The sequence below is a fragment of the Sarcophilus harrisii genome, chromosome 2 (assembly GCF_902635505.1).
Source record: "Sarcophilus harrisii chromosome 2, mSarHar1.11, whole genome shotgun sequence".
Classification (NCBI taxonomy): Eukaryota; Metazoa; Chordata; class Mammalia; order Dasyuromorphia; family Dasyuridae; genus Sarcophilus; species Sarcophilus harrisii.
This window is the reverse complement of record NC_045427.1, coordinates 280,137,314-280,714,029: the sequence shown is the minus strand read 5'-3', so window position 1 is coordinate 280,714,029 and position 576,716 is coordinate 280,137,314. Positions and strand designations below refer to the sequence as shown.

The window sequence follows — 576,716 nt, the reverse complement described above, 5'->3', positions numbered from 1 at the left end:
CTGTTTAGGACTTTTCACTCTTGGACTCAGTTCTTGCCTTTCCCTCTTGATTAAACTGCCTTTCTGAGCTCCAGGTTTTGACCTTAGCCCAAATTTCTGTTTGCTCTCCTAGACCTTGGTTTGCCACACACCCTACCCCACACCCATCCATCTCCAGGTGTGTTTTCTCTCTTAAGCCCTATCTCTTGCCTCTAATCTCTGGTGTGAATTGGCCCTCTTCCCTAACTCTTTGAGGGGTGGGGACACAGTGGCTATCCTAAATATTACCGTGACAAAAGTCAGACCCGAGGGAAATGTACAAATTAAGTTCTTTTTCAGTAGAGGCTATATTATTCTTTGTATTTATATCCCCAGAACTTAGCACAGTGCCTACCACATAATAGGTACTTCAAATAGCCTATGTAAATTCTAAGAATTTATATTCTAGCTTCCAGGATAACTGATACATCTCAGGTTCTGGAATAAAGTTTTATCTTTCCCTCAGAATCCTAGGAGTACCTTATGGAAATTAAAGTTGATACATGTAATGCCATTAGCTTGAACCCCCACCAACATGCTTTCTCCTGTCCTGCACTCCAGATTATTAGTTGAGAATAATTTATTCAGTCTTAAGTAACTTTTAAAAAGAGGTACTTACTAAAGTAATGCAGGAAAAACAGTAGTAGAAAACAACCCCCCCAAAAAATATGACATATTTTCCCACCTACTACATATAAAGTCCATGGGTGGACTTAGGGATAAATCACAGGTTATAGTTGTTAGAAGTCTTTTCCTCTCATTTGCGGATGTTCAAGAAGTTCCCCTTAAGCATGGTGATTCTGCCTTCAGCTTGTCTTTGGCTCTCAATACAGACACTACAATTGCTATCCTGGGGGACGATGCCAGGACACTAATGAGAAAATATGGTCCAAAATCCTCTGGACTTTTTACAGTTGAAAATTCCTCCTCTGGCAAAAGGGGAAAAGGGGAAGAACATTTGGCCAAGACTGAAGCCTGAGCCTCTCCTTCCTTTCCAGGTGGTTTTTCCTCAGGGGTTTTGCTGGAAAGTCATTCTTGCCCTAATTTCTGGAATTTTCTGATTCTAAATTACTTGATACCTTTATACAGAACCCAGAGGACATGATAAAATTCCTTAGCCAATTGGAACAGACTTCTGGCTTGACATTATTTCACCTGATCAAATGGACTTTTGCAACTTTTCATATTTAATTGTCACTTTATTTAAATGGGAAATGTTGAGTAAACCAATCAATCCTCTCCTTATATTAACAAATGCTTGTTGTTAATTAGTTGATCAGGGAACCTCAGAGCTCAAGTAAATGAATTGGTTTGAGAAGTGTTTTCAGCCAACTGTCTTTCTTAGTGAGATGCCCAAATTCCCTGAAATTTCTGGAATTTCAGTCCAGGAACATCCTGAAATTTAGGCTAAGATGGCTGGTATATTGTCTTGTCCATTGAGACTAGCTGCCCATTCATCCACTCCTTACCTCATGAGGCAATGTCATCTAGGAGATGATGTGGAGGAATTTCTTTAGGAGAGAACTTGGAGACTTTCCGTATTTCCTTTTAACTTCAAAGTAGCTAGCTTTTGGATTCCCTGGCTCAGATACAGAAGCATAAATATGGCAAAATAGTCCTGTTCCTTAAGGCAAAACCAAAAGCCAGGATTTATTTTGGAATATACTTGCTCTGATCAATCTTTTTTTTAAAAGAAGATTTGGACAGGTCTCCTTGAGATGAATTAGCAGGAAAATTCCCTAATCTGGGAGAGGTAATTAATCACTGACTGACCCATACTTGTCTTGCAATATGCCCACATAAAGTCCCAATTCCTCTACTGTTCTTCTCCTTCCAACAGCAAAGTAAGATATATAATAAGGAAAAGTCTCTCTAGGTTGTGGAATAACAGATCTATTTCACCTATAATTTGGTCCAAGGCACAATTAAAAATAGGATTATTCATATGTTATGCTTCCCACTGCTATGGATAAGTGGGGGAATTTTGATAGAGACCCTTTCTTTCTCTTCTTTTTTAAAATAATATTTTAAAAATATATGCAAAAAATAGTTTTCAGCATTCACCTTTGCAAAACTTTGTGTTCCAATTTTTTTATCCTCCTTCCCCTCACTCTCTTCCCCTAGACAGAAGTAATCTGATAAAGGTTAAACATATGCTATTCTTCTAAACATATTTCCACATTCATCATGCTGTATAAGAAAAATCAGATCACAAGGGAAAAAAAAACATAAGAAAGAAAAACAACAATAGCAACAACAAAGGTAAAAATACTGCACCTTGATCCACATTCAGTCTCCATAATTCTCTCTCTGGATGTGGACGGCTCTTTCTATCAGAAATCTTTTGGAATTGCCTTGAATCACCTAATTGTTGAAAAGAACCAAGATTGTCACAGTTAATCATCGTATAATTTTGTTGTTGCTGTGTACAATGTTCTCTTGGTTCTGTTGACTTCACTTATTCATGTAAGTTTTTCCAGGCATTTCTGAAATTAGCCTGCTCATCATTTCTTATAGAATAATAATATTCCATTACATTCATATATCATAATTTAATCAGCTATTCCACATCTGATGGGCATCCAATCAATTTCTAGTTCCTTGTCACTATAAAAAGGGCTGCTACAAACATTTTTGCACGTGTGGAATCCTTTTTTCTTTTTAATGATCTCTTTGTAATACAGAGACTGCATCTTTCTAGTCCACACTCCAAGTGAAAACCACAGCTTCCCTAACACTCTTCCTATTCCTGATTCTTGATATTAAATTCCATGATGATCATATCTGCCTATCACAACTTTAGCAAATTCTGGAGCCTCAAGGAATTTAATATATATGACCTTCATCTAGCAAAGATAATATCCCCTGGGACCTTAAATTCTCTTCCTGGTTGTACTTGAGATAATGAACAGGCATGCAATTCTTTCTGGACCAAAGATCAAAAAGATGAAGGTTTTTCTTGTTCAATATAACAATATTATAATTGCTCAATCTTGATATGAACCATTCACACATTTCCAAGTGTTTTTTGGCCATTTGTTGCCTTGATTTTCTTAATTTGGACATTGCTTGGAATGTAGGAATTGCTTAGTACATTACCAGAAGTGTTATCTGGAATAAATATTTTTCTTACCTAGCCATGACTCCCAACTAGATAATAACCTGACATTCCTGAATTCTGAGACACATTCAATTTTGGGACATATTTAGTTACCACCACATTGGCCTTATAATTTTGCTACTAATTTGGTCCTACTAACATGAAATTATAAAGGAATTATGAAACTTTCCATGTCTTTCATCAGGTCTCTAATACTATTTGTTAAGAAAAGGAGACTCTATTATGATTAAAGGGTCTTGAATTCTATTACTATCTGGAATCAAAATTGGACCAGTTAGCATAGATGGTACAGTTTGCCAAATCTGGTCCCTAGAGAGTGTCCAATCTGATTGGATGCTGGTGGACAATAAGCAGAAAATAACCTTCAAGAGATGCCATGGCCAATATAATAGAGTATGCCATATGGCTTATACAATGACCCTGTACTGTTTCATAGGTCCACAATGTCTATTTTTTTTAAATTGATGGACTGTGTGTGTGGAGGGTGTAGTTTGGCTCAATAACAGTCTCATGTGTGCCTGGGATCTCTCAACATTTTGAATCTAACTGGGCCATTCTCCAGTGCCTAGGCCAAAATCTATTGCCAAATGGAAAAGTAGCAACTGAAAAACAAAAAATGAAATTCATGGAGCATTTAATAAGTATCACAGAGTACATATAAATCCACCTAAGGGGGAGGTTATACTATAATGCCAGGAAATGTACAATGTCTCATCAGTTTGGTAGAATATCGATATCACTTCATCTTCAAATTTACCTTGATAGACCGGTGGAGAAACATTTAAAAGCATTCTAATAGACACCAGAGGCAAGGAGTGAATTTTTTGAGTTCAAATAGCAGGATACCTAATCTTCCTTCTGACAACAAATATTGTTCCACCAGGTTGGTGAAGGTCTTTCACCAATAATATTTCACTATGTCAAAACCTTGAACTGATGGAAAACTTCCAGGGAATGGTGGTGTCCTGGCCCACAGCTATTGTATTGTACCTGAAAGAGGAGGGGGCCAGGCAAAAATATGTGGGTAAATGTTTAACAATCAGCTTTTTGGGAAAAAAAATACCTGATATTCCAGTTCAGTTTGCATTATTAACATTTTCTCCATGAATAAGACAATAACCCAAGCTTTCATTTCTAGTGTTTATTTCTGGAATGTAAATGCTCATATGGGTAGCTGGTAGCATGGTGAGTAGAGGGGTAGGCTAGTAGTCAGGAAGACCTGAGTTCAAAAGTGGCCTCAGACACTTACTAGCTATGTGACTCTGGCCAAATTATTTAATCCTGTTTGCCTCAGTTTCCTCATCTGTAAAATGAGCTGAAGAAGTCAATGACAAACCACTGTAGTATCTTTGCCAAGAAAAACCCAAATGGGGTCAGGAGGAGTGTTTGTCAGGCATGACAAACAACTGAATAACAAATGCTCTCAATGAAAATTTAACAATCAGCTCTTGAGAGACTGTCCAAGCTGACTCTAGCACCCATTAGAAGGCTATAATGTCTGTGCTATAAATGGACATTCTATTACCGATTTTTCATATGAATAGTTTCCTTTGTTTTGAACTTTTCCTCATTTATAGCTTTCTCACATCTATTCTATGCAGATCTTTTCTATGTCCTTGGATCTTTTGTGCTTGAACTCACTCCATGACTTCCAATTCTCTGGATTAGTTCCTTTGAATTCTGGCTTAAACCTCAACTCAATTTTCTATTTACTTTCTTGAATTTTGATTTAAACATTGCTCCTTTTCTCCCAGCTTGTATTCTTTTTCAGTGGATTTGTTAATCACCTTTAATCTCTTCTACATTTTAGGCCTTTTCAGTTCTTTCACTCTTGACCTTGAATCTCAGTTTACTTAAACTCTATTGACCTCAATTTTCTCATCTGTAAAATCAGGGAGAGATGGACTTGTTGACTTAAGTACTAAAGTCACCAGGCTCCTTTCAGGCAACCAGTTCACAGCCTTTCATTTGCAAGAAAATGTTTTATGCAAGAAAATACTTGTATTCCACGGCACCTTTGTGCCATGTAATGCACTACTTTTCCTATTTGACTGACATACTGAGAGGCAGCCTAAATAGAATATTGCAGAGTGAGCTAGTTTTGGAGCCAGAAAGATCCAGATTCAGTCTTACCCCTGACATATTAGCTATGAGATCTGTACATTCCAATTAACCTTTCAGTGGTCTAACCAAATTATATGGAAAGTGCTAGCCTGCCATAGGAGAGGGAGTTTCTTTATTTGGGAATTCTGCATAGCTTAACCTGTTCCTATTCTTATTAACACTATGTATGGTAGTTTCCCTGAAATTCCCTCTTAGAATTTAGCAGCTGAGCCAATAATCCTAGCTCTGCACATATACACACAGTCACTCTTTCTCACTCAGTGAGAATATGCTGCTTGTTAAGCCCTTTTGGAACCCTGTTGTTTCCAGTGAGCCACAGTGAGGGCAAATGAATTGTCTTGATGGATGATTGGTATTTATTGTTATCCAGGTGGTTTGGGGACATGATCATATCTGGCAAAGGGGCCACAGTCACAGGATTCTAATTGTGCCAAGTTTTCTTTTATGTGATCTGCATGGAGTAGAGTGACAGAGCCAAGCTGAGCTGACATTCTCCAGCCAGGCTGTTTCCTGATTGTCAAACAATGTTCATCACACATGAAAACATACTCTCTGATCCAGGGCCAAGCTGGGAGTGTACATTCAAGAGTGGGGTGGGGAGAGAGGGATGACTAGGAGTGCATTGGTGTGGGTGGGCCATGGACCCCTTTCCCCTTAGCCAATGTAGCTCTCTGTGGGGGCAGTGATAACTGGCATTCCTCACTATTCACTATCATAAGTATTGTGGAGAGGCTGGCATGGGTTTTCCCTTAAAGGAATGTGTGGTTGGGATAAAGCATCCCGTTGGTCTCCTTCTCCCTCTCAACATTATTTACTCAGGTGAAATCATGTTAGAATGAGCTTCATAATTCTTTGGATGTTAGAAAAGGAAAGAAATTCATGAATCAGCTACTACAATTCTCCCTCTTTTACAAATGAAGAAACTGAGAGCCAGAGAGGTGATTTTTACCCAAAGTCACACAGGCTGTCAATTATAGGATTCCAGAATTCCAGAAAAAATAAATTTTTTTTCTATATATCATAAAAAAGTCACATGCATGCAACCTCCAGGGTGAGAGTTGCTAGAAAGAGAAGGGATTGTCTCTCCCCACTTTTTTCATCTTAGAAGCAGTTTTATTCTTCACTAGCAAAGAATCTGGTGATAAAGAAGGAGATTTAGGGAAAGAGCACAATGAAGTTTAGTCATTAGTCTAAAATTTAGAAAACCTGTTTTTTTATCCCTCCCTACAATTACTATGTGACCTCAGGCAAGTCACATGATCTTTATGAGCTTCAGTTTCCTTATCTGTAAAATGGGATAATACTACTTGTACTACCCACCTTAAAAATTTGCTGAGGAAGTGCTTTATAAACTTTACATATAATCAGTCATCAATACAAGGGCAAGCTATTATTTCCAAAACCCAGATGAGAACAATATAGCAGCTGGAGTTCCCATAGATACTTTTCCTCTCTCTTCTAAAACTCTCAAGATCTAGGGTTTAGAAGAGATCTTCAAGGTCATCCAGTTAAAATCCTTCCTTTTTTGCAGATAAGGAGCAAATAACTTTTCTAAGATTATACAGCTATTATTTCATCTGAGCTAGGATCTTAACTTAGGCCTTTTGACTCCAGAATTACTTTTCTTATGACTTTCCATGTCAGACTTCCTCCCACCTTTACAGCTGATGGTGGCTGAGGCCACTGAGAAAAGCTACCATGGATTCAATGATCATCTCTATGTAATTGATTCTTTTTTTTTTTATTTCATAGCTTTTTATTTACAAGTTATATGCATGGGTAATTTTACAACATTGACAATTACCAAACCTTTTGTTCCAATTTTTCCTCTCCTCCCCACCCCTTCCCCTAAATGGCAGGATGACCAGTAGATGTTAAATATATTAGAGTATAAATTAAATTATGTAATTGATTCTTATATCTTTGTATACAACCCCAGTCTTTCTCTGGCGCTCCAGTCCCATGGATTATCAATCCACTTGTTATATTTTGAATTGCATGTTCCATAGTCATGTCAACTCAAAACAGAACCTGTCTTTTTACCCAAATCCTACTTGTTTTCCAGCTTTCTTGTTACAATAAAAGATGCAACATTCCTCCCAGAAAAACAAGCTTGCAAACTTGGTGTTATTGAACTTGAAAAAAGACAAGCTCTGTTTTGAATATGTTGAGTTTGAAGTGGCTATGGGACTCCAGTTCAAAATGTTAAATAGGTAATTGGTGATGGATGGTAACTAGGTGGTACAGTAGATAGAGCATTGTGCTTGGAATCAGAAAGACTTATCTTCTTAAGTTCAAATCAAACTGCAGGTATTTACCAGGAGTGTGATCTTCAGCAAGTTACTTCACTCTGTTTGCTTTAGTTCTCCATCAGTAAAAGGAGCTAGAGAATAAAATGGTAAACCATTCCAGTATCTTTGTAACTTAAAGAGTTGATTGTGACTTAAACAACTGAACAACAAGATGCATGACTAGAACTCAGGAGAGAAACTAGGGCTAGACAAACAGAGCTGAAAATCATCATTCTGGAGATGATAAATAAAACACAGGCGCTGAGGAGATCATTAAGTGAAATGGGATAGAGGGAGAAAAGAAGAGGATTCAAGATATATCCCTATGAGATAACCACCTTTAGTGGGTAGGTCCTGGAGGAGAATCTAGCAAAGGATACTGGTAAGTTATAATCAGACAGATAAGAGGAGAACTGGAGATACCTCAAACCTAAAAAAACAAAGTATTTAGCAAAAGAGAGTGATCAAGAGTTTCAAAAGTTATAGAGCAGTCAAGGAGTTTGAAGACTGAGAAAAAGATGATTAAATTTGATATTTAAGAAATTACTGGTAATTACCAGTAATTTGTAGAAAAATAAATTATATATATATATATATATATATATATATATATATATATATATATATAAAATCTCAAGTAATTTAACCATGAAGGTGAAGGAGTGATATAGGATAATAGCTAGTGGGGATGGTCAGATCAAATAAGTGTTTTTAAAGATGGAGAAACATAGACATATTTATAAGTGGAAGGGAAGGAACAAGTAGATAGAGTGAGATTAAAAATTAGGAATAGAAAGAGTGGATGAAAGGGGGCAATTTGCTGGATCAAATAATATGGAATTGGGAAAAGGGTTCATGTAGAGATGTTTACCTTAATGAAAAGAGGGTCCTTTTTGTGTGAGACAAGGGTAAAGGAGAAAATTGTATTGAAAGACATCTGAGTAATGTAAGAAAGAGGGGAGAAGAGAGAACTATTTTGGTAAATGCCTTGATTTTTTTCAGTGAAGTATGAGATAAGGTTCTCACCTGAGAGGATGAATGGAGAGGGTGCCATGGGAGGCTTGAGGGTGGATAAAAAGGTTTGTAATGGCTAATGTACTGTAAGGGATAGTAAATTGATTAAGTAAGTGTGAAAAGACTCCCATGTTACACTAAGGACCCACTTGAGATTATATGAAATAAAGTTGTAGTTAACTCAGTCAACATAATTTTATGATTTTTCTCCAAATTAGTTCAGTGATACATGAATAGGAGCAAAGTTTAGAGAAGATGACATTAACCCAAGGTTGGCACTTGGCAAGGCATGATAAGCAATAAGATAAAGAGTCAAGGAATTCATGTGAATGGATTTAAAATTGAATGGATTCATCAAAATGGGGAGATAGGGAAGAAAGGAAAATGTAACCAGCACAGGGATGATGGCCTGGGAAAGAACTAAAGGATGAAGGAATTGGAGGTCACAGGTGAAAGAAAGAATTGTTGTTTAATTGTTTTACTTGTGTCTGACTCTATGACCCCCCATTTGGGGTTTTCTTGGCAGAAATACTGGAGTGGTTTCCCATTTCCTTTTCCAGCTCATTTTACAGATGAGGAAACTGAGGTAATCAGGATTAAGTGATGAGTTACACAGCTGACACAATATGTGTCAAGTTTTCCTCACTCCAGGCAGGCACACTATTTATTGTACTACTTAGCTGACCCAAAAGAATCATGGCATAGAGGAAAACTGGAATAATAAAATATAATCAGATAGAAGACCAATCAGAAGACCAAGAAGAACTTAGATCTATAAAAAAATATCTACCTGTATCTTAATTCTTCTAGTTTGAGGATAGGAGTGAAAAAAAAAAAAGCCTGTGAATTAGGCACTGAAGAAAAGAGAATGTCCTGAAGTTCAGGAGATAACAGCCACCAGAATCTTGGAGAATAATTTTGGATTGAATGATTATGAAGAAAGGTTAATGGGTGATTTTAGTAGTGGAAAAGCCTGGAAATGAGAAGGAAGAGGAGATACCTATTCTGCCACTATGATGAGTGAGTCAAGTGAAAGTGAAAATAGGATTGGAAAAGGTGGCCAAGGATGAAGTATCATTAGAAGGGAACCAGTGAAAACCAAAAGATGGAAAATTGGGAAAGAAAATGGCTTAAGAAGAAAGCAAATTTATTAGCTATGGGAGTAGTCATTCAAGAAAATGCAATAAATAGAGTGGGTAAATCTGGGGAAGGACCATCATGGGGGGAGAGGTTTGGGTTGAGGGGAATGAGAGTAAGAGAACATACAGTGGGAAATGGGAAATGGGATTTGTGTAATGACAGCCAGGAATTCAGAACCATTGGAATGGAAAGAGAATGAAGAAGTATATGCTAACCAATGAGAAATGAGTCTATGAAGAGTATCCAATACTTGGAGAGATGTCTGTTGAAGGAAGTGATTAGATCATTCAAAGCCCTCTCTTAATGTCTAATCTTGGGTGATCTTTTTGGATTCTGATTCTGTCATGTAATGTGTTAGCTGTTTCTCTTCTACTGTATATCATTTGTAATTTTTTTTTTTTTTGCTTAGATTGTGCTCTTACCTTATTCTAGAGAACTTTCCATTCTTTTTGGGCTGACTTGTCCAGGGTCCTACAGATAATATATGTGTCCAAGGCACGTTCTCTAGCCATTAGAACATACTGTCTTCCCTCCTCCTCCATCTTTTTCCTTATTTAAAAATGCTAAGATACTGTTATCATTCCTCTTCAAGGTGACAAGTGTTTTTACTTCAGGACCTAGTTCCTTTTGTTGGTAAGAATCAAGTCTAGCAGAGAAATCTAACACATTGATTTTTCTACTTTTGAAAGATGAAATTTTCAAAGAAGCAAACTAAAAAAAATCAATTCTTAAGCACTCCTTCATTACTGTAAGCATTCTTTCAATTGATCTAAATACAGCATGCTCTCAAGAACCTTTATCTTTTTGGTTGTATGCTTTGGATTTTTAATTTTTTTCTTGTTCTTCTTAAGAGGTGAAGGCCAGAATTGAGTCCACTATGTCAGGCTACAGAAATACATTTTTCTTTTTGTTCTAGACATTCTCTTTCTCTTTTTTTTTCTCCCCCCCCCACTATATCTGTCTTAATTCAATATGTTTGCATTATTTTTTGTGTTCTCTATTGTATTGTTATGTATTGAGGTTCACAATCCACTAAACCCCTCCAATCTCTTTTGTACTAACTGCTTTTTAGTCATTTCCCCTATTTTATACTTATGAAATTAATTTTTGAATTAAAACATGACTATTGATCTTTTTTTAAAAAGTCATTTTATTAGATTTAGGCTTACTGTTAGAACTTTATGGATCTGTACTCTACCATTCAATGTATTCTCTAAGGCTTTTCAATTTGCAAATTTGATGATCATATTATCTACACATACATGTCATTGACAAAAATGTTTAATAGCACAAGGCTAACAGCACAAGATCATTGGAATGATTTACCAGGATTTTCCTTCCAAGTTAAGAATCCATTAATGACTATTCTTTGGATCTGTTTAATCAATTACAAATCAGAACTGTGGAAAGCACTTTGGCTCCAGAGTTAAAGATCCTGCTTTCAAATCTTACCTATGACATATTTATCATCTATATACCCTATGTACAAACTACTTAACCTCATTAAGTCTCAGTTTTTCCACCTATAAAAGAAGGGAGAGGTAAACTAGATAGTCATTGAGATTTCTTTTAACTCTAAATCTTTAACCTGTTATCCTACATAGGTTATGTCTATCCACCTAGCCTGAAAGGACAGCACAGAGAACTTTGTTCAATGCTTTTCTGAGTTCTAGGTAAAGTATATCTACACTCTTTCCCTGATCTAATAGTTCTGTGATTGTTGATAAAGGAAATGAGGTCAGCTTAACATGACCCATTTTTGATTACGCCATTGCTTCCATTTCTAAGTGTTTACTAACCATCCCTTGAATAATACATTCTAGAATTTTGCCAGAAATTAAAGCCAAACCAACATTTTTTGAAAATCAAAATACTATTTGCCTCTTCCAGCCACACAACAGGTTTCCCATTCTTCTTGATTCTGAAGATTATTGACAGTGACTTAGTAATCATATCTGCCTTTTGTGTCTAGAGGCATTTTTGGTCTGAGCTTTAGTGCACTTGATGGTATTCTTATAGACTCATGCCATATCTTTGTATACATCTTCTATTATTTGCCCTTGCTTCTGTATTTTATGTATATCTTTAAAAGGATATAATTTGGGTGATGAATTCCTTATGTTATCCATATTAGTTTCTCCCCTTCACAAATTTTTTGTTACTATTTTCAAATTGTGCATTTTCTCTGAGGTGGTTTGTTATAGTATTTTAGACCATGGTATTTTAATAATCCTCTGAATCCTTCAAAATTTGCTCTTCCCAAATGCAGGATTCATATCAGACTATGATTGGTTTTCTCCTTCTGTATCAAATTCTAATGACAGACTACTACTTCCCAGGTTGCAAACATTTCCACTTTGGCAAATACGTTTCTGAGAATCACTTTCAGAATAGTAGTTCCTCTCATTTGCTTGAGTCCCCAGTTGCACTTCAACTTACCATTAATTGTTTTAAGATGTGTTTCTTACATGTAACAAAGTAATGAGGAGGAAACATTTTGTTTTATTACTCAGTTATATTATAATCTTTTTATTGAATTGTTTAACAAATTCACATTTAAAATTATGATATTTTGGTTTGAGCTTTCTTCTATTTATTCCGTTTGTGTTAATTTTTAAGTCAATATTTGTTCCTATGATGTTTTATTTTATTACTTTGATACTGTTTTTCCATTATTGACACTTAATTGTTTCATCTCAAATTCCTTGAATTTAATTATTCTCTATGTTTTCCCCTTTTTTTAATCTTCATGATTTAGCTAAGCATGTTGTTCAAAAATTTCAGTTTCCCCTAACTTTTTCATCTAAGTAACATCCTCTAGAAATACCTTTTTCCAAGAAATTTTCCTTTGCTTCTCTCCCTTCCTCATTCCTCTTAATCCAATCTGAATTCTAAGATATATTTCATTGTTTCTATTCTTTACTTTATTCTCTCCAACTCCCTGATGAGGATAATGTTTCTAGGATGCCAAATTTGAACTCCTTCCTTTATTTTGTTTGTTGATGCATTTGTACATTTTTTTCCCATTTCATTTTTTCTTTTTCATCTGTCTTCACTCTTAGAAATATCATTTCAAGAAGAAAATGTTATTCACTGGAAGTATTTTTTTGTGAAGGTAGTCATTCTGTGTCCTAAGTCCTATCCTCTGCCCTTGCCATGGTCACTCAAAACTCCTGTAGGGCAGTTAGATATTTGCAGCAGCAGGTAGTGTGCTGGATTTGGGAGGAACAATGTGAATAAATCAGGCACTTACTAGCTGTATGACTCTGAGCAAGTCACATAATCCTTCTCTGTTTCAGTTTCCTCAACTGTAAATTTGGGATAATGGATTGTTGTGAGGATCAAGTCAGATAATATTTGTTATTATGAGGATGAAATGAAGTAATATTTGTAAAATGCTTAGTATAGTGCCCCACACATGGTGTTATATAATTGGTTATTATTCTCTTTACCTGTCAAAATGGGTATTGGTTGGGGACTATATCCCTTCTCTTGAAGTGGAATACAGCCCTCAGAAAGGGAGGTATCATAGTATAAAAATATTCCTTAGAATAAACTAATTATAAGGTCCTTAGAACCTTAGGTCCTTGTTTCTTATTACAGGTACATACCTCCCATACCAGAACATTCTTTAGTTCTAACCTTACCTATTATTAAGGTTAGACCATGGCCAACTAGGAATCCAAATGAAAAATAAACACTCAACTGACAAAGGAATAAAGTCTAGTTCCTGTCAACAAATTGCTTTGTATAGTGTAAGGTATGAGCTTTTTTGATTGTTACAGTCATTGTTTTTATTCTCTCTGTAGCAAACTGGACCCATCAGTGCCACCCTGGTGATGACTCGCCCCATCAAAGGGCCCCGGGACATCCAGCTAGACTTGGAAATGATTACTGTAAACACCGTCATCAACTTCAGGGGCAGCTCTGTCATCCGACTGAGAATATATGTGTCACAGCATCCATTCTAAGTCCCAAGCTGGAGTTTTTTTTTTTTAAACACTCCTACATGGCAGAAACAGAAGAAAAAAAAAGAGAAAAATGAACTTTATCCCTTTCCTGCTGAATGTTTCTCTCAGGAGTCAGTGCTAACTGTTCTGACTCCACAATCAGCATTACCCTATTGACCTGATGGTCCATGACACTTTGAGGGAAGCACTACCCCTATCCCCAGAACTTTCTATGATGTAAACATGTGGAAGTGTATTATCATGTGACTCCATTTGATGTCAGTGGTGATTTTTAAATTTGGTTATTTCTGTCTTTTCTATTTGTTTAGGTTTGTCCAGGGTATGATTATAATGCAAAGGACTGTGAACACCTTTCCTCTGCTCAGCCCTTCCCTTTTCTTCCTTCCCCTTCCTGTCTGGAGCTGCTTTGCAATGGCCCCAAAAAACTGGTGGAGAATGCTGGGTGTAGCTAGTTTGCTCTTGCATGTACTGAGAAGGCTATAAAAATCAAATTGTGGCAGGATGTAAGCATTTTTATAGAGTTTGTTTAAAAAACATGTCTGGAATTGTCAACCATAAAAGAAGTTTCAGTTGTTCCTAAATTTGTCTGATGGTTTAATTCTTTCTTGACCATCTTGGGCCCATTAAAAAAACCAAAAAAAGAATGGGAATGGGGTGAGTTGGGGTGGGATAAAAATCCTTCAACATGCCCTTAAAAATCACTTTCATATTTGATTTTTCTATTCGTTGTAGCACAGCATATGATGATATAAGTTCAGTAGTTTAAGAATTGGTGGTTCTACTCCACTGGAGTTCATATTCCTTTCAAAGATGTAAAGCCCAACTTTTTCATACCTCAACATATGGTCTTCATAAGATGCCTTGTCTGGAAAAATTCATCATGATGAACAACTCTCTGGCGATCAACTTTATCATAATAAATCATATTTACATAAATACTTTAATATGTATAAATACAAACATCAAAACAATGGAGTACAAGAACTATTAACCTGATTTGCAGAGGAGGAAACTGAGGTCCAATGAAATGATCTCCCCAAAGTAACACAACTTAATAAGTGACCAAGCCAGGTCTCAACTCCAGGTTTTCTGAATCCAAGTCTAGTTTACTGTATATCCTGGAAGGACTCTTTGTTCATACAATCTCTATAATTATTCCACAAATAAAATTTGGAGTCAAGGGACTCCAGCCCAATTAAAAATAATAAAAAAGTAATAATAATACTTTATATTTTGTTTCCTTTGACTTGCCATTATTGGTCAGCTTTAGTTCTACTCAAGTCCTAGTTATTGTGGGTTAGAGCAGAAAGATTATTAGAGACTCATTTATCTGAGTCATATGAAGTTGTTATTTCAATAGTTTTTTAGCGAGATAGGGGAAGCTAATCTTGAGTTGGTAATGGATTTGTTACATTGTAATTGTTAAATCATTTAAACTCTCTTTGATTCCACCATCTAATCCATAAAATAAAAGTATTACAATAGGTTTCTAAGTCTTTTCTAGGTTCAAATATTATGATCCAATAAAAAAAAGTTAATGATATTTTCTAGTACTCAAAATCATCCACTATGAGGATGAAATCAAGTTTTGGAAGGCTTTATTAAGAAAATCTGTCAAGTTCTTGCTACAAAGTATACTTGGGTATTATTGGAGGTATCTTACCAAATCACAGTTTTCCTGTTTATTAGAAATCTCAGATTGGAGGTATCAAACATTTTTCCTCTGAGGTACTTCTTTTAGTCCTCCTAAAAGGTTCTAATCATGGCAGGGTGAGGTAGGAGAAGTTAAAAGTGAATACTACTATTTAAAGTTACAGATCTAGTTTGTGGTCCTGAGTAAAGAGAGATTTGCATTGCAACTTACTGATGAGCATAGTGATTGATGTTCTGGGAATCATCAAGGGAAAGTGACCAATTTGGAGACTGGTCAGGTAAGTCTTGAGCTCTATCAGTAAATTCAATACAATCAAATTGTTGGGGAACATTGATTTAATTTTTTATTTGTCAGTGAACTGTTGGTCAAGAAAATTTATTGGGAGGTAGATATTATTTGTTTTATAGTTAACATAGTTCTTAGAAATCATCTAGTAATCCCCAGCCCTTATTTGACAAATGAGGAAACTGAGGCATAAAGAGGATCAGATTCATTGAAGATGACCCAAGTAGAAGCTCTAAGACTGACACTAGTATTCAGCTTCTTAAGCTGATGGATTTTTTTATTGTTTTTTTTTTTTATTTTCAAAACATATGCAAGGATAATTTTTTTTTTTTTACCATTGATCCTTGCAAAAACTTGTGTTCCAATTTCCCCCTCTTTCCTACACTCTCTCTTCTAGATGGCAAGTAATTCAATATATGTTAAAAATGATAAAAATACATGTAAATCCAATATAGGCATATAAATTTATACAATTATCTTGCTGTACAAGAAGAATCAGATCAAAAACAAAATAAAATGCAAGCAAACAATAAAAGAAGTGAAAATACTATGTTGTGATCCACCTTCAGTTCCCACAGTCTTCTCTCTGGGTGTAGATGGCTCTCTTCATCGCAAGATCATTGAAACTGGCCTGAATCATCTCATTGTTTAAAAGAGCCACATCCCTGATGGGATTTTTTCACAAGGCCATCCTATCTCATGCAGATTCCTGGATAAAAACTAGGAAAAGCAGGGAGCCATCATATCCCCAGCTCTCTTCATTTTCCACATAGTCACATTTCTTCTTCCTAAGGAAGAATCTTTGTATAATTTTTTTTAATAGGAAAGATATCTTTATATGTCCAACTGCCTACCTGCTCTTATATATATAGTCTTTGGTGATTTTAAACTAAAAACAGACACCTCCAAATTATTTCCATTTGCATTCATCCAGTTAAGTTCTACTGACAAACAAATAAACAAACAAAAAACTGCTGAGAACATCCCAGACCCACAGCCTGGAAAACATGCATTTTGTTTATTCACCACACACCCTGCTGTTAGTTGGTCCAGCTCCATTGTCTAGACTTAGATCATAGATTCACAGATTGCTATAACTGGAAGGAACTTGAGAGTTCATCTATTTCAAACCCTTCATTTTACAGACTAGGGAAATATGGGGAGAAAAGGTAGAGCAGTAGAAAGAGCTGTTTCTCTGTTGTCAGAGGACTTGGATTAAAAAATCCCTTCTGATGCTTACTACCTATGTAATCTTGGAGAAGTCTTGGGGAAGTGGACCTGCATAGGTCCACATTTTCGAATCTATAAAAATGAACAGTGAATTAGATTACCAATAAGATTCCTTTTACCTTTAGATCCATAAGGTCCAAGACTAAAGTACATTGTGCCCAGATTTTTCCTTTCTGCATAAGTCATATAGATCAATGAAGAGAAGGTCTTTAGATGCTGGTTCCCATTTTGAACTAGTGCACTTTGTCACTGCTTTGTATAAAGTAAACCTGTACTGCTGAGTTCTTGAGTTTTTGTACAATGGAAGGATCAGGTTTCATTTTGCTCCTGAAAAAGAGGGAAAGGAGAATGTGTCTTGATGATTTAGAGACCTATTGGCCTCCAAGGTGCCATATTTGGAACTAAATTCAAACCTCTGGGGCCTGGATCTTGTTTGTTCACATCAAAATGTGGCACAGAGCGACTCATAAAACCTTCAAAGACTCAAGGGGATCCCTGGACATTAGATTGCTTTTTCAAAACAATGCTGTGATGAGTTAAGTGTAAATGAATCAGGAGCATGTGGATTCAATTTTCCTTAAAATACACTTGGGCTTAAAAATTAAAGGGGGAAAAATGCTTGGGGCAACGTGTGCACTGTATTGCCAAACCCCAAACATTTGGGAAATAGTTCAAGAGGCTCAGATTATCCAGAGCTGTTTGCTTCACCCACCCCTGGGGAAAAGTAGGATGTTGTTATTTTCACAAGATTGAGGATAAATTGGTTTTTTTGGGCAACAACATTGTCCTCCATTGTGGAATCTGATAAGAGTTGTACTCCTCTATCACTTGTTCAGACAAATCTTCCACTTGGCCTTAGTCATTTCCTATGTCAGTGGAATGGGATTGTCCTCCCCTGTTACCCTACTGTGCCTGAACACAAGAACTTAGAATCATGAAATAGTAACTCTACACAGACCTTAGACACCATCTCAGGGGTTTTTTAGCTAGGAGTCTGTCAACTACTTTGTAAAAAAATTTTTTTAACAAGTATTATTTAATATAATTGGTGTATTGTATGCTTTTGCAAACATGATTCTGGGGAGTCCGTAGACTTTACCAGACTGCCAAAGAAGTCCATGATACACAAGGAGTCAGAAAGCATCACTAATTCAGACCAACCTCCCAATTTTTCAGAAAAGGATCCTGAGGGTTGGAGAAGAGTAAGTTACCCAAGATCCGAGTCTACTTAGATCAAAGGAAACTGGCCTTAAAAGAGAGAGGGAATAGAGAATTAGGTTTGAGGGTCAACAGTCAGAGTGGTTTATATTTTAAGTGGAACAAGGCTCACCTGCCTATGACTGACTTCATGTACTTGGAAACCTGCTTAGGTAGCAAATTTGGTACATGGGATGCTGTTTTCCTAGTCTATGAACTCATTTAACTTAGAAACTTTGATTTTTGTCACATGATTAGTGTAGTTCAAATGTATCTTTAAGGCCCCAAAATAGGATCATAGTTTTGCAACACAAAAAAAAATTCTTTTTTTTTACATGACCAAAACATTATTTTGCTGTATAAAAAGAATCAGACTCTGAAATATTGTACAATTAGCTTGTGAAGGAAATAAAAAATACAGGTGGGCATAAATATAGGGATTGGGAATTCAATGTAATGGTTTTTAGTCATCTCCCAAAGTTCTTTCTCTGGGCATAGTTGGTTCAGTTCATTACTGCTCCATTGGAAATGATTTGGTTGATCTCGTTGCTGAGGATGGCCAGGTCCATCAGAACTGGTCATCATATAGTATTGTTGTTGAAGTATATAATGATCTCCTGGTCCTGCTCATTTCATTCAGCATCAGTTCGTGTAAGTCTTTCCAGGCCTTTCTGAAATCATCCTGTTGGTCATTTCTTACAGAACAGTAATATTCCATAATATTCATATACCACAATTTATTCAGCCATTCTCCAACTGATGGACATCCATTCGGTTTCCAGTTTCTAGCCACTACAAAAAGGGCTGCCACAAACATTCGTGCACATACAGGTCCCTTTCCCTTCTTTATAATCTCTTTGGGATATAATCCCAGTAGTAACACTGCTGGATCAAAGGGTATGCACAGTTTGATAACTTTTTGAGCATAGTTCCAAACTACTCTCCAAAATGGTTGGATTCGTTCACAAAAAATAAATTCAAAGAGGTAGCATTAAATAGTGGAAAAAATACAGAACAAGGATACGGTGAACTGAGCTTTGGTTCTAACTGTGTCAATTGGGTTGGTAAACTTGGGAAAGGCATAGCTCCTCCTTGAACCTCACTGTATTCCTCTGTAAAAGTAGGGGATCAGATTAGAAGCTCTTGAAGGTTCTTTGAAAATCTGGCAATCTAGGGATTTAGACTCTATCCTAAAGAAACATAAAACATAATGTTCTGGAAAAAAACTGTTCTTCTCTCACTTCTAATAAGGATCGAATGGCTTGTTTTGTAGTTGTCATAAGCAAAGAATTTGATTAGACAAAAGTCAAGGAGATCATTTCTTTCCCGTTATGGTTTTTTAAAAAAATACTCTGAAATGAAACAACAGTGTGTGAAGCTTTATGAATATTGGAAAGTGGGGGTGGGAGGGAGAAGGAGTCACAAGGTTTACTCACTACAAGTTGAATTATCATGCCAGTTTTTCTACCTCTAATACAGGTCAGACATGTAAACTAATGATATTTATAGAACTAAATATTACCCTATTTCCAAAGTCCCTTTGAGCTCTAGATTCCTATGATTATAAAATCTACAAAATAAATATGAGATATTTCATTGAATCTTAAACTACTAGAGTTGGAAGGTTTAGGACATAAAAAGTTTGTGTGTAAAACATAGAATAGTAGAACTAAGAGGAACATTCAAAATTGTACAGTCTTCTCAATTTAGAGGTGAGAAAAGAATAGACTTTGAGAGGCAGGGGGATTTTGCACTGGCAACACTTGTCTGCTGTAATTCAGGGATGTAACCATTTTGTGAAAGCAGCCATTACCTGAATATGTTTGGCCTTTCACATTCTTTTTTTCCTTCATTCACTTCCAATCTTGATGTTATCATGGTCACAAAGCCAGATGTAAATAGAAAATTGCTCAGCCCATAATACCTTATAATAGGAGAGCGACCATTTTCTCTCCTGAATGCTAAATTCTGAATCATAAGGAAATGAATGCTTTGAATTAATACAGGAGACATAGTTTAATGTAAAGATGCATTCAGGGAGGCTTCTTTTAGTCTGTTTGCTTCTTGTTTATTACTTCTGCTGAGTAAGGAGCTATAAACTTGAGGCTGAGAAAATGAAGACAAGATTTTATTTTATAATTAGATATACAACAGGAACCCTATTTTTATGATAACTGCTGTTTAGGATAGAATTTTTAACCAAACTACCTTATGTAGCAAATACCATATGTTGTGATATAGTAGAAATTATTTGACCTATTCAATTCAGTCATATTTGATTCTTTATAACACTATTTGGGATTTTCTTGGCAAGATTCTGGAGTAATTTGCCATTTTTGTTTCCAGCTCATTTTACAGATGAGAAAATTGAGGCAAACAGGGTTTAAGTGACAAACCTAGGGTCCCAGTAAGTGTCTGAAACCAGATTTGATTTTAGGAACAAAAATCTTCCTGACTCTAGATTCAACACTCTAATCACTGAGCCACCTTCCTGCTTTGATTTGACCTATAATATTGGTCTAATAATAAATCTCTTTTCCTAATAGTTCTACAATTTCCCCCCATACTTGCCTTGATCAAATCTGACCTTGAGCAAATTGCTTAATCTGTTTGGGCCTCAATTTCCTTATCTGCAAAAGGATATATTTCTAAGATCCCTTCCAGTTCTAAATCTGTGGTCCCTATTATCCTATATGGCATTCTAAACTATAATGGTAGACTGGCCATTAATGAGGCACCAATTGGGAGAGTGAGCTTGAGCTGACATTCCTTTATTAATAGTTCATTGCTGTCCTTGCTGGGATACTTTAGCATATTGAAAAGTACTCAACTGTGAACCTTGGAAGCAAAAGTGAAGGTATAAATAAAACTACTCATTTTGCCAGTCTGAAGTAAAATATTTTTGTTTTGCTGAAAGCTCATAAATGAGATCTCTTGATCTGTAACTGCTCCCCAAGAAGTAACAACAGCCAACAACTATGAGTGAGATGAATCCATTAAAAAGCAAACAGAAGTGTCAGCACAGGAACAGATTGTTGATGGACTTTGATACTGGAAATGATGCTGTTGTTGGCAATAGAGGTGGTTGGAATGTTGTTAAGCAATAATGGCAATGAGAAGGCAAAGCATTGTGATTCCTACTGACACACACAAGATAACAAATTACACAACATTGGAAGCATGAAAACATAGCAAAGACATAGTTAGTGCTGTTTGGGTATCAGGACTTCATTCTACGTTGAAATATGTTTCAATTGAACAAGCAGAATTGTTTTATTTTTACTTTCACGTTGGATCTTTACCTGATTCTCCCTTTTCAAAAATGATACTCAATTTTCATGAACTACTCCAGCCCTGGCTTACTTCACATAATGGCTACTGTAATTTAAACCATTAAGTTTTTTCCAGGCTTAATATACAAATCTTTTCTTAATTTTTATTTATAAGAGAGTTAGAATTGCCATAATGTTTTTTTTTAATTTAATAGCCTTTTATTTACAGGATATATGCATGGGTAACTTTACAGCATTAACAATTGCCAAACCTCTTGTTCCAATTTTTCACCTCTTATCCCCCTACCCCCTCCCCTAGATGGCAGGATGACCAGTAGATGTTAAATATATTAAAATATAAATTAGATACACAATAAGTATACATGACCAAAACGTTATTTTGCTGTACAAAAAGAATCAGACTCTGAAATATTGTACAATTAGCTTGTGAAGGAAATCAAAAATGCAGGTGTGCATAAATATAGGGATTGGGAATTCAATGTAATGGTTTTTAGTCATCTCCCAGAGTTCTTTTTCTGGGCATAGCTGGTTCAGTTCATTACTGCTCCATTGGAAATGATTTGGTTGATCTCGTTGCTGAGGATGGCCAGGTCCATCAGAACTGGTCATCATATAGTATTGTCGTTGAAGTATATAATGATCTCCTGGTCCTGCTCATTTCACTCAGCATCAGTTCGTGTAAGTCTCTCCAGGCCTTTCTGAAATCATCCTGTTGGTCATTTCTTACAGAACAGTAATATTCCATAATATTCATATACCACAATTTATTCAGCCATTCTCCAACTGATGGACATCCATTCAGTTTCCAGTTTCTAGCCACTACAAAAAGGGCTGCCACAAACATTCGTGCACATACAGGTCCCTTTCCCTTCTTTATAATCTCTTTGGGATATAATCCCAGTAGTAACACTGCTGGATCAAAGGGTATGCACAGTTTGATAACTTTTTGAGCATAGTTCCAAACTATTCTCCAAAATGGTTGGATTCGTTCACAACTCCACCAACAATGCATCAATGTCCCAGTTTTCCCGCATCCCCTCCAACAATCATCATTATTTTTTCCTGTCATCTTAGCCAGAATTGCCATAATGGTTAGGAAGAAGTTACCTTCAATATGTCTCTGTAATATTATGGTTTAACACCTTATACCAAACAATAAAAATATATTTTGAATCAAAGCCAATGAAGTTAAAATGAGGGTCTTACATGTTTAAACTTGAGTTTATTTTAGTATGATTTATATATATATATATATATGTGTGTGTGTATATATATAAACACATACATATATATATATGTATATATATATATATATATATATATATATATATATACACACACACATACACACACAATATCATTTCTCCTGGCAATTATAATGATTGATTAGAGTGTATTTCTCACTTTTTGAAAAAAGAAATGGAGATTTTTCTTTGAAGCTTTATAGTTTCATATAAGATCTACCTCACTCCCTGCTCCTATATTATCTAGAACTGCTTAAAGACAATAATTTTACAATATTTTTCATACTGAAGTCTTGTTTAGATCATAATCTGTTTTCTTTGGCATAATAAATGGTTTTTAAAGAAATTCAGCATTCTATATATTTAAGGAGAGCAAATGATTCATTGCTTTGGATTTTTTTCTATGCTGAAGCTCAATAATTGATAACTAATTACAGATTTCTGAACTCTAATAAAAACTTATGCGGAAATGCCTTCCTCTTTTCTGAGTACTGAATTCAAGGTTTAGCAATCTTATTTCACAAAGCCTGCTAACTCAAACTATACACCCCATTAATACCTTAGAGTACAGTAATATGCACACATAGTAAGAGCTTAGTAAACATTTGTTATTTAATCATCCAGTGGAGTTGCTAACCACTAACATGAATTTATTCAGAAGTAAGAATCAGATTTTGGGTCAGTTTGATGCTCACTCTGGTGTTTATGGTGCTTTATCCCCACTGAATATTAATACTGAGAGATGCCAAACTTTCTGTGATTATCAGAGATTGGACAACTTTCTCCTCCTCAATTCTATGTTTCTCTGGGTGGTTATCCACCCTTGTTTTTTTCTTTTTCTTTTCCAACCATTTATTTGGACTTTTATTTGAGGTAAGAGGTAATATATCAAGCAAGCTCTGATCCTTAAGGGAAGCAGCAGCATCCCAGCAGAGTAAGGTGAGAGTTTATATAAAGAAAGGAAAGTAAGAAAAAAACACAACAAAACAGAAGAATTAGGCAGAGCAGGAAAATTGAATAATCTTAGATGAGATTTTGTATTCCTTTGGACAATATTGAATTAGCTTGTTTTCTAATATATATATATAAATTATTGGTTTTGTTTAATTAGAATCTGTTATTTACCACTCACCTCTAGTAAGTCTAACTTCTCCCTTATGCTCATTATGCTTTGTTGAGCACTTGTAATGTGATTTTGTCTTTATGGCACCATCTTTCCATAGGAATGGACAATCACACTTATATTCCATATATGTTTTGCTTTTGCTGTGAAATCAATAAGAACAAACCAAATCATAAAACAAAAAAGAACATACAATAAAATATCTACCCCAAGTTTGAATACTAATAACCCCAATCAGATCCAAATGACTCCTACATGGTATAAAGGTCACTCTGAACTCAGCAGTTCTGGGAAAGGCACTATCTCAGTTTACTTAGCTTGCAGGGCCACTGCTCTTAAGGTCCAGCAAAGGAGAACAGACAAAAAACATGATCCACAATGGACGTTCCATTCAGATCCAGTATGGCTAGTCTTTAGGTGAAGATGCTGAAACTCTGAATACAAGACTCAACATCTTAAAAGATTCAGTAACTCAGGACATTAGATTTAACAAGAGTCATACACTCAAGACCAGTTACAAAATGAAACCCCTCTGGATGTTGCTTTTCTTTTAGTATTCTGATGCTCTCAGGCCTTCTGATTATTTCCCATCATGGCTAATTTATTTGTAGAGTTTGAGAAGTTTCCTCAATAATAAGTCCCAGTAAGGAGAGCTTGCTACCATTCCATTTTAGCATTATCTCATTTAAATTTCAGGACAACCCTAGGAGACTCTTGACAAGAGTGCTGAAGACACAGTTTCTATGCTTATTCTCTGGTGTTTTCCAAATAATTCATCATGTAGTGTATAAATAGAGAAATTGTTTTCTTCTTTTTGCAAATGTTTAGTCAAAACAAATCAACAAGTATTTATGAACATTGCCAAACTCTATTCTAAGCAATAATGATAGAGATGACATGCAAGTAACCTTGTATAAATAAACTCACACAAGATCTGGTAAATTAGAGATAATTAATGGGTGGAAAGCAGTTCAATTAAGGGGGATAGGGGAAAGTTTCTTATATAAGGTGGGATTTTAGCTGGGATTTGAAGGAAATTAGAGAAGAGGAAGAGAATGGGGACTGCTAGTGAAAATGAATGGTATTTAGAGATGATATTATCATGTGCCTTTAATTTCTTTATCTTGCCCTATTACTATCACTAGCATTTCTAGAACTAAAGTAGATTATATCAAAAACAAAAGACACCCTTGCTTTAATGCATTCCTTATTGACTTTGATATATACTTTTTATCGTACTAAAAATTGACCCTTCAATAATTATGTTTTTCTATGATTTTTAGCACAAATGAATGTTATACTTGGTGAAATGCTTTTTTAAGGAATCTATTGATATAATCCCATAGTTTGGTTGTTTTTGTTTTTTATAATAGTGATTATGTTAATTGTTTACCTAATTATAAATTAACTTTGCAACCTTGTTTGGCTGCATCCAACTCTGTAAAGGTGAATACTCCCTCCCCTCAATATATTGGTGTGGTCTTTTTTTTTTTAAATTAGGTTTTAATTAAAATTTTCTTCCAACAACATTTATTAGTGATATTGGTCTATCATTGCTTCTTCAATACCTCATTGGTTTTAAATATTAGGTCCATATTTATCTGATAACAGGGGCTTCATAACATATTTTCCCTTAATTTTTGAGAATAATTTATTTGTTAATTAAATTATGTTAGAATTCATTGGAAAATTCATTTGAATGAAGGATCTTTTTCTGTGATAGGAAAAAAAATAATTTATGCCTAGTCCAAATTAATTTTTAGAAGTTGGGGCTGTTTAATATATCTGTTTTATGTTTTGTTAATTTGAGTCTTTTATACTTTGTAGATAATTGCTATAAAATTTTATACAGTAAGTTATGACAATTATTTTTTTCTTCTCTATGTTGCGATTTATTATTTCTTTTTAAAATTGTTATAATTCATTTTCCTTCCTATTTTTATCAAGATAGCTTAAAATTAAACCTTTTTTTTTAACCCAAGAAACAGTTTTTACTTTTGTTTACTATTTTTTGAGTCCCTTCCCTTTCCATCTTCCCCCATCTCATCTATATATATAGAGTTAACAGTAAAAACATTACATGATCATCTACCTTGCTGCTGACACTAAAGTAGATCCTTTCATCTAGCATGTATTAAACTTCTTATACAAGTGTTGTCTTTGCTTTTTAAAGTATGAACTCTTTGAGAAGAGAGACTATATCACTTTTCGGTATATACCTTCAGTGCTTGGCATATATTAAGTGATTATTAACTTCTTTTATCATTTTTTCATTTACTTTTCTAATTTTTAAGAATTTTCTGTTAGTGCTTTTAAAAAGTTTCTTCAGGTTAAATATCCAATTCATTAATGCTCTCCTTTTCTAATTTGCAAAGGTTTATTATCAGAAATTTAATTCTTCCTTTGAGGACTGATGAGGATAATGAAGGCACCAAATGTTGGGACAGCACCAAATGATGGAGTTTGCATAGCAAACTCTAGTTCAAATACAAGGTGCAAGGCTCAAGGCACATGTGAAGAATTCACAGTGTCTTTCTTCTTGCCAAAAGATACATTTATTTATGAAATTAAAGACAAAATGAAGAAGAAAATAAACACCAGGAGTGGTAAATATGAAATAAATTTGGGAGAACATATGATTAGCAAGGAATAGTATTTTAATAATTAACAATGGAAAAGACAAGTTCCCCAGGGGAACTCACAATTAGCCACGAGAAAGGGAATACATCATGAGGTAAAAATGTGCCATTGACTGGCAGGCTAAATCCATAGGACACTGAGGCATGAGGAAAGGAGGAGGAAAAAGATACCATAAGGCAGAGCTCAGTGGCTGGCTAATCCAAAAGGCATTTAGCAGGCAAATTTATAGCCGAAATTTAATTTTGGTGGTTTAACATCATAACTTGGCTTTCTGATCGGATATAGTAAGGGTTTTTTCTCAAAACCTCCACAGGGGTAGACCTGTAAGATTGAGTTGATCTCCATTACTGTCCTTCCCTGCTTGCCTCAGAAAATGTTATAATCTTATCAGTGCTTCTGGCTTTCTCTGCCAACCCCATCTAGTTACCCAGGACCTCATCAAGGACTACTTTAACCCCATCCCCAAATTTTGTCATATTGGTTCATTATTTTCTTTTATATAACTTTTGTTTCTGTGACATATTCTTTGACTTACTCATTATTTAGGATATTGTTATTAGATTTCATTTTGGTTTGTATTTTTTACTTTTGTTTTTTGTATTAACTATTATTTTGTTATTCTCTTTGCTTGAATTCTTTTACTGATGTCTTGATTATTAGTACAAAAGTCATTACGTGGAACAGTACATAATAAGAACACATCTTTGTTCCTTTTCTTTATTTCTTTCCACACCCACTTTACTGTGTCTTGCAAAATCCTCCCTTTCCTTCCTCCCCCTTAGTTTGTCACATTCTTTTATACTGTCTTTATTCAAGGAAAGGCAAGAAATTCAATAATTTAGTCAATCATATTGTCTTTATTTATTTTAGTCAATATAAACATTCTTAGTTACATTACTGAATTTACTTGATAATGAGAGTGGAAAGTCTCTATAATAGGAATCATTTAACTTTTTTGAAAATATACCATAGAGAATGCCCAACCTAACATCACTTAAGTACCCCCAGAAATAATTTTATCACCTTTCCAGCATGGCAGAAGCAATAATGATGAATTGGAGATGTTAGGGTAAAGGGTATAAGGAACTGGATATGACTTTCTAGTTGTGGACAGAGGTAACTGAAAGCTTTGTCTAATTTTGTCTCGTTGGAAGTTGCAGTCTATCTTCTCTGGGTTTCAGGAAAATGTGACACATGTCAGGTTATTGTAAATGTAGATTTTCTCTGTTTTCATTTTTCTGGACTTGGTATTTTCTACAAAAATAGGTAATTTGATATGGACCAGAGAGAATGGTCATCCATCTGACTCCTCCTAGATCCCACTTTAATCTCCCCAAACTCTTTCAGGGGTCCTTTTCTTACTTCATAGATGCTGACTCCTCTTCCTTCAGCTTAAAAAGTTGTGTACCCCAAAATAAAAACACTCATTCATTTTTTTACTCTATATTGGAACTGCTTGAACCTGTGAAGCTATTCACATGACTAGATGGCATTCATTTCTTTGTTCACTCCTTTTTGGGACTAACACCCCCATGAGGTGAGTACCTTGTAATGTCTTCCCTCTAGCTTCTTCCTCCTAGTTAACTGTGAATTCTATTAAGGAACTTATCTTTTTCTTGTTAATTCACATAATAAATAGCAAAGCTTTTGTTATGGTTGTTCCATGTTGTGAACTGAAATCTCTATTATGCTATTTTTATATAATATTCTTTTAACAATTTATTTCTCTCCTAAATCTATTTCTATTTACCACTCCTGGTACCTATTTTACTTCATCAGTAGTGACTGCATCATTGTGACCTGTTTTTTAAGAAATCGTGGCCAATCAACTTTTAGTATATGAAATTTGTAGCCATTATTTTTTATGCCAATACACAAATATATCAATGTCATATTTCAAAATAACTGCCAAGCATTTTGTAAAGAACTCATGATAAATAGATCTGGTCACTCTGTTCAATTGAAAGAGCATTTGGTCAAGATAACCATATATGATAGTTATGAGTATCTGATGGTTATCAAAACTACAAAATCAAATTGTTTATGTGCTTAGGACCTTGGAATATCCATGGTTTACTACAAGTCCAAGATGGAGTTATTCATGCTAGCAGTACTATTTTGTTAATTATGTTTTAATCTACAAAGGATATGTTCAGTATTTTGCTTTTTTCCACTTTTATAATTTCTCTATGTTCCAATGCATATTTGATTTTTGGTTAAGTTACTGAATAGTTCTGAGAATTGGTTTTTATTTTTCAAATTTTCATTCATAAGAAAAATGTCATTAGTTTTTCAGATAAAATTTATTCAGTTCTATATTTTCTTTTTTATCTGTCTTTTAGATTTATTCAACTCAGAGAGGAATATTAAAGGCTATTACAGTTATGGTGATGCTGTCCATGACTTTTTGTAATCTCTTATCTTTTCCTTTATGAATTTAGATGCTGTACCATTAAAAGTATATAGATTGGGTAGTGATATTATTTTATTCTCTATCATACCTTTTAAAAGTTTAATGTAGTTTTCAAGTTTCTTTTAGCACTATGAATTTTATTTTTACTTTCTCTGATGGAGTAATTGCAATACAAAATTTTTATTGGATTCACCTAATGATAGATTTTGATCCAGCCTCTCATTTTCTTTTCTTGTTTGCCTTTATTTTTTAGAGATGTTTCATATGTAGGAAATTAGATTTTGTTTTCTATTTCTTTTACTAGATTGTTTAATTCATTCACATTTAATATTATTATTGTTCAGTTGCCTTGAAGCTTTCCTTCATTTATTTATTTTACCTTGATTTTATCTTTGCTTTTTAAGGCAGTACTTTATCCCTATAATTAGTTTTGTTTACATTGCTTTGATGCCAACTTATTCCCACAACTCCTTCCAATTCCTATCTATCTTCCCTATTCCAAGTTCTTTTAATTTACTTAGTTTGGTAAATAAAAAGATGTTTTTTTATAAATTCCCCTCCCCCATTTTTACCCTTTTTTTTTCCCATACTTAATTTAGTGTAAGATACAAAACCTTCCCTTTCCTTCTTCCTTTCTCCCTTAGTTTTTCACATTCTTTTGCAGTGCCCTTTTCCAAATACTTTTCCAGTTGCTTTCTCCTATTCCTTATATTTTCTTTTCAGTGTCCCATAGATAGCTAGAGACTTCAGTGGATAGAGTCCTGAACCTGGAGCCAGGAAGACCCCAGTTACTTGTCAAAGGGCACAGAGGTGGTAAGCATCAGAGACTGTACTGGGGCTCAGGTCCCTTGACTCCAGTGCTCATCTCTTTCTGGTGGTCTAGGTGACTTCTCATGTACAACTTTCTACTGTCTTTTCTTTCTACAAATGATACAGGGAGGGCATTATGAGATAAAGTCTAGGAATTCTAATTCAGCATTTTGGCTTCTTCTTCTGATTCTTTAAGTTCCCCTTAACTCCACAGAAACACGTTGATTTGTTTTGTCCTTTGATGATCCTCTTTTCTTCTTTCTTTCATTCCACAGATATAATCCTTTAAAAAACACTAATAAATAAATGTCTGATACTTAAGTCTTTTCTTAGTCTAGTTACACAGCTTTTTTCTGTAGTTCTTATGTTTAGAGGGTTTGCAATTTGAAAGTCTTATTCACTTTTAGATCTTTTTTTGCAGAAATATCTCAAATATGTTTTCTACCCCACGTTTCTCTTTTCTTTTTTCACTCTCTCTTTTCTCCCTTATCTCTTTCCATTTCTCTTCCTTCCCTCCCTCTCCATCCCTTCCCCCTGCTGTCCTTTTCCTCTCTTCCACATCTTTTTTCCCCTTTTCTTTCCTTGTCTTTCTCTTCTCTCTTTTTCCTATTTTTCAATCTCTCTTATGTCTCCCTAACTCTTTCTCAACCCCCACGTCCCAAGATATCTTATATATAGTAAGGTCTTGAGCCTTGAGCAGGCAGAATTGATCAGAAAATGCCTGATCAACTGAATTTCTCTTGCCTACTTGTTAACATTACTGAAAGCAAAATGTAAATAGCAAGTTTTAAATAAAGCACAAAGAAGTTAATAGTTTGTTACCTCACTTGAGAATAAAAAAGTCATTTAGTCAAGCATAGTGAAAATCTAGGGAAGCTTGTTATCATTAGGTGGAATGATTGGCCACATACCTACTAGACTTAAAAAAGTAGCATATACTCAGTCAATGCTGGATATAGCTCTTAGAAGTTGAATTTTTTTTAATCAAAAAGAGAGCCAATTATGAAAGACTTTATCAAGGAAGAAGTCATTTTTTTCTCTGAGGAAAGGAAAAATATTTATCTTTTCTTTCTCCTCATCAGCCATGATATCTTTCAGGAGAGCTAGTAATCCAGGAAGAGAAGCAGCAGAGGGAGTCCCAGTAATTCAAGATATAAGACAGGAGGAACAGCTTTGGGGGTGGAAAGAGATTTGCTCCTAATAATCAGATGAGTACTGGAGAGGAATAGGTCCAAATAGCCCTGATGAATGACCTACCCAGAAGAGTGCTCCATGGTTTGAGGGTTGGTGGTGGGACTGAGGGAGAGGAGCAATAGGACAAAGGGAATTTGGAGTCTTATAGGGGTGTGTCTCGTGTCTTTCTATTAGTGTATTCTATATACTCACTTTTCCCATTTATTCTTGGCTAAAAGAATTTAGCCAGTTTCATGTATGTATGTAGCCATAGTTCTAACACTCCCATATCAGTACATCCCTTTTCTTTTAACTAAGTGGGCTGATTGTGTCATCTGGCATTAGATATAAATGGAATAAATTCTATTTTCTGGTCTACTGTCTAGACTTTAGAAGCAAACAATAATGAGGTCAGCACAATGATCCTCAGTTTAGTAGTAGGCACAATGATCTTCAGTTTAGTAGGCAGTTTAATAATGAGCCACTTCTTCTGTCCCCTTCTTTCCTTCAGAACTTCCCTAAATACTGAACTAATTCTGTAAATGCATGAATCAACCTTATCATCTTTGTGTATATCCCTGGAAAGTATTCTACCAACGTAAGTAAACATCCACAATATTAAAAAAATTTCTTTGATGTAACCGAAGGTTCCATATTTTCAAGATCTTTCTGAAGAAGTATGGAATTGATTGTGAGACATAGGAGACACTGGCACAGGAAAGAAAATGTCATGAGCCCTATGAGAAAAGTAAAATTTCAGTAGCTCAAAAGAAACATGAAATGCACACATTTAAAGACATCTCCATTCCAAATGTTCATATAGAATATTTATGTCCAATCTGTTCTTGAGCCTTCTGAGCTTGTATTGATCTGATCAATTAGTGAGACATATATTGCACACTCACACCAACATAGTGATGTCATTTTGGTCCTCTGATTACACAGGACAATTGAAGATGAATGCACTGGTGGGTGCTCTTAAGCTTATTTTAAGCATATGAATACACAGAATACCTTGAATAAAGAAAGAGTTATCGCCCTCAGGAACCCAAACAGTACCAAATGGGCAAAGGTATCCAGAGAAGCCTTATGTATGCTTACATGTGTATATGTTGATTTTTGTGACAGGAAAGCATAAGTTCTTTGAGAGCATAGATATTTTTGTCACCTGTCATCTAATAACATTTAATAATTGTCTAATGATTTAAAAAAATTAATAGTATTTTGCTTTTCCAGATACATGTAAAGATACTTTTTAACATTCACCTTTTCAAAATCTTGTGTTCCAAATTTTTCTCCCTCTCCTCTCTCCTTCTCTCTCCCCAAGCAATTAAATATAGGTTAAACATGTGCAATTCTTCTAAACATATTTTCTTATTTGTCATGCTGCACAAGAAAAAAATCAGATTAAAAGAGAAAAAAAACATGAGAAAAGAAACAAGCAAACAACAGCAAAAGGTGAAAATATTGTGCTTTGATACACATTCCATCTCCAAAGTTCTCTCTCTAGATGTGGATGGCATGTTCTATCACATTTTTTGGAATTGCTTTGAATCACTTCATTATTGCAAAGAGCCAAGTCCATTACATTGATCATCACATAATCTTCTTGTTACTGTGTACAATATTCTCTTGGTTCTGCTCACTTCATTTAGCATCAGTTTTTTTTTTTTTAAGTCCAGCCCTTTCTGTAATCAGCCTGCTCATCATTTCCTATAGAACAATAGCATCCATTCTATTCACTCATAACTTTCATAACTTGTTTAGCCATCCTCCACCTGATGGGCAGCCACTCAATTTCCAGTTCCTTGCCACTATAAAAAGGGCTGCTACAAACATTTCTGCACATGTGGATCCTTTCCCCTCTTTTATGAGGGACATAGTAGACACTGCTGGATGAAAAGGTATGCACAATTTTATAGTGCTTTGGACACACTTCCAAATCTCTCTACAGAATTAATTGCCTCCAACAATTAATTACCTAATGATTAATCAACCAGTTATTTTGGTTTATAACTTGATTTTCTTTGCTTATTGCAATATCTTATATCATTCTTTTCCTCAATTGCTCATTACTGAAGAATAAGATTGAGCTATTTTTATTGGTGTTTCTTCATAGCTGAAGACCTCTATGCTGGATATTTGCAAAATTAGTTGTTCATTATTGAAATTGGGAAATTTAGCCAATGCATGCTTTGGCATATCAAGCATGGAACTATTTTGTATCTATGGATTTGATCATAGAGTTCCATGTAGACAATATTCGAAAGTTCTGGGTAGTTTTCTTATATTATTTAGTGAAATACTATATTTGGGTTTTGAATTTACCACATTTTTGGGGAAATATGATTCTTACATTGTCCTTGTGGATGCTGAATTCAAGGTCAGTGATTTTTATATTAAAGCTTTTTAATTGACCAAAGCAGAACTAGAGATCATTACTGATCACAAAATAGAAAATTTCGATTATACCAAACTGAAAAGTTTTTGTACAAACAAAACTAATGCAGACAAGATTAGAAGGGAAGCAATAAACTGGGAAAATATTTTTACAGTCAAAGGTTCTGATAAAGGCCTCATTTCCAAAATATATAGAGAATTAACTCTAATTTATAAAAAATCAAGCCATTCTCCAATTGAAAAATGGTCAAAGGATATGAACAGACAATTCTCAGATGAAGAAATTGAAACTATTTCTAGTCATATGAAAAGATGCTCCAAGTCATTATTAATCAGAGAAATGCAAATTAAGACAAATCTAAGATACCACTACACACCTGTCAGATTGGCTAAGATGACAGGAAAAAATAATGATGATTGTTGGAGGGGATGCGGGAAAACTGGGACATTGATGCATTGTTGGTGGAGTTGTGAACGAATCCAACCATTTTGGAGAGTAGTTTGGAACTATGCTCAAAAAGTTATCAAACTGTGCATACCCTTTGATCCAGCAGTGTTACTACTGGGATTATATCCCAAAGAGATTATAAAGAAGGGAAAGGGACCTGTATGTGCACGAATGTTTGTGGCAGCCCTTTTTGTAGTGGCTAGAAACTGGAAACTGAATGGATGTCCATCAGTTGGAGAATGGCTGAATAAATTGTGGTATATGAAAATTATGGAATATTACTGTTCTGTAAGAAATGACCAACAGGATGATTTCAGAAAGGCCTGGAGAGACTTACACGAACTGATGCTGAGTGAAATGAGCAGGACCAGGAGATCATTATATACTTCAACAACAATACTAGATGATGACCAGTTCTGATGGATCAGGCCATCCTCAGCAACGAGATCAACCAAATCATTTCTAATGGAGCAGTAATGAACTGAACTAGCTATGCCCAGAAAAAGAACTCTGGGAGATGACTAAAAACCATTACATTGAATTCCCAATCCCTATATTTATGCACACCTGCATTTTTGATTTCCTTCACAAGCTAATTGTACAATAATTCAGAGTCTGATTCTTTTTGTACAGCAAAATAATGTTTTGGTCATGTATACTTATTGTGTATCTAAGTTATATTTTAATATATTTAACATCTACTGGTCATCCTGCCATCTAGGGGAGGGGGTGGGGGGGTAAGAGGTGAAAAATTGGAACAAGAGGTTTGGCAATTGTTAATGCTGTAAAGTTACCCATGTATATATCCTGTAAATAAAAGGCTATTAAATAAAAAAAAAAGAAAAAAAAAAGAAAATATAAAAAAAAAGCTTTTTAATTTTCAAAAGATATACATGGATAATATTTTAACATTAACCCTTACAAAACCTTGTGTTCCAAATTTTCCCTCCTTCTCCCTTTTCCCTCCCCTAGATAGCAAGTAATCCAATATATGTTAAACGTGCTAAAAATATGTTAAATCCAATATATGCATACATATTTATATAGTTATCTAGCTGCAGAAGAAAAATCAATCAAAAAGGAAAAAATGAGAAAGAAAATAAAATGCAAGCAAACAAGAACAGAGAGAGTGAGAATACTATGTTATAATCCACACTTAGTTCCTACAGTCCTCTCTCTGGGTGTAAATGGCTCTCTTCATCACAAGATCATTGGAACTGAGTTGAATAATTTCATTGTTGAGAAGAGCTACATCCAGCAGAATTGATCATCCAATAATCTTGTTGACATGTACAATGAACCCTTTTCTTCTGCTCACTTCACTTAACGTCAATTCATCTAAGTCTCTCCAGGCCTCTCTGTATGCACCCTGCTGGTCATTTCTTACAGAACAATAATATTCCATAACATTCATACACCATAATTTATTTAGCCATTCTCCAACTGATGGACATCCGCTCAGTTTCTAGTTTCTTGCCATTGCAAAAAGGGCTGCCACAAACATTGCACATACAGGATCCTTTCCCTCCTTTACAATCTCTTTGGGATATAAGTCCAGTAGTAACACTGCAAGATGAAAGGATATACAGAGTTTTATAGTCCTTTGGGCATAGTTACAAATTGCTCTCCAAGAATGGTTGGATTCATTCACAATTCTACCAACAATGTATCAGTGTCCCAGTTTTCCCACATCCCCTCCAACATTTGTCATTATCTTTTCCTGTCATTTTAGCCAATCTGACAGGTGTGTAGTGGTATCTCAGTTGTCTTAATTTGAATTTCTCTGATCAATAGTGATTTGAGCACCTTTTCATATGACTAGAAATGGTTTTAATTTCTTCATCTGAAAATTGCCTGTTCATATCCTTTGAAGCTCAGTTAGTTTGACTTGTATAGAATTCATGTGAATTTTTATTTATGTCATTTAAAAAATATTTTCTAAATTTTCACTTGCATCCTTGTCTTGCATTAGAAATCTATTATTAGCAAAGAACATTTAAAGAAGAAAGAAGAGGAAAAAATGCAAAAAACCCAATCAATACACTGAAAAAAATCTGATGTTAATACGAAGTTAGTAAGCATGAGACTTTTTTTTAGCAAGGCTGTGAGAGGAGATATGTTTTCATATTTGTTCTCTGGGGCTAAGCTTGTCCTCTGTAATTTTACAACATTCAGTTTCCATTGTTCTTTCTATTTAAATTATTCTAAGTGATTAGGTCTGACTTCTTTTTGATATTTACCTTGCTCTGTATCATATCATGTTAGTTTCCCCATACTTTTTAGTGTATATAGATCCTTTTTTGTCAGAAAAATATTGTTTCAATCACTTGTTCTTTGAAACACTGGCTACTTATGACAATTATTAAGACTTAGTCTATGATTTTTTCTTTATCCTCTCTGAAATGAATACTATTTTTAGTAACATTTAAATGATAAAATAAATATTTTAATTCTAAAGTTTCCAACAAATTGTTCAATGCTATATCATCCCTATTGTTTAGCTTTGTTAAATTTGTTTAATTCTGCAGGTGCATCATTAAGTTCTCCTTTTACTTTTGTATTACTATCTTTATCTTTTTCAATTAAACTGATTTTTCTTTTATGAATTTTAGATGTAATGGTATTTGTTTAATATTGATATTGGCCCATTTTTATGTTTCTTTTCATCTTGATATAATGTCCTCATTTATTTCTTCACATGATGAATAATTGTTTTGGAATTTACCTGATAATTCAAAATTTCATTTTAGCCTCTCATTTTTATTCTGTGTATGTTATTGTTCAATTATGTCTAACTCTTGATGACCCTATAGATCACAGTATAGCAATAACCTCTCTAGGGTTTTCTTGGCAAATGAAAAGAAACTGATTTTGCCATTTCCTTCTTCAGGGAATTAATGTAAACACAGGGTAAGTGACTTGCCTAGGAAGTTAATAAGTGTTTGAGAAGACATTTTAACTCAGATTTTCTTATCTCCAGGCCCATTGCACTATCTGTTGAGAAAAATTAGGTTTTTCTTTCATTTGTGCATGTAGAATTTTTTTTATCAATGAGGATTTTTTGTTCTTTGGTCTCTATATAATTTTGCTTAATCTTTACCCTATTCCCACAGGCTCTCTTCTTTTCTTCAACCCTTTCCTTACAATTTGTCAACCCTTTCTCTATTTTTTGAATTTTACTTATTGATTTTTCTTTTATTTAGGTATCCAGTTCTTCCCGTGTTTCTCCATATGCTATTCACAAGTAAATTTGCAACTAAATTTCTAAGTGGCCACCCTTAACCTCAGAGCATTGGTAATCCTCAGCAGTCTGAGTTACAGATGAGCCTTCACTGAAAGAAGGCTTCTTTCTGATCTCTCTGCCTCTATACCCTGTATCAGTAGGCAAATTCACAATAAGTAGAGCTCTGGGCAGTGCCCACTTATGCCAGAACTGTCTATAGTCTGAAAGCTTCCCTTATCTCCTTCCTTTTAAAATTCTTTTGTTTGCTAGGTCTTTTTCTAAAAAGGATTTCTTTCCTTTCTCTGTATTACTTTCCTCTCTTTTTATCTAATCTGAACTTTCATCCTTTGGTTCATGATCTATAAACTAAAAAAAAATCCTTAATAATATTTTTGGGTTCTTCCTGGAATTAAAGTTTTTAAAGTACCAAGTCTAAGCTAACCAAGTTAGTGTGTGATTTCTTTTATAGGTGTTTTGAATGTTTTGTAAATTTTTTAAGGTATCTTGAGTGCTTTTCCTTTTTAAAATATACTTTCCATTTCCTCCTATTATTAGTAAATTTATTATAGTTAGTTATGTTATTTTAATTTCTTTTTCTATATAGTAATTGAAGTTAGTATTTTGGAGTTTGAACTATAGGGTTCCTTCTCCCAGACCACCTGCGGATTCTTTTCGTAGTTATCTTAGCCAAAAGGAGCACTTTATTTCATGAAAGACACATGGAGTAACCAAAGAAAGTCTAGCAGGGGCTGAAAGTAAATAGACACTATTTAAAAGCCAGAGGCAGGAAGAAAAAGAGGAAGCAAGGGTTGAATATAGAGGGGTAGACAGGAATGTCCCAGGGGAGACCCAATGTCCTTATACATTATGTCTATATCAGCAAATGCCTGATAGAAATCCAGGAACAAGGATACAAGAGCATGATAATGGAATGGTATTGGAGGTACTTTCCTCACAAAGGTCATCAGAGGTAAGAGTGCTCTGATGCTCCTGAGCTCAGGAGGAGAAAAAGTCTAAGAAGTGCTCATTGTTTGAGTCCAGGTGCCTAGACTTTTGGATGACAAACCAGACATTCTTAAAGAGTATCTTAATGGAATCAAGATATCAAATCCAACTCTCTTTGTTTCACACACATTCTCCAAGGATATGCTATATCACTCCCAATAGCTATATTCCTAAGATAACTGCATCATTCCCAAGATTAAGTTGCCTGGAGTTTCTTGAAAAATACTGTGGTCTCTGCTACTATTGAGGTTTCTACTCCATCATTCCCAAGAGCTGCACTACATCACTGGAAAACTTAATCCTTAAGTTTTCTCTTTGCATTCTGTTTTTGAGATCAGTCTTTTACTTGTGTATATAGGTCACCTGTTTTGCTAGCATCTCTTCATTTCAATATATTTGCATCCTATGTTATATATTAGTTTCTTTAGAAAACCTAGACTTTGAGAATTCAAGTTTTTCTACTTTGCTGATTATTTCTTCTGGTAAGGTTATAATTTCTGGTATTTCTTTCTTTCTAACTTCATGTGAGGTATTTTTTTTAAAGTCTTTTACCCACATCTACTCTTTCTGAATTTTTCCATTTTGATGCTGGATATACTCAGGATTAGATAGAAACCCTGACTTTTATCTCCTCCAATATTGGGGAATTTACTTTCTGTCTTTGGTCCCTTTTCCAAACTACTTTTGGGAGAATAGAACTGTCTCCAAGTTGGTTCCAGTCCTCTTTATCCGAGTCCCATTGCAGCCATGGATCTTGGGCTTTGTCCCACTTCTCTGTATTATTTCTCTGGCTAAAAAAGCATCTGCTCCTTTTGCCAAAGTTAGAGGAGAACACGAGTTACTGCTCTTTTATTGTTCCCTAACCTAAAGGCCAATTCAATCGAAGAGAAACCCCAAACCCTGCACCTTTATTATCCTCCTTTTCCCGCTATGTATCTAAGCAGGGTCATTTTTTGCTGCTTGTTACAATGGGATGGGACCTTGGCAAAGACTCTAAAATAGGAGAATTACTTTATGGGTCACAAAACCACATGCTTTTGAATCAGATTGTACAATTGTCCACAGTATGAAAGTTGGTGTGCTTTCTTGTTCTGTGGATTCAGCTATAGTTGTTTTATCTCTGGCAGATAATTCATTTTTTGGGGGGGAGGGAATTAGTGGGCATTCAGATACAAATATACGGTGGAGGGAGGAGGAAGAGAGGGAGTGAAGAATAGAAGGAAAAAGGGAAGAGAGAAGAGAGTGGGGGTGGGTAAGAGAGAGACAGAGACAGAAAGACAGAGAGACAGAAACATAAAAAGAGGCAGAGAGAGAGAAAGAGAGAGAGAGAGAGAGAGAGAGAGAGAGAGAGAGAGAGAGAGAGAGAGAGAGGAGAGAGAGAGAGAAAGAGAGAGAAGATATTCATTATTAGAGGACATCTCTCTTTCCTTTTTTCTTCCCCTATATGTACACCCCCCCTTTTTATCCCCCCCCAAAAGACTGAATTTCTTCTACATTAGTCTGTGAAATAGTGGCTTTTTGTTGAGTTTAGATAAGTTCCATTTAGATAAAGTTCATTCTTTTGTAAAATATGACTACAAATTCAGTTGTAGTAAACTAAGGGAATTGGGATTAGCACTCAAGTTTTTATATTTAATAGAACATTATAAGTGAGGATGTTGATCCTTGGTATAGTGGTCAAGAAGACCACCTGGCAACATTTGTGAATAATTTATGTTATATATTTTATGTCTTAAGTCCCAAGAGTAGAATTAAGACAAGAATATGGGTTTTTCTGTTTCTCCCTTGTCATCCTCCTCCTTTCCCTCCCCCAACTATAAGCCTATGTGTTTCTTTTCTATTAGTTGTAATCACTTTGTGTGGCTTCTTGGGAGAAAAAGAGGCTAAGGATTTCCCCTTTCTCTCTTCTTTCCTTTAAAGAGAGGAAGAATGGGCTTAGAGGTAAAATTCTTTAATGATTTCACTTTAGCTTCCCTAGACCTGTTTCAGATGGCTTTAAAGATGTTGATCTATAATGTTAATTGTTTGCTCTGCTTCTGCTTTCACCTCTCATTAATCATCTTCCATATCAATAGGACTATTTATGTCCCACATGTGTCAGAGCATCCTGAGCTAGTATTGGTCTGATCAACCATAGTAGGACACACCTATTTGACTCAAACATATTAATGTCATTTTGGTCCTCTTTAAGAATGAAGGCAATAAAGAATCAACCAATATCAATAGGAATAATGATTTTTTTTCTTTTTTTTTTTAAGCCAGGTAATTGGAATTAAGAGACGTGCCCAGGAACACACAATGTTCAGTGTCTGAGATGGGATTTGAACTCAGATACTCCTTTTTCCAGGGCAGATAATTCTATTTACTGTGCCATCTTGCTGTTCCCAAGCATTCCTTTTTTACAGGATTCCAAGCTACATTCCCCACCCCCCTCTTTCTCCTTGCCTCTTGCTAAAATGGTAAACAATTTGATATAGGTTATATATATATATATATATATGTATATATATACATATATATTCAATTATGCAAAATATTTCCATATTGGTCACAGTTGTGAAAGAAAAAACAGATCAAAAGGAAAAAAGCTACTAAAAAAATTAAGTGAAAAAATATTTTTGATCTGCATTCAGAATCTGTCCATCAGTTCTTTATCTGGATGTGGATAGTATTTTCCATCATTAATAGTTTGTAATTGTCTTTTATCATTCTGTTGCTAAGAAGAGTTGTCATTCATAGTTAATCAATAATAATGATATTTCTGAAACATAGATTTGACTGTGTTTGTTCTCTGCTCAAAAATCTTTGATAATGGGGCAGCTCAGTGGCACAGTGGATAGAGCACCAGCCCTGAAGTCAGGAAGACTTGAGTTCAAATCTGGTCTCAGACACTTAACACGTCCTAGTTGTGTGAGCCTGGGCAAGTCACTTAACCTCATTTGCCTCAGGGGGAAAAATAATTATTAAAAAAAAACTTTGATAGTTTCCTATTTCTTGAAATATAAATATTAAATCTTCAACCTGGCATGAATGGACCTCCACAATTTGGCTCCTAGTATCATTTTACATTATTGTCTTTTTCACACTCTCCATTCCAGTTAAATTGGCTTGTGGACTGTTTTCCATACCAACCTCTGGAAGTTGTAGATAAATGAGCCTTCATGTCTGGAATATAATCTTTCATTATTTTTGTCCCTTGAGGGCCCTAATTTCCTTTAAGACATAATTCAAGTACTAACTCTTTTACAGTCTTTTCTGACCTCCTCCCCCAATATCATGAGTTGGTAATTCTTTTACCCTTGAAATTGCTTTCTATTATTTTGTACATAATAATAATTAAAATTTATATGTTGCCTACTGTTCCACGCAGTGTTCTAACTGCAGGGTTGGTACCATTATTATCCTTTTTTAAAAAAGATTAGCAAACTGAGGCAAATAGAGGTTAAGTGGTTTAAGTAATCTGTGATTTGAATTATTCTGAGATTGTATATTATAGTATTCATATTCATATAGCTACACTGGAAGAATATTGTTGAAAAAAATTGTAAGCTTTTGTTTCCTAAATATCCTTCATTGAAAGTCCTTCTTTGATGATATTTCATAATTTAAAACTAACCTTGGACTCTACAAGGCTAACTCATTGGATCACAAATTTTGTTAGGCTTGAGCATCTGAAAAGGTTTTTGTTAAATGTCTGTGAAGGAACAATCTAGTTTTCATCAGAAAGGTGATCTCATCCTAATGAATTTTTTTTTGGCAATAGAAACTCATGAGAATAGACTATTAATGTATTTGAGTCAATTTAGGGAGTACTCACAATGATGAAACATGGATTATAGAATTATTAATTTATAATTGGCAGGGGCTTTACAGCCCATCTAACCTAATTCCTTAATTTTATAGATGAAAAAATTAAGACTGGGAGAGGTTAAGCAATTTGCCCAATATCACACATACTTGAAGAATTAGTTGCTTAAAATATTAAAATTTGTTCCAATAAAAATGAATTTTATATTTTTACTTTTTCTAATTATACTAGTATATGTTTTGTTTCTTTGTTGTTACTGTTCACTCATTTCAATTGCATCCAACTCTTTATGACCCCATATGGAGTTTTTCTTTCTTTCTTTTTTTTTTTTTTTTTTGGAGTTTTATTGACAAAAATACTAGAGTTAGTTTGACATTAGATGTGAATAATTGTATTCAAAAGGATTTTGTTTTTGGATGGAAATGATGCAGTGCAAGACAGAAGGATCTAGGAATGATTATAGAAAACAAAATATTTGTCTTCAAGTATTTAAAGGGCTGTTATTCAGACTGAAGGACAAAACATGGGGAACAGGTGGAGATTGAAGTGAGGCAGATTTTGGACCAATTTAAGGAAAAAATTCCTGATAATTGAAGCTATCCAAGTAGGCTGTGTACTGGAAAGGCAGAAGCTATACTGGAATTCAGGAAAATAGTTTAAGTACCACTGTTAACATTTATCTATGTGACAACAGGTAAGTCATCCCTAACTTTTCTGAGTTTGCTTTTTACCTAAAAAAACAAAGATAATATTATCTGGAGTAGCTTCCTCACAAGATTGTTAATAAGCATAAATGAAAGAATATCTGGAAAACATTTTTTAAAAAATAAATGAAATTTATTGTTATGAGAAAAGATTCTTGTTTGGGTAGGGGATATGGATTGAACTAAATGATCTCAGATATTTTCCAACTTTGTGATTACATGAAATTCTATGAAATGCTAAAATGAGGAAATGGAAACATCTGTGATAAGAGATAATCACCTTGAGAACAGGTTTGTTTTTTGTTTTGTCTTTGTATTTCCAGCGCTTTCAAAATGCCTGGCAAATAGTAGGTAGTTAACAAATATTTGTTGATTGCTTGATTAAATGATTTATTTTAAGTCATGTAGCCAGTGAATGGTAGAACCAGATCAAGAAACTGGGTTTATTGACTTTTGATCTTGTATATTTTTCCTCCAACATGGTGATTCCAAATATTTTTTGTTACATAAACTTCCTTCAACAACAACAATAACAAAGTGTGTTGTGAACTTCCTGGATAATTTAATATGCTATTCATAATTCTGTAATTATTTACTGCTTAATGTACCAATAGTGTGAATCCTCTGGACAATCATCGAAAATCCTCAAGGATTTCATGAACTACTAAATGGTAATCTCTGCTGTAGACCACAAAACCTCCCTTAAAAGGTAATAATGAGTTTAAGTGTCTGACCTAGGGAAATCAACTAGCACAGTTCTATTCCCATTGAAGTTGCTATATTTCCAAATTTTAAATATTAATATATTTTTATTATAAACATGTTTATAATGTGGTTTTAAACTTGATTTTAAATTAAATTTATTGAACAGTTTGATGAATTTTGGATTTAGTTTCTGGTTTTCAGGGAAATAATTACTGGGCTACAAGAATATTTTGTAACTTACAATTATTTTTTTTTTATTCTATAAAAGTTTGCACAAACAATATATCCCACAGGAGAAACTTATGCCAGGTCCCAGATGTCCAACACATTTGCTTCAGATATTAGAGTTCATGACCTCTTGTGCTTCTAAAACCAAAACGTAAGCCCAAGGAAATGATTTTTAATAACGAGAAATGCTGTGAGGTCTACTGGGATTCTTGGCAATCAGTGACTTCACACTCTTCCCAAGATAGGCTTAATTTTTTTAAAAAAAATCTGAACAGAAAGTTCAACTGGTAAAAACTTTTTTATTGATTTAAAAAAAAAAAATCTAACCAGAAAGTTCAACTGGTTAAAAAGACTTTTTGATTAAATTCTTCTTGGATTTTTAATCCTTGATTAAATCTTGCTTCAACTATAATGGCCCCACATAGGAATGCCTGTTAGCTCCTAAACTTCTCATTCATAATATCATTTTTACTATGCACAGTTTTTCACTTAGGCTGGCCAGAGGCTGTCAGCCATCTATGCTGATTAAAGAGCTAGCTGCCAGGTGTAAAAGGTCATTTCCATCTCAATATCATGGTTCTGGAGAAGTCTTCAGAGGTCATGTAATGTTCCCAAATGCCAAACAGGGGGCCCAAAATAACATGGCTAGAACCAGATTAAAATGTAATTGAGAAGTAAACAAAATGAAAAACATAGGTAATGTTAATACAGAACCTTTCTAAGTCTTGGAAGGGATCCTTTTATATGGTTTAGTGATCCTAATTTGTATTTGAATTTGTCACTAGTAATACAGTCCCATCCCCTCATCTTTTGTACATGGAAATTGGGACCCAAGGGGATTGAATTATTTGCCCAACATCATATTGGGTAGTAAATGTCTGATTTGGGATTTGAATCCAGGTTATTTGATTACAGGGCCAGTGCTCTTTCAACTCTGCCAGATACTTTGATACTGACCTTAAAGGGGATGATTTTTATTCTTGGTACAGGAAAAACAAGAAAAAATGAAAACCTGAGTTTTGGATAAAGAATAGGCTAAACCAAACTAACATCATTTCTTTATAACAAGAGTTTTAGGGAAAATAAAACCACTATCAGTCAAAAGTATCATAAAAAAGCTAAGAAAATGAATATACTTTAAGACTGCACAGAAAGGTACAGGATCTAGGAGAAGGGAGAGAAAAGATTTCATTTGACTTACTCTAGTCTGAACAAATGTGAAAGACTCTTCAGTTCTAGGTGCTATATTTTAGAAAAGGACACTGATGACTGCAGCAAGCATCCAGAAAAGAACAATAAGAACAGTGAAAAGGTTTAGGTTTGTTACATGTGAGGATCATTTGAAGGAACTGGAGATGGTGAACATGGAGAAGAGAAGAATGAGGGAAGACATGATATCCATTTTCAAATGTTTGAAGAGGATATGTTATTTTTCCCATTTTTTGTAAAGCTTTTTTTCTTTTTTTTAAATTAAAGCTTTTTGTTTTCAAAATATATACATGGATAATTTTCCACATTCATCCCTACAAAATCCTGTGTTCTAATTTTTTCCCCTTCTTTCCCCTACTCCCTCCCCCAGTTGGCAAGTGATCCAATATATGTTGAACATGGGCGATTTCTCTATACCTATTTCCACAAATATCATGTTGCACAAGAAAAATCAGATCAAAAAAGAAAAAATGAGAAAGAAAACAAAATGCAAGCAAACAACAACAATAAAAGTGAAAATACCATGTTGTGGTCCACATTCAGTTCCCACTGTCCTCTCTCTGGGTGTAGATGGCTCTCTCCATCACAAGACCATTGCAACAGGCCTGAATCATCTCATTGTTTAAAAGAGCCATGTCCATCAGAATTGATCATTGTTCAATCTTCTTGTTGCTGTGTACAATGATTTCCTAGTTCTGCTCATTTCATTTAGCATCAGTTCATGTAAGTCTTTCCAGGCCTCTGAAATTATCCTGCTGGTCATTTCTTATAGAATAATAATATTCCATAACATTCATATACCATAACTTATTCAGACATTCTCCAACTGATGGACATCCACTCAGTTTCTAGTTTCTTGCCACTACAAAAAGGGATGCTACAAACATTTTTGCACATGGGGGTCCTTTTCCCTTTTTTATGATTTCTTTGGGGTACAGACCCAGTAGAGATTCTGCTGGATCAAAAGGTATGTACAGTTTGGTAGCCCTTTGGGCATAGTTCCAAATTATTCTCCAGAATGGTTGGATCAGTTTACAACTCCACCAGCAATGTATTAGTGTCCCAATTTTCCCACATTCCCTCCAACATTAATTATTGTCTTTTCCTCTCAGCTTAGCTAGTCTGAGAGGTGTATGATAAATAGTTCCTAAGAATTGTCTTAATTTGCGTTTCTAAAGAGGATATATGCAAGAAGAATTAGATTTACTCTGAGTTCCTCCTGAAAAAGCCCACAATTTGGAACACATTGCATTGAGAAGATGCAAAGAGGCAGATTTGGTTATTATGCAAGGAAGAATTTCCTAACAAGAAAAGCTATCTGAAAGTAGAATTAGCTGTTTTGGAGATATTAGTTTTCCTTTTATTGGAAGTCATTAGCCAAAGGTGTTAGATCGCTTGTTAGGATATTGCAGAATTGATTGATATTTTTCAATAACATATTGTACCAGATGACTTCTGAATTTCTTTCTAACTCTACAATCTTTTAATTTTGATAATAGATATGTGAGTAGAGATACAGAGAATAATACTCCCAGGGTCTGTCATAGCCTCAATAAAATATCTTTTAAATGCTTCCAATTCCAAAACAAACAAACAAATGAAAATATTAAGTGTTTACTATGTGCAACATACTAGATTAAAAGCCATGGATACCAAGACAAAAAGAAAGGAAGATCCTGCCCTCAACGAGCTTATGTGAGGTTAAACATGTAAACTGATAAATAATAAGGAGAGAGAGAGAGTGACAATAGCCAGAATGATAAGGAAAAGTTCCTCAAGGAGGTGGCAAATGAATTAAACTTTGATGGAAAATAAAGATTCTAAGGTGAGAAGGGGAGTATATTTCAGGAAGGATGTAAACTTAGGCACAGGCATAGAAATAGGACATGGAATGACAAGATTAGGGGATATTCTTTTATTTATTTATTTTTATTTAATAGCCTTTTATTTACAGGTTATATGTATGAGTAACTTTACAGCATTAACAATTGCCAAACCTCTTGTTCCAATTTTTCACCTCTTACCTCCCACCCCCTCCCCCAGATGGCAGGATGACCAGTAGATGTTAAATATATTAAAACATAAATTAGATACACAATAAGTATACATGACCAAACCGTTATTTTGCTGTACAAAAAGAATCAGACTCTGAAATATTGTACAATTAGCTTGTGAAGGAACTAAAAAATGCAGGTGGGCATAAATATAGGGATTGGGAATTCAATATAATGGTTTTTAGTCATCTCCCAGAGTTCTTTCTCTGGGAGTAGCCGGTTCAGTTCATTACTGCTCCATTGGAAATGATTTGGTTGATCTCATTGCTGAGGATGGCCAGGTCCATCAGAACTGGTCATCATATAGTATTGTTGTTGAAGTATATAATGATCTCCTGGTCCTGCTCATTTCACTCAGCATCAGTTCGTGTAAGTCTCTCCAGGCCTTTCTGAAATCATCCTGTTGGTCATTTCTTACAGAACAGTAATATTCCATAATATTCATATACCACAATTTATTCAGCCATTCTCCAACTGATGGGCATCCACTCAGTTTCCAGTTTCTAGCCATTACAAAGAGGGCTGCCACAAACATTCGTGCACATACAGGTCCCTTTCGATTAGGGGATATTCAATGGTCTACTATGTAATGTAGAATCTGAGGAGAATAATATGAAATAAGCCTGATAAATTATATAAGAATGAGACTATGATGTTAAGTTGAGGAATTCATATTTTATTCTGGATACAATGATGAACCTCTTGAAGTTCTTGAGTGACTTAACAACTGTGACAACTATGTAGAAAATCTGTTGGAAAAGGGAGAAACTGAAAGCCAGTTTGGAGGATGTTCCATTCCTTCTATGAAATTAATAAGTTCCTAATATCTAAATCAGGGGTAAATATAACAGAAAGATAATTATAGTCTGATATTCCTAATGCACATGGACATAGAACTATTAAATGAAATAGTGGCCAAGAAGCTATAGCAACATATAATTGTTTTGGATTTTTAACAGGAGTACAGTTAAAAAAAAAAGAATAAAATATTGGGAAATGTAAGCATGGCATATAATATTAATAACAAAATAATATATAATAACATGATTATAGCAATACATGCAGAAAAAACTTTTGCTAAAGCATACATGTATATCAATTCATTAAAAAGCACAGGAATAAATTGATCTTTTCTTAATAGGCTAAATGCTACCTATCCAAATCCAAGAACCAGCATTATAAGTAATGGAGAAATTCTAGAGCATTTATCAATAAGAACAGAAGTAAAGTAAGAAGGTCCATTATCATGACTACCATTTAATATAGTTGAATGTTAGCTATAGAAATAAGACAAAAAAGAAGATATAGAGGGAATAAGAATAAGCAAAGAGAAAGCAATTACTGTTTTTTGGCAAGTGATATAATGGTCTACTTAGAGTCCAAGGGGTTCAACTAATTATTGAGATAGTGAATAACTTTAGCAAAGTAGCAGGATATAAAATAAGCACTGAAACCCATCAGCCTTCTTATATATTTCCAACAGAGGCCAGGAAAAAGAGGTTAAAAATAGAAAATCTATTCAAAATAATTATAGAAAGCATTGGAGTCCACCTATTAGAACACACTTAGGAATCATGAATATAATTACAAAACCCTTTCTAGAAATAGAGACAAATAATCTGAAAAATAATAATTGTTCACATTGAATCATGACAATATAGCATAAATGACAATCTTAGCTAAATCTACTTATTTGTTAAGCACCATAATCAAACAACAAAAAAAGTATTACTTCATAAAACTAAAAAAATTTAACACAGAATTCATCTGTAGCTCCTAAAAGGCCAAGAATGTTAAAGGAAATCGTGAAAAAGAGGGTCTGTCAGTACCAGGTTTTTAAGTTATATAAAACTACATTTAATACCGATTTAAAAATAGGTTTATCCTTGGGCAGATTAGATGTACAAAGGGCAGAAACAAATTAACATAGCAATATAAAGTTAGATAAACAAAAGGAACACGATTACTTGTGGGTAAACCTTCCCAATTTAGAAACTACTACTGGAGTGGCCAGAAACTGAAAACTGAGTGGATGCCCATCAATTGGAGAATGGCTGAATAAATTGTGGTATATGAATATTATGGAATATTATTGTTCTGTAAGAAATGACCAACAGGATGATTTCAGAAAGGCTTGGAGAGACTTACACGAACTGATGCTGAATGAAACGAGCAGAGCCAAGAGATCATTATATACTTCAACAACAATACTATATGATGAGCAATTCTGATGGACCTGGCCATCCTCAGCAATGAGATGAACCAAATCAGTTCCAATGGATCAATAATGAACTGAACCAGCTACGCCCAGCAAAAGAATTCTGGGAGATAACTAAAAACCATTACACTGAATTCCCAATCCCTATATTTTTGCCCACCTGCATTTTTGATTTCCTTCACAGGCTAATTGTACAATATTTCAGGGTCCGATTCTTTTTGTACAGCAAAATAACGGTTTGGTCATGTATACTTATTGTGTATCTAATCTATATTTTAATATATTTAACGTCTACTGGTCATCCTGCCATCTGGGGGAGGGGGTAGAAGGAGAGGAAAAATTAGAACAAGATTGGCAATTGTCAATGCTGTAAAGTTACCCATACATATAACCTGTAAATAAAAGGCTATTAAAAAAAAAAAGAAACTACTACTGGAGAGATTTGGATGCAGTGTAACAGAAATTGGATTTAGACTAATATACCATATATCAGGCTTAGCCCCAGAGAGATAAATGACCTTATTATAAATGGTTATTTCATAAAGAAATAAGAGTAAAAACCCTTTTACAACTATGGAAAGAGGAAAGAAGAAAGTTCTTATCAACAAGGAACAGAAAAATTGCAATACATAAAGTGGACAAGTGTTTTTATATAAAATTTAAAAGTTGTTACACAAGAAAATTATGCAATCAAAATTGGGAGAGAAATGATTAGGGAAAATCTGCATAACAAGTTTCTTTGATAAAGCCCTGATGTGTTAAGATCATATATAAATCATCATATATAAAAACCTGATTTAAACATTTAAGAAAAAGAGTTATTACCAATGGACAAATGATCAAAAAATATGAACAGATAGTCAAGAGAAGTGATCTAATTCGAAATGAAATTTGTTTGACAACACTGATAATAAGAGAAATAGAAATAAAAGAACCTAATTTTCTTATCACACCCTTCAGATTGGTTTTTCAAAAAAGTTTTTTTAAAGTTATTTAAACATATTGGATTATTTGCCATTTAGGGGAGATGGTAGGAGAAAGAGAGTGAAAACTGGAATACAAAGTTTTGCAAAGTTAATGTTGAAAAATTATCCATGTATATGTTTTGAAAATAAAAAGCTTTAATAAAAAAAGTTAGTTAAAAACTAAAGTAGAGAAAATAGAAAAATTACACTATATGGCAGCCATTTTAATCAATATTATTTTGGACTACTTAAAATAGCTAGATATTATAAGGTTGGAATGTTGATGTGCTATAAGAAATGATGAGCTGGTAGATTTAAAAAAATATAGAAAGACTTGAACTAATGAAGGATGATATTATCCAACATCAGAAAAATGGACTAAAACAGCATATATATACATATATATAATAGATGTGCATGAATGTATATATGCATATATAAGTATTATTATAAATATCTATGCATGTGTATGTGTATACATGTATATATATATGTGTGTGTGTATGGATGTATATAAAAATATATCCATACTTAATTGTAGTCTTCTTGGGAGAGGTAGAAAAGAAAAAGAGTTAAAAAGAAGAAAGCAAAAAGTACAAACAAAAAAACAAAAAATAACCTACAAGGAAGCAAAGAAAAGATAGATAACTTTGAATACAAGATGTAGTATTTATTATATAGGCTTTCTTCAAATGACAATTTGTTGTTTCATATTTTGAATCCTCTCCTGTGTTCTGCTGTACAGATGTCAATTTTTTTTTTCTTTTTCTATTTCCAAGGACTTGGGCTGGGTGATTTTCAAAGTTCAGTCTGAAATGAGTTTGAGTAAATTGACATTTTGGAAAAGAGATTGATGAATTAAATGCAGATAGACAAGAGCAATCAGAATGGTGAGGAGACTGGAAAAAAAATGATATATGGATCAATTGAAATCCTGTGATGTAGGGGAGAAGGCTTGGAATTATAGTAGCCATATCTTCAAGAATTTAAAGGACTATAATGTGAAATAGCACTAGACTTCATTCTATTTAACTAGAGAACTATTTAAATAGTTCAAACTGAGGGTGGGATTGGGCTTTTTCCACTTGACTTCAGAGGAGAGAATCAGGAAGTGACCCATAGGTAGATTTCTGCTCACCATAAGGAAAAGTTTCCTAACCATTGGTCACACAAAATGTAGAGGATTGCTAGATTCAGAAGGTGGGGAAGAAGTTATTATTGAAAGTCTTCAAGAAGAGATTAGAGGATCATTTATTAGGAATGTTTGAGAAAGGATTAAAGATCTGTTATAGGACAATACTAGATGATCACAGAGTTCTCTTCCAAATTTAACTATATTAATTCTTTGAACATGTATTTGCCCAGACTCTTTTCTTTTTTCTATATTTAAAATATTTATTACCCTAAAGGAAGGCTGTATAACATAAAGATTAGAAGCCTGGCCTTCTTAAAGAAAGTTATTTGTTTAAATTATTTGCTTCTAAATGGAGGTACTAGGTATATATCCAAGTTATTAGGTTTCAAATTACTTAATCTTTTGGTGTTCCATGTATGCTCTTATGTACAGGTAGAGGACATTTAGACAAGAGATATTCCTCACACTAATGAAACCATATATTTAAACCAAAAAGAGAAAGGGGACAGATTCTTCAGCAAGTGATGTCAGTAACTTGCTGCTGAACTTTATGAGTTCATTGTGATATATTTTTCCTGAAACTTAATTGTCATTTCCTCTGAGCATGGGAAGACAAGACAAAGATTCTTCTTGATTCTTCTGCTTTGTACCTCTTTCCCATTTAGAGATCAGGGCCAAGGATGAAGTACAAATGTTAGAAGTGACTCTGAATCAGTCAATCAATCTATCAATCAATGTGGTTTCAATAGGACAACCAAAGACAGAGTAAGGACTTTACAAGTTTATCAATAACTGTCATTATCAATGGGAAAATCATCTACCCTCTCTCAGATCTATTTCTTCATCTATAAAATGGAGATAATAAAAGTACTTACCTCATAAAATTATTGGAAGCATTAAATAAAATAATAGATGTTAAATTAAGTTCTTTGCAAACTTTAAAGTGCTATAGAAATGCTAAACATTATGTGTCTTGTGCGTGCATTTGTATTTTGTGTGAATGTGCAAATTTAAAGAAGGATTTGTGACAAAGTTGTTGTTTTTTTCATTTTGTTTTTTCCTCTTTTCCTATTAAGCTATGTTCAGTTTGTCCTCAGATGTGAGTTATTATCATTATTAGTCAGTCAAGTGGTATGAGATGAACAGGAGTGATGAGTTCGTCCTGCTGCCAAATGAGTATTTGCTTTGCAGGAAATATCAAAACATTTGCCAAGTAACAGTATCTGGGGAGGATGTTTTTAGCAGTGTAGTGGGTACACTTTTCTGTCACAGCTTAGCTACTCTCCAGCTTAGGGGTGAAGATGGAAGTCCTTTGTGACCCACTTCTTTGGAGTTGCTGTGTAGCTATATTGGCATCAATTTTCATTCTCTCCCTATTCCAGTAATGTAATCCATAACTATAAGGCAATTGATCTCAAACTTCCCACATTGCCTCAACCATAATTTCCCCTCCCAGTATTATCATCTTCCTATTTCCCTTCAAAACAACAATAACTCAAACTCTCTCTTTCCCTGAAAACAAGCCCCCAATATAACCCAAACTCAGTCCTTGGGGGAGGGGGGGAAGAATATGTCTAAAAATGGTTATAAATTATTATTTTTTAAAGGATTTCAATGATTGTGACCGATTTGTGATGTAGTATATAATGGGTCAGGAATCAGAAGCCCTGGATAATACTGTTGGTTCTGCTACTAATAAGCCATGTCACCTTGGTCAATTTACTATATTTTCTTCATTTGTAAAGTGAGTCTATTAGACTAGACAGTCTCAAAGGGATATTCTGGCTTTAGTGCCTTTGACTTTATGACTAAGGTTAATTTGAAACTTGCAAACAAAATGTAAGGACTGTTTAGTTCTTGCAAAACAAAATTCTTTGACTCATAAAGTAATTGTGTTTATTTACCAATCCTCCTTATTATTTTGGAACAGATTAAAGTTGGAGTGGAAATGTGGATGGGAAGTCATAGAATTATAAACTTCATAAGTATCTTGGAGTGTTCAGGAGTTTTCCTGAAATACTGATGAAAACAAAATCCCAGATGATATGGTTCAAATTTTATTTTAGATTGTGTTTTTGAGTATTATTTTCAAAACAACATATAATATTTAAAAGTAACCATGTAATCAGTCAGTAAGAGCTCTTACAAAGGACTTTTAAAAAAATGTTTTCTTTCCCTAATATGACACATACTTGGATTTTACATTTATCCTAAGGCAGAGCAGATGTCAGATATTTTACTGTGGAAAGCAATTGCACTCAGGGAAGAGGTGGCTAGAATCATGATTTCATAGCTATATAGACTATTAGATACTATTTTTTCTACTGAGGGTTTCTAATGGTTGCATGTGTCTAGAATTCTCAGCCCCCTAGAGCCACCATTTTGGGGACAGAGTTATAAACAGAGACTAGCCCTATCTGCTTGAAAGAATACTGGCTTTATATTCAGAAGTCTTTATACTCACTTCGGACTTTGTCACTTATTAGCTGTGTGATCTTAGGCAAATAATTTATAGTTATTCCTTGCCTCATGGAGGTTGGTGCATAGAGAGCCCAATATCTGGAACATTTGCATAAATTTTTTGGTCATTTGTTAGAACTTCTCTAGTTCTAACTAGAATTTTTTCTTTTTCTTTTATAGGGTATTAATAGAACCTTATTGATATGCAATATGATACATATATTTTGTGTATTTCTGAATTTCTAAACTTTTTCTGTGTCATCTACTGGCACAATAGTGCAACAATATGTTGTCTGAGGCTTCTGCAAAACTCTCTCCAAATTCCCATTTAACTTTTTACCTGTGATATTTCAAAAGCATGATGGGGAAAGTTGTGGTATGGAAAGGATAAATGTACTTTTTAGAACCTCAGACATGCTACCTTTAAAATGGTAATAGTGCTAATTGTGTGATTCTGGGTAAGTCACTTTACCCCAATTGTCTTGCCAAAGAAAAAATAATAATAGCGATGCTTACATCAAGGCAATGTTGATTTAAAATATGAGCTGATTTTCTCAATGTTATGCAGGCAGCATGTCGAAAGAGATAGTGTGCTATCTTTGGGGTCTTCAGATCCAAGATTCAAGGTCTACTTTTGGCACATACAAGCTGTGTGGTCTTAGATTAGTGAAGACAAATAAGACCAGGGGTGGGCAAACTACTGCCCAGGACTTGGCCTCTTATTTGTTTTTGTGTGGTTTTTATATATACTTAAAATACATATTAAAAATATTTTCACTGTACAAAAAGAGGCAGCAGGCTGGATGTGACCTAACCCCTGCTCTAAGAATTTGTTAAATATATATATATATATATCAGGGATGACTATTTCCACACATGGAGTTCTCAAATCAATGAAATCACAGATTTGGACCAAATAAACAAACAAATAGCAAACAAGCAATCAATCAAACTAAATAAACTCAGGTAGGATAAGGCATAAGATTTTGAGCAAACATTGCCATAGAAGGTAATGAATGATACCCCATTCTCTGAGATACTTTCTAGCTTGAACTCACAAACTATATTCCTCTAGGTTCTACCTCTGGTTCAAGGTACACCAGAAGTCTACACTCCTAAAACTTTAGTTCATAAGTCCCCACTGTCTTTATTAGTCAACTTGTTGACCTAGTTAGTTCAAAGGAAGGATTGAAATGGCATAGTAAAACTGGAAACTATAAAATATTCCATTCAAAAAGCTCATTCAGCATCACTGGGAAGAATGGTCATACAATGAGTATAGCAGTAAAGAAGGAGATTTATAGAGAACCCATCTGGCCAAGGCAACTCACTGCAACATCCTCATGTCTTTTCCTTTCTTGTAGCATCTTCATGAGATTTCCCCTGGGCATAGTTTATCACTCTGCTGGGCCACCTTCATTTAGCAGCTCAACTTTAACTATATGACAGGATTGTATATTCTTATTCTTGTGAGTTAACAATGAGAAAAGGGAGAGAAATTTCCTCTCCCAAACTCTCCCAATGCTGGAAGAGATGCATGTGAATTTTTCCTTTTTAGCTGTCTCTCTTGTGGCTTGCCAGGGATGACTCTTCTCAAAACTAACTCATGATTTTTGAGGTTACCAGAAGTATGACTGATTTCCTTAGTTGGCTAACAGCTAGCTACCCTATAGTTCCATCAAGTTGCTTAAGGAACTTCTTCCCCATATCCTTTATACTTGTGGCATCAAATTTACTATTGACTTAGTTTTAAAATGTAATATTACTTATTTTAAAAATGTTTTACAATTATTTTTATCTAATTCATGCAATACTTAGAAGTATTATAAGCAGCATATCTGGTTGGCAGTGTATTTGGCACCTCTGCTTTACACTATCCCAATTAATTACATATGTTGCATAAATTTCTATGCTTAAGTGCTTAAATCTTGTATTGCCAGTTTCCCACATATTATAAGCTGTGAGTAGGCTGCTCAGGAGGGTAACTCCTCATTGATTCTGAATGCAACCACTCACATTTGGAGAGATGAAAACCTTAACACCTCATTGACTCTGATACATCACCTGTAGATTCTGTAATTTCTTCAAAAGGATGAATTAGGAGAAGAACAAAACTGATCACAAATCAGGTGATAAGTAGTTGAGAAAAGTAAGCTGGCAGAGAGATCATTCCAAGAATATTTCAAGATGAAACTAGGAAGAACAGTAAACAGACACAAAACAATATTGATCTTATGGCATTTTTATAATGATTCAATCTTATTGGAGTAGTGGAATTAACCACATTTAGACCTTATCACATTACTACTAAATGAAGAAGAGGAAAAGGAATGAAAAACATTCCACTTGTCTCTCCTTTATGTGACTCTGGTATTCCAGCTGTAGAGAAAATTTGGGAGAGAAAAAGCCATGAAAAGGAAAGTTAGCAATAACTTATCTCTACATGTATTCCTTCGTTTTCTTTTTCAATTTTATTCTATGTGCAAAAAAGTTGGATTAAAATTCTCCTGTGTGTGTCTAAAATCTATGATTATTGAGGGGATAGAATGGAGATAGAAAATTGGAGTTGGAGCCAAAATAATCATAATAATTTCCATATTTTGATATATGATCACTATTTTATCTACTAGATTAGGACTCTGATAATAAAGGAAAAAATGTCAAGCAGCTAAAAATTTTTGGCAAAGAGACTTGCTGAGGCTTTGAATGCCCTCTAGTAACCAGAAGGGATACTGCAAGATGCAAAAAGGGGGCTATTTCCAGGAAGTACAACTGGAGCAGAGAGGGAGGAATTGCTCAAATCATGTACCACCTTCTGGCTAATTCAGATACCACTTTTGGACACACTTCAAACCCCTTGCTGAATTTTTATCAGTGTGACAGCACCAACTAACCAACCAACCAGTCTGAATGAAATACCTGTATCCCAAGTGGTCATCACAATAGTGTATTGTTGAAAGATTACCAGCAATTTTAAAAGGATTGCAAAGAAATATATGGGTATCATAGGATGCTGCTACAGGAAGTGTTGAGTATCAAGAAAGATACCTCATTCTACTGGGTCCCTGCTGGAAGAGTTTGGTGAGTGCAGAGATTTGAAAATTGTTCTGGATGAAGTCCCAAAGGAACAGTTAAGTGGTGATCGTCAAGACTACTTTACTCTCTTGTGAACGAATCCAACCATTTTGGAGAGTAGTTTGGAACTATGCTCAAAAAGTTATCAAACTGTGATATCCAGCAAGATACCCTTTGATCCAGAAGTGTTACTACTTGGCTTATATCCCAAAGAGATTATAAAGAAGGGAAAGGGACCTGTATGTGCACGAATGTTTGTGGCAGCCCTTTTTGTAGTGGCTAGAAACTGGAAACTGAATGGATGTCCATCAGTTGGAGAATGGCTGAATAAATTGTGGTATATGAATATTATGGAATATTACTGTTCTGTAAGAAATGACCAACAGGATGATTTCAGAAAGGCCTGGAGAGACTTACACGAACTGACGCTGAGTGAAATGAGCAGGACCAGGAGATCATTATATACTTCAACAACAATACTATATGATGACCAGTTCTGATGGACCTGGCCATCCTCAGCAACGAGATCAACCAAATCATTTCCAATGGAGCAGTAATGAACTGAACCAACTACGCCCAGAGAAAGAACTTTGGGAGATAACTAAAAACCATTACATTGAATTCCCAATCCCTATATTTATGCCCACCTGCATTTTTGATTTCCTTCACAAGCTAATTGTACAATATTTCAGAGTCTGATTCTTTTTATACAGCAAAATAATGTTTTGGTCATGTATACTTATTGTGTATCTAATTTATATTTTAATGTATTTAACATCTACTGGTCATCCTGTCATCTAGGGGAGGGGGTGGGGGGTAAGAGGTGAAAAATTGGAACAAGAGGTTTGGCAATTGTTAACGCTGTAAAGTTATCCATACATATAACCTGTAAATAAAAGGCTATTAAAAAAAAAAGACTACTTTACTCTTATCCTGCCCCTGACAATCTAATAGACTTAACAAGCATGCTTGTCCAGTTAGAGAGTATAGCCACATGACCCAAGGGGAAAGGAAAATTTGTATCCTTGGACAATCAAAATGATTTATAATGTATACTGAGGAGGAATATCTCACAGGTAATGTTGGCATTTTTTCTCTATGTATCTCTCTCTTTCTCTCAACTTCCTTTCTCTCTTTATCTGTCTCTTTCTCCCTCTCTGTCTCTCTCTTTCTGCCTCTTTCTCTTGTCTTTCCCTCCTTCCTTCCCTTCCTCCTCCCCCTCTCCTCCCTCTTCCCCTCCCTCTCTTTTTCCTCTCCCCCTTCTCCTCCTCCTCCTCCTTCTCTTTCTTCTTCTTCTCTCTCTCTGTCTATCTGTCTCTCTGTCTCTCTCTCTCTCTTTCTCTCTCCCTATCTATATCTATATCTATATCTCATGTGATAGCTTATGTTATCAGTTTGATCAGTTTGGAGTCCAAGATCTTCTAGTCCACAAGTTTTGGGTTCTGGTTTCCATTTAAGAGATGGAATCCTATGGTGAAGAAACTAGAAATATTATGATAGGTAAGACAGCATTTTTAGCTTCCTAGGAACAGCCATGTTGGATTGGCTTACATTTTTTTGTTGCACTGACTACCTCTTAGCTCATTACTATAGGTAATTTTACTCTGTCTCAATAAAAGGCTCTCTTCCATGCTGGTCTCAGAAGACTGGAATGAGTTCTCCCCAATAATTACCTTATTTAAAAACTGCAACTCAAATCTAGGAACAGCTGAGAGGAGAGACTGTGAAGATCCAAAACAAATCTTTGTAGTGCGGAAATAAGAGAGCAAATCCTGCCAGCCCTAAGAAGGGGGGCACTGGAGAAACTGGTTTTGAAAACTATAAGGAACTACATAACTATCAACTTATTTATATTAGTTGTAGTATTAGTGGCGTATAAAATTGGCTCACTTCCTTTTCCAGTTATACAGGTAATGAAGTGTTTCATGCTTGGTGCAAGCTGCCAGAGTTTGTTGTCTGCTACCATAGTATTCAAAAACCCAGGTCACTTCCATGTACAATGAAGTATTAGAGTAGGAATTTATTTTATGGAGCACTGAAGTACTAAACTTTTGTTTCCATTAAAAAGTTGAAATAATTCTATAAATTCTATAAAAACAGATCTCTAAAATGCAGAATTATTTCCATTAGGATTTTTTTTGGGGAAATTTTGTATTTTTTCTTTTCCCCAAATTATAGGGAATAAAAGTTCCAGAGGTACGAGGAATGTAACTTTAATTTTCAGGGATATTTCAGAAGGGATGTGTGAAAAGACAGACTAGTTGACCTTTCAGGTCCCTTTCACCTCTGACATTGCAGAATTTTATAAGTAATTATATGGTTCGAAAATTCTAAGATTCTATAATTCTAAGTGTAAGTAATCTTTGTGTGAGTCCTGGGAGGGGCCAGCATTCTCCCCATGTTCTTCATCTCCCAAAGACTTTGGGACAAATAGTACATAATAAGTACTAAAAGTGACTTCCCTTTGAACCCACTTGTGAAGCACATAGAAAGATCACAAGACCTGTGGAAGTGAACCATAAAGACATTGGCAATGACAGCTCTTTCCCTTTTCCATATTCTGCAGCATAAGGGTAGGGTGTTCTTCATTTCATTAACTCTGATTCTGGTATGGGTTGCAGAGATGATTGACAGAATATATTGTGATAGAGAGGTATTGGCCAGCACCAAAGAAAGGGATGTGGAAGTACACACACACTAGCCCATCCAGGGAAAAAGGAAAGGGACTTTAAATTACATACTTGTTTGTCTATTAACTGGTATGACTATCATACATTGTTCACTGCTCTTGGAGTGTGAGGAGATGTGAGTTTTATTAAGCAAATGAACTTTCCGATTATTTGTCTTTCTATTAATAAACTCCAACCTTTGGGGGCAGATTTTGCTTTGCATTGGAACTGGTAAGCATTTAGAATGGTGAATTTTATGATAAAAGCAGTTAATACTTTTTCAATTTTACCAGTGAGCACCTTCATAATGGCAGCTAAATTTTCCTGTACAAATCCACCAAGAGAATTGAGAAGTAATCTCTCTCTCTCTCCTTTTTTAAGGCTTTTTATTTTCAAAACATATGCTGGGATAATTTTTCAACATTGATCCTTTCATAGCCTTGTGTTCCAAATTTTCCTCTCCTTTCCCCTACCCCTTCCCCTAGATGTCAAGCATCCAATATCTATTATACATATTAAAATATATGTTAAATCCAACCTATGTAAACACATTTGTACAATTATCTTGCTGCACAAGAAAGATCAGATCAAAAAGGAAAGAAAATGAATAAGAAAACAAAATGCAAATGAACAGCAACAAAAAGAGTGAGATGTTGTGATCCACATTCAGTTCCCACAGTCCTCACTCTGAGTGCAGATGTCTCTCTTCATTACAAGATTATTGAAACTGGCCTCAATCATCTCATTGTTGAAGAGAGCCATATTCATCAGAATTGATTGTCATATAATCTTGCCATGTACAATGATCTCTGGTTCTGCTCATTTCACTTAGCATCAATTCCTTTAAATCTCTTCAGGCATCTCTGAACTCATCCTGCTGATCATTTCTTACAGAACAATAATATTCCATAACATTCATATATCATAACTTATTCAGCCATTCTCTAACTGATGGGCATCCACTTAGTTTCTAGTTTCTTGCCACTATGAAAAGGACTGCCACAAATATTTTTGCACATGTAAGTCCCTTTCCCTCCTTTTGGGATACAAGCCCAGTAGAAATATTGCTGAATCAAAGGGTATGCACAGTTTGATTATTTTTTAAGCATAATTCCAAATTGCTCTCCAGAATGGCTGGATCCTGTTAAGGACCATGCCTGAGTAAAGGAGCAGCTCAGTTCTCTGAGAGTCTCCACAGCTGTGAATCATAAACTTGAAGGAATTGCAAAGCAGCCTTTGCAGATGTTCCTTGTGGACTGGGAATTAAATAAATTGGAGGCAAGAAGGAAGAGGAGAGAGGTCAGACAATCAATGCAACTGCCTTTCAGTGAAGAGGCAGACAACACAATTGCCTCTTAGTCTCCTTGTATCATCATCATCCTTTCACGTGAAGAGATCCATTTTACAGGTCTGAGTTTGACCTCCAGCAGCCACTGGCAGGTGGCTCTCGTATTATCAACATATGGCGCCTGAATGTGGGACACAAGAATCACAAGAAACATAGAAGCAGCAGTGCCTGAGAGCTGTTCATGAGTAGGATCCTCCCAGGAGAGTTCCTTCAGTAGCCTGCAGGGAAGGAAATGGAGAAGAGACCTTATAAAACTTTTTCAGTCAGGGTAATTAAAGGGGCCAACACATCAAAAGGCTGAGCCAGGAGACTGATGAGAGACTTATCAAAAATGCCTGTTCTGACTATAGTCCTCTTCTCTGTTTGAAAGTTTGCCTCCATGAGCTCTCCCAAGCTTCAACACCTGCTATAGTACTGTTTGCACTCCCTAGCATGCGGACTCAGATACTTTAGCATGTGGACTTAGATGACAGCTAATGCATAAACTTACTGACCATACTGTGGGGGAAAAATAATCATATTTCCATAAAACAAAAAATGTGGAATTGCTAAGGACCATGCCTAAATGAAGGGGCAGGTCAATTCTCTGAGAGCCTACAGAGCAATGAATCATAACACTTGAAGGAGTTGCAAAGCAGCTTTCGCAGATGTTCCTTGTAGATTGGGAATGAAATAAATTGGAAGCAGAGGGAAGAGGAGGAGGTCAGACAACACAACTGCCTCTCGTTGGAGAGGTCAGAGAACAGCAACTGCCTCTCAGTCTCCTTGTATCATCATCATCTGCTTACATGAAGAGATTCACAGGTGTGAGTTAGACCTCCAGCAGCCACTAGCAGATGGCTCCTATATCACAACAGGATCTGTTCACAGTTCCACCAATAATATATTAGTGTCCCAGTTTTTCCACATCCCCTCTAACATTCTTCATTCCTTTTTCTGTCATCTTAGCCAATTTGAGAGTTGTAGTGGAATAGAGGGCTGAAACCCTGAAAAGGTGTACTTGAATCTGAGACAGAAGAGCACTTAAGGCTAATTACCTATTTGATGTGAGATAATGGTTCTAAATACATATATTTAAATGAGATGGTGATGTCATGGCTCTCCTCGCCATTGGTGTTTGCTGAATGTGTGGTGGTGAGTTAATCATAGGCAAGATAGAGGGAGAAGTCAGAGTTGCTCTGCTGCAGGACCAGTAGGAGAGAGGCTTCAGGCTCCGGACACCAGAGTCCAAGATTCATCTTTGGCAAGCCACGTGGCAGCTTGCCTGCCTCCTTCACTTCTTCCCTTAAAGACCAAGGACTTGGATTGATCCTGACTCTGATTGATCCTGAGGCCCTCTAGAGAGTTAGCTTAGACATTATATAGTGGTATCTCAGAGCTGTCTTAATTTGCATTTTTCTGATCAATAGTGATTTAGAGCACTTTTTCATATAACTAGAAAGGTTTTAATTCTTCATCTGAAAATTGTTCATATCCTTTGACCATATTTCAGTTGGAGAATGGCTTGAATTAGTATAAATTTGAGTCAATTCTCTATATATTTTAGAAATAAAGCCTTTATCAGAACCCTTAAATGTAAAAATATTTTCCCAATTTATTACTTTGTTTCTAATCTCGTCTGCATTAATTTTGTTTGTACAAAAACTTTTTAGCTTAATATAATCAAAATTATCTGTTTGGTGTTCAATTATGAGTTTTCAGTTCTTCTTTGGTTACAAATTCCTTCTTTCTCCACAGATCTGAGAGATAAACTATCCTATGTTCTAACTTGCTTATAATATCACTCTTTATGTCTAAATCATGAACCCATTTTGACCTTATCTTAGTATATAGTGTTAGGTGGGGGTCAATGCCTAATTTCTGCCATACTAGTTATCAATTTTCCCAGCAGATTTTGTCAGACAATGAGTTCTTATCACAAAAACTGGGGTCTTTGGGTTTGTCAAACACTAGATTGCTATAGTTATTGACTATTTTGTCCTGCGAACCTAACCTTTTCAACTACTCTATTTTTTAGTCAGTACCAAATGGTTTTGATGACTGCTGCTTTATAATATAGTTTAGGTCTGACACAGCTAAGCCATCTTCATTGACATTTTTTCTCATTAATTCCCTTGAAATTCTTGACCTTTTGTTCTTCTAGATGAATTCTGTTATTATTTTTTCAAGATCTGTAAAATAATTTCTTGGAAGTTTGATTGGTATGGCATTATTGTAATTTTTGTTATACTCACTCAGCCTGTTATACCACAGTCTCCTTGAATTCTCTTTCCTCAGTTATTCTGCCCCAATCCCCAGGTTGCACCACCTTTCTCTCTTAATCATCAGGATGTTTGATAAGGAGAAAGATCTTCTACCTTATACATCATGACCTCAGACCCTCCCTACTTTTCAAAATGTCCGGTACTTCCCTTCACCCTGTCAGAACCAAATTGATAGTCCATTCCTGCTCTCAGTGCTCTGACTCTGGCCCTGCCTCTGTCTACCTCCTGATAGCTTGGAGCCACCTGCATATACATGTCATTGAGAACTCACATTGGTTGCTGGATGCTTTGGACATCAGCCCTGGGGGCAGCATGCCCCCAGCACAATCTCTCCTTTTCAAATAAAACATTAAAAACTCTCTAATCTCTATATTGCCTTAGCTTTTCTGCCATTACAAGCTTACCCATGAGCCTTTCATATTTTCCAACTTATTAGATCTGACTTGATTTGTGTGGAAAGTGTTTTGTAGTTGTGTTCACATAGTTCCTGACTTTCCCTTGGCAGATAGATTCCCAAATATTTTATACTATTAACAGTTATTTTGAATGGAATTTCTCTTTGTACTTTTTGCTGCTGGTAATATATAAAAAAATGCTGATGATTTATGTTGATTATTTTGTATCCTGCAACTTTGCTAAAGTTGTGAATTGTTTCTAGTAGTTTTTTTTAGTTGATTCTCTAGGGTTCTCTAAGAATAATACCATCATATTATCTGCAGAGTGATAATTTCATTTCCTCATTACTTACTCTAATTCCTTTAATCTCTTTTTCTTCTCTTATTGCCAAAGGTAACATTTCTAATACAATATTGAATAGTAATGGTGATAGTGGGCAACCTTGTTTCCTGAGAAGTAATCTCAAACAAAAGAAATATGTTAAATATTTTGCAGACCTTAACACATGATGTAAATGTTTCTGCTACTACTGCTGCCACTATCTCTCTTACTATTATTAATGTTAAAGTGAAAAGGGTAGGGTATAAGAACAAATTTTTTTGTGGCTGTTCTGTTGGATGACTGGAGAGTTGCTCACAAACAGATGGATTGTGGACCATTTGGAAGTTTTATTTTGTTTTGTTTTTTTGCTAGGTAATTGCCCAGGTTCACACAGCTAGTTAACACTTGTTAAGTCTTTGATGTAAGATTTGAAATCAGGTCCTTATGATTTCAGGCCTTGAACTCTATCCATTGTGACATCCAGCTGCCCCAGAACCAATTCTCTTTATGTTTTTCCTTTTACTTCCACTGCACAAAATTGGTGCTTATTTCTAAGTACATTCTTTTGTTCTACTATAAATTGTGTTTTGAAAAACTAGTTTTACTTCTCATCAGCTACTGTGGTTGGTCTAGATATGTGTATTTCCTTGTGTTCGTTATTTCACGGCATGAGTGTGTGTGTTTGTAAGGGGGAGGGGATGTGGGAGTAGGGTAATCCTAGTTCCCTTTAGGAGATTGTGGTTTTTTCTTCTCTGTGTTGGAATTCTGAATTGTTGGAGTATAGTGGTTCTCAAACTGGACTGGTATTCCTGGGGGTGGGGTCCATGAGACCAAAACTATTTTTATAATAATACTAAGATGTTTTAATTTCCTTTATGGTAAATTTTGATAGCTATAACACAAATGAACAAAATCTCTTTGAGATTATTAATAACATTTTAAGTGTTAGGGGTCCTGAGACCAAAAAATTAGAGAGCTTCTGTTTCTTTCTCTTAATGGTTACCTAATCACAAGCTATTTATAATTTTCTTAACTAAACTGCCAAGGACAGATTAGACCTAGATCCTTCTTCAGTCTGTTCCATCATACTATGAGTCTAACCTTTTGTTTTGCCATGTAACTCAATTGTATGATTTAAAAGCAGCAGTGGTCCTAAAAATACCTTCTATTACAGAAGTAATTGTAGTGGCCCTAAAGTGGTAGTTGGACCCATATATGACTGTTATCATTGACAGGTACAACCAAGCCATATGCCCAGGGATATAATAATGTGGGTTAGGGTGCTGGGTGATTTGAAGCTGAGCTGATAGAAGAAGGTTGATACATAAGATTATTTACTTCTGCATTTATTGTAAAAGGGATTTCTGTAACTATGTTGGACTAAATGCCATCCTCTCTAAGATTCTGTCTCATTTCACAATCTTGTGTTTCTTTGAAACTTCAAAATCAACAAAAAAATCCATAGCCGTTTCTCATAAATGTGATTCTGATCTGCCATTTAATTCAATTGGTATTGAATAAACACTATTGCATAAAATAGGATTTTTTAAAAAGTGTTGTTATAAGTGACATAAGTGGTTTCATTTGTCCTGTCGATTTCTTCCTTATAAAGTTCATAAGAAACCTAGAGACTACTGGGAATATACTTTGTAAATGAAACTTTACAGATTTCATTCAAACTCAGTAAAGTAAAACCTGCAACTTGAGAAGCACAGGTATGGGTTTTACACAAAACTTTCAGCATTGGCACAGAGCCCAGAACTACCTCACAAGTTAAGTAAGCAAATAGCCCATTTAAATTGTTTTAGTATTTAGTGTTCTGGTTCCTCTCCTCTTTTCCTCTCTGCCCTGCCTCCCCCTTTTAACTTTCCTTTTGTTAATTCCTAGAAATGTCCCTAAGAGGGAAATTTGATTTTATGTGAAATATCCTTGATTACTTACTCAAAATCTGGTGCTCAGACTAACCTATTGGAAGAAAGTTCTGGAATAAGAACATACCTTGAGGCTACTGAGAAACAATATACCTTTGTGCCTAGTGAAGTAATTTGTTAATTGTAAACAATTTCCATTTAAATATATCTAGCAAAATTAGGAGAAAAGATTGCCTTTCTTAGAGTACCACAAAAAGTGAATTTAAAGTGTGAGATAGAAAGCATATTTTACTGATTTTAGGATCGATTTTGGACCCATCTCTGCAGCTGACTATATATAAGCTTGCATTAATTATTTAATCTTAGTAAATCTTGACTTCCTAATTTTTAAGGCTTTTTACTTTTGAATTTCTTCCCCAGTAATCTGTTCTTCTAACTCTAATTTCCAAATCTGGAGAACTCAGACAACTTCCTTTCCTGCTCTTTCTCTCTAGCAACCAAACACTGTTGGAAAGTGTTATTCTGATTGGGTCCCCTTGCCCTGACTTTGGGGCAAATGCTTGAGAACTCCTTGAAGGGGAGAAACTCCTTGAAGTTTCCTGAGAAAGACCTGCCTCAGGGAATCAAGATAAAATGGTTTCATTCTGTTATCTTGGTGAGACTAGTTGAGTCCAGGACCTCTCCTACTTAACCAGAGTTGAAGATCTAGATTTCTATGGACCTCTATTGAGCTGAAATTGGCTTGACCACTCCCAATAAGCTGTCCCATTCTATTAGAAATCTAGGCCTGGAGGCAGTAATCTCATTCAATGGAAACTTCTATTCAATTCGAAGATTTCCATCTGATTTCAATTCAAACTGCTTCCAGTCCCTAGCCAAAGTTTCAAATTATAAAAAAGGGCAACTCGGGGCACTTCTTTGCAGAGGTCCAGGCAGCTTGCTAGGACCCTGCCTGCTGAGAAGGTATTCTCTTCTCAGTGTCAGACTCTATTTCCCTAACAGGACTACATCCCTCTTTACCTCTCTGTCGGGACCTTGCCACTAAGGAAGTCAGTCTTCCTAGCAAAGGCTGACTTCATAGTTCCCACAATAAACTTCTTTTTGCTAGTCTAAATTTTCTGATTTGTAAATTCTTTTACAAAGGACCTGAGCCAACCAGAAGGGGTTCCCACAACTCTCTGCCCTGCGCTGAACCTCATCACTTTTAATTGGGTCCTTAATGTTTCACAGCAGTACTTTTATTTATCTCATTATTTTTTCGGAGTTCTCTCTATGGAAATCATAGGTCCTCAATTCCATCCATTCTCTTCACTCTTAGCAGATAAACTCCTTCCCATTTTTACTCAGATTATAAATCCCTTGAAGGAAGAAACTAAACTTTATTCATCTTTGTATCACTTTCATCATTTATATAGTGCATTGCATGCACTATGAAATATGTAATATGTAAATATGAGCTGGTTCATTCAAAAAATTATTAGACTCTAATAATTGTTTGAATGAACCAGCTCACATTTATATATTGCTTTAAGTCCTTCAGAATTCTTTCTTTGGGATAATTTTTTGAGGTAAGTAGGACAGGTTATTATCCCATCTTACAGATCAGGAAATGAAACAATTTGATTATAGAGGCCATTTAAATGAGGATGGGGGTTTTACAGGAGACAAATAAGGGGCAACAGATAAGAGGTTTTAATTGCTCCACATTCCTTAGCTAGATATGTAGTTTTTATTGCTCCACATTCATCAATTAGACATGCAGTTTTGAGTAGACCCTGGGTTATTACCCATCAAAATACATAATTCTACTGTTAAATAATAATTGAATTCATGAAAATATGTCTAAATTACTATGTTTTCAAAATTTTTTTATTTATTTAAAACAAATACAAAATAGAAAAAAGAGAAAAAATTTTCATTTAAGGTTTTTCAAGGGTGAATGTTGAAAACTATCTTTGCATGTATTTTGAAAATAAAAAGGTATTATTAAAATTTTTTTAAAAAGAAGTAAAAAAAGAGACAATGAATTTCCATTTCAAGAAAGCTTTTGTATAAATACTATACATTACTAATTTTGTATTTAATTTATACTTTAACATATTTAACATGTATTGGTCAACCTGCCATCTAGGGGAGGGGGTGGGGGAAAGGAGGGGAAAAATTGGAACGAAAGGTTTGGCAATTGTCAATTCTATAAAATTACCCATGCATATAACTTGTAAATAAAAAGCTATTAAAAAAATAAAAATAAATACTATACATTGTATTGTACTACACATTGCTGTCCATCTTTGTTTGCTTGTAGGTTTTCTTTTGTTCTCTGCTGTACACTTTTTCCTTTATTCTTTTTTCCCCTTTCCTTCTCTTCACCTTCTTGGGCACAAGAATACTGTAACATACACCCATATGCACAGACATATACATAGATACTTACAATCAAATATAGGCACACATGCACATATACATCCTTCATAAATCCAAGTTTTCCATATTTTCTAAGTCTACCAATTCATCATTTCCTGTAGGATAGTAGTATTTGAATCTTATACTCTCTAATCATTTTAAATAGTCTAAAACAATATTAATTAATATGGCTGACATATGGTGTAGTTTCCTTATTTTTTTTCTTCTGAGAGCTCAGGTATTTCTGCAACAAAATCATGAAAATCTGGCAATTCATTTATTATCCATTTGTTGTTGTTGTTCAGGGTTATGCTTAACTTTGTTGGGTATGATACTTTTGGTACAACCCTAGTTCTTTTGCTCTTTCATATAAGTGTTCTAAGATCTGCAGTCTTTTAATGTAGCTACTACTAGGACTTGTGTGATTCTAATTGTGGCTCCGTTGTATTTGAATTGTTTTGTTGTTGTTGTTGTTGTTGCTTATGATATTTTTTGCCTTGAAAAAGTGTAAGGGTTCATTAGAGAGGCCAAGGCAAGTGCAGTTAGGATATAACACAGGTCTGTGACCTGGAGGTCCCTGGACATGATGGGTATGAGTACATAGGGACTTCCTTCATGGATGGGACCTCCAGCCATGGCAGGAATGCTAAACACTTTGAAATCGTGTCAGGAATAGGAAGTATCTCTATCTCTGATTGGCTATGCCTGTGACCTTCATGGATCTGATATCAGCTCAGTAGAGGAGGAGCCCGACCCTTTTTCACCTGGAACGCAGCCTTGGGGAGAGAGACTAAGAGAGTGCAGGAGGTCATAGAGTGAGGTGTAAACCATGTGAATAAAGTCTTTAAGCTTGCCTGCTAAAACTCTCGGGTGCTCTGTTGTGCTTAAACTGCGTCCATATGAGATAGCTAATGGACCCTTACAAAAAGGATATTTTGGGTTTTGAAATTTGACTATCATGTTCCATAGGTTTTCCTGATAGGATCTCTTCAGGTGATGATCAGTGAATTTTTTTTTTTTTTTCTATTTCTACTTTTTCCTCTTATTCTAAGACTTCAGGACAATTTTCTTTAATTATTTTTTGTATTGTATCTTTTTTTATTTTTTTTTTTTTGGTTGTTGTTTGTTTTGTTTTTGTCACAACTTTCAGGTAGTCCAATTATCATTATGTTTGATCTTTTCTCCAAATCTGTTATTCTTAAGAGATGTCTTATATTCTCTTTTGTTTTTCCATTCTTCATATTTTGTTTTATTGTTTCTTGGTCTCTTATGACTTTGTTGGTTTTTCTTTATTCAATTCAAATTTTCAGAGTCATTTTCTTCCTTCAGACTCTGGATCTCCTTTTTTAGTTGTTTGATTTTCTTTTCAAAATCTTGTTTTTCTTGGATTGGTTTTGTTTTTTTTTTTTAGTTTTTTTTCTTATTTGTTTTTGTTTTTTCTGCAATCTTTCATTTGATTTTTAAAGTTTTTTTTTTTTTAGTTTTTCTATGAATTCTTTTTGAGCAGATGGTCATTTAAGATTATTCTTTGAAGTAGAAGTAGAAGAAGCTTTTTTAACTTCAGTATCCTCCTCTGAAGACAAACTTCAGTCTTTCCTATTCCCATACTAACTTTCTAGGGTTGGGTTTTTTCTCCTTTGCTTTCTCTTTCTCTCTTTTAATTTGTAGCAGACTGCTAGTGCAATCACCTCTAATCCTAGGGCATAGGGGATGTTATTTCTGGCCTCAAGTTTTCCTTCAGTTCTCCCCACTGGCCCAGAACCTAAAACCAAGAACCCCATCCTCTGTAAGGATCCCTTAGAGGGATCCTTAGAAGATCCTAGCTAGTATCCTCCCTGTCCCACTACTTCTGCTCTCACTAGAGTTGTGCTGGTTCCTTCTCACCTAGGGCCACATCTTGGTCTGGTGTCCCTTATTAGCAGAGATTCCCTCAATCACCCATAACTTCTTAATTGCCAAATAAAATTGAAGTGGGTTGTGGTCCCTTTAAGAAACTGTATTTCCTATTGATCTGTGATTCCTTTCAGATTCCCAGCCCCTCCTAGTTGAGGCATATCCTCCCCAGATAAGTTATCTTTCCAGGATGTCAGAGCCTTTGATTCAGTTACAAATCCTGGTCAAAAGTATCCCTTTGAATTCTAATAGGAGATTAGGGCTTGTCCCAGCCCCCATTCTGACTTGCTTGGACTGCCCAGCTCCCACTGGTTCTGATTCGCTTGTTGTCCCAGCCTCCACTAAGACAATATAAAAGAGCCAAACTAAAACCCTTTCTTGACAGAGGTTCCAAACATGCAAGATCCATGCTTGGGATGCCAAGGGCCTCTGTCCACTGGAATATTCTTTTCCAGTTCTACCTTCTCTTTATTCTCACCTATTTCCCTAACCAGACTTTATGCGTTTCTGACAGGATTTCTAACCTTATTTCCAATCCCCATAATAAACCTCTTTTATCAAGGTTTTTGGGTCTGTAAATTCCTTTACAGAGAACTTCTGTGCTGCCAGAAGAGAGTCCCCAAAACTCCCTCCCCTTGCACCGAATCCCAAGGGGTTGCAGAGGAGCCAAACCTCTGCAGGGAACCATTTGGTCCCCTGAACCCCGAACGTACCACTAGACCTTATCATTTAACTCCCTGACCACCAGAAACCCTAATTTCATTTTGGTTCCCTAAATCTAAACCCTATCAAAATGATATTTTAACAGTAAATATTCTCTATGACAACTCCTGAATAGTCTCTTCTTCCTTGGAATTTGGGATACAGCACTTCCATCTTTGTGATTATTCCTCTTCTGTCTCTTCTACTGTGGAAATGTTTTACTTCTGCCCCTTCTATTTGGGGCATATATTATTATATCCACTTTCTTTTCTCCCTCTCTGATCCCTTTTCCTTGGAAATCTTATCCACTCTTAAGGCTTCAACACTTCACTTCTATCTCTAGTCTTGACATTTCTTTCTTTTTCTTCCTTTCCCCCTTTCCTATTTACAACTCCTATTATACTTGTCCAACTTAATGTTCCGTTGATAACTCCAATTCAATATCTGAAAATGAATCTATCATTTGCTCCTTATATCTTGTTCCTTTTAATCATTCCATTTTTATTAGTGGCACAACCATTTTCCCAGTCACTAAATCATGAAAATCTTAGTTGATATTGTTTTTTTAAAAAATTCTCTTCCTTACTAGTCATAATCAATTAGTTGTTATATATTGTAGATTGTATCTATGCTGTATCTCAATATAGTCCTAGCCCAGGACCTCATGACCTCTCATGTAACCTATTGCAATTGCCAATAACTTCTCTGCCTAGCTCTACTTTCTCCCTTCAAATCCCCTACATATCACTGCTGGAATAGTTTTTGTGGCAGCAGGTCTAACTAGAGCATTTGTCCATGCCAAAAACTTCAATATTTTCCCATTGTCTATTTAATAAAAAAATAAATTCCTTAGTTTTATATTAAATTTATATAATTATATATAAATATAATATATGTAACAATAAAATATATAAATATATAATAAACATGTGAATATATAATATAAAATATATATTATATAAAATAAATAAATTTCACCATTTCTCTTTCAATTTTTCCTTCACACATTCTGTGTTTTTCTCAAATTGGACTACTCACTGTTCCCTGAACTTGTCCTATTTTTTCTTTTTCTGTCCCTTTGCTCACACCAGCTTCAACACTTTCCTGTGTATTGCTCTCTTAATGTAAACCTGATAAAGATCTGACCTTCCAGTTCACTTTAACTGGCATCTCCTCTATGAAATCTTTCTTAATTTTCCTACCTGGACATGATCTCTATCTCCTTCATTGTTACCTTGCCTACAAACATTTTATAATTTTGTATTACTCCTACTTGCCCATTGCATTCCAATTTTTGGATAGTTATTTGTAACTTTGTCTCATCTCTCTTTTTAGACTGTATAGTCTTTAAGGGATGGAGACTATATCTTATTCATAGTGTGTTGCACATAAAACATGTTTTTCTAATTGAATTGAGTGGATTGGATTAGATGATCTATATTTAGTTTTATGTTCTAATGTTCTATCAGTCATTGAAATAAATATATACATCTTGGAATGGCTATATTCTATTTGATTTTTCTGCCTCCCCAAAGTTGACCTGAAGCTTCATTGTAAGACCAAATTGCTAAACTTGGTGTTTGAACAAAAAAATATTACCAGGATGTTGTAACAAGTGTTTTATGCAAAGAGATTTAAAACAATAGTACAAAGAAAGTTGTGCAAACTTCCTTCATTCATCTCAGGATAATAGAACTTCAGAAAGTAGAACAGAGAGGAAGACAATTTCAATGGAAATTTAGTGATTTCCCAGTTGATTGTTTTCAAAGAACTACTTGTTTCAGCAAAGTTCTGAATAAGGTTTTTTCTAAGAAGAGCTCAGTTAGGAGAGTCAAATCAGGTTAAATACAATTTTTGGAGGTGTTGCTCTCAGGATTTAATTTTCAATGAACAGCTTGGTGATCAATTATCCAGAAAATGGATTGTTGGTTCAATTCAATAAGTTTAGGAATCTGGCATCACAACTAGGTTCTATAGGATATTAAAGAGAAATATAACTTCTACCTTCAAGGAACTTAAATTTAGTTGAAGAAGTAAAACTTACACTCAATAATAATTTACATTTATATAGACTTTAAGGTTTGCAAAATTTACAACCACTCATGAGGTAGGTATTTATCATCTTATTATCTTACCTTACACAGGAGGAAACTAAGAAGCTAAATGAATATGGTCATGTTCATGTAACTAGTTTACAAGTGTAATTAAATACTGAAATCAATACTGCAATGCTTCATTAAGATCCAAAGAGGTGTTCAATAGGAGATCTAAATATAGTTTGGGAAATTTCATGGGTTGGTATTGTGAGGTATCTCAAAATAATCTGTAGGCTTAGACTTTCTCCAAATCAAAAAGAAATTTTCCTTTGTTGCTTGCTAACAGCAGGCTAAATCCATAAAGGTTTCTAACAAGGAAAGGGGGTATTAGCAATTAACAAGGGGTAAGATAAGTTTCCTAGTGGAACTCAGAATTAACCAGGAGTGACTAGTTCAGTGAGTGGGCTAATGATTTAGGGAGTTAGTCATTGTGATGCTTAGCAAGTATACTAATCCTAAAAAAATAGATAGCCAGTTAGTGAGGTAAGGAAGGTTCTTTTATAGGAGAAAAGGGGACTGACATCATAACTTGGTTTTCTGATTGGATACAGTTATGTACGGGTCATAACGATTTTGTCAATGAGAGGTATTCAAAAGGAACAAAAGGTCCCTTAAATTCGAGATAATTTTATCAGTTCTCCTCCCTGCTTGCCTCAAGGAGTAGTTTGACTTTCAGATTGTTTACAATAATTCAGGCTCTCTAACTGTACCTACCTGCCTTTTTGGCAGTTGGAATAAATTGTTCTCATTCCCCTCATTTCACCTGGGGAAGTCTTCACAAGCTTGGGATAGACACCTCCCTAACTTACCTTAGGGTTTGAGATCCATTGGTTACCCTCCCCTCAGGTTTAGTCCATCTGCCAAAATGGTTTGCCAGGGTGTGCCACTGTGCATGCTCCAGCTTTTAGAGGTACAGGTGAGAGTTAGATGGTTCATATGGACACTAAAGGTGGAAAGGAAAGCAGCCCTATAAAGGGTGAGGCAGACCTCAGTCTTCCCTGAACACACCCTACAATCCATGATGTTAAATGCCTTCAATGAAAATAAATATGGCATGAAAGTCAGCTGCCCCACTGATAGTAAATTCTTCAGCTTGAAGAGGCTACATACAAAAACTAAAGTAGAGGGAGTGTTCGTGAATGATTTTTTGTTTGCAGATGATTGTGCAATTCCATGCAGTGGAAGCTGATGGAAAAAAGTATGGATCAATTCTCAACTGCTTGTGCTAATTTTGGCTTAACAATTAACACCAAGAAAACACAGGTGTTCTATCAGCCAACACCACACCATATGTTATGTCAGTTACAGCAAATGGAAATATTTTGTTTGCTGTGGATAAGTTCACTTACCTTAGCAGTATACTTTCCAGGGATGTACACAATGATAATGAAGTTGATACACTGGTAGAGCTAGTTCAGTGTTTGGGAGACTCCCAGGGAAAGTGTGGGAAAGAAGTATGAGACTGACTGCCAAACTGAAGTTCTACAGAGCTATGACCTCACTGTTGTATGCCTATAAAACCTGGACAGTATATCAGTGCCATGCAAAGAAACTGAATTGCTCTCTTTTGAATTGTCTTAGGAAGATTCTGAAGATCACTGGAAGGGGAAGATACCAGACACTGAGGTCCTTTCTCCTACTAAACTGCCAAGATTCAAACTACTGCAGAAAATGCAACTCCATTGGCCTGGCCATATTGCTCAAATGTCAAAAATACACTTGCCAAAAAGACTTTTTATGAAGAACTCACATAGGACAACGGCTCACAAGGTGGTCAGAAAAAGTGGTACTAAATCATGAAATGCACAGTCAGGGAACTCAGCCCAAATGTTCATAGGATCTATTTGTGCCCAATCCATAGAAGAGCATTCCAAGTTCATATTGGTCTGATCAGACACAAGAGGACACACCAACTTTAATCTAAATACTGATGTCACTTTGGTCCCCTTTGAGAATGAAGGACAATTGAATTGAATTGAACCTAATACCCATCTAGTTACCAGGAATCTCATCAATATTTTCATTTATATTATTGTAGTTGTTGAATATTTTGTTAGTTTGCTTTTGCTTCTTTCACCCTGTATGAACACATATAGATCTTATCATGTTTTTCTGAATTCTTCAAATTCAATTTATATTATTGTACAATATATTCAGAGACAATAGTTTCTCAGTCATTTCTAAATCAATAGTCATGCACTTTTGTTTTCAGCTCTTTGAGAGGAAGGATCCTTCCTCCCTCCCTATCTCCCTCCCTCCCTCCCTCCCTCCCTCCCTCCCTTCCTTCCTTCCTTCCTTCCTTCCTTCCTTCCTTCCTTCCTTCCTTCCTTCCTTCCTTCCTTCCTTCCTCTATATTCACAGAAGACAGCATAGAGTCTATACATAGTAGGTGCTTAATAAATGCCTGTTGATTGGTTGAATCTTTGCTTTTACAAAGTACTCCTAAGAATAACTAGATTTCTCTTTCTGTCTTTGACTTGCTTAGGTTATATATTTGACAGATGGTGGTTGGGATATTGGACAGTAGAGTATGCATAGTTGAGTCATTTTTCTAGTGCAATTCTAAATTGATAAGAATAGTGACTAGAACCAAGTATCTTATTATCATGTCTTCTTCCCATAGCTTTCCAACATTGACTGAGATTTGCCAATTAGTAAAGTGTGAGAGTTGTTTTAATTTTCATTTCTGTTACTTTTAGTGATTAGAATACGCTTTCATTTGGTTCTTTATAGTTTGCAATTCTTTTGATATATTTTGAGCACTTATCTATTGGGGTAATTGTTTATTATGTTATGTGTATCAATTATTTATCTTGGATATTAGATTTTTATCAGTGATATTTGATGCAAATAGTTTTTCCTACTCTATATACTATAGGATCTGAAAATTGCAGAAATCCTAATTCAACTATTTACTTTTTCTGTGGCCAAGAATAAGTCAGTTAAACTGTCAAATTCAATTTCTTCATTTGCAAAATGAGGTGGGCACAATGGATCAGATGTCCTCTGAGATTTTCTGGGTACTGCTCTAGGATTCTTTGGAGTTGTCTTATTCTAAGTTTTATTTTTTGGGGGGGCTAAATCCTTTTTAATTTTATGCAATTAAATAATCATATTTGTCCTTAAGAATTCTCACTCTAAGAAATGCAAATTAAGACAACTGTGAGATACTACTACACACCTGTCAAATTGGCTAAGATGACCAATGTTGGAGGGGATGTGGGAAAACTGGGACACTGATACATTGTTGGTGGAGCTGTGAACAAATCCAACCATTCTGGAGAGCACTTTGGAACTATACACAAAGGGCTATTAAACTGTGTATATCTTTTGATCCAGCAGTGTTTCTACTGGCATTATATCCCAAAGAGATCTTAAAGGAGGGAAAGGAACCTACACGTGCAAAAATGTTTGTGGCAGCCTACCCTGTAATGGCAAGAAACTGGGAACTGAGTGGATGTCCATTCATTGGAGAATGGCTGAATAAATTATACTACATGAATGCTATGGAATATTATTGTTCTGTAAAAAACGACCAGCAGGATGATTTCAGAGAGGCTTGGAGAGACCTACATGAACTGATGCTAAGTGAAATGAGCAGAATTAGGAGATCATTATACGCAGCAACAACAATACTATATGAAGATCAATTCTGATGGACGTGGCTCTCTTCAACAATGAGATGATTCAAACCAGTTCCACTTGTTCAATGATGAAGAAAACCATCTACACCCAGAGAGAGAACAGTGGAAATAGAGTATAGAGCATAACATAGTATTTTCACTCTCTCTGGTGTTATTTGCTTGCATTTTGTTTTCTTTCTCAGTTTTTCTTTTTCTTTCTTCTTGATCTGATTTTTCTTGTGCAGCAAGATAACTGTATAAATATGTATACATATATTGGATTTAATATGTATTTTAACATGTATTGGACTACCTGCCAGCTAGGGGAGGAGGTGGGGGGAAGGAGGGGAAAAGTTGAAACAAGGTTTTGCAAGGGTCAATGTTGGAAAAATTACCCATGCATATGTTTTGTAAATAAAAAAAGTTTTAATTAAAAAAAAAGAATTCTCTCTCTAGCCAAAGTTTTAAAAAGTACCTTCTTTAATGATCCTCTAATTTTTTATGTTTTTATTTTTCACATTTTATACTTGTTTGAGATTATTATGATATATGACATAAAATGTTGGTCTAAAATGTATTTTTTTCAAATTGTTTTCTAGTTTTCCCAGTAGTTCTTGTCAAAAAGGTAGTCTTTTCTGCAATGGTCGTTTGATAAACGTGAACTTCAGGCTACTGTTTCCCATTGATTCTATTTTTTGCTTGTCTAGTTTTTTCTACTTAACTTCACTGTTTTTTAACCAGATAGCTTTGATGATGATTATTTAAATAATACAGCTTGAAATCTGGTAAAATTATATCTCCTTTTTATTATTTCCTTCAACCTTATAAATTTTGTTTATTAATTTTGTCATTTAAAGAATTTTGTTATTATTTTATAAAGCATCCCTTTGTCATTATTATATATTAAAATATATAATATAATATACAATTATTTATGTATTAGGATAGCATTGTTTGTACATTATTTTAAAAAGTATTATTTTAATTTATTGGTATAGCCCAAGAATTATTACTGAATATCTCTCCAGTTATTGAAGTCTCCTTTTATTTCTATATAGTGGTCTATAATTATATTTATATAATCTTTACTGTGTCTTGGTAGATTAATTCTGAGATGCTATGCACATTTAGTAGCTATTTTGACTAGAATTTTTCTTGTTTGTTCCTGCATTTTATTACCACTATATAGAAATGCTGATAATTTTTGTAAATTTATTTTATACTGCTTTCTATCGTTTCCAAAGTTAATTATCTCAATTACTTTTTTCATCCTTCTCTAGGTTTTTCTAAATATAAAATCAAATCATATGCCTGATTGTTGTTAATTTTTGTCCAACTCTTTGTAATCCCAATTGGAGTTTTCTTGGCAAAGATATCAGAATGGTTTGTCATTTCCTTCTCCAGCTCATTTTACAGATGAGGAACTGAGGCAAACAGAATTAAAGTAAATTGTACAGGATTATATAGTTAGTGTCTGAGCCCAGATCTCAAGTCAGGAAGATGAGTCAGGAAGATGAAAGACTCATCTTTCAGACTTCAGGCCTGGTACTCTATCCACTGTGCCCCTTGATGAACAAACAAATGAGGGTAATTATGGGTCTTCTTTGCTGATAATATTTTAAATTTTGTCTAGGATGATATCAAATAATAGTAGGGAAGGATGGGCAAATTTGCTTTCCCCTCTTTTGCATTGAGGAAACAGTTTTTCTTCATTGCAAACAATGCTAATTAACATTTTCAAATATGCTTTTTGATTGCATAAAGAGGGGTCCTTCCATGCCTATGCTTTTAGTATTTTTTAACATAAATGAGTATTATGTTTCAAAAGTTTTTTCTGCATCTATTGAAATAATTAAGTCCCTTTTTTGTTTTCACAGGTTATTTGGGTATGTTGTTTTTCTGCTGTTGAATCATTCTTGAATTTCTAGCATGAACCCAGCTTAATCAATGTGAATTATTTTCTCAATTAATTATCATTTCATTGTGAAGGTTTTACTTAAATTTTTTGTCAATATTCATTAGTGAGAAAGGGCTACAATTTCCTCTTTCTGCTTTACCTCACTGAATGTCAAAACTAAATTTGTTTTATAAAAGTAGTTTGGTGATGTACTTTTTATCTTTATGTTTGAGAGTAATTTTATAGCATAGGTATTAATTGTCTCTAAAATGTTTGATACAAATTACTTGCAAACTGTTCTCTAAAGTTTTTTATTTGATATTTAGTTTATAGCTTGTTTAGCATCTTTTTCTGAGATTAGGTTGCTTACTCTTTCTATTTTTCCTTTTATTTTTTCTTATAGGGGAATTTAATCCAATTTAATATTTTATATGTTTTGCAGATACTTGTCAGCTTCCTTTAAATGAAACTTCATTTCCACTCAGTTTATTACAATTCATTATGTTTATTATCTATTTTGGTAATTTAATTTTCCTCTCTTTTTTCAATTATCCTGAAAGGCAATGTTAACCAATATTAGTTTTTCAAAAAAAAATTTTCCAGTTTTTACATTGGCTTATCAGTTCCACAGTTTTTTATTTTCAGGTTTCTGTATTTCTCTTTTAATTTTAAAAATTTCTTATTTTCTATTTGTTTGATAATTTAATTTCTAGATTTTAAAGCTTAATAAATTGATTTCTTCCCCCTGCACTACCCACTTCCTAACATATAAACATAAAATTTCCCATAGGGATTTTTAAAAAAACTAGTTCTGGTTTGTTGTCTCATAGTTTTGATTACCTTAATTATAATTATTTATTATTCCTATTATTTCAATTTTTACTACATGTTATTTAGACTGTTATTACTAAATATTTATTTAATTTGGCATCTTTTGCTTTTGTTTCTCTTAGTTGTTACAATTTTCATTGTATTCTGATCTATAAAAATCAATTTTATTATTTCTGCTTTTTGTTCATGATTCCTTTATGCCCTAATATATTATTAGTTTTTTGCAAAGGATATATTAACAGTTGTTAATGATATATTTTATGTATATGATATGTGCATATAAATGCATCCCTTTTAAAAGTTGCCTTAGTTCAAATCTGACTTTTCCAACAACTTGTTCAGCATTATAATTTTCTTTTTAACTATTTTTCTGTTAGAATTAACCAAAACTGGAAAAAGCATTATCAAAGACTATTATCATTATGCTATTACCCAATATTTTTGCTTTTTTAAAAAAATTATCTACTGTCACTTATTATACATATGATTCATTTTAGAAACTTTTCATTGTGAATGGTACATTCAAACATAATATAGTTTCTCTAACTTTTTTTTTTTTTATTGTATGTTCTTTTTTTTTTTTTTTTTTAATTTAATAGCCTTTTATTTACAGGATATATACATGGGTAACTTTACAGCATTAACAATTGCCAAACCTCTTGTTCCAATTTTTCACCTCTTACCTCCCCCACCGCCACCCCTAGATGGCAGGATGACCAGTAGATGTTAAATATATTAAAATATAAATTAGATACACAATAAGTATACCTGACCAAAACGTTATTTTGCTGTAGAAAAAGAATCAGACTCTGAAATATTGTAAAATTAGCTTGTGAAGGAAATCAAAAATGCAGGTGTGCATAAATATAGGGATTGGGAATTCAATGTAATGGTTTTAGTCATCTCCCAGAGTTCTTTTTCTGGGTATAGCTAGTTCAGTTCATTACTACTCCATTAGAAATGATTTGGTTGATCTCGTTGCTGAGGATGGCCTGATCCATCAGAATTGGTCATCATATAGTATTGTTGTTGAAGAATATAATGATCTCCTGGTCCTGCTCATTTCACTCAGCATCAGTTCGTGTAAGTCTCTCCAGGCCTTTCTGAAATTATCCTGTTGGTCATTTCTTACAGAACAGTAATATTCCATAATTTTCATATACCACAATTTATTTAACCATTCTCCAACTGATGGACATCCATTCAGTTTCCAGTTTTTAGCCACTACAAAAAGGGCTGCCACAAACATTCGTGCACATACAGGTCCCTTTCCCTTCTTTATAATCTCTTTGGGATATAATCCCAGTAGTAACACTGCTGGATCAAAGGGTATGCACAGTTTGATAACTTTTTGAGCATAGTTCCAAACTACTCTCCAAAATGGTTGGATTCGTTCACAACTCCACCAACAATGCATCAATGTCTCAGTTTTCCCGCATCCCCTCCAACAATCATCATTATTTTTTCCTGTCATCTTAGCCAATCTGACAGGTGTGTAGTGGTATCTTAGAGTTGTCTTAATTTGCATTTCTCTGATTAATAATGACTTGGAGCATCTTTTCATATGACTAGAAATAGTTTCAATTTCTTCATCTGAGAATTGTCTGTCTAACTTTTTTTTTAAAGATTGTCAATCTTTTTGTTGATTTATCTGAGGTAATGATAGAAACTCCTGTTTCAATAATTATGTTCCCCAAATGTTTATTTTTACTTTATGTTTTTGCTTTAAATATATTTCTTATGTATAGCATATTGTTAAGTTTTTAATCCATTCTTTATTTTATTTTTTCTTATAGGGGAATTTAGTCAATTAATATTTAGAATCACAATTTTCAAGTTTGTGGTTTTTTTTTTTTTTTCTGTCACCTTCCTTTCATTTTATCCTCTTTCCCCTAGTTTAGAGAAAACTGTAGTATTGAATTTTCCGGTCTCTTCACTAATTCTTCTATTTAAGTGATTTTAATTTGTGATAGCTCATTTTCAGTATATCTACTTTCTAATATTTGCATTTTTAGGATGCTTTAGAATATTCCTTAGAGATGTTAATTGTCAACAGAGGTGGCAAGATATAATAGGAAAGCTTCTGTAACCTTATTATGGGGACCTGTTCATGTTATATATTTTTTCTTTTGGGCTTATCTTTTTTGAGATCATTCTATCCTTCTTTTGGACTTATTCAGTCCTTTCTAAGTTATAGTCACTCATCTTCTTAGGGATCAGTTGTGTCTCAATCATTTCCTTTCAAGCATAATTTTTACCTCCATTTTGTAAAAGCTTATCTTCTGAAAGATTTAACCTTCACTATCTCTAACTCCTCTTCCCTAACTCTGCTAAATAGAGTTTATTCCAGAATCTTCTTTTATCTGTGGGGCTGATTCACAAAATTGCCAGATAACTTTCTTTCTGTTGATGGTAACCTCTCCCACTGCTCCTTCTGCAACCTGCCCCTCAATGTTCTAGTCTTCCTCGTGTGATTATATACTTTAGGACAGATTAAAGCCTTTCTTCTTGTGCCCTAATGAGAATATTCCTACCCTCACCTACTTTCCATTCCTTCACCCCAGAAGATGAAATTATTTGTCTGTATTATTCCAATGCATATCTATGAATAATGACATTAAATTTTCCCACTGGAATATGGATTCATTTTCCATTGTTTTGAATTTTTCCTGTTACAGATTTTGTGCTTCAGATTTCTCCTTAGCTCATTTTCTCTTTTTATAATCTCTGTGTTACTCAGACATTCTTATTTTTTAGAAAGAAAATTAAGCCAAAACAACTCCCCCACTCTTCCCTTCATGAGCCTTAGCCATAGAAAAATAAGATTTCATTTCTTAGAATTTCATTACAATGTAGAAACATTTAATGTTCTATTTGATATATATATATTTTTTTACAATTAATACTTACTCACTTCTGGGTGCTTTGTGAAAGAATAATTTGAATTCTATTCTTTTGTTAAATATCTAATTATTTTCTTTGATGTTTTGACACAATTTTTCAGGATGTTACTGAAATTCTATTTATTCTCTCAAGATATACCATCTATTTCCATAGAGCAGGAGTTTTCTCTATGGTTTCAAAAGCATGGTATTTATATGTTCTTTTTCATGCTCCCCCTCCCCCTGTTTAATTATCTTTTTGCATCTTCTTTTCATATTCTATAGTCTTGTTTTCTAAGTTTTAATGTCTTTTTCTGAACTGAAAAATATATTCTATTATTTTTTCTTCTGATTGTGGTGCTCTCCAAGTTCTCCATCTTCCTCCTTTTTCTCCTTCTCATCTTTCAGAATTTATTGTTATGCATAGTGTTTGCATAACAATATAACATATTTATCCCCCCTTCCTCCTTTTTTTTTTCTTCCATTCTTCTCTTGCAAATTTCCTGGTGAAAAAAAAAATTCCTCCATAAATATAGCCTGAAAACTTTTCTGCAATTTCTAGTCTTAGAGATTTGCCAGGGGCACTGGTGGTTTAAAGATTTCCCCCCAGAGTCTTATTGGGTATTGCCTCTTTTAAGGATCTTTTCCTTAAGAGCCCTCATTTCTGTTCCAGTTTCTTTGATATTTTCAATTAATTGTTTGTTCTAGTCAGTCATTCTGTGCATTCTTGGAATTGCTCATTTTCATTTCAGGGAGCCATGCAAAATTTGTTGTAATATCTTCCTTCAAAGGATTTTGACTTAATATCCTTTTTGTTTTTCTCGGAAGTTCTTGTCCTTTGATGTAACTCTTTTCTTTCAATCTGTGTCCATTTCTTCTGCTCAGCCTTCTTTTCTGTTTTTATTAACCCCTCTGCTGATTTTTATATGGTATTCTTGATGCAAATGTGAGTCTTGCTACAGGTTCTTTGCTCACTAAACATATATAAGGACTTTCCAATCCTTTAATAATAAGGTAGCTTTATGAATGATTGTTTTTGAGCTAGTAAATAGCACTTAGTAGTGAAAAGAGGCATTTCTTTGTTCCTTTGTACTTTAGTTTTTCATTTTGATCATGAATGGTTAATGTCAATTAATATAATTATTTATATTTGCCATAATTTATGAAGATTGTCTTTTAAAAATATTTTCAACTTATTTTGTCCAGTGCGCAGCATGTTATGTATAGTTTGCTTATTAAATGTTCATAAGATAGAACTGAACCTTATTTTTCTCATATAATTGAGACACCTTCCCCGATATTTCTTCCTTTAACTATGATGAAGAGTTAATTCCTTGTCAAAAACAATCCTTTTTTTTTTTTCCCTGAGGCAATTGGAATTAAGTGACTTGCCCAGGATGACACAGCCAGAAAGTGCTGTGTCTGAGATCAGATTTGAACTCAGGTTCTCCTGACTTCAAGGCTGGTACTCTATCCACTGCACCTAATAGGTGCCCTGAAAGTCAATCCTCTTAAGGAAGACCCTTTATCTTATTCCTTTTGACTTTTTCAGGAGATTGTTACTATTCTTACCTCTGCTTTCTCTTTTATTTTTAATCTCTCTTTATGTACTGGCTTCTTTCCTGATATATAATGTGTTTGATTCCCTGCTTCTTTTTCTTTTTTTAAAAATTCAATTCTATTAAATTATTTATTTTTAACATTAAAAAAAATTTTTGAGCTCCCAATTCTATCTCCCTTTTTAGCCACTGAGAAGTCAAGGACAATTTATGATGCGTCTGATGTAATATGATTTTGTGGTCCCCTGACCTTGAGGGGCAATAAGTCAGTAGTCCTAACTCTTATAGCTTTGGAATCTGCCTCAGGAAACTCCCATACCCAATCTGTCTAATTCTGACCATTCCTTAGTGGTCTGATTCTGACCACTCCCACAGGTGAAACTCCAGAGACAATAGTGAATAAGACCATTCCTCAATTCATTGCTGACTGGTAATTTTTTCAGTAATAATCTGGTTAACTGAGAACCACTCCTTCCTACCAATGAGCCATAGAATTGGCATGTCTATGATTAAAAGATGTATAAAAATATCTCCTTTGCTTCTGTTTCTCTGCTGAAATTCCACTAGAATTCTAGTCAGTTTGTAATGGCATTATAATTACAATAAAACTTTGCCCCTTGACTCAGAGATGGTTTCAAGCCTACAAATTCTTTTGAGACACCTTGTGATACCAGTCTGGGACCCCAAACCCTCTTTCCCAATCTCAATATTTCTAATTTCTCTCTTTCCTTTTATTCTTAAAAGTCTTTTGAAATATTTTTGACCTTATTATTTAATTGAAAATGATCTTTTTTTAAATGATATATATATTTTTGAGTACAGTCAAAAACAAAAAAGGAAGAAGAGATTTAGGATCATAGCTACCCCAGATGATTTGTTTCAAGTGAGAATTTTTCTTTTCTTTTTTAAAAACAGGGAGACATTGGAACTATGCCAGCAGGGCTATACAACTATATCTCTTGACTCAGCAATACCAGTACTAGATCTGTATTCCAAAGATAAGAAAGGAAAAATAAAAAGACATTATTTGTACAAAAATATTGATGGCAGATCTTTTTGTGATGACAAAGAATTGGAAATCAAGGGGATGTCTATCAAGTGGGAAATGGCTGAACAAGCTGTAATATATGATTCGGAGATAATTTCAAAAAAACCTGACAAGACTTAACATAAACCTATATGATGCAAAATATAGCAAGAAAAACCAGGATCTAATTGTATATAATAAGATTGTAATGGTGATTGACTATGAAAGATTTTTTTTTTTTTAATTTTTCTTGCCTCTCTCTCTCTCTGTTTCTCTTTTTGCAGTATGGTTAATATGAAAATACATGTTGTATGACTTTACATGTATAATTGATGTCATAGATTGCCAAAGGAGTTTATGACACAAAAAATTAAGAGTCCCTGATCTAGTTCAAGCTCCTCATTTTACAGATGAGAAAACTAGAGTCCAGAGAGATCAAATGACTCGACTAAAGTCATACTACTAGCACTTGGTAGAGTTGGAATTCAACTCCCAGTCATTAAACTCCAAATTCAGCTTTTTTATATTATACCCTGCTGCTAGATTATACAATATTACACAAAATTTCAATACAAAAATGACAACATTGTAAATGGAAATAATGTAAAACAATTGAAATTAGATATTGTGAAATTAAAAAAAAGCAAGATTAGCATCAAAAGAGAGACATTTGATAATTTTGAAACATTTCATATAATGCCAACTTTTTTTGGATCAATTGATTTGCTGAACTCTTTCCCCTTTATCTTTTCTTAAAAATATTTAAGGGTTAGCTTTCTAGGAAAGAACAGGAAGACATAAAAGGGAAATCAAGAATATGTAAAAACAAAAGATAATAGAATCATAGAATCAGAGTTGGATGGGCTACCTAGACCAATCATTGCTTGACCAAGCATCCCTCTGTAACATACTAGTCAGTCAACCTTTCCTTGAAGATTGTTAGGCTTCACATCTCCGGTCACATCCATACCATACCATATCCTACCTTGACTACATAAGAAAGAAGTATAACACATCTGCTAGTCCTAGTAACATCTTATTTTGTTTTTCTCCAGATAAGAAAGGTTAAAAACAGGAGGGAAAGATAGGAAGGGAAGGGATAAAGGTGAAATGGCAAAAAATGCATGTAAGAAGATAATGGAGTAGAGAATGTAGGTAGGGTAATTGCTAATAAAGTTGTTTTATTCCAATCCATAAGTTAATCATTTCAATTAATAGATTAGCACCTCGGAAGTTAGAATTTGTCAGTTATGAAATAGTTCTAGAAATTAATTCATCAAATATTTACTTAACACAATGTGTGTGAAATCTTATGTTACCATTGAGGTTAGGCAAGATACAAAGAAGTATAATATTCAATATCTGCTTTCCAGATATTTACAATGTAGATACAAGTTGTAAAAAGGTAAGAAGTTTAAAATAACAACCCAAAGACCTTAACAAAGTAACATATGCTAAATGTCAAATGACTGATTCCAAAGGGCTTAGGAAGTTTGCTGGGCAGAGATTGTTTACCTGGTGTAGTTAGGAATGTGTTAAAAAGGTAGGGGAGTCAGAAAGATTTTAGAAAGTGGATAGAATTTGGATTAGAGGTGAGACTGAGACTAAGAGGAGGTGATAAAGTCCTAGCCATACTTCACTTTGAATATAACAATTTACCCTTTTCAGATTAAAACAAACAAACAAACAAAAAAACACACACCTTTTCTACCAGTTACTGCCAATTTAGGTGAAAGTGACAGAACATGTATTATGAAAACACAGGAAATCTTGGGTTTGGAGCCTTAAAATCACAGTTCGAGGTTACTAACTGTGATTTTATCCTCAAGCTACAACATCTTTTTTAACCTCAGTATCCACATCTTTCTTTAAAATGAAAGAATTGGGTCATATGATTCGTAAAATTCCATCCTATTTCAGATTATGTGATCAGAGGTGTGCTGTATGGATTTGAGAGTAGGGATGCAAAATCGAGAAGAATAGGTTTTAAATTATAAAGACCTAATAGATTCTTTCCGGATGTTTCTACTAGGCTGGAACCCAACAATATCCTTTTTGTATTATATATTTGATGGAAAAATGGTATCCGGGTGGAAAAATCTTTACCTTATTCAAAGTGCATACCTCACCGTGCTTCTGTGACCTTTACCCTCTTTTAGCATCTAGTCCACTGAAACACAGTAAAAGCTCCTCGCTCTTTGTCTGCGCTTCACCCCTTTGGGAGTAGACTCCGGCTAAGAGATGTAGAAGGTACAAAAGGCGCAGGCGCAGGCGCAACTTCAGGTAAGTAATTTAGTCCTTCTGCACTCACTCCTGGCCACACCTCCCTAGGGGTGGGGCTGGGAGGAGCCCCTGGGGCGGCGGTGGTGGAGCTTTCAGCTTCTGGCTCAAGTAGGTGTAGGGAACTAGATCGTCCAGGATGTAGCGGTGGAAGCGTCATCCTTTGGGGTACGTTGAACGAAGCAGCTAACGAACCGAGGTCCGCCGAGACGCGCCAAATCAGGTGTGAGGACTGGCGCAGGTGAAGCAAGAGGAGAAGACATCTCTGAGAACTGCGAAGCCCAAGTCTAGATCCAGGCTGGGTGCTTCTGTCGTTCAAGAGCACTATTCCTTGGATGAGGTGAGAAAAAATGGGGTGGCTCCCGCTCCCCCCCCATTCCCCTCCTGTCTTCTGGCTTATGCTTCTGTCCGTGGGCTCTTCACTCACCACCCCCTTCCCCACTCCAGCTGGGCGGGGCTCTTGGTCTTTTCTCCGCCCTTCCCCGCTATCTGGTCTGGTAGGTTTTACTCAGGTGATTTTGGCGGAGGAGTTTTAATCCCTCGGAGTTTAGCTGTCAATCTAAACCTTGCTTCCTATGATTAGGAGAGTTAACACTGAAAGGCACCTTCGAGATTCCCTTACAATGGAAGAAACTGAGGATCTGAGGGGAATAAAGAAACTGACTAAAAGCCACACAGGCAATAAATAGAGCAGGCAAGGTTTGGAGGCTGGAAAGGTTTGAAGCTGAAAGCTGGACTCCAACTCTCCAGGTCTACTTGGCCTTAGTCCCCAGGTAAGCAATTACCTTTCTTTTAGGCCTGGAGGAGGTGAATGATGCCAGCAATAGTGACAAGAGTAAGCTTGCTCACGGCTCTTCAAAGTTTGTTCTTTGACTGTGTTCACTTTTTACCTTCTCTCTGACAACAACTTTTTCAGCATCCCCAATGCCTTGAGTAGCCCAGTAGTCAAGGTGACTTCAGAGCTCAGCTTAGTCCAATTCCCTAACTTTACTGATGAGGAAAATGAAACCTAGGAGAGGGAAAGGGGACTTTGTCAAGATCCCGCAGCTATCTCCTAAGCAGAGCTCATTTCTATTTTATTCCCCTTTTCAATATACACTGATTATAACCTCAAAAGTCGTGTCCTCCTCCTCAGTCCTCAACCATTTGGCCTCTTCCAAAGGGGATAGAAATGATTTATTTCCATGATCTATTACAAACCAATATTATACTTTTTCAGTAATTTGGTTCTGCTTTTTGAAAGGGATAAAGCTGCTAATTTCCTTTTGTGTTTATCATTTTTAATTCTTAAGAAATGGCTAGCATGTATAATACCCTTCTATGTAGAGTCCCAGAACAAAGACCAGGAAATCTGGCTTTTACTGTCCCGGGTTTGCTCCCCTATGCTTAAACTGTTTAAGCTTAAACTGCTTAAGCATTCTTAGTTGTTTTTTCCTCCATCTAGGCAGAGCGTGATTAAAGTTAGGCATTTTACTAGATTGTTTGGGGAACCTTAAATACTAGTGGCAAAGTACTTTGAAGTAACAGAATTGGAATTTCAAAGTTTATTAGAGAAGATTTAGTTCAATTTCTTTACTTCAGAGGAAATTAAAACTTCATCCTTTCATCCTTTATCTTTTTTTTTTTTTTGTTCTTGGTTTCAATAAGGAAGCTAACATATTAGTACTAAGAACAAAACAGCTTGAGCATTCTGAAAGTTTTCGTATTAAAATTTTGTATCTTAATAGCCTAGTCTTGATAATAGTCTTGAGTTTTGTTTTCTGAATCACATTGCTGTGAATACTACAGTAGTCAAAGTAATTAAATTACTAAATTTTAAAAATAGATGTATGTCAGAAAATCCCCCAATCATTTGTAGAAGTCCTAAGATAACTTATTCTTAAAATGTTATTTCATGAAAATTATGTTTTCATTTCAAATCTTATAGAAAAATAGATTTTAGTTTTAGGTTTCTGAATAATATATTTTACTGTATGAATAGTATTTGTTTAGGAATTATGGGGAAAATGACAATATTTCATACTGTTATAAAAAACAGTATGTAGTAAGTTGAATTTTTTTTATTGTGCAATGACATTAATACGAAGGTGAAATTAATGTTTTTTTCTAAAATGCAAATAAGTGTATTGTTTACTACTTTATTATATTATTGTAATAAAATTGCCTATTTTGGAAATTGTGAAAATTCTAGAAGATCACTTCTGGAGCCAGATTGTGTTGTAACTGACACATTTGGAATGTAACTGTCCTGGCATTTTTATGGTAGTAAGAATAAAAGTGTTGAAAGGGCATTGTTTTACATAAACTAAACTAGTTTTACTTTTAGGTATAGACTAGGTAAAGTGAAGGATAAAATGAAAATTTGTAATTGTTCCTAGTTTGTTCTCCTTCCTCCTTCCCCTCTGCCATAAGGTGAGCCTTTGCCCAAACTTGTTAGGAGAGGTGAACTTTGATTTTGTAAAGAAAGTAACTCTTCAATGAAACATAAGTTGAGGTATTTGGGGCTTGCACTTTGTATAACTACATGTGTTCTTGTTGCTGGAATTAACACTTGTTGAATTGATGATGCTAATTCTCAAGTATTCGGTTTGTCCATCTCTTAATAAAAACATTGTATAGTTACTTCTGAGCCATTGTTAAATTCCATGAAATTGGCAATTTCCTCTACTCTTCCCTGCCCCCCCCCATTTTAACAAGTGTATAAGTGAACAAGTAACAATATAAGAATAAGTAACAAGTGAAGCAAAATCTTCAGCACATAAATTTTCTGAAATATAGCCAACATCTGTTATTGCTGACTACTCAAATATTTTAAGCAAAACTAAATTGGACTTAAAAGGCAGGAGGTATTAGATTAGATCAATGGTTCCCATTTAGTGGTCCAGTGATGGTCATATTCTTTAGTGGCACCATAAGTAGTAAATAATTGTAAAGAATATAATGAGTAGTGTATTAAATTATTATGGTGGGTCCCAATATGTTTTTTTTTTTTTGGTTGTTGTTGAAGGGGATTTGCAGGAATAAAAAACCACAGGAATTATTGTATTAGATAATGACTTCTTAGTCACTTCTCTCTAGTTCAACTCTGTAGTTGAACAATAAGTGTTTCATTGTATTTCTTAAAAGTGGAAGCCTTTTCACTGTATCTGAACTATTTGCTATTAGACCTTCACGTTTGTGACTTCTTTATAAGTGTATACAGATCATTAAATAATGTTTTATTTGTAATCTGCAACTAAACTTGAAAATAAAGAACTTTTGATCCCTTTAGAATTTTTGTGAATGGTATCCAGAATTAAGTTTTCTTTGAACTGTGCAATTTGCAGTATTTTGAATTTAGTTTCTTCCAGAGTAAATATGAAGTTATTAACTTAATTTGAACAAATTTGACATCATTGAAGGATAGCAAGAGGTACTTTGAATATGATTTCTTGCTTCGTCTATAATAAATTGGATGTGTTTTTTTAAATAAGTGAACACATTTATAAAATTTGATATGTAGTTAGAGGTTATTATGATTACTGTTACTGAGCTCTAATTCAATTCTATTGAGTATAGAATGACTGTGTGATTAAGTACACATTAAATTATTGATATATCTCTTTTAGCTAATTTGACAGGTATAAAATAATATCTCAAGGTTGTTTTGTTTTAATTTGCAGCTCTAATCAATAATGATAGCAATTTTTCATATGACTATAAATTGTTTTCTTTTTTTTTCTTTTTTCTTTTTATTTTTTGCTGAGGCAATTGAGGTTAAATGACTTACCCAGAGTCACGCAGGTAGGAAATGTTAAGTGTCTGAAGTCAGATTTAAACTCAGGTCCTGCTGACTTCAGGGCTAGTGCTCTATCCAGTGCATCACCTAGCTGTCCTTTGTTTTCCATTTTTTATCCAAAAACTGATTGTTCATATTTTTTGACCATTTGTCAAGTGGGGAATGACTTGTATTCTTATAGATTTTACAATAGTTCTTTACATATTAGGAGAGCTTTATCTGAGAAACTGTCTATAAAATTTTTATGCTTTCCTTTTTATCTTGGCTATATTTGTTTCATTTGTACAACCTTCTTTTAATTTAATGTAATCAAACTGATCAATTTTACATCTCATTCTGTTCTCTCTCCTATTTATTTGTAAATTGTTCACCTATCTATATCTAATAAGTTCCTTGTTCTTCAAATTTTCTTGTAATCTCTCTTTCTATGTCATGTATCCATTTTGACTTTAACTTGGCAAATGGTGTAAAATATTGGTCTATGGCCAATATCTGTTATATCACTGTCCAGTTTTCCAAACATTTTTATTTATTTATTTTTTTTTACCAAATAATGAAATACTACCTCCTGAACTTAGCCTTTACACCTGCCAGTACAAGTTTACTATATTTCTTTTGCTGATATAAATTGTATGTCTACTCTGTTCCACTGATCTACTTTTCTATTTCATGGTCATTGCCAGATAGTTTTGATAATTCTACATTACAATCTTATATTAAAAGTGTTCTCTTAATTATCAAATCTAATGACCTTTTATTGATCTCCATCATTCTTTATCTCTCCAGGACATTTGAAACTATCAATTACCTTCTCCTCCTGTGTGTCTGACCATTTTTCAGTCTCATTTGCTGATTCTTCATTTATTTTTATTTTTTACCTACTAGCTCTGTTTGTCCTCCACTGTTATGTTTGGAGTCCTTTTCTCTCTGTATAGACAATATTATTTCACTTGGTGATCTTATCAGCGTCTATGGGGTTAATTGTCATCTCTAAGCAATGATTGTTAGATCTATGTATGTAATTTCTAGCCTCTGTCCTGAGCTACAATCTCCCATTAAATTTGCCTTTAACTATATTGGACTTCCCTTTTCTAAACTTCTCTCTTATGACAAGGGCATCCAGTCTTATGGCCTTGATGTCATAAGTGAATGATGAAAAAGCATTTATTAAACGCTTCTCACAAATCAGGACCTGTCTTACCCCTAAGGGGCTTACAAGATTACATTCCAATGAAGGAAGACTATATGCAAAAGGGAATAGAAAAATGTTTGAGGTAGGAGGAGGGGAGTAGGGAGAGAAAGAAAGAGAGAGAGAGAAACAGACAGACAGACAGACATGGGGGAGAGGAGGAGGGAAGTTGGAAGAGAGGGAAAGGAGGAAAAAAGAGGAAGAGGGAGAAAGAGAGGGAGGAGGAAGAAGGATTTGTTTTGAAATCTAGAAAGTCAGGAACAGTACTGGAAGTGAAGTGAAAAGGAGAGCCCTTTTGCAAACTAGAACTCCAGAAAGAACTCAAAAATGGGCAAAGGAATTGGGAGTGGGTTTTGGGAGCTATATTCCAGCATTAACAAGCACTAGCTTAGTAGGATGTTCTAGGACAAGGGAATCTCGCAAGCACTAAGGGGAATTTCAGGATGAGATGGCAGAAGAGCCATGATTTCGAAGTCTATAAAATCATATAGGGGGCCATATAGGGAATGAGCTCACATTCTAATTGGGGGAGACCACACATAAAAGAAAACTTAATTATAGATGAGATGAAAAGTCATAGAAGTCCTACTTGGTAGGTGGTAAGATCCAGATACCTTTAAATTACTTGAATAGTTACTATGGCAATGCCAAGGGACTATAGGACATAGTAGGGCGGATAGACAATCTGAGGAGATCTTTTAGAAATTGATCAAGAAAAGCACACGCTTAAGGAGGGAGAAAGGAAAGGTAAATACAGGATCCCAGATGATAATTCTTTCTGCCAATTGACTGTAATTAATCACAAATCTGTAATTTGTTGTCAAGCTTTTTTCCAAGTTGTCAGGTTTTGTTTTTACTTTCATAATATCTCTGGCATAATTCCATTTCTCTTCATTTGCATAACCATAATAACTCTTGTTAGAACTTTTATTACCTCTAATTTTGACTTTTTCCATGGTCTTCTAAATGTCCACCTTGTTTCAAGGTTTTCTCCTCTCCCATTTGTTGTCTATCAAAGTGATTTTCTTTATTTTTTTCATTTTTCTTTATTTTCATTTTAATGATTTTTTTTGTTTTTTCAAATACATGCAAAGATGATTTTCAACATTCACCTTCACAGAACCCTATGTTCCATTTTTTTTCATTTTCTCTTTCTTCTCCCCTACCTCAAGACAGCAAGCAATCTGATGTAAGTTGAATGAGTGAAATTTTAAAAACATTTCCATAGTTGTCATGCTGAGCAAAAAATAATCAAATCAAAAGGGGGAAAAAACAAGCAAACAAATAACAAAAAAGATGAAAATTCTATGCTTTGATTCATATTGGGTCTTCATAGTTCTGTGGATGGCACTTTCCAACCCAAGTTTGTTGGAATTGCCTTGAATCATGTCATTGTTGAAAAGAGCCAAGGGCAACACAGGGAGTCGTCACATAATCTTGTTGTTACTGTCTACAATATTCTTTTGGTTCTGCTCACTTCACTTAGCATCAGTTCATGTAAGTCTTTTCTAGGCTTTTTTGAAATTAGCCTGGTCATCATTTCTTATAGAACAGTAATATTTCATTACATTCATATACCATAACTTATCCAGCCATTTCCCAGCTGATGGGCATCTACTCATTTTCCAGTTCCTTGCCATTACAGAAAGGGCTGCTGGAAAAATTTTTGCTCGTTTGGGTCTTTTTCCCTTTTTTGTCTCTTTGGGACACAGGTTCAGTAGAGACACTGCTGAATCAAAGGGTATGCACAGTTTTATAGCCCTTTGGACATAGTCTCAAATTGCTTGCCAGAATGGTTGGATCATTAGTTTTTCCACATTTCCTCCAACATTCATCATTTTCTTTTCCTGTTATTTTAGCCAATCTGAGAGGTATGAGTTTGTATCTCAGAGTTGTTTTAATTTGCATTTCTCTAAAGAATAATGATTTATAACACTTTTTCAGATAACTAGAAATGGCTGTAATTTCTTTGCCTGAAAATTGTTCATATACTTTGACCATTTATAAATTGTGGAAAATGGCTTGTACAAAATAATTTTCTTAATATGCATTTCTGAATATGTTACCTCCTTGCTCAGTGAGCCCCAGTGGCTTGTTATTGTTTCCAGGCTCAAAATTAACTCTTTTGTTTGGTATTTAAAGCTCTTTATTATCTGCCCTATTCCTACCTTTCCAGTTTTGTATTTCGCTTGCTTTTACAAAATCTATGATCCAGCAACATTGGCCTATTTGGAATTCTTTCAACATAGTATGGCATTTGCAATCCAAGTGTGATTGCTATTCTCTATATGCCTAAAATGCTCTGCCTCCAAACCCCTACCTCTTAGTTTCTCTTGTTTTTTCAAGATTCCACTCAGATCCTACCTTCTTTAAGAAGCCTTTCCTGCTATGCCAGTGATCTCTACTGATGCTAATGTTTTTTTCCTCTCAGATTACCTTCCATTTACTTCTTATATAACTTGTCTGTATTTAGTGATTTGCATGTTACCTCCTCCATTGTAATGTAAGCTTTATCATCATAGAAGTTATTTCTGCCTTTGTCTCCCCAACATTTAGTGGGGAGAGAAAGGGAAAGAGAAGAAGCATTTATATAGCATTTACTGAAAGGCAGACTCTATGCTAAGTACTTTGCTGAGTAGGTGTGCATCCTGGAGGCTGCCAGTATGAGAGAGAATGACTAAATCCCCATTAGTTAGTTTTGAAGATATATCCAGTTCTGGCTACATACTCAGTGGAAAGAAACTTTTCCCATTCATGTAGTTGGAGAATACAGAAATATTTTCTGCTAGGAACAGGTGTTTGGTATTTCCCATATGGTTGCTTCCATGTGGTAAGCTGGCCATACACCAAAGCCTGGCTACATTTGCTTCCCAGATTTCACCTGAGTATGTGTCCATAAAATGTCACATCTCTTCCCTCCTCCTTTCATTTATCTCTTTCTGTTTGAATAAGATATACACTTCCATAACTATATTCTATTCATAGATTCCATCCCATATTATCAGTGATTCTTATCTAGTCAAATACGCTTCATTGTATTATGGTCTCTAGTTTACTTTCCTTATTATTGGTATACATACATAAATCTGTCTCCATATTCTTATTTGCATATAGACATTTGAGGTCAATGGTTTTATTGCTGGTTCCTTGTCTTCTGGGTATTTCCAGGAATCTATTACTTTTTTTTTTTTCGCCTTTCTTCATTGTAGGTACTTACTTTGTTATTGGATTTAGTGGGCATTCTATGGCAATTTTGCTCACTCTCCCTTTATCCCTTCCTTAAAGTCTTTTTGATTAAAATTTTAAGACTTTCAGCTAGATATAGTTTTATTAGATCTGATTAGGTACCTTCCATTTTTGACCAAGAACTCAATATAGGGTGGTCCAGAAGTCTAAATCTCAGTCACAGATATATCTTTTGAATCAGCTAAATAAACTTTGCCTGTTCGAAGCCCTTGCTTTTCAGTTTTGTGTTAATGACTTTTAATACTTAATAATGATTTCTTGATTTTTCTGGTAGTTTCATTTGTGAACATAGAAGTCAGAAGAAGTAAACTGAAGTCTTATTGATCCTACACCTACTTAACATTTGCCCTCTTTTTCTCCATTCACATGCCTAGTTTAGACCCATCATCACTTCTTGTCTGGAATATTAAAGTAGCTGGCTAATTTTTTTTCCTCTTCAATTAATTGCTACAATGGCTAAATTAACAAACTTATAGCCAGATCTGATAATATCAGAATCTCACTCAAGAAACTATGATGATTCTTTATTACCTCTAGGATAAAGTACTGACTTTTTCCTTAGTCTTTTAAAGTCCTTCATTGTCTGACTCCATCCTATCTTTTGAGATGTACTGGACCTTATTCTCCTTTACCCACTCTATTCTAACCAAACTCTTTTTTTTTTTTTTTTTTTTTTTTTTGCTATTGTCCATACATGACTTTACAATTTCTATTTCCATATCTTTGTATAGAATGTCCCCTTGCCTCTTTCGTAACAGAAACGTTCTTTAGAGGAAATAATGGTAGCCAATTAGTTCCATATAATATATGATAAATTTGATTTATTGGCATGGAGGCATCAAATGGTTGATGGAGTTTTTTTCTTGTTAGTATTTGAATGATGCTGTTAGCTTAATGACGTTCTTTAGTTTGAGTAAAGCTGATAACTGGCAAAGCCAGCACTTTTTTGTTTTGGGAACTAATTTGCACAATGATGCTTCACTTATGTATATATTCCAGTGATTCTGAACAATTTTTTGTTTGTTTTTGCTTCTCTACTCCCTAAAAAGTTATCTATTTCTTTCCTCTTGAGATAATTAAAGATATTGGGGTGTTGGAAAAAAATTAAGATCGAGAATCCTTGAAGAAATATCTTTATGGTTTACAGTGGAATGAGAAAGGTGGAAGAATTGATGGGGCTTTTAGGGAAGTAATAAAAACTTAGGAAATCTTCAAAACCAATGTGAGTTGAAGGAGCTATAGCAGATCTTCTGAGCTAATAGCCCACAGATATCCCTGGAAGAAAGCAAAAGCAAAAAATAAGACTTACCTGGTTTCTTTAAGTGGTGGGGGGGGTTCTACTATGATGATGGCTACATGAATATAGACAAGTGGCACCTATGTGAAATGCATTATGGAGAAAGAAATCTGATAAATGATTGGATATGAAAGTTGATGGAGAAAGAAAAGTTGAGGTTTTGAACTTAGATTAATGAAAAGGTGTTGTATGAATCAAAAGAGGGCAGTTAAGAAGAGGAGTTTTTGGCTGAAAGCCAATGATTAAAAAACCCAAACTTAATTGACTTTGAAATGCCTATGGAGATATTTGGAAATGGCCAGTAGATAGTTGGGAGTGAAGTTTAGAAGAAAGATGGGCTAGATATTCATACATACATGTATATACAAGTGTGTACATATACATGCATATATATGTACACACACACACATGAATATATTTCTACATATGGGGAGAGAGAGAGTAAAGATCTGGGAGTTGTTAATATAGAGATGATAGTAATGAAAAATAGAGAGGGAAGAGAAGAAGTTCAAGGATGGAGTCATGTATACCTGTCAATAAAAAAATGAGACAAAAATGATGAATCAGTTTATGACACTAAAGAGAAATCAGACTAATAGGAAGAGGACTTGGAAAGAATTGTGTCATAATAACCTAGGGAGAAGAGATCATATAGAGTGTTTATTAACCTTTTTTTTTTTTTTTTAATGTCATGGGCCTCCTTTGGTAAACTGTTTTGCCTTTTACAAAGGCAAAAAGGTGCCTTTGCACCTCTTCTTAGAATAACATTTTATAAAAGAAGAAAATAAGGATTATAATTTTATTGAAATACAGCTATAAAAAAAACAAACTTTAAAGACTCCAGTTTAAGAACCTCTTATTCTAGGAAGAAGGGATAATCAAAAGTGTTAAAAGTTGCAGAAAGATCAAGGATAAACACTGAGAAAAGGCTGTTGGATTTGGCAAATAAAAGCTTATTAGTAACTTCGGAAACAGTCCTTTTTTGAAATTACTTTGGTCTCTTTTTTTTTTTTTTTGAGGTTTTAAGCTTCAGTTTTCTTTTGAGATTAAGGGGTTAGGGGATTTAGTAACATATGTAGGGTATATTTATTCAAGACAGTCTAGGAAACCAGAAATGGCAATATTGAATTAAGTAAGCACAATTTCTTTGGTTTTGTTATAATTAAATTTTAACATCATTTTTTGGGAACACAATTTTATAAAATTAATCCTGATCTTAAGAAACTTGGGACTCATCTCTATTTTAGATTCTTTTAAAAAAAAGTGTTAAAAAGCAAATTAATTTTAATTTACAAAAGCAAATGTATACTGACATCTCACTTCCAACCTATTGCTTGATATCATTGGGAAAGGGAGTACCTGCAGGGGATAGGTAAGCTCCCCAGGACAACAAAAATTAAATCACTTACCCGACCTGTATATTTCTGAAGTAGGATTTAGACCCAAATCTTCTTGATTGAGACAAACTCTCAATCCATTATGCCCTCAATAGCATAGGGATTTTTTTTTTTTTTTTTTTTTTTTTAGGGAGGGTGGCCGTGGAGTTAGAAGAGAGTGATTACATTAAGTCAAAATATGACACAGCATTGTGGGGTTATTTAGCTTACTTGAATTCATCTACACCTGCTCACTTGAACTGATGGCTCTTCCTGGATAATGACCTGTCAACTCAGTGGGTGCTCTTTTGTTCTTGTCAGCTATTAGGCAAATCCTAGCAAAGTGAGCACTCAGCTCTTGAGGCTTTTTATGTTCTTACTCCCTTAACTTTCCTGTATCTTAACTACTTTTCCCTCTGCCCTGGTGTATGGAATACACATAACCCTGCTTATACACAACTCCAAGGACATTGTTTCTATGTTGGATTGGGGTAGGAGGAGAAAGAAAAAATGCCATACAAGGAAGTGGCACACCTGGTTGCTTTGGGGTAGGGAGCCAACTTATTGCTTTCTTGCCTCAGGGACAGAGAGTGTATGTGTATATGTGTGATGTGTGATGTGTGTGTGTGTGTGTGTGTGTGTGTGTATGTGTTTCAGAGCTGGGAAAACAGTCTGTCATGCAATTTAACTCCTTGATCAATTATTCATCTTCCTACATGTGACTGTTAGGTTGTATGAAGGGAAATTTCTCTTTTAAGATTCCATTCTAATAAAGAAGACATTTCTAGCTAATTAAAAATTGTGACAGCATTTGTGATGCCTGAAAGGATAATTAATTTATTGTTGATGACATGAATTACTAAAACCAGCATATTATCCAAAACCCTCAAAACAATATTATTGACCTCTGCTTTGCTTATACCTTCTGTTAAAAGTGATCACCTATCAGAATAAAGTACTTTCTGAGAAGAAAGATATCAGTAAATTTAATGAAGATTGACTTTATACTACTTTTACTTTAGAACTTAAATCCCTGCCTAAGATCTGAGTCTTCTGTCAGGATAGAGATCAAATTTGTTATTTAATTCATATAGGGAATCCTATGATGAAACACTATCAGTTCAGATTGGTACCTTCTCTATAACATAGTCTTGGTCTCTGTTTTTGTCTTTCTGTTTCTCTCTCTCTCTCTCTCCCCCCCCCGCCCCCTTTCTCTTTCTCTCTTTCTTTTTAAATAGTATTTTATTTTTCTAAATACATGCAAAGATAGTTTTCAACATTCAACTTTGCAAAACCTTGTGTTCAAATTTTTCTTCATCTCTCCCCTTTTCCCCATTTCTCAAGACAGTAAGCAATATGATATAGATTAAACTTGGGCAGTTCTAAACATATTTCCATATGCATCTTGCTATGCAATAAAAATCAGATCAAAAGGGAAAAAATACAAGAAGGAAAAACAAGCATATAAATAACAATAACCAAAAAAAAAAAGGTGAAAATACTGTGCTTTGGTCTACATTCAAGCCTTCATAATTCTCTCTCTCTGGATGTGGATGGCACTTTCCATCTAATTCTATTAGAGTTGCTTTGAATCACCTCACTATTGAGAAGAGCCAACTGTATCACAACTGATCATCACATAATCTTGTTATTGTGTACAATATTATCTTGGTTTTGCTCATTCCACTCAGTGTCAGTTCATTTAAGTCTTTCCAGGCTTTTCTAAAATTAACCTGCTCATCTTTTCTTATAGAATAATAATATTCCATTCCATTCATATATCATAATTTATTCAACCATTCAACTGATGATCATCCACTCAATTTCCAGTTCCTTGCTACTACAAAAAGGGCTGTTACAAACATTTTTGTACTTGTGAGCTCTTTTCCCTTTTTAATAATCTCATTAGGATACAGACCTAGTAGAAGCACTGCTGGATCAAAAGGTGTGCACAGTATAATTTACAATCTTAAGAAAATTGGCTCCTGCATTCAGAGTGCCTCTGCCTAGAATCACAATAATTACAAGTCAGAGGTGAGACTGAATTGATGAATATTTAATACCATGCTAAAATTTGAAGTTTAGATATAATTTAGAGGAGAGGAAGTACCATATATATTGTTGGGTAAATGAATAGGAAACGGATATAAAATATTCTGGAAAGGAGGATCTCAGTATTAGTCTGATTGAACAGATAAACCAGACCTGTGTCTGCTAGGGAAAACTTAGTTTGCTACTATATACTGGTGAAATAATTTTCTTTGTATTAGAGAAATCTTGCCCTAGACATCTGAATTAATCAGTTAATGAAAATATCAACAAGTGAAAGGTAGGCAGCAGAGAGAAGAAAAAAAAAAACTGCAAGTGGCTGATTTGAAAAATAGTTGATCACTCCTCTTCAACTGTTCATCATAATCTTATTTATCAATGAGTTTTAAAAATATTTATTTTTCTTCAGCAGAATGGGCATAATTGACTTAACTTCAAGAAAAGGAAGCATTGGTCTTTTTCTCTGGTAAGTTTTACTTCTGATATCTAGATTTACTGTGTAGGAAAAAGGGTCCATTTTCATGTATTTTAGTTAGCACCTTGTTATCTTTTCAACTTGACTATGGGAGTGTATTTAGGTTCAAATAGCTTTAAAAAATGAGGAAATCAGAATTTTCCCCCATTTTTTCAGTTTTAATATTAAGATAACATTTTGATGACTTCCAACAAGTGAAACTACCAGTAATTTATTAAAAAGAAAAGCTTATGGAATTATATAAGGGACACAAAGAAAGTGATATATGTACTTTCTCTCTTCCCCCATTGAATGAAACTTATTACAAGTAGGGATTGTTTAATTCTTTGTACTTGTATCCCCATTGTTTATCACAGTCCTTGGCACATAATTATCACTTAATAAATACTTGTTGATGGATTGATTAATTAATGTTAAATATTGTTATTTTTTTATTTCTGCCAACAGATAAATTTATATTTGGAAACTTGTTTTTATTGCTATGATATTGGATTTTAAAAGTAATGGCCACAGAATTTGTAAAAAGCTGCTGCAGAGGCTGTTTCTATGGTGAGATAAAAAAGCATAGCTGTGAATTATATATGGTTATACCTATTATTATTAAGCAAAATACTAATTATTACTAATCCTCATTGTTATATAATAGTAAATACTTAATTAAGATTATTGGTAAGCTAATTAAGATAGTCCTGACTTTCAAAGACTTGAATTAAGGACAGAGATAAAAGAGTATCAAAGAAATCACTTTGGCAATTAATGCGACTAGCAAAGAAGCTTTGTTCCTGGTGTGTCCTAGTTACAGTGTGGAAGGATTTTTCCATAGAAACAATGTCATAAATTGTATCTACAGTGAATAATACTATAGTTCAGCGTCCTTTTTATAGTTTAAAAAGCTTTTGTGGCTTGGGTTGAGAAACCCTATGTTATTTCCTTTCTCAGACAAAGTGTTCCACTTTTTGATTTATAAACTATGCATGGATTTTTCATGGATTTCTTTTGGGGAAGAAATTAAGAAAAAAATGAATCTTTTATTCTTATTTATTTCAAGTTACTCTAACTACACGTATAGTGTGCCACTTATAGTAATTTTTTTTTCCCTATAGGAAAATGTTTCTGAGTAGTTGAGCTAGAAATGTCTAATATAAGTCAGTTTATGATCTCAGGCATTATCAGCCACATAGACTTGGCATTTACTTATTTAATGTATATATTTTTTCTTTTTAGTCTAAAGCCATGACTCTGAAAAGCTTGTGATACTGGAACCCTTTGTTTTATTTATTTATTTATTTGTGAGGCATGTGGGGCTAAGTGACCTGCTCAGGGTCACACAGGTAGTGTCAAATGTTTGAGTTTGAATCCACTGTGCCACCTAGTTGCCCCTGGAATTTTTTCTTTTTAAAAATAAGTTTTAATTTTTATTTTATGTTTATTTCATTACCACAATTATCCCAAGTATACTTCCCTTTCCTTCTTCTTGGAGAGCCATCCCATATGACAAAGTTTTTTAAAGAGAAAAAAAAATCAGCATAATTTGATCAATATATTGAAAAATACCCTAAACATGTGTAGTGTGTAACATCTGAGGACCTTCCATATTCATAAAAGGCTAAGATTGGAGTGTTTTCTCATATCTCCCCATTCAGGTTCTGCTTAATCTTTATAAAGTTATTGGATTTGTTTTTGATTTTTTGTTGTTGTTGTTCTTTCTATGAATACTGTTTAGTTACTGCATAAATTTTTTTGACTCTGCTTATTTTAATTTGTATTGATTCATATAGATCTTTTTATGCTTTTTGTATTCATCACATACATAATTTCTTATTTTATTACATTCATGTTCCCACAGTTTGTTTAACCATTCCCCAATAAATGGGATTCTACTTTGTTTCCAGTTTTTAGCTATCATAAAAAATGCTGCTGTAATTATTTTGGAATATGTGGGGACTTTCTTCTTATGGATGACTTCTTTGGGATATAAGAAGTTTCTGATTCAAACAATGAAGTTTCTGGTTCAAAGTGTATAGACATTTTAGTTAGTTCATATACATATTACTTTTTTTCCACAATAGTTGTACCATTTCGATGTTCTACCAACAATGTATTAGTGTGCCTATTCTTCCACAACCCTTCCAATATTGATTATTGCCATATTTTTACATTCTTTTAACCTATTTTCAGGAGATGTGAAATGTTGAGGTTATTTTGATTTGCATTTCTCTTATTAGTTATTTAGAATGGAACACTTAAAAAATCCCAAAACTTTGGCGGAACTCTTGTTAAATCTTCTAAAGTTATTTTAGAAATATCTGTTGCTAATTGGTCCTAATTAAGGGAAAACTTATTTTTTTTAAGGGGCTGTTGAATGTTAAAATTTTCTTTACTCACAAATAGCTCCAAAAAAGTGGCTGAATTCATAGTTGTCTCTTCCTTTTTATTTCCAACTCAGTGAGTTGTAGACTTTCAGGGCACTTTAGAGACTATCTAATCCAACCCATAGCTATAGCATTTACATAGTGTTCTAAGATTTTTAAAGTGCTTTACATATAATATCTCAATGGATCCAAATAACAACCCTGGGAGGTAGATGCAATTATTATCCTTATGGATAAGGTGATCATATTTCCTGAACTAGGAATTGGGAATATAATCTGACCCTTCCATTTATAAATGGGATGAGATATTTTAAGTTGGAATAGTTTGAGGGAAAAAATTGATTGCAATACCCATAGTCCTTCTAATGAAGATGAGCAGATTATTAAGAGGCAATATGAAACAACTATAAAAAACAACAGTAGTGAATTACAGTGGGAAGTGGAAAAAAGGTAGAGTATTTCTATTTTGGAATAATTTGGATTTTGGTAACATGTAAAAGTTCTATAAATCAACATGGAGGAATTTCTCTATGAATTTTTATATATGTAATAGTAGGAGTATGTATTTAGGGAGTTGTTTGAAGCTGTACAACAACAAGATTAAGTCACTTGCTCAGGGCTTCCACAGCTGGTATCAGAGATGAAATTTGAACTTAAGTCTTCTCATTTTTAAACTTGGCATCTTATCCACTATGCCTTGAAATCTCAATGTAATACTGTGTTATTATTATATTTCTTGTGTTTTATTTTTATTATTAGCATTATTATTTCTATACAGCTTCCACAGAAAAAGACTCTAAAGTAGCAACTCCAGAAGGACAAAATGTTACATGTCTACCTCCAATGTCTTCAGTGTCTGTTAAATGTCAAGTTGGCTGTACAGAGGATTATCTCCTTTCCAAAATTCCACCTGATGGCAAAGAAGTGCCTTTTGTTGTGCCCAGATTTAAATTATCGTATGTTCAACCAAAGACTCAAGCAACTCCTTTACATATGGAAGAACTTCAAGGTAAGGGGTAAAATGACACAGATTAAAAGTCCACATGTACAGTATTTAAGTATTGATATTGCTATTATTTTTGCATTCTTAGGATTGTTGATCTAGAGCTTGTAAGATCCTGAAAGACTATTTAGTTCAACCTTCTTACTTTACATATGAGGAAACTGAAATTCAGGGAGGTTATCATTTGTTCCTACAGATTATAAGCTTCCTAGGTAGGATTTGAACATGAGTTGTATGATTACAAAATCAGTGCTATTTTCACTGTACTACATTCCTTCATTTATTATAAATCTTTTACAATTAAAATTTATTGAAAGAACTATCACATATGAATATTGAACCACTGTCAAGTAATATTTGAAAGATCCTAGAAAATGAGAATATACTACCAGATTGGAAAAGAGTGCAAATTTCCCAATTTTCAAAAAAAGGGGAAAAGAACAGAATCACTTTATTAGGCCAGTGAACTTGATTTATGCTCTTGCAACAATTCTAGAGTAGATTCCTCAAATGATGAATATTTAGAAAGAATGAAATGATTCCCAAGAGCCAGCACAGCTTTATCAAGAAAAGGTTGTGATATATCAAACTTTTACCTTTTTATGTGTGTGTGTGATGGGATTATTAAACTAATAGATGAGTGGTCTCTTTAATTTGCCTGCTTTTTAGCAAGGCTTTTGATAAATTATCTGATATTATTCTTTTTTCTTTTTCTTCCTTCCTTCCTTCCTTCCTTCCTTCCTTCCTTCCTTCCTTCCTTCCTTCCTTCCTTCCTTCCCATTTGTGGTTAAGTGACTTGCCCAGGGTCACACAGCTAGGAAATGTTAAGTGTCCTGGGGCCAAATTTGAACTTGGGTCCTCCTGATTTTAGGGCTGGTGTTCTATCCACTGTGCCACCCAGCTGCCTCATCTGATATTATATTTGAGGAGAGAATGAAGAAATGTGAACTAGATAATAATATAACTAAAATGGATTCAGATGGACTTGCTTTTTTTTCAACAATGAGGTGGTCTGAGGCAATCTCAATAAATTTGGGATGAAAAATACCACCCGCATCTAACGAGAGAACTATAGAGACTGAATGTGGATCAAAGCATGGTATTTTTGCCTCTTTTTTTTTTTTTTTTTTTTTTTGATGTTTGCTTGTTCTTTTTTTCTTACTCATGTTTTTTTTTTTTCTTTTGAGCTAATATTTCTTGTATAGCATGGTAAATATGGAAATATGTTTAGAAGAATTGCACATGTTTAACCTGTGCTGGATTATTTGATGTTCAAGGAAGGGTATGGGAGGGAAAGAATGGAGAAAATTGTGGATACAAGGTTTTGCAAAGGTGAATATTGTAAACTATTTTTGTATGTATTTGGAAAAATAAAAAGCTATAAAAAATAAATTCAGATTCAAAAATATTTAGGTGGCTTGAATCAGAAAGTAGTTACATGTTCTACATCAGTGTGGCAGATGGTCTCATTTTAGGAAAATGCTTTACCCTATGTTGCATAACTTTATCATTGATTTGGATAAAGGCATCGATGATATATTCATTAAATTTGCAGATAATACACATTTTGGAGGGATAGCTAACACTCTAGATAACAGAATAAAGTTCCAAAAATATCTTGAGAGCCTTGAACATTAGGTTGAATCTAATAAAATGACATTCAGTAAGGATAAATTGATCAGTAAATCACAAGTATTTATTATGCATCTACTATGTTTCAGGGATTTTGCTAGGCACTAGAAATACAAAGACAAAAAAAAAATTAATCCTTGCTCTCAGGAATCTTATCCTTGGGTACAAAAAAAAAAAAAATCTATACTTAACAAATATAATGTTAGAGAAACGTTTTTAGATAGAATTTGTTGTAAAAATGATTTGTTGATTTTGGTGTACTTCAAATCTTGACATAAGATAGCAGTATTATGTAACACTTGTGGTTTATTGGTAGAAATAGTTTCTGAGAACAGGGAGGCAGTGAGTCCAGTGTACCCTGCCCTTTCCAGACCTTATCTGAAGTATTGCTTATCAATGTCCTTCTTAAACTATGGCCACCAAGTGATGGGGATTTAGAGGAGGGCAGTCAGGATGCTGAATGGCCTGAGAGATTGGTTGAAGGAACTGATGGTATTAAGTTTGAAAGGAAAGAAATCAAGGGACAGTTGATAGCTGCTTTTAGGTATTTGAAGAATTGTCATGTAGTAGAAGGATTAGACTTATTCTAGTTGACCTCAGAGTCAGAATTGAGAGAGCAATGAATGGAGGTTGCAAAGTGGCAAATATAGGCTTGATGTCAGGAAAATGTTTGAACAAATAGAGCTGTTTCCTTATAGAAAGTCATAACAGAGTATCTCTATATAGTTGGTGTAATGTACAAAATATGCAATTGTATTATTCCTGTTTTTACAGTTGAAAAAGTTAAAGCTCCGAGGTAAGCTACTTAGTTCAACATCACTGTTGGTAGTAAGTGGCATTTGAGTGGTCAGAAATGGCTCCAGCTGGATGCTGTATTCTTTCCTTCAGGCTTGGCATAGTGCTCCAGAGCACAAAGCACACTCCACATGCAAGATATCCAGTTCTGGTGATGTATGTCAATTCCTCTGTTCCTGAGTTCTCTGACCTGGCACTGGTAGTTCAAAACTTTGCAGCATTGATGTTTCTCAGTTGCAACCCTAGTAGACTTTTGCTCCTGAAGGTCTATAGCAAAACTGGTTGTCGAGGCTTGAACCAAAGAATCTGCAGCATTTGGGACAAGTAAACTGAGAGCTCAGAATATTTTCAGATAACTATTTTAACTCACAAGTCCTTCCCATGTGGTTGTGAATAACCTTCATATAATTTTGCTTTCAATTTTCAGAAGTTTGAAAATAAACAGAAAGCTTTGTGGTCGATATGTTTAGGTTGTTCTCCTTTACATTGCTATTTAGATCAAAGTTCAATAGGTTGTAAATTTTTTTATGTTAGGGACCATGTCAGTCTTTTTTTTTTTTTTATTTCCATCAAAACTTTTTGCATATATTGCATGTATTTTCTTAGGTAATTGCATTAAAATTATGACTGCTGTGGTGGCATAGAAAATAGAGGGATATCCTTACAGGAAGATTTTGGTTTAAATCCTACTTCTGACAATTTACAGTAAGCTCATTATCAAGTATCTTAACCTTTCATTGCCTCAGGCAACTCTATAAAACTGTAAGTTGAAAGTGAGTTGCTGACCTGAATTAGTAAAGGGAATTTCTTCACTAAGAATTTCTCTTATTGATGAAGATTATTGGTTCCCAAGGGTTCTTTTCTTTTTTTGTGGGTCATGAAATTTATTATGGTCAACAAATCATAATTATTTATTACATTTATAAGTAATTTAGGATTGTCTTGCATCATAACAGAAAATTCTACAAGCATATTCTGTTATAAAGCCGTCAGGCCAGTATAATTCATTGGTGCCTAAAAGTGTATTATATCCAAACTGTATCCCAAAGTCAGGGTAACCTGACTTTGCCAATTCTGAATCAATTTCTTAGCTTTACTCCCTGTTTTGAAACTTTCTTTTTTTCTTTCTTAACTTGGGCTGTTAAATATTAGAGAGATGTCAATTAATTTCTGTAAATATTTCAGTGATAAGCACTTGTATTTACGTAAAAGAATCATGTTGTTAGCATTTACAATCATCTGGCTGCTTCTGAAACACACAAGAAAAGAGAAAAATGACGAAGCTTAAAATGATTTACATTTATAGCTCAAATTTTGCAAGATAAAATTCATTATCCCATTGTTTTATCTATTCCTATTTGAAAAAGGGGAAATCAAGCTAACTTGTTTTTTAATTTCTAAGCTTCACTTCTGTAAGTCTCCTTTCTTTCTTTTTTTTGGGGGGGGCACAGTACAAAAGAGTTGCATCATATATTATTTCATTTTGCTTATTCAAATTCAGCTATGTACACTAAAGGGAAACAAAGAGACAGAGAAAATTAACACTTTAAATTGTGGGTTGTTATTCCACTTAATAAACTTGTGCTTTAGAATGAGAAGAGAGATGAACCAGTTTCTCCAATATGTGGGGCACTGTTTGATTCTAGAATCTTATCTTCCTACCTATAGTGTAGTCATTTTGCTTAGGCTAGTAAGAGGGACAACCTATATACAATTCCTGCTGATCTCTAGAAGACCCCTATTTGGGCAACTTTGTGTAATGTTTGGGCTAGCTTTTTGGAGGTCCTTCAAATGAGCCTAGGTCTCAGAAGGATAAACGCATGAGAATGGTCAGAATAGAGTCTACAGTCTTTATTCTGGTCCAGTCTTGATCTTAGTGGAGGAGGCAGGAGAGCCACCACAAGGCTGGTCAAAGATAGAATGTCTCTCTTCCAGTCCTTCTTTGCCCTTATATACCTTATTGAATTTACATCATTACAGTATACTGATTATGTGAGAACCATTACATCACCATACTAAGTACTAAGTATATATGTGAACTGGAGAACCATCATCTCATCATTTCCGCTGAGTTAACACTTTGTTTCAAGTATACTTTTCCACAGTTCCTGCCCTCTAGACCTTTCTATTTCCTTAGTGTAACTAGGACATAGTTATGTGGTGATATAATCTCTTAGTATAACCAGATTTGTGGATGAAGCCTGTTCAAGGGTACTTTTCCCTCTAATTATAAAATTTCTATTAAGAATTTTAAACATCTGTATTTGCATTCTGCTTTTCACTTCTTGGAAGTCACTTCTCTTCATTTCTTGGAAGTCTTCTTCAGGTTTTTTTCCTGATAAATTTATGTTCAGTTGTTTCTATAACAACTATCTCGCTGTTCTTTGCTCTCTGATAAAGATTGCCTTCTTTAAAAGAGACTGAGTTCCCTTTGTAGCTACAACAGTCAAAGATACTACTATATATATATATTTATTTATTGGCTGAGGCAATTGGGGTCTAATGACTTGCCCAGGGTCACACAGCTAGGAAAGTGTGAAGTGTCTGAAATCACATTTGAATTCAGATCCTCCTGACTTCAGGGCTGGTGCTCTATCCACTGTGCCACCTAGCTGCCCTGTGATGTATACTTTTAAGAGAGATTTAAGCTATTTTCTTTTTTAAATTTGTTATTTATCTTAAAATTTTCTTTTAAAATTTTTGAGTTCCAAATTTTCTGCCTCCATTTGACTCCTTTCCCTATTGACTGAGGCCAGCCGTATATCAATTAAGTATATGAAAGTATGCAAAACATATTTCCATATTGGCTATACTTTTTTAAAAAACAAGAAAAATAAAGTACATGAGAAAATTATACTTCAATTTGTACTCAGAGTTTATCACTTCTCTTTCTGGAGGTATATAACATTTTTTCATCATGAGATCTTTGGAATTGTTTTGGATCGTTATATTGATCCAAGTAGCCAAGTCTTTCATAGTTGCTCATTGTGACATTGCTGTTACTGGGCACAATGATTTCCTGGTTCTTTTTGCTTCATTTTTTATCAGTCAAATAGGTCTTTAGTAAAACCACTCTTCTCATAATTTCTTGTTCAGCCATTCCCAATTGATGAATATACCTTAGATTTTTAATTTTTTGTCACTATAAAAAGAGCTGCTATAAAGACTGTTGGAATATGTCCTTTTTCTTTTATCTCTTTGGAATGCAGACTTAGTAGTGATAGCACAGGGTCAAAATTTTATTGCCCTTTGTTCAGAGTTCCAAATTGTTTCTTAGAATGGTTGGAGAACAGTACTCCATGAACTGCTGTTCATTAATATCCCTATTTCCCCCTCATCCTTTCCACCATTTATAATTTCTAATAGATATAAAGTGGTTTATAAAGAGTTGTTTTAATGTGTTCTTCTCTAATCAATTTGATTTAGATTTAGAACATTTTTTTATGAATATAGATAGCTTTGATTTCTTCTGAAAATTCCTGTTTTTGTCTTCGTTTAGTAGTTTTCAGTAATGTCTGACTTTTGTGACCTTTTTTGGGGGGATTTTCTTGACAAAGATATTGGAGTCTAGATCATTTTACAGATGAAGAAACAGGGTCAAATATGGTTAAGTGACTTGCCCAGAATCACATAATTATAAGTGTCTGAGGCCGGATTTGAACTTAAGAAGATGAGTCTTTTTGACTTTAAGTCCACCACTCTATTTACTGTGCCAGCTAGCTGCTCCTTATATGCTTTGACAACTTATTAATTGGGGAATGGCTTTTATTTTTATAAATAAGATCCAGTTCCTTACTCAGTATGCATTTGAGAAATGAGGCCATTATCAGAGAAACTTGCTATAAAAACTTTTAGTGTTACTTTATGGTCTTTGTTACCATTTAGCAAAATGTAATTTACCTGATTATCTCTTTTAATTGGATCAGTTTTTGCTTTTGCTTTGTCTGAGATCATAATTACTATTCTTGTTTTTTTTTTTTTTTTTTTTTTTTTTTTTTTAAGTTTAGCTGAAACAGACTGCTCCAGCTCTTTATTTTTAACTCTGTTTTGAGTGTCTCTTATAAATAACATTGTTGGATTCTAGTTTCTAATCCATTCTGCTATCTGCTTCTGTTTCTCATCCCATCCATAGGTACAATTATGATTACAAATGGTGTTTTCCCCTTCATCCCATTTTCCTTTATTTTTTTCTTTTTTCTCTCTTTTTATCCTGACTCACTTCAAAAGTCTATTTTGATTTTAACCACTGTTTCCTTTAATTTGTCCTTTTTATCATTCCTGACTCTCCCCACTGCTTACTTTTATCTCTTCCTCCCATTTTTCTATTGGCTAAGTTACATTCTTAATACACCACTAAGTATATAGACATATTCTTTCCTCTTTGAACCAATTCTGATCAAAGTGAGGTGCAAACATTACCTGCCAATCCTCTGCATTTCCTTTTCCAATGTAAAAGCTTTTCTGTGTATGCCTCTTTTGTGTGAAAAATTTCCCTATTCTCCTTCTCTCCACCCACTTCCAGTTCATCCCTCTCTTTTGCCCTTTCATTTTTTAGATCATTCCAACATAATCAACATGTCATCTATGTAAACTCCTTTTAATTGCCTTAATAGTGATAAAATGCTCAAGAGTTACATGAACCATCTTCCCATATAGGAATGTAAATAGTTTAACTTTATTGGTGACCTTATGATCATAAGGTCATAACTCTTTCATATTTACCATTTTACCCTTCTGTTAGGTTTTATATTTGAATGTCAAATATTCTATCTAGCTCTGATCCTTTTTTTTTTTTAAAATCAGGAATTTTTGAGAGTCCTCTATTTCATTAAATATTTATTTCCCTCCCCTCAACCCCTCCCCGATCCTCCCAAGGATTATACTCATTTCACTGGATAGGTGATTCTTGGTTTTAATACTAGCTCCTTTGCCTTCTGGAATTTCATAGTCCTAGTGCTCTACTTCTTTAACATGGAAGCTGCTAAATCTTGTGTGATGCTGACTATGGATCCATGATATTTGAATGGTTTCTTTCTGGCTATTTGAATCATTTTTCTTTGACTTGGAAGCTTTGGAATTTGACTATATTCCTTGGAGTTTTCAGTATGTGCTCTCTTTCAGGAGGTTAATGGTAAATTCTTTCAGTTTCTAATTTACTGTTTGGATCTAAGATATCAGGGCCATTTTCCATAGGGAATGATGTGTAGTTTCTTTATTTTTTTGATCATCACTATTAGGTAGTCCAATAATCCTTAAAATATCACTCTTTCATCTATTTTCCAAGTCAGTTGTTTCCCCACGGAGATATTTCACATTTTCTTCTATATTTTCATTCGTTCAACTTTTGTTTCATTATTTTTTGATGTCTCATGGAATCAATAACTTCTATTTGGCCAAATCTGATTTTTAAAGATTTATTTTCTTCAGTGAGCTTTTATACCTCTTTTTCCATTTGACCAATTTTGTTTTTATCTTTTTAAGCTTTTTATTTTCAAAACATGTGCATAGATAATTTTCAGCATTCACCCCTGCAAAACCTTGTGTTCCAAATTTTTTTATCTTTCTCTTCTTTTTACCCCTTCCTTTAGACAGCAAGTAATCCAATACATGTTAAACATGTGCAATTCTTCTATACATATTTCCACAATTATAAAGCTGTACAAGAAAAGTCTTGATTTTGTTTTTAAAGGAGTTCTTTTTCTTAATGCATGTTTGTGCCTTTTTTTCTATTAGGTTCATTTTGGGAGTGGTGATGGTGGTATTATTTTCTTAGGTATTTTTTGGGGTGCCTTTTTTTTAACTCACCTGTTGACTCTCTTTTCATGATTTTCTTGTATCACTCATTTCTTTATTCTGTTTTCTTCTCTACTATTCTTGTATCTTTCTATAACTCTTCTAGAAATTGTTGGGGTTGGGTCCAATTAGCATTTTCCCTTGAAGCATTTTTTAGGTAACTTTTCACATTGTTAACTTCTGAGTTTATGTCTTGGTCCTCCTTGCTACTGTAGTAGCTTTTTATGTTTAAATTTTGTTTTTGTAGTTTGCTTATTTTTTTCAGCCTATTTCTTGATTTTGAACTTTTTGTTATACAAAATTGGGTTCTGCTCATATTGGAGTGGAGAAGCACTGTCCCAGATTTCAAACTTTTTTGTGCTGTTGTTTTCAGAGCTAGTTCTGGGGGACTGTTAAGTTTTCAGTGCTTTTAAAGTGGTATGATGCCAAGAGAGGTGTGGTTGTTTTTCTGATCTATGCTCTTGTTTTTACCCAAGAAGATCTCTTGATCTTCTGCAGGCACAAACACTAGGGCACTCTTTGCTTTGGAACTGTGACCAAAGCCCCAGCTTCCTTGTGACCAGCATCAATCATTTCTCCATACTGGAAATGTGACTTAGAACTGCACATAGAACTGTAATAGAGTTGCTAGTCAATGATAACTGTAACCAGTGCCAGCAAAGGGGCTGCTGTAATCTCTTTCTGAGAGATTGTCTGACTCTTTCATCATCTCTGGGATGGGAGCTACTGAAACTGCTCTTATCACTATTATGATGCTGTGTATGTAGGTTACTAAGCTTTCTCAGGTTGGAAAAATGCCTCTCAGACCTTTTGTTGACTTGGCCACTCCAAAATTTGACTTGTGGCAATATTTTAAAATTGTTTGTAGGGGAATATTGAGAAAATTCAACTGAGTTGCCTCTAATCTGTCATCTTGAGTCCGTCTCAATCTCTTTTAAGAGTAATTTTGACTAAATCTATTTTTTAAAGCAACCATATGGACTTTAGAACTTAACTCTCACACAAAACACCAATTTCTGATACTTTTCTATTACTTTCGTTCCTCTCGAGAAATGGATTATGACTTCCCCAAATATGATGGAAGTCAAATGTTTAAACTTAAACTAGTCATGAGAAAATTCCCGAATTTGTCTTTTTCCATAATTGTTTCACCTAAGTTATTTTTCTTTAGAACTACTTAATAATGTTTGATGAAATGTGCCTACATTGTATGTTTAATGGATGTTATGTTTTTCAGGTTCTGCCAGAGCCTCCTTTAGAGACCGAAAAACAGAACTTTGTAGTTCACCCTTGGATGGATCTAATTGCGACATATATAATCCAGTTTTCATGCCTCAGCATGTATCACCTGACTTAAAGAGGCGATTTCCTCCCAACAGTGAAGCTCTGAGGCTGTATGGATCAGGTAAGAAGTAGTGTTCTACTGTCTTTACACTCTTCCCTCAGCATATACAGAAGCAAAACTGAAGTACAATACTATGTAATAACATTCATGTCACCGAAAATAAAGTTTAACAAGTTGTTGTTTGGATATAATGAAAATGGATACTTTTAATTTAGCAATTTAGTATTTACTAATTCATTAATTTAGCATGATAGTGTGGAAAATACTGATGACTTTTCTGTCAAAGGTCCTGGATTCTAAGACTAGCTCTGCCACTTACTAGTGTTATTTGTTACTTTTGGCAAGTCATTTAACTGGGATTTGGTTTCTTCTTCTGTAAAATGAAAGGAGTTGGGGTAAATAACCTCCAATGTTCCTTCTAGTATGAAATTCATGATTCTGTGATATTCTTTATGGATAAGGCATGTACTAGAAACAAAATTCAATTTCCTTTAAATTTTCTTTTAGAGAAAGGATGCTTTCTTTTAATATTATAGTATATTAGTTTATAAATCCTCCTATGGAAATGTTATTCTCTTTTTTCTTATGGAAGAAGAATGTTGTATAACTTTTAATAGTAGAAATACCATCTGTTATATTTTGATAACTCTACAAACCTTTTGATTAGTGTAAACAAAGGAAGTAAATATTACATAATAGATGGTAGAAATTTTCCATTTCATTTTTTGTATATGTGAATTTCTGTAAAAGCAAACCTTTGTTGCTTAATTTCTTAATCTTGCCTAATTAATCTTATTTATAAAATTCTAACTTGTTTTCAAGCATATGTCTATAATCTATAGCATACATGTAGTACTTTTAAGGTTTATAAAATGCTTTATATACATAAAATGTTTTAATCTCCAAAAATCTAATAATATAATTATTTACTCTTAAAAGACTTTGAGTCAGGAGAATTGAGTTCTACTTTTAAATCTTGCTTCTGATATGTACTAGTTTTGTGTACATGGCAAGTCATTTAACTTCATTGGATCTCAGTTTGACATGCAGTTTTTTTTCATGTAATCTGACCTTAATTTTGACCATTGTTCTGAATGGTCAGGATTTTGTTTGCGTACAAATATCTCAATAAAAATTGATTCTGAATTGGTAACAGCGTTTTCCTATCAATGTAAAATGGATTTTATTTTATTAGTTTGCCAGATACAGTACCTTTTGATTCTCTTTGAAGAAAGTATTCATATTATTCAGATGGGAGGCTTCTGATTAATATTATAAGTGTTTGGTATCTTATATTTTTTATAACTCCTCTGGTACACATGGTGAAATGAATATCTGCTAAGGTTTATGTTGAGTTAATTGGGAGAATCTTATCTAGTTCTTCATGTTATTTTTTACTTCTTTATTCTTTGCAATATCTGATTTAATTAAATAATCTAACCAAACTCAAACTATACTAACCTTATTTTTGATAGAAAATAACTTTTTCAGAAGGTTATTATTTTCTATCAAGACTGTAATATAGAAGCCCATTTTTCCTTCATGAAGTAAATAAAATTCCATTGTGTTCTTTATTTCTTTTTACAGTTTGTGATTTAAGGAGCCCCAAAATGCCTGGATCCCCTGGACTAAGCAAATCTATGTTTGATCTTACAGGTTCATCACAGCGATTCATGCAAGTAAGTGGTTAAAAGACATTTACTTTGTTCTATTAATTGATTTTTAGGCTAAAGAATTAGAGGACTTTATACAGCTTAGTAAAGTGCAACAGTAAATTATTATGGAATCCCTCTTAGATTTATTTGCTTCAGCACTTGATAGCATCATTTCAAGAATTTTTCAATTGACAACCAAAAGTATTCTTATTTTTCTTGGATCTCTTATTTCTTATTTGGTACATACTTAGGGAAACTTAAGTTGTCTGGAATTTAACTTTGAGATGAAATTTCTTATCTAACTTAAGTTTTCTTTTTGAATGTAGCTACAAATTAAACAAAAAAAATTTTATTGAATATGAAGTATCTCCACTTGGTGCCAATTCAGATAGCAAGAAAAAATATTGTTATTGCATAGCAAACATTTGAATAATTTTATTTTAATATATTTTACATATAGTATAACTTTCTAAGGCTATATTTCAGAGAAGGTACTGATATATATTCTTAAAAGAAATTAGTTACTGGAAGCTCTTAATAACAAGGTCATTGGTCTAGTCCAAAAAAATAACAAATCTATTTGGAATAGGAAAAAAACCCAGTTCATTGTCTTAAAGTAATTTAATTTTATGAATACCTGAGTTTTAAGGTATTGTAATATTTTAGAAGAAGTTTTAGTTTTTCTACATTATTTATTGCATGTAATTATTTATAGCTTTAGCATATTTATTTCTTCTTATAATATTACTGAACTGAGCATGAAAAATATTTCATCATTTGATAAAAATGAAAAACTGTTTTCGAGCACTGAACTTGGAGTCAGAAGAAATAAAAGTCAAATCATCTGCTACTTTTATGACTATGAGCAAGCTATTTAACCTCTCTGCATCTTGTTTTCTTCAATATTAAAATGGAACAATAATACATGCCTTATTACCTCAGTGTTGCTGTGATGATCTCATGAAATCAGGTATGCAAAAAGGGCTTTATAAACATTAAAGTGCTGTGTAAATATCATCTGTTATTAATAAGTTCTTCTGTAACAACATAAATGGCATTTTAGGTGGTTTCCCTCTGAACCACATTTAATTTCCAAAATTGAATGATAACTTTGGTGGAGTGATTCTTAAACATCTACAACTGTGAAATTTTGACTATTGATTTTACAAATTAGTTTTATTTACAGAATGGAACTGGAAGTAGCTGCCATATTTTAAATGAGAGCTTCTTTAAAATGTGACCTTAATTTTGACCATTGTTCTGAATGGTCAGTATTTTGTTTGTATACAAATATCTCAATAAAAATTGATTTTTTTGAATCAGGTTTTTGATTCATGAGGTTTTTGAATAATGAAAACATTTTCATTTTAGAGATATGATTCAATGTCCAGTGTACCAAGCAGTTCATCTTCAAGGAAGAATTCTCAGGGCAGTACTCGAAGCCTGGGTAAAGTATATAATTTTATTGCATTTGTCACTGAGTCAATTTCAAAGTAGTAATTAAAAACTGCTTGGGATATGGTGAAGATTGAGTGGGAAGGAGTTTTATATGTCCACAAAAAATTGGAAGTATCACCAAGGTAATAGTGATATTAGGAAGTTCAATTGCCTATGGAGTCTGTTTTCCTGCTTTCAGTCATGCAATATCATCACACAAATTTTTGTGTTGCTTGTGTTAAGTTTTTAATGGAGGTTCCTGAACCTTATGTTGCAGTGTGGCAGAAATATTAATTTGAAAATTCTTTCTTGGTTCTAATTTATATGCCCACCACTGTTTTTTTAAAGATCTGCTTGTATATTTCCTTAACTTTTTAATATCTTGGAAACTAATCCTATATTATAAATTTAATTTTTTGAATGACAGCTTTTTTTTTTTCTTGTTTAAACAATATTTAAGTGTTTGCATTGGGGTTACAAAGGAAAGAGAGAGGGAACAGGCATTTATGTTTATAAATTAAAAAAAAAACTAGGCTCAGCCCTTCAGGACCTTACATTACAGGGTAATATTGTGTTGAAGTCCAGAAAATCAAACTGGATAAAATGAGAGTTTATATAGGATGCCCTTTTAGATGGCATTTCAGTTGTCATTTGTACCTTCTCACTTCAGATACAATCACATTATCAGGAGATGAAAGAGATTTTGGAAGATTGAACATAAAATTATTCTATAATTCTTCAGTAGATCAGATTTGGATCACAATTCTACAGGTAATTCATTATAGTTGTTTTTCTGCCTTTCTAACAAAATGAATTATCAGATTCTACATATTATCTTCTTACAGCTTACGTTAAACAAATAACAAGACTCCTATTCATGGGAGTTACCTTTTTTTGTAATATGCTACAAAAGTACTCAGTCAAATCTGTTTATTGTTTTCATTTTATCATTAACTGTGGTATGTTGCTGGTCTGTAGGAGCATTATGGTGTAGTACATAGACTGTTGAGCCTGGAATCAGGAAAACTTGGGTTTTCTGACACTTAGTAGCCCTGTGACCTTTGAAATATTGTTTAACTTTAGTTAACTACCTAGAATTTCGCTACAAGGCATGTAGCCAGATTTAATCTATATTGGTGGAAGTCCTTTGAACTGTTGAAAACTGTTGGTTTACATTTGTATCTTATGAAGGCAACTCGGTAGCTAGGTGGTGCAATGGCTACTATGCTAGAGTTCAAATCTGACCTCAGACATTTACTAACTGTGTGACTTTGGGCAAGTCACTTACCCTATCTGCCTCAGTTTCTTCATCTTTAAAATAAACTGGAAAAGTGAATCCCTAACTGCTTCAGTATTTTTACCAAGAAAATCCCAAATAAGTTTACAAAGAGTTGGGAATAACTGAAAACAAAGGCAATTGATATATACTCACTTCCTTATTATTTTAATTTCGAAGAGTTAAGCAATTTCATCCATTAGATTAATTTTAAATTTCTTTTTTTTCTTACAGTTTATATGTATATAACAATTAAGATGCAAAACGTGAATTATATATTTATAGTCTTAATGACTACTAAAACACTCTTTTTTGAATATTTTAGTGCAGAGATTTGAGTTGGTCTTCCAGCTATGGAGAAAATCCTACTATTTCTATAAAAGGAATATTAACTTTGCCCAAACCAATACATTTCAAATCTTCAGCCAAAGAAGGATCCAGTGTAAGTGACCAGTGTGTTTCTATTTGAATTTCTTTTTGTTGTTGTTGTTATTTTTTTGTTTTTTTCATTTGTGTCTATAATGGACTGTGGAAATAAGTGAAAGAGTGATATGTAACCCATACGAGTTAAATGCTATTCTGAGGCTCAGAATGTTATATTTTAATAATAAATATAAAGATATCCTGGGAAAAATATGTTGTATAAAATTATTTTTGCAGCTTTTTATTTGAAAATGCAATAGAAATGCAAACTACTATTACATGTGAGCAAGCCAGTAAAGAAGTCAATTGTCATGATTGTTTGACTATAAAAAATTAATATCTAGACTACCCCCCAAATCTGTATAATTTGTATAATCTGTAGTTTTTCTATCCATAAATCTCATTTTTTAAAAAACAACCAAATTACTGATGTTTCATTCAGTTGTCTTTGAGGATGCAGTGTGGTTTAGTTGGACCATTTGCCTAGCAATTATAACATTTACTTTCTAATTTTAGCTCTGTTACCTGGTAGCAGAATGACATTAGTTTCTTTCAACCTTATTTTCCTCATTTTTATTAAAAAATATTTGAACAAAAAAAATGAAAAGAAATTAACTATTTAAATTCGTATCTGTGAAAATTAAAATGACAGAATATTTGTGATAGTTGTTTGTACTTGTAAACTGCTTTTGAAAAATAAAGAGTATAATTGCTTTGATTTTTAATTTTCCTAGGTTATTGAATTTATGGAGACTTTTGTATTTGCTATTAAACTCCAAAGCCTGAAAACTGTTAGGCTGGCATTTAAGATCCAAACCCAGACTCCTAGGAAGAAAACCATTGGAGAATGCTCATTATCTCTCAGAGAGCTTAATATACAGGAAAAGGATTACTGTTTGGATATAACACCTCCCTCAAAAGTTTCAGTGAGTAATGACATTATATAACTTGAAAAGTATTTTATACGTCATGGATTTTGTAGGAGCAAATAAATGAATAATAGACTTAACCAGGATTTTAAATATTTTTCCTGTTAAATAAGCTTACCTATTTAAGGATGAGTGCTTTAACTAAGCACCATTAAGGTTTTTTTTTTTTTATTATATCATATTTTAGAAGACAGGAATCTATCCAATAAATTTTATTATAGTAACAGACAACAGCTGGTTGCTTAAGGAAAGCAAGAATCATAAATGCCAGTCTAAATCAGAGATTGCTCTGTATCTATCTATTTTAAGCATGTTGTTCTCATTACCAGAGAATAGCATACCTGCCCACAAATTTGGTACAATAAAATACTTCCTGGCTTGATAAATGATCTTCCCATAAGAAGTATAAATGTCAATAATACTGATTACTTTTAAGAACTACTACTTGCTTTCATTAACTCGACAGCCAGATGTTGGTTATAAACTTTTACTAATCTGTAAGGATTTAATTCAAGAGTTACCATGTAGACATATCATTGATTTCTATGAGAGTCTCCCAAGATTAAAACCTATTTAGCATTTATACTCCATCTGTCTCCAAAAAGAATCAAAGTATAATTTAAAAGACAATACAAAATGGGATATTTTGAGATATAGGCAGAACATAAGCCATACAAAGGAAACAAGAGGAATGGGTTTTTGTGTACTGAATTAAGTTTTTTGGAAACCACCTTTCCCCTCCTTTCTCTATTCTATATTGTACATAAACTCATTTTGGGGCATTTTTTTTCTCCATGGAATTATGCTTAAATCTTTATTTTACTTGTGTATTTTATTTATTACTTGATCCTTTTTAAAAAAAGGAATATTTATTGAATAACAACATAGATAAAACTTATTCAATACTTTTACAAAAGTCAGAGTCAAGATTCAAATGGATCATTCTTTTGTCACATTGCTTTAAAGTCTGAAACTTAACACAAATCACAAGTTAGTAAAGTTTGTCTTGCTCAGTTTAGTGTTTATGGTTTGGATTCTTATGGATTGGCCACCATCTACATTGGATTATGGTTTTTGGTAATCCAATGTAATTCAGTGGGAAACTTAAATCTATCTGTACCATGTAGTTAACATGTTTATTCAATGTCAGATCTCTCAAATGAAGATAGGTAAGTGCTGAACCTCAGAAAATTTATGACAATTCTCATAATGTTCAGGTGTTGCTTAAAAATGGGAACCATGTGCTTTAGGTACTAGATATGCACAAAAGAAACAGTTGTAAATCTCTTATGAAAGTTTGAGCCAGACTTATGTTAATGTCTAGACAAAAAATTCAGTAATTGTTACATGGGCTGAAAGGAGTTTTCTTCTGAAAAATATCTCAGACCTTAATCTCCTTACCTTGATCTAGAGACTAGTTTAAATCATCTTCTACTCATCTGTCAAGATGATTTTCAAGAAGTGAAAGTTTGATCAGATCATCTTTATTTAAGAAATTCTAGTGACTCCCAGTTTTCTAGAGCAAATATAAATGCACCAGTTTAGTTCTTTCAAATATGGCTCCAAACTCAGACTTAATATCTTGGCAGATCATTGAGAATCATCATAACAAATATCAGCTATCATTGTACAGTATATGGATAAAGAAAGTGTAAGGAATTGAGAACAAACTATTGATACTCTAACATAACTTGGAGTAGTCAGATTGTTTTTCCTAACTGTTCCTTTTGAATGACACTTTATTTCTGAGCTCTTTGCCTTTGCACTGGTTGTTTTTATTGTCTAATTTCATTCCCCTTTTCTGACTCTAAGATTCTCTAATTTTTTTTTTCAAAATTCAGCTAAAGAGCCACCATCTACATGCTCCAAAATTGTTAGTATCTTCCCCTTCAGATCACCTTATCTTTATTTTGAATCTACCTTAACTTGAATTGCCTCCTATTTAGAAGTCAGGGACTGTTTTTCTTTCTGTGATTATATTCCCAGTATTTAACACAGGGTCTGGGACATTGCTGACCTCTGAGAATAATAAATGAAAGTGCTTTATAAATGTAAGGGTTAAAAAAATTAATGTAAGGGTTCATGAGATTATATCATGTAATATGAAAAAACTTTCAAGATTTTAAGTGACCAAGGATTTGCCAATCATAGGACTGGACAAAAATAAAATAGACGTTCTTTCAACAAAAATAAAAGATAATCAAGATAACGTCAGATAGATAGCTAGATAGCTAGATCAACCAACCATTTATTAAACACTTATTTTGTGCCAAGAATTGTGCTAAGTGCTGGGAATACACACTAAAAGACGGTTCTTTCCTCAGGCAGCTTACATTCTTGAAGATTAAGAAAATGAGCTAAGAAAAATGAGAGTAGGGCATCTATGTTGGAGAACAAAGTGAAGAACTCACCTGAAGTGTTGGGGGCTTGTCTGGGTTTTAAGTGAGGATGGCTGGTGTGGGAATTCATTTCAACTATACTCTCTGAATTCAAGAAAATTACTACTCTTTCATTTTTTCATTATTGCCTTTTTTCCTTCATTGAGTTTCCCACATTTTCATTAGAAATTTCTTATATTAGTAGTGTTTCAGTTTTTATAGTCCACAAATCTATTCATCATCAAGTGGTGTCTTGAATTCCCTACCTTGTCAGTATATTCTTTCTCTCCTTGATGTATTCTTTGGGGGTGGGTGGGTGGGAGTGGAGAAATGGCTATTTAAATTTTCTAGGTATTTGGATTCTGAACCCTTTAATTAGCCATTTCTAGAAAATCAACCTTTCAAAAACTTGTGTCCCCAGCATTATATCCAAGTAAGTACATGTCTTATTAAATGAAGAGCATTCTGTGTAACATTATTTAGGGATCAGATTACCCTTTGTTTCATTGATATAATAGGAGACATTAATAGTATATGGGTATGTGTGTTTGTAGAATCCATGGAATTTAACTATATAATCACAAGCAGATTTAGTTTTGAAAACCTACAGAAGACAATATTTTCTAGGTGTACATCTTGGAATTTTCAAAGTACATATATGCCGTAATCCTAACTATAAAGTAACTTTTATTACACAGGTGTGTCATGCGGAACTTGAAGTAGGAACTTGTTTTCAAGCTGTCAACAGCAGGATTCAGTTACAAATTCTTGAGGCACAACATCTTCCAAGCTCATCCACTCCTTTAACTTTGAGTAAGTTCAATAACAGTAGGTAAAAGAATACTTAAAAAACCAAACTACTACTAAGAGACTTTTCTGATTTCTAACATCTAGGATAAAAAGCTATTGTCTTATGATCCCTTTTTTTAATGCAAAGATTGTTCCTTTAATTTTTGCATTTGTAATTTAAAAATACTAACTTCTTATATTTTGATAATGATTCTCTTAGATTTTATCCTTTTTGACCACCCCTCCCACTAGGATTTGACACTATTTTTTTATGAGCTTCAAGTACAAGTAATACGAAATATGGATACCTTATATTTTTTCTCTTTTTCTACAGGCTTATGTTTTTAGCTGAAGGGAATTATATTAATTTGAAAGTTTTACCAATATCTTCAACTTGAAGTGTGAAAAACTGAGCCATTTTGTTTCCCAACCAGAATCCCTCCAATATCCAAATTATTAAGTATTCTTAAACCTGTCTCTCAATTTATCATGAGTCTTCCTAATTCTTAATCTCTCATATGTAATCTTTCACTATTTTCATGTTTCGTCATAATATCTCTTGGATTCATTATTTCTTTTGTGTATTTCCACAGCTAATAATAACAATAGTTAGCATTTATATAGCATTTTAGCATTAGTAAAGAGCTTTACAAATATTGTCATTTTATCCTCACAACAACCTTGGGAGGTAGGTACTATTATTATACCCATTTTACAGATGAAGAAAATGAGGCAGATAGTGGTTCAATGACTTGCTCATGGTCACACACCTAATTGGTATCAGAGACCAGATTTGAACTCAGATCTTTTCTTTTTGATTCAAAGTCTAGCCCTTTCTTCCTTTGTTAGTCAACTTAAATCTTAGTTCTTTATCCTTTCAAAATAATAACTTGAATTTATATAGTACTTTTTAGTTTATATTTTTCTATGCCACAGCACCTTTGAAGCTCAAAAGAATTTTTATAAAGCAGGCAGGACAAATAATATTATCATTCTTATTTCACATACGAGGGCATTAGAATTCACAAATGTCTTACTTAAAGCCATAGAGGGATTTCTAGAATAAGATTATAGCTACAAAAGTCATTGTCTCCTAATTTATTTTTTATTTTCCAAATCCTTGTCTCCTGTTCTGTATACAGATAAAGATGATTCTTTTGATTTTTTTTGTTTGGAAAAAGTGACTTTAGAAAAAATAATTAAAATTTTTCCATCTCGACTTTGTCAACAAGTAGACACAACAGCATGAGACTTGCATGAAAACTAGGTTTATTACAAAAGAAATGAAGATGTATGTGGAACCCAGAGTTCACAGTCCTTATAGGAGTTTACATATTTATGACAGTGCAAGAAAAGGAGAAATCAAGAATGAGCTTGCTATGGGAGAGAAAGGTACAGTAAAAGTTGGAAAGGGACAAAACTACTTTTGATGGGAAGGAACAAGTTTATGGCGAAAGCTACATTTTTTATTTTCATTGGGAACTGTTAGATGAAGTTATGAAGGTCCACTTATCTACAAAGGACTTAGCTGCAAATGCATTTTCCTTATCTGGCACAGACTGACTGGTGCTTGTCTTGCCTCCCAAGGACATGCAAGGAATATGGGATTCCTTGCTTGGGATGCAAACCTCAAATTATGTCAGTTGGGGGTGGTGCTGCTGCTACTTTATCCTTGACATATTTAGGGTCTCCTGCATGTTCTGGATCTAGTGTTTCTGAAAAACATGGCAACTTAAAAAAGGATAAGTTCAGAGACCTCTTAACAATTTTAAAGTTCTTATACTGAATGCCATATTTTCTTATATATTATGCCTTCTCTAGCCTCTTATTACAGGAAGTCTGTAATGTACATAATATGTTTTGCTCTAAATGTTTAAGTTTATTTTTAAAAGAGATTAAATTCCAGTGTTTTAGATCATAATCAGTTTTCTATATGAAAATTAGCCAGTAGTACATATGGAATAATATGTTTTCAGTTAAAAAAAAAAGTAGAAAAAAGGTCATAATACTAGTAACTAATCCCTTCTCCCAAAGAATATTGATCTTGAATAATAATGCTTAAAGAAAAGCAATTTAATTAAATGAGAAGGTGGGGGTAGTTGTAGAATTGTGAAGATTTCGAAGGAGACTCTAGCACTTTAATAGGCCAAAGTTTAGTTAAAAACATAATAGTTGAGGCAAATAGATAACCCAAAGGAGAACATTGAACTTGAAGGGAGGAATACCTGAATTCAAATTCCTTAACCTCTGCCTCAGTTTCCTCATCTATAAAAATTGAGATAATATTGGTGTTTACCTTCCAGGATTGAGGTAATTCTAAAATGAGATAATATTTATTTTAAAAAGTTAAAAAAAAATGATTGCCTTTCCCTCAATTCAAATGAGTTGCTAACTTTGCTCTTATGCATTTTTATGGGCAGGATGGTATAGTAGCGAAAGAACTGGGACTTGGAGTTAGAAGAAGTAGATTTGGCTCTAGTTCTGCCATTGTACATTTTTGAGCAGATTGTTAAATTCTGTAAACTATAGTTTCTTTGTAAGTAAAATGGGTGTGATAATCCTTGATCTGCCTTCTTTATAGGACTGTTTGTGGATCATGTGAGATAAAGAATGTAAAAGTACTCTTTAACCTTAAAGTTAAAAATAAATATTAGCTGTTTTATTATCATTATGCTTATTAGCTACAATTATGTGTTTTGTCTTTTGCTGAGAGGAACAGTACATTGGCATAATGGCGGAAATGAAAAGTATAGAGAAGAAAGAAAGATTTTTTTCCCTCCTTTAATTTGGTAAAGTTTTGGAAGAGAATAAATTGCAGAACAATTGCTATTCTTTATTGGTATAGGGAATTACTTCACTGGAAGTTTTCTTTGCCAATGAAATCATAGGTCTGGACAGAAAAGGCTAACTTTGGCTCTATATAAGAGACATTTTTCTGAAAATTAGAGCTGAGTGCAATTGGCTGTCTCAGGAGATAATGAGTTCACCATCACTAGAGGCAGCAGCATGCTGGTAAATATTGAATGATTAGTTCTCCAAAAAGACATGGCATTCTTAAGTTTAATCTGCATTATTGACATTTTTGCCATCACTTTTAAAATCTCAAAAAAAAAAAAACAAAACCCAACTCAGTTAATCAAGCCCTGATTTGTTGCATTTGTCAATTGTTACACTAAAAAAAATTAGCAATCAGCTCTTCCTAAGTGGGTTGAGCTGGCATTTTGGATAGACTATTGGATTGGTTCCTTCTAGCTCTAAATCTATGAACCCATCCTGTTCAGATAATGGTTTTGATGAAAGGAATCTTTCCAATGCTCAAGATTCTCCTATTTTGTGAAATTTCTTTTCTCTATCAGGATCCATGTAGAAGTATAGATAGTCTCCACCTTATAATTGCTCAATTTATTAAATCATCTGTGAGGAAACCAAAGTTAACCTGATTGACTTGCTACCTGTCCTGCAATTACTGTTCCCCTCAGTACCCCTCAGAACTGGATCTCCAGAGATTGCCTCATCTTTTTGAGGCAGTATATTCACCCAACTTTGAAACTCTGTCCTGGGGATGAGTTATTCTGATAGTTTGGTGGGTAAGTAAAAATGCAATTAAACCATTAATATCCATCTGACCATGGACCATGTTGCTTATGTTTTCTATCAGAAAACCAGAGGGTTTTCTTGGGCAACTTTTCTCTGCATTATCACCCTTTTAGCTGGGCAAAATAGAAAATTAATACCATTACTACAGAAGTTGGCATGTTAATTGACTTCCCTTTGGCTCTACTCAATTCTTATGATTCTAGAGCAAAAGTCCTTCCCTAGTGACTATGTGTTATGTTCTATTAATATATAAACTTAAGAACTATCCCATTTTTGTATATGTCCTCAGCACCCATCACAATTCCTTACATATTATAGTAATGATAATTATCAGCAATAATAATAATGATAATATTTAGGTTGTGCTTGCTACGTGCCAGGCATTTTGTGAAGCACTATGCAATCATAACCTCACTTGATCCTCTCAACAACCCCTGGGAAAATTGAGGATTAAGTAACTGGACTCAAAATCATACAGCAGGTAAATATCTAAGGCTAGATTTGAACTCACATCTTTCTCTTGTGTCTGATGTCATTCTGGACCAGAATAAAAAAAGGGAGATTCCTTTTTTTCTCACTGGTCTCACTCAACAAACATTCTTTTTAAAGTTTGCCCCATCTTGTCTATATCACCTGATCCAGGTCTTTGTTACAGTAATTGCAGTATCTAGGGCCACTTTTTTGCTTTCTTAAGTTGTTTATTCCTTATTTCTCAATCTTCTCTACCTCAGCCATTGCTGTCAGACTCATACTTCAATATGCATGTTAATTTTCTGTTAAAAAATGCATTTTATTGATTTTTTCCCTTTATATTTATGTCAGTCCCTCTCCTGATTAACTTTCCCTTGTAAAGAACAAATAAACAATTAAGCAAAAATATATGATGCAAAAATCGTCTGACAAAATGTATAATACCCTGAAAAATATGACACTTCTCTGCTATGAGGAAGTAGCTATATATTTTTTTAAGGTCTCTTTTTCAAAACCTATATTAGATTTTCCATTACTCAGATTTCAATTTTATTTTATTGATCTTTTAATTAGCATAGTTGTAGTCATCATTCTGTTGGTTCCTGTTTATTTCATTTTGAAGTAATTCAAAAATCTTCCAATATTTATAACTCATTTTCTTGTTTTTTTTTAATTTACATTCATAATTTAAAAAAAAATCCCATCAACAAGTAGGGGTAATAATAGTTAAAGAGTTAAGTTACAAGTTATTAGCTACCACATAGAATTCTGTTATTTGGAATATATTGGAGCTTTATTTTTGTCTGATTTTGGGGGGGGTTATGTGCCAAATAATGGATTATTGGGTCAAAGCAGTAGATAATTTAGTTAATCTTTCTTGCATGATTCCAAATTAAAATTCAGAATAATTCAATTAATTAATATTTTCTCATCAAAATACCTGTCCTATTGTCTTTACAACATGGATATTCTCATATATTTTCATATTTTTTAATTTGTTTGGAATGAGATGAAACTGCAGAGTTTTGATTTATATTTCTTTTTATCATTAGTGATTTAAACCATGCTTTTATATGCTCATCTGTAGCATATAATATATATAAAGATATATATATGTGTGTGCATATATATATATATATATATATGCAATTCTTATTTTGAAAACTGTTTATATCCATTGATCATTTATTTTTTTATAAAATGATGTTACATCTTTGTATTTTTTTCTATGTATTTTGGATATTAAACTTTTATTGTTGATATTCAATGAAAATAAATTTCCTCAAACTTAATCATTTATCTTTGAATTAGATCTTTATTGATTTGATTTCCTTTCCTTCCCCAGTCTTCTTAATTGTGTTGGAATTCTCAGTTTTATATTTTATAACATACTCTTTTCCTTGTTTGGTTAATAATTCCCTCCACTCCTCATCCATTTTCTTCTAATATATGTATTTTTTTGTCATGCTATTACCTTTTTTTTTTTTATTAAGATGTATTTGTTTTAAATTTATTTTAGAATGTGGAGTTAGAGGGTTTGTTTCTGGTTTTCTTAACAGTTGTTAAAAAGTAATTTTTCCTTGGTAATTTATACATTTGACTTTATCAACTACCAGATTACAGTTTTTTGTTGTTTATTTTTTTTTGTTTGTTCCATTGATGTACTTTTCTAGATTTTTTTGACCGTTTTCAAGTAGTTTTGATGACAACTGTTAAATTTAGAGTTTGGTAGTGTTATAGTCTCTTTATTTGGACTTTCTTGCATTACTTTTGAAAATTTAGATGCTTTATAGTTCTAAATGATTTTTCTTAATATATTGTCTAGTTTTAAAAGGTATCCCCTTTAAAGTATTATCATTTTTATTTTAATGACATAGCCCAAACATGAATAGTAAATATCTCTATAATTATTTATACCTGTTGTTTTCACCTTGAACACTCTAGTCTTTCAGGTTATCAATCTCCAAAAGTTCCGTGAGACATAGTATCACTTCCCCTCCTAAAAATATAGGGATCACATCTTATATTTTATTCTTAACTCTGATTATGCTAGCTTTGTAATCCTGAATTCTGAAGTTTCTCTTTCTAACTTCCTGCTCTTCCATTTTTTCACCTCTATCTTAAGCTCCCCATGATGTTTAGTCCTCCCATAAGTCTCTGTTTTGAAGTCCATTATGCTACATTATAGCTTCACTTATCTCTCTTCACCATCTGGACTATAGTAAGCTAATTCTATGATCCTATTTCCTTGAATCCTTTCTTCCTTGTCATCTCATCTTGTCAAACCATAACTCTTGATTACCCTTACTGCATTGTCTGTTTCAACTTGTCTGTTGCTGCATACTCCTGGAGGAAATATAAAAATATTGCTGATTGGGGTCCACCACAAATTTGTTTTCAATTGCAACTGGACTCTCATTCATACGTAACAGTCCTTTTATTTTTTTTTCCCTCTTTGCAGCTCTTTCAAACTCTTTTTTTTTTCTGTTAAACTCTCTCTTTTGCTTCCTAGCAGATGACTTCAACTCCTTTTTTTCTTTTTTTTTTCCCGAGGTTATACATGTACATTAATTTTTTAAAAAATACACTCAACTCCTACTTTTACTGAGAAAATAGAGGCCACCTGCAGGGAGCTCTCTTTTTTTCCTTTAAATCATGTCTCAATGCCCCTTTGTCTATTTTGTTCCATTGTCTCATCTTATATTCCATTGTCTGAACAAGAAGTGATTCTTCTTGTCCAAGAACTTTTACCTGAGCTTTTAACACTGTTTTCTCTAGAAGCTTTTCCTTTCTGTTTCCTTTTAATTGTCTTACCTACTGGCTTCCATTTTATTCCCTTACATGCTGCTAATATCCATACCCAAATCTCTCTTTAATCCTTTACTTGACTGCCATTCTCCTCAACTTATCATCTTATAGCTCGTCTATAGCCAAATGCCTTAAAAATACTGCTCAGAGTGCTTACCTTCCACTTTCTGACTGCCTGCTTACTTGTTTAGTCATTTCATTCCTGTCTGACTCTTTGTGACTCCATTTGGAGTTTTCTTGGCAAAGCTATTAGAGTAGTTTGCCATTTCTTTCTCCAGTTCATTTTACAGAAGAAGAAACTGAGACAAATAGAGTTAAGTGACTTGCCCAAAGTCAAACAAGTAGTAAGTATCTAAGGTTTAAACTCAAGAAGTGAGAAATGCTCATTTCTTGGTAATTTATCCTTTAATACTACCAGTTGACTATCATTGTTTTTTCTGACATTACCAGTGATTTTTTGAAAGTTAATATTTAGTTGGTTATTTTCTTATGTTGTCATTTTTATATTTCCTAGATTTCCCCTCTCTACTTCCAGAAATCTGTCCCTTATGATGGCATTTTTTTTTAATAAAAAAGAAAAACTGGAATAAGAGAAGAAAAGGAAATCAACTAAATTAATCAATATATCCAAACATTATAAATATTAATATGTGATGTTTGACACCTTTGAAGTCATTTCCCTTGTTGCCACTCTATCCCACCTCTGCCCCATTTTTTCCCACAATGGAATGGTGAAGGGAGATGACTTCTTATCTCATTGTCTCCTCCCTGGATTTTTGCAACTCTGTTCTCACCTGGTTCTCCTACCTTCCTAACTACTTTTCAGTGTCCTTTGCCGACTTGTTGTCCATATCCTTTCCCTTCCCCTCAATATATGTAAACCCTCTGTTACATTTTAAATTTCTGGACGGCAGGGATGGCTTATTTATTTTATTTTTGGATTCATAATGTTTTATGGAGTTCTTTGAACATGTTTGTTGAATTAAATATTTTATTTATAAATATAATTATGGAAAAAGTTCACTCATTGTGGATTCATTTAGTCCTGGTATATTTTTGTGGAACAAATGTTGTTAGTGGCTTGTCTGATTTCTCTCTGAGAATGTCTTATTTCTAACTTTTTTGTGTGTCATATATGACCTTGTTTTATTAATTGTTTTATTTATTATCTGGTTATACATGTATATTAACTTTTAAAATATACATTTCTTTATGAATCATGTTGGGAGAGAAAGATCTGAACAAAAGTAAAAACCAGGAGACCAAAACAAAACAAAACGCCAAATCCAGAAAAAAAAGCAAACTATTTGTGATATATTTCATCAGTTCTGGTATTTTATATTTTTAAACATGTTTCTCCATTTATTTTGGAGACCTAGGTGGTGCAGTGTATAGAGCACTGATCTAAGTTCAAATCAAATCTTAGACACTTAATAGCTATTTGACCCTGGGCAAGTCACTTAACTTTGCTTGCCTCAGTTTCCTCATCGTAAAATGAGCTGGAGAAGGAAATGGCAAACTATTCTAGATTTTCTGCTAAGAAAAAATTAAGAATTGATTTTAGGACTAGGTGATTAGCTTTTTCATTAATTAATTGGTTTTATCCTTCTACTAAGACCCAAATAGGGTCACAAAGAGTCATATACAACTAAAGTGAGTGAAGAGCAAGATCAACTACCACCATTTAAGTTCTCATTTTTATTGTTAAAAAAAATTTTTTTTGCTATAATACTATTCATATTCTATAGAATTTTTAGTTAAAACTAAAAACATAGTATCTAATTATTTTCTTGATTTCATCATTATCTACTATTTTTTATTGTTTTAGTAATTTAAGTTTTTTTTAAGTTTAAGTTTAATGATTGCTTAATTGATTTTGATGATGCTCCTCCTCTGCCCCACCCCCCAAAAAAGTTTTCAGGTTTTAATTTGTAATCATTAAAATGAGAAGACCATGTTATGATAATAGAAAGAATTTTGAATCCAGAAGTTAAGGGATCTAGGTTTGACAATAACTATTTGTTTACAAATAAGTTACTTAATGTTAGGGAACTGTAGTTTTTCATGTATAAAATGAGGGCAGTAATGTACATATTCTCTGTCTTATAGTATTTTGAAAAAGAAATGTATACAGTTACTTAAAATACATTGACCTGTAATTTCTCAATTAAAAAAACCCAAAAAACAAAATAACCTTTTCCCAATTTTTTATTTTACAGATTTCTTTGTGAAGGTGGCAATGTTTAGTTCAGGAGATTTGATTTATAAGAAGAAAACACGTCTACTAAAATCCAACAACGGTAGAGTAAAGTGGGGAGAAACAATGATTTTTCCATTTACACAGAATGAGAAAGAAATTAATTTTCTTATCAAGCTTTATAGTCGGAGCTCAGTAAGAAGAAAACACTTTGTAGGACAGGTTAGTTTTGATTTTTTTAGAAAAATCTTTTGTGACTTTTATCATTTTGTGACTTTTATCATTTTGTCATTACCTTCTTTTTCTCTTTTTTTATAAAAGACCAGTAGTTTCTCTATGTACTTTTATAATTATCACGACTTTTCTCTAGATTTTTGGGGAAACATAGGAAAAATGCATCAAATTACCTGTAATATAAAATTTTGATTCTTTACTAGAATTAACAAAATCTGGTACTTGTATCTTTGTTGTTTTTAGTGGTATATATGATTCTCAAAACACATATATTCACCAAGACTTGCTGTGAATCCCAGAATATATACTTTGTATATTTTCTTCGGTTTATAATTTATTTTTGTTGATATTCTTTAACCCTTATTTAGTAAGTACTGTCCATTACTTCAAAGGACCATGAAACCCAGAAGTACTTTAGGTAAAGAAAAAAAAAGTATGGTGCTGAGACTTTGGAGAATTATAAAATTATAAAATATTAAGGGAAAAAATATACTTTAGAAACAAGCTAGTCCACCCCTATTTTTTGTTTTACTTTTGTGTTAATTAAAATGTAGAAATTTGGAAACATTTCTGCACTGTTTAGCAACACAGCTAGCACCTTAGAATCTCCTAAACACTAGGTAAATGCACTTTCATTTACACCATGAATCACTTTGAATTGGCTGTGTTTTATTCTGGAGTCATACAGAATATCTGTCACCATTTTCTTGCCTCTTCCAAATTCTGATCCCTAGCATGTTCAAGATCTTTTCTAGAATGAACATAACCAGATCTTTTACTAATTTCTCAAAATCCCCAAAAGTTTCTGGAGCAATTAAAATATGCTTAATTGACAATATGCAAACCAAAAAGAACAATCAGTCTTTCTTAAGAATTGACTTTTATCTTTAGACTAGATGATTAGCTTTTTTATTGATTAATTGGCTTTATCCTTAACTCTTTTACAGATTTGGATAAGTGAAGACAGCAACTATATCGAAGCTGTGAATCAATGGAAAGACACAATTGCAAATCCAGAAAAGGTTGTTATCAAATGGCACAAATTACATCCATCTTGAAGATTATAGCTATGAGTTTGCTAGAGGACTTTGGAATTCTTACAAAAAATATTTTGATTTAAAAAACTTAAAAATCATTTTTGAAAGGGAAAATCATTGCCTTTCATGGTATTTCATGTGTTGAAACCTCATAAATAGTGATTGTAACCAGAAAAAGAAAGATCTGTGCAAATTATTTCAGATCTATGAGAAAATAGACAATAAAATGAAAGGTAGATATTAGTAAAGCAACACAATAAACTTCAAATGAGATGAGAACACAGAATACAGATCTTGATTTTCTGTGTTTACCATTTTCCTAAAGCTCTAATCATATTTTTAAAACTTCATATGTTAAAATCAAGTCTTGGATAACACTACTATGAAACTGGAAAACTTTTGCTGCCAAATACTTCATTCAGAGTAATCACTATGTCTCTATTTTGTGGGATATCTTCATATACATCCTTTCTCCCAAAAGGCCAAATATTTTTAATGAAATATTTTTCCCCTGACTTTTTCATTCTCTGTGAAGAAAAGTTGACTCATATTTTATAATCTCTTTATTCATAATGCATGACATTGCCACCTTGTAACAGCTGTGTGATCTCCAAAAGCTAATGGACCTTTACCCTATGAAATAAGAGCTTGAGTAAATGAAATTAATCCTCAGAAGATTGAAATTTAATTAAAAACCTAGGGTTCATGGATTTTCAGTGGCTTCCCAATTTAGCTAAATGTATGTGCTTTCATCCTTCAAGTATTTTACTGATCATTTTGTATTAAGTTAAAATGAGATCAACATCCATGTGGCCAATCCTAATTAAAAGAATGAAGTGAGGATAAGTGGAAAACTCAACATTGACATAAAATCATTTCCATGTTTTTTTTTTTCCTTTTAAACATGAATCATTTTTCTCATGAGTTGGAATATTTGCTTATGTTTCCATACAGACAGGCATAGTTACCCAAAGCTGAAAATTTATTGCAGGAACTTGTTTTCCATTGTTCATTAGAATTCATTGTATAAGAAATTTCATCTTAGACAAAAGAAGTTGCTGGCAAAAAGAGATGGAGAGAGAGACAGACAGACAGACAGACAGACAAACAGATACAGACATAGACACAAAGACTAATGTAGACCAAGTGCTCTACAATCACTTTGATTTCTTCTCTTGACAGCTGTGATTATGAGCATTCTGCCACAACTTAGCCATGTAGTTCTCATTTTATTTCATGTATTTTTTATGTAATTACAGTTCATTAATATTTTTTACAAACCCACTTACTACAATACATATTTTCCACTGCAGCACTTGTTTTCATTTACTATCCCTTTTGTTTCTGCTTCTTAAGCTTTGCAGTATCATCATGGAACTGGTCTGTACAAGGACATCAGGGATGGTGGTGGGAGGAATTCCTTGACATCCTGCATGCTAGCCAATTCTTTATTTTCTCCACAAAAAAAAAAAAAAAAAAATCATAGGACAGTGTTCACAATGACCTTGAAAGAAGAGATGTCATATTTGTTAGCAATGCATTATTTTTTCCTAGAAATTAGAATTGTGTTAATGCATGCTTTGGAAGTATACAAATAGAGAAATTTGAAGAAAATTATTTTAGCAGTTTTGTTTCATATATTAGTGTTAACTTTTATTATATTTTGCATCTGTTAATGAATTTGAGTCAAGTATTTTTCTTGTATTTAATGTCTTTGCTCTTGTATTTGTATCCCCAGTACTCAGCACAATGTTTGGCAGATAGTATAACACTTAGTAAATGCCCTTTCATTTTTTTCCTATATGGAATCATGGAAACATATTGAGGAGAAAAACAAAAGAGAACTAGAACATTTTAGTGTATAATATGACTTATTCATAGTTGAATTTGGGTTGAGTGGGAGGACCAGACTGCATAGTCCCCACTAATATCTATCCCTATGTATGTGCCATAGATATTTTCCAAGATACCTGGAAAATAAACATTTTGTTACTCCTATAGCTAATTCAATTAAATTTGACAATATTAAACATCCAAATAGTCAATTCACTATGGCAAGTCTAGGCTACTAGAGAATAGTACTTCACCACTTAGTAACTCTCAAATTCAGTGTCTTTGTTTAGGGAGTATATGGTTGTAACCAAAGATACTTGTAGCTGTTGCTAAAGCTCCCACCTATGAATTTCCATTTACATAAAACTAGCCACTCATGATGATGGAGGTTCTATATCTTAAATCCAACCATATTCTTATTTATGGTAAGGCAAAAACAAACAAACAACAAAAAAATCAAAGTTAAAAAAATTAAAGAATAATATATTATATTCTAACATAAACCTGGGCTAGTTTCTCCTACTAATGCACTCAGATATTTGTGGGAGTTAGGAAATACAGAAACTGGCAGAGAAACACCTGAATAAGGAATATCTGTGTTCAAAGTAAATTATATACTTCAGACTTTTATGTCATATATAAATACGTTCTATTCAGGAACATCTAAACTGCACAAAGTTGCTTTAATATCAATTGTTCCTTTTTTGTTCCTCACCCTGCCTTTTAGCTTTCCTACTCTCAATCTGATTTACCCCTTAAGTATTCTTGAATGGAAATGAATGAAATTATGAAAATGTATTTATTGGGTCCATTAATCTCATCTGGATTCTTATCAAAGAATAACAATTCAATATCCCTTTCTGATTGATTCTTATTTATCATTAGCAGCTATTCCAAACGTTATCTTCCATACCACCACACTACCTATCCTCCATCCTCTTAGGTGAGGATCTTTGTTTCATTACAAACTGAAAAAATTGAGTATATTAGCCAAGAGCTCCATCTATTCTCTTCTGCCTCTTAAATCTTTCTGATAGCATTCTTCTTTATATACTCCTTCAGTCTCAACTGATGAGGTAGCCCTTTGCTTGGTAAGATCAACTTACATATATTCCTGATCCCAATTTATTCCTTGCTGTTTTTAAACCCATCCAAGTCTTTCATAAATTAAAACAAATAAACTTTATAAATCTTATACCACTCCTCTACTTTTCACCCAAATTCTGAAAAAGTCACTTACATGAAGTGTTTCAATTTACTCATTGCATTGTCTTAAAAACCCTCCGAAATCTGGCTTCCAACACCATTCTTTAATTAAAACAATTCATTATCTTTCCCCTCAAAAATCTGTTTTAAATTTCATTATTACTGTTGAGAGCATCACCATCTTTCCAATTACTTAATCTTATCATCCTTGATTCCTCATTCTCCCCCACCCAATATAAGCAATAATTTGCTAAATCTTGTTATTTATTTCTCTATAGTATCTCAGACATTGCCTTCTCTTCACCTACACAGACAATATCCCAATTTTAGGCGTATATAATTTCTTTCTTGGATTACTGAAATAACATTTTTACTTGTTTTTATAGAGTAATTTAAAAAATTTTAAATATTTTTCCAATTACATATAAAAATAAATTTTAACATTCATTTAAAAGGTTTGAGTCCCCAATTTTTTTCTTACTTTCCTCCTTATACCTTACCCTGAGATGGCAAGGAATTAAATATGGATTATACATTTTTTTTATTATAGCTTTTTTATTGACAGAATATATGCATGGGTAATTTTTCAATATTGTCCCTTGCACTCACTTCTGTTCCAGCTTTTCCCTTCCCTCCCTACACTCCCTCCCCTAGATGGCAGGCAGTCTCATACATGTTAAACATGTTAATGTTAAACATGATTATACATGTTGTCATGCAAATTATATTTCCACATTAGTCATGTGAAAGAAAACATAAAAAATTATCAAGAATAATAAAGTAAAATGAGTGTCAGTCTTCATTTATACTTCATCAGTTCTTTCTCTGGAGGTGGATAAATTTTTCATCATAAGTCCTTCAGAATTGTATTGGAGCTTTGTAATGCTGAGAATAGGTATCATTCACAGTTGATCATTGCCAATATTATTGTTACTGCATACACTGCTCCCAATTCTGATCACTTTACATCAGTTTCTATAAGTCTTTCCAGTTTTTTTCTGAGGGCATCCTGCTCATCATTTTTTGTATTATAATAATATTCCATTATGATCATATGCTACAACTTGTTTAGTAATTTCCTAATTGATGGGAATCCCCTTAATTTCCAATCCTTTGCCAACACAGAAAGAGCTGCTATAAATATTTTTGTACCTATAGATCTTTTCCATTCCTTCTTTCCTTTTTTTTTTTTTTTTTTTTTTTTTTGGTTGTCTCTTTGGATTTAGACCTGGTAGTAGTACTGCTAGATCAAAAAGTGTGCATAATTTTTATAGCCCTTTGGGCACAGTTCCAAACAGCCCTCCAGAATTGTTGGATTAATTCATAACTCCACTAGCAGTAGTCACAATTTTCTCACATCTCTTCCAACATATGTTCTTTTCCTTTTCTGTCATATTAGCCAATCCAATATGTTTGAGGTGGTTCCCCAGAATTGTTTTGATTTATATTTCTTTAATCAATAGTGATTTAAGACTTTTTTTCATATGGTTAGATAGTTTTGAATTTTTTCATCTGAAAACTGCTTGTTCATATCCTTTACCCACTTATCAATAGGAGTTGATTTATATTCTTATAAATTTTACTTAGTTCTCTGTACGCTTGAGAAATGAGGCTGCTGTTAGAGAAACTTGCTGTTAATTTCCCCCCAGCTTTCTATTATGAGTATTTACTTCCATCCTAATTTTTCCTTTATTTTTTTCAATCTCTCCTTTCACCCTGTGCCTTCTCAAAAATATTTTGCTTCTGACTTTCCCTTCTATCAGCTTCCTCCCTCCATTCTCTTATTCCCCTTTCCCTTTCCCTTTCCTGTAGGCTAAGATCATTTTCTCCATCTACCTGAGTTTGTATGTTTTTCTCTCTTTTAGCCAATTCTGATGAGAGTAAGATTCAAACATTGTCTATTTCCCCCCCCATCATTATCTTCCTCCACTGTAAAAACATTTTCTTCTATGTAAATTAATTTACCCCACCCTCTCTCTCTCTTCTCTCTTCTTCTAGCTTATCCTTTTTCACCTCTTAATTTTATTTTTTAGATACTATTCCATCATAGTCAATTGTGCCCTCTATGTATACTCCTAATTGCTCTAATAATGTTTTCGGTAGTACAACTATTATTTTCCTGTGTAGGAATGTGAACAATTTAATGTTGTTGAATCCCTTAAGATTTCACTTTCCTATTTACCTTTTTTATGCTTCTCTTGAGTTTTGTATTTGAAAGTCAAATTTACTATTCAACTATGATCTTTTGATCAAGAATTTTTGCCCTTTTTACTATTTGGTCTAATCTGTTTTTTAAGCTGTTTTCTTTGGTAATTTTTTTGTGTCTCTTTTACTAAGCTATTGATTCCCTCCCCCCATGATTTTCTTGTATAATTCTTATTTCTTTGCTTGATTTTTTTCTACCCCTCATATTTGATTTTTAAAATACTTTTTTTTGATCTCTTACTAGATTTTTTTTTGGAAGCATTCTGACACTATTTGAAGCTTTGCATATAGCTTTTTTACTTTATTGTCTTCTTAATTTTGTGTTTTGATCTTCCCTTTCACCATAATTGCTGGCTCACACAAATTAATTTTTATTGATCAGGAGGAATACTTTCTTTATCTTATATCTTAATTTTGACATTTTCAGTAGTGTTGGATGGTTTGATTTCAAATGTGATGGGCTTCTCCATCAAAGTCTTCCTGAAAATCTGGATTGTGGTACTGGTTCCACCTCCTGATGGCAGATCAGAAAGCGCCAAAGTGATTTTCTTAAAGCACATATCTGACCACATCAAACTAATGAGTGTAAAAAATGAGAACTTACATTTTTATGGGAAGATGTTTTTGTGAGAACCTAGAAAAAAAACATTTTCTAACTCTCCTAACCTTTCTCTGCCACTTTAATAAAACTTTTAAAATATTAGAAATAAAATAGGATTTTAGACTACCTTAAAATCATGTAAAAAACTTAGGTGTTATATTTCAAGAAATCACAAATGAAAACTGTTCAAATCTCAGAATCAGAGTGAAAATAGGATATATTAGTCATTCCACAAAAACTCCTATGAATTTTCTTCACGGACAGAAATTAGAGTTCCCATATCAAAATAAAAAAACACACACACACACACACCATACTCATTCAAAAAGAATGAAAATAAGCTCAATAACAAGCTTATTTTTTAAAAGGAGCCACAGTCAGGTTCATCATAAGATGTATTAGCTGCCACTGTGAAAGAGAGGAGAGCTTGGAATTCATCATTCCAAAAGGCAAAATATAAAGACTTAGAACCAATGAGTAACTTGTCAAAACTATAATTCTATAGAAGAAAGATGGATGTTTAGTGAAATAGAGGATTTCAAAGAATTCTCAATGAAAATGCAAGAAATGGCTAAACTCTCTGAAATGAAAATGTCAGAATCAAGAGACACAGAAAGGTATATAATTTGTTCAAATATAGAAGAATTCAGTGAAGGTAATTCTTCATATATCCCTTCATTTGGGGACAAGAAACAAATGTTTTCTTGGAACCTTTATTTCTTCAGGGATTATAGAGACAGATAAATAAGATAGAGAGTCAAGGATAATTTTATTCTGTATTTTTTTTATGACTTTGCGAAATAGAAGGGGTAGGAGCCTATATTATAATAGGAGAAGAGATGGGAGACTATAAGAGGAAGGAAGGATACCACTATTTAAAGAGAGGTTCATAAGATGAAGAGTATTCAAACATGGAGAAAGAGATAGGGGAAAGAATCATTCCATACACCCCACTTGCTTCAGAGTTGGACAAAAAAAGTTGAACACAATTACATATACATACATTATGGTATGTAAATATATTAAACTCAGCAGATACTAAGAGAAAATAAGAAGGAAGAGGGAAAAGGTTCTCTAAAAAGGAGGGAAGGATTAGAATAGTCATAAACAAAACTACCCCCCCTTTTTTTTGATAAGACAATTGAGGTATAGCAAAATGTATAAAGAAATAAGGGATGAAATAGGGGAGAAGGAATAGAATAAGGTTGAGTATAGAAGGATATATGGATTAATGGCAGTGGGACAAAGTGTATAGATTAATAGGCAAGGGATAAGGGGGAAGGGTAGCATAAGATAAGGTGGGGTACAGAAGGGTGTTTAATTGGAGTGAGATAAGATGTGTTGATTAATGGGAATGGAATAAAGAAGAAAGGAAAGTGGGAGGGAGGAGGAGAAGAGGAGAGGAAGCTAAGGGAGGAATCCATGAGTAGAAATAGGTTAAGTTGTAGCAAGGCAAGTTAAAGAGCAGAATTAAAGTAGAAGAGTTAGCAGGGATAGGACAGAAGAGATATGCATAAACACTACAGCAGGGATGAGGAGTAGAATTTATTTTTTTTTTTAAAAAGGTAGGACTTGTAATCATTGATCTTAAAGTCAAACTTAAAGATTCAATCAAAAGAGAGATCTACATTATCAGCCATATTATTTTTGTTTTAGGAGCAGGTTTATGTAAGGGTAAATGTATATGTATGTATGTATGTCTGAGTGTATGTTGGCATGTATGTTTGTAGGTCTATGTATGTGTATATAAATATATATGTCTTTGGGTGGGTGTGAATATGTATATATGTGTGTGTATATGTTTATATATATACATGTATAAATATATCTGTGCTTAACTATAGCTTGCTTGAGGGAGGTAGGGGATGAAATGAAAAAAAAAAAGAATAAAGCCAAAAGTGAGCAGCAGAGAACAAAAGACAAACCTATAAGGAAGCAAGGAAAAGATGGACATTCATGAATATAATTTCTTCTATTATTATATATGCTTTCTTGAAATGGAAACTTATTGTTATATATTTTGAATTCTCCTTGATGTTCTGCTGGGCACATAACAATGTTTTTTTCTTTTTCTTTTTCTTTCTTTTTTTTTTCTATTCTATTTTTTCTTATTATGTATTTAGTTAAAAACATTCCGGTTTCCATCTCTCTCTTTTTCAAGTATGGTCAAGATGTATTTATTTTTCTATGTTTTTAAGTTAATAAAATCAATTTTCTATTAAAAAAAAAAGTAACTGCAGAGCCATTAGTAAATATTCACCCACAGTACTAATTTCTCATCTGTAAAATTTCTCTCTTTCTGTGTGTGTGTGTGTGTGTGTGTGTGTGTGTATACACATAGATTTGGATATCCATACATATATAAAAATATATGTATGTATGGAGCATACTAACCCTACCTATCCAATTTCCTTGTAGGCTACATTTTCTAAAAATAATGTTAGGATAATACTTTAGTTTAATATCCTTGTTCATAACTGAGTGAAAATTCTCATCAATCTTTTTTGAATTATTAATTCCAAACCAATATTCTACACCAAATCCCCTTTACCAAAAATATAATCCTTCTGTTTTGTTCCCTAGGTGAAAGTTCAGGGAGGAACTCGATTCTCCCTTTTGATGGAATTAGGCCTATGAGTCATCAGTGGCAAGATTTTCTATGAAAGTTTTATGGTGGCATTTGGACAAGAATCTTATAGGTAGAGAAAATAAGGATAATCTGTAAAGAAATTTCTCACAGTGGTGGGAACTTAGATCTATCTAAATTAGAAGTAAGTATCCATACCTATTTTAGGCCCAGTCTTTTAAGTTTGTAATTGCTTTGGTATATTCATGGTAATGGGAAGAAATATGATGTGGAAAATTCAACATGCTAGATATGACCATCAAATAATTTGTACTCTTACACAAATAATTTGTTATGTGAATTGAGGATCTGCTATAATTTATAACATCTGCATAATCACACCTGATTGACAAAATGGCAGATCATTTTTATCAATCCAAAAATGAGAGGTAAAGAATCTAGGCACTATTTGAAATTATAAGGAAAGAAAAAATTCTTGTACAAGGCAAAAACTTCATAAAATAGCATTACAGAACTTAAATATGCACAGCATGTGAGAAAGCAGAATGAGAGGAAGGAGTAGGGGGAAATGGAATATGAGTCTTCCCTGGGACTTAAGGAACCAAAATGGAAAGGCTGCCACAAACAACAAAAGCCAAAAATGGAAAAGAGCACCTGATAGAAGAAACTGTTAAAAACTCTTTTTAAGATCTTATTAAAAATTTGACTTAAGTGTAGTAGCATAAAGATCATCATAATACAAACTCCTCTTAGAGCTTCAAAGAAACACATGTCTTTCTGAAGATACAAATGTCAGAATTCCAGTCAGTTGTCAAACCCCAATTGCCTTCCCAATATGCAATGTATCCTATTTTTGCTGCAAATACACAATTTGTAATTGTTTATAAGATTTGGAAACACATTCTTTAATTCACATGAGACAATATATCACTTTGGATATTAACTGTACTTTTGATGAATAGTTATTTTTTTTTCAAATCTAGACTTTATTTTAATCCATACATTTTCAGTGGAGTTTAAGTCAGATTTCCCAGGTCATGAAGCATGCTTATTTACATCTCTTAGATGGATTTCCTAACCTTTCATGACACGTGACAAAGTTCAAGTTTGTGTAGCAATATTCCAGATCCATTTAGAAATGTCTATAATGCCAGTATTTGACTTATTACTATGTCAAAAGGTTTATAGAGTTTATTTCATCAATGAGGATGATACTTCTGGATGCAACATAAACAAACAAAAAGTTTGCTCAGATATTTTTGGTGATGAAAATGCTTAGATTTTACAGGTTTACTCAAGTCTTCTGATAAGTTTTGATTTAAGTCTTGAATGAAAAAAAAATTGGGTTTTGACAGTAAATATTGCCTCTTACATTTTTTAGTACTCTAGTTTTTATCTTGCTAAATATTTTCTTCATAATAATATTTTAACAGCTTTAATTCAAAACCAAAACTAGTCATTTAATTCTTCTTCCAAATTTAAGAAACTTACATTTTCCTCTCGGACAATCAATAACCATCCTTCTCTCTGCTAGGTCTCTATTTTTGCTTGCTTTCTGAGAATTGATTAGGCTACTTTGCAGTAAAAGTTTATTAATTATTGACAATGGTTTCCATTTTGGACTACTTTCATTTAAGCTTTGATGTCAATTTGTTAGACAGCTAACATTAATGAATGTGAATAGAGTGCTGGATTTGGGAGGCAAAAAGATATGACTTCAAGTTTTACTTCAGACATTTATTAGCTGTCTTACCCAGTTGAGCTCTTTTATTCTGTTTCCTAATCTTTAAAATAAATGAAAATAATAATAATAGAAAAATTATTCTGAAGGTTTGATGACTATCAAGTGAGATGAGATAATTAAAGCACTTTTTACATCTTAAATAATATATAAATGCTCAGATGATGACAAAGAGAAGGATGATGAGAACAATGAGATTGAGGATGAAGAGGTTGTGGTTCTTAAATGCTGGATGCTTTGTAATGTTGGGAATGCAAAGAAAGTAAAAAATCTACCTGTGAGGTATGTACATTATGCTATGGAAAGAGGGAAAAGGTAATTAATTAGATATAGTTAAAATGTAGAGCTAGTTGGTGAAGGTAATCTGAAACAAGAAGGAATTAGCACCTGAAGGGATCAGGATAGGCCTGGAGAAGATGGAATTTGAGCTGATTCTTAAAGGAAGCTCCATTCTGACTCTGCCAAAAGATCAAGAACTGTAGATACACAGAAGAAATTTATGCATTGGATCAAACTAGAGATGTATCTTTGAGTAATTAACTTTCTTTTGGGAGGGAGCATGCATAGTGGCTAGGTGAATTTAGAGAAGATGGGTTTGAATCCCTCTTTGGACATTTTATTGTGTGATACTTATTAGGCAAGTCACAATCTCTTTAGACTTTAGTTTTCTCATCTATAAAATTAACGTGATTGGATTCAGCCTCTAAAAGGTCCTTTCCAGCTCTCAGTATATGATCCCATGACTTCTCTTGGTTCTAGTTTTCCATATCTATAAAATGAGTGGTGTGGAATTTATTCTTTTCAGCTCTAAGAATAATCATATAAGCTAAAGAACTTTAGTTCCTTCCAACTCTAGTATCCTCTTCTACCTTGTATTTTTTATTGCTGATTGTTTCATGGTGACTGTTGCCCTATTTGCCAGGGAGATGTGGGAGTTAGCTTTTGTTTGTTCCTCAGGAAAGCAATAGTTAAAGCTACTCTCAGTTATTTTTCAGTTTGGAGATGTAATTTTTCAGCTGGTTCAAATTGGGATCAAATAGAAAATTAATGACTGTCAGTTGGGTTGTAATTTTCCCTTTAAAATTCATTAACCCACTTCTGAACTACAGAAAAAAAAAACATTACATCCTTATGACCCTGGAATTAAGGTAATCAAGATATAGAGAAAAGTAAGTTCTAAATCCAGGAAGCAACCCTTGGAACATAAAGCTAGTCAAATGGAATATTAAGTCAAATATTGCTGAATATTTAACTGAATTTATAAGACTTTTTGGGATTTGCATAACGGATAGAGTATTTAAAAATCATGCCTCACTTGCTTATTATGTGACCCTAAGAAAGTCATGATTTTTCTCAGTGTCATTTTTCTTTACTGGCTTTTCAGGACCTTTCCAATTTTAATTTATGATCCTACATCTCAACACCAAACAGTAGATTATAATATGCCAAAATAAATATTATTACTCTGTAATTGCCCATTTCCATTTAACACTACCCACTCAGATTTTCCTTCAGAAGGATGGAGTCAAAATTCTCATATTTGTTGGTTTCCAAATAAAAATATTTCTTTCACAACTCATGGTCTGTAGATGATTTGTATTCCTTCATGTCACTCTTAGATGATTTGGGAAGAACTCAGATCTACAGAAGTGCTTAGAATTTTGGCTCATTTGATTAACCTCTTGTATTGTTATTGAGTATTATGTGATGGATCAGAGAAGAATTACCACTTGTCTCATGCTGATCTTTCTTTTTGTTCTTTCCAAGCCTTGGTAAAATTGTTAATGATAAGAATTCAATCTATTGGTTTCCACTGAAATACTTTTAATATGTTACTGCTAGTCATGAAGATTAAGGAGTTAATATTTTCAAAATAGTCTGAATTTCTTAGGGAAAGGTATTCTGAAGATATGAGTATTATTTACTTTGAAATAAGGGTAAACATGTTGAATTTAATAAAGAATTAGTTTAGTAAGATTCTTAGTTTCGGATTGTGTCATGATTACATTAAGAAACCTGTTCCACTTGAAAATTAGGTTTCATCTATTCCTAGTCATATGAAAAGGTACTCCAAATCATTATTGATCAGAGAAATGCAAATTAAGACAATGCTGAGATACCACTACACACCTGTCAGATTGGCTAAGATGACAGGAAAAGATAATGACTAATGTTGGAGGGGATGTGGGAAAACTGGGACATGATACATTGTTGGTGGAATTGTGAATGGATCCAACCATTCTGGAGAGCAATTTGGAATTATCCTCAAAAAGTTATCAAACTGTACATACCCTTTGATCCAACAGTGCTACTACTGGGCTTATATCCCAAAGAGATCTTACAGAAGGGAAAGGGACCTGTATGTGCAAAAATGTTTGTGGCAGCCCTCTTTGTAGTGGCTAGAAACTAGAAATTGAATGGATGCCCATCAGTTGGAGAATGGCTGAATAAATTATGGTATATAAATGTTATGGAATGTTATTGTTCTGTAAGAAATGACCAGCAGGATGATTTCAGAGAGGCTTGGAGAGTCTTACATGAACTGATGCTGAGTGAAGTGAACAGAACAAGGAGATAATTATACACTTCAACAATACTATATGATGATCAATTCTGATGGTCGTGGTCCTCTTCAACAATGAGAGGATCCAAACCAATTCCAATTGTTCAGTAAAGAAGAGAATCATCTACACTCAGAGAGAGAACTATGGGAAATGAGTGTGGACCACAACATAGCATTTCCACTCTGTTATTGTTTGCCTGCATTTTTGTTTTCCTTCTCAGTTTTTTTTTAATCTTCTTTCTAGATCCGATTTTTCTTGAGCAGCAAGATAACTGTATAAATATGTATACATATATTATATTTAACATATACTTTAACATATTTAACATGTATTAGACTATCTGCCATCTAGGGGAGGGGGTGGGATGAAGGAGGGGAAAAGTTGGAACAGAAGGTTTTGCTAGGGTCACTGTTGAAAAACTACCCATGCATATGCTTTGTAAATAAAAAGCTATAATAAAAATTTTTTTAAAAAAAATCAGGTTTCATTTGAGATTGAGTCCCAGAGTTTCCTACTAAGAGGCACTTGAGATGAGAATAATTAACTTGTGGGGTTTTTTTTTCTGACTCTAGGAAAGCTGAATTTTAAAAAAGCACTATCTTCTTCTTGTTGATGATGATGATGATTAAGTTTCTTTTCTTTTTTTTCCTTAAAAACCAAATTTAAAAAAAAACAAAAAAAAAGATAAGAAAACAGAACAAAATAAAAGTCATGTGCCCAGCAGAACAACAGGGAATATCCAAAATACAAAACAATAAATTACCGGTTCAAAAAAAAAGATATATCATAGAAGAAAAAATATATTCATAAGTGTCCATCTTTTCTTTGTTTCCTTGTAGGATGTTCTTTTATTCTCTGCTGTACACTTTAAAACAACCTTATTCTTTTTCCTCCTTTCATTCTGCCTCCCCTCCAAGCAGGCTATAGTTAAGCAAGGATATATGTATGTATATGTATTGTATAGATACACACACATACTTACACACATGCACCCAGACACACACCCCCATTGCCACCTATGTACATACACAAATATATATGCATGTACATTCATACCCACCCACAGACCCAACCATATATCTATATCTATATACACACATATACATAGAGTTACATGCATACATATTTACATAAACTCATATATATATATATATATATATGCACGCACAATTATCCATATGTAGACATGAATTTAAAACAATGTTACTAAAGGCTGACATATAACAAAAATTTTTTTTTGGTTGAATCTCTAAATTTGACTTTGTCTAAGATCAACAATTACTAGCCTTACTATTTTTTCCTCTAATAAATTCTACTCTTGATCCTTGTTGTAGTGTTTATATCTCATTCTCTCTATCCCTGTTAACTCTACTACTTTAATCCTGTCCTTTCTATTAGTTAATTTTCCTCCTACCTATGGATCACTCCCTTATCTTCTTCCCCCACCCTTTGCTTCCCCTTTCCTCCATCCTTCTTCCTTTATTTTATTTTTTTTTTAATAGATTTTGGAGAGTGCTGGTATTACGCTTCATAATATATATGGATTGATGCATATTTAACCCATTCTTTTTCAGAACTACAAGCCTTCCTCCCATCTTCTAATGCCCTGAGTCTATTCTTTCTCTGTACCTCATTTGTATAACATAATTATTATTTTTACCTTTCCCTAGACAGTTTTGCTTTTTTAGAATCAAATCATGTCTGCCCCAATCTTTCTTTTGAACTATCCAATTGCTGATACCAGTCTTAAAAACATGTTTCTATTTAAAAAACATAAACAATTTATCCATGTTAAGTTCCTTGAAATTGATCTTTGATATTAGCTTTTAAATGTTACATTTTCTATTGAGTTTGGGTTGAAAGTCTTTATGGGTTCATGTACAGGTAAATTTCTTTACTCACCTGCATGCTGGTTCCTTCTCATCGTGGCCTCCATCTTTGCATCACAGCTAAGGCTAGCATTACAATCAGCCGAGGTTCTCTCAGTCTTCTGGGACAACCCAGGATTTCACACACAGTTTAGGAGCTGAAAGTTTCTGTGGTTTTTGCAGAGACTCCAGCCAAACCCAGTTATCCCCAGGGTTCCCCACTTGGTGTTTGAGTTGACCAAATCCAAGGTGTTTGCACTTCACACTCATTACCCCTCGGCCTGCAGTCTTTCTCAGAGCTTGAAATTTACTGAATTACTTTTCTATCTTCCCAGAACCTTCCTCTCAAAAAAAAGAACTATCTACAGAGATTGATTTAAACTTTCTGGAACACTGGTAAAATAAATTTATCACGATAAAATCTACACATTTATTGTATACTGTTCCTGTTACCTATACAAACATTTCCTAGCATTTAGTACAATGCTTTATATATAGGCGGTACTTAATGCTTTTTTAACATTTTCTCACTTCACCTGTACATGAATCTATTATATTCTACTAATCCATGTAAGCAAATGGATTAAATTATTTCAGAATGTTTTTATTTTCTGTCTTGGAAAGAAAAAGATGAATAAGCACACATTCTTTTAAAATATTCAAACTGCAAGTTGTTTTCCAATGAATAGTCTCCTTCAGCATATTTTTTAAAAGTATCAAATATTTTATCCAGTACCCTTTTGAATATACTTCTTTATTTTGTAAAACTGTTTTGATTTTATTAAATGCCACTTAACCAATAAGGGGATAAAAAGAAATAGAAGGAAAAAAGTGGCCTTAGAAGAATTTTAGTATTGTAAGATATTCATAGAAGAGTTTGAAAGGAAAATATGGTAGTATTGGATTAAGACTGCAAAAAAATTCATGGAATAATGTTATGCTCAATGAGTGGTAAAACTTGGCTGAAGTATACCTTTTGGTTCATCTTGTAAGAATTTAATGTGACATTTGTTTTCTTTGATGAGAGAGAAAAAGTGGTAAGAAAAATGTAATGATCACAATTTGATGATGATCACAATTAAGGGTTTTCCTCATTCCCAGGCAAAAAATTGTTGGGCAGAGAGCATGAGAGAGAGACAGACAGAGAAAGAGAGAGAGACAGAGACAGGGATAGAGACAGAGAGAGACAGAGGCAGAGACACACATAGAAACAGAGAGAGACAAACACAGAGACTAAGAGAGAGACAGAGACAGAGAGACACACAGAGACAGAGAGACAGAGAAAGACAGAGAGAGAAAAAGAGAGAGACAGAGAGACAGAGACAGACAGAGACAGACGGACAGAGAAAGGAGAAGAGGAGAAGGACTGGGGAGAATTAAATGAAAACTTTGGAGTGAGGGTTGAGGGGAATGAGAGAGACAGAGAGAGAAAGAGGCAGTCAGAAAGAAAAACAGAGAGAGAGACCGAGAAACAGAGAGGGAAAGAGGGAGGTAGGGTTTTAAATAATCTTTTTTTTATTTTTTTTTTTTGAGAAGAGATTAAATTTCTACAGGTTACTTTTAAAACTCTTTGAGCTAGGAGTAGAGATACATTAATAGGATTATACAGCATCTTGGGTTTTAGAGCTGGGAGGAATTTTAGGGATTATTGAATCCAATCTCCTCATTTAAATGCTCAGAGGCCCCCATGAAATGCTGGGTACTTTTCTAAAACAAGAGAACTCATTTTTGTTTTGGCATACTCAGACTTATGAAAAAGGAATCCACAGTGTCTCTCAGCATTACTTATTACATGCTTTATTCAAAGGTTGATAGAGTTCCATGAGGACAGAGGGAACATACCTGATTTACAGGCTTTGAAGAGTTAGCTCTTGATTAATGTACTGTGTTGTAGTTTATTGCAGGGTGATTTTTAGCTGAAAAATTTTAGACATTTTTTTTCTCTTATTTGTTCTCCTCACTATTATGATCAAATCAAGATTTCACACTGTTGTAGAAGTATGTAACCGGAAAGTTATATGCACATGGATTTAGATAAAAAGCTTCTTATTTCTCTTTTTGAGTTTTGTCTTCATTCAGTTTTTCACTGCCTATCATAAAAGAACTAGAAGTTTGGAATGCATAATATCCAGAAAACTAGTAAAATTAGTTTCAGTGATTTCAAAGATCCCTTTAAATTTTAAACAATATTTAAACCTATATGTAACCAAAAACAAAGGTAGGCTGTGGAGGACTTTTAATCTAATCTTGAGTCACAGTTTAGAGAATATAAATTTAATACCTCAGCCTCATAGGAGTATTGTTATGATTCATTTAAGTATCTTTTTTGCTTAGAATATGATATCAATCGGCAAGCATTTATTTAGTATTTATTGTTTGCTTGGGGAAAGCAAGGCCTTGAAGTCTAATAACTTAAATATTAATGAGGTGTTAACATGTAAATAAATAGATACAAGATAGGGAAGAGGGAAGGAAACAATTACTTATTAAACATCTACTTTGTGCCAGGTACTATATAAACACTTTAGAAATATCTTATTTGATTCTCAGAACAACCCTAGGAGGTAATTCTATGTTATCCCCATTTTATAGTTGAGGAAACTGAGGCAGACAGAATCTGTCTAGAGTCACATAGATAGTATGTACCAGAGATCAGATTTTAACTCAGGTCTTCCATTGTACTACTTGGCTGCCTTTTAGAGAGAAAATAACTTTAGGTGGGAGAGCTAGATTGGATTGGGATGGGGATGAGGGTGGGACAGAAGGTGATGGGGACCTGAACTAGGGTGATGGCTGTCAAGGAGAGAATTGGCTAGATTTGAAGGATGTTGTGAAGATAGAAATGGTAAGAATTGGCAACTGATAGAACATGTAGAATGAGTGAGAGTGAGAAATTGATGTTAATGAGACTGTGTGCCTGGGATGATGTGGTGTCCTCAAAAATAATAGGGAAATTGGGGAGAAATATGATGTTTATTTTGGACATGTCAAATTTGAGATACCTATGGGATATTGGTTCAAAATGTCCAATAATAATTTGAGATGAAGACTTGGAATTAAGAATAAGACCAGCTTTTAGGTTTAGATAGATAGATAGATAGATTTGGGAATAATCTGCATATAAATGATAATTGAACTCATGGTTATTGATGACATCACCAAGTGGGATGTCATAGAGAGAAAAATGGAGAGGACTTAGGGAGAGACACATTTTAGTAAGAGCTAGTAGATGGAAGGAATGGGAGAGGAAACAATTTAAGATGAAGGGAAGTTTACTGTCTATGGAACAGACATTTCAGAAGGCACAGGAGAAGGACTGGGCAGAGTTAGGTTGAAATTTTAGAGTAAGAGGATTGAGGGGGGATGAGAATGAAGAATCAGATGGTGAGTGTGGGGGAATGGAATAGGAGTATAGGAAAATAAGAGTTCCCTGGGATGTAAAGGTGTGTTTAAGAATAGTATCCTTGAATACGGTCACTCCTTTACTCTAAGGACAGGTTCAGCAGACTAAGGGAAGGTTGCTCTTCTTTTAATTGGAGGTTCTTACTATAGGGCACAACACCATTTTCTTGGTCCCTCATAGCTTAGATTCCTCTTTATCTCTTATTCCTCCCAACCAAATTGTAATCAAGGCCTGTTGATTTCACTTTTGTAACATTTCTCATATATTGATCCCCTTCTTTCCTTTGATGTTGCCTCCATTCTAATTCAAGTCCTAAAATAACTCATAACTGGACAACTGTAATAGCATGTTGCTGGGTCTGCTTATCTCAAATCTCTTTCCATTACAATCCATTTTCTATGTAGTCACAAAAATAATTTTCCTAAATCATAGGTTTGATCATGTCAAGTCTGTACATTCTAGTGTCTCCCTATTGTCTTAAGGATCAAATACAAAATGCTTTGTTTGGCATTCAAAGCTCTTTATAACCTAATTTCTCTTTCATTCTTCTTATATATTATTCTCTGACACATGCTTTTTTTTTTTTTACATTTTTTTTCTTTATTAAAACTTTTTATTTTTCAAAACATAAGCCTGGACAATTCTTCAACATTAGCCCTTGAAAAACCTTGTGTTCCAATTTCCCTCCCTTTCTCCCATGCCCTCCCCTAGATGGCAAGTAGTCCAAAACATGTTAAACATGGTAGAAATATATGTTAAATCCAATATATGCATACATATTTATAAATATATATATATATACATATTCCTGCCACAAAGGAAAAAATCAAATTAAACCAGGAGAGAGAGAGAGAGAGAGAGAGAGAGAGAGAGAGAGAGAGAGAGAAGCAAAATAAAATGCAAGCATGCAACAACAGAAAAAATGAGAATGCTATGTTGTGAACCACACTCAGTTCCCACTATCCTCTCTCTGGGTGTAGATGGCTCTCTTCATCACTGAACAAGTGGAATTTGTTTGAATCATCTCATTGTTGAAGAAAGCCATGTCCATCAGAATTGATCATCTTATAATCTTGTTGCCGTGTATCATTATACATATACATATATCCTGATTCTGCTCATTTCACTTAGCATCAGTTCCTGTCCAAATGAGATAACTCTACTGTTATTTTAAAAATTAAAATAACTTAGATTTTTGAAAATTTCCTAATATATCAGTGGTTCTTATATGTTCATTCTTAAGTGTCCTTAGGAAGATTATGGCTTAACTGAGTGTCTTAGTACTATTTTTGTAAATGTATTTTTATTCTTATAAAAGTGATTCTGGACATAATCTATCATTTTTATAAGTTTTTTTTAAACTGCACTTTTTTGGGTATGTGGTTTTGTTCTTGGCTTATATATTTTTCAGCTTGGAAAGGAAGTCAAATGTCATCTTGCTAAAGCAGTTGCTGGGTCCTTTTAGTCTCCTAGCAATGGCTATTGATTTACTTCAGTTTGGTTAAACTTCCTAAGGAAATGGTGAAAACCTGTGTTAATTTTTTTTCTTTGACCAATTTATCAGTTTTTAACATATAATAATAGCATGTTTAAATATGTCAGTTTGGGCTTGTTCTAGCACTACATATGATCTGATTTTTATTCTTTCCTCTAATTTTGTATTGTTTTTTATTTTTGGATGATCAAGTCAATGGTTACTCTATGTAGCTTATTTGGAAATTATATAATCTATACAACTGCTAAGATTGTTTTCTGAGGTATAAGTGTGATCATGTTATTTCCCTTCTAAAATTTTAGTATTATATGCAAATTCCAATTTAATTTGAACCTATTTTTCTACCTTTATTTCACAGAATGTTTCCTTTTAACCTCTGTACTCTAGTCAAATTTAAGTATTAACTATTTCTTGAATGTCATACTCTATCTGTTGTGTCTTCAATGTTTTTTCTCTTCATCTCAATTTCTGAAATTTGCTATCTTTCCAATTGACTTTCTTTTAAAAAGTGGCCAGAGATACTCAGAAATCTTACAAACTAAAACTGACACAGAAAAAGTACACATGATTAACATAAAAGAGTAATTATATATTTATAACAAGTAAATGAAATGAAATGAAAAAGAGCTGACCTCTTAATTTGAGGATACATTTTTGAGTGTTTATTTCTTCTATATTTTACTTGTTACAGAATGATAGAGTTAAAATATCATTACTTCAGCCACAATATAAAGGTATTTTAGGAAGTACATCAATCAGCTAAAGGTTGTCCAAAAAAAGATGATCAGTGGATCAATCAATGAGCATTTATTAAGTACTTACTATCTACAAGTGCTAATAGTTCTGGGGATACAAATAAAGCGAAAATATGGATCTTGTCTTGGAAGAGATTATGTATAGGGTTGAGACAAAATACAAAAACTAGTACAATATTATATATGTGTGCATATATATATGTATATTTAATATTTATATATGCTTGGGTTTATATATGTGTATATATAATACTTATAAGTGTATGTCTCTCTCTCTATGTGTTTGTATGTATGTATGTGTGTCTGTGTATGTATGTGTACATATTTGTGTGTGTGTGTGTCTGTGTGTGTAAGCTTAGTGAGAAAGCATTAAAATAAGGCAGTAAGATGTGTTTGTGTGGGTGGGGGGGTGAAGGAAGAGAAGGAGACCAGAAAAATCCTCCTAGAGAAGGTGAGATTTAAACAGTGTCTAGAGGAAGCCAAGGAGTTCAGAAAGGGACGTTTATGTGGGAGAGTACTCCATCAATAGGGCACAATCACCAAAAAGGTACATAATCAGTGATGGAGTGTTGTGTTGGAAGAATTGTAATAATGCAATTTCTTTTGCTCAAATATAAAGTACATGGAGTTGAATAAAGTGGAAAGACAGAAAAGAGCAAGGTTATAAGAGGCTTTAAAAACTAAACAGAGGAATTTCTATTTGATCCTGAAGGTAAGAGGGAACCATTGGAGTTTACTGAAAAGAGAGAGTGACTTGAAGATTTAGGTAACTGAAAGGAGTATGCTTCATGGTGAACATAAACTGGTGAAAAACCAAGAAGAATTGGGGCAGAACCAGGATCCTTCTGGGACAACCACAGAAGACTCAAAGAAGGACTCAGGCTAGGGATTAGCCAAGCTACCTCCACAGAAACACCAAGTGGGGACCACTCGGGCCAGCTGAGTTTGGCTGGAGCCTCAACAAGAGAACAGAAACTTTCACCTCCTGGACTGGGAACCTCAGCTGATTTTGAATGCCTGGCCCAGCTGTGCTGCTGAGTTTTGGACCTGGTTGAAAAGGAGCCATCACACTCAGTGAGTGCACAAGCAGAGGGTCAAGGGTGCCTTTGGCTGCTGGCTGCAGGAAGGGGGAGCTCTTGATTTGGGATTCCCTGTCAAAGGACCTAAAGTAAAGGCAGAGTCACCATCCCCCATCCCACAATTAGAGGTGCTTACACTAATACTTCTCTCTCTCTTTTTAAAAATGAACTGCCAAAGGGGGGAGGGAGGAGCGGAACTCAACTGTAGAAATTTACTATGGGGACAGGAAAGAGTGTGGTTCATCTTCAGAGGAAGACAATGAAGGTTGTCTGCCCAGAGAGATATTTATAGAAAAACTCAAAAGAGAATTTAAAAATCAAATAAGAGACACTGAGGAAAAACTAAACAAACAAACAAACAAAATCCATTCAAGAAAAACAAGTTTATGAAAAGGAGACATGGAGTCTTAAAAAAGAAAATAAATTTCTGAAAATTAGAATTGGGCAAGGGTAAGCCAGTGAGGCCATAAGAGACCAAGAAATAACAAAGTATGTTATAAAGAATGAAAAAATAGGACAGAATGTAAAACATCTTGTAAGAAAATCAATAGATCTGTAGAAAAAATCAAAAAGAGAAAATATTAGAATAATTGGACTACCTGAAAGCTGTGACCAAAAAAAGAAAGATTTATACAAATGAGGTACAGAGGAAGAATAGACAGTAAAGGGAGGAGTAGGACTTGTAGTTCTGAAAATCTATTCACAATGGGAATAGGTTAAATAAGCAACACTCTATACCATGAAGAATATAGCACCCTCCAAAATCTATAAAGAAATAAGGGAGGAGGGATAGGCAAAAGGGGAAGAAAAGGGAGGAGAAGAAGATAAGTGAGGGATCCATGGAATAATAGCAAGGCAAGTAATGGAGAAAAATTCAAGTAGAAGAGTTAGCAGGGATAGGAAAGAAGAGATAAATATAAACACTACAACAAAGATCAGGAATTGAATTTTTTTAGAATAAAAAGTATGGCTTGTCATCATTCTTAGACAATCAAACTTAAAGATTCAATCAAGAGAAATTTACATTATATGTCAGCCATACTAATATTGTTTTAAATGCATGTTTACATATGGGTAAATGTGTGTGTGTGAGAGAGTATATGTAGATATATATGCATTTTGCTCTATGTATGTATGTATATAGATATATGTATATATGTTTAGGGTTTGTGGATGGGTGTGAATGTGTATATATATCTCTATATATGTAGGTGTGTGTATGTCTTTGTGTGTGTGTGTGTGTGTGTGTGTATGTATGTATCTATTAAGTACATCTGTGCTTAACTATAGCCTGTTTGGGGGAGATAGGCAGGATGAAAGGGGAAAAAAAGAATAAAATAAAAAAAGTGTTTAGTAGAGAAAAAAAGAACAACTTATAATGAAATAAAAAAAAAAAAGATGGAGACTCGTGAATATAATTTCTTTTATTATATAGTGCCTTTCAAAAGAAGGCATGCTGGATAGAACTGTACCAGTGTCTCCTATGTCTCACAGTTAGTACTTAAATTCTTCAAAGAGACCTTGCGATTGTTCTTGTATCACTTCTGAGCACCATGTGAGCACTTTCTTTATGCGAGTTCTCCATAAAGTAGTCTTTTAGGGAAACACGTTTGACATTTGAATAGCACTACCAGACCAGTGGAGTTGTGCTCTCTGCAATAGGGTTTGAATGCTTGACAATTCAGCTTAAGAACTCGTAGTGTACATTACCTCCTGTTTGCCTATTGTATTGGGCTTGAATCCTACATAATTCATGAAACTCAGAAAGCCACAACAAATTTTGTCCCAGTTCTAAACATATCTTTGCTATGGATTTCTAATCATTCGGGGTTAAGATTTCATAAGACAAATTATCTAGTAACATCTTCACATAAGAGGATGTAGGTCCATAAAGAGTGCAACCCTTTTTCAAATCTTTAATTTTTTCCAAATTAAAAGGAGTGTATTTTCTCTCTTTTTGACCTGAAGGGTCAAGCTTTTCAATCACAGGATATGCATTTATAAAATCAGATATATTTTCTCCTTCATTTTTTGCTTTAATTAATGCCTCTTCTAATCTTGTCATATTCTGTTTTACAAGAGAAGCTGACTGTGTTTCTGCCTCTCTCCCTCCCCCTTCTTCCTCCACCCATGAAGGGTTAATTGATGGGGGAGGGTCATGATCTAATTCCTCCTGCTGTGAAGTATCCCACACTCAGAATTGTACTTAACTCCATTCTTATCTGAATTTTCCTGCTTATCACCTAGTTTAGTTGGCACCTCTCCCTGCTGCACTTTCTTATCTTGGACAGGTGGTTCTTCAGAATATCCCTAAGACAATTCAAATGGAAACGATTAGTTTCCTGGCATGGCTCTAGTATACTGTCCCAGTCTCACAGGTATCAATAATGAGCTCAGCACAATGGCTCTGCAGACTTCATTCTGGTCATCCAATATTGGCCTTTACTCTCTCACACTTTGCTTTGGAGCCTTCCAAACTTTGGCAACATATGTGTTAACCCCATTATCTTTATGGCTAGTCCATATGGTTCTGGCTGGTGAAGGACTTGTTTTCTTAAATTTGAATGGGACCAGGTGAAGATTTCTTAAAAAGTCTGTGAAATGGATTAGGTCAGGCTCTAGGCCTAAGTTTCAGGAGTCCCATGATCCCTATTCCCAGAGGGCTGTAGGGCAGGGAAGGTCCAACCCTAAGTCTAAGCTCCAGGAAGTTACATGGCCCAAAGGAAGTTGATAACACTGCTGACCATTGGACTTTTCGGTCCATCCAATGAAAAGACTTGGGTCCTTTGCTATTTGACCTCATTCGCTAGGCCAGGCACAATGCTGGGAGATGGGAGCTGAGAGGCTCTGGGTCTGCTCAGATGTGCCTGGGCCTCTCCTTGCAAGGACGAAATAAAAGCTTCCTGTTTGTATCTGAAGAGGCCTCTGAGTAATCAGTAAGGGGGTCCCTCCCAATGTTAATCGTCTTGCCTCATGTCTTGCCTCCTAATGCGAGGACTATAATAAGGTCTGTCCCGTAGCTAGCTTTATAGAGCTATAAGAATCAAGTGAGACAAATATAAAAATACTTTTCAAACTTGAAAGCGCTATAAATTGTCATTCCTATTAACATGTAGGGAAACTCAAAACATGGGAGGTTTGCTGTCATCCACATGTTAATAATAAAGGCAGGAACTCTTCCCTGAAGGAGAAAAACAGTAACTTTGCCTGATTAGCATCTGTGCTTAGATTTGTCTGGCAAGACTCAAAGGATACTGGAGAGTTGGATAAAAATAGCTGTGGCACAGACACATCAGAGTTTTGGGGGATTTCTGTGATAAAACTTCCTGAAATGGGTTTTTGGACCCAGGGAATAAAGGATTTGAGAAAAAAAAATATAAGGATTTTCTGTAGTGAAGTCAGATATTTTGGGGAAAAAAAGTCATTTATCTCCCTAGTTAGAGAAAGTAATTTTGAAAACCAGACAATCTTAGCCTGGGGGCACTCTACTTGACTTTTGGCTTTTAAGTGAATGTTGAGATTTATAGTCCAAGAAAGGACTAGAGAACTTTTAGCCCATCCTTATTTGATCAAGTGTTTTTTAGTCACCATAGTGTAGCAAACAGATGCCAAGGCAGCAAACAAGTGCTCTGAAGAGGGGGAGACTGGAAATTGGCTATTCTGAGAAGCTTGATAGCCACGAGAGCAGTGTGGCACCATATGGGAGCAGCCATTTGAAGGTAGCCTGAAACAGTGACAGGCAGGGGCATTCTCCTGGCTCTAGCCCAGAGCTCTCCCCACTGTACCACCTAGCTGCCCCGACAGAACCAGTGAGGGAGAGTTAACTCATAGACAACTTCTGCTTTTTAAAAGCTGTCTGGGGCCTATTTTGCTCAATTCTGTTTATTGCCTTAGAGGCAGACAATTTAGATTAATCATCAAGTGAGTTGTTAACATTTTGATTTGTAATAGGTCTTTTACTATATAAATTTTCATTTATTTTAAATTTATTTAATTTACATTTCATTTCTTTTATTTTAAATTTCAATGTTCATTTAAAAAGACAGAAACAAATTATTCTTTCCACAAAGAAGATGGTCATTAACCTTCCTTTTATCTCTCAATTTAGCACAATGCTAACTCCACAGAGATTTCACAAATAAGCTCTAAAGGAAAAGATAAAACAGAATGAAATGGTTTGATAATAAAAGTATTTTAAAAATAGCTCATTTCCAGCCATAATTTCCTTAACTTAAAAATAAGTACTAGCTTCTAGGTCAGGCTTCTTAAACTTTTTCCACTGGTGACCCCTTTTTGCCTTAGAAAGACATAAAATAGGTATAGAAATCAAATATTTACTCATAATAAATCATATTTTGTGATCTCCCCACATTCAGGCCTTCTATGGAGTCATGATTCATAGTTTAAGAAGCTTTGCTTGACTTAATAATTAAAATCCTTTATCACAATGAAATCCTATTATAATATCCTGCCATATCAACTTTGTGATTAGTATCCTTCAGAGTCTTAATATTCCAATACTATTATTTAGGAGCTAGTACTCTTCTTTATTTAGGTGCATTTATCTGCCCAGGATTCTATCTCTTATATAAATCCTTGAAAAATATGAATTTCAACTTTTATCAAGCACATCGATCTTTTAACATAGTTTCTCTTTTTATTTTTATTTTGTTTTTATTCATTGGCATATGTTTGTGCCACCAGAATTTCATTCAAATACTTCTCCAGGAATTAAGAATCCCTAAGCGATAACAACAGAGATTAATCAATAAACATTTATTAAATACCTGTTATGTACCATATATTGTGCTAGGCTTTTGGAAAACAAATCAATAAAGTAAAACAATGCCTATTCTCAAGATGGGACCTCCTTCCTTGGAGTCCTTAAAATGAAATAGACACCATTTTGATTGAGCTCTTTCATTTCTAAAGAGTCCTTGAAATTTTATGTGTGATAGCATAAGCAGAACACTGACTGGAAGGGTAAGAAAAATATAAGGTTAGATCATGGTAGAGCTGAGAACCTCTCAGTGACATAACAACTCATAAACTAAAATTCATATCTCTGATATTTACATTGCACATTAAGATTTCCTATGTGTGCTCAAGGAATCATCTTTGTGATTGTGAATCATCACAATATTTTAGAATTTAGGGTCACTTTTTTTTTCTTCTCTCAGAAAAACATCCTCTTTATTAGGAGAAATACTGTTATAAAATTGTAGGTAACTCATTACTATCCACAAGTTATATTCATTTACAATTCACTGTAGCAAAGAATGAATTATTACTGATTGCTTTGCAGCTGGTTTTTTATTTGCATTGATAAAAATGGCTTAAGTGTGTAACATATTTGCGTGCAGATCCGGTATAATTCATGTGACAGATGCTGAAATGACGCAAGCTATAGTTCATATTTGCCTCCCCCATTCCTGTTGGACAAAACCCTGCAACACCCTTTTAAAACAAAAGTTGACAATAAAACTCATTATGTTGCATAACCAAGTCAATATTATATCTAGCTTACAAAGCAAAACAAAACCCTCAGTTCTCCCATCAGGAAGCCTGAGGAATGAAAGAATGAAATGCTTCCAAAGATCCAAGGTGAATCAATCATTTGGTGCCAAAGTTTGTCTGAGTGGCTCCATGAACAGGTTGATTGTCTCCCACAGCTGAATAATTCTTGGGATCAATTTCTGTTAACCACAAGTCCCTGATTTGAGAACAATGGATTTTTTGAAGATCTCAGACAAAGATAATTTGTGTCTCCTATTTTTTATTAATTCCTTAAACTCAAGAGTATACATAAAACAAACCCCTATAGTGCTAGAAAACTTGAAATACTGACTGCTATCCCTTGACAACCGGCCTTGGTAATTTGCTGAAGGGCTCTTCCAAAGTGCAGAAGGCCAGCTTTTGACTGGTTACCTAAATTCTTCCATTAGTTGTCAGGCAAGGAAAGAGGAAGAAGTCCAGTCCTAACTCACTCCTACATGTACAATACCCTACAATTCATGAAGAGTAGTATAATACTAATTACACTGTTGTTGAAGCTGTAAATGGGTCTAACTGTTCTGAAAGACAATTCATTGTTTACTAAAAATGTGAACAAACTGTTCATTCATATGCCTTTTGTCTCAGGGATATATTACTAGTTGTATACCCCCAAGAAAGTCAAAGAGAAGGAAAAGTCTCCATAGATGTGTAAGGAAGGGATGACTAGACAAAGAGAGCCTTATCCTTAGAGCATGGGTAGATGAGGGGAACCTGAAACTGAAGTGGGGACCCTGAAACTCTTTGAAACTTTCTGAAAACTCCTTCAAGGAGAGAGTCTCCTTGAACCCTGCCTCTGTGATACCCACCCCAAGGAACCAAGATAAAGTGGTTTATCTTGGTGGGACTAGTTGAAGTAATCTCATTTAGCTGAACATCTAGATTTCTATTGACCCCTATTGTTGGCTCAAAACCACTCCCTGTAAGTGGTTTCATCTAGGCCTGGGGGCAGTGACAGCATTGAGGGAATCTCATTCCATTGAAACTTCTATCTCAGATTTCCTTATAAAAACACCAACTTGGGGCTTAGTCCTTGCAGAGGACCTAACGTGTCCTGCCATGCCATGCTACGCCAAGGAACTCTCTGCCCACTGAAATAATATTCTCTTTCCGCTTTATCCCCTCTTTTATCTCCTCACCTATTTCCCTAATGAGACTTTTTATCTCTCTGTCAGGCTCTCTCTATTAGAAACTTTACTTCTCTGCCGGGATCTTGTCACTAAGGAATTCAGTCTTTCTATTCATGCATAGCAAAAACTGACTTCCCAATGCCAATAATAAACTTCTTTTTATTGGTATAGTTTTTTAGGTTCGCAAATTCCTTTATAAAGGACCTCTGTGCCGCCAGAAGGGGGTTCCCACAACTCCCTACCCTGTGCTGAATTCTCAGGGGGATTTAAAGGAGCTAAACCTCCTCATTTGGTTCTCTGAACCTTGAACCTGCCACTAATTTCATCATTTAACTTCCCCACCACTAGGAACCCTCATCTCATCATTTTGGTTACCTGAATCTAATTTCATCAATGATGATATATAATAGAGGGCTTTGCTCTCCACTTTAAAAACTCTAAGACTATGGAGTGTTTCTGGTTCATTTACTATTTACATGAAAAATCAGACTTTTGATTGGTTGCTGAACCAGAACCAGGTTTGCTTTCAAAAAACACTAGTCAGCCAAAAAGAGTTCAGATGAACAAAGATTATGGGGGGAGAGAGTGAGTTAGCGCCATTGATTTATTCTCTCTTCCTAGGTCAAAAGTAAGCTTCCTGGCTTAGAATATAGTTCTGTGGTTGCTTCTGTGTTCCCCTTGTGTCTGTTCTTTATTATCTTGGTAAACTGTTGTGTTCTTGTGTACTTTGAAAAGTTGGAAGAGTGAGCTACCAGAGGTCCATTGATGGGAATCCATGCTAAAGTTTTTGGGCAAGCAAACCTCATGAAGAACAAATATCCAATTCGTTTGTGTGTCCTGTTGTAGTAATGCATTAAAACTAGCCAAAGAGTTAATTCAATGGTCTACATTTGGAAAATGGGGTGAATGCTTTGTAGGAAGTGCTTTAAATCTGAGTTCACACCATTTATATTTCTATCCTTACTATAATTTTCTGTATTCCTTTGTAAAAGTTAATTAATTGATTAAGTGATGCATATAAGGGGTATATGGGTTCCTGTATCAGTTAACATTTTACTCTCTTTGATTTCTCAAAAAATTTCAAGTTCAATAATGATAATTATGAGATTTTTAAAAAGTTCCTTTCTTTATCTTTCATCAGTTTTCATTATAGATTAGTTTAGTGAAGGGGAGAACTAACAGAGAAGGAATTGTAGGGATAACTAAGTGGCACAGTGAATAGAGAATTGGTCCTGGAGTTAGGAAGACCTGAGTTCAAATTCAGCATCAGATGCTTGACACTTTCTAGCTGTGTGACCCTGGGCAAGTCACTTAATCCCAATTGCCTTGTACTCCTTCCTCTCCCCACCAAGAGAAGGGATTTCAATAAAATTAAGACTGAATTAACATTTTATTTCAGCACATTAATTATGCCCCTTGCTAATTTAAAAAAATGCATTTTGATCCTTTATTCTAAAATGGTAATTAAGGAGTTTTTCATTATTCATGTATGCCCTATTAAAATGAGTAGATACAAAATCAATGATTCACAGACCTGGAATATGCTGGAGACAACTAAACCTGGCTAGAGTAAGTCAATTGCTAAATTTTCAGTGTGAGCATTTATATTTCAGAAATTGGCAGTCCTACAAATCAGGATTTCATTTTTTGTTTATATAAGTTTAGGAAAATGATAGAAAAAGGGTTAATATTGCAAATTAAAAGTGTGTCAGATCCACATTTTATTTTTCAGAAAATTGGCACATCTTTCTTGGGCCTTAAGATCATATTTTCTTTGGAAAAGTAAAACAATTTCTCTCCATTGATATTTACTTTCTTGAGAAAAAAAATTAAGGGTTAAATACTTAGAATTAGGAAATAAGAATAAAGAACTCTGATTTTGGTTAGTTCTGCAAAAAGCACAACTAAGTATATGAATTATAATGTGTCTTAAGATTCTGCATGATTTATACTTTAAAATGTCCTAAAAATGCACTGTCTCTGTGTTATTATGATTTAGAGTATTGCAAAACTGATCATTCAACTTAGAGTGTATATTCCAATTAAGAGAAAAGTATACTGTGAAAAGAATACTGTGTTATTTTTCTATTTTTTTGCAAGCTTTAAATTCAGTATGTCATATTCCAATCATTTTTTGGTAAATCTTGCTAGATTTTTTCTAGACAAAAATGAGAGAATAATTACTTCCAAGCAATAGAATATATAGATATTTTACAATCGCTTGTGTCCGGAAAAGCAAAAATGAGATTACATTACTAGTTTGAACATGTCCACCTTCATTTGACTTATGTCATAGGTAAATATTCCCCGGTAAATAAAGGAAATCATAAAAGTAAAATGAATTTACTCTTTCTAGAAATATACTTTCTTACCTCACACCACATAAATGAGTTTTCTTATGAAGTTTCCAGTCACTCCTTTCAGTGAAGAAGCTACTACTTATTAGTTTTAGAACAGCAGACAATATTTTTCTGGGGGCAACTTTTTGCAACCGGATGAGGTCAAATGAAGACGTGTATATTAGACACTAGGAGGAACTTGAGAACTGTTAGATATTGGAAGAGGTAGTTGAGGAAATTCTTTAATATATTAATTCTCAACTGGTTGGAATTTTGGGGGCTTCTCATCTTATATGAGAAGACCATGCTACTTTAAGAAGCCTTAATCCTAAAAAACTGGGGATGTTTAGCTTTGAGCTAAAACACCTCCCCCTCCATTTTCAAATATTTGATGTGTACTATGACCCTATCCTGATGAATAGGAAAAAATGTTTATAATTATTAACATTATTTAATATAATCATTTAATTATGCATTAAGAGACACTTGAGGGAGTGGAGATAGATGGCCAGATCAATGTCATTTAATTTCTCAGTGCCCCATTTGTTTCTTTTGAAGAAAGTTGCAGATGACTGGCTAACTTGTATGCTGAAAAAAATTCATCCCATTAAAAATGTGTGGTTAATGTCTTTTTAAAAACAAGCCCTCTTCTGGGAAGGGATTGAACCATGCCTTAACCATTTGAGAGCAAAGATGAAAGATTTGGGCAAAAAAGAAAACAAACAAAAAAATTTTTCATTATTTATTGGTTGTGAAGTGAGTTTATCATTCCCATTCTATATGTATGGAAGAATCTACTAAGGAAAAAAGTATCTTAAATGGAACCTGTGCCAGAGGTGGCATGGAATTATGGAGTTCAGAAGAGGTAATCATAAATTATTAGATCATGTGATTCCTGGGGACAATACAGCCTTTAGGAAATTGATGAACGAATGCCTATCTGGTAAAAAAAAAATTAGAGAAGGCAACTTCCTTGATAAAGGCAGAACCAGCTGTTAAAATAGGCTGTCAAATCTGATTTAACAAAACCAGGGACAATAGAAAAAGCAGGTCAAATGTAAGAAAGCTTCTAAGACTTAAGTTTTTAGAAATCCAGGAAGGTGAGGGAAGCTTCCTAAAACCGAGAGAGAGAAATCTTTAGGAGATCAAAGGTCCTTTTCTTTGGGCCCAGGCCTCTGGTCAGGTAGAAGTCAGGTAGAAATTTTTAGAAAAGAGAGAGAGAGGGAAAGACAGAGAGACAGAGAGATAGAGACAGACAGAGACAAATAGAGACAGAGAAACAGAGACAGAAATAGGGAAAAGGAGACAGAGAGACAGAGAAAGACAGACAGAAATACACAGAGGGAGACAAAGACAGAGACAGGAAAAGAACAAAGAGGGAGAGGCAAAGAGAAGGAAGAGAGAGAGTAGAGAGAAATCTTGTCATAGGTTTGAGGATATGAATACCATAAATCAAGAAATGGAGAATCAGACGAATTGATATACATAACATCTTTACCAAATCAAACTCATTAAAGAGCAAGGGAGAAGTGATATAATACCTATCCTGGACAGTTTTAGGTTGGCTAGCTCAAAGGCAGAGATCACTCATTTATTTATTCATTTTTTGGAGAGTAGAAGAAGAAGAGCATGCAGAAAAGGAAAGAGAAGGGTGTTAGCTAAGTAATTTTTTATTAGGTCCAAGAATTGAAACCCAGAATGAACAGGACCTAGTTTTATCTGTAATTGCATGGAGGGTTAGTTTACCTAAAGACATCAATAAAAAATTTTAAACTTTCTTTATCTATATTATAATCTTTCTATCTTTCTTCTCTAAATATTCAGTAATACATCCCTTAAAAATGTCTAGAGAAATGTGTGATCTTTTCTTAGAAAAGGAAAAAAAACTTCATTATTTCTCATGGGCAAGATAATCTTCCCAAGGTACTGCTCTAACTATGATACTCTCTTGCTCAAAAATCTTTAATGGTAACCCATTGCCTCAAGTATGAAAAGCTGTCTTCATATTGACCTTTACATCCCTCCATTATCTAGACATAACCTATCCTTCCAGTTTTGTCTCTCAGTATATTTTCTCACATATTCTATCACATACTCTAGTATCAGCTATTCCTTGAGCTTGTTGTCTTGATGATGCACTGTGATGTAGTAATAGTTAGGAATACTTAGGTTAAATCCTGACTTAGGTAATTCTTCACTGAATGTGACCTTTGAAAAATCATATGTCTCAGTTTCCCATATCTATAAAATGAGAGTATTGGATTTGATAACCTCAAGTTATTTTCCTGTCCTAAATCTACAATTCTTTGATCCTTTGTCACTCATCCTCATATATTTCTTAAGGAAACATCTAATCCTGTTGAATGCATACATTCTTGAAGTGAGAAAAGAAAGCATTTCAGTTATGGGAATCAGCTTGCATAAGGGCATAGAGGCATTTTATATACAAAACCCAGCAGCATTAAATTCATTTTAGCTTGAAATTTAGGGAATGTGAAGGAAAATGAGAAAGCAACCTTGAATGACAGGAAGTTGGAGTCAGATTGTTGAGGATTTTAAATGTCAAACAGAGACATGAATTTTTTTCCCCTTTGAACCAATTTGGAGCTATTGAGACTTCTTGTCATGTAAGTGGAATGGTGAGATCTGTGTTTTAGGACAATTAATATTTTTTTAATTTTGTAGCTTTTTATTTATAAAATGTATGCATGGGTAATTTTTCATCATTCTTCCTTGTGAAACCCTCTGTTCCAACTTTTCCCCTCCTTCTCCCAACTCCTCCCCTAGATGGAAGGCAGTCCAATACATATTAAATATGTTAAATTATATGTTAAACACTATATATATATATATATATATATATATACACATACTTATATAGTTATCTTGCTGCACAAGAAAAATTGGATTTAGAAAGAATGTAAAAGTAACCTGAGAAGGAAAATAAAAATGCAGGCAGACAATAACAGATAGAGTGGAAATGCTATGTTGTGGTCCACATTCATTTCCCATAGTTCTTTTGCTGGGTGTAGCTTCATTACTTAACAATTGGAATTGATTTGGATCATTTCATTGTTGAGAGCCACTTCTATCAAGTTTGATCATAATATAATATTATTGTTGAAGTATACAATGATCTCCTGGTTCTGCTCATTTCACTTAGCATCAGTTCATGTAAGTCTCTCCAGGCCTCTCTGACATCATCCTGTTGGTCATTTCTTACCAAACAATAATATTCCATAACATTCATTTACCATAATTTATTCAGCCAGTTTCCAATTGATGGGCATGCACTCAGTTTCCAGTTTCTAGCCACTACAAAAGAGGCTGCCACAAACATTTTTGCACATATGGGTCCCTTTCCCTTTTTTAAGATCTCTTTGGGATATAAGCCCAGTAGAAACACTGCTGGATCAAAGGGTATGCAGTTTGATAACTTTTTGAGCATAGTTCCAAATTGTTCTCCAGAGTAGCTAGATGTATTCACAATTCCACCAACAATGTATCAGTGTCCCAGTTTTCCTTCATCTCCTCCAACATTTAGCATTATCTTTTCCTGTCATCCTAGCCAATCTGAGAGGCGTGTAGTAGTATCTCAGACTTGTCTTAATTTTCATTTCTCTGATTAATAATGACTTGGAGCACCTTTTCATATGCCTAGAAATCGTTTCAACTTCTTCATCTGAAAATTGTCTGTTCATATCCTTTGACCATTTATCAATTGGAGAATGGCTTGAGTACAACTAATTTGAAAGCTCAGTGGAAAATGAATTGTGTGAAGGTTTTCTGGAGGCAGTCTTGGTTTCAGTTACAATCAATAATTACTCCAAAATGCAGCCAGCTGGTAAAAATGCAAACATTTATTTCTCCTTCCAAATTAGCCCAGTTAGTTCAGAGACCTATCTCTCTGCTTGAGCTCTTGCGGCTTTGTCCTTGGCTTCTGCCTCTGCTTTCTTCAGCCTCCAGCCAGCACCAAGGTAGAAGACGCGGATGAATCTCTCTTGCCTCGAAGATAGGGCTTGTAGGCTTTCTTCCAGAGTGCTCTGTCTCCTAAGTCCTACAAGAAAAAACTAACTCAAGCTCCAAGAGCTCCCTATATATGTGATCTCCCAAAGGTTAACTCCGCCTTCTGGAGGGAGAAGGATTCTGGGTTATCTCCCAGAGTGCTCTCTGGCCCTAAGGGAGATGTGAATTCGGTGTTTCTTTCTAAACCCTGAACTCTCTCAAATTTGTGAACTCCATTGAGTACTTAGATACTTATGAGCTCTCTAAAGGTGTGAACACAAGCATTGTTTCTATCAGTTCTACTTAGTTCCTTCTTTCAAGTTCTGGCCCAAAATATCTCTTTCTAAGATCTAATCAACTCCAATGGCTTAACAATTTGTAAAGATTCTGACAGAATTGGAAAGTAGAGAGGCTGGTAGCAGATATATTAATTAAAAGGCCATCAAAATAGTCCATATAAGAGATAAACAAGTTCTAAATTTGGGTGGCAAGTGGTAGGTAGGAATAAAGGAGGCAGATATGAAAGATGTTGTGTAGGTAGAACTGACAACACTAAGGAACAGACTGGTTATAGGTAGTGAGGAAGAACTGGAAATGACCTTGAGTTTGTGAATCACAGTTTTATGAGAAAGTTGTTAGTGCCCATGACTGAAATAAAGAAATGAAAAGCAGGGATGGTATTTGAGGGAAAGATAATGAGTCCTGGTGAAGATGACCAAGGAGGGACTGGAAATTAAATGAGAAACAATTTGGTAATCATCTGCTTAAACAGAATAGTTGAATTCTTGTAGACTAGTGATTAGCAAGATAGAATGGAAAAAAATCTGAGAAGAGGGCCATAGACAGGGTATATCATTGTACAGGCAATAGGACATTGATGATTCTGCAAAGACCGAAGAGATGTAGTAGTCAGAAAGGCTGGAGAAAAATCAAGAGAACATCATTGTTAGTGTTTTTAAATAATCCAATAAATGTTTTTCTTTTTTAAAAAAATGATCTAAAGGTAATTTACTTTTTTTTACTTCATTTTATTTCATTAATTTTATATATCTTTTTAAAATTTTTTTCTGTTATTTGAGGTATTTACCAGTTAAATAATTTCACATATGTTTTTTTTTAATTTAATAGCCTTTTATTTACAGGATATATGCATGGGTAACTTTACAGCATTAACAATTGCCAAACCTCTTGTTCCAATTTTTCACCTCTTACCCGCCCACCCCCTCCCTTAGATGGCAGGATGACCAGTAGATGTTAAATATATTAAAATATAAATTAGATACACAATAAGCATACATGACCAAAACGTTATTTTGCTGTACAAAAAGAATCAGACTGAAATATTGTACAATTAGCTTGTGAAGGAAATCAAAAATGCAGGTGTGCATAAATATAGGGATTGGGAATTCAATGTAATGGTTTTTAGTCATCTCCCAGAGTTCTTTTTCTGGGCATAGCTAGTTCAGTTCATTACTGCTCCATTAGAAATGATTTGGTTGATCTCGTTGCTGAGGATGGCCTGGTCCATCAGAACTGGTCATCATATAGTATTGTTGTTGAAGTATATAATGATCTCCTGGTCCTGCTCATTTCACTCAGCATCAGTTCGTGTAAGTCTCTCCAGGCCTTTCTGAAATCATCCTGTTGGTCATTTCTTACAGAACAGTAATATTCCATAATATTCATATACCACAATTTATTCAGCCATTCTCCAACTGATGGACATCCATTCAGTTTCCAGTTTTTAGCCACTACAAAAAGGGCTGCCACAAACATTCGTGCACATACAGGTCCCTTTCCCTTCTTTATAATCTCTTTGGGATATAATCCCAATAGTAACACTGCTGGATCAAAGGGTATGCACAGTTTGATAACTTTTTGAGCATAGTTCCAAACTACTCTCCAAAATGGTTGGATTCGTTCACAACTCCACCAACAATGCATCAATGTCCCAGTTTTCCCGCATCCCCTCCAACAATCATCATTATTTTTTCCTGTCATCTTAGCCAATCTGACAGGTCACATATGTTTTAGGAATTATTCAAATGTCTCTCTTTTATTTGATTCCCATATTCCTGGGTTTGTCTTAGCAGGTTGACTCCCAAATATTTTATATTGTCTATAGTTTTTAAATGGGATTTTTCTTTCTTTTTCTTGCTGCTAGACTTTATTGATAACATTAAATGCTGATGATTTTATGTAGGTTTATTTTATATTCTGCAATTTTGCTAAAGTTCTCAATTATTTCTAGTAGTTTTTTAGTTGATTCTCTAGGATTCTTTAAGTATACTATCATATCATCTGCAAAGTGTGATTATTTTGTTTCCTAACCACCTATTCTATTTCCTTTCATTTTTTTCTTCTCTTATTGTCTTTTGTGTTTTTAATTGCTTTTCCTTATAGTCTATAAGCCACTTGGCTTATTCCTTTTTTTATATGTTTATCCCTGTGACTGATGGAAAAGGTTATATAAATCTCCTTCCACATTGGAGTGGGTGTGTTGCTTTTTGAAGTATATACCATCTTCTGGGAGGACTATTGATAGCAGGTAAATTCTTGTATTTTTTACTTCAGCTCCAGTGCATCCACACAAACTCTACTTTTTTTTTTAAAAGTTTTGTGACTGATTTAATTGGTATCTATTTATTTTTAAAACATTAGGAGAAGAGATGGGTACTCTGGACAGATTTTCTGCCACTTTGGGATTTCCTAGCTCTGTCTTATATAAAAGGAAAAATTGTTTTCCCCCTTTTCTTCATGTGGTTGGGTAAAGCCTTTCTTGCCGCAACAGTTTTTTGGAAGAAGGGCAGAAGTTGAGTGTGACACAAACCCTGGAGTAAGTGGTTAAAACATGGGTAAATAAGGGTTAATTTGTGAACTATGCCAGGGTTTTGAGACTGTTGGACAAAGAGCAGTGAATGAACATATTATGAATTAGTATTCTCTATTTTTAATTCAAAATGTTGTTAACATAGCCGAACTGCTTTCTTGACCTATGGGTATAGTTGTATATGTTTTTCCTACCTCTGGCATATAATCTCCCCTAGCCCACTTTTTAAAAAATTAATGAGACTGGAGAAAATGTCTCATCCTTTTTTTGTTGTTGTTGGTTACAACAACGACATAGCAGTGCTATGAAAACCAGGGGAGGAAAGAGTATCCAGCAGAAAGTGGTAGTCAAGTGTCAAGTACTTTTGAGAGGTCAAGGAAGATGGACACTATACTCTGCATACATTTTTTTCAAGAAAAAATTATTATTGAGACATTAATCAAAGTCATTCAGATAGCAGTTTCTTTTTAGTCAACTATCATAGCCTATTTCCAGGTAGGTTTTCAGGCCTCTGAGATGAATTCTTTGTAAGTAGCCAATTGGGCAGGAATGATACTTTCCACTGGTATTTGAAGATAGTGACTTTTGAATGATGCTTTTCAAAAGACAGTTGGAGATTCTAACTGTCCCTCTTCAGAACCTTCCCATTTTTCTCTGAACTAGGAAAAAATTGACTGGCTATTAGCCATGGTGGTAAAGACAACACAACTGCTCAGCTGTAGAAACTAGTGTTGTGTGTAGGTTTAAGATTTTACTTGTCCTATGAGGAAGAAAGCTGCTCATTATATATGAAGAAGGTCTTTGGGTACTATAATGGTAAGAAGCACTTATGGCACGATTATAAATCTTAAGCTATAGTTTGAAAGTTTGAAAACTGAAAATTATAGTAGCTAACATTTATATAGTACTAGGCATTCATAATTATTTCACTTGATATTCATAACTCTGGAAGATAGTTGTTATTATTATTCCCATTTTGCAGATGAAGTAATTGAGGCAAACAAAAGTGGAGTGACTCATCCAGAGTCGCATAGCTAGTTAAATGTTTAAGACTGGCTTTGAACTTTTGTCTTTCTGACTCCAACCTCTAGCTGCCTCTCTGTAGTTTAATTACAATTCCAAATTGACAGAATAAACTGAAAATGATCATGAGGCATGAATAGGAGACATTTGAAGAAATCTGAGAGGACTTAGTGACAAAAAAAAATTAACTGAGTCAGTTCAACTATTATAGTAGATAGTTATAGATGGTTAAGTCTCAGAGTCCTAAGGAAACTGTAATTAGAATTTCTGTCTCCCAAGAGTTAGGTGGAAATTCTGTGCTTGGATTTTCTTTAGCTCCATTCATTTCAGGGATTGCAAGGAAAACTGATATGAATTACATTTGATCAAGAGATAAAATCTTGATCTACTTCAAATGCATATGTTTCTTGAGGAATTTAGAACTTACAAACTCCTTTAGTTGTAGTTTATGTAGCAATGATACTAAGGACATGATTAGGGCAATGTTGTGAAAATGACTATTATTTGTTCAAACAGATGGGGTTACTTCTTTTATGTGTTTTGATTTTATATGCTGTGATGTCTAATTTTCCAGTAACAGGAAGAACATATCAAAATAAAGGCAAGTTGTACCAACCTCTTCTTTCTATATATCTATCTATTATCTATCTGTCTGTCTGTCTGTCTATCTATCTATCTATCTATACCCCCCTCCCATTTGAGGACTTTTATCTATATCCTTCCCTTACTTTCTTTTATTATACATTTCTTTTCTGTTTTCTTTAATTTTCCCTTCATCTCATTTCTATATAGAATTCCTTGTTCAGCTGTTTCTGATAATAGAAATGCAATCTTTTTTTTTTCTTTTTGGTCCTTATCTGACAAGTGGTCTTTATTAAATCCAATTCGGGTGCTTTTTTTGTGTCTGAGATAACCTTTGCCTCTGGAAATAATGCTTTAGATGCATTTCATAAACTTTGATGTGTTGTTTCATTTCTGTCATTATAATTAATGAAATTATTGATTTTGTTTTGTGATTTATTCTTTGAGTCATTCTTTTGGATCAGATTATTTAGTTTCTAGCTAATTTAATTTAATTAATCCTTTGAAGATCCTTTATGGAATCTACTTTTTTATGGCAAGGAAAAAGTGCATTTAATATTTCTGGTTTTTTTTTTATTTGCTAATGAAAATTTTATGTTTTAATACATAATCAATTTTTGTGAAGATGCCATGCATAGATATACTCATTTCTATTCTCATTCGACATTCTCCAGAGACCTAAGAAATGTAACTTTTGTAAAATTCTATTTGTCTCTTTAACTTACTTTTTTTTGGTTTATTTTATGGTAAGACTTAACTAGTTCTAAGAGGGATAAATTGAGGAGCCCTTCTCCATGTAAGATTAATCTAGGTTTGGAATTCACATTTCAATAGATATAGTCTTAAAGAGGGTGAAACCTTGATTTAAATAAGACATAAGGGAAGAGGAAACTCAAAGCATAAAAGTGACAAATTAACAAACACATGGCCACCATTACACTAAAGACACTGTAACAAACAACATACAACATACATCATCACCATTATGAGGATACACCAATATCTGAATTCCTTGGCTAGGAGAATCCAGGGTCATGGCTATTCAGAGTCTCAAGTGGGAGGCATTGCTTGGCAAGTTGTATAAAGCTTCCTAGCTAAATTCTCAAAGTCTATTTCCACTAAGGAGTTTTTTATAGGCTGAAAACAAAAAAGGCATTATGCTAAGTATTCTCATTTGATATGTGACTCTTAACATGTAGCAGCTTCACAGGTACAGGATGTTCTGTCACAAGAGGCCCACCAAAATGAGTATTTGTTCATTCCTTTAGGTGGACTGGGTTTACTCAAGGAACTGTCTAGGTTTCTAGGGTAAATACAGACCTGAAATAAAGGATACTCATTGATTAATGCACAAGAAAGGATGGCCTTCTAACTTTGTACTTTCCTGGTATTCCATCAAATAACTGCAAACATGCTCTCTTGCTCTCAGCAAAAAAAGTCATACAAAAGACATGGGTGCGATTTAGTTAGATTCCTTACTCATGAGGATTTCTTACAGCCTACCATGTAACTAAATAACTGTGATAAATAATAATGATCATGAATTCTATCTCTGCCTTTAAAAAAAATTGCACTTCAGCTGAAGCATAATAGATTCTTATCTGATCTCATATTTTAAATTTTATGTATCATTCTGTTTCAAACGTATTTCTTGAAAATGAATTATTACTGAATTCTAGATTCTAATAGATTTTGCTATTCATTTCTACTTTATGAGTGTCTTCATGCTGATATTATTCACAGTTCTCATTGTTAATTATTTGTATTACCCTCATTTCTATTCTCTTTTATTTAACCTTTTTTTTTTAACCCTGTCCTTTTTCTGATTTCTACCTCTTTTAATCTATTCTTTTTTTTTTCTTTTTAATCTCTCTCTGTCTCTGTCTCTGTCTCTGTCTCTCTCTGTCTCTCTCAGGCAATTGGGGATAAGTGACTTGCCCAAGGTCATGCAGTAGGAAGTGTCTGAGGCCAGATTTGAACTCAGGTCCTCCTGACTTTAGAGCTGGTCCTCTATCCACTGTGCCACCTAACTGCCTTCCTTAATTTATTCTTACTCTTATTTTCATCCCTCTTTGTTTTAATCCCTTTCTCTTCCCCACTTGTTGGGTAAGATGCATTTCTGTATTCAACTATTTGTGTATGTTTATTCTTCCTTCCTTGAATCAGTTCAGCTGAGAATGAGATTCAAGTATTCTCCACTGCTTTCATTTTCACTTCCAGTGTATAAACTCTTCCTTGTAGTCCTCATTTATATGAGATAAATTTCCTCCATTCTTTCTTTTCCTTCACTGTTCTCCATCTCTTTCATTCTTCTTTTGAGACTCATATCCATGCCATTTATCTAAGTAGACTCATTCTAACCTTCATAGTAATAATAATATTCTCAGAGGCTGCATGTATTATATTATTACAGGAATGTAGACAATTTATCCTTGTTTGAGTTCCTATAATTTCTCACTCATTGACTTTTTATACCTCTTTTGACTCTTGTGTTTGAATGTAATATTTTCTAGTTAGCTCTCATCTTTTTCATCACAAATGCTTGAAAGTCTTCTATTTCATTAGATAGCTTTTTTTTTTTTTTTTTTTTTTTTTAACCTCCAGGATTATTCTCAGTTTTACTGGGTAGCATTTTCTTGATTGTAATGTTAGCTCTTTTGATTTCTGGAATATTATATTCTAAGCCCTTTGCTTTTTTTGTATCTGCTAATCTTATGTGATTCTTTAGTTTCTGGTATCTGAATCCTCTCCCCTCTCCTCCACTTCCCCTTACCCCAGGTTATTTACAATATTTTCTATTTAGGTGATCTGGCTACAACATTCCTGGAAACTTTCATTTTGAGGTTTGTTTCAGGAGGTGACTGATGGATTTTCTTTTCAATTTCTACTTTTCCTTAGGTTCAGCAGTTTTCTTTTATAATTTCTTGAAATATAATATTTAGTCTCTTTTTGAACATGTTTTTTAGCTAGGTCATTAATTCTTAAATTATTTCCAAAGTATTTTCTGGATTAGTCATTTTTTTCCTATGAAACATTTCATATTTTCTTCCATTTTTGTAATCTTTTGATTTCATTGTTTTTGTTTCTTGGTATATCAGTCATTAGTTACTACTTGAACAATTCAAATTTTTTAAGGAATTATTTTCTTGGGTGCATTTTTTGTACTTCTTTTACCATTTGCACAAATCTGAATTTTAAGGAGTTATTTTCTCCAGTATTTTTTGCATTTCTTTTAACCATTTGGCCAATTCTGATTTTTAAGGAATTTTGGGAGGCATTTTTTTTGGAATTTTTTTTCCCCCTGAAACCATATCCCTTGTGCCACAATAGTACTCCATTACAGTTATATGCCCATGATGTATTTATCCATTCTCTGATTAGTATTACCAACATTTTCAATTTATCTCTTTTCTCAAGCTACTAATTAACATTTTCATGGTCTTTTTTGGGTATTTATTTAGTGTTTGTTTACTCATTTCCCCAGCCTACTTCTTAACTCTGAATTTTTGTTAATGTGGGCTCTGTTAACCTATGAAGTGGGATTGAACCATTAACCTATGAATTGGCTTGAACTTCTGTCTTTTTGCCCATTTGCTTCTTTTGCAACTCATCTGTATATTTTGGTGTGATCCAGGCAGAGGTCTGTTTACTGGCCTCCTGCTCTGTTCTTTGCTCCTTTCAGAGGTAGAATCTATGCTTTCTCACTAATGATTTTGACCACTCTTCTCTTCCTCCTCCCCCCCCCCCAGAAAAAATATATTTTAATCCAAATTGTGATTTTATCAACATAGGGAATTTTCAATGGTGTATTTTTTTTTTCAACCTGGGTAAATTAGCTCTTCCTTTGCAATGTCTAAATTAAAAAAAAAAAAAACTTAATTTATTTTTCAAAATATATGCAAAGATATTTAATTATTCATCCTTGCAAAACTTTTGTGTTCCAAATTTTCCCCTCTTCATCTCTTCCTCCTTTCCCCATTCTCTGCACAGTAAGTAATCCAATATAGGTTAAATATGTGCAATTCTTATAAACAAATTTCCATTTATCATGCTACACAAGAGGAATCAGCTCAAAAGGGAAGAAAATGATAGAGGAAAAAACAAGTAACAACAAAAATGGCAAAAATACTATGCTGTGATACATATTCTGTCTTTGTTGTCTTCTCTCTGGATGCAGATGGCTCATTCCAATACAAGTCTATTGGAATTGCCTCGAATCACTTCATTTTGACCATTCTTCTCTGTTCTAAAACTGTGACTCAGAACTGTGTAATATGTGACAGAGCTCTTGTTCCCAGTGCTAGTATTGTGGCTCCCTTGCATCTCTTCTGCTTCAGCTATTGCCTTATTACTATTCCTGGCTCCTAGGCTGCTCCTTACCATTGCTGCTGCTGCCAGTCTGATGTCACTTCCATTGCTGGACTATACTTCTGATATCCTCACCCAGGTGTCTGAAGATTTATCTTCCTTTGCTTCCCTGGGTTGAAAAAATGACTAACTTTTTCTTGGCTCTCTTGATCAGTATTTAGTGCATCTTCTAAATTGTTTTGGAAAAGGTTTTGGGTGAACTGTGGCAAAATTTATACCTCACACTCCTGACATATTGAGTTTATCTTTGTAAATCTCTTAAAGCCCTCACATTTAAGCATCTGCTGTTTTGGAATTTCCTTTAATTTTTTTTTTCTGATGATGATATTCACTGATTTTGGATTCACGTGATATATAATTCTTTTTTTTTAAATCTTTCATTCTTATTCTGTCTTTTTTTTTTTTTTTTTAGGTATATGTCTTGTACTCAACAGATTATATTGAGTTTTATTTTCTTATGTATTTGTGACCCTTCTGTTTTTGATCAGATTATTTAAGACATTTACATTAAAATTTTTGAGTTGTTTTTTCTTCTCTTGTCTCTAATATTTTTTTCTGAATTAATATTTTCCCCCTCTGTAATGGCAGTACTTTATCACTTCAGTATTTTATCTTAAATCTACTTAAAGGCTGCCATATTTCCACAAGTTTTCTCCCCTTCAACATTATGTTTTCATTAAATATTTCTTCAAACATTTTCATTTCCATAAATTTTTTCCATGTTCATTCTCATTTGTAGTTTTGTTTTTATAAATTGTTTTTTTAAGCATACTTTTCCTTTTAAATTTTGAGTTTTATATTTCTCTCTTCCATTCCTATCTCATCCTCCCTCCCACTCCACTGAGTGTAATGCTGGAGTAAATGAGGCAAGATACAGATTAGAGAGTTTTTAATGTTTTATTTGAAAGGGAGAGATTTACTGGGACCAAATGGATCCATAGTTTGGTCTCAGGGCTGAATGAGACTATTGTCTCCAAAAATCCAGCAGCCAATGTGAGTTCTCAATGACATACATATACACGTGGCTCAGCTACAGGGGCAGACTGAGGCAGGGGCAGAGTCAGAGAGTTGAGAGTGGGAATGGACTATCAATATGGTTCTGACAGGGTAGGGGAGTCACAGGACATTCTGATAAATTGGGATGACATAATGGGGAGAAGCACCTGTGTTCTAGTTAATTGGAATGGGGAGAGGCACCTGATATTCTAAGATATAAGATCTTTATGCTATGAAACATTCTGATGATAAAGAGGAAAGGCTGGTGTTATAGCATGAGGATTGAACAGAACAATTAGGAATTGAGACAGAACAATTCAGGGAAACTGATTCAGGACAATAAAAGAGAATTGTGGCACAACATTCCATAGTTTCTTTCTTCTGACTATTCATATCATTGAATTACCTTCCTCTAGATACCTGGAAAGTCTTAGCATCATAATTTTGACTGACCCTAAAAGCAAATAAACTAAAATAAAACTAGAAAAATTCAAAGACTTATGGCAAGGACAAGTCTCTCCTTGATAACCCCAGAGTTAATCAGCATTATAATGGCTCCCTGTTGCAAGCATGTCAGGTCCTCTGCAGTTCCAGAGCATCTCAGCCAGAGAATCCAATTTGAGATGAACAGTTCACTGTGAGTTAGGTGGTCTGCAGTCATTTGTGCACTTAACTCAGCCTCTGCTTCTAGAGCATCAGGGTTCACAAATTAATTCAGAAGACGGAGATATATCTTGGGAAAGACCAGAAGAGATTATCCCACTGATACCTATCCAGTTGCTGCTATCAATGTTAAGGTAGCAGTTGGGTTATAACTGCCCTGATGATCAGAAGTGCTAGGCTTAGAAGTGGGGTAGATTTGGAGTTGGTTTAATTGAAGAAAGATTAAAGTGGAGGAATACTGATTATATTCGATAAAAGCCCCACAATTATGTCATATAGAGAATGCAATATTAGTAGTATGCTCCATTAAAAAAAATGTACACTTGATGCACATTTAAGTTTAATTTATTATTGACATTTTTTTGTATCATACTTCTCTATTTTTAGCTGCACACTCCAATTTGTTAATGAGCTGTTCTTTGTTTTCTTTCTGTCTTTATTCCTTTAGTCCTTTTCTCCTTCCTTCCTTCCTTCATTTTTTTTTTTTTACAAAATTGTTTAGAAGTATAAATTGCCCTAAGGATGCTTTGGCTGTATCTCCAAAGTTTTGGCATAGTGTTTAATTTCCAGATTATTGCTTCTATGATTATTTTTTGACTCAACAATTATTTAGGATTAAATTTATCTTAATTAAATTATAAGTTTTACTCTTTTCTTCAAATTCTTCTTACTAATTTTTAATAGTGCTAAGCTGTATATTTATGGGATTTTATTTCATAGAATATGGTAAGTATTTGTAATGGTACCATGCATTAGTGAAAAATATGTATTTTAATTTCAATTTCCTTTAGGTATTTTTCTGAGAGCAACTATATCTAACTCTTTTATTCCAATAATTGACTTTCTTCTTGTTTACTTTTCTTTTTAAAAATAAATGTATATATCTGAAAAGGGCACATTGAAATCTTTTAATGATTCTAATTTTGCATTCTGCTTTTCCCTATAATTTGATTAACTTTTCCATTTAACTACTATGCCAATTTGTACATATTTAAATATTAGCATTATTGTGTTTTGTATGGCACTTTTAAACTTAATTATATTTTCCTGCTTTGTTTTTTTTTAGTAAATTTAATAAATTGGTTATGATTATTAGGCTTACTTTTCTGAAATTGCTTGAAGCTTAATAATACTTGATTAATCTCAATCTAGCTTTCCTTTTCAACTGTGTCTTATCAATAACATTGTTGGATTCTTCTTTGTAAGCTGTTCTGCAACCATTGTTTGTTTTATTGATAACTTCATTTCATTCAGTTTTGGATGTTACTTACACATTTCCCTATGTGTCTCTGTTCTCATCTTCTTTGAAAAGAAGGAAGTAATGAAAAAGACTAAAAGTGATTAACATTAGTGATCTACAATTGAACCAATCTTTTCCTATTTCTCTTTCTCTCCTCTCCTCACTAAATCCATTTCTTGACCTCTAGTTGTTATGCTTTTGTAAAAAGTCAATTCTTTATCATTTCAAAACTTAAAGAATTCCAATGCTTTATCATTCTTTAACATTCCAAAGCTGACATTTAGGTTGGTTTTATTATTTTTCCTCCTGAATCTTTTCTCCTTCTTTAGTCTTTTTTCTTCAGTTTCCTTGCTCCTACATTCGCTTTCTGGTTGTGTTTAATGTATTTCTATGTTAAATTTTCTTTAGCTGTATCTGTCTCTGTCTTTTCTCTCAACCCTTCTTTATCTAGTTGAAATAAGAGCAAACATCTTGAAAGATCCATCATTCCCTTTCATTCTTCCATTTTAGTACAATCATATTCTCACATTTCCTAATTTTGCTGAATAGAAAATTCTTTATTCTTCATTTCTTTCTTTTAGTTTTCCTTTTTTTACACACTTTTCTTCAATCTCTTATACTTCACCAAATCACATTCTTTGTGTATCTTTCATTATGAAGAAACATTTGTTTCTTTCACTTTTATTAATATATGAGCAATCCCAACATTATCTATGTCTAATTGCTCAAAATGTGGCTAAATGTCATTTTGAGCCCTTAGATTTTCTAGATTTTTAGATTTTTCTTGAGTATTTTAGTTTTATTTCAAAGTTTTTTCATGCCTCTTTTCTTTTTATTGGGAATACATAAAGATCCATTTCCCTCATTTAGAATGATATGAAGTTGTTTAAAGGAAGTTGTTCTTAGTTGTAAACCTGTATTTGTTGCTTCTTAAAATTTTTTTTTAAAAGTAAGATACTAGTGCTTTTCTATGATGAAACTGTAAAACTGTGATTTTATTTTAAATGCAAGGTCTCTATCCTGTTAAAAATGAACTGGACCAGTGACATTTTCCAAGGGAAAATCTCACAATCACTAAGACAAATTTTTGATTGGTCTTGTCCACTTTACCACCTCTTCGCAGCTTGATATGTTAAAAGGAAGCATTTATAGAGTGCCTACTATGTACCAGATATTGTGTTAGATGCTTTATATATGTTACCTAATTTGATGCTCACAATTATCCTGGGAGATAGGTGCTATTATTATTTTCATTTTATAGATGAGGAACTGAGGCAAACAGAGATTAGGTTACTTTCCCAAGATTAGTCAAGTATCTGAGACTGGAATTGAACTTAATTCTTCCCAATTTCAGTCCTAGTACTTTGTCTATTGAACCATCTAGCAATTTGAGACTACTTATATAGTTCTCTTTCAGACATTGGCAAATAGTCTTCACTCAAGTTCTTTGGTTTTCAGCTGGACAATATTTATACTACAGAGCCTAAACTTAACTGGTCAAGTGTTACAGGAACTTCTATGTAGAGAGAAGAGAACTATTGAATCAACAGACCTTGTAAATGATTGTTATTTATTTATTTAATCAAGGAGTCTACTGCTTTCTCTTTCTCTTAAATGGCAGGAGTAAACCTCAGTCAGATTATTAAAGATCAACTGTGATACACACACACACACACACACACACACACACACACACATACACACCAACCATGATAGCAATTTTATTGGGTGATGGTAACTTTCCCAATTGCCTGTGCAATTTCCTTTCTTTCCAACTCTCCCCCCAGCCTCCATATAGAAGCTACACTAATTCCCATTAGTCCCAATGAGTCCTTATCAACATTTTTCAAACTTAAGACCTTAGTAGAAATTTTGTATGTCAGTGTACATATATTATTTATATATCTTTTAGCTATTTCCAAGTCAACATTGTCCTGCTTTTCCAGTACATTTGTGGACTATGATGATCTAATCAAGTTATATCTTACTTCAGAAGATTTGGTAAGTTATATTCATAGGCTATGTTAACTCCTCTCCATCAGTTTTTGGATATATAGTGTTTAACAATAGTGTGATTCCTTCTTATACAAATTAGCTTATTTGTTGGAGATTAATATAATATTCCCAAAGGTCTGTTTGGTTCCTTCCTTTTTTGACTGAAAGAAGTTTATTTTCTTTTTTTTTTCATTTTATTTTATTTTTATTTTTATTTTTTTTTATTATAGTAACTGTTTATTGACAGAACCCATGCCAGGATAATTTTTTTTTACAACATTATCCCTTGCACTCACTTCTGTTCCGATTTTTCCCTCCCACCCTCTACCCCCTCCCCTAGATGGCAAGCAGTCCTATATATGTTGAATATGTCATAGTATATCCTAGATACAATGTATGTGTGCAGAACCAAACAGTTTTCTTGTTTCACAGGGAGAATTGGATTCAGAAGGTAAAAATAACCCGGGAAGAAAAACAAAAATGCAAAGAGTTTACATTCATTTCCCAGTGTTTTTTCTTTGGGTGTAGCTGCTTCTGTCCATCATTGATCAATTGAAACTGAATTAGGTCTGTCAAAGAAATCCACTTCCATCAGATTACATCTTCATACAGTATCGTTGTTGATGTATATAATGATCTCTTGGTTCTGCTCATTTCACTCAGCATCAGTTCATGTAATTCTCTCCAAGCCTCTCTGTATTCATCCTGTTGGTCATTTCTTACAGAACAATAATATTCCATAACATTCATATACCACAATTTACCCAACCATTCTCCAAATGATGGGTATCCATTCATTTTCCAGTTTCTAGCCACTACAAACAGGGCTGCCACAAACATTTTGGCACATAATGTGCCTTTCCTTTAGTATCTCCTTGGGGTATAAGCCCAGTAGAAACACTGCTGGATCAAAGGGTATGCACAGTTTGATAACTTTTTGGGCATAATTCCAGATTGCTCTCCAGAATGGGTGGATTCGTTCACAGCTCCACCAACAATGTATCAGTGTCCCAGTTTTCCCACATCCCCTCCAACAATCATCATTATTTTTTCCTGTCATCGTAGCCAATCTGACAGGTGTGTAGTGGTATCTCAGAGTTGTCTTAATTTACATTTCTCTGATTAATGATTTGGAACACTCTTTCATATGAGTGGTAATAATTTCAATTTCATCATCTGAAAATTGTCTGTTCATATCCTTTGACCATTTGTCAATTGGAGAATGGCTTGGCTTCTTATAAATTGGTCCTCTATATATTTTGGAAATGAGGCCTTTATCAGAACCTTTAACTGTGAAGATGTTTTCCCAGTTTGTTGCTTCCCTTCTAATCTTGTTTGCATTAGTTTTGTTTGTACAGAAGCTTTTTAATTTGATGTAATCAAAATTTTCTATTTTGTGATAAATGATTTCTAGTTTGTCTTTAGTCACAAATTTCTTCCTCCTCCACAAGTCTGAGAGATAAACTTACCCTAACCCTCCAATTTGTTTATAATCTCGTTCTTTATGTCTAAATCATAGACCCATTTTGATCTTATCTTGGTAAATGGTGTTAAGTGTGGGTCCATGAAAGAAGTTTACTTTCAATGAAAAGTTTTGAGTTTATTAATAACCACTTTAAACACTCAGGAAAATTCCTAATATGTTGGCAGAGGTTAGGATCTTTGCTTAATTTTGCATTTAAATAGATTTCCTAATTAACCTCTTTGTGGTTGAAGTAAAATTCCAGTTTCCTGGGAACAGTTGGTTAATGAAAAAGCAGATTGTTATATTATTATCTTTGAATAGACAGGAATTAAAAAAGGGAAGTTGGGAAAATAACTGACTTCTTATTTTTCTTCTTTCTTTCTAATTTCTCCTCTTCTTCTCCTTTTTCTTCTCTTCATCTTCCTTCTTCTCTTCCCTTTCTTTTCCTCCTTATACTCGTCCTTCTTCCTTCTCATCCTTCTCCCCCCTCCCCTTCTTTTCTTCCTTTCCTCTTTCTCCTTCCCTTCTTCATCTTCCTTTTCCCCCTTCTCCTCTTTTTTTATCTCCTCTTCCTTTTCTTCTCCTCCTCCCCTTCTTTCCCATGTCCTAATTTCTTTTTCCTCCTCCTCCTCTTCCCCTCCTCCTCCTTTCTTTTTTGTTCTCCTCTCCTTCTCTCCTCCTTTCTGTTTCTTTCTCCTCTCCTTTTCCTTTCCTCCTCCTCCTCTTTCCCATCTTCTCCTCCCTCCTCCTACAATGCTTAGCACATGACCTGGTCTCACACAATGATTTTGGTTAATTCAAGGAGGTGTGTAGACTCTGGTTATTTGATTTAAACTAAAAGTATTCTCATCAAGTTAAGTCTAGATGGGAGTGGTTTCAACTTAACCTTTACAATAGTATTATATTCTACTTGGATACCTCTATTTTCAGATTTAGGGAGAGATGATTCTGAATGAATGAATTTCCATCTGATTCCCACCCTATCTAGCCAAACAATCATTTTATAGCTGTATTGAAAACTAAATAGGACATGAGGTGAAGGTAGTTTTGTTTGTGTAATATGTAATTTGTTTCAAGCTGATCATTCTCTGATTCTAAATATGATTGTACAGAAGTATAAACATCATGTATGTCATTTTATCATTTTCAAAGAAATTAGAAATAGTATAGTTTTCTATTCTGTCTCCTTTTACCATATTTATGGATTGAGATGATCCTCCTATCTATTCCCCCTTTACTTACTCAATTTTGATATTTTAATTTTCTCCCCCAAAGAGTATCCAATGTTACTTCGTATCTGGACTGAAGATTCAGGAAAATGCAAATCACACCATAGATCTGCTCACATCAAGAGGACTTGCTCCCAGTTTGACAATTACAAACAGCACTTATACTGGTGTCTTTCACTTCAATTTATCATCGGTAATTGTATTCTGTGATTTTTATCTCTAGTAGTGATAACTAATACTATATATGGTTTCTTGCCATTGGCTACTTTGTTCTTATAAAGAAAATATTTTTAATATTTTAATTTGTAAATATTGAAAAAAAAGATAAACTATAGCCGGGTATTCTGGAAATGCTGAGCAATTATACAATCTATTGGTAGGGATGCAGAATAACATCAGTTACAAAATACAACCAATTTGGTTTTTTCAGATAATGTTGTGCCACAGTTCTTTTTTATTATCCTGACTCAGTTTCCCTAATTACGCTGACCAATTTCCCTTAATTGTTGGTTTCCCTGAATTGTTCTGCCTCAGTTCCTAATTGTTCTGGTCAATCCTGTGACATCACCCCTCCCTCCTAACATGGTGATCCAGATAAAGAGAAAGACCTTCTATCTTAGACATCATCAGAATGTTGGGTGCCTCTCCCCATTCTGTAATCCCAATTATCAGATGTTCCGCATGCCTCCCTCCACCCTGACAGAACTGGATTGTTAGTCTGGTGTTCCTATTCTCTGTGCTCTGACTTCACCCTGCCCCCGCCTATCCCTGTATCTGAGCCATGTGTATGTATATATGTCATTGAGAACTCACATTATTGCTGGATTCTTGGAGATGATTCATTCAGCCCTGGGACCTAACCATGGATCCATTTGGTCCCAGTAAATCTCTCCCTTTCAAATAAAATATTAAATACTCTCTAATCTCTATCTTGCCTCAGTTTCTTTGGCCATTACAATGTCAACATCATTCCATTCTGATATTGTTAGTGACAATTGGACTCAATTTTTTTATTGTTTTCTTTTTTAAAAATTGTTTTTTTCCATCACTGTCTCTGAGCTAAGTTCATAAGTTATCTTGTAAAATTTCTGATCTATCTTTATGTCAAAGAAACCTATTATCACTGTACCCCAGGCTGCCCTTGTGATGATGTAGGTGAACACAATTGGCTTTCCCTAGGAAAAAATCTCATCCCTTCCACCAATAGAAATCATGATTTAATCTTTTGTCCTGGCTATATGGGTGTTCTATTTTTATCTACTTTCCTTAACATATAAATCTCACCTTGGTTTTTTTGGGGGGTGTTGCTGAACAACTGAAGATCCCTTTTATTGATAACTGCTAGCATTACCAATAAACTGAACATGCTAAGAACTTTGTTGCTTCAGTTTACCTCAATTTCAATCAGGACAATTGATGAACTTTTGACCAGAAGTTGACAGGGGAAACTGACCCCCAGGGTTATCTCTGAGAAAATCCCTGAGAGCACTATGACAGTACTTCTTGAAGAGACTTTGTAAGAGGCTGCCCTCAAGGTCAGATTCCACAGTTTCAAGGTAAATGAAGCCTTCATGCTATTAAAAAGTTGCAACTTTGCTTATTTGTCTTAGTTTTCTGTTTTTGTTTATAACTGTTTGGCAATAATATGCAACTATGTAATCCAGAAAATCCCTGGAAGGGGATAATACATGCATTGCCAGTGTTCCTTCAGGGCAAGAAGAGGTTGAGAAAACATTGGAAAGAGAGTTTTTTGCTAGTTGGAAAAGCAAGGTACATTTCAACAATATTCTTTCAGGGAAGTCATTAGAAGGTCCCAGGAGAATTTTTCTTCAAGCCAGAGGGATACTTCCCACTCAAGAAGAAGTTGGGGAAGCCTGGAAACAGAAATTCATTCCCAGTTAAAAAGGAGGGAACTTAAAATAGAGCAAAATTGACCCAAGACAAGGAAAGTCCCAAATCTGGCCTGAAAATGGACTTCAACTTTACCCCACCAACTTTTAAGTGTTTTTATGAGAATGCTATGTTGTGTTCCACACTTTGTTCCCATGGTTCTCTCTCTGAATGTAGATGGCTCTCTTCATCGCTGATCAAATGGAACTGGTTTGAATCATCTCATTGTTGAAGAGAGCCACATCCATTAGACTTGGTCATCATATAGTCTTGTTTTTCCATGTATAATGATTTCCTGGTTCTACTCATTTCACTTAGCATCAATTCATGTAAGTCCCCTCCTTTTATATTCTCTGAGAATGAAACCTATTCTAAGAGAAGATGTTTCCAGGCAGCAGAGTCAAGTTCTTGGGAATCAAGACTAAATGTACTAATTAAATGGACTTTGGGTATGGGTTACTAGGATGAAAATTGATGTGATCTTATTTAATATTGATGATAATTTTTGTTTTTTGTTTTACTTTGGCTTTTTGTTTCATGGCATTTATGTTTTCTACATTTTGCTGATTATCTTGTGCATGCAAATATCCCCTTTAACTTAGTCCTTGGTGAGTTCTCCTAATGGATTGAAATTGAAATTGAAATTGAAAAGTTGGCTCAGACCACAAGTGAATCCATTTTCTTCCCCCAGATTGAGATAGGTTCTAGGGTTCAAATGGCTTTACAAAATCACATAATTTTAGATAACGCTGCAACTCAGGAAAGGGTTTGTGCTATGATAAATCAGTTCTGTTGTTCTTATGTTAACCAACCCAGTGAAATAGTTACAATCTTCATAAAATTCAGCAAGTTATATCAGAAACCCAATTACCCATTCCAAGTGATCCATGCTATAATTCTTCCTGACCACAAGGAAATGACCTATTAACCATCCTTGGTAAATGGGCTGGAATTGTCTTCTGTATTATCATCTTGCTTTAGACTTCGTATTAATTGCTGTATTAAAATCTCTTCTAAACTTGTGCCAGAAAAGCTTAGGGCAATATGCACTACTGATAATGACTTCATTAAAAAGTTTACAAAATTAACATAGATTATTGGGATCCTCAGCTAGTGCAGACCTGCTGACACCAGCTGGAGTCTGAGCACTTACCTACAATTATCATCGCCTCTACAACCGATGTCTCCGGATACAGCAGAGCAGTCTGACACCACTAATGCAGTTAGAGAAGCTTTATTGCTTGGTTACATCATCTTGTCCCTTCTTCTGCTTCCTCTCTCTCCCTCTGCTGTCCTGTTCTTATACCCCTCTCATCTCCCCTGCCAACGGGCCCCAGCAACAAGTAGGTGTTTAGCTTGTGTATCCAGGAGCCCAACTCCTGAGACAGTGGGGGCGATCTCGATCCGGTGCGTGCTCGATGCCTGTCCTGGTGTGTCTGTCTACAGGGTGTGCCCCAGACCTTAGCCAGTGAGGCAGAACCCATACCTGAAGCCTCAACGTCCATTCCCCAGAGTGAGCTGACCAAGATCTAAGCAGCCAAAGACCACAAGGGTCAGATTGCGCAAGACTTGTCTTTGCACAGACTTGTTGCCTAAGCAAATGGGGCATTGTGTGCAAGGTACTCAATGAAGGGTTTCAAGATTAATGCAGACCCTTGTTATTCTGTTCCCTAACATTCTTTTCCCTAGGTTCCCTAGCAATAGATAAGGGATCCATGGGAGATATGTCTTCCATTGTTCAAAGGGGGTGGGTTGGGAAAAATCAATTGATTCCTTTTTGTAATTGATGTCATTATCTTTACAGCTATTTTGTATAACTGCTTGTCACATTTCTTTGTCTCTTAATTAAGTTCACAAGTTGTTTTCCTGGAAAATTACTGTTGTATCTTTCTTTTGAGGAAACTTCTTATCTCTGCTCCACTAGTTGTCCTTGCAAGGGTGCAGGTAGGCACAAGCCAATCAGCTTTCTCTCAAAACAAAGAAGAAAATCTCATCCTTTCCAGCAATAGAAACCAGATGACTTAATCTACTTTCCCTAAAGTATAAGTCTTCTAGAGATATTTTAGCTTGTTGAACAGCTTAAGACCCCATTTATTGGTAACTACTAGTCTTCTCAATAAATTGAACACGTTCAGATCATTGTTGCTTTAGCCTACTGTAATTTCAATCATGGCACTTCTGTGCTTGTGGACAATTGTGTTTATTTCTAAAACATTTTCACAAAATAATCCAAATAATCCATTTAGAGGAATTGATTGTATGTTCATTTAATCTGATAAGCAGCACCCTGATGACAAACACCACTACTTTTTGGAGCATCAAAACTAAGGCAACATGACAGAAGAATCAGATTTTCCTGAGCTATTACAAATTTCTAAACAATAGTTATTTTTGAAATTACTATTTTGGATAAGGGAAATAAGAATTACAGCAATTTTCAAACAAAAATGTCAACAAATCAGCTTAATGTTGATTTGATAGTTTGTTATTACATAGGGAAAAAACATTTTGGGGTCCAACTATTGATGATTTCATTAATTTGGTAAGGACATTTCTCTCCCATTTCTATGGTTGTATCTGGGCCCAAAGTTGCAGCATTTTCTCTAGTTTTTTAATTTATTTATTTAATCTTTCAGCACTTACTGAATATCTTCTTTTTGGAATATATTATGTTAAGTAATATGGGAGTAGCCACAAATTGCTCATTTCTGTGCTGGAAATAGATTTTGGGGTACAGTAATGATATAGTATTTATATCAATTAGTCTTTTACCTAATCATGATGGTAATTATTGGATTTTATGAATGATATACACACACATACAAGGGCAATGTGATAAGATCTAAGACAGAATCAGTACAAACTGTGCTTGAAAATTTGACTCCCATACTTCCTAGATTAACTTCTTAGTTAGTTAACTTTTTCAGTTAACTTTTTAGAACTTTTAACTTCTTAATTAACTTCTTAGATCCTTGTATGATTTATCTGTAAAATGGAGGTAATAATACATAAATTATTAATCTTACAAGATCATTTTGAACTATAATATAAATATAAATTATCTTAATATTAAACTATGATGTACTAATTACTTTGAGGGATAAATTTTCAATTTGTGGATTTATATTTCTCTATTTTTATTTTCATTGGTTTGGTAGAATTAACACTATGATTCAGAGGACAGAATGAGGCTACAAGAAATAATGCTTATGAATTTACTTACCTAAATTTTCTTTTAAATTGTGATAGTAAAAGATGTAAAGTTAACATTTTATTACATGAATCATAAAACATTATTTACTATGTTTGATTTTTAAGGAAAAGGAGGATTTTTACTGGACAATTGGTATTCCCAGAAAAGAAATCACAAATAAAGAAGGTAACAGTGTACTATGTTAGTTCTTTTTACCTATAGATTAGTTATTTTGATGAAATGATATTTATCATTTGAAAAAAACACTGGATATTGACTGCCACAGTGGAAAGCTGCTAATCTCATGCAGAATTCCTTGATTGCTGTGAAAAGAGACAACTTAGTTCAATGGCCTTCTTGAGAATTAGTTACATAATATAGCAAGAGCAATGAGATATTCTTGGCAAAGGATTGCCAATGTAGATATCAAATAGAAGGAGAATGCCTGCCCTATAGAAGATAACATGTTGCTCTAAGGGAGAATTGTAGAGAGTGCTAGGCCTGGAATTGGGAAGAATGGAGCTCAAAGACAATCTCAGATGTTTATTAGCTGTATGACTCTGGACAAAGCACAGAACCTTGGTGTCCCTTAGTTTCCTCCTGTGTAAAATGGGGATCATAACTTCACTTTCCCAGGGTGGTTGTGAAGACAAAATCAAATATTTGTAAAGTGTTTCACAAACCTTTAAGTACTATATGAACATTAGTTATTATGATTTTGATTATTATATTGTTATTAATGGCATCAGTCATGAAAACACTAAATAAGAGTTAAAACCATTCAAAACAGGTCAGCCTAATCATCAACAGAGGAAAAATAATTTGAATTTAAAGAAATTTCATAATTTGGACTGATATGCCATTCGTTGAAGGACACATAGGATTGCTTCATTAGGATAAATACATATCAGACAGAATTATATATATTATATTATTCACACATATATTATATATAACGTATGAATATATATATTAATACATATGTCCTTGATCCAATCTCCTTCCATAGAGTCAGCATAGTACAGTAGATCTGAAGTATGTTGGATTTAAAGTCTTGTGGTTCAAATCTTGACCCTGCCATTTTAACTATCTCTATAACTTTGGCCCAATCATTTAAACTCTCTGGGTTTCATTTCTTCCACTATAAAAAGGGATCAGATTAGATGGTGTTTAAGGGCTCTTATAGCTCTAATAGTATGATTTTGTGATTTCCAGGGATTATCAGCTTGATTATCACCCCCTCCCCATCCTGAATCTTTTCCTATCTGTTGTTTTCTTTCTCTATTGCATTCAGATATGGACAAGCCTGCCCCATCCTTTAAAAAAAATCCATCAGTATCATTCCAATAAATTATTGTTTTTTATCTTGTCTCCTTCTTTCTGCTAAAGTATAAAGGGTGGAAAATTTGTCTACATTTGTTTCTTCCACTTCTTCTCCTCTTAAGAAGCCAGATTGCAAAATTTAAACTGCTCTCTCCAAAGTTATAAAAATCATAATTGTGGTGGTCTTTCCTCAATACTCATCTTTTGACTTCTGCAGCATTCAACATTATTGACTAGTCTGCACCCTCTCCTTCCCCATTGTCATCTGCACTGATCTCTCTTGATTCTCCTCATACCTTTTTGATGCTTTTCCTCCCCAACCTCCTTTGTTTAAGCATCATTTATATCATCTCTCTAATTGTGAACATATTTCAAGAAGTTTTATTGCATTCTCATCTCTCTTCATTCTCTTAGCAATATTGTAAAATCTCCTAAGTTTAATTATCATCTCTTTGAAAATGACTTATGGATTTATATATCCAATCTATGGTTTCTCACCTGAGCTCCAATCTTATTTATTGTGGATTATATTGTGGATATTTTAAAATGGATGGCTCATATTAATTTCAAACTCAACAAGAAAACTTATTATCTTTTATCATAAACCTATCCCTCTTCCAAATGTTCCTGTTTTTATTAAGAACCACTGCCCTTCCAGTCTCTCAGGATTGCATGCTTGCCATTATTATTATTATTATTACTATTATTATTTTTTTGCTGAGGCAATTGGGGTTAAGTGACTTGCTCAGGATCACATAGCCAGAAAGTGTTAAGCGTCCAAGACCAGATTTGAACTAAAGTTCTCCTGACTTTAGGGCTGGTGCTCTATCCACTGTGCCACCTAGCTGCTCTTTGACATTATTCTTAACTAATCCTCCCACATTTCACATTTATAGGTTGTGGTCAAATTATATGATTTTTTACCTCCATGACAGCACTTGAAATGCCTTTCTCACTGTCTATGTAACTATCATCTTGATTCAGTCCATCATCTTCTCTGGCCCAAACTATTGTGATAGATTTCCTGCCACAAATCTTTTTCTGTCCCAAGTCTTCTTCCACTGAGTGGCCAAAGTACTTTTCCTCAAATAAAAGTCTGGCCATGTCACTTCCTTCATTATTATATTCCAGGGGTGTTCTATTGCATCAGATAGAATATATGATCTCCTCTATTTAGTATGTAAAGCCCCTCACAAATTTTACAACTTCTTTTCCCATCCTCATTGTATGAGGATTGTATATTGTCTATGTATACATATGATTTATATATATGTATATATATATATATATATATATATATATATATAATAGCATGTGATAAAAATATGTTCATATGTATGGAGAGAAAGATGGATAAAGAGAGCTCTCCTAACATAACGCCTTCCCTTTAATCTTTGATATTCCTCACTTAGGCTCTGCATCTTCTATATCTGGGAGATAATGTCTTTTAACTTTCATGGGAGGCAATCAATCTTCCCCTCCACTTTGTATATTCACTTCTTTAAAGATTTAGTTTAACCTGAATTAGCTTCATGAAGACTTTCCTGATTCTCCAAAATGCTAGTACCCTCTAAACCTACTTTATATTTATTCTGTACATGCTTACACATGTGCGTATTGTCCCTTCCAATATAAGTTCCTTAAACACAGGTCCTATTGTTCTAATTTTTGTCTTTTTATTTCCAGAGCCAAGCACAATACGAGGCACAATGTGCCTAGGCACATTGTAGGCATTTAATAAACACTCACTGATAGATTGATAAGAGTTCAATATAGTTGAACAAGTTATAATCTTTAGAAAATGAAAAATCAAATGAAAATGGTACAAAGCTAATTGGGAGTGGGAAGTTAAAATGTTAGGGTACTCAAAAAAGGTATGTAAAATAGAGTTGAATCAATGAAGTGCAGTAGATGAATGGAGGACTTAGAAACGTGTTATGAAAAAAAGGTTACAAAGCAAGTTGAACTAGAAAGTTGCTTATGGGAAAGATTGTCATAGTTGCTCAGGGTAGTACTAATTTCTTGATTACTCATAGTACATTGCAGCATGTATAAAGTATTCTTTAGAAAGACAAGTAGGTAGGAAAGTCCTAAAGCTTTTATTCCAGTTCTTTGCCAGACTACCTACAATTCTATTTGTTATAGATGTGCTATAACACATATTATTGATGTGCTACAAAAAGAAATATTCACAGATTCTCTTTCCATGTAATGATGCTTTGCCTTTTGTTTGCAATCAGATATTGCTCCAGTGGAAGAATGGTTTGTATCTATTACACTTCAAGAGGGATTAGACATTTACACTACTGAAGGAACAATACTGGACCTTATCCGAGGTAAATGTTATAAGACAAAAGAAATATTTACATCTTCACTAGGGAGTAACAATGAGTTGAAATGTTGTTTTATCTTTACCTAAATGTGGTATGTGGAAAATGAGATGCTCTCTGAATGCAAAATAAGCTTGTAGGTTTATAGAATATGAAAGCTGGAAAGAAGCTCAGAGGTTATCTGGACCAGCATGTAAGCATAGAAAATTCTAGTGAGGGTACCTACCTGCAGAGAAAAACCTAGATAAGCGGTTCCCATATTTTATTTTTTTTACTGTAAGAACTTCTCTTTCTATTAAAAAAAAGAATAAGAAAAAAGAAAAGTAGAAAAGAAATACAAAACAAAATAAAATAAAGTAAAAAAGAGAACATTGTCATGTGTCCACCAGAACAGCAGGGAGGACTCAAAATAACAAGTTACCAGTTCAAGAAAGTATATAGATTAGGAGAAGAAATTATATTCATGAATTTCTATCTTTTATTTACTTCCTTGTAAATTTTTTTTTCTTCTGCTGCACATTCTCATAATTTATTCTTTTTTCCTCCCTTTTATACTCTTCACCCCTTCCCCATGTGTATATCTTTCATATGCCTGTTGACTCTTTGCTTTAATTCTGCTCCTTAAATTGCTTTACTATTATTTCTGCAACTCATGGATCCCTTGTCGTTTTCTCTCACTTTTTGCTTCCCCATTCACCCATCCCTCTCCCCCTTATTTCTTTATAGATTTTTAAGGGTGCTATATCCTTCATGGTATATATATATATTTATTTATGTAGTGTTGCCTACTTAACCCATTCCCAATGTGAATAGGTTTTCAGAACTATGAACTCTCCTTCTCCCTTTAATGCAGCTATGTCTATTCTTCCTCTGCAGTTCATTTGTATAACATAATTACTCTTTTTACCTTAACTCTGTCCCAATCTTTCTTTTGAGTTGCCCTATTGTTTGTGTCAATCTTAAACATGTGGTATACATTTCCCATGTTAAAAAAAAGATAAACAAGTTGTCCATGTTGAGTTTCTTGAAACTGATCTTTGATATTGGCTCTTATATGTCAAATTTTCTTATACGTTTGGGTTTGGTTGATGGAAAATTCTGAAAATCTGAAAACTTGTTGAATGTCCATTTTTTTTCTCATTCAATATTATAGATAATTTTGCTGGATACAGGTTTTTTTTTTTTTTGTTTTTGGCCACAGGCCCAGTTATTTTAATTGTCATTAGATATGATTCTAGGTCTTTCATTGTGGTTGCTAATAAGTCCTATATAATTCTCATTGTAGCTCCAGTGTATTTGAATTATTGTTTTCCTTGTTTCTTGCAAAATTTTCTCGTTGATCTGGGGTCCATATTTTATTTTAATGGAGTCATATTCATACATTTAAAGAATATAAGAAATAAGGGAAATATCCACTGCCATATGGTTTTACTAGAATATGGGTGCCCCAATAGTGACTTTAATAGTTGGAAATCCATATATAATGAGGAGTAGTTAGATGGTGAGGTGAATAGAATGAATAGAAGTAGGAGGGCTTATCTTCTTGAATTCAGATCTGTTCTTAGACACTTATTAGCTGTGTAACCCTGAGAAAATCATATAACTTCTTCATTTGTAATATGGCCTGAAGAAGAAAATGGTAACCCTCCCATTCCCCCACCCATCCAGTAACTTTGCAAAGAAAAACCCAAATTGGCTTACAAAGAGTTGGCCATGACTGAATCAACTGAATAACAGCCACAGGTAAACATAGATAAAGAATACTTTGTATGGTATCTAGATATTAGTTACACATTATAAGACATATCCAAAGGGGACTTGTGAGAAAGAAGGTATATTCTTGCTTGCCCAGATTCTCCTTCCTGGATCTTGGCTAACCTTTGTCTCAAGGGCTCAATTGTATTAGGTTTAGGAGTCAATTGACTCATATTAACAATCTCTCTCTGTATGATCTGTGTATGGAAGCTTGTATAGGCCTAATGCACCTACTCTGCATTTGTGACTTTTACACTGATTCATTATCTTCATTATCTTTCCTCATCCCCTCTCACTATGTCTTATGTTGAAGTGAGGATTTTTCTCAATCTCCACAAAGATCTCAGTCTTTTCCTCAAAATCTCTCAATAAAGATTAACAAGTATTATATATTTTTTCATATAAAAGGAAATAAAATGATGGCAATAGAAGGACAGTAAGAAAAGAGGAAAAGAATAATTGGATATGAAACAGTGCTCTCATTGCTGATAGTAGTGCCAAATTCTTTTGCTTTTAATATTTTCCCCCTGTGAGAAAGAAGAAAACACAAAAACCATGGGAGTAAAGCAGTTAATGCAATTGTTTCCTTCCTTCTGAGGAAAGGGGAAAAAAAGGAAAATGTATCAGAGGAAGATGTATCATTTGGTTCTGTCCCCTACCATCACTCCCAGTTAGCAGCAACAGCAGCAGCAGCTGCTTGTAAGCTTCAGAAGGAAAGAATGAGAGAGCACTCAGAGATCAGTGCAAGGCTTGACCCTACCCTGCGCATATGAGTCTCAAGATGGAGAATGAATTCTTGATCTTTGTCTTGCTAGCTCCCTTCTCACAAATCTCCATAAAACAGTTGCACAAATCTGAATTTAAAATAGCATGTAACCTATAGATAAATTCTTGGATATAATGGTACTTGGATATAATGATATAATTGGATAAAATAGCATGTAACCTATAGATAAATTCTACTTAAGTGTCTCATTTCTATACTAATGCAGACAATACATATAAGTATCATGTTAGTCGGCCCAGAGTCTCCCAATATTAGCAGTGAATCCCAGATATTCGCTAATTAAAAACAGCAACCTTATATTCAATTATTCTAGAATGTTCAGCACAAACAACAAGAAAATCAAGTCTCAGTAGCAAAAATATATTTCAAAATGGATAGCATTTGCACCGAGAAGAGCTACAATTTTTGTGGAGTCCTAGAACAAATAAATTTTGTTCTGTTGAATCCTGGTAAACTACTGAATTTTGTATTTCCCTCATTTTCACCTTTGGATAGTGTCATTTTTTTTTTTAAATCAACTCCAGGGATGTTTAGTCCTATACAAAGAAGGTTAAAGAGCATTGGCATTTAATCAAGTTTCAGAGAACTGGTCCAATGTCCATTAAATAAGAAGAGTGATAATCAAAATTTAGAAAGAAAGTGAACCTTAGGCAAAGCAATGAAATGCAGGAAATAGGTTTTTGGTGCCTTATGCCTCCCATTATTTTGACCTTCTGTCTTCTCAGTGGTACCAATTCTCCCAATCTTTGACCTAGGTACCTAGTATGCTTGTTCTAGCTCTGTTATTTTTTTCTATCAAAATTCCCTTTCAGGAAAAAAAATTCCAATAAACTCACTTTTCACAATAATATACAAGTGACAGGTTGTCATTTTAAATATTGCCATTCATAAGGATGAATTTGCATTTAAAGGAAGGACAAAACAATCAAATGATCTCTAATTTATGAAATTTCAGAAGTCATCAGGTGGAAGAAGTTTTCAAATGGAACTAGGGAGACATTACAACCTGGAGAATCCCAGGCCCTGAATTCATACCAAATGACAGTTGCTTATCTACTTAGCACACTGTATGTAAGAAATTTAGCACCAGGAAAGAAAACAAAATTATCTGGAATGTAGGTATGTACTTCTAATTGGTACTAAGGGAAAAAAAAGTTTAATTGAAAAGAGCAAAAAGACTGACAAATACAGAAAAACATATGCTATAGTAGTCCCTATCTTCAATGAATAGTCTATTTGGGAATCAGACATATTCATTTAAAATTAATATGCAAGGCAAAGTAAGAGTAGTGATCAAAATATACAGAGCAATGATCTCAAAGAAAAAAATGTTTTAATTTTGTAGCACTTTATACTGTTTCTATATTTTTGCTCTTCTTTACAAAAATATGTTAATCCAATTACACATTTGATAAATGAAATATAAGATTAAATTTTTTCAAAGTAACTTTAAATTTTATTTTGCTTAATCAAAATTAGTAGACAATCAGTGTTTTCCATGAACTTGGAGTGCTGAAACTTTTACAATCTTCACAATTTTTTGTTTAGGTGCTGCCTTTGTAGGAGTCTTAGCAGTGGGTGCAGCAGTCTTCTTAGTCCCATGCTTGGCCTTTTCTTTGTTTCCTTGGCAATCCTGATGGCTTTTTCTCATTGGGGCTTTTGAACTTGAGATTTCTGGTTCCTCTTGGCCATTAGATCAGCAAGAGAAGTCTCAGTGATGGCTCTCTGCGATTTAACAACCTAGCAAGTTCTTTTCTTTTAAATCTCTTCCGATTGTTCCTTCTTGTGCTTTCTTCTTTATGGGACAGTCCAATTGATTTGTTGAGGGTACCTCTTTGAAAAGAATGCAGACTCTCATTTTGCATTAAAAAATTGGTAAATCTTCCCGACTGTGTGGGCATAGAGCCTCCCAAGCCCTGGGTAGATCTTGTACCTGCTGAAACTGCACAGCTGGACCGTCCTGACTACAAGCAGCAGTCATGTTTCAGTCAAGGCCTTATTCAAGATGGGTGAATGATTCACATTGGGGTTAGAATGAAATGTGATGCTTTGTAGATAATTTGACATTTAAATCCTTTCATTGGGCAGTAGTATTTGTGAAAAGGATATTTCATAAAGATACAACATTGATTAGTTGAGTCCAACTTTCCGTTGTCTGTCTAGTTGCCATGATGACAGGTCTGGTAGAAAAGGCATGCCAAGGTTAAAAAATGCCCAACTCCTCATGCCTAGGGTTTTTATATTGCCAGTCAGCCAGTGTGTTATATTAGTAGCAAGAGCTTTAACCAATTGTTAAACCTCTTTAACCATTTGTTAAATAGTTAACCAATTTCTTGTCAGTTTTCTTGATTTTTAAAGAAGAAAGATGGTATTATTCATATCTCACTCACATTTATATAGTACTTCAAGTTTCACAAAATATTTTCATTGTAAGGGGCAGCTAGATAGTGCAGTGAATAGAGCATTGGTATCGGAGTCAGGAAAACCTGCATTCAAATATTGGCTTTAGATACTCGACATTTGCTAATTGTGAGATATTGGGCAAGTCACTTAACTATGGTTACCTCAAAAAGTAAGTAAACTGGAGAAAAGACTGAAAGATAGGGCACATATTAACTACCTACAATTAAATACTTAAATAAGAAAAATTTTTATCATAAAAACCCTGTCAGGTAGATAGTACAAGTATTATTATATCTCTATTTTATAAATAGGTATGATGATTAATGAAAGGTTGATACTGAGCCACAGTAAAATTGCTAGAGTACTAAGACAGAAACTGTGACTCTGAGGCCAGTGATCATTCCAGTATCATATAGCTTCTCCACCAAAGATTTGTATATGAGCTGGTATGGGATACTGTAAGCATCCCAATGGTATGTCCATAATTGTTTAGTATTTGGTTTGAAATTGAGAGGAGGAAGAAGTCACTAGGTTGGGATGAGACTTGATTTGTGTCTTTAAGTGGGATTTACATAGGTGAAAAGTGGGAGAGAGAGCATTTTAAGCAGGGTGTGTAAAAGACATTGAGATGGAAATGTACGGAGCAAGCCCAAAAGACAGTAACTGGTTGGACTAACTGAAAAGGAAGTATTGGGAAGTTAAGAACTTGGAAAAGTAGATTAGAAAACTTAGATTATTAAGTAGGAATGTAGATTTAAGTTATCATGACTTTAAATGTTTTCTTAAAAGTGCAACTATTTTCATGTCATTCCTCTACTGGAGAATTTGCAGTGACTCCTCACTGAATAAATTATTCTGTTGTTCAAAAAAGCTATCAGAACTCATTTGTGTGTCTATTTATTTTTATGTTTTGTATATGTGTATATATGTATCTGTGATATATATATATATATATACATATATATATATATATATATATATATATACACATACACATACACACATATACTTTATTTAAAAGTATAAAAGCCATTTTTAACTTGCTTTCTATATGAAAACATGCAGCAAAAAAGTTTTGGCCCTCAGACCATTGTTGGCTAAACTCTGATCTAAGGCAACTCTTTCTGAAAAAGAATCCTATTTACAACATGTACTTTAAAATATCAGTTAGAGGAAATTTCCATAGAATCTAAAGCAGAACTGGAATTTGCTGCTAGCTCTTCCTATATTTGAAGACAGTTATATTAGTGACCTAAGGTATCTTCTGCAGACTTATGACTGTTTCCTTTAATCATTCTTATTATTACACAGTTCTGAATTCCTTCACCAAAGTGGTCACCTTCCTCTGGATACTTCAGCTTCTCTTTTAATTATTATATTATTGTTATTATTATTTGGCACAATCTTGATAAATCTTCTTCAAAATTGCAGGTGTGGAACAAAACAGGCAGAAATTATCTCAGATTAGAGAGTACTTATAAGGTTGGGTAAGATCTGACCATGAATGAGGACAAAATTAATTCAACTTTCAGAGATTGAGTTTAAAAATGAAGATTTTAGAAAAAGGGGAGAACTTTGAATCTCCTCATATCATTGGTTATTAAAATAATTTCTCTCCTAGCATGATGTCCCCTTCTTCCCCTGAGCTTTTAAAGGCTGGTATCAGAAGATTTAATTTTCATAATTTCATAAATTTTAACACTTCTATTTGTTTATTCCACAGAGCCTATTCTTCAGTGGGTTATTGGAAAACCCATGAAAAATCATGAGATGAAAAAATTAGTTCCATATGTGATAGGTATCAAACTTACAAAATGTCCATGTGCTAATGATGTAGCATTAATTGGTCTGACAACTGGTGGCAGTATTTCTGGTAAGTTTACAGTTTTAAATTTTGAATCTTTTTATAATGCTAGTAAGCACATAGGAATTAAATGGAAAAATGAATGAAAAAAGCATTAATTAATTTATGTGTGAGATACTGTGTTAAGTACTAGGGATACAAATACAAAAAGTATTTTTTGTCACAATAGTCTCTGCCCTCAAGGGCCTTACATGTTTTAAAAATTATATTTTATTTTTTTCAAGTGTAAAACATTTTTTCCCCCTCCTACTTCTATCTACCCCCTGGAGAGAGGAAGGGAAAGGCACTGTAATAATCTTAGTCAAACAAATAAATTGATTATACCCAAAATTGTGTTTTTCATTTTGAATTTTAGTTTATCACCTTTCTGTCAGGAGTTGGGTAACATTTTTTTTTATCAACAATCTCTGGAAAACATGACGGATGATTACACTAAAAAAAAATCAGAATTCTTTCAAAATTATGTTTACAAGTTTAATGTTTATAGCATAAATATTATTGGTTCTTCTTACTTTATTCTGTATCAAGGATTCAGGTAGGAGAAAACATAGGAGAGTAATGATCAGGAAAGGTTAATTTGATCTGAAAATTTATAAAGATAGTGAGTAGAATCATAGGAAAATAATTGGCACCTTATTTTTAAGAATAGCAGTATTGATTTAGTGATTGTTGTCAGAGCAAGAGGATGAAAATGGGAGATAAGGAAGAGTGTGTGTATTTGTTAGGTGACACATCAAAAAGATAGCTGAAATTCATTATGAAGATATTGTGGTGAAGTTGAAGCAAAAACTAGAGAATTAAGTCAGAGTCAGAGGGTAGAAGGGTGGCAGTAGCAGCATGGCAAGGAGGTAGCCAGAGTACCATATTCCTGTTTTAATAAAACTGTATCATGGAAGACTTTCATAGAAGCTACTTTTCACAATTGGTGCTATTCAACACACATGAATATAACAGTTAAAAGAGGATTGTCTATGAAAATATGAATCTACATTATATTTATAGCTTTTAAAAGAAGTATATGATACATTTAACAGGGTAATACTAACATTGTCTTATTGTCAGTGATCCCTTCTAAAATGATTTCTGTTTCTTTCTAAAATGTTTCATCAATACTTCTTCCTTCCGTCATTCCCTCTGTTCCTCCCTTCCTTCCTTTTCTTTACCTTTCCCTCCCTTCCTTTCTTCTGCTTTATTAATTATGTTCTACAATATATAGAGGGAAACAAGGGATAAAGAGAAAGGAGAAAAGAGACTGAAGAGTAACAAAATTAAATGACATGGGGTATTTGTTACCAGCAAAGAGGTGTAGCAGGGGATGTTTGGCACTTACCATGGCAGACAAAGACTATGAATTACCCGGATCAGGAGAATAAGATTTACTTGTCATAGATATCATTGGTTTGGATTATCTTTGAAACCTTTGATGTTGGAGGGACAGGATTAGGTGTAGTTTTCTCTCTCTAAGTATTGGGTAGTTGGTGGGGAGGAATGAAGACAATGGATTTTTGATCTGAGGTTTGGATCACCTGAGACATAATTGGACTTAATTCAGAATTTTATCAGAGCAATAATTAAATTCCAAATGACTCAAGATGAGAAACTATTTTATGTGAAGCATATACTTGCTCTTGTGTCACTGTTGGTGTCAGGGGACTTGTTTTTTCTGTCATTCAGTTTGCTGTCTGAAGTCCTAGTTTATAATAGCACAGAGTCTAGTTTTGGTACCAAATGTTTCTGGCCAATTATCTGTCTCTCTGTCTCCTTACAGACAGATTGTATTTCAAATCTTTAAGGTTTTGAGATTTATTATCATTGGTTTTGCTGTTGCCCCCTGAAACTCCTCTCCCCCCTCCTTTTTTTTTTCTTTAACAGATCTCTTTGGAACAGAGACCATACCTCCTCACCTAGATGAGTTAATCCATTGTTCTGGTACTTAGTCCTGTGACTATTTAATTCACTAGTGAGTGAGTTCAAACTTGTCCAAAGCACTACATCTAGTTGGTCCCAGTCCATGCTTTTCATATTCATGCATCCTGGACATCTTATCTTGAAACCATGCTTATCATCTCCCTCCTCTTTCTATCTCTTGCTCTGAAGCAGAAATAAAGTCAACATTATCATTAAAAATGTATAATAAATGATTTCAGAAGAGTTGGAAGCTCAACTCATCACAGACAATGAAAAAATACTTTCTATTTATATAAAAGAAAACAAAACTATCAATATGGGAGTTGTAGTTTACTTGCTTTTATTTGCAGACCATTCACCAATTAGAGTAAAAATAAAATTAACACCAAATTAGAAGAAATTATAAAGGTGAAATATTCCTATATATAACTGTACCCACCTTCACTCTGATCTATTTAAACAAACTATATGCAAACAATAAAAATGAAAAAGCCAGGATAGAGAATGAAAAAAGATAAACATATATTGATCATGATGATCATTTTTTCTTGTAAAAATTTAACTAATATTGATCAGGTACTGAAATAAAGAGCCTAAAAAACTCAGAAACTACTTAATAAACAGATACTTGATTTCTTTTTCAAGCATACGGATTTGATAGTTAAAGGCAATGATGTTGAAAGTTGTAAACTCAATTGTAAAACACTCCGCAGTCAGATTGCATATGGTAATTAGCAAATTTATTTTATAATCCAGGGAGAAGCAATGGAAATGAAAAGAAGCATACAAAAAAAAATTGGTGAAACAACTCAACAGAATCATTTTAGAAATAGATGAAACTGACAGGTCAACAAATAGTAGGAAAATAGACCAAAGTTTTCATTTTATACATTACAGTTGCTATACTGAGAGATTCAAATAAAGCATTTTGAATATTAGTACTTTTGAAATTGCTTTGCTAAATGAAGAATTTGAAATGAAATCTTAGAAGATAACAGAAAAGGCAGTTGGACTAGACTAAGTATGTGTTGAAGAAGTTTGTGTTGGAGGGAAAAAAATATTGAAACAATTGTGGTACATTTTATGCAATATTTCATCAAGTGAAAAAAAGGAGGAAAAGAACAGTTTAAAAATCATGGATGTGAATATTATTCCCTACCCCCCAAACAATCAATAGAATATAAACAACTACTGTATTAGTGTGTGCTTTTTCATTTTTTACCAAAAAAAAAGTATGTGAAAGAGCTTTTTCATTTTTATAAAAATCTTTATGTAAATGTATCAAAGGTACCTTTGATGAAAAATCTGAGGACAGGTTGGATTTTTTTTTTCTTTTCTTCGTTTTTGAATATTTAATAATTTTATTTTCCCAGTTACACATAAAATAATTTTTTACATTTGTTTTTAAAACTTTTTGAGTTCCAGATTCTCTCCCTTCTTTCCCACCTTTTTTTTTTTTAATTTTTTATTTTTGCTGAGGCAATTGGGGTTAAGTGACTTGCCCAGGGTCGCACAGCTAGGACATGTTAATTGTCCAAGACCAGATTTTAACTCAGGTCCTCCTGACTTCAGGGCTGGTGCTCTATCCACTGCTCCACCTAGCTGACCCTGACTCTTACTCTTTTAAGAAGGCACATGTGCCATGTGAAATGATGCAAAACATTTCCATAGAAGTCATGTTGTGAAATAAAACAGATTTTCTCCCCCCTCAAAACAACAACAACAACAACAACAACAACAACAACAACAACAACAACAACAACAACAACAAAAACCTTCAAGAAAAGTAAAGTTAAAAAAAGGAGTATGCTTCAATCTGTATTGAGATACAATCAGTTCCTTCTCTGGGTATAGATAGCACTTTTCATCCTAAGTCTTTCAGAGTTGTGGATCAATGTGTTGTTGAGAATAGCAAAGTCATTCACAGCTGATCACTTCACAACATTGCTATTACTTTGTACATAGTAAATTTCACTTTGATTGGATTCATGGAAGACTTTTCAGATTTTTCTGAGAGAATCCTGCTCATTATTTCTTACGGAATAATAGTATTCCTTCATAATCACATACTACAATTTATCCAGCAATTCTCTCCTTGATGGGCATCCCCTCATTTTCTAATTCTTTGCCCTCTGAAGAGAGATGCTATAAATATTTTTGTATATATAGGTCCTTTTTCATGTCTAATAATGGTATTCTTAAGTCAAAGAATAGGCATGATTTTATAACCCTTTGGGTATAGTTCATATCTTTTGATCATCAGTTGGGAAATGGCTCCTATTTTTTTGTTTTATAAATTTGACTCAGTTCCCTATATATTTGAGAAGTGATGTCTTTGTCAGAGAATCCCTCTTCAAAATTCTTTCCCCAATTACTATTGCTAACTGTACTCCCCATTTATTCTATTCTCTCTCTCTCTCCTTTGACCCTAGTCCTCCTCAAAAGTGTTTTGCTCTTGATTATCCTCTCCTTCAGTATACCCTCTCTTTATCACCCTGCCCCCTCGCAGGATGGATTTTTCACATGCTCTTCTGAAGAATCTGTAAAGACCACCTCTTTTACAGGTACATAAATAATTGAGAAAATGCAGGATCTTTCCTATTTTCTTGATTATAATTAATTTGAATTAGTTAAGCAAATCAAAGCAGGCCCAGATTAATTATGGTTGCAAACTAGAACACAGAGAATGCCAGATACTTCTCTAAAACTCTCCATCTGGTCAAAGTGATAATGTCTACTCTATCATAGAAAGAATTCTTTCACAATTTTATCCTGGCCAGGAATCCACAGAGGGCTAATCTAAGGTTCTGCAGAGTTTTTGGAATAATCCCTTGAAATGATCTGAATAGTTTCAGTATTCCATTTCTGATCTCCAGAACACCCAAGCCTAGCCAAGACAGCTTTCCCAAATCCTATGGTTGTAGATGGTATGCTGGGAGGATCCAAATTCCAAAGCCTTCTACATTTAGTTCCAGAGAGAGAGAGAGTAAGTAGCCTCAGGATATTCAGGTTTGTCCAGTACAGCTCCAAAACAGTCCTGAGGCTGGTCCAATCCCAATAGGGTACCAATCCAGTTCTAACCTAGCAGAGAGATCAGCCTCAGAATATTTCTGATTGGTCCATTGGGTCTCATTGGCCCAGTGAAGCTTCAGGAAAAAGGTTATAGGTAAATTCCAGCCCAAGTGGTCACTAAAGCCTGTGCTGGCCAGTACAGGAATAACCACTGAGCCTAACAGCAATTGGAAAGAACATAATGCCTTAAATCTATAAGTCCAGAGCCTTGTGAAAAATGGAGCACTGCAAGTAGAACCCTGGAGACCTATGAAGAAGGGGCCTAGTCTAGACCACTATACTCAAAGCAGAATAGGCTCTGTTCACTATATTGAGAAGAGCTTGACTCACCATGTTTTTTTATGAGCAAGTCAGGGAGGACTCTGACCAGGAGGAAATATGCTAGTTTTAGAGATGTATAGGATGTTCAGGAGGATCCTGAAGAGGATACCAATTCTTTAATGAATCTAGGTAAATCCTCAGAGGAAAAAACAACAAACAAAATACTCTGGTCACAGGGACTGGAGGAGTACCTGTGGTAATTGAAGCAGATTGGAAAAGTTAAAGACCAAAGGGATGACAAGGAAAATTGACACCCTAGAATGGAAAACCTTGCCTAAGCCTGAATGCCTTGAAAATTTTAACCAGTTGCCAAATGTCTATTTCTACCTATGCATTTTTATTTATGTATGTAGATATCTATGCATTTTTCTCTCTGGCAACTAGCCAGCAACTCTGGCTAGAAGTGAAAATTTCTAGCAGTTTATTATTTGAACTGAGTCTTGAATTCCAAGGAGGTTGAGGGAGATCATTCCAAACATGGGGCATAACCAATGCAAAATAACAACAAATCACAGAGATATGAACATGTATAGACTAGCAAGTAAGTCAACATTACCAGACCTTAGAGTGCTTGGAGGAGAGTATGAAAGAAGATTGCAAAAGCAGGAAAAGGACAAGGTTGTGAAGGTTTTTAAATACAAATAAGAAGATTATATTTTTAAGCTTTTTATTTTCAGAATATATGCATAGTTTTCAACATTCACTCTAGCGAAACCTTGTGTTCCAAATCACCCCCCTTCTCTCTAGCCCTCTCCCTTAGACATCAAATAATCCAATATATATGAAATATGCAGTTAAGAAGACTATATTTGACCCTTCATGCTGGGTGAGTGTGTAGGGTCTGATATGATCAAACATATTTATGGATATTACTTTAGTAATAGTTGTGTAAAAGGTGTACTGGAGTGGGAAGAAACAAGACCAATTAGAAGGCTATGAGCACTAGAGGCAACATGAAATTTTCTTCTATGTGAATAAAGAGAAGTTATCTGACACCTAGGAAAGACATCCTTTAGACTTCCTTCTCCTCTTTCCAGGGTTATTCAATAGCTTTCTATTTGGTACCCCCGCCATCTGAACACGTCTCACTGAAATATGTCTCTTACATAGCTGTTGAAGTGATTTTCTTAAGTGAAATTCTGATCATGTCACCTAATTAGTTCCAGCTTCCCTATTACCTCTGGGAACAAATAAAGGTTCCCCTGTTTGGAATTTGAAGCTCTTCATAACCAGACTCTTTCCTATTTTCCCAGGCTTCTTATATATAACTTTACATACTCTTAATTTAGCAAAACTGTATTGCTGTTTCCTACCCAGGATATGTGATCTCATACCCCTTGACATTTCTTTATGATAACTGGCCTCCCTTCCTGGGATCCATTCACTCCTTCTGTACTTTTGGTTTGAAGACTCTTTGGCTTTCTTCAAGACTCAGATCAAACATCCCTATTTTAGGAAGCATTTCCCAATCCTTTCTGCTACTAGCATTTGCCTTCCCTATTTATCTTGAATCAATTTTATATGTATCTTCTGTATACTCATACATACATATATACTGTTTCCCCCATTGGAATATAAACTCCTTAAACATAGGGACTATTTGACTATTTGCTTGTAGTCTTAGAACAATGCCTGACAGATAGTGATAATTAACGAATACTTGTTGATTCATTGGGTCACCATCTGAACTGATGGATGATATACTCATATTGACAGGATTATAGAGCCAATGAAACATTCTAGTATGTCCAGCACCTTGAACATAGTATGTACTTAATAAACAATTTAGGGATTGAACTGAAATAAATGTAAAAGATCCTATATAGAGAATAAATCAGACAACCCCAGTCTTATTGCCCTTGAACCTTACACCATTTGTTTTACATTCAGAAAAAAGAGAAGAAATCAAAGTGCATTCTTATCTTCGGACATTTTTCCTAAATTAACAGCTGTGAAATAGTTCTTGATTGGTATGGTTCAATTTCTGGTAGAAATTAAAACAAATAACTACTTTGATCCATGCTGTTGAGAAGATATTATCACAACCAGTTTGAGTCTATTCTTTGCCTCTTTGTTCCTTTATTTATCTTATCAGACAATAAACTCCTGTTAATCTACCACATGCCAGGTACCATGCTAAGTGCTAGAGATACTAAAAAAAAAAAAAAAAGGCAAAAGACAGAATCTGCCTTGAAGGAGCTCACAGTTAATGGGGGAAGTGTGCAAATAAACATACAAATATATATGTGTGTGTGTGTGTGTGTACGCACACTCTACATATATGTATATCTATAATATATTTAATTTATCTTTCATAAATAATGATACTAAGTATATATGTCAAACAGTGTCATACATTCTGTATCAAGTCTTGCAAAACAAGTTTGTTTTTTTATATCTGCGTCTATGTTTATAGGTATTGGTAGTTTGATATTTTCTTTATAAGAGGAGTTATGCCACTTAGATGATTATTTTCATGGTTTGGTTACCTTTTAGATGTCATTATATAATTTCTTTCTAATAGTTAATGTTTAGCCTGAAAATAAGTAGAATTTCTGTGTTGCAATGGTTTTTTATTTGAACTACTTCAATTAAAAATGGATTGGTCATACCTTTATAGGTTCCTTGATTATGAGTATCACAGGGAAGAAAATGCTTTATAAAGAAAAAAATACTATAGCAATGTAAGCTTCTTTTTTCATTAAGTATTAACTAAACCCCAAATCCAATTTCTTTCAGAGGACTTGCAATATATCTGACCAATTAAAATAATGTATTTTTCTGGTTTGTGAAGAATGTGATAAAGATAAAGAGCAGTATGTGGTAGCCCCATGAAAGTTTTGCCTACTGGCCATAATTTGCTTATAATCTTTTTAGAATGACCTGATCTTGGGCATTTATATTTATTTTTCTTGTGGTGGTGGTTGCTGTTATTTAGTTGATTAGTTATGCCCAAATCTTTGTGACCCCATTTGGGATTTTCTTGGCCAAATTTACTGTGGTTTGAAATTTTCTTCTCTGGATCATTTTACAGATGAGGAAACTGAGACAAACAGTTTTAAATGACTTGCTCAGGGTCATAACTAGTAAGTGTCTGGGCTGGATTTGAATTAAGATTCTCTTAACTCCTGGGCCAGCACTTCTGTCTTTTTTGCCACTAGTTGCCCCAATTGTGTTTATCCTCATTTAATACTTTATTTTATAATTTTATTTTTTAGGGATTTACATAGGTTTGACTCATTCTGGATTTTGGGAGGACAGTGACACTGTTTGGTTTGATGTGAAAAATGGTATTTGCCCTTACAATGATGAAGGTAAATTTTTTTGACCTAAGATTTCAGGGGTAGCACTTCTATTCCCACCTCTTGATTAGGCAAGTGCTTTCCTGAGACTCAGGTTTCTTCATTAGTAAAATGACAAGATTGAGTTAGTTAATTTTTAAGTTTCAAACTAACTCTTGAATCACTAAATATAGAATTCCAAGGGTTTATGAAGTTTCAGAGCACACTTGATTAATTATTGCTCTTTATGATCACAAAGGAATAAATAGGAAATAAAATGCCAGGGACATTGTAGCTTCCTAAAGCTCATTGATAAATCAGTCAAATTAGGTTTAGGAACTAAGATTTTGATTCCCAGGATTGCATTGTGCCAACTTAACTAAATCACATTTATCCAAGTATTATCTTTCCTTATCTATTTCATGAAAAGAAATCAAAGCTAGATGTGAAAATGAATTCCATCAACCTTGATCCCTGTGAATGTGATTTCAAATCATAATGATCTCTTGTTATTTTTTCTTTCTTTAGAATGCATGATATCTACTGTTGTGGGAATTGTCTTAACAAATTATCACTTAGTGCTCCTTACATCGGTGGGCCTTTATATAAGTACAGATCTCCGTTATCCAAATGGTACTTTAATGGTATGTATTTCATCTCTGTAGGTATCTGTCATAGATATCACTATAGCATCAAGACATGATGGATATATATTCGTCATGGTGATTCTTAAGACCTTTGTGAAAGAAGCAAGGCACAAAGGAAAGAAATGTACATTTATTAAGCAGTTTCTAAGTAATCAGTCACTATGCTAAGTGCTACAGATACAAATACAAGTAAAATGAATGGCCATACATTCAAGAAGCCTATATTATGTTCTGGGGAGACACAACAAAATAAATTGAAAAGCCTAGGAAGGGAGCAAGGGGAAATTGAGATACCAAATATGAAGGTATGATTTTGAAATCTTAGCCAGGAAAAGGACTGGAAGAGAAGGGCTTCTGGAAAGGTTGGGCTGCTCTACAAAATGGAAACCCTAAGAGGAACTCGCCAATGAGAGAAGAGAGTGAGCCTTACAAAAGGATCTTCAGATAGAGAAGGCCACAAAAATAATTATACATTCCAAGGTCAGGATGCCTGAATTCTAAGGGAAGTTCCATTTCTAGGGAAATTCCATGGCAGATACATGGTATAAAAATCCAGAAACCAAAAACAGGGTAAGAAAAGGAATAAAATCCAACTTGGGCAAAATTAGAGGTCCCAGGAGAAACATCTTTGAAGGTATGTAGACATTTTTATTTTTGTGGATACAGTTGGTTTAGCTGATACAAATAATGCTGCTAATTTTTTTTTTTTAATAAAGTGTTTGTGTTCAATCAAAACAACACTAAGATTTAACATCACACCTAGAAAACTGATAAAAGTGACAAAAGAAAGAAAATTCCTCAATGAGGAAATTGAGGCTGAATTTGACACGGTAAGAAAAGATAACAAAGATTCAATGTTGGAGACATGATGAAAAGCTACCTTAGAATAATCCAGCCGTTCTGGAAAGCAGCTTGGAAATATGCTGAGTGATTAAAATATCTGTATTCTTTGAGCTCATAACTCACTGCTAAGTCTAAGTCTAAGAACAAAACATTTATAGCAGTACTTCTTATAGCAGCAAAGAACTGTTAACAAAGCAGATAAAGTAGACTTGGGGATGGTTAAACAAATTGTGGCATAAGAATGTAAATTGTGATTGCACTGCATGAAATGGTATATATGATGAATAGAGAGAAGCATGAAAAAGTTTATATGAACTTATTTAAAGTGAATGAAGCCAAAGCAGGAAAATAGCATTCACACAATGACTACAAAAAAAAACAAAAAAAAACAAAAAAAACAAAAATACAATAAAATAATCAAAGTTGTTTGCAGTGAAATTATAATGATAAAATTTAGCCCCAAAGAAAAAAAATATGAGAAGGACCTACCACATAGAGATATGGAGGTTATGACTATCCACATACAGATAGATAGAAACACACAAATACACATATAAAATGCATATTCTTGATGACTGATACTAAATTTGCTAAATTTTTCTCTATTCCTCTTTTTTGTTGTATGTTAGGAAGAATGACTTTCTGAGAGAGGCAGAATAAAGCATGTAGATGATGTAAAAAACAATATGTTAGTAAAAAAATTTTTTTAAAAAGTGCACCTTCTCACTTAAATTTAAATTTGGTCAGTGTCCTAGAGAAGGAGAACTTTGAATATTTTCATTCCAATCTTTGGTGTGGTTTTGTTTGGGTAGAAATATGAGAAAAAGCTAAGGAAAAGAGGATTGTAGTTAGATGTAAGGAAAATCTTCCTCCTGAGTAGGGTAATCAGAACTACACTAACATGGAATAGACAAAGCAATAAGTTTCCAATTGCCAGTAGTCTTTATTTGGAGGCTTTATGAATATTTGTTGGGAATGTTTTTTGTTGCTACAGCTGTTGAGATAAGGGAATGAGGCATATATTAATTAACCTAGATTGCCTTTGAGGTCCCTTTTTCAGATTCTGTGATTCTTCTAATGGTATTACTCAGGTATTTCTCCTAAGGAGCATGGAGGAAAAATGAAGAAAAATTGTGATTTTAGAGTTAAAAAGTAGGGAAGCTGGGGTGACTATACACACCCTGAGGACTGGCAAAGAAAGTTAAGTAGTAGAGTAACACAACAATATTAAAATAACAGAACAATTAAAGAAGAATCAGCAAGGAAAATGATTCTCCAGGTGTACCTAGTAGAGCAGGTTTTCAGTAATTTCCCTGGCTAACCCTCATGTTGTGGGGTAAAATTAGAAGAGTGAAATTCTGTAGTATATAACTACCTCAGAAATCAATTTCAGTATCTGACAAACCTAAATAACTGGTTGATCATGCTTTTATCTCAGTTGCAATTTAAACCACTTTGTTTCATTGCATCCTTTCACATACTCAGTTATATTATCATTTTTCCCTCTTTTCTCTTTTAGTTTTCAAGAATAAATTTTTGTGGCTTTGACACGGTAAGGCATTCTAAATTCTTGGGTGTGGAAAATGGAGTCTGGGTAGAGGAGATGGGTAAAGATCAATACCAAAAATTACAAATAGTTAATAAATGTAAAAGTTAAGCTGCAAGATAAAAGAATCATCAGTTGAAGGAAACTTGAAGACTTTTATATAGCAGGTGGATCTTGACATCTTGTATTGTTAGTATTTGGATCATTGGGAAGGAGGGAGAAGAGCATTCTAACAATGGGGAATAGTATGATAAAATTAATAAGAATAAACATGAAGAGTTTAGGAATAGGAAGGTAAGTCAGGATATAGTCCAACTGGCAAGTAGAATAGGATGAATAATAATAATTATGATAATGATAGTAAGAATAGCTAGCATTTATAGTACTTTTAAGGTGGGCAAAGTATATTTATTTCACATGATCCTCACAATACTTTGTGAAGCAGGTGCTATTATTATCATTTTATATATGAGGAAATTGAGGCTGAATGGATTGACTTCCTAGGAATCAAGAACTAGGAAAGAACTGTGACAAAATGATTAGAATTCATGTCTTTTTAAATTCAGGTTTAATACTCTGTAGATAGTGTCTTTATTATAAGGGGCTTGGATGTATAATTGTAATACTTAACCTTGATCTGATGGGTAACGGGGAGTTGTTTTCAGTTCTTCTTCATAGAAATGACAAGACAAAGCTCAACTTTAGAAACAATTAGACTGGTAACTACATTCTGGTAACTGAAATCTTTTGGAGGCCAAAGATTAAAGAGATTTACATGAAAAGGATTGGCCAGCAGTATCATTGCAATGCCAGAGAAACTGATCAAGATAGAGATTAGAGAGTATTTAATAATTTATTTAAAAAGGAGAGATTTACTGGGACCAAATGGATCCATGGTTTGGTCCCAGGGCTGAATGAGACTATTGTCTCCAAGAATCCAGCAAACAATGAGAGTTCTCACGGACATATATACACATGCAGGGGGTTAGACTGAAGTGGGGGCAGATTCAGGGTGCTCAGAGCAGGAACAGGACTCTGACAATCCAGTTCTGACAGGGCATGGGAGATGGGATGACCTAATGTGGTGAGGAACCCTGGAGATGGGGAGAGGCATCTTGATAAGACAATATCTGACATTCTGGTAGCTTGGGATGGAGAGAGGCATTCTGATATTCTAAAATATAAGATCTTTTATCCTTATCAAATATTCTGACAAAAAGAGAGGGGGAGGTTTTGCAGGACTGAATCAGGACAAAAGAGAACTGTGGCATAACATCATAAGCTGCAGAGATAGCAATGAGCAAAATTGTACAGAAGGAAGAGTCACTGGATTGGAAAGAAGTTTTCAATAATGAAAGAAATCACTAAACTAGGAGTTTTTTTTTTTTTTTTTCCCTAACAAGAGCCTTTGTGTTCATGCTTTTTATCACAGGCATTTCTGGTATTAAGAGTGTAATGCCAGAGAAACTGAGCAAGATAGAAATTAGAGAACAATTTAATAATTTATTCAATGGAGAAATTTACTGGGATCAAATGGATCCATGTTTGAGACTATCTTCTCAAAGAATCCAGCCCTAGGGTAACAAGAACAATGACATAATGGGGGAGGTATCTGGATGGGGATAACCTAATTGGGGGAGGAACCTAGGATGAGGATGACATAATGGAGGCAGGCACCTAGGATGACATAATGGAGGGAGGTACTGGAGAGGCTCCTGATATGCTAATGATGTCTAAAATAAATAAAGACCTTTATCCCATCAAACATTTAGAGGGAATAAATATAGCCTAAGTTCTAAGATATAAGACCTTAATCCTATCAAACATTAAGAGAGAAAGGCTATAACCTGAGGCAGAGTAACTAAATAGGACATAGGGAAACTGGGTCAGGACATTAAGAGAACTGTGGCACAACATTCCACACTCTCTATCTTCTAACTATTCAAATCTTTGAATTACCTTCCTCTAGAAGGTCTCAGCACCATAATTTTGACCAACCCTATGTGAAGTAAATAGTCCAAATAAAAATCAAAATAAAGCTAGAACAATACAAGGACTTATGGCAAGGTCAAGTCTCTCCCTGGCAATGCCAGCGTTAATCAGCAATACACAAAGTTCCTCATTACAATCATCCTTTGCAGTTGGGGAGCATATGGACAATTCACTATGAGTTAGGTCATGGTCATTTGTGCATGACTCGGCCTCTGCTTACAGAGCAGCAGGGCTCTGTTGTGCTGCCCATTCAGAGGAGCATCCCACTCCATGGGAAAAGGATGAGTAGCCCCACCTGTCCCTGACCAGAGGAACAGACAGGGCTGCCGAAAGGATCAGATTTCTGAGCAGATTATGCACAGTTAGACAAAGGCAGGCAAACCCCAAACTTTTAGAGGCCTTTGAGAATGCTGAAATACTAATTAAGGACCTGGGGTATAGTATTCTCTTCTTTCCTAATATATAATTGTTCTCTGGAAGCAGATTTCTTGGGGAGCTTCTGGAGGCAGTCTTAGGTTCAGTTCAAATCAATAATCACCTCAAATGCATCCAGGAGTTAAAATCCAATCTTTTATTGTCTCTTCCAAAATAACCCGGTAAGCTTTCCTTGGTTCCGAGAGCTTTTGTTGCCAGTCCTTTGTCTCTTCCAGCTTCAGCTTCAGCTCCAGTTCCTTCTGAATCCTGGCTTTCAATCTCCCGACTGAATTCTGGCTCTGTCTATCTCCCAAACTGACTCCTCACTGACTCCTCCACTGACTGACTTATCTGACTCTTAAGAGCTTCATATATATATGATCTCTTAAAGGTGTGAACTCAAAGGTTGACCTCCTCTGACAGAGTGGGATTGTGGGAGGTGTAACTTTGTGAATCTCCTGGACTTGTGAACTCTGATGTGTGAGCTAATGTGTGAATTCTCAAAGGTGTAAACTTAAGCTTTGTTTCTATCAAGTGAGTTAACACTTTGTAAGGATTCTAACATTGGGGTAACAGGAGTGGAGAAACAGATCAGAGAGACTGCCAGTCCCAGGACAGGTGTCTGATTTCTGGTTGTTTCTAAAAAATAATCCCCAAAACTGAGTCTGCCAGGGCAATTCAACAGAATAAGGAATTTCAAAGTTAAAGCATAACCAGCAAATCATAGTCCAGTAAATTTGTTTAAAGGACTTCCAATTAAATCTGAACTAGTAAGATGGGGGGGAGGGGGCAGAAGTATCTAAGAAAATACACCAGTTTCCCCAATTTCCTATTTCTTCCTCCCTTTTTTTTTCTCACAGAAAGGAATTATTAAATAACCATCCCACATATAAATCATATACATAACAAACTAAAAATCCCTCAAACATAACAGTAATAGTTACACAAGTTTAACAATTTCCATCCCAAGACTTAAACATAGTAATACAATTAAAATTCTAACAATTCAGCCACTTTCCCACTCCCCCATATCAGTCCAATTACATCAGGATCAGGGGCGATGGTTTTCTCAAAAACTGCTTCCTGCTGAAGATGGGCAGAGATGCTCAATCCAGGGAGGGGGATGGGTGTAGTGTGGCATGCTGACAATCAAAGCTTGATCTAAGTCCCAGAAGCAAATCTAGAAACAAAAACAAATCTAACAAAGAAAAGTTAGAACAGTCTGAGATAGACTGGTACAAGGACTGCTACAAGATGTGGCCTCTCATTAGTTATAAACATTAAAAAAAATTTGAATATCCAGACACAATATCTAATAACCGATAGATGACCAGACTAAATACTTAATTGCTCAAGTATTTAGGGTATACTTATTACAGATAACCAGATTGAAAACAGCAAGTTATGACATAATTGAATTGCATTAACAGTTTCTTATTGACTATTGCTCTGATTATAGAAATCAGTTACAGGAGGAAAAAGTGCAGTGACATATTAACTAAAACTCAAGAAATTTTACCTCCAATAACAAATTCCATTAACCAAAGTTTCAGATAAATCCTAAACAGATATTTACCATAACCTTATATTTATACAAATCAGTTTGCTCTCTTTTAGCCAAAACTAGGTGGCTACAACTTGATTAAAAAAAAAAAAAAGGTCTGGAACAGTTTAGAGGGAGGGGGGAAGGAAAGAATTCCACATGGCCACTCTTCCCTCCACTCCACCTCCAAAAAAGGCAGAAGGGAGAGGAGGTGAACTAACCTTCACTCCAGGCTAACTCCAGAGTCTAGCAATGGGGGATAGGGGAGGGGGAAGATTCCATACAACCCCCATGTCCAGCAGAGCTGGATTTAAAGCATAACTTACAATGTTGTAACATAGGTAACACACTCTGAACCAAAATACAGCTTCAAATTACCAATAATATAAAACTGCTTTTCCTATCATATTTCAATTAATGAAACAACATAGTTTTTCTTTCTTTCCCTCTGGTCCCATGTGGCCATTATTCCCAATGGACTTCTAAGCTGCAACTTGGCCAGAGTTGGAGCCTTCAGAAAAGTTAGATACTTTTTGCTGCATACGTTACCTAATTAGAGGTACATGACCCCTTTCAGGCAAGTTAACAGAACTTCTTTAACAAGCTATTGTTTTTTTAAGATCTTATAGTTAAAGATAACTAAATCTAGCCTGCATAGGCAACAGTAACATTATTTCCCACAATTTTAAAACTGCCCAAAATATTCAGAACAAATCTGGCATGCAAAGCCAATAGTAAAATTATTTTCCAAATTTAGAATCATCCTAAAATTCCTAATAAATGTTTCTTCCAGCTGGAATTCAGTATTGAAATAACCAATTCCCAAATTTGATCATTGTTCTTAAATTTAACGGAGCTCTTAAAATCAACAAAACAGACAAACAAATCACACAGAAGACAGAACACACATAGATTGTGTAGTCAAAATATTTAACACAGACTAGGGGCTATCTGGAAAGAATATCCCTGAGGGAAGTCGTTAGCTCCAGTCTTCTCCCCCATAATCCAAATGCAGCCTTTTTTTTTTAAGCCAGATGGTGTCTTAAAAAAAGACATCCAGATTTATATTCTGGAATGTCCAGAGTTGTGCCAACCGGCACACAGATGTGTCTTAGACATCCAGGTAGGGTTCCCTGCGTCCAGAAGACCCTTTTGTGGCCGTCAGCATTTCATAATTATGGGAATCCAGATGCTAGCATACAGAACAGAACAGAACAGAACAGGTCTTAAGACTTAACTACATGATACCTCAAAAGGTACCCAGACAGACTTACACTCCTGTGGCCAAAATAGGGGTGTCTACCATCAGACTGTTGTGGCTGGAAACTGCTCTCTTTCCCGGAGGCTCTGGAAAAAAATCCAAGGGGGGCCCGGCCTCTCCAGGCCAAGAATTCAGATCTGCAGTCACCCTGAGGCCCAAGGCAGAGACCTGAAAGTCTCTTATCTTTAATCCTGCTCATTTTCTAACATCTCGCTGGGGCCTCCAAAATGTAATGCTGGAGAAACTAAGCAAGATAGAAATTAGAGAACAATTTAATAATTTATTTAAATGGGAGAGATTAACTGGGACCAAATGGATCCATGTTTGGTCCCAGGGCTATCATCTCAAAGAATCCATCCCTGAATGTCAGATACAAGATTCTTTTACAGGGCAACAAGAACAATGACATAATGGGGGAAGTACCTAGATGGAGATGACCTAATTGGGGGAGGAACCTCGGATGAGGATGACATAATGGAGGCAGGCACCTAGGATGACATAATGGAGGGAGGTACTGGAGAGACTCCTGATATACTAATGATGTCTAAAATGGATAAAGACAATTAAACATTAAGAGGGAATAAGTATAGCCTAAGATCTAAAATATAAGACCTTTATTCTATTAAACATTAAGAGGGAATGGTTATAACCTGAGGCAGAGTAACTGAATAGGACAATTAGGGAAACTAAGTCAGGACATTAAAAAGGAACTGTACAGAAAAGCCCCCCCCTCAAAAAAAAAAGAACTGTGGCACAAGAGGGTGACTTATTCTTTTTTTTTATTTTTTAAAATTAATGTTCAGTTCTGAATTATCTATCTTCCCATACCTGTTTAGGAGGTGAGAAAAACAAAGGCTATTACAAATATGTGTAGTCATACAAACCAAATATGTACCAAAAAAAAAAAAAGTATGCTTTGATCTGCACTCCGATTCTGTCAAGTCTCTCTATTTGAAAGTGATAGTGTATTTCATCATGAATTCTTTGAACATGTGATTGGTCATTATGTTGATTGGAGTTATTAGGTCTTTTCAAAGTGGTTATTTTTATATGTTAATGTTTATTCAGTCTTTTTTTTCAGTCTTGTTCAACTCTTTGTCACCTCATTTGGGGTTTTCTTGGCAAAATTAGTGAAGTGGTTTGCCATTTCCTTCTCCAGCTCATTGTAGAGGTGAAGAATTGAGGCACACAGGGTTAAGTGACTTGTCTAGGATCACATAGCTAGTAAGTCTTAAAAGCTAAATTTAAACTCCTGAAGTCTTCAGATCTGACATTTTTATCTATTGTGCCACCTAACTGCTCAATATTCCTGTTACTATATAAACTGATATCTTGGTTTTGCTCACTTTACTTTGCATCAGCCAAAATAAGTTTTCCCAGGTTTTTCTGAAACCATTCCCTTTATCATTTTGATAAGGTCTAGCTTTAGGGAACCAAAATGAGTTTAGGGTTTCTGGTGGTCAGGGAGTTAAATGATAAGGTCTAGTGGCAGGTGTGGGATTCAGGGAACCAAATGGAGAGATTTGGCTCCCCTGCAACCCTTTGAGATTTAGTGCAAGGGTAGGGAGTTTTGGGGACTCCCTTCTGGTGGAGCAGAGGTTCTCTGTAAAGGAATTTACAGACCCCAAAACCTAGACTGATAAAAGAGGTTTATTATGGATGGGGATTGGAAGTAAGGTTAGAAATCCTGACAGAGAGGCATGAAGTCTGTTTAGAGAAATAGGTGAGGGTAAAGAGAGGGTGGCACTGGAAAAGAATATTCCAGTGGACAGAAGCCCTTGGCATCCCAAGCATGGCATAGCTAGCATGTCAGAACCTCTGCCAAGAGAGGATTTTAGTTTGGCTCTTTTATAATAGGAACTTTAGCTGAAGGGAACTCATGGGTGGAATTCTATAATCTGGAATTCAGCTTGAGCTGGAATTTGAATTGAATTCAATGAGTTTCAGGACTGAGCCAACCCCACCCAGATAACAAGGATGAAACTGTTGCTTGAGGCAGGGTACCTCACTGAGGCAGAGTTGAAGGAGATATTCTCCTTTAAGGATTTTTAGAGTTTTGGGGTCCCCTCTTCAATTTTTTATACATAATAGTATTCCAACATTTGTTAGAGTCCAGCTCCAATGAAAACTGAGAATGTGAATCTGAAATGAATACTCGAGGCCAGGAGGAAGATATGCTCTGAAGTCTTAGTTTATTAATCTGAAATACTAGTCTTAAATATATCCCTTTAGACTAGTGTTACAGCATTAGCTATCTTCAGTTGACCTCATTATCCCCCAAGGTTAATGCACACTCCATACTTTGACATTTCAGTATCCACCTTAACTATTGATATCAAGATATTTATCAACACAACATCAACGGAATTGCAAATAGTTGTGATGCTTTATCAATACCAAAATACTTGTTGAAACAGAGTAGTAAACAGCAGAAATTATCATACTAGTGTATTTACCTCAAGTCTGTCTTTAATTCATTGTTAAGAGGTACACTTAAAATGCTTTGTTTCTTTCTATTGCATGCATTCTCCAAAAAGTTTATCCTGATTTTGACCAAATATGTCTTTAAAATTATTAGGAAGATGGTGAACCAAAATTTGAATTGCTTTGCACTCATGGATTCAGTCAGTCCTGGCCCTCTACAAACATTCAGATACCTTAACTTGCTTTAACCATTCCCTACTTTCTCAATTTCCAATTTTTTGTCACCCCAAAAAGAGCTGTTCTAAATATCTATGTATTTATGAGTCCTTTTCCTCTCTCTTTAATTTCTTTCCAGATAGACTTGATGTAAATTGTGTCCCCTTTAACCTTTGGGGGACTCCTGAAACTGTGTCCCCTTTAATCTGTGAGGGAAAGGTGATTCGGAATCTCAAGCTCTCCTCTGAGAAGGGCCACATCCTTCCCAAAATAAGTAATCTCTTTTCAATTGGAAATCTTGGCCCGGGGCATAGTCACCATTGAGTGGTTTAAATTCCCAGTTAAGTAATCTCATTCAATTTTGAATTGAATTGCAAATCAGTCTCTCTGGAGTTGGCCCCCAGTTCAGGGCCAAAGATCAAAGCAGCCCTAAGATATCTAGGGCTGTATATGCCCACACATCGTTAGAGAAGTTCCAACAGGATTTTCCCTGCTAAGAAAGCTGTTTTAGGTTCTGTTTTCTTAACCCACCTTTGCTAATTCCTAATAAAGAGATATTTGCTTTTCTGAATTTGACCCACGGATGAATAAATTCCATTCTCTGTCACAAACCTCATGCCTATATTCATTGGGGTTTGCAAATTCTTTTGCAAAGCCTGCCACCAACCAAGGAGATCCCATTGCTGTTAGGGATCTTTTACCCTCATTCTCGTACCTCATCAGACTTAGTAGTGCTATGACAGGATCACAAGTCATACATAAATTAAAATTTTTTTTGACAGTGTTTTCACACTGCTTTCCAGAATAGTCCAACCAGTTCATAATTCTACCAATGATGCATGAGTATACATATTTTCCCCAATCCTCTCCAGAATTTGTCATGTCATTTTTTTTTTCATCTTGATTAATATGACACAAGTGCAAAGGCACTTCAGAGTTGCTTTAATGTGTATTTCTCTGAGTGATATAGAGAATTTCTTTTCATGTAACTATTAATAACTTAGGATTCTTTCTCTGAAATCTGTCTGTTCATATCCTCTTAACATTTATCAATTGATGAATGATTTCTATTTTTATGAATTTGACTATATATTTGAGAAATAAAGTCTTTATCAGAAATACTTGCTGTTAAAATTGTTTCTATTCTAAAAATTTTTACTATTGCTTTTGTGATTGCAAAATCTTTTTAATATAACCCAAATTGCCTATTTTACATCTCATATAGCTGTCTTTTTTTTTTCATTATAAATTCTTCCCTTCTTCATAGATCTGACAGGTAAATTATTGCTCTTCTAATTTGTTTATGGAATTATCCTTTTGACTTTATCTTGATATATGGTATAAGACAGTGTGATGAATGAAAAGTTCTAAGACATAGTTTCTAGGTAATTAATAATCAATTTTTAAAATTATGGCTAGTAGATAATGAATAAAATGATGATCACTTGAAATTTCTTATAAAGCAAAGCCACCCTGCCCTCTGGAAAATATTGAATGCTTAAATGTTTAAATAGATTTGAAAAAGGGGGTGTTCTTGTTGAAGTGTGAGAAATGAGGATTGAGAGATCCCCTGACAGCAATGGAGTCCCCTGGCCAGTTGCAGGCTTTGTGAAAGAATTCACAAATCAGAATGAATACAGATGTGAGGTTTGTGGCAAAAAATTGGATTTATTACGCTAAGTGTAATGCCAGAGAAACTGAGCAAGATAGAGATTAGAGAGTATTTAATAATTTATTTAAATGGGAGAGATTTACTGGGCCCAAATGGATCCATGGATTGGTCCCAGGGCTGAACGAGACTATCTTCTTTGAGATAACAATCATCTCAAAGAATCCAGAAGTGAATGTCAAATACAAGATTCTTTTTTAGGGTAACAAGAACAATGATATAATGGGGGAGGTACCTGGATGGGGGTGACCTAATGGGGGGAGGCACCTAGGATGATATAATGGGAGGTACTGGAGAGGCTCCAGATATTCTAATGACATCTAAAATGGATAAAGACCTTTATCCCATCAAACATTAAGAGGGAATGATTATAGCCTAAGGTCTAAGATATAAGACCTTTATCCTAACATTAAGAGGGAAAGGTTATAACTTGAGGCAGAGTAACTGAATAGGACAATTAGGAAAACTGGGTCAGGACATTAAAAGAGAACTGTGGTACAACATAAGAAAACAACTTTCTTAGCAGGCAAAATCCTGTTAGGATTTTTGCAAAAGTTTGGCCACATAAAGCTTGATTATATTGGGGTTTTTTTTGGCCCAGAGCTGAGAAGCAATCTTCAGATGAATTTGAGGGACTAATTTTCAGTTCAATAGAGGGCAGTAATTATGCCCCAGGTCAAGATCTCCAATTGAATTGTAGGAGGAGATTACTTATGTGGGAGTTTCTCCTATAAACAGGAGGGTGGGGCCCCTCCCAAAGCCTCAATTCAGGACCTTTCCAATCCTTCCCTCCTCAAAGATCAGGGGGATGGCTTACATCATTCTGAAGGATGGAAATCAACTTTGATTGAGTAAAAAGGCAGACATATTAATGAGGAGGTGGGAAAAAAGTCTTTAGTTCCTTAGGCTGAGAGATGACTTGATCATGAGAATCAGACATCTCTAGTAATCTGGACAAAAGAATCTAACTTTGCCCTAATCATATTGGCCTATTATTCCCTTAATTTGCTAGGCCACCCTAAATGCTAATGGAAGACTGCAAAGATAGGGGCTTATCATCTAAAGTTTTTAAATTGGATGGTATCCCCCCCAATATTGAAAAGCATGTACCCTGTATATTTAGGCAATCTTGTATATTAGCAATATCTTTCAGAGACTGATAACCTGCAGAAGTGTATTTTTGAATGTGAAAATAGGGAAAATGTTTATCTCAATAATTAGTTACTAATATAAGAGAGAAATAATCATTTTTCTCTTTGGTCTATACCTAGTTTCTGTCATATTGTTTTCCTGTTTTTATAGTAATTTTTGTCAAATAGTTCTTTCTTATTCCAGAAGCTTCAAACACTAGATTACTATGGTCATTTAACCACTGCATCTTCTGCACCTAATCTGTTCTGCTGCTTTGAGTACCATATGAGTACCATCTTTGTGTCATAAAAGAAATTTGGCAGGACTTCTTTGACAATTTTTCCAAATAATTTTTGTAGTATTGGAATTGATTTTTCTTTAAAAGTTTTTAGAAGTTACTAGTAAATCCATCTGGTCCTGGTGAGTTTTTCTTAACAAGACAATACTGGCTTGTTAAAGTCATTTTTTAAATATGGTTTTATTTTAGTATTATGCTTCTGTTTATCTGCAAAATAAATATATTTGTAAATATTCATTGATTTTGCTCAGATTTTTAGATTGGCAGATAATTGGGCAAAATAGTTCTTAATTATTGCTTTAATTTTCTCATCATTGGTGGCAAATTCACCATTTTTGATAGGTTTAGTTCGTTTTTCTTATTTCTTTTAAAAAAAATCAAATTAGCCAAAGGTTTATTTTATTGTTTTTTTTTCCCATAAAACCAGCTCTTAGTTATATTTATTAGTTCAGTGGTTTTCTTATTTAAAGTTTTATTAATCCTTTAATCCTTTAATTAATTAATCCTATTAAACCTTTAATTTTCAGGATTTGCAATTTTCTGTTAATTAGGGATTTTCAATTAGTTCTTTTTCTAGCTTGTTTAATTGTATACTCAATTCATTGATGTGCTCTTTATTTTATTCACATAAGAATTTAGAGATATTTTTTAAAAAAACCTGTTTTGTTTATCCGTAAATTTTATGATACTGTCTCATTATTATCACTGTCTTTGATAAAATTATTGATTCTATGATTTATTTTTTTTGATCCATTCATTCTTTCGGATTAGATTGCTTAGTTTACAATGAATTTTGAATTTATCTTTGCATGCATGGCCTCTTTTTATATGTAATTTTTATATGTAATTTGTATGTAATTTTTTATATGTAATTTTTACTGCATCAAGATCTGAAAAGGATGCATTTGATATTTCTGCCTTTCGGCATTTGATTGTGAAGTTTTTAATGTCCTAATAATATAGGGTCAGTTTTTGTGTAGGTAGCATATAAAACTAATAAAAAGGCATATTCCTTTCTATCCTCATTCAGTTTTCTCCAGAGGTTCATCATATCTAATTTCTCTAAAATTCTATGCACCTCCTTAACTTCTTTCTTATTTATTTTGTGATTAAATTTACCTTATTTGAGGTTCTCATAGTAGTAAAGTTTTACTTTCTTTTAACTCCTATAACTCATTTAATTTCTCCTTTAGGAATTTGGATTCTATGTCACTTGGTGTATTGTTCTCTAAAACATAATATTGTCTGGGAGCAGGTTTTTATGGGTGGTAAAGAACTGGAAATTGAGGGGATACCTATCAATTGGGAAATGGCAGAACAAGTTGTTTATATGATTGCATTTCTTATGTTGTACAAGAAAAGTCAGACCAAAAAGAAAAAAAAAAAAGGAGAAAGAAAAAAATGAACAAAGAAAGAAAAAAAATGAAACTACTATGCTTTGATCTACATCCTATTTCCATAAATCTCTGTCTGAATGCAGTTGGTATTTTCCATCCCAAGTCTATTTGGAAATGTCTTGGATCACTACATTTCTGAGAAGAACCCAATCCATTACAGTTGATCCTCACACAATTTTGTTGTTGCTGTGAACAATGTTCTCTTGGTTCTGCTGCCTTCACTTAAGATCAGTTCATGAAGATCTTTTCAGGTTTTTCTGAAATCAGCCTGCTCATCATTTCAAAGTTATTTTAATTTGAATTTATCCAATCTATAGTGATTTAAAGCATTTTTTCATTTAATTATAACTAGCATTGATTACTTTGATTGAAAACTGTCCATATCCTTTGACCATTTATCAATCGGGTAATGAATGGTTCTTATTTCTATAAATTTGACTCAATTTTCTATATATTTGAGAAATAAGGTCTTTATCAAAGGTACTTGCTTTAAAATTTTTCCCACAATTTTTATTATTAACTATACATTTCCCTCCATCCTAATTTCTCCATTTATCCTACTTTTCCTTTCTCTTCTTCATTCTCCCATATTTTGCTTTTGACTTTTACTTCCCACAATGTGCTCTCCCTTCTGTCAACTTCCCCTTTTCTTATCCTCTTATCCAGGGGTCCTCAAACTAAGGCTCGTGGGCCAGATGTGGCAGCTGAGGATGATTATCCCCCTCACCCAGGGCTATGAAGTTTCTTTATTTAAAAGCTCACAAAACAAAAGTTTTTGTTTTTACTATTGTCTGGCCCTCCAGCAGTCTGAGAGACAGTGAACTGGCCCCTTATTTAAGAAGTTTGAGGACCCCTACGGTCTTATCCCTTCTTACTTTCTTTTTTGATAAAATAGATTTCTACCCTCAACTGAAGGTGTACATTGTTTCCTCCATGAGCCAAATATAAAGAGAGTACAGTTCATGTATTTTTTTCCCCGCTATTTCATTGTAAAATCTCTTTCATGTTCATGTCTTATTTATGTCAGATAACAAAACCCATTTCTTAGGTTTAAAAGGGAAAAGCATCCCAAATGGCACCGTGAGAAACATAATCTTGAATCTTGGTAGTTAGAAGTTTATTACTAGTTCTTCACTCCCTACTGAAGATGGTATTTTTAACAACCCAGATGTACCGTCCTGAGAGACCTGAGACCTCGACAACCTGATAAGCTTAAAGAAATACTGCTTGCTGTTGCCTGAGAATGACCCCCTTAGAGTGATAATTATTTGCCTCCTGTTTAGAATAGAAATTCCTTTATTATGACAAATATATCAAGAAACATTTTGATGTTTTTCTCTTCTTTCTATAATTATCCTAAGGCCACTCATTACTGACCCCTCCAGTCTTGGTATTGGGGGATCAGTCCTGGCCAGTAATAAATGCTCTTAAAATGTCATTATTTTGGCTGCCCTGTTTTTCTCTCACCTGGGCACTTCACATTCTCTTGAATCTTGTATTTGATAGTCAAATATTTTATTCAACTCTGGTCTTTCATCAGGAATTCTTGAAAGTTTTTTTTCATTGAATATCTACTTTTTTTCCTTCTGAAGAATTATACTTATTTTTTCTTCTTTGATAAAGACTATACTTATTTAGGTAATTCTTGACTGTAATTCTAGCTCTTTTGCCTTTCCATGTATCTAGTCCTTTAATGTCAAAATGGTTAAATCTTGTGTTATGCTGATTGTAGTTTAGAGATTAGTTTAGATTCTCTCAACTAATACAGTTCTTAAGAATTACAAATATCATCTTTCTGTATAGGGATATAAACAGCAGAACATTATTGAATAAGTTATAATTTTTCTTTTCTTGTCTTGTATTTGAAAAGATTTTTTTTTTTTTTTTTGTTCAGCTTTGGTCTTTCCAGCAGGAAAGTTAAAAAACCTCCTATTTCTGGGCAGGTAGGTGGTATAGTGTATAGAGAACCAGCCCTGAAATCCAGAGGACCTGAGTTTAAATCTGGCCTCAGACACTTAACACTTACTAGCTGTGTGTGACTCTGGGCAGATCACCAACCTCAATTCCCTCAGCAAAACAAACAAACAAACAAAACTCCCATTTCATTTAATGTCCATTTTTACCCTGTAAAATTATGTTCATTTTTGTTTTATAGTTGATTTTTGGTTATAATCCCAGCTCCTTTTTCTTCTGGAATATCATATTGCAAGCCTTCTGATTCTTTAATATAGAAGCCATTAAATCTTGTGTAATCCTGACTGATTTCTTGATAATTTGAATTGCTTCTTTCTGGCTGCTTGCAGTATTTTTCCTTGATCTGAGAGTTCTGGAATTTGAATATTTCTGATAGGTTTCATTTTGGACTTTCTTTAAGGAGATGATCAGTAGACTCTTTAAGTTTCTTTCGACTTCTGTGATATCAGGCAGTCTTCCTTGATAATATTTTTTGAAAAGATGCTATCCAAACTAATTTTTTTAAATCATAATTTTCAAATAGTTCAGTAACTGTTAAATTATGTCTCCTGGATTTATTCTCCAGGTTAAAAGTTTTTCCAAAAGGGTATTTTACATTTTCTTCTATTCATTCTTTTGATTTTTTTTTTTGATTGACACTTGATGCCTCATAGTCATTAACTTCCCCTTTTCCAATTCTAATTTTTAAGGGATTATTTTTTTCAGTGAACTTTTGTACCTTTTTTTTTTTTTTTTTTTTTTTTTTGGCCAATTCTACTTTTTAATGAGTTTTCTTGGTGACTTTATGTATCTTTCCCCAAATTTTTGTGCTACTTTTACCAAACCTTTTCAAACTTTTTTGTAATGATTCTTCTGCATGATTCTCATAGTCATACATTTTTTCCTACATTTTTTCTTCTTCCACTCTTATTTTAGTTTAAAAAAATTTTTTTTAGTTCTTCCAGGAGGACTTTTTGGACCTGGGACCAACCCATATTTCTCTTTGAGGCTTTGCATTTTTTGTCATTTTTGTCATCTTCTATGTTAAAAAAAAAAAAAAAAAAACTTATTGCTGTGTTGTTTTCTATGATCAGGCTTTTTTGTTTTTCTGTTCATTTCCCAGACTATTTTGTGACTTTTAAAAATGAGCTCTTCTACTGGGATATGGGTGACACTGTCCCAAGCTTTTTGTTCTGAGGGCCAGGAGCCTGATCACTTATTTTCTTTACCTAGGCCACTGGAACTGGCAACTGACCTGTTGTTCAGGGGGATCTAGACCTGATGGCTAGCTTGTTTTGGGGATGCAAGGATGGGGATTGAGGCTGTTGTTTGGCCTGCTTTACTGGGAGTAGAGGCCTTATAAACTGTCTGTCTTTACTGCTGACCTGCTGAGCTGAGGGTCTTAAGTTACTGCTGTGCTAGGTCTAGGCTTGCCTGGATACTACCTGTGTTGGGCTGTGCTCCCCTTTTATGTAAGTGGGACAGATTTTCTCTAACATTATTTATCTTGGACTGAATAATTGTTTCATGTAGTTGTTTTGTGGGTTCTGTTACTCCAGAATCAGTTTTGAGGCTTGATTTAAAGTTGATTCAAGGAAAATTGTTGAGATTTTAGGCACCTTTCTCCTTTTTCTTTGCCATCTTGGCTTCTACCTCCTTGAATGTCACTCTCTATGTTTAAATCAACCTTTCTCAGATTCTTCTTTTCTCATATATAAAAGAAATATAATAATTGTACTCCATGTCTAAAAGGGTTATTGTGAGATACATAAAAAGGTAATAGAAATCCAAATAATTAGTATTTATGGTGAAGCTAAAAAAAGTTATTTTACAAACTGTTCTTAAGGAGTTTTCTATAGAATCTTGAAGTGATACTAACTTTGAACTGGACCTAGGGCCCATAAAGGTGTCTTGTATTTGAGGAATGTGAATAGGGGTGCCCACAATTTAAAGATATAAAGAAACAAAAGATATTTGTTTAGCCAGTTTTCAGTTAGTCATGGAATAGCAAAAGATTTTTAGTTGCCGCAAGAAAATGTGTAGTCATGGGTCATTCCTGAAATGCCTTACTAATTTTATCTTTTATTTTATTTATCCTCTTTCACCCCCAGCTTTTTATTTTATCTTTTCCAGAATCTATACTTTTTCCTTCCTGTGTATATTTTGTCTCTACCCATCCCAGTTTTTCAGCAAATCTTTTGAGGATTTTTAATAATTGTAGCAGTTTCCTCTTCTAAATCAATATTGTAGCTGCTATATATATTCTTTTTTGTTTTCAATAGTCAGATTATCTTCAAGCAAAACTATGGTATAATGAAATATGTTTAGCTAACCAGGAAGATTTTGAAGGTAAATTGCTATTTTAATATATTTGAATATACTAACAATTTAAATAAAAATAAATTCAAAATAATGATGCATTACCATATTTGAGGTAGTTGGCAAAATTTAATTTTAAAGTTTCAAATAATATGCATCAGTAAGTAAATATTATAAGATAGTTTTGAAGCTAAAAAATTATAATACCAAATATATTAACCAGTCGAATCCTGTAGCCTTTAGAAATGTAGATTATAGCTATGATTTGTCATTTTCTGTTTTCCAGATGATTACATTGCGATCACTTTTGAAAAAAGTAGGACCATGAGTCAGGTAAACTATTGCCTTAAAAAGGAGGTAAATTTTTTTGTTGTGAATGCTTTTTAAAAAATATATAACACTTGAAAATGAATTTCAGTTTTCTTGATTAGAAAACATCATTCTTTCTTCCTAACTATGAAAAAAATTCACTAGCTTAAGAATATGTCACGATATTAACAAAACACTTACCAGATGAAACTTTCCATTACTGAGTGAAATACTCTGCAACACTCATTGGACTTACTTCATATTTGCAAACTGGCTTAGTAATTATACAAACCCGTTTTAAAGATCCAACCAAGATCCAGTAGAATAATACTATAGTTCACAGACGGTGATATCAAATAGTGCATCTTATATGAAGTGTAACTCTAACTTTTATTTCTGTTTTCTTTTTTTTCTTTTTTGGTAGTTGGCTACTTGTTTCTATAGTTTTGCTCCATTTGATGATTGGAAAAGTTGCATCCCCAATCCTAGAGAAAGAAGGAGGAGAAAAGGTGAAGCTCAACTGATATCATTTCTTGTTGATATTGAAATGAAATCTGGAATCTACCTCTTTTCTACTAAGGTATATTTTATAACCTTAAGATGATTTATTTTCTTCTCTTTCTTTTTTGTTGCGCAAATTTCTTTAGCAATGAAAATTCACAAAATCATATCCAAATTTAATTATGCTTGGTGGCAATATTACATAATTGAATTGGAATTGGAAAGTTAAGATGAATAATTCTACACTCACTGTATTTTTAGCTATTCTTCAGCTAGTATCAGAAATTTAGAATCAGTTAGAACTTGAAGTCATCTAGTTCAATCCTTTCCTAAAATTGTATCCAGTTAGATGATGCTTAGAGCAATTACTTGGTGCGTAAATAGTGTGCTGGACCTGAGATCAGGAAGACTCCTTTTCTTGAGTTCTAATCTGACCTTATATACTTAGTAGCTATGTAATCCCAAGCAAGTCACTTTACCCAGTTTTCCTCATGTTTTTCATCTGTAAAATAAGCTGGAGAAGGAAATGGTAAACCATTCTAGTATCTTTGCCAAGAAAACCCCCACGTGGGGACAGCTAGATGGCACAGTGGATAGAGCACTGGTTCTGAAATCAACCCCAATTGACTCAGAAAAAAAAAGTTAAAAAAAAAAAAGAAAACCCCAAATGGGATTATGAAGAATCACACATGAAATGACTGAAGAAAAGATCTTCCTTGCCAAAGTTTCATTCAACTTTTGCTGGAATTCACTGTCATCCAAGGCAGACCACAGGAATATTGTTTTCTTAGATCACAACTCAACCTGCCTCCTTTTCTACACATTGATCTATTATTTTTTTGGTCCCCATTGATCTACACAATTTCTAAACATTGATCTCTCTTTTGGTCCCCAAGGCCAAGAAAAACAAATCTTAATAACTCTAAAGTATTTTTGGACAGTGGCATTTCCCAATTAAGCTTTCTTTTTTTGTTTTTTCCTAAGCTAAAGCTGTGCATATGATACCAAGAGACCTCTTTTTGCAAAGAAAGAGGTGGGGGTGTTTTCTCATACCTCTTTTTTTCCTGAGGCATTTGGGGTTAAGTGACTTGCCTAGGATCACAGAGCTAGGAAGTGTTAAGGGTCTAGACCAGATTTGAACTCAGGTTCTCCTGACTTCAGAACTGGTGCTCTTATCTACTGCACCATCTAGCTGCCTCTCCTTTATTTTTTTCTTTTCTTTTTTTATGATTTTTTAGGGGCCATGTTTTTCCTTTGTAATCTGACATTCACTTTTGATTGTATTGTGGTTGTTCTTTTCATTTACATTGTTATAGTCATTTGATTTTTAAAAAGTCAAATTAAAAACTTCTCCTTCATCCATATAAAATTTCATCTAAGTAAATTTATTTTTGAGATTTTTTTGGGATTCTGACTGTCATCTAACATATTACTTATTGCTTCTAGCTTTCTGTTACTGCAACTTGATGAGTGTCCTAGGATAGTTCCCTTAGACACTCTGCTACAAAACTTCCCTTCAGCCTTACATTAATTCATCTTCGTGAAATTTTAGTGGAAATAATTCAGGAATTATAACCAGGATATACCTAAATTTGAATCACAGTTCTAGCATTCTCTAGCTGTGTGATCTCAGGAAAGTCACATTACTTCTCTTAATTTAAACTTCTCATCTTTAAAATGAGAGCAAATTTGCAATACTTACCTTACAGAGTTTTTAAGAAAATATTCTGTGAAATTTAAAGCATCATGTAGTTCTACCAAGGGTATCAAGGTTTGAATCTTATTTCCTTCAGTTCTTCATTGTATGACTGTAAGCAAACACAACTTTTTTGAATCACAGCTCAGTTGTAAAAAAAAAAGGTGATAGTAATATTTACACCCTCAATCTTAGATTAATTTATTGTAAGAAATTCTTCTCTAAATGTCAATCAATGGAGATGATGATAACTTGAGATGATGACATATATTAAAAATGTTCTTATTAATTTATGTATGCTATTCCTGGATAGGGTAATGATAGGCTTTGACTGTGACTGTGCTCTGGTTCCAGTTCAGTTTATTAGAGGAATACTATAGGATATTTTCAGGTCTGTGTTATTATCATTATCTTTTCACTTGAATTCCATTTGTGCCTCATTATGGCTTTAAACTAAACTTGCCACCTCAAAAGCTATGTATGATGGCAGAGCACATGCCTGAGCTGGCGTTACCAAACTCAAAAGAAGCATAGCAATAAATTGTGTGTATGTGTTGTTAAAGGAAAATTCTAGCTAAATTTAGAGTGACTCATAATCAGAAAGTAGTTAGGCAAAAATAAAGTGGACATAACATATCACTACCTGATCACCATCTACCTGAAACTAGTATATATTTTCATTGAAGAAATTAATCTATGAAGTACTATAGTATATTATCATCAGTCATATGTTGTTTTCTAATTCTTCTCATCTTTTGTATGTATCATGAATTTCTTGTCTCATGCATGTTACATCATTTTAATCAATATTTATTAAACATCTTCTATGTGCCAGCCACCTACGTAGTGCAGAAGAGAGAACACTAGGCGTGGAGTCAGGAAAATCTGAGTTAAGATTTGGCTTCATTAACAATGATACATATAGCTATTAATAAAGTGGGCAAGATACAACCCTATTTTCCTCAATTTCTCATCTGTAAAATGGGAAAACACAGGAGAAATGCTGCAGTTGTTTTTCTGCAGGAAATTAAAACCTGCAGTTATCTTTGTAAAGAAAACCTCATGGACAAGTCTATGGGGTCACAAAAAATCAGTCACAACTGAATAGCTGAACAACAATGTGCCAAGATTTGTACTAACTGCTGGGAAACTCATTGATTCCAAATCTATCTGAATACACTATAATTCAGTTCACAGCTCTCTGTCTTGTCCATAAAGAAATGGAAAACTGTCAAATAGCTTCATGAAATCCAAATATAATCTGTCCATGTTATTCCTCTGATTTTGCAACATCTTTGTGCATTAGAGAATGGTTTCATAAATTGTACATCTAAAGAAAAACAATTTCTGACTTAACGGTTGATCTCACAGACATAGATGAGCCTCATTACACATATTTCAATGATGGACATAGTGGCTACTATTTAATATCTTCAAAATTGAAAGAAATTTGCTAGAGGTTATATTCTGTTACCATAGCTTTTTAAGAACCTATGATAACCACCATGGCATACTAAGATATTCTGTTGAAAATGAAGTGGGAAATGAATTAAAATGATTGAAATCTCCATGATTTTTTCTTTTTTGTTTTGTTTTTTAGATTCATTCTTTTGTTGTTGTGAGGAAATTTATAAATAAATCTCCAAGGCCTGAACTGTTATTTCCAAGTTTTTCTTTTCCTTCTGATTTTCATACTGTTGTAGGAATGGTTTTTCATCCTGGGACTCATTTTCTGTATGTTTTTGGAAATCAGGTATGTAGCCATTAAATTTTCTTATCTAATGAATATGTGTTAAAGTTAAGATGAAATGGCCAAAGCACATAGTAATAGATCTTCTTTATTTTAATTTTCACTGATAATTTCATATTTGTTTTTTATTTTATATCATTTGGTAATGTCAAGAATTTTGCTGTCATAAACTTTGTTCTTTTGATTCTTCACTTGCACAAGAAATTTAAGCTCTAGGGGATTTTTTCCCAAGATGATAATTGCACGGGGTTGAAATAAACTGGTAATCTGGAGAGCATTAGCATTCTTAGAGGTTCTTGGACTTAAATGCTTATTTATTGGTCCCAGTTGATAAGAGTCAACAGTTGGTATTGGTGAAAAAAGTAAGCACCTTTTCCGTGTTGGCTGTGAGATCAGGTTAGAAGCAAATTTGGTGTTCTGAGGGGAGTAGTGTTATTCTTAGGGTTTTTGTGCTTAGGGCCCTGGGCTGTCTCCACTTGGCTCTGAGGGGAGGTGGTAGTGGTTGGTGGTTTGACTTGTGAAACACATGCCAATGAGGAAATTAAAATTCTGCTTTTACTCTGTAATTGACCCTATTCCCTATTTTGTTAAGTTCGATTTCTCAGTTAAGCTAAAAATGTGTTTTTTTCTAGTTCAAATTAAAGGCATGTTTGAATGATGTTATTATTCCCTTCCAACTAGCCCCAGAGATATCTGTTTTGTTTACCTATAAAAAGAAAGCAGTTTATGTCAAGCCCTTTTAAAAGGGAGAGTTCTGCCTTTTTCTCTCCAGAAATTAAGAATGGTTTGAACCCAAGGAAAGAACTAACTGGGTGGTCCTAATTGCAGTGATTCTAATTTTTTATTCAAAATTACTAGATGCAATTGAAATCTGTAAAACACTAGACATGTCTTAATTATTGGAATGCTGTGATATCCAGTACACTGAAGGCCAACCCACCTTTCCCAGCTGTAGCCAATTGTGACCTTTTTCAACCACTCAGAACTCCTCTTTTCTTGTCTCAATAAAGAGGATTTTCCTCTTCCCTCATGAAATTGTAATTGCTGTCCTGACAGAAAAGGCCAGTCTGACACACACTATTAATAGCTATATGTCATTGTTAATAAATTGTTATCTAGCTCAGAGAAAACATGCCATAATGTGGCATCTTATTTGCCACACAATCTATTACTCACCATCAGAGTGCCTCATTGCTTCAGCAGACTGGGTGTCCTGTCCTGTGAGTTGTAGTTGGTCTATAGTTGTTGGGGATATTTGGCCCCTCTCTTCACAGGAACTACTATAGTACTTCAATGATGGGATAGAAGCAGGATTAGTCATCTAGTGGGCAATTTGGTTGAGGGGCTTGGGCTATCTCCATCAGCACCAGAGGGAATGTGGTAGCAGTATTTTGATTTGTGTGATGTGTGTCATTCCCTTTTTCATCATCAGGGTGCCTTGTTGCTTCAACTATATTGGTTGGATGCCTATGTAGGCAGTGGTCAGTTGGTGATATTGAATTCTGAAACTATAAAACTTTTGAGTGTCATTGCTTTACATGTGTATGTAGCACATTTTTGTGTTCATTGTATAAATTGATTTCCTGTTTTGGCTGCCTTCATCCTGCTGCAGAAATAATAATAATAATAATAATTATTATTATTATTAAAAGAGATAAGGAAAACTACAATATACTTAGAGGCACTATAGACAAAGTAATATCAGTCCTAAATATGTATGAACTAAATAGCATAGTATCCAAATACTCATAGGAAAATTTCATAAAATCGGAGAAATAGGTAGACATTAAAGCTATAATAGTAAGGGATTTCAAGCATCCATTTATTTAAACCCTAGAAAAATCTAACTAAGTGAGTAATCACATGCCTAAATAGAATTTTAGGAAATTAAATGTCCTAGATTTCTGATGAATAATTAGGAAAAATAGAAAGAATCACACTTCTCTCAGCATTGCATAGCATTTTTACATAAAAAAATCATAAAACCTAAAAACAGATTCAGAAAAACAGAACAATTAAACATGATATTTTTTACTGACCACATTATCATGAAAACTTTATTTTTAAAAGGTCCCTTAATGAAAGATTTTTTAAAATTGGAGATGAAGGGGATTGGGGAATAGTATTTCCAGACTGCAAATTGTACTATAGCAGCAGTTTTCACTACTCTCTGGTATTGGTTAAAGAATAGAAGGATAGGATGAGGGAGAAAAGGGAGATTTAGAAACAATAGAACTCAATAACAGTGTTTGATAAAGTGGAAAACATAAATCACCAGGCAAAATTCTGTATTTGATTTAAACTTCTGAGAAAACTGGAAAGTAGTCTAGCAGAAGCTAAGCTTAGACCAAAGTTTCACACCACATTTCCACATGACATTATTAAAGACTATACTATAAAAAATGAGAACAGAAGCAGATCATATATCTCTTACATCTTTTTGTAGGAGATATATTTTTTAACAAAATAAAAGATAGAGACAATTACAAAAGATAAAATATATAACTTTGATCACTTGAAACTAAAACACCTTTGCAGAAATTAAAGCACCTAGGATAAGAAAGGAATTGATTAAATGGGGGGATTTTTTATCAAATTTTTCTGATCAAAGTTTGATATCCAAGATACAGAAAATTCTGTCTGCATGTATATGTATATATATATATATATATATATATATATATATATATATATATATATATATTTGTGTATACACACATACATATAATATACATCAATGTGTATATGTGTATATACTAGTAGTCATTTTCCAATATATTGATTGAAAGATATGAACAAATAGTTTTCAAAAAAGAAATTACAGAATATTCAGAATTATATAAAAGAAAGCTCCAAATAGTAAGAGAAATGCAAATAAAAACAGCTCTGAGATTTTACCTCACACCTTGCAAATTGGTAAAAGTGATAAAAATGGCAACATTGCAGGGTAAGGCAAACTAGAACATTGTTGATGGAATTATGAGCAATTTGGACTTATGCAAATGAAGTGACTAAAATGGTCACACTTTTTGAACCAGACTCAGTTGACAGGCAAGAAAAACTACTGCTGGAAGTACAGAATCATTGATAAGAACTAAGTCCCTATAAACTCTGAAAGATTTATAGTAGTCCTTTTTTGTGATAACTAAGAATTAGAAATACCATAGATGTCCACCAATTGGGGAATGTATAAAGGAATTATGGTACATTAATAAAATAGATATCACTATGCTGTAAGAAGTGATGTGAATTATGGATAAAGAAAAGCAGTGAAAGATTTATATGAACTGATTGTGATGCAGGCACAACCAAGAAAGCAATATACACAGCAACTATGATGATATAAATGGAAAGAATAACTACAAACTAAAAAAAAATTAAAATTAAATATAACAAAATTAAAAAGATGAAACAGGACTTGAGTGAAAAGATGTGAGAGGGTATTTTCAGCCCTTGTTCATGAATGTGGAAGATATACAGGGTGTGGATCTTTGCACATGTTATTTGTGTACATTGAATATATTTTTGAACTTTTTAAATGTATTATTTACTTGTGCTGATTTCATTTCCCTCTATAAAAACACCGTTTGCCATATAAAAATAGCTTTCTGGTAGGGAGTGAGGAAGAGATACTTGGGGCAATTGTTGTGATGTAAGAAACATAAGATATCAATAAACTAATTTTTTAAGAGGAAAAAGAGAGGAAGGATACATTGACAGAAAATTGGAGAAAAGAAGGGGAAGCTTATTAATACACATGATTTAATTGCACAAGTAGAACTCCATACAAATGTGGAAGGAGTGGGAGCATCAGTTATCACTTGAATTTCACTTATATCTAAACTAATTAAAAGAAAGCAGAACACCCCAACATACATACACAGTTTGGTATAGAAATATATTAAGTACATCAAGGAGACAGAAAAAAGGGAAAATGAAGTATAAGAAGGAGGAACTTTTGGAAGGGACTAATTGTAAGCAAAGCAAGCCCTAAATTTGGAAAGGTAATGCAGAGACAGATCATGGAGTGTGGAAAGAATAGCAAAGTCTTAGAAGACTGGAACAATAAGAGGGGACTATTTCATGAATGTCTATAAATGTCAAACCGAGGACTTCATATTTGTTCTTGGAAAGAACTCACACCTCATCAACACTCTCAGTAACCTCTATCAATCTGTTTGGAGTTTGGTTGGTATAAAACAAAGAATTCTTCTTAGAGCGTCAATGTAAAGAGGATCCCAAGTCCATCAATCTTCGAGTGACTGCACTCACTTTGGACTGCATTCCCATTATACCCTGTACCTGTTACCTTTTTATCCTTCCACCTTCTTCATTTCAGTTTCTTTCTTACTTTCTTTTTTTTTTTTTGTAGTTGTTGTGTTCCATCATTAGATTTTAAGGTTCCTGATGTTAGAACTTATATTTCTTTCCAACATACCCCCTGAAGTTAGCAGAGTGCTTGGCATGTGCCAGACATAATAAAAGTTTATTGATTTACTCACTGAATCTGAAATTCACTGACTAGAAGGTGATATGGTCAAACCTGAACTTTAGGAAAATCACTTTGGAAAATGAATGAAACATACATTGGAATGCAGTAAGATTTGCATCATGGATATTAATTTGATTTATCTAGGAAAAAGTCTATACTAGAGTAGACTCTATTCCCATAGTAACTGTCCATGGTTGGGTGCCTTTCACCTCTAATTCTGGGGTGAGGGTGACGGTGCATTTAGTTTCAGGTCTTCTTTCAGTTCTTCACTATTATCCTGGAACCCAAAACCAAGAACTCTATCCTTCCGTAAGTGCCTGCAGTCAGCAGTTTCCCTGCCACACTGCTTCTGCACTCACTAAATATGTTCCTTCTCAACCAGAGCAGTGCCTGTCTTAGAGAGAGGTCAGACAATGCAATGGCCTCTCAGTCTCCTTGTATCATCCTCTCACACGAGGAGATCTATTCTGCAGGTCTGCGTTGGATCTCCAGCAGCCACTGACAGGTGGCTCTCGGTAGCACAACATATGGTGCCTGAACGTGGGGTATAAGAAGTACAAGAATTACAAGAAGAAGCAGGAGCCTTCCAGAAGCAACAGTGTTTCAGAGCTGTTCATGAAAAGGATCCTTTCAGAGTTCCTTCAGTAACCTGCGGGGAAGGAAAGGAAGAAGAGCCCTGATAAGGCTTTTTTAAAAAGCTGGGGTAATTAAATGGGCCAACACATCAAAGGGCTGAACCAGGAGACAAGAGACTTAAATAATGCCTGTTCTGACTACTGTTCTCTTCTACATTTGAAAGTTTGCTTCCATGATATCTCACAAGATCAACACTTTCCACAACCATCCAGAAGTGATTGTGCTGCTTGCATCCCTCAGTGTGCTGAGGGGGGAAAATAACAGCAAAAAACAAAAAAACGGGAATTGTTAAGGGGCAGGTCAATTCTCTGGGAACCTCCACAACTGTGGATCATAACATCTGGAGGAGCTGCAGAGCAGCCTTTGCTGTCACAGATGTTGTGGACTGGAATGAGATAAATTGGAGGCAGAGGGAAGAGGATAGAGGTCAGACAATGCAATGGCCTCTCAGTCAGAGAGATCATAGAACAGCAACTGCCTCTCAGTCTTGTATCATCCTCTTACAAGAGGAGATCCATTCTGCAGATCTGAGTTGGATCTCCAGCAGCCACTGTCAGGTGGCTCCTGTGCATTCCAACAGCTCCCATGAATTCCAATTTTTCTTTTTTTTTATTCTTTTAAATTTTATTGATTATTGATGTCTCATCGAGGTATCAGCTTCCATTTACCCATTTCTAACTTTTAAGCTATTGTTTTCTTCTAATCAACTTTTATACTTTTTTTCCATTTGGCCAATTGCACTCTTTAAGGAGTTGGTTTTTTCAGTGGATTTTTGTATTTGGTCAACTCAACTTTTTGAGCAATTTTCCAAGCAGTTGATTCATTTTTCATAATTCTCTTGCATCACTCTCATTTCTTTCCCCTACTCTCTCTTATGTGATTTTAAGTTCCTTTTTGAATTATCCTCCACTCCTCATTTTTCTTTGATATTTTGCCCACAGGTGTTCTGATCCTCTTCTAAGTTTCTGTTGGTCTTCCCTGTCACTATAATAACCTTCTATGGTCAGTTTGTTTTAGTTGTTGTTTTTTTTTTTTTTTTGCTCATCTTCCCCCCCCCCCCCCCCCCCCCAGCTCCTGTTTCTTTTAAATTTGAGCTGTACTCCTAGTATTGCTGAAAATACTGTCTACCTTCTTGTGCTAGACCCTGGATGTTTATCTGGTGCCCCCCTGATGTTGCCCTAAGGCAGACCCTTGTGTCTGGTGCTGCATCAGGGGGTTGGGGTTAGCAGTTGCTGGCACTGCTGAAGGCCATAGGCTTCTATCATCTTCTTTGGTGCTGAGTTTGGGTCCTTGTGGTGCTATATGGCGTGTGCTGAGGTCCAATATTTCCCTGGGGCTGCACAGAAGCACATGGTGGTCTAATAGCTGGAGAACATCTCCCCGGTAGAGTATGCCTACTTGCTCAGAGCTGTGCCAAGGTAGTGATTGTCTGGCCTCCAGGGGACACCTGAGGCCACACCCAAGCAGCAGAGGCCTTGCTGCTGGAGAATTCTGGTCTTCCCGAGCCTGTGCCGTAGCCTGTGGTGGTCTGGCCTCTGGAAGACAGACAAGCTTCTTATTCTGAGGCTACCCTGAAGTACATAGTGGTTCCTGGAGCTGGAGTCTCCTTGGCTGGGCCAGGACTCTTAGGGGATCCTGCTGTTGGTAACTGCCTGCTCCACCACTGGGGCTCAAGATCTCCTGCTGGTTTTCTGAGGTAGGACTTGCTGCCTGCTTGCTGGGAAACTTCTTGTATTGCCCTTCCTTTATCTGAGTGAGAGACTTCTCCTTCTGATCATCCAAATTTCCTAAGCTAACAGATTGTTTTGTCTCATTTTCTTGGTGCTTCCACTGCTCCAGGAATTACCTTGTGGTGATATTTTCTGATTACCTGGAGATGAACATGAGATGATTAGGATGATTCATTGCTTATTATTCACAGAAGTCCATTCCTTATAGTACTCTTTTCCAACAATCCAAAAGGCAATTTTACATATGGACATCACCACCTTCAAACCCTGATTGATTATATACTTTGTAGCAAAAGGTGAAGTTCATTATGGTCAGTTATAACAAGACCTGGAGTTGAGTATGGCTTCAGATCATGAGCTTTTTATTGCAACATTCAGACTTAAATGAATAAAGTAGGGGAAACCATCAGGCCTTAAAGGAATCATCTAAATAACATCCCTTATGAAGTAGAAGTAAATAGATTTTGAGGATTAGATCTGGTAGACAGTGTCCAAGGAACTATCTGATGAGACCTTTGAGATAGCTAAGGAAAGAAGGAAAGTGAAAGGTAAAGGAGACAGTGAAAGATAATCTCAACTGAATACAGAATAACAAGGAAGGATAGGAAATTTCCTTAAATGAATAATGCAAAGAAGTAAAAGAAAACAATAAAATAAGAAAAATCTCTTCAAGAAAGTTAGAGATATCAAGGAAATACTTCATACTAGAAGACCAGGCTGATTTTTGAAGGGGCAGAGGAACTAGAGACCAAATTGTCAACATTCTCTGGATTATAGAGAAAGCAAGGGAGTTTATGACATTTAGTTTTCCTATATTAACTAAACTAAACTTTGGCTGTGTGGATCACAACAAAATGTGACTAATCTCTAAATATTATGGGTATCTTTAGGAACCTGTATGTGGGTCAAGAAGCAATAGTTTGGACTGAACATGGAATGGCTGGTTGGTTTAAGAATGGAAAAATAAATACAACAAGGCTATATATTGTCACCTTACTTATTTATCTTATATGCAGAATACAACATGTAACATGACAGACTGGATGAATCAGAACTGAACTCTTAAGGAAAGTTGAGTGCTGCAGAATTGACCCTTTTGATTGTGGTACTCAGAAAGGGAATCGAATCAGTCAATATTTTAAAAAAAATTAAAGGATACTCTTAAGATCTTTCTGAAGAACTTTATAATTGATTGTGAGACCATGGGAGAGACTAGCTCAGGACTGCCCAACATGGTGAGCCCACATTAAAGAAGGCCCCATACTTTATGGGCAAAACAGAATTGTAGTAGCTCAAAAGAAATGTGAGACAAGTAAATTTCATAGAATTTCACTGCAAATATTCATATGGGGTATTTTTGTGCATGTCCTGAGGTAGAGCCTTTTCAGCTTATATTAGTCTGATCAGCCACAGTCAGGCATACTACACTATGACTTGGACATAGTGATGTTATTTTGGTCCTCTTTGAGCATGAATTACAGCATCTAATGTAAATTAATTCAGACTATTCATTAAAGAATCAAATACTGAAGCTGAAACTTAAATACTTTGGCCACATAGTGGGAAACAGAGTCCAACAGGACTCATTGGAGTAAACCCTGATTTTGGGAAAAATTGAAAATAAAAGAAAAAAAATAGCAGAGGATGAGATAAATAGTGTCATGGAAACAACTGACATGAACCTTAGACCACCTTTGGGGTATAGTGGAAGACAGAAGGGCCTAGTGTGATAGAGTCCCTGGATTCATGAAGAGTCAAACATGACTGAGCAATAACAATAGTTGTTATTATTATTATTTTTTTTTTGGTAGGAAAGGTTTTGGGGGAAGCTTCTTGATTCTGCTATGTTTTAAGTTTAAAAAGGTAAATGTAGCTATAATCTAAATTTGGGATTAAGCCTAACATCAGCATACCTTTCTAACGAGTGACTTTACATTCAAAATTTTTTGCATAAAATTTTCATCCCATTTCCCTTCTGACTTAGAGGTCAGAATTACATTTCCATAGTTAAAATTTACTAATGAGCAAATATTTCACTATCACAGTAACATTTATAAATGGCCAGATGCTCTGTGGATGTAATATGGCTTCTTCTATTGGAAAGCTTGTAAGTGAATAAATATAGAGCATAGAATATTTGCACAAGTATTTGGAAAAAACAAAACCAGGGAAGTTCAATATCATATTATCATTTTCCAATTTCACTGACAAATGAGCGTATAGAATAATAGCTCAACCAAATAGAAAAGTTTAGAGTTTTGCCTAACACTTTGTAACTTTGTAGAATATTTTCAAAGACTATCTTCTATACCTATAATGCATTCCTTTCTTCCCATGTCTCTCAGAATACTAATCTTCAAGTTTCAGGTTTTTCTATGATACTTTGTCTGAGTTTTCCATTTGTTGGGGCTCTCACATCTTTTTCAAATTAGCCATTTGCTTCTCTGGCTATGTGGTGTATTCCCTGCTAAGCTATCTGGTGGCAGGACTATCATTTTTGTCTGTATGTATCTTATTGTGTCTTATTTGGACCAGAAATCCATTTTCATCAGTGCAGGGAGCTATTGGTGAGAAATTTCTGGTGCTGGTGCATACCATCAACTGATATGCATCTAATAGTTTTTTTTTTTTTTTTTTTTTTTTTTTTACAAAATAGGAACTTGATAATTATTTGTATAATTGGATTGCATTTTGTAATACCTTTGTAATAAAATATTCCTCAATACAGAAGACAACAGTTCTTCATTTGCTATTATCTCTTCTCTCTAGGTTTGGATTTCATATGATGGAGCTAACACTTTTGAGATAGTGGCAAACTTTTTCGATGAAGTCATAATTGAAACCTACCATAGCTTTCATACTTTAGATATTATCTTTCTTTCTCAGACCTTACAATTATATTTTTCTAAAGCAGGTGAGGCATTTAGATCTAATAATGGAAATAAGGAATAGATGCTAGAATTTAGTTAATATAACTATGTAATCAAACTCTATTAACTACCTTATCCCTAAATGCTTGTTCAAAACCCATAGTCCTCTTAATATTTTTCTTCATAGACAAATTATAAGCACACTCGTTTAAGGTTTCTTTTGGTATTAAATGTTCCTAAGGATATTGGCTTGGCTAAAATCCTTCTCTGATACCTTCATCATGGCATGGAGGTGATCCCATGTTCTTGAAAGCCATGGCAGCTGATTACAAGTTGTGGCAGGTCCTACCAAATTGAAAAGGCATCTGGAAACAGGACTAATGATGGACTCCATAAGCTTCTTTGGAAGACCAGCCCAAGCGTATAAAGATTTAGCTATAAAATGTTGGTCAACAGGTGATAAATATTTACAATTAAAATGTCTTATGAAAACTACCTAGATATTAAGGCACAGAAGAATTGTTGTCTGCCTTGACAGAAAGATTAATCACACTGATGAGATTACAGATCATTAAAGTTGCCTGGTATACTATTATCAAATAGTACAGGGACAATTCTCCACAGCTATTGTCATTAAAAGAAAATTCCAAAGAGTATTTCATTTCCTAAAGTAGTTATGTGGTATTTAAATTCTGTATTTTATCATCAATTTAATTTACTGATTTCTGACTCCACAGGTACCCCTCTTCTGTTCCTCTTTGCTTTCATCTTCCTTTTGTGTATTGTCTTTCCCACAAGATTATAAGCTCCTTGAAGTCAGGGGATTTTTTTTTTCTTACTTGTATCACCATCTTTTATCACAGTGTATAGTATGGAATAGGTACTTAATGAATGTTTTTTGAATTGAATTTTTATTTTTTTCTTACCACAAAGACTAATCCATTTACATATTCAGTTGAAAACAACCTGTGGGTTATGAGATTGAGATTTCTTTCCTAGAACATAATTATACCTATACTATAGACTAAGATGATTTTCAGTTGTGTTTTAATTACTAGCCCATTAATGTCTCTGTAACCAGGACAATACCTAATTCTTGGAGGGCAACAGTAGTAATAGTAAAAACTGAGGGCCTCCATTCATTATAAGAAACTGCTTCTACCAGAGGACTCTGCTGTATGACTGTCTGGCCAGTTACTCATCATATGACTGTAAATAGCTAAGAAGATTTTTAGAGGAACCACTTCTACAACCCTTATATAGTAACTCCTATGATGAATCTAATTGGTTTTTTTAATCCTATTTCATACAGAAGCTACTCTAAATCTCTTTTTTTCATCAAGGCTTTGATAGCTCTTTCTAATAAAGGATCTTGTTTTATGCTTTACAAAAACTGTTTGCTGTGATCTCTCCTTTTGTTCATCTCAAAGCCCCTTTGACATTATTCACCAGTCCTTTCTCTTTTATGTCAGCCTCTGATGAAGAGGTAATTCTTCAGAAGATTTTTTTTTCTCCATCCTCCCCCCCCCAACCCCCCCCAATCTTTAAATTCTACCTATCCATTGGTATGTTCCCTATTGCCTATGAATATATCTGTCTCCCATATTCTTAAAAAAAATCCTCAAATCTCTTATTTTATGCATTTATGTGTGTGTATGTATATATGTATATTCTTTTCCATAGTCAAATTCTTAGAAAACTGTCTGCAATCATTACCTTCAAATTTTCCTCCACTTAATCATTTCTCAATCCTGGCTTTCTAACTGAAATTGCTCTCTGAAAAGAAAATTGGCCTTTATGAACAATTTATTAAAATTTTAAAAAATTTATATTGTTGCAATCATTATCTATTTTTTTTTTGGTTCTTCCTACTTAATATGAGGAACTTAACAGTACATCATGTTCATCCTAGACTCTCAATTTTTCATATTCATCATTTTTTATGGCATAGTAATATTCTATTATAGCAATATTTCTACAAAGAGTTTTTGTTCCTTTACCTCCTGTGAACTCCTTTCAACAATAAACAAATGTGTTCTGAAACCCAAGAATAATTTGATAGAATACTCATAATAATCTGAAATTATATTATTAAAGAACTTTTAGTGTGATCCCCTCATGAGCTTTATGAGCTACAAATATACAAATATGTATATTATATTATATTATAATACAAAATGTCTATTTATATACAACAATTTGTTTAGCCTATGTCCAATTATGTCCATATGTTTTTATATTCAATTTTTTGAGAACCATTTTATTCATATCCTTTGATCATTTATCAATTAGGTGATGGATTAGTCTTCTTTATTTGTTTTAATTCTTTATGTCCTTGGATATTTCCTCAGAGATATTTTATGCCAAGATTTTTAATGCTTTTTTTTTTTGCTCTAAATGCAGTTTTGATTTTGTACATGTAAAACTTTTAGATTCAGTTTATTTAGAATAATTAGTTTTACCTTTTTGGATTAGATTTACATTTAATCATAATATACATAATGAAAAAGGTAATGTCATTGTCTTCTACTTTTGTTTTTGGTGGTATAACCTTTTATGTGGAAATTTTGAGCCTATTTTGAGCTAATTGTGGCATATATTAGACACTATTAGTATAAAACCCAATTTCTGCAAAAATAAATTTCATTCCCTTCCCCAGAAATACTTATCAAATGGAGAACTCTAAGCAGTTTATTGAATTCTTGAATTTACAAAAAATTAAGGTTATTTCTTATTTCTGATTCCTGTTTGTATCATCCATTTCTCTAATTTGCCATTCTATTTTTAACTAGTAATAACACATTTTATAAAGATTATCACTTTCTATTATAATTTGAGATTTGGAAATGCTTCCCTGCTTCCCGCTTTAAAAATATATTTTTCAAATTTTAGGCCATCCCCCCAAATTAATCTCATTTTAAAAAATTCATAAAGTATCTCATTATTAATTTGGTATAGCATTAACTATATGCTAGCTCAGGTAGAATTATTATTTTTCCTATCCTAGCATGGTCAAAGGATGAATACTGATTATATCCCCTCCCTGCAATTATATTCATCCAGAATTTGGTACAGTGGACAACAAGTAAAAAAATGTAGTCCTTAATTCTGCTTTTGTACTATGGTAGCCAGGAATCTATTGTTGATCTCAGAGCTTAGTACAGTGTCTAGTGCATAGTAGATACTGTAGATACTTAATAAATGTTTGTTCCAGCCTTTGTCCCTGGAACCAATCAAGTCTTGAGGATATTATCATAGCTTTTTCAGAAAAAAATAAACTAGCCCAGTCAATATAGGATAAATGTTGCTCCTATAAAAATCCAATTTCAGGGATGTACCCATTCTTTCTCTTTCATGAATATAAAATTTAGCAAGTTCCAAATTAGCATAATTAAGCCCCAAAGAATAATAATTTCTTGTTCCCTTAATTTACTTTTTGCAATTTTGGAATGTTTACTTTATATTGTTCTTTGATGATTGTTTCTATCTTTTTGTTTTTGTATTGATATCTCTCTTCCCCTCTCCCCCCACATCCCAATGATTATTTTTTTTTTTTTTGCTACAAGACTACACGTTCAAAAATATCTATTTATGAAGAAAGTAAAATTTAATAAAAGCAATGTCATGGGGCCTGACTTCTTTTGTATTCTGAGTAAAGAGGCTTGATCTCTCATTACTTCACTATAATTCAGTTCTAAGGCTGTCTTATCTCTGATTCTACTCTTCCAATCATTCCGTCCTATCTATCCTCCCTATAGTTTTGTATCTGTGAGTTGTATTGGCAACATGTATTCTTTATATGTATGCCTTACTATCATTTACGTATTATAAGTAACATTCTTTCCCCATAATATACTTTTGTGTATTTGTGTGAGACCATTTTCTTTGAGCAAATTGCATTTTTTGCCTATTAATGGGAAACATACCTTTAGGGATCTCATGAACTACAGTGTTAAAGAAAAGCTATTCATAGAAGAATAGTTACCCTAGATCTCAAAAGAGCAATCTTTTGGAGACTGGCCCCCTAACTCTTAAAAATAAATTGACTAACTCAGGGGGGATACCAAGACAAAAGACATGAATGAACAAGAAAGTGGAAGAATTAAAATTTCTAAGAGGGAGTGCTTATCAACTATATTCTAAGGCAGTGGTTCTCAAATTTTTGTTTTCAGTATCTTTATCCTATTAAAAATTATTGAGGATCTCTCCAAAGAGTTTTTGTTTATCTGGATTATATTTATTGACATTTACCATATTGGAAATAAAAATTATTTTTGAATTTGTGGACCCTCTAAAAGGGTTTCAGACCCTACTTCAGTAGACATACTTTGAGAACCACTTAGAATCTAAGGAATATTCACCCTTCTTCTCCAATCAAAGTTATCAAGAGGATTATTTGAAATACAAACTTAACTTTTATCATTAAAGAGAAATATAATAAAAAATTTTATATAGTGTTTGCAGATAATTAGCTACTGATGACATCATATCCCAAAACAAAACATTTAAAAATGAAACTTTTGTTGCTGAAAAATGTCACCCCTAAAAAAATTGGAAAAATATTTTCTAAGTTCCTTTAAAGAGACAGCTAGGTGGCACAGGTCCTGGAGTCAGGAGGATTCTGGTTCAAATATGACCTTACCTCCTTACTAGCGATATTACCCTAGGCAAGTCACTTAACCCTGTTTGCCTCAATTTCCTCATCTATAAAATGACCTGGACAAAGAAGTGGCAATCCACTCCTTTGCCAAGAAAACCCCAAATTGGAATCACAAAGACTCAGACTTGACTAATCAACAAAACAACAGCCAGGTTTCTAAAAACTTGTTAATGAAGTTTCAGTGGTTTTTGAAAATTAAAAATAATGCAACACCATTCAGTGTATTTGCACAAATAATTGATGATATAATGGAAGATGGAATTTTAGAAATCAAATTTTAACAGAAATTAAAGTTTTTATTTGTTTTTTTTTAGCTGATACAATTGGGGTTAAGTGACTTACCTAGGGACACACAGCTAGGAAGTGTTGTGTCTGAGGTAGATCCTCTTGACTTCAGGGCTGGTGCTCTATCCACTGAGCCATCTAGCTGCCCCAAAGTTTTTTTTTTTAATTAATGAAACAACCTAAATAATTAGTGTGCTGATCAAATAAACTTCACATTTGTGAAGCATCTTTTTCAGCTGACATCCATAAAAACCAAGTATTGGAATGAATTGAACTAAACTCAAAGTGTAGTATTAAGGAAATGTTTTTTTTTAAATAACAATGTACATTCAAGCTTTTTGTTTCCACTAAAATATTGATAAATTTTAGTAAGAGGAGAAAGGGTTTTGTCTCATTAATAAATAAAACAAATGATTTAAAATTATTTCATTTTCATCTCATTTAAAAATATTTACTTGTGTGTTTTATAATGCACTCAACTTAAAATAGTGGATTAAAAAAGGGGCCTTAAAGCCAGGAAAACTTGGGTTTCCCCATTTGCTGATAGGAATTTAAAAGTTTATAGAGACCACTGGCCTAGAAGATAGATTGATAGGAAGATAAAATAAGTTCTTACCATGTGCAAGCCACTGTGTTAAATCTTGGTGATACAAAAGTAAGAAAGCAAGACAGTCCCTAACTTCAAGGAGCTTACATTATAAAGGGAGAGTTAGAGAAATAGCATGATGTGGAGAAGCCTAGAAGATAAAAGTTCATCTCTTAAACCTTCATGATCTAGGGATTAAGTCCATTTTTTTGTTGTCAGGGAAGAAAGTGACTTGACTTGATTACACAAAGCATGGTGAAAAGATGGTTGGGGAGAGATAGGTAGACACTGAACTAAAAACTGTGTATAATGGAATGACTGGGGCAACAGGATGACTTTGAGCTCATCTAGCTCATCCCTTCTTTTTAAGGATTAGCTCAGAGGAGTGAAGTAACATTTCTAAGAGTAACTTTCTTTGACTAAAGTAATGCTGTTGATCTCACCTAGAAATTATGGTGAGTCTAGGATCAACATAAAAAACGAAATCTTTTAGACAGAAAGCAAAGCCTAGAGGCTAGACAAGCTAGTGTTAGAGATTTTGTTTTCTCAGTGTCTCATGACACCTGGTAATACCAAGCTCATCAAAAATCATTCTTCCAGTGGGGGTCAGGTGGATGTTACATTAAGTCATGTAAGCCCAAAGCAAGCCCTGTAGGAGGCCCAACAAAAGCTAGTGGGACAGTGGGATAGAGTGACTGACAACTTATTCCAATCACACAAGACCACACTGAAGAATGTGTTTGCTTACATCAGAGTAAAGGATTGAATTTCAAAAAAAAACTTTTTAAATTTTCTTTCCAATAGGAGTTAAATCTTATTACAAAATAGGTCGAAGCAGAATAATCATTTTTGATTTATACTATGACCATGTGGGCACTGATACTATAATTTCATTGAGTAAGAAAACTGAGGATTGTATAGACATATTTTCGGCATTTGATAATACAACAGTTATACAGGTTGGTAAAAAAAATGTGCTGATAATGTGTACAATATTTTTAGAGTATGATTTAAGCATAGAATCACAGGACTAATAGCTTCCTTAGAAGGAGATGATGCACTACTTTTAAACACAAGCTTTTAAACCTAAATTATATATCCATTGCTTTAGTCTTTAATGATAATCTAGTACACCAATTATGAAAATCAGAACTTATCAGTGTAGAATCAAATAGATTTTTTTGGAGGCAAAGTATTTATAAAAAGGGTCCATGGGCCTTTTAAGATTACAGAGCTAACTCTCCACATTAGACTTAATTTACCTGCCTGAAATGGTAGGTGAAGGAAGTTTGAGTTATGCAAATATAAAGTGATGTTCCAGCTCCTCAGTAGCAAGAGAAATGCAAATCAAAAGAAACCTGTGATTATACTTCAACACCCAGTAATTTGGGAAAGATGACAATCAACAGGAATTTTGTTGAGGTTGTGGAAAGAAAATCACATAAATGCATTTTTTGCTGGAACTATAAATTGGTTTAGCCATTCTGGAAGTCAATTTGCAATTATACAAGAAAAGTGAGTCATAATCTATTTGACTTATAGATTACACTATTAGGCATATGTCTTTTAAAAGATCAATGACAAAAGAAAGGTTGCAGTTCCATATATGTAAAATGTTTATAGCACCATTTTAGTAGTAGCAAAAAATCTGACAGCAAATCTCATGTCAATTGGGAAATGGCTAAAGATGTAGCTCATGAATGTGATAGAATATTAATAGTGCTGTAAGAAATTGAGATTAATGAATATAGAAAAGCATGAAGATGCTTAAATGAACTGACTCAAAATGAACAGTGCAGAAATTGGACAATAATATACAATAATAACTGTGTGAATTAAAAGAAAACAAAAATGGAAACTGAATGCTATGAAATTATAATGACTGAGCTTGATACCCAAGAGAAGGGTGAACCTTCTTTTTTTTCTTCTTCTTCAGAGTTAGAGTACATAGGTATGAAATACTGATTATGATATCAAACTTTTTGATATTTTGGTTAGTTCCCACAACCACACAATTCAACCTCTTCAAAATTATGTTTATATATATATATAAAAAATGTTCAATCAGTATATACTTGTAGCCCAGTGCATATGATGTTCTCAGCATACACCTTAACAACTTATGCTATTGTGCTTATTCAGTCTACTAGCATTTCTTGTACAAGACCACACATGGTTGTTCCCTTTGGGGATAGAATCTAGTATTCCATCCATCTCCAGAAATATTTTTCAAGTTGAAGAATTAACTTATTTGATTCCTTAGGCCACCATCTTTTCCTGCCTTCATTCTTCTTTCTTTTCACATTTCCCATTTTTCTCTAAGACACTTAATGTTTAAGAAAATGGAAGACAGGTAAGAATCAGCAAATCAACAAATATTTTCAATGAAGTTGGAAAGACAGTTTGACACCAGATTATGAACGAATAAGGGCAGATAATATTGTAAAACACTTTTTCTTTAGTATGCTCCCATTCAATCTTCATCTCTATTTCTTGAGCCCTTATCCATAGAGTTCTGGAAGAAGATTTGCTGGGTCCAGCTTCTACTGTTTTTCCTCTCCTTCCACCAGTCCCCAAAGCCACCCAGGCAATAATGAAATATTGGATTAGAATAGTGCTAAAAAAGCAAAGCACCAGTAATTGAAAAGGAGAGGTCTTTGGGGGTAACTGACAGCTAGAGAAGTTCCTCAGCAAGAAATGATGAGGATGAGTGCTTTTGCTAGCTTGAGGGAAAAAGGCATTTCTACCAAGAGTCAGGGACACACTGAATGGAAGGCAGGACTCTTGTAAGGCCTCACCGGGAAAGAGAGAGTAATTTTTAAGTCAGGAGATAGGAATTGAATGCTCTTTCCCTGGTTCACTCAGGACAATTGCTATGTTGTAATTAAATCACTGAATTTAGAAACAACACAAAAGCAATTCTCTAGCCAGTGCTTCAAAAAACCAGCCACACCAAATCTTAGGAATTTGTTGAAAGGCAGTTTTCTCCACTTTGAGAAGTTATTTGGTTCAGGGACTATCTCTAACACACTAGTTACATGACCCTATTGTACTCACTGTTTTAGTCAACTCTTAAGTTCTAAGACTTCAGGTTATGGAGAAGGTATTGACCAATATTGGTAAATGGTCTTTCCTTGTCTGGTAGTTTTCTGCAGCAACAAAATCACACTTCCAATCACCATTCCTTTTCCCTGTAGAAGTATGTAATTTCAATATGCCACTTTGTGACAATTTCTTGAAAAGAGTAGAGAAGAATGGTATCCAATATCCTTCAGGCACCCAAGCATTTTGCTCTAATGAAATCTATATTTATGCTTTTCAAACCAATCCTTCCCACTAATCCTTCCCAAAAGACAAGGAGGGTTTCCAGTAAGTGAAGACTCAACAAATTTTCTTCTAGTGATTCCATACTTTCAAAGTCCCAGTCTTAAAGGAGATTATGGGGAGAATAAAGATGGAAAGTTTTCTTTACTCTGCACTAAGGATATAAACAGTTCTTTGCACACATAAGGTAATCAAGCAGAATATTCAATAGAAAGGTCTATTACTCAGATTATTACAATTGTTTTGAATTATAACATAATTATTAAATGCAAACAACTTTTTCCAGTTATATTTAAATGTAAAATGGAAAATGTTTAAAATGGTATGACATTGTTGTTTTTTCCTCTTTCCAGGTTAATGAAGATAACGAATTTGATACTGTATTAGCTCCACAATACATCACAGCATATGAACTTGTCTTTTTTGCCTATGTACCCCTGAATGCTACTAAGAAAATGAAAAAGGATCTAAGATTTTATCCCCGTCACATTGGCAGAAAACTCCAACTAAAGTATATAGTGATATATATTAACTATATTTCATATAGTTAAATTTACTATTGTTTTCTATATGCTCTAAAACCAAAGGTCAAACCCCATAGGTTTAAATCAAGGCCTTTACTCAGGCTTTACTCAGTCAAGAGGCAAGTGAGATGATGGATGTCAGCTTGGAGAGTACCACTTATTGAACAACCTATAAAGAAGCAAGGAAAAGATAGACACTTATGAATATAATTTCTTCTGCTAAATATAATAAATAATAGAATCAGCTTTATTTTTAAGTGTTTTATTTTTTCCAGTTACATGTAATTTTTTAACATTTATTTTTTGAAATTTTGAATTCTAAATTTTTCTCCTTCCCACTCCCAGTCCTCCTTGAGAAAACAATTTGAAAGATTATGCATGTGAAGTCATGCAAAACATATTACCACATTAGTCATGTCATGAGATAAAACATAGACCAAAAAGCCCCAAGAAAAATAAAGTTTAAAAAATTATTCTTTGATCTTGATTCAGACTCTTCTCAATTCTTTCTTTGGAAATGGATAGAATTTTTCATCATGATCCTTTAAAATTGTCATAGATTATTCTATTGCTAAGAATAGCTAAGTCATTTACAATTGATCATTAATATTGCTGTATAATGTTCTCATGGTTCTGCTCACTTCATTTTGCATCATTGTGTAAATCTTTCTAGGTTTTTCCGAAAGCACTCTACTCAGCATTTCTTATAGCAGAATAGTATTCCATTACAATCATATACCAGAACTTTTTTAGCCATTCTCCAATTGATGGGTCTTCCCTCCATTTCCAGTTCTTTGCTAATACAAAAACAAAAAAACAAAACAAAAACAAAAACAAACCCCCCCCCCCAAAACAAAACACAAACCCATCTATAAATACTTTTGTGTATATAGGTCCTTTAATCTTTGATCTCTTTGGGATATTGACCTAGTAATGGTATTTCTGAATCAAAGAATATGCACAATTTTATAGCTTTTTGGGTGAAGTTCTAAATTGTTTTTCAGAATGATTAGCTCAGTTCACAGCTCTACCAACAATGCATTAGAATCACAGCTTTCCTATAATCCCCTCCAACAGTGGTCTTTTTCATTTTCTCTCATATTGGTCAGATAGGTGTGAGGTAATACCTCAAATTACTTTAATTTTCATATCTCTAATCAATAATGTTTGAATGCAGTTTTCATATGATAGCTTTGATTTCTTCATCTGAAAATTGCCTGTTTATGTTATTTGACTATTTTATCAATTAGGAAATCATTTGTATTTGTAATGTATTTGTAAGAATTTGACTCAGTTCTTTATATATTTGAGAAATTATATGCCAGAGAAGTTTACTGTAAAACTTCCCTTCACTTTTCTGCTTTGCTTTTAATTTGGTTGCATTAATTTATTTGCACAAAACCCTCTGAATTTAATGTAATCAAAATTATACATTTGTATTCCATAATGTTCTCTCCCTCTTTTGTTTTTGTTTATAATTTCTTCCTTTATCCATAGATCTGACAGATAAACTATTACATATGCTCCCAATTTACTTATGATATCACCCTTTATATTTAAATCATGCACCCATTTTAATCTTATCTTGTTACACAGTGTGAGATTTTGGTCTATGTCTGGTTTCTGCCAAAATACTTTTCATTTTCCTAAATTCTGTTAAATAATACATTATTTTTTTCCCCCAAAAGATTAGATGTTTAGGTTTCTCAAACAATAAATTGCTATTATCATTTACTATTGTGTATTGTGTACCTAATCTATTTTACTGATCCACCACTATTTCTTGGTCAGTTCCAGATTGTTTTGGTGATTACCACTTTATAATACAGATCTTCTAAAGTTGTCACCTTCCTTCACATTTTTTTTCATTGATTACCTTGATATTCTTGACTTTTTGTTCTTTCAGATGAATTTTGTTATTTTTTCTAGATCTAGAAAGAAATTTTTAGTAGTTTGATTTACATGGAACTGAAGAAATAATTTAAGGTAATACTGTCTTTTTTTTGCATTTAACATTAATTTTTCCAATTACATGTAAAGATAGTTTTGCAACATTCATTTTTGTATGATTTTGAGTTCCAAATTTTTCTCTTTTTATCCCCTTTCTTCCTTATCCCCAAGATAGCAAGTAATATGATATGTTATACATGGACAATCATGTTAAATATATTTTCATATTAGTCACATTGTGAAAGAAAAATCAGAACAAAAGGAAAAAAAAAACATGAGAGAAAAAAAAAGCAACAAAATGAAGAGTATACTTTCAGACTCCTTAGTTTTTTCTCTGAATATGGATCACATTTTTCCTTCTCAAGTCTTATTGAATTGTCTTCAGTTCTGTATTGCTGAGAATTATTAAATCAATTTAATTGATTGGCCATCATTGCACAATGTTGCTGTTACTATGTACGATGTTCTCTTGATTCTGCTTCTTTTACTGTGCATCAGTTCATGTACGTTCTTCCAAGTTTTTTTTCTGAAATCTGACTGCTCATTATTTCTTATAGCACAATAGTATTCCATTATATTCATATATCACAACTTGTTCAGCTATTCTCCATTTGATGGGCAGCTTCTCATTTTCCAATTCTTTGCCATCACAAAAAGATCTGGTCTAAATATTTTTGTATGCATAGGGCTTTTCCTCTTTTTAATGCTTTCTTTGAGATCTATATTTATTAGTCATATTGATGGATCAAAATGCATGCACAGTTTTGTAGTCCTTTAGGCATATGAATTATCATTTTTATTATATCTGCTTGACCTAACTATGGGCAATTAAAAATTTTATAGTTGTTTAGATCTGACTTTTTTCATGTGGAAAATGTTTTGTAATTGTGTCCATAAATGTAATTGTGTGGCTGATAGTTTTCCGAATGCTGATCCAGCCTCACATTCCTGACATAAATCTCACTTGGTTATCACTTGTGATCTTACTGATTTATTTCTGTACTCTCCTTGCTAGTATTTTATTTAAAAATTTTGCATTGATAGTTATTGGGGGAATTGGTTATTTTGTTTTTGCTTTTGCTTTTCCTAGCTTAGGTAAAAACATTGTAATTGTGTCACAAAAGAAATTTCATAGAACTTTTTCTTTACCTATTTAAGAAAAAACTTTATATAACATTGGAATTACTGGTTCTTCAAATGTTTGGTAGAATTAAGTTGTAAATCCTTTTGGTCTTGAGGTTTTTTCTTATGAAGCCCATTGATAGTTTTTTTTTAAATTTATTTTTTTTTAAGATTGGGTTAAGTATTCTGTTTCCTCTTCTTTTAACCTGAGCAATTAGATTAAATGCAATATTTTTGCATTTTCATTTTATTTAGATTTTTATATTCTTTGTCATTTAATTCATCTCCTTTTTAAAAATCAGACTTATCCTGTTCTTAGAGGGAAAAGTTAAGGTTCCCCACCAGTTTTACTTTAATTATTTGGATGCTATACCATTTGGTGCATATATGTTTGATATTATTACTTAATTATTATTACTTCATTCACCTTTTTGGGAGGGTGTATGGGATGTTCAGGGATGATTAGGATTTCTGGTGTGAGGACTTGAACTATTTTTAGGGTTGCTCATGCATTTTTTAAGTCCACCTATCATTCAACTCACCTGTGGATCCAAGAAGCTGTGGCATGCATAGTGACCATACACACAGTAAAACTGTTGGGCAAATAGACTAAACCAAGTTAAGAATAATAACCAGGTCTCAAACCTGTTGGTAAGTTAGAGGAATGTCTGCCCCAAGTATGTTATAACTTCCTCTGGCAGAATGGGTAAATGAGAACAATTTGTTTTAACAGCCAAGAAGATGGCTGAAATATATGCTGTGGATTGTTCAGAGATTGGTCAGACATTGAAAATGTCAAATTTGTTCACTGCATTCAGGACCAGTTAGCAAGCTTGACTTTTGTCTTGCCACTGGATTTTAAAGATTCTAGAAAAGAGAATGAAACTGATGACTTTTTGCAACTCTGCATCATTTAAACCCAATTCATGTACAAATCACTCTTTGATGTCATTGGTCTTCTTTGAAATGAAAGATAAACAATTAAATCTTTTAGCAAAATGCAGGGCTTTTTTTTTGTTTTTGTTTTGTTTTTTTTAGCTTATCTCTTTTATATCTCTTTTTGCTTTTGTTTTTTTTTTTCTGAGACCATGATTACTATCCCTCTTTTAAAAAACAAACAAACCAACCTAAAAATTCAGCTGAAGCATAATAAATTCTGCTCCAGTCCCTTATTTTTACTTTGTGTGTCTCTGCTTTTAAGTGTGGTTTTTGTCAACAACATATTGTAGAATTCTTGTTTTTATTTGCTTCCCTTTTATGGGTGAATTCTTCCCACTCACATTTATAATTATATTACTGTATTTTCCTGCATCTTGCTTCTGGCCCCCACTTATCCTTTGCTCTCTCTCTTTTCAGTCTCTTTCTCCTTAAATTTTTTTTCCTGACTACCACTTCTCCTAAAACATCCTTCCTTCTATAACCTCCTATTTAATTATTCCCACTCCCTACTCTTCCCTGTAGGGTAAGATAGATTTCTATACCCAACTGAGTGTGTATGTTTTTCCTTCTTTGATGAAAGTTAGGTTCAGATGTTGTTTGCCACTTCCCCATCAAGTTCTCCAGTGTAAATTTTTTTGAGCTTTCTATGTTACCCTCCTCACCCATTCTTCAAGTCCATCCCTCATTTCTTACATTTTGTATTTTTTTTTTAAATTTCATCCTTTCTTAGTCAACTCACACACATGCTCCCTGTCTGTATATACTCCTTTTTGGGTTATGATCATTATTTTCCCACATCGAAATGTAAACATTTAAAGTGTGTTAATTCCTATAAAATTTATTTATTTTTTGATGTTTTTTCTCTAAACTTTGAATTTGAAAGTCAAATTTTCTATTCAGTTCTCATCTTTTCTTCAGGAATGCTTGAAAATTCTTTATTCCATTAAATTTTTTTTTCTCCCTGGAGCACTATACTTATTTTTGCTGGGTAGGTGATTCTTGATTGTAATCTTAGTTCCTTTATCCTCTGGAATATCATATATCATGTCCTTCAGTCCTTTAATATGGAAATTACTAAATATTTTGTTGTGCTGACTACGACTCTGCAATTTTTGAATTTTTTTATGGTTATTTGTAGTATTTTTTTCCTTGATCTGGGAGCTTTGGAATTTGGTTATAATATTCCTGTGAGTTTTCATTTTGGGATCTCTTTCAGGAGAGGATCAAGATATTCTTTAGATTTCTATTTTATCCTTTGCTTCTAGAATATAAAGGTTTTCCTTGATAATTTCTTGAAAGGTGATGTCTAGGCTCTTTTTTTAAAGAGTGGCTTTCAGATATTTCAATAGTTCTTAAATTGTTTCTCTTTAATCTAGTTTGTTTTTCTAGTGAGATAGTTCATAGTTTCTTTTGTTTCATTATTTTAATTTTGTTTTATTGATTCCTTATAAAATCATTAGTTTACACTTGCCCAATTCTATTTTTTAAGGAGTTTTTTTCTACAGTGAATTATTGGATATCTTTTTCTATGTGACCAATTCTGCTTTTTAAGGAGTTCTTCCCTTCAGTGAATTTTTGTGCCTCATTTGTGATTTGACCTGTTTTAAAGTATGTTATTTTCTTCAATTTTTTGAAACTCCTTTACCAAGTGGTTGACTTTTCATGATTTTCTTGTATCACTCATTTCTTTCCCCAATTTTTCCTCTTCCTCTCTTATTTGATTATTAAAATCCATTTGTAGCTCTTCAAATACATTTTTTGAGGCTTTTGATGTAGATGCTTTGTTTTTATTGTTTTCTTCTGAATTTGTGTTTTGATATTCCCTGTCACACATGATAACTTTCTATGATCAGGTTCTTATTTTTCTCATTTGCTCATTTTTTCTAGATTATTTATTGATGTTTAATTTTACATTAAAATTGGACTCTGCTCCAGGGGTGAGGAGAGCATTGTCCCAAGCTTCAGGTTTTTTATGTTGCTTTTTTCAGAGCTAGTTCTGGATTTCTTTAAATCTTCATTTCTTCTCAAGTAATATTATCTAAGGAGAAGTGTTGTCACTGATATCCTGGCCTATGCTCTTCCTTGTAACTACAAGCACTCTTTTCTATCCAACACAAGCTCATAATGCTCTGCCACAAATTGGACATAAATAGTTCCTATGAATATTTGGAGTGGACTCTCTAACTTTATGCATTTTGCTTTTCTTCTGAGGTAATTAAATTCTGCTTTGCTTAGTACAGTGCCTTCTCTAATGAGGGTACACCATTCTGGAAAGTCCTATGTCAGTGTCTCCCATCTTTTACAATCAATATTATAATGTCTTCCAGGTCCATAAACAGATCTACGTGACTGAACTCTTTTTTCATTGCTTGTTACATTCTTGTGAATTTTGTCCATGGGAAAATCAATTTTTAATGATGTCATAGTTTCTGTCTGGAGTTAAAATTCTTTAAGTAACTGTTGATAAATCCAGGAGAATATAACTTTCAGTTTTTATTATTGGCTTCTAAAGTTTATCTAGCACAATAGAAAAAGGTCAAAGAGGAATTTGTAATATTAGAAGATGAAAATCAGTAACAATTCCAAGAAGTCCAAGTTGAGGTAAAAGTATTTGAAATTTCAGATCATTCAGAAAATTCAGAAATTTCAGAAATCATTTATTATTTTTGATCAACAATACCTACAAGTTGGAGGTCCTTAAGTAAAGAGTTAAGAATCTTTATAAGTTTGAGACTCAAGAGTTCTTTTTCTACAGATTATTTTTGAGTTAATGGAAAATAATTTATTAAATGTATACTATATGTCAGGTACTATGTTTACACTAATAATATAAATTCTAAGGGAAGAATAAAATAGGGAAAGTGAAAGCTTGCCTAGACTTAGAACCTAGGGTTCCAAAGGCAGAAGATATTTTTTGGGGGGAGGGAGAGTGAATTAAGCTTGTCTTTTCTGGAGTTCTACTTATGGTTATTTCTGAAATGTTTCTAGAGTTTTATTTTCAGTGATGTTCACTTATTTATTCACATCTTTATCAGTAAAGAGCTGTTAGAAAACAGTTTTGTTTTTTATTCTGAACTTCTCTTAGTATTTTTGTGCCAACTGCATCCTTCTTCATAATGCACAGGTGGAAGTAGAAGGCTTCTATCAACCACACAGCGCTTTATTTTTTGGTCTTTTTTCTTTAAAGTACTGTATAAGGGAGATACTGAGGCACTCATTCATTCTTACCAAGAATCATACTACTAGTTGACTAATATGGAACATGCATAAAAGCAGAAATTGTAATTACAACTGCCCCCCCATTGATTAGCCCTGATGATTTTTATAATAAAAATACATCATATTGAATCAACCAGCTTGTGAAAAAAGACTGGATAGCAATTAAAAAGCATTTTATCAAGAAGGATGATTAGTCTGTTCAGATTGGTTGAGGGAATTGATCAGGCTGCCCTATGGATCTTCTCAAAAATATCAGAATGGTTTAGAATTTGAAAGATATGAGTAAGTGGTGAACAAGGTGTAAGCGTTCTACTTAAGCCACTGAGGAGCAGAAGAGTCCTGAACTCATCCTCTTCTTACCTCCTTGGACTTTGTGAGCTTTGAAACATCCAAAAATGATTTGGACTTTTTATTAGCATCTTAACAGAATCCCCAGGACAGAAGTAGCTGGCAGCAGTGTCTAGATTTAGAATTGAGAACAGGCCAAACTTGATGAGGAAAAGCACTATACCCAAGAGAAACATGTCAAGTATCCCAACCAAAGGATATGCTGGAGCTTTGAGTTACCTCTTTGAGGAGAGAAATCAACAGTTGTTAACCATTTACTCTAGGTGCTCCAAGTTTGAATTCACTTGTCTCCTAGAAATTATGTATACTTGTAGAATAGATTTAATACTATCTTTTTTGTATACTACTATAGTAGATAGTTCTTTCTAAAAAGTTGTGAAGCCTGGTTTACTGATATCAACTGAAAATCATTGGGAAAGTGTTTCAATGGGAGCTCTTGAACTATAGCATTAACCACTTCCCTCCCTCCCCTTAATGCCTATCATTCAGACTTACGCCTAGAGACCTTTAGGAGGTTCAGCTTGCCAGAGCACCTGGAAGTTAGGGCATCAGCTCCATGTGCCACATTGGAAATCATGGTTGATGATGAATATAGATTCATTTCCTCCCCCAGTATAGATTCAAAGTGGGGTCACTGGTGATCTAAGTCAGTTAAAAATGATCCTCAGTTGTGTTTTTTTTTTCTTCACGCTTCTCTACATTTTATGTGGATTATTTTACTGTAATTTTGATTTTAATCTGTTTTTCTCTTTTTTTGTTTTTGTTTTCTCTCATCATTTCAATCATGTCTGAGTTTTCATGACCCCATTTGGAGTTTTGTTGGCAAGGATACTGGAGTGGCTTGTCATTTCTTCTTCAATCCATTTTACAGATCAGGAAATTTAAGACAAACAGAATTAAATGACTTGCCCAGGGTCATACAACTAGTAAATTTCTGAAGATTTCTTCCTGCTTGCAGGCCCAGTACTCTCTCCACTGTTCTTCCTAGTTGCTCTTTTTTGTTTGTTTTAGAAGAAAGTGAAGTTTTACCACTTACTCTTTCACTTTTATTGGAAGCCACTATGATTATTCTATAAAATTTGTTATTCATGTAATATTATAATCGGCTCTCAACTTTGCAAGTGGAGACCTTGATCCAGATAATTGTGACTTCTATGTGCAAGGTAATACTCTAGTCACTAGAGATATAAAAACAAAATTTAAAAAAGAAACAAATCTTTATTTAAAGGAACTAATACTTTAAGTTGTTTTAAAGGCACACACATTCAAAATCAGAGCAAGAAATGTATCTGGAATACAAGGAGACCAATAGGAACTAAGAACACAAACTATACTAGATAACAGATGGAATCAGGAACTCAGGAAAAAAAGTTCTGAGCTGTACATTTAGGAAACATGCAACTAGAAATAAGATGACATTGAACCAAAGGTGGTATAAGTTTAGAACTCCCTATCGATTTCCTGCTAAAACCAGGAACTAATCTCAAGATTGTAGAAGGCTCTGAATCATCAGGTGCAGATAGTGAAATGGATTCATTTATTTGGAAAAGAGTATTGTTTAGTGGTACTTCAAAGAATAATCAGAAGTACCTCTTTTATTATAAAGTTGGGCATGTTTAAAGAACATGTTCCCAATCAAATGAAATAGTCTCGGCTTGTATTCTGTGGCTCAGTGACAAGAATCTTGCTTAGTTACACATACAGACCAAAAGCTTTCCTATATAAAAACACTTTTACATGCAGTTTCTATTTAGCTCACAGATGGCTGAGAGACACATAACTAATTCTTAGGAAAACTAGGAACTTTGCAGTAATTTCAATGACTCCAGTTCCAGGCCTCTCTATTTCAGTTTGCAACTCATAAATTAATGATGGCTTAATTTCTCCTTCCTCACTATTCATTCCTTCCTCACAAAATTAGACAAATTCTCATGTCAGCTTAAATTGTTCACTGACTAATTGAATTTGGATATAGGTGAGTTTTAGTAAATGCTTTTCATTTTTATTTAAAATTTTTTTTTGGTTTATAAAATATTTTTAAAAAAATTTTTTAAAGTATTTAGAACAATGCAAAATAAGAAAAAAAAAATAAAATAAAAAGGACAAAAAAGGAAACTAAAAATAAAATATGTCATGTGCCCAGAAGAACTACATGGGGGAGTCAAAATGTGTAAAATAAATCTCCATTTCAAGAAAGGATATATAATAATAGAGGAGATTATATATTTATGACTGTCCATCTTTTCTCTGCTTCCTTGTAGGTCTGCTGCTCACTTTTTACTTTGTTCTTTTTTCCCCTTTTCATATCCCCTCACATATCTCAATCAGTCTACAGTTAAGCATGAGTATATACACACATAAACATACACATATACACACATATATACATATTCATGATTTTTTTTGTCACAAGTCTAGTTCTTTAGATTTTGATATACATTATTCTAGGACCTGTGGTCTTTTATGATAGCTGCTGATAATCCTGTCAAATTCTAATTGTGGATCCAGCATATTTGAATTGGCTTTTTGTTGGTTGTTGTAGTTGTTGTTTGTTTTTTTTTAGAATTTTCTCATTGATCTGGGGGTTTCGAAATTTGGCGATATTATTCCTATTTGTTTTTCATGTGGGATCAATTTGAGATGGTGATTAGTGGATTTTTTTCTATTTCAACTTTCTCTTTGTGTTTTATTGCACTCAGCACAAATTTTTCTGATTATTTTGTCATTGTGTCAAGGTTCTTTTTTTGGTCATAGCTTTCAGATAATCCACTTATTATTATGTTTTCTCTACTTTATCTGTTCTCTAGATATGTTGTTTTTCTTATAAGATGTTTCACATTGTTCTTTTTTTCCATTCTTTACATATTGTTTTGTTGTTTCTTGGTCTTTTATAGATTCACTGGCTTCCCCCTGCCTAATTCTAATTTTTGAAGAATTATTTTTTTATTTAAGATTCTGTATTTCTTTTTCTCCCCATAATATCTCTCTCTCTCTCTCTCGCTCTCTCTCTCTTTGAATGGTTAGTTTTATTTTATTTTATTTTTTAGTTTTTCTTCAATATCTCTTATTTGATTTTTGAAGTCTCTCTTGATTCTATAAATTCTTTCTGGGCAGGTACCACATTACTCTTTGGGGTAGAAGATGCTTTTTTTTTTTTTTTAACTTTACTTTTTCCTCTGAAGATGAGCCATTGCTTTCACTATTCCCATAGTAAATTTCTATGGTTGGAGATCTTATTCTTTACTTGTTAATTTTTTTTAAATTGGGAAATATTAGTATAAGTACCTCCAATTCTGGGTTAGGGAGATAGGGCCTCCAGCTTCATTTCAGCTCTCTCCTCTGACCTGGACCTGAAACTGAAAGCTCCAGCCTCCTTCAAATGCCAAGAGACCAGTCTGCCTTATTGCTTCTGCACTCATTGGGTGTGCTGGCTCCTTTTTGCCCAGGGCCTTGTCTCTGCAGCACAGCTGAGCCTGGAGTTCCTAAAAAGAAGAGGTTCCCTTAGTCTTTCCAGTTTCAGATCCCTGACTCCTTATGCTTTCTGGAAAGTGGTTTGGGCTGAGACTAGCTGGCCTAGAGATGTTAAACTTCAGTTCTGGAGTGGGGTCTTTTTTTGGCCTTTTTGGGTTGTCCCAGGAGGACACCTGGGCTCTCCAAGTCTTACTTGTTTTTCACTAGTCTTATGTTCTCCCAGAGGGGCAATTTTGTTTTGTTTGTGGGGGAAATTTGGAGAGTTTGTAATTTTCTGACTATGCCATTTTCCCAGAATTCTCTCAGTAAATGTTTTTCAAGTAGACATTTTATTTTAAGTCTTCAGTGTTGAATGATGGGCTTTCATATCCATTAAAGGAATTATGTACCTTAGTCAGCAACTAATCTCTCCTTCCAAAAACATCTCATAATTGTAGCTAGGAATTATGTAGTGCTTTAAAGTTTGCAAAATATTTTACATTATGTTAAGTCATTTAATCTTTACAATAACCTTTCCAAGGTAGGTATCATTATTGCCCCTATTTTATAGATGAGGAAAATGAAGTATAGAAAGATTAAGTGACTTTTCCAGTTACAGTTCTTAAGGAAGGATTTGATCTTGGGACTTCTTCAAATTTTGCCCTGTTATTTGTTTTAAATAGCACTTTGTGCTTCCATTTCTTATATTCTTCTATATTGCAGTATAGTTACATTCCTGTCTTATCTCTCTAACTACATTATAAATTCCTTAAAGTCAAGACCAAGGCCATGGTTAAATCATCTTTACCCTGGATCCTAAAAATAGTACCTTGTTCACAGAAACAACTCAACAAATAGTCATTGAACAAAACATTGGAGTAAGGACTGGGGTGAAAGTATGAAAGTGAGCCTGATTTAGTCCTTTCAGGATAATGGGAAGGAGTGAAGTGGTCAAACACACTTATGCCCAAATTGCCCTTTGTTCTTTGAAGGAGTGATAAATTGTAAAAGCCAAGTTTAGGAGCTTCTGCAAGTGGAAAGATGAGTACAAAATGATTCCTTTTTTGTTCCAGAATTTATAGTCCTTCATCTGCTGGCTTAAATCCTAGTTTTCTGACTTTCTCTTCTTCTCTTTCTGCACTCTTAATAGTTACCCACATTTAATTTTATTTTCCCCCATCTCCTATATTTTCCATTGTTTTGGATGAGGATGGTCAAATTTTATAGATATTTTTATGCTTATGAATATATAGGTATACCTCTATACATTGTATATGTATATATAAACACACATATATAATGGGATATTTTTCCAACAATGTTTTTTTAAATTATATTTTTTCAATTACATGTAAGCAAAAATTTTTAATATTTGTTTTAAAAATGTTGAATTCCAATTTTTTTCTCTCCTGTACTCTTCTCACCCCTCTCTGTGAAGACAAGCAATTTGATATAGATTATACATGTGTAGTCATGAAAAAATATGCATGTAGACTTGTTACAAAAGAAAACACAGACCAAAAACCAAAAATAAAATAAATTTAAAAGTATGCTTCAGTATGTATATAAACTCTTTCAGGTCTTTCTCTAGAGGTAGATAGCATTTTTCATCACAAGTCTTTGAAACAATCTTGGATCTTTGTAGCACTGAAGATAGCTTAAGTTATTCACAAATGAGTTTTACACAATATTGTACAGTGTTTTCCTGGTTCTGTTCATTTCACTTTGCATCAGGTTGCATGTAAGTCTTTCCATGTTTTTCTGAAAATATTCTGCTCAGAATTTCTTATAGCACAATAGTATTCTATCACAATCATATGCTATAACTTGTTTCAATCATTTCCAATTTTCAGTTCTTTGCCATCATAAAAAAGCTACTATATATATTTTTGTATACATAGGTCCTTTTCATTTTTCTTTGATCTTTTTGGGATATAGATATTTGCTGGGACAAAGAAAAAGAACATTATTTATGGTACTTGGAATAAAATACTACTCTTCAGAATAGTTGGATAGTTTACAACCTTAGTCATCCACAGAAGACATGTGTTTCTTGTCTGTGTTTTAATGGTATCCATATCCTCATTTGAAAATGTGAAAAAAAAGTGAGTATCAGAGGTTACTCACAACTGTCCAAATGCTCCATTGTTTTCTTTGTTAGGACCTAAATTGATCTCAGAGATGACTTCTAATATTGAGAGACTTAGCAGTAACAAACAGAAGCCCATCACTCCAAGGACTTTTGAAAAGTTGTCATCAGTTCCAAAGGCCATCAGATTCATAGAATGTTCTGTGCACACAGAAAAGCCCAACCAGATGTGTTGAAAAATAACATTAACAGTAAGGTGCTGGCAGACAAAAGTCTATGAAATGATTCTGATCATCTTTCAAAAGAACTTGAAATAGTCAATTTCATAAAGAAGCTTGGTGGGAGACTACTCATCGCAATCGCCTCTGCCTGTTTTGCATATGAGAAACTCCAGAGTCAGAGGTTGAGGCTCCAGTAAAATAATAATGGGAAAAAGTCTTAGTGAAGATTCTAGTGTTAATAGGGAAGCAAACTTCTTGAAGTATATATTTGACAAGGTTATGCTGGCTGCCCCAGGAACCTCTGAAACTGAAGAGAAGACACAAATGTATTCTGCTAGGAGTATCCCTTGAGTCATTCCTCTGCAAAGGTGTTGTCTGCAACATACTAAAAGCAATGTTTCCATGAAACTAAAGAGAAATTAAAATTCATTTTTTATATAATGACGATTGCTCTGCATCCTTCCTAGTGTAAGATATGGATTATTGGGAATGCATTTTTCTTCCAACTCAAATTTAAAATGCTAGTTAATTTTGAGTAATCATGTATTGTTAGAAACTGATCATTACTAGTTTTTTTTTATTTTTGTTTACTGTTTCTAGTTTTGTTTTTCTTTTTTGGTAGTGTGGTGGTTTAAAAAGCAAGACAAGTTTGTGACTACTTTATAATAGACTAATTCTAGGCTCAAAATGATTGAAGCTTCTCCCTGGTGCCAACCTAGCAAGTAATAAGAGACATCTTAAATTTTATTATTGTTGCTTATTTGTTGTGTGATATTGGTGTTGTGATTTGATTTTTAAAAATCTATTAATCATTGTATAAGGTATGTGTATGTGTTTTGTGGTGGTGTTTTGGAGGGGAGGGAAGAATTTCAATTTTTCTTCCAGATCTGGTTCGGGCAACAGATATTACTCTACTGATGCTCTTTAAGGAAGAATATGATGGAGGATTCTGGGAAGATGGTGGAATAGGTTGGTAAATTTCAAGTTCTCCCAATTTCCCCTACAAATAGAACAAATTTGTACCTCAGGATGAACATAGATTGGTTAAAAGAAATAAAGATTTGGGGCAGAACAGTGGTCCTCCTGATATAACTCAGGAAAATCTGAAAATAGATCCCAGTCCAGGCCAGGATTAATCTGCTTGGAGTGCAGACACTTCTGGGCTAGCTTCGAAGGAGCATCAAGTAGGAACCTCTCAGGCTGACTGGGTGTGGCTGAATTCTCAGCAGGGGCCACTGAGACTCTTACCTCCTGGACTGTTTTTTCAGTCAGGGTTTGAGTCCAAGAAGACAAAGTGAAACTCGACTGATTAGTAATGCCAGGATCAGCTGTGCTGCTTAGACATAGGCCTGAGAGAGGAGCCAGCACCTGGTGAACCTGTAGAAGTAGCCAGGCAGGGGTGCTTCTGGCTGTGGATATTTGTGTCGAGCTCTTGGTTTAGGGCTCCTGGTCAGAGGGGAAAGCTGAAGAGAAGCTTGAGGTCCCATCTCCAACCCCACAGTTAGAGGTGCTTACAGTAATACCTCTTATTAAAAAGAATAAGCTGGTAAAGAAGAAGGAATCCCACATCAAAACATTTTTCGGGAACAGGGAAGACAGGGGTTCATCTTCAGAGGAAGACATATTAGTTAAAAAAAAAAAAAAAAAAAGAATGTACTCCAAAGAGTAATGGGAAACGGCTCCCTGCCCAGAAATAATTTATAAAACTCAAAAAGGAATTAAAAAAAGAGAGATATTGAGAAAAAAAATAAAGAAAAAATTAAAAACATCCAAGAAAAACAAGATTATGAAAAGTTAACAAATTAGAAAAGGAGATAGAGTCTCAAAGATGAAAAAACTCTTTGATAATTAGAATTTGGGTATGGGTACGCCAGTGAAGCTATAAGAGACCAAGAAATAACAAAACAGATTATAAAAATTTAGAAAATAGAACAGAATGTGAACCATAAGAAAAACAAAACATCTGGTGAACAGATTAAAAAGAAAAAAGAAAAAGAGTGAATTGTCAGAATGTCATGACCGAAAAGAGAACCTTGATACAATAATACAGGAAATAATCCTAGCAAATTGTCCTGGTGTGATTGAACATGAGGGCAAAGTAGAAACAGAAAAAAAAATCCACTGTGGAAAACACATAGGAATATTATTGACAAATTTTGTAACTCCTAGATTCAAGAGGAAATTTTGCAAGAAAAAAGAAAAAAAAAAGTATGCTGAAGCTATCATTAGAATTGTACAAGACTTATCCATAGCTGCAATAAAATACCACAGATCCTGGAATCATATCTACGGATAAGAAAAGAACTAGGCTTGAGGCCAAAAATATCATATCCAGCAAAATTATAATTTTGAATAAGAAAAAATGGATATTCAATGAATTTATAGATTTTCAGGACTTTCTATCAACCAAATCCAAACAGAAAAATTAACAATATCAAAGAACAATTTTAAGGAACTCAACATGGACAAACTGTTTAAATATAGACAATTTTTTTTAACATGGGAAATGTATACTTTATTTAAAATTTACATCAACTATAGGGAAGCTCAAAAGATTGGCAGAGTAAAGATTAAAATGGTGATAATGTTATGCAAATGAGGTACAAAGTTGAGACTAGACACAGAGGCAGTAAAGATGGGGAGGAGAGCTTATAGTTCCGAAAACCAATTCATATCAGGAATAGGTTTAATAGGGAGCACTACATATATACCATGAAGGGTGTAGCGCTGCCCAAAATCTATAAAGAAATAAGAGATGAGGGATGGATGGATGTGGAAGTGAAGGGTGAGGGAAGAAGACAAGGGAAAGATGCTAGGGTGGAGGGAGATTAAATAATAGTAAGCCAAGTATTGGAGTAGGATTTAATGAGTCAGCAAGAATAGGAAAGTGGATGTATGTGTGTGTGTGTGTGTGTGTGTGTGTGTGTGTATTTGGGGTGTTAGTATACGTGAGTATGTATTTATATGTATAGATATATCTATATATCTATATACATATATATGTATATATCTATATAAATATATAAAATATAAATATATTTTAACTGTAGCTTGCTTGAGGATGGGGGCAAATGAAAGGGAGATGTGTATCTGTAAATATATATGTATATATTTACATACACATATACACATATCTACCTCTGTATAAGTATATCCTTTTTTAACTTTAGCTTGGTTGGTGGTGGTGGTGGAAATGAAAGGGGGAAAAAAGGAAGCAAAAGAAGATGCACAGCAGAAAACAAAAGAACAATATACAAGGAAGTAAAGAAAAGATGGACACATCAATATAATATATATATTATCTTAAATAGGTATTGTTATATAACATGACAATGTTCTCTCTTATTTTGTTTCATTTTGTTTTGTATTGCTTTTCTGTTTTTCTTTTTCTTTTTTTCAAATAAAATAAATTTGGAAAATAAATATAAAAAGGAGAAAAAAGAATGAATCTAGGGAATGTTCCCCGTCAGTAATTTATACTCCTTTTTGAAAGTTGTCTTTTTGGTCCCCACAATAAGTCCCATGTTGAATAAAACCATCTAAAGTGGGATGAAGCATGTGTTGCTCTTTCTCCCTTCTCCCTTCTCTCTTGGAGGTTCTGTCATGAGTTGCACTGTATTATTTACTGCAACATTGTGATTTGCCTATTGCTATTACTGAAGTTAATGTTCAAACAGTATTCACCCCAAAATGAAAACAAAAACCCTGTACTTTTGGAACCACACTGGATTGGTTTAGATTAGAATTTTTAAAAAAATTATTTTGCTTTCCAGCCAAGATGTTTTGTATATTATGATTCATGAAATACAACTGATAAACCTGGTGAATTGAGAAGTAAGCTTAACTAGCAAGGTACTGACACTATTCTTAATGGAGATTTTATCAGAAAACTATTACTTTGAGGTTTCCAATTTTTAAAATATCAAATTTCTAATTTTTATAACATCTGTTCATCTTCCCCAAATCCTTATTCTTATGGAACCATTATTGAATCAATGCTTTTCTTGTATCTCAGTTCTTTGTTTTCTTTTCACATGGATCAAACAAAAATATACCCCCACAAATCCTCCTGGAAATTATTTTCTCCCTTCTCCACTGCCTCTCACTTCTCAGCTTATTTAAAGACATAACTTGACTCTCAAGTATTTTTAGCATTGAATAAAAGAGGCAAAATTTTTTAAAAAATTATTTCATATAGATTATACATAAATATTTGATTTCTTCTGAAAACTACCTGTTCATATCTTTTGACCATTTATGAATTGGACAGTGATTCATATTCTCATAAATAGGACTCATTTCATGTACATATGCATTTCATATGTATGAGAAGGGCTTTACCAGAAAAACTTAAAAAAACATTTCCCTAGTTTCCTACTTTCCTTCTAATGTTGGCTTCATTGGATTCATTTGTACAGAATCTTTTTAATTTGATGGGATCAAAATGATCCATTTCACATAATGCTCTCTAAAAGGCTAGCTGGGTTTTGGGTTCTGAATTAGGAAAAGTTCCTTTCTACTGGGTTTAACTCCCATTGAGCCCTCATGCCACAAACAAAGGGACATCAGACAATTCAAGGGCTGGCATTCTTTCATGGAGCTAAAAGAAAAACATAATTGAACAGAACTAAGTTTAGAGTAGGGTAGAGGTCAACTATTCCTCTTGTTGGTTTGCTTCTTTCAGCACTCCAACTCATGGAGTGAGCATTCCATGTTTTTAAAAACATGGTTTTTAACATTGTTAAACATGTTTTTGCTTGTCCCCTCTCATGTTCTCAAATTAATTACAGATATGGTGGACTCCTACTGCCATTAAATATATAGTGTTTGTTATGGGATACAACACACCACTTTTCCCTTTTTTTGATTCTCCTTGAGAGTCCCATACTTTTGCGTAGTCCCTACACATCTTTTTCATAGTAAAACCTGATATTTTTGTTCTGTTCTTAAACTGGAAAGAACTATAAATCCAAATTGCATTTTTTTATGGCCTATCAATTCTTTGCTAAGTTTGTCACATTTGTAAAAAATTCATAAGAGCATTTCCCTTCCAAGCTTAGAGAAAAGACTTGTATATTCTTGGCCTTTATATTATGCCAATGATAACATAACATAATTTGACAGCAGGGAAAATGGATTTCTTCATGGATTTACCCCATTGCACTGCTCCTAATATGCTTCTTGTAGAAATATGAAGGTAATGAGTATTCTGATGTTTTCAATTTCTTCATAAAATAAATTGTTTATTGTGATAGATTTTCAGAGAACAATAGAAAGGAAGAACCACATCAATAAATCTTTGCTTTAATTTAAAACTTGAGTGGTACTTATCTTGAGTTTTTTTTAAATGACTTTAGAATGAAGTATAGAATCATATATTCTTCAACAATCATCTAATCCAAATTCCCTAATTAATTGCTTCTACTAACACAGAACCTAAATGACTGATTTTTTTTTTTTTACATAGCTCTTATGGAAATGCTGACATAACAAAGATTATGTATCATGAGGACCTTGTAGGCTTTCCGAGCTCAGCAGCTGCAACTTTAGAAGAACCTTTTGCAGTTGAATTTCCTTCAGTGAATTCCAGTTTAAAGGGTGACATTACCATTCAAAGACATGACAACTCCTTCTTTAAAATTAATCTTATATATGGTAAGTTTGCATGTAAGTAGTAACTGATGACTACAAAACAATAGGAAATTTTCCTGTGAGAAAGATGCAATTGTTTCTTGAGAAATATATCCAAAAAGACTCTGGGACCAACTGATTATTTACTGAGTTTATTAGATGCATCATAGACTATTCTCTCATAATATTACTATTTTATAATATGATAGTATATATAATTTTTAGGGCAGGAATTAACCAGTTATGTTGATGCTTTAGTGACTTAATGATGTAATGAGTATAGGTTTTCTTGCTACTGGTAGAAATCATAACCAATCCTTGCCTTCCCATCCTTTAAAAAAATTATTCATGTATTTCCATAAATCTTCTATGGAAACTCTACTTAAAATTCTGAGAGTTTTTTCTGCCAAGTTTTTAAAAAATGTTTTTGAGGTGTGGACATCTGTGGTAGCTTGGTGAAGCTCTGGACCTCAAGATAGATGGGCTACATCTCCATAGTATAGGCACAAACGTTTATTTATTTATTTTTTTAAAGCAAACTGGTTTATTGATTTTTTTTTCATTTGTGAGAAAAGTATTTTATTTATTTTGTTTATTATAGCTTTTTATTGACAAGATATATGCCTGGGTAATTTTTCAGCATTGACAATTGCAAAACCTTTTGTTCCAATTTTTCCCCTCCTTCCCCTGATGGCAGGTTGACCAATGCATGTTAAATATGTTAAAGTATATGTTAAATAAAATATATGTATACATGTCCATACAATTATTTTGCTGTACAAAAAGAATCAGACTTTGAAATATTGTACAATTGACCTGTGAAGGAAATAAAAAAATGCATTCAGATAAAAATAGAGGGATTGGGAATTCTATGTAGTGGCTCATACTCATTTCTCAGAGTTCTTTTGCTGGGTGTAGCTGGTTCAATTCATTTCTGCTCTATTGGAACTGATTTGGTTCATCTCATTGTTGAAGAGGGCCACGTCCATCAGAATTGATCATCATATAGTATTGTTGTTGAAGTATATAATGATCTCCTGGTCCTGCTCATTTCACTCAACATCAGTTCATGTAAGTCTCTCCAGGCCTTTCTGAAATCATCCTATTGGTCATTTCTTACCAAACAATAATATTCCATAATATTCATATATCACAATTTATTCAGCCATTCTCCAATTGATGGGCATCCACTCTGTTTCCAGTTACTGGTGACTACAAAGAGGGCTGCCACAAACTTTTTTGCACATATAGGTCCCTTTCCCTTCTTTAAGATCTCTTTGGGATATAAGCCCAGTAGTAACACTGCTGGATCAAAGGTTATGCATAGTTTCATAACTTTTTGAGCATAGTTCCAAATTGTTCTCCAGAATGGCTGGATGCATTCACAATTCCACCAACAATGTAGCAATGTTCCAGTTTTCCCACATCCTCTCCAACATTCTGCATTATCTTTCCCTGTCATTCTAGTCAATCTGAGAGGTGTGTAGTGGTATCTCAGAGTTGTCTTAATTTGCAATTCTTTTTCTTTGTAACTCTAATTGTTGGATCTTGTTAGTGATATATAAGAATGCTGATGACTTATGTGGTTAATTTTGTATCCTGCAACTTTGCTAAAGGTGTGGATTATTTCTAATAGCTTTTTAGTAGAATCTCTGGGGTTCTTTAAGTATACCATCATATCATCAGCAAGGAATGACAATTTGGTTTCCTCATAACTTACTCTAATTCCTTTAATCTCTTTCTCAACTCTTATTGCCGAAGCTAACATTTCTAATACAATATTGTATAGTAATGGTGATAGTGGGCAACCTTATTTCACTCCTGATCTTAATTGGGAATGGTTGCAGTTTATCCCCATTACATATGATGCCTACTGATGGTTTTAAATAGATGTTCCTGATTATTTTAAGGAAAAGTCCATTTATTCCTATACTTAAACGTTTTTAATAGGAATGGATGTTGGATTTTATCAAATGTTTTTTCTGTACTTATTGAGATGTTCATATTGTTTTTATTAATTTGGTTATTGAAATGGTCAATTATACTAATAGTTTTCCTAATACTGAACCAGCCCTGCATTCCTCGTATAAATCCTACTTGGTCATGGTGTATTATCCTGGGGATGATTTTCTGTAGTCTTTTTGCTAATATTTTATTTAGGATTATAGCATCAATTTTCATTAGGGAGATTGGTCTGTAATTTTCCTTCTCTGTTTTCAACCTACCTGGTTTAGTTATCAGTACCATGTCTGTGTCATAAAAGGAATTTGGTAGGACTCCTTCATTCCCTATTTTTTTCAAATAGTTTATATAGCAATAGTTAATTGTTTTTTAAATGTTTAATGTTTAAATGTTTGGTAGAATTCACATGTAAATCCATCTGGTCCTGGGGATTTTTTCTTAGGGAGTTGATTATTAGCTTGTTCTATTTCTTTTTCTGAAATGGGACTATTTAAGCAATTTACTTCCTCCTCTGTTAATCTGGGAAGCCTATATTTTTGGAGGCAGTCATTCATTTCACTTAGGTTATCAAATTTATTGGCATAAAGTTGGGCAAAGCAACTCCTTATTATCATTCTAATTTCCTTTTCGTTGGTGGAAAGTTCTCCCTTTTCATTTTTAAGACTAACAATTTTATTTTCTTCTTTCTTTTTTCTAATCAGATTTACCAAAGGTTTATGTATTTTATTGGTTTTTTCATAAAACCAACACTTAGTTTTATTTATTAATTCAATAGTTTTTTATTTTTTACTTTTAATATTATTAATTTCGCCTTTTAATTTTAGAATTTCAAGTTTAGTTTTTAATTTGGTCTTTTTCTAGCTTTTTAAGTTGCTAGCCTAATTCATTGATCTTCTCTTTCTCTATTTTATTCAAGTAAGCCTCTAACAATATAAAATTCCCCTTGTTACTGCTTTGGCTACATCCCACAAATTTTGGTATGATGTCTCATCATTGTCATTATCTTCAATGAAATTATTAATTGTGTCTATAATTTGCTGTTTCATCCAATCATTCTTTAAGATGAGATAATTTAGTTTCCAGTTACTTTTTGGTCTATTTACCCCTAAATTTTTGTTGAATGTAGTTTTTATTGCATTGTGATCTGAAAAGAAAGCATTTACTATTTCTGCCTTCCTGCATTTAATTTTGAGGTCTTTATGTCCTACTATATGGTCAATTTTTGTATAGGTTCCATGAACTGATGAGAAGAAAGTGTACTCCTTTCTGTCTCCATACAGTTTTTTTCAAAGATCTATCATACCTAACTTTTCTAATAGTCTATTTACCTCTTTAACTTCTTTCTTATTTGTTTTGTGGTTTAATTTATCTAATTCTGAGAGTGCAAGGTTGAGATCTTCCACTATTATAGTTTTACTGTCTATTTCTTCCTGCAACTCTTTTACTTCTCCTTTAGGAAGTTAGATGTTATGCCACTTGGTGCATAGATGTTTAATATTGATATTGCTTCATTGTCTATGCTCCCCTTTAGCAAGATATAGTTTCCTTCCTTAACTGTTTTAATTAGATCAATTTTTGCCTTTGCTTGATCTAAGGATGGCTACCCCTGCCTTTTTGACTTCACCTGAAGCACAATAGATTCTGCTCCAGCCTTTTACCTTTACTCTATATGTATCTACCTGCTTTAAATGTGTTTCCTGTAAACAATATATTGTAGGGTTCTAACTTTTGATCCAGTCTGCTATCTGCCTCTGCTTTAAGGAAGATTTTATCCCATTCACATTTAAAGTTAAAATGACTAATTCTGTATTTCCTGTCATCTTATTATCCCCAGATTATGCTTTTCTTTTTCTTACCTCCCTCTTCCCCCTTTCCCAGTATTAAACTTATGGGCACCACTTGCCTTATGCAGCTCTTTCTCTTTAGAATCTCTCCCACTCCCTTTTAATTCCTTCCCCTTTCTTGAACTTTTCCCTTATTACTCTTATTTTTCCCCCTTTTCCTCTCCCACTTTTAAATGAGGTGACAGAAGTTTCTCTGTAAACCAAATATGTCAATTATTTTCTCTTTGAGCCAGTTTGAGATAAGGATGGCTACTCCTGCTTTTTTTACTTCACCTGAAGCATAATAGATTCTGCTCCAGCCTTTTACCTTTACTCTGTATATATCTCCCTGTTTTAAATGTGTTTCCTGTAAACAACATATTGTAGGGTTTTGACTTTTGATCCAGTTTTCTATCCATCTCCGCTTTATGGGAGAGTTCATCCCATTCACATTTATGGTTAAAATTACTAATTCTGTATTTCCTTTCATCCCAATATCCCCAGATTATGCTTTTATTTTTCTTGCTCTCCTTCCCCCCTTCCCTAGTATTAAACCTATTGGTTCCCCCTTGTGTCACGCAGCTTTCCCTCTTTAGGATCCCTCTCCCCTCCCTTTGAATCCTTTCCCCTTTCTTGTACCCTTCACTTATTACTCTTTTTTCCTTTTCCCTTTTCCTCTCCCACTTTTTAATGAGGTGAGAGAAGATTCTCTGTAAAACAAATATGTCAATTATTTTCTCTTTGAGCCAACTCTTGATGAGAGCAGGATTCACACAATGTTCCTCCCCCTCTCTAAGTTCCCTCAGATATGAGAGTTTTCCTTTGCCTCATCATCACATGTAGTTTCCCTCTTTTTAGCTCCCCTTTTCCTTTTTTCTGACACTATCCCCTTTCCATTTCTACTTCCCTTTTTTATGTTATATCAGTAAAATAAAATTATACATATGGTTTTTATGTATATCCACAACAGAAATACAGTTCTCAAGAGTTCTTTTTACCTTTTTCTGCTTCTCTTGAGTCCTGTGTTGGAGATCAAATTTTTTGTTTAGTTCTGGTTTTTTCCTTAGAAACAAATGGAATTCATCTGTTTCATTAAATGTCCATCTTCTACCATGGAAGAAAATGCTCAGCTTAGCTGGGTAGTTTATTCTTGGCTGCATTCCAAGTTCTTTTGCTTTTCAGAATATCAGATTCCAGATCAGATTCCAGGCCCTTTGATTCTTTAATGTGGAAGTGGCCAGATCTTGAGTGATACTTATTGTGGCACCTCAGTATTTGAGGGTTTTTTTTTTCTGGCTGCTTATAATATTTTGTCCTTACTTTCATCGTTTTGAAATTTAGGCACAATATTCCTTGAAGTTTTTATTTTAGGGTCTTTTTCAGAAGATAACGAATTCTTTCAATGCCTCTTTTACATTCTGATTCTATTACATATGAGCAGTTCTCTTTGATGATTACCTGTAAAATAGTATCTAGGCTTTTTTTTTTTATCATAATTTTCAGGAAGTCCAATGATACTAAGATTATCTCTCCTAGATCTGTTTTCTTGATCTGCTGTTTTTCCAAGTAGATATTTAACATTTTTTTTCCAAATTTTCCTTTTTTTTTTGGTTTTGCTTGACTGATTCTTGATTTCTCAATGAATCATTTATTTCTATTTGTTTAGTTCTGATTTTTAATGAGTTATTTTCTTCATTAGCTTTTTTTTTAAATTTCTTTTTGTATATGTCCAATTGAGTTTTTAAATGAGTTATTTTGCTCTATGGAATTTTTTCTGTTTCACTAATTTTTTTTTAATTGAGTTATTTTCTTTTTCCAACTCACAAATCCTACTTTCCTGGGAGTTCTTTACCTTTTCCAATTCACAAATTATGTTTCCCTGCACTTTCTGGGAGTTCTCTACCTTTTACAATTCACATTTCAGGGAGTTGTTACTCTCTTGCATAGCTTCTCTTTCCTTTCCCCATTTTTCTTCTACCTCTCTTTAAAGATTTTTTATAGTTTCTTCTAGGAGAGCTTTGTATTATGGGAACCAGATTATATCCCCCTTGGGGGTTTTGTCTGGAGACTGTCTGCTATTAGTCTCCTGGGAGTTGAAAAACTTCTCTCTTTCTGTATAGAAGATATCGATGGTCCTTTTGGCTTTTTTACTCATTTTTTTTTTTTTACAAAGCCTGTAGGGTCTGCCTTCAGGGCAAGGAGGTTACCAGCTTCCTCTGCAGAGTTGGGATAGGTATAGGGACAGTAGCTATCCTGCCAATGGGCTGCAAAGAGTGGCTGAATTGTGGAAGTGCTCTGGGAAAACTTCCACACCAGAAGTGACTCAGGGCTGGGTAGCACAGGCAGAAATGTGGAAGTGCCCTGCTAACCAGCCCTGTTGTGTGGATTTGTGACTGCCATGGGTCTAGAGGTTGAGCAGTGAAAGTGTCACAGCCCCAGGCTAAAGCCTGCTGTGGGTATTAGCAGTTGCCCTGTGAATAGCCCTTCATGGCACCAGAAGTGTCTCTGCCCTGGGGAGCACAGTTGTGCTGTGAAAGTTCTATTGTTCCAGGCCAAGCCCCCAACTGTGCAGATTAGAGACTGCCCTGGGCTTGGGCCCCTCCCCCCCACTGCAGATTTGTGACTGCCCCAGGTGAAAGCCCTGTGCTGCAGAATGTGGCTTCACAGCTGTGCTGTGGTCTGTGCTGAGTCACTCACTTCCAGTTTTGGGTGGATATAGCCAGATCCTATTAGGTTCATTTTTTAGAGTACTCTCTACCTTTTGGCTTTAATTTCTCAGCAGGTCTACTGCTTTGCAACCAAAGCAGAGCAGTCAATCTGTGGTAGAATCCTCCCTGTAAATTTTCCAGCCACAGAGACCACCCCCCGCCCCGATCTGCTCAGTATGCTAATCTCTGGTTCTATCTCCCTGCTTGTGCTGGCCTGCTCCCGCTGATCAGGACAAACCTTTTCTGGTGATCTTCCAGATTATCTTTGGCTGGTAAATTGTTGTACTTGAATCTTTGTGAATTTTACCAGTCAAGCGCTAATTTTTGAGGCTGAATTTAGTAATTAGTAGTGAGGGTATGAGAGGAGCTTAAAAAGTCATGTGTGCCTTCTCAGCCATCTTGGTTCCTCCAGTACAAACTTTTAGTGTTAGGAACATAACATTATAATCTCATTAAGCTGTCTCATCCATCTTCACCTCCCATATACATTTTTTTTTTATTTTTTAAAAAATTTAACATATGCACAGATAATTTTTCAACATTGACTCTTGCAAAAAATAAAAAAGTTGTTCCAACTTTTCCCCTCCTTTCCCCCCACCTCCTCCCCTATATGGAAGATAGTCCAAATACATGTTAAATATGTTAAGGTGCCATATACTTTCTAGTAACAGGAGATGCATTCAGTTCTTAGCAATGGCTTTTACTTATATGGAATAGAAACAACAGTATTTAAACATTATTCCTTCCAAAAACTTCAGGTGTCTTCACCCATAGATAAATCATCAATAGTGCATTCAAAATAAAATGTGCTGGTAATGAATTATACTTACAGGTTATAAATGGTACAAAGACAACTTACAACTGTAGGTACTAAAAAAAACTAGAAGTCCCTTCTCTTTAAAAACCTTTTTTTCAATTGTTTAAAAGTTTATTTTTAATACATATTGCTTTATGAATCATTTTGGGAGAGAAAAATCAGAGCAAAAGGGAAAAATCTCAGGAGAGAGAAAAAAAAATAACAGGAAAAAAAAGATGCGAACATAGCATGTTTTGATTTACATTCAGTCTCTGAAGGTCTTTTACTGAATGCAGATAGCATTTCCTACTCAAAATCTAATGAGATTGCATTGGATTACTGAACCACTGAAAAGAACCAAGCCTTTCATAATTGATCATCACATGATTTTATTGTTATTATGTACAATGTATTCCTGGTTCTGTTTGTTTAATTCAGCATCAATTCACATAAATCTTTCCTAGCCTTTATATAAGAAGTTTGTTCATCATTTTTTATAGACAATAATATTCCATTATCTTCATGTGCAAGAAATTGTTCAGTCATTCCCCAATTGATGGGCATCTATTCTTTTTCCAATTCTTTACTACTACAAAAATTGCTGCTACAAACCTTTTTATACATATCCTTTTCCCTCCCTTATGATTTCCTTGGGATACAGAGCCAGTAATGGCACAGCTGGGTCAAAGGATATGCACAATTACACAATTTGATAATTCTTTGAGCATAGTTCCAGAATAGATCAGTTCACAACTCTACTAACAATGCATACCGACAATGGACATCTTTGTTTCACTCCTGATCTTATTGGAATGCATCCTACTTCTCTCCATTATAAATAATGCTTGCTGTAGGTTTTAGATAGATGCTGTTTATTATTTTAAGGAAAGATCCTTTTATCCCTATGCTCTCTAATGTTTTGAAATAAAAATGGGTGCTGAATTTTGTCAAAAACTTTTTTTGCATCTATTGAGATTATTATGATTTCTGTTGTTTTTGTTACTGATATGATCTATTGTCCCATATTGCCTCCAACATTTATCATTATCTTTTCCTGTCATCTTAGACAATCTGAGAGGTATGATGTGTGGTACCTCAGAGTTGTTTCAATTTGCATTTCTCTAATCAATAGTGATTCAGAGAATTTTTGCATATAACTATAAATGACTAATTTTGTCATCTGAAAATTGTCTGTTCATATCCTTTAACTATTTATCAATTGGGGAATGACTTGTATTCTTATAAATTTGACACAATTCTTTATATATTTTAGAAATGAGATCTTTATCAGAGATGCTGGCTATAAGGATTCCCTCCCACCCCCAAGTTTGTACTTCCCTTGTAATCTTTTTTCTGTTGGTTTTATTTGTGCAAAATCTTTTTAATTTAATGTAAACAAAACTGTCCATTTTGCCTTTTATAATGTATTCTAGTTCTTTTTTGGTCATAAATTCCTCCTTTCTCCAAAGATCTGATAGGTAAATTATCTCTTGTTCTCCTAATTTGTTTATGCTATCACCCTTTATGTTCAAATCATGTATCCATTTTGATGTTAATTTGGTATGGGGTGTGAGATTTAGGTGTATGCCAAGTTTCTGACATATCATTTTCCAGTTTTTCCAGCAATTTTTGTCAAATAGTGAGTTCTTATTTCAAAAGCTGGAGTTGAAGGGTTTATCAAATACTAGCTTGCTATAGGCCTTGATTATTGTGTTGTGTGTATCCAACCTATTCCATGGATCCACTACTCTATTTCTTAGCCAATACCAAATGGTTTTGATTAGTGCTACTTTATAATACAGTTTTAGATTTGGAACTGCTAAACCTCCATCCTTTGTATTTTTTTTTCATCAATTGCCCTGATATTCTTGACCTTTTGTTCTTCCAGATGAATTTTGTTATTATTTTTTCTAGTTTTATAAAATTACGTTTTGGCAGTTTGATTGGTATGGCACTGAACAAGCAGACCAATTTAAACAGAATTGTCATTTTTACTCTATTTGCTTTGCCTAGCCATAACCAATTGATATTTTCCCCATTATTTAGATGTGATTTTATTTGTGTGAGAAGTGTTTTGTAATTTTGTTCATATAGTTCTTGGCAGATAGACCCCCCCCCCAAATATTTTATTTTATCTAGAGTAATTTTAAATGGAATTTCTCTTTCTATCTCTTGCTGATAGATTTTGTCAATAATATATAGAAATGCTGATGATTTGTGTGGGTTTATTTTATATCCTGAAAATTTATTAAAGCTGTGAATTGTTTCCAGTCGATTTTTTGATGATTTTCTAGAATTCTCTAAGTATATTATCATATCATCTGCAAAAGAGTGATAGTTTTATTTCCTCACTGCCTATTCTAATTCCTTTAATTTAGTTTTCACTTCTTATTGCTAAAGCCAACATTTCCAGTACAGTGTTGAATAATAGTGGTGATAATGGGCATTCTTGTTTCATCCCTAAGCATAATGGAATATGTCCATGTTCTCTCCATTACAAATAATATTTTCTGTAAGTTTTAGACAGATAAATGCTAATTGTTTTTTTTCTTTTCTTTTAATTTTTTTCATAATTATAACTTTTTATTGACCAAACCCATGCTTGGGTAATTTTTTATAATATTATCCCTTGCACTCACTTCTGTGCCTACTTTTCCCCTCCCTCCCTCCATCCATCCTCTCCCCCAGGTGGCAAGCAGTCCTATACATGTTAAATATATCATAGTATAGCCTAGATACAATATATGTGTGCAGAACTGAAAGTTCTCTTGTTGCACAGGAAGAATTCAATTCAGAAAGTAAAAATAACCCAGGAAGAAAAACAAAAATGCAAACAGTTTACATTCATTTCCCAGTATTCTTTCTTTGGGTGTAGCTGCTTCTGTGCATCATTGATCAATTGAAACTGAGTTAGATCTCTTTGTCGAAGAAATCTACTTTCATCAGAATACATCCTCATATACTGCTAATTGTTTTAAGGAAAACTTCCTTTATCCCTATGTTCTGTAGTACTTTTTTTTTTTTTTTTTTAGTACAAATGGGTGTTGTATCTTGTCAAAAGCTTTTTCTGCATCTATTGAGATTATCATCTTTTCTGTTAGTTTTGTTATTGATATGGTCAATTATGGTAATAATTTTCCTGATATTGAACCAGCCCTGGATTTCTACTACAAATCCCATAGTGTATTATTCTGGAGATAAGTTGCTATAATCTCTTTGCTATTATTTTATTTAAATTTTTTGCATCAATATTCATTAGGGAGATTGTTCTGTAATTTTCTTTCTTTCTTTTGGCCCTTCCTGGTATAAGTATCACTGCTATCTTTGTGTCATAGAAGGAATTTGGTAGTACTCCTTTTCCTATTTTTCCAAATAGTTTACATAGTATTGGAATAAATTGTTGTTGAAATGTTTGATAGAATTCAGTTGTGAATCCATCTGGCCCTGGAGATATTTTCATAGAGAGTTCATTAATGACTTGTTCATTTTCTTTTTCTAAAATGGGACTATTTAAGTATTTTATTTCTTCTTCTAGTAACCCAAACAATTTATATTTTAAAAAATATTCATTTATTTCAGTTAGATTGTTAGACTAGCTGCCATAGAATTGGGCAAAATAGCTCCTAATTATTGCTTTAATTTCTTTTTTATTAGTGGTAAGTTCACCCCTTTCATTTTTGATACTGGCAATGTTTTATTTTTTCTTTCCTTTTTCTGATCAAATTAACCAAGGTTTATCCAGTTTGTTAGTTTTTTCATAAAACTAACTCTGAGTTTTCTTTATTAACTCAATAGTTTTCTTAGTTTCTATTTTATTAATCTCTCCTTTGAGTTTCTGTAAAGGGCAGGATACTTAAGTCTCAGTATAATTGATTTAAACAAGGTGTTAACTAAGTGGAATTGATAAGACAATGGTTATCTCGTTTAGCATGGTGATTAATAGTTCTCTAGTTCAGTATGATTGATTTAATCTTACAACAAATAATGGTTCTCTAGTGATTGGTTTATATTCAGTATACTGCATATAAACTAGGACAAACTCGGCCAGAGACAGAATCGAACGGGGCTCAGAGACAGACTCTGAGAAGACAGAGCACTGGAGGTGCTCCTCTCAGAGCCAAGGAGAGACATTTATTCCATCTCCTACCTTTGTGATTGCTGGAGACTGGAGCACAAGCCCTTGTATTCAGAGAGACTTTTATTTCATCTCCTACCACCATGAGGGACTAGAACAGACTTGGAAAGGGCTCAGTGACACACTCAGAGAAGACAGAAAGCTGGAAGATGAAGCACAAGCTCTTGGACTGAGACAGACATCAAGACAGAGACAGTCGTGGTGTTCCTCCTGCCTCCCTCACAGAAACTAAGACATATTCTGGAGGACTTCAAGAAAGCTGGCCTGGGCCCCAGGCAAGGAAACTAGACTGTGAAGAAGATAATAAAGAATTTCTGGCTATTCTCGTAGTGATTACTCTGCTGAAAAGAAGGCTGGTCCAGAAGACCTCCAGAAAACCAACCAGATCACTACAAGTTTCAAAATTTCTCATTTGGTATTTAATTGTTTTTTTTTTTTCACTTGTTTTTTCCCCCTAGCTTTTTTAGTTGCATGTCGAATTCATTAACCTCCTCTTTATTTTATTTATGTTGCTATTTAGAAATATAAAATTTCTCCTAAGAAATGGTTTGGCTGCATCCTATGGGTTTTGGTATATTGTCTCATTATTGTCATTTTCTTGGATGAAATTATGGAAATGAAATTGTTTCTATGTTTTGTTGTTTGAGCCACTCATCTTTTAGAATTAAATTATTTAATTTCCAATTGGTTTTTAGTCTATCTTTTCCTGGTCCTTTATTTAATATATTTTTATTGTACTGTGATCTGAAAAGGAAACATTTGCTATTTCTGCCTTTTTGCATTTGATTGTGAGATTTTTATGGCCTAATTCATGGTTAGTTTTTGTGTAGGTGCCATGTATTGCTGAGATAAACATGTCTTCCTTTCTGTCACTATTCAGTTTTCTCCAGAGGTCTATCATATCTAGATTTTCTAGGATTCTATTAACTTCCCTAGTTTCTTAATTATTTTGTGGTTAGATTTGTCTTGATTCTGAAAGGAGAAGGTTGTGGTCTCCCACTGGAATACTTTTGCTGTCTCTATATTCCTGTAACTGGCTTAATAGTTTCTCTAAGAGTTTGCCTGCTTTACCACTTGATGAAACACATTTAGTATTGTTAATACTTCATTATTTCTTGTGCCTTTTATCAAGATGTACTTTCTCTCATCTCTTCTAATGAGATCTATTTTTACTTTTGCTTTATCTAAGATCAGAATTGCCACTTCTCTCTCTCTTTTTTTTCTTTGCTTCAGCTGAAGCATAATAAATTGTGTTCCAGACTTTTACCTTTACTCTGTATGTGCCTGTGTCAAATGTGTTTCTTATATACAACATATTATAGGATTCTATTTTTTAATCCACTCTGGTATTTGCTTCCATTTTATGGGAGAGTTTATCTCATTCACATTAATAGTTATGACTACCAGCTATGTATTTCCCTCCATCCAATTTTCTCCCCTATATATTTTTGTTCTCTTGTTCCACTTGGTCCTTAATCTTGTGTTTTTTTTTAATACACCCCAACAGCTACCTTATCTCCTATCACCCCTTTTCCCTTCTCTTACTAGTGTTTTTTTTAACCCATTTCACCCACTACCTTATCATTTATCAACCCTTCCCCCACTTCTCTTACCTTTTCCCCTAGTGTTTCTGCCCTTCTTTCTCTCCTCTCCTTCCCTTTTCTTTTCTTTCTTCTACTTCTTTTAGATAGGTAATTTAAGATAGATAAATTTCTATATCCAACTGAATGATTAAGTTATTCCCTCTTAGAGACAAAACAGATGAGATCAAGCATTAGACAATGCTCATCCCCCTCCCTTCTTTCTCTGGATTGTAACAGATCCTTTGCACTTCTTTGTCTGAACAAATGGAACTAATATAACACTCCCCTCCCCCCCTTTACTCTTTTTCAGTGCAGACCTTTTACCCCCCTTTAATGTCTTTTTCTCTGATACCATCACATGAGGGACCATTTACAACCACATTCTCTTTCCATGTGATTCTCCCTTCTCTCACCTCCAGTGACAGATACAATTTGCAAGAGTTATAAATATTATTTTCCTATCTAGAGATTTAAACATTTTAACCTTTATATAAATGTTTTTTCCCAATGACTTTTCTATGACTCTATTGAGTCCTGTGTTTGTAGATTACATTTTTTTTAGTTCTGTTTTTTTTTCCAGTAGAAATAATTGAAAAACTCCAACTTCCTTGAAGTTCCATCTCCTCCCCAGAAAGATGATTACAAGTCTCACTGGGTAGTTAATTCTTGGTTGTAACCACAGATTGTTTTCTTTCCAGAATATGGTATTCCAGGCTCTCTGATCTTTTATTGTAGAAGCTGCCAGATCCTGGGTATTCCTGACTGTTGCTTCTTGATATATGAATTGTTTTTCTCTGGCAGCTTGAAATATTTTTTCCTTGAGATTATAGTTTTGGAGTTTCACAACGATATTCCTTGATGTTTTCTTTGTAGGATCTCTTTCTAGAGGTGATTAATGGATTCTTCCAATCAGTACTTTCCCCTCTATTTCTAGAATATTAGACAATTTTCCTTAATGACCTCTTGTAGAATGCTATTCAGACTCTTTTTTGGTCGTGGATTTCATGTAGGCCAATAATTTTTAAATTTTCACTTCTTGATTTGTCTAGGTTGGCTGTTTTGCCAATGAGGTGTTTCACATATTCTTCTATTTTTTCATTCTTTTTATTTTGTTTGGCTTATTCTTGCTGTATTAAAAAAGTCATTATCTTCCATTTGTCCTGTTCTGATTTTTAATGTGTGATTTTCTTTAGTTATCTTTTTTATATCCTTTTCTATTTGATTTATTCTACTGTTTAAGTATTCTTCAAACAAATTTTTTTCTCTTACTTTTCCAAACTGTTGACTCTCTCATGCATGCCTCTCATTTCTTTTCTCATTTTTTATTCTATTTCTTTCATTTGCCTTTTAAAGTCTTTTATTAGCATTTCTAAGAAGCCTTTTTGGACATAAGACCCATTTATCTCACTCTGAGATTTCTTCTGTGGACATTCTGTCCTCCTCTGAGTTTGTGCTTTGCTCTTCCCTGTCACCAAAGTAGCTTTCAATATTCAAGGTTATTTTCTGTTTCTTGTTCATTTTCTTTCCTTTTTCTTTTGGTATTTCTTCTTCTTTTCACTTCTGCTCTTGGTGAAAAGGTGGCACTGTCCCAAGTTTATTGTGTAGTTCCAAGCCTTGGCTTTTTGCACAAGGATGCTTAGTATTTGCAGGGAATGGTTTTGCCTGCTTTGTTCAGGAAACAGCCTGGTTTCCCAGGGTTTGCCTTCCAAGCTGGGACTGGAAGTTACCTCCCTCCCCTTATTTGTGCCAGATCTTGGGGTCTTAGCTGCTGATTTGCAACTAAGTAGTTGATGACCCTCTCAGTTTTCTCATAGTCTCTCTGACCTGGACTGAACACCCTTTTTACCCCACTGAGATTGACCTTTGTTGAAGTTTTTTCAGTTTACCTTGAGATGGAGAGTGGTTTCATTCTGTCTGACTCTGTTCAGGGGCTTGGTTTCATATGGTTTTTGAGGGAAACTGGGAGGGCTCAAGAAACTTCCTGACTTCACTCCACCATCTTGGCTTATGCTCTGGAACTTAGAAGTCCCTTCTCTTTGAAAAATTCTCACAACGAGTTTTGAGGGTGGACTGGATAGTTTGTCTTTTAATTGCTAGAAGCTGCTCTCCTTGGAAGCTGCTTTATCCCCCTACTGACTGTGTCTCTGTGACCTTGCCTATTTCTGCTTCCAAAATGACATGAGAAATGTTGGGAGAAAATCTTCCATTTCTTCCACACTCATACAGGGTATTATAATATAATATAATATAATATAACTAACAGGTATTAATGAATCTAGTTTTTCTTAAACTTTCCATGACTTAAAATGTCTTAAAGTCTCTAGAGGTGTGGCTGATTAATTTTTGCAGCAAATTACCAACCTTTCTTGATTTAATCATTGACGTTTATAAAACTGATAAAGGGATAAGGACACAGATATATTTTCTGCACAAAATGAAGTTCCATCTTGTACAACTACATTTTGTGACTATATTGCATCAGAAGGTTATGGGGAATAACATTCTTCCTACTTTTCCCTTTCAATATAAAAATATAGCAAAAAGATTATATATTATACCATGAATTTCAATTCTGAACAATATTTTAATGTGCATTTTAAATTTAACCTGATTATACCAATGCATAATATTTCCTTGTTTGTATCCCCTCCTGAATTTCTTGCATTTTTCTTAATGTTTTATTGGTACTCTTTTCTTTTCTTCCTCCCCCCCCCCCATTACTTTTACTATCCATTTATCCATCCACCCATATGTTTTCCACAAAAAATAAAACCATCACTCATAACAAATAAGTATGCCAGTAGCCACTTCTGGTAATGTATTTCTCATTTTACACCACTTTTTCATGAGGTTGGAAATCTGATTTACCATCAGTTTTCTGGAGTCATGATTAATCATTGAAGTGATAAGAGTTGTTAAATTTTTATTTTATTTTACAATGATTTAATTTAAATCATTTTAGTGGCCTTTTTTTGTGTGATATATTTATATTTTGTTTTCCAGAATAGTTGGACCATATCACAGTTCCAACCATAGTATATTACTGTTCCTTTTCTAATTAGATGAGGATAAACTAAACACTTCAGAGGTATTTTATTTTTCATTTCTCTTGTTAATGATTGGAGTGTTTTTTTTTTAAACATAGTGGGTAATAATTTGAATTTTTTTTTTTTTTTTAGAAAACTGCCTGTTCATATCCCTTGAAGATTTACCTATTGAGGATTTACTTTTTTTCTTTTATATTTGTATTAAATCCTACATATCTTGTATATCAAAACACCATCAGAGAGATTTGATGCACATTGACTTTCATTTTACCTACATTGATTATTTCTTTTTAAAAAATTATTTTATTTCCCCCAATTTCTGTAAGAACTTTGAAAAACATTTAAGATAAGTTTTTAAAATTTTCAAAATTTCTCCCTCTACCTCTCTACCTGAGATGGTAAACAATTGGATATAGGAAACACATATGCAATCATGTGGAACATATTTCTATACTAACCATGTTGCAAAAGAAAGTATACCTAAAATCTCACAAACCACAAAAAATAAAAATATTAGACTTCAATCTGCATTCAGACCCCAATTGTCCTTTTTCTGAAGATGGATAGTATTTTTCATCATGAGTGAGTCCTTTGGAATCATTTGAATAATTGTATTGCTGAAAATAGCTGTAATTCACAGTTGGTCATTGTACAATATTGTACTTACTGTGTACACTGTTCTGTTCGCTTCACTTAGCATCTCTTTTGAAATCAACTTATCAGACATTCTTAAGGAAAACTGTTACCCTTATTTGTGCTAGTGTAGGAAGATCTAGTTTGAAGTCTCTTTTCTGACATGTATTGTGCACAGGGGAGTCACTTAACTTATCTCTGGTCTAAGAAACCATCTAAGACTAAATATTGCAAAAAAATATGTTTGTAGAAGGAATTAAATTATGCACTAGCTCTTTACCTCAATGAAATCATAGGAAAGAGTTTTCTACTTTAGTTTTCTACTAAAAATTCTCTTCTTTTTTATTTCAAAAATTTTCCAGATAAACAAACATATATAATTATAATACATATGATTGTCAGTTAGTCAGAAAACATTTATTAATCCATTGTGTTTAGTGATAGAGATACAAGAGGCCAAAGATAGTTCCTGCCTTCAAAGAACTCACATATACTTAAAAGAAGATATGAAAACTTTTCTCATGAAAAGATATGAAAGATGTTGAAAAGATATGAAAAAGATATGAAAACTGTTGAAACTTATTCAGATACAGAAAAATTGCAGCTCATGTTTCAAAAGGACTGGGAGATTTTTTTCTCTCCCTCTTGTCTTGATTCCTTCTTCCGTCTCTTTTTTTCCTTCTGTTTCCATTGAATCTCCTTCAAGTTCACTGGGATAATCCATCTCTTCCCTCTAATTAGATTTCTTCCAAACTGCCCATTTTTTATCAATGGACCATGGACTAGTTTTACTAGTTGGCCTAAGTTTCTGGATTTCAAATTTGTGCCAAAATTAGGCTTGAACCCATCCAGTATTTTGGAAAAGGTTGAGCCATCTCTGCTCAGTTCTGTCCCTTTTGAATGTTGGAGATCCTGTTTCCTTATTTTTGTTTGAGATGAGTATTTGGAATCAGGCTACAACCTTTAATGTAATCAGTCTCTGATCTATCTTTCAAACTCTGATTTCTGACTATTTTCTTATATATTCTTGGACTGAATGGAAGAGATTATTGACATTCCCTTTAGTTTCGTTGATTATTGTTTCTTTTGACTTCTTTTAAAATCTTTATGGGAATGTTTATCAGGGGAATTGACTAGCTAGGCCATTTCATATTAACTGGAAGCTTATGTCTTTAAACCTATGGCTCCCATTTAAGAAGGGAATCCAGGATTCCCTTCATTTCTCTCCAGGCTTCACTTGAGACTTTCTCTCCTCTGATCTAAGACCAAGCATCTTCATCTCCAATTTGTTTCTCCCTCCCCAATTTTTTGGCTTCCTTTTATGGCTTGTTTCTTCTCATTTGAATGCAAACTCTTTCAGGGCAGAGGCCGTCTTTTTGTTTGTCTTTGTATTTCTGATTCTTCATACCATGCCTAGCATATACTTAGTACTTAATAGATGATTATTGACTGAATATCATATTAAAAAAAGAATATTTGATAATATGAAGCAAACTGTTTGAAATCATTGAAAACTTTTTCATGGTTTTCCAAATAGCCATTTCTCTTCTTTTACAATCTTGGGTTCAACTGATTTAAATCAACAACATTTTATTTTGTTTTTTTTTTAATTTATTGAATTATTTTCCCCAGTTATATTCAAAACAATTTTTGTTTTTAAGGTTTTTGAGTTCTATGTTCTCTCCCTTTTTCCCACCCCAAATTAAGGAACCACATGTGAAGTTATGAAAAACATTTCAACAAACATTTTTAAAATAGCATCAATATTTTTGTAGTTTTTTAACCAAGAAATCTTTGTTTTCTTCTCATCTTTTAAAATTTAAATATTTTTTTTAAAGAAGAGCAGGTATTTCTTTTCACTTCTCTCCTGTCCCCATTGAAAATTAAAGAAAAACAAACCTGTGTAACAAATATACATAGTGAAGTAAACAAATTTCTTTATGAAGCATATCCCAAAATATCTCATTATGAGTCCTGAGTCATCATTTTTCTCTTAGGCAGTATAGGTTTCATGCTTTATCACCAATCCCCTCAAATTATGTCTTGTCAGTGCATTGTAAAGATTTTCAAAGTTGCAAATTTTTATATCATTGTAATTGTATACATTATTCTTGTTTTACCCCTCATCTTTTTTTTCCCCATCTTTTTTTTTTTTTTGAACTTTTTTTTGTGTGTGTGTCTGTCTCCAGCTCAGGATGTTAAAATTCTATAAATTACATTTGGAGTTTCTTTTGAAAGAATAATAGAATTTATATTTTCTCTGTTTCTATTAGGTTTACATAGTTTTCTTTCCTACTTAAAAAAAATTCAAATCCACAACTTTTTGCTAATTACTTTGAGATAATCCAGTGATTCTTAAATATTCTCCCTTTCATTTGTTTTGCAGATCTGTTGTTTGTTCATGAAAAATAACTTTTAATTTTCATTATTTGATTTGAATTTATTTTAAAATTTCTTATTGCCCTTCTGGATTCATTAACTTGTTACTTGGATAAAATTATTATTTATACTTCCAAGTTTTTCTGTTAAAACTATCAATTCTTTTCCATTTCATTCTTTTAGCTTTCTTACATCATTGTAAGTCATTTTAAATTATTAAAAACACTTGTTTATTCTTCCAGAAATTCTAGGTAATTTAGATAACCCAAAACATTAATTTTTTTTGAGACTTTGGTTTTTGATATTGTGGGTCTCCACAATTAGTCTTTATATGACTCATTTTTCCCCTTTGTTTTCTAATTCTTCTTGTTCTACTACTTGGATTAGGGATTTGTAAAGGGCCAGGTGCCCTTGTTTGGTTCTGCTTTATATTATGTAGGGTTTTCTTGCTGCTTTCTTTAGATACCAAATGTTATGTTTTTGAGTGATTTTAGAAAAGCTGCAGAAAGTAACCTTCAAATTTTTAGCGAACCCTAATTTATCTGATTTATGGTGAAGTTTGATTACCGCCCTCCTGGTATGAACTTTAAATTCTTGAACATGCTTTGAATCTGGGCAGGATAATTATAGGTTTGTTTCTGCTTAAAGCTCTAATAGACTGCTCTTAGTTCTAATTCCTGTCAGCTATCTGGGTGACTCATTATTTTCAGACCACCAGAATTAAATTCTCCTCCTTGTTCTTTGCTCCCTTTCCTACTTATTTTATTTTTGGCTTTAGCCTAGGATTGTAGACTGAATACATGATTCTGAGGAGGAATCAGAGCCACAAAATCTCTGCTTACTTTTGCTTATGATCCTTGACCATTATTTAACCTTAGAGTAGGTATGAACTGAATTTATTAAGACGTACAGTTTCAATTCTGTGCTTTAAACTAGCTCATATTCATAGGTCTCCATACTGGTCCATTCTGTATACTTGTTCCAACTCCTAGACCGAATGACACAGCTCTGCTTTCTGTTTTTGTTCACTATCAGTATATAGTGTTAGGCCCTAGAACTCTACCCACAATTATCTTATTCATTTGACTATCTCTGTATAATGAACTGGGCTAGAAAAATAAGGAGATTTGAATGTCTCCTTGGAATTTCCTAAAATGTACTCAGTTTAGCTCTTCCTGGATTTTGTTATAGTATTTATGAATTAGGAGGAGTTTTATTGCTTCATTTTGCTCTGTCATATTTGCTAATCTCTTTATTAGTTTTATATGATCTTAACAAAGATATGAAATTCCTCATTGAATTAAAGCCTTTAAAATTCAATCTCTTTCTTGTAAATAAAAAATAAGAAATATTGTTTAATATGTTTTCCCAATTAAAAATTTGAATTTTTGTCTTTGCGTAAATTCAGAATAATTTTTTTTCAGGAAATTTCCCATGGAACTATTCTTTTTGAGAGAAAAAAAAAAGTAACATTCAACTGACACCAACAATTCTGTTTTAAAGAGTATTTAAAAAATAAGTAGGCATAATGACAAAATGTAATAATGGATCAAAAGCAGCCTTAGAGACAGGAAAACTGAGTTCAAATGCTACCAATAATATATATTAGCTGTATTACTCTAAGCAAATAATTTAACTATTCATTGACCCAAGCAATGATCTAAAACCATTAACTGAAGAACTTATTCTAATCTTCATCAGTATGGAGAATATTCTCACCAATGCGTTTTCAATACATTGATATGGACTATCTCCATTTTTTACAAAATCTTATCACTCCCATAACAAGGAACCCAAATGATCCCAGAAACCACATAAACTAATAAAATATACATCTCTTTGCCAAATCCAAAGACATGGAAATTAAAATACCAAGAGTTTAGAACAATAATTAAATGAAAAGATATTATAGAGGAATATAATGGAAAAAAATACAAATTGTATCTCATAAAATACCAAAAGGTTAAAGGGAAAAACAAATCAGTCAAAAGCTTGACATAAAACTTAACCAATACATAATTACAAATAAATTGAGACCAGCAAACAAAAAGTGAAACATTTTCCATCATTTCTTGTAACAACTATGCTAGCACACAGGATACCCCAGAATCAGCGGGAGTCAGGATAAGCAAAAGTCCTTGTTCTTTATTCTTGGTCTTTAGGGGTAGAAGTGAAGGGGATGGAAGAGAATCTCTGCAAGCACCTTCTCCCTCGTCTACCACCGAAGAGTGTGACTCTGGCTTGTTTTACTCCACTCCTTAGTCCCTTCTACAATCCTTTGTATACACCAATCATTGAGCCAGCACAGATTGCGGAAAGGACCATTTTCCAAGCATATGCACATAGAGTATTGTCCAATTCGTAGTTAGCCTCAAGTGCTTGGCAGTCCTGACCTCAGTGCATTGACTCAATAGTTTTAGCCCTCTACAATTTCTATATCAAATGGTTTCCATCACTGAAAAAGTAAAAACATCTATATGTAGATTCTAACATTTTAGTGCTCAATCTTCAATATCAAGAAGTAGAAAGAGAACTTAAGAAGATGATGTTGGTCAGTAGTCCAGACCAAATATATACAAAAAATTAATTTGCTCTGGAAATGACACAGACTTGAAAACATAGTTTTTTTCAGTATAGCTGAAATAGGATAATATAACAATGAATTAATGAATTGGTATTATTTTAAAAGGGCATATGTATCATTTTGCACATGACATTATAGGCATTTCAAAATCTAACATCTGTGGACATCTTTTTTAATCCCACTCCCTTAGAAAAGAATTGAAAATCATTACCTAGCTGCTTTTAAAGTTATATTTCCTCTAAATATATTTAGTTAAATTCATTCACTTTTTTAAATGTCAACTTATTTCTTTTTATAAAATAAATGATTATTTCTTTTGTTTTTACATCATTGGAATTCTTCCCAGCATCTCTCTCTTCCTCTGGCCTCTTAGAGATAGATAGATAGATAGATAGACAGACAGAGACAAAGACAGAAATAGTCAGACAGAGATAAAACTATAGAAACACAGAGACACACAGAGAGAGACAGGGACAGAGACATACAGAAATAGAGAAAGAAAAGTAAAAGAAAACCAGCAAATTTAACTATTTAATTGAAAACGTCTAAAAATATATAAGATGAATTACAAGTATGAATTTCTTACTGCTGCAAATGAGTCTTCTCATATGTCTTTCTGTAATTTTTTTTATTGAAGCTTTTTATTTTCAAAACATATGCAAGGATAATTTTTCAATATTAATCCTTGTAAAACCTTATATTCCAATTTTCTCTCCTTTCCCCCCATCCCTCCTGTAGATGGCAAGTAATTCAATGTATATTAAAACATGGTTAAAAAATAGATGTAAATTGAATATAGGCATACATATTTATACAATTGCTAAACAAGAAAAATCTGATCAAAAAGGAAGAAAAATGAGAAAGAAAATAAAATTCAAGCAAATAACAAAAGAAGTGAAAATGCTATTTTGTGATTGACACTCAGTTCCCATAATTCTTTCTCTGGGAGTAGTTGGCTGTCATCATTGCAAGATCATTGGAACTGGCCTGAATCATATTATTGTTGAGAAGAGCCATGTCCATCAGAATTGATCATCATATAATCTTGCTGTTGCCACATACATGATCTCCTAGTTCTGCTCATTTCACTTAGCATCAGCTCCTGTAAGTCTCTTCAGGTCGCTTTGAAATCTTCGTGCGAATCATTTTTTTTTTTCTTTCCTAATTTTTATTTATTTATTTTTGGCTGAAGCGATTGGGGTTAAGTGATTTGCCCAGGGTCACACAGCGAGGTAGTATTAAGTGTCTCAGACTAGATTTGAAATCAGGTCCTCCTGACTTCAGGGCTGGTGCTCATTCACTGCACTACCCAGCTGCCCCTTGCTGATGATTTAGAACAATAATATTACATAACATTCATCCATCATAACTTATCTAGCCATTCTCCAATTGATGGGCATCCATTCAGTTTCCAGTTTCTTGAGACTGCACAAAGGGCTGCCACAAACATTTTTGTACATGTGGTTCCTTTTCCCTCCTTCAAAATCTCTTTGGGATATAAGCCCAATAGAAACACAGCCTGATCAAAGGATATTCGGAGTTTGGTAGCCCTTTGAGCATAGTTCCAAATTGTTCTCCAGAGTGGTTGGATCAATTCAAAATTCCACCAACAATGCATGTGTGCCAGTTTTCCCACATCCCCTCCAACATTCATCATTATCTTTTCCTCTCATCTTAGCCAACTTGAGAAGTGTGTAGTGGTACCTCATAGTTTTCTTAATTTGTATTTCTCTGATCAGTAGTGATTTAGAGCATTTGACTTTTCATATGACAACAAATGGTTTCAGTTTCTTCATCTGAAAATTTTCTGTTCATATCCTTTGACCCTTTATTAATTGGAAAATAGATTGAATTCTTATAAATTTGAGTTAATTCCCTATGTATTTTAAAAATGAGGCTTTTATCAGAATCCTGGAATGTAAAAATGTTTTCCCAATTTATTGCTTCCCTTCTAATCTTGTTTGTATTAGTTTTGTTTGTACAAAAGCTTTTAAACTTAATATAATTAAAATGATCAATTTTGTGTTCAATGATGAGTTCCAGTTCTTATTTGATCATAAATTCCTGCCTTCACAGATCTAAGAGGTAAACTATACTATATTCTTGTAATTTGCTTATAATATCATTCTTTATGTCTAAATCATGGACCCATTTCAACCTTATCTTGCTATATTGTTAGATGTGGGAAAATGGCTAGTTTCTGCCATACTTGTTGCCAATTTTCCCAGCTGTTTTTCTCAGATAGTGAGTTTTTATCCCAAAAGCTGGAGTCTTTGGCTTTGTCAAACAATACATTACTATATTTTGTCCTGTGAACCTAACCTATTTCACTGATTGCTTCATTGAAGATCCATCACCTCCCCTGAAACATGATGCTCAATCTTGCTGCGTAGTTAATTATTGATTGTAACCCAGGTCATTTGCCCTCTGGTATATGATATTCCAGGCCTTCCAATCCTTTATTGTAGAAGCTGCCATATCTTGGGTAATCCTAACTATTACTCTTTGATACTTGAATTGTTTTTATCAGGCAGCTTGCAGTATTTTTTCCCTGAGATTGAAGTTCTGGAGTTTTGCACCAAGGTTTCTTGGGATTTTCCTTGTGGGATCTCTTTTCAAGGTGATGGATAGATTCTTTCAGTGATTTCCCCCCTCTTTCTAGAATATTGGGGCAATTTTCTTTGATGATCTTTTGAAGAATGAAGAATGCCTTGAAGAAAGTCATGGCTTTTAGGTAGACCAATAATTTTTAAATTATCTCTTCTGGATCTATTTTCCAGGTTGACTGTTTTTCCTATCAGGTGTTTTACATTTTCTTTCATTTTTTCATTCTTTTAACTTTTTAAAACTGATTCTTGATGTCTCATGGAGTCATTACTTTCCATTTGTCCTGTTCTGGTTTTTAATGTGAGATTTTCTTCAGTTAGCTTTTGTATCTCTTTTTTCAGTTTACTTTTGAAGGTTTTTTTTTGTTTGTTTTTTCTTTTTTGTTTTGTTTTGTTTTGTTGTTGTTGTTGTTGCATTTGGCCAATTGTATTTTTTTTTTAAGGAATTGCTTTCCTTTTCCAAGGTGTTTACTCTCTCTTGCATACTTTTCATTTCTTTTCTCATTTTTTCTTCTACATCTTTTTTTGCTTTTTGAAGTCTTTTATGAGCACTTCCAAGAAGCCTTTTTCAGCTTGAGACCAATTCATATCGCTCTTTGAGATTTTTTCTGTGGACATTTTATCTTTGTCTGGATTGGTATTTTGCTTCTCCTGTCACCATAGTAGCTTTCTATAGTCAAAATTCTTTTCTTTTTTCTTGATCATATTTTTTTCCTTTTGGTATTTCCTCTCTTTTTACTTTTACTTTTTATTTTTAAGGTCAAGTTTGCTCCTGGTCTCAAGGAGATGTAGCTCTGAGCATTGACTTTGAACACAAGGGCCCCTTGTATTTGCAAGGGTTAGCTTTATATGGTCTTTCCAGGAAACAGCCTGGTTTCTCAGAATCTTCCTTCTGAGTTTGATAGTGTGACAGCAGTCAAAAATATTTGACTGATTAAATAACAGCTTCTATTGAGCTTTCCCACATTGGGAAACATTTTTACTTTTGAATAGCATATCTTATAAAGGACAAATTATAAGTTGGTTCTTTGAGCCCCAACTAGATTTGACATGAAGTCAACTATTCTCTCCATCAACAGGATAGCTATCATTCTCTCTTCAAATTTCTCATAGTGCCTTTCCCAGATGTCTCATTCTTCTCTGCAATAGGTATGTATTATTTCTTCTTCAATGGCAGAATATGAGTAATTTTTTGTCTTTGAGTTCTCAATGTTTAGAGTTTTGAGCGAGTGAATAAAAATATACCTGTGATTTCAGGTTGCCACTTCTTTGCTACTTATATAGTAGAACTCTCAGAACACTGAGATTTAAGTGGGTTGCCTACAGATATATAGGTGGTATATGTAATGAGCCAAATTTTAACCCAAAACTTTGTAGCTTCACTCTAGTTCTCTACTTTATTGCACTATCTTTTCATGCATATATTAGATTTCTTAATGTTTGTTAAATGTATTGATTGTTGGATTGATAAAGATGAAAGAATTGTCTGAACAAGCTGTGAATACAAAGAGCCTGCAGAGTCTGTTGATAAGAAAAGAAGTAAGAAGAATCAAAAGAAAAAATGCTATTTGTCATCCTGTCCTCCTGCATACTCTTATCTTTTTTTATGACACTACTTACTTGCTCTATTTTTTCCTCATACTTATTTTATTGCACCTTCTCAGTGGTTTTGCTGATGCATTATCCATATTATAATATTCTAATAGTGGTTATGTCACATTTATCCTGAGCCTTCTTTTCTTTCTCCTATAATCTCAGTGATTTAGGTTTCTATTAATCATCTCTTTGTGGGTGTCTCACAGATCCATACATTCAGTTTATGTTCCACCTTATAAGACCAACTATCTGTTAGCCATTTTGAGCTGGATGATATATAGGCATTTCAAACTCACTGTGTACAGAACAGAATTCATTATATCTTTCCACTCCAGTGTATATGTGCATACATATACACCTTTTTATGTACTTGGTTATTTATATGTTGTTTTCCTGATTAAAATGTAAACTTTTTGAAGGCAGAAAATGTTTTTACTTTTTCTTAGTATCAGCTGCATTTAGCACATAGTACTTGGCATATAGTATGCCTTTAATAAATGTTTGCCATGTTCATCATACAATTTGACTATTAGACTTAGAGCAATGATTATTTCCTTCACTACAGAAAGACATAAAAATATCCCAAAGGCTTGAATAAATGTAAACACAGGGACCAATAAAAAGATCACAAATTTTTTTTTGGGAAAAAAGGATAATTTTATGCGATTGCTAAAAGAGATGACACTGCTATTTTACATTCACCTCATCTCCAAGCAATTTCTGAGATCAGATCCCTCTGCATCATCAGACATGACTATTTAGGATTTCAGGGAATTGGGATAATTCTATTTATAATGTTCTGGTTAGCTCTCTGGAGGTCCTTCGAATGGGCCTTGGTTTCAATAGAATAATTGGCAGGAGAATAGTAAGGGATAAAGCCCAAAGTCTTTATTATCTCCTTCACAGTCTGTCTCCTTTTCCTGGGGACAGGCTAGCTTTCTGGGGGACTTTCAGACGGCCCTTGGTCTTAGTGGAGGAATGCAGAAGGCAGGAGAGCCACCAGGATGGTGGGAGATGGAATGTCTCTCTTCCAGTTCTCATTGGCTCTTATATACCTTGTAATTACATCATTATAGCATACTGAAGTATGCATCTTTCAAGTATATTTCTCCAGAGTTCTGGCTCTCTACACCTATTGATAATCATTTCCTTGAAGAAAAATTCAAAGAGGCATTATGGGAATCACATCTCATGAAGTATCTGACACAGCTTCAAAACTCTTATGCTTCCATATTCTTTAACTCATAACATAGCTACCACATTATATCTGTTTCTTACGGTTGGCATATTCAGGAAAGGAGACACAAAAGGTACAAGATAATACGTTCACAGGCTTCAGCTTACTTCTATTATTATTCTAAGTACATCTTTTACTGTCATGTGATTATAGCGTATTACTACTGGGGTTTTGAGAAGAGAGAAATCTTCCCTTCCCTCTTACTGAAGTCCAGTGGAGAATAGTTCCTAGATTATCCTTTGATTTAGCTAAGTGGCTCAGTGGATTGAGTGCTGGACTGGGAATCAGAAGTACTCATCTTTCATAAGATCAAGTCTTGTCTCAGACAATTACTATGTCTGTGACTCTATGCAAGTCACTTAACCCTGTGTACTTCATCTGTAAAATGAGCTGGAGAAGGAAATAATAAACCACTTTAGTATCTTTGCCAAGAAATTGAACCCCAGCAAATATAACATTCTGTTCTAGATAGTCTTCTGGGAACCTAGAAAGGCTTGAACATTCCTCTTTTAAACCTTGCTCTGAAGTCAACAGGCACAATTAAATTGACTATTGATTGTGATGCAAAAAATTACCGTAAAATTTAAGTTTCAGAGATGAAATATCAGGGATCCACATTTAGGAAACATATAGACTACCACATACTTGATGCTGCAAGACCTCTGCTATCCTTACATGATATTCCCATGTGTTTCTCTCTTGGAGAGACACCTTGGTAGATTACATTGTTCCACTAGGCTTATGGACCTCTCTTTTTTATAGACTCTAAGGTGTAAAGGGAAGGAACTTTGGAGTAATACTTAAGGCTCAGTATGATTAATTTAATCCTACAACAAGGTGTTAAATCAGTGGAATTGATAATACAATGGTTATCTAGTTTAGCATGTGAGTTCTCTAGTTCAGTATGATTGATTTAATCTTACAACAAATAATGGTTCCCTAGTGATGTAATGATTATTTTATACTCAGTATACTGTAATGATGTAATTGTAATAGAGTATATAATCTGGGGACGAACTCGGCCAGAGAGAGACTTCAAGATAGAGACTGTTGGTGGCTCTCCTGCCTCCTGGATTTTCTCCACTGAAACTAAGATCCATTCCACAGGACCTCGAGAAAGCTAGCTGGGCCCCAGGTGAAGGAGACAGATTGTAAAGGAGATAATAAAGATTTTGGACTTTATCCCTGACTATTCTTTCAGTGATTATTCTGCTGAAATGAAGACTGGTCCCAAGACCTCCAGAAAGCTAACCAGAACATGACACTAAGGTCTGACATCTGACAGACAGTGGAATTCTACCCAGTTCCAAAACCCAGTCTCTGATTTCTTTTGACTTAACCAAGACTATTAACCTCATTTTAAACTTTCAGTCTCACCTATGTATATGGGTGAATGGAGAAAGGACACTGGGAGAATCTATAAAAAGGGGGAAAGGGTAGGATCTCAGACAACATCTCGGGTGCTTTTTGTCTATCCCCAGTGGGAAAAGATCTGTCTTAGATCTTTATAAACTGCAAATGGGCCTGACTGACACCCTTTCAATCTGAATAGACCACAATGTACATGAACCTTTTTCAAAGTCTGCCATTGTTACAAAATACAAATAAGTCATTCAAAGTATATAGGGCCATGTTTGAAAGAGACCTTGCCCCACACTATTTCTGATGTTTGTATTGAAGAAGAAATTCCCATGAAAGTCAGTTTGCTCTGTAGTCTTATTTAAATAATCCTTTATTTTTCAAAGAAATTTGAGAATCACCTTTCCTTGAGTCATCATATAGAATTATAAAATTTATAGCCAAAAGGAATCATATCATTTCAACCTTCTCAAATTCTGCTCTGTATAACACCATATTTAGCAAATACAAATGATTCCAAAAGTTTATGGTTGAAAAGAAAATCAGAATGTTTCCTGAGTCACTTCCCATAGCAATGTGCTGAATATGTGTTCATGAAGAACATAAATAACAGTATTTGTGGAAAGTTTATTTTTTTGATCAAAAGTAAAATATTTTTATGAAAAAACAAGATTTAAAACACGGTAGCCTTTTTGATGCACGAAGATCTGAGTATATTTTACCTCTAAATAAAGACAAATTCTTAAAGAGGTATCTTTGTATTCCTCCTCCCCCTTTTTTTTATTCAAACTAAAAAATAACTCCTAACCAGAGTCCAGCCTAGGTTTTTATACAAGCCATATTTTGGGGGTGGGGGTGGGGATAAAAGGTATAGCCTTTATTTGAAGGAATATTCTTTCTACAGATTTAGTTTATGGAAGAAGAACTAGACTAATTCTATATACTTTGAACCAAAAGGGAAGTTTGTAAGAAATAAATGGAATTTATAGGGAAATTGATTTGGGATTAGGATTACCACCTGATTTAGCTAAATGGCTCAGTGGATAGAGTACTGGGTTTGGAGTCAGAAGTACTCATCTTCATGAGATCAAATCCGGTCTCAGATAATTAACTATCTATGATTGTATTTTAAAGATCTGCTTAAGACCATAAAATGCTTTCCAAGGGAGTGAATTTACAGTTATTAAAAGTGTTAAAGAGAGCAAAAAGATCATTTATAAAGGATGTTGTAGAGGAATTCTTACATTAGGTATGCAGTTAAAATGTATGACCTATATGACTCCTTATAAACCATGGATTTTATGATTCTTTTGGAATATAAAACTGGGAAACTGGGAAAACATTTTTACTTTCAAGTGTTCTGATAAAGGCCTAGTTTCTAAAATATATAGAGAATTTACTCAAATTTTTAAAAATTCAAGCCATTCTACAATTGATAAATGGTCAAAGAATATGAACAGACAATTTTCAGTTGAAGAAATTGATACCATTTCTAGTCATATAAAAAGGTGTTCTAAATCACTATTGATCAGAGAAATGCAAATTAAGCCAACTCTGAGATACCACTGCACACCTCTCAGATTGGCTATGATGAGAGGAAAAGATAATGAAGAATGTTAGAGGGGATGTGGGAAAACTGAGATACTGATGCTTTATTGGTGGAATTGTGAATGGATCCAACCATTCTGGAGAGCAATCTGGAACTATGCCCAGAGAGTTATCAAACTGTGCATGCCCTTTGATCCAGCAATGTTTCCACTGGGCTTATATCCCAAAGAGATCCTATAGGAGGGAAAGTGATCCACATGTGCAAAAATTTTTGTGGCAGCTCTTTTTGTAGTAGCAAGAAATTGGAAACTGAGTGGATGCCCATCAGTTGGACAAGGCTGAATAAGTTATGGCATATGAATATTATGGAACATTTTTGTTCTATAAGAAACGATAAGCAGGATGATTTCAGAAAGCCCTGGAGAGACTTGCATGAACTGATGCTGAGTGAAGTGAGCAGAACCGGGAGATCATTGTACATGACAATAAGATTATAGGATGAGCAGTTCTGATGGAAGTGGCTCTCTTTAACAATGAGATGATTCAGACTAGTTTCAATGGTCTTGTGATAGAGAGCCATCTATACTTAGAGAGAGGACTGTGGGAATTGAGTGTGGTTCACCACATAGCATTTTCACTCTTTGTTGTTTGCTTGCATTTTATTTTCTTTCTCATTTTTTCTCAGGTTAGTTTTGATTTTTCTTATGTAGTAAGATAATTGCATAAATATGTATGCATATATTGGATTTGACATATTTCTACCCTGTTTAACATATATTGGGCTACTTGCCATCTAGGGGAGGGGGTGGAGGAAAGGGGGGGATTGGAACACGGTTTTGCAAGGATTAATGGTGAAGAATTATCCATGCATATGTTTCAAAAAATGAAAAGCTTTAACAAAAAAAAAAAAAAAAAAAGGAATATATTTTGCAACATGGGATAACTTAGATCTAGTCTTAGGATCTTTGGTTTGGGCTACAATTAAAACATTTTTTTGTCAGTTGTATTAATCCATTTTCCTGCTAAAAATACATTAATTTCTCTTAAATAAAATGTCTCAGGATTTTTCTTTTTCTTTCTTTCTTTCTTTCTTTCTTTCTTTTGCAGAATCCAGAAATGAAACCCCTGTATTTAGAAATACTGACATTATGAAGACTGTGGTGATTCCTGGTTATAGCAGCCTCCTAATTGTTGAGATTTTAAATGGTTCTATGGCTTTAGCTCTTGCTACCATGCCTATGAATGTGTTTTTACTTAAGAAGATTCCAAGTACTCAGTGGTTCTTATATAAATTTGGGGTTTCAAATGATTCTGGATGGTTCATTACTTCATCCTCCTGTAAACATGCGCTCATACATGATGATATTAACACAGGAAGAAACATAATTAAATATCTTGATCTGGGAGATACCTTTCATTTTCAAATTAAGGTTTTGTCGTCTGTGTCATACAGTGAGTTTGATTTTTTTTCTTAAACTCTGTAAATTATGCTCACAATTTTAGGATTCCCTTCTTTGTCTTGATTATTATGTTTCTACTGACATTTGGAATATTTATTTATTCTTTTGCAGAACATTTTAGAGGTTTCTCAAGATTTTTTTTTATTCTCCTGAAAATTTTCTTTTGCTTTCATATCAAATCTTTTATAAATTTTCAAGCCTCAACTTTTAAAATACATCAAATTCAGTACTGAGTTAATCAAAACTTTATGCTCAGTTTTGAATTGAAAATATATACATGTATAGCTAATTTATTTAAATTTCAAATATTTTGTGACCATTATTTAAATACCATTATATACATTTGTCTATGTATAAATCATATGTTTATGTTATAAATATGTTGGTCTAAACTTTATGTATATCATATACATTTATGTATCTGTAGATACACATGTATAGGAATATGCACATGTATACACATATGTGTATGCATGTCATATGTTGTATTATATAGAGAGATTATATTGTCTGTATATTCACATAGAGCCAAAATGTCATGGATGTATATGTATATATATATGCAAACACACAAATATGTATGTATAAACATATATGTCAACAAATATGGCTTGTATATATTTATATGTATATATTTAACTAGTATATATGTGTGTGTAAACATACATATAGATATATATTGTATGCATATATATACATTTATGTGACAAGGTGTGTGTGTTTAGAGAGAGAGAACATATACATACATATATTATAATTACCTCCCTGTTCCAATGATTCCCTTCCTTCTTAATAAAGAAGTATAGTTTTATAAAATAAAGTAAATACATCAATCATATCTGTAGCTGTAGACTATTACTTTTCTGCTTTGATAGGGATTGTGTACTTCATTGTTAATTGTTTGAAGTCACAACTATTCACAGCATTTAATAGATTTTTCTATTAAATAATTAAAATAGAATTTGATTTATTTCAATGTTCCCCCTCTACCCCTTTTTACATTATTGTCCTATTATGTAAATTGCCATACTGGTAGCACTTTTTGAAAATCTTCCTGAGTTTCTCTGAACTTTTCATATTCATTTTTTTAAAAATAGCACAATAATATTTTCCATTCTTATATCAAAGTTTTTTAAAAATTATTTTTCTGTTGATTTATATCTACGTTTTATTTCTCTTTACCTTCTCTAGAAGTGCTTCTATAAATATTTTGATATACATGGGGACATTCATTCTGCATTTCTAGTAGACATATACTTACTAATATTATCTCTAGGGAAATAGGCTTTACATTTTAGTGACTTTTTGAGTTTTAATTATCAATAATTTTCCAGAAAGTTTAGACCAGTTCACAGCTTCACTAAAAGGGAATTAAGGTGCCTGTTTTCCCAAACTCCATCACGGTACATTGTCATCTTTGACAATATAATGGGGTGAAGTGGAAATTGAGAGTTGTTTTCATTTTTATTTCTCTCATATTAGAATTTTGGAGCATTCTTTCAAATGATCATTTATAGCTTGCATTTCCATATGGAAAAGTGCATATTTATATCCTTTCATAATTTATTCAGGGTAGAATAATTCTTATTTTTGTTGCTTGTTCTTCATTTTTGAAGAAAGCCAATGACATCACAAGAATGATATTTTTACTTGTGCATAATCAGATTTAAATGAGACAGAGTTGCACATTTAGCTCTCCGACTTTATGCAAGTCATTTTAACTTTTCTTTATCTCAGTTTTCCCTTTGTAAAATAAGGATAATAATAACAATTACTTCTGAGGGTTGTGGTGAGGATCAAATGAGATATTTATTAAGCATTTAGCATAATGCCTGGTACATAATAATAATTATTATTATTAACTTGTGAATGTCCACAAGATGCCAGCTAGGAAGGGAAAAAATATACAAATTTGTATCAATTTTTTGTTCACTTGAATTTTGGTTTTATCTTGGAGAAATTGCTATGAAGACATTTCCCCTCTCATTTCATAGTTGCATTGCTTTTGTAAGTGCAGAAGATTTTTTAAAATTTATATAACTAAAGATTTTGTATCTTTTATGATCTTTTCATTCCTTTTAGTTAAAAATTTTCTCCTACCATAGTATAAGATGTGTCCTTTTAGTTTCCTTTTATTTTAGATGATTTCACTTTTTGTATCTAAGCCATATTTCCACTTGTGGCTTTTTATTACTCATGAAATAACATCTGGTTAAAACTTAATTTGCAGGACTGATTTCAAATTTCTAATTGTTCTTGCCAAATTGAATCTCTTTGTTCAAATAAGATAATAATTGTAAAGCATTTAGCACAGCAGTTGGCACATAATAAATGCTTTGTAAATGCTATGGTAGTAGCAGTAGCAGTTAAGTTTATTGAAAACCATATTTTGTTTCATTGTTTCTAAGTCTTGCTTTCATAATGTAGTCCAACGATAAGCATTTCTGCCTTTTTAAGTAAAACAAAATTGTTTTCATTTTTTTGTGTCTTTGGTTTGTTTTCTTATTTTTTGGGGGGTCTCAACCTGGGATTTCATTGATAAAAGTTTTTCTGCAAGAATTTTCACTAACAATGTGGGCCAACAAATACTTTGTAATTTCTCTTTGAGAGTCACCTGAGTCACTGAGAGGCTCAGTGATTTTTGCAGTGTTACTCAGCCAACATATGTCATAAGCAGGACTTGGACAGGTTTTTGTGGCTTTGAAGCTGGTTCTTGATTCATTGTGCAAACTGATTCTTTTCAAGAATTACTGCTATAAATCCTTGTGTGGTATTATGAAATGGCACTCTCAAACCATCTTTGTCCTGGGAACTGTGGACAGTTGTGCACCAATCCAATTGGCTATTCTTTTTATCTTGGCATTCAATGAAGAGAGTAAGACTGAATCAGGAAGAATCAAGAATCAAGGATAGTAATGATGAATTCAAGGCTAAGAATCTAGTTCTGGATTTGGATCATTCCTACTCTGGTAAGTATATATTATTGGATAAGTTACACCAGAGAAACAATGAAGGGAATAGCAGAATAATTAGATATCACTAAGAGAATGGCCCAGGAAAGATTATTGTCAGGAAGAGGAGAAAGGTGGTATAATTGGAAGTAGTTTCACTTCTAGTACAACCCTATGAGAAGAATTAGTAGCGAATTCATGGATTAATTATTCATCCTGTGTAAGGAGATCTGTGCAGAAGTCAATTAGACTTTATGAAGTGGAATATAAAAAATTAGTCAGATTTGAAGGGTTAGAAAAGGATATGGAAACCAAATCATTAAAAAAAAAAAAAAGAAAATTGTGAGAAATGGATGGATATTTTGTCTCCACAGTTTAAATTGGAGAAATAAAACTTAAATTAGAAAACTGAAACCCACAAGGAAGGACATCAAGGAATAATCAAATGTGGAGTTTTATCTTCTCCCCCCAAAATGGAAGCTCCTTGGGAGCAGGTACTTTTATGATGAGGAGTGGTGTCTGGAGATTTGAAAACAATTTTTTATTCTTTACCCTTAGTCCTACTGTTATCTTCCCTCTTCTAGAGTGTAAGCTCCTTGGGAGCTACGTAGTGTAATGGCTATGTAATGAGGGATGGAGGGAGATTCATATCATGTAACTTCTGTAATATCCAATTAATGGGGAATCAGGAGAGGAACTTGTATTTCAGGATAGGAAATAAAATGCTGCCTCTGGAATTTCAAACATGTGTCTACTCACCTAGGCATGTATTCTTGCAAGAATGTAAAATAAATCTTTCATGCATTAAAAAAAAAAAAGAATTACTGCTATAAAATATAGTTTGAGATAAAGTAATACTAGTCCCTGTTCCTATCTACTTGTTCACTATTACTTTTTAAAATTCTTCCATTTGTTTCTTCAAAAAAGGTATCTGACTGTGCAGTGGATAGAACATTGGATCTATAGTCAGCAAGGCCTGAGTTCAAATTAGACCTCAATTACTTGCTAACTGTTTAATCTTAGGGAAAGTCATTTAAGGTCCATTAATCCCAGTTTTCTCAACCATAAAATAGGGACAATAGCAACCCTACCTCCCAGGTTTATTATGAAAATTAAATGAGATAATTAATTTAAGAGCACTTAGTATAGTGCCCAGCACATAGTGCTTTTTAGTTCTCTTCTTCCTCTTCTTCACTCTCTTCTCTCTGTCTCTCAACAATAATATTATTTTGTCTAGCTCTACAATGTAACTCTCATGTATTTTTATTGGTGGGGCATCAAATGTCTAGTCTAATTTAAACAAAATTATTGTTTTATTATAATAATACAGTTCAACAATAAACAATGCATTTATTTCAATTATGCTCCTTTAAGTGCTTCTGGTTATGTTTATAAAATTCCTGAGTAAGGCTAGGATGCCTTGTCTCTAATTATTTTGAATATTTTTGTAACTCTTACTGATAGTAATAAAGCAAGAGAAATATTAGAGGCATAAACACAAAGAAGTGTGTTTGCAAATACAGGATGGTTTACTTAGAAATCCCTAGATAATTAAGAGAGAGATGCATTGTGATAATTTTTAACAATGTTAAACTAGTGGGAAACAAAATAAGTTTACAAATTATTGGCATTTTCAAATAGGAATAACAAAATTCAAAAGTAAATAGCAGAAAGGAAATCTTATTCAAAATACTTCCCAAATGAAAAAGAAAGGATATTGAAATCAATCTGTCAAGGTACATTCAAGATATATCAATATAATTATAAAAATCTTAAAAGAGCCATAAACTATTGTGATTTTATGGGGAATTTTATGTAATTTTTTTTCTTCAAAAATTTTATTTCTTCAATCTCTCTATTTGAGATCAATGGTGAAGATCTTCACTTGGTTTTTCTTCTGAATTGATCTTGATGGTATAATTTTTGAAGACATGGCTATCTTAGAATAGGGCCAACCATAAAATTGAAAGGACTATTGGAAGCCATTCAGATCTTTCAGTTTTAACACTGCAGTAACAGAGCCTATAAACCAAGTTAATGGTAGTTTGTGAGTCTGAACTTTTCCATGAGTTCAGGAGGGGATAAACATCAAGCTGAATTTTTTTTTATGAATTAGTTTATATTTTTAATTTTATCACAGACTGAGTAATTGAATTCAATAATTTCTGATGTCTTTATCTTCTCTGATACACTGTTCTACTTTCCGTCCCCCCCCCCGAAGAAATTGGGGTTAAGTGACTTGCCTAGGGTCACACAACTAGGAAGTGTTAAGTGGCCAAGGTCAGATTTGAACTCAAGTCCTCATGATTTCAGGGTTGGTGCTCTATTGACACTGCAGTACCTTGCTGCCACTGTTCTACCTTTTCATAAGTCTAAAAGTTCCATTTTCCCCATCATATCTTCTTTTTTTCAATTATTTCCTTTTAAAAACTAGAACTTCCCTGAATCCTAAGTCTTGTATCCTACTGCAGTTTTCAGTGCCTCTATCAAATGGATCTAATTACCAATGCTTCTTAGAATTAACTTAGAACATGGGGACTATGAACCAAAACAATGGGGATCAAGTTGTGCTCAATAATCAACACAAAAATACAGAAGTTTTACAAAAGAAAGGAATCTGAGACATTTCATTAAAAAGCAAATTAACAAGCCTACAAAAATATCTAGTAGTGAGTAGAACATTTGACTTATAAACACCCTTAAACCAAGAAAAGGGAAAAAAAAGATAAATGTTTTCCAGCAGATAAGTAATCAAAGGCTATGGATAAACAGTTCTAAAAAGAACAATTTCAAACTTTTAATATCAAATGAAAGAATTTTCCAAATCACTAATAATAAGAGAAATGTAAATCTTATAAATAACTGAAATTTCACCTTACATCCTTTAAATTAACAATGGTAGTCAGTGTTGGAGGAATTGTAATAAAATAGGTACCCTAAATGCATTGTTGGGGAAGCTGTGGAAAGCAACTTGAGATTATGCAATAAAATGACTGAAATTGACATTTGAGATTCCATTACTAAGTATATACCATTAAGAGGTCATTGATCAAACAAAGTTTCTATATACACTAAACTATCACAGTACTTTTCTCTGACAGCACAGGACTAGAAACAACATAGATGCCCATACCCTAAGAAATGGTTAAATAAACTGTTGTTTATATATGCAACTTTACTGTCATATTTGAAATTACAAATATGATTAATACAGGGAAGCTCAGGAAAACTTCACATAAACTGATGGCACAGAGAAATAAACATTATACATAGTGACACCACAATATAAATGGAAAGCACAACCACAAAACAATTGAAAATTAATTTTCTGCCCAGGTCACACAGCTAGGAAAGATTAAATATCTGAGGCCGGATTTGAATTCAGATGGTACTGATTTCTGGGCCATTGCTCTACCCAGTGTTGAACTAGCTGTTATTTTATTATTTTTTAAATTCTTTTGGGGGAAAATTAATGTTGCAGACTGATAAAGAACAAACTTGGATCCATGTAAGATATGAAAAGATAACATTCTTCTACTGTTTTGCAGAGGTGGAATTTCCATGCTTCTATTGTCGGATTTTTTTCTCCTAATATATTGTTTTTTGATGATTTCTCCCATTTTTATTTTTCCTTAAAAAATACCCACTTGGTTAAAATAATATGGATATCTGTGAAATAGTGAAAGGGAGGGATGTGAGGAAAATTAAGTAGAAGTAAAACCAAAATATACCAATGAGAAATTCTTTTAAAATATTAGATGATAAAAACCAAATTAAATAAATTATTTCATGTTTATAAAATACTACTTTTAAAAAGTTGAAGTAAGAATAAAAAAAGAATAACAGATTGAAAAAAGAAAAGTGACTAATGATAAAAAGCAATTTAAATAAATCAATAGTTATTTTATGAACTTTGACCCCATTTAATTGAAAAAATGTCACTAAGTAGAATGGGAAATCATATCAGTGGTAAGACAGGAGGTAGTATATCATAGGGGATCAGGACATCATGGGTTACCAACTCAATAGGTGAATTATGAAGGAGTTATCATTTCTTTGGAAATTGATCTGGGAGGAATTGGATAAATTAAGTGGAGAAAAAGGGAATGTGATGGGAAGGGGAGAAAGGAAGTATATCAAAGATCAAAGATCAAGAAAGTATATGTTTGAGATAAGCAGGGTTATTATAATGACAGATTTCCATATTAGAAAAGTATCTTCTCATTGAAAGGATTACACCTCTTAGGAGTATATTCTACCCAGTACAGAGATATTAGAAGCCCCCAATGAGCTTAAAGAACCTAGGAGTGGCAGTGAAAACAAGGATACGATAAACCTGGCCTTAGATTACCCACAATCCAATAGCTATCACAGTTGTCCAAGTTTGATATGATAAGGACAAACTCTGGGATAATGGCTATGTCAGAAATGAATATAAATAACGAGCAAAAATAACGAGCAAATATAAAATAACGAGCAAAATTATAGGGCATATAAATATGCACAAATAATTTGCATTTTTGTGTATTACTAATAAAACTTGGCAGGAATATATAGGAAGATAAATTCCATTGATCATAACTACAGAATTCATATAATATTTAGGAGTCTACCTACAAAAACACACGCAGGAGCTATATTAATACAACTATGGAAAACTTAATATGGAAATATTAATTGCTCATGGGTGGGCCAAGCCAGCACTATAAGGAATGACAATACTATGTACATTAATTCACTTATTTAGTATCCTGGTATTCAAATGATCAAAGAAGTATTTTATACCATCAGAAAAATATTGACAAAATTCATCTAATGAAACAAAAAAATAAAAAATCTCAAGGGGAGGAGGGGAAGGAGTAGGAAATAATTAAACTTCATAGGACCAGGTAGAAAACTATGTTATCAAAATGTTTTGGTATTGGTTGAGAAATAGTATATTAGTGTAATACAACTTATAGAAACAAATGCAACTAGTAACCTAGTAACCTGGTGTGTGATAAAACCAAAGGATACAGTAATTAGGGTAAGAACTCACTATATAAAAATACTTCTGGGAAAACTGATATGTATATCATGATCATTTAAGTTGGTGAAGAATGATAGCCTTCAGTGTTTCTTCCATTGTCCCTCTTGTGGGCAGGAAAGGCCTTCACTACTATTGTTATAGAAATGTCTCTCTTTATGTCCCAAATCTTTCATGGCTCTGGGTATGGTTTATTACTAAGGTGAGAGAGTTCTGATTGTAGACAATTGAAAACCATGGAGCATTTGTTAAAACTTCACTAAATACCCTTTTAAATGTCCTGCTGCCCTCTATAATTTGATACCACTATCTCCTAAGTACTGTGGTACATATAAAACATAGTATCCCCATTTCTATTTAGTGATTTTTTTTTCAAATGGTAGTTTCTCTTTCCATTTTTTTCCTTTTCCAATTTCAGTTTTCTTTTGGCTTGTCTTCTGTACCAGATTCCAGATGTCCATGTCATTTCAAAGCAAATAATGCCTTTTTCTCTCCTCCTTTTGGCAAACCTGTATGTAATTAAATAAAGATATAGTATTGCTCAGGCCATGAGAATCAAGATAGAAAAGAACCTAGAATGTTTCTAACTAAACCATTTTGAAGAACTTGTAGCTACCAAATTCTTAAAAGTGATGCTTTCTAGGAGGTAAAAATGCATTCTATTTTAGGTGTTCACATCCAGGTCTTAGTCCAGCAATGTTTCAGATGCTAGCTACTTGGCAATCTTGAGATTCTAAGTCATGGGAACATTGAATTTATGGATTTTTTTCTCTTAGGAAAGATTTGTTGTAGGTAGTACTACTGGTCACTCATAATCATTTTAAGGTTGATCTGGATTTATGACAGAAATGTCATAAGGAGATCCTTTCAGAAGTTTTAACAGTCTTGAAAATTCTCTCCAGATTTTCCCCATTTGAAAGGTGGGGGAAGTTGGGTGGAAATAGAAGATCTAAAAAAAAAGCAGTAATTAAAAATCATTTAGCTACAATAAAAATCAGAAAGTAGCCTTTAAAAAAAAAGAAAAAAAACTAGTACACACAGTCTGACAGAAACTGGGTATAAACCAGGAGTTTACAAAATATACCAAGATAAACTCTAAATAGATTTGGGATTTAAACATACAGCATAATAACATTTTGAGGATTAAGGAAGAAATTAGCTTTAAGAGCTATTGATAAGGAAACAGTTCATGAGTAGGGAGGATGGCAAAAGATAAAATGGATGATGACATAAACATAAGTTAAAACTAGAAGGGAAGTAGTTAAATGGGGGAAAACAAAAAAAAAATTAACAGCAAGTTTGTAAGGATCACATTTTCAAATCTAGACTCATTTTACTTAACTGAAAATCATGTTCTCTTCTGCTATTAATTTCTTTCCTGTTTGCCTATTTTCTTGTTCTCAGTGTCCTTGAATTTTCTTCCTCCTGAGTTCTCTGATAATTTCAATCTTTTTCTCTTAAGTTTTCCTGTTTTCAGTTTCTGATATTTTATCTTTTTAAATGGAGGTTAACCTAGTGGCTGGACTTTAAAATTTTATCAGTCTCTTCATATGCTGAATAATTAATATTTTATTGAACTCGAGTTTTGTTCCAAATGACTTCTGGATGCTAGTTACTTTTGTTTCAAGTCTGGTAGATTCAGATACAATGTACTGATCCAGTTTACTTCTCACTAAGTATGGTTATAGAATATTACAGTACATAAGGCTGTGATACTTATGACAAAACCTCTATTCTTTAGGTTTCCATGGGATAGATGGAAGTGGGGTTGAGGAAGAAGGTGATATGTATACAGAGCTGCAAGCTCATGGATTATTTGAAATTATCTTTTGGTGTAATTCTTATTTTTGAGAGGTTTGAAAGATTATTTTGGAAAGAAAAATGTTTAATCTTCTCTCTTTTAGTCATACCACTTGATTTTTGTTCTCCTTACTTGGAAAGTTCATCTGCTTTATCTCTCTGCCTCTTAGAATGTCTAGTTTTAAGTGTCAGTACAAGTGTTTTGTCCTTTCCCAATTCCCATAGATACTGGTCACTCCCTTTAGTTTTTCTTCCATCTGCTCTGTATGTATCTTGTATGCATCAACATTTGCATATGTTGTCTCTCTTATTAAAATGTAAGCATCCTCAGGGTAAGGATGGGATTTCCTTTTCTTTATATCCCTAGAATTTAGTGCTATGCTTGTTGATAGATGGATAATTCCTTGGGATCCAAGTTGTTTCCATTATATATGTCATGTCTTAAGTTTGAAATTGCTTCCTTAATAAATTGATATTTCTGAAGCTAAGAATAGAAAATAGGATTGGGAATATCTTAAAAAAAACAACATAAAAGATAATGGAATTCAAATGCAATAAAACACAAGTTTTATTGCCAAGAGGAATAAAAAGAAGAGAGGGAATAAGTAATTAAATAGCCATGAATTAGAAAATAGTATTCAGAATAGATATGAATGGAAGAAAATCCATTAAAACGTCTATTGCAAAAGAATGTATTTTTGGAAGAATTCAGAGAAGAAAGATAGATGGTAATAGTTTGAATCACATCCTCAACTAGATTCAGAAATAGAAGTATAAGAAGAGAAATAGGAGGGAGAGCATTTCAGGAATGGATACCAGTCAGAGAAAATGCCAAGAGCCAAGAGAGAGGGTATCTTGGAATAGCCAGGAGGCCAGTGTCACTGGGAATATGTTAGGAAGAAAGGTATAAGAAGACTGGAAAAGTTATAAAAGACTTTGAATGCCAAACAGAACATTTTGCTCCTGAAGGTAATAGAAAGCCATTGGAGTTTTTTGAGTAAGAGGGTGACATGATCAGATCTGTATTTTTGTTCTGTAGTCACTTTAGTGACTGATTAGAGGAGGGATTAGAATGGAGAAGAAACTTGAGGCTGGTAGATCCATCTGCAGACAATTGCAATAATCCAGGAATGAGCTTGATAAGAGCCTGCTCTAGAGAGAGTCAGAAGAAAGAATAGGGGATTATTTGAGAGATATTACAAAAGTGAAATAGCCTTGGCAATACTGTGGATATGGGAGGTGATAGGGAAGAATTGAGGATGACTTATAGATTGTGAGCCTGAGAATCTGGGAAGATGGTGTGGCCTTATATAGTAACAGAGAAGGTAAGAAATAGGAAGGATTTAAAGGAAAAGAAAAATGAGTTGTGTTTTTAGATATATTAAGTTTAAGATGTCTACCACACAATCAGTTTAAAAAGTCTGAGAAATATTTAGAAATATGAGAGAAGTTCTGTGGGGGTGAGTTGGGTAAGATAAGATTTGAGAGTCATCAAAATAGAAATGATAATTAAATCCCTGGGAGCTGATAAGTGAAGCAATATAAATGGATATTTAGGTCCCAGAGAGACATCTGTGAATAAAGGGCATTATCTGGAGTAGGATTTAGCAATGGAGACAGTGAAGGAGGGGTCATATAAAAAGGAGGAAAACCAGGTGAGAGTGATATTGTGAAAATCTAGAAAGAATGTAACAGAAGAGTGAACAAGGAGGAGTGTAAAAAGACCATTATATTTCTCAATAAAGAGATCATTTATTACCTCTGGAAAGAGCAGTTTTGGTGAAATGATAAAATTGGAAGCAAGATTGTAAAGGGTTGAGAAGAGAATGAAAGTTTGTGCAAAAGTACTTCAGTTTTATCTTTTGTAATTTCCACTACTTGTTCAGGAATATATCTCTGAAACATAACCGGGAGAGTAATTTTATCTTTTATTTTAAGATATGTCAAGATGATTCTTAGCATTTATTTTATAATATTTTGAGTTCCAAATTTTTCTCCATTCCTCCTTCCTCTCCCTTCTTCCAAAGATGGCAGGCAGGCAAATTGATATAGTTTATGTATGTGCTAATGATGAGGTTAGTAGCAGGGCAGAGAGTTGTAGAAACCCCTTCTAGTTGGCACAGGTCCAACATGAACAAACCCAAAAAATTAGACTGGCAAAAAAGAAGTTTATTGGCACTGAGAAGTCAGCTTTTTGCTAGGAGGCTGACTTCCTCAGTGGCAAGGTCCTGACATAGAAGTAAAGATGTTGCAGAGAAATCCTGGCAGAGAGAGAGAGAGAGAGAGAGAGAGAGATAAAGAGGGGGTTAACACTGAGAAGAGGGTCTTCTCATTGGACAGGGTCCTGGCAGGCAGGTATGTTAGGGAGAGAGAGAGATTCTGCATGGTCCTGCTTTTGGGCCTCTGCAAAGAAATAAGCCCCCAAATTGCCCTTTAAATGGGAAATCTGAGTCTGAAGTTTCAATTGAATGAGATTACTGCCACCAGGCCTAGATTTCCAGTTGAATGGGACACTTACTGGGAGTGGTCCTGAGACAATTTTCAGATAGAAATATCAAATCTAGATCTCCAGCTAAATGACACCACTTAAGTTTGAGCTAAATAGGGAGTGGTCCTGGGCCAATCTTAATGAAACCATTTAAGTGCCCCAAGAGTGGGTCCCTGTCAGGAAAGTTTCATGGCTCACCCCAAAGATTAAGAAGGACAGTTTCAAGGAGGACAGTTTCAGGGTTCCCCCATCCTTATTATGTAAAACATAATTCCATATTAGTAATTGTGAAAGAAGAAAGAGATCAAAAGAAAAAAAGAATAAAATGAAAAAAATATGATCTGGATTGAGTCAGTTCTTTATCTAGATGAGAATAGCATTTTCCTTCATGAGTCTTATGTACTTGTCTTAGATCATTGTATTGTTAAGAAGACCTGAGTCATTCATAGTTGATCATCACACAAAATTGCTGATATGTGATATTCAAAGTTTTCCTGACTTTGTTCATTTGGCTTTGCATCAATTTATACAAATCTATACAGATTTTTTGAAATCTGTTCATCATTTCTTATTGTTCATTACATTCATATGCCACTCCTTGTTCAGCCATTCCATAATTAGTGGGCATCTGCTCAATTTCCAATATTTTGCCACCACGAAAAGGACACAATAGGTCCTTTGCCTTTTTTAATGATCTTTGAGATACAGACATAGTAGAGTATGGCTGAATCAAAGGATATGCCCAATTGTATTTTTCTTTTGGCATAGTTCCAAATTGCTCTTCAAAATGGTTGGATCAATTCACAATTATCAACAATGCATCAATGTCCCATTTTTCCCACATCCTCTCCAACATTTATCATTTTTTTCCCCTGTCACCTTAGCCAATCTGATATATGTGAGACAGTACCTCAGAACTGTTTTAATTTGCATTTTTCTAATCAGAAGTGATTTAGAGAATTACATTGGTTTTGTTTGTGCAAAAGTTTTTTAATTTAACATAATATGATATATGTTAATATAATAATTTACATTTCATAATGTTCTCTATTGTTTGGTCATGAGCTCATAACTCATTTAACTTCTGCAAATATTTGGTTGCTGGGGGAAGCTAGATGATGCAATAGATAAGAATTGCAGCTCTGGAGTCAGGAGGACTTGAATTTAAATCTGGCCTCAGATACTTAACACTTCTTAGCTGTGTGACCCAGGGTAAATCACTTAACCCCAACTGCCTCACACACACAAGAAATTGATGCTATATATTGGCGCATATATGTTTAATATGATATTGAGACCAGCTCAACGGCCTTGTCAAGAAGAAGGTATGACACAGGACAGGTGGAGACTTTGATTAATGAAGTTCGAAGTTCGTTTATTGATCTGAAAGCCAGCATTTATATACTCTTTATGCTAGTGTTGCAATAACACCAGGTGTTTCCAAGTTACATAATGTATATTCCATTGTTACATTGTAGCTAGACATTAATATTAAACAGTAACTAGCTATAACAATCTGTGTACCACAACATAATCATAACTTGTCTAGTTTGTGATGCTTTGTTCCTGTTCCATGCATTCATCAACAAAATTGTTAAATTTATACCAAATATGTTTGCCTCATGCTTTCGTGTTCATATATTGCATTGATTTATTGCATCTATATGATAGCAATACTTGTTTGATCTAATAGGTCATCATGTCCTATTCTCAACCTTGGTCTCGAATGAGTGGTGAGTCTGCTGCACACCAATCCACAGCTACACAAAGAATATGTTAATTACCATATAGCTTTTTAAGAGATTTGCTTTTTGCTAGCCCTTATATCTTTCCCTTTCTATTTAACTCAAGGTATCAAAGGTCTGTAGTTAATGCTGTGAAACTTTTAGAACTAGTTTTAAACAAGGTGCACCCATATGTACACATTAGCATCAGGAGTAAGAAAAACAAACCAAAATGTAATACTTTCTACATTATTAAAAGGATTTATCTGTTTGAGAACATCCAATATCTCATCAGTTATCTGATTTTCATCAATTTCAATTTCACTATTTTCACATTGGATTTTAAAAATTTAGCCCAAGACTTTATTTATTTATTTATTTTTATTATTTACAAGATATATGCATGGGTAACTTTTCAGCATTGACAATTGCAAAACTTTTTGTTCCAACTTTTCCCCTCCTTTCCCCCACCCCTTCCCCCAGATGGCAGGTTGACCAATACATGTTAAATATGTTAAAGTATAAATTAAATACAATATATGTATACATGTCCAAACAGTTATTTTGCTGTAAAAAAAGAATCAGATTTTGAAATATTGTACAATTAGCCTGTGAAGGAAATAAAAAATGCAGGCGGACAAAAGTAGAGGGATTGGGAATTCTGTGTAATGATTCATAGTCATCTCCCAGAGTTCTTTCGCTGGGTGTAGCTGGTTCAATTCATTACTGCTCTATTGGAACTGATTTGGATCATCTTATTGTTGAAGATTAGCCCAAGACTTTAAATGAAATTACAACCACTCTTCTACCTCCACTATCCTCTGCACCTATTGATTCTGTGGGTCACAGCATAATTGAATTCTTATTTCTAGTAAACCTAATTCCTCTCTAGTAGCAAATACTGTGCATTGCAGAGCATCCAATTTGCATTCAAAATCAAGATTTACAAGATAATGTGCTTTTAAAGCCTTAGATTTTTTTTTTTTTTTTTTTTTTTTTTTTTGCCAATTCTTGTGAAAACTCTTCAGTTTGCAATATCTTGAGGGTCAATGCTATCAATCTGAAAATAATAGAAAAAGCATATGGGAACTTTTGTAGCTAAAAGCTGCATAGAAATAGTCTTATTTATATTTACAATATGTGAGTTATGTGCTTTTCTTCCAAGACTGTCAGTATTAATTATAGTTATCAGGGACAAGTTTAACCCATGGATTGGGGGGGGGGGGGTAAGGCATATGAGTCCAATGTAATTGTTCTTCCATCCCATAAGCATGCATTCTCCTCTGCCATGGTCTTGCTTTCCTCTTCCATCATTCCTTTTTGAAGTGCTTTCCTGGAGACTTAGGGTCTTCATCTTTGCTGCTAATGTGATGACACATTCAGATGTTTCTCTCAGGGATCCAGACTGGTTCTGTGTTTTCTGGAAGAATACAAGCATAGCCTCAATTCCCTATTAGTAATTTTACTGGACCAGCCCAATTACCCATTTTTGGATCCTTCCAAATTACTGTGGCATTTGGTTGCTCATCTAACAACCTATTCTTTTGTCCCACAAAATGTTTTTATGCAGGAGTACATCCCTGAATGTCTAAACTCAAAAAATTTATGGTATATATTGTTATGGGCCAGAACTCTGTACTTGAAACAAGGATTCTTACAAGGTACTAACTCAGTAGAATTGATAAGACAATGGTTATCTAATTTAGCATGGTGATTAATAGTTCTCTAGTTCAGTACATGTACTTAGTACTTAATATAGTTCTACAAGACTGACACCTATTCTACAAGATTCACACCTACGATAATCTAATTATAATAGAGTATATAAGAAGCCATCGAGGACAAAGGGAGAGACATTCCATCTTTGATCAGGCTTCTGGTGGCTCTCCTCCTTCCTGCACTTTGGGAGAGACTGGTTTGGGCTCGGAGACAGACTCAGAGAAGACAGTGGCTGGAGGTGGGAGCCCAAGCTCTCAGACTGAGCCAGACTTCAAGACAGAAACCATTTTGATGGTCCTCCTGCCTCCCCCCCAGAAAACAAGACATATGGCATCCCTTTTTGTAGTGGCTAGAAACTGGAAACTGAATGGATGCCCATCAGTTGGAGAATGGCTAAATAAATTGTGGTATATGAATATTATGGAATATTAATGTTCTGTAAGAAATGACCAACAGGAGATTTCAGAAAGGCCTGGAGAGACTTACACAAACTGATGCTGAGTGAAATGAGCAGGACCAGGAGATCATTATATACTTCAACAACAATACTATATGATGACCAGTTCTGATGGACCTGGCCATCCTCAGCAACGAGATCAACTAAATCATTTCCAATGGAGCAGTAATGAACTGAACCAGCTATGCCCAGAGAAAGAACTCTGGGTGATGACTAAAAACCATTACATTGAACTCCCAATCCCTATATTTATGCCCACCTGCATTTTTGATTTCCTTCACAAGCTAATTGTACAATATTTCAGAGTCTGATTCTTTTTGAACAGCAAAATAATGGTTTGGTCATGTATACTTATTGTGTATCTAATTTATATTTTAATATATTTAATATCTACTGGTCATCCTGCCATCTGGGGGAGGAGGTGGGGGGTAAGAGGTGAAAAACTGGAACAAGAGGTTTGGCAATTGTTAATGCTGTAAAGTTACCCATACATATAACCTGTAAATAAAAGGCTATTAAATAAATAAATAAAACAAACAAACAAACAAAAAAAGACATATTCTGGAGAACCTCAAGAAAGCTAGCCCAGGCCCCAGGCAAAGAAACTAGACTGTGAATGAGATAATAAAGAATTTGGACTTTATTCTCATGTGATTACTCAGCTAAATGAAGGCTAGTCCAGAGACCTTCAGAAAACCAACCAGAACACTACACTATTATCTGATCCAATCTCTTCCTTATCCTATTCTCTATTCCACATTTTATTCTGTTTTTCTAGGAGGACCAAAATATCCTTAGTGTCTTTCAACAATGGTTTGCTCCATAGGATAATAGAGTATACCAGTGAAGGAAGTGATAATATAGATGAAACAAAATTGTGCAAAGTCCTTTCTAGTATAGGCAGGCCCATTGTCAGTCTTAAGGTGTTTTGGAATGCCAAGAATAATAAAACAAAACAATAATGATCAACAACATGGGTAGCAATTTCTCCGACTTGGGGAGTAGCTATAATAAATACAGAAAAGATATTCATAATGACAAATATATATAGATATAGATATTCATTATATATCTATATCTATATATATATTCACTATATAGTGAAGATGTCCAAAAGATGAATAATGAATGACATCCATGTGCCATAATTCCAAGGTATGAAAATCAATCTGATGGTGATTTACTGGCTTGACCTATCAGACAATTAAACCTGAATTCAAAACTCCAAACAATATTACCTATAATCCAAGAACTTTCATCTTAAATAGAATTTTTCACCAATTGAAGGTTCAGATGGATTTAGCTTTTTTTATTTTTTATTTTTTTATTTAATAGCCTTTTATTTACAGGTTATATGTATGGGTAACTTTACAGCATTGACAATTGCCAAACCTCTTGTTCCAATTTTTCCCCTCCTTCCCTCTACCCCCTCCCCCAGATGGCTGGATGACCAGTACATGTTAAATATATTAAAATATAAATTAGATACACAATAAGAATACATGACCAAACCGTTATTTTGCTGTACAAAAAGAATTGGACTCTGAAATATTGTACAATTAACCTGTGAAGGAAATCCAAAATGCAGGTGGACAAAAATATAGGGATTGGGAATTCAATGTAATGGTTTTTAGTCATCTCCCAGAGTTCTTTCTCTGGGCGTAGCTGGTTCAGTTCATTACTGCTCCATTGGAAATGATTTGGTTGATCTCATTGCTGAGGATGGCCAAGTCTATCAGAATTGGTCATCATATAGTATTGTTGTTGAAGTATATAATGTTCTCTTGGCCCTGAAGTTTCACTCAGCATCAGTTTGTGTAAGTCTCTCCAGGCCTTTCTGAAATCATCCTGTTGGTCATTTCTTACAGAACAATAATATTCCATCATATTCATATACCACAATTTATTCAGCCATTCTCCAAATGATGGACATCCACTCAGTTTCCAGTTTCTAGCCACTACAAAGAGGGCTGCCACAAACATTCGTGCACATACAGGTCCCTTTCTCTTCTTTATGATCTCTTTGGGATATAAGCCCAGTAGTAACACTGCTAGATCAAAGGGTATGGACAGTTTGATAACTTTTTGAGCATAGTTCCAAATTGCTGTCCAGAATGGTTGGATGAATTCACAGTTCCACCAACAATGTATTAGTGTCCCTGTTTTCCCACATCCCTTCCAACATTCCTCATTAGCTTTCCCTGTCATTCTAGCCAGTCTGACAGGTGTGTAGTGGTATCTCAGAGTTGTCTTAATTTGCATTTCTCTGATTAATAATGACTTGGAGCATCTTTTCATATGGCTAGAAATAGTTTCAATTTCTTCATCTGAGAATTGTCTGTTCATATCCTTTGACCATTTATCAATTGGAGAATGGCTTGATTTTTTATAAATTAGAGTCAATTCTCTATATATTTTAGAAATGAGGCCTTTATCAGAACCTTTGACTGTAAAAATATTTTCCCAGTTTATTGCTTCCCTTCTAATGGATTTAGCTTTCAAGGATCACACATTTTAAATAAAGTATTGACTATAATCTTGTATTGATAACAGTAAGAGATTCATCCCTGAAAGTTCACAGTTGATATCTGAGTAGATGGTTTTAAGTTCAACATTTCAGAAATAATTTTGCTTTAAGATATGCAATAAAAAGTAATCAAATTCTAAAATTTCTGGGGTCAGATTATTTGAGAATCTATCAGATAGCCAAGATATAAAAAAGTTTGTCTCTGATTATTTTTTAGGAGTAATTACCAAACTTCATGAATATATACTTCTTCTATCTTGCTTCTATCCACACCAAAGTGTGACAACGATTGTTCATAATGACCTTTAAAAAGGATGCAATGTATGGCAGGAAAGGATAATATGTATAATTTCATCTGTTCAAAAATGTCTTTGCCCCATAAATTTATGGGAACTTTCCCTAAAACATGTTTTAAAAATAGCTATTACTTCCCGCAGAATCTTTCCTATTTCAATATTTTACCATTTTGTTTTGCTAATACTACTGTGTTTTAACAACCACAGTAATTATCAATAGTCATCTTAACTCACAAGCAAAAGTAGAAAATATCCAATCTTCCAAATTATATTTACTGAGTTAGCAAGGCTGATAATAACAATAAATTTTTATACCTATTTTCCATCTCCTATTGGTTTTTCATTTTATAACAAGCCAAATTTGGATTCTACAGTCTCATAAGTAACCAGTTGTTAAGTCAATTCAAGCAGAACCAAATCTATCACAACCAATTAAATTTCCAATGTTAACACATATACCAATTTTAAAATTATCTAAAAATTAACCAGTGCTTTAATTTGTGAAATTTCCTAAAATCTACCTACATATTGCATTTAAGTCTCTTCTCTTTAGTAAGCCAGGAAAAGTTAAGTGCCAATTCGTGCTCCATGTAGGTTTTTATCTTGAGTTTCTTCAAGGCATGATTCCACAAAGTTGAGTACTGGTAACAAATTTACAGGTTCCTTGCTTATAGGAGTTTTTAAAGTGATAGCACAGTACTCTTGCACTTTCTCAAAAGTTCCCAAACACTCTAATCTCTTTAAGTCTATGCTCTTCTCATCACTATATGCTTAATCTTTCTTACTATTTCAATATATTAAATATATGTTTCCTTTTCTCTCCCCCTCTCAAACAAAGCTGCTTTAGTCAGCCAGAGGTAAAGGGAGAGAAATAGGAAAAAATATTCTCTTTCCTTGCACTATGTTATTTTTAAGGAGCCCAAAATTAGCTCCCATATTATCTTACCATGATCAAAGATCAAAGACCAGTATACTCTGAGCCACTTTGAAAGAATTACTACTTCGAATGAATTCCAATTCCAATAATTCAGACTGATATTTTTCCAAGCCAACAACACAGAGGCTGAATTCTTATCTGTCACAAGCTCACTAACTTTTAACACAGAATACAGAATGCAAAGCAGACACACACATGCACACACACACAGAGAAATCTATTTTCAACGTTTACATACAAATTTAAGCCTGATATACTCAATTAATCCTGGGAGCATGCTCCCAGTTTTGATGCTTCATTACCAATTTCAGAAAGAAAAAAGGAGTGGAGGGAAGGGAATTCCATTTTACTACCTTGAGGTTTCTTTGGAATCTGCTCTTTCTCAAGGGAAAATCCCAACTACAAAGGCAAACAGGAAAGCCACCAGAAGTTCTGGCATGGTAACTGCTTTCAGCTTTGGGTCAGGAGACCCCTAAGAAAGGAATAAAAAATCCCAGATGAGTGCCATCTGTTTTCCTATTTCCCATTTTGCCAAATCAAGAGTTCCCTGAGGTAGGAAGCATTTTTCTACACATATCATAAATTCCTTTAATTGATCAGTAGTTATAAGCAACCCTCTTATCTTTTATTACCTTTTCTTAGTCCTTTAAAATATATCTGTCTTTGTTTTTCTCCTGATTGAGACTCTCGCATTTTGCTAAACTAAAGTGAAACAAAAATTAGCCCAAGACTTTAAATGAAACTACAGCTTCTCTTCTATCTCCAATACCCTCTGTGCCTATTGATTCTATGAGTTCCTGTTGCCCCTCTTTCTCTTGTTGCTTTGGAGTCTTGAATGATTAGGGGTACCATCTCCTCCTCAATGCTTCTCTGCTTCAATGTAGGCCTATGTTCATGTCCTTGTTCAGTGGTCACGAGACTAGCTCAAGGGCCTCATTGATAAGGTATGACACAGGACAGGTGGAGAATTTGATCAATGAAGTTTGAAGTTTATTGATCTGAGAATCAGGGTTTATATACTCTTTATGCTATTATTGCAGTAATATCAGGTGTTTCTAAGTGACAGGTGTTCATCATTACATTATAGCTAGATATTAATATTAAACAGTAACTAGATAAAACAATCTGTGTACCACAACATAATCATAAATTGTCTAGTTTGTGATGCCTTGTTCCTGTTCCATACAATCATCACTAAAATTATATTAAATTTATATCAAACATGTTTACCTGATGCTTACATGTTCACATAGGTAACTTCCAGATTTATTACATTTTTGGGCTAGCAGCACTTGTTTGATCTAATAAGTCACCACTTCCTATTCTCAATCTTGATTGCAGAAAGCAATCAAGCCTGCTGCACATTAATCCATAGCTGCAGAGGTAGTATGTTAAACTCTTGTATAGCTTTTTAGCAGATCTCCTTTTTTCTAGCCCTCTACAGGATATTACTTCATTGCTTATAGTACCTTTTAACTTGATGACATTTCCTTTCTCTCTTTTATTTATTTTTTTGGGGGAAGTTTTATTTTTCAAAGATTAAAGATGTGTTTATTACTTTTCTTCTCTGTTTTATATAGGCTTTTTTCCATGTGGTACCATCCCACTATTGAAAAATCAGTTGAAAATTTTATAGCATGAATCATCTCAGAACTAGTATAAGGTTTCTAGTTTCAGTGGGGAGTGTACTAGAAAAGATTAATATATTGTTTCTAAAACTAAGTATTATGCTTTTATGTAGCTTTAAGATTTTCTTTTTCTCTATAAAACACTACATATAAAACCAACATTTAAAAAAAATTATACATATACTTTTTTTTTTACATATTTCCTTAAGAATCATGTTGGGAGAGAAAGATCAGAACAAAAGGGAAAAACCATGAGAGAGAAAAAAAAAAAACAAAAGAAGAAAAAAAAAAGTGAACATGGTATGAGTTAATTTACATTCCATCTTCATAGTTGTCTCTTTGGATGTGGATGGCATTTTCCATCCAAAATTTATTGGCATTGCCTTGAAACACTGAACTGCTGAGAAAAAACAAATCTGTAATAATTAAGATCATCCCACAATTTTGTTGTTGCTATGTACAAATGTTTTCCTGGTTCTGCTTGTTTTACTCAACATCAGTTCATGTAAATCTTTCGAGGCATTTCTAAAATCAACCTCTTCATCATTTTTTATAGAATAATATTCCAATATTTTAACATACCATACTTATTCAGCCATTCCCCAGTTATTGGACATCGACTCATTTTCCAATTCTTTGTCACCATAGAGAGATCTGCTACAAACATTTTTGCACATGTGGGTTGTTTATCCTGATTAATGATTTCTTTGGGAGGTAGACCCAGTAGTGGCATTGCTGAGTCAAAGGGTATACATAGTCTTATAGCCCTTTGGCTATAATACCAAATTGCTCTCCAGAATGGTTGGATCAGTTCACAATTCCACCAGCAATGCATTAATGTCCTAATTTTCCCACATCTCCAACATTTATCATTACCTTTCCCTGTCATGTTAACTAATTTAAGAGGTGTGAGATGGTACCTCAGAATTGTTTTAATTTGCATTTTTTCTAATAGTAATTTAGAGCATCTTATGACTATAGATGCCTTTAATTTCTTCTTCTTCTTCTGAAAATTGTCTATTTGTATCATTTGACTATTAATTGGGGAATGATTTGTGTGCTTAAAAATTCGACTCAATTCTTTATATGTTTTTAAAAATGAAGCCTTTATTAGAAATATTCACTATTCCCCAAGCTTTCTGCTTCCTTTCTAATCTTGGCCATGTTGCTTTTGTTTGCATTTCATAATGTTCTCTAGTTCTTCTTTGGTAATAAACTCCTCCCTTCTCCAAAGATCAGATAGATAAACTAGCCCTTGCTTTCCTAAATTGTAGTATCACTCATTATTCCTAAATTTTTGTTCCTAAATTGTGTACCTGTTTTGATCTTCTCTTGGTATAAGGTGTGAGACATAGATTTATACTGAGTTTCTGACATATTATTTCCCAGTTTTCCCAGAAATTTTTGTGAAATAGTGAGTTCTTATACTGGAAACTGGTTTTGAGGTTTATCAAATACTAGATTACTATGGCCATTGGTGCTTGGGGTTTTATCAAATCCTAGATTATTGTATATAATTGAACATTGTGTCATGTGTATTTAATCTGTTCCACAGATCCATAACTCTATTTCTTAGCTAGTACAAATGGTTTTGATGACTGGTGCTTTATATTAGAGTTTTAGGTCTGGTATTGCTAGGCTGCCATTTTTTGTAATTTTTTCCCTACTAATTCTCTTGATATTCTTGACTGTAATGTTCTTCTTTAAAACATAAAGTTCTCTGGGAGTAGGTTTCTTGTGGGACTTCTGGAGGCAACCTTTCTTTCAGTTCAGAGTAATAATCACCTCAAATGCAGCCAGGCATTAAATTCCAAATCCTTTATTTTTTTTTCTTTCCAAGTCTTATCTCTTTTTCTGGGGCCCAGTTAGGTTTCTTAGAGGCCTATCTCTCTCCTTGGTTCTAAGAGCTCTTGCTGCTAGTCCTTTGCCTCTCCAGCTTCAGCCTCCAGCCAGCACAAAGGTGGAAAATGGAATGAATCTGACTCCACCTCCGAGATTGGTGAATTTAAAACCACTTCCAATTTTTCTTTGAGGTTTTGTCCATACATGTTTTGACATTGTTGTCCTCTTCTTAGTTTGTGTCTTGATCTTCCTTTTCACCATAATAACTTTCTTTGGTCAAATTGATTTTTTCCCCTATTGTTTGCTCATCCTATTTTGGCCTTGTTCCTTTCTTTTTAATTTGAATCTCAGATTTCTTGTTCTGGGAGCTGCAGCCCTGGCTGCTAACTGGTGTTGTGCTGATGTTGCCTTGTGGCCCGTGGGGGACCACCACATCTGGTGCTGTACTGAGGGAGTAGTGTGATAATGGTTTTTGTTGCTGGAGGTCATAGGAATCTGATACCTTACCTGATGCTGAGCTATAATTTTAGTGCTGGTGTTTGGTATGAGGCCAGTGGGGTGTTTCTATATCTCCCTAGGACTACACTGAAGTAAAAGGAATTCAACTGCTAAAGCCTGCTTGTTTGTTTAGGGCTACTATAAAGTATATGGAGATTTGGCCTCTGGAGGCTGCCTATTTGCTTAGGACTATAGTAAAGCATGAGAAAGTCTGTCTGCTACTGATTGTCTGTTTGCCTGGGTTTATGTGAAGCATGTGGTCAATCTTGGTACATACTTGGTATCTGCCATTCTCCTGGCTACAGTGAAGCATATGAGAGGTGCCGGTGTTAGTATTTGCTTGGTCCACTGCACTGGGGTTTAGGATCTCTTTAGTGGTTTTTGTCTTTAACAGTAGACAAGTATGGTAAAGATCTTGGTTGTAAGGCAAAAGATAATAATTTTGTTTTGGACATTATGAATTGGGAGATTTCTCTAGCACAGCTTTTTCTCATAAAATTTTACATCGATTCTTTCTATATTTTACAAATCAGATGCTTTTCCCCCAAGTTGACTATTTCTGTTCTATCTAATTGCTTTGCTTTTATTTATGAAAAATGTTAAAAATTTCACATAATGGGAAAATATCTATTTAATCTTGTTTGGTCATTTTAAATTAGACATTTTAGGCAAATAATCTAAACTAAAGAGGGGGATGAAAATGATAAAAAAAAGTATAGTTAGTTCCGTTTGATTATATGAAGTTGAAATGCCATTTGTGAATAAAAGCAATGTACTGAGGACAAGGAGAATCCCCCCTATTATAGTTTTGTTATCTATTTCCCCCTGTAATTTATTTAGCTTTTCCTTAAAAAAATATTTTTGGATGATATATCATTTGGTTCATATAGGTTTAGTAATGATATTGAAGCAGGTTGCTTCTTGCAAACCCTTGTGGGTTCTTTCCTCTATTCTGGAATTGAAGCCAGAGACTTTGCTCTTGTGATCATGCTGATCACAGTTATCAGTGCCCTTGCCCTTTTACTACTGCACTCACTAAAGTCTTTCTTATCCATAATCACAGCCTGAGCCTGAATCTGGTAAGTATAGCTAAACCTCCATCCAGCATCAGTGGAGTGCCCTGCAATCTTTCTGTGATCAACTGCTGACCCTTTCAATCCCCCACTGTCCAAGGGACAAAAGTTCTCACTGCTGCAGGTATAGCTGCCCCCAGGACTTGTTTGTTGATTCAGCAGCACCACTCTGGAGTCAGATCTTTTCAAAAGTCTTTCCAAGTTGTCTTGGGCAGATAACTATTTTACTCTAAATTTTAATTATTTTTAAATTTAATTTAATTACTTGCTTAATTTATTTATTTCTGCCACTCAAATTTCACTTTGAGATTATTTTAAATTGTTTGTGAGGGGGTATTTGAGAGAGGCAAATAATTTTATGCATTATTCTACCATCTGATCACAATCTTGGAAATATGATTTTTTTTTTAAAAAGTGACTTAAATGTTCATATCCTTTGACCCAGAGATTTCACTACTAATAATATATCCAAGGAGCAGAAAGATGGAAAAAAGGTAGAAAAAAAAACACATGAAAATATTCAAAATGATACTTTTTTTTGTGGTAACAAACAATTTAAAACAATTTGGAAACAACCACTTAATTATGTTACATAAATAAAATGAAATATTATTGTGCTATAAGAAATAACAAATACAAAAAAAATCAGAGAAGCACAGCAATTTTTGTATAAAGCAATGCAGAGTGAAATAACAAGTGAGAAAACAACATATACAATGAAAACAATAAAAAAAAAGAACAATAAAATAAAAAACATTATTTATAATGACCAGTATCTTTATAGAAAAGGTTAGAGAATTTACTTTTTCTCTTTCATTGCAGAAATGGGGAGGGGGGAGTCTATAAGTATGGAATGTTTTCCATATGCTATCAGATTTGATATGTTGTTTAATTTTATTGGTTTTTTCCCTAAAAAATAAAAGCAACTTTGCTATAAGCAATGAGTATAGGAAAAAATTTGGATTATAAATGGAAATAAATGTAATATAAAGACAAACATCAAAGTTAATTTAAAAACCAAAGATGTATTTCAATATTGAAAAAAAAATTCTAATGAGATTAACTAACTGAGAACTTGTTTTTTGATAACATTTTTAGTTTCTGGTCCTTTACTTTATCCATATATTAACTTTTTAGGGATATCATTCTAAAATACCAATTAACTCATCTGAATTTATTTGATTAAATAAATTGAGTAGTAAAATATTAATACTTGTTTTCTGTTCCATAGATACTCGGGTAACGACAACACCACTCCTAAAAATAATCACTGGACAACCGTTCTTGCTGGACATAATAACACATGCCTATTGGGATGAAACTGACAATTATGTAGTTGAACTGGACATTTTAAATAGATATCTTAGAAAAGTAAGATAGGATTTTCTAATTTATAGATAAGAATGAAACATTAATAGTTTTTATAAAGTTAAAGACAAGAAAAATATTTTCAATATTGTTTTTCTTTGTTCTTTTTTTACTTTACTTTTGAGGAAAAGATAATAATACTTTTGTAGCTTGGTCTACAAATTTATTTTTTCTTGATGCAATTATCTATGTAGGGAGTTGCCACCTCAAGAGAAAAGTCTCTCCCTTTCTCCTCCCTCCCCTCCCCACCCTGTTCTTTCCCCTTTTTGGAACTGTTCCATGGAGTTCCTTGATAAAAGAACTCTATTAATGCAATTGAGAAAATGTAAGAACATGAGGAATGGCACTAAGACTCAAGTTGGAGGTACTACTGGTGCAAGTGAGAGACATAACATTTGGATCATGGGGAAAATAATATCCGAGGGGGAAAAAATTACTGTAAACTTTTCTGTCTTTGGAGATTGGAATTTGTACATAAATCAAAACTAGGGGAAAATAGGCACCAGAGTGATAAATCTAGAATTCAAATGATGTAAATAGTTAGACCTTTGTTAGAAAGTTATTATGAGAAAATTTAATTAATAATATATATATTAAATTATCTACATGGTTTAAAATTAATTTTGCAATTATAAGTAAACTATAGCCAGGTAGTTATTTGTCTGAAAATAAATTGTGGTTTTAACACTGTATGCCTTAGCCACATGGTATAATTTTCATGTGATTTTCGCCTGCTTTGAATAAGCTGTATTAGTGCACACTGGAAGATGGCAGTGATTTCTAAGTATTATTGTTCCTACCACCAATCATATCTGACAGCACATGCATCATTATAATTTATAGTTCTTTACTTTTAAAGAAAGAATAGATGATAGTTTCCTTACTTTATTTTCCACGGGTTAAAGTAACTTTTTTGATAATAATTTCTTCATGTTAAAATAGCAGTTGGACAAGAAGACTATAGAAAGAGAAGTGGTGGCTATGAATAAGTTATAGTATATTATCAACAGTGATTCCATCATCACATACATGCATGACTGGAGAAGGAACTAAGATGTTCATGCTATGAGAATGCTGTAATAGGTTGATAGCTCAGGTGCTATACTAGTATTGCCAAGTGTTAAAGGAACCTTAGAAAAACCTCCACTGCTGATAACTGGATGACTTTTGATCCTGAAAGGATATATATGAGAGTCACAGAGAACTGAGAAGACAAGTTGGAATTATAATCTGTTTTGGTAGAGGTATCCACAAAGGAGATCACAGGCCCATTGAGGAATTAAAACATACTTTCTTTACCTTTGGAAATTTTGTTTTTCTATTATTTAGGAAGACCAGGGAAATGCTGCCATTGCATGGACCCTCTTTAATTTCAGTGTAAATGTATGAGTTTGAGAAACCTGCCAGTAAAAGAAGCTTTCTTCCTCAAGGATGGGGAGAGCTGAGATTAAGAACCCAGGAAAAGAAGCAAAGACAAATTAGTGTAGCTAAAATAGCAAAATATCCTGAGGGAGAGATAGAAGAGACTCTGAGCTAGGGCCATCATTTCACCACAGATAACCAAGAGCACTGGGAGTAGTAGTTCCCTTCCCCCTTCCCCTCCAGGCAACCAATTTTACTCTCATCTCATTCCCATAGCCTTTATCTGTCCATAGAAAGCTATTCTCGAGGAGATAAGCAACAGCTTTAATCAATTGTTCAATCAACATTTTAAGTACCTATAATGTGTCGGACTTTGTGCTCAGTATTGAAGCTATGAAAAGAGTCAAAAGTCTATTCTCATCTGGGGGAAAATGAAAAAAATTATCACCAAACTCTTTAACATTATTAAATTGTTCAATATCAGAAAAAAGATGATTGTTTTTAGAACAGAAATGGCACTAAAAAGCTAGATTATCATCTACTCTGTTTTTGCATGTTAAACATTATTGGATAGATAGCTAAAATCTTCTACATATTTTATTTATCTTCCTCAGAATGTGAGCTTCTTGAAAACGGTGACTTTCTTGGTTTCTCTTGCATTGTTCACAATGTTTATAATGTTTTGTATGAGGTAAATGTTTGATAAAAATTCCATTCACTCATTCATTCATTCATGCATGCATGTATTCTTTTTTGTTTAATAGTATTTTTCCAAATACATATAAAGATAGTTTTCAATATATATCTTTGTAAAACTTAGTATTACAAAATGTTCTCCCTTCTTTCTCCCTTTCCCCTTCCCCAAGACAGCAAGCAAATTGATATAGGTTAAATATGCATGTGTGCATTCCTTAAGAAGAAATTTCTGACTCCTTATCCTTTAGTTCTTAGCTTAAATTTGTATATTACGGGTTGCTGGCTACTTAACTGAGTTTGTCCATGCAAAGTATTAACTGAGTGTGCAATGAAAAAAAAACCCAAATAGCACCAAAGAGAAAATGAATATAACAGCCAATAGCTAATCAGAGCCAGAGAAGTATAAACCATGGATATAGATATTAAAAATGATATTCTAGTAAAATGTGTTCATATAGGTATACACAGAGAGGCACATAAACATAACAAATCAATTTATATGTGAGGCTTGTAATAGTATTTCAACATTTGCAAACAACAAAAACAATAAAAATAATACCACCATCACCAACACTACCATCACCAGCATTACCACCACTACTATAATTTTTATAGCTCTTTTTTTGCAAAACACTCTGCCTGTTATTTAATTTCATCACATTTACCTTGTGAGATAGATTGTATTATATTTCTCATTTTGAGATAAGAAAATTGAAGATGAGAAAAGTTAAATGACTTTTCCAGCTTCACACAGCTAGCAATCACCTGAGGTAGAATTGGAACTCAGAATTTGAGCTCGTTACCCACTACAACAACTCAAAAATACTAATTATAATTTCTAAATGATTAAAACTACATAATTATATCAATAGTTTAAAAAACTAGCTGTGACATAATACAACTTTTTGTGCTTAAAAACACTAAAAAGTACAAAAATAGAATCTTAGATTAAGTAAAAATTATATATCTAGAAAGTCATTATTTTGATTGGAGAAACACTAAAAGATTTTCCATTAAATATAGAGGTCAAGCAATGATGCCCTCATCACCAATATAATTTAATATTATATTGGAAATACAAGCAGTAGCAAAAAAAAAAAAAAGAATAAAAAAGAAACTAAAGGCATAAATGTTGGAATCTTTACAAAGTGTTAAGCCATTAGAGTTGATAGAGACAATAATTATCTAATTTAGCATGGTTCAATATGATTGATTTGATCTTAGAAAGAGATATTTTGGGCCAGAACTTGAAACAAGGTACTAAGTACAACTGATGGAAACAATGCTTGTGTTCACACCTTTAGAGAGCTCATAAGTATCTAAGTACTCAATGGAGTTCACACCTTTGGGAGAATTCAGGGTTTAGAAAGAGATATCTGATTCACACCTCCCTTAGGGCCAGAGAGCATGCTGGGAGATATCCCACAATCCCACTCTGGGAGAAGTAGCATAAATACACCTCCAGTAAGCCACTCGAAAGAGTTATTTGGGGGCATTCCCAGGAGTTGGAGAGGAGCACTCTGTGAGAAAGCCTAGAAGCCCTATCTCCAAGGCAAGAGAGATTCATCATATCTTCTACTTTGGTGCTTGCTGGAGTCGGAAGGACAAACCTTTGGATTTGGAGACATTCGAGTGGAGCTCTTAGAAACAAGCGGAGAGATAGGCCTCTGAGCTAACTGGGCTATACTGAAGGACGCAATAAAAGATCTGAACTCTTTTATCACCTGGCTGTGTTTTGGAAAAAGAACACCAACACGTAAATAGTTGTAAAGTGAACACATTTTTTGCTGACATTTTCAGCTGACAAGACAGTTTATTTTTAAAAACTCAGGGATTGACCTGTATAATAATGAAATTTAGAAAAAATATGAGAAATTCAAAATAATTACAAAATGAATATAATATATTTTTCAATCAATCAAAAGATCTTAACACAACCAGTTTTATATAAATACAGTTATAAAATAAAATCATTCTTTAAGCAAATCATGAATCACCTAATTTAAGGAGGAATGTCTATTGTTTAAGACTTGAGTTATGCCAATATGGAAAAAAAAAAAAGTCATGGTAACTAAATAATTTGCAGGCTAATGCTGTGACAAACCACTTTATAAAACTAGCATGGCAAGATTCTTTTGGAGAAATTACAGATCTAGTACTCTAAAATAGGCAATAAAAAAAGGTAGAAATATAGTAAGGTTCTTCCAGACCTCAAATTCATAATGTATCATTAACTCTGGAAAAAAAAAATGATTTTTAAACCATAACAACTCCCGCCACACCTATATATGTATTTATGTATATATAGACATATAAACATTCATGCATCTATATCCATCCATCATCTATGTCTCTATGTATGTATGTATGTATCTATTTATCTATCTTATCTGTTAGCACTTCAGAGATTAATTATAATATTTCTCATAAAAGTATACCCAGGAATGAATTTTAAAAATTAAAAAAAAATTACACAAATCATTTTATCCTGGAAAACAGTTATAATTTATAAGAAATTATGCTTTAGTTCTAGGGGGTCTGTGATGTCCTCTGTGGATACCTCTACCTAAGCAGATACTAATCTCAACATCTTTTCATTATCTAATATTTATTAAGTACCTTAATAAGCTCAATAGAGCTCATTATAATGATAGAAAACTTTATGTAATGTCATAATTTGCTAAGATACTGTTATCTTGAATAATCAATTTCATTAGTAATTAAATATACAAAGAGTGTTTCCTAAAAAAAAGAATAACTTTATGTTTTTCTGTTGTCTTATTCCCAATGAAATTGTCTAAATATCTCATATAATTCTTTGAAAATTAAAATTTTCTTCTTTTGGTTGCTTTAAGTAAACACCAATTATGTGACTCTCTCATAGGGTATCACTTCAATTGCATTCATAATCTGGCAGGCAACAACTGATTGTGATACATCAACAATTACCCTAAAAGTGAAGAGCAGCTGTTGCTACAATAAACACATAAAATTTTTGCACAAATACAAAATATCCTTGGACAACTGGGAAGAGGGAGAATATCAAGATGAACATGGTTACAACATCATCAAAACTTTGCCGGTAAGAACTGCTTGTTTGGGGAGTAATAATTGTACTTAGTCTTTTACTATAGGGATCTTTTTAAGATGCTTAAAATCATTTACAATGGTATTCACTTAATGGTCATACCATTCAGAAGAGGTGTTAGAAGATTATTATAAATGGATTTTCTAGGTTAGCTAATTTGAATTTAGAGATTTGTTATTCAAAGGTGAAATTTGTCTTTTTGCTCGTTTCTGGAATGAACATCATAAAGCATGACTTCAAATCACTTTTTTAAAACATTTAATAGTATTTTATTTTTCAATTACATGCAAAGATAGTTTTCAATATTCATATCTGTAAGATTTAGAGTTCCACATTTTCTGTCCCTTCTCTTCCCCCTTCCCAAGACAGCAGGCAATTTGATATTGGCTATACCTACTAATCATGTTAAACATACCAAATCACTCTTTAATTCATAATGCAAAAAATAAAAATAGAAGTCATAAAGTCAAATTTAGTTCAATTGAAGGAGAGACTCTAGGATTCCAGTTCCCTTAGTGAAGGGATGGGAGATCTAGGAATTTGATAATTTTGCTGTTGCAGAGATCAACTAAGAGGATCAAGTTCAAGGAAGAGACTCATTTAGTATAAAAAGTGTCAAGCTTTACTATTGAGGATCTTATAATCTTGACAGAAAATGACACCACAAATAAATACAATACAAAGTAAGGGTAAAAAAGACAAAGGTAAGGTACAAAAGGAAAGGTTTCTACAATATATTACAAACAATTCTATTTGCTTAATTTTTTCTTGATGTTATTTAATCCTTTATTATTTGTTTTCATCATTAACTTGCCCATTATTAATTTAATATAAATTTATTAAGCACCTATCACTACATCTAGTATCTAGTAGTAGGCAATGGGAAAGCTAAAAAAAGAGCAATAACCATAGGAATTGACTAATGGGACCAGGTTCTCCAGGATATGCATGCCTTCTGCCAAATCACTTGGGTGTGCCAGGTGAGCATTATTCTTGGACATATCTGATGATATAGAATAAAAAGTTATGGCTTTCTCCTTTATAGCATGGTCAAGTGTTCTAGGACTTTCCTGCCCATAAATTGGCACAGAATACTTTGAAGTAAAAAAACTACCAAGTACTTGCAGAAGGCAGGTAGCCAAGTTTCTGCAAATTGTTTGGCAGGAGGTAGACCTGAGGACAGTGCTCTTATTGACTAGTCCCATGTTACATAGGCTTGTAAGCTCTATTCTCAATGTTCATCCCCCTCCCTCCTTTCTTTCATGCTCATCCTTCATGTGATGTAATTTATTCTATTTCCCTTTCCTATTTTCCAGTACAATTCCTTTTCCATACCTAATTTCTTTTTTATTACCACACATTAAAGTCAACTTATACCTACAACCTCCAAATATACCTCTAACAAAGATACAGTTCTCAAGTTACAAATATCTTCCCATGTACGGGTGTAAACACTTTTACCTTTAAAATTTTTTAAGTTTTTTTCTTCCCTTTTTATCCTCTTATAATTCTCTTGAGTTCCATATTTGAAGATCAAATTTTATGTTCAGCTCTGGTCTTTTTATCAAAAATGATCAAAAATCCCTTATTTCATTGAATATCCATCTTTTCTCCTAAAAGATAATGCTTAGTTTTGTTGGGTAGTTGATTATTGGCTGCAGTCCAAGTTCTTTTGCCCTCTGGAATATCCAGAGGGTTTCCAGGACCTTCTGATCCTTTAAAGTGGAAGCTGCCAATTTCTAAGTAATACTGATTGTGGTTTTAATTGTTTATTTCTGACTGCTTGCAGTATTTTATCCTTGATCTGAATTCTATCTACAATATGCATTGGAGTTTTTATTTTGGAAGTCTCTTTCAGGGGGTAAGTGGTTTATTCTTTCAATGACTCTTCTACCTTTCGGATTCTAGGATATCAAGATAGTTTTCCTTGATGATTTCTTGAAAGATGATGCCCAGACTTTTTGTTTTTTTCATTGTGGCTTTCAGGTAGTCCAAGAATTCTTAGATTGTCTCTCCTGAATCTGTTTTCCAGGTCAATTGTTTTTCCAGTGAGGTATTTTACATTTAAAATTTTTTTCCTTGTATTTATTTATTTGGAGGGTTTGCTTCACTGATTCTTGATGTGTTCTTGAGTCAGTCACTTCCAAAATTCTAGTTTAGTGAATTATTTTCTTCAGTTAGCTTTTTCTTAACCTCCCTTTGCATTTGGCCAATTGAACTTTTAAAGAAGTTGGTTTTTTTTTTTTCATTGAATTTTTCCCCTTTCATTAATTCTATTTTTTAAGGAATTGCTTTCTTTTTCCATTTCACCAATTTTTTTTTCTTTTTGCTAAATGTAATTGGGCTTAAGTGACTTGCCCAGAGTCACACAGATTAGGTTTTCCTGACTTCAGGGCTGGTGCTCTATGCACTGTGCCACCTAGCTTCCCCCAAATATTTTTTTTAAAGAAGTGGGTTTTCTTCAGTATGTTTTTTCCCCCATTTAACCAAATTTATTTTTTAAGAACTTGTTTTCTTCAGTTAATTTCTATTTTCTTTTCTAAACTCTCCTACAAAGCTCTGATCACCTTTCCTCATTTTTCTTCTCTTTTTAAAATCCTTTTTGAATTCTTCCAAGAGAGCCTTGTGAGATGGAGACAAACTTATATCACTATTTAAGATTTCATCTGGAGATGTTTTGCCTTTAGTATTCTCAGGGTTTGAGATCTATTCTTTCCTGTCACCATAAAACTATCTATGATCAGAGCTCTTTGCTTTTTTGCTCATTTTTAAAGGTTGAATCTTCTCCTAGGGCAAAGAGGAGTTTATCCCTAGCTTCCTTTAGAGGACAACAGTGAGTTCACATTGTACTATTGCTTGTGCTGCTGGATTTCCCACTGTGCTGAGTGGGTCTCATCAAGTCCTGTCTGTTATGCTAGAGTTTAGGGGCTTGCTATTTGTCTTCTGTAGTTGTACTGGAGTTCTCATAGCTAGTCTGAAGATCAATTGGCTTTTAAACCAGGAGAGAGTAGACAATATTGCTGTATTTTGCTAAGAGCCTCCCACTAGATTCCCTGTGCTGTTCCTATACTGACCTGCATCCCCTGTGCCCAATTGAAACAGACCTTTTCTGAAATCTCTCTGAGATATCTGCTGGAAATTTTTTTATAATCTGAACATTTGTGGGTTCTGTCACTCCAAAATCTGTTTAGAGGCTTGATCTTTTGTTGATTCTGAGGGAAGCCAGAAAGAACTCAGGCAAAGGCTTGACTAAATTCTGCTGTCTTGGTTCCACTTCCCTAAAGGCCCTCTTCTCAAGGAGCTGATGACTTATTTTGTACTGTAGTTCTAAGGGTTCAGTCTGGAATGTATATAGCTATATGGCCCTACACTATGATCCTCTGTTTGCTTTATTGATTCTCTTATTACTATTGTCTCTTGAATCAACCTCTAATTTCCTAGTTGCTATGAAACCAGATAATCATATTTATTAGAACATTGAATTAGAGCCATGTGTAAGGGATTCTCTTACTTCTGATATTTTAGGCTTTGCAGGCCAGAGACTTCAACTTATAGTCCAGCTGAATTTCTTGTCCTTAAGTGTATATAAGATGAGTAACTGAATACTAGCTATTACCTATTATGTGCTCTACAGACTGTTATTATGTGTCAGGAGTGGCCAAGACATAGGGATGACTAAAGCAGTGAGGCAGTTCAATGTGACCATTCCTTCTACTGGTTATTGAAAATAAAAAGTACCCACAACCAGTGTAATATAAACAACAATAATGTATAAATTTGCATTTATTTACTAAGCTCTGTTTGTATAATAATGTTTAATCCCACGTAGATAAACTACAGACCTCCATCATCACTGGGAATAGCCATCCCAACTACTGATAATTTTTATCATGCAGATCCCAGCAAACCCAAACCAAGGAATTACCATCCTCTATCAAAAGTAAGTAATTTCCTATGGTTACATTAGTGTTTTGGTGGTCTAAAACTCAGCACATTCATATCTTGAATCTCTATAACTTCTGCTGAGTTTTATTAAAATCCATAACATATTACTGATGACAGTATCCCTTTGATAATTGTATCATCACTACTGAAGAAAGTAAACTGAATGGCAAATGAAACTTAAGGAATATATTGGCACCTTTTTGTTGGATAACAAACTACAAAGTCCTTGTGTTTCATTTTTAATTTTCTCTAGGGAAAAACTCTAAAAAATGCTACATCATGAACTCTCTTTGCCCTATAATTATCCTTTCCCTATTCAGAGCATCACTAAGATTCTTCAAGCTGATGACTACTACCAAGTTTTTCATTTGTGGTCCTTATGTAAATGAAGTATCTTTAATGTATATTTTCCTACATTTCTAGCACCTTCTTTCTTTCCTTCTTTTTTGTTTCTTTCTCTCCCTCCCTTCCTCCCTCCCTCTTTCCTTTCTTCCTTCCTTCTTCCCTCCCTCCATCCCTCTGTCCTTCCTTCCTTCCTTCCTTCCTTCTTCTCTCCCTTTGTCCCTCCATCCTTTCTTCCTTCCTTTCTTCTCCCTTCCTCCCTCCCTCCTTCCTTCCCTTCCTCCCTTCCTACTTCCTTCTTTCCTTCCTTCTTCCCTCCCTCCGTCCCTCAACCCTTCCTTTCTTTCTTTCTTTCTTTCTTTCTTTCTTTCTTTCTTTCTTTCTTTCTTTCTTTCTTTCTTTCTTCTTCCTTCCTCCCTCCCTCCCTCTTTCCTTTCCTTCCTTCCTTCCTTCCTTCCTTCCTTCCTTCCTTCCTTCCTTCTTTCCTTCCTTCTTTCCTTCCTTCCTTCCTTCCTTTTTCCTTCCTTCCTTCCTTCCTTCCTTCCTTTCTTTCTCTCTCTCTCTCTCTCTCTCTCTCTCCTTCCCTTCCTCCCTCCCTTCCTTTTTTTTCTTTGTTTCCTTCCTTTCTTTACTAGAACATGAAGGGCATTAGTTTTCACCTTTGTGTTCAGCAAATGAAAATAGCTTAGAACTATGGTCCTAGGAAAATCCTATTACCCACAATACTTTAGGAATACCTTTTTCCCTGAGGACTTTTGTGTGTAAATTTCATATATAACTTCTTGCTGTGATGGGAATATTGTCCTGAATATATTTATTCACTTAGGATTAATTTCTCTAGTTTGTTAGTCTGTATTTATCTGAGGGCAAGAGGGAAAAACCAATGAATCATCCTTGTATGAAGATGATGACTGAACTGGCTGCTGACAGCAATAAGTATGAGGCTGATGCATCATAATCATTTTTTCCCTCTCCCCACTTGTATTTGCTTTGTAGAAATCAGGGAAATATAAGAAGTGTTTAAACAAGACCTCTAGAAAAGACTGTAATTGTACAACGGAAGAGAAGATGTCTCAAAATATAGCTTTCTCAGACTGCATAGAAAAGGTAAAATATTTTGATAGCCTGAAAACAAATTACTTAAATGTTCAATTCATGACTTTAAAGAGTCTCTAAAAAAAAACAGAAACAAAGCTCACATCATATTTGTAGAAAGACATGTATTCTCTCCCTCTTTTCCCTTTCCTCCCCTTCTTTGCTGTACCCTTCCTTTCCTTATTCTATAAGCATATATTAAGTTTTTAATCACATGAAAGGCATATATATTTATATGTATATATGTATACACACATATGCTTTCAACTTGGCACATAATCAGGACTTTTGTAGAGTTGGCTTTCCTTGGTGTGTTGGCTCTGCCTTCAATGTTTTTCAGCTCCTAACACACACACATTTTATATATATATATATATATATATATATATATATATATATATAATCAGCCATTATTATTTTAGAGACATTGTTACCTATTTTATTATATCTTAAGAGTTTTTGAAATACATAAAGTGATAGTGTTTTTTGGTCAATCAAGGTAGGTAATAAGAAAGTTGGTATTTCTCCCACAAAAGTAACTTTTTCTAAGGAGTTTTTCACCATGGATAATATCACCACTTGCCTGACCTACTGTTGAATGTGTCCATTTGAAACTGGCTTGCTTTGTTATGCAAAGGTCAGTGTGTCTTATTCTTTCAGTGACTCATTATATAATCCTGTGTGGCATCATCAGTATTTATCCAATGATTTAAATCATTTTTTTCTTTTCAAAAAATAAATTTTTGTTGATCTTGTGCTTTTTAAAATTATACCACCATAGCTATTCCCAGTATCCTCTACTCTCTCCTTAGAGAATCATCCAATTCAACAAACACTTCTTATCCTCCCTCTGTCTTTCTGTCTCTTTGTCTTTCTCTCTCTCTCTTTCTCTGTCTTTCTCTGTCTCTCCCCTTTTCTACTACCCCCTCAGACACATAATAGAATATATGTTCACATTTATAAGATTTTGAGTTCCAACTTTTTTCGCCCTTCCCCTTTACCAAGACAGCAAGAAATTTGATATAGCTTATACATATATAACCATATTAAGCATATTTCCACATTAATTATGTTGTAAAAGAATAATCAGAAAAAAGGGGAAAACTACAGGAAAGAAAAAAGTGGAAATAATATGTTTCAATCTACATTCAGACTCCATAGTGCTTTCTCTGTATATATCCGGCATTTTCTATCATGTGTCTTTTGTAATTGTCTTAGATCAGTGTATAGCTGAGAACATAATTCTATTAAAATCTATTAACATACAATGTTGTTGTTATTGTGCACAGTGTTTTCCTGGCTGGATCAGGTAAGGTAATTAGAAGACTATTTCAATTATCTAGATAATAGATGAAGAGAGTCTTTAGTTGGGTGGAGAATCAGTGGAGAAAAGAATATGGATGTGAGAGATGAAGTAGGAGAAGAAAAAACAAGACTTGGTATATGGGATAAGGGAGAAACAGGAATTGAAAAGTTGTGATTTTGAACCTTTATCAGAATAAGAATAGTGGTGCCCTAGACAGATATTAGATTATGAGAAAGGGTGGATTTATGAAAAAAGTGTGAATTTTATTTTAGGTGTAATTGAATTGAAATGTTCAAGAAATATCCAAATTGAAATATACAGTAAGCAATTAATGGTGAATTTGGAGCGCAGAAGAAATTAGAGATGAATTTATCTATCTATCTATCTCTATATATGTCTTTAGGAATTATTTGCATATAGATGATAATTGAAAACAGAATAGCTAAAGAGACTACAAAAAGTAAGAGAGTAAAGAGTGAAGATGGTCCAGCACAGAACTTTGGGCAATATTCATAATAAGGAGATGTGATATAGATTATGATGCAATAAAAGGGATTGAGCATGAACAGTCAGAAGGCAAAAGGAGAACCAAAAGAAATAATTGTGTCAAAAAAAAAACCCTCCAATAACTGACAGAGAAGAGATTATCTCAGAGGAGAATTTGGTCAACAGTATCAAATGCTGTATATGGAAGTTAAGAAGGATTTAGATTAAGAAAAGATCATCTTTTATCTTTTTTTGAGTAATCTATCTTGGGGGAAAAGAGTTTCAGTTGAGTAATTAATTAAAAGGCAGATTACAGGGTTTGGTGAAATTGGAGACAAGGAAGTGATTTTTAATTTTACTTTCTGGAATTCATGTAGATGAAAGTTGTTTTTGTTTTAATTTCATATTATGAGAAAAAGCCAACAAAACAAACACCTAAAGACAAAGATTTTGCTTTTAAACATCTATTGCACTATTTATTAAATGAAACTAAAAGTACAATTGATATTATAGTTTAAAAGAAATATGATGTGGTCTCTTCAATGTTCAAAAGCCCTTTTGTAATTCATTTTTAGGTTTTGCGGTTTTTGTATCCAGTTAACCAGTATCCTATCTTTTTGGATATCAAGGATGGGGATTTCTTAGTCCCAATGGAACCTCCATATCTTATTACTATATCTGAAGTGAATAACAGGAAAAACTGGAAACTCAGTAAGACTTGTCTATTTCTAACTTGATTGTTAAATGTCAAATCATTTAGATTAGAAGTTTACAAATGCAAAATTATATGTAAGACTGTGAATTTATGTCTATGATCTCATGAAAGTTCCTTTGGAAAAGTATTTAGAAATGGTGATCATCCTTCTAATGAATTTTACTCTAGCATATAGTTCCTGGCTTGTCTTGACAGGTAGATTCCCAAATATTTTATATAATCTACAGCTATTTTAAATGGAATTTCTCTATGTAACTCTTGCTGCTGGACTTTGTTGGTAACATATAGAAATGATTTATGTGGATTTATTTTGTATCTTGCAAAAAAAAAAACTTTTGCTGAAGTTACTGTTTTTAGTAGTTTTTTTAGTTGACTCTCTAGGATTCTTTAAGTATACCATAATATCATTTGCAAAGAGCGATGATTTTATTTCCTCATTGCCTATTCTAATCCCTTTAATTTCTTTTTCTTTTCTTATTGCTAAAGCTAACATTTCTAGTATAATATTGAATAATAGTGATGATAGTTGGCATCTTTGTTTTACCCCTAATCTTAATGGGAATTCATCTAGCTTCTCTCCATTATAAATAATGCGTGTTAATCGTTTTAGATAGATGCCACTTATAGTTTTAAGGAAAGCCCTATTCCTATACTCTCTAGGGTTTTTTTTAATAGAATTGGGTTTCGTATTTTGTCAAATGCTTTTTCTGCATCTATTGAGATAATCATATAATTTTTGTTAGGTTAGTTATTGATACAGTCAATTATGCTAATAGTTTTCCTAATATTGAACCAGCCCTGCATTCCTTGTATAAACCTTACTTGGTCATGGTATATTATCTTAATGATAACTTGCTGTAATCTTTTTGCTAATATTTTATTTAAGATTTTTGCATCATTATTTATTAGGGACATTGGTTTATAATTTTCTTTTTCTGTTTTAACCCTACCTGGTTTAAGTATCAGCACCATTTATGTATCATAAAAGGAATTTGGTGTGACTCCTTCTTTCTCTATTTTCCAAAATAGTTTGCATAGTATTGGAATTAATTGTCCTTTAAATGTTTGGTAGAATTCACATGTAAACCCATCTGACCCTGGAGGCAGTTGATTAATAGCTTGTTCAATTTCTTTTCCTAAAATAGGACTATTAAAGGAATTTATTTTTTTCTCTGTTAATCTGGGCAATCTATATTTTTGTAAGTATTCCTCCATTTCACTTAGATTATCAAATTTGTTGACATACAGTTGGCAAAATAGCTCCTAATCATTGCTCTAATTCCTCTTCATTAGTGCAAAGTACACCCTTTTAATTTTTGATACTAGCAATTTGATTTTCTTCTTTCCTTTTTCTAATCAAATTAATTAAAGGTATCTATTTTATTGTTTTTTTTTTCACTAATTCAATCTGCACTCTCTTTTACAGGAACCCTTCTTATCCCTTTCCCCTTCTATTTCTGCCCTCCCTTCTACTAGTCTCCCCTGTTCTTTTTCTCTTTCTTTTCCTACTTCTGTATAGGGTGAGACAAATTTTTGTACAAAATAATATGCATGATATTTCCTCTTTGAGCCAAACCTGATGAGATTAAGGTTCAAACAATACTCATCTCCCTCTCTTCTTTCTCTTATATGTAACAGGTCTTGTGTCCTCTTCATGATGGGACACGATGTAGTTGATCCCATTTTACCTACTTTTTCCTTTTCTCCCAGGACAGTTCCTTTTCCATCCCTAGTTTCTTTTTTATATAAGCACAAGAAAGTCAATTTATATCTGCGTCTTCTTATACCCCTTCTAACTGCCCTGACAAAGGTACAGTTCTCAAGAATTGCATGTATCATCTTCCCATGTGTAGATGCAAATATTTAACTTTTAAAAAAATAGTTTTTTCTTCCCTTTTTACTTTTCTCTTAAGTCTTGATTTTGAAGATCAATTTTCTGTTTAGCTCTGGTCTTTTCAATAAAAATAATTTAGCATCCCCTCTTTCATTGAATGTTCATCTTTTTTCCTGAAAAGATAATGCTTACATTTTCTAAAGAGCTGATTCTTGGCTACAGTTCAAGCTCCTTTGCCCTCTGGAATATCATCTTCCAGGCTCTTTGATCCCTTCACTTTAAAGTGGAAGCTGTCAGGTCCTGGGTAATCCTGATTGTAACTCCTCAATATTTGAATTTTTTTTCCTGGCTGTTTGAAATATTTTCTCCTTGATCTGCTAATTATGGAATTTAGCTAAAATATTCCTTGGAATTTTCATTTTAGGGTTTTTTTCTGGAGATGATAAGTGTATTCTTTAAATCGCTATTTTACCACTTGAACTTTTAAATGAATTGTTTTGTTCATTAGAATTTTTTTTCATTTCACTAGAACTATTTTTTAAGGAGTGGTTTTCTTCAGACAATTTCTGTGTTTCCTTTTCCAAAGCTCTTATTTTCTTTCCCCATTTTTCTTCTAACTTTCTTTTAAGATCTTTTTTGAATTCTACCAGGAAAGCCCTTTTTAATTGAAGAACAACTCATATCACCCTTTGTGATATCATTTGGGGGCTTTTGACCTTTAGTGTTTTCAGGATTTAAGATTTGTTCTTCCCTGTCTCATCTATGATCAGAGGTCTTTTTGATTTTTTTTTTTTGCTTATCTTTAAAGGTTGAAGTCTGCTCTTAGGGCAAAAGGGAGATTGTCCTAAGCTTCCTTTACAATCCATAGCTGTGCTGCCCTGGGGCCTATGCTGCCAAAAAATTTCAGGATTTCAGTACTCCTAGATACAAAGTTTAAGTTCAAATATAAAGATGTTATAGTCTATGATTCTTGTTGATCTCAACCTCTCAATGTTCTCTTAATCTCTCTCTCTCTCTCTCTCTCTCTCTCATATTGAGGCAATTGGGGTCAAATCAAGTGACTTATCCAGGATCATACAGCTAGGAAGTATTAAGTATCTGAGGCTAGATTTGAATTCAGGTCCTCCACTGCGCCACCTATCTGACCCTAGTTGTTTTCTCCTTCTAACTCTTGACTTGTATTTGATCAATGGTGAACTGCAATTTAGTGTAAAAATGGAAATTGTGTCATGGCCATTGCGGAGAAGAAATTGAAATGGGTCATGGATCTATTTCTTACATAAGAGGATTCTATATTTCCCAAAGTATCCTGGGTCTGTCATTAATTGGGTTTTCTTGTCTGTTTAACTGCTTTGTATTTATTATAATACACTTTTTTCCTCCTAATTCATGGTGTCACTTATATAGGAGGATTACCTCAGATGTTGGAGCAGTCTTCATTTTAACTATATGTGTGTGCTAAAGAGAAATTTTTGTTCTACTCAATGTATTTTTAAATATCCTGAAAGGCCATGAGTGCCATCATTTTCTCCCCCACCCCATAAGCAGGGAGGAGCTTAGGCAAGGAAAACACTTATTTTCTAATCTTCCCTAACTCAAATATGTGTGCATCAAATTTTGTCTGTGTACATATGTTGTATATATAAATTGGATGAGAGTGTGTGTGGGTGCAGGCTGGAGGTGTGTTCTACATGCATCTGAATGGTTTTTGTAATGTAAATGGAATACTACATTATGAATAAAGGCATAGATCACCTTGTTATTTCAATAGCAGAATCTCATTTATATATAGTTTGGGAATTACACAATAAAAGAATTTATAAATGTAGCCCTACTCAGCCCCAAAGTGTAATACTTTTCTAGCATAAAGGTTTTTTACATTTTTTGCTTTTAAAAAGCTTTACATTAAAAAAAAAGTTTTTTTTTTTGAAGTGGAAATAAATGGTAATTGAGAGGGAAAGAAATGGAAACATCATTGATGACCTGAAATAAATTCCAGAACATTAATCCATAAAAAGGAGTATTGAGCATTTTGAAGCATCAATGCTTTCTAAATTGGGAGCAAAGTTCATCCTTACCAGTGAGTGTAAAGAAGCTTTTGTGAATGCTATGTATAGTTGGCTCTATAAACCAAGGCCTGATTATTCAGTACATGGATTATCTTTGCCCTTCCTCTCTTACCCTCCCAAAGAACCTTGCTATTTCTATCTACACAAACACCACTTACCAGAGTACTGTCAAAGGAGAGAAAAAGAGAAATGGAAAGTCAAATACTTTTGCTATTAATTAGTCCTAAGGTTGAAATGTATGAGACTTAACCCTAACCCTGCTTTTTTCCCAATATATCTTGTTATGGATGATGTTCAGACATCAATATTGACCACTGCTATGTGGTGACATGGAGTGATATTGAGTGTTCATTGTCCAGTTTAGGAGACAAAAAGCCTTGGAAAACACATTTTGTGAACATTTAATAAGCTTAAAATTAAAAGATAAAAAAAAAATTAGTAATTTGCAGTTTGCTTTTCCCTGGTTAGTTATCTCCAGTGACTTTGCTACTACGTGTTTATCCAGTATCCAGTGTATGCAAATATAGAACCCAATTTTGTGTTCTTTTAATGAGACTGAGTTTTCCCTTGGCCTGCTCTTGTTCTTTGTCTCTCTTACTCTGGTGCCTCTCTGATCATTGTGTTGCTACACTGATTGCCAGTGGGTTCTAAGATCACTTGCTGCTGCAAAGTAGCTTTAGGTTTTTCTTCTAACCTACATCCTGGTGGATGTATCAATAGAACATTGAGAAAATAACCAACTTAACTACATAAGTGGCAGCACAGACATATTTTTGTACTAGGTTTTCTTGATAAATGATTAATGGTTCCTGGATTCAATGATTTTGATGGAAGATTTCTTTATGAAGGTTGGGAACAGTGGGCTTGGGAGCAAGATCAGCTGAAATGCGATTCTCCTTTAGCTCTAAAGCTAGGTATCACCAGCAAATTTCTAAACTGGAATAGTGATAAATGTGTGTAGTTCTTTTACATTCTGTCTGAAAAATGTGTTTAGTTAGGCTGTTTGGTTTCCTCTTCTGCCATCTCGTCAGACTTCACTACTTTGTTTGAAGTACCTTTTTTACTCTAAGGAAGAATGACAGTCTAAACCAAAGCAAAATGAAAGTCAAAATACTTTTGAACTGTGGTTACTTTCATCTCCTTACTGAAATCTGCAGTCAATTTGAAGTTCTTTTGAATTCTGTGAATCCCATTTCCTCAAAATTTCTCATTATATATTTTCTCCATATCCACCCTGCTCATCCTCTTATAGACAAGCAGCATCTCAATAATTGCAATTTAAAAAGCAACTTTTATCCTGACTTAGTAATAAATTAAACCAGAATTAATATCTTGTGTCTGTAAAGTTTGATTTGTTTTGGATTTTTTTAAATGGAATTTTTATTACTGTATTTACATCAGTATGCAATACAGCAAGATTTTGGAAATCTCATCACTTTTTAAAAAAATAGACTTTCAGGATGATTATTATTTGATAAATAGTACAAATGTTTACATTTTATAAGTCCTTCCCTCCCTTTTTAAAAATCAGTTATTTGGCCAAGAAATGAAACAATGTTAAGTTAAAGTTGAGTTTCCGTGTAGTATGTTCAGGTATATGCCAGCAGTGTTTGAAGAGTAAAATAAAGTATTCAGAATATACTCTGTTCACAAATGTATATAAGTTTGTATCACGTGAAATAGCTACTCATTTTTAAATTAAAGTTTTGGAATTAAAAAAAATGGAAATTGTGTCATTATGAAATTTATGGGTGACACAAAGCTAACATATTGACTTACAAAATCAGAATGAAAAAAGATCTAAGATAGAAAAGTAAAGGCTAGAAAATGAACCTGAATGTAGATAAATATAAGTGTAATGTACTTGCTTAAAAAAATTAACTGCATAAATATAGGATGGGGAATTCTGTGGCAAGAATAGAATTCATGTGAAAAAAAATCTCAGGATTCTAATTGCAAGAAATCTCAGTATGAGTCAGAGACATGATAAGGCAGACAGAAATGCTGAAATGGTCTCAGGCTGAAAATGAAATAAAAAATATTCTAGGTTAAAGTATTTATTTAATTAAATTTAAGAAATTTAAATTTAAATAAATTTAATTAAATAAATAAAATACTTTTATTTTAAATACAGATAAAGTATCCCTCAAAGTTTGCTGTTATCCCAGATTGATAGGTCCTTCAGTTCTGAGCCACATGTATTCTGAGATATTGCCTGGGCAAAATCAGTTACATGACTATGGAATGGCCCATGGAAAACCTTTCCTATAGATGCTTCATGGGGGGTAGGGTCAGTCCTACTATATAAGACAACCTAGGGCAAAGATTGTTATACTTTTTTTTTTAATGTAATGGATTGCTTTAGCAATCTGATAAAACCTATGGATTCTTTATCAAAATAACATTTTTAGGAACAGCTAGGAGCATCAGCCTGAAGTCAGGAAGACCTGAGTTCAAATCTGGTCTCAAACACTTAACATTGTCTAGCTGTGTGACCCTGGGGAAGTCACTTAACCCCAATTGCCTCTGCAAAACAAAAAACAAAAAACAAAAAACAAAAAAACCCCACATTTTTACATGTTTTAAATAACATTTTAAAATAAAATACATAGGCTTATATTTTTGATATCAAGGATGATGATATCTCAATCCTAATGGAACCTCCATATCTTATGAGTAACAGGAAAACTGGATTCTATTAAATATCAAAAGATATATTAAACTTTAGCATATTTAACATGTATTGGATTGCCTGTCATCTAGGGGAAGGGGTGGGGGGAAGGAGGGGAGATGTTGGAGCAGAAGGTTTTGCAAGGGTCAATGATGAAACATTACCCAGGCATATGTTTTGTAAATAAAAACCTATAATAAAAAATAAATAAATAAATTAGAAAACAAACAAACAAAAAGATATATTAAAATGTTTGTAGACCCTAGGTTAAAAATCTTATTTAACTTAGAGTTCTTCTCCGTGAAATTTGAGGTGATTTGTATTAGTTAGCATATATTGGTAAAAATCACAATTCTACAATAAATTAAAATATGTTAAAGATAATTGTAAAATCCCATATTCATGTAAGTTCTTAAGAGAAATTTATATCCACCTTATATCTGAGGCATTTCCATTTCTGAATTTTGCTTTCCTCATCTGTAAAATGAGATCATTGGGCAGATTTATTTTTAAGGTGGCTTTGAAGTCTATATAATTTTGTAATCCTCACCACAACTTTGGGAATTGTTATTCCTATTATATTGTTAAATCTTCTTTTTAGCTCTTGAATTCTTGGTCAATTAGTGATACTCATGGAAATAATTAGCCATTTTTCGTTAAATTTTAGGAGTTTTAAAATATGAAGATTTGATCAGTTTTTATTTGGATAATTTATTTCATTTTTAATATTTAGTAGAAAATGCTTTCTCAGTTGAATGATTATATAGTAAATCAGCATCCTACATTTGGTGGAAATAAAGGAAGGAAATCAGCATGCAAGTTTTATGTATCCCAAAGGGGATTATTACTGGCTATCTAAAGCCTCAAGAAAACTAGAAACAGCAGGGATGCTGTGATGTTCTAAATCTATGCAAATATTGATGATGTAACTCTATAGGAAAGCAAGGTGTTACTTAGTACTTCCATATCCAGATTTATACTTTGGGATATTTGAGCATTGTAATTGGTGGCAAAAAAAAAAAAAAAAAAAAGAAAGAGAGAGAGAGAGAGAGAGAAAGAGAGAGAGAGAGAAAGAGAAATTGTGGGGTAATCTAATTTATCTTGTGACTGAATTTAGTCCTCTTTTCCTTTATATCAAGAACTTGGTTAGATTTCTGGAGAACTCTCTTACAGATAGTCATGAGTTAATCCATTGAACAAAGGTGGCAAAGTTTGTACACATTCTGGATTTTTCAATTCAACTCTCCTGAAGCAGACTCAAGACTCTTATCAATTTAGTAAACAAATTAATATGCATTTAGAAGCTTTGATTGAATACTTTATGTAGTGGAGTATCTTACATATATAAAAAAGGCCATCAGTGCTAAGGACATAGTGTTAGAATAAGGCTGACATAGTGACATAAATGTTTTGATTCAGAGATTTTAGTAAGCACATTGGTGGGAGTCTAAGCTATCAGTTCAATATTTGTATGCTAGACTTTTTATAGATTCAAAAGACTGATAGTGCTAGTTTAATCAATTTTAATAGCAAAGCAGACAGACTCAAATTCATGAAGAGGTCATTCATAAGTCATTTGTTTAGAACATGGAACACATTTTTTTTTTCAAATAAGAATTATCTATGATGATGTTCCCAGGCCAGCCCCACAATCTATGGAACCTGTAACATATCTAAAGCATAACACTGAATTACTTGTATTACCAGAATGACTTAAATAAAATAATTTCACTTCTTTTGGTCTCAGTTCATCATTTATAAAATGAGAATAATCTAATATTTTGTAAACCTTAAAAGTTTACATAAATATGAACTCTTGGGGGCGGAGCCAAGATGGCGGAGAAGACACACGCGACTTTCTAAGCTCTTCTTTTACCCTCTTTATCAATATTATATCGAGCCTCAAAAATAGTCTTGACTGCTACAATTCGTAAAGATAAGGAGTAGAACAACTCACCGGCCGAAGAAAATCTGCAGTCTCACCAAAAAAAAGGTTGGTTCCGGTGCCAGGGGGGAGATCAGTGCAGACGGGAAGAGAAATTAGGTTCCGAGGAGAGCCTCAAACCGAAAGTGAAAGCACAGATCTCAGCACAAGTGCGCAGCCCCAACCCTCAGTACGGGTCTTTTCCTTGGGGCAGTTGTGATCCTGCACGGCAGGAGGACACAGCCCGGGTTAGCCTCCAATCTGCGCAGTGGGGAGCTCGGCTTGGGGCCATAGAGCTTTTCCAGGGCCGATTTGCATCAGGCAGAGACTCTGGGGCAGAGTTTGCGGTGGTCTGCGGTCAGCTGCTAATACAGTCCCACAAGAGGCTCCGGCCTGGGGCAGTGACACTTTCACCCCTTAGTCTCTAGCCAAGAGCAATCGCTAACCCACACAGCCCAACTGGGCACTTCGATTGCTCGGCCAGTGCTGAATCCACTTCCTGTTGGGGGAAGGGAAAACTCTCACTCAGAGCACTCCCATACCTCGGAGCCGAAAATCGGTTTACATCTCTCCCTGCTCTGCAGAGGAAGCTGGTAACCCCCTTGCCTAGGAGACATACCCTAAAGGCTTTAAAACATGAATAAAAAGATGAAAAGAACGATGGACAGCTCTCATAGAAGAGACCATTAAAAGTCTCAAAAGGAGAGTTAGAAGATAAATGGGGAAAGGAAAGAGAAGCCTTACAAGAGAGCAACAACTTCCTGAAATATGAATTGGAAAAGTTAAAAAATTCCCAGGAAGTGCAGGGAAATAAAATTGGTGAATTGGAAAAAATAAAGAATTCACTAGAAAGTAGGATTTGCGAATTGGAAAAAGAAAATAATTCACTAAAAAATAAAATTAGTGAAATGGAAAAAAATTCCACAGACCAAAACAATACATTTAAAAACTCAATTGGACATATAGAGAAAGAAGTAAAAAAAAGCTAATGAAGAAAATAATTCTTTAAAAATTAGAACTGAACAAATAGAAACTAATGATTCATTGAGACAGCAAGAATCAGTCAACCAAAAACAAAAAAATGACAAACTGGAAAAAACCATGAATTATCTACTTGCAAAAAACGACAGACTTGGAAAATAGATCTAGGAGAGATAATCTGAGGATTATTGGACTTTCCGAAAACTATGATGAAAAAAAGAGCCTAGATACTATTTTACAAGAAATCATCAAAGAGAACTGCCCAGATGTAATAGAATCAGAAGGTGAAATAGGCATTGAAAGAATTCATCGAACACCTTCTGAAAGAAACCCTAAAATAAAAACCCCAAGGAATATTGTGGCCAAATTTCAGAACTATCAGATTAAGGAAAAAATTTTACAAGCAGCAAAAAAAAAAAACCATTTAAATACCGAGGTGCCACAATAAGGATCACCCAAGATCTGGCTGCCTCTACATTAAAGGAACGAAGGGCCTGGAATATGATATTCTGAAAGGCACAAGAACTGGGATGCAGCCAAGAATAAACTACCCAGCTAAGCTGAGCATTTTCTTCCAGGGAAGAAGATGGACATTTAATGAAACAAATGAAATCCATTTGTTTCTGAAGAAAAAACCAGAACTAAACAAAAAATTTGATCTCCAACCATAGAACTCAAGAGATGCAGAAAAGGTAAAAATAACTCAAGAGATGCAGAAAAGGTAAAAATAACTCTTGAGAACTGTATTTCTGTTGTGGATATACAAAAAGAATACATGTATAATTTGATTGTACTGATATAACATAAAAAAGGGAAGTAGATATGGAAAGGGATGATGGCAGAATAAGGTGGAAAGGAGGGATAAAGAAACCACATCCCACAAAGAGGCTAAGGAAACTTATCATATCTGAGGGAATTTAGAGAGGAGGAACATTGTGTGAATCTTACTCTCATCAGAGTTAGCTCAAAGAAAAATAATTGACATTTGTTTTAGAGAAAATTCTCTCGCCTCATTAAAAACGAGGGAGAGGAAAGGGAAAGAAAAGCGTAATAAGGGAAGGAAGGAAAAGACTCAAAGGAGTTATTATAAACAGAGGTAGCATCGTGATACAAGAAGTATAAGTTTAAAGGGAAAAGAGGTTAGGGAGGCAGAATAAGTAAAAGCATAATCTGAGGGGTTATTAAAATGGCAGGAAATACAGATTTAATAATTCTAACCGTAAATGTAAGAATGGATGAACTCCCCATAAAGAGGAGGCAGATAGGAGACTGGATCAAAAGTCAGAACCCTACAATATATTGTTTACAAAAACACATTTAAAGCAGGAGATACATATAGAGTAAGGTAAAGGCTGGAGCAAAATCTAGTTATGCTTCAGGTAAAGTCAAAAAGCAGGGTAGCCATCCTTGATCTCAGATCAAGCAAAAGCAAAATTGATCTAATTAAAAGAGATAAGGAAGGAAACTACATCCTGCTAAAGGTAACTAAACAACGAAGCATTATCAATATTAAACATATATGCACCAAGTGGTATGGCATCCAACTTCCCTAAAGGAGAAGTTAAGAGGGTTGCAAGAAGAAATAGACAACAAAACTGCTAATAGTGGAGATCTCAACCTTGCACTCTCAAATTAGACAAATCAAACCACAAAACAAATAAGAAAGAAATTAAAAGTAAATGGAATATTAGAAAAATTAGGTATGTTAGATCTTTGGAGAAAATTGAATGGAGATAGAAAGGAATATACTTTCTTCTCAGCAGTTCATGGAACCTATTTAAAAATTGACCATATATTAGGACATAAAGACCTCAAAATTAAATGGAAGAAAGCAGAAATAGTAAATGCTTTCTTTTCAGATCATGATGCAATAAAAACTACATTCAACAAAAAGTTGAGAAATAGACCAAAAGTAATTGGAAACTAAACAATCTCATCTTAAAGAATGATTGGGTGAAGCAGCAAATTATAGATACAATTAATAATTTCACTCAAGATAATGACAACGATGAGACGTCATACCAAAATTTGTGGGATGCAGCCAAAGCAGTAATAAGAGGGAATTTTATATCCTTAGAGGCTTACTTGAATAAAACAGAGAAAGAAAAGATTAATGAATTGGGCTTGCAACTAAAAAAACTAAAAAAAGACCAAATTAAAACCCCCCAATCAAATACTAAATTGGAAATTCTAAAATTAAAAGGAGAAATTAAAAATATTGAAAGTAAAAAAACTATTGAACTAATTAATAAAACTAAGAGTTGGTTCTATGAAAAAGCCAATAAAATAGATAAGTCTTTGGTAAATCTGATTAGAAAAAGGAGGGAGGAAAATGAAATTAGTAGTCTTAAAAATGAAAAGGCAGAACTTTCCACCAATGAAGAGGAAATTAGAGAAATAATAAGGGTTATTTTAGCTCAACTTTATGCCAATAAATTTGATAACCTAAGTGAAATGGATGACTACCTCCAAAAATATAGACTTCCCAGACTAACAGAGGAGGAAGTAAATTGCTTGAATAGTCCCATTTCAGAAAAAAGAAAAAGAAATAGATCGATCTCCCTAATGAATATTGATGCTAAAATCTTAAATAAGATATTAGCAAAAAGACTACCGAAAATCATCTCCAAGATAATACACTATGATCAAGTAGGATTTATACCAGGAATGCAGGGACTAGGTTCAATATAGGAAAACTATCAATATAATTGGCCATGTTAATAACCAAATTAACAAAACCATATGATCATCTCAATAGATGCAGAAAAAGCATTTGATAAAATACAACATCCATTCCTATTAAAAACACTTGAGAGTATAGGAATAAATGGACTTTTCCTAAAATAATCAGCAGCATCTATTTAAAACCATCAGTAAGCATCATAGTAATGGAGACAAACTGACAACCATTCCCAATAAGATCTGAGTGAAACAAGGTTGCCCACTATCACCATTACTATTTAATATTGTATTAGAAACCTAGCTTTAGCAATAAGAGCTGAGAAAGAGATTAAAGGGATAAGAATAGGCAATGCAGGAAACCAAATTATCACTTTTGCTGATGACATGATGGTATACTTAAGAACCCAGAGACTTTACTAAAAAGTTATTAGAAATAATCCACAACTTTAGCAAAGTTGTGGTTATAAAATAAACCACATAAGTCATCAAGCATTCTATATATCACTGACAAAATCAACAGTCAAGTTACAAGAGAATTCCATTTAAGTAACCTGAATAATACAAAATCATTGAGAAATCAATTGCCAAGGGAAAATCAGAACTTATGAGCAAATGTACAGATACTAAATTCACAAATTAAGTCAGATCTAACAACATGGTAAAAATTAAATAGCTTGATCATGGATAGAGGTTCAGGATAAACAATAAATAAAGATAGCAATATTAACCTAAACTAATCTATTTGATACTTATTGAAAAGCGACAATTGGAAACCAATCAGCGTCCACAAAAAACTAGCATTTTAATGACCTAGACACAAGATAACAACAAAGTTCATGTGGAAAAAAAAAGGTATCAAAATTGGCAAGGAATTCAATGGTACCAACCAAGAATCATAATGACAAGGAACTGAGCATTAACTGTACCAGATCTAAAATTATATTATAGAGCTGCAAGTTTTTACAACAAAACTATTGAATTAGCTAAGGAATGAATTAATTGATCCAGTGGAAATAGATTCAGTTCAAAGGGATAAACGTCATACAAAATATAGCAACTCTAAGTCTTTGACAAAACCAAGCATTCCCAACTTGATATGGGATAAGAACTACTGTTTGATAAAAATTGCTAGATGGAAGAAATTGAAACTATTATGGCTAGAAACTAGGATTGATCCATATTATAATCACGAAGTACACCAAGACAATTAAGTACAAACTGGGTTCATGATTGGCTAGATGACAGAAAGAATTAGATGATTATTGGATTAGATAAATTAGAGGACATTATGCATTGTTGATGGAGTTGTGACGCTCAGACCATGTGGAGAGGTGGAACTTTATGACTCAAAAAGTTATCAAACTGAGATCATCTTCTGATCACAAAATAGAAAATTATACTGATTATACCAAACTGAAAGAGTTTGTACAAGACAGAAAGGGACCTTAGAATTGCAGACAAGATTAGTAGAGCAATAAACTGGAAATGAATGATTCATCCAGTTAGAAGGTTGAATAAAGCCTCTTGGTCATAAATATATAGAATATTAACTCTAATTTGAAATGATAATCAGATGCATTCTCCAAATGAGACTTACAATGATTGAGTGAAAGTGAGTAGTGAAGAGATCATTATTCTTCAGATGAAATATATTGACTGACCAGTTCTATGGAACAAGCATGCTCAAGTCATTACGTAGATCAGACAAATGCATCCAATGGACAGTAATAACTCTAGAACCAGCTATGCACACCGAAGAATTGGCTAAGATGACAGGAAAAATTAATATGAATTTTCAGGATCAGATTACTGGGACATTTGCATTTTGGTGGAGTTCGTAAACAATCGAACCATATTTGAGTCAATTAGTTTTGAACTAGCTAAAAAGTTTATCATAACTGTGCATACTATTTATGATTCCAAAGTATTTAATCTACTGGATCATATCCATTAGGAGGATTGGGAAAGAAGGGTAAAGGACCTTGTATTGCACGAATGGTTTGGCACCTTTTAATGCTGTAGTTACATATACTGGAAACTAATGGCATGATCATCAGAGAGAAAGTGAATACAATTGCTGGTATATAGATGTTAGACATTACTGTTCTGAATGAAATGACTACAGGGAAAATTTCAGAAGGCCTGGAAAGAACTTCATGAATCTTTGAGTGAAAATAGCAGGACAGGAGATCATTAATACTTCAACAAAATACTTAGATGTTACCAGTTCTAGATGGACCGTATAATCACAAGGATCAACCAACATTTCAACTGAGCTTCAATGAACTTTTATATCACTTCTAATCTTAAAAAAACTCTGGGAGATGACTAAAACCATTCAATTTAACTAATTCAATCCCTAGTGTTTAGCACACCTGACATTTTTGATTTCTAAAGATAATTATTTCCAATATTTCAGAGTCTGATTCTTTTGTACGCAAGAAATAATTTGGTCTGTTACTTTTGTTCTTGTTTAGTCAATTTATATTTATAATATATTTAAAGCATCTACAAGGTGTATCTAAGCCCATGCAGAGGTAGGTTTGATGAGGTTGGGGTCGTAATGAGGTTAAAAAATTTGGACACGAAGAAGGTACTTTGGAATTATTGAATGCTTTGGTATAAGTTACAATGACATGATAGTCCTGTAATATAAATAGGCTATAAATAAAAACCAAAAAAAAAAAATAAAACAATATGAACTCTTATAGATGTTAACCAACTTGAATGATGACATATTCAGAGGAAAATATGCAATCCTTGATTAATCAATGACTCTGATCATTTTATAGTAACAAATGTGACTTTAAAGAAGATTCAAAAATGAAAATTTATACTTAATTCTCACCTTTTCTATAAACGAAATGTAAATCAAAGGATCTCAACTGAGGCAAATTAACTAAGGTTCGAACTTTTATTATTTCATTTTCTAATTTAAAAAAAATTGAGTAAAAATACATATCATATATTAACTAAATTAATATGCTTCTGAAGGTGTTTAGAGTCTGGAAAATGTTTTGGTGTTTGAAAGGGATATTATTTCCAGGTTTATTGGAGTGATCCATTTTCTGTCCATGGGAAGAGTACAATTTTGCTTTTTACTTTTTGTTCTTTGTTTTTGGGGTCACTGTGTTTTGTGCTCAAGAAGTACAATACAAGGCATCACAAGGTGTATACTAGAAAGAGCCCTGGCAAGGATGGGAATAGGTTTTGTATTGAAAGTGAGATCTGGAGAGTCCAGTGATTGCACTGGTTATATACAAAATGTTAAATATCCTACAGGAAGGAAGGTCATCATCCTATTGTGGAAATTCTTATATGAATGACTTATGGTGATATATAAACAAGAATGACATAGGATGAGAGGTCACGGAGAAGTATTATTTAGGCTGGTAATGGGAAAACCCACAATGTCAAGATGATGATCCCATATGAATAATATTGTATAAGTCATTCTAAAGAGGAAAAGGTCCTTGAGATCTTTTCAAGTGTGTCCAAATCCTTGATTTAATTCTGAATTGGCATCCTCTGAGCTAGTCTTGTATGTACATATTTGTGTAGGTACTTTCTCAATCTAGGAGGAGTAAGAGTCAGGCCCAATTTTATACACATTAACTCTCAGTTGCTTTATTTATAAACAGAAATGTAAATGCATAGAACCATTTCTGAGGCAAGATTTGGGAGCAGGGTATGAATTGAAAGCTGTTGTCCCTTGAAAATATTATGTTCAGATTATATGTAATTAAAATGATTACCTTAGAGAGAAAAGAGAACTAGAGGCTACAGAGAGAATGAAAGGGGCATATAAAAGGATAGAAATTTAATCCACCTGTTATTTGTTGTTTTTTTTTTTGTTGTTGAAAGCATGTGATGAGTTGATTATTACACACAAACACACATACATACATGTATTTTTTTTTTAGCTCAGTTGAGCTGTATAGAGGAGTCACTGCCCCAAAGGACCCTGAATTGTTGAACCTGTGGCAATAAAAATAGCCTCATATTTAATTAACTTTTTAGGGTTGATGACATGCTTTCCCCTCAACAACATTGTTATAGCTTATTATTAATACTATTATCCCTGTTTTACCAGTGATGAAGTGAGAAAGTTGAGGTATGAGAGTTTAAGTGACATTCATCATTATGTAGCTAGAGCAAAGATTCAAATTTTTGATTCTGGTAATTTGGTTTTCTTCTTTATTTAATTATTCTATATTAAATTAATCAAAACTGTATGTATTTTAGTTTTTTTTTTTTACAAAACCAATTCAGTTTTGTATATTCATTAGGTTCTTTACTTTCAATTTTATTACTTTCTCCTTTCATTTTCAGAATTTCTAATTTGTTTTTTAATTGGGGATTTCTAATTATTTTCTCAACTTTTTAAATTTCATGACGAATTCACTGATCTCTTCTGTCTCTATTTTGGGTAAGCATTTTCAACAGGAAGGTTTGAAAGTCCTCTATTTGTTGAATATCCCTTTTTCTCCTTGAAATATTAAACAGTTTTGCTTGGTAATTGATTTTTGGTTGTAACCCAAAATCCGTTTCTTTTTGGAATATCAGATTTCAGATCTTTTATCCTTCAATGTAGAAACTGCTAAATTTTGGGTAATCCTGACTGTGGCTCCTTGGTATATGAGTTGTTTCTTTGTGGCTGGTTACAATGTTTTCTTTTTAACCTAATAATTCTGATATTTACCTACAATATTCTTTAAAGTTTTCATTTTGGGGTATCTTTTAGGAAGTGATTGGTGTATTCTTTCAATAACTATTTTACTCCTGATTCTAAGATATCAGGGTAGTTTTCCTTGATTTCTTAAAAGAAGTCCAGGCTCTTTTTTTTTTTTTTTTTTAAATCATGGCTTTCAGGTAGTGTAGTGTTCTGGTTAGCTTTCTTGGAGGTCTTTGGACCAGCCTTCATTTCAGCTGAGTAATCACCGAGAATAGCCAGGTGATAAAGTCCAAATTCTTTATTATGTCCTTCACAGTCTGTCTACTTGCCTAGGGCTTGGCTAGCTTTCTGGAGGGCCTTCAGATGGGACTTGTTTTCAGCAGAGAAATGAAGGAGGACAAGCCAGCCACCATAGTGCTGAGAGATGGAGTGCATGTCTCTAGTCCAGTCCTTGTTGGCTCTTATATACTCTATTATAATTACAGCATTGTAGGTGTGAATCTTGTAGAATAGGTGTCAATCTTGTAGAACTATATTAAGTACTAAGTACATGTACTGTACTAGAGAACTATTAATCACCATGCTAAGCTAGATAACCATTGCCTTATCAATTCCTCTGAGTTAACACCTTGTTTCAAGTATGCTTCTCCAGAATTCTGGCTCTTTACAAGGTAGTTCAATAATCATTAAATTATCTCTCCTAGGTCAGTTGTTTCTCCAATGAGGTATTTTACATTTTCTTTTCCATGTTTTCATTTTTAAAAATTTTCTGTGACTGGTTCTTGATGTCATTGAGTCATTCACTTCCATTTGTCCAATGATAATTTTTAATAAATTATTTTCTTCACTTAGTTTTTTAAACTCATTTTCCCATTTGGCCAATTCTACTTTTAAAAGAGTTATTTTGATTAGTGTATTTTTTTAATCCTGCCAATTCTATTTTTTAAGGAGTTGTGTTCTTCATTTTATATATATTGTATTTTTCATCAAACACACAGACACAGACACACACACACACACACACACACACACACACACATATATATATTATGTATATATATATATATATATATATATATAATTTTACCAAATTTTTTAATGGAATTGTTTTCTTCAATCATTGTTGTGCTTCCTTTTCTAAACTATTGTCTTTTTTCATATTTCTCCTACATAGCTTTTATTTTCTCAATTTTTCTTATCTCATTTTTATTTTTTTCTGTAGAACTTTTATTTTTTATCATTTTATTATAGTATTTTTATTAAAAAAAAGCAAAGATAGTTTTTAGTATTCATCATTACAAAGCTTTATGTTCCAAATTCTTCTCCCTTCTTCCCTTCCCTCCTCCCTAGATAGCAAGAAATCCAATATAGATTAAACATGTATAATTCTTCTAAATATATTCCCACATTCGTCATGTTGAGCAAGAAAAATCAGATCAAAAGGGAAAAAAAAACACCAAGGAAAAAATACAAGAAAACAAACAACTACTAAAAAGGTGAATATACTATGCTTTGATCCACAATGAGTCTCTATAGTTCTTTCTTTGGGTGTGGAGGGCTCTTTCCATTACAAGCCTATTGGAATAGCCTTGAATCATCTCATTGTTGAAAAGAGACATGTCTATTGCAGTTGATTATTATATAATCTTGTTGCTGTTTACAATGTTCTCTTAGTTCTACTCACTTCACTTAGATTCAGTTCATGTAAGTCTTTCCAGGCTTTTCTGAAATCAGCCTGCTCATAATTTCTTATAGAACAATAATATTCTATTACATTCATGTACCATATCAGCCATTCCCCAACTGATGGATATCCATTCAGTTTCCAGTTTCCTCTTCACAAAGGGCTGCTACAAATATTTTTGCACATGTGGGTCCTTTCACTTTTTATGTTCTCTTTGGAATACAAACCCAGCAGACACTGCTGGATCAAAGGGTATGCACAGTTTGATAGCCCTTTGGGCATAGTTCAAAATTACCTCCAGAATGGCTGGATGAGTTCACAACTCCACCAACAATATATTAGTGTCCCAGTTTTTCCACATCCCCTCCAACATTTATGATTAGCTTAATCATTTTAGCCAATCTGAGAGAGGTAAAGTGGTACTTCATAGTCATCTTAACTTGTATTTATCTAGTTAATAGTGAGAGAGCATTTTTTCATATGACTAGAAATGGCTTTAATTTCTTCACCTAAAATTGTCTGTTTATAACTTTTATCATTTATCAATTGAAGAATGGCTTGTATTCTTATAAATTTGAATCAGTCTCTATTTATTTTAGAAATGAGGGATTTATCAGAAACACTGACTATAAATTCTGCTCCCCCCCGTTTTCTGATTCCCTTCTAATATTCGCTGCCTTGATTTGTTTGTACAAAACCTTTTTAAATGAATATAATCAAAATTATTTACTTTGCATTTCATAATGTTCTATATTTCTTCTTTGTCCATAAATTCCTTTATTTTTCACACATCTGAGAATCCTTGTTCTAATTTGTTTCTACTATCACCCTTTATGTCTAAAATCATCAACCCATTTCGACCTCATCTCAGTATAGTTTCTGTCATATTATTTTCCAGTTTTCCCAGCAATTTTTATCAGATAGTGAGTTCTGGAGTTTTGGGCTTTCTTATATATTAGATTACTATAGTCATTAACCATTGTGTCTTGTGAACTTAACCTATTCCATTGATGTACTCTCTTTCTTAACCAGTACCAAGTAGTTGTGATGACTGTTGCTTTATAATAGTTTTAAGTCTGGTACAGCTACACCACCTTCCTTTGCATTTTTTTCATCAATTCCCTTGAAATTCTTGACCTTTTGTTTTTCCAGATGAATTTTGTAATTTTTTTTTAGCCTTATAAAGTAATTTCTTGGCAGTTTGACTGGAATGGCACTGAATAAGTAGTTTATTTAAGTAGAATTGTTATTTTTATTACATTAGTTAAGCCTACCCATTTTCTCAAAGAGTTTACATAATATTGTAGTAAATTGTTCTTTAAATGTTTGGTAAGTAAATCCATTTGACCCTGGATATTTTTTCTTAGGGAACTGATTTTTTTTTAGTTATCAAAATACTTTATTATTATTATTTTTTAAATAGCTTTTTATTTACAAGTTATATGCATGGGTAATTTTACAGCATTGACAATTGCCAAACCTTTTGTTCCAATTTTTCCCCTCCTTCCCCTTACCCCCACTCCTAGATGGCAGGATCACCAGTAGATGTTAAATATATTAAAGTATAAATTAAATACAAAATAAGTATCATGACCAAACCATTATTTTGCTGTACAAAAAGAATTGGACTCTGAAATATTGTACAATTAGCCTGTGTAGGAAATCCAAAATGCTGGCAGGCAAAAATATAGGGACTGGGAATTCAATGTAATGGTTCTTAGTCATCTCTCAGAGTTCTTTCTCTGGGTGTAGCTGGTTCAGTTCATTACTGCTCCATTGGAACTGATTTGGTTCATTTCATTGCTGAAGATGACCAGGTCCATCAGAATTGATCATCACATAGTACTGTTGTTGAAGTATATATATATGATCTCCTGGCCCTGCTCGTTTCACTCAGCATCACTTCATCTAAGTCTCTCCAGGCCTTTCTGAAATCATCCTGTTGGTCATTTCTTAGCGAACAATAATATTCCACAATATTTATATACCACAATTTATTCAGCCATTCTCCAACTGATGGGCATCCACTCAGTTTCCAGTTTCTGGCCACTACAAAGAGGGCTGCCACAAACATTCATGCACATACAGGTCTTAGGGAACTGATTAATAGCTTTTTCCATTTTTTTCTAAAGTGAGGCCACTTAAGTAATTTATTTTTTTATCTGTTAATCTGGAAAGTATATATTTTCATAGATATTCATCCATCTCACCTAGATTATCAGATTTATTGGCACACAGTTGGGCATATAGCTCCGAATTATTGTTTTAATTTCTTTTAAATTGGTGGCAAATTCACCTTTTTCATTTTTGATACTAGTAATGTATTTTTTTCTTTCTTTTTCTAATCAAATTAACCAAAGATTTATCCATTCTGTGGGGTTTTCCATAAAACCAATTCTTAGTTTTGTTTATTAGTTCAATAGCTTTCTTACTTTCAATTTTATTAGTCACTCCTTTTATTTTCAGAATTTCAAATTTGGCATTTAATCGAGGGGGTTTAATTTGTTTCTTTTCTAGCCTTTTTTTTTAATTGCATGCCTAATTCATTGAACTTTTTCTTTCTCTATTTTCTTAATGTAAGCATCTAGAGATAGGAAGATTTCCCTAAGAACTGTTTTGGCTACATGCCATAAGTTTTGGTATGTTGTCTCATTATTGTCATTCTCTTGGATGAAATTATCAATTATTTTGATTTGTTGTTTCAATCACTCATTCTTTAGGATTAGATTATTTAATTTCCAATTATTTTTCATCTATTTTCCTGTGGTCCTTTATTACATGTAATTTTCATTGAATCATCATCTGAAAATGATGCATTTACTATTTCTTCCTTTCTGCATTGAGTTTGAAATTTTTATGCCATAATGCATAGTCAATTTTTGTATAGGTGCCATGTAACATTGAGAAAAAGGTATATTCCTTTTTATCTCCATTCTATTTTTTCCAAATGTCTATCATATTTAACTTTTCTAAAATTCTATTCACATCCTTAACTTCTTTCTTGTTTATTTTATGTTAGATTTATCTAGTTCTTATAGAAGGAAGTTGAGATCCCTTTCTAGTGTAGTTTTACTGTATATATATATATTTTTTGTAACCCATTTAACGCCTACTCTAGGAATTTGGATCCTATATTATTTGGTACATATATGTTAATATTGATATTACTTCATTATCTATGGTACCCTTTAGCAAGATAAAGTTTCCTTCCTTATCACTTTAGATCTATTTTTATTTTTGCTTGGTCCAAGATCAGGATGGCTACCCCTGCTTTTTGTTCACTTCAGCTGAAGTGTAATGGATTCTGTTCCAGCTTTTTACCTTTATTCTCTATATGTATCTCTCTGCTTCAGATGTGTTTCTTGTAAACAACATATTGTAGGCTCTGGCTTTTGATCCACTCAGCTATCTGCTTCTGTTTTATTCATTCACATTCATATTCACATTCACATATTCACATTCACATATCCATTCACATTCATACAAATACTAACTCTGTATTTCCTACCCTGTTATTTTTCCCAAGTTATATTTTTCTCTCTCCTTTCACTCTTTATCTCCTCACCAGTGTTTTGCTTCTGACCACCACCTCCCTCAATCTTCCCCCTCTTTTCTCAGCCCCCCTTTTTTATCTCTTTCCCCTTTTACTTCTGTACTCCCTTCTAGTAGCTTTTCACTTTCTTTTCCCCTTTCCTTTCTTACTTCTCTATAGAGTAAGACAAATTTCTATACCAAACTAAATATGTATGATATTCTCTCTTTGAGCCAAACCTGATGAGATTAAGGTTCAAAAAAAGCCTCATCTGTCTCCCTTCTTTCCTTTAAATGCAATAAGTTTTTTGTGACTCTTCATGTAATATAATTGATCCCATTTTACCTCCTCTTTCTTCTCTCAGTAGAATCTTTTTTCACCCCTATTTTGTTTTTTTTATATCATCACAATAAAGTCCACTTAGATCTACACCTCCTATGTATACTCCTTCTAACTGCCCTGACAAAGGTACAATTCTGCTGTTACATATATCATCTTCCCTTGTAGGCATCTGAACATTTTAACCTTTAAAAATAAAGTTTTTTTTTCTTCCTTTTTAAAAAACCTTTTTTAATGCTTTGCTTGAGTTTTGTATTTGAAGATCAGATTTTCTGTTCAGCTCTGGTCTTTTCATCAAAAATGACAGAAAATTCCTTATTTCATTGAATGTCCATCTTTTCCCCTGAAAGATAATGCTTAGTTTTGTTGGGTAGTTGATTCTTGATTATACTTCAAGCTCCTTTCCCTTCCAGAATAACATATTCCAGGCCCTTTGACCCTTTAAAGTGGAAGCTGCTAGGTCCTGGGTTTATCCTGATTATGGCTCCCTGATATTTGAATTGTTTCTTTCTGGCTGTTTGTAGTATTTTCTCCTTGACTTGATAATTCTGGAATTTAGCTATAATATTTTTTGGAGTTTTCATTTTGGGGTCTCTTTCAGGAGATGATAGGTGTATTCTTTTAATGATTATTTTACTTTCTGCTTCTAGAATGTTAGGGAGATTTTCTATGATGATTTCTTGAAAGATGTTGTCCAGGATCTTTTTTTCATCATGGCTTTCAGATTGTTTCAGATTGTCTTTCCTATATCTATTTTCTAAAACGATTGTTTTTCCAATGAGATATTTTACATCTTCTGTTTTATTCTTTTTTTTTTTTTGCTTTTGTTTTATTCTTGATGGAAACATTGAGTCTTTTACTTCTATTTTTCTAATACTAATTTTTAGTGAATTATTTTCTTCCATTACCTTTTTTTAAATTCCTTTTGTATTTGGCCAATTGTGCTTTTAAAGAAGTTATTTAATTCATTACATTTCCTCATCCCCATTTTACCAATTCTGTTTTTAAGGAGTTGTTATTTTTTTCCATTTCTCCAACTCTACATTTCAAGAAGTTGTTTTCTTCAGTTAATTTCTGTTTCCTTTTTCAAACTCTTCTGCAAAGTTCTCATTTATTTCCTCCATTTTTTTCTAACTCTCTTATGAGATCCTTTTGAACTCTTCCAAGAGAACTTTTTGAGTTGAAGACCAGTTTATATTCCCCTTTGAGGTTTAATCTGCAGACATTTTGTCTTTGGTGTCTTATTCAGAGTTTGTTCTGCTGTTCCCTATCTCTATAATAGCTCTCTATGGTCAGAGTTCATTTTGCTTTTTTGCTTATTTTTAAAGGTTGAGGTCTGCTCCTAGGGAATAGGGGAGATTGGTCTGAACTTCCTTTATAGGGTGCCAGGGACTTGTCACTGACTGCATTGGGGCTGGTAGTGCTGCAGGCTTCCTTACTGTGCTGAGCGGACCTAGTCAAATCCTTCCTTTTATGCTGGGGTTCAGAGGCTCATGATTTGTCTTCTGTGGTTACTGGAGATCTCGCAGTTAGTGTACTAATTCCCTGGCCTTTTGAACCAGAATAGAGTAGCCAACACTGCTGTACTTTGGCTAACAGCCTCCTTCTAGATTCCTTGTAGGAGACTTCTCCACCTTTTGCTTTCCAACACTGTGCCTGCACTGGGCTATATTCCCTCTGTCCATTTGAGACAAACCTTTCCTGAAGTCCTTCCAAGATATCTTATGCTGGAAAATTATCACATTCCGAATGTTTGTATGTTCTGTCACTCCAAAATCCATTCAAAGATTTGATCTAGTGTTGATTCAGCAGGAAGTCAGACAGAACTGATGCAAAGTCCCGTCTACTCTCTCCATCTTTTTACTTGATTTTAAAAATCCTTTTCAAGCTCTTCCAAGAGATCCTTTTGAACGTGAGAACAATTCATATTGCTCTTTGAGACTTCATATGTAGGCATTTTGCCATTGTTGTCATTTTCTTGGTTTCTGTTCTGATTGTCCCTGTAGCCAAAAGCTTTCTGTTGTCAATGCTCTTTTTGCATTTTTGCTCATTTTACAAAGTTGAACTCTACTCATAGGGCACAGGAGAACTATTTCAAGCTTCTTTAGCATGGTGTTTCCCACTGGCTTTCTGTCCTGGGGCTGGAAGTTGCATTGAATTGGTCTGATCTAACCCTACCTATGGTGCTGGAGATGGAAGTTTGCCTTTTTGTTTGGGTTAAAGGTCTCACAACTGGACTTCTGAACCAGCATGGAGGGGCCTCCACAGCTGGCCTGTGCTTTGTCTAAGAGCCTCCCATTAAATTCCCTGAATCTGTCTACACTGGGCCACAGTTTTCTTTTGCCCAATGAGAAAAATCTTTTCAGAAGTCCTTCCAAGACATTTTAAGCTGGAAAATCATTTCACTTAGAATTTTTATGTGTTCTGTTACTTTCAGAATCCATTTAGAAACTTGATTTAATGTTGTTTCTGAAGGAAATTGGAGAGATTTCTGGCAACTTCTTGGCTTTTCTTTGTCATCTTGGTTCTACCTCTCTCTTCTCCAATTTTTTTCACACTTTACTCCCTACTACATACTTTTTGATACAATGCTTTCTGCTTGATTCACAAACAATATACTCCATCTCTCAGCTCTTAGCATCCTCTCTGTCTGTCCTGCATACCTGGAATGTCCTCCTACATTCACATTACTGACCTTACTGGCTTCCTTAAAGTCCCAACTAAAATCTCATCTTCTACAGGAAGCCTTTCTCTACTCTTCTTAAACAAGTGCCTTTTTCCTGTGAAATATTTATTATTTTTATGCTTGCATTGTATGTATTTGTTTGTATGTTGACTTCACCATTAAAATGAGAACTTCTTGAGAGCAGGGTCTGTTTTGCCTCTTTTTTTGTTTATTTACTGTTGGGCTAGATGTTGATACATGAGCATATTTCACATCAGCTACAATAATTATTGCAATCCCTACAGGCATTAAAGTATTTAGCTGACTGGCCACACTACAAGGAGGCAACATTAAATGATCTCCAGCAATATTATGAGCCTTAGGTTTCATTTTCCTCTTTACAATCGGAGGTTTAACAGGGCTCGTGCTAGCCAACTCATCCCTAGATACTGTTCTTCACAACACATACTATGTAGTAGCTCACTTCCATTGCGTCCTATCTATAGGTGCCGTTTTTGCAATTATAGGAGGCTTCGTCCACTGATTCCCACTCTTTACAGGCTATATACTAAACGACATATGGGCAAAAATCCACTTCTCCATTATATTCGTAGGCGTCAATATGACCTTTTTCCCACAGCATTTCCTAGGACTTTCAGGCATACCTCGACAATACTCAGACTATCCAGATGCTTATACAGCATGAAATGTACTATCTTCAATTGGCTCCTTCATCTCTCTCACAGCTGTCATCCTTATAGTGTTCATTATCTGAGAAGCTTTTGCATCTAAACGAGAAGTTTCTTCTGTAGAACTGACTACTACTAATATCGAATGACTCTATGGTTGCCCTCCACCATATCACACATTCGAGCAACCAGTTTTCATTAAAGCTTAAACAAACAAGAAAGGAAGGAATCGAACCCCAAAAAAGTTGATTTCAAGTCAACCCCATAACCATTATGACTTAGCACAGCACTTGGCACATGGTAGGTGCTTAATAAATGTTTAATTGATTGATGTCACTAACTGGCATTAGTTACCGAATGAATGATTAGTGATTCTAAGCATTTATTTTCAAATCTTACAATGTACAATATACATCTGACTAAATATTTTTGGTAAAATGGCAACAGTAATTATTTTATGCTTTATTTGGTTTCTTTTAGTAAAGCATTTTGTAACCATAAAATAGTATGTGAATAGGAATTTCTAGAGTTCTATCACAATTAAATAGATCATACTCCACTCATGTTTCCTTAGTTATTGTTGCTGATATCATCACTTTGATTGAGAAGGAAGAGTATTGGTCTTATAACTCAGAGCCTTCAAGCTCTAGGTATTAAAAACCCTCACTAGCCATGACCTAGCTAAAACTCCTAAACAGTGTAACTTTACATTTCACACCAATGGGGCGGGCAATTTTTTCAAGTCAACCTGTAGAGTTTCCAAGCCTACTTTTTCTTATCTTACATTTACAGATATAATTATTGGTCTCTGTTATTTCTAAAAGGCAAGGGCAAAGGCATATCATAGATTATGACAAATAACGCTGTCCTTTTCTTAATTTATCTTTCCACCTCCAAACCAACTTTGATGAAAAAAAAAATAAAAAAACCTTCCTTTGATCTCTGTCACCATCTCTTGCTGTCACACACACACACACACACACACACATATATTGCTAAATAAAATGGGATCATAATTGGCAAAATAGTAATTTATTTCTCTAAGTTTCAATGAAAAAAATGGGTGTGTTATTATGATATATAATAGTGCAAAAGTTAGAAATGTGAATATTGATACATTGAACCTATGAGAAACAGGGAGTACATTCCTGCAACCATGAACAACTGTAATCTTTTCCAAGAGATTGATGAAAATTTACATTTCTGCAAATAATTCTTTATAACAAAACATTAATCCTGATAATATACACTTTTTCTGAAACAGTAACCATGAAATAACGCATAAAATACAATACAAGAAATAAACATGCAAAATATTTTTTATTTGTAATTCCCTAGAATTTGATGTCCTTATGTGCTAACAGGCCAATTAAAAAACCAAACAAACATTAATTTAAACAATATTCACTATTTATAACACATTTATCATAAATACCATGCAACAAATAAAATTCTTAAAATTAAAACCTTTTTTTAAAAACATGAATGTTACCTTTAACCATGTCAGATAGTATTACAAGGGAATTGCATTTATGTATCTACAAACATAGCCATTTTTTCATTTTTAAAATTCCCTCATCACACAATTGAGAGATTAACTTAACACTTTTGGGAGCATAGTCAAAAACACTTTTATAAATATTTTTTCTTCTTTTTGTGGATATAATGAATTGTTTTTTCCCTAGTAAATTTATTTTTAATACACATTGCTTTATGAATCATATTGGGAGAGAAAAATCAGAGTAAAAGGGAAAAACCATAGGATTAAAAAAAAACACCCCAAAATTAAAGAGAACATAGCAAGTGTTGATTTCCATTCAGGATCCTTACTTTTTTTTTCTGGATACATATGACATGTTCTGTCCAAAGTCTGTTGGGCTTGCTTTGGATCACAGAACCACTGAGAAGAACCAAGCCTTTCAAAGCTGATCTTTGTGCATTCTTGCTGTTATTGTGTACAATGTATTCATGGTTCTACTTGTTTTGCTCAGCATCAGTTACTTACATTTTTTTAGGCCTTTCTAAAATCAGTTTGTTCATCACTTTTTTAATGGAAGAATATTCTGTTACCGTCATATACCATAACTTGTTCAGCCATTCCCCAACTGATGTGTAACTATTCATTTTTCAATTCTTTGCTACCACAAAAACAGCTTCTACAAACATTTTTACACATATGAGTCATTTTCCCTGCTCTATGATTTCCTTGGGAGACAAACCCAAAAATGGCACTGCTGGGTCAAAGGATATTCATAGTTTTATAGACTTTTGGGTATAGTTCTAGATTGCTCTCCAGAATAGTTTGATCATTTCATAACTCCACCAACAATGCAGTAGTGTTGCAGTTTTTCCTCATCCCCTCCAACATTTTTCATTATCTTTTCCTGTCATCTTAGCCAATCTGAGAGGTGTGAGGTAATATCTTAGAGTTGTATTAATTTGCATTTCTCTAATCAATAGTTATTTGCAGCATTTTTTATATGAATATTGATACCCTTAATTTCATCATCTGAAAATTATCTGTTTATAGCTTTGGCCATTTATTAATTAGATAATGGATTGTATAATTTTTTTGTCATTTTTATAATTTATCAGAAATAGTGGATATAAAGATTTCCCCCCCCAGCTTTGTACTTATCTTTTAATCCTGTTTCTGTTGGTTTTGTTTGTGCAAAACCTTTTTTTAATTTAATGTAATCAAAGTTGTCCATTTTATCTTTTATAATGTTCTGTTTTTCTCCTATGGTCATAAATTCCTCTCTTCTCCAAAGATGTGATAGGTAAATTATCCCTTGCTCTTGTAATTTGCTTAAATTATTATCCTTTATGCCCAAAGTATATACCCATTATGATCTTATTTTGATATAGGGTGAGAGATGTAGATCTGTGCTGAGTTAATGACAAATCATTTTCCAGTTTTCACAGCAATTTTTGTCAAACAATAAGTTCTTATTCTGAAAGCTGGAGTTTGAGGGTTTATCAAATGCTAGGTTACTATAGGTCTTGATTATTGTGTTGCATGTATCTAATCTATTCCATTGATTTAGTACATTATTTCTTAGCCACTACTAAATGTTTTTCATGACTGCTGCTTTATAATAATCGTTTAGATTTGGTACTGCTAAGCCACCATCCTTTGTATTCTTTTTCATTAATTCCTTTGATATTTTGACTTTTTGTTCTTCCAGATGAATTGTTATTATTTTTTCTAGTTCTATAAAATAATGTTTTTACAGTTTGATTGGTATGGCACTGAACAAGTAGACCAATTTAGGCAGAATTGTCAATTTCATTATATTAGCTTGGCCTAGCTATGAACAATTGATATTTTTCCAATTGTTTACATCTGATTTGTATAAAAAGTGCTTTGTAATTGTGTTCATATAATTCTTGGGTTGTCTTGGCAGATGGAACCCCAGATATTTTATTTTATCTATGGGAATTTTAAATGGAGTTTCTCTTTCTATCTCTTCCAGCTGGGCTTTGTCCATAATATGTAGAAATGATGATTTATGAGGGTTTATTTTATGTCCTGCAACTATGCTAAAGCTGTGAATTGTTTCCAGTAGGTTTTTGGATTATTTTCTTGAATTCTCTAAGTTTTTCTGAAACTTTGTATTATCTGAAAAGAGTAATAATTTTATTTCCTCATAGTCTATTCTAATTCCATTAACTTATTTTTCTTTCCTTATTGCTAAAGCCAACATTTCTAGTAGAATGACAGTTGTGATGATGGGCATCCTTGTTTTACCCCGATCTTATTGGGAATGTATCCAACTTCTCTCCATTACAAATAATTCTTACTGTTTGTTTTAAATAGATACTGATTATTTTAAGGAAAGCTTTCTTTATCTCTTTTCTGAATAGGTTTTTAAATGGGAATGTGTGCTATATTTTGTCAAAAGCTTTTTATCTACATTTATTGAGACTATCATATGATTTCTGTTGGTTTTATAATTGATATTGTCAAACATGATAATAGTTTTTCTGATGTTGAATCATCCCAGCATTATATAAATCCTACTTGGTCATAGTGTATTATCCTGCTGATAAGTTGCTGTAATCTCTTTTCTAATTTTTTATTTAAAATTTTTGCATCAATATTCATTAGGGACATTGGTAAGTAATTTCTTTCTTTTTATTGGCTCTTCCTTATTTAGACATCAGTGCAATATTTGTGTCAGAGAAGGAATTTGACAATGCTCCTTTACCTATTTTTTCAAATAATTTATATAGTATTGCAATTAATTGTTCTTTAAATGTTTGGTAGAATTAACTTCTGAATCCATCTGGCTCTGAAGAATTTTTTTCTCAGGGAATTCATTAATGACTTCTTTAACTTCTTTTTATAAAATGAGACTATTTCAGTAATTTAATTAATTCTCTTAACCTGGGCAATTTACATTTTTGTAAATATTCATCTATTTTGGTTAGGTTATCAAACATGCTGGCACACAATGGGTAAAATACCTCCTAATTACTGCTTTAATTTCTTTTTCATGGGTGGTAAGTTTGTCCTTTTAATTTTTGATGCTGGTGATTTGGGTTTTTTCTTTTCTTTTTTCTAATCAAATTAACCAAAGTTTTATCTATTTTTAAATTTTTTTTTCATAAGATCAACTCTGTTTTGTTTATTAGTTCAATAGTTTTCTTAGTTTCAATTTTATTAATTTCTCCTTTGAGTTTCAGAATTTCTAATATGGTACTTAATTGGGTGTTTTAATTTGTTCTTTTTTCTAGCTTTTTTTCATTGCATGCCTAATTCAATGATCTCCTCTTTCTCAATTTTATTCATATAACTATTTAGAAATATAAAATTTCCACTAAGAACTGTTTTGGCTGCATCCCATAGGTTTTGGTATGTTGTCTCATTATTGTCATTTTCTTGGATGAAATTATAGATTGCTTCTATGATTTGTTGTTTGATCCACTCATTTCTTAGAATTAGATTATTTAATTTCCAATTGCTTTTTTATCTATCTTTCCTTGGTCTTTTATTGAATATAATTTTTATTTATATTGTGGTTTGAAAGGGAAGCATTTATTATTTTTGCCTTTCTGCATTTGATTGTGAGGTTTTTATGCTCTCATATGTGGTCAATTTTTGTTTATAGATGCCATGTACTTCCAAGAAAAAAAGTGTATTCTTTTCTGTCCCTAATCAATTTTCTCCAGAGGTTTATTATATCTAGTTTTTCTAGAATTCTATTAACCTCTATAGTTTCTTTCTTGTTTATTTTGTGATTAGATTTGTCTGTTTCTGAGAGGGAAAGGTTGAGATCTCCCACTAGAATAGTTTTACTGCCTATTTCTTCCTGTAACTAGCTTAAAATCTTCTCTAGGAATCTACCTGCTTTACCTCTTAGTGCATACACATTTAGTATCACCACTACTTCATTATTTGTGATACCCATTATCAATATGTATACTTTCCTTCCTTATCTCTTTTAATAAGATCTATTTTTACTTTTGCTTTATCTGAGATCAGAATTGCTACTCCTGCTTTTTTTTTTTTTAACTTCACCTGAAGCATAATAAATTCTGTTCCAGTTTTTTTACTTTTACTCTCTAGGTCTTTCTCTGTGTCAAATGTGTTTATTGGAAACAATATATTGTATGGGATACTGTTTTTTAATTCATTTTGCTATTCACTTTCATTTTATGGGAGAGTTCATACCATTAACCTTCACAGTTATAACAACCAGATACATATTTCCCTCCATCCTATTTTTTCCCTTATATATACTTTTGTTCTCTTTTTCCACTCTGTTTTTAGAATTGTTTTTTCCCAAAATTTATTTTATTTGAAGAAACAGAATAAGCAAAAAAAACAAAAACAAAAAACCCAAAAAAACAGAAAAGCTATATAAAATGAAATGAAACAAAGCAAAATGGAGCATTATAATGTATCTAGCAGAATATCAGAGAAGATTTAACATATATGACAACAAATATCAATTTAAGAGAGTATATATATTAGTAGAAGAAATTATTTTCAAGAATGTCCATCTTTTATTTACTTCCTTGCAAATTGTTCTTTTGTTCTCTGCTGCTCATCTTTTTCTTTTTTCTCGCTTTCATCCCCTACCCCACCCCCAAGCATGCTATAGTTAAGAAAGAATACACACACACACACACACACACACACATATACATACATACACAAATAAATACATACAGACACACACACAAAACTCCCTTTTCATCCCCTATTCTCCTCAAGCAGCTACAGTTAAGAAAAGACATATTTATGTATACCTATGTAGCTATATACATACATACACACATTTGCACATATACTTACCCAATACATACATGTCTTTCCTGTCCCTGCTGACTCTTTCATTAAATTCTGCTCCATAACTTGGCTTACAATATTATTTAACCTCTCCCTATCTAGGCATCCCTCCCTTGTCTTTTCCCTCACCCTTTTTTTTCCCCATCCACTTATTCCTTCCCCCTTATTTCTTTATAGATTTTGGAGGTTGCTAAAACCTTCATTGTATTCATTGTATATATGTAATGTTGCCTATTGAATCCATTCTTGATGTGATTAGGTTTTCAGAACTATGATCCCTCCTACTCCCTCTAATGCCTCAGTGTCTATTATTCTTCTGTACCTCATTTGTACAACATGATTACTATTTTTAACTTTGCTAATCTTTCTTTTGAGCTTACCCTAATGTTGATATAAATCTTAAATATAAAGAATATATTTCCTGTGTAAAAAAAACAAACAAACCAACCGTTTGGCCACGTTTAAACAGCTTCTCCATGTTAAGTTACTTAAAATTGCTCTTTGATATTGATTTTTATGTTAATTTGGGTTTAGTTGATATAAAATCCTGAATCTGCAAGTTCATTGGATGTCCATTTTTTTTCATTGAAGATTATAGATAATTTTGCTGGATGTGATCTTTTTGACTGAAGGTCTAGTTCTTTTGCTTGTTTGTAGACATGATTCCATGGCATGCAGTCTTTTTTTTTTTTAGCTGCAAATAAGTCTTGTACAGTTCTAATTGTAGCTCCAGTGTATTTGAATTGCTTTTTTTTCTTGTTTCTTGCAAAATTTTCTCTTAGATTTGGAAGTTTTTAAATTTTACAATAATATTCCTATAAAATTTCCACAAAGGATGTCTTTGAGGTGGTGATTGGTGGATTTTTTTCCCTATTTCTACCTTCTCCTCATGTTCTATCACTCCAGGACAATTTTCTAGAAGTATTTTCTGCATTATTGTGTCAAGGGTTCTCTTTTGTGTCACAACTTTCTGGCAGTTAAATTATTCATATATATTTGATCTTGTTCTCTAGATCTGTCATTTTTCTTATGTTTCACATTCTCTTTTATTTGTTCATTCTTTATAGTCTGTTTTGTTATTTTTTGATCTCTCATAGCTTCATTGTCTTCCCCTTGCCCAGTTCTAATTTTCAAAGAGCTATTTTCATCTTTGAGACTCTGTACCTCCTTTTCTAATTAATTAGTTTCCCCCCCAGTACTCTTGTTTTACTTATTTCCTCAATGTCTCTCATTTGATTTTTGAATTATTTTTTGAGTTTTTGAACAATTTTCTCTGGGCAGAGGGCCATTTCATATTAATCTTTGGGGTAAAAACTTTTTTTTTTTTTTAAATTAAAGTGTCTTCTGAAAACAAATCTTTCCTATTCCCATAATATGTTTTAATGGTGGGATTCTTCTTTGCCAATTCATTTCTTTTTTTTTTTTAAATATGAGGTATTAATGTAAGCATCTCAAATCATGGGTTGGAGGGGGTGATGCCTCAAGCTTCTTTTCAGTTCTCCACTCTAACCAGGAACGCCAAACCAAGAGCTCCACCTTCCTGCAAGCCAGCAGTATCCTACCACCGCCTTGCTGCTTCTGCACTCACCAGGTGTTGGTTCCATACTGCCCAGAATTGGAACTCAGCAGCATAGCTGGGCCTGGCTTTCCCAATCAGTGCACTCTATCTTCCTGGACTCAAACCCCCACTGGACAAAGTCCAGGAGGTGAAAGTGTCTGTGGTTCCTGCTGAAGCTCCAGTCACACCCAGCTAGCCAGAGGGATCCCTACTAGATATTTCTGAAGAAATAGCTATGAGGTGTTTGCACTTCAAACAAATTAACCTGGGCCTTTGGTCTTTTCTTCAGATCTTGTCAAATTGTATCAAAAGGACCCTTGTTCTTCCCAAAGTCTTCTTGGTTTTTCTCTAGTCTGCATTCACCCTGAGGCACAAATTTGTTGTATTTTTGGGGAAAATTAGGAGTGCTTAAAATTTACCAACCTACTCTGCCATCTTCCCAGAATCTTCCCAGTTTTATTTTTTCCCTGACCCCACCTACTACCTTATCTCCTATCACTCCTCCCCCTTCTCTTAGTAGTTTTTTTAAACTCACTCCACCCACTATCTTATCTTCTATCACCCTTTACCCCCCTTCTCATATCTTTTCTCCAAGTATTTCTGCTCTCTCTTCTAGCCTGTCCCTCCCTTTTGTTTTTTCTCTTTCTCAACCAACTTCTTTATAGGGTTAAATAAATTTCTGTAGCCAAATTAATTGTTTAGTTATTCCCTCTTCGAGTCAAAATTGATGAGATCAAGCTTCAGACAATGCTCATCCCACTCCATTCTTTCCCTTCATTGTAATAGGTCTTTTACATCTTTTCATGAACTAATTGTTCCATTATACTTCTCCTTTCCTCTTTTTTCCAGTACAGACCTTTTCCAATCCATTAATGTCTTTTTTATTTTAATGTCATCACATCAGAGTCCATTCACAAGCACACACTCAGTCCAGGTGATGCCCCACTTTGTCTGTCCTAGTGAATGATACAGTTCTCAAGAGTTTATAGATATCATTTTCCCACCTAATGATGGAAACATCTTAACTTTTAAATACATACATATATATACTTTCTCCTGTTTATCTTTCTATGCTTCTCTTGAGTCCCATGCTTGTAGATTAAATTATCTGTTAAATTCTGTTTTTTTTTTCAATAGAAATAATTGCAAGTCTCTTAATTAAAGCTTGAAGATGATGCTGAATCTCCTAGGGTAGTTAATTCTTAGTCATAATCCTAGGTCCTTTGTCTTCTGGAATAAGGTATTACAGGCCCTATGCTCCTTTATTGCAAAAACTTCCAGATCCTGCATAATCCTGACTGTTGCTCTTTGATATTTGAATTGTTTTTGTCTGGCAGTTTGCAGTACTTTTTCTTTGAGATTATGGTTTTGGAGTTTTGCAAGAATGTTTCTTGGGGTTTTCCTTGTGGGATCTCTTTCCAGATGTGATTGTTGTATTCTTTCAATGATCTCTTGTAACATGCTATCCAGATTCTTATTTTGGTTATGGCCTTCATGTAGACCAATAATTTTTAAGTTGTCTTTTGTGGATCTATTTTCCAGGTTGGCTCTTTTGTCAATGAGGTATTTCATATTTTCTTCCATTTTTTCATTCTTTTCTGTTTAACTAATTTTTGCTATTCACACAGTCATCAGTTTCCATTTGTACTTTTCTAGTTTTTAATGTGTGATTTTCTTCAATTATCCTTTGTATCTCTTTTTCCATTTGGTTAATACTATTATTTAAGGAGTTGTTTTTCTCACTTTTTTCCTTCCTTTTCCAAGTTGTTGACTATCTCATACATACCTCTCATTTCCTTTCACATTTTTTTCTACCTCTTTTATTTGCCTTTAAAAATCTTTTTTGAACATTTCCAAGAAGGCTCTTTGGACCTGAGACCAATTCATCTCATTCTTTGAGATTTTTTCACATTCACATTCACATTCATATGTGAATTTGTGTTTTGTTATGTGCCCTGTCATCACAGTAGCTTTCTATGATTGAGGTTTTTTCTTGTTTCTTGATCATTTTCTTTTGATGTTTCTTCTTTTTTTTTTTTTCCTTTTAAGGTGGAGTTCTGCTCCTGGGATAAAGGTGACACTGTCCCAAGCTTCCTGTGCAGCTCTGAGCCTTGGTTTTGAGCACAGGGGCCCCTTGTGTTTGCAAGGGGTAGCTTTGCCCATTCTTTTAAGAAAACAGCCTTCTGAGCTGGGACAGAAGGCTTCCTCACTGATTTGCTCCTCTACTGAGGCAGGACTAAGGGTCATAATTGTTGATTTTCTGTGATTAAGACCCTCTCACCAGCTTTACCAGAATCTATCTAAGCTGGGATGAATACCCTTTTCACCCCCAGTGAGACTGACTTTCTTGTAGTTTTTCCAATCTAATTTTAGTTGGAGAGTGGTTTCATTCTGTCCGACTCTGTTCAGAAGCTTGGTTTCATGTGGTTTTTGAGGAAAACATGGATAGCTGGAGCAGCTTCCTGATTTTACTCCACTATCTTGGCTCCACTCCTGGAAATCCATGGGGCTGGATATATTAAATTATTGATTTGTTAACATTAAACTCATGGCACACAGAGGCTATAGATATTCCAGCAGAACATTTATATTCTTTTTATTTATTTATTTTTATTTATTATATTTATTTATTTTTTATTTATATATTTATATTTATATTATTTTATTATATTATATATTTATTATATTATTTTATTAATATATTTATTATATATTATATATAATAATTAATATATTATGATATATTATATTATATATTTATTTATTATATATATTTATTATATTATTTTCTGTGCTGTATCACTGACTTTGCATGGTTGGACTTATAGACCAAACACTTGCACAGCACTTTGTGGACATAATTATAACAGAAAATCCAAGTTTCAAAGGCAAATGATAAAAACATGCAATACACAGGGAGTTCTTTACAATGTTTGAGTGAACAAAATCAATGAAGTGCCTCATAGGACTTTAGCAGCTACATAAACTTGCACATATTGTGGCTATCAATTTTTCACAAGGTGATAGCTGCCAATGTGTATGGTTCCAATGCAAAAGTGAAGATAAGTAGAACATTGTTGAGAATTTACTACACATATTTTATATCTATATTTTATACCTGTCTATCTATCTACCTCTCTATCTGCTAGGTAGTATAGTGGATAGAGTACTGAACCTGAAGTCATGAAGACTCATCGCTCTATAGCAGATTAGCTCTTTGTCTTGAAAAGATAATTCCTTTGACTCTTCTAAAGGCCTGAAAATAAGAATTAGAAGAGGGTCTGAAAAATTATCTTTTGTATCTGTTAGTCCTGTTACAATACACTATTAGTTCTAGTGTAATTAGGAACTACTTTGCTCAATGACTATTTCATTAGGAGACCAGGTTACCAGAGGGCAAATCTACTAGTAAGAACCCTGAGGGGGTTCCATATAGGTTTTCTAGTGCTTTAGCTCATGTAGTGTGCTCCACTACTAAGGGATTAATTATCCCTTACCCAGACTTCTTAAAAAGAGGAGTTAACAAACTTTAAGAATAGTTAGAGAAAAAAACAAAAAAAACACCTCTTTATTCTTAAGCAATACTCTCCCAGAAGTACGTAGAATGCTGAGGAAAGTGAGTTCATAGTTAGAATGTACATAGTGAAAAAGGATTAACTCATAACTCTAGATTCCTGGAAAATCCTTTTATCCTTTTGTAGATTTATAATCAATTAAAAATTTTTTGTTGTTGTTTTATTGTTTTTTGTTATTTGTAGTTCTTTTCTGGGCTCCAAAGATCTGTATTCTTGTGCAATCCTGAGGATGCTCTTCCTCATGTTTCAAGTTTGTGGGTTTTATGTAGACAAAGTACATCAACCAGTACTATATTAGGGACACTGCAATGCAAAATCAAAATTCAAATCTAAATAAATAATAATAGCTGAAAGGTATAAGTACTTAACAATTTGAAAAGTGCTTTACAAACACTATCTTTTGCTTTTTTACATTCACAATAAGCTGAGAAGTTTTTATTCTTCCCGTTTTCCATGTGAGAAGACTCTTGGCTGAGAGAGGTTAAATGACTTACTTGCTCAAGGTCACATATCTAATATCTCTGGAATAATTCAGGTTGGCTTGCTATTAGGTTACCAGAAGCATACAAATTAGATTCTATTTTATCTGAGCTTCACAGAGTATAACTGATTCTTTTCAACTAACCACAAGACTTTCTTTATAGGGCATTATCTGCTTTTATTAAAAAATGTTACTACTTTATATTTGTCATTAATATGCCTAGGAATTACATATATGACATTTACACTTTTGAATAATTGACTCAAAGAGTATTATGACTCTGATAAAGTTATGAGGGTACAGAACTTCTTGTTGATTACATTAATTTAGGACACTGCTATTATACTGGCTATTATTCTCAGGGCCAAAATGTATTATGTTTCCTAATTGCTAAATGCTTAATAATAATAAAAAAACTACCAGTTCTTGAATCCTTCCAATATACCTTCCAATAATCTTTGCATTAATATAATGCAGTTACTTTATTCATTTGTCATTAGAATATTGGGAATAAATATTCCTAATGAGGGACTCCATACAAATGATTACAAAGACTCATATTGCTGTTAATTATTCCATGTTATTTCCCCACAGGGTTCTGAATTATACCACTTCAGAGTGAAAGTTGTTCCTGGAGTCACTTTTTGTAAATTAGTTGCTGAGTTCCAGGTATGGTTCAGGTTCTGGGTCTAAATGAGGCTGAAGGCAATTAATTTAATGGGAATACATTTAAATTTTTGAATAAGATAACTAAAAGTTGGAATGAAATCCAAGAGACTGAAGAGAAAACAAATTGGCATTACTTGGTAAATAGTTTGAATGGGGGACAGACAGAATGGCTGAGGTTACAAAAAAAAGTACAAAATTTTGAGCCTATTCACCAGGAGAATGATGATCCATCCCATTGCATGACATTGTGGACATAGAGAAGTGGGCAGGTCCTATGTAAAGCTAGAAGGTTGGGCAATTTGTCTAATTACTACTAAAACTGATAACATTGTTTCTTGTTTATAATGCTTCTAAGGTTTATAACATGATTATATAAAGAAGATGGTGTAAATACTATGTGTCCTAAATATCTTAGTCCAATTTTAAACTTTCTTAGCAGAATCTAAGAAATGTAACAGAATGGTAATTATAAGTTAGAGTTTGATTCTCTGTCAGTGGAAATCAGAAAGTACTTTTGGATACAGGAAACCAAAAAAGCATAGTAACAAGCATTCCAGGAAAGACTGAAACTGGAGATGATAGAGAGTACTATTACCCTTTGTGAGGAGCAAGCCCAAGTAAACTTCCCTTCCAAAGAAGAAAATCATTCCTTGAAAGAAGCTGGGTACATCCAGCAGCAGAATATCCCATCCATTCCCATCATGGAGTCAATTTAGTGAACACTCTTAAGTTCCCATAGTTGAAGGTTATGAGTGGACTTAGCCACATGTGGAATCCATTCTTCTTTTCTGGACTCTATTTTTGTTGTAGAGACTGTCACAGTTGTGTGTGTGTGTGAGTGTGTGTGTGTGTATGTGTACACTTTTACTTTTTTGGCTTTAGGTACTCTGCTGTATTGCCCAAACAGGGATATATTTCATAGACCCACAATTTTAGGGTGTAGAGGAGCACTAGCACACTAGAACACATAGCTACAGGGGAGTGGGGATTCTTGTTACAGATCCAGGGGGGAAAAGAGTGCTTGTGGCTGCTCACAGATTAGAGAGCAATGACCAGATCTCTCCATAGAATATAATACTTTATATTTAATATTTTTATTTTCCCTGATCTTTTACATTTGTTTTTAAAACTTTGAATTCTAGATTTTTCCCTTCCTCCCCATCCCCAACCTCCTTTATAAAGGCATATAGGAAGTTGTATAAAACATTTCCATAAAAGTGGTGTTGTTAAAAACAAAACAAAACAAAAACCTTGCATTTCCCCCTTCCAAAAAAAAAAAAAAACTTTCAAGAAAAATAAAGTACAAAAAAAGAATGTGCTTAAATCTGTATTCAGACACAACCAGTACTTTCTCTGAGTATCAATAACATTTTTTATCATAAGTCCTTCTGGGGAGGCATGGAGCATTGTATTGCAGAGAATAGCTAAGTCATTTATAGCCTATCATTTCTCAACATAGCACATTTCACTTAGCTTGAGTTCATGGAAAACTTTCTAGTTTTTCTGAGACCATCCTGCTCATCATTTCTTAGGAAATAATATTCCATCATAATCATATGCCTCAGTTTATTCAATCACTCCTCAATTGATAGTCATCCCTCCAGTTTTCAATTCTTTGCTCTCGAGAAGATAGCTGCTATAAATATTTCCACATATAGGTCCTTTTCCTTTATAGAAAAATTTCTTTTGGAATTCATTCTTAGTAGTGGTATTGTTAGGTCAAGGGATATGCAAAACACACCACTTTGAAAGAATAAAAAGCTTACAGGTTTCCAGAATTAACTCTGAAAATGACAATGCAACCCTTTGATCCAGCAATGTTTCTACTGGGATTATATCCCAAAGAAATCTTAAAGGAAGGAAAGGTACCCATATGTGCAAAAATGTTTGTGTTAGCCCTTTTTGTAGTGGCAAGAAACTGGAAACTAAGTGGATGCTCTTCAATTGGAGAATGGCTTAATAAGTTATGGTATATGAATACTAGGGAATATTTATGTTCTATAAGAAATGACCAGGTGGATGATTTCAGAGAAATTTGGAGAGGCTTACATAAAATGATGCTGAGGGAAATGAGCAGAATCAGGAGATCATTATACATGACACAACATGACCATACGATGATCAATTCTGAAGAACGTGGCTCTCTTCAACAATGAGCTGATTCAAACCAGTTCCACTTGTTCAATGATGAAGAGAGCCATATACATCCAGAGAAAGAACCAAGGGAACAGAGTGTAGAACCCAATATAGCATTTTCATTCCCTTGCTGTTATTTGCTTGCATTTTGTTTTCTTTCTCAGTTTTTCTTTTCCTTCCTTCTTGATCTGATTTTTCTTGTGCAGCAAGATAACTGTATAAATATGTATACATATGTTGTATTTCATGCATTTCATACATGCATTTCAACATATTTGTTGACCATGTATTGGACTACCTGCCAGTTGGGGGGGGGAGGAGGGGAAAATTTGGAACAAAAGGTTTTGCAAGGATCAATGTTGGAAAAATTACCCATGCATATGTTTTTTTTTAATTAATTTTTTTAAAGTTAAAAAAAAAAGGAAAAAAAGAAAATATCAAAGCAAAAAACCTGAAGCTTGGAACAGTATCTCCTTCACTCCAGGAGCAGAATCCAACTTTTAGGTTCTGCTACAGATCTTCTCATACCATAGAATTTTAATTTTATCCATAAGTTTCAGGCTGTAATACAGCTTCAGAGGCTTCAAATTCTAAATTACAAAAGTCCCAAACCACTCAGACTCTTCTCATATACTATCACATTACTTTCTATCCATTCAGATGTGACTCTGCATACTAGACTGACTATGAACACACATGCAATGTTTTTTGCAGCATTGCTAACTAAACCCCAAACCACCAAATGACAGCACTAGCCTCTGTTACTCCCTTAATTTTAAAGCATTCTATATTTCAATATAATTTTGACCTATTACATATATAATATAATATATATAATCCTTTAAAACATACATACATATACATACATATGTATTCATTTGTTCTGCACAAATGTTTCATTTAATATAGGTTACTAGATGTTTCTAAGAGTGGAAAAGCATATTTATTGTAAATAAAGCACAAGTTTCCTGTCTGTTAAACTCTAAACAAAGGCAATATGACAAGGCAGATAAAGCACTGAAGATGTTTTAAATTCTCATTCCAACATCTCATTGCAATGTGATCCAGGAAAATCATTTAACTTAGAAGTCAACATAGATAAATGGAAAGTGCACTAGATTTGGAGTCAGAAGCATCTGGACAGAGAACTCACCTCTTGGAGACTTGAACAAGTTATAGAATATCTCTGGACCTAAATTCTCCACCTGTAAAATGAGGGATTAGATATGATAATTGCTAAAATCCCATGTCTTTCCTCTCTCTGCTCCCCCTTCTCAATATGTATATACTTATATGTAAATATAATGATTCTATAATCTTATAATTCTCTGAGTCTCATTTTCTTCATTTAAAAAAAATGAAGATAATTCTGCCTGTAAATACAGTTCTTCATAGGGCTCTTGTGAGGCTCAAATTAAATGTTTCTTAAGATTCTTATGAAAAGCATAAGTATATAAGAGTATATAAATGGAAGCTCCTATTAATTCATTAACTAGGGTCCCCAGCATATCCCGTTGACTTTAGTAAGTAAAACTAGGCATCTAAAATGCTATTTTTCTTTCTGTTTCAGATTTATGTTGATCATGCACCACTTCCATTTCCAGGGAGAGTACTTATTGCCTCTATAACAACTGTACTTATAGGAGGAATTATTCTTTCAGTATTTATGGTGGAATTATTTGATATCCATATATGGTTGAAAATTAAAAACCTGATATTAAGAAAGAACAAAGTAGCTGCATCATCTTCCTCTGTGAATATAAGGAGGTAGAATTATACCTAATGACATAAATGAAGAAAATGAAAACCAGTTCAAATTCTTTTTTTCTCACTTGATCTTCTTTTGGCTTTTCAATAATTTGTATAATAAGGTGATAAACCAAATGATAGTAATATGGAATTAACATTTCTTTTAGAATTCAATGAATTGTTTTTAAGTATGCTTTAAATGTTTGTTTTTATGAATTTAACTATCCAACTTTTTTTTTATCAATATACAATTGAAGATTGTTGAAGATTTGTTCATTTCTCTTTCCTCATTATTCCCTTACCATTTTTTCTCTATTTAAATAAAAAAATTGAATTGTTACTGCCCACTGTTTTTGAGCTTCTGATTGCATATTTTATCAATTTTGCAAATTTCCTTTAATGATATCTTTTTGTATTAAAGATTTTTCTTGAAATTGGGTTTTATTTTTTAAAACATTGCAACTTATTTTAAATGCAAGAACTAAGACAATTCAAATTTATTGATATAAAGGACAAAATGGATTTATTATTATTTTCTTTTTCTATAACTAAAAGTCAGCAAAATTTATCTTGATATTTTATATTTTTATCAATTGAAATTACCAAATAAAAATCATTTATTTTTTTCAAACTATTTTTAATACTTTCCTGAGGTTAATCTCTTCTATTATCAATGGGGAATATTAATCATTGTGATTGATGATCTTTTCCTATACTCCCCTTTTTATTTTTGGGGGGTGGTGTAGTTTTCTTTCATATATATTAAATTCCTTTTTATTAGTAAATATGACTAAAATTTATTTTTCTTTACAACTTTTTTATTAACCCCAAATGCATTTTATCTCAAATCCTAATATTTTTATTTGATTATTTCTCTTAAAATTATAATCCATGATTTTAATTTGTCTTTGTATGAATATATATGAAGAATAAATAGATTGGTATTTAAAATATTGTCAATAAATTTGGATGTAGAGCCCACATAGATATATTTTAGTTATAATTTTTGTGTTGATAAATTCTTTAAGGTTATAATATATCTTTGAAATGACATCTTATAGGTTGCAGAGTATGATTTTATTCCTTAAAACTTGCTTACATGGGTATTCTAAATAATTTTATCTACTTACTATATGGTGAGGAAAAGGTCTTAAGGTTTAATTCTGAGCCATACATGTGTGCATATAAAGGTATTAACAAATCCAACCTACAATTTTTCCCTTGTTTTACCAGAAATGCCATAAAACTGGATCAGGACAAAGGTCCCCAGCTTTGTGGCTCTACATGTATACAACTGTATGACCTGCAAGAGCCTTGACTTATTGCTGTTTCTTTATTAAGTTTCTTTTTTCCTTCTCTGAGACAAAGGATTATTGAAGACAGAAGATATTATGCTAAGATAGAAGCTTTGAAACATCAAAAGACATTTCCCAATAGATAAATGGGCAAAGAATATGAGCAAAAACAGTTATCAAAAGAAGAATTACATATTGTGAATGATCATATGAAAGTATGCTCTAAGTCATGAGTAATAAAGGAAATGAAAATCCAGACAACCATGGAGTTTCAGCTCACATCCAGCAAACTGGCAAAGATAGAAAACATGGGATTAGGCAATGCTAGAAACATTATAGAAAGAGTCATTAGTATATTAGTAAAGGAGCTATATATATCAGTACAACCACTTTGAGAAGCAATTTGTAATTATGCAAAAAAGTGACAAAATAGTTATACTCAGAGATTCCATTCTGCTAATACTAATAGTATATTATGCTAATAGTATCCTAACCCAAGGAGCCCATTGATAGGTAGATAGTTCACATATACAACAAAATACTCATACTAGTGATTTTTATAATAGCAAAGAACTGGGAACAAAGTAGATGGATGCTTATCAATTGAGGACTGGCTAAACAAATTGTGATACATGAATGTAATGGAATAGTATTGTTTTGTAAGAAATAATAACTATGATGAATACAGAAAACCAGGAAACGATGCACAAGAACTGATACAATGTGAGGTAAGCCCAATCAAAACCAAGATAAAACAAAATGAAATTATTTATGTGCACATATATGTACACACACATATATATATGCATGTGTCTGTGTACCTAGTGACTTCCAATTTACCAAAAAAAAAAGCAACTATAAAAGTGCATATTTCAAAATTACAAGGAATCAGCATGGCTTATGCTGTTTGTGAAAACAAATCCCCAAATCTGAAGTAATTTTAGATAGAAATTTATGTCATTTAGTAGAGGAGAGTGAGCCTTAAAAGTACTGGAAGGTTAACATTATATGGGATTTAGATAAGGGTACTAGAATAGGAACCATATGTACACAATTAAGCAAAGCTGCATAGTGGAAAAGATAAGATTGCAACAAATCTGGGTGAAGTCAAAATGCAAGGGTATCCAAAACAAAAGCTTGGATGAACCCCAAATATGACCCAGGTGAGGGGTAAATCTAGAACCTAGGGAAACCTCAAATACCTTGTAGCCATCTCCAGGATTCCTAGGCAGGGGGATCAAGTAACAGACAACTTTGCTTGCATTTAAATGGCATAATAAAGTTTCCCAAATAATCATTTTCCCACAGTTATCAAAAGCCTATTGTGTTTATCTATCTTGATAGAAGATCTCATTTCGTCCAATTCATAATAATCAATTTGATAGTATGGACTTGCATTATCCTCTCAGTATCAACAAAGACCCTGTAGTAAAGTGGCATAGTGAGTAGCCACTTTCAAAAGCTTTAAACACCTAGTGGTAATTTGGCTTAGTCTCCCCATCATCCTATCAAAGAGTTCACTCTTCTTGATTTTTGTTGACATAACCATAAAAGCATAAGAAATGGGAGATGGGACGAAAGTATTGGATAATCTACTTTGGTTCTTTCAGAGTTATAGCCTATTTTGACCCCCACTTGAAAAAGGCATCTCTTTATATCTAACTATATCTATCCTTATCTATCTAATTATAGGGAAGGCAATGTCAGTGCCTTCTGAACTGTCCAGAATCACCTGGATTTCTTCTATTTACACTATTCCTCAAAAATTTAGTGAATAAACTGAACTCTGTTTTCTCTTGAGGTTAGTTTCCTAACCCTTGCTCCTTATACAGTTTGCCATTTATAGAACATCAGCTACTCAGACCTCAATGTAGTACATTGTAAGGGTTCTTTAAATGGGCCAGCACAGTGCAACAGGAGGTTTGAGTGGCCCAGAAGTAATTTTCTGTGGCTAGGGATTGCCCCATGGGCAGGACTCTTGTCATATTGAGATAGCTTCATAACAGGAGAGGACTCCCTCTTTGATTGGCTGTCTGTGTGACCTCACAGACCCTTTTTAAGCTCACTGCCAGCAGGAGGTCAATCTATTTATCCTGGCGTAGCTGAGCTGAATGGATGGATAGCCAAGAAAGGTAAGGAGCTTCATAGTAAACACATGGGTCTTCACTAGGGAGTTAGGAAGTCAGGACATTATGTGAGCAAGTATAATAAAGGCTTTAAGTTTGCACATGGCAGTTCTTGATCGTGCTATCAGTTATTAAACTACGATTCAAGAAATCGTAGCGAGAGATCTCTTAAGGCCTCAGAGGAGGCGAGCCGCGTACAATTAGTTCACATTGCAAAGGTCAGTGGCCAGAGATACTCTGACACCCTGGGAATTAGAAGAGACTGGCAATGTGAAATATTGGGTAACGCTAGGGCTTTCACAGATGAAGTGACTGCCCAGGGTTAAGTAATAAAATGATATTTTACAGATAGTGCCCAGATATGAGTGCATCATAAATTGTCAGGCCTTGAAAATTTTTGAAAATTAATATTTAATATTTGGAATTAAGATTTGGGAAGAACCAGTAGAAACCCCGCCTAGGAAGGAAGGCAGAAAGGCAATATGGATCTAAAAGTTTCTCTTAAGTCCTTGGAATTTCCCTAAATTTGTTATAAAAAGGAAATTTGGGAAATGGAGAATATTTATTGATCTGAGAAAAGTAAATGGACACATGGAGACAATGGAAGCTCTTCAGCTTGGCTTCCATCTCTTCAACTGCCTAAGGAATGGTCTTTTAGGATAAAGAATTTTATTCTTCTAGATAAGGAGGATATGAAGGAATTTATCTTTTCAGTGTCCATCATTAATTCAATTGAGTCTTATAAAGGATTTGAATGGACAGCCTTACTGCAGGGCATAAAGAACAGCCCAACTTTGTGTCAAAGGTGTGTGGCTGCTGACCTTGCTCCTGTGAGAAAAGTATTTCCCAAGAGTTAAGGTGGTACTATCTTTAAGAGGAAACAGTGTTTTAGACTCACAATGCCAAGCTTGCAAAAGAAACTCTAGAGTCTCTAAAAGAGATTGAATTGGCTTTATCTGACATGCCTGAAAAAATTACTAAAAAAGCATTGAAAGTATCAAATTTTGTTACAAAAAGGGCACCTATAGCAATCCTTCATCAAGGAGACAGTATAAAGTGAGTGAACCTCCCAGCACAATCAGATAAAAAATTTAAATTTTACCCAATGCTTGTGGTTAGAATTTTAACAAAAGCCATTGAGAGAGAAGCAAAATCATCTGGGACAAGATCTGAAAAAATATATATCTCTCATATCAATGCACAAATTGATGTATGTTGTGAAATCATCCCAGAGTAGAAAAATGTATTGGCTACAGCTCCAAACCTTGCACGTGGGTATGTGAAAATTTTTGATTCAGCTTTTCCAGTAGATGTAGTACAAAGAATTGCCACAGCTCAAATAAAATTTGTAGTTTTTAATGCATATTAGCTCTTTAAAGAACTTTGAGAGCAAGTGAGAGAACACTCAGGTAAATATAACCTACAAGTCCATTTTCATAGTGTACTTTCAAATCATATTTTTTACAATAGGTATGATAGAGCCTTATATTTGCAAATAAAAGAGGAAGCTAGGAGTATAGCAAAAGGCTGTACAGCTTGCCTTTCTTTTCACTCTCCTATGCTCCCTTTAGGACAAAACCTTTATGGTTTGAAATGTAATATTTTAAGACCAATGGACATTACTCATTTTAAGAGGCAGAGCATCCATGTAACTGTGGATATACATTCTCAATTCTTTATGGCTTCACTCCAGTCTGGAGAAGCATCTAGGCATATAATCAACCATCTTTCCATTGTAGGAATCTCACATGCATCGAGACAAGTGATGGATTGGCTTATATATCTTCTGCCTTTAGGTCTTTTTGCATTGAATTTGACTTTGCTCATTGCATTGGCATTTCTTATAACCCTACTAGCCAAGTCATTACTGGACAGACTATTTATATTCCCAAGATGTTCCCATTCAAACAAGAGACGGGAATTTTGGGATATGCATAAGATGTGGCAATACATACTTGCAATTTTTAAATTCTTTTGATTAGGAATGCACTTCTGACACACACAGAAAGTGCAGCTAGCTAACTAAATGACTGACAAAGACAAGAACTTTCTTTCCACAGTGATGTGGAAAGGCCTGGATAGCACCTGGAAAAGCCAAATTGGGTCAGGGTTTGGGGCCCTGGATACATTCTTTTTATTCTAGATGCAGATCCTACAGCAGAGGAGTGGATCCCCACCAGAGACATTCGTGATTTGAGGATCCAAGAAGAGAAGGACCAGACAACAGCCCAGAGGGACCAGCCAGATGTCAGCAACTCTTCAAATGCTGATGGCAGCAATGGCCCTCTTGATCATGATACCAGAGGCAGCAGATGCAGCTCCAGTGTAGTAGATGAAATATAAGCAGACTGTTAAATGGACAATGGGCCTGTGTACTTCTCCCATGGGTACTCGCCATGGTGGCCTAGGGAGAGGCTTTGCCTTATGTTTTCTATCTAAGGACTATGCCTCAAAATTAGTGGGTGAAAAATCAACAAGGCCACCTGCCAAAGTTACTAAGGCAATGTTACAGGACATGACTTTGCTTGTATGCACCTCTCTCTGTGTTTTGCACCTTTATCTGTGTTTTCTTTCAAAAGATGTATACAAATGCAATAGAAGTGTGACAAATTAGAATTGTAATAAGTGTAATGTATACAAGTGCACTAGAATTGTGACAAACTAGAATTGTGACAATTTTAACTAGAATTGTGATATCCTACCTCATTGGCATCCAACCTCTTTGGCGTATAACCTCCGTGAGTATGACTTTAATGAATGGGTTGAACACTTGGCCACTGTTGATCCTTCATTGTCATACTTCTGTTTATTGATCTGCTGCTTTTTACCTCCTTGGGCATAACACTCTGTCATCTTATGGATCAAGTGAACGATAGCTGATGCTAAAAGTTTAGCTTGATGAAATGAGAGGTCCCTGCAAAACAAGAGAAGGGAATTGTAAAGGTTCTTTAAATGGGCCAGCACAGTGCAATAGGAGTTTCAGTGGCCTGGAAGTAATTTTCTGTGACTAGGGACTGCCCCATGGGCAGGGTTCTTGTCATATTGAGATAGCTTCATGACGGGAGATGGCTCCCTCTCTGATTGGCTGTGTGTGACCTCACAGACCCTTTTTAAGCCCACTGCCAGCAGGAGGTCAATCTCTTTATCCCGGGGTAGCTCCAGACCACATGTTCACTAGGGAGTTAACAAGTCAGGGCATTATGTGAGCAAGTATAATAAAGGCTTTAAGTTTGCACATGGTTGTTCTTGAGCGAGCTATTGCTTATTAAACTATGATTCAAGAAATCATAACCAGAGATCTCTGAAGGCCTCAAAGGAGGCGAGCCAGGTAGAATTATTTCACACTGCAAAGGTCAGTGGCCAGAGATATTCTGATACTCTGGGAATTAGGAGAGACTGGCAATTTGAAATATTGGGTAACGCTAGGGCTTTCACAGATGAAGTGACTGCCCAATGTTAAGTAATAAAAAGATATTTTATAGTACATCAGTGTATTGACACCCAGAGGAAAGGATGCTTCTTTCAGATCTCTACTAATCAGACCATAGCAGTATGAGTACTAGTTCATGTAAACCTGAAAGACAACTAAGATATAATATGATACTGGACTCCAACATAGATGGCAGCAAACTACTGATGATTAGTCTTAGTCATTAAGAAAATGGGAAAAACTTAAGATTGATTACCCTATACAATCCTTACAGTACTTCTTTCATCACTGATAAGGTTAGGAATAGCTGCACTGATGGGCATGATAATAGTCATCAGATGCTATCTTCCTTCTTACCTGGTCACACCAGGTTTTTGTAAGGAATTTTGGCATGGCAAAGTATTCCAGCCCTCTTCATCACTACAAAGGAAATGCCATTTTTCACCTTCTACTCCCTGCCTCAATGGGTCCTGATATGCCTCAGTATTAAATGCACATGTTAAATTTAATAGTTAATTGGTACTATCCACAATGAATTGGCATAGAGTTTGTGAAAGGCCAAGATAAATATTGACTTTCAACAGTTCATAATGTTCATTCCCACAATATGCTCCCTGATGATTAGCCACCACAACTTTGATTAACACAGTGAATCTTCTGTCTATTTCCACCTGGGCAGGGATGAATCTTTAATGGAATGTCCTTTGAATTCCCCTCTGGAAATTAGGGTGACCTTATATTCACTTAGAATCTCTGAGTATGACAATAACCTTTCAGAGTCAAGTGGTCCCCTTTATATTGAGCTTATTCTTCCCTTTCCAAATTGTCACAGATTGGTAATATAGCCTCTGTGGCCCTTTGGATACTAAAATTAGAATGAAATAAACATCAGGAGAAAATATTAGTTCCCCAATTCTATCAGGAATGATTCTTTGACTTTTATGGTCATTTGGGTGGACATGACACATTAGTTGTCCTTTTATCTCTATTGTAAGATCCTTGAATGCTAAGAACTCTGTTTCTAATTGCTAAATATGCTAGGTCAATACTTAGAATAGTAGAAATCAAATTTCTAATGAATGATCAACAACAATAGCAACAACTACCTTAGAATAACTTGTTCTAAGGTCTGATGGATAAGAGTAATATTGAAATATGTAAAATAAGGAAAATATTGCGGAAAATAGGTGATTAAAGTCAAGAAAGATGATTGAAAAGAGATAATTAGGTTTGACAAGAGTAATTTTGGAGATGAGAGGTTCAGTTAAAAAAAAAATCTAAAGCCATACTGCAAAGAATATAGTGGAAAGGGATTAGAGATATCATTGTAGATGATATGCTTAAGGAGTTGAGTTACAAAAAAGAAAGATGGAATCCTGGCTAATGATGGCATATAGATTAAGTGAGGCATTTTTGAGGTTGGAAGAGATGTGGATTTTTTTTCTGGGTATAGAGAGGGAAACCAGATTATGGAACTGAGTGTAATCTTAGCAATAGACAGAGCCAGGTGGTGATAGACTATTTTGTGGACAGGAGAGAAGCAGTCAGTAGTGAGGGAGATATTAACAATTAGATTGTGGTTACAATTATTAATATTTTATATTAATATTATTATTATGTTATTATGTTCTTTAACTAAATATAATTAATTAATTATTAATTATTAATATTAACAATTAGATGAAAGAAGAGGAATTTCCTGGATCCTGGATTCCTGGAAGAGGATCCTGGATAAGATCACTTGTTCAGATAAAGGGTTTTGCCTTGGCAAGGAGAAAGGTCATTTCATTATGTGAAACAAGTATTGAAGGAGGCAGAAGGCATCTGAGAAACGTGACTTGAAAAACAGATCAGAAGAGGGTTGTCTTAAGAAATGCTCTCAAAAATTTCAGTGAAATATGAAGCAAGGTTTTCAGTTGAAAGGATGGGGGAGAGAGAGAGAGTCCTAAGAAATTGTAAAAGACATGAAAAGTTTAGAAAAGCAGCTGTTGTAAGTGGGGTAGTCAGTTGATTTGAGAAGTAAAAATGGATTTCCCTGTCCTATTGATGGCTTGGTTAAAATTATGTCATAGAAATGTATAGTGGACATACTTATCATAACTTTATGATTTTCTTTAGTATCATACCATCAGCATATGAACAGTAGTGAAAGCAAATTCTGGGAGCAAAGGATGAAACTTGTTAAGGCATGATCAGTTATAGGAAAAGAAGCAAGGGACTCAAGAGAAAAAGACAAAAAAAGAAGTAAACTAATTCACTAAGGAGATAAGATGATAATGGGAGGAAGGGCAAGCATGTCTTTTAAAAAAATTACTATTTATATCCTAAGCATTAGCAACCTAGAACACAATAATATTTAATGAATCCTTGTTGAATTGCTGTGGCACAGGAAATTCATTCAAAACACCATCCCTAATGTCTACAATATATTTTTCACTAATTTTCACATATCTCCACTGGTTCCTACACTTTCTCAAAGTTCAGGGGAAATTGAGTTCAAGCTTAGAGAACACATGTTGCAAATACATAATACACAGCAGCTGTTTAATGGAATTCTTTCTTTTTAGTTTTGGCACAATTTCCTTTCTGAGTTCTTTTGCGGGGCCATGAATTTTGTCCAGTTTGTTTTTGTTTCCCAATGCAGACACTGCCATCACTTCATTTGGAATGTGGTGAGAACAGCCAAAGAAAATTCAAAATTCTCCAAACTCTTTAAAGCTTATACAGTTCTCCTCTAGATAAAGGTGAAAAAGAAAGGAGATCTAGGCTAAAGCCAGAACCAAAGGATCTCCTTCCCCTCTCTGGGCAATTCCTTCACAAGAGATCTAACTGGACCATACTTTCCCAACTCTTTTGAATGAATCATTCAAAATAGTTTGATAATTGTAGATCATCTCTGAGCTTTGACCAGGTTTCCATGAAGGAAAAAGAAGAGTTCAGGAATACCAAATTTACAAACCTTAGTTACTAGAAAGTGGTAATGTCCTTAAAAGAAACAAGGGAGTTGGGAAGAGGAATGGTTATTACGTGTGAGATAATGGACATGGTGAGATTGGAGATTTCTAAGGAGAATAGAAATAGGAATAATCAACATTCATTTGATAATGGATTGGAGTTCAAGAGAGAGATGATTTGAGAATCATCTTCATAGATATGAAAATCAAACCTGTAGGAAATGATGATGAGAAAGTGGAAGAAGAGAAGAGGATCTATCTGATCACTACTATTCACATTCCTGTAGAGATTGAGGAAAATGGGTGATAGTCATATAAAGGAGATAGAGAAATAGTGAGAAAGGCTAGAGGAAAACAAAATAAGCAGTATTATTTTATTCAAACTTAAAATATGTCTTTGTATTTTTTTAATAGTCTCTGCTATTGAGGTAAATTATTCCAATACTTATTTTTTTCTAGTGTAGCTGTATTTATTTACTTTTCTTGTGTTTCTGTTGTATAGTTTCTTTTTAAAGTCAAAGAATATGCTAATTTATCTTCCTCCACTTCTACTTGGAGTACATTAAATAATACTGTTTCCTCCTCCTCCTCCTCCTCCTCTTTTTTCTGTTTGTTGTTATTGTTCTTCTCTGCCTTCTCCTCTCCTCTGAATGACCGTCTTTTTTTTTTTTAATTGATGGTCAAGATTATCTTGAGCTCTTTTGAATTTTCAAATTTAACATTCCATTTTCTTCTACATTTTCTCCTGGTTGAAGAATTGTCTTGTGTTATTCAATTTTCCTTTATATTTGATATTCGTTTTAACTTTCACATTCTTCTGAGAGTTCTATGATATCCTTAAGTTATCTCAATTCATATTGCTTTCAAGATCAAGAATTTTGCTTGCATAGAGATAATTTATTCTATGAAATTTATTGATTTTTGCTTTTTCCCTAAACTATTCTTTTCTTTAGTATATTTGTATTATGCTTTCATGCATTTTTTACTTCTTTAGAGAAACATCAATCTGGATTACTGCTTTTTTATTTTTTTTTTACTATTTTACTATTCTACTAATTATTTCACACTGCAAGTCATTAACTATCATTTATTACCTTGTAATGTTATGCTCCTGATTTCTTTCTTGAACCATTCTAGAACACATTGTTGCAATTCTGTACCCTCTTGGGAGTTTGCCAGGGTTCTGGGTTTTATCAGGTATTGGTTTAGTTTCCTTTGTTTTATATAATTTATTTAGAAAGGTTCTTAGGGTTTGGAGAGGGCAGTGTGGAAATTTCTTTCCTTATGAGCTACTCCAAATGGAGAAAAGTGTAGTTCCTTTGCCTCTCTTCCCTAGACAGACATCTTTGTTTATTCCTCATATGGGTGGCAAAATATATACTTTACTCTTGTGGAGCAATCCAGACTCTAGAGTAAAGGTAAGGATGAAGGATACCAGTTGAGACTTTACAAAAGGTCCCTGAGTGAATCCCAAGGTGCAAACATGTGGGAAGATTTGTGCACCCTTCTTGGTCATGGAGGTTGGTGGGGAAAAGGATACTTATGAAATAATGTTCTCTACTATAAATTCATATTGTATTTTTTTGCTTTCCTACTCTATGGATTCAGATGAAAATTTTCTACCTTTGGTGCATAATGACTGTTTTTTTTTTTAAATTAATGGACACTGGAGAAAATGTCTCTATAGATCATAAATATGTAGCATTTTTAAGTTCTGCAAAATATTATCTCACTTTTATAGTCCTTAATTTAGCTGGTCCAAGTTTCAGAAAAAAATGGATTACAAAACTGCAGGAAGGAAACGGTATCCTGAAGAACCAGCAATTACAAATGCTACAGGGATATCTCTAGTGGACAAGGCTGAGAAAATGATCATTTCATTTCTGTAGATATTTAAATATACTTTCATCAGACATTCTACTCAGGCCAGCTATCAATCATTGTTTGCTTACTACTTTGTTTTACCCAAGGCAAATTATTACTGAATCAGTTGTTCAGGAGGAACCCAAACTCCTCTTTGTTATTTGGAGATAGTGAGTTTTGAATAATGTTTTTCTGGAGTCAGTTGGAGATTCATTCCAACTGCCCCTCTTTGGAATGTTCCAGCACTTCTCTGTAATAGGGAGAAGCTGATTATTGTCCATGTTGGTGTGGACACTCTTAACTGGTCAACTGTGAAAATTTAGATTGTAGATTTTAAGACCTTTTTTGTCCTATGAGGAAGAAAATTGGACAGATTTAAAAGGGGGTGAAGAAAGGGTTGGGCACCATCTCTGCAATGGTAAGAAGGATTTAAAGTAAGAGTATAATCTCAAGCTGTAGTTTGAATAGTTTGTTTAATTACAAATTCCAAATCAATAGAGCTAAACTGAAAATGATTCAGAGGATGTGAATGGAGAGCATTCAGAGATGATTCAGAGGTCAATCAAATATCCTTACTCAGTGAAGAAATAACTCAGTAATCAGTTTTGCTAAAATAGTATATTTGGCTCTTAGTCTCACAGCTCGCATAAAGTTAAATTCTGTTTTATTCACATTTAATGATAAGTGATTATCTCTTGCAAAAATTATTTAGCCTGAAGGAAATTCTGGCCTAATATTTTCTTTCTCGTTTACATGTAAAAGATAACAATTGGAAAGAAAACATAAAATCAATTAAATAAAGCACTAAATTATTTGTCTCAAACACATAAATTCCATAAAAAAAGTTAAAAGAATATGTAAGAATAATGCATGGGAATTTAGTGAAAATTTACTCTTATTTGTTCAAACAGATGGGAAAGTTTTTTTTATATGCTGCAATTTTACTTTGGACGATGCCTGATTTATTATCTGGAATAACATATAATAATAAAGGCAAGTTACAATTATTTCTTATTTCCTATGTTCTGATCTTTTTTCTTACATGCATATATATATATATATATATCTTTACCTTCACTTATAATACTTTCCTTTCTTTTCTTATTCCTTTAATATCTGCTCATTCCTTTTTAAATTTAACATCCCTTTTTAATTGATACTATAAAATTACATAGTTATGCTGATCCAAGAGTTTCTGATAGTAAAAATTCAACTAAATTTACACACATACACACACATGCACACACACATATATATACATATGCAAATACACATATATGCAAACATATCTATACACTATATATATATATACAAACATACATGTAGATCTATATAGATGTGTGTGTGTGTGTGTGTGCATGTGTGTGTGTGTGTGCATGTCATTAAGACAATAAGATCCTATTCATTGTGTCTCGGAAGCATAATTAGTCTCACAAAGGCTATGCCAGAAGACCACAAGTTGTGGAACATCTAAACTCTCAGTGACTAAATATTTTTAATATGAGGGCCCATCTTATCAAGTTTTGCATTGTTGGTAAAGATATGAATCAATAAAATCACTTTGGGAATCAATCTGGAATCAAGAAAATTAAGTGACTAAAACAAACATACCTTTTGTCCCAGAGATTGCATTACTAGTTTTTTGGTTTTTTTTTTTACTCCAATAAGACTATTGATGAGAAATAAGTCCTTATATACACCAAAACATTTATAATAGTACTCCTTGTGAGAACTAGGAATTGGAGACAAAATAGATTCCCCTTATTTGGTAAATAAAGAAATGGTACATTAATGTAATGAAATATTATTGTGTCCTCCCTCCCCAAATAGTGTGACTGTTTAACGGTCTGCAATTCTGAGAATGGAGCCAAGGTATGTCAGGAACTCACCTGAATTCTTTCAAATTCCCCTCAAAACAACTTAAAATATCACCTCTAAATGAATTTTGGAGCAGCAGTACGAGTACTTAAGCTTATAGAAAAGTTCTGTCTCACTGAAGTGAGAGTGAAGCACTGTCCAGTGCAGGCAGCTTTGGAAAGCCCGCAGGCTGTGTTCCATCAAGGCAACATTGAAGTACTCTGCTCTAGTGTGAGCCACAGAAAGACCCCAGTCTAACAGAAATTCATTTCAAAAATGTGGGTTGCAGATGGTGTATTAGCAGGATTTTAAAAATCAAATAAGAGAAAAAGGGGAAAAAATAAGAGTAATGCAGCAGAATCATGAAAAAGGTCAACATCTTGGTAAAAGAAGCAGAAAAGTGGAAAAGGATGTACAAAAGTTTACTGAAGGGAAAAAAAAACTCCTTAAAAAGTGGAAGCAAAAAAAAGATAGAAAAAGATCTACAAAATTCATTGAAAAAACTTAAAAATGGGATTGGCCAAAAGGAAAAGAATGTATAAAAAAGTTCACTGAGGAAAATAATTAAATAAAAAATTGAATCAAGCAAGTAGAAACTATTGACTCTATGAGACATTAAGAAACCATAAAACAGAATTGAAGAAAAGACTTGAATTTGAAGAAAATGTAAAATATTTTATCAGAGAAACTATTGAGTTTGTGGGGGTGGAGTCAAGATGCTGGAGTAAAGTCAGGAAGTTGCTCCAGCTCTCTGTGTTTTCTTCAAAAACCACATGAAATCAAGTATCTGAACAGAGTCAGATGGAATGAAACCTGTTATGGGCCAGAACTTGAAACAAAGTATTCTTACAGGTACCAAGTCAGTGAAATTGAAAGAGACAATAGTTATGTAATTTAGCATGGTTCAGTATGATTGACTTAAGGAGATATTATGGGCCAGAACTTGAAACAAGATACTAAGTGGAATTGAGGAGACAATGATTAAATCTAGTTTAGCATTGATTTAATCCTACAACAAATAATGGTTTTCCTAGTGATAGAATGATTGGTTTGTACTCAGTGTGGGGCATATAAGCTAGAAGCCTCAGCCAGGGAGATTGAGAGACATTTAGAGAGATTCAGAGGGGAGAGAAGGAGGCAGGAGCTCAAACTCTCGGAACCCAGGAGAGAGATAGGCCTCTAAGAAAACTAGCCAAGCCCCAAGTGAAGGAGATAGGACTTTGAAGGAGACAATAAAGGATTTGGACTTTAACACCTGGCTGCACTTGTGGTGATTACTGAACTGAAACAAAGGCTGCTCCCAGAAAACCTCAACAAAACATTACATTTTAGAGAGAACATTACACAAACACTCTCCAGTTAAAGTTAGATTGGAAAAACTTCAAGAAAAGTCAGTCTCACTGGGGTGAAAAGGGTGCTCAGGCTCTGTGGAAGCTGGTGAGAGGGCCTTAATCACAGCAAATCAGCATAATAGATCAGTTATGGTCCTTGGTCCTGGCTCATTAGAAGAGCAAATCAATGGGACAGCTTCCAGTCCCAGCTCAGAAGGCAAACTCTGGAAAACAAGCTGTTTCCCTAATAGAGAAGGTAAAACTACTCTCTATAAATACAAGGAGTCTCTGTGGTCTAACCGAGGGCTTAGAGCTGCACAGGAAGCTTGGGAGAGTGCTGCTTTTACCCCAAGAATAAAGCTTTACCTTAAAAGTAAGAAAAAAAGAGGAAATATCAAAAAAGGAAAGAAAATGAGCAAGAAACAGAAATTAGAAAGCTAATATGGTGATAGGGCAGACCAAAACACAAACTCACAAATGTGAGTGTGAATGTGCACAGAAAAATTTGTCAAAAGAGAAGAACAATTTTCAGATGTTGAAATTAAAGCCATCTGTAGTAATATGAAAAAAAATGTTCCAAATAACTATTGATTGGGAAAATGCAAATTAAGACAACTCTGAGGTACTACTACACATCTCTTAGATTGGCTAAGATGAGAGGAAAAGATAATAATTAATTTTGGAGGGGATATGGGAAAAAACACTGACACTAATACAATGTTGAACTGATCCAACCATTCTAGAAAGCAGTTTTGAACTATTCCCCTTTAAAAGGCTATCAAACAGTGCATACTTTTGATCCAGCAGTGTCTCTACTGGGTCTGTATCCCGAAGAGATCATAAAAGAGGGAAAATGACAGATATGTGCAAAAATATTTGTAGCAGCCCCTTTCGTAGCGGTAAGAAACCAGAACCTGAGTAGATATCCATCAGTTGAGAATGGCTGAATATGTTATATGCAATGGAATATTACTATTCTGCAAGAAACAATCAGCAGGATGATTTCAGAGAGGTCTGAAGAGACTTATACGAACTGATGTTATGTGAACTGAGTAGAACCAGGAGAATATTGTACACAGCAACAGCAAAATTATATGAAGATCAATTCTGATGGACATAGCTCTCTTCAATGGCGAGGTAATTCCAGCCTGTTCCAATGTGATGAAGAGAACCATCTGTACCTAGGGAAAGGACTGCAGGGACTATTGTGTGGATCTCAACATAGTATTTTCACTTTTTGTTTTTGTTTGCTTTAATTTTGTTCTCTTTCTCATTTTTTTCCTTTTTGATCTGATTTTTATTTTGCAGCATGCTAATTGTGGAAATATATATATATATATATATATATATATATATATATATATATATTTATATGAATTCCACATACTTAACATATTGGATTACTTTCCATCTGGGGAGAGGGTAGGGGAAAAGGAGGGAGAAACAATTTGGAACACAAAGTTTTGCAAAGGTAAATATTGAAAATTGTCTATGCATATGTTTTGAAAATGAAAAGCTTTAACAAAACAAAACAAAACAAAAGAATCATTATAGTGGGGAGGAATATGGGTAGTGGTGGTTGCAGGCAACTGGCTCAAAGAAGCCATAATAAACACACCTACTTAGGTATAGAAATCTATATTACCCTTTAGGGAACTAGAAAGATATAAAGAAGGGAGGATGTTTATAGAAATTAGGGCAGATTGAAGGAGTTTGTTGTCAGAAGGCAATACTGGTGAGGTATAACAGGATAAAAGTAAAAAAGGAGAGAAAAATGGGAGGAAATAGGATGGAGGTAAATATACTGTAATGATACCTGTGAATGCAAATGGGGTAAATTCACTGATAAATAATAAAAAGGATAGGAGAGTGGATTAAAAATAACTATTATCCTAAAATACATTATTTACAAGAAACACATTTAAAGCAGAGATACACAGAGTAAAGGTAAGGGGCTGGAGCAAAATTATTATGCTTTCGCTGAAGTAATAAAAAAAATAGCAGTTATGATCTCAGAAAAAGCAAAAGCAAAAATTGATCTAATTAGAAGAGCTGAGCAAGGAAATAACATTTTTCAGGTACTATAGACAGTGAAGTATAAACTAAATGAAACAACTTTAGCTGAGTTTCAAGATATAAAATAAATCCACATAAAACAGCATTTTTGTTTGTATATTATCAATGAAGTCAAGCATCAAGTGATAGAGAAATTCCATTATAAAATAGACATTATAAAATAGTTGGGAGACTACTTGCTAAGACAAACCCTCGAATTATATGAATACAATTACAAAACATTTTTTCACACAAAGTCAGAGTTAAACAATTGGGGAAAATGTTTATTGCTTCTGAAAAGGCCAAATCAGTGTAATAAAATTATAATTCTATCTAATTTATTCAGTCCCATACCAATCAGATTTCCAAAATATATTTTATAGAGCTAGAAAAATGTAATAATTCATCTGAGAGAAAAAAGGTAAAAAATTGCAAGAGAATCAGTGAAAAAAAATGTGAAGAAAGGTAGCTTAGCTATACCAGATTCCAAATTGCATTATAATGGAGTAATTATCAAGACAATCTGATACTTGTATAAAACAGTGAATTATTGAAACCAATTAGATTCATAATACGCCAATCAAATTAATCTAGTTTTTTATAAACTCAAAGACTCAAGCTTTTGGAACAAGAACTTATTTGACAAAAACTGCTCCAGAAAATGGAAAACACTTTGGCAGAAACTTGGTAAAGAAAAATGAGTCATACTGAATATCAAGATAAGGGCAAAATTAGTACATGATTTAGATATAATGGCAGATTTATGGAGAAAGGAAGAGTTTATGACCAAACAAAAGATAGAGAACTTTATGTGTAAAATGAATAATTTTGGTCATTTTAAGTTAAAATGTTTTTGCATAGACATAACAAATGAATCCAATATTAGAAGAAAAACAGAAAAAAGGAAAATTTTTCTAGCAAATTTCTTTGAGATAGACCTCATTTCTCAAATACATAGAGAACCAAGTCAAAATTATATGATTACATACTATCCTCCAATTGATAAGTTGTTGAAGGATATGAATAAGCACTTTTCAGATGAAGAAATTAAAGCTATCAATAATCATAAAAAAATGCGAGCAGGGGTCCTCAAACTTTTTAAATAGGGGGCCAGTTCACTGTCCCTCAGACTGTTGGAGGGCTAGACTAAAAACAAAAGCTTTGTTTTGTGGGCCTTTAAATAAAGAAATTTCATAGCCCTGGGTGAGGGGGATAAGCATCCTCAGGTGCTGAATCTGGCCCATGGGTCGTAGTTTGAGAACCTTACAGCTATCTGATTGACATGATATAAAAAGGACATGAATAATATTGGAAGTCAAATGGGAAAATTGGGACACTAATGCACGGTTGGGAGAATTGTGAACTAATCCTACAATTCTGAAGAGCAATTTGAAACTATGCCCAAAAGGCAATAAAACTATGTATGCACCTCGATTCAGCAAAACCACTATGATGTCTATATTCCAAAAAGAGAAAACCAAAAAAAAAAAGTGTGGGGGAGGACCAATATGTCCAAAAGTTTTTTTCTAGCAGTTATTTTTCTGGGTGGCAAAAAATTGGAAATAGAGGGGATGGCCATCAATTGAAAATACTGTTGTAGTATAGGAAATGATGAGAAGGATATTTCCAGAGAAACCTGGAACAACTTAAATGAACTGATACAAAGTAAAATGAGCAGAATCAGGAGAACATTGTACACAGTAGTAATATTTTCTGATGATCAACTGTGAATGACTTGTCAATTTTCAGAAATACAATGATCCAAGGCAATTACAAAGGACTTATAATAAATAATGCTGTCCATGAACAAAGAAAACACTGACAGAGATAGAATGCAGATCAAAGCACAGTACTTTATCTTTTGCTTTTTGGTTTGTGTATTATTTCACAATATAACTAATGTGTAAATGTGTTTTATGTGATTTTACACATATAACCTATTCAAATTGCTTACCATATCAGGGAGATAGTAGAGGAGGAAAGGAATAAGATAATTTCAAATTCAAAATTTAAAAAAATAAAAATTTAATTTGCATTTGGAAAAACATACTGCCTTTGACAATCTATAGCTTTGATTATATATGCATGCATTGTTTATGTTTTTAATAATTTATACATTTAATGTTTTAAATAATAAAATTTTATTTAAATATACATTACATATAATGTATAATGAATATTATATATACATATATATAGCATATAACCCAGATATTTACATATCTCTATATATTACTTATGGATATTTTTGATGTCAAATCCAATCCTTAACTGAGAAATTTGTTATGACATTTCCCCCCATTTCCCCTCTTATCCAAAGTACACTAGTGTGTTTCTACAGAATATTTTCATTTTCATATTACCTATCTTTTACAATTGTCTCTATCCCCTATTTAGTTAAGAATACATTGTCTTTTTATTATGAAAGATATAATCTGTTTTCAGTATTTCATATTTTACTATTAAGATCATGTATTCACTTGTAATTTATTATGGAATGTGATGTGAGATGTTACTCTAAACTTAATTTCTACCAGACTTTCTTCCAATTTTCTCTTTCTAAAATGCAGATCAGATCATATTTCCCTTCTACTTGACAGAACTTCCATGGATTCTTATTGCCTCCAGGAGCAAAACCAAAGTACTATATTGAATTGAAAGTCCTTCACAACCTACCCTCTTCCTATCTTTCAAATCTTCTTTCACATTACTCCCAGACACATATTCGTTGATTCAGAGACACTGACTACTGATTTTACTAGGAACAAGATGCTTCATATTTCTTCTCTGGGCAAAAGAAATACTTTAAAAAATACTTTTATTTTTAATTGGACTTGCTTTTTCCAATATGTGCAAAGGTAGTTTTCCACATTCACCTTTGCAAAACCTTGTGTTCCAAATTTTTCTCCATCTCTCACTCCCTTCATCCTTTCTTGGATAGCAAAACAATCTGAGATAGATTAAACATGTGCAATTCTTCTAAAAAATTTTGATATTCATTGTGTTGTGAAAGAAAAATCAGATCAAAAAAGAAAGAAAAAACAAACTATGACAGAAAAATATCAAGCAAACAACCAAAACAACAACAAAAAAGTAAAAATTCTACACTTTGATTTATTTTCAATCTCCATACTTCTCTTTCTGGATGCAGGTGGCTCATTCTTTCCATCACAAGTATATTAGAATAGCCATCAATCACCCCATTATTGAAAAGAGCCAAGTCCATCACAGTTGATCATTACATAATCTTGTTGTTAGTGTATACATTGTTCTCTTGGTTCTGCTCACTTAATATTAGTTTATGTAAGTCTTTCTAGGCTTTTTCTGACATCCTTCTCCTCATTTCTTATAGAACAATAATATTTCATTATATTCATATAGCATAACTTATTCAGCCATCCCCTAACTGATGGACATCCACTCAATTTTTGTTGGGTATAACAATTTGTGTCCTTCACTCTGATTACACATCTCCCTGGCTTCTTTTAATTTTTAGCAGAAATTCCACCTTATACAGGAAACCTTCCTCAACCCCATTTAATTCCAGTGCCTTCTTTCTCTTAATGACTTCCTATTTATTCTGTATGTAGCTTGCTTTGAATACATTTATTTCTTCTCTCCCCACTTAAATTGTAAACTCCTTTGAGAAAGAAGCTGTCATTTCACTCTTTTTGAATCCCCAGTAATCAGCACAGTTCTTGGCATATAAAAGCTTAATAAAAGTTTATTGACTGATTGACTGCTAATTATAGTTTAATTTGAAATCTAAAAATATGATTGATTCCCTTTTCATTTCTATCACTTTTAATTATTTCCCTTAATACTGTAGACTTTTTGTTTCTCCAAATGAATTTTATTTTATTAGGATCCTATTGAATTCTGTAAAGGATCCCTTGATATTTGATCTGTAAAGCATTAAAACTGTAATCAACTTGTATAATATTGTATTTTTCTTCTATGAGTATGGTCCTGTCATGAGCACTGAACATAGGAACTGTTTTAGTCCTTTTTTGTTTTATTTGTTTGTATATTTTATAATTATGTCTAATTGGCAAATCTAATGGTCTTTTTTCAGTCTCTGCTTTTGACACTGCCATCCATCTTTTTTTTCCTAGTAAATGTATTTATTTTTAATACACATTACTTTATGAATCATGTTGTGAGAGAAAAGTCAGAACAAAAAAGAAAAAAAAAACATGGAAGAGATAAAAAACAGAAAGAAGAAATGAGCAAAGCAAGTGTTGATTTACATTCTGTCTTCTTAGTTCTTTTTCTGGATGCAGATGACATTTTCTTTCCTAAGTCTATTAGGATTGCTTTGCATCACTGAACCACTGAGAAGAACCAAGCCTTTCATAGTTAATCTTTGTGCATTCTTGCTGTTATTTTGTAAAATATATCTCTGATTCTGCTTGTTTTGCTCATCATTATCATCACCAGGCCTTTCTAAAATTAGCATGTTCATTATTTTTTATAGAACAATAATATTCCATTATCTTCACATACCACAACTTGTTCAGCCATTCCCCAATTGATGTCATCTACTCATTTTCCAATTTTTTTTGTCACCACAAAAAGAGCTGCTACAAACATTTTTGCACTTGTGGGTCCTTTTTCCTTCTTTATGATCTTGGAATACAGACCTAGTAGTGCTACTGCTGGGTCAAAGGGCATGTATAGTTTATAACTCTTTGGGCATAGTTCCAAATTGCTCCCCAGAATAGTTTGATCATTTCACAACTCTACCAACAATGCATTAGTGTTCCAGTCTTCCCACATTCCCTCCATCATTTTTCATTATCTTTTCCTGTCATCTTAGCCAATCTGAAAGGTGTGAGGTGGTACCACAGACTTGTTTTAATTTATATTTTGCTAATCAATAATGATTTAGAGCTTTTTTCATATGACTATAGATGTCTTTAATTTTAGTATCTAAAATTTGTTCTTCCAGATATTGTTATTTTTTCTAGTTCTGTAAAATAATGTTTTGGCAGTTTGATTGGTATGGCACTGACAAAGTAGATCAATTTAGGCAGAATTGTAATCATTATTTTATTAACTTGGTTTAGCCATGAGTAATTGATATTTTTCCAGTTTTTTAGATCTGGTTTTATTTGTGTAAGAAGTGTTTTGTAATTGTGTTCATAATAGTTCCTGGGTTTGTAGACTCCCAAGTATTTTGTTTTGTCCAAAATTATTTTAAATGGAATTTCTCTTGCTACTGGACTTTGTCAGTAATATGTAGAAATGATAATGATTGTGTGAGTTTATTTTATACCAGGCAACTTTGCTAAAGTTGTGAACTGTTTCCAGTAGCTGTTTGGATGATTTTCTAAGATTCTCTAAGTATACCATCATATCATCTGCAAATAATGATAGTTTTGTCTCCTAATTATCTATTCTAATTCCTTTAATTTCTTTTTCTTTTCTTCTTGCTAAAGCTAAAATTTCCAATACAATGTTGAATAATAGTAGTGATGATGGGCATCCTTGTTTCACCTCTTATCTTGTTGGGAATGTTTCTCTCCATTATAAATAATGCTTGTTATTGGTTTTAGATAGATATTGTTTATTATTTTAAGGAAAACTCCCTTTATCTCTATGCTCACTAGTGGTTTTATTAGTGATGGGTGCTGTAGTTTGTCAAAAAAGCTTTTGCTACATATATTGAGATGCATATCTCTACCTGCTCCTCTTTCTCTTCCTCCTTCTGCTTCTTCTCTTCCTCCTGATCATGTGATTTCTGTTGGTTTTGTTATTGCTATGGTCAATTATGGTAATAGTTTCCCTGATATTGAACCAGCCCTGCATTCTTGGTATAAATCCCACTTGATCAGATTGTATTATCTTTCTGATAAATTGCTATAATCTCTTTGCTAATATTTTATTTAAAATTTTTGCATCTATATTCATTAGAGAGATTAATCAATAATTTTCTTTCTCTATTTTGGCTCTTCCTGATTTAGATATCAGTACCATGTTTGTGTCACAAAAGGAATTTGGCAGTATTACTTATTTTAACTATTTTCCCAAATAGTTTACATAGTATTGGAATTAGTTGTTCTTTAAGTGTTTAGTAGAATTCACTTGTGAATTCAGCTGGCTCTGGAGATTTTTTCTTAGGGACTTGTATGATTTTGTAAATTAAAATTTCTGTTTAGTTCTGTTTTTTTTTTTCAATAGAAATGATTGAAAGTCTTTTATTTTATTGAAGCTCCATTGCCTCCCCTGAAAAATGATTTTGAGTTTAGCTGGGCAATGAAGTCTTGATTGTAATCCTAGGTCCTTTGTCTTCCAAAACATGGCTTCTAGACCCCTCTGATCCTTTATTATAGAAGCTCTTAGATCCTGGATAATCCTGATGGTTTCTCCTTAATATTTGAATGTCTTTTGTCTGTCAGCTGCAGTATTTTCCCTTGAGATTGTAGTTGTGGAGTTTCACAAAAATATTCCTTGGGGTTTTCCTAATGAGATGTCTTTCTAGAGGGGATCAATGGATATTTTTTTAATGAATATTTTCCCCTGTTTATAGAATACTGGGGCAGTCTTTTTTAATGATCACTTGAAAAATGATATCCAACCTCTTCTTTTTGGTCATGGCCTTCAGATAGTCCAATAATTTAAAAATTGTCTCTTTTGGATTCATTTTCTAGGTTGGCTATTTTTCCAATGAGATATTTCACGTTTTTTCCATTTTTTCATTCTTTTTAGTTTGTTTGACTGACTCTTGCTGTCTCACAGAATTATTAGTTTCCATTTATCCTGTTCCAGTTTTTAATGTGTGATTTTTTTCAGTTAGCGTTTGTATATCTTTTTCCACTGGTTAATTCTACTTTTTAAGGAGTTGTTCCTTTTCTGAGCTGTTGACCTCTTAGGCATATCTAGTAGCTTTTTATGGTTAAGATTCTTTTCTGTTTCTTGTTCATTTTTTCCCTGTTCTTTTTTTTTTATTTGCTTTTATGGTCCAGCTCTGCTTCTGGGGTAAATAAGGTGCTGTCCCAAGCTTCCTGTGCAGCTTTTTTTTTTTTTAAAGACCTCATTTCTTTTCTTTTTTTTCCTCATTATTTATTTATTTATTTTTTATTATAATAACTTTTTATTGACAGAACCCATGCCAGGGTAATTTTTTTACAACATTATCCCTTGCACTCACTTCTGTTCCGATTTTTCCCTCCCAACTCCAGCCCCTCCCTTAGATGGCAAGCAGTCCTATATATGTTGAAAATGGCATAGTATATCCTAAATACAATGTATGTGTGCAGATTCAAACAGTTTTCTTGTTGCACGGGAGAATTGGATTCAGAAGGTAAAAATAACCCAGGAAGAAAAACAAAAATGCAAACAGTTTACATTCATTTCCCAGTGTTTTTTCTTTGGCAGTAGCTGCTTCTGTCCATCATTGATCAACTGAAACTGAATTAGGTCTCTTTGTCAAAGAAATCCACTTCCGTCAGATTATATCTTCATACAGTATAGTTGTTGACGTATATAATGATCTCTTGGTTCTGCTCATTTCACTTAGAATCAGTTCATGTAATTCTCTCCAAGCCTCTCTGTGTTCATCCTGCTGGTCACTTCTTACAGAACAATAATATTCCATAACATTCATATACCACAATTTACCCAACCATTCTCCAATTGATGGGCATCCATTCATTTTCCAGTTTCTAGCCACTACAAACAGGGCTGCCACACACATTTTGGCACATACAGGTCCCTTTCCTTTCTTTAGTATCTCCTTGGGGTATAAGCCCAGTAGAATCACTTCTGGATCAAAGGGTATGCACAGTTTGATAGATTGCTCTCCAGAATGGTTGGATTCGTTCACAACTCCACCAACAATGTATCAGTGTCCCAGTTTTCCTGCATCTCCTCCAACAATCATCCTGTGCAGCTTTGAGCCTTGGCTTTCAGCACAGGGGCCCTTTATGTTAGTAGGGGGTAGTTTTGCCTGCTCTATTCAGGAAACAGCCTGGTTTCCCAGAGTTTCTGAGCTTGGACTGGATGTTGTCCCACTGATTTGCTCCTCTACTGAGCCAGGGCTGAGAGTCTTAGTTGCTGATTTGCTGTGATCAAGAACCTCTCACTAGCTTTTCCAGAGTCTATCTGAGATAGCTGAACATCCTTTTTATCTTAATGAAACTGACCTTTCTTGAAGTTTTTACGGCCTATTTTGAGCTGGAAAGTGGTTTCATTCTGTCAGACTCTGTTCAGAGGCTTGGTTTCACATGGTTTTTGAGGCAATTTTGGAAAGCTAGAGCAGCTTCCTGTCTTTATACTTTGCCATCTTGCCTTCACCTTTTGAAGTTCCATTTTTTTTTCTTGTTCTCAAAGAGGACCATGACATCCAGTTCTTTATTTTTTATATGTTCCTAGTTCTTTTACTTATAAGTTATGGACTTTGAGTATTCTCTTCTACTTTTCTTGGTAGGAGGAGAGGAAGTTATGCTGATTCTCCACTGCACCAAAATCAAATAACAATTTAAAAAATTATGCTCTTAATGGAAATATTATTGTAGCACATATATGTTTACAATGTTATTTATGTATCTTTCAGGAGATCATACTTCACTATTTTCTTGCTATTCCCCTGGTCATTTGGAAGGGAATGATACAATTAAGTTGTTTCTTACCTCAGGAGATTTGGTAAGTTACAGCTACAGAATATACTAATTATTTTCCCCCTTTTTGGATATCTAGTATTTACAATCCATTGCATTACATCCTATTCAACTAATTCAAACACTTCTGGGGATTGGAAAAGAGATTATGAATGAATGGATGAACAAATAAATTAAAAATTATCCTTGGCTCCTTTTCCCTCTTCCATCTCATAGTTTTAATGCTCACAAAAAAGCACCATATTGGCCATAAAGCATACTCAGTTTGAAATACAGATACACACAGAAAGATAAAATGAAGACGTGAAAAATTATTATTGGTTGGGCAACATTGTAAAGTAAGAGGGACTCTGGATTTGGTGCCAAAAAATGTACTTTAATAGTCTGGAAATCAGCCAAATTCTCTACACCAACATTTTACAGTTATATATGTCATTCCCTAGTAAAATAGTGTTTATTTGGAGTATCAGAGATTATGTTCAAATCAGAATTCTACTATTTGTTTTATGTGAAACTGTGAGCAAGCCAATTACTTCTATGACTGTTTTCTCATTTATAAATGCAGAATGTGAATTACATGATCTCTAAGGTCCCTTTTCAACTTTCTGTGATTATATGTTATGACTAAGCTCCATGAAAATATGAGTGCTAGGAAAAAGGACATTATAATTAAATTTTGTAGGTACAATGGATAGTTAACCAAATAATTTTATAACATTGTTTTTCAGATTCATGGTAGAATTTGGTTGTGATATATTATTAGCATGTGTGTGCGATCATACTAGGGCCAACATTATGAAATATATTAATGTTGTCATAGAATATTATCCAATTTCCTAGTATACACATATCTTGTCCAAAAGGAATATACTGCATTTGATTCCCATTTTGATTAATTCAGAGCTTGAATTCAAGAATACAGAAAGAATTAATATGCATTATTTGATACATTTGGTCCTTATAGGTAGACCAACACATTTTTACTTATCACATTATTTGAAAGGTCTTTAGAATGCTAATGAATATTAATAACAATGATATAGAAAAAGAACAACAAGCATGAAGCAGAAAAATCTAAGCCTAATCATTTTTCAATTATCTAAAAAATATTTGTGTCAATTAACATGCCTGATCTGATCCTTCTGCTGCTAAGCTAAGATTGCTCTAATTTGTGGATGCCACTCTCCACAATTAAAATTGTTATTGAATGTTATTTTATTAATTTTATTAAAAATTTTAAAGGAAGTCCATTCAGAATTACCTGCTTTTCCTTACCTGTTCCCTATTAGTAGATGAAAAAATATGCTTCTTTCTTCTAATCTTGCAATCCACACAAATATTTAATATTTTGATTTTTCTTTTTTAAAGGTGGTCCACTGTTATTTCTTAACTAGAGACAGACCTTCAGAGATCAGACAGCACCTCATAAAACTGTTTACATCAAGAGGACTTGCTCCCACTTTTAAAATCATGAATAGTACTTATTCTGGTGTCTTTCACTTTAATTTATCTATGGTAATTAAAAAATATCTTAACCTTTAATATTTTATTTTTTAGTGGTGAACATATTCTGTATGATTAAAATTATGTGGTTATTTTTATTTTTTTCTTTTAAATGTAACTTTGATAGTATTTATGTTGTTAGTAAAGGAGAAAGAAATGAAAAGGAGTGGAGGAATGAGAAGGAAAGACAAGAAGTATTATTAGAAATAGCATTGTTCAGATAAGGATAATAATAAAGAAATGAGTCTAATCAGAACAGTAAGTAATAAAATCTAAATGAAAGAAAGTATATTTACATAAATTGGAATTAATGGAATTTTTACTTCTTATAGTAGAATTTAGTGGTGGTGCATTTGTGTTTACTTTTTACATAGCTTTTAAAAACAATGGCCATTTGAGTTGTTGCAATCAAGTAATTATATAATCCAACTGTTTAATAATTATAGTCACAAAAGTTCAATATAAAAAATCTCAAATGATTTATGCCAATCCTTTTCAAACTTTTATTCCAAGGCAATCTAACTTTTTTTCTGATTCAAAGAACTGATCTGATTGACAAAAGTAAGGATTCTACATTTGACAATCAATTAATAATTATTTATTAGATAATTATAATGTGCCAAGCATGATATAGGCAGTGGTAATAAAAAGACAAAAATTAAATAGTCCTCAAATTCAAGAAGTATGCATTCTTTTATTTTACATTCATGTAAGTGGATAAAGGAAACACAAAAGTCAATGCAGTTAATATTTGAGGAATAGACACTAATACTTTGTAATAAGAAAGATCTTTTGTAAGAGAGCGTTTAAGCTGAGGTCTTAAGAAACTATTTTAAAGGGAATAAGTGAGGGAAATCTTCATTTCAAGCATGTAGGACTGTCTGTATAAAGGTACATAGATGAGATGTGGTTTGTCATGTGTAAAGAACAACAAGAATAATCAGTTTAGATGGATTAGTAATAGATAATTTATCACAAGTCCCTGGCAAAGTTAAATTGGAAATATTTTATCATAAAGGAAATAAGAAACTGCTAAAAAGTCTTGAATTTCACCTAAAAGTCAGGATTTCACCTAAAAGCCATTTTGCTTTGAGTGAAGAATGGATGGGAGAAGAGAGAGCCTTTAGAAAGGATTAGAAAATAAGAAACTTTTGTAACAGTCCAGATAGAAGGTGACAAATGCATGGATTACTGTTATGACTATGTGGTTACAGAGAAGAGAACAGATATGTTATGAAACACAACCAAAGGTAGTTAAATAGACTGATAGGATGATGGAGAATTTGGAATTGTTGAAAAGTTGAAGGTCACAAGCCTGAGTGATTGGAAGGAAGTGCTTGGAAATTCATAAAGATTTATTAAGTATCTCTTATGTGTCAGTAAGTGTGCTAAATCCTGAGCATACAAAGACAAGTAAAAGATAATTCTTGCTTTCAGGAGCTTACAGTCTAATGGGGGAGAAAACATAAAGACAATTAAGTGCAATATTCTACATACAAGATAAATTGGAAATAATCAATAGAGGAAAGTAACTAGAATTGTGGGAAACTGGGAGAAGCTTTCTGTAGAAAATTGGAATTTAGCTAGTACTTAAAGGATGCCAGGGAGCATGAGATGGAATAAAGAGAGCATTTCAAATATAGATGATAATTAAATAGAGCATTTCAAATATAGATGATAGTTGGCGAGAATTCCCAAAATCAAGATAGAGTTTCTCATTAAAGGAATAGCAAGTGGGTAGCATCAATGGAGTTGGGACTCCATGGGGGACTTCATTGGAGTGAGGGACAGAAATAGAAAAATCTGGTAGAGTGTTGAATTTTGGGGGTAAGAAAAAATAGTCTTATGGAAGTGTAAAATTTGAGATGTCCTAATATAAAACCTTGAAGTACACATCTAGTTAGAGGGTACAGTATGGATGATATCCAGTGCTTAACAACAGGGCTACATGTATCTACAAAATAGATGCTTTATAAGTGTTTATTGATTGACTGAGTAGGAATGGTATTATAAGAAAGTGGTCAATCAACAAGTATTTATTAAGCACATATTATGTGCCAGACACTGTGTTATGTAATGGCAATATAATTTTTTTAAACAGTGTCTGATTTCAAGGAGCTCAAAATCTGGGGAATAAGACCAATCAACCATGCAAGATATGGGAAACTTTGGAAATAATGACTATAAGGAAGGCTTTAGCAAGGAAAAGCAAGAAGTAATATCAGAAATTCTGAGAGAAAATAAGAGTATCTGGAAGAAAGGAGCATAAGAGAGGTTAAATAATACAAAGAGGTCAATTAATAATGTGAATCGAAGAAAAATAATTAGATTTTGCATTTAAGTAATTATTAACATTAGAGAAAGAAGTTTCTGCTTTGATGAAGTCAGAAGATACATTGCAAGTAGTTTTGAAAAGAGGAAAAATTGGAGGCAATTAGCTCAAACAGTTTTCTAGGAATGAGTCTGAGAAACAAGACTTAGTTTGAGGGAAGAGTTGGTTCATATCAGGCTTTTCTTTCAATGGTGCAAAACTAGTGTGTTGGCATATTAGGCTCAATGTCTGTTTCATGATTTGATTTGTTAAGTCTGAAAAATAAATCACCAAAGAGCCTACAGCAATTATAGGAAAACATTTTCTTTATTCCACTGGAAAAAGAAGTATTAGATGTGCAGGACCCTGCCTTGCTTTATGGATATAGAGATATGAATATAAATACATGCATACAGATAGATAGATAAATAGATAGATGTGGCAAGACAAAGAATTAAGTTGTGAGAAGTAATGGTGGCAGTGAGATCTAATGAAAGCAATGTGGTAAGTTTGCCTAGTGACAAGAAATCTATTCATAGTAGGGTATCATGACCAGATTGTGGTTCCTGCAGAGGTGCTTGCCCAAGCTCAGAAACCAGTTTTGAAGTTTTACTGTGACAGACTTCATGCAGAATCTGAGCACAAAGAACTGTTGTTATGTCAAGTTCATATAATAGCTTGCTTGCTGAGCCTTACCTCTGGAAAATAAGTTATCGCTTAAATAGTAAAAAAAAAAAAAAAAAAAAAAAAAAAAAAAAGAGAGAGGAGAAAAGATGACTAGACTTGGGATAGAGGTCTTGATAGTTCTTACTGAGATAAAAGAAAGAATTTATGATATTCAGTAACCTGATAATTTAGTCATTTGATAAGTTGAATCTTTCTGTCCATCTCAAACATATACCTAGATCCTGAGCATTTATTGTCATCTTCCTAAGTAATAAATAGATTTCATTTCTTTCTACACTCATTCAAATATTTAATTCATTCTCTCAATGGAAGACATTGTTAGGAAAGATGGAGGAAATACTTCTTCCCAAACACAGATTCTCATTCCCTCCCTACCTTACAAATGACAAAATTCATGTATCATTCTTTGTATAGTTGCAGTGATGAAAATTGGGTTTTAGGTATATGGAAAGAGTGCTAAACTTGCAGTTAGAAAAATTGGAATCTACTTCTAATTCTCACACTTACAATGTGACACTTAAATCACCTATCCTCTCAGCCTATTTCTCAAACTGTAAAAATATGTAGAAATTTAAATGATAATGGAAAGAGAATCTGTGTTCTCCATTGAAATCTATGCAACATCAGAAGAAGTAAAAGAATCCTCTACTTCCCCATTTTGAATAGACCTCTTTTGAGGGACTTATGCAAGGACATGTACAAGAACTGCAAGGAGAGAGATAGGCTTAGTTTCTGGTCTACATCACTGAGTTTTTTACTGACCCTCAAAAAATAAAAACTCCATTGAAATTTCATTATTGTCTACCATACGATATTTTAATTACAGTTGAAGAAACACATTTTGTGTTAATTTATTTGTGGGCTCATAACTTTTAAAAATTTACCTTTTTTCCCCTTTATTGTTTTAGTAGAATTAACATTCAGTTTAAGTACTGAGTTGTCTAAATTTTTTTATGTAATTATAGAATCAGATATTTTAAATTACGTTTCATAATGATTATAAAACTCTTTTCTGTTGTCAATTAAGAATATTCAAGAGGATGCCTGGTTTATTATCATTCCAAGAGAAACAATCACATTTAATACAGGTAAGAATGATTTATGTTTGTTTCTCTAATCTAGATGTGATAAAAAAAATAATGATTTAAAAAACTTATTGAATTCTTAATTGGCCATGCAAAAAAATTAGGATATATAAAATTGTTTGATAGATGCAGTAATAGAGACAATTTACTTTAATGGTGATTTGATTATTGACTTCAAATAAAACATAAAACAAGAATATGTATTGTCCAATATATTTCCCATTGCCATGTAAATTACTCAGAGCAAAGTTCAAATAAAAAGGCATTCTTTATAAAGTTTTCCACATGCTCCTCTTCACTGATGACAACATTTTATAGTCTTAAAAGTAATACTCATTGCTGCCCAAAAGAATTAAGACTTAACAAAGGAAAACTAAATGGTTTAAGGATATCTAAGACTATGATATATTAAGACTAAGATATACAATTTGTGGGTACATCCCAACCCAGTGAAGTGGTTTGTCACACTGGTTACTGATGTACAAGTTAGACTAAAAAATAAATAGAAAAAAATTGTCTGGATTGCATTTGGAGAAGTAAGCATGTTCAACCCATTTCTCTTTGGTAACTAATCTTAATACTTTCTGATGAGTTTATATGATTTCAAGTTTTAACGTAAATCTCTCAGAAATGCCTAGAGAACACTATAAATGACAATGAATAGACCTATGGTAGATACAAATAGCTAAAGCATGGTAATAACCAAAAAATGTACATAGAAAACAACTTAAAAGATATATGATTAGATATATCAAAGAGATATATACTAGAAAATGAAATGGACTTGTCATGTAGGAAGGAATAAAAAATGGATAGGTGAATAATTTAGATCTTTCCAGTGATTTAGACTCAAGATAGAAAATGAGCTTCTTTTGCAACTCAAAATACAAGAAATGACTTTATTAAGATATTATAATTGAATTTCTAAAATTAAAAGCATTAATCCAGGTAAAATAGCTACTCTCTTATGCTTCTGCATCTACTATAGCCAACAGTTAGGCTAATTGAGAAAAGTATTCCATTTAGGGTAGCAGAAATTATGAGAAAATCTCTGAAATCAACTTCTTATAGGTGTTAAAGGAGCCAAACCAATGATGATTTCTAAAATAATCTTCCCACTCCTTTAAGAGGAATCCCAGGTTACATAAAATAGATGGTACTACTTCCATAGGTACCTATGCATTGTTAAGAGAATCAGAAGAAAACTTCTAATACATTGTATGAATCTACTGAAGAAAATCTATGTAAGACAATAAAGACAATTATGGAAGCAAAAGATAGGGATGGGCTGAAAGAAGTACTCAAATTAATGAAATCACAGATCATTGATATAATGGAAAGATAACAAATCTAGTTAGAGGACTAAGATTCAGAATTAAGATTTAGACTAAGACTCAGAATTCCCAACTCTATTAATTATTGTCTGTGTGGCTTAGAGCACATTATTTAATCTTTTGACATCTTAGTTTCTCTTCTCTGAAAGGTCAGCAATATTTACACTATTTCTTAATTATAATAAAGTGAATGTGTACTTGTATTAATAATAATGGTACTAATTTTTAGAGAAATAGAAACCTCAACTCAAAGGAATGCAAGGTGTGTCATATACTGGCATATGCTGATAAAGTGCTCCTTTGAGGCCTAGTGCCATTAGTCATTATAAATAGCCAAACTTGTCAACCATGGGAAATCTGATTTAGCATACTTCAGGTCCTCTACAAGTCCCTAGGCTTTTCCTGGAATGTTCTCCATTAACTTGATATTTTTTTTTTCTGAATCATGGGTCTTTGATTTCTGTAATACTACTAGCACATAGATAATTATGATTTCTCCCAGTTGCACCCTTTACAAAGAAAATCCCTAATTTTGATTTATAGCATCTCTGCTGTGTTATATTTAACATCAGTCTTTGTCCTTACTTTATGTTTCCATATTTGGATAACAGGAATCAAACTGTGCTTCCTACTTTGCACTTCCCTTTTAAAAGCTTGTTTCTGTTGGTTTTGTTTATACAAAAGCTTTTTAATTAATGTAATCAAAGTTGTCCATTTTGCCTTTTATAATGGTCTCTTAATTCTTTGGTCATAAATTCCTTCCTTCTCCAAAAATGTCACAGGTAAATTATCCCTAGTTCTCATAATTTGCTTAAGGTATCACTTTTTATGTCCAAATAATGTGCCCATTTTGACCTTAATTTGTTATAGGATATGAGATGTAGGTCTATGCTGAGTTTCTGACATATTATTTTCCACTTTTCCCAGCAATTTTTATCAAATAGTGAGTTCTTATTACAGAAGCTCAGGTTTGGGGGTTTATCAAATACTAGATTACTAGATTTTTTTATTTGTACTATATTTTGTAATGGGCCAGAATTCTGGAGAAAGGTGTTAACTCAGTGGAATTGATAAGACAATGGTTATCTAGTTTAACATGGTGATTAATAGTTCTCTAGTTCAGTATGATTAATTTAATCTTACAACAAATAATGATTCTCTAGTGATATAATGATTGGTTTATACTCAGTACACTGTAATGATGTAATTGTAATAGAGGACATAAACTGGGGACAAACTCAGCCAGGGGCAGAGAAGACTTGACCACCATCCTGGTGGCTCTCCTGCCTCCTGCATTCCTCCACTGAAACCAAGACTTATACTGGAGGCCCTCCAGAAAGCTAGCCCGGCCCCAGGCAAAGGAGACAGATTGTGAAGGAGATAATAAAGACTTTGGACTTTATCCCTGACTATTCTCATGGTGATTATTCTGCTGAGACCAAGGCTAGTCCAAAGGCCATTGAGAAAGCTAACCAGATATGAATATTATGGAATATTACTGTTCTGTAAGAAATGACCAACAGGATGATTTCAGAAAGGCCTGGAGAGACTTACACGAACTGATGCTGAGTGAAATGAGCAGGACCAGGAGATCATTATATACTTCAACAACAATATTATATGATGACCAGTTCTTTTTTTTTTTTTAATAGCCTTTTATTTACAGGATATATACAAGGGTAACTTTACAGCATTAACAATTGCCAAACCTCTTGTTCCAATTTTTCACCTCTTACCCCCCCACCCCCTCCCCTAGATGGCAGGATGACCAGTAGATGTTAAATATATTAAAATATAAATTAGATACACAATAAGTATACCTGACCAAAACGTTATTTTGCTGTAGAAAAAGAATCAGACTCTGAAATATTGTACAATTAGCTTGTGAAGGAAATCAAAAATGCAGGTGTGCATAAATATAGGGATTGGGAATTCAATGTAATGGTTTTTAGTCATCTCCCAGAGTTCTTTTTCTGGGCATAGCTAGTTCAGTTCATTACTGCTCCATTAGAAATGATTTGGTTGATTTCGTTGCTGAGGATGGCCTGGTCCATCAGAACTGGTCATCATATAGTATTGTTGTTGAAGTATATAATGATCTCCTGGTCCTGCTCATTTCACTCAGCATCAGTTCATGTAAGTCTCTCCAGGCCTTTCTGAAATTATGCTGTTGGTCATTTCTTACAGAACAGTAATATTCCATTATTTTCATATACCACAATTTATTCAACCATTCTCCAACTGATGGACATCCATTCAGTTTCCAGTTTTAGCCACTACAAAAAGGGCTGCTGCAAACATTCGTGCACATACAGGTCCCTTTCCCTTCTTTATAATCTCTTTGGGATATAATCCCAGTAGTAACACTGCTGGATCAAAGGGTATGCACAGTTTGATAACTTTTTGAGCATAGTTCCAAACTACTCTCCAAAATGGTTGGGTTCGTTCACAACTCCACCAACAATGCATATGATGACCAGTTCTGATGGACCTGGCCATCCTCAGCAACGAGATCAACCAAATCATTTCCAATGGAGCAGTAATGAACTGAACCAGCTACGCCCAGAGAAAGAACTCTGGGAGATGACTAAAACCATTACATTGAATTCCCAATCCCTATATTTATGCCCACCTGCATTTTTGATTTCCTTCACAAGCTAATTGTACAATATTTCAAAGTCTGATTCTTTTTGTACAGCAAAATAACATTTTGGTCATGTATACTTATTGTCTATCTAATTTATATTTTAATGTATTTAATGTAATGTATTTAATGGATGTACTGGTCATCCTGCCATCTAGGGGAGGGGGTGGGGGAGTAAGAGGTGAAAAATTGGAACAAGAGGTTTGGCAATTGTTAATGCTGTAAAGTTACCCATGCATATAACCTGTAAATAAAAGGCTATTAAATAAATAAATAAATAAAAGAGAAAGCTAACCAGAAAATTACAATATTTGTCTTAGATTTTTAGCCAGAACCAAATGGTTTTGATGACTGTTGCTTTATAATGTAGCTTTAAGTTTGATATGGCTAAACTACCATCCTTTGTCATTTTTTTTAAATCAATTCTCTTGATATTCTTCCAGATGAATTTTGTATTATTTTTCCTACTTCTATAAAATAATTTTTTGGCAGTTTGATTGGTATGGCACTGAACAAGTATTACAATTTAGGCAGAATTGTCGTTTTTATTATCTCAGCCTACGCATGAGCAATTCATATTTTTCCAATTGTTTAGATCTGATTTTATTTAGTTGGAAGTATTTTGTAATTGTGTTCATATAGTTTTGGGTTTGTCTGGGTAGGTAGACTCCCAGGTAGTTTATTTTGTCTACAATTATTTTAAATGAAAGAAATTTGTCTCTTGCTACTGTGCTTTGTCAGCAGTACGTAGAAATGATAATGATTTGTGTGGGTTTATTTTATATTCTGCAACTTTGCTAAAGCTATTAATTGTTTCCAGTAAGTTTTTAGATGATTTCCTAGGATTCTCTAAGTATATCATCTGCGAAGAGTGATAGTTTTATCTCCTCATTGCCTATTCTAATTCTCTAATTTCTTTTTCTTTTCTTATTGCTAAATCCAGCATTTCTGGTGCAATGTTGAATAATAGTGGTGATAATGGACATCCTTGTTTCACTCCTAATCTTACTGGGAATGCATCCAGCTTCTCTCCATTACAAAAAAAAGTTTGCTGTAGATTTTAGATAGATACTATTTATTATTTCGAGGAAAACTTCCTTTATCCCTATGATTTCTACTGTTTTTAGTAGGAATCGGTGCTGTATTCTGTCAAAAGCTTTTTCTGCATCTATTGAGATTGTCATATGATTTCTATTGGCTTTGTCATTTATATAATTGAGTATGGTAAATAGCTTTCTTGATAATGGAACAGTCCTGCATTCCTACTACAAATCCTATGTGGTCACAGTAGATTATCATGTTGATAAATTGCTGTTAACCTCTTTCATATATTTAATATACAATTTTTGCATTGATATTCATTACATAGATTGGTCTATAACTTTCTTTTTCTGTTTTGACTCTTCCTGATTTAGGTATCAATACCATATTTGTGTCTTAGAAGGGATTTTATAGAACTCCTTCTTTACCCATTTTTCCAAATAGTTTAGAGTATTGGAATAAATTGTTCTTTAAATTTGGTAGAATTCACTTGTAAATTCATCTGGCTCTGAAGATTTTTTCTTAGGGAGTTCATTAATGGCTTGTTCAATTTCTTTTTGAAATGGGACTATTTAAGTAATTTATATCCTCATGTTAATTTGGGAAATTCATATATTTTAATAATATTCATAAATTTTGGTTATATTGTCATATTTGCTGTCACACAGTTGGACAAAATAGCTCCTAATTAGTTCTTTAATTTTTCTTCACTCTTTTCATTTTTGATGCAGGTAATTTTTCTCTTTTCTTTTTCTAATCAAGCTAACCAAATGTTTATGTTGTTTTTTTCCATAGAACCAATTCCTAGTTTTGTTAATTAGTTCAATAGTCATAGTTTCAATTTTATTAATCTCTCCTTTGAGTTTCATAATTTATAATGTGGTATTTATTTGGGGTTTTTTAATTTGTTTTTTCCTACCTTTTTAATTGCATGCCAAATTCATTGTTTTCTTTCTCTGTTTTATTCATGTTGGTATTTAGAGATATAAAATTTCTCTTAAGAACTGCTTTGACTGCATCCCATAGGTTTTGGTATGTTGTTCTACATACTATATTGGCATCCTCTAGGATGAAATTAAAACTTGTTTCTCTGATTTGTTTGACCTCATTCTTTAGAATTAGATTATTTAATTTTCAATTGATCTTTAATCTATCTTTCTTTGGCACTTTATTGAATTTAATTTTTATTACATTTTCATCTTAAAAAAACAGCATTTACTATATCTACCTTTCTGCATTTGATTGTGAGGTTTATATGCCCTAATACCTGGTCAATTTTTGTATGCTATGTACTGTTGAGGAAAAAAAAGGCATATTCTTTTCTGTCCCTCTTAAATTTCCTCCAGAAGTCTATCATATCTAGGTTTTCTAGGATTCTATTAATCTCCCTACTTTATTATTTTTTTTTATCCCTACTTGTTTATTTTCTGGTTAGATATGTCTTTTTGAGAGGGAAGATGGAGGTCTCCCACTATGATAATTTTGTTGTCTATTTCTTCCCATAATTGGCTTAATATATTTTGTAGGAATTTGTGTGCTCTATCACTTAGTGTATATACATTTAGTTCCCTTTCTACTTCATTGTTTATGACACCCTTTAACAAGATGTACTTTCCTTCCTTATCTCTTTTAATTAGATGTAGTTTTACTTTTGTTTTCTCTGAGATCAGAATTGCTACCCCTAATTTTTTTTTTACTTCAGCTAAAGCATAATAAATTTCTTTGACCTTTTACATTTTATGTATTTCTCTGTTTCAAATGTGTTTCTTGTAAACAACATAATGTAGGATTCTATTTTTTAAAACCTTTCTGCTATTCACTTTGGTTTTATGGGAGAGTTCATTCTATTAACATTCACAGTATGATTACCAGCTCTGTATTTCCCTCCTTCCTATTTTCTCCCTGTTTGTATTTTTCCTCTCTCTTTCCAATCTCTCCTTAGTAGGGTTTTTTTTAACCCACCCACCCAGTACCTTATCATCCATCACCCTTCCCCCATCTCTTGCCTTTTCCCCTAGTGCTTCTGCTCTCCCTTCTCTTCAGCCCTCCATTTTCTTTCCTCTTCTCCTACTTCTTTATAGGGTTAGATAAAATTTCTATACCCAACTGAATAATGAAGTTATATCCTTTTTAAGCCAAAACTGATAAAATCAAACTTTAGACAATGCTACCCCCTTTCCCTTCTTTCCGTGGGTTGTAATAGGTCTTCTGTGCTTCATCTAATTCATTCTATTATTCCTCCTCTTTCTTCTTCTTCCAGTACAATCCTTTTTCTAACTCTTAATGTCTTTTTCTTTGCTTCATTCACAAAGGCAAGAGTCCATTCACAACCACATCTTTTATCTATGTAATACCCCTATGTCTGCCCCAGAACATACATAATTCTCAAGAGTTACCGATGTCATTTTCCCATATAAGCATGTAAATAGTTTAATCTTTAAATAATATATAAAATTTCCCCCTATTTATCTTTCTATGCTTCTCTTGTGTTTTAAGATCAATTTTTCTGTTTAGTTCTGGTTTTCTCAATAGAAATGATTGGAAATATCTTGCTTCATTGAAGAACCATCACCTCCTCTGAAAAATGATGCTCAGTCTTGCTGGGTAGTTAACTCTTGGTTGTAATTCCAGGTTCTTTGCCTTCCAGAATATGGCATTCCAGGCCCTCCATTCCTTTATTGAGGACACTGCCATATCCTATGTCAACCTAATTGTTTGCTCCTTCATATTTGAAATGATTTTGTCTGGCAGCTTGCATTATTTTTTCCTTGAGATTATAGTTCTGGCATTTTGTAAACATGTTCCTTAGGGTTTTCCTTGTGGTATCTCTTTTCAAAGGTAATTGATGGATTCTTCCAATAACTATTTCCCCTTCTGTTTCTAGAATATTGGGGCAGTTTTACTTGATGATCTCTCTCTCTTTCTTTTTTAATTATAGCTTTTTATTTACAAGTCATATGCATGGATAATTTTACAACACTGACAATTGCCAAACCTTTTGTTCCAATTTTTCCCCTCTTTCCATCCATCCCCTCCCCCCAATGGCAGGTTGACCAATACATGTTAAGTATGTTAAAGTATAAATTAAATACAATGTAAGTGTACATGTCCTAACAGTTATTTTGCTGTACAAAAAGAATTGGAGTTTGAAATAGCGTACTATTACCCTGTGAAGGGAATCAAAAATGCAGGTGGACAAAAATATAGGGATTGGGAATTCTATGTAATGGTAAATAGTCATCTCTTAAAGTTCTTTTGCTGGGTGTAGCTGGTTCAATTCATTACTGCTCTATTGGAGCTGATTTGGTTCATCTCATTGTTGAAGAGGGTCACATCCATCAGAATTGATCATCATATAGTACTGTTGTTGAAGTATACAATGATCTCCTGGTCCTGCTCATTTCACTCAGCATCAGTTCATGTAAGTCTCTCCAGATCTTTCTGAAATCCTCTTGCTGATCATTTCTTGTCAAATAATAATATTCCATAATATTCATATACCACAATTTATTCAGCCATTCTCCAACTGATGGGTATCCACTCAGTTTCCAGGTGTTTTTTGGGATATAAGCCCAGTAGAAACACTGCTGGATCAAAGATTGTGCATAGTTTGATAACTTTTTGAGCATAGTTCCAAATTGCTCTCCAGAATGGCTGGATGTATTCACAATTCCACCAACAATGTATCAGTGTCTCTGTTTTCCCACATCTTCTCTAACATTCCACATTATCTTTCCCTGTCATTCTAGCCGATCTGACAAGTGTGTCATAGTATCTCAGAGTTGTCTTAATTTGTATTTTTCTGATTAATAATGACTTGGAGCATCTTTTCATATGGCTAGAAATAGTTTCAATTTCTTCATCTGAGAATTGTCTATTCATATCCTTTGACCATTTATAAATTGGAAAATGGCTTGATTTCTTATAAATTACAGTCAATTCTCTATATATTTTGGAAATGAGGCTTTTATCAGAACCTTTGACTATAAAAATGTTTTCCCAATTTATTGCTTCCTTTCTAATCTTGTCTGCATTAGTTTTGTTTGTACATAAACTTTTCAATTTGATATAATCAAAATTTTCTATTTTGTGATCAATAATGCCCTCTAGTTCTTTTTTGGTCATAAATTCCTTCCTCTTCCACAGGTCTGAGAGGTAAACTATCCTATGCTCTTCCAATTTACTTATAATTTTATTGTTTATCCCTAGATCATGAGCCCATTTTTAATTTATCTTGGTGAACAGCGGTTAAGTGTAGGTCAATGCCTAATTTCTGTCATACAAATTTCCAATTTTTCCCAGCAATTTTTGTCAAATAGTGAGTTCTTATCCCCAAAACTGGGGTCTTTGGGTTTGTCAAACACTAGATTATTAAAGTTATTGGCTGTTTTGTCCTTTGAACCTAACCTATTCCATTTATCAACTAGTCTATTTCTTAGCCAATACCCAATGGTTTTGGTAACCACTGCTTTATAATATAATTTTAGATCTGGTACAGCTAGACCTTCACTTAAATTTTTTTTTCATTAACTCCCTTGAAATTCTTGACCTTTTGTTTTTCCATATGAACTTTGTTGTTATTTTTTCTAGGTTATTAAAATAGTTTTTTGGGAGTCTGATTGGTATAGTAATAAATAAATATATTAGTTCAGGTAGTATTGTCATCTTTAGTATATTTGCCAATTATATCAAATGCCAAGAGCATTTAATATTTTTCCAGTTAGTTAGATCAAACTTAATTTGGGTGGAAAATGTTTTGTAGTTTTGCTCATAAAGTTTCTGATTTTCCCTTGGCAGATAGATTCCTACATATTTTATACTATCAGTAGTTACTTTAAATGGAATTTCTCTTTTTAACTGTGACTGTTGGATTTTGTTAGTGATATATAAGAATGCTGATCACTTATGTGGGTTTATTTTGTATCCTGCAAATTTGCTAAAGGTGTGGATTATTTCTAATAACTTTTTAGTAGAATCTCTGGAGTTCTCTTAAGTGCACCATCATATCATCAGCAAAGAGTGATAATTTGGTTTTCTCATTGACTACTCTAATTTCTTTAATCTCTTTCTCAACTCTTATTACCCAAACTAGCATTTCTAATACAATATTGAATAGTAATGGTGATAGTGGGCAAACCTTGTTTCACTCCTGATCTTATTGGAAACGGTTGCAGTTTGTCCCCATTATATATGATGCTTCCTGATGGTTTTAAATAGATGCTACTGATTATTTTAAGGACAAGTCCATTTATTCCTATACTCTCAAGTGTTTTTATTAGGAATGGATGTTGGATTTTATCAAATGTTTTTTCTGCATCTATTGAGATGATCATATGGTTTTTGTTAATTTGGTTATTAATATGGCCAATTATACTGATAGTTTTCCTAATATTGAACCAGTCCTGTATTCCTGGTATAACTCCTACTTGATCATGGTATATTATCCTGAGGATGATTTTCTGTAGTCTTTTTACTAATATCATATTTAAGATTTTAGTATCAATATTCATTAGGGAGATTGGTCTATAATTTTCTTTCTGTTTTCAGCCTACCTGGTTTAGGTATCAGTACCATGTCTGTGTCATAAAAAGAATTTGGTAGAACTCCTTCATTCCCTAGTTTTTCAAATAGTTTATATAGCATTGGGGCTATTTTTTCTTTAAATGTTTGGTAGAATTTACATGTAAATGATGATCTCTTGAAGAATGTTTTCCAGGCTCTTTTTTTTTTAGTCATGGTCTTCAAGTAGACCAATAATTTTAAAATTTTCTATTCTAGATCTATTTTCCAGGTTGACTATTTTTCCAATGAGATATTTTGCATTTTCTTCCATTTTTCATTCTTTTTAGTTTGAATGATTCTTGATGTCTTATAAAAGTTATTAGCTTCCATTTGCTCCATTCTCATTTTTATTGTGTGATTTTCTTCAGTTAGCTTTTTTTTTACTTCTTTTTTCATTTGATTAATTCTACTTTTGAAGATGTTGTTTTCTTCGGTGGATTTTTTTTGTATTTGGCCAATTGTATTTTTTAAGGAATTGTCTTCCTTTTCCAAGCTATTCACTCTCTCATGCATATCTCTTATTTCCTTTCTCATTTACCCCTCTTATTTGGCTCCTCTTTACCTTTTAATATTTTTTATGAGTACTTCCAAAAACCTCTGTGGGATTGAGACCAATTCATATCAATCACTCTTTGAGATTTCCTCTATAAACATATTTGTTCTTGACTGTATTGATATTTTGGTTTTCCTTGTTACCATAGTAGCTTCCTATGGTCAAGGTTCTTTTCTGTTTCTTGCTCATTTTCTTTCCTTTTGGTATTTATGCTGTTTTTTCTTTCTTTCTTCTTTTAAATTTTATGGTCCTGGTCTAAAGAGGGTGCTGTCCCAAGTTTCCTGTGCAGCTCTGAGTCTTGGCTTTGAACATAGGGCCCTCTTCTATTTGCAGAAGTTAGCTTTATCTACTCTTTCCAAGAAATAGTCTGATTTTCCAAGAATTTTCCTTCTGAGCTGGAGTCTGCCCCAATGATCTACTTCACTAGTGATCTAAGGCCAAAGGTCTTAGTTGCTGATTTGCTATGATTAAGACCCCCTCACTGGCTTTTGCAATCTTTTATGAGCCAGCCTAAATACACTTTTCACCCCAGTGAGACTGATCTTTCTTGAAGTTTTTCCAATCTATCTTCATCTGGAGAGTGGTTTCCTTCTGTCAGACTGTTCAGAGGCTTTGTTTCATATAGTTTTTGAAGGAAATTGGAGAGCTTGAGCAGCTTCCTGGCTTCCCTCAACCATCTTGTTCTGCATTTACATTTAAAATGCCAGTTCACATAGGTGTGTGGAGATGAAACTTGCTTGACTATTGAGCTTGAGAAATTTTCTCTTATTTACTGCTGTGGAATGAGATGCAGCTCATGGCATCAGAAAGTGTCACTTTTTTTTTTTTTTAGCATGCTCACTTATCTTTGAGTCCTCACAATCCATCTGCTATCCTTCCTTTGCCTTTGAGTCTCAGAGATACCTATCTTTTAGCCATATCCTTCATCAATTTGATTAAAGTATTCCAGTGAACCAAGATAGTAGAAGTTTTTTGAACTCTCCCATATTTATTTTGAAATACCTGTAAAAGATTACCAATGATTTGTGAAGCAGCTGAAATGAAAGAATGAGGAAAATATAAAAATGAAAAGTCAAGCTGGACTTTAAATTAAAAATAGCCTGGAAAATGAGCGAAAAACAGATGAAAAGGACCTGACCATAGAAATGACAAAATGCGACAAGGAAGATCAAAACACAAACTCATAAGAGGATAAAATTTCAAAATGGCTACATGTGAAACCTCAAAAAATAAATAAAAATCGATCTTGGGATTAAAAAGATTTAAGGATTTAAAAAGGATTTAAAAACAAATAAAAAGGGAGAAGAAAAAATTGATAAAATAAAGTAGAATAATTCAAGAGCATTATGAAAACAGATTTAACAGATTTATGAAGGAAAGTACAACAATTCATTGAAGAAAAAAATTGCTTACAGATTAGAATTGAGCAAATGAGATATCAAGAAACCCTGAAACAAAATTAAAAGAATGAAAAAAAACAGGGAAAATGTGAAATAATTTCAATGGAAAAACAGCTGACCTGCCTCATAGACCCAGGAAAGATAATTACAAATTATTGAATTACCTGAAAGTCATGATACACAAAAGAGCCTAGACATCATCTTTCAAAAGAATTTTTCAAGAAAAACTGTCTTCATATCTTAGAATCAGAGTAACATGGAAATTGAAGAAATTCTCTAATCATCTCCTCAATGAGACGTCAAAATGAAAATTCCCATGAAGATTATAGTCAAATTCTAGAGCTCCTTGACCAAGGAGAAAACAGAAAGTAAGAATTCAAATATCAAAGAGTAACAGGATTAAAAAGTATTTAGTAGTTTCCACAACAAAGGATCAAAGGACTTGGAATATAACATTCTGGAAGTCAAAGGAGCTAGGATTCCAATTCAAAAATCAAGGAGCCAGCAAAACTGAGTACACATTTTCAGGAGGAAATATAGAGGTTCAATAAAATAGGGGACTTCCAAATATTCATGATGATCAGAGCTTCACAGAAATATAAAAATTCCGTAGAAGTATAACAAAGTAAACAGCAAAGAGAAAATATAAAAGATTAAATAAGCTTAAACTATTTATATATAACCACAGGAAAATACTTGTAACTCTTTTAAAAAAAAATATTCAAGGGCAGCTAGGTGGTGCAGTGGATAGAGTACCAACCTTGAAGTCAAGAGGACCTGAGCTCAAATTTGGCCTCAGACACTTAGCACTTCCTATCTGTGTATAAGTCACTTAACCCCAGTTGCCTCAGGAAAAAACAATCCAAATTCTCCCCTGTTGTGTTCTTCTTTTCTAAAATATGATGGTTCTCTGGGAGCAGGTTTCTTGGGGAGCTTCTAGAGGCAGCCTTAGTTTCAGTTCAGATCAATAATCACCTCAAATGCAGCCAGCTGTTAAAAGTTCAATCCTTTATTGTCTCCTTCAAAAAAGCCCGGTTAGTTTTTTTAGAGGCCTATCTTCTTCCTTGGTTCCAAGAGCTCTTGCAGCTTGTGCTTTGTCTCTTCCAGCTTCAGCTTCAGCCTCCAGCTCCCTCTGAATCTCCAGTCCTGAATCTTATCCCAACTGAATTCTGGCTCTGTCAATCTCCCAAACTGACTTGCTCCCGACTGAGGCTCTAAGAGCTTCTTATATATGATCTCTTAAAGGTGTGAACCCAAAGGTTGACTCCTCTGAGAGACTGGGATTGTGGGTTCCTGACTTGTGAATCTTCTGGACTTGTGAACTCTAACGTGTGAGCTAATGTGTGAACTCCCAAAGGTGTAAACTTAAGTATATAAGCATTGTTTCTATCAATTACAGTGAGTTAACACTTTGTAAGGATTCTAACACTCCCCTTCCTTTCTCATACTCCCACTCTCACTGAGAAAGAAAGCAAGTGGATATAGGTTATACATATGTAATCATGCAAAACATATTTTCAAATTAGTTATATTGTAAAAGAAAACATGGACAACCCCCTCCCCCAAGCAAATAAAAGTTTTAAAAAGTATGTTTCAATCTGTATTAAGATTACATTAGGTCTTTCTTGTAGAATAAGAGTATTTTTCATCAATAGCCTTTCAACATTTTCTTGGTTCATTGCATTGATGATATTAACAAAACCATCAGTGCTTGATCATCTTAAGATATTGCTTCTGTTGTGTGTAATGTTCTCTTGGTTGTACTCATTTCACTTTATTTCAGTTCATGAAAGTTATTCTAGATTTTTTCCAAGAGCATCCTACTTATCATTTTTCATAGCACAACAGGATTCTATCACAATCATATACCCCATCTTGTTAAACCCTTCCCCAGTTTATGGGTGTCTGCTCAATTTCCAACTTTTTTGACACTATAAAAGAGCTGCTATAATTTCTTTTGGATGTAAAAAGTTTCTTTCCCTTTTAAAAAATCTCTTTGCAAAACAGAACAGAACTAAGGTATTCCTTAGTCAAAGAGTATGAATGGTTTTATAGCCCTTTAAATATAGTTCCAAAAATTCAGTGTAATAGTTGAATCAATTCACAACTTCAAGTATCTAATTCAGTGTTGGTGAGAGAAAGGTATAAGTTGATTTTAATGGGATGATATAAAAATATAGATGAGAAAGAGGATTACACTGGGACTACAGGGAAAAGACAGGTAGAATGGGGCAAATTATCTCATGTTGGATAATTCATCATAAAGAGGGATGAAAGAACTATGAGGGAAAGATGAGGGAGGTGAGCATTGTTTGACTCTTATTCTAATCATATTTGGCTCAAAGAGAGAATAAAAAAAACACTCAATTAGGTATAAAAACTTGTTTGGCCCAGGGAAGAGGGTTAGGGGAAGAGAAGTGGAAAGGGTTAATAAAAGAGATTGTTAGTTGGGAAAGATAGTGGACAGTAACAAAATATGAGGCATAAGGTGAATAGAGAACGAGAGAGAAAGAGACAGACAGGCAGACAGAAATAGAGACAGTGACAAAGACAAAGAGGAGAGAGAAAGGTAAAGGGAGAGAAAGAGACAAGGAGAGAGGAAGAGAGGGAGGAAGAGAGGGAGGCAAGAAACAGAGATGAAAAGAAGCAGAGAGAGGCAGAGACAAAGGTACACACAAAGATAAACAGGACAAAAATAGGAAAGGGGAAATACATTGTAATTATAATCATGAGTATGAATGCAATGAATTTATCAATGAAAGAAAAAGAAATAGCAGAGGGGATTAAAATACAGAATCTCACAATTTGTTGTTTACAAGATATAAGTAAAAAATAAAGATCTGGAAGGTTAATTTCAGAAAAGTCTGGAAAGACCTATATGAACTGATACTGAGAGAAGTGGGCAGAACCAGGAGAACATTGTATATAGAACAAGATTATGTGATGCTCAACTATGCTGGGCTTGGCTCTTCTCAATATTGTGGTGATTCAAGGCAATTCCAATAGATTTAGGATGGAAAATGGCAACCACATCCAGACAGAGAACTATGTAGAGTGAATTTGGATTGAAGCATAATATTTTCAGCTTTTTGTTTGTTTGTTTGTGATTTTTTCTCTTTTGATCTGATGATATATATTACATAACATGACAAATATGAAATATACATAAAAGGATTGTACTTTTTTTTTTTTGGCTGAGGCAATTGGGGTTAAGTGACTTGCCCAGGGTCACACAGCCAGAAAGTGTTAAGTGTCTGAGACTGATTTGAACTCAAGTTCTCCTGACTTCAGGGCCCATGCTCTATGCACTGAGCCATCTAGCTGCCCCGATTGCACACATTAACCTATATTAACTTGCTAGCCTTATTCAAGAGGCAGAAGATAAAGGAAGGAGGAAGAAAATTGTAGAATACAAAGATTTACCAAAAAAAATGTTGACAACTATCTTTACATGTTTTGAGGGAAAATATTATTAACAAAAGATAAGGGGCTAAAATAGAACCTATTATGCTTTAACTGAAATTAAAAAACGATAAGCAGGGTAGCAATCATCATGTCAGACAAAGCAAAAGTAAAAATAGCTTTAATAAAAAAGACAAGAAAGGAAACTAAATTTTACTAAAAGGTACCACAATGAAATGATGACAATACTAAACATAAATGCAACAAATGGTATAGTATCAAGGAACAGTTAAATGTTTGTAGAAGCAAATAAAAGTAAAACTATACTTATATATACTATACTATAACTTTACTTCTTTTAGAACTAGATATATCTGACCAAAAATAAGTTAAGGAATAGAATTTTAATGAAGTTAGATTTTTTTCATATACCTCTGGAGAAAATTAATTGGGGAGAGAAAGGAATATACCATTTGCATAGCAGTACATGGCACTGACAAAAAAATTGACTGGTTAGGGCATAAAAACCTCAAATGTGGAATGGCAGCAATATTAAATGCATCCTTTCAAATCATAATGCAATGAAAAAATTACATTCAGCACAGAGCCATGATAGGTTAAAAGTTATGTAGATTAAAAATAATTGGTAACTAAATAATATTAAGGAATAAGTGGGTACAAAAATGAATTGCAGAAACCATTAAATAAATTCATTAAAGAGAATGACAACCAGACAACACACCAAAATTTATGTGATGCAGCCAAAGCATTACTTAGGGGAAAATTTATATCTTGAAATGCTTGTATCAATGAAACAAAACAAAAAAGGCAGACCAATGAATAGGATGTGTAACTTAAAAAAAAAAAAGGAAAAAAAATTAAAATCCCTAATTAAGCATTAAAGTGGGAATCCTGAAAATGAGAGATTAACAAAACTGAAAGTAAGAAATTCATTGAACAACAAATGAAACAGATGGTTTTAGGGGAGAAACACAATAAAATAGAAAAGTCATTAGTGAATCTGATTTTAAATAACAGGAAATGAAATTACCACTACCAAAATTTGTGAATTCATTCACAAATGAAGAGGAAATAAAAATAGTTGTAGGAATCATTTTGCCTAATTATATGTCAACAAACCTGACAATATACACAAAATAAATGAATATTTTTTTAAAAATTACAAGGTTAACAGAAGATGAAATAAAATACTTTAATAACCCTACTTTAGAAAAATAAATTTAAAAAGCCATCAATAAACTGTGAAATAATTCCTAGGGACAGATGAATTCATAAGTGAATTATACCAAATTTTTAAAGAATGATTTATTCTAATACCAAATAAATATTGGAAAAATAGGCAGAATCCTACCAAATTCCTTTTATGATACAAATATGGAGATAGCATGTAAACAAAAAAGAGCCAAATCAGAGAAAGAAAACTACAGAACAATTTGCTTAATAAATATTGATGCAAAAAATTTTAAATAAAATACTAGCAAGATTACACCAATATATCATCAACTTCATATACAAGATACTGACTGGGTGGATTTATATCAGGAATGGTTCAATATTAGGAAAATTATCAGCATAATTGATTATGTAAATCACAGAGCCAACAGAAGTCATGATTATCTCAATAAATGAAGAAAAAAAACTAAAGATAATAGGTGCCTATTTTTATCACTTGTGAATTCATTTGTCCCTAAGAATATTGCTTAGGAGAGCATAGGAATAAATGAAGTTTTTCTTAAAAAATAAGTAGTACCTATCTAAAAACCATTTAACTAGCATTATTTATACTGTGGATAACTTAGAAACTCATCCAGTAAGATCCATGGTGAAGCAAGGATGACCATTATCACAATTATTACTCAGTTCTGAAGTAGAAATGTTAAGTATAACAATAAGAGAAAAAAAAATTTGAAAGAATTAGAATGGGAATGAGGAAACAAAACTATCAATCTTTGCAGATCATATGTTGAAATATTCAGAGAATCTTAGAGAATCAAGTAAAAAACTAGTTTTGGGGAAGATTCTAGGAAGATGGTAGAGAAGGTTGGTAAATTTCAAACTCTCCAAATTCCCTCCACAAATAGAACACATTTATTTGCACCTCAGGGCAAACATAGACACATAAAAAAAATCAAGAAAACTTGGGATAGAACAGGGGTTCTCCTGATACAACCTGAGAAGATCTGAAGAAAGACCCAGGTCAGGGATTTGCTTATGTGAAGTGCAAAGACTTCCAGGTTAGTTCCACAGAAACATCAGAAGGAGAACCCTGGGGCTACCTGGATGTGGCTGGAGCTTCAGCAAGAACCATAGAAACTTTCACCCTCCTGACTATTTGTAGTGTTCTTTGGTCAGAGTCTGGGAAGCCTAAGGGAGCCTAGGCTGATTAAGAGTCAGGCCCAGGTATGCTGCAAAGATATGGCACTGGGCAAGAAAAAAACCACCACCTGATGAGTGCAGAAGCAGTGAGGAGGGACAATGCTGGCTGTGGACATTTGCTAGAGGGTGGAGCTTTTGGCTTGGGGTTCCTGGTCAGAGAGAAAAGCTGAAGTGAAGCCAGAGATACCATTCCCCCAAACCAGGATTAACACTAATACCTTTTTTTAAAAAATGAGCCAACAAAGAAGAAAAATCCCACCATACTGTGGGAACAGGGAAGACCGCGGTTCTTTGTCAGAGGAGACTGAAGCCCAAAGTAAAAAAAGCTTTCACCCCAAAGAGTAATGTGAAATGGTTGCCTGCTCAGAGAGAATTTATTGAAGAAGTCAAAAAAGAAGTTAAAAGTCAAATGAGAGACATTGAGGAAAAACTTTTTAAAAATTCAAGAAAAAAGTTATGAGAAAAAAGTTAACCAACTAGAAAAAGAGGTACAGAGTTTCAGGTAAGAAAATAATTCTTTGAATATTAGAATTGGGCAAGAAGAAGCCAGTGAAACTATGAGAGACTAATAAATAATAAAACAAATTATAAAGAATGAAAAAATAGAACAGAATGTGAAACAAGAAAAATGATAGATGTGGAGAAGAGATCAATAAGAGAAAATATAAGGATAAGTGGACTTCCTGAAAGTGGTGACCAAAAAAAGTATTTAACATAGTAATGCCAGAAATAATCCAAGAAAATTGTCCTGAAGTGATAGAACATGAGGAAAAAGTAGAAATAGAAAAAATTCACCAATTACCACCTCAATGAGATCCTTTGTGGTAAACAGGTAGGAACATTATTGCCAAATTTCAAAAAACCCAGATCAAAGAAAATTTTTTGCAAGAAACAAGAAAAAATTCAAATATGCTGGAGCTACAATTAAAATTTTACAGGACTTATCAGCAGCCACAATAAAAGACCACAGGTCCTGAAATCATATCTACTGACAATCAAAAGAACTAGGCCTGTGGCCAAAAATATCATATCCATCAAAATTATATTAAATGAGAAAAAAATGGACATTCAATGAACTTGCAGATTTTCATGACTTCCTATAAATCAAACCCAAACTTTCTAGAAAATTTAGCATGTAAGAGGCAATATCAAAGAGCAATTTCAGGGAACTCAACATGATTAAATTTTTTTTAACATGGGAAATTTACAGCATATGTTTATAATTGATATCAATATAATAGCTCAAAGGAAAGATTGGGGCAAGTTAAGATAAAATTATTTTTTATATGTAATATGTAAAAAAAAAGTAATTATGTCATACAAATGAGATGCAGAAGAAGAATACACACAGAAGACAGAGGGTGGAAGAAGGCATGTAGTTCTGAAAAACCTTCTCACATCAAGAATGGGTTAAATAGGCAACACTATTAAGGATATAGCACCCTCCAAACTCTATAAAGAAATAAGGGGGAGGGGGGGAGGGATGATGCACAAAGAACACAAGGGAGTGATCCCTAGGTAGAGAGAGGTTAAATAATAGCAAGGCAAGTTAGGAGCAAAGGGTCAGCAGGGATAAGAAAGATACATGTGTATTTATAAGTGAGGATGTGTGTGTGTGTGTGTATTTACATATATATTTAAAAAACTAGCTAAAAATTAACTTTAGCCAATTTGCAGAATATAAAATCTACAAATAATCATCAGAATTTCTGTGTGTTACCAATAAAAGCCAGCAGAGAGTGATAGAAAGTGAAATTCCACTTAAAATAACTGTAGACAATATAAAACACTTGGGAGTTTGTCTGCTAAGACAAGCCCATGAACTACATGAACATAGTTATAAAACTTTGTCCACATAAATAAAATGGAAACAATTAAGCAACTGGGAAAACAGGGTAGGTCAAGTCAATATAATAAAAATGACAATTTTACCTAAATTATTTACTTATTCCATGTTATGACAACCAAACTACTAAAAATTATTTTATAAAGTTAGAAAAACTTAACAAAATTTATCTGGAAGAACAAAGGTCAAGTATATCAAAGGAATTAATAAAAAAAAAATGAAGGTAGGTGACCTGTCTACCTCAGATCACAAATTCTATTCATCAAAACAATCTGGCACTGGTTTAAAAATAGAGTGGTAGATCAGTGGAATAGAATAAATGGTCATGATAATCTATAGATTATGTATAGATAATCTATAGAGAAGAGAGTCAAATTTGTAAAAATACAAGACATTCCCCAATTGTTAAAAGTCAAAAGATACAAACAGGCCATTTTCAGATGAAATTAAAGATGTGCATACCTCACTCCTATCAGATTGGCTAAGATGTCAGAAAAGGAAAATGATAAATGTTGAAAGGGATGCGGGAAACTGGAACACTAATTTATTGCTGGTTCAGTTGTGAATTGATCCAAACATTTTGTTTAGTAATTTGAAATTGTAGCCAAAAAGTTGTAAAATTGTTTTTACCCTTTGACCCAGTAATAGTATTTCTAAACTAATATCCCAATGAGATCCAAAAAGAAGGGAAAGAACCTATTTGTGTAAAAATATTTACAGCAGTTTTTTTTTTTAATTTGCAGTGGCAAAGAATTGAAATTGAGGTAATGTCCAATTAATGGGCAATGGTTGAACAAGTTGAGATATATAATGAAATATATTGTGGAATAAGAAATAAAGAGTAGAATGATTTCAGAAAAACCTGGAAAGATTTATAGGAACTGATGAAAAATGAAATGAGCAGAACAGAAGAATATAATTGTGAATTATGTAGGTATTCTCAGAAATGCTTTGATTCAAGACAACTCAAGTATAAATTGGACTCATCCAGTTTAGAATCTGTAATGTGTTAGGTATAAGATGAAACCCAAAATCATTTTCTTCACTCAAGGACCTTAATAGTATGTTACAAACAGGACTTTAATCCTGTTCATCCTGACTTTTCAAATTATTTATTTACTACATACATTATGTTGGCTGAGTGGTCTAAGGAGCCAAAAAGATAAAGAAAAGTAAAAGTAAAAATGCCAATTGAGATGTTAGAGAAATTTTTCTGGGCAAATTTCAGAAAGAATAGAATACTAATAAGAAATGTGAGGGGCCTGTGTTATATCAAGGAAGGCTTCACACACAAAATAAGAAGATAAAAGATTCTGAAAGGTAGGAATGAAAGGAATCCATCTTAGGCATGAGGGGAAATTCAGTCATATATAAAGTATAAAAAAAATAATCTGGAAGAATTAAAAATTTTAAAGTATCATGAAGCATAGTTGGGGGAAGAATATAGTATACAAAAGGTTGTAAATTAGAAGATGAAATTGCCATATTTTACTTGGTCACATGTGAGAATTAGGATCAATAGATGAAAATTGTATGAATTTAGGCTCATTTTTAAGTAAATAAACTCATGTTTGAGGTATACAAAAAGTGTTATAATAATAATAATAATAATAATAATAATAATAAAAGACAGTCTTGTTAGGAGTGATTTTATGATTTCTGGAAGTATTCTAGTAATAACTATAATCCCCCTTGTTAGAAAGATTGTAAAGGAGGTTCTTGCTTTAGATAATAGAAAATGTTGAACTTCCAATGCTAGAATTTTGTAATTCTACAAAAATAACCACTTCTCATATATCTTTTTTTTCTTTTGCAAATCTTTTAAAAAGTTATTTGAAACTAAATATAAAATAAGAAAAAAATAGAAAAAGACAGGAAAAGGAAAAGCAAAACAAAATATTTAGCTGCCCAGCAGAATATTAGGGAGGATTCAAAATATGTAACAATCAATTTCAAGAAAGCGTATATAATAATAGAAGAGATTATATTCAATGTTATCTTTGCTTCATTAGAGGTTATTCTTTTGTTCTCTGCTGAGCCCTTTTATTTTATTCTTTTTCTTCTTTTTCATCCCTCTTACTTCCTCCAAGCAGGCTACAGTTAAGCGGGAGCATATATATATATATATACACAAACTTATGCATACATTCACACATATACTCCACCCCCCAAATATATATGTATGTGTGCAAATATATATATATATATATATACACATACATACATATACTTACATGTATACACATGCCTATATAAATATATATATATATACATACACACATTTGCATTTATACATATATAGGCATGTATCTAAAATGATTTTAACATGGCTAACATATAATGTAGATTTCTCTTGATTGAATCTTTAAGTTTTACTGCTTCACTGTAGGCTATTCTTTTGTTTTAATATTTTCAGAGTCTTTTTTTAAGACTCTGGATCTCCTTTCCTAGTTAGTTGACTTTCTTTTTATAATCTCCTTGTTTTTCTTGAATGATTCTTATTTATTTTTATTTTTAGTTTCTTTAGTTTTTCCCCAATCTCATTTGGTTTTTGAAGTCTTTTTTGAGTTTTTCTATAAATTCTCTGGGGGCAGACAACCATATAATGTTATTTTTAGAAAAGGAGAGGTTTTTCATTCTTTATATATTATTTTTTCTTGATCTGTTATACATTCACTGCTTGCCCTTGACAAAGTCTAATTTTATGTCCTCCTCTGAAGATGAACCCCAGTCTTCCCTATTCTCACTAATTTTTTGTGGTTGAGTTCTTTCTCCTATGCCTGCTCATTGAGAGAGAGAGAGAGAGAGAGAGAGAGAGAGAGAGAGAAAAGAGAAGAAGAGAGAGGAGGAGGAGGAGGAGGAGGAAGAGGAGGAGGAGGAGGAAGAGGAGGAGAAGGAGATGGGATGAGGAGGATGGTACCTCTCAATTCACTTCAGTCTTTTCCCTCTGGCCTGGAACCCCAAACCAAGTACTCCACCCTTTACTAAGTAGCTGCTGCCTGCTGTTTTTGTATTCACAAAGTATACTGTTTCCTTCTTGCTCTGACCATGTATCTCCAGCACAAGTGGGTCAAGCATTCCTAATCAACAGAGGTTCCTTTAGTCTTCCTAGAATCAGATCTGACCTCCCTACTCTGTCTGGGAGGAAGAAGTTCCTGTGGTTTGGGCTGAGGCTACCTTCTAAGCCAACTAGCCCCAGGGATCCTTACATGTTGAAGGATTTACATTTAGGTTTACATTTTAGACCTGTTAAACCCCATTCTTTCAGGTCTTCATCCCAGGACAATCCCTGTTCTACGCCGTCTTAATTTTTTTTCCCACCAGTCTATGTTTTCCCTGAGGCATAACTTTATTTTGTATGTGAGGGAAATATGGAGAGTTTTCTGATTTACTCTACCATCTTCCCAGAATCCTCCCCTAACACACACACACACACACACACACACACACACACACACCCCTACCTTTTCAAGTGATTTTATCATATATTCAGATATTCCAATATGAAGGAAACTAATATTGTAGACTATCATGGGAGTCCAGAAGGGAAATAATGACCAAATTGCCAATAACATAGTTCTGGGATCAACATTATATCATTTTTGTTCCTTTCTTCCATGATTCTATATATAGACATCTATGGGGAGATGTAGTGTGGTATAACAGAAGAAGCAACAGATGTGGAATTACAGAATCTTGGTTCAAATTATGGCTTTACCATTTACCATCTGTGAGACATTTTAAAATCATTTAATTTTCTATGTCTTAATTTCATCATTTATAAGTGGTTAAACTATATTTTACAAAAAAGTTTCTTCCGACTTGAAAATATGGTGATGCCATATTTAAAGGTGATTTCTTTAAGAATAAGATTGATATCTCAGGACATTTATCATTTTTTAAATAATAGCTATTTATTTTCAAAATACATGAAAAGATAATTTTCAACATTCACCCTTGCAAAACCTTGTGTTCAAAATTTTTCTCCTTCCCTCCTCCTACACTCTCTCTCCTAGACAGTAATCCAATATAAGTTAAACATGTGCAATTCTTTTAAACATATTTCTACATTTATCATGTTTCACAAGAAAAATCAGATCAAAAAGAAAAAAAAAGGAAGAAAAAAGCAAGCAAATAATAAAAAAGCTGAAAATACTATGCTGTGATCCATGTTCAGTCCCCAGAGTTCTTTTTCTGGATGTAGAAGACTCTCTCCATTACAAGTCTATTGAAACTGGCCTGATTCACTTTGAAAAGAGCTAAGTCCATCAGAGTTGATAATCACATAATCTTGCTGTGTACCATGTTCTCTTGGTGTTCTATTCACTTCACTTAGCATCAGTTCATGTAAGTCTCTCCAGGCCTTTCTGAAATCATAGGACATTTATTATGTTAACATACCACATGCAATATCACTTGTTGCCATTGCTTACATGAATTATTTACTCTTTGTTTTCATATAGATATTGCACCAATAGAACAATGGTTTGTAAGTATTTCATTACAAGAAGGATTAACTACTTACATTACTGAAGGAACACTTTTGGATCTTGTCCGAGGTAAAAATGAGACAAAAGTAACAGTCTCAGAGTTCATTAATGAGATGTGCAATAAGGTGCAGTGCTATTTATTTTACTCTGAGTAGTAATAGAATCAAAATAATAATAGCTAACATTTTCTATAATGCTTTAAATTTTGCAAAGGACTTTATATACTAATTCATTTGATCCACCCAATAAACCCTACAAGCTAAGTCCTTTGGTTGAATCCTCTTAATAAATCAGGAAACAAGACAGCCAAAGGGGAGAGTATTTTCTCAGAGCCACCCATGGGTAGTATCTGAAATTAGATTTCAACTCGGGTCTTCCTGTCTTGAAACCTAAGCACTATGCCATCTATGAGTATTAATCATGGATATATAGAATGATAAAGTGGAAAGGAAATTCAGAAATCAGTTATCTCAACTTTCCCTTTCCCCTTCCCACATTTTTTTTTACAGAGAGAAAATGACTTGCTGGAAGTCATATAGCTATCTCTTTAAATTATTGTATTTATGTAAATTGATTTATAAATGATAAGTCCCAGATGGTGAAGAAGGTTCAGATAGGATCCCCAATTAATTTTAATTTTCTCCAAGGGAAAACCAACTGACTTCTGAACAGCTTAGGGCATTCAGAATAGAAAACTTGAAAACTTATCTTATTATCAAAAAAATCACATCAAACATGGTGCAACAATTTTGTATTTATTGTTTATTTCTTTTTTTGGTGAGGCAATTGGGGTTAAGTGACTTTCCCAGGGGTCACACAGCTAGTAAATGTTAAATGTCTGGGGCTGGATTTGAAATCAGTTCCTTCTCACTTTAGAGTCAGTACTCTATTCACTGTTCCATCTAACTGCAATGACTCTGACAAGATAATAGTGAAGACTTCTGTTGAATAATACTTGTGGAATGAAGTGATTTTTATACTGATAAAATAGAAATTAATCCCTTCCCGTTTTCACCACCATGCGACATAAATACCTTTTTTCAACTCTAGTGATATTAAGTCAAGTCATTGAACATTTATTAAGCACTTCTCTTATGTCTGAATATTTCTGTAGTGTGTGATAGCCTGCTCACACCTAATTTGCATTTTTAATAGCTCTTTGACTGATTTTCAACTTTAGTGTTTTGGACACTTTACTCTTTGTTGTCTCAAAGTTATAGAATATTGGTCAACCTGCCATCTGGGGGAGGAGGTGGGGGAAAGGAGGGGGAAAATTGGAATAAAAGGTTTTGCAATTTTCAATGCTGAAAAATTACCCATGTATATATCTTGTAAATAAAAACCTATAATAATATTTAATTTAAAAGTTATAGAATATTACTTGAAAAATATTGGTGGCAAAAATATAGACTAATTACACTGATAGAAATAATGGAATCAGGAAGAGGGAGTATTTTTGCAATGAAAAACAGCTTTGAATGTGTTGCATTTGAAATGTCCATGGAGTATCCAGACAGAAATGTTCTCCATGTAGTTAACATATTGCCCCATAAAAGCTTTTAAAAGTAGATGGCAAAATATTACCTCTTTTAATAAACACAAATATAAATTTTAACATCAAAATTTGATTGTTCCACAGAACCTATTCTTCAGTGGCAACTTGGGGAGCCAATAAGTCATAGTCAGTTTATTAAGATGATTCCACATGTGAAAAAAATTAAGATAGCAAAATGCCCCTGTGCTAATGATGTTGTAATACTTGGTATTGTGTGTGATCACACTTATGAAGGTAAGTTTATGCTTTTAAACTGAATTATTTTTCAATGCAAATAGTGCTCAGTGGTTGTTTAGCTATTCATTGGTGATATGGATAAAAAAAAAGATTAAGAATTTGTCATACATATAAGGGGAGAAAATGGAGAATAGTATCATGACAATCTTGAGAGGAAGTAATATTTAGGAAAAGAAGGAGTTTAACTTTATCAAAGATTTCAGAAAGTAAGAAGGATCATGAATTAGAAAAAAAAAACATTTATTTTTTGACAATTAAGAAATCACTGGCAAATGCAGAGATGAAAGTTTCATCTTAAAAATGAGGTCAGAATTCAGATTTCCAAATGGTTTAAAAGACTGAGAAGAAAACAAGTTAAGACTTAATACAAATGTCTTTTTTAAGGAATTTAGGAAGTTTTCTATCTTTCCCTGTTCCCTTGTGGAAGTTCTGTGAGAAGACAGGAAAAAAAAAAAGAAAAAAAGAAAAAAAGGTAGGATGGGTTGCAAGATATATTTACCTTAATGAGATCAAAGATCCCATTAAAATATTAAATATGACTGGCAACTAATAACAGTATTTTGCCAGAGTTAAACCAGAGGTTACTAAGCTCCTTATCAGCTTTGTGACCATGAGTAGTTGGTTAATTTCTGTGATCCATACTTTTCTGTATCTATGAAATCGGTATAAGAAGATTTGCCCCATCTATCTCATTGTCTTCAGTGTTGTTGTGAGGGAAGCATTCTGTAAATTGTAAAGCACTGTAGAAGTGTGAACAAAGATTATATTGCTCCAGATTCAATATATTGTAGAAGAAAATCCTATATTCATCCATATCATGTTCCTATTAGGAAAGCTGAAAGAAGAAATGTATTTATTTTTTCCCCTCAAAGATGAAGGGATGTAATGAAGACTGAATGAACTTCTTGTAGATCAGAGAAGTTTTGCCTAATGACCTGACACTATAAATTTGTTTAAAATTGATTCAGAACTGATGTTTTTTATAATTTTAAATGTTTGTCTCATTTAAATCTGTCTTGGATATCATTTTTTCTCTTATTTAGGTGTCTACTTAGGTTTGACCTATTCTGGATTTTGGGATGACAATGGTACTTCATGGTACAATTTAACAGAAAATATTTGCTCTGCATTATCAGAAGGTGATTTTTTTCTGACCAAGTCTTTAGAAAGTATTTCCCCTATGCCCTTCTTTTGAGGAAAACTTAGGCAAGATCCTTCATTCCTGTAGTCTCAATTTTCCATAAGTAAAATGAGGGGACTATATTTGAGGTGTCTTTTTCTAAATTCTGTGATTCTAAATTGCAAAGGGCATGGGACCTCAAATTTTTATTAAGCAACCTAGCATCTCTGAAGAAAACAAATGATAAGATACATTGTGACTCCTGAATGCTTAATAGTAGAATTTGATCCCTAGGATTGCACTGTGCTAACAGTTACTCTAAATGTGACCTTTTCTTCATTGCCATAATGATAACAGGAATCTTTTAGAGCCAAGAATTATTCAGGAAATTATAGTAAATAGGTTTTAGAGTTTTAAGGGACCATACATGCCATGTAGTCCAATACCCTCATTTCAAAGATCTAGGAAGACTTGAGATTAGCTGATTTGTTCAAGGTCACATAGTCAAAATTTAAACTCAGCTGCTCTGACAGCAAATCCCAGTTACTTAAAACATGTTGTCCCTTAATAAGTAAATTTATGACAACTTCTATTGCTATTTTTCCTCTTTTAGACTGCCTAGATTTTTCATTTGTGGATGTTGTTTTAACAAATCATCATTTAATACTTCTCACCTCATTGGGTCTTTTTATAAGTGAAGATCTTCGTTATCCAAAGAAGAGTTTAATAGTATGTGTTTCAACTTTGTAAACATTGATCTTAAATATCTCCCTGACATTAAGTAAATATATACATGATATATTATTTGTGGTGTCTCATAGAACAGAACTGGTTCTGACTTGCTGAGAAAAACAAATGAGAAGATAATATATATGTATATATATCGTACTATGAAAATAATATGACAATAAATTGAGAATCACAAGGAACAAGATAAAGAATTCAAAAGAAAATGAAAGAAATCATTTCATAGAAGCATTAGCTGAATGAACTACAAATGATTAGTCTGAAGATGGGAAGATTCAGAGTAAACAAGATCTCTAGAGTCAAATATTTGAAAGGCTATTATATAGAAAGGGAAATGAACTTGTTTTGCATAGTCCCAAAAGAGAGAATAAGAACAATAGGGGATAAAGAGAAGGGAGAGCATAAGGTGTGTGTGTTGGGAGGGGGGCGTTTACTTGATTTTCCAAAGAATTGATTTAATTCCTAAGAATTAGAATCTTCCAAAGAGCTTCCTTGGAGAATATTGGGTTGGTTGTCTGTCACTGGAGGTTTTCCTCTGGAGTACAGATGACCGACCACTATCACTACTCTAGAAAGGATTCTCAGTCATATATGTTTGAATCAGATAATGATTGAAATTTTGAGAGCCTATTATTGCTCTCATTCAATTATGCCTCACAAATGTGCATGAACACTTCTCTTGTTCTGGAAAGTAAGCTCTATGAAAGTGAAAAGAAACATTAACTTCAGGGTATAGAAAACAGGATAGGAGTCAGAAAAATTTAAGTGTCTGCAGTGATTAAAAGGGAGTAGGAATAGTATTGAGTAGTGGGAAGGAAGAAGAGTTAACAGAGGAAAAAATGCCTAGAGATCTACTTGCCAAGATAACATTTTAATAATTTACAATTTTAATAATTTTCTTAGTAGGTTCTCACAGAGTTAGTCAGAATGAAAGAGATTAGCAAAATAGGATAGGGGAGTTATTCCAAAATTAATTCCAGTGCCTGATAAGCCTCATTTTGAGATAGATTAAGCCCCTATCTCCCTGATTGCCCACTTCTTGTTAAACTTTCTCATTTGGAGAAATAATTATGTTATCTCTTTTTTTCCTTCCAGAAGTTTTCAAGAGCAAACTTTTGTGGTTTTGAAAGGGTAAGGACATAAACTAATGTGGTGGGGATTGTAGAATTTCAAGAAGGAAACCTGGGTGTTAAAAATGAGTATTTTAAATATATAATAATATGAATAGAGATAATAGATTAGAATCATACCCATTGCAATAACATTCTACAATTAAAGTTTTTCAAAAATGTATCAATCCAATTTCATGATGTCCGGAAGAGATGATAAGTGAAGTAGACAGTCTGAAAGGAAAGAGACTGTAAAAGTTCTGTGGAGATGTGGTCACTGATGTGGGTCTTAAATTTTTGGTAGGATTTAGATTGGTAGTAGATATGTTAGAACACAGCTGTGTGGTGCAGTGGTCAGTGTGCTAGACCTAGAGTCAGGTGAACTCATCTTCCAGAGTCCAAATCTGGCCTCAAGACATTTATTAGCTGTGTGATCCTGGGCAAGTACTTCTGCTTGTCTCAGTTTTTTCATCTATAAAATGAGTTGGAGAAGAAAATGGCAAATTGCTTCAGTATTTTTGCAACAACAACAAAATAAAAGCCCCTTAAATGGAGTTGCAAACAGGAACATGACTAAAAAGTGACTAAACAATAGGCATGTTGGGAAGATCAATTGATAACGGCATTCTAGCTGTAAGATTTATGTGTGTGTGTATATATATATATATATATATATATATATATATATATAATAAACACTTAGAAAATACTGGGAAAACATACAATCAGGCTACAGTGGCTCTGAAATACCAGTTGGCTAGATAAACTATGACCAGATTATAAAGGGAATTAAGATGTAATCTTGCTTTGATAAGCTGTGGGGAGCCTTTGTTTACTAAAGAGTCCTACAAGATGAAAGGAAATAGCAAACCACTCAAGTATATTTATCAAAAAACCGCCCAAAACAAAAATTGAACAATCTTCCAGTGAAAAAATCACAATCAAAAAGGGTCACAAACTGTGACATGACTGAAAAGTTATTAAATAACAATAACAGCATGTTGGGAAGATCAACTGATAATAGCATTGTTTTAATGATTACCATTTTATAATATAGTTTCAGATCTGGTATTTTTTTTTTATTTAATAGCCTTTTATTTACAGGTTATATGCATGGGTAACTTTACAGCATTAACAATTGCCAAACCTCTTGTTCCAGTTTTTCACCTCTTACCCCCAACCCCCTCCCCTAGATGGCAGGATGACCAATAGATGTTAAATACATTAAAATATAAATTAGATACACAATAAGTATACATGACCAAACCGTTATTTTGCTGTATAAAAAGAATCAGACTCTGAAATATTGTACAATTAGCTTGTGAAGGAAATCAAAAATGCAGGTGGGCATAAATATAGGGATTGGGAATTCAATGTAATGGTTTTTAGTCATCACCCAGAGTTCTTTCTCTGGGCGTAGCTGGTTCAGTTCATTACTGCTCCATTGGAAATGATTTGGTTGATCTCGTTGCTGAGGATGGCCAGGTCCATCAGAACTGGTCATCATATAGTATTGTTGTTGAAGTATATAATGATCTCCTGGTCCCGCTCATTTCACTCAGCATCAGTTCGTGTAAGTCTCTCCAGGCCTTTCTGAAATCATCCTGTTGGTCATTTCTTACAGAACAGTAATATTCCATAATATTCATATACCACAATTTATTCAACCATTCTCCAACTGATGGACATCCATTCAGATTCCAGTTTCTAGCCACTACAAAAAGGGCTGCCACAAACATTCGTGCACATACAGGTCCCTTTCCCTTCTTTATAATCTCTTTGGGATATAAGCCCAGTAGTACCACTGCTGGATCAAAGGGTATGCACAGTTTGATAACTTTTTGAGCATAGTTCCAAACTACTCTCCAAAATTCAGATCTGGTATTACTAGGCTACCTTCTTTCACTTTTTTTCCCATTTATTCTCTTGATATTCTTGATCTTCTTGTTCTTCCACATGAATTTTGTTATGTTTTTTTTATCTCTACAAAGAGATAGTTTTGGTAGTTTTAATTGATGTGGCACTAAATAAGGAAATTAATTTCAGTAGACTTGTCATTATATTATACTAACCGAATTACCCGTGAGCAACGAATATTTTTCTATTCATTTAGATCTGACTTTATTTGTGTGAAAAATCATAACTGTGTTCATAACAGTTCCTGAGTTTATCTTGGTACATAAACCACCAAATATTTTATATTGTCTTTGTTGTTCTTATTTACTTCCTGCCTTTTTTGTGACTCAATTTAAGGGTTTCTTGGCAAAAATATTAGGATGCTATTCCATTTCCTTTTCTAACTAATTTTACATGTGAACAAACTGAGACAAGCAGGGGTAAATGACTTATCAAGATCATTAAAAGTGTCTTGAGCCAAATATGAACTCATGAAGATGAATCTTTCTGACTCCAGACTTAGGATTTTATATAGTACAACACTTAATTGCATTTTATATCATCTACAGTTATTTTAAATGGAATTTCTCTTTGCATCTCTTCCTGATGGATTTTGTTGGTAATATATAGAAATGCTAATGATTTATGTGAGTTTATTCTATATCATTTAACTTAATAAAGCTGTTAATTATTTCAACTATTTTAAAAATTGATTCTCCAGGGTTCTACAAATAAATCATATCATATGCATTTGTTACCTTGTTACATAATTCCTTCAATTTATTTTTCTTATGGCTGGCATTTCTAGCACAATATTGATAATGATGATAATGAACATCCATGCTTCAATCTTTTTCCTAATATAATATCATTTATTAATGAAGGACAGGTCAATGATGTCACTATTTCTGTAAAAAACACAAAAGGAAGGCAAATGGCCTTCCTAAGTACGTCTTCCTTCTGATTATACAATTTTGTGATCTACTCTGGCAATCTTGCTTTGAGAATTTTTTTTTTGCTATACTTGTTGCAAAATCTTTTTATTTATTAACAAGTATAGCTTTTTATTTTTGAAATATATATATGAATAATATTTGACTTTCATTGCTACAAAACCTGTAGTCTAATTTTCCCCCTTTTCCCCCTCCTTTCCCCAGTCAGCAAGTGATTCAATATATGTTAAACATATGCAATTGCTCTATACATATTTCTACAAATATGCTACACAAGAACAATCAGATAAAAAAAAAAATGAGAAAGAAACCAAAATACAAGGAAACACAACGAAAAGAGTGAAAATACAATACTGTGGTCCACATTCATTTCCCATTGTCCTCTCTCTGGGTCCAGATGGTTTTTGTCATCACAACATTATTGGTAGTGGTCTGAGTCACCTCACTGTTGATGAAAGAGCCGTGCTCATCAGAACGATCATCATATCTTGCTATTGCCATATACAATGATCTCTAATTTTGCTCATTTCACTTAGCATCATTTCATGTAAGTCTCTTCAGGATTCTCTGAAATCATTCTGCTGATCACTTCTTAAAGAACAATAATATTCATAACATTCACATGCTATAACTTGTTCAGCCATTCTCCAATTGATGAACATTGACTCACTTTCCAGTACAAAAAAGAGCTACTTTGAACATTTTTGTACATGTGGGTACTTTTCCCTCCTTTATTACTCTTTAAGATACAAGTCCAGTAGAAACACTGCTGGATCAAAGGGTACGCACAGCTTGATAACTTTTTGAGTATAGTTCCAAATTGATCTCCAGAATGGTGGAATCAATTCACAATTCCACCAATAATGTATTAGTACCTTAGTTTTCCTACATCCCCTTGTCGTTATTCTTTCCTATCATTTTAACCAATCTTAGAGGTATGTAGAACCTTAGAGTTATATTAATTTGCATTTCTCTGATCAATAATAATAATAGAGCACCTTTTCCTATGATTAGAAATGGTTTTTAACGTTTTCATCTGAAAATTGTCTGTTCATATCCTTTGACCATTTATCAGTTGAAGAATGGGTTGAATTCTTATAAATTTAAGTTAATTCTCTAGATATTTTAGAAATAAGGCCTTTATCAGAACTCTTTAATGTAAATCCCCCCCTCCAATTTATTTCTTTTTTTCTAATTTTGTCTGCATTGGTTTGTCTTCATTGGTTTGAAGTACTCATTTTTAACCCTACTTGCTATAAAACGTCTCTTCCCTACAGATTGATGGGGATTTTTTCTACTACAAAAGGAGTAAAAACTCCTGTTTTGCCTTCAAAAGTCCATCTCATAGGGGCAGCACTAACTTCAGCTGCTATTGATCCTCCTACACCAGGCATGTAGGTGTCTGCTTTAATCTTTGGCCAGTGACTGGGCCAGCTGGCACCTCTCATGACTGTCCGATCTGCACCAGTGTCTACCAATCCTTCCAATGGAAGGCCATTTATATAGATTGTGAGCATAGGTCGGTCAGTTGTTATAGCTGCTGTCCAGTAAATTGCTGGATTTTGTGATCTGGAATCAGAATCTGGGTGACTATCACCAGGTTGCTTATTAGGATTCTGTATGAGTAAACCTGATGCTACTATTTCTCCTGGGTGATAAGTCACACATTGTCTGTCTGTATTGGTGACTGGGATATTATCTACACATTCCCCAGTTTCCCACATCAGTATGTGGATGGACACTGTTTTGTATGTACTCTCAGGAGGTAAAATGGTCAAGCCTACTGTGCCTGAAGGTAAGGGATCCATAGGCTGGAGAGGAACAGATTTCACCTCTCCAGGGGGTATTTCAGTTGTCTCAGCTGCATACAACTCTATTCTCCCTAATTGTAATCCCTTTCTCCCATCAGGTTGCTTCCTGGCTTATTGATTGTGTAATCCCTTTCTGCCATCATATGGCTTCCTGGCTGATTGGTCATATTGGGGTATTGGCCGTCTAGGCACTCTCTGGGTGCACCATTGGCTGCCATCATGCCCCAAGTGTTTTTTGCCTGGGGCCCTGGGACTGGGCCCCTCATCCCATTTCCCTGAACCTGTCTACATTCTGAGGCCCAATGGAAGCCTCTGTTGCATTTTGGACATGGGGTGCTGGGTCTTGTTCTCCCACCGTGTTTTCTCACTCTGCCTCTATACCAACATTGAGCTTTCAGATGCCCTACTTTACCACACTGAAAGCATTGACGTGTCTCTCTAGAAGTCCCTTGCCGGAAGGGACCCTGTCTACCCATGTTGGGATCTTGGGAAGTCTGCATCATAGTCTGGCTATAAAAGGCATTTGTACCCACTGTGGCACAGCGTCTTATGAACTCCTCTAAAGGAGCATCCTTGTGCAGTCCTAGTATAATCCTTCTGCACACCTCATTAGCATTTTCCTTAGCAAGTTGCCTTATTAAAACATCTGTTGATGGATTTTCCCCATTAGTTCTTGTGATAGCAGTCTGCAAACGTCCCACAAAGTCAGCAAAGGGCTCATCTGGCCCTTGCATTATTTTTGTGAAGGTCTCACCTTTGTCATTTTTATTGTGAATCGAAGCCCACACTTTGATAGCATTAGCAGCAATTTGCTCATATGCTGCTACTGAATAATTAATCTGTGCTGTGATGTCTGCATATGGACCTATACCTTGTAGTAAGTCATAGGTGATCGCAGCATGAACATCATTTTGACTATTTTGTTGGGCTTGTATCCTACAGAACTCACTATATTCAGAAAGCCACATGTAATTTTGTCCAGGTTCTAGGCATACTCTTGCTATAGATTTCCAGTCATCAGGAGTCAAGATTTCAAAAGCCAAATTCTGTAATAGCATCTTAACATAAGCTGATGTAGCCCCATAAAGAGTGCAAGCCTTTTTAAGATCTTTAATGATTTCTACGTTAAAAGGGGCATATTTTCGACTTTGTTGACCGGAGGCATTAAACTGGGAAATTACAGGAAACATAAGTGGCTGGAGCTCCCGGATATCCACGCCCTTTTCTTTGGCCTTCATTAAGCCCTCTTGCAGTCTACTCAAAATTGGTGCTGTCACTGCCCCCCCCCCCACTGCCCCTCCTCCCTCCATCCCGGAGGGTGGAGTTGGTGGAGGAGAGTCAATCACTTATCCTGAGGTGGGGCTGAAGCTGCCTCCTGAGATGGAAAGTGACCACATCTTTGCTCACTTAAGTCTCCATGCCCTGTGGGGATATGGTCATTAATCTCTTCATTGTCTTCCTCCTTAATATCATGTCTACTCTGAGAAGGAGTAGAAGGAGCCACAGGTTTTTTATTTCTTCTAGGGATAGGGTTTCTTAGTGCTAACTGAATTATATTGTATAAATAAAATGCCTCGATGGAAATTGAATGAGGACCATTTTCTCTGAAATATGTGGACATATCTTGTCCAACCAGGGACCAGTTATCTCAAGAGATCTGCTCCTCCTCTACGAACCAAGGGGAGATGCAGTTTAATGTACCCACAAGTCTCGCTACCTGTTCCCAAGTTATAAGTAACCCATGTCTTTCTTCCAACAACATGCTTTTATAACCACCTTGGGTGGGGTTGGGGCGGATAGAGTCTTTTTTACATTTGTCCCATTTGCCAAAAGATTACTGGTTTAGTTTTTGAAAATAAGTTTTATTTGTCTATTAACAATACCCCCAAGTTCCTGGTCACCGGAGACTTCTTATCCTTGGTTCCACCGTTGGGTGCCAAATGGAAGATCGTTATTTTAAAATCAGCGGAGTCAGGAATTCAGGTTGGGAAAAATTCAGTCTTTATTCTCAGTGAAGGGATCAGAGGTGGAAGAGAATGGGATGCAATTGGCAGCTAGTCAAGAAGCTAGCTCGACCAGCAGCCACAAACCAGCCTCAAGTCTCAACCCGGCCCAATCTCCCCACTTCTTTCCCTGTCTCCCTCTGCCTCCACCCACCAAAATCGTCATTTCCTATCAAACACAGGACTTGCGAGGGGGGCAGGGACCATTCTTATCAATCTGTTATTAATGAATATAGCCCAATTTTATTTAGCCTCACATCGGGACCTCATACAACCAAACCTGATTACAAGAACCTTTGACTGTAAAATGTTTTCCCATTTTTCTTCCTTCTAATCTTGCCCATTGTTTGTTTTGTACAAAGTTTTTAATAATATAATCAAAATTTCTATTTTGTGATCAATAATGATCTCTAGTTCTTCTTTGGTCACAAATTCCTTCCTCCTCCACAGATCTGAGAGGCAAACTATCCTATGTTCTTCTCACTTATTTATAATCTCATTCTTTATGCTTAGATCATTAACCCATTTTGACCTTATCTTGGTGTACGGTGTTAAGTGTGAGTCAATGCCTAGTTTCTGCCATACTAATTTCCAATTTTTCCAGCAGTTTTTGTCAAATAGTGAATTCTTATCCCCAAACTTGTGGTCTTTGGGTTTGTCCAGCATTAGATTATTATAGTCATTGACTATTTTTTTATTTATTCTTTTTCTAGCTTTTTAGTTGCATGCCCAATTATTTTCTCTTTCTCTATTTTATGCAAGTAAGTATCTAGAGAGATATAAAATTCCCCTAAGAACTGCTTTGGCTGCATCCCATAAATTTTGGTATGTTGTCTTATTATTGTCATTCTCTTGGATAAAATTAGATTGCGTCTATGCTTTGTTATTTCATCCATTCATTCTTTAGAATCTGATCTTTTAGTTTCCAATTAATTTTTAGTCTATTTTCCCCTGACTCTTTATTACATGTAATTTTCATTACATCATGATCTGAAAAAAAAGGATGCATTTTATTTATTTCTATCTTTCTGCATTTAATTTTGAGGTTTTTATGACCTAATATATGGTCAACTTTTGTATAAGTTCCATGAACCACTGAGAAAAAAGTATACTCTTTTCTTTTTCCATTCAATTTTCTCCAAAGATCTATCATAAGTTTTTCTAAAATTCTATTTATCTCTTTAACTTCTTTCTTATTTATTTTGTGTTCTGAGAGAGCAAGGTTGGGATGCCCCACTAGTATAGTTTTGTTGTCTATTTCTTTTTGCAGCTTTTTTAACTTCTCCTCTAGGAATTTGGATACTATACCACTTGGTGTGTGTGTGTGTATATACACTATTGATATCTATGGTAACTTTTAGCAAGATATATTTTGCTTCATAATCTCTTTTAATTAGATCGATTTTTGCTTTTGCTTGATCTGAGATCAGGATTACTACCCCTGTTTTTTGTTTGTTTGTTTGTTTTTAACTATAATTGAAACATAATAGATTTTGCTCTAGCCTTTTACTTTTACTCTGTATATAGCACTCTGTTTTAAATGTGTTTCTTGTAAACAACATATTGTAGGATTCTGGATTTTAATTCAGTCTGCTATCCATTTCTGTTTAATGGGAGACTAATTCTGTACTTCCTGCCATCTTATTTACCCCAAGTTATGCTTTTATCTTTCCTTTCCCTCTGTCCTTCCTCCCAAGTATTTTGCTTCTGATCACCATCTCCCTCAAACAGCCCTCACTCTTTATAGCCCTAACCCCTTTTTTATGCCTTTCTCCTACTACTTCTGTTTTCCTATCTATTAGCCTCCCCCTTTCCTTTCCCCTTTCTCCTCCCACTTCCCTATAAGGTGGGACAAGTTTCTGGGTGAAGCCAAGTATTTCTGACATTCTCTCCTTGAGCCAAATCTGATGAGAATAAGATTCACACAATGCTTATCTCCCTTCCTTCCCTCTCCCCTCCCCTATTATAACAGGTCTTTGCCTCTTCATGAAATGCAATTTCCCACATTTAACCTCCATTTTCTCTTTTCCCAATACAGTGCCCTTTCTTTTTTGTATTATAATAATAAAATCAAATTATATCTGCACTCTCTTAAGTATACCCATAACAGAGATATAGTTCTCAAGAGTTCTTTACCTTTTATCTTTTTATGCTTCTCTTGAGTTCTGTATTTGAAATTCAATTTTTAAAATTCAGCTCGGTCTTTCTATTAGACATAAATGATATTCACCTGTATCACTAAATGTCCATCCTCTTAGACTAAAAAATGATACTCAATTTCAACTGGATATTTCTAGCTGCGATCCAAGTTCCTTTGCCTTTCAGAATATCATATTCCAGGCTTTTTGTTCCTTTAAAGTGGAAGCTACTGGGTCTTGGATAATCCTGATTGTGGCTCCTCTATATTTGAATTATTTCTTTCTGGCTGTTTGCAATATTTTTCCTTGGCCCAATAATTCTGAAATTTAGCTATAATATTCCTTGGAGTTTTCATTTTAGGCTCTCTTTTAGGAGATGATTGGTGAATTCTTTCAATAACTATTTTATCTTCTGATTCTAGGATATCAGGGCAATTTTCCTTGATAATTTTCTGAAAGATAATGTGTAGGCTCTTTTTTTAAATCATAGTTTTCAGGAAGTTCAATAATCCTTAAATTCTCTCTTCTGGATCAATTTTCCAGGTCAGTTGTTTTTCCAATGAGGTATTTTATATTTTTTCTATTTTTTTTTAAATTTTGTTTGACTGATTCTTGAAGTCTTATTGAATCATTCATTTCCATTTGTTCAGTTCTAATTTGTAACAAATTATTTTCTTCAGTTATCTTTTTAAGTTCTTTTTGTATTCAGCCAATTGAATTTTTAAATAAGTTGTTTTGTTCAGTGGGTTTTTTTTCCATTTCACAAATTCTGTTTTTCAAGTTGCTTTTTTTTTCTTCCATTTTGTTAAATCTATTTTGTAAGGAGTTACATGCTTTTACTATTTTGTCAACTCTTTTTTGTAAGGAGTTATTTGCTTTTTCCTTTTCACTAAGTCCATTTTTAAGCAGTTTTTTCAGATAATTTCTGTGTTTCCTTTTCCAAACCCTCTTAAAAAGTTCTCATTTCTTTTCCCCATTTTTCTTCTAACTCTTTTAAGGTCCTTTCTGAATCCTTCCAAGAGAGCCTTGTGAGATGGGAACCAATTCATACCACCCTTTAGGGCTTCATCTGGAGATGATTTGCTTTTAGTGTCCTCAGGGTTTGAAATCTGTTCTTCTCTTTCTCCATAAAAACTATATATGGTCAGAGTTCTTTTTGCTTTTTTGCTGATTTGTTTTAAAGATTGAGGTCATCTTTTAGGACAAAGGGGAGATTGTCCATACATAGACAACACTGCCTGTGTTGGGTAGGTTCCAGTGCTGGGTGCGCGTGGCGAGGTCCCTATTATTCTGGGGTTTAGGGTCTCACTATTTGCTTTCTTTATTTGTGTTGGATGTCTTCCAGCTAATCAGTTTATCTAATTTGCTACCAGGACAGAATGGTCAATACTGCTATAGATTCCTCCAGTTATAATATTTTGGTTTGAGGACACCACACTGCCCTGGGTCCCCTGTGCACTCCTGCACTCTGCCCTCCTTTCATGCCCAAATGAAACAGACTTTTTCTGAAGTTCTTACAAAAAAAATCTTCTACTGGAAATTTGTTACACTCCAAATATTTGTGGGTTCTGTCACTCAAAAACCAGTTCAGAGGTTGATTTGGTGTTGATTTGAGGCATATGAAGGAAAGCTCAGATAAAGACATCTCTTAGCTCCACCCTTCCTCCCCCTTATTTCAATATTGACAATTTATTGGGAAAACTTCCAACTTAATACTCATCACAGGTAAAGTGTGCTGATGCATTTCACATCTATACTATTTAATCATTTTAAGGAAAGGTCCAATAGTTAATATTTCTCTTGAGATTTTTTTTAATAGGAAATAGAGTTGTATTTTGTCAAAAGTTTTTTTTTCTGCATCTATTAAGATAATTATATGATTTTTGTTGGTTTCCTTTTGATGTAGTTAGTTATGCTGATAATTTTCTTAATATTGAACTAATTCTGTATTCCTGGGTATAAATCCACCTGGTCATGGTGTATTGTCTTTTGCATTTTATTGTTGTACTTGCCAATATTTTGTTTGAAATTTTGCATCAATATTCATTAATGAAGTTGGTCTATAGAGTTCTTTCTCTGCTTTTTCTCTTCCTGATTTAGGTATTAGCACCATATTTGTGGTATAAAATGAATTTTGTATATCCAATTATTTTATATAATATTGGAATTAATTATTCTTTAAATGTTTGGTAGAATTCCAATGTGAATTCACCTGGCCCTGGTGATTTGTTTCCTTAGGACACATATTAATGGCTTTCCTATTTTCATTTTCTCAGAATTATTTAAGTACTCTACTTCCTTTTCTGCAGATCTAGGCAATTTATATTTTTGTAAATATTTATCCATTTCATTCAGATTGTGAGATTTACTGCCATTTAATTGAGAAAAATAGCTCCTCCTTATTATTTTAATTTTATCTTCATCTTTTGGACACTTTTTTCTTTAAAAAATCAAATTAACCCAAAGTTTTATCTTTTCTTTTTTCATAACAATCAGCTCTTTTATTTATTAGCTAAATGGATTTCATATTTTCAATTTTAATTATCTCTTATTTGATTTTCAGGAACTCCAATTTGGTTTTTAGCTAGTGATATTAACTTATTCTTTTTCTAGTTTTTTTTAAGTTGCATGTCTAGTTCATTGATCTACTCTTTTTCTATTTTATTTATATAAGCTTTCATAGAGTTAAATTTTCCTTTAAGTATTGCTTTTGCTACAATCCATAAATTTGGGTTTGTTTTCTCATTGTTGTCATTCTCTTTTATTAAATTATTTTTCCTGTGATTTGTTCTTTGACTCAATTCATTCTTTAGAACTAAGTTATTTAGTTCAAATGAATTTTTAATCTATATTTCCATGGTCTTTTATTGAATGTAATTCTTACTTCATTATCAGCTGAAATGATGTATTCAATACTTCTGCTTTTCTGCTTTTGCTTGTGAGGTTTTTTTATGCCTTAACACATGATTATTTTTGTGTAGATGCCATGTAGCACTGAGAAAAAAATGTATATATTCTTTTATATTCCCATTTAAGTTTCCCTAGAAGTCTATAATATCTCAGTTTTCTAAAATTTTATCTCCTTAATTTCTAATTTATTTTTGGTAAGATTTACAATTTATTATTATAATTCTTTATCTCTTTTAACTTTTAAGAATTTGGATTCTGTACCATTTGGTGCATATATGCTTAGTATTGTTATTTCTTTGTTATCTGGTATACTATTTTGTTAAAATCATCAAGATTTATTTCATTTCCAAATGTTTATTTGCAAGTCTACTTAAACATAGAAATATGTTCTCCAGCCTTCTAAGATTATGTATGCCTACATAAATAAGAGTCAGCATCCCAATGCGGATAGAGTTGTGCTCACCCAAGAAGATCTCAGTTCAATTCTAATCTCAGCTACACACTGACTGTGAAGTAACTCAGACTATACATTGCAAAAAGGATGTCTACCTGCATTGGCAAAAGTTTTCTATCCACAGAGTTCTGAATATCAAAGAAATTACATTTGTAACCCTTCTTCTCTAAGTGGAAATCAACACATTGATAATTGTTTGAAGAGATTCATGTAATGTTTCATTGGCTAATCTTTAATCCATTAAACAGAACACAAAGATTACCTTCAAACCTAGAAGGTAAGAAACAGTAAACTTTTAACATTGTATGCCAAGAATGGACATTGTCTAGTAGAGCAGCCAATGTATGGAACGGGGGTAAGGAAAAGGTCTTTCCCTGGTAGAAAGGACAGATTGGGAGAAAGGACAGGTGAAAACAGATAATAGGAAAATAAAGAATATCAATCTTTCTTGGTCTAGCTCCAGTAGAAAATAGAGCTACCATTTATAAAAGGAAAGAGGTAGAAATCTATTCTTGACCCAGTGGCATTTGACATTGTTTATCAATGACTTAGATGAAGGCAGAGCTTTATGATTTTAGGAGGGAGAGTTAAAATATTAACTGTCAGTATCAAGATTCTAAGATATCATCAAGCCAAATGGGCCAAATAATTAAATGTAACAAGAATAAATGTAAAGTCCAACATTTGGGATGAAATCAATTTCCGAAGTCCAAGGTGGGAAAGATATGGCTAAATGATGAATGTACAGAAATGATCTTAGATTCAGTAGATTGTGAGCTAAACAATATGAATAAAACAACTAAATATAAAGCTAAAAAATAAAAATATAAACTTCTGCTAAAGCATAATACTGTATATATAAATATATACTTGTTTCTCATAAACAACGTATTGTAGGATTCTGTTTTTAAATCTACTTTGCTATCAACTTCTGTTTTATGAGTGATCTGATCCAATTCCCATTCATAAATATCATTACTATGTATTTATGGATTTTCCTAATTTTCCTCTGTTTATCTTTTTTTCTCTTCTTTTACTTTCTTACTCCTACCAATGTTTTGCTTCTGACTACCAGCTCCACTGGTCTTTCATTTCTTTTATATACTTTCTTCCCCCTTTCCCTCCTTCTACCAGTAAAGTAAAAGTAATGTTTATTTCTATATCCAACTGAGTATGGTATTCCCTTTTTGAGCCAATTTTGAGCCTGACATGAGGGTGTCAGGAAACACTTAAACCTCATTCTCATTGAAATTGGGTCAAGTTTCTTCTCCACTTTTAAAGCTCTTCCTTACATATCTCTTTTATATGAAATATATCCCATTGTATTTCTTCCTTCTCTCTTCTTCTGGTGCATCCACCTATTTTTTTTTGTATACCATCCCATCATAGCCAACTCACATTTGTGCCCTCTTTCTTTGTATACTTCTTCCAACTGCCCTGGCAATGATTATATTCTTAGAAGTTACAAGTGTCATCTTCCCATCAGGCCTTACTGAATTTCTTATTTCTCTTTCCACTTTACCTATTCAATGTTCTCTTCACTCTTGTGTTTGAAAGTCAAAATTTCTATTTACCTCTGGTCTTTTCATCAAGAATGCTTGAAAGTCCTTTATTTCATTAAATATTCATTATTCCCCCAAAGAATGATACTTAATTTTTCTGAGTAGGTGATTCTTAATTGTAATTATAGCTCCACAATATCATTTTCTAAGCTTTGTTTTGTTCATTTGTTTTCAACTCCTTTTGACCACATATGGAGGATTTTTTTGTGTGTGTGAAGATATAGAAGTGAGTTTGCCAATTTTCTTCCCCTCATTTTATAGATAAAGAACTGGACAAACAGAGTTAATAATCACTTACTCAGGGTCACATAGCTAGTATGTGTGTAAGGCCAAATTTGAACTTGGGAAGATGAATCTTCCCTAATTTCAGGCCTATCACACAATCCACTATGCTACCTAATTGACCTTTATATATTGTCTTCAGTTATTTTAAATGAAATTCCTCTATCTCTTCGATCTAGGATATCAGGATACTTTTCCATGATAAGTTCCTGGAATATGATATCTAGACTTTTTTTTAATAATGGATTTCAGGACTCATGGAGTAATTAGCTTCTACTTGTCCAATTCTAATATGTGATTTTTTCAGTGAGCTTTTATATTTCCTTTTCTGAAAGATTATTCTTTTAAAGGAGTTTTCTTCTGTGGATTTTTGTGCCTCTTTTATCCTTTTGCCTATTCTGTTTTTTTAGGTATGATTTTCTTCAATGCTTTTTGGTGCCTCTTTTACCTAGCTATTGATTTTTTGTCAGGATTTTCTGGAATCATTTTCATTTCTTTTCTCTTTTTCATTTGATTGTTAAAATCCTTTTTTGAGCTCTTCAGGGAATTCTTTATTTGGGCCTGAGACCAATTCACATTTTTCTGAGACTTCATAGGTAGCCATTTGGACATTGTTGTTCTCTTCTGTGTTTGTGTTTTGCTCTTTTGTGTCACCATAGTAACTTTCTTTTTATATTAAAATTTTTAAATAGTAATTTATTTTTCCCTAGATACATTTCAAGATAATTTTTATCATGGAGTTTTTCAAGATTTTCAGTTCCAAAATTTTCTCCCTCGCTTTCTCCTCGGCTCTTTTCCCAAAAAGCTAGATAGTTTCAGAATAGTTTACCATGTTGTAATATGTAAAACAGCTTTCCATATTAATCATTGTTGTGAAAGAAGAAAGATATCAAAAGGAAAAAAGAAAAAGACTGCAGTAAGGGAAAAAGTATACTTTGATTTGCATTCAGAGCCTATCAGTTCTTTATCTTGATACAGATAGCATTTTCCTTCATGAATCCTATATATTTGTCTTGGATCAATATGTTTCTGAGAAATGCTAAGTCATTTATAGTTGATCATCACATAATTTTGCTGATACTGTATACAATATTTCTATACAGTTCTACTCATTTCTGGTTTTCCATTCATTCAAATTTTTCCAGGTTTGTCTGAAACCTGTTCATCACTTATTTTGCACAATAATATTTCATTGCATCCATATACCCTAGCTTGTTAAGCCATTCCTCAATTAATGGGCTTCTCTTCCTTTTCTAATATTTTGCCACCAGTAAAAAGGTTGCTATACATATTTTCAACATTTTTTTCCCTTTTTATGATCTCTTTGGGGTACTGACCTAATAATGATATTGCTGGATCAGAAAGCAAACAGTTTGGTTGGCCTTTGGGTATAATTCCAAATTACTCTATTTACCGTATAATTCCAAATTACTCTATTTACCAACAATGTATTGGTATCCCCAATTTCCCCACATGCTTTCCAATATTTATCACTCTGCTTTTTTTGTCAAATCAGTTAATCTGGTAGGTATGAGGTTATCTGAAAGTTGTTTTATTTGCATTTCTCTAATCAAAAGTGATTTAGAGTACATCTTAATATGCCTATAGATAGCTTTGATTTCTTCATCTGAAAACTTCCTGTTCACATCCTTTGACTTTTTATCAGTTGGGGAATGGCTTCTGTTCTTACCAATTTGATTCAGTTTTCCATTTATTTGAGAAATGAGACCTTTATCAGAGACAGTTGCCATAAAGATTGTTTCATAGCATTATGCTTTCCTTTTAATCTTGGTTTCATTGGTTTTTTTTAAATCACTTTAATAAAAATGATCTATTTTGCATTATGTTATACTCTCCATGTTATCTTTTCTCATGAATTGTTCCCCTCCCCATACATCTACCTGTAAATCACTTCACTTCTTTAAGAATCTGGAGCTGTACCACTTGGTGTATATATGTTTAGTATTGATAATGCTTCATTGACTATGCTACTTTTAGCATGATGTAGTTTCCTTCCTCACTTCTTTCAAATATATCTCTTTTTGCTTTTATATTGTCTGAAATAATGATTGCTACTTTTTCTTTAATAGATTTTGCTCCAGACCTTACCTTTATTCTCTGTGTGTCTCTGCTTCAAATGTGTTTCTTGTAAACATATTAGAGGATTCTGGGTTTTGATCAACTCTGTTATCTGCTTCTCTTTTCTGGGAGAGTCCGTACATTCACATATACAGTTATGATTACTATCTATTTTCCTCCATTCTATTCTTCTTCCTGTTTGTCTTATCTCTACTTTCACCCTTCCCTCCTTACTGTGTATTCCCTTCTGTCAGTCTCCATCTTCCCTTCATTTAAACTCCTTTACTTTTACTTCTCTGCCAGGTAAAAATATATTTCTATATTCAACTGTTTTATTATTGTTTATTATTCCCTTTTTGAGCCAATACTAACAAGAATAAGGTTCAAGCAATGCTCATCACCCACCCTCCCATCTTCCCCTTCAAAATAATAGGTCTTTCATGCCTCATGATGTGAAATAGTTTATACCATTCTACCTTTCTTTTCCTTCTGTACCTTGTATACTCCTCTTTTTCATTCTTCAATTATTTTTATAACATTCTCTCAAGTTAACTTTATACTGTAATCTCTATCCATGCATATTCCTTCTAACTATACTATTAGTGATGCAATTTTTAAGAATTACAAGTATCATTTTCCCTTGTAGGGATATAAATAATTTAACTCTATTGAATCCCTTATGCTTTCTTATCCTTTTTTTACCTGCTTGTTTCTTTTTATTCTTGATATTAGAGGTCAAAATTTGGATGTAGTGTTGTTTCTTCTTAGGATAACTTGAAATCCTTTTATTTCATTGAATGACCATTCTCTCCCTTTAGGTATTATGTTTAATTTTGCTGAATAGGTGATTCTTGGTTGTAGTCATAGCTTCTTTGCCTTCCAGAATATCATGGTCCATACCTCTGATCCTTTAATGTTGCAGCCACTAAATTCTGTGAAATCCTCATTGAGACTCTTTTTGTTTCTTTCTAGCCACTTGTAATATTTTTTTCTTGACCTGATAGATCTAAAATATGGCTATAATGTTTTGTGGGTTTTTTATTTTGGGTTCTCTTTCTTAAGGAGATCAGTGAAGTCTCTCAATGCCTATTTTGCCCTTTGGTTCCAGGACATTAAATCAGTTTTCCTGATAATTTCTGGAAAGTGTTGTTCAGGTCCACCTTTTGTGTATGGCTTCCAGGTAGTTCAATGATTCTGATAATTGTCTTTCCTGGATCTATTTTTCCAAATTAATTGTTTTTCAAATTGGGGATTTTATATTTTTTTTACATTCCCCGCATTCTTTTCAATTTATTTGATTCTTGATGTCTCATAAAGCCATTAGTTTCCACTTGCCCAATTCTAATTTTTAAGGAGTTGTTTTCTTCGATTAGTTTTAGAACTTTCTTCCAATTGTTTTCTTATGCAGTTGTTTTTTTTTCCAGTGGATCTTGTATTTCCTTGTCCATTTGACCAATTCAACTTTTTCAAGTGTTTTTGCAAATTGTTGACTCCCTTTTTCATTATTTTTTGCATCATTCTCATTTATTTCCCCATTTCTCCCCATCTCTCTTTTTAATTTTTAAATTTTTATTTTTTTACTATAACTTTTTATTGACAGAACATATGCATGGGTAATTTTTCAACACTGTCCCTTGCAATCATTTCTGTTCCAACTTTTCCCTTCCTTCCCTCCACTCCCTCTCCTAGGTGGCAGGCAATCTCATACATATTAAACATGTTAACATATATCTTAAATTCAATATATGTGTACATGTTTGTAGAGTTTTCTTGTTGCACAAGAAAATCTGATTCAGAAAGGTAAAAACACCCTGAAAAGAAAAACAAAAATGCAAGCAGTCCACATTCATTTCCCAGTGTTCTTTCTCTGAGTATAGATGGTTCTGTTCATCATTGATCAATTGGAACTGAATTGCATCTTCTCCTTGCTGAAGATATCCACTTCCATCAGATTTTATCCTCATATAGGATTGTTGAAATGTATAATGATCACCCGGTTCTGCTCATATCACTTAGCATCAGTTCATGTAAGTCTCTCCAAGCCTCTCTGTATTCATCCTGCTGGTCATTTCTTACAGAGCAATAATATTCCATAGCATTCATATACCACAATTTGTGAAGACTGCATATTTTAAAATCACCTGGAGTCAGGAATTCAGGTTAGGGGAAAATCGTCTATCTTTATTCTCAGTGAAGAAAGATCAGAGGTGGAAGAGAATGGGTGATAGCAATGTGTGCAGCTGAGTCAAGAAGTTAGCTAGACCATCAGCCACACGACCAGCAGCTACAAACATAGAACCCAGGTCCAATCTCTCCCAGCCTCTTTTCCTGTCTCTCTGCCTCCACCCACCAAAATCGTCATTTCCTATACAACACATCAGGACTTGCACAGAGAGTGGGCGGGGGCCATTCTTTATCCCATCATGTATATTAATAGAGTATAGTCCAATTGCTATTTAGCCTCACATGCTTGGGACCTCAGTGCATCAACTCAAGCCTCAGCCCATTACATCTCCCGCTTTCTTTTGTTTTAGGACACAGGTGGTCATGCCATCCCTGACTGCTCAGGGAGGTCAGAGCCCCCAAAGGGAGGTGATCACAACTTCCCTAACTTCTCAGGGAAGGAGGTGAAAGCACCAAAAAGGAGATGATCACAGCCTCCCTCACTTCTCAGGAAAGGCGGTGAAAACACTAAAAAGGAGATGATCACGCCCTCCCTGACATCACAGGAAGGGAGATGAAAAACACCAAAGGGAAGTAGGGATTGCTAGCGGGTTTCTGGGCTGAAGGGTCTTATTATGCACAAACCCATCAGCATGGGAGGTATTACACAAGCACATAGCAATAACGCAGAGGCTATTAGGGATGACCCTCCCCTCAGTCAGTGCAGGCTTGATGTGGTGTAACAAACATGAATTGTACACGTAAGTAGCGGAATAACAAAGAATATAAATCAACATGGTGTTGGAAAAGATCACCAGAAGTCCTAGAAGGTGGGTATGTAAACAACAGTCACACATACACCTTCTTCAGCAGCCAAGAGATAGTCCAAAACCAATCTATTGTCCATTGCTTCACATGTTAGGGAATCCAATGATCGCCCTGAGTTTTTGAAGTCCTGCAAAAGTCTTTTTATGTGTTAGGGAATCCAATGATTCCAGCAGATTTTGAAGTGTTGTAACAGTCTTATCATTTCTCAGATAATCCAATGATTCCTGAGAGTTTTCAAGTCCTATGTCTCAGAGAATCCAATGCTTCCTGAGGGTTTTGAAGTCCAACAATCTCTGATGTCCATGAGTCAAACATCATAATTGCCACACTCTTTCAATGGTGAGCACAATCAGCAACATAACCACCCGATATTTCTTGGGTCGTCTCTTTGTTTCAAGGGTCTATCTGTCTCTCCGCAATGGACAAGATGAATATGGCTCGTTGGCACCCAGATGGGTTAAAATTCCTCCTTCACCTGTAGAGATACAAGCAAACCCTCTCCCCCAAGCAGTTAGCCTATCTGGTCCTTTCCATTCACCACTTTCTGGGTCTCTCCACATCACCTGGTGATTATCTAAAGATAGTGGAGCTGCTTGCACTGGACACTGACCTTCCGGTGGGTTATAAAACCTGTCTGCCTGAGCCAGTGCATCTTTGTCAAAAATCAAGAAGTTAATAGTATAAAGGTGTGAAGATCGCATATTTTTAAAATCAGTTGGAGTCAGGAATTCAGGTTAGGGGAAAATCGTCTATCTTTATTCTCAGTGAAGAAGGATCGGAGGTGGAAGAGAATCGGCGATAGCAATGGGTGTAGCTGAGTCAAGAAGCTAGCTAGACCAGCAGCCACACGACCAGCAGCTCGGAGTATCTAACCCAGGCCCAATCTCTCCCAGCTTCTCTTCCTGTCTTTCTCTCTGCCTCCACCCACCAAAATCATCATTTCCTATACAACACATCAGGACTTGCATGGAGAGTGGGCAGAGACCATTCTTTATCCAATCATGAATATGATAGAGTATAGCCCAATTACTATTTAGCCTCATGTACTTGGGACCTCAGTGCATCAACTCAAACCTCAGCCCATTACATAAAGGGTTAGATTTAGAAGTTCTCCAGGGTTACCTGTGGCTCCCCCTTTCTTTTATTTTTGGAGTAGCGTCTTAATATCTCTGTTTCTCCTCTCTACTATTGCCTGTCCTTGAGGATTAAAAGGTATGCCCATGGTGTGTAAAATCTTATACTGCGCACAAAAGTGGGCAAAATGTTTCAAAGTATAAGCAGGACCATTGTCTCTTTTTATTGCTTGTGGCACACCCATAATGGCAAATGCTTATGTGAGGAATTCAGTGACCACTCGGGCTGTCTCTTTTGCTGCTGGTATTGCAAAAGTGAATCCCAAAAAGGTATCTACCACAACGTGGATAAAAGATAGATGACCAAAAGATTTATAATGGGTCACATCAATTTACCAGATTTCATTGGGTCTCAAACCATGAGGGTTCTTCCCTGGAGGCAGTGTAGAAGCGTGGAAAGGAAGGCAAGCTGTACAGGCTTTTACTATGCTCCTAGCTTCCTCTCTTGTTATTCCAAATTGTAAATGTAAAGCTCGAGCAGCCTGATGATATTTAGAATGAGATGCCTGGTCTTCTTGGAATAAAGGAGTATTGACCAACATAGTTAGTTAGAAGGCTATCTGCCTTTGAATTGCCATCAAAAATGGGACCTGCAAGTCCACTATGAGAGTGGACATGTAATATATAGATCTTACCTGGATGCTTTCTCACTTGCTCTTGAAGTTTCTTAAAGAGCTGATATATATTAGAGGCTGCAAATTTTATTTGGGCTGTGGCAATTCTTTGTACCACACCTACTGAATAGGCCGAATCAGATATTTATGTCTCCTGGATAATAAGTAAGAGCTAGAATGATCGCGTACAATATATGTCTCCTGGATAATAAGTAAAAGCTAGAATGATCACGTACAATTCATTCTGCTGAGTGGACTGAAAAGGAGTTCTGACTACTCTCTTTATAGTTAGGTCATGAGAGTACACAGCACATGTTATGTTGGATGCATCCGTGAAGATAGTTGGTCCTTTAAGAGGAACTTTAGAAACTTTTTCTTCAAGAATCCATCGCCAATTATGTAATAGTCTGGTTATCTTTAATGGAGACCCATGTATAAAATTTGGAGCCATGGCTAATAAAATTTGCCACTCTGGGATGGTTTCACAGCACACAATTTGTGCATTAGTATAAAAGGTGTATATCTTGTCAGATCTTATTCCAGATAATTGTACTGCTCGCTTAATGGCCTTTAATAAAATTCTAGCCACAAGCACTGGGTAAGGAGTAAGGCTTTGTTCTGGTTGTGCCGGGAGGTTCACCCACTCTATCACACTGTCTCCTTGATGAAGGACTGCTGTGGGTGCCTCTTGTGTGGCAAAAACTGATATTTCCAAGGGTTTTTGAGTGATTCTTTCAACCACATTGGATAAAGCCAGTTCAACTTCTCTCAAAGCCTCTTGAGCTTCTTTTGTAAGCTGGCGTGGTGAATTTAAAGCACTGTCTCCCCTTAAAATGTCATATAACGGTTGTAACTGATAGGTAGTCAAACCTAACACTGGTCGCATCCATTGGATATCTCCTATCAATTTCTGAAAATCATTCAATGTGTTTAGCTTTTCTGTTCTTAAGGAGAGTTTTTGAAGTGTAAGCACCTTAGGGTATACTTCATATCCTAAATATTGAAAAGGAGCATGTCTTTGAATTTTTTCTGGTGCTATGTATAATTTGTAATTCCTTAGTGTTTCTATGGTCTTTTGTAGACATGCCTCTAACATTTGTTTCTCAGGTGCACATCCCAAAATGTCATCCATGTATTGTAATAGCATAACTTTTGGGAATGCTTTTCTTATTGGAGCAAGAGCAGCAGCAACATACATTTGACACATAGTAAAACTGTTTTTCATTCCCTGTGGCAAAACTGTCCATTCATATCTTTTATAAGGCTCAGCTAAGTTAACGCTGGGCACTGAAGAGGCAAATCTTTTCATATCCTCCTTATCCAGAGGGATAGAATAGAAAAAATCCTTAATATTTATGATCCAAAGAGGCCATTCTCTAGGCAACTGAGTAGGAGATGGAAGTCCAGGCTGAAGAGTTCCCATAGTTTCCATCTGTTCATTCACCTTTCTTAAATCTGTTTACATCCTCCATTTTCCAGATTTCTTTTTTACAACAAACACTGGGGAATTCCAAGGACTTAGAGAAGGTTTTAAGTGTCCTTGGTCAAGCTGCTCCTGTACTATATTAATAAGGCCTGAATTTTATTGTTACCTAAGGGCCACTGTTCTATCCACACTGGTGTATCAGTTTTCCATTGGATAGGAGCAGGTGCAAGTGTTGGCAGGCCTTCAACAGCAGCCCTGCTTAAAAAACCGAAGTACTCATTTTTAACCCTACTTGCTGTAAAACGTCTCTTCCCCACAGATTGATGGGGATTTTTTTCAACTACAAAAGGAATAAAAATTCCTGTTTTGCCTTCAAAATTCCATCTCATAGGGGCAGCACTAACTTCAGCTGCTATTGATCCTCTATGCCAGACATGTAGGTGTCTGCTTTAATCTTTGGCCAGTGACTGGGCCAGCTGGCACCTCTAATGACTGTCCGATCTGCACCAGCGTCTACCAGTCCTTCTAATGGTAGGCCATTTATATAGATTGTGAGCATAGGTCGGTCAGTTGTTATAGCTGCTGTCCAGTAAATTGCTGGATTTTGTGATCTGGAATCAGAATCTGGGTGACTATCACCAGGTTGCTTATTAGGATTCTGTATGAGTAAACCTGATGCTACTATTTCTCCTGGGTGATAAGTCACACATTGTCTGTCTGTATTGGTGACTGGGATATTATCTACACATTCCCCAGTTTCCCACATCAGTGTGTGGATGGATACTGTTTTGTACATACTCTCAGGAGGTAAAATGGTCAAGCCTACTGTGCCTGGAGGCAAAGGATTCATAGGCTGGAGAGGAACAGATTTCACCTCTCCAGGTTGTATCTCAGTTGTCTCAGCTGCATACAACTCTATTCTCCCTAATTGTAATCCCTTTCTCCCATCATGTTGCTTCCTGGCGATTGATTGTGTAATCCCTTTCTCCCATCATATGGCTTCCTGGCTGATTGATCATATTGGGGTACTGGATTTCTAGGCACTCTCTGGGTGCACCATTGGCTGCCATCATGCCCCAAGTGTTTTTTGCCCGGGTCCCTGAGGCTGGGCCCCTCATCCTGTTTCCCTGAGCCTGTCTACATTCTAAGGTCCAATGGAAACCTCTGTTGCATTTTGGACATGGGGTACTGGGTCTTGTTCTCCCACCGTGTTTTCTCACTCTGCCTCTATACCAACATTGAGCTTTCAGATGCCCTACTTTACCACACTGAAAGCATTGACAAGTCTCTCTGGAAGTCCCTTGCCTGAAGGGACCCTGTCTTCCCATGTTGGGATCTTGGGAAGTCTGCATCATAGTCTGGCTATAAAAGGCATTTGTGCCCACTGTGGCACAGCGTCTTATTAACTCCTCTAAAGGAGCATCCTTGCACAGTCCTAGTATAATTCTTCTGCAGACCTCATTAGCATTTTCCTTAGCAAGTTGCCTTATTAAAACATCTGTTGATGCATTTCCCCCATTAGTTCTTGTGATAACAGTCTGCAAACATCCCACAAAGTCAGCAAAGGGTTCATTTGGCCCTTGTGTTATTTTTGTGAAGGCCTCACCTTTGTCATTTTTATTGTGAATCGAAGCCCATGCTTTGATAGCATTAGCAGCAATTTGCTCATATGCTGCTATGGAATAATTAATCTGTACTGTGATGTATGCATAGGGTCCTACACCTGTTAGTAGGTCATAGGTGATTGCAGCATGAACTGCATTTTGACTATTTTGTTGGGCTTGTATCCTATAGAGCTCACTATATTCAGAAAGCCACAAGTAGTTTTGTCCAGGTTCTAGGCATACCCTTGCTATAGATTTCCAGTCATTAGGGGTCAAGATTTCAAAAGCCAAATTCTGTAATAGCATCTTAACATAAGCTGATGTAGTCCCATAAAGAGTGCAAGCCTTTTTCAGATCTTTGAGGATTTCTATGTTAAAAGGAGCGTATCTTCAACTTTCTTGACCTGAGGAATTAAACTGGGAAATTACAGGAAAAATATGGGGCTATAGTTCTGCTACATATATGCCTTTTTCTTTGGCCTTCATTAAACCCTGTTGCAATCTAGTCATAGGAGTAGTTGGATGCTGAGGGGGAGGTGCTGGTGCTGTCACTGCCCCCCCCCCCCCACTGCCCCTCCTCCCTCCATCCTGGAGAGTGGAGTTGATGAAGGAAAGTCAATCACCTGCTCCTGAGGTGAGGCTGAAGCTGCCTCCTGAGGTGGAAAGTCACCACACCCTTGCTCACTTAAGTCTCCATGCCCTGTGGGGATATGGTCATTAATCTCTTCATTGTCTTCCTCCTTAATATCAGGCTTCCCCATTTGGCTACTCCGACCAGATTTTTTCTTTCTTCTAGAGATAGGGTTTCTTAGTGCTAACTGAATTATATTGTTTAAATAGAATGTCTTGATGGAAACTGAATGAGGACCGTTTTCACTATAATATGCAGACATTAGTTGTCCAACCAGGCACCAGTTATCTCGAGAGATCTGCTCCTCCTCAACGAACCAAGGGGAGATTCGGTTTAATGTACCCAGAAGTCTAGCTACCTGTTCCCAAGTTATAAGTAGCCCTTGTCCTTCTATCAGCTTAAGCGTGCTTTCTATAACACCACTCGTGGGTGGGGTTGAAGGGATTGAAGGGGTGGGGATGGAGAGTCTTTAGCTAGCATTTGTCCCATTTCAGCCAAAAAAAGATTACTAGTTTAGTTTTTAAGAAAAATAAGTTCCCTATTTATCTATTTACAATACTCACCCAAGTTCTGGTCACCAGAGACTTCTTCAGTGAAGATAGGGTACTTGGTTCCACGCTTGGGCACCAAATGTGAAAACCATGTAAAATCAGCCGGAGTCAGGAATTCAGGTTAAGGGAAAATTGTCGATCTTAATTCTCAGTGAAGAAAGATCGGAGGTGGAAGAGAATGGGTGATAGCAATGTGTTCAGCTGAGTCAAGAAGCTAGCTAGACCAGCAGCTACAAACATAGAACCCAGGCGTAATCTCTCCCAGCCTCTCTTCCTGTCTCTTTGCCTCCACCCACCAAAATCGTCATTTCCTATACAACATATCAGGACTTGCACAGAGAGTGGGCAGGGGCCATTCTTTATCCAGTCATGTATATTAATATAGTCCAATTACTATTTAGCCTCACATGCTTTGGATCTCAGTGCATCAAATCAAGCCTCAGCCCATTCCAATTTCCCCAGTCATTCTCCAATTGATGGGCATCCATTCAATTTCTAGTTTCTAGCTACTACAAAAAGGGCTACCACAAACATTTTTGCACATACAGGTCCCTTTCCCTTCTTTAATATCTCTTTGAGACATAAGCCCAGTAGTAACATTACTGGATCAAAGGGTATGCACAGTTTGATAACTATTTTTTCTTTTTTTTTTTAATTTTAATAGCTTTTTATTTACAAGTTATATGCATGGATAATTTTACAGCATTGACAATTGCCAAACCTTTTGTTCCAATTTTTCCCCTCCTTTCCTCCACCCCCTCCCCTAGATGGCGGGATGACCAATACATGTTAAATATATTAGAGTATAAATTAAATACCGAATAAGTATACATGACCAGTTTGATAGCTTTTTGAGCACAGTTCCAAATTGCTCTCTAGAATGGTTGGATCCGTTCACAGCTCCACCAACAATACATCTATATCCCAGTTTTCCCACATCCCCTCCAACATTCATCTTTTCCTGTCATCTTAGCCAATCTGACAAGCATATAGTGTATCTCAGAGTTGCCTCAATTTGCATTTCTCTGATCAATAGTGATTGGGAACACCCTTTCATATGAGTAAAAATAGTTTCAATTTCATCATCTGAAAATTGTCTGTTCATATCCTTTGACCATTTATTAATTGGAAAATGGCTTGATTTCTTATAAATTAGAGCCAATTCTTTCTATATTTTGGAAACGAGGCCTTTTTCAGAACCTTTAACTATAAAGATGTTATCCCAGTTTATTGCTTCCCTTCAAATCTTCCTTCAATTCAAATGAAGTCATTGTCTGCATTAGTTTTGTTTGTACAAAAGCTTTTTAACTTTATATAATCAAAATTTTCTTTTTTGTGATCAATAATGATCTCTAGTTCATCTTTGGTCAAAAATTCTTTCCTCCTTCAAAAATCTGAGAAGTAAAGTCTCTTATGTTCCTCTAATTTATTGATAATCTCGTTCTTTATTCCTAAATCATGGACCCGTTTTGATCTTCTCTTAGTGTACGGTGTTTAGTGTGGGTCAATGCCTAATTTCTGCCATATTAATTTCCAGTTTTCCCAGCAGTATTTGTCAAATAATCAATTCTTACCCCAAAAGTTGGGAACTTTGGGTTTGTCAAACACTAGATTGATATAGTTATTGACTATATTGCCTTGTGAACCTAACCTATTCCACTGATCAACTAATCTACTTCTTGGCCAATACCAGATGGTTTTGGTAACTGATGCTTTATAATATATAATTTTAGATCTGGTACAGCTAGGCTACCTTCATTTGATTTTTTTTTTTCATTAATTCCCTTGAAATTCTTAACTTTTTGTTTTTCCATATGAACTTTGTTGTTATTTTTTTCTAGGTCATTAAAATAGTTTTTTGGGGATTTGATTGGTATAGCACTAAATAAATAGATTAGTTTAGGTAGTATTGTCATTAGGTAGCATTATATTTGCTCGCCCTATCCAAGATCATTTAATATTTTTCCAATTGATTAGATCAGACTTAATTTGTGTGGAAAGTGTTTTGTAGTGTTGCTCATAAAGTTTCTGATTTTCCCTTAGCAGATAGATTCCTGCATATTTTATACTATCAGTACTTACTTTAAATGGAATTTCTCTTTTTAACTGTGATTGTTGGATTTTGTTAGTGATATATAAGAATGCTGATCACTTATGTGGGTTTATTTTGTATCCTGCAACTTTGCTAAAGGTGTGGACTATTTCTAATAACTTTTTAGTAGAATCTCTGAGGTTCTCTAAGTACACCATCACATCAGCAGCAAAGAATGATAATTTGGTTTCCTCGTTGACTACTCTAATTCCTTTAATCTCTTTCTCAACTCTTATTGCCAAAGTTAGCATTTCTAATACAATATTGAATAGTAATGGTGATAGTGGGCAACCTTGTTTCGCTTCTGATCTTACTGGGAATGGTTGCTGTTTGTCCCTATTACATATGATGCTTACTGATGGTTTTAAATAGATGCTATTGATTATTTTAAGGAAAAGTCCATTTATTCCTATACTCTCAAGTGTTTTTTAATAGGAATGGATGTTGTATTTTATCAAATGCTTTTTCTGCATCTATTGAGATGATCATGTGGTTTTTGTTAATTTGGTTAATAATATGGCCAATTATACTGATAGTTTTCCTAATATTGAACCAGCCCTGCATTCCTGGTATAAATCCTACTTGATCATGGTGTATTATCCTGGGGATGATTTCCTGTAATCATTTTGATAATATTTTCTTTAAGATTTTTGCATTAATATTCATTAAGGAAATTGGTCTATAATTTTCTTTCCCTGTTTTCGTTCCACTTGATTTAGGTATCAGTAACATGTGTTTGTCATAAAAAGAATTTGGTAGAACTCCTTTAATCCCTACTTTTTCAAATAGTTTATATAGCATTGGAGTTAATTGTTCTTTAAATGTTTGGTAGAATTCACATGTAAATCCATCTGATCCTGGGGACTTTTTTCTTTTCTTTTTTTTAATTATAGCTTTTTATTTACAATATATATGCACGGGTAATTTTTCAGTATTGACAGTTGTAAAACCTTTTCTTCCAATTTCTCCCCTCCTTCTCCCCACCCTCCTCCCCCAGATGACTGGCAGACCAATATATATTAAATATGTTAAAGTATATGTTAAATACTATATATGTATACATGTCCATACAGTTATTTTGCTGAACAAGAAGAATCAGACTTTGAAATAGCGTACAATTAACCTGTGAAGGAAATCAAAAATGCAGGTGGACAAAAATAGAGGCATTAGGAATTCTATGTAGTGGTTCATACTCATTTCCCAGAGTTCTTTTACTGGGTGTAGCTGGTTCAATTCATTACTGTTCTATTGGAACTGATTTGTTTCATCTCATCTTTGTTGAAGAGGGCCACATCCATCAGAATTGATCATCATATAGTATTGTTGTTGAAGTACATAATGATCTCCTGGTCCTGCTCACTTCACTTAACATCAGTTAATGTAAGTCTCTCCAGGCCTTTCTGAAATTATCTTGATGGTTATTTCTTACAGAACAATAATATTCCATAACATTCATATACCACAATTTACTCAGCCATTCTCCAATTGAGGGATATCCATTCTGTTTCCATTTTCTGGCCACTACAAAGAGGGCCTTTCCCTTTTTTGATATCTCTTTGGGATATAAGCCCAGTAGTAACACTGCTGTATTAAAGGGTATGCACAGTTTGATAACTTTTTGAGCATAGTTCTAAATTGCTCTCCAGAATGGCTGGATGCATTCACAATTCCACTAACAATATATCAGTATCACAGTTTTCCCATATCCCCTCCAACATTTCGCATTATCTTTTCTTGTTGTTCTAGCTGATCTGACAGGTGTGTAGTGGTATCTCAGAGTTTTATTAATTTGCATTTCTCTGATTAATAATGACTTGGAGCATCTTTTCATATGGCTAGAAACAGTTTCAATTTCTTTGTCTGAGAATTGTCTGTTTATTTGCTTTGACCATTTATCAATTGGAGAATATCGTGATTTCTTATATATTAGAGTCAATTCTCTATATATTTTGGAAATGAGGCCTTTATCAGAACCTTTGACTGTAAAAATGTCTTCCCAGTTTATTGCTTCCCTTCTAATCTTGTCTGCATTAGTTTTGTTTGTACAAAACTTTTCAATTTGATATAATCAAAATTTTCTATTTTGTGATCAATAATGATCTCTAGTTCTTTGGTCACAAATTCCTTCCTCTTCCACAGGTCTGAGAGGTAACCTATCCTATATGTTCTTCTAATTTATTTATAATCTCATTCTTTATGCCTGGGTCATGAACCCATTTTAACCTTATTTTGGTGTATGGTGTTAAATGTGAGTCAATGCCTAGTTTCTGCCATCCTAATTTCCAATTTTCCTAGCAGTTTTTGTCAAACAGTGAATTCTTTTCCCAAAAGTTGGGGTCTTTGGGTTTGTCAAACACTAGATTATTAAAGTGATTGGCTATTTTGTCTTTTAAACCTAACCTATTCCACTGATCAACTAGTCCATTTCTTAGCCAATACCAAATAGATTTTTTTTCCTTAAGGAGTTGATTAATAGCTTGTTCTATTTCTTTTTCTAAAACAGGACTGTTTAACCAATTTACTTCTTCCTCTGTTAATTTGGGCAAGCTATATTTTTGAAGGTATTCATCCATTTCATTTAAGTTATCAAATTTATTGACATGAAGGTGGGCAAAGTAATTCCTAATTTATTCCTCCAATTTCCTCTTCATTAGTGGCAAGTTCTCCCTTTTCATTTTTAAAACTAACAATTTGATTTTGCTCTTTCCTTTTTGTAGAGGACTGAAACTATTGGATTGATGCACTGAGGTAGGGACTGCTGAGCACTTGAGACTAACTACTGATTGGACAATACTCTACGGGTATATGCTTGGAAAATGGTCCTTTCCACTATCTGTACTGGCTCAATGATTGTGGATTGTAGGAGGGACTAGGGGTTGGAGCAAGATGAGCGAGGGACACACTCTTGGTGGTAGGTGAGGGAGAAGGCGGTTGTGGAGATTCTGCTTTCATCCTGTTCAATCCTGTGTCTGGGGACCAAGAATAAAGATTAAGGACTTTTGTTTATCCTGACTGAGGCTGATTCTGGGGTGTCCTGGGTGCTGGCACGATTGTCACACCTTTTTCTAATCAAATTTACCTATTATTTTATCTATTTTGTTAGATTTTTCATAGAACCAAGCAGTTTTTTTTATTTTCAATTTTATTAATCTCTTATTTTTACAATTTCAAGTTTAGTGTTTGGGGGTTTTTAACTTGCTCCTTTCTAGCTTTTTTAGTTTCAAGCCCAATTCATTGACCTTCTCTTTCTCTATTTTATGCAAGTAGGCCTCTAGAGATATAAAATTTCCCCTTGTAACCACTTTGGCTGCATCCCACACATTTTGGTATGATGTCTCATTATTGTCATTTTCTTGGGTGAAATTATTAATTGTGTCTATGACTTGCTGTTTCACCCAATCATTCTGTAGGATGAGATTATTTAGTTTCCAATTATTTTTTGGCCTAATTTCCCCTGGCTTTTTATTTAATGTAATTTTCATTGCACCATGATCTAAAAAGGATGTATTTACTATTTCTTCCTTACTCCATTTGAGTTTGAGGTTTTTATGTCCTAATATATGGTCTATTTTTGTATAGGTTCCATGATCTGCTGAGAAGAAAGTGTACTCCTTTCTGTCTCCATTTAGTTTTGTCCAAACATCTATCATACCTATCTTTTCTAGTATTCTATTTACCTCTTTAACTTCTTTCTTATTTATTTTGTGTTTGGTTTATCTAATTTGAGAGTGCAAGGTTGAGATCTCCCACTATTACAGTTTTGCTCTCTATTTCTTCTTGCAGCTCTTTTAACTTCTCCTTTAAGAATTTAGATGCTACACCACTTGGAGCATATATGTTTAATATTGATATTGCTTCATTATCTGTGCTGCTCTTTAGCAAGATATCGTGTCCTTCCTTATGTCTTTTAATTAAATCAATTTTTGCTTTTGCTTGATCTGAGATTAGGATGGCACCCTTGCTCCAGCCTTTTATCTTTATCTGTATGTATCACCCTGTTTCAAGTGTGTTTCCTGCAAACAACATATTGCAAGATTCTGGATTTTAATCCAGCCTGCTATCTGCCTCTGCTTTCTGAGTTTACCCCATTCACATTTATGGTCAAAATTATTAATTCTGTATTTCCTGCCATCTTGTTAAACCCCGCTTATGCTTTTCTCCTTTCCTTCCAAGCCCTTACCTCTCTCCCCAGTATTAAACTTATGAGCATCAGTTGCCTCAAGCAACCCTCCCTTTTTAGGATTCCTCCCCTCACTTTAGAGTTTTTCCTCTTTTCTTAACCCCTTTCTCACAATTTCTGTATTCGCTTCTGCTTAGCTTCTGTCCATTTTCACTTTTCCCCTCCCACTTTTCAATGAGGTGGGAGAAGTTTCTCTGTAAATTGAGTATGTCTAATATTTTTCTCTTTAAGTCAATTCTGATTAGAGTAAGATACACACTATGTTCATCTCCCTCCCTTCTTTTCCTCAGATATAATAGGTTTCCTTTGCCTCATTGTGAGATGTAGTACCTCCACTTTTCCCTTTTTCTGGTACAATTTCCTTTCCACCTCTATCTTCTTTTTTATATTATAACAGTAAAAGCAAATTACATGTATTCTTTATGTATCCTCATAACAGAAATATATTTCCCAAGATTTTTTTTTACCTTTTTATGTTTCTCTTGAGTCCTATATTTGGAGATCAAACTTTTTGTTCAGTTCTGTTTTTTTTTTTTTTTTTTTTTTTTTTTTTTTTTTTGTCAGAAATAGATGGAATTCACCTATTTCATCAAATGCCCATCTTCTTCTCTGGGAAAAAATGCTCATTTTGGCTCTGTAAGTTATTCTTGACTGCATGTCAAGTTCCTTAGCCTTTTGGAATATCAGATTCCAGGAGTTTCAATAATGTGGATGCAACTAGATCCTGAATAATCCTTATTGTGGTTCATCTGTATTTGAATTGTTTTTTTTTTCTTTTTAGCTGTTTGTAGTACTTTTTCCTTGGTCTGATAGTTCTTGAATTTAGCCACAATATTTCTTTGAGTTTTGATTTTGGGATCTTTTTCAGTAGGTGATCGATGAATTCTTTCAATGTCTATTTTACCCTGTTTCTATAACATCTGGGCAGTTGTCTTTGATTTCCTGAAAAATAGTGTCTAAGCTCTTTTTTTATCATAATTTTCAGGAAGTTGAATAATCCTCAGATTCTCTCTCCTAGATCTATTTTCTGGTTTGTTTTTTTCTCAAGTAGATATTTAACATTTTTTTCAACTTTTTTCTTTTTTTTTTTTCTTTTTGGTTGTGCTTGACTGATTCTTGGTGTCTCCTTGAGACATTCATTTCCATTTGTTCAATTCTAATTTTTAATGAATTATTTTCTTCATTTACTTTTTAATTTCTTTTTGTAATTGTCCAACTGAGTTTTTAAATGAGTTGTTTTGTTCTATGGAATTTTTTTTCATTTCTCCAATTTTATTTTTTAGAGAGCAATATTCTTTTTCCAGTTCACTAATTCTGTTTTTCAGGGAATTGATTTCTTTATCTATTCTATCTTTAAATGAGTGGGATGACTTCTCCAGACCTTCTTGCCAACCTTTCCTTTCCTTTCCCCATTTTTCTTCTAGTTCTCTTGTAAGAGCCTTTTTAATTTCTTCTATGAGAGCTTTGTGTGGTGGGGATCAGATCATATCCCCCTTTGGGGTTTCATCTAGAGACAATCTGTTTTTAGTCTCCTCAGGGTTTGAAGTCTGCTCTCTATCAGTACAGAAGTTATCTATAGTCAGAGCTCACTTTAACTTTTTACTCATTTTGACAAAAAAGAAATAAAGGAAACAACAACAACAACAACAACAACCTGTAATCTGCTTTTTGGGCAGTATGGTATTACCAAGTCTCCTCTACAGACAACAGGAAATAGCAGTGAAGCAGCTGTGGTACAGCAATGACTGTGCTGCGTCTGCACATGGTTGTGCCCTGAGAGCCTGCTGAGTCATTCCAGGTGTTGGGTGGGTGTGGCCAGGTCCTGAGAGACTCTAGCATTTCAGGGTTATAGTCTTTACCCTCTGTGTTTATAGCTTCTCTGCTGATCTATTGGCTTTCTGCCAAGAGCAAAGTAGCCACATTGTGGTAAAGTTCTCCCAGCAAATTTTCCGCTCGTTGAGACCACACCCTGTCCCCCTCAGGTCTGTTCAGCATGAGCTGCCTTCTATGCTCTCACTGCCAACTAGCCTGATGCTGCACCTGGTCTAATTGTCCCCACCCACAAGCAAAAACAGACCTTCCCTGGTGAATTTCGAGGATATCTTCTGTTGGTAATGTGTTGCACTCCCAATATTTGTGATTTTTTTTCAGTCAAGCATTAATTCCAAGGCCTTTCATAAAAGAAGTAATCTGGGGTTAAGGAAGAGTTTAAATAGATGCATGTGTCCTCTCTGCCATCATGGCTCCACCCTCTCCATCCTCCTACTTTCTTAAATGATTTAAAGCTTCTTTTTGAGTTCTCCAATGAGTTCTTTCTCAACTTGTGACCACTTCCCATTTTATTTTGGGGTTTTGCTCATAGGTGTTTTGACATTATTGTCCTCATCTGAGTTTGTGTCTTTGTCTTCCCTGTCACCATACTAACTTTCTATTGTCAGAATCTTTTATTATTATTTTGTTGTTTTTTGCTTTTTTCTTTGTTCTTTTCTTTCCTTCTTTCCTTCCTTCCCTCCCCTCCTTTCCTCCTTTTTTTCTTTCCTCCCTCCCTCTTTCTTTCTTTCTTTCTTTCTTTCTTTCTTTCTTTCTTTCTTTCTTTCTTTCTTTCTTTCTTTCTTTCTTTCTTTCTTTCTTTTTTCTCTTCCTTTTTTCCTTCCTTCTGTTTTCAAGGTGGAATGAGTACTGTTTCCGGTTTCTTGTGCCAATGGCTACAGACCTTTGCTGTATACCTAGTTATGCACTGATGTTGTCCTAAGGCCTATGAGGGATCCTTTTGTCTGTTGCTGTGCTAATGGGGGTACAATGGGGATTGGCTGGTATGGAGACCATAGAGGTATGGAATTTCCTTGGTGTTGATCCAGGATCCTAATGGTGGTGTCTGGCATATGTTGAGGCCCAGTGGACTGTTTCTGTGTTTATTTAATAGTACACTGAAGCACATTGCCTCTGGAGGCTGCCTGTTTACTCAGGGCTGAAGCATGTTGAGGTAGGTGGGCATGCTTATAGCTGCCTGTCTACCTAGCCAGCCAAATAGTTGGTGTCTGTTGTATTACAGAATGTGGTGATTTGCCTAATTGAGGATGCCTATTTGCTTGGAGCTAAATTGAAGCACCTGGAGATCTTGCCACTGGAGAATGCTTGTTTGCTTGCAGTTGTGTTGAACTGTATGGGGATTCCTGGAGTTGGAGTCTGTTGGCTCCCCTGGTTATACTAAAGCATCTTGAGGGGGAGACTTGCTGTGATTTTGTTTATAACCTCTAAAATTTATGGTACTGCTAGATAAAGTCTTTCTATTTTTAATAGGAAGATTATGAGCGAGCAAAACTGTGGTATCAAGAAAGATGTTTAGCTAACAGAGAACAATTTGAAGGTAAATTTTACTCATGTATTTGATTAAGCATAACAATTTAAATAGCATAATATATAATATGTTTGAACTAATAATTTTCTATGAAATCTACTTTCTTAAAAGGTTATGAATTAATCATTAAAAGATATGCTTATGATTTAAAAATGAAATTTCATTAACTGCTATGAACTCACATGGAAATGCCAATCATGTTTACTCTTTTTGTAATTTATGATTTTTAGATGATTTTATTGCTATCACTTTTGACAAAAACAAGACCCTGAGCCAGGTAAACTGTTGTATTAAAAGAAGGTAAGAAATATAATAGTGAAATGATTACTTAAAAGGTGCTAATTATAATTATTTAAATGGCAGTTTTTTCTAATAGAAAATATAATTGTCCTAGTGATTTCAACTTTACTAATGAATGCACTTCATAGTATCTCAGAAATTCCATAAATGAGCAATTCTAGAAATGAATTGCACAATATTAATCAAGAATGACCTTATTGAAACAATATTCCTTAAAAATCAAATCAAGATATGAGAACACAAAAGCTCATAAGCTCATAAGTTCTTAAGTCTAGAGGCACCAAAAGAAGTCTTGGATGAAGTGTGTCTCTAATGTTTTTTCCCTTTTTCGTAGACATCCACTTGCTTTTATGGTCTGGATCCATTTATTTTCTGGAGGCCTTGCTTACCAAAAGTTACAAAAAAGAGGAAAATTGTTGGTCACAGAATTATATCATTTCTTATTGACTCTGAGCAGAAAACTGGAATCTATCTTTTAAAAGCACAGGTATATTCTGTCACTTAAAGGTGGTTTGTTTCCAGTTAAACATAATGAAATTACAAATGTCCATTTTGCAGTTGACCTATGGTATCATTACATAGTACTTCTAATGTTGGTTACAGATAACTAGTTCAGTTCAAAGTGGTTTTTGAATAGTCTCTACCTATAATCATATAATATCAAAGAATTATACATTTGAAAGGGGCTGAAAAAGCCATCCAATCCAATTCCTATTCTGAATATTACTTCAGTTTAAACATTAACTTCACCTGCATTTGAATTTGCTATCCCTCAATAAAACTCTTTCCATTTTTAATAATTGATATTACTAGATTAATAACTGATATTACTAAAATAACTGATATTACTAGAAATATAAGACACCAGAATTTATAATATCTGGAAAATATGGGAATTAAGGGACAAAGGAAAATAAATTTTAATAGCCCCTCTCCAGAATTATAGAATTAGAGATTTATTAGAGACTACAAAGGCAATCTAATTCAAACCTTATGCCAAATATGTCTTAATTTTAAAGCATTCCTGGCAAATATTCATTATTCCTTTATTAGAATTCACTGTTCCCCAAAGTGACCCTTTCTTTTTTTTTAACACTCCAAAAATAACTACTCTTATAGGGTTATCATGAGAAATCAAGAGTCCAGAACTATTAGGAAGAGATGAAACTTAAGGGAAAGGGAGATAGTTGCAAGAATACCTAGATCACAGTGACTTATCCCCTTCAAACATCATCCATAAAAAGCATCTATACTTAATTAAGGTCATATTTGGCAGCTAAGGCCGATTACCTAATGAAACCTGGGTTCAAGTATCACCTCCAATATATAATAACTATGTCAAATCACCATCTCTCTGAACCTGTTTCCTCATCTGCAAAAAAAAAAAAGGATAATGATGTCTGTATTTTTCAACCATACTGAATTATGAGGATCAAAAGATATATGTCAAGTATTTTGTAAATATTAAATGGTAGATAAATATTAGCAGGTGCTATTAGTGACAAAGGTTCACATGAATTAGAGAAAATAAAACCTGTATATCTTTGCTTTTACATTTGTGGTTTTTAATTACAGAGAAATTATTATATTGACACATAGGGGTAGATTTTGGGCAGTTTTTTCCTAGTAAGGTTTTTTGTTATTTTGCTAGGGATTGGGAATAAGAGGGAATGGGGACAAAAATAAGAATTGTACAACCCCTTAGACTTTTTAAAAATTCTGTTTAGGATAAGTAATACTTATCTTATTCCAAATAATGGGGCGTAGAGGGTTATACATTTAAGGAACAGTGGATTAAATTAGACGTATCCTTATCTTAAGAAGAGCACTGTTCTAGGAATGATGAAAGTTCAAGTATCTCTGATTTCTTTGATATGGATTTACCTCATACTAACACAGATGTCAACCTCTTTTGATATTTATGGATTCATGTATTTCTGCAACTGAAAAATATATCAACCTTCTGAAGATGAGCCTCAAAATTGTCCTTGAATGATGAGGGAATAAATACTCATACTCAAAGGATTTCCATGTTACCAAGGCTGCACATTCTTTAAGATGCTATAGAGAGACAATACTGGAAAGATGGAAAAAATAAGGCAGAAAATTTCAAGCTCTCCAGAGTTCCCCCTCAAACAAGATAAAATTGTGACTTAGTGTGAATGTAGAGTGGTTTAAAACAAAAAGGAATTAGGACACAACTGTGGTCATCCTAAGACAAAGAGAGAAGATTGAAAGATACCACAATAAAGGTTTGACCTGTGTTAATTGTGAGTACTTCCAGGCTAGTTCCACTGAAATAGCAAGTGGGAATCCCTGGACTTAGTCAGATTGGCAGATAGCCTACATCCCAGTCACAGTAATCTTAACCTCCCAGACAATGATGGGAAGTAGGCATCTGAGTTGAGGAAACTTGAGGGAACCTCTGCTGATAAGAAATGCCAGACTCAATTGTGCTGCTGAGACATGGCCTTAGGAGAGAAGGAACAATTATATAGCTGGTGAGGGCAATGTCAGTAGGGCAGAGACACTATTGGCTGTGGCTACTTACAGAAGGATGGAGTTATTTGTTTTCAGTTCCAGATCGGAGGGGAGAATTGAAGGAGAACCTGAGACCAGAAACACCCCCATCCTGCACTAACAAGCTCTTCTATTAAAAACTGTGCAGACGGAGAAGAGAGAAACAAACCATAGAAAGTTACAATGGGAATAGAGAAAACCAGGGTTCATCTCCAGAGGAGAAAACTGAAATAAAAAAGCATATCATATTGCAAAGAGTAACATTAAATGATCACCTGCCCAAAGAAATTTCATATAAGAATTCAAAAAAGACTTTAAAAATCAAATGAGAGGGATTGAGGAAAAAGAGCAATTCAAAGAAAACAAAACTATGAAAAGAAAGTCAATTAATTAGAAAAGGTAATTCAGAGTCTTAATGAAGAAAATAACTTTGAAAACTAGAATTGGTCAAGGGAAGCCAGAAAAGTTATAAGGGATCTAGACACAATTAAGAAAATATAAAAAATGAAAAAAATAAAAGAGGATGTGAGACAAGGAAAACAGCAGATCTCAAAAACATAACAAGAAGTGAAAAATAATAGACTATCTGAAAGTTGTGCTCAAAACAAGAATATAAAAATAATTAAATAACATTGTTCTAAAGTGTTGTAACAAGAAAGGAAAGAAGAAATAGAAAAATTCATTCACCACCACTGGAAAAAAAAGATGAGAAAAACCTTTGGAAATATCACCACCAAATCCTCGAACCCTCAGATCAAGGACAAAATACAATATAGTTTCCCTGTTTTTCTTTTTTGATTTAATCTATTTTAGTTTTAGCAGGAATAAACAATTCAAATACAGCAAAGCCACAATTAGAATCACAAAAGGCCTATCAGCAACTACATAAAAGATCGCAGTTCATGGAACATTACTATTGAAGAGCAAAAGAATTAGAAGTGCAGCTGATAATGTGATACCTAACAAAGTTAAGCATAAGAACAAAAAAAAATGAATATTCAATAAATTGACAGACTTTCAGGATATCATTGCAAACAAAACGAAACAAAACAAAAACCACATGTACAAAAAATCCTGAACTAAATAGAAAATTTGACTTAGAATATCCAAGAAAAACATCAGGTAAACATCAAAGACTAATTTCAAGATATTCAATGAGGGCAAATTGTTTTATACATGGAAATTAAATTATATGTCTAAGATTGTCATTAATATTTGGGTACTTCAAAGAAAAGGTTGGGGTAGAGCTGAGTATGATGTGATTATAAAAATCAAAACAATTCAGGAAAAGGTAAGTTATATGAATGAGGTGCAAGAGGAAGAACTGGGACCAAGAAATTAGATGGCAGAGGAGGATAGTTATGAAATGCTACTCACATGAAGAATGAGTTATATATATTTAGGAGGGTATAAAAGTCATTTAAATTTATAAAGAAATAAGAGGAGGAGCAAATAGGATAAAGGACATATAGAAAAGTGTGTATAGGAATAGGAATGGGGTAAAGAGGGAAGAAAAGGTTAAGAAGAGTGGATAAGAGGGATCTTTCATGTGCAAATTAAGTAGTAACAAGGCAAGGTAGCAGTTAGAGAGAGAGCAGAGGAATCAGTAGGGATAGAAAATGAGAGATACACCCAAACTATATACTATGATAATAATTATCAATGATCATAACAAAGATCAGTAGAATAATAACAATAATAACAATGATCAGTAGAATTTATTAAAGAAAAAAGCTATTATTCACTAATCTCAGAAAAAGTTAAAGCTAAAATAAATTTATTCAAAAAATTGGAAAACTATATTATATGGCATTATTAATCATAATATTATTTAGACTTTAAAATAACTAGATAATATAGGGTTGGAATATTGCTGTGATATTGGAAATGATGAGTTAATATATTTAGAAAAAATAACGATGCTTGGGCTTATGATAATGTTATCCACCTTTAGAAAAACAGATGACTAAAAGTACAGCCTTACATAGATGTATATAAATGTATATGTGTATATATGCATGTGATTATAGATTTCTATGTATATGCATGTGTATCTGTGCATATTTATAAATATATTCATACTTAAATTTAAATTTCTTGGGTGAGGGGGGAAAGAAAGAATAAAAAGTGTACAACAGAGAACAAAAAACCTACAAAGAAGCAAAGAAAAGATAGCTCTAGACACAACATGTAATATCATAGATTTCTCGAAATGAAAATTATGTCATATTTTGAATCTTTTATATTCTGTTGTATGTATAGCAATGTTTGGGGGGCTTTTGCTTATTTTTCTATTTTGAAATACATTTTTTAAATAGTTGAACAAAAAAAAGATCCTGTAATAACTTAAATCTCTAAGCACTAGAAATTCTGAATGAAGGAACAGATTGATGATGATGGAAAAATCTCTCTGACCATGTAATTTTATGTAATCATTTATTCATTTGTTTGTTTATTTATTTTTAAGGATAAGATTTCTGTTGCTGTAAGGGCACTACATAATTCTATACCACAAGTTCAAGTGAAATTTCCAAGTTTCAAGTTTCCTAATTCTTTTTCTCTTCCTCTTGGAATGGTCTTCCATCCTAGAAGTCACTTTCTCTATGTTTATGGCAATCAGGTGAGTATTAACACAATTTCACTTGTGGCAAGTTTTAAAGTGTTAGACCCTTGTACAACATTGAGTATAATTGTTCTACTTTAAACTGTCTCTAAAATACTAAGATTTGAGCAAGTCAGTTATGAGGCATCTGGAAGGTTCTGGTCCTCTCAGGGAAAAAAAGTAAAAATTTAGGTTCCCAACCAATATGTACATCAAATCACCTCCCATCCATAATATGCTAGAACTTCTAAGAAGCCCTCTAATAAACCCATCACATGGGAACTTAATGTTTCCATGACACAAGTTCATTTTAGAATAGAGTTCTCTAATCTAAAACTGTGTTCCTAAAATAACTTTACAGCAAGGGTTTACAGAACAATACTGCTGTGTAGATAGCAATGCCAAATGATATTTATGCTCTATCTCAGAGATTTTAAAGATACTAATAATGCCATTATATATTTAAAACTAAATACAAAATAAGAAAAAGACAAAATAGAAAGAGAAAGACTAAAAGAGAAAAATAAAAACAAAACGAAATATTGTCATGTGCCCAGTAGAACTATAGGGAGCACCCAAAATATGTAACAATAAATTTTCATTTCAAGAAAGCACATAAAATAATAGAAATGATTATATGTTTGTAATTATTCATTTTTTCTTTGCTTCATTGTAGGCCATTGTGTTATTCTCTATTGTGCACTTTTTACCTTATTCTTTTCCCTTTTCATAGCCCGTCCCATCTCTCCCAAGGTTATAATTAAGCACACACCCACACACACACACACACACACACACAAACACACACACACACACACATATATCTGTAGATTTCTCTCTTGATTGAATCTTTGACTTTGTCTGAGATCAATGATTACTAGTCCTACTTTTTTCCTCCAATAAATTCTATTCCTGAATCTTATTAAATGTTTGTGTATATCTCTTATTCTCCAGACTACTAACTCTTCTATCTGTTTTTTAACTTGCCTTGCTATTACTTAACTTCCTTCCATCCATGAATCCCTCCCTTATCTTATCTTCCCCACCCCCAACTTTTACCCTTTCTACTTATCCTATTCCCTTTAATCTACACTTTATCCCATTGTTGTTAATCTACACTCCCTTCTATACTGTACCTTATCCTACCCCCCCCCATTTATAGATATTGGAGGGTGCTATACTTCATATTATAATACACACACATACTTATATACATGTGTATGTATAATTGTTCCCTATTTAATCCATTCCTGATGTGAGTAGATTTCAGAACTATCAGCCCTCCTCCTCTGTGTCATGCCTCTACATCATTTTCTTCCTCTGCCATCATTACTATTTTACTTTTTCTAGACAATTTTGCTTAAAAAGCAAAGTCAGATTATTCTCAGCTCTATCCCAATCTTTCTTTTGGACTACCCAGTTACTAATGTCAATTTTAGACATATGGTTTACATTTCCATACATAAAACATAAGCACTTTGTCATTATTGAATCTTTTAAAATTAGACTTTCATATTGGGTCTTAGATGTTAAATTTTTCTATTGAGTTTGGTTTGGTTGGGACAAAATCTTTAAAATCTGTAAGTTCATTGAATGTCCATTTTTTTTCATTCAATATTATGCTTAATTTTGGTGGATACAATACTTTTGGCCACTGGCCTAGCTTTTTAGATTGTTGACATATAGATCATTCCAGGACTTGCAGGTTTTTTTTTTTGTGTGTGTGTGTGTGTGTGTGTGTGTGTGTGTATAATGATAAATGCTGGATAAATGCTTTTATCATTATACAAAACCTGTTCTATTTTATTTGCAGTTCCAGCATTTTTGAATTGTCTTTTGCAGCTGTTTCTTATAGAATTTTTTCTTTGATCTGGGGTTTCAAAATTTAGTATTAATATTTCTATGTGCTTTCCTTATTGGATCTATTTGAGGTAGAGATTGATAAATCTTTTCTGTTCCTAATTTCTTCTTGTGTTCTATCACTCTAGGACAGTTTTCTTTAAATATTTCTTGCATTATTTTGTCATCCTTTTTTTTTTTTTTTTTGGTCACAGCTTTCAGGTATTATTCTTAGTTTTCTTGATCTGTTCTCTAAATCTGTTATTTTTCTTAGATATTTCACTCTGTTCTATTTTTCATTCTTTATATTTTTGTTTTTATTTCTTGGTTTCTTATAGTTTCATTGGATTTCTCTTGTCCAATTCAAATTTTCAAAGAATTACATTTTGTTTAAGATTCTGTATTTTGATTATTCTTAAGGACTTATGGTGAAAAATCCTAACCATACTTAGAGAAGGAATTGATGGTGTATGAATACAGATTGAAGCATTTTCTTTTTCTCTCTCTCATTTTTTTAGCTTAATTTTTTTTAGGATTTTTATTTTCATTTAGAGTGGGAGACATATGTTTTCTTTCACAGTTTGATTTTTATGGAAATATTTTGCATAAATTCACATGTGGTCTCTTATTTTTTGGTGGGGATAAGGGAGAAAACCTGGAACACAAAAATAAAAAAAGTAAAAAATGTTTTGAACGTACTTGGGGAAAATATTAAATAAAATAAATCTCAAAAAATAAACAATCAAACCAACCAAAAAAAATATTTTGTCTCCTTTTCTAGTTTGATAACTTGTTTTCATAATTTTTTTTTGTTAAATGGTTCTCATTTTTTTATTTTTTTAGTTTTTCCTCACATTTGATTTTTGGAGTCTTTTTTGAGTTCTTTTATAAATTCTTTCTGAGCAGGTAACCATTTAACATTGCTCTTTGGGATAGAAGAGCCTTTTTTACTTCACTCTCCTTCTCTGAAGATGAACCCTGGTCTTCCCATTCCTCACAGAAAGTTTCTAAGATTGAGTTCTTTCTTGTTCATTTTTTTTAAAAAATGAGAACTATTAGTTTAAGCACTTCTAATTCTGAGTGAGGATGATGCCTCTAGCTTCACTTCAGCTCTCCCTTCTAACCTGAAATTCCAAATTTCACCCCACTTTCCTGGAAAAAAAAACTTCACTTTCCTGAAAGTGCCTGTAACCTTTAATTTCCCTGTCCCACTGCTTTTGCACTCACAGGGTATGCTGGCTTCTTCTAGTCCAAGGGCAGCACACCTGGATCTAGTGTTCCTAATCAGCAGAGGCTCCCTCAGTCTTCTGGGTCTCAGACTCCTGGAATCTCTACTTTGTCTGGGAGGTTAAAAGTTCCTGTGGTTTAGACTGAAGTTTCAATCCAGATTTCTGTAGAGCTAATCAGGAGGTGTTTAACCTCAGTCCTCGGGTCTTTCTTCAGATCTCCCCTAGTTGTCCTAGGAGGATTCCTGTTCTGCTCCAAGTCTTATTTGTTTTTCATTGGTCTATGTTTACCCTGAGGCACCATTTTGTGGTGTTTGTGTGAGAAATCTGGAGAGCTTGGAATTTTCTGACCTACTGCGCCATCTTCTCAGAAGCTTCCAATTTTTTTAATCTTCTGATATATCTTCTACTCTGCAGAAAACCAGTGGGTGATAATTGACAGCATCCAAGGAGAAATATTTTGCCACCATACATAGGACTATAAGCATATTCTAAACCTAAACAATTGTGGCTGCAGTTACAACTACAGTTAAACACAAACAAGATTTAATGACTGAAAATTTAAAAGAAAATGCCACAAGCTGTAGCACTAAAGTGCTAGGTGCCACAAGCTGTAGCACTAAAGGTGTTTTTGCAAAATAGTCTCTTAAGAATTTATTAACATCACCGAACATTTTTTGAGAAAAGCAGCCATAGAAATAACTCTGTTCAATTATTATTATTATTATCTATTAGTAATATCTACTGAGGCATAAAATTGGCTTGCCACAGGTGTTCTTTGCTATCATAAAATACATTCTGTAAAAGTGCCAAGAACAAGAAAGAATACACACACACACACACACACACACACACACACGTAGAAGGAAAAAGAAGGGTGGAGGACTTTAGTGAACTTCTTATAATTTGGCAATCTTCGAATCTGCAACTCTCTGTTCTGGAGCCTTATATACAGAATTTTGATATGATTCTATCAAATTGATTAATACTGTTTGGGACAGAGTAGGTGTCAAAATACATCCCCCCTCACATTTAGCATATCGAAAACCTGTGGGAGTGAGTGGGCAAAAATATAAAAGATGAATCTGTATGAATAGTTTGCCACCTAAGCCAATAATAATAACATCTACATTGATGCTGTTGAAAATCAATTGAAGTCTAATTGCCATTAGAAGTCAAAGGAGTTAAAAGCAACTCTTTCTTAATGATGGATGAGATCTGGATAGGTGGAGAAAATAGGAGACATGATTCAAGTTATGTGGAAAAGTACAGAGGGAAGAAAATTTATTGGTAGCCAAGTTCACAAGGATCATTTTTATTACCCATATTTGCCCACTCTAAATTTTGTTCTCAGGAAGTTAATAGTTCTTGAGGACTGGTCTCATGATTTTAGAGCCATTTGCTCATGCTCAGTATATGATGAATGTTGCTGCCAGAATTTAATCTAAATACACCAACTTAAAAATCTCTTTTTACTTGAAAATATTTAATAGGCATATCTCATTCAATAAACAAGTATTTGTTAAGCATTTACTATGTGTCAGGCACAGTGCTAGATGTTGATGATACAAATAAAGAGTGAACCATTCTCTACTCTCAAGGAGCTTACAATAAAATAGGAAAAATAAATATATATGATGTATAGACATATATGTCTTTGTACATTTATTATATATATAATATAAAGAAAATACATAAATATAAATAAATATTTAAAATAAGTAAAATAGAAAACAAGTAAAAATAAATAAAAATAGAGTATATCAAAAGAAATAAGGCCCTTTGTGGCTAGGAAAAGTAATTATTTCCATAATATTAAGCCACTTCTGCTTTTCTGATATAAACAGGAAAACTTGCCAACAGTGACCATGGGTTTCTTTTTGGGTGAATTTTATCCCTTAATTATTTGAATATGTTTTAACATCTTACTAATGATTAAGTAATTGAGTTATTTCTTCATTGTTTGTAAAAATTTGTCTAAATGTTTTCTCTCGATTTAGAAAATGTCATTTTTCTTTCATACTACCTATATACTCACATTTAATAGAAAATTTTCTTTTAGTTCATTTTAAACTTAATGTTCTCCATCTGTTTGTGGTTAGAAATCTGCTAATCCAGTTTCAGCTTTAAATCCCTCCTCTCTTTCTCTGTCTGTTTGTGTCTTTCTGTATCTCTGTCTCTCTCTCTCTCTTCCTTCTCTCTCTTATCTGTTGTTATTTCTTGAATTCAGCACTCAATCTCTCATAATCAAGCCATTGTAGGTCTGCTCTCCATGCTGGGATATTTCTTTTTTTTTTTTTAATTTCTTCTATTTATAATCTATTGGTTTCTTCAGGGATCTGTTCATCCATTACTTCCAATGAAAAATTTGCCTAATCTCCTTAGATGTTAGTACTTTATTTCTCTCCTCAAATTTTCTTTTATCTATTACTGCTTGTGAACATGCTGCACTCTTCCAGGAACTTGTATAAACTGTTCAATGAGATTTTTTGCTAGCTCCCTCATAGGATCACATTGTTGTTGAACTGGACTTAGAGTACAGAGTGTGTTTCTAAAGAATATCTATATCTATATCTATATATCCCTTCCTTCTTGTTTCCACCTTTCACAACTTTCATTTTTCATCCAAATCTGACTCTAAGGCCAACTTTTCCAAGAATGGCTTCCCATTTATTAGCATTCTCTTATTCCCTACATTACCTTTTATTTAATTACCTATTTGTTTGTTATATCCCTTAGTAGGTTGCAAGCTTATCAATTTTTTTAATTTTTAAAAATTTGTTTTTAATTTTAATTTTTTAATTTGATTTTTTAAAATTTGTATTTTCAGTACCTTTCATACAATGGGTAAATAACAAATGTGAATAGAATTGTATAGTACCTTTCTAATGCAGTATACCTCACATTATAAAATAAAAAGATTTTTTGCTATTTTTCCCCTAGGTGTGGCTTTCAACTGATGGGGGCAACAGTTTTGTGGTGTTAGGCTATATGTCAGATGACCCCATCCAGCGCACCTATCATTCTTTCTATAGTGCAGATATTATCTTTCTTTCTGTATCTTCAACAATTCATCTTTCAAAGGCAGGTAAGGAATTCAGATGCAGTCATTAAAATGGGGCAGATGCTATAAGCAATTATAACATCTATTGAAAGGGATGGCTTTCTACTCTTCCAGTTCTGCATTTGCTGGGGGAGTGTTGTTTTTTAATGTATTTATTTATTTAAAATTTAAATTCAAAATAAGAAAAAAAGACAGGAAAAAGAAAAAATAAACATTGTCATGTGCCCAGCAGAACATTGGGGAGGAATCAAATATGAAACAATGTATTTCCATTTCAAGAAAGCATATGTAAATAGTTGATGGCTGGAGCCAAGATACCAGAGTGAAGTCAGGAAACCACTCAAAATATCTGTTTCCCTTGAAAACCACATGAAAGTAATCTTCTAAATAGTAGGACAGAATAAAAATGTTCTCTAGTTCAAGATAGATTGGAAAAACTTCAAGAAAGGTCAGTCTCATTGGAGTGAAAAGTATGTTCAGCCCAGCTCACAGACTCTGGGAAAGCTGGTAAGAGGGTCTTAATTACAACAAATAAGCAACTAAAATAGTCCTGGCTCAGTAGAGGAGCAGATCAGTGGGGCAGCCTCGTGTCCTTGCTCAGAAGAGAAATTTTGGGAAATCAGGCTGTTTCCTGAAAAGAACACTACAACACTACCCACCGCAAACAAGAGGCCCCTGTGTTCAAAGCCAAGGCTCAGAGCTGCCCAGGAAGTTTGGGACAGTGTACTCTTTACCTGAGAAGCTGAGCTAGACTTTAAATGTAAAAAAGAGGAAATACCAAAAGAAAAGGAAAGAAAATAAGAAACAAAAAAGAATCTTGACATAAAAAGCTACTATGGTGACAGGAAAGACCAAAATGACAACTCAAATGAGGACAAAATGTCCACAGAAGAAATCTTAGAGTGTTATGAATTGGTCTGGAGACCAAAGAGGCTTCTTGGAAATGCTCATAAAAGACTTTAAAAGGAAAATAAGAGTGTGGAATGGTGGAGGCAGCAGCTATGAGGGAATGAAGGTGGTGATTAAGAAATTCTGTGTGATCTTACCGTATTCAGTTCAAGAGTACTAGGTTAGACAACTTCACTTGTGGCTAAATCCAGTAAAAAAAAAAATGAAACAGGAAATGAAGAAGGCATTGAAGTCTTAACAAGTTCACATTCTGAAAAGGATGGAGAGAAGGGGCAGTACACACAAAAGATTAACCATTTAAAGAATAAAGTTCCTGAGTTTGTCAAGATGATTGCTCCTGAGGGCAATTTGGTATTTTGTGAAAAATCCTGGAATGGGTATTTCTACTGTAGAACATCTACATGAAGAATGGATATATGAAAGATGACTTTTCACAAAGATTGATCAGGCACAAACCAGACTTTGGAACAACAGAAAATGTACTTAATTTAGATCCTAACACATGGAAGATGGTTGAAATTGTCCATATGGATATTTCAAACTAATGTCAGATAAAACCTGCAGATTACAAATTGAATGAAGACTCAGCACCATACCAATCAGTCAAGACCAAGAAAGGACCCAATTGGAAGAAAGACCTGGTAAATAACCAAGACTCTCCTCAAATGTGTGACTATAAGATGGTAACCATCAAATTCAAGTGGTGGGGTCTGCAGAGTAAAGTAGAAAACTTTATTCAAAAACAAGAAAAAATAATATTAACTTTCACTACCACCTTTTTTGTTGAATTGACAAGTGGATTGCTCTGACTATTGAAGACATTTGAAAAGCGCAAGTTGAGACCCAGAAAGAGCTAGAAGTTCTATGTAATCAAAATCTAGTGAGGGGAACCAGGAATACACATGTCAAATGAAGAAGGATCTGACCAGTTGTTGTTTCACAGACATATGCATGTGACAATCTGTACATATGTACTGCTATCCAAACACATGTATATATGTATGTGTATATGTATATATATATATATATATATATACACGTAACTGTATAGAAATTGCATGCATAGCTACAGATACTGATGCACAAATGTGTGTGTATATATACATATATACATACATATATATATACATACATCTATTTGGGGGTATTAGTATAATTTCTCCAGAATATTGTACCTACAGGAAAAATGCAAGGGAAAATATTTTCACTATATATACCTGAAGTTGATTTTAATAATTATTAGAGTAAAGCCATTAATGGATGAATTGACTACAATGTAATGCTAACTGGCATGTTTCATGGATGTCAAGTTGTGGGCTAATATATACTTTTTTGTAATTCCCTCAAATGTGTGTTAAAGCTTTCTGTTTTAACCTCATGAGTAAACAGACTCCCAAGGAAAAGAAAGACAAATAAGAGGGGTAAATGAAAAAAGAAATGAGAGATATGCAAGAGAAAGGCAATAGCTTAGAAAAGAAAGGTAATTCCTTTAAAAATGCAATTGGTTAAATGCAAAAAAAAAAATCCACCAAAAAAACCAAGACCTGCAAAAATAGAGTTAATCAAATGGAAAAAGAGGTAAAAAAAAAGCTAACTAATGAAAATCACACATTAAAAACTAGAATAGATCAAATGGAAGCTAATAATAACTCTGGGACACAGAATCAGTCAAACAAAGTAAAAAGAATGAAAAAATGGAAGAAAATGTGAAATACCTCATTAGAAAAACAGCTGACCTGGAAGACAGATCAAGAAGGGACAATTTAAAAATTATTGATCTACCTAAAGTCCATGACCAAAAAAAGAACCTAGATAACATTCTTCAAGAGATCTTCAAAGAAAACTGCCTTGATATTCCAGAAACAGAGGAGGATTGAAAGAATACATCAATCATCCTTGGAAAGAGATATTCCACAAGCAAAATTACAAAACTCCAAAACTCCAATACTCCAAAACTAAATTACTGCAATATGTCAGACAAAGAACAATTTAAATATCAAGGAGCAATAATAGTCAGGATCACCCAGATTCCGACACCTTCTATAATAAAAGATCAGTGAGCTGGAATACCATCTTCTGGAAAGGAATGGCTCTAGGTTACAATCAAGAATTAACTACCCAGCTAAACTTAGCATCATCTTTCAGGGGAGGCAATGGAGCTTCAATGAAGTAAGAGACTTTCAATCATTTCTACTGAAAAAAAATTCTAATACATATATTTAAAAGTTAAGCTGTTTGCAACCCAAATGGGAAATTGATATCTCTAATTCTTGAGAACTATAACTGTTATTAGGGCAGATAAAGGAAGCATCACATGAATAGAGAGTTGTGAATGGATTCTGATGTGATGATATCAAAGAAAAAGACATTAAGGGTTAAAAAGAGGATTACACTGGAAGAAGAGAAAAGGGGGAGGTATAATAGAAAAAATTAGATTACATGAAGAGGCACAAAAATTCTATTCTATTCCAGGGGAAGAAGGGAGGGGAATAAGGCTTGTCCAAAGCTTAATCTTATCAGTTTTGGCTCTAAGGGGGAATGATTTAATCATTCAGTTGGGTATGGAAATTTATCTAATCTTATGAAGAAGAGAAGAGGAAAGAAAAAAAAGGGCTGGATAAAAGAGAAAGCAGAAACACTAGGGAAAAAAAAGATAAAGAGAAGGAGGGGAGGCAGATAGGAGATAAGTAGTAGATAGAATGGGTAAAAAAAAAAAAAACAACACTACTAAGGATAGGGCAGAATGGGAGAACAAAAGGGCATAAGGGGGAGAAAATAGGATGGAGGGAAATAAAGAGCTGATGATCATAACTAGGAATGTGAATAGGATGAACTCTCCCACAAAACAAACATTTTGGAAAAAGAAATTGCAAAAGCCTTTAATGAACTCCCTAGGAAAAAATCTCCAGGGACAGATGGATTTACAAATGAATTCTACTAAACATTTGAAGAACATTTAATTCCAATACTAAATAATCTATTTGGGAAAATAGGTAAATAAGGAGTACTGTAAAATTCCTTCTATGACACAAATATAGTACTGATACCTAAACTAGGAAGAGCCAAAATAGATAAAGAAAATTACAGACTAATTTCTCTGAGTATTGATGCAAAATTTAAAATAAAATCTTAGTGAAGAGATTATAGCAGGATAATACACTATAACCAAATAGAATTTATACCAGGGATGCAGGGCTGGTTTAGTATCAGGAAAACTGTTATCATAATTGACTATATCAATAACAAAACCAAGAGAAATCATTTGATAATCTCAATAGATGCAGGAAAAAGCATTTGACAAAATGTAGCATAAAAACATAGAGAACATAGGTATAAAGGGAGCTTTCCTTAAAATAATAAGCAGTATCTATGTAAAACCTACAGCAAGCATTATTTGTAATGGAGAAAAGCTTAAAGCATTCCCAATAAGATCAGGGATGAAACAAGGATGTCTGTTATCACCATTATTATATAATGTACTAGAAATGAAGGCTTTAGCAATAAGAAAAGAAAAAAGAAATTAAAGGAATTAGCATAGGCAATGAGGAGATAAAACTATCACTTTTTGCAGAGGATATGATATACTTAGAGAATCTTAGAAAATTATCTAAAAACCTACTGAAAACAATTAACAGCTTTAGCAAAGTTGCTGCACATGAAATGAACCCACACAAAATCATCACCATTTCTATATTTTTATTGACAAAGCCCATCAGCAAGACAGAGAAATTCCATTTAAAATAACTGTAGAAAAAAAATAAAATATTTGGGTGTCTATCACTTTTAAGACAGACTCAGGGACTATATGAACACAATTACAAAACACTTATTACACAAATATTGTCAGATCAAATCAAGTGGAAAAATATTGATTGCTCCTGAGTAGGCCTAAGCTAATATAATAAAAATGACAATTCTGCCTAAATTGTTCACTGCCATACCAATCAAACTACCAAAAAAACCCTTAGAACTAGAAAAAAAGTAAAACCAGAAAAAATAATAAAATTCATCTGGAAGAACAAAAAATCAAGAATACCAAGGGAATTAATGGAAATAAATACAAAGGATGGTGCCTAGCAAAACCAGATCTAAAACTATATTATAAAGCAGCAGTCATCAAAACCATTTCCATTAAGAGTGGTAGATCAGTGGAATAGATTAGATACACATGACACAATATTTAATTATATACAATAATCTAGGATTTGATAAACCCCAAACTCCAACTTCTAGAATAAGAACTCACTGACAAAAATCACAGCCAAAGGGAAAAACTATGGGAGGCATTAAAAAAAAAAGAAAAAAGAAATGAACCTAGCATGTGTTTGATTTACAGTCAATCTCCATAGTTTTTTCTGGACACAGATGTTATTTCCTGTCTAAAATCTATTAGGATTGCTTTGGATCATTGAAACACTGAAAAGAACCAAATTTTTCATAGTTGATCATTGTACAATAACAGCATTACTGTTATTGTGTACAATATATTTCTGGTTCTGTTTGGTTTTTAGTTTTTGTTTTTTTTGTTGGTTTTCTTTTTGTTTTGTTTTGTTTTGTTTTTTGCTGAGGCAATTGGGGTTAAATGACTTGCCCAGGGTCACATAGCTAGGAAGTGTTAAGTGTCTGAGAACAGATTTGAATTCAGTGGTTCTATTTGTTTTGCTCAGCATCAGCTGCTGTAAAATTTCCAGTCATTTCTAAAAGCAGCTTTTCATCATTTTTTATGGAAGAATAAGATTCCATTACCTTCATATAACACAACGAATTCAACCATTCACCAACTGATGAACATCTGCTCATTTTCCAATTCTTTGCTACCACAAAAAGAGCTGCTATAAACATTTTTGCATATGTGGATCCTTTTTGCTTTTTTATGATCTTTTTGAAATACAAGCCCAGTAATGGCAATGCTGGGTCAAAGAATATGCACAAATTTATAGTCCTTTGGTTCCAGATTGCTCTCTAGGATGGTTGGACCATTTCACAACTCCACCAACAATGCATTAGTATCCCAGTTTTCCCACATCCCCTCCAATATTTATCATTATTTTTTTCCTGTCATCTTAGGCAATCTAAGAGGTGTGAGGTGATACCTCAGAGTTGCTTTAATTTTCATTTCCTTAATCAATACTGACTTAGAGCATTTTTATGTGATTAAAATTTGATGGCTTTAATTGTTCATTTTTTTTTAACCTTTTATCAATTGGGGAATAACTTGTGTTCTTATAAATTTGACACAGTTCTTTATATATTTTAGAAATGAGACTTTTATCAGAGACACAGGCTATAAATTTTCTTCCTTCTCCAAATATCTGATAGATAAATTATCTCTTGCTCTCCTAATTTGTTTATGTATCATTCTTTTTGCCCAAACCAGGTACTCCTTTTGACCTTATTTTGGTATGGAGTGTGAGAATTAAATCTATGTCAAGTTTCTGACATATTATTTTCCAGTTTTTCCATCAATTTTTGTCAAATAGTTCTTATTTGAGAAAATGGAGATTGGACATTTATCAAATACTAGATTACTATAGGCCTTGACTATTGTATAATATACAAGTTAGAGGAATGCATACAAGTTTTGTCTTAAAGGAAACATTTGGAGGAAAAGGAAAAGAAGGAAATATAAAATAAAATTATGCTAGTGGGGGACCTCAACTTTTCCATCTCAGAACTAAATAAACCTGACCACAAAATAAATAAAGAAAAAAGTTGAGAAGATAAATAGAATTGTAGAAAAGGTAGCCATGATACACCTTTAGAAAAAATTGAATGGGAATAGAAACTAGAGAATAGAAAAAAAAGATAACTTTTTCTTAGCTATACATGGCACTTTTACAAAAATTAGCCATATATTAAGGCATAAAAATATCATCATCAAATGTAGTAAAGTAGATTTTTTGGTTTGAAAGTCTTCTATTTCATTAAATATCCATTTCCCCCTTGAAAGGATTATTCTCATTTTTTTCTAGGTAGGTTATTCTTGGTTCTAATTCTACCTTTTTACCTTCTAGAATATGATATTCTAAGCCTTCTGATCCTTTATGTGATAGGTGCTATTTTTGTGTTACCTTGACTATATTTTATCATGTTATCATAACTACATGATATTTTAATGTATTTTCTCACTGCTTTTGAAGTATGTTGATGTTTTAACAGGTGGTATATGTATTTTAGTTAATATATCAAAATATTATATGCACTGTCATGTGTTGCATAGGACTAATTCTGATATGTGAAGTTTTCTTGTATTGAGATTATATATTCTAATGTATCATGAGGGGGTCTTGAATTAAGGGATATATGAGTTATGATCTTTCAATTGTCTTATGTAGTATTATGTATATGCATGTGACTTGCATCAAACTGTATCAGCTGGGCTCTGCTCTGTTTGTATGTTCACAGACATTTTAGTGCATCCTACATATCAGGATCTCTTAAACCTGAAAATCCATGCACAACTAAAGGGTCAATGGATAGATTTCAGTGATTTTATGAACTTTGTTAGGGAAAAAATACACTTCTATTTTTACCAAATGATCTTGTTATTGTATCCATTCTTATTTTATTTTTTAAAAGACAAGGCTTCTTTTTAAAAATTCTTCTCTCTTTTGCTTCTATTAGGATTAAGAACTTATACTCAATATGGAAAAATCAAAACAACAACTTTTGAAATATACTATGACCATGTAGGCATTGGAATTTTAGTCACTCTTAAAAGTAATACATATAATGGCGTAAATAAAGAGCCTCTGTTATCTACATCAGCACTAACATCGGTCAGTGATAATACATGTTGAAACTGCTCATTCTTTTAAAACAGTGTTTAAAATCATTTCCCAGTAGCACAGGACTAGTATGCTTTATAGATGTATTGTTATGCTGCCTTTCAGAAACACCAATTTTAAATTAGTGTTGTCTCCATTAATGTATAGCACATAATGATGGCCTAATATACCATTTTTGAAGTTAGCACTTCCCTCTGATTCAAAAAACAGATGATTTCTTGACTAGAAAATGTATGTGAGCCTTCAAGAAAATTGGGGGAAGTATGATCCTAATAAAACAAATCAAATTCAACTTGACTTCCTGAAATGGTTGATTCTCTCTTTCTGCCTCCGTGTGTGTGTGTGTGTGTGTGTGTGTGTGTGTGTATACATATTGTGTACAACTGTTTTATGGATCTAGAGTTATATAGATTGATGTCTCAATTTTTCCATCTGGTATTCCAAATATAGAGATAATCTTTGTGTTCCATGTATTTTTCCAACCAAGGTAAATCAGTGATACAATACATACATTTTATTGTACCTGACAAAATTCCGAGAATTGCATGTTATTGGCCCCAGCAACATTGTTTGTCCTCTTGTTGGTTATGGAATAAAGCATATCCTTAATATATGCATGCTTTTCAATTTTACTATCCTAACTCTTATGTATTTCTTGTGAGATGACACTTTGTAACTATTAAAAGGCCCAAACTATCAATTATCAATGTTTCATTTTCTGTATCCTTTCTACTTATTAGTGCTTGGAAGAGAAAAAAGGCATTAGTATTGGGGGCTGGAGTCAGGGGGCTGAATATTCTGAGTGGTATAAGTGAAAACAATTTCAAGGTATTATAGTAATATTGCTAGCAGCTTTTTAATCAATAATGCAAACAACAAACATTTATTAAATCCCTGCTTTGTGCCAGCCACTATGATAAGTGCAGAGAATACAAAAAAGTTAAGATAGTCTTTGTCTCAAGGAGCTTGCTGCCTTATGGAGACAACATGCAAATAAATATATAGAAAGAAAGTTATATTCTGGACAAATGGGAAATAATCAACAGAGGGAATTTAGTAGAAATAAGAGTTGGGAAAATCTTCCTTTAAAGGGTGGCCTTTAAATTAGGACTTAAAAAAATCTAGAGAAGTCAGAGTAGAGGAGGGAAAACATTCAAAGCATGAAGGACAGACAAAGAAAAGACCCAGGGGATACTTAAAGTTAGAGTAACTTATTTGTGGAACAGCTTGGAGGCCGATGTCACTGGACCAAAGAGTATGTGGTGGGGAGTAAGATGTAAAAAGATTGAAAAAAGAAATGACAAAGAGCTTTGAATACCAAACAGAAAATTTTGTATTTGGTCCTGGTTGTAATAGGGAGTCACGGCAATTTATTGTATGGGGGATAGGAGTGACATGGTTGGATCTGCATTTTTTAAAAAATCATCTTAGTGGATGAATGTAGATTGGATTGAAGGGAACTGAGTGGAGTAAGAAGAGATTTGAGGCACACATACCCACGAGCAATAGTCTAGGCCTGAGATGATGGGAGACTATGCTAGAGTGGTGGCATTTTCAAAAGGGAAAAGCAGGTGTATGTGAGATAAAATCAAAAGGTCTAGATAACAGGGTGGCTTGGTTCAGTTGTCCTGTAATACTGTCTGCTTTTAACACTAGAGAAGGGACAGTTCATGTGTGGAATATATTCTCTAATGAGATTAACATTAGAATTGTAAGTTCTATGGGAAGAACTACTCAGTTATCTACCTCTAGGAGTCGGAATTGTCTGGGGATCATATCTTGGATAGGTACTATATACGAGTCAAATGAAAGATCTTTGTAGTCAGTGTACTCGTAGCTTCAGTATCATTGATGACCCATAGCTTTGACTGTGAGGTATGGATTAAAGATTTCATCTATTATATAAAGAATTGGATTTGATGCATGAGAAATAGTGTATCCTAGACTGCAAGCCTGACACACTGGGAGGCTGGTGGTGCCCTAGTGAATTTTCACAGAATTGTCACTTGTTTCAGACTAATAAAGGCACTAGGGCAAGTTGACCAAGTCTATTTTTTGCCATATCTGTGTTAAAAAATCTTAAAAGAGATCTTGGGGGAAGTAGAATGAAATATTTTTTCTCAGTCAATCACAGTCCCTTATACATAGGAGAAATCAGGAAGACCATACACACATGCGAGGTATCTATATATTTATATTAAAATAATATAATAATTGTTACTTGGAGAAAAAATAAATTTAAAGGATATGTTTCTGAATTAGCATAAAATTAGAAGTGTTAATGTTTTCTATATTGAATAATATTTTGTATTTTTGTATTATTCAAACTTAAGAGAAAAATATTTAAATATGATATATAAAAAATTCTCTTTCCAGATGGATGGAAATGTAGCACTTAATACTTCATTAGCTCCACAGTATCTCACTGCAACTGAAATTATCTTCTTTGCCTATGAACCCATTGGTGCTGCTGGGAAATATGATATGGACTTAAGATTTAGCCATATTCATCTTGGAAAACAGTTAAGATCAAAGTATGTTATGATTTATTCCAGATAATTAAATTTTATATTCTGAAGCTGAATGTTAGAACATTTTAGTTTAAATTAAGGTCTTTGAGATCTGTTTAATGGATATGAAGGTAAGAGAATCCATCACAGTTTTGGTTGATAAATAGTCACAGTAATATGATTAAAAGGCTAATGAAAAGATATGTTTAAATGAAATGTGGCTATAAGCCCTAAGATCTGAGAGTAAATTGACAGAAAATAGATTGGCAATTCTAATATAGCTGATGACAGAATCAAAATGTAAAAAAAAATAAATATCCTAGGATATTGGAACAAATCTATTAAGATTAAATCTAGATAAATATCTTGTATATCCAGCCCCTCAATCAACTTGATGGAGAGATAGAACTAGATAACATTTTTTTAAACTGAAGTTCTGACTTTTGTTGATTGCAAGGTCTATTTCTCATTTTTGTTTCTTTCAAATTACAAGTGAAAACAATTTTTAACAGTCTTTTTAAAAAAAATTGAGTTGCTAATTGTGTTTCATCTTCCCTTGCTCCCCTCCTTTTCCCCTGAGATGGCAAACACTTAGATATAAGTTAAAATGTACAATCATGCAAAAAAAAATTTCCACATTGATCATATGGTGAAAGAAAACACAACCCCCCTCAAATGAACATGAAAAAATGGATAGTGAAAAATAGTATGCATCCATCTGCATTCAAACTCCATTAGTTCTTTCTCTGAAGGTGAATGGAAATTTTTCATGAGTCCTTAGAGTCTTTAATCATTGTATTTCTGAGAATTGTTAAGTCATTTACAATTGATCATCAAACAATATTGCTGCTACTGTGCCCAGTGTTCTGGTACTGCTCACTTCACCCTATATCAGTTCATCACATTTATATGCCTTCTCTTTCGCAGACTAATAACCTCCACGGGCCACTTAATTACTTCTAACAAGTCAGAATTTTCAGACTCTTACTAATTACTCCTCTGGTGGTTCTTCCCTAAGTCAACAACTTTCCAGTAGTGTCCAAAGCTGAACACAATAGTATCTGATCATAGCAGAATGAAATTTTGTAAAGATTTCTATTTCTATTTCTGAGTGAAGACAGGTATTTAACAAATGTTTCCTAGATTGGAAAAATAAATACAATGAAATAGGCAATAATATTCTAGTTTGGGGGCAAAATTGGCCCAATGGATAAAGCACTGTTCAAATCCAGCCTTGCAAACATACTAGCATGTGACCCTATGCAAGTAACTTAAGTTTGGCTTGCCTCAGTTCCTTAAATGTAAAAATGAGCTGAAAAAGGAAGTAGCAAACCACTTCAGTATTTTTAACCAGGAAAACCCCAAATAGGGTTTTGAAGAATTAAAACTCAATTGAAAATAACAAATTTAATTTTTAATAGAGTAATGTGATATTAAGTCTGCATTTTGGCAAGTGATTTGACAAAGTCTTTCAAAATATTCTTGTGGACCAAATAAAAAAAACTTTAAATTAAATCCATGAAAGTTTGTTAAGTCACATCTTGATCTGTTTATGAATAAGCAGGAGAGATGAGGTTACAGGTGGCAGGCTAATAAAATTGACAACAAAACCAGGACAGCTGACACACACAGGCAACAGAAATGGGAACCAAGAAAATCAGTAGATGAGACAAATAGGCTAAATTTATTAAGATTGAATCTAATAGGAAAAAATATCAAGTTATAAATCTGGATTTTAAAAAATCAACTATACAATAAAGGAGAAAAAGCACTGTTAAACAAAAGTTTAACTGAAAAAAAAACTGGGTGCTTTGAGCCCATAGTAATTGCTATACCTTAAATATATAATGTGCTTTATATAATATACACCCACACATGCACCCACACCCACACATATTATTTAAAGCATGTTACTATTATTCCAACCACTGCATATATCATTTTCAGGTCTTTGATTGTAAATAGAAAAGTTACTGTTTTTCCCTCCCAGATTGGTTCTTTTCTTAATAATTAAAAGAGGCCATCATTTATCTCAATTCTTACCTGGACCTTACCTCAGTCAAAGTGAGACTTGTTAAAGACCTTAGCTTAAAAAGGTGATGTCTCCCACAACATCCAAAGCCATTTCTATCTATCTGGACATTGATAGCTGATAGCTCTGAAGAAGAAAAGGAGACTAGGAACTTTGCACAGTCTTCCTTCACTGAAATCCAAATCACTTGCATGTCATGGCATCACCTCCCTGATGTCATGGTCCTCTTCAAGTATGAAAGAGAAGAAGCAATGAAACTGTTTGAGCTCTCCCAGTTTCCCTTGAAAAATATGTGAAACCAAGCCTTTGAACAGAGTTTGATGGAATAAAACCACTTTCCAGTTAGATTGATTGGAATGACTTAACTAGGGTGAAAGGAATGCTCAGATCCTCTCAGATGGAGTCTGGGAAATCCAGTGAGATGGTCTTAAATTAGCAGATCAGCAACTGAGACCCTTAGTCCTGGCTCAGTTGTGAAGTAGATTAGTGGGGCAGCCTCCAATCCCAGCTCAGAAGGCTAATTTTGGAAAAACAAGTTGTTTTCTGGAAAGAACAGGAAAAGCAACCCCTCCTGTGAGCAAGCTAGCAAATACAAGGGGCTCCTGTGCTCAAAACCAAGATTCAAAGCTGCACAGGAAGCTCGGTACAGCACCACTTTTACCTCAAGAGAAGAGCCCACTTTCAAAAATCACAGAAGAAATATAAAAAGAAAAGGAAAGAAAATGAGCAAGAAACAGAAAAGAACCTTGACTATAGAAAGCTACCACAATATTGACAGGAAAGATGAAAGCACCAACTAGATAAGAACAAAATGTCCACAGAAGAAATCTAAGGAAAAAATATGAATTGGTGTGAAGAGCAAAGAGGCTTCATGGAAGTACTCATTAAAAATTTTTTAAAGGGCAAAGAGTCATAGAAGAAAAATGAGAAAAGAAAGGAGATGTATGCAAGAGAAAGCTAAAAGCTTGGAAAAGGAAGGCAATTCCTTAAAAAATACAATTGGCCAAATGCAACAAAAAAAATTACTGAAGAAATCAGCATCTTGAAATGTAGCTAACTGAAGAAAATGACACATTAAAAACTAGAATAGGTCAAATAGAAGATTCTATGAGACATCAAGAATCAGTCAAACAAATTAAAAAGGATGAAAAATGGGAGAAATATAAAATATTCCTTGGAAAACCACTCGACTTGTTAAATAGATCCAGGAGAGACAATTTAAAAATTATTGATCTATCTGAAGACCATGACTAAAAAAGAGCTTGGATGGCATTCTTCAAGAGATCACCAAGGTAAACTGCCCTGATATTCTAGAAAAGGATGGAGAAATGCTCAATGAAAGAATTTATTAATCACCTTTGGAAAGAGATCCCACAAGAAAATCCCCAAGAAATGTTGTTGCAAAACTCCAGAACTATAATCTCAAGGAAATAATACTGCAAGCTACCAGACAAAAGCAATTCAAGTATTAAAGAGCAACAGTCAGGATTACTCAGGATCTGTCAGTGTCTATAATAAAGGATCAGAGGATCTGGAATACCATATTCCAGAAGGTAAAGGACCTGGGATTACTGCCAAGAATTGGATCTTCAATGAAGTAAGATTTTCAATTGAAAAAAAAACACATAACTAAGCAAAAGATTTGATCTTCACACATAGGACTCAAGAAAAACATAGAACGGTAAAGGGATATATATATAATTTTAAAGTTAAACTGTTTACATCCCTAGATAAAAAAATGAGATCTATAATTCCTGAGAACTATATTGGGTCAGTTAGAGGGGGCATACCTGTACAGAGAGTGTGAATATGAATGGACTCTGATGTTATTTCAAAGAAAATAGACATTAAGAGGTGGAAAAATGACTGTCCTGGGAGAAAAGGAAAGGGGAGGTATAATAGGACAAATTACATCACATGAAGAGGCACAAAGGACTTATTACAATAGAGGGGAAAAGGGAGAGGGATGAAAATTATATGAAGCTTGTTCTCATCAGTTTTGCATCAAAGAGGGAATAATTCAATCATTCAGTTGGGTACAGAAATTTATCTTACCCTATAAAGAAGTAGGAAGAGAAAAAAGAAAGAAAAGGGGGGGCAGCCAGATAGAAGAGAGGGAAGAAACTCTAGAAGGAAGAATAGAAGGGAAAAGGAGTGATGGCAGGTAAGGCAGGTAGAAGACAGAGTAGGCTAAAAAGAAAACACTACTAAAGGACAGAATGAAAAGAAAAAACAAAAGTAAATGCAGGGGAGAAAACAGGATGGAGATAAATACAGTCCTAATAATCATAACTGTGAATGTGAATGAGATAAACTCTCCCATAAAATGGAAATGAATAGTAGATTGGAATAAAAAAAACTATTTGAAAAAAATAGAACCCCATAATATGTTGTTTACAAGAAATACATTTGAAACACAGAGATATAGGAATAATAAGGATAAAAGGTTGGAATCAAACTTATTAAGTTTCAGCGAAGCAAAAATATCTCAGATAAAGCAAAAGTAAAAATACATATAAGTAAAAAAGGAAGGAAACTACATTTTGTTAAAGTGTACCATAAACAATGAAGTAGTAATAATAGTAAATATAGTAAATGTATATGCACCAAGTGATAGAGCATCCAAATGCTGAGAGAAAATACTAAGCCAATTATAGGAAGAAGTAGATAGCAAAATTAGATTAGTGTGGGATCTCAACCTTCCCCTCTCAGAATTAGACAAATCTAATCACAAAATAAACAAGAAAGAAACTAAGGAGGTTAATAGAATCCTAGAAAACTTAGATATGATAGATCTCTGGAGAAAATTGAAAAGGGACAGAAAGGAAGATACCTTTTTCTCTGGAGTACATGCACCTACAGAAAAATTGACCATGAATTAGGACAAAAAAAAATCTCACAATCAAATGCACAAAGGCAGAAATAGTTAATGCCTCCTTTTCAGAACATGATGAAATGAAAAATATATTCAATAAAGAGACAGGGAAAGAAAGACTAAATACCAATTGGAAATTAAATAATCTAATTCCAAATAATGAGTCACAGAAACAATTTCCTTCAAGAGAATAACAATAATGAGACAACATTTCAAAACCTATGGGATGCAGACAAAGCAAATCTTAGGGAAAATTTTATATCTCTAAATAGTTGACATGAATTAAATTAGAGAAAGAGGAGATCAATGAATGGGGTATGCAACTAAAAAAGGTAGAAAAAGAACAAATTAACCTCCCAGAAATAGAGGAGTCCTGCCAAATTCCTTCAGTGACACAAATATGGTACTGATACCTAAATCTGGAAGAGCCAAAACAGAGAAAGAAAATTACAGACCAATCTCCTTAAAGAATATTGATGCATAACTTTTAAAGGAAATATTAGCAAAAAGAAGACAGCAATTTAATACATTATGATGAAATACAAAATGATGAAATTATACCAGGAATTCAGGGCTGGTGCAAAATCAGGTAAAATATTGCTATAATTGACCATATCAATAACAAAACCAACAGAAATTACATGATAATTTCATTAGATGCAGAAATTTTGCACATTTTTATTCTTTTCTCTAGCCTACTCTTGTCAATCAATCTCTAAGAACTAAATTAAAATTTATTTTGACACGTGGCCTATTTTTATATTTTGACCTAAAATGCTGCAATTTTACAAAATGCATGAAAAAGAAATATTTGGTAATAGATTTTTGTAATCTAAAACTTTTTTTCAGAAATGAAAATGGTTTTTACAAAACCAGCACCAATTCCTATTAAAAAAAACTTGAGAACATAGAATGGAGTTTCCCCTAAAGTAATAAAGAGCATCTATCTAAAACCCAAAGCAAGCATTATTTGTAATAGAGAGATGCTGGACACATTCCCAATAAGATCAAGGGTGAAACAATGTTGCCTACTATCACCCCTATTATTCAACATTGTAGTAGAAATTTTGTCTGTAGCAATAAGAAAACAAGAAATTAAAAGAATTAGAATAGGTAATGATTCATAAAGAAATGTCTATTAAAAAGTTAATATACATGAAAAAAGAATTGGGCATGTTTGAAAAAAAAAAGACAAATAACAACAACAGCAGTTTATGTAAACATTTCCAAGGTTATTTTGACACCTGCTTTCTTAAAGCATCCTGTCTGTCATTTCTTCTAGCAGACTTAGTATTCCATCACAATTATAGACCACATGATCAATGATTCCCTAAGTGATAGGCATCCCCTTAATAACCAATTCTTGCAACAACCAAAAAAAGTTGGTATATATATATATATATATATATATATATATATATTTTTTTTTTTTTTTTTAATAAATAGACCTTTTTTCCCCCTATAGGATACAGACCTAGTAAGGTTATTCCCGGATAAAAGTTATATGCAGAATAGCTTTGTGGGGTTCAAATTGCTTTCCAGAATGGCTAGATAACTACACAATTACACCAAATATGTTAGTGTCCTGATTTAACCACAGCCCTTCCAGTAGTTATAATTTTCCTTTTTTGTCATAATAGCCAATATAATATGTGAGGTGTTACCTCAAAAATTTAAACAATAAATAATAAAATAAATTATTTTAATTTCTTTATCACCGTAATGGATTTTTATTATAAAGTCAGTTTTTTTATAGTTTCATAATTTTTAGCTTATTTCTTTATTTCATAGCTGGGCTCTGCTCATCTTAAGGTAAAGATTCATTGACTTAAGCCTTAGGCTTTGTTACACTATGTTTTCATTGTTAGTTTTAAGTGTTTGTGAGTTTTCAGTAATTCCATAGTGGTGTGATCTAGGGAGAGGTCATTAATGCTCTTCTGTTATCACCTTGGGTTTCTTATATCCTGGAACAGCAAGTGCTGGCATTCCTGTCTGCTCTGAAAGTGCATATGGACAATTAAGTTGTCAAATATCATTCAATTCTGTGCCCAGAATCAACTCAAGGTTCCTGATCCGTAGAGATTGTCTATGAATTATGAGTTCCCAAAGACCTATTGTAGGTTTTGCCATTGTCTGTACTTGAGGGTGGCCTCTACCACAGTTTCACAGATTTTTCCTACTAACCTGCCTTGGACCAGAAAAATATCTTATTTCAATCTCTTTTTTTTTGTCTATGCTGCTCCAAAAAGAATTTGTTTTGACATATTATTTTAAGTCATTTGAAAGGGAATATGGGGAAAACATAATTGTAGTCCTGACTCTGTTCAGCCATCATAGCTCCACTTTTTAGTGCACATATTAATAATTGAAATTAATTATGTGCAGTACCTTTCAGCATGATAAGTTTTTCATGTTTATCTCTTTTAATCAAATCTATTTTCATTTTTGCCTTACCTGAGGTCAGATTTGCAACTCTTGATTTTTTTAGTTCATTTGATTCACAATAGTTATTGAATCTAATTTTAACTAATATGAGACTTTATGGTGTATCTTGTAAGCAACATATTGTTATATTTTGTTTTATATTCTAGTCTGCTATGCTCTTTCATTTCGAGTGAATTAATCTCATTTGCATTTATAGTTATATTCAACTGATTTGTTTATTTCTCTACATTTTATAATTTTATAATCTTAAACTGTTTTCTCTTCTCGATCTCCCATCTTTACAAAGAAAAGGATGGTAAGAAAAAAAGTATAGTCAGAAAAACTGCTTTTATGTTTGATACAGTTCACTCTTGCAGCCCCACTATTTTTCTCTTATCCTCATTAAGACCTCCAATCATAGGTTCTTGTGCTTACTTTTGAACCCTTCTACATAATCATTCCTCTGAAGTTAAATTTTGTGGATTAGTGGTATAGTGGCATAGATTAGGTACAAATTACACTGCAGTGAATGACTACAATAATCTATGATAAACCCAGCAATTTTTAACTATGTCCAAAAGTAAAACTCCTTTGATTCAGCAATACTGCTGACTAGCTTTTTATCTCATATATATATGAACATATTTGTCTAAAAGTATTTATAGCAACAGTTCTTTTGTGGTGACTAAAAATTGGAAATCAAAGAGATGTCCATCAATTAGGAATGGCTAAACAAGCTGTGTTATATGCTTGTAATGGAATATTATTGTGTCATAAGAAACGACAAGAAGATTGATTTCAGAAAAACCTGGAAAGATTTAATGTGAATTGATGAATAAGAAGATGAATGGAGCCAGGATCACGTTGTACACAGCAATAGCAATATTATTTGATGAAAACCTGTGAATGACTTAGTTATTCTCAACACCACATTGATGCAAGACATTTTCAAGAGATTAAAGTTGAAATCTACCCTCTGCCTCTAGAGAAAGAACGGATATTTGAATGAATTTTATTGAAGCATTCCATTTTTCACTTTATTTTTTCTTTTATTAAAGACTTCTTATGTAAATTGATGAATATGGAAATATTTTACATAATTGCGCATATATCAGCTATATCTGATTAGTAGCTTACTGCCTTAACTTTTCCCACTAACTCTTCCTATCTCTTCTCTGATTGAGGGACACGTTACGCCATTCTACCTATTGACTTTGTCTGCTCCTGTGCCCTAACTTTTTGTTCTCTAGTGATATTTGAGATTTTGCTGACTATTTTTAAAAGTGATAATTTTGCAGCATAATCCCATTGTTTTTAGCATTCTAATTCACTCTTTTATATTATGACATTTTCATTTCTGAAAAAAAAGTTTTAGATTACAAAAATCTATTACCAAATATTTCTTTTTCATGCATTTTGTAAAATTGCAGCATTTTAGGTCAAAATATAAAAATAGGCCACGTGTCAAAATAAATTTTAATTTAGTTCTTAGAGATTGATTGACAAGAGTAGGCTAGAGAAAAGAATAAAAATTCACTTACTATGTTCACATAGCTACCAGAATATTCTAATACAACCCACCTCCTTCAAACATTACATAGACACCTTTTGTGTTCTTACAGATCTTGCTTAATTGCATCCCTTCCAGGGACCTAGAGGAAAAAATATTAACCTTGTGTTTATGATCATTTAAATAACATGAAATTTATTTTTGTTTAGCTCAGCTGGGTTTGCTCACATAATGAAGATTATGAAACATGATCATCTAGTAGGTTTTCCTACGTCAGCTTTTACAGAAGTGTTGAAACCTTTTAAAATTGAACTTCCAATAGATAGTCCTTGTTTATGGAGTTTCATTGTCATTGAAAAAGATCATGATCCATTTTATAGAATTAAGCTTCAATTAAATGGTAAGTTTAGATTTAAGTATTCTGTATTTGATAGCTAGAAAGAAGTTAACTTTTGGAACCAACATTAATATTGAGATGTGAGTTTCAAAGTGGGCTCTGTGAATCATGGTTGACCACTAGAATCCAACAAGTGTTTCATGGACTGAAATCTTTCCTACTTAGGATTATTAGCTAAGGAATTGGAAATAACAAAATTGAACATGATAGAGCTTCTTGGAACCACAAGACACTAAAGGTGAAAAGTGGACACCAAAGTGGATGAGTGGCCCTAAAAAGGGCTTGGCAAACTTTCTCACCAGAGGTGCTAGTTCCTCCCTGAACACTACATATATCCCAAATGTCCATATACAAATACAAAAAGAGACATAGATATAGATTTATGTATGTATACAAATAAAGAAGATGAACTTGAGACTCTAAAGCTATGAAGCACATTGCCTGGATAAGGATTTCTGTTAATAGATAGGATCTATGGAATGGATATAATTATGGAAGAATACATTGCATTCAAACATAAAAGGATTAAGTAAAGGGGGTGAGGAGGTGTCACATGTCATGAACACACCCTCAAGAAATCTGAATAGCAGGTATAACCAGGCTTTGGTGCATGACCAGCTCACCACATGGAGACAGTCTTGTGGGAAACACCAAACACCTGTTTCTGGAAGAAAACATTTTTGTATATTCTCCTACCACATGAAACTTCTTTTCATTGACTCTGTAGCCAGATCTGGATGTATCATTTGCATTTAAATCTAGCTGATGGAGGCTTTTATATTCTCTTTTGTATTGATCATCTCCAAGAGTACAGGTATTCCTCATCCATGGCTTAAGCATCATTGTTACATGTGGTATAGAAGAGTAAACCAATAAATGCAATGACACAGAAATGGAATAAAAGAGAAAATTTGGACTTAGTACAATTTGGTACTGTGTAATTGGTATACTATCATAAGTGACAGTTATTTGGTGCTCCTGGGAATTTGATTTTATTTATGTTGTTCAATAATGCTTTTTTACAATATATTATTTTTCCCAGTTACATGTAAAATAATTTTACACTCATTTTAAATGTTTGAGTTCCAGATTGTCTCCCTTCCCTCCACATTGAGAAGACACATGTGAAGTTATGCTAAATATTTCTATAAAAGTCATGTTATGAAAGAAAATATAAATTTCATCCCCCCAAAAAGTCCTTAAGACAAATAAAGTAAAAAAAAAAGTATGTTTCAATAAGTTCTTTCTCTGGATATAGAGATTATTTTTCATTTTAAGTTCTTCAGTGTATTCTTGGTTCATTGTATTTCCAAGAATAGTGAAGTCTTTTCACAGCTGATCATACCACAATATTGCTATTATTTACCACTACATTTCACTTTGCATGACCTCTTATAGGACTTTCCAGGTTTTTCTGAGAGCATTCTGCTCATCATTTCTTAGAGAAAAATAAGTATAATTACATACCACAATTTATTTAGTCATTCCCCAATTGATGCACATCCTTTCAAATTCCTGAGAGAAGGGCTGTTACAAATATTTTTGTGTCTATAGGTCCTTTTCCTTTGTTGAAAAAGTCTCTTTTGAGATACAAGCCTAATGGTGGTATGTGCATGATTTAGAGCCCTTTGGGCATAGATCATCTTTTGATCATTTATCAATTGTTGAATGAGTTATTTGACTCAGTTTCCTATACATTTGAGAAATGAAGCCTTCATCAGAGAAACTTGCTCCAAAATTCTTTTCAAAATTACTATTGCTAATTATATTCAGCAACTGTTTATTTTGTTATTTTTCTTCCTTTTACTCTGTTCCCTCCTCAAAAGTGTTTTGTATTTGACCCCTCATATGGGATAATATAGATTTCAATAACCATATTTTGTGTATGTTATGTTCTTGTTGAGTCAATTCTGATGATAGTAAGGTTCATTCACTCTCCTTTCTTTCCTCCTCTTTTCCTTCACTACAAAAACTTTCCCCCCTCTTTTTGTGGCAGATAATTTACACAAATCCACTTTTGTCTTTTCTTTTCTCCTAATATACTCCCTTCTACTCTTTAATTTTGATTTTTTAATATTACTCTTTCATATTGAACTCACTACTGTCTCCTTTGCTATAGATAATACTCTCTCTAACTGCCTAACAATGAGAAAGTAAATAGATAATCTATACAAAGTCTCTTATGATTTACTTTTCCTGATTATCCCCTTATGCTTCTCCTGAATCCTATATTTTGAAAGTCAAATTTTCTATTCAGCTCTGATTTTGTATCAAATATGATTGAAAGTCCTTTAATTCATTGAATATTCATCCCCCCGCAAAGAGTATACTTAGTTTCACTGGGTAGGTGATTCTTGGTTGTACTCCTAGCTCCTTTGCTCTCCAGAATATCAAATTTCAAGTCTTTTGATCCATTAATGTAGAAGCTGCTAAATCTTATCCTGACTGTGACTCCATAATACTTGAACTGTTTCTTTCTGAATGTTTTCAATATTTTCTTCTTGACCTGGGAGTTCTAGAATTTGACTATAATATACCTGGATTTCTTTCAGAAGGTGATGGGTGGAGTCTTTCAATTCCTAATATACCTACTGATTCTAGAATATCAGATAATTTCTTGAAGATGATATCTGGGCACTTTTTTGGTCATGGCTTTCAGATAATTTAAAAATTATCTCTCCTGGATCTATTTTTCACATTTTTCTAGTGAGATATTCCACATTGTTTTCTATTATTTCATTCTTTTGGTTTTGTTTTACTATTTCTTATAAAGTCATTAGCATCTATTTGCTTAAATTTAAATTTTAAGGAATGATTTTCCTCAGTGAGCTTTTATATTTCCTTTCTCATTCGGCAACTTTTGCTTTTTAAGGCCTTCTTCTCATTAGCTTTCTGTATTTCCTTTTACATCACTCTCATTTCTCTTGCCAACTTATCCTTTACTTCTCTTACTTGATTTTCAAAATCCCTTTTTAGCTCTTCCATGGCCTGAGCCCAATTCTTATTTTTCTTGGAGGCTTTGGATGTAGACTCTTTGACTTTTGCTATTTTATTCTGAGTGGGTATTTTGATCTTCCTTATCATATGGTAACTCTGTAATCAGAATCTTTTTTGTTCTTTGCTCATTTTCCCAATCTTTTATTTGGTTTTTAATCTTTTGGTTAATGTAAGGCTCTATTTCCAGGGTGAAGGATGCACTCTCCCAAACTGCAGGGATTTTGTGCATCTGTTTTCAAAGATACCTCTAGGGACCTGCATTGTTAGCCAACATTGCTACCCAAATTGGAACATGGGTAAGGGAACAATGTTTTGCCTCAGAACTAACAAAGAGACCCCTGTAGTCTTCTAAGCAGTTTTCATCTTTTTACCTTTGGGCTGAGCCCTCTGGAAGCTGCTACTGCTGCTTTCACTGCCACTACCACTGCTGCTGCTGCCATTATTGAATCAGTGGCTCCCAAAGCCCACTCCTTGTTTGCTGGACCTCCCCTCACACTCCAGTATTATCAGTTTCCTGATAACCTTCTAAGTCATTCTTGGCATTTGTGGGTTGAGAGTTCTAGATTGCCATCTCAGATTTAAAATATCCAATCCCTGCTCCTTGTTTGCTGGGACCCAGGTTCAGCTGGCATGGCCTACACTGGGATTACATTTCCAGTCTTGTGCAACCATTCTTGCTGACCTAAGTTGTCTTCTGCTGGAAAATTGTTACACTACATTGGTTTAGAGTCATTATTAAAAGATATTTGGAGGGGTTTGATACAGAGCTTGGATAAGTCCCAGCTTTTAGTCCACTATTTTGGCTCCACCTCTTCAATAATACTTTAAAAAATAAAACTATGATAAAAGGGACCATAACCACATTAAAATTATACATATAGAGGCAGCTAGGTGGCACAGTGGATAGAGTACCAGCCCTAAAATCAGGAGGACCCCGAGTTCAAAATCTGGTCTCAGACAATTAACTTGCTGTGTGACCTTGGCCAAGTCATTTAACCTCAATTGCCTGGGAGAGGGGGGAAATATATATGTCAAATCTCAATATGGCATGCCCCTTAAGAAATGTCTTTTAAAAGAAAAAAATGATAATGATACACACTACAAAATAACTTTGAATAGTTGCATAATTTTTATATGAACCAGGTTTTGGGGGAAGACCTGTTCTTTATAATGTCCATCAGAAGGAAAAATTGATAGCAATGAGTGGAGGAAGAAGATTGAAGCTCAATAAAAGATCAGAACTCACTATAATATAGAACATTTAACATTAGAAATGTCTAAATGGAATTGGCCCACTTGAGTATTAAATTCCCAGTCACTGGAAAGGAAGATAAAAGATCATTTATTTGGAAAAGCATTGAGAACAATAATAAAATGGACATAGGTTTTGCCAATTGACTTTATGTTCCCTTCCTACTCAGATTCTAGGGTAATGTATTAAGACTCTGTTTTGGAACTTACGATTATGATATAAAATAATTTAGCCTTAGGTTTAAAGCCCATAGTTTAAAGTTATAATACATTTATCTATTAAAATAATAAGTTATATGTGTAAAAGTATCTATCTACTCTTATAAAAATAATTTTTATATTTTCTTTAGATTTAGGAAACATGTTTTTATTTAGACGTTCTGACATTCTGAAGACTATAGTGATTCCTGGTTATAGCAGCTTCCTTCTTATTAAGCTTCCTGATTATAAGACAGCTCTCGCTCTTGCTACAATGCCTACAAGAGTTCCTTTGAATAAGACTTTTAAATCTAATGAATGGTTTATATATGACTTTTCAATGCATTATGATTCTACATGGTCTATTTCTCCCACCATTTGTAACCATTGGATTCAACATGATGATATCCAAACATCAAAAAGTATTGTTAAATACATGGATCTAGGGGCTTCCTACACTTTTAAAATTAAGATAATTCCAAGGATAAGTAAAGGTGAGCTTAATTCTTTTTCTTAAAATTTGTAAATAATAGCCAGAAAATAAAGAGATATTTTCCTTTTTTTTGAATGTGAAATGTGGTTTTTCACATCTGGATTATTCTGTATTATAGTCACTATTTCAGAATCTAAAATTCCTCCCTGTTTATTTTCCTGAAAATTTGTCATTTCATTTGGTTATCTAATATTTGCAATCATCAACCAACTTAAAAACATAATTATGTTGGAATATATTTTTTCTCAAAAAGGAATATATCTATAACTTCTTTGTGTATTTGTCATTTCAAATATTTTGTGATCACAATTCTGTCAGTGTTCTTTTTTAACCAGTCAGAAACCTCAAAGACTTCATAATATAGTACAATGGTATCCTCATTTGTAACAAGGAAGCACAATTATAAACATAAAAGTAAAAACCTTGGAAAGCAAATTTCTATGTATGACAAGTATCTTTCATTCCATACCTAGGTTACTGCATTTTAGTCAAGAGAGGCAAGATTTATTTTATCTTAATCAATTAGTATTTATTATACTTCTTGTTTTTCAAATTTTGTTTCTCTTAAAATATTGCAATAATTGTATAAATTTGTTGTGTCATATTCAAATACAAACTGGTCCCCACAGCCACATATTGACTTAGAAAATCACAAGTTAATATTATTTCTTTTTTTCATTGATTTTGTTTTAAGTTTGCCAAATACATTTTAGTCTGGTCCACATAGCAATTGGAAGTTTTGCAGACTAAGACTTAGATACTTAGGATGTAAATTTTTTCCACCAGTTTTGCCTATTTCTATTTGTTTCACTTGCTATAAAATTTCTTGAATTTCTTTTAATTTTTCATGTTCCTTCTTATGGTATAATAATATTGCATATTTTGTGCAATCATTTGCCAATTGATGAGCTTTACTTTGCTTCCAATTATTTACTAGCTGAGTTTTTTATAAGACATAAATATACACACACATTGAGCTAGTAAATAAATTGATACATATACATATGTATAATATAATAAAATAAATGTATATATACATATAAATGAAGTTTCTGCATTTCACTTCTTTGAAATACATTTTCCAGTAGTATATGTAAAACATTTTTATGAGAACATTTTAGTGTTATAGAGCTTAAAAATAAAGTTTACTTAAAAATAGAATTATTGAACTACAAAGTCAAATGAATAATCAGAAGAAACTTTCATAAGGATGAACTGTTTAAATTCCAACCAAGGGGCAGGTAGGTGATAGAACAGATAGAATAATAATGCTGGAGTCAAGAAGACCTGGATTCAAATCCATCCTTAGATACTTATTGGCTGTGTGAGACTCTCAGCAAATTATTCAATCCCTTATTCCCTTCAAAAAAAATATACAAAAACATTCTAATCAAGACAAATTATGTTAAAGGAAATCTTGTTGAATTGTATTGTCATAAAAGGCCATTGAGTTAGTCATTCTAGAAAAAGAAATATCAAAAAGTATAAACAGTTTTTTTTTTATATAGAAATGTTTTAAAAAAGAGAGGGAGGAAAAGAGACATTAAGGGAAAAGATAGGGAAGTTTTTTAAGACACAGGTTGCTAAGTCAAGTTTTATGCCAATATGGAAGGATTGCTAGGAATGTGCATCACTTGAATCTCACTTTTATTTCAACTGGTCAAAGGGACTAGAAATACACACAAATTGGATGTAGAAATATTGTAGTGTTCCTTCTATCAAAAACAATCTTTGCTATTTTAGAGTTAGCTGTGTTAACATGGGCTCTGTAATGACTCTACCAGCCTGCCAGAGTTACACAAGTAGCCAATCAGAAAGGTTTCTGAAGATCCAAACTGCTTCACATACCACTGATTCTTTGTGGAATTTAGAGACATCTGTGGCAACCAGTAACCACAAAAACCAACCTTGACAAAGGCAACCTTGAATAGCAGCTATAGGCTCAAGATTTTGTGTAAGATTGTCTAAATATCCTATTGCCTGACTTATTGTGTCTATAGATGTTTTTTCCCTTAATTCTCCTGCTTCCCACCTGAAAACCCCTGGAAACTCTGTTACCTCATTCTTTTCCCACTCCTCTTTAAGCAACTGAGAACTCTGTCTTCCCTCTGTTCCCTTGCAAGATCTCTCTCCTCTCTCCCGTTCTATTTTTTTCAGGCAATTTGCATCCTCGAAAAGATTTTGCGCTCACTCTTCATAACCCTTTATTCAAAATATTTCCTCTAGAGCTTTAATTGTCCTCTCATATCTTCTTCTTTTTTTCCATCTCTCTTTTTCTGAATTTGGAAATGTTTTATAAAACAAATAAAAATGCAATATAATTTAGAGAATGTTAATTTGTGGTTTTCTACATTTTCAATGTGGCTTGCACAAATTAGGGGCTATTTGAATTTGACACCAAATATATGAGTCAACCTATCTGCGAGTAGTGTACCTTTTCACAGGTAGTTGACCTATTTTGAGGAACCTGTGCCACATGACATATATAAATGGAAGACATTCTGGCTATAATTAAAATCTTTCCTAATTATTTAAAACAGCTAATTAATATCAACAAACCTTTCTTTTGTCCTAATCTCTTGAACTCCAGTCCTACATTGCCAACTGCCAACTGAACATTTCAATCTACATCTTTTGATAATAATTTTTTTATTTTTCAAAATACATGAAAAGATAGTTTTCAACATTCACCTTGTAATACACCTTTGTGTTCCAATTTCTTCTCCCTCCCTCCCTGCCTTCTAGCCTTTCAGTACTCGGTCTGGAATCAACCGGACAAGTCCAGATGATAAAGTTGCATTTTCTGGACCTTCTTCCCACAGTCATCTGCTAATTGGAATTGGGGTTTATGATCCCTTCTTCACATCATCTTAGATAGAAAGGTATCCCTGGGGAGCACAAGCTCTGGGGCCTGCCTCACTACTTCACTACCTAACTACTTCAAAAGTAATCAAATTAAAATTAAATAAATGTAGAGGTATAAAATACCTATCACACCCCCAAAATGAAGATATGAATAGAGAGAGAAAAGAAAGAAAATTGAAAATAAATGAACAAATTGTCTCTAACCTTAGATTTTAACAAAAAAAAAAATTGATTAGCCAAATAAGTAGTGTTTGGATAACTTATTTGCAATTCCTTTCCTTCACAATTAGACACACATTAACTTTGGTAGATTTAATTTTGAAATGCTATGCAACTGATGGCTAATCCCTTGAATAAATTCAATACCTGATGAATTGTGATTCTCTATTCCACAGGTGCACAGCTATTTCAAATGCCACATGTAGAAGTATTTGCTGGACGTCCTAATTTGATGGAGATAAAGTCTCTTGGTTATTGGGATGACACTGACAGTTACATAATTGAAATTACAACTATCAATAGATATTTACGACAAGTAAGATAAAATTTCCCCCATAACAGGTTTTTAAAAACTCTTGTTTCATATGGTCTATTTCACATTGGAGAAAAAGGTGCCAATACTTTTTTTTATCATGGAATAAAAATCTCCCTTTTCTTGGCATATCCATTTCTAGGCACATTTCTAGCTCTATTTGTACAAATAGCTCCATTTCTCCATTTTCTCCTTTTTTAGAGGTGATCCATGAATCAGTTCCAGGGACATCTTGATGAGTAAGAAATCTAAGAAAAGATAAGGAATATCCAAACACAAACTAGAGGGACTGAGATCATTACTCTGGAGTCAGAGACCTAGGTGTAGGTATTGCTAGACAAGTGAAAAACATACTCTCTTGATAATTGGGGTTAGTACTTCATCAGCATTTAAAATTGGAGACAGAGATTTCTTTTTTTGTATGTGAGAAAAATAAAGTGAATTCCCATGGTTTTTCTCCTTGCACAACCTCAATAAATCTGAATTTCAAATTCAACATGATTTGTCATATCTAGGAAGCTCAGTGCATATAACTAATACTGGAGGGAAATCTGAGTGAAAATCATTTCTAGGCACTTAACTAGCTATCATTTAGCTTCGTTTCTCCATTTACAAAATAGAAAAAATAGTAGCACTGACCTTGTAGGATAATTGTGAAAATCAAGCAATTTAAAATATATAATACCCTTTGGAAACTTTTTATTACTTTTGTAGCTACTATTATTATTAAAAATTTAAAAGCAATATTAATGAGCCTGTCAGCAGGGGCATGTTTTAATGGTTTGTTATATCTCTAAAAGCTTTTGTTAAAATAAGATCTACCTGTTATTACTAATTTTTCACAACTAATAAACTATGTTAATAGCTATTTTCCCCCTAAAAGGAATAGATAATGCTTTTTTTTACAACCTATTCTTTATTTCTGTTAAAGTTATTTTGTTAATGTTCAAATATTAACCTTTTTCTTCTTTTGGGTTCATTAATTGGAGATAAATTATATGACTCTTTCCTAGGGTATGACTTCAATTTCGTTCGTAGTTTGGCAAGCATCAACATTTTGCTATACAACAACAATTATATTAACACTGAAGAGCAGCTGTAGTTATATCAAAACCATGTATCTTATTCCTAATCAGAAAATTTCCATGTCTGACTGGGAAACAGGAATACATAAAAATCAATATGGTTTCAATATGATCAAAACCTTGCCGGTAAGGATAGATTATACTAAGAACAACTATGCTTTTTTTTTTTTTTTTTTTTTTAACTAATACATAACCAGCTATTTTTTAGGCATATTTCTGAGATGTTCAAAAACCCTTTTAATAGTTTTATTTCAATGGTACTATTTAGAAAAGGTGCTAATGACTTTTGATAGAAACCTGGAATAAATAAATTTTCTAGAATAGTAATTTTCAAACAAGAAATATTTTAACTCAATCAGAATTAACTGTTCACATAATGAGAGTGAACAACAAAAACATCATTTCAAAAAGATTCTTTAGTTTTCATTGTGAAAATAATACAAAACATAATTAAAACTTTTGTTAAATGGGAGGATATACTTCAGGACCCTATTTGGATTGCAGGTAGTCCAGATTAAAGGGAATCTCATTTCCTGTCACATCCTGACTCACTTGGGGAGGAAAAGAATCATCTGGAAGCTTCTGAATTATGAATTGAAAGTACTTTCAATCACTAAATATAGTAAACTTTAAAATTTTATTATCTTTGGCAATCACAATTACATTTTTTCAGTCTCCAAATGTTTATTTCCTGCTTTATAACCCTGAAATTTCAGTGTTATGACTAGTTTTATTCATTTGAATTCAAACATGCACGATGAATATTGATTTCTATAAAAAATTCTCCTAAACTTGATGTGTTCTTATTAACTCAATAAAAAATTTCTGCTCATTAACAAAGTTTTCAGATTTATGTTTGTAATGGAGAGAATTTGTCAAAGTATCTTTTCAGATATTTCATCCCTTTCCCAAACACTGCATTCATAGAGACTTATTTAAATTTGCTTTTGATGGTTACTTTATATAAGATTCAGTCTAAAGAGAAAACGATTAGAAAAATATAAATCATCACATAGAAAGATAAAGCTTCAACTCTAAATTGAAACAGATGATCTATGGCCTAATAGGTCTAATGAATTGTCTTCAACTTCACTCTCATCCTGCAACCTTATAAAATACAATAGTTTATATATATACATTTTCTAAAAATATAATGAATGTTTACCTTTTTGGCAAACCTTTTATTTTTCTTTAAAATACAAATTTAATAAATATAGAAGCACCAACTATATCCAAAAATATAATTTACTAGGTATTAGAAATAGAGATGAAAAGTAGCACAGAGCCAGTCTCGTAGGAGCTTAGAATCTTCAAGCAGAAAAATAATGTGTTTACAGGAATAACAAGTGTTAAATACAAGATAGGTCCAGATGAAAATGTTTATAAAATGTACTATTCATAATCTTATCTGTAGCATTTTAGACATTATTTAACATTTTCATGATGGCTAGACATAATTACTATGAACATCCTTTGCCATTTATTCATTTTAAAAAATAATTATTAGACATCTATAATATGCACTATTCAACACCAGACATTGAGGGCATACAAAAATAATAACTAGGATATGTTTTCAAGAAACTATAATTTGTATTGTTTTTGGTAATAGTACAGTAAGGATTTAAGAGGACATCTACAAATGAGTATGGCTGCTAGTCCTTAAATGTAATGACTTCTACCGGCAGTGTTTTATTAGTTTTTCCCTTGCCTCTTCTTAGTTGTCATTGTTTTTCCTCTTGCCTTCATGCCAGGCTGACTGCTGCCTTTTGGTTTTACTTCTAGTTTGCTGCAAGGCACCAGTATGCATCATTACTAAACATCAGGTTTTGAGTAGAAATGTATGTGCTCCATAAGTTTTATTAAATATCTTTTAATATTAACTAATTCATCCTCCTAAGAAATTATTTTTACTTCATATTAGCAGCCATATTCTGAAACAACGAAGTGGTGAGCAGTCTTGATAAATAGATCATTCCTGTACTATGGACAATTAATGTTTCTCTTTTCAATAACGCATTACCTTGACTATCATATACCATTAAAAGGACATAATAACAATATGACCAAGCATATAGGACATACCAGTAAACAACTACACACTAAAATTGGAATTGATCTAATAGTGCAAACAAATCCCTAAATAATTACATTAACTTATACTTTGTAGAAAGCTGTACGCTGTAAGTCTGTTTTGTAGCAAAAGACTGAGCAAAACAGAAATGTTAAGTGGATGAAGAGTGAAAATCTTGGCAAATATGATACTTTATAGACTTGTATAATTTAAACAATAAATTGTTGGACTTAGCTGGTATGAAACAAGCTCATTTTTACAAATTCATTTGTCTTTATACTAAATGAGAAAAAGTAGTTGCAAGAATGATCCCAAATTACATATAATGCCCAATAGAATTTCTATTTGACTTTGGAATGTGCATTTTGAATAGGGGATACTTATAGTGTTGGACATCTTCTTTAAAGGAATGAATGGAACTACACTATGAAGACCTTTCTCAGAAAAAGCTGGAAAGTGCTCTAGGACTAGAATGGACAACTTTCTCCAACTAATAAAAAGTTTGTCCTCTGTCAGTTCTTCCTGAGACCATTGTTAATCCATGTGAGATTTTTTTTTAAGATCAATAATTTAATTCTTAAGACAAAATTAAATAATATATTTCAATTTAATTGAAACACATTTACCAACAGTAATTTACATTTTCATCAATAAGCACAATGTTTTATACCTGTTATGTGAAAAGCATTGTGTTTGTTGCTCAGCCTATTTAAAACAAAATGAGACAAAATGAAATAAACAGAAGAAACTATGTCTGTCTTTGAAGTTTTTTACATTGGATTGGAACAGCTAGATCAATGAAAAGTAATTATGTTTGCAATATCAAGAAATTTTATATCAAAGATTTTATTTGCAAGCAACAATTCATTAATCTCATGAATAATAACACAATGACTAAATTAAACTCATAAAATTAAATTTAAACTTAAATTTAATTAATTTAAATTAATTTAATTTTCATACATTAACAGCAAACATGTTAATAACTCCTATGCTTAAAGTTTATCTCTGAGATAATATTTTTTTTCTCCTTTTACCCTCATTCCTACTGTTCACTTATTTTGAAATAAATTCTTTCAACAATTTCTAAATAGTACTCCTACTTGGGAATCTTGGAAATTTAGGCTCCCTGGGTTCTATGTTTCAAGTCCAGTTAGATCCTAACCTTTTCTTATTTCAAGTGCAAGTGCACAGAAACCTCAATCCTAGTGTGTTCATAATAAAAGGGCAAATCATGTATACTTTACTTAGATTTCCTACATCTACCTAACTCAAAATGTGACCTAACAAAAAAATGTAGGCCCAGAGAATAGAGTTAAGGAAGTCTAGAAGATAAAGCAAAAAACAGTAATAACAGTTCCTGGGTAGAGAAAGTAAGAACATTTTAAGTAAGCCTAATAAAAATGTTGTTGAGGTAACATTAGGATATACTTACTTACTAAGTACATTTGTATGATTATGTTTAATTCCATCTAGGAAAACTATAGACCTCCGTCCCAGTTGGGAATAGCTATTCCACTCACCGACAATTTTTATAATGCTGATCCCAGCAAACCCAAGCCAAGAAATTTATTTCCTGAATCAAAAGTAAGTTATTTTCAATGATCATATAAGGTTTTTGTGTACTCTAGACTACAGTCATTGTAATAATAAAAAGATTCTCTATAGTTACTTTTGAATATCCTTAAAATCAACAATATATTATTGATGATGTATTCCCTTGAAACTTTTTTTTCACTGACATTTTATTTCAAAAAGAAAAAATAAAGCACAAATGTAATATAAGGCAAGATTTATAATCTTATTGTTTTAATTTTTCTTAGTCCACAATATTCTGTATGTCTTTGGTCCAAGAAGGGAAGAAATTAAAAACAAAACTCAAGTATATAATAACATGTCCTACTCTTATTTTCCCTGTGATTTATCTTGTTCCCCATGTAACATCACTCCCCAGATGTTACATTTCTTCTCTCATTCATGATTTTTTATATCGCCCTTCAATATGCTCTTTCTCTTCTATATTCCTTCCCTCCTTTCTTCCTTCCCTCTCTCCCTCATTTCTTTCTTTCCTTGTCTTCTTCATTCCTTCCTTCTAGCCATTCATTCTTCCTTCCTTACTTTATTCCTTCCTTCTTTGTTTCCAGCCCAAGTCTGTCTTGTTCATTTTGGGGGTTTGATGGCTCAGGATTCATATGTAAACCCAAGAATGCTGAAATAAAAAAAAATCAAAAACCTTTTAGAAAAAGATGTAATGAGGTTCTTAGTATTGCCACAGAAAAAGGCAGTTAAGTTCAGTACTAAAAATAAGTAGTGAACAGGAGAGGGAGGTTAAATGTAGAATATAAAAGCAAAAAAATAAAAAAAATTAATTTTATTAGGCCTAAGAAACAAGAAAAGGAAAACAATAATGGACATTTTGAGGACACGTGTTTCATATAAAGTGCTTTTCTTGCAGAAATATTATGAGGTAGGTAGTTCAAGAATTATTTCTATTTTCATATGAGGAAACTGAACCTCAAACTTGCCAGGTAGCTTTATCAGTAGCTTTATCATAATCATAATGCTAGTAAATGTTAGAAAGGGGATCCTTCACTCTCTACACTGCACTACATGTTTTTTTTAAAATTACATATGTGTATATATATATGTGTGTGTGTGTGTGTGTGTGTGTATATGTATGTATGTGTAATGTCTGGACTAACTCTCTGGAGGATCTCTGGATGAACCACCAGAAGGATCTCTGTTTCTGTCTCCATCTTCTGTATCTCCTTTCTGCCTGATTCCTCTGTGTCTGTGTCTTTGTCCGAGTCTGCGACCGAGTCTGAGTCTGAGATCGAACTCAAGCTTGTGCTCCAGCTTTAGGTTTTGTTTTTGTCTCCAGTCCTCTCAGCCCTTAAATACCTCAGTCTGATTATTATTACATCACACTAAATATATGCCAACTAGAGTGATTTTATCCTACTAGAGTGATTACATCATTATATCATATCAAATTTATGTGAACTAGAAAAGCATTATCTCATCAATCACACTGAGAAAATACACTGTTGTAAGTATCCTTGCTTCAAGTATGCCTTTCCCAGAGTTTCCCCATTATCTGCTGCCCTCTACATATATGTATATTTATTTCCGATTGCATATAAAGACAATCTTTAATCCTTGTTTTTTTTAATTAAATTTTGAGTTCTAATTTCTCTTCCTTTCATCCTCCTCTTCCCTCCCTGAGATGGTAAGCAATTTGACATGTTATATATGTAGAATCTTATAAAACATATTTCCATATTAGTCATATTCTGAAAGAAAACACAGATCACCCTCTACTTCCAACAAAGAAAAAAAATGGAAAGTAATGTGCTTTGTATTGCATTCAGTTTTTATCAATAGTTTTTCTGGAGGTAGGCAGCATTTTTCATCCTGAATCCTTTAGAATTTCTTGGTGTTGAAAGTCATTAGCAATTGACCATTGTACAATGTTACTGTTACTATGCAGTTATGCATACTATGCATACTACTATGTTATTTTTCTACTCCCTTCACTCTGCAATCAGTTCTTATAAATCTTTCCAGGTTTTTCTGAAATCATCCTGCTTATAATTTCTGATAAACTGTAATATTCCATCACAATCATATCTTACAATTTGTTCAACCATTCTCTGGTTGATGGGCATTCTCTACATTTACAGACCTTTTGTCACCATAAAATGTGCTATATGGTGCTATAGCACCATAGGTGATATAAACATTTTTGTTCAAATTTCCCCTTTTCCCTTTTCTTTGATCTCTTTGGGATACAGACTTAGTAGTGGTATTACTGGGTCAAGGTTTTATAGCCCTTTGGGCATAGTTGCAAATTATTCTCCGGAGGGATTGAATCAGTTCACAATTCCACCAATAATTCATTTGTGTCCTAATATTCCTATACCTCCTCCAACATTTATTATTTTCTTTTTCTGTTGTATTACACAATCTGATAGGTATAAGATGGTACCTCAGAGTTGTTTTAATTTACATTCTATAGAACAATAATAATATTTTAGAGAACTTTTTGATATGACAATAGATACTTTTTTCTTTGCCTTAAAAATATTCTTTTTATATTTATGTCCTTTGATCATTTATTAATTGAGAAACTGCTTGCTGAGAATGCCTGCTTACCAGATTGCCTTCTACACTCATGTCATTTGTCTCATTGAGTTGTCTTGAGTTGAAAAATTGCTTCACATCATCCTTTTGTTGGTTATTCCACTCCAGAATTTATTTTGAGTCACTATTATAAAATTGACTTGAGGACCAGTTGGGAGAACTCAAGCAAATTTCTGCCTTATTCCCCTTAGTTCCTAAATTGGTTTTTTAATATGAGAATGGAAAGATTTTGACAGACCATAGTGAAAAGTTTGACAGACTATAGTGAAAAATTTTACTCAACTTTAATCAATCAATCATAAGTATGTAGGAATAAAAATTCCATCAGTTTAATTTTCCCTTCTATCCCTGATCTGAGCTTGGAGGTCAGCTGCAGCATCTGAGTCTCAGCTGTGGGCCTGTACTACTACTGATTCAGGTTGAAAGCTTCACAGTTTATATTTATATAAATATTCCAAAACTAAGGTATAATCTTAAAATCTATTAGTCTGCATCAATATGTGGGAAAGAGGAATAAAATAGTGGCAAACCTGAATTGGTAATATCATATGGTAGTTAAAGGCAGCTAGATGGGGCAATAGCTAAAATACTGAATCTGCATATGAATTAAATTCAATCTTAGACACTTACTATGTATGACCATGGGCAAATCATTTAACCAGTCTGCCTCAAAGTTCTTATCTATAAAATGGGGATGATAATAGAAGCTTCTACTTCCCAGCTTTGTTGTAAAGATCAAAGGCGTTCATATTTGTAAAGCTCTTTGCAAACCTTAAAGGGTTATGTAAAAGCTACCTATTATTATATGATAAAGGTGATGATGAAACAGGATGAAGTTTCCAGAGCCAAACAAAACACTGATGATATGTTTCCTGAAGTTTTCTTTGTTGTCAGAACTAAGATATGGTCTTCCAACAGAAAGTGTTCTCTCATCCTTTTTGTTTCTTTTCTAGGTAACTGGAAAGTATAAGCAGTGTTTGAATAAGTCCTCTCGAGCAGACTGTAATTGTTCCATTGTTGAGAAGTTTTCTTACAGTACTGATTTCTCAGATTGCAGGGAAAAGGTAAAAGAATCTGCTACCCTGGAAACTAATGATTTAAATCCAAGATACTAAAATTTTTTTTTACAAAAACAAAATATAAGAAAATAAGATTCACTGCTTACAATTTATAGAACAAGCAACAAAAATATTAATTATTAAAAGTCATGACTTGGTCTATAGAGAAAATAAATTTCTATGGGACAGGGAGGTCTATAGATAAGAATAAATAAATGAGAGTCATTTTACACAGGTATTTGAAGTATAAAGCATATAGCCATACTAGGTTCAGAAATAGTCTGCTATTAACAATGGTTTATTGTTATTGTGTTCCAGGAGAGAGAGTAGAATCTTATCTGCTATTCCATCATTAGCATTGGGGCTGATGGAGATAGACTGAATTCTTTCTTTTGAATGGCCTTTCATTATACATTAAGAACTGGAAAACAAAAACCTAAGGAGGTGAATTAACTGCTCATTTACCCTAAAATGGAAGCTTATTCTAAAACAATGTTACTCTTGTCAAGAGGGAACAAAAAGGGGCTCTTTTATCAATGGGAAAATCTATTCCTTCCTTCCCTCCTTTCTTTCTTCTTTTCCTCTCTCCTTCCTTTCTTTTCTCTCATCTTTCCTCCCTCTTTCTATCCTTTCTCCCTTTCTCCTTCCCTTTCCTCCTCCTTTTATTCTTTTCTTTGTTCCTTCTTTCCTTGGTAACAGATTAGATATGGGCAATAAAAGGTGTTAAGGATGGAATTTTAGCTGTAACTTGAAAGAAGTCAGGAAGCCAGGGAAGGAAGAAGATAGAGATGAAGAGAAATATAATTCCAGGAATGGGGTATAGCTAATGAAAATGCACAGATATGAAAGATGGGGAGTCTTTCAAGAAAAAAAAAGAGCAAAAAAGCTAGAATCACTGGAACACAAAATGTATATAGAAAGGAATAAGACAAAGATGAGAAAGGTAAAAGGGAGTTAAATTATGAGGGATTTTGAAGATCAAATAAGTTTATATTTGATCCTGGAGGCAATACAGAGGCAGTGCAATTTTATTACAAAGGGCAGAATTGCAGGGAGTAGAAGAGGTGACATGGTCAGACCTGGACTTTGAAAAAAGCAATTTGACAACTAAATGGAGGGTGGATTTGAATGGGAAGATATTTGAAGCAGGGGAAATAACCAGAAGGCTATTCCAAGAGTTTAGATGTGAAGTGATGCAGGCCTGCTCTAGATTGATGGGAGTAACAGATGAAGGAAGGGAGCATGCATTTGTCGTGAAGATAAATGACAGAACTTGGTAATAGGTTAGACATGGGGAAGAGTAGATGAGAGAATGAGAAGTTGAAGTGAAGAAGACCCTAAATTGTGGTCATAAGTGAATAGAAAACTTAACAACATGGAAGAATTAATATTAATAACACATTAACAAAATTAATTTTATTAGTATGTGGAAAAGTGAAGAACTTACAGATTAAGCACATATTGATCAGAGACTGTTAACTAAAGTAGATCAGGCCTATAGGCCCCAGTCACGTGATTTTAGATGAGACCTGGACTGCTTTCCATTGTCCAAAGAAGGAATTGAGTGGCCGAAGCTGTATATCACCTTTTTCACTGCATTCCACTGACCAAATAGGGAGATAAAGGTTTATGTAACCAATCACAACCTATAGAGGGTGGGATTTGGGGGATTCTTTGTCTGAAATGTATAAAAGTTGTAAGCATTTTCAAGTGAATGACTCTCCTCCTGTGGGTATCCTTGCTGTCCTTTCGGGCCCACAGGCCAGGACAGTCCACTTCTCAAGATTCTAATAAATTCTTTCTGTACATCATTTGGAGTGATTCCTGAGTAGTCAGTTTGGGTAGGTACAATTGCCCCAAACAGTTTTGGGGGCTCATCTGGGATTGGTGTCTTTTGGGGAGATGGATGCACACCTTGAGCGGAGGCGTGCGCCCACGGAGGAATTTTTCCAGTGGTCTCCGACTCAAGCGTGTGCGTCCTCCCTCCCTATCAGACAACAGACCAAAGCAGGGGGACTCAGTGATGTACAGAAACCAATACTTTGGAAGAAACAAATGTCTTGACTGGCCGGTGCAGTTTAGAATCCGCACCATGTGGTTCGGTAAGCTCTTAGAATAGTTTGGGGATCTTATTGGCTGGGTTTTAGGGAGCCCGAGGGAATAGCCCTCACTAAATTTTGTTGAGTGCTGGACTGTGACAGGCCCCAGTGGTAAAGAACTACCAAGGGAGGCTGCCGAGAAACTGCTGAACTTAATTTGGGGAACTAAGTGAGATGGGTAAATCACAGTCCAAAAGTGAGTGTCAGGACCTTAGTCAGGGAATTCCAGTTGACAGCCCATTAGGAAGTCGACTTAAGGACTGGGAGGAACTTCCCAGATACAAAGGAAAGGACAAAAGAAAGATCATTAAATATTGCTGCTTTGTCTGGAGCGGCCAAAATATTGGTTGGGGAACTGGTTTGGCCGAGTTTTGGTTCCTCCTAGGATTGGGTATGTCAACAATTGAATTTGTATGTGAATGGTAAAGACCCTTTTAACCCAGAGGAATCTGCTTATGCTAATCTCTGGCTTGATGGGTCTGCTAAAGTCTTTTTGAACCAGCCCCCAAAACCAGAGTCAGCAGAAACAGAAAAAGAGCCAGGGGCTAAAGAGAAAGTAGTAAAGGAAGAGAAGCAGGATTGGGACCCTTTAGAAGCTCTGCCCCCTCAGCCAGTTGAGGCCCAGTTCATGGCTGAAGCTCCCAGAGAGCAGACTAGAGAAGGACCTTATGCTTCTATTTCCAGGGAATTGCACCAAGTACAGAAGGATATTCAGAGCCTCCCCTTTAGGGAGGAGGCAGGATCACTCCCAAGAAAGACACGGAGTTCGGTGGGGGATATATGTAGAGAGGTCCCCCTCCCAGCTGGGAATGCTGATATGTTCCCCCTTAGGGAAGTCCCATTAGGTGGGGCTCAAGGGGGCATTGGATATGTGAATGCACTCCTATCAAGAAGTGAGGTCAGGGCATTTAAAAAAGAATTAGTTTCTGTTATGGAGGACTCAGTTGGGGCATCAAAACAATTAGATCAATTCCTGGGTCCCAGCTTATATACTAGGGGGGAATTAATGCATGTATTATCAATATTGTTTACTCCTGAAGAGCACTGCTCAATTTGGGCAGAAGCCATGTGGGAATGGGAAAGTAGGCACCCACCCCTGAATGATGGGGCCATCCCAGCTGAACAGAAGTATCCTGTGAATGACCCAGAGTGGGATGATAATAATCCAGGAGCATAAACAGAATATGCAAGATCTGAGGAAGTTAATAGTTGTGGGGGTGAGGCATGCCTTCCCAAAGAGGCAAAATATAAACAAGGCCTTAGCTATCACCCAAGAAAAGCATGAGTCACCAGCGCAGTATTTAGAAAGAATTAGAGAAGGAATAAGAAAATATTCAGGAACAGATCCTGATAGCCCAGAGAATGAAAAGATGTTAAAGGTGCAATTTGTATCTAATTCCTGGCTGGATATAAATAAGAAGTTACAGAAGATTGAAGGGTAGATGCAGTCTTCTTTGGAAACTTTATTGGAGGAAGCTACTAAGGTTTATGTAAGGAGAGATGAGGACCGGGCTAAGGAAAAAGAGAGGCAGAGAAGGGAATGGGAAAAGCAGAGTAATATGAGAGAAAGAGAGAGAAATAGGATCATGATTCAGCAGATCCATAACTCAGATGCTGCTAAAAAGGAATATAAGGGACCCAGGAGGGGCTGGGAGTCTGCAAGAAATAATAAAGGGAAGGGTGCATTGAGGAATCCAAATTTAGAATGTTGGACATGTGGAAAACAAGGAAACATACTGGGTAATTGGTTAACATTGTAAGTTATGCTTTATGGGGTTTTTCTAGCTATTCATTATATTGTGAATCTTAAAAGTTCTGAAGGGAACTGGAAAGAAGAATGCAGGAGACTGAAGGATTGATCTGTAGGAGCAAATTGAGAGTCTGAATGATATCAAGAAGGAATCAGTTGGAAAATGAAAGGAAATAAACTGATTGCCTAAATCTTGAGAAGGATTCCTGAGTAGGAAATTGAGTGGAGAAACAGAAGGGAATCCTTTGTCCAGGAGTGCAGGAGTGGGGGAAGGGTGGCCACATGGAATCCTCTCCTTCCTTCCCCCCCCACCAAGTGCATTCAATCATTTTCTGTAGTGGCTTGGTTAATTGACTGAATATTTGTTTCTTTGAAACATAATGGTTTTCTTGTTTAAGGAAATGATCATAAATGCAATCTATCGTTTGAAAGGGTTATTTCAAAAAGTTTAATTTATGTTTTTAAGAACTTTTCAGATTCTTTTATGTGAAAATAGGAAGTTTTAATTGACTGTATTGATGCCAATTATTTAAAGGGACTCCAAGGATAATAGTTTTTGCCTTTGTCCTTTTGAAAAAGTTTTTGTTATGGACAATATGTAGTTTGGGATTTTTTCTGTGTATTGGGTATTTTAAAAGCAAAATGATTGGTAAAATATTCAATTTATGAAATATCTACTTGGGTATGTAAAAACTGTGTGAACATTCTGGGACAAATTTCTTACTGTTAAAAGTCTTATAATATATAGATGATCTTCTTGTAGCGGGAAGGGAAAAGAGTGACCTTATCCAAGTCACTATAAGTTTGTTAAATTATTTAGGAGCACAGGGACTGAGAATTTCTCAAGACCAATTGCAATTTGTGAAATGTGAGGTAAAACATTTAGTTCATTGTATAAGTGAAGGAAAAAAAGAAATTAGATCCTGTAAATTATTTGAGGGAAAGAATGGAAACAGTAAAGGTAAGGGATTGGCACACTTACAGGGCCATTGGTCACTAAAATTTTGACTAATCTTATGTTACCTAAGAACATTGCAGTGATTGATGCACAGGGTCACCAAAGAGGAGATTCATTTGAGACAAGGGGAAACTGCTTTGCAGATGAGGAGGCAAAAATGGGCTGGAGAAGAGGAATCTGTAAGTATGGAGGAAATGATGGTGCTAATTCTGGCATTTCTGCCTCTAATGCCTCCACCTTCCCTTACCCCAGAAGAGAAGCAGGAAATCCAAAGCCTTGGTGCTCAGGAAGATAAAGAGGGGCATTGACTTCTCCCTGATGGCAGAGAGGTACTGACCACAGCAGGTATGAGACTTATACTCCAACATTTACATCAGGGCAATCATTGGGGTGTCCAAGACCTGTGTGATGCAGTGCTAAGTTTGTGGCTCCGGCCTGTACACAATAGCAGGCAACTGGTCAGCGGGTGTCCTGTTTGCCAGAGGATGAATAGGGCGGCCCAATGACAAGTCCAAAAGGGAGGAAGGCCCCTGGTATCAGGCCTTTCCAAAGCATTCAGGTGGACTTTACCGAGCTGCCATCAGTGGGGCGTCTCAAATACCTGTTGGTCGTAGTGGACCATCTGACCTCATGGGTGGAGGCCTCTCCCCCTTGCCTGGGCAACTGCCTCAGCAGTCGTAAAAGTCTTCCTTGAGCATATCATTCTGAGATATGGGATGGTGGAGCAGGTAGATTCGGACCAAGGCACCTGTTTCACAGCTAAGATCCTCCTATCTGTGGCCCAAACTCTAGAAATATCATAGGACTTACATACCCCAAGGCATCCACCCTCATCAGGTAAAGTGGAAAGAATGAATAAGGAAATTAAACAGCAAGTAACTAAATTGGCATTAGAGACACAATTGCCCTGGACCAAGTGCCTTCCCCTTGCCTTATTAAGAATAGAACAAAACCCTGAAGGGATATGGGTTTATCACTTTATGAATTATTGTATGGTTACCCTTATCCAAAAAAGGGATTCAAAATTCTTCCTTGGATCCAATATTTGAGACCAAGGATTTGTTTTTAAAGGAATATGTTCTGTCTTTACTGTAACATCTGAAAACTTTACAACCAAAAGGGCTTATTGCTCAGACTCCTCCCTTAGGATTCATAGTGCATAAGTTCTAGCTTAAAGACTGGGTCCTGGTTTGGACGTGGAAGGAGGGCAAGTTGACCCTGAGCTGGGAAGGACTGTTCCAGATCCTGTTGACTTCAGATATGGCAATACACACCAAAGAGAGAGATTGGACACATCATACTTGAGTCAAAGGTCCCATGGATGCACCAAAGAAGTGGGCAGTAGAGACTGATCCAGAAACATTGAGAGATGAAATTACAGGAAACTTAGCAAAGACTGATGAATTGTGCATGTAAAATCTTTTTGACTTATCTCATTTGGGGAACTCTCTTGGGATTTTTCTTGTTTGTACTAGATATTACATTTTGTTGAACTGTATTGTTAGGATTAGGGGTATTATATCCTATCAGGAAGAATGGGGTGTGAACCAAACCCAAAGGGTTGGGGACTGCACCCTCTATATGTATGTGTAATTCTATGTGGGTACTCCTTTTGTACTGGTACTTCCAGAGCAGTGGGGTATGAAAATACCTTTCAAACCCTGATCCAAACAATAGCCACTAGCTTTAGATTGACTGACTGATGGAGATATGTAGGGGACCTGATCAACTTCCACAGTGGCCCTGGGTTCCTATTCCCTTGTCTCCAGCCTGGATCTTGAGCAACATGTCAATAATACACAATGAAACAGGTCTCTGGTCAGCAGAAGAAAAGCACCACTGGACTCTGACCAATACAATGTTAGGGAGATATTACCTGAATCAGACTGGTACAGGGCCATGGGTGGGAGAAAGTGAATGTACATGGATATTTATTCACAGGCCAGAAAAGGGAACTGCCATAGACTGCAGTAGGTATGTGAATAGATGGAATCAAACCAGTTATGATGGATCAGTAGTTTGCTGTATCCAACGTTCTAATAGTAGTGAGGGGTATGTGAGGAAAATGCCACCTGCCTGTTTAAATGCTGATCCAGAGGGACCCCAGATATGGACATGTATAACCTTGAATAGCACAGCACCAGGTTCAACTTAAACTTTGATGGAATGGAAGTGGGAGAGTAGAGAAGGCCCTGTTAGGAAAATGTTTAATAATTTCTGGAGCCATCAGGCGCTAACTGGGAAAATGGTTGCACCTGCCAATGGATAGTTGAAAGTCATCTTTGGAGATGTAATTCTAATACAGGAGGAGGGCCCTTAGGTCCCTGGAATGTCAGGTATTTTCCACCTTCAAGTGGACCTGCTATATTTTGGTATGATGATAATCCTGCCCTGAAGGGGCATTATTGGATCTGTGGTGAGAGGGCTTATACCCATTTACCCCAAAATTGGACTGGGGTTTGTTATATAGGTATAATTAGACCTAAATTTTTCTTTCATCAAGCGTTGGCAGGCAATTGGGAATATGGTTATACGAAGATTTGGAAAGGGAAACATGAAGTGCTGACCGCTCCCTAATCCACATTGATACTTCTTTGACCCAGACAAATGATGCTAATGGATAGGGAGATGCCTGGCCTCTGGAGAGAATTATAAAAGAGTATGGACCGACAACATGGGCCCAGGATGGTAGTTGGGGGTACTGAATGCTGATATATGTGTTAAATCGGTTGATTAGGCTACAGGCAATCCTAGAGATAGCCAACCAAACCGCTCAAGCCTTAGACTTACTGGCTGATCAGGCAATTCAAACAAGGGAAGCAATGTTACAACATTGGCTAGTCTTACTTAGACTATTTGCTAGCAGAAGAAGGAGAGGTCTGTGGGAAATTGAATTTGTCCACCTGCTGTATGCAGATTGATGATAATGGGCAAATTATTAAGGAAATCACAAAGAACATCCATAAGATTGCACATGTACCCGTGCAGGTTTGGAAATCTCCCTTTGGTACTGGCTGGTGATCATGGTTTGGTGGAAGCTGGGGGAAACAACTGTTGGGATATGGGTTAGTAGCTATAAGTGGAATCATCCTATTGCCACTATGTTTGCTCTGTATGATTATATTGGTAACAAAAATAGTTCGGAGATCATTGTCAAGAATCTTACAGACAGAGGATGCCATTAAAATGATGATTTTACAAAAGGAGGGATGGGAGGCGGTAGCAGGGGAGGACCCTGATAAAGAGATTAATAAGCAATGTGTAGAAATGTTAATCAAATTTGACCACAATGTTAGTTCTTCATGAGGAAATATATATATATACATATATATTTATGAATAACAGTGGGGATTGTGTGGAAAGGTGAAGAACTTACAGATTAAGCACATATTGATCAGAGACTGTTAACTAAAGTAGATCAGGCCTATAGGCCCCAGTCACGTGATTTTAGATGAGACCTGGACTGCATTCCATTGTCCAAAGAAGGAATTAAGTGGCCAAAGCTGTATATTGCCTTTTTTCACTGCATTCCACTGACCAAATAGGGAGATAAAGGTTTATGTAACCAATCACAACCTATAGAGGGTGGGATTTTGGGGGTTCTTTATCTGAAATGTATAAAAGTTGTAAGCATCTTCAAGTGAATGACTCTTTTCCTGTGGGTATCCTTGCTGTCCTTTTGGGCCCACAGGCCAGGACGGTCCACTTCTCGAGATTCTAATAAATTCTTTTTGAACATCATTTGGAGTGACTCCTGAGTAGTCAGTTTGGGTAGGTACAATTGCCCCAAACATTATTTTTTTCAGTTTTTTGCATATCTATCACTAGTCATGACTTCCCCTCCAGAAGTCTTCCATTATGATAAATCAATAAAACATAACACAAAATAATAAAATAGAAAATTTTTAAATAAGCAAAAAAAAAAAAACAAGCAAAACTGATCATGTTTTAGAATTTCTTTAGTCTATCATATCTCTGCCAAGATGTTAGGAGGTATTAATCTTTAAAATTGTGAATGATTTCCCTTCATTATTTCATGCAAGTCTTTCCATGTTTTTGGAAAATCATTAAGCTTGTCATTTCTTATAACCTGATTTAGGAAGAGAATTCTAAAATCTTTCTGACTTTTCATTCTTTATCATGTGAATTGTTCTCTAAGTTCTGCTCATTTCACTCTGCATCAGTTCACATATGTCTTTCCATGCTTCCTTGAATTCATCATTTGCTTTTTTTTTTCCTGGTGCAATTTTATTCCATTAATAACCATAACTTATTTAATCATAACCCAAATGATAGACACTTACTTTTGTTTCCAATTCTTTGCTGCAACAAGAAATACTGGTATAGAATTTTTAATATATTTGGATCTTTCCCTTCTCTCTGACCAGTAGAAGGGTATATGCCAAGTAATATTATTACTTGGTCAGAGTTAGATTAAGGGACTTTTTGATATACTTTAAAAATGTTTTCCAAAATCCTTATCTCTACCTACAATACATTGCAATGCCAAATAAGAGGTATCCCTAGAACTAAAATATAGCTTTACTAACTATATATTATTTTAGTATTATAGCATAATGTATAACCCTGACTGTGATTCTTTGGTACTTAAATAGTACAAATGTAGCTACCATTATTTTAAAGGAATATGAGTGATTGTTATCTAGATTAAACATCCATCCTTTAATGTTTATTTTAGGTCCCTCGGTATAAGTTTCCAGTTAGCCAATATCCCATCTCTTTGAACATCCTCAGTGAAGATCATAAAGAACTCAAGATGGAACCTCCATTTTTGGTTACTGTAACTGAAGTGAATCAAAGAGGAAACTGGAAAATCAGTAAGACTCACTTATTTCTGGACAATTTCCACTTGATCATAAAATATCGAATCATTTAGACCAGTAGGTTACAAATGGAGGTCTATAAGGGAATCTTTATGGATCTATAAGAGAAAATAGTTAGGAAAGGCCAGCATGTTTATGCTTGTCTTCTACATACCTTGTTCTATCAGTAATTCAGAAGTGGATTCTATTACTTAAAAACATTTCAGGATTTCAGCCCCACAAAATTTGAAGACTACTTTCTTGGTGTCATGAGCATATATTTAGTGCTCTCCCATGACAGAAATGTAACTCTTATCCAGCCTTGGCATGGTAGACTCACTCCCTAAATTCTTTCAAAATTTAGTTCAGATGCAGTCTGCTACATAAGATCACTTTTTTTATTTTAATTAAAAATATGTTATTTATTTTTAGCCTTTTTTAAAAATGTTGAGTTCCAAAACTTCTCCCTCTCTAACACTCACTGAGGAAGCAAGCAGTATATATAAAATCATATAAAGCATATTTCCATATTAACCATATTTCCAAAAAATCAAGAAAAAATAATAAGAAAAGTATACTTCAGTTTGTATTTAGAGTTTATTAGTTCTCTCTGGAAATGGATAGCATTTTTCCATCATATGTCCATCACATACAATAACAATAAAAATAACAATCAGTGCAGGGAACACAAATAGAAGAGGAAGAAGAGGAAAAGGAGGAAAAGGAGGAGGAGAAAAAGATAATGATAATATAAAAAAGAATAGGAAATTTTCTGAGATGAATATAAAACATTCCTTTGAGGGAAAACAAAAACTCTAAAATATACATTAATAGAATTAAAAAGGGAAGATTAATGAATTAAACATGCAATTAAAATTAGAAAGCCAAATCTAAAGTAAGCACAAAAGAAGAGCTATTCAAGTAGAGAAAAAAAATGAATATGAAAAAGAAAATTTATAGGAATGTGCAATTAAAATCTGGCTCTTTAAAAAAAGATGGATAGAATGATAAATCTTTTTTTGATTAAAAAACAGAAAAATCAAATCAACAAAAAAATTGAGCAAGGTGAAGTAACAATATTAGAAGAAATTAAAAGAATCATACTATCTAAAAACCTGAGAACACAAGAGAAATAGATTTCGAATATGGTGGAACCACTATTAAAATCACACAAGACCTAGCAATGACTATATTAAAAGACTATAGGTCATGAAAATTTTATATTAAATAGCTAAATACTAGAATTCCAGCCAAAAAAATATACCAACCAGAGTTAAACATATTCCTCAGTGGGGAAAAAAAAATAATCTGACATTTCAATGAATAGCCAGACTTCCGGGATTTTATCACAAAATGACTTGAACTTGACAGAAAACTTGACATATAAAATCTACGAGAAATATAAGGTAAATATCAGGAACTAACTTCTAGGGGCTCAATAAGGACACAGTGTTAATATTTTATTTATTTATTTTTTGGTTCTTTTTTGTTTGTTTGTTTGTTTAGCTGCTGCGGCAATTGGGGTTAAGTGACTTGTCCAGGGTCACACAGCCAGGAAGTGTTGTGTCTGAGGTCAGATTTGAACTCCAGACCTCCTGACTTCAGGGCTGGCGCTCTATCCACTGTGCCACCTGGCTGCCCCAGTGTTAATGTTTTATACATCAAAATGTAAATCATATGTCTAAAATTGTCATTAATATTTAGGTAGTTCAAAAAATATTGGGATAGAGCTGAGTATGATGTGATGATGTGATCCACCTTAGGAAGGAAATGGAGGACAAAGATAGTACAACCTTATATAAATTATATGAATGCATGTGTATATTTATGTTTGTAATTGTAGATATTCACATGTGTATGTATGTATATTTAAACATATCCATGCTTAATTGTAGCTGTCTGGGAAAAGGAAAATAAATAAAAAAGAATAAAGTAAAAAGTGCACAGCAGAAAAATCAAGGAAAACCTGCAAAAAAGCAAAAAAAGAAAAAGATGAACAGCTCTAAGCACAATGTGTAGTATTATAGTTTTTCTTAAAATAAAAATCTATTATTTTATATTTTATATTCTCTTATGTTCTCATGACAACATTCTTCCCCTGTGGGTTTTTTTTTTTCTTATTTTGTCTTTAGGTTTAAAAAAAATAATTTAAAAAAAGAAAGGAAAAAAAAAGTGATGGAAAAGCCAGCCTAACATGTTTGTGGCCTGAATTTATGATCTTGGACTATGGTTTCTATTTGGATTTCTGAATCATTACTTGTTCTCATGTTTTCCCTAAATATTTACTGGAGTAGTTTTGCTTTAGTGCTGGGATATTCCACATTATCTTGCTTACTTTAGATAACTTTCCCAAATTCTATCAGATATAAGATTATAATGCAGTGGCACTTGAAGGTATTAGTACAGTACTAGTATACATGAGTAGAAATCAGAATTCTTATAGAAAATAAAATATGGCAATTTTATAGCTGGCATTTATGTAAATATATTTGCAATTCACAGTTCTTCTCCATGATTTAGTTTCCTCATTTGTAAATTGGTGGGGTAAGAGAACAGATTCTTAAATTTCCTGCAATTTTATGATTTCATGATACTTAAAGATAATCTTGTGTTACTCTCATTATTCTTGTTAGTTTATAGCCCTATTCTTTGAATTTTAATATGCTATATCTTCTACTTCTCAGATTTAGAAGTGATAGTTTAGCCATCTTTGAACACAAGTGCAAGAGACCTTAATTTTGATCATTCATGAATCGGTTGGTTGAGACTTGGAACATATTTCCTCACAAAGACATTATAGATACTTGTTCATATTTTCAGGCTAGTCATTAGATCTATTCAATCTGCAATTTTTTGAAATAGAGCACTGAATTAATAATACTGTGTGACTTTGTAACTGTATAAACTTTTAACTCATTGACCACACTCACTTATCTGTAACTTGAAAACAACTTCTCTTGCATGGAAAGTACTTTTTTACTTTATATACATGTGAACTCTTATAGAACATAAGCATCAATTTGTTTTTATGGGAAAATATATGAATGAAAAATGTTTTGTATATTATAGAACAACATGTTCCAGAAACCATGATGAAACTGAAGAAATATGTAGAAAATAAGATTTTTCTTCCTGTATATAATCCAAAGAACCTCAACCTAAGCATAACTGTAAGTTCATATTTTTTTACTCAAAGGAAATTGTCAACTCCAATGTGTATATCTTCATATGGACCACCATCACTTTGTATAGTTATCTCCAGGAGAAGTTATCAGAGACCCACTGAAAATTAGCCTATGCTCTTGAATCCCTCAAATATGAACAGTAAGGGACTTAGTGTGGTGAAACATGCCTTGTGTCTTGATAGGGAGCTGAGGCTGGTATATCATTTGAATTTTGAAGTTCTGATCTGTGGTAGGGTTAAAGTTATTCAAGTAACCATATTAATTTCTCTACAAATATTCTGAATTGGTAGCCAATGGCCATCAAGTTGCCTAATATGAGATAAGATTTTATTTTTTATTCATTTATAAAAAATAAAAAATCACACCTTCTTTGTCAATCAGTATTGGGATAAGCCCTGTGAATAGTCATAAAACTTCTTTGATGAGATAGCTACACTTATCCTTAAAAACCATTTTAAATGAAAGAAAGAAAGATGAGAGAAAGCAGGAGAAGGTAAGAAAGAAAGGAGGAAGTAAGGAAAGAAGACAGAAAGGAAAACAGAAAGGAAGAGGGAAGAAGGGAAGGGAAATAGTGAGCAAGAGGGAAAAAAGAAAGAAAAAGAGGAAAGAGAGAAAAAAACGAAGTAAAAAGACAAAAAAAAAAGCAGTCCCATTTTTATTTCTCTTAAAATTTTCTGAATCTTAAGGCCCTCCCCCCAAAAAAAGTTAAAAAGAAAAAATAAATTGTTCTCTGTCATTAATAATTCATTCTCTATTTAATTTCCCTTTTCTTCATGAAACAACCAAGACTTTTTTTTTCTGAAATTGCCACAATTTCCCTTTCTCTTTTCATTGTTATCGATGACTTTTCTCATGCTTCATGACTGGCAGTCAAGTCCTCTTCCTTGCCATTTCCTGATACTTTAAAACCATTATTAAGAATAATTGTTTAAAACTGATGCAAATTAAAGTGAGAAATGGGGGATCATTGTGCACAGTAACAGTAATGTTATAATGAAGATCAATGGGGAAAGACTTGGCTACTTTGATCAAAACAGTTATCAAAGACAACTGCAAAGGATTCACAATGAAAAAAATCCTCCATACCTCCAAGGAGAGAACTGATGAATTCTGAATGCAAATTTAAGTATACTTTTCTTGTTTAAAATTATTTTAGCTTTTTGATGACATGTCTTTAGGAAATATATTTTGCATAATTTCACATAAAAAAGAAGTTATTAGTTCTGTATAAAAGTTATTAAATATGTACCAGAAATTTATATTGCATTGTAAAGTTCTCAAAAAGCTTTATAACCATTATCTCATTTTAATATTGGAGAACAATTTAGTAAAATAATTTGCTGGGATTCATGGAGTAAATATAGTATTATCTACAAAAAAAAGAATATTGTTTAAACTATTCTTCCTTTGTAGTTCATGTAAATATTTATATCATTGCTATATAGTGATCTCTAAGATAACTTCCATTTTCCTGTGACTTCAGCTTGATTTTAAATCTTTAGTACTACCTTAATCTTCTCTACATCTTCAGTGATTTCAATCTTTATTTAGTTGGTTCTTCCATCTTCATTCAGTTTATCATTATTCTTGATTTGCATAGTTTCCATAGCTACCCTATCCCAGTAACCTCTATACAGATTCACTATTACCTAAAGTTACTCCACTTCCAGGAGCCCAAATTCCTCAAATCAATTCTCAATCTTCCATTCATTCTTCTCTCCTGCTTCATACTTCCAGAACATTTCTAATTCTTCATTATTTATTATGTCACTCATATACCCTTACTTCAAACAATAAGTTCCTTTTATTATTTTGATTTTACAGCTAACTATTACACTGTCCTACACTTATGAATCCATGTCTTCTTTTCCTTCCAAAAAGTCCCAGGCTCTCCTTATCCAGTCTCTGCTCTTAATCCCTTCCTTCCTTGTTTCTGCTACTTGGTATAACTACAGAAAATCACAACATGGTACTTAGAAAGATTTATTCAATTGAGTATATTCTCTGTGGTTTTCAAAATTTTAAAATGCTTCACTGTGGCATGGCCATATTTTGATTCTACTCTGAGCATCATTAATATTTTTTAAATTTCTCATCTCTACTCCTATCCTATCTATTTCAGGAATGACCTCACTTTTTTCTTTGTGGAAATTAAAATGATTTCTTATGAACTTTTTCATTTCCTTTCTTGCCACTTCAAAACCTTCCCCTTTAAAATTTCAAACTTGCTTCTATCCTTTTCAGTCTTATTTCATTAGATGTAAGAATTGTCTGTTTTTTGTCTTAAAAACATCCAGTCCTTAGCAGAATTCTTGACACATAGCCAACTTATAATAAATTCTTTGTCTAATTTGTGTACTCTAACCTAGTCTCAGAAGACATTCAATCCCTTTCAATCCCCATTCAATCCCCTCAATTCTTTTTCATCTCATTCAAAATTTTTTCTCTATCCCACATTTCCATTTTCTTTAGAAGTTAATCTCTCCTTCTCCTAGCTTCTCTTCACTCTCCTATCACCTTCAAATTATTGATCGATCTTTTTGTTTCATTCTCACTTTCCTTCTTGGCTACTTTTGACCCATTTCAACAATGGATTTTCCCTTACTACTTATTCTTCTGTGTTCCTAGTTTACCAATCCCAAATGCTGCCACCTATCTAGAGCCACTCAATGCTACAATGAGTTAAAAAACAAACTTTGGTACTGCTATTATTGTTGTGTGAACTTGAACAAGCCATCTAACTTCTCTGAGTCTCATTTTCTTTATCAACAAAATGGTGTTAGAAACTTGTGAAAATTAAAAAGTTTATATGCACTTGGAAGTATGGGTATTCCTGAGGGTGCTAATCAAATCTGATTAGTTGACAACTGATAGAATGAATATTACAAGGAGAAATGGGGTCATTCCAGTGAGGGACTGAGAGTGTGATCATTCTCAGACAGAGATCATTTCTACAGTCTGACTACCCTCAGTCTTGGGCAATCTAGACAAAAGATCTCCACCTAAACTTGCTTGAGTAGAACACATGGATAGGAATCTACTTTAGGTAAAATGGTCTAAGGGGAGTGAATTTTTGGCAGAGTTAAGTAATGTCCTTCAAAATTTTCACTTCAAACAAGGAAAGAAGACAGAGGGGAAAAACCTGGATGGATCTCCCCCATAATTTCTTATTAATAAACATCTCTCTCAGAGTAGGTAATTTCTGCCATCCTTCTCAGCTCCTAAACCATTCTGTGAAAATCCACTGACTCTTTCCACTATAAATATATTCTGTTTTAGATCAACTTGGCCTTCTTAGCTACACAATTACCCTTCTAGATATCCTTGATTAAATCCTTACCAAAACCTCATGATGGATTTTTCTTATCTCTAAATTACATCTGTCTCAAAATAGGACACATTTTTTCCCAGTTTTAGTGAAGCCATTGAAGCTTCCAACAATTGTCCCTTGTCCAATGTTTATTGTCCAATAAAGAAGGTAGCTCTCTCAACCCTGACATCACCAACAGAAAACACCAACGTATGGCAAGCCAGCCTTGAAAAAACAAGGTACTCTGAGGGTGATGTAAGAAGTGGCATTTGTCAGATCTGTCAAATCAGTACCATCTTCTCTATGACACCAATGGAAGCAGCCCAGGATTCTGTATCCAAAACTCCTCAAAAGAGAAGAGCACTTCTTCTTCATCCTGATTTATCTCTCTGCCATCCCCCCATCCAGCTATCATGGGGGCATACAGTAGAAAATGTGCTTGAAACTGCTTAGTGCAGGAGTTATTGTAGCTCCCTTTTTCTTGGCAGTTCTACCTTCTGAAGCTCCAGGAAATAATTATTTGTGTACCAAAGTCCTAGGCACTGTCAGTTCAATATTAGAAACAAATATTGTAATATTAAGGTAGAGCTCCACCAATTGCACCATTCTATAGTGAAAGTAATTCACTTTATTAAAGTAAAAAAAATGTCTCATTTGAATTAATCAGAACAGAGCTCATCTACCTCATTAAATCAATTAAACCTTTTTGTGAACTCTGGGAAACTTTTATAAATAATAGGATCCATCTCAAAGACAGAAATATAATTTAAATGTTGGAAATCAGAGAAGGAGTGGATTAATACAAACTGATGCAAAAACAACCATCATACCAGAAGCAACCAGTGAAATAGGAAAGAGAAAACTAAATTATGGCAGAGAAAAAAAGAAAAGAAAAAGATAAATTAACCTTGAAGGCATTTCAGAACAGAAGATGGCACCAAATATAACCATTTACTTGTAAATTGAGGGAAGTTCCAAGAAAAATATCTATTCTTTCTCTTCCCATTCCATTGCTTATCTATTTTTTGGTGGGTAGGGTGGTGTTATACAAATGTGTCCAGCAACTTGAATCTTTCTTGAATAAGTAAATAAATCAAAAAGCATTTATTAAGTTCCTATATCCCAGGTACTGTGATAAGGGGCTGGGATACAAATATAAAAAAGTAAGATATTCCCTTACCTCAATATCTTACACTCTAAGAAGGTGAAAACACAGAAAACAAAACTGAAAGAGATTTGTGGTATAGGAAGGTACCTACCTGAGATATGATGAAGTCCAGAGGAGTGCAACTAAATGGTAAAAGTGCTAAGGATTAACTAAAGCTAAGACAAATGTAAATTACGCCAGTACCAAACCTCTGCCTAAATATAAGATATTTTTCTATCTAGGAACCAAATTCCATCTTTCCCCAGCCATCATCTGAGAGCCTAACTGTAGAGAGGGAACATTAGTGATGGCTTGATAGTGTTGGAACCATTCCTCTAAAATCAAAAGCCACAGAGTGAACCAGAGTGCTTCTCCTTGGCTTATAACAGTCTAATTATTGTAACAAGGTGCTATACTTTATTAATGGAAATAAAACAAAAGAAAATTGATTTCTCTTAGTCTTGCCACATCACCTCAGGACCACTAGATCCTTATATCTGGCCTCAAGGAGTCCTATATATGTAATGTTTCTGTCTGTTAGACTATAAGGTATTTGAGTGAAAGAATATTTTTCTTTTCTATATTATAAGAGATAAATATAGTGTTTCTACTTAATGTTCAGTCTACTTAATGTCCAACTCTTATGTACCCTTTGGGATTTTCTTGGCAAAGACACTGTAGTGATTTCACCATTGTTCTATCCAGCTTCCCCTCAAAACACTGAAATGATCCTTTGTCACCATTACAAATCTCTCTAGTTACACAAACACATTTGCATAACTCAGTTTATTTCACTATTCTTTGTCTTTGAATTTATGAGGTTATTTTCAATTATACTCTTAGATCTTAATTGTTCCATATTATTAATTTAGGAATAAGTCATTTTCAGTTAAACAAATCCAGCGACATACACTTGTTTGCAGTCTTTGCAATTGCTCAGTGAAAAATCATTCTGCTTATATTAAAAGTATATTTGTACATTTTTAATTTGTTTGTCATATGTCCTAAAAATGTTCATTAATTATCCTTTTGGGTGAAGGAAGTGTTCATATTTTTATAGCTTTCTTTGATGTGGTCATTCCCATGATTATTAATATTATATGAACTTTAACATTATACAGTGTATATTCAAAAGATCTGGGAAATTATTTTCTACTATGTTCTATGTTGTGGTATTTTAGACTGTGTTATTTTTTGGAGTGTTCTTTTGTTTTGGGAGGATTGCACATCTTTTCTAAAAGATCAATCACTTGGCTTTCTATAATTATGTATTTTTTAAAATGTTGTCATTTCTTTATGTTCTGCTATATTTCCTTCCACATTTGATATATTTGGATTTCACACCAGTTATTCCACTTTCCTCATCTTTGTGTTTTCATGGGGAGAGGGTGTTGAGAAAACTCTTTAAGGAATAGTATTCTTTGTGTTAATTTATAAGGATTTTTACCTTAACAAGAATTCTCTAATTTATACCATGAATTTGGTTGTAATCATTTTACATTTAACATATAATTTCTTTTCTTTTCTTTCTTTCTTTTTTTTTTTTTTGGAGAGTTTGAGCATTAAAGAGAAAGTGAGAAATCTGCCATCTTGCTGATCACAAGACTAATAAGTCCAAAGTGAAACTATTAATGGTATCACCATGTCTGTATTTTTCCCTCAATAGATTTCATTAGCTCATTTTTATCTCTCATTTTGTCTATTCTAGGGTAACAAAATTGTTTTTGTAAAGAGTTGTTAGCAATAATACATAGTAGTGTGACTTGGAGCTGAGATGTTTGACTGGTAACATGTGAGATCATTTTCTAGTTTTGTCATGTTATACTATTATGCTTACAGAAATTATTTGTGTCTTTGCTCAATTTCACATGTACTTATGGTGGGCCCATCTTATGTGGCAATGCCACCTACAATGAAAAATTTCCATCAGGTAGGGTACTGGTATGTCTAAATTGTTCTGATGTACTTTGCCCTTCCTATGGCACCTGAACATAAGGGTCATCTGTGATCCTCAGTGATATCTTGATCATCACAATGCTTTCAAGCAAAATCTGCAATCTCTTATCACTCCAATTAGTCTTAGACTATTATTATGTTAGTTTAATTGCATAGTCTGAAGAGAAAAATGCAGTGTGCGATAGGTAGCCTGAACCCAATTGACTAGTGTATTAGGACTCTTCCAGACCTTCACAGACTCCTACACAGCTTTCACTCTTTCTTTGCCATTTTTAGGACTGTCCAGAAACATTCTGAGGTATGATTTAAAGATGAGATCATCATTGATCATTAATTGTTATTATTGTTTACAACATAAGCTCTGCATTTGTAGATTCTAAAGTCAGGTTTTCCTTTAGCATTTAGAATATTTAGTGAAATAATTCAATGCTTGGATTATTATTAAATATTTGACTTTCATTATAAATGTATTTAAATGCTGGTGATGCAACTTGTTACTAATTGTTCTGTGTATTTTTCTTTAGGGTTCTGAACTCTTCCATTTCAGAGTGGTAGTTATTCCTGGAGTCACTTTTTGCAACTTTTATGATGAGTTTCAGGTATGATACTGGTTCTGGTTTTTGTTGGGGTATGGATTGCATATCACATTAAATTTAATAAGAATACTGACATGAGTTCCTTTACTCCTTTTGAGAAAGAGGTAAAATAATAATTTGTGATTCTGGACACTGGGAAAATGATGGTCCCTTTGCTACCACTGTGTACACAAATGATCACAAAACAAACAAACAAAAAAAGACATAAATTACTTCTCAGAATTATGTGCATAATGCATGATTACTCATATGGAATTTTAAGATTTATAAGGTAACCATCATCTATTTTTAAAGAAGACCATAAAAATTTTATATCATAAATTTAAAGACAAGAAAATTGAGACTCAAAGATGTGATGTCACTTCTCTATGGTCACCTAGCTAGCTAGTATCAGAACCAAAAGTCTCAGTCTTTTAATTACAAATCATATTCTTTTTATAAGGTAATTTGCTTCTGCTCCCAACTTTCCCTTCATCACTGTCTCTTCTTCCCCAAAGGATCATTATGGTATCTTTAAATGATTATGATATTTTAATGGAAAGCAGAAGTACAATATTCTATATGTTTATGACTGAGTTACAATATAATGGTACTATTTCTAGACATGGATAATACCTTAGGGCAGCCTAAGATCATGTTCATTTTGGGGAGTTGCTCTACAATGCTTTTGACTTGTGTCATGTCTGCAATTTATTAAAATCCCAGATTTTTCCAAAAGAAAATGATTTCTTAAAGCCAAGAATAGTATGTTTTATAAAATACAACTAACATTTATTCAGAATCTAGTATTAATTAACAAAACAGTTTTTTTCATGTGCTAGGGAAGGTATATGCTTAGATGAAATTTTATGCATTTCGATTACATTTTATCTTAACATATTTGATCCACTAGTCTGGTCATTTAAGATCTTTTGGAACTCTGATGCAACGGTTTATATTATGTATTTATTTAATAAATATGGCATATATTATGTCATTAATAGAAACATGGAAGAAATAGAAATAAAGACTTGCCCTAGGGACATTTCAGGACAAATCTTTCTTCAGATTGTAATAAATTTATTAAATTTGTTGAATCTGGATTTTTGACCCTGTTTAAAATACTCCTCTACCAGCTTCAGTGGTATCAAATTCAAATAGAAAAAGGTACTATTAATAAGGGAATATATAAGGATTCCTCTAAGGCTACTTATTGACTTTGAATCACAACATCATATAAGTTTTTAGAAATGTCTTCTAGTTTGAGCTACACTCAAGAGCTTTGTGGGCCAGCCTAGTAGCCACATGATTAACACTTCTATATCTTTCCACTTTTTTCACTATTATTGAGTCTTTGGTCAGGCAACCCATAAAATAAAGAAAAACACAAAATTCATGAAGCATATATTCTACTTCTCCTATTTACAATTTATTTTCATGTGTTTTCATTAAATATTTGCAATATATTTAAATACATCCTAATTTTAATGAAGGACAATGCCAAAGAATGCTCAAATTACTAAATAATTGAGTTCATGTCACGTGCCATCAAGGTTATCTTTAAGATCTTATAAGGCAAGATACAGGAATATACAAATGAGACCTATCAGAAAAGGAATTTCATTTTTTGAAGTAGAAGAGGAGCTATTAATCCTATTGGACTATTGAGAAAGCAAAGGAATTTGAGAAGAACCTCTCTTTCTGTTTCTTTGACTACACTAAAGTCTTCAGCTGTGTGAATCAAGAAATATTTTGATAAGGATTAAAGACAAATGTGTAAAAGCTCACTTGAAATAATATAAAAAAATTTTAAAAAATTACGATCTTGGCAACTGCTCCAATTACTTCCTGGTAAATAGGAGATGAAATCAAAGCATTTTCATTTTTTCTGTCCTTGAGCTCAAAGATCACTGCAGATGGTGACTGCATAGACATCACCTATAGTCAAAGGTATGATTATTCTAGTAGCAATAGTTGGCTGGGAGATTTCGAGTATGAGGAAACCTGAATACCACAAACTCTACACTTTCAAATTGCAGTTCTGGAGAAGACCCTTGGAAAGCAAGAATATCATATCACTCAATACTTAAAGAAATATTCAGGCTATTCACTGGAAAGTTACATACTGAAACTGCATCATGAATTCTTTGGCTACATATTGAGAAGATAGGTCTCATTGGAAAAGATCCTGATATTGGAAAAGATTGGAGGAAAAAAGAAAAAGGGATGGCAGAGAATGAGATGTAGAGATGTGTCATGAAAAAAAAAAAAAAAAAACATGAGCTTGAACAGATTTTGAAGAATACTGGAGAATAGAAGGGCCTGGGATGCTAGTATCCATGGGATCAGTTGGACATGACTGAATCCCGGAAAAACAGCCACACAAATCGCTCCTTTTGACTCCTACAGACTTCCTGTGAGGTATGTGCTACAAGCATCATAATCCCATATTTTCATTTTCAGGCAGCTAGGTGGTGAGTTCAAATCCAGCATCAGATACTTGTTAGTTATATGACCCTGGACAAGTCACTTAACTCTGCTTCTACAATTTCTTCATCTGTAAAAGGAACTGCAGAAGAAAATGGCAAAACATTCTAATGTCTTTGCCAAGAAAAACCCAAATGAGATCACAATGAGTCAGATATGACTAATCCACAAAAATAGCAACTTTTTACCAATGAGCAGCTTGAAAAATGTCTCTATTAGGATTTGAACATCATTCCAAATCTAACATTCTATCCATTAAACCACATCAAAATAAAAGCGAACATCAAGAACTTATATCTCTAGTTAACATAGCCATGTAATAAACATAATATGTATAACAAATATTTGATCTTCCCTCTCCTATTTTAAGTTGCTCCCCTATTTTTCCTCCCCCCACCATGCAGCGCCATAGAACTGAAAAATAGAAACTAAATTCTTGTTTGAGAAGACTAAGTCAAATCCTTTGCTAACTCTACCAAAAAAGGGAAGGAAACCAAATTATCAAAATAAAAACTGAACATGGGGCAAGGGGGAAAATGGAAAGATACAGGAAAGATTTCTTATAGAAGTTGGATTTGATCTTGAGTTTTGACAGAAGCCACAGAAATTTAACATCAAGGGATAAGGAGGAAAAAGCATTCAAGAGACAAGAGACATGGGGCAGCTAGGTGGTGCAGTGGATAGAGCACCAGCCCTGAAGTCAGAAAGACCCAAGTTCAAATCTGGCCTCAGACATTTAACACTTCCTAGCTGTGTGACCCCGGGCAATTGCCTTAGCAAAAAAAAAAAAAAAAAAAAAAAAAAAAAAAAAAAAAGAAAAAAATAGGCCGGGGGAGGAGAGTACAACAAGATTGTTGTATTAGTGGAATTTCAAGTGGAGTAATCTGGCTGGAGTGTAAAATATGTGGGGAAAACGAGGATGTTAGAAGGAGGAAACAATCATGCTCCAAAGCATAAATATTAAAAAGAAGATAGTGGAACAGAAAGACTTTATTAAAAATAAACAAATAGTATATTTGTATCTATATACATATCTATCTATACTTAGATCTATACTATTTGTATATACATGGATATATACACATATATCTATATCTACATATAGACATATCTATATGTTTATGTATTAGTATAACTTGACAACTGAATAGATGATATAACACTATACAGGAGAGTATGGGCCTGAGAATCTGGGCTAATAGTAGTTCCCTTTGCAGTAATAGAAAAGTTCCAAAGTGAAGAGGGTTTAAAGGAAATAATACCACAAGAGGGTAATCTAAGATTACAAATGACTGAGCTGCTTTCCTACCAATGGTTCCAACTTTATGCTTGCCTTGTTCTTGTAGTTGGCATAGCCATGTAATAAACATGTCCTTCATAATCAGAGAGGACAAATGACATCATGAGGCTCAGAAATATCCCAAATCCTAGTCCAGGATTCAATATGAAAAATGGAAGTTACTATATTTTGATACTATCTCTATCCTTCCTTATATAGTAAGTCTTCCTCTCTTTTTCTCTCCTTCTTCCTCTCCCTCTTCTCCTCCTCTTCTCTCTCACTCTGTTTCTCTTCTTGTCTCTGACTCTCTGTCTCTACCTTGGTTTCTTAGGTAGTCTCTCTTTCTCTCTCTCTGTCTCACATGCACACCCTTTTCTTTTCCTGAGATTTCTTGTGGATGAAAAAATTCCTCCCTTCTCCCCTTTCTCTCCAGCATGCACAAGGCTCCTGAAAAGGAAAGAAAAGAGACAATAAGATTTCAATGTTTCGCTGCATAATAGAGAAATATGAGAATATCCTTGCCCTCCTTAGACAGGGCACTCCTGAAACCCATAATTATACCTGAGCAGTACCTGTTGTTTGGTCCTGTTTCCAGGTCTCTCAACTACCAAGTACAGCTTCTTTGTAGATCTTAGAAGAGGCCAGAAAACACAAATCTTGTCCTTAATACCTAGTCTCATATAGCAGATATATTTGTGAGAATCTAGGGTTAATCTTGTAGACCTAAATTCCATAGAGTTATTTGAAGCTCAAATGAAATTCTTTATAAATATCTATTAAAAAAAACAAACAAACTTACAAGCTATATCAGTGTCATCTATTATTATTATATCAGGTAAGTGGGACCTTAGAAGAAAGTAGTGACTTTAACAATTAGAGATAATGATCTTAAAGACCTTTTCTTTCCATTTCAGATTTACGTAGATGACGTACCATTGCCATTTCCAGGAAGAATTCTTATTGCTACTACAACTGCTGTACTTCTGGGGGGAATCATTTATTTGGCATTTATCCTGGAAATATATAATGTCCAAGTGTGGAAGCCATTTAAAAATATGATAAGAAAAAAGAAAGGATCAATTCAACCTATTAGAATAGTTTCAGAAGACTGAATATGTTAAGAGGAATGGCTAATGTCAAATATAAATTAGCACAAGTTCCCTTTTTAGTCTCTTTTAAGTTTTATCTTATAAGATATGCCATATAAGAATGAGAACATATTTAAATATATTAACTAAATGGTAGTCTCAAAAGATTATAATTTCCTGTAGAATTAAAATCATTCTTTGAAAATATTTGTTTTTATGAATTTAACTCTCAAACATTTGTGAGTATTGGATTAAAATTATTCTTTTTAAAAAATTTTCCTTTACATCAGTTTTGAGAAATCCTCATTTGTTTCATTCAATTTTATTTATTTTAATTATATTTTAATAGTTTATTATTTTTCCAATTACATGTAAAGATGGTTTTCAAAACTCATTTTTGTAAGATTCTGAGTTTAAATTTTTTTTCTTTCCTCTTTAAGACAAAATGTTATATAGGTTATACATGTAGTTATTTTTTAAAACATATTTCCATATGTGTTATGTTGGGAAAGAAAAATTACAACAAAAGTTAAAAGCCATGAAAAAACAAAACAAAACAAAACAAAAAAGATGAAAATAATATGCTTCAATCTGCCTTCAGTCTCCATAGTTTTTTTCTCTAGGTGTAGATGACATCATTCAGTATTTTGAATTGAATTCCTTGGATATTACCACTCTAGTTTATTTTGACTGGAACTCATATAGTATATGATAGGTAAATCTCAAAATTTTTGATCATGTTGAACATTATTGCATCAAAATTTTCTGAAAGCAATATACAGAAGTAAAAGATCATAGTAATCTAGTGTTTGATAAATGTAAAAATCCAAACTTTTGGGACAAGAATTCACTATTTGACAAAAATTACTAGGAAAACTGAAAAGCAGTTAAAACTTGGCATAGAAAAGCATCTTACACCATAAATCAAGAGAAAATCCAAATAAGGTACATGATTTAGGAATAGTGCTATCAAGCAAATTAGGGAAGCATGAAATATTTTTGTCATAACTATGCATAAAGGAACAATTTGGGACAAAAGGAGTGTTCTGCAGGATAGAAAATAATTTTAATAACGTTAAATTTAAAGGATTTTGCACAAACAAAACCAATGAGCCAAGATTACAAAAAACCAAAAAACTATGGGGAGGAAATTAGAGCAAATTCCTCTAATAAAGGGCTCATTTCTCAAATATATAGAGAACAAAATCAAATTTATAAGAATGTCACTCTCCATTTGATAATTGGTCAAAGGATATGACTAGGCAGTATTCCAGAAAAAGACATCGAAGCTAGCTCTAGGCATTTGAAAAATGCTCTAAATCACTATTAGCTAGAAAAATGCAAATACAAACAATTCAAAGGTTGCACTTCAAACCTATCAGATTGACTAAAATGACAGAAAAAGAAAATGACAAATGTTGGAAGAGATGTGAATAATAAAAACACTAAAAGACTTTTGGTGGAGTTGCGAACAAATCTAATTCTGGGGAACAATTTGAAACTATGCCCAAAAGACTATAAAACTTTGAACTAGCAATAGCACTAGCAGATCTATATTCCATAGAGACTTTAAAAAAAAAGAAAAACATTATATATGTGTGTATGTATATATATATATATATATACATATATACACATACACATACATACACACAAAATACTGACAGCAACTGTTTTGTGGTGTCAAGAATTGGAAATTGAGGGAACTTGTATCAATTGGAATAACTAAACAAATTATGGTATATGATTGTGATTGAATACTATTGTACTATAAGAAATGAGGAGGATACTTTTTCTGAAACTAGGGAAGATTTATGTGAACAAGGTGGAGTAGAACCTGGAGAACAGTATACACAGTAGCAACAATATTATACCATTATCAAGTGTGAATGAGATTTTGTGGGTTAGTTTGCTTTTTTTTTTTTTAAACTAGAGGAAGCCTCCCCCCAAAAAATTTCTGGCCAGAAGCAAACCAATGGCTATTTTCAGTCATTCTAATCCATCAAAATCTAAACTGTGAGGCAAGCAAACTTGGTCATTCCACGAAAGCAAAAGTGATTTGAATTTAAAGACAGTCAAGTAGCTTCATTTGAAACTCAAGTTGATCCAGAGAATCTTTGGACGTTTTAAAAACACATACACACACACACACACATACACACATACACATACACACATACACAATCTTTTTAAGGAGCCTGTATCAGAGCTATATTACAACAAATCCTAAATATTGCACAGGACAAAAAGTAAATTGCCCCAGCTTAAAAAAAAAAAGTAACTCCCAAACCCCCAAATATATAAATATACAATATTCAGGCAACCAAAATTATATTCCTATGGACAATGCACCCACACATTGTTGTGCCAAAATTCCCTTTTAATGTCATGACCCAGTTTCTCCAATTCTCCTATTTAGTTATTCTGCCTCAGATTATAACCTTTCCTTCTTAATGTTTGATGAGATAAAGATCTACCTCAGTAGCTGGGCCCCAAAACCCCAGGCTATAATCATTCCCTCTTAAATGACTGATGAGATAAAGGTTTTATATCTTTAGGTTATAGACATTCCTTCTAAATGCTTGACAGGATAAAGGTTTATCCATTTTAGATGTCATTAGAATATCAGTAACCTCCCTCCATTGTGTCATCCTAGGGACTTTCCCCCCAATTAGGTTATCCTCACCCAGGTACCTCCCCCATTATGTCATTGTTCTTGTCATCCTATAAAAAGCTTGATACTGATACTTGAGTGCTGGACTCTTTGAGATGATAGTCTTCTCCAGCCCTGGGACAAACATGGATCCATTGGTCCCAGTATTTCTCTTCATTTAATAAACTATTGAATTGGTCTCTAATCTCTGTCTTGCTCAGTTTCTTTGGCATTACAACATAAAGATATTGTGCCCCTAGTGGAAAGGGACTGTTGAGGTATATGGCTGTAAAAAAAATAGGACCTCTCTAGCCTCATCTCTATCCTCCTAGAGAAATTTTGATTCCTTCCAGGTGATTTTTTTCAGAGCTAGTTCTGGGGTTCTGCAAGTTTTCCAAGATGGAAACATCCAAGGAGAAGGATGTTTGCCAATTGTATTATGGTCTGTGAGTGACCATATAGTACTTTTCTTCTTATTGAAACTATGACCACCCACCCTGTATTCCACCTATAAAATGTGAAACTTTTAAGAGCATTTATCTCTTAATGTCAACCTAATTGGTTTCAGCTATGGGAATTTTGTTTGAAACTGTCCAAGACAAATATATTCCAGTATATTTTTTCTTTTAATTTTTTTTTTATTTTTAATACACATTAATCATGTTGAGAGAGAAAAATAAGAGCAAAAGAATAAAACCATGGGAGAGAGGAAAAAAAAAAACAGAAAAAAGGAGTGAACATAGTATGTGTTGATTTATATTCAATCTCCTTCGTGTTTTTTTCTGGATGCAGATGGCATTTTCTGTCCAATTGCTTTGGAATACTGAACCAATGAGAAGGAATATTTTTCTAATCAAATTAACCAAATGTTTAACTAGTTAAACTAAATTCAGTTTTATTAATTAGATCAATAGTTTTCTTAGTTTCAATTTCATTTACCTCTCTTTTGATTTTTCAGAATTTCTAACTTGGTATTTAATTGGGGGGGGGGTTAATTTGTTTTTCTAAGCTTTTTTAGTTTAATGGCCAATTCATTGATGATCTCTTTCTCTGATTTATTTATGTAGCTATTTAGAGATTAAAAAAATCTACTTTGGCTGCATTCCATAGGTATGTTGTCTCATTATTGTCATTCTCTTGGATAAAATTATGGATTGCTTTTCATTCTTTAAACTAAGATTATTAATTTCCAATTGTTTTTAATCTGTCTATTTTTTTCCTGTAACTCATTTAATATCTTCTTTAGGTATTTGGGTGCTCTACCACTTGGTGCATACATATATAGTATCTTTATTACTTCATTGTTTACAGTACCTTTTATCAAGATGTACTTTTCTTGTCTCCTTTAATAAGATCTATTTTTACTTTTGCTTTATCTGAGATCAGAATTGCTACCCCTGATTTTTTTTTGTTTTTTTGCTTTAGCTGAAGCATAGTAAAGTCTGTTCCAGCCTTTTAGCTTTACTCTGTGTCTGTGTCAAATGTGTTTCTTGTTAAAAAAAAAAAAAAAAAACACATTGTACGATTCTGTTTTTTAATCCACTGGGCTATTCGCCTCTGTTTCATGGGAAAGTTCTCATTTACATTCAGTTATGATTACCAGCTCTGTATTTCCCTTAATTCTATTTCCTGCCTTGCATATACTTTTGTTTTCTCTTTCCACCCTCTCCTTAGTAGTGTTTTTTAAACCCATCCCATCCACTACCTTATCTCCTATCACTCCTTTCCTCCTTCTCTTATCTTTTTCCCTAATATTTCTGACCTCCCTTCTATCCTGCCTCTCCTGTTTCTTTCCTCTTATTCCTCCTACTTCTTTATAGAGTTAAATAAATTTCTATCCCCAACTGAATAACTAAGTTATTACTTCTTAGAACCAAAACTGATGAGATCAAGCTTAAGACAATGCTTGTTCCCCTCCCCTCTTTCACTGGATTGCAATAGGTTCTTTGTGCCTCTTCATGTAATCCAATTTGTCCCATTATACTTTCCCTTTCCTATTCTTCCAGTACAGATCTTTTTCTACCCTTTAATGACTTTTTCTTTCCTATCATCACATCAGAGTCAATTCACCACCACACCCTCCATCCATGTGATGCTCCATAAGATTACTCCAGTGACAGATACAATTGTCAAAGAGTTTTCTCATCTATATAGATAAACAGTTTAATCCTTAAGTTGTATATATTTCCCCTGTTTACCTTTCTATGCTTCTCTTGAATCCTATATAGATAAAATTTCTGTTTAGTTGTTTTTTCAATAAAAATGATTGAAAGTCTCTTACTTCATTGAAGATCCATCACCTCCCCTAAAAGATGATGCTCAGTCTCACCAAGTAGTTAATTATTGGCTGTAAGCCCAGGTCTTTTGCTTTCCAGAATATGATTTTTCAGGTTGTCTGATCCTTTATTGTAGAAACTACCAGACCCTTAGAAATCCTGATTGTTGCTTCTTGATATTTGAATTTTTTTCCTGGCAACTTGCAATATTTTTTCTTTGAGATTGTAGTTTTGGAGTTTTTAACATTGTTTCTTGGGATTTTCCTTGTGGGATATCTTCCTAAAGGTGATTGATGGATTCTTTTAATGAGTATTTCCCCCTCTGTTTCTAGAATATCATGATACGTTTTCTTAATGACCTTTTGAAAAATCCTATCAGGTTCTTTTTTTTTTTTTTTTTTTTTGCCATGTCCTTCAGGTAGCTAATAATTTTTAAATTATTTCTTCTAGATCTATTTTCCAGGTTGACTGTTTTTCCAATGAGGTATTTCACATTTTCTTCCATTTTTTCATTCTTTTTAGGTTGTTTCATTGATTTTCTTTATTTCATAGAGTTATTAACTTCCATTTGCCCCATTCTGATTTTTAATGTGTGATTTTTTTTCAGTTATTTTTTACATCTCCTTTTCCATTTGGTTAATTATACTTTTGAAGGTAGTGTTTTCTTCAGTATATTTTTATTTTTTTATTTTTTTGCATTTGGCCCATTATATTTTTTTAAGGAGTTGTTTTCTTCAGTCAATTTTTTCCCTTCTTTTTCCAAAATATTGATTCTTTTTTGCATCTCTCTCATTTCTTTTCTCATTTTTTTTTTCTTGAACCTCTCTTATTTGCCTTTTAAAGTTTTATGAGCACTTCCAAAAAAACCTCTTTGGGCTCCAGATCAATTCACACCATTCTTTGAGATTCCCTCTGTGGGCATTTTGTCCTTGCCTGAGTTGGTGTTTTGGTACCATAGTAGCTTTCTATGCATCAAAGTTCTTTTCTGTTTCTTGCTTATATTCTATTCTTTTTTGGTATTTCCTCTTTTTTTTTTTTTTTAACTTTTTTTAACTATGGTCCAACTCTGCTCCTGAGGTAAAAGGGGCACTGTCCCAAGCTTACTGTAGAGCTCTGAGTCTTGGCTTTAACCACGGGGGCCCCTTGTGTTTGCAGGGGGTAGCTTTGCCTACAGAACATAGTCTCAGTCTGGGCATCATCAGCATAGCTCCAGCCTGTCTTCAGCCAGCAACAAAGCAGGACCAGACCCAGGGACCTTGGAATCACCATCAGCACTAGTGGTTTCTAAACTTCTCAGTTCAGATTCACCAAAAATGACTTGGAAGGTCAGAAGGAAAGGTTTGTTAGTAGAATGACAGGGTCTTGGAAAACCAGCATATCAGGAGTGGGCATGGGCTGTGGTGACCACTGTAACTTCCAGAGACCTCAGCTCATGGGAGGTCTCTTTACTAGCACTGAGGAAAGAAACTGTTGCTTTAGCATATTAGAAATTACAAAAGGGTGAAGACAACATTTTACAATTCCTTGGCAGAAAAGAGTGATTGTGGTTAGTTACCTAAAAATATCTCTGAAAACAACTGCACAAAACCCTGGGACAGTGTATCCTTCAACCTAGAAATAGAGCTCTACTTTAACAGTTAAAAGTTGAATAATAGGCTAGGAAAATGAATGGACAACAATGTTCTAATCGTAGGAAGTTACTATGGTGACAAGATCAAAACACACACTTAGAAGATAACAAAATCAAAGGTCCTAAATCCAAAGCCTCCAAGAAAAATAACAGTTGAGCTCAGGCCATGTAAGAACTCAAAAGGAATTGTCAAGTCAGAGAGAAAAAATTAGGAAAAGAATTGAGAGTGGTGTAAAAGAAAATTGACAAGACTAAGAATGCCTTAAAAAGCAAAATTTTTTAATTGGAAAAGGGTGTACAAAAGCTTACTGAGGAAAATAATTCATTAAAAATTAGAATTGTGCAAATGGAAGCTAATGACTTTATGAGAAATTGAGATACAATAAAGCAAAACTAAATGAAAAAAGTAAGGAAAAACAACTGACCTGGAAAATAGATCCAAGAGACATAACTTAAAAATTATTGATAGACCTGAAAGTCACAATCAAAGACATCTTTCAAGAAATTATCAGGGAAAACTGTCCTCATATTCTAGAACCAGTTAGTAAATTAGAAATGGAAAGAATCCATCAATCTCCTGAAAGAGATCCCAAAATGAAAACCCCCCGGAATATTATAGCCAAATTCTTGAACTCCTAGGTCAAGAAGAAAATGTTGCAAGCATCCAGAAAGAAACAATTGAAGTATAGTGGAGCCAGATTCAGGATAACACAAGATTTAGCAACTTCTACATTAAGGGATCAAAGAGCTTAGAATGTGATATTCCAGGGAACAATGGAGCTAGGATTACAATCAAGAATAAACTACTCAGTAAAACTCAGAGTTTAATATTTGAAGGGAAAATTGAATGAAATAGAGGCTTTTCAAGCATTTGTGATGAAAAGACTAAGACTGAATAGAAAAACTGATTTTTCAAACACAAGACTCAAGAGAAACATAAGAAGGTAATCAGGAAAGTGATACAAGAAAGGTTTATCTGTTTACATTCCTACATAGATGGATACTTGTAACTTATAAGAACTTTCTCATCATGGCAGTATACATAGAGGGCATAGATGTGGCTTGTATATGAAGGGATATTTTTTATGATGAAATTAAGGGGGGAGAGAAGAATGTACTGAGAGAATGGTGAAAGGAAAAGTGGAATGATGTAAATTATCTGCCATAATAGAGGCAAGAAAAAAGCTTTTACGGTAGAGTCAAAGAGGGGATGAAGGGAGGAATGAGTGATTCTTACTCTTATCAGAATTGACTTACAAACACTATACCTATGTGTCTAATGGGCACTGTTATTGATTGACAAATTATCTGGAAGCTCTTTAAAATGACTATCAGATAACTAAGAGCCAGAATTGAAATGGATAGTTTGAACCAATGTCTAGGGTTGAATTTGTTGATGAATGGCTATAGAGTAACAAGTCTGTGATGTTTTCTTAGCCTTGGCTGCAAAAGCTAGAAGAAGCTAAAAAGTTGGAATGTTAAGACAGTATCTAAGAGGTAGACATGGATAGATATAACTTCTTTTGAATTCAAATACTGTTAGATTGTGAATCAAACTGTGAAAAGAATGTGATGCTGTTGCAAAAGACCCTTAGGCTCATAAAAGGAACCTGAAATGAAGTAAAGTGTAATTATAGATTACAAAGCATTTATTGTCTGAGGAAATAAAAAGCCTTCAGGGGAGAGAAGCTCTTGCAAGAGACATGGAGAGTGAACTTCTCAGATGTTCAAAGGGGAGTGGAAAAAGGGTAAGATAATATAATTTTTAGAGGGTTTTTGGGTGGGGTTGGGAAGGTTAAGGGAAAAGACATCTGTAGACTCAATAGGCCAGGTAGTAGGATGTTTAAAAAAAAGGCTGCAAATCTGCAGCTTCTGCTTAAGATGGTTCTTGAGCTAATCAAGGTAAGTTCTGTGGCTTCTGGCAGCTTACAGACATCTCCAAATTCAGCTAGAGTTCGCTTCCAAAGGATCTCTAGCACATCAAGTAGCTCTGAGTCTCAGAAATCCTTCTAATTGACTGGTTGTTGTGTAACTCCATTGTCTGCTCCTCTGGGAAGAAAGGAAATTCTAACATATAGTAGAGTCATTACAGAGTCCATGTGAAGAGGCGCAACTGCTTGGAAACTGTTGAATACCACTAGCACTAGATTCTTCTCCTCCCTCAAACTATAATCAGGGACCCTGCTCTCCTGTGGTTGCAAACATTGTAGCTTCTCTCCTGGACCTATGACCCAGAACTACACATGACTGATATAATAGGGTCTTCTGCATCATGTCAGAAAAGGGTCCCCTGTATTCTCTTCCTGAGCACTTGTCCCACTCCTTTATCTTCTGTGTTGATAACTCCCCAAGCCATTGCTAGAGCTATCTCCAAGCCTATTGTTGATGCTGTGCTACAAATTGCTGCACCCTAAGTTGACTCCTAAGCTAAGGCCTTCCCTCCTCACCTTCTAAGTTGTCTTGGACTGAAAAAAATGTCTCCGTCCAACCTTTTATTATCTTTGTGGTTCAAAATTGTATTTGAAAAATTATTTTACAATTGTTTAGTGGAGAATAATTAGGAAAGTTCAGGAGAGGTGCTTTTTACTCTATCATCCTGGCTCTGTTACAATTTTCTTCTGAAAACTTATCAGGACCTATGTCAATCATTTTTTACATTCTTGGAAATGTAATAGGTATGGTCTAGTGCACTGGGGTGTACTTGAGATATAAATTAACTGGGGAATTATAATGGACCAGAATTCTGGAGAAATGTACTTGAAACAAGGATGTTAATTCATTGGAATTGATAAGACAATGGTTATCTAGTTTAGTATGTGAGTTCTCTAGTTCAGTATGATTGGTTTAATCTTACAACAAATAATGGTTCCCTAGTTATATAATGATTGGTTTATACTCAGTGTACTGTAATGAAACAATTGTAATAGAGTATATAAACTGGGGACAAACTCAGACAGAGAGAGAGAAGGCTTGACCAGCCTTCTGGTGGCTCTCCTGCCTCTGGCACTTTGATAGAGAAGGGATTCTATCTTGAACCAGGCTCTGGTGGCTCTCTGCCTCCTGCATTTTCTCCACTGAAACCCATTTTGGAGGGCCTCCAGAAAGCTAGCTTGGTGCCCCAGGTGAAGGAGACAGACTATAAAGGAGATAATAAAGACTTTGGACTTTATCCCTAACTATTCTTGTGGTGATTATTCTGCTGAAACCAAGGATGATTCTGAGACCTCCAGAAAGCTAACCAGAACCTTACAGAGAATGACTGTGCCAATTTCCTTGGCAAAGGCAGAGTTGTTTTGAACATCTCAAACCAGTTCACAAAAGCCCAGTTAAATTATCAGTGGGAGCATTTATACCTTGAAAGTCAGAAAATGACATAAATCACGGCTTGATTTATAGTTTGCTAATTGTCTAAACTTAAGAAAGAAATGGAGAAATATGATAAATTTAAAAGTGTGTCATGCATCTACCCATCTACCCAAGGATTCAGTTGTCAAACATGTACCACCAAAGTGAAAAGAAAGTATTATTTTCATGCTAGCAAAATAATCATATTGACATTTTGGTCAACTCTGATGACTTTTTATTTGAATCTTACCCAATACTTGTGATCTATGTTAAGTAATCAACCATTATCTGTTGAATATAGACTTTTAGTAGGACTTAAAAATTTCAAGTTACAATGAAAACAGAGAGTTGAAAACTGGACTGAGGTTATTTATTAATGATATCATTGGTGGTGATTGTATAGTTTTCTTTGATCTGAAAGTGTGATTAAATATTTGTACAGAATTGTAAATGAAGAAATTCCTTCTACTAAAAAGAAAAAAGAAACAAAAAATTTAAGTGGTTAGGTGGCACAGTGGATAGAGTGCTATGTCTGGAGCTGGGAAGCCCAAAGTTCAAATCTCACCTTAGACACTTACTACCAATGTGACTCTGGGCAAATCACTTAACTTTTATTTGCCTCATATATAAAATGGGGATAATAATAGCAATTCCTTTACAGGATTATTGTGAAGCCTAAACAAAATAATAATTTAAAGGGTCTAATACAATGCCTGGCACAAAGTAAATGATATATAAATATTAGCTTTTATTATTATTATTATTATTATTCTCTACAATCATATTTAGATACATTACTGGAGCTAAGAAAATGCAGTGGTGTCATCTAGTGTTGGAAACAGTAGTAAATAAATTTGTTTTGTGCTTAAAATCAATTCATGCCACACAAAAGCATACAGACCTGTGATATACCTGAATTTATTCATTATTACTTTTTTATAATTATTGCTATTGCTGAATCCACTGAACTAATCAGAAGTCAGTTTATTTTTCCTTGGAGAATAGCAGAGTTTGCAATTTATGTTGGGGATCTTAGAAGAACTGATCTTAGCTATCTGGAGATTAGCTTAAATACAGTGGTTTAAAAAGACACTTGCATGACCTTGAGCAAGTCACTCCCTCTCTCTGTAAAATGGGAGAAAAAGAATTGGATTAAAACAGAAATTCTTAATCCAAGATCAATGAACTTTTGAGAAAAGCATATTTCTTTGACTTTATTTTTAGCATAATTGCTTTCCTTTGTAATCCTAATGTAATTCTATGTAGGTTTTTACATTTAAAAACATTATCCTGAGTAAGAGTCCTTAGACTCCACTATATGGTTACTGTAGTATCCATTTTCACCACTACAAAATTTAAGAACAACTATACTAGATGATCTCTCAATTCCTGTCCAATTTTGACATTTTAGCAGCCCATGAGTTTACTCTGTGTTCTAAAGGAACTGATTTTTGTCATCCTGTCATATTCAGAAAGAAAAATAACACTCCAGCTCATTCCAACTGGTACTTTTTTTTTCTTTTGCTAAGGCAATTGGGGTTAAGTGACTTGCCCAAGGTAACACAGCTAGTAACTATTAAGTATCTGAGACCAAATTTGAACTCAGGTCCACACTTCAGGGCTGGTGCTCAATCCACTGTACTACCTAGCTGCCCCTATTATATTTCTTTATTTCAAGTTTTACCTCAGAGAAAATCAAAAAAGTGTTCCTTCAGTAGTATAAGTAGTTAATCCATCATGAAGTGAAATAGTAACAAGGTATTCCTCTATTGAAACAATATATGCTTGCAAAAAAGATATATTAGATTACTTGTGGCAAGAGCGAAATTATAGATGGTATAAATATCAACACACATAGATAGGTTCTCCTAGTAGTTATTACTACCTTCTTCAAGGAATTATAGGATCACGATATTGTACTGTTGTGTCACAGTTCCCTTTTGATGTCCTGACCTAGTTTCTCCAATTGTCCTATTTAGTTACTCTGTCTCAGGTTATAATCTTTCCCTCTTAATGTTTGTTGAGATTAAAGTTTTATATGTTTAGGCTATGATCATTCCTTCTTAATGTTTGAAAAGATAAAGGTCTACCCATTTTAAATGTCATTAGAATATCAGTAACCTCTCTAGTACCTCCCTCCATTGTGTCATCCTAGGTGCCTCCCCCCATTAGGTTACCCCAATCAGGTACCTCCCCCATTATGTCATTGTTCTTGTTATCTTATAAAAATCTTGCTGTCCCAATACTCAGTGCTGGATTCTTTGAGAAGATAGTCTCAGCCAGCCCTGGGACCAGCCCTGGGACCAGCCATGGATCCATTTGGTCCCAGTAAATCTCCATTTAATAAACTATTAAATTGTCCTCTAATATCTGTCTTGCTCAGTTTCTCCAGCATTACAGTACAACTAAAATGTACCTTAGACTCTCCCTGATCTTATTCTCCCTCCCTCCACTTTTTTTTAAATTTTACAGATAACAAAACAGATATAGAGAAGCTAAGTAACGTATAAAGTCGCAAAGCTGGTAACGGTTGTATCTAACAACCAAACTCCTATCTGATTCTTTATCTAATGCTCTTTTAACTAAATCACATTGCTTCTTCCTAGATATGTTTCATTAAGAAAATGATGGGAGGGAGCTAACAGGTATGAAATTTGCCTAGTTTTTAACAAATATAATATCATTACTATGACATATTTAACATATATAGGATTTCTTGCCATCTGGGGGAGGGTCTGAAGGGAGGGAGAGGAGAAGTCGGAACAGAAGTGAGTGCAAGGAATAATGTTGTAAAAAATTACCTAGGCATGGGTTCTGTCAATAAAAAAGTTACAATTAATAAATAAATAAATAAAAAGAAAAAAAAACAAATATAATATCGTTTATTAAACACTCTGAGGCAAAAACTGCTTATTAGTTGTTTCATTGATTGGATGACTGACTGATTGAAGGAGATGTTGGATGACAGTTTGTCAAGGGTATTGTACAAGAATTCTTCATTATTCTTAGTTGGATTATATTGCTTGTAAGGACCTTTCCAACTCTGGCCCTCTATGATGATGCTGAAGTTTTTAAAAATTTAAGTTTTGATTTTTCCACTTAGCTTGACTTATTTCTAGAGAAGTAATTTGCTGCCCTCAAATGGCTGCTTTTGAGATGGCAATTCAGTTTTTCAGGGTATTCTTAACAAATCAGAAATGATTCCTTAAATAGTAACATGCAGCTCTCAAGAAGCTAATTATGAAACAGCAGTTGAATTTTTTTAAGAGTATTCTTGGGATTCAAAGGCCATGATCCTTTGAAGTAGGAAATTCTGGCCTTGTGGTAATCCTACAAAGGGTTTAAATGTGGGTTTTTTTTTTGGGATACATAGACAAAGAAAAATTAATTTCAATTTTCAATTTCAGTTTATTTTGGATGAGAGTTGTAAGATTTTAATTAACACCTGACTAGAATTGAATAAAGACTTTTAAAGTGTTTAGTAGAATAGACAAATGATTACAAAACTTTCTGGTGGATTACTTTGTGGAAGGAAATCAGGGATGTATAGGACAGTTTAAAAGAATATCAAAGAACAGGAAATCAGTGAGGTTTTAGAGGCTTGATGAAAAAAACAGAGAGAAAGGGAAGAAAAGGAAGGTGAAGGAAGGAATGAAAGAAGGAAAGGGGGAAGGAAGAAGGAAGGATGAAGGAAGAACAAAAAAAGTTTAAAAAAAAAAAAAAGAAAGATTTCATGAAATAAAATCAAGAATTATCTCTCAGGACCTTTACTCCCTAATCCTGTAGATACAGTGAGTAGAAACTCACAATCAAGCAATTCAAGATTTAGCTATAGGTATATCACCCACCATATCCTCCACCAACCTTCTTTCACCACAGAGAAGGCAGGATATTGATTCTGCTAAGCCACAAGAAAGGAAGAAGATAAACAGGAAGGTATTCCAATTCCAAGGTATGTTATTGTTGTTATTGAGTTATTTTAATCATGTTTTCTAATCTGAGATTAAGAGATTTTTTTCTGAGATTAAGAGAGATTAAGAGACTTTCTTTGTGTCATATATTAAGTATAGTCTAAGATTGAATTTCTTCTTATTCCAGCTCCTGCACTCCATCAGCTACACTATCCTCTTCCCAACTACATTTGCAAACTAGACTATGAGGGAATCATTTCCCTTGGAAATTTCTCTTGGAAAACCCATTTTGCTTCACATTCTGAGCTTTCCCTAAAGTGTTCATATCAGTTTTCAAACAAGTAGTGATACTGAAGTACTTTAAAAGAACCCTTTCTCTTTTTAGGATCTCCAGGACACATCTGAGTATAACTGTTGCAGTATTTGTGGTGTTTGTCCATGCACTCATGCTCCTTTCTCACTATTAACTCTACCTCCTGCAGCGTGTTTGATAATTTCTCCTCAAGGTTACTTCTCCAGCCTTCCACAATGCATCTGTTCCCAGGCCTTGCAAGTCCTTCCTCCAGGGTAAGACCAGGAGATTCACAAATCTGTTCAGCTTGACCTTCTTCTCCAGCTGTCACAGAGAGGAAGGGGATTCCAGGTCTCAGCAGCACCCTTCCCAAGAGAGCATTCACAGAGGCAGTCTCCCCACCTCCCAGATACCCAGTGCTAGTAACCCACTAAAACCACAACTTCTTGGCTACTGAATAAAGAGATGAAGCAAGTGTGAGAAGATAGAAAAGTAGAAAGAGTTCAGAGAGGCTTTCCTTTCTGGTGATCTAGAGTATGTATGTTCTAGAGGGGCTAGTACATAATATCATTATTGTAGGTCTGGTTTTTGTATTGTGGATGGGGAATAGTTCTGAGCATGGGAATCTTCTGCTGGGTCTTTTCTGGCTCCTTGAGGTGATATGCTCCCACAGTGACACTTATGGAACTACAAAGAAGATAAGAGAAATCACAGATATGAAATTCCTGAAGAATTCTCAGAGGACAGGCAGTCTAATGGTGTGGAAAGAGAGTGATATCTGTACTCAAAGGATGCTAATGTTCATCCCAGTTCTGCAACTTCCTGAATTTGCCCAAGTCAGTAATCTCTGGGTATCAAGTTCTTCATCTGTTAAAGGAAGAGGTTCGACTATATAGCCCCTAACTAGATAACTCGTTGGACTAGATAGCCTTCCAGATCATCCACAGAGATGATCTTTGATCCCATGACCCTTAAGCCTCCAGCACTCAGACTCAGAGCAAAAGAGATCAGGCAGCTGCCACCACCAAAGTAAACCAGGTCCAGCAGGAAAGGACTGAAGTTGCAGTACTGAATATTCTTCCCCTTAAAAGTACTTCTGAGGGGCAGCTAGTTGGTTCAATGGATAGAGCACTAGCCCTGAAGTCAGGAAACCTGAGTTCAAATCTGATCTCAGACAGTTAACACTTCCTAGTTGTGTGACCCTGGGCAAGCCACTTAACCCCAAATGCCTGAGCAAAAAAAAAAAAAAAAAATACCTCTGAGTAGCTTTGGAGACTCAAATTTTCATGGTAATGGAGATCCTAAGAAAAGTTTGGAAGTTGTCAAAATTTGACTGTTACATCACAAAACTAGATGCTGGTCCCAGAGAAAAGCTGGGGGGAGGGGGGCAGATTTAGATGTGCTTTCACCAGGCAGAGTCCTCCTTGCTTTTAGTGACTCTCAATAAATTCCCTAATATTGAGCCTAATTCATTATCCCTTTGTACCACAAATTTTCAATCAAAAATCAAAATACAAATACAAAGAGATGAACCTAAACAGAATATCATGCTCTATGGAAGGCTAATCAGGCAGACACAATGTGAAACAGTGGATAGAGCATGGAGAAAGGAAAACTCTAGTTCAAATTGGACCTTCAACATTTACTAGTTATGTGACCTTGCATAAACCTGCTTCATGAGAACACTATCTCATGAGAACACATTGTTATAAAATGAGGTTAAGAGCAGCTGCAGCCTCCTAGCACACAGCACTTAAAAAAAAAAAAAAAAAAAAAGCTTATTTCCTTTCTTCCTCCACCTCTGCCACATCTCCAGGGCCAAAGATTTCTTTAAAGTAGGATCCTCCCCAGGCTTTAAGACATCCCATATAATATTCAGCCTCCAAAAAGAGCTAACTCTACTTGTAAGTGCCTCAGGTCAGAACTACAGGATGATGAGAAATTGCCAGGTTAATCTCTGAAGGGCTCTTTGTGAAGCCCTTCTTTGAGAAGGAATGGGAGTTTGGGGTCAAGAAGCATATACTTTGTAGGATCTCTCCTAGGCATCCTGCTGTCCACATTCAAAGCCTGCAGGTCTGTCAATGACAAAGGGTAGGGCCCCTGATCTGATGGTTCACCTTCCCCAGCAATGAGCTGCTGTAAGCAAAAATTCCTCTCAAACCAAGAAAGTACCATATCTATGTCTTTCTCCATTTTTGTTGATAAAAGTCAGATATGCCATTTATGGCCAGGATTGGGGCTTTGCCTCCTGACCCCCAAAGATCTCACCTATAGAAGAAATTCCATTGTGAGTCTTAGAGGAGGGACTATTCCCATATTCAGACATTCTCCAGTAAATTGGAACAAGATTGACAAATGATCTGGGACTTGAAGAAGGCTTATAAAAGAGATTGAAGGTAGAATGCCAAATTCTATTGATCCTGCATTTCTGTGTCTTTGGGTTGGTTTGAGTATTTATGTTCCCTCCAAAAGCCCCATATTTTTGCTTTAAATAGCAATTATTTGTCTAAACCAATGTTACTTCAAATACCCAAAGATTAAAATGATAGGACTAATTTTTCAGACAAAGGGTCAAAGATCTTTAGAAAAAGCTCTCCCAACATTCCCTGATTTTTTTTTCTGAGATAAATTCAGCATGTCTCTAAGAATGGTCTAAGACCAACTCTAAACAGGGAAATTTGGAGGCCAAACATCTACAGTAGGTCTGGAAGGATTAGGCACTTTGCCGAGGAAAAAGTGGGATATTTTTGGACAAACTATTTAGAATGGGAAATAAAAGAACTCACCAGGAGATTGAAGCAAAATCATTAAGAGGGGAAATAAGGAACTCATCCTGTCAGAGAGGATATCCAAAGCAAGTTGTTTTTGCCTCTGAGTTTCCAGAATTTGTGACCTCTACAAAGAGAAGGAGAAGAGGTACTCTAGTGAATTCACAGCCCTACTAATTAAGTCCATATATGTCAAAGATGTATACCAGTGCTCAGTCATAAAAACATTTAAATGATGCAATTCTGTGACGTGGAGAAAAAAAATGATTGAAGAAACAAGGTTTCACCCACAATCTGAATGAGTCGCTGCTGATCAGTGTTAATAGGATGCAGGGTCCTGGGAGAGGGAGACAAGAAAGAGTCCCAAGGTTAGAAATCCCTTGATGCAAAAGGCTGTGTTTTACTCAGATTAGTGAACTGATAGCATCTAGTACAGTATTTAATTTATGCCTACCAGGTTTCTCAGGTCTTAAATGTCATTAATAATCCCAGTCCTCTTTCTTACCAAGAATATCCCTTTCACCTGTACCTTTGTCTTACTACCATTTTCATTTTTTCCAACTCCCTACTCTGTCCATCATGCTCACTACCTTATTACTTTCTCTTTAATTACTTAAAATATAATTTAATAACTACATTATACATGTATAGCAAAATGACAAGATACCATATAGTAATAAAATGTGTAAGAACATTATATAGATAAATGAAAAAGTAAATTTTTTTCATTGTTTACCACAACCTGATCTCAGAGAGCAAAAGTAGCCATTATAAATTTAGTTTCTTTTGTTTTTCTTATCCATTTTCAAATGTGAGAAATAATAAATTGGCTCTGTTAGATAAATAGCTATATATTAGAAAACAGATAAGTGGAAGTCAAGAAATATTTTAAAGAAAAACAAATATCCAAACAGTGATCATTCAGAATTAAGATTTGTGCTTTCTACTTATAGAATTCTTTTTGTTTTTGGTTAAACATGTGCAAAACTTTCAGAGATATTCCCATATTTTTCATATTGTGTAAGGTAGAATAGACTAAATGTGAAAAAAAATGAGAAAGAAAAACAAACAAATGAAAAAGGGTAAAAATATAATGTTTGGATCCACTTTAAGTCTCCATAGTTTTCTCTCTGGATGTAAATGACATTTTCCATCCCAAATCTATTGGAACTGTCTTGAATAACCACACTAATGTTCTCATTAATAGTCAATAGTCTCATTGATAGTCAAGTCTATCACACATAAGCTTGCTATTCCTGTTTAGAATGTTCTCCTGATTTTGCTTACTTCTTCTGCATCACTTCATTTAAGTCTTTCTAAGCTTTTCTGAAATCAGATTACTCATCATTTCTAATAGAATGACAATATTCCATTATATTCATATACCATAACTCATTCAGCCATTACCCATGGGCACCTACTCAATTTCCAGTTCCACAAAAAGAACAGCTACAAATACTTTTGCACATGTGGGTCCTCTAACCTCTTTTATTTTCTCTTTAGGATACAGACTTAAGAATGACAGTGATGGATCAAAGGATAGGCAGGTTTACAGTCCTTTGTACATAATTCCAAATTGCACAACAGAATTGTTGGATCATTTTACAACTCCATCAAGATTACGTTCTTACTATCTTTTACAAAAAAAAAAAGTTTCTTAATTATTTATTGAGTTATGTTCCCTACTGCCACTGTGTTAGACACTAAAGGTTATGAAGATTAAAAATTAAACAGTCCCTGCCCCAAAGGAATTTAAATTTGATTAACCTAGCTCTACTTTCAATTTGTTCTTGTTCAATCTTTTTGGTCATATCTGATGCTTCATCATATAATTTGGAGTTTTCTTGGCAAAGACACTGTAATGTTTTGCCATTTCCTTTTCTAGGTCATTTCACAGATGAGAAAACTGAGGCAAACCAGGTTAAGTGACCTGCTCAGGATCGCACAGTTAGTGTCTGAGACAAAATTTGAATTCAAGAAGATGAACCTAAATCCAGGCCTCACCACTCTCTCAATTGAACCCTATAGCTGACAAGAAGCATATATAAACCATTACAAACTCTCTCTCTGATATATTTTTTTAATTGTACACAAACATACACACGCACAAACACATACTTACATATATACATAGATTAGTGTCCACACCATTTTCTGCATTCACACATTCATTTGATATAAAAATGAATTACATGACCATGAAAAGTTTAAGATTATAGCATTTAAAAATCTATCCAGCCTTTCAATTTCTTTTTTCTCTCAATAGTTTTTTATTTTCCAAATATGTGTAAAGATAATTTTCAAGATTCATTTTTATTAGCCTTTTATTCCAAATTTTTCTTCATCCCTCTTTTACTTCCCATTCCTTTAAGACAGCAGGCAATTTGACATATAGCCTTTCTTTTTCAAAAGAGGCCCATAAATGTTTAAAAGGATTGCTCAAACATCAATGATGAATAACAAAGTCATAATTTGAAATGAAGACTAGATCCTGTGCTTTTGGCCCTATGTCATGCTACCTTAGAACTTGTCTTGCTGTGATTTAAAGCATTCAAACTCCCTTTCTAGATAAGACACTCATTTTGGTGAATTACTCTGGTGAAAGTGAGAATGATCTTCCTTCCCCTTCCCACAGAGAGATTCCATGCTCCCTCATCAGGTCCTTGTTACTTGCTAATGGACTAATATTATAGAACAACAGAAGAAGCAGGACCTCAAAGTTCTCATTTCCAGGGACTAAAGTTTTCTCCAGAGATAAAAAAGAAAATTTTCATGGTGATGGGAAAAGACTGGAAGGCTGATTGAAGTATTTGAATTCTTTTTATCCCCTTTAAAGGCCTGGTATTGGAGTTGGATAAAACAGTACAGCTGAAGTGCCATTGCTTTACAAATGGAAAATTAGATCTCTTCTAGTCTCAGTTTTCTCATGTGCATAGTACAGAGAATGAGAGCTCTGTGGATAGCATGGTAGTTTTAGAGTCAAAAAGGCCTTCTCTCACAAAGTAGTTGTTTGAGTCAAATAAAATAATTTATGTAGAAGAATTTTATTAACTGCAAGGTATTATTATTCTCTTTTAAAAAAATAAAGAAAAACCCATATTGAACAAAGGCAGAGATCTAAACTATAGATAAATATTTCATTATCAGAAGAGTTTCCAGGTGCAGTCAAAGTAACTCAAATCCTGATGTTCTACCTCTCAGACACTGCTAAAGAAAATGAGGAGTCCTCAAACTTTGAGCTATATTCAGATCTTGGGAGGCAAGGAAGAAAACTTCAGTAAGAAGGATAAATGGCCAGCTAGAAACTTGTGGAAAGATGGAGTGGAAAAGACTGAAAGACATACAGGTGGTTTTTCAGATGTCAGTTTTTATTAGTCTATGATGAGCCAACTTAGACTGAGTGTTGTAATGTGGGTATGTTGGACATTTCCTGCTTGTTTCCAAATGGTTGCATTTTCCTTCCTGATCTTTTAATTCTTTTGAGGGTAAAAGAAGGGAGTAAGAATTTATATAGAAGTTACTATGGGTCTACTGTAGAGAGCAGTGTGTTAAGTATTTTAAAAATATGATTTCACTTGATCTTTTTTCTTCTAAATACTTTGGGTTTTTAAGGACAACTGATTTTTTCCTCATAACTCAGCATCATTCAATCGAAGTTCATGAACTTTTAAAATGTTGATACGAATTGCTAATTATTTCAAAACAATCACTTTTTTAGTAATCTAATACAGATTCTTTATTTCATTTAAAAATATTATTCTAAGAAGGGGCCTATTCATATCTGTCTGTTCCTATTCTTTGACCATTTATAAATTGGAGAATGACTTGTATTTTTATAAATTTGACACAGTTCTTTATATATTTTAGAAATGAGATCTTATCAGAAATACTGGCTATAAAGATTTTTTCCCAGCTTTGTTCTTCTGTTTTACTCTTCTTACTGTTTGTTTTGTTTGTGCAAAATGGTTTTAATTTAATGTAATTAAAGTTGTCCATTTTGCATTTCATAATGTTCTCTAGTTATTTTTTGGTCATAAGTTCCTCCCTTCTACAAAGATGTGATGGGTAAATTCCCTTATTCTCCTAATTTGTTTATGGTATGATCTTTTATGCCCAAATTATGTACCCATTTTGACTTTGTTTTGGTATGAGTTGTGAGATGCAGATACATACCAAGTTTCTGACCAAGTTAATTTCTAGTTTTCTCAGAAATTTTGTTAAATAGTGAGTTCTTATTCCAGAAGCTGGTGTTTAGGGGTTTATCAAATATTAGATTACTATAAGCCTTGATTATTGTGTAGTGTATATCTAATCAATTCCACTGATCCTCCACTCTATTTCTTGGTCACTACCAAATGATTTTGATGACTGCTGCTTTGTAAAATCTTTTCGGTCTGGTACTGCTAGGCCACCATCTTTTGCATTTTAAAAATTAATTCCCTTGATATTCTTGACCTTTTGTTTTTCCAGATGAATTTTGTTATCATTTTTTGTACTTCAATTATTTTTCTAGTTCTAGTTTTTTTTTTGGCAGTTTGATTGGTATGGCATGCAACAAGTAGATTAATTTAGGAAGAATTGTTATTTTTATTATATTAGCTCAGCCTACCCAAGAGCACTTGATATCTTTCCAATTGTTTAAGTCTGACTCAATTTGTGTGACAAACATTTTGTAATTGTCTTCATATCATTCTTGGGTTTGCTTGGCAAGTAGACACCTGCAATGTTCTCTTCTTTAAAAATATAATCGTTCTCTGGGAGCAGGTTTCTTGGGGAGCTTCTGGAGGCAGCCTTCCTTTCAGTTCAGAGTAATAAACACCTCAAATGCAGCCAGCTGTTAAAGTCCAATCCTTTATTGTCTCTTCCAAACTAGCCCGATTAGTTTTCTTAGAAGCCTATCTCTCTCCTTGATTCAGAGAGCTCTTGTTGCTAGTCCTTTAGCCCTTCCAATTTCTGCCTCTAGCTCAACTCCGACTCCAAAGCCTCCAGCCAGCACAAAGGTGATATATATGGAATGAATCTGACTCCACCTCCAAGAGTGGGCTTGTGGGTTAGTGGGCTTGTCCTTCCTGACTTGTGAATCTCCTGAACTCCTCTCTGACTTGTGAATCTCCTGGATTCCTGACTTGTGAATCTTGTAGAACTCCAATGAGTACTAAATACATTAGTGAGCTAGGGAACTGTTAAGTACCATGCTAAATTATTTAACTGACTTAGCACCTTGTAAGAATTCTAACAGACACCCAAATATTTTTTTTTGTCTACAATAATTTTGAATGAAATTTCTCTATCTCTTACTGATGGGCTTTGTCAGTAATATATAGAAATGCTGATGATTTGTGTGAGTTTTTTTTATATCCTGCAACTTTTCTAGAGCTGTTTTGAGTAGATTTGTGTATGATTTTCTAGGATTTTCTAAGTATATCATCCTATCACCTACAAAGAGTGATGGTTTTATTTCTTCATTGTCTATTCTAATTCCTTTAGTTTCTTTTTCTTATTGCTAAAGCCAACATTTCTAGTACAATGTTGAATAATGGTGCTAATAATGGGAATCCTTGTTCCATCCCTGATTTATTGGAAATGCATACAGCTTCTCTCCATTACAAATGAAGTTTGCTGTATATTTTAGGTAGATACTGCTTAATATTTTAAGGAAAATTCCCTTTATCCCTATGTTGTCTAGTATTTTTATAGTAATGGATGCCATATTTTGACAAAAACTTTTTCTTCACTTATTGGGATTATCATATGATTTCTGTTGGTGTTGTTATAATGTGGTCAATTATAACAATAGTTTTCCTGATATTTAACCAACCCTGGATTTTTGATCTAAATCCTACTTGGTCATAGTGCATTATCCTGTTGATATGTTACTGTGATCTTCTTGCTAATATTTTATTTAAATTTTTTGCATCAATATTCATTAGGAAAATTTTCTGTAATTGTTTTTGGCTCTTCCTGGCTTAGGCATCAGTACCATATTTGTGTCATAAAAGGAATTTGGCAGGACTCCTTCTTCACTCATATTTCCAAATAGTTTACATAGTATTAGGATTAATTGTTCTTTAAATGTTTGGTAGAATTCACTTGTAAATTCATCAGATCCTAAAGACTTTTTTTTTAGGGAGTTCATTGATGAATTGTTCAATTTCTTTTTCTAAAATGGAATTATTTAAATAATGTATTTTCTCTTCTATTAATCTGGACAATTTATATTTTTGTAGATATTTATTCTTTTCAGTTAGATTGTCAGATTTGCTGCCATACAGTTGAACAAAAATAATTCCTAATTATTGCTTTAATTTTTCATTGGTGTTATGTTCACCCTTTTCATTTTTGATGCTGGTAGTTTGGTTTTTTTCTTTACTTTTTCTAATCAAATTAACCAAAGGTTTATCTATCTATTTTGTTTATTTTTTTTCATAAAACCAACTCTTAGTTTTATTTATTAGTTTAAAATTTTTCTAATAATCTTTCCCTTGTGTTTCAGAGTTTCTAATTTGGTATTTAACTGGGGTTTTTAATTTGTTCTTTTTCTACCTTTTTTAGTTGCATGCCCAAGTCTAATCTCTATTTTATTCATGTAACTATTTTGAGATATAAAATTACCCCTAAGAATTGTTTTCACTGCATCCCATAGATTTTTGGTATGTTATCTCATTACTGTCATTCTCTTGGATGAAATTAGTGATTGTTTCTGTAATGTTTGACTTCATTATTTAGAATTAGATTATTTAATTTCCAGTTTTTTTTTTTTAGTCTATCTTTTCCTGGCCCTTTATTGAATAAAATTTTTATTGCATTTTGGTCTGAAAAGGAAGCATTTACTGTTTCTGCCTTTCTACATTTGATTGTGAGGTTTCTATCCCCCAATACTTGGTCAATTGTTTGTAGATGCCATGTACTGCTAAGAAAAAGATGCATTTCTTTTTGTTGCTGTTCATTTTTCACCAGAGGCTGTCATATCTATATTTTCTAGGACTCTATTAACTTCTCTAGTTTCTTTCCTATTTATTTTGTGGTTAGAGTTGTTTGATTCTGAGAGGGGAAGCTTGAGGTCCCACACTAATATAGTTTTACTGTTTATTTCTTCCTGTAGCTTATTTAATACCTTTTTTAGGAATTTGGTTATATACATTTAGTATAATAACTTATTCATTGTTTATGGTGCCTTTTTCCAAGAAGCATTTTCCTTCCTTATCTTTTTTAATTGGATCTAGTTTCTTTTTTGGTTTATCTGAGATCAAAATGGCTACTCCTCCTTTTCTTGTTTCAGGTGAGCCATAATAAATTCTGCTCCAGCCTTTTATCTTTACTCTGCATATATATAGATCTGCTCTTGGGAGAGCTACAGAGGCCAGCCCCATACCCTGATTCATGGGCAAGGGAGTGAAGAAGCAGGACTCAGCAGAAGTAGTGAAAACAGGAGCCTGATTTATTCAAGATTATATCAGTCCTTATATAGCTAAAGTTTAGGTGATCCATTACAAATGCCTAAGAATTCAGTTAGATTACTACTACATTAGTATTCTAACAATTGTCAATATATCATACACAAAAGTATTCAGATAGCAGATAACAGATAATAGGATGTCTGACAGATTTCCTCCAAGCAAGTTTCTTAGAAGTCAGTAATCATGCCTTCCTCCAAAAGACTCTTAGTAGAAGTCATCAGCAAGGTTTGATACATTTCTTGACTTCTCAGAAGGCCTGCTTCCTGCAGGGGGGATAGAGAAGCTGAGCAGAGTTCTCCAAGGATAAAAGGGTCTTATACTTTTTCTAGGGATCTCTCTATTGTCCATTGCTCTCAAAATGTATATATCTCTCTGTGTCAAATGTGGGTTTTTTTATAAACAACTTATTATAGGATTTTGCTACTCTGCCACTCTATTCCACTCTATTATTCACTTCTGTTTTATGGGAAAGTTCATCTCATTCACATTCACAGTTATGATTATCAGATCTATATTTCCCTCCATTTGTATATACTTTTGTTCGCTCTTTCTGCCCTTCCCCTCCTTAGTAGTTTTTTTGTTTTAATCATCCCCAGCCTCTTATCTTTTCTTTGTTTGTATCACCCCTTTTCCCTTCTCTTACCTGTTTCTTCTAGTGTTTCCACTCTTCTATCCTGTTCCTCCCTTTTCTTTCCTCTTTTTCCTCCTCCTTCTTTATAGGGTTAGATAAATTTCTATACCCAAGTGAATAATTAAGTTGTTCCCTATTAGAGCCCAAATTGATGAGATGAAGCTTCAGATAATGCCTGTCCCCCTTCCTTCTTTCCTAGATTGTAATAGGTCTCTTGGGCCTCTTCTTTTGATCTAATTTGTCCTATTATACATTCCCTTTTTTCTTCTTTTAGTGAAGACTTTCCCCATCCCTTAATGTCTTTTTCCTTGATATGAGCACATCAGAGTCCATTCACAACCATTCCCTCTGTCAATGTATGCCCTCTCTAACTGTCCCAAAAACAGATACAGTTCTCAAAAATTACAGATATCATTTTCCAATCTGAGGATGTAAATAGTTTAACCTTTAACTAATATGTATTTCCCCTCTTTTTACCTTTCAAATGTTTTTCTTGAGTTGTGTGTTTGAAGATTTAATTTTCTTGTTAATTCTGATTTTTTTCTTCTTCTTTCTTTCTTTCTTTTTTTTTCTGAGACAATTGGGGTTAAGTGACTTGCCCAGGGTCACACAGCTAGGAAGTGTTAAGTGTCTGAGACCAGATTTCGATTCAGGTCCTTTTGACTTCAGGGCTGGTGGTCTATTGACTGTGCCACCTAGCTGCCCTAATTCTGATATTTTTTCAATAGAAATAATTGAAAATCTCTTACTTCATTGAAGATCCATATCCTTCTTAGAATAATGATACTCAGCCTTGCTAGGTAGTTAATTTTTCGTTGCAATCCCAGTCCTTTGCCTTCTAGAATATAGTATTCCAGACCCTCTAATACTTTATTATAGATGTGGCCAGATCCTGGGTAATCCTGACTGTCGCTCCTTGATACTTGAATTGCTTTTGTCTGGTAGTTGCATTATTATTTCCTTGAGATAGTTCTGGAGTTTTACAACAATCTTCCTTTGGGATTTTCTTGTAGGATCTCTTTCTGAAAGTGATCAATGGATTCTTTCAATAACTATTTCTTCCTCTGGGGCTAGTGAATCAGGTCAATTTTCCTTGATAATCTCTTGAAGAATGTTATCTAGGCTCTTTTTTTTTTTTTTTGGTCATGGCCTTCAGATAGACCAACAATTTTTAAAAATTGTCTATCCTGGATCTATTTTCCAATTAGGTATTTTACATATTCTTCCTTTTTAAATTCTTTTTAGTTTGACTAATTCTTGATGTCTTATAGTCATTTGCTTCCATTTGCCACATTCTAGCTTTTAATGTGTGATTTTCTTTAGTTATCTATTGTATTTTTTCCATTTGATTAATTCTGCTTTTTAAGGTGTTTTCTTCAATTGATTTTTTTTTACATTTGGCCAATTGTATTTTTCCAATTGCTTTTCCAAGTTATTGACTCTCTCATGCGTACCTCTCATTTCTTTTCTCATAATTTTTTCTACCTCTCTTATTTGCCTTTTAAAGTCTTTTATGTGTACTTCTAAGAAGCCTCTTTGGGCTTGAGACCTATTCAAATCTCTTTGAGATTTCCTCTGTTAACATTTTTTCCTCATCTGAATTGGTATTTTGGCTTTCTAGCATAGTTACTTTCTATGGTCAAAGTTCTTTTCTGTTTGGTCCTGTAGAATAGAATGTGTAACACTTCTCTGCACATGACAGAGGGGTAGAAGGTACATATAGAACAACATAAATTTTCAGTCATTTTTAGATACATTTCTTTCCTTTGTTCCTAGAGAGAATTTGGGAGCCAGGTAACATAGTAGGAAATGACTATTATGTTTTTAAGACAATAAAAAATAAGTAGGGGGAATCATTGGAAGTATCTGATAGAAGCAACCTGAAGGTACAATAGATAGAGTCTTTAGACTGGAGTTGGGAAGTCTGGATTTCAAATCTAGCTTCAGGTACTTACTAGTTGGGTACTACTGAGCAAATCCCTTAACCTATGTCTGCCTGAGTTTCCTCATCCTTTAGCTATATAATAATGACAATTATATATTAATGACGACTGCTTCTGAGCATTACTGAAAGGATCAAATGAAATAATTTATCTAAAGTGTCCAGTATAATGCCTGCCTGGCACAAAGTAAGTGCTTAATAGATGCTTATTTCCATTCTTCATTTCTTTTCCTTTTCCTTTCTTTAACTTTCCTTTCCTTAGCTAATCTTCTTTTCCATTCCCCTTTCCCCCTTTCCCTCCTCTTTCCTGCATTT

The 576,716-nt window shown here is 33.8% G+C and overlaps 4 protein-coding genes and 2 pseudogenes across 17 annotated transcripts in view; 5 read left to right on the top strand and 1 right to left on the bottom strand.

The window, feature by feature from the left end:
• Positions 1-14,295, top strand: part of FBLN5 (fibulin 5) — a 125,125-nt gene extending 110,830 nt beyond the window's left edge. For 2 of the 3 annotated variants that reach the window (XM_003756132.4, XM_023501264.2), the window contains exon 11: positions 13,518-14,295. In XM_003756132.4, the coding sequence (XP_003756180.1) occupies positions 13,518-13,679 (162 nt within the window). In that variant the 3' untranslated portion in view covers positions 13,680-14,295. Of the gene's footprint in view, positions 1-11,312; positions 11,382-13,517 lie in introns of all 3 variants that reach the window. The other variant, XM_031952292.1, reaches the window with a different exon arrangement.
• A 72,230-nt stretch (positions 14,296-86,525) lies between these two features.
• Positions 86,526-133,501, top strand: TC2N (tandem C2 domains, nuclear). Of its 9 annotated transcripts, XM_012547121.3 has the most exons (14): positions 86,526-86,780; positions 87,024-87,213; positions 99,788-99,841; positions 100,298-100,399; positions 103,001-103,231; positions 112,683-112,850; positions 114,378-114,469; positions 115,817-115,892; positions 116,553-116,653; positions 117,484-117,600; positions 118,316-118,507; positions 121,587-121,701; positions 130,773-130,972; positions 131,932-133,501. In XM_012547121.3, exons 4-14 carry the CDS (start codon positions 100,354-100,356, stop codon positions 132,040-132,042), a joined length of 1,449 nt encoding a protein of 482 aa, XP_012402575.1. In that variant the 5' UTR covers positions 86,526-86,780; positions 87,024-87,213; positions 99,788-99,841; positions 100,298-100,353; the 3' UTR covers positions 132,043-133,501. The 9 variants fall into 9 exon arrangements, with proteins under 9 accessions (XP_012402575.1, XP_012402580.1, XP_023357055.1 ...); XM_012547126.3 differs by lacking the exon at positions 87,024-87,213; XM_023501287.2 differs by lacking the exon at positions 87,024-87,213 and having other exon boundaries at positions 99,785-99,841.
• Positions 133,502-169,820: 36,319 nt separating this feature from the next.
• On the top strand, positions 169,821-382,212 carry LOC100923378 (cation channel sperm-associated protein subunit beta). The gene is made up of 26 exons (XM_031949291.1): positions 169,821-170,031; positions 170,755-170,839; positions 180,000-180,088; positions 182,823-182,969; positions 187,985-188,045; positions 191,423-191,518; positions 198,181-198,330; positions 206,841-206,936; positions 207,432-207,547; positions 209,913-209,945; positions 226,520-226,586; positions 226,843-226,889; positions 227,290-227,445; positions 230,663-230,815; positions 240,440-240,584; positions 246,876-247,030; positions 249,749-249,906; positions 268,725-268,912; positions 299,992-300,336; positions 326,542-326,681; positions 331,621-331,818; positions 335,654-335,764; positions 337,108-337,218; positions 339,574-339,720; positions 377,965-378,039; positions 381,746-382,212. The coding sequence occupies exons 1-26, from the start codon at positions 170,029-170,031 to the stop codon at positions 381,944-381,946; spliced, it is 3,273 nt and encodes a 1,090-aa protein (XP_031805151.1). The 5' UTR covers positions 169,821-170,028; the 3' UTR covers positions 381,947-382,212.
• On the bottom strand, positions 195,541-196,574 carry LOC105750151 (annotated as a pseudogene).
• A 3,094-nt stretch (positions 382,213-385,306) lies between the features above and the next one.
• Positions 385,307-549,742, top strand: CATSPERB (cation channel sperm associated auxiliary subunit beta). Of its 4 annotated transcripts, XM_031952283.1 has the most exons (28): positions 385,307-385,351; positions 387,489-387,872; positions 394,504-394,585; positions 407,393-407,481; positions 408,825-408,971; positions 412,985-413,045; positions 437,685-437,780; positions 439,351-439,500; positions 440,547-440,642; positions 441,237-441,352; positions 442,466-442,501; positions 477,090-477,156; positions 477,378-477,424; positions 477,782-477,934; positions 482,435-482,587; positions 488,578-488,722; positions 496,232-496,386; positions 498,772-498,929; positions 507,956-508,146; positions 512,742-513,083; positions 516,343-516,482; positions 517,493-517,690; positions 521,115-521,225; positions 524,735-524,845; positions 534,346-534,484; positions 537,539-537,639; positions 544,592-544,666; positions 549,323-549,742. In XM_031952283.1, the coding sequence occupies exons 2-28, from the start codon at positions 387,678-387,680 to the stop codon at positions 549,518-549,520; spliced, it is 3,552 nt and encodes a 1,183-aa protein (XP_031808143.1). In that variant the 5' UTR covers positions 385,307-385,351; positions 387,489-387,677; the 3' UTR covers positions 549,521-549,742. The 4 variants fall into 4 exon arrangements, with proteins under 4 accessions (XP_031808143.1, XP_031808144.1, XP_031808146.1 ...); XM_031952284.1 differs by lacking the exon at positions 437,685-437,780; XM_031952286.1 differs by lacking the exon at positions 517,493-517,690.
• LOC105749161 lies at positions 489,708-490,520 on the top strand (annotated as a pseudogene).
• Positions 549,743-576,716: the final 26,974 nt, after the last annotated feature.

What these genes read in the sequence shown, in the direction of transcription:
- TC2N (XM_012547126.3), top strand. Translation starts at nt 100,354, where the DNA reads ATGGCCACAGAATTTGTAAAAAGCTGCTGCAGAGGCTGTTTCTATG. An exon ending in TTTGGATCACAATTCTACAG is followed by an intron (nt 116,654 to 117,483) that starts GTAATTCATTAT and finishes TGAATATTTTAG; the next exon opens with TGCAGAGATTTGAGTTGGTC. An exon ending in ATCCACTCCTTTAACTTTGA is followed by an intron (nt 121,702 to 130,772) that starts GTAAGTTCAATA and finishes TTTATTTTACAG; the next exon opens with ATTTCTTTGTGAAGGTGGCA.
- LOC100923378 (XM_031949291.1), top strand. An exon ending in AACTGGTGGCAGTATTTCTG is followed by an intron (nt 198,331 to 206,840) that starts GTAAGTTTACAG and finishes TTTATTTTTTAG; the next exon opens with GGATTTACATAGGTTTGACT. An exon ending in TAAAATTAATCTTATATATG is followed by an intron (nt 268,913 to 299,991) that starts GTAAGTTTGCAT and finishes TTTCTTTTGCAG; the next exon opens with AATCCAGAAATGAAACCCCT.
- CATSPERB (XM_031952283.1), top strand. Translation starts at nt 387,678, where the DNA reads ATGAAATATAAGCAGACTGTTAAATGGACAATGGGCCTGTGTACTTCT. An exon ending in TACAGGACATGACTTTGCTT is followed by an intron (nt 387,873 to 394,503) that starts GTATGCACCTCT and finishes TTGTTCAAACAG; the next exon opens with ATGGGAAAGTTTTTTTTATA. An exon ending in ATTTATTTCCTGAATCAAAA is followed by an intron (nt 521,226 to 524,734) that starts GTAAGTTATTTT and finishes TTTCTTTTCTAG; the next exon opens with GTAACTGGAAAGTATAAGCA.